Source organism: Musa acuminata, chromosome BXJ1-6 (genome assembly GCF_036884655.1).
Source record: "Musa acuminata AAA Group cultivar baxijiao chromosome BXJ1-6, Cavendish_Baxijiao_AAA, whole genome shotgun sequence".
Classification (NCBI taxonomy): Eukaryota; Viridiplantae; Streptophyta; class Magnoliopsida; order Zingiberales; family Musaceae; genus Musa; species Musa acuminata.
Genome location: NC_088332.1, coordinates 2,166,396 through 2,722,516, shown reverse-complemented (window position 1 = coordinate 2,722,516; position 556,121 = coordinate 2,166,396). Strand labels below are relative to the sequence as shown.

Here is a 556,121-nt window from a genome sequence, read left to right as displayed (position 1 = left end):
CAGGGGGGGTATGTGAATTTGGATATCATAAGTTTCTAATCGTATCGTATTTGTGATTTCATAGTTTCCACTTGTTACTTAAGCGTTGCGAGTTCCTTTTTGATTCTTAGTTTATGATCATTGAGAGTTAAGGAGCAGAACATTATTTCTTGCTCCGGCCTAGACTTTTAATGTTTTTATAGGAACGGATGATCTTTAGGAACCCATTTGCTTTTGGGTGCCTCATAAACAGATCTATATTTTCTATCATGTTGCATAGAGTTTATCATGGTTCCTTTAGGAACCCAAACTAATTTGTCTGGACTTGTTTTCTTGAATGGACAACAATGTGTCTTGTGTCCAGATTTGCAACAAAAGTTGCACTTGGTTTGGTGTTGAACGTGTAAGATGGGGCCTCTTACAAAGGTAGTTGGATTTCGGTGAGGACTCCTCACAAATCCAATCCCACTTCTTTTGGGAGCATGACCCTTGTTTGTAAGGATCATGTTTAATGACTTGCTACCAACCTCGAATTTCTTCAAGGTGTCCTTAAGTAGCAAGTTTTCTTTTTGCAAAGTTACTAAATCATGACATTTGATACATGAATTTAAATTATCATGATGTTCGATTTTTAACTTATCAAACTCACAAGTAAGATTATCATGTACCTTTTTTAGCAACTTGTATTTTCTATTTATAACTTTGCATTCATCAAATAAATCATGGAAGGCATTTAATAATTCATCGAAAGATAAATCAGCATCTAATAAATCCGTTACCTCCTCTTCGATGGCCATAAATGCGTAATGAGCAACTTGCTCGGTGTTGGATTCTTCTTCCTCAGATGCGCTCGAATCATCCCATGTTGCTTGGAGCGCCTTCTTCTTTGTTGTTCTTTTCTTGACTTGGGGACAATCACTTTTGTAATGTCCCGGCTTCTTACATTCATAGCAGATTACTTGGTCCTTCTTAGGTTCAAGTTTATTTTTCACATCGTTTTTAAACTTGTTTTTTCTGAAGAATTTTTTAAACTTTCTTGTCAAAAGTGCCAGGTCATCATCACAGTCCTCATCACTTGAGTTTTCTCTCAAGTGGCATTCAGCAGTTTTAAGTGCCATATCCTTCCTGTTCTTTGGAAGGATGTCTTCTTGCTCATCATGAGCTTTGCATGTCATTTCGTAGGTCATTAATGACCCGATTAGTTCTTCAAGAGGGAAATTTCGCAGATCTTTTGCCTCTTGAATGGCGGTGACTTTAGGATCCCAACTCTTAGGAAGGGATCTTAGTATCTTATTAACAAGCTCAAAATCCGAAAAGCTCTTTCCGAGACCTTTTAAACCGTTGACGACATCCGTGAAACGGGTAAACATGTCGCCAATGGTTTCACTCGGTTTCATTCGAAAAAGTTCAAAAGAATGTAGCAACAAATTGATTTTTGACTCTTTCACTCTACTTGTGCCCTCGTGGGTCACTTCAAGTGTGTGCCAAATATCAAAAGCAGTTTCGCAAGTTGAAACACGATTAAATTCGTTTTTATCTAGTGCGCAAAATAAGGCATTCATAGCCTTTGCATTAAGAGCGAAAGCCTTCTTCTCCAAATCGTTCCAATCGATCATTGGAAGAGAAGATTTTGAAAATCCATTTTCAACAAGGTTCCATAGTTCAAAATCCATAGAAATAAGGAAGATCCTCATTCGGGTCTTCCAGTAAGTGTAGTCCGTTCCACTGAACATGGGTGGACGTGTAATCGAATGCCCCTCTTGGTTTCCGGCGTATGCCATCTCTCTTGGGTTTTAATCCTTTAGAGAGTTAACCTTGCTCTGATACCAATTGTTAGGATCGAGAGCACTAAGAGGGGGGGGGGGTGAATTAGTGCAGCGGAAATCTTATAATAATTTAAAAACCAAACACTGCTTTCATTCAAAAACTATTGTGATGCAAAAGCAAATTCTCAGTTTGTATCTAAGTGCAGTTTACGTCTAAGTGCAGATTGCGTTTAAGCGCAGTTTTGCGTCTAAGCGCAGTTTTGCGTTTAAACTCAGATTTACGTCTAAATGCAGATTTACGTCTAAACGCAGATTTACGTCTAAACGCAGTTTTACGTCTAAACGCAGTTTTACGTCTAAACGTAGATTTACGTCCAAACGCAGTTTTACGTCTAAACGCAGATTTACGTCTAAACGCAGTTTTACGTCTAGACGCAGATTTACGTCTAAACTTTGAAACTCGTTTGTATACTCACAGAAGGCAGTATGCAGTTGAAATCAAGACGTAAACGTGAACAGAAATCTGATGATTGAGCGAGGAAAGCCGATTTACGTCTGAATGCAGTTTTACGTCTAAATGTTTGAAACTCGTTCTTAAAATCGTAGAGGACAGATTGCAGTTATTAATAGAATTAAAATGTAAGCGTAAACTGCAAGGAAGCTCGTTCGTAAAAGTGCGGAAAACAGTTCTGCAGAATCAAACGTAAACGTAAGCTGTAATGTATGAAGATATGAAGTTACGTCTGAATGCAGATTTGGAAGAACAGCTCTTAGAACTTGTTCGTGAAAGCGCAGAGAGCAGTAGTGATGAGGGAGGTTTGCAGTAATGATAAAGTACTCGAAATTAAACGCAAACCAGAGATTTAGAGTGGTTCGGTCAGCCTTGACCTACTCCACTTTTGGCTTCCTCCACCGATGAGGTTGCCGACGTCAACTAGGAGCCTTCCTTCAATGGGCGAAGGCCAAACTTCCCTCTTACAATTTCTCTCCTTTTGATAGGCTTAGGAGACAACCTTTACAGACCTTTCTCTCCTCACTTTACAATTGGAAACTTGAAGAACAGAAGGAGGAGACTTAAGGCTTTACAACACTTTTGAGCTCTTTAGAATCACAGAAAAGATCACAATTTCGGTATGGGTCTGTTATCTTTTCAGTGCTGAATGGGTGGGGTATTTATAGGCCCCAACCCAATTCAAAATTCGAGCTCAAAACGATCAAATCGATCAAATCCCAGAATTCTGGGATCAGGCGGTTGCACCTCTCGACTGGAGAGGTGGCACCGCCTGGCAGAGCTCGAAGACTGAGCTCTGCCGATTGCTTCTCTCTGCCAGAGCTCGAAGACTGAGCTCGATGGTTGCATCACCTGGCAGAGCTCGAAGACTGAGCTTGGTGGTTGCATCACCTGGCAGAGCTCGAAATCTGAGCTTGGTGGTTGCATCACTTGGCAGAGCTCCAAACTGAGCTCAAGCTGATGCACCATTCTGCCAGAGCTCGAAGACTGAGCTTGGTGAATGCTTCACCTGGCAAAGCTCGAGACTGAGCTCAGGCTGATGCACCACTCTGCCAGAGCTCGAAGACTGAGCTCGGTGGTTGCATCGCCTGGCAGAGCTCGGAACTTGAGCTCTGGCGGTGCAACCTCTTGGCTGGAGCGGTTGCACCTCCCAGCCTTGCAACCCTGGCGGTTGCACCTCCTGGCTGGGGCGGTTGCACCTCCCAGCCTTGCAACCCTGGCGGTTGCACCTCCTGGCTGGGGCGGTTGCACCTCTCAACCCCACAGCCCAGGCGGTTGCACCTCCTGGCTGGGGCGGTTGCACCTCCTGGTGCAATCAGGGTCCGAATGGTTCACTCCATTCGTCCCAATTTGAATCTTTTCAGGGGCCCAATTGCCCCAAGATTAAGCTAATGAGATCACCTCCCATTTTCATGCTTAATCATCGTGCTAACTACGAATATCTCTAAGACAACTTCTGCAGCTTTGCTCCGATGCGTCAATCGCTTCTTCCGGCGAGTTTCCGGCCAACTTCCGTCGATCAACCGATAACCTTCGGTGATCCTTCTGCGGATATCCGGCATACTCCTGGACTTTGCGACGATCCACTTGGCGAGTTCCGACGAGCTTCGCTTGGCAAGCTTCAGGACTTCTCGGATCTGTTCTCTCTGAACCTCCGACGACCGTCCGAACTTCCGTCGAACTCTCGAACTCCCAACGTGATCATGATCTTGACTCCGGCGCAACTCCTGCTGCTTGTCTTATTCTCATCGTAGTTAATCATGCACACTTATCTCAACACATAGATTAGATAACAAATGACAATTGACTTCATCATCAAAATCCGAGATTCAACACCAGCAACAACAGCCCGCTACCTCCCGGCGTAGGGCCGACGGCCTCAACGAGGCGGTGCCTAGGTCCCCTCCCCCGGGCCTGAACTCCTCTCGGACCGAAATATTTCTCCACATTAAGGAGAAAGGCCTTCTCAAAGACCCCCACCCGATGAGGAGCCCGCGCGAACTCGCGGACCGCTCTAAATACTGTCGTTTCCACCGACAGCCCGGTCACGACACCGAGGAGTGTCGAGAATTAAAAAGGCAAATTGAGGAGCTCATCCGCCGAGGGCACCTCGGCTCATACCTCCGGCCAGATAAGGAGCTCTCGCCATGCCCGGAGGGGCTCATCGAGCGGCACATAGATGTCATAACCGGCGGGCCAGCGTCCGGAGGGAACTCCATGGCGGGCGGAAAGGCATACGCCAGGGCCTCCCGAGCCGAAGCTTCCAAACATGAGAAAGGCCCCGAAGTCACCTTCCCGACCGGGGGACCCGAGCCAGCCGAACATGATGACGCGTTGGTGATATCAGCCAGAATCGCCAACGCGCGAGTAAGAAGGATCATGGTCGACACTGGAAGCTCGGCCGATATACTTTATTGGGACGCCTTCCAAAAGCTCGGCCTAGTAAAGGAGAACATGAAGCCGGTATGCTCAACGCTCACGGGGTTCACCGGCGCCTCAATCTCGTCACTAGGGGTTATCACCCTGCCCCTAACTTTGGGAGTTTTCCCGAGGGCAAAAACAGTGATGACCCCCTTTCTAGTGGTCGACCTCCCCACAGCATACAACGCCATCCTCGGACGGCCAACCCTCAACAAGATCCGAGCCGTCATCTCCACTTACTACCAAACCATCAAGTTCCCGACCCACGATGGGGTCGGAGAAGTAGCGGGGAACTCCTGGGAGTCCAGGCGTTGCTACTTAACCGCCGTGTCGCTAAACAAGAGAGCGAGGGTCCAATCCTCGCTGGAGGACCCCCGGGAGGGAAAAAAATCAACCCCCCGCCCCGAGCCAAAGGAATCCACCATCGACTTGTCGCTGATCAAAGGTAGGCCCGACCAAACAGTCAAAATCGGGTCAGGACTGCCCGACCAGGAGCAACAGCAGGCCTTCTGCAAGCCAACGCCGACATCTTCGCTTGGACGCCATCGGACCTGGTGGGAGTCCACCCGGAAGTCGCACAACACCACCTAAACATCTCGTCTGATGCCCGTCCGGTGAAGCAAAGACCTAGGCGGCAGGCCCCGGATCGACAATTTACCATCCGAGAAGAGGTAAGCCGACTTCTGGCGGCCGGTTTCATAGAAGAGGCCAGGTACCCGCAATGGCTCTCCAATCTAGTCCTTGTCAAAAAGCCTAATGGAAGCTGGCGGATGTGCATTGACTACACCAGTCTCAACAATGCTTGCCCAAAAGATTGCTACCCCCTACCGAAGATCGACCAGCTAGTCGACGCCACAGTCGGCCACGCCCGTCTCTCGTTTATGGATGCCTTCTCCGGGTACAACCAAATCAGGATGGCACCCGAAGACCAAGAACACACAGCTTTCCTCACCGAGCAGGGGATATATTTTTACAAAGTCATGCCGTTCGGGTTGAAAAATGCCGGGGCCACCTACCAGAGGACGGTGAACAGGATGTTCGCCCACCAGATTGGACGAAACATGGAGATATACGTCGACGACATGATCGTGAAGAGCAGAACAGCCGAAGCTCATTCTTCCGACCTGGCTGAAACATTCGACACCCTGCGAAGGTTCGGCCTGCGCCTCAACCCTGCCAAGTGCGCCTTTGGCGTAACCTCTGGAAAATTCCTCGGATTCATCATACACGAGAGAGGGATTGACGCCAACCCGGAAAAGGTCCAGGCTATCATAGACATGCAGCCCCCTCGGACGATCAGAGACCTGCAGTGCCTTAACGGGAGGCTGGTCGCCCTATCACGTTTCCTTTCCCGATCGAGAGATCGCTGCCTCCCCTTCTTCAAGGCCCTGAAGGATCCGAAGAACTTCCGATGGACGACGGAATGTGAGAGGGCCTTCGAGCAGATGAAGCAACACTTGGCCAACCTCCCCCGACTCGCCTCAGTCTCCCCAGAGGAGAAACTGAGTCTCTACCTCGCCGCCTCCCAGCACGCGGTCAGTTCGGTTCTAGTCAAAGAAAACTCCGGCGACCAACTGCCGGTCTACTATGTCAGCCACATGCTGAGCGGGCCAGAAGGAGGCTACCCGCCAATCGAAAAGCTGGCGCTGGCGCTCGTCCTGTCGGCACGAAAGCTCCGCCCTTACTTCCAGACCCACCCGATAGAGGTAATAACTGACCGGTCGCTTCGGCTCGTTCTGTCTAAATTCGACGTTGTAGGGCGCCTCCTCAAATGGGCAGTGGAGCTCGGCGAGCACGACATACAGTACACGCCTCGGACCGCCATTAAAGCCCAGTCCGTGGCAGACTTTATCGCGGAGCTGACCCCGAGTACAGGCGAAAAACTCGAGCCACCGCGTGACACGTGGACTCTCCACGTAGACGGGTCGGCCAACGCAAAGGGCGCTGGCGCAGGGCTGGTGCTGGTGACACCCGACGGCCGCTCGATTGAGCGCTCCTTCCGCTTCGGGTTCAGGGCCACCAACAACGAAGCAGAATACGAGGCTCTCCTGGCGGGGCTCCGATTGGCACTGGAGATGCGGGTGACCGACATACGCGTAACCACCGACTCACAGCTGGTGGCTAGGCAGCTCGACGGCGAATACGAAGCACGGGACCCGACCATGGCGAAATACTTGGCACAGGTAAAAAACCTTGCCACCAAGTTCGTCCATTTTGAATTGTCGAATGTTCCCAGGAGCGAGAACCAGCGAGCCGACACCCTGGCCAAACTGGCGTCCGACCCGGCCCCCAGGGCTCGACCCGAGACCGAAGAGCTCCCCCACCGAGCCATAGAGGTCGTCACCACGGTCACGGACGGCGCGCCGGCCACTTGGGTACAGGAGATGCTACCCTTCAAGCGGGACGGAACCCTACCCGACAACGAAACCGCGGCTCGACGCTTGCGTCGGACGCAGGCATGGTACTCTGAAGAAGGAGGACGGCTGTACTAGCGGTCTTTCTCGCGCCCCTTGTTACGCTGCCTAGAGCTGAACGAAGCTCGGACAGTTCTGTCCGACATGCATGAAGGGGCCTGCGGGGAACACATAGGCGAACGCGCCCTGGCGCACAAGATGCTCCGACAGGGATACTACTGGCCGACCATGCGGCAGGACGCGAAAGCTTTCGTTCGGCGATGCCGCTCATGTCAGGAGCACGCCCGCACCGCCCAACGGCCGGCGGTCCTGTTCACCCCCGTCGACTGTGCTTGGCCATTTGCGCAGTGGGGGCTGGACATACTCGGGCCTCTCCCACCCGCCTCCGGCCAGCGGAAGTACATCATCGTAGGAGTGGACTACTTTACCCGGTGGGTCGAAGCCGAGCCCCTAGCCACCATTACGGAGTCACAAGTGGAAAGGTTCGTGTGGAGAAACCTCATAACTCGGTTTGGCCTGCCCCAGTCCATCGTCACCGACAATGGACCTCAATTCGCCGGCAGGAGGTTCCGAGAGTTTTGCGCCGAGCACAAAATTCAGCTGAGATTCAGCTCGGTGGCTTACCCCCAAGCGAACGGGCTAGCAGAAGTAACCAACCGGTCTATCGTCGACGGCCTCAAGAGGAGGGTGTCCGCTGCCCGATCGGCTTGGATCGACGAGCTCCCGAGCGTTCTGTGGGTGTTGCGCACTACCCCCAAGACCCCGACCGGGGAGTCTCCCTACAGCCTCACGTTCGGGACCGAGGTCGTATTACCATCCGAAGTAGCCGTCCCAACTCCGTAGACAGTAGGCTACAGCGAAGAGGCCTCGGGTGAAGGACTCCGATCCAACCTGGATCTGCTCGAGGAAAGACGGGCCAGCGCACACCAGAAAGCTCTTTCTTACAAAAGAGCCGTAGCAAGGGTCTACAACCAAAGGGTGCGACCTCGGTCGATAAAGATTGAGGATCTGGTCCTGCGCAAAATCGAGGTCAGCCACCCAACCCAAGTAAGGGGGAAACTGGCCCCGAAGTGGGAAGGACCCTGTCGGGTCATCGGAGTATCCCGACCGGGGACGTTCCGACTCGCAACAATGGACGACGACCCCGTGCCCCGGACCTGGAACATACAGAACCTTAGAAAATACTTCATCTGAAGACTTAGGCACTACGCAAAAATCAGAAAAAAAGATCATCTTATTAAAAAGGAGGAGATACAGAACCATAACTAATATAGGAAACCCCTCACACCCTCGACCTCGACTCCGACATACAAAAAAACACTCATCACTCTCCTGGAGTCTTCGGGCGGTCGTCGAATGGCACGTCCTCCGGCATGTCCACCTCCAGATCCACGGGATGGGAGGCGAAGGGGTCCCTTTCCACCTCGGAGCTAGGGGGGCATGAGTCGAAGCGACCTAGGGCGATTCTGTACCCGTACTCGTAGGATACTCGCCCCATTCGGGTCAATCCGAGCTCGAAGTTCTCGGACTTCTTGTAAGCCTCGATCGCCTCTTTATCCTTTGACGGCCGAAGGCGAACCTCCTCGGCTAGCGCGTCCGAGGCTGCGCGGGCTTCAGCCTCGGCCTTTTCCGCCCTTTTGGCAAGGCCAAGCGCCTCCGACCTCAGTAGGCGCAGCTCCGCCCGATCCAAGCGGAGAAACTCTTCGAGTTCCTTGACCAAACTGCCCGATTGCTCGAGCTCCGCCTTCAAGCGCGCCACCTCCTCCTCGGAGTCAGTCGCGCGCTTCTCCGCGGCCGCCACCGCCTCTGGCCCCGACCCAGCCCGAACTTCCTCTAGCTGACGGCACAGCTCGAAGTTGCGTTCGCTGAGGTTCCAGATTACCTGGCCAGCGTCACGCACTCGGTCCATCGGCGCCGTCGAGTAATGGAGGCCCTGCCGCAGAAGAAAGAGGGTCAGCACACGGTCACAAAGACACTCGGAGTTAACAAAACACTTACCAGTGTCAGAAACCTCCCCGCCTTGTTAAGCATGGCCTCCGAGGGCAGGGTGTATAGGTCCCGAGCCAAGTCGGGGTGGAGCATGCCTCGAAGAAAAGCAACCGAGGGATCTCCCCCGGCCCATACCTTGTCCCCCCGGGATAGACCTTTCCAGCGGGCGACTAGCGGGTCGGAAGCCTCCCCCGGTGGAAGCTCGCCCATGACCAACGACCATAGAGGCTCGTCGGCCCCTGTGCGTAATCCGCACAGGTCGTCCACCGTAGGCAGGCTCGACCTCTTCCCGGCAACCCCTCGGCTAGACCCGTCCACTCGGGAAGGCCCTTCATCCCGAACGGCCCGCTTTGCGCCAATAGTTGTCAAAGGGGTGGCCCCCGCCTTGGCTTTCCTGGGACCGGCAGTTTTCGCCTTCTTTGACGGGCGCCCCTCCAGGATCTCTAACGGAGCGTCCGCCGAGCCGGGCCACGGGTCGGCTGAGGGACGCGGAGAGAGAGCAACGAACGGGCGTGGGGAAGAAGCCGACGACGAGCGCCCACCACGGAGTGACAGAAGCTTCATTCCTACAAAGGAAACAAGCAAACTATCACAAACTGTGAGAACAGGAAAGACACGAAAATCACCCGCTATAAACCTACCCCCGAAAGCCGGGCTAAGACCCGCCTCGGCCAGCCACTCCTCGATCATAGCTCGGATGGCTTGAGAACCGGGAAGGATTGCCCGAAGCCTCATCAAGTCCCGACGCTCCTCGTCGTTTAAGTCCGGGACTGTGTTATCTATTACCCTCACTGCCCACCGAACTCCGAAGCCCCAATCCTTCGACCAGCTAACGTAAAAAAACCGCCCCTTCCACCCTTTGTTATTCGAAGGGCCCCCCCCGACGCGAAAGCCGACCCGGGCTGACACTTAATAGCCCCCCGGCCCCTTGAGAAGGCGGAAACAAGAGAGAAAGAGGTTTCGGGTGGGGGTGATGTTAGCATAAGAACATTCCCCTAAGAACGCTACTAGGTAACGCCATGAGTTCGGCGCCACATGGGAAGGCGAAATCCGCCACAGAGAAAGACAGGAGACAATGATAGGGTGAAGGGGAAGGCGCAACCCAGCCTCTAGGGCATCTTGAGTCAGCGCGAAACCTCGAGGAACCGGGTCGTACGATCACTGCCCCGGATCAGGCGCAACCAGGACAAACTCCTCCGGGATGTGATAACGCTCCCGGAGCTTCTCCAGCGACGACCCGCTCACCACCGAGTCAAGGTCGTGCGGCCACATTAGAGCCTCAAGGGCTCGCGCCGCCTCCTCGTCTGGGGAGGGAGGAGGCGTGCTCTCCCGGACTCCATCGAGGAACAAAGGTGGAGAGACAGGCGAGAGGGGCATCCTTACCGGCTTTGGAACGAACAAAAGGGACGACGAGGGAGCGACTGGGGAATGACGACCTAGGAGAGGAGAAGGTGCGATGACAGAAAGGACGACGAAGTCCAAGGCTCAGCAGCAACATTCATAAAACGGGCCGAGTGCGCCATTTATACAGGAAAAATCCCGCCAAGAGAGACGTCCCTTCGTCTCCCCATAGCGGCCGACAGCTCATCCGCACCCTCACTCGTCGCACCAGGGAAGGCCAACAAACACCCTATCATAAATGCGGACCGGAGGTCACTGCAGGGGAAGGCCAACGGACTCCTCGGCCGCATGTTCCCGAGACCACCTCCTCGGCGCGGCCAGCCCGCCCGAGACGTGCTCCTCGGCCGCATGCTCCCGAGACCACCTCCTCGGCGCGGCCAGCCCGCCCGAGACGTGCTCCTCGGCCGCATGCTCCCGAGACCACCTCCTCGGCGCTGCCAGCCCGCCCGAGACGTGCTCCTCGGCCGCATGCTCCCGAGACCACCTCCTCGGCGCGGCCAGCCCGCCCGAGATGTGCTCCTCGGCCGCATGCTCCCGAGACCACCTCCTCGGCGCGGCCAGCCCGCCCGAGACGTGCTCCTCGGCCGCATGTTCCCGAGACCACCTCCTCGGCGCGGCCAGCCCGCCCGAGACGTGCTCCTCAGCCGCATGTCCCCGAGACCACCTCCTCCGTGCGGCCAGCCCGCCCGAGATGTGCTCCTCGGCCGCATGTCCCCGAGACCACCTCCTCGGCCGCATGTTCCCGAGACGTGCTCCTCGGCCGCATGTTCCCGAGACCACCTCCTCGGCGCGACCAGCCCGCCCGAGACGTGCTCCTCGGCCGCATGTCCCCGAGACCACCTCCTCGGCACGGCCAACCCGCCCGAGACGTGCTCCTCGGCCACATGCTCCCGAGACCACCTCCTCGGCGCGGCCAGCCCGCCCGAGACATGCTCCTCGGCCGCATGCTCCCGAGACCACCTCCTCGGCGCGGCCAGCCTGCCCGAGACGTGCTCCTCGGCCGCATGTCCCCGAGACCACCTCCTCGGCGCGGCCAGCCCGCCCGAGATGTGCTCCTCGGCCGCATTTTCCCGAGACGTGCTCCTCGACTGCATGCTCCCGAGACCACCTCCTCGGCGCGGCCAGCCCGCCCGAGACGTGCTCCTCGGCCGCATGTCGCCAAAAGCACCTACACAGCGCGGCCTATTTGCCCCGGACATGTGCCTCAATCGTGAACCGCGAAGAGAACCATCGCTTACCGATCAAAGCCATGCCTCGAATCCCCGCCGTCCGATGCCGAGCCATGGCTTCCTTTGGGGGGGGGGGGGGGGGGATATGATATGGCAAAAAATGGCAGACCCCACTCCTGGCAACGTCCCCCGCACGTGGACAGGCGCAGCGCCCCAGGAAGAGCAACGAGGGTGACGGTCTGCGTCCGGACGTCAGCTTCGCTGAGCCCACAGCCCCCTCAGTTGACCCAACACAGTAGGCCAAGACCGAAGTAGGTAGCGGTTGAAGCTCTCCCATACCCTGCGATTCCCCGGTCCCCTACGCAACGTCCTCGGCGATGTCGGACGCTATCAGAGGTACGGCCCCGACTGACGGGATGGCGCGCCCGGTAATGCCGAGTACCCCTATAAACACCCCCGAGCCAGAAGGAGAAAGGGGGGCTACCTCCTGGAAGAAAAACGACCTCCACGTCACTCTCTAACTTGATCGTCGGAGGGGTCGGGTGGAACATCCCGACCCGACCTTTGTGCAGGTACCGAGCCGAGGCCCCCGTCCGGACACGCAGAATCCCCGCCCGGAGGAAGTCGCAGCGTCGCCCCGGGTCCGAAGCCGCACCCGACCGCCTTGGCAGAAACGAGCAACGCCCCCAGGGAGATCCCCGCCATTCGGACCCCCGAACGAGCCGAGACGACCCCCCGGGTCACGGCTAAGAAAAAGGTGTTTACCCTAACAAGATGTCTACTGCATTGCAAATTCTACAGTTGATTGCTTTGGCAAAGGCATAAGGTCAAAATGAAGCAATTAACTCACTGTTGAGGCCATTCTCCTCGAACACAATCCGATACATGTTCCAGAATATGTAAATTAGTTGGATGACAATAATTCTGCATTACAAATATGAATTCAATACCTGCCCCCATCAACTTGTTCTATCATTATCAATTAAGTGGATCCTGTGTGGCATAGATGATGACCTAATAATTGTTTTGCAGGCAGACAAGGGGGCCATGATCTCCTTCCATCTGTTTTCAGGATTTATCCATGGAGAGCAGAATCCGGTATCTTTTCAAGTGGCCATGGGGAAGAATTTATGAGCTGTGGAGCGATCTGCTGCGTTCTGATATGTATCCTCTGTAAGTTCATCAACGATCAAATCAAGGCTTCATAAGAAACAACTTTGTTGATTTGAGTCCATGAACATCTAATCCAGTGTCAACTTTATATTCTAATGGCAGGATGTTGTTCAGACTTGAGCTAATCAATTCCTTCTGCTGACATGCCTGAAAGTATAAAATCAGAAAGTAGAACAGTCATTACTGTTTACACTCGAAATCTGCTGAGTCTGATAAGAGTTCCCATGAATCAGTAAGCAAATTCCAATCATCTGAGGTTCAAGATGGCGGCATTGGTTTAATCAATTCCTTCTGCTGACATGCCTGAAGGCTGAAAGTATAAAATCAAAAAGTATAAGACAGCCATTACTGTTTGATGTTAAGGTCAATAAGTCAAATATATGATGAACTGACATGAAAAAGTTGATGCCTTTTACCTCTAAACGATCTTCGTTAAACCAGTGTCGCCGTCTCGAACCTCAGATGATTTGGAATTTGCTTACTGATTCATGGGAACTCTTATCAGACTCAGCAGATTTAGAGTGGTGGGATACTGGTCACAGAAGACCAACATGACTATGAAAGAACATTTTCTACTTAACTTTCCATGATTTATTTTGCATAATATAATTCCAATGAATACTCTTAACTAGCCATAATTTATTATGATGTGATTAAGGTCAAGCTATATATCATATTTAATTTGATTTTTACAGGAAAAACTTGATTATTGAATCTGTAAAAAGGTATAAAGGTGTTGAGTCCTGCAACTTATGTAAAGGTAATTACTTGTGCAAATATATCTGCATTTAACACTAACTATAAATATCACCAAGCAAATCTCAATGTGAAATATTAGGTAGCAGCATATGGCAGCTACCTAATTTACAAGTGCCTCTAATGTCATAAAATCAAATAAATCAAAATAAAAAACTTGCTAACAACCAAAAAATACTGATGTTTCCGAAAGAAAAGGTGACATTACAGTGACCTAATATCACAATTGTTTCTAACTTTAAGACGGTAAATGAATGAGCCTTCTTGAAAGTTTGAAGCATTATCTTTAATGTGAGAATCTTGAAGTCCACAAGCAAGGTCCACATATATAAGTGTCTTTACAGTAAATTGAAAGGACACTTAGGGAACCCTAAATTACTTGGGACTTGGCAAAAGTATCATTCCAGAAATGAAGCAAGCACAGATTCTGGTATGTTTCTAGATCACAACATGTTGTTATAGAATATAGATCAAGTATGTGAAGGAAAGCACCTGAATAACTGTGCAAGGAAGGATATCACCTCCGTTGATTGTATTCTCTGTACAACTTCTTGGGGCAATCTGTGTGAAATCAGAACTGCTTTTTGTGTGCTACAGAAAAAGATCATAAGTTTCTTATATGAAGGCAGTAGCATCCCGACAGATCTCTAGCACAAGAAACAATCAAAATGCATCAACAGTTATTGGTCGCATGTTCAGGGATCAACTCAAAGCATGAAGAAATCCACATAATATACAAAGAGAAAAAAGTTTCTTCTGCTGGAACTGATAGATACAGGATAACTTTTGAAGCAGTTTATCAGTATAATACTAAAACTAGGGAAGGAATCATGTCTTAGTTATTAACTCTCTTAGTTTGGCATCAATCTACAGGAACACGAGTGAAATAACTGTCTTAGCAATCAGAGTAAGTCAGGTTGCACAAACAATTCTCAAAACCAGAACATTTCTGCTGCTTCTGAATGACATCTTATGCATCTAAATTATATGTATGATATACCGATTGAGAAACTGAAAAAAATGAATTCAAGATTTTTACAAACAAATGATATCTAAGTACCCTTAGCATTCATCTAACTGATATCAAGACCATATATAAACTTTCAAAGGTCGGTGTGGATGAAAAAGACTGAAGCATGGAATTGCATCCCTTAGTGCCACAAATTATAAAGCAGAAAGCCCAATTAAGGATCAACATATTGACAATAAAAACACAAAATGCAGAAAACTTGTAAACATATATCAAAGATAGGATGCAAGAATTTAGAAACCTCAGCTTTCATATTCAAATGAGCTGTACAAATTTTACCACATTTGTATTCAGTGTTTGGATATTTTTTGGGCAAGAAACAAGCATCTAAACTGCTAGTAACCTTCTAGTTTTGACAGAAAATTTACATCTACAAATTTGGGTTGCGTATGGCGAAACTAATATTGCTTCATGCAATATATAGGCATCAATATCTAGAAGATGCTGATCTCCCATCTAATTTGGATATCCCTCTTGAACTTCTCAAAGCATCTGCAAACTTTTTCAAGTCAGCTTTCTCAGGAATATAAGTACCTTCTTTGCCAATCATATTATTCTGGCTGCAATTGCTCAATGTATCCTTTAAAAGTGATATTTTCTTATACCTACAACATGTTCCAGAATTTCTCCTATGAAGTATACCTTCTTCCTCTCTTGCTTCTTCCAGATCAAGCCTCTGCAACCTCTGGATGTCCAAAGAGTGCCTGGAAATGATTTGAGAGAAAACATTTTTATTACGTTGCCCTTCGACTGCTTGTGCTTCCGTTCCTGCCAACAGATTTGCTGCAGCAACATCCTCTATCATGCGTGATGGTGAGCTATCATATGAATCTCTAGCAATTGCATCATCAATAGAACAGATAGAGGCAGATGCTCTTGTATCAGAATTTACAGAACTTGGAGTTCTATCTGCTGCTGAAGCTCTCTTTCCCCGGTTTCCGCTTCCTAACACTAGCTTCTTAAGCTTGCTTAGCAACTTTAGTTTATTTGAACTACTATGTGTTATTGCTGATGAGGCATCGGTTGGTGTATCTTCAGGTTCTCCGGTAGAAGCTTGTGAGGAAGAAGAACACTCTGAATCAACTTCAAAAAGATTTAAACTTTTCTCATCAGCACCCAAATTGGCATACTCCAGTATGAGTTGTTTGGCCTTTTCTTCAGATTTGGGACTCAAGCATTTGCTAAGATCTCTTGCGACTGTTTTTCCCAGAGGTGGCTGGTAGTTCCTCAGCTCGTATCTCAAGCAAGCATTTACCCATCTAAGATACACCAGCTCCTCAACATCAGTACACCTATCAGTTTGAAGTTGTTCGATGTCCTCCATCAATTTGTCATTCACCTTCCTCAAGTGGTTGGCTTCCTCTAACCCTTCCATCTGCAGGCATGTTGCAAATGATTTAAGCTATCGACACAAACTTCAACCAAATAACAGGGAGCAAAACTATCATAGCACACATCAACATGGTGATATTTGGAGATGCTCAAACAGTAGCAACATATGAAAGATTTGGACAGGTCAATAGGAGAAGGAAGACAGGACAAATTGAGAGCACACACAAATGATATGAACAATTAGTAAATATGAACAATCAAGCTACATAAAAATATACAACCATTTAGCCATAGAAGAAGAAAAGAAATATGTAAATATGTTCCTTTTGTATATCAAGAAGCTATCATCACAAATGATATGAACAATTAGTGGGTTTGACAAAGCAAAATAAGCAACTATTTTCCAGCAGCCTAATCCAACAGAAAAAGAACCACTACGAACCTTTGCATCCTCATGAACTGAAGACGCAATCATTTTTGCAGTTTCCAACTCCCTTGACAAACATGAATTCTCATTTACCAACATTGAATTGATCGTTCTGAGCTCTATGCACTCATCTTCCAACTCCTCCAACCTCTTCAACTTCCTTTTAATCTCTGCATCAGTTTTCACATCCTTTTGCTCCCTATGCTGCAATGAATTGATCCTCTGGTGAAGAGAGGCTATTATGTCTTTTGCCTCATCCCTATCCGATTCCATCTTCTTCTTCAAATGTTTAATCTTCTCTCTTGAACAATCAAGTTCACTAATTACTCTTGAATAATCTGACAGCTGAGATTTTAGCCTCTGATTGTCAGCCTGCAGAGAGTCTATCTTTAAAATGTACAACTTAGCCTCCATTGCACTAATCTTCAATCTATTCTCAAGCTCTCCCACAGCAGCTTCTTGCTCTTTCACACCTTGATAATCCAGCAACCGAAGCTCAAGACTCCTTTCCTTCTCCCTTAGGGACAAAACCAACTCCCTGAGACTTGCGATCTCTTGCTCCATCATGATCTCTTCCGTGGTATCAGGCTTCTCGGGCACCGTGATATTTCGGGCGGTTTCCAGTTCTTTACTTTTCACCTCAAATTCTTGCATTACAAAATCGTTGAATTCATGCAAGAGGAAGCCCTCATCATCAACCGAGTTATAACTGGTAGGAGACAGCCCAATCATGGAGATGCCATCGATTATCTCCCCCAAATCCTCTTCCTTTAAATACAAAGTCTAAATTAGCACAAATCAAACCAGGAAAGACGGTAATTAATTATAAGATTTCCAAAGCTTACACTCTTCAGGATGCGGAGTTCCTCTTGGAGGCAACCGCCACTGTTTTTCCCACTACTTTCCGGCTCTGCACCACCTGTTTAAGAAAGGGGGGAAATCTTGATGCAGTCAAAGTCGAGTTTTGATCATTGGTTTTGTATAGCTCTCCAATTTCTCGCATCAGACAGCCAAAAAGATCAAATCTTGACGAAAACGCAGACGAACGCAAAGAACCTGGGGACGAGGATTGAGGGCATCGCGGACGAATGGGAAGCCGGGGGCGGCGCCAGAGCTGGGACGCGATGAAGCCGGCGAAGGAGAGAGCAAAGGCGATGGCGATCTCGACGAGCACAGGCTTCACGTCCCTCTTCCCTCTCACCACCAACGCCATCCTCCGACTACTCCTCCGATCGCCATCCGCCGTCGCCTTATCCGTCTCCACATCCATCTCCGCGCTCCAAGACGGCATTTCCGCAGAGACACCTGCTTCCGCTCCCCTCAAAACGAGAGGGAAAGAAGGCAAGGCGACTCTTTTTGCATCATGTCCTCCGTTTTGAGCTCACTAGCCTCCGAAGCAGAAGTCTGCGTTGCTTTGGCTTCCGTCAATGGCGAGAAGGCGTCGCCCAAGAAAGAAGAGCCGAAGTCGCACGACATTAGAAGTAGCGATCGCCGCTGGGTCATCTCTCTTAGTTCTCATCCATCTTCAAAGAAACATTGAGACTCGAGTGGTACTCATTTCCGACGCGCACCTGTCTAGTTCTCGGTGGAGCCCAGCTACAGGAAAACGGCTCTCTCCAATCACATGAGAGGTAGAACAGAGAGGGAAAACAAAACGAGATAATGAATGTCTACTTGTGATGTCGATGGTATCAATTTTGTCCTCAGTGAGACAAAATGGGGGCTGGCTTTAGGAGCTGCTTCTTTAATGCCTTGCTTTGTCTTTTGGCAAGCTTTGGGTGTGTTCTTGTTTTGTTTTGGTTGCCAAACTTTTTTGTTCCATGCCACATCATCTTCTTGCTCTTGGATTGGGTTATATAGATAAGGGACATGCTTTATTATGTTAAATAAAATAGTGTTTTTGTATCCTATTCAATTTAGGTTTTGCATATATATATTTTTACAAAACTTAAAAATCTAAATATACATCATTGTGATTAATGTATTAGTTGATTGTTGGCATAGTGATACTGAAAACTCTTAGCAACATTAATACAAGTGCAGGTTTTCATGAGATATTTAATTGGTTACCGTAAATCAATCTAAAATTCTAGAGTTAAAAGATCTATTTTAACTAGTATGATTTTGATCATGGACTTATTAAACATTTATGATTTACTCGTATCTAAAATAATCTTTATATTTTTAAAAATATAACATACAATATCCTTCTATCAAATTTGAGTTAACAGACGTTAGAGTTTACTTACGTAGAATATCAACTCACAATAAATTATCAATATAATAACATAAGTAATTTAGGATTAAGATCCATTTTAATCATGTGATTTTGGCCATTGATATTTTAAACCATTATGATTTTCTCATATTTAAAATAACCCCTATATTTTTAAAAACGTAATATATAAGTTTCTCTCATTAAATCTGAGTTAACAGATGTTAGAATCATCTTACGTGACATGTTGACTCATAATAAATTATTAATATAATGATACATATAATTTAAATTAAAAAAACTGAGACCTCCATTGATGACGTTAAGAGATGTCGTTATGGAAGTGACCATCAATAGTCGCACCAAATTGCTATTACCTAACAAGGCATAGGAAACTCTTGAACTCATCGTCAACATGGAAGACGCTACGTGCATACGATGATATGCTAGGCAATAGCAACTTGGTGCTGCTACTGGTGATTGCTTCCACGATGATGTTTCCTCCCGCAATTGATAAATGTCTCAATTTTTTTTAACTTAAATTACACGTGTCACTATATTAACGATTTATTATAAGTTAGTATGTCACGTAAGAGAAGTCTAATGTTTGTTAACTTAAATTTAACGGAAGAAACTTATATGCTTCGTTTTTTAAAATATAAATGTTATTTTAGATACGAGTAAATCATAAAGACTTAAAATGTCCAAGGCCAAAATCATAAGAACTATATGTTATGTTTTTGAAAATATAAAAATTATTTTAAACATGAGTAAACTATAAAAACTTAAAAGTTTTATGATCAAAATTAAAAGAACTAAAATTGATCTTAACCCTAAATTCTATTATCCTTTTTTATGTATAACTTGTATTGAATTAAGTGAGACAACGTAAATCCAAAAATGTAAATATTGCACATATAAGAATCAAATATGGAGTGAGATAATCTGTTCTAATTTCGTTTTTGAATTAGATTACTATAATATTTAAAATTTAAGTTGTTAAGAAACGTTTGAACATATATTAAACTCTAACCATTATTTAGAGAATTGTTATATATATATGTTATATAAATTATTTCCAAACTTTGAGAGGATATATTGCCACCCACCTACCATTAGTGACCCATCATTATTTTATTGAAGTCATGTTCTACATGAGCTAAGTTACTTGTTCAATTGTGAAGCCAAGTTGGATCTGTCTTACGCTTCAATATCTAAACAGGAAGAGGAATCAAAACTATAAGACAAGCTGGAATAAATAATGTTAGGTACATGAATCCGCATCATATGTTATTTTCTTAAAAATATTCATATTTTAGGTATTTTTCAAAAGATATCAATCTTCAAATATTTTATCTAAATGTATTATTGAGGTACTAAGAATACTATTAATGTTATTTAAAAATATTATAAATAATATAACATTATATCTCTTTAATTATAATATCATATTTTTTATGTTTATAATTAGTTTGGTTAAGGTTAGGAATTCCTTTTAATCATTATAATGTTTTCGATTAGGTCTCACAATATTTTTATTGTGATAACTAAAACACTATAACATGCCAAATCACTCTACAAGTTGAAATATTTTTTTAGAGTAATTTAATTTTTTTAATTAAGAATTCAGTTTGAGAAAAAAAATACAATAGAAAGTAGTAATTGAAAAATACCTAAAATGTGAGCATTTTGTAAAGAAATCACCAAATAAACATCTAGTTTATGGACATTTATAAGTCTATGCATAAGCACATCAAGCATATCTTACACTTCATTTGATCATTATAATGGTTAAGGTATATACAACTGTTTCAAAAAAAATTCTCTTTTTTAGAAATAAAAAATATAAACCATAAAATAAACATAGTAAATGGATGAGTAACTATACATAATCTTTGAGAAGATAGCATTTGGTAGAAAGTGACAATGGTTAGAATATTTTATGCAGTTCACACACCATCAGGTTATTGAGACAACTGCAGTTCTCAAATCTACATCACATATCTGAGAAGAGGTTAATGAGAAGCATGCAGCTCATTATTATAGTCTTTTGGTAGTCACATCTGTCTACCTCCACTGTCCAAATCCAAGTGGATCATTTTCTCATTATAGGAAAATCATAGAACAAAACTAAATATTGTATATAATCTTGACAAAATGTTAGAATTTAATATGTATCATTCAAAATATGCACCAATGAGGACTGGCATAGTCTCAGACTCAGCAAAAGAAGTTTCATCAGGACCTCCAAAACTTAGGGCAAGTAAAAGACTAATGCATCTTTGCTACCCAAGCTTTGATCTATGTCATGATCAGTAAATTTTGAAAATTTAAACAAAAAACAATACCTGGAATTTAAGAATTAGGAAAAAAAATCTACTAGTACATATTCCTCTACCATAGCTGTTCTCTTTCGAAAAGATGCAGTGCATTGGAGAAGCAAAATTAAAACTACAAGTATCATGCAACTTGATTAGAATGTACAATACCAACTTGATTGCATCCTTAAAACTATAGGAATCATGCAACTTGATTAGAATGTACAATACCAACTGAGAAGTGATGCTGGCATGTGTCCAGCCACATATGACAGAGCAGGTGAACTCAACAATTGCAGAAAACAATATGAACCAAAATGATGAAATGTGAAGTCTTATGACACACCCCTCTAAGATGGATACTCTGATGACATATGAAGCATTAGTAGAAAACAAAGTCAACAGACCTAATCAAAGTGCACATTCAAGTAGCCTTGATTACTGCCTTCGAGTAGTAAAGCAGCTTTACCAGCAGAAAATATCCTTTAAGTTGAGCACCTGCAATCTCAAATAACGTTATCGTGTTACATGTATTCAGCAAAGAAAACATGCTAATTAGCTACTCAATTGTTTCGAGTCATAAAAGTCCTTCCAGATAACTATCATCGTCAAGAGATCCAAATAAAAAGTCCTCATTTATGAACTGGCAAACATCGAATAAGTACATATAAAGATACGATGAAACATTCTATCAGTTCCACATGATTTAACAAAATCACATCCTAGGAATGAGACAGCTACTTTAACATTTTTGAATTTGAATTTTTGGAAACATAACCATATCTAGCAAGCATTTCTGCACTTTTTCAAGTAATGTCATTGTACATTGTAAAACATAATTTCTCAAACCTCATATACGCAGCAACTGTACTGAACAAAATGTTCATGAAGTAGTTGATCTCATCACGTTTACGCAATATTCTGATGACAAGAAATGTTGAAACGATAAGAAAAATGACAAACATAAAACACTTTAACCATACTATAATTCAAGTTTCAAAGCTTGAAAACATGGTGGAGCAAAGAAAATCTAATTAACTGAAAAACAATCACTTTTACTAAAAAATAATAGTCTTTAAATGGCACGACCGGATGACAGCAATTATGGTCGATATAATTGTAATGCAATTGATTGGTAAAGTCAGTAAAAAAACCAAAGAAGATATGGCTAGATCACAAGCATCTAAATCAGTGACAACAATATAATGAATTATGCTAGGCTAAGGGCATCTTCCAACAAAAATATATTCATTTTAATATCCAAAAAGAAAAAAAATGAAACAATCACCCCCAAGTTGTTCTGGTTAGTCATTTGGGAAAAAGGACAGAACATGAGATTGGATGCCATCGATATATAAAGTTTAGACATCATGAATAGACAGAGGCAGGAAAAATAGTCCAGCACCACATACAAACACCTTGTCATGTAAGTGAAACCGTAGCTGATAGTCTATAAAAGAGATGCTCAGCATGATCCAAGGAAGCTAAGAACATGGAACAGGAATTCTTAACAAAAAGAGGCAAGACTACACCAAAAACAACTATCAAGCTTACAACGGAAAGGCAATCATGCAATTACATTGAACATCATAACAAGACAAATCAAAACATTTCAACTCAACCACGTATGCTCTTCAACCTAATACAAAACCGATGCAAAAGCTTCAGTTACCCATTCAATGGCTTCCCTTCCCAACTTAGCTTTGGTTCACGGCACGAATTAGGGCTTGCTAATGCGAGCCTTTCTTCCGTTTCTCCATGGGCAGTTCGGAGCAGCCATGAGACCTAAAATAATCACCATCTTGCCAGGAGCTTGGGACGAGCCATCGCCATGGTTTTGTTTCTTGATGTTGAAAGCATCTTGGTCTCGATCCTCAGAAAGCTCTCTCTTTTGGTTATCACCGGCCTTCTTCCCGGATCGCGACTGCTGTTCCAACAAAGATCGCTTCTTTCTCTCCGCATCCGCTGTCTCGCCCGACACCGACCCGGATGTAACATTCCTCTCTCCAGTCTCACCTATAATGGCGGCAGGTTTAACTGTAGCTTCATGAGTGTTGAGGTTACGCGATTTCGACTCGCTTTCGGCCTCCGTAGTTGATTCGCCATCCAAATTCTTGACCTTCGAAACAGCCGCGCTTTCCAAATGCCCATCTTTGCAAAGTACAGCTGGGTCGTCCGCCGCTTTCGGAATGGGTCGCTCAACCTCACCACATGCATCCACCCCATCCGATCCCTCCGTCGGGGACTCCGACGAGCCCGCCCCGTTCGAGACCGGCGGAATCTCCGGACAGACGAGTGCCTCCGGCGTCGCCTCGTCAAGGCAGGAGCCGGAGTCTGACGGGCCAGAGGCGTCTCGAAAGATTGGGCTGCTTCCCTGCGGGAAGGCTCGGCTGGCGAAGACGCTCCGCCGCCTCGCGTTGGGGCCCCGGGTCGTGTGCTTGGTTCCCATGCGGAAGGGGGCCAATAGAACCCTAAGGTTTTCGGGAAGTCAACGAACGGTAGGCAGAGAAGAAGGTAGCGGAAGAGGCGTCGTGGATAATGACTCTTTAATGGGCCGGTCCGGGCCGGGCCGGGATGTGAATCTAATGTCGCATGGCAGGTCGGTTTTCTCGTGCAACGTTTTGGTAGGCTATATTGATCGTGCAACCCGAATAATGAAGCACGAGGTTTCGAAGGGATAATTTATATTGGATCAGAATGCTTGCACCAAATAAATGATGGATCTTATCAGTGTTTAACGTGAGAAAACACTTGGATCCACCTCCACTATATATATATATATATATATATATATATATATATATATATATATATATATATATATATTGCCCTTACGGTCCTTGGAAGCCTATAAGAAGGACGTTCCTGAGAGCCCATGGTGGAAAAGGTTGTGGGCGATGCTATCCCTGAAGTGAATGGCGCTGAAGGAGCGGAGGCCGTTGTCGGCTACCATCTCGTCGTCCAGCAGCTCGAACCGTAGCTCCGGCTCCATCTCCTCCTTCCTCATCTCGCATAGGTTGTGGAGGACGCAGCAGGCCCCCAGCACCACCGGGAGATCCTTCAGCTTCACCTCAGTCCTCTTCTGCAGGCATCCCCACCTCCCCTTCAGCCTGGCGAAGGCATCCTTCGCCACCCGCTGCACCGCCCCGACCTTCTCGTTGAAGGCGTGCTGCGCCCAAGTCAGGTTGGCCTGGGCGTAGGGGACGAGCACCCAGTCCAGCAGAGCGTGGCCGGTCCCGCCGACGATCCATTGGTTGTTCAGGAGGCCGCTGTTGGCGCGCTGGTAGAGTGCTGACTTCTCGAGGACCTGGTCGTCGGGCATCGACCCGGGCCAACCGATGCAGACGTCGGTGAAGACGCCGTCGGGGTCGACGACGCCTTGGAGGGTGACGGTGTAGGAGCTCTTCTGGTTGCGCTCGGTGTGGCGGCGGTTGAAGTAGGCGGCGACGCTAACTCTGGGGGCAATGACGGGGATATGGGTGGTGTACATGGCGCCGACCACGTTGGGGATTCCGGAGAGGGCCTCGAAGCGGGCAGCGGCGGCGGCTGCTCCGGCCGAGTCGGGCCAGGCGAGCGACCGCAGCATCAGCACGTTCCGGATGGCGGCGCATACCTCGAGCACGAGCTTGTGGCAGGTGGAGATTCCGAGGCCGAAGCGCCGGGAGACGAGCCGGAGGGGCTCGCCGGTGGCGAGGCGCCACACGCATACAGCCACGCGCTGCCGCACGGGGATAGCGGCGCGGAGCGCGGTGTCCTCCTTGGCCACGGCGGAGCCGAGCTCGTCACAGAGGAAGTCAAAGGTGGCGCGAGACATCCGGAAGGCGCGCCGGAACTCAATATCCGGGAGCTCCGGGTCGATGTACCGGTCCCACCAGTCGCTGGACCGGTCCCTGACCCATACCCGGCGCTGCTGCTGCTGGGGCTGCGGCGGCAGCAGCTCCGGCCTCTGTAGCGCCTCGTCCTCCTCGTCAGCGGACGACAGCGAGGGAGAGGAGGACTCGGAGGGCTTCGAAAAGACGTGCCGCCGGCTCGACGAGGGGTCATCCACCCGAGGGCGCTTCCCGGGGTTGGGGTCCATGGCCGAGGGGGCGGCACCGTCGTTGAAGAAGGAGAAGTAATAGGAGAAGAGGTCGTCGTCTAACGGGGGGGCGGCAGCGGCGGAGGGCTTTCGATGAGCGGTCATGAATGAGTCTTCCAGCGCCGGTAAGCTGGTGATGAGCCTCGGGAATGAGAGGCTTCGACAGCGAGGAAGCATTCAGTATATAGTTGCGGCGAGCGAGAGCGAGACAGTGAGAGAGAGGCCGCTCGGGCGTGGCGCGTGCACGCGGTTGGGTCGTCCCGTTCACCTGGTTCGGGGAAGGAGAAGGGGAGTCCCCGCGGTTCGCTCACGCGGGTACGTGGACTGGTCCAGTTTCCCTCCGCCTTCAGATCCCCACGTGGCCAAAAATCCGGCCGTCCGTTGGCGGCGAGGCCCCCGCGTGGACGGCTGCACACGAGGATGAGAGTTCGTTGACAGGGACCGGCGCAGCGTTTGGTCGTGGTTTCAACGGCGAGTTCTTAGACCGAAAGGCCGCCGAGGACAGAGAAAGCCGGACGCTGTGGAGACGTAGCAAAATTCTAACCGTTCCCGCTGTGTACCCGCGTCATGATTCCATGGAAATATAGATCCACGTATGGGTCCCGCATCTGGTTCGCTCCCTGCAGCCGTCGTAGGATGAATGGGTGCGAAGTACAGGTGAACACGCTTCTCTCTTCGTGAAACTCGTGTGGCGCGAGAGAGTGCTACCTTGTCATTGGAGGATCGACCGCGTCGATGCGGGCCGCAATATGAGAGAGGCAGTCACACGTCAGGCAAACAATAAATTCTTCCGTACAAAACCGTACGCTCCTTGCGGAGCGGTGATGACGTGGCACACCGGTGATCCAAATCACAAAGGATCGGTCTCTGTGGACTTCATTTACAAATAATGACATCATAATTAACAATATCACTAAACTAAATCCCAAAAAACGACTTGCTCGATGGCTCTTTCTGTCGCTTCTCCTCCCTCCCCCTGTTTCCCACGTGTTTGGCTGCTGTCGGCAACACGTTGCTCACGTGATCGGCGTTGGTCTCGGTCCTATGTCTCCACATGGCAAGCATCAGCCGCCGAATAAGTGATTCTTGCTCCCAAGTCTGTCCATTTAAAGCATGATCGAAAGTCAAAAGGCAAAATTAATTGATACTATGAAAAAAGATAACGGACGAAAAGATTTTGTTCCCATTTCAACCTGATTGCAATGGTGAGAAGAAAAGCTATCGATTGATGTTACAGCCACAGGCATTCTTCTGATGGAGCAAATAAACCAATGCATTTGGATGCGGAGTGTCAATCTAACCTATCTGCACAAGATATCTTTTCATATTCTGGTAATGTAATTTCAGTACCATTTGATAATTTTGTTACAAAAATGTTCCGGACCACTGAACAAACAGCTCTTCTGCAACCTATCTGTACATCTTTTGTGAAAATTTCTTTAACCCGAAAGATACACAATTTTAAGGTACATATATGTTAAGGTAGTGTAAATCATTGTACAGGGTAGTAGCTTGCAAACATCGATGGAACAACCATGAGCAATTGTCGCAGGCAGTCGTTGGCCAGAGGACAATGATTGCAGAAACAAAACTTCATCCAGCAACCACTAACGGTGGCACAATGGTACTCGAAATGAGTCAGGACTTTGATCTTTATAATCTAACCCAAGGACTCCAGCTTCTCCACCATCACCAAGAGAGAAGAGTTTCCGTCGCAAGCTTCCTTCAGCACTACCAATCTCCTGGCAACTTCAGTTTTGTAAGTTGGCTCTTGCGAAAACATTAATCCATATCGAAGGAGAGTCAACAGCATGGTCTGTAAAGATGAAAATTAGATCAGTTATAGAGACCCAGACCCAGCATTGATATGGTATGTCTCAGGATACCCGATACACAACGTTTACTTACCTCCTGATGTGGCTTTTGTGAATAGCTTCTTAAAAGAGATTTTGCTAACTTATTTCGCATAGCTAGCTTCTCAGATGCACTCGTGTTGAAAATGAAACAAGAGAGGTGATGCACTGCCAGCGTGAAGCTAACAGATTCTCTAGAGGAAGCTTTTTCCAGGCATCCGGAGGTCCATGACTTTGCATATGCCTCCAAAATCTCTTCTTTGTCCTGTAAATTGTATTTGGATGTCAGTTACATGTTAGAAAAGGCAAAAAGAGATGGCATGTTAGCCTGCATCGATCCAGCACAAGAATATGTAGGAAATATCTTCAGATGGCTGAGGCCCAGTTGCAAATGGTTCAGAATGTCAAATTTTCAGCGAACGCGTTGGCCACAAAATGGACAGACAAATCGATTAGTTCAGGACAAGAAGCCCCTCAGCAATGATGATTTATACACAGGAACTTACAGATCCAATTAGTCAGATCACAATACAGGAGAAATTAATCAACCATGTAGTTCGAGAGAGTACCTCAACAGGTTCCAGGTAACCTTCGGCACCAGCTATGCATTTTCCTATTGGTGGTAAGAGTTCAAGTGCATGGATATTAGATAGTGCATTCCACATGGCAAGCCTGACACTGGCTTCAACAGTTCGATGTAGATAAACTGCTACTTGCCGACCATAGATTATGTCACCATATGACATTGCACAAAACTGCTCAACGATATCCTCAACAAATGTATTGTAGCTTTCATGAATTGTTGTCTTGAAATTAAGAACTTCCTGGCTGCCACTCACTTGAGCTTCAGATGAGGAAGCTACAAAGTCTCTATATTCTTCATCTTTGCTTGTCATATTTCCACATTTTAGTTGATCAATGTGCTGACCATACATATCTTGCAAAGTTTTAAAAACATTCCCACTTCTCTCTTCCCCAAGCACATCCATATTTACATGCAAAGCCATAGATAAAGCATGTAATTTCCAGACCAAGGGAATGCCAGATATCAGAGAATCTCTGGATGTAGAGCACAGAAAAGAGGACATGACTTCCAGACCTAGAAGAAAAAACAATCCACTTTTTGCAACATCAGCAGGTGAGCATGTGGCCATTTTCTTTAAATCACCCATGATACACACAGCACTGAGAAACCAATGCATAGGTAATGGCAATCTCTGGTATGCCCACTCTACCAACAAACCATTGCTAGAATGATCTCTGGAAACTGCAGCATGTGGTTCTATTTCCTCATGAATTGTTTCCAAAGCATGACTCCTCTTATGTATGTCATCATTATGCACTTGAGTGGCAGTCTTCCTCTTGGCAGTTAACCACCTTTCTCTATAATAGAGTTTCAAAATCTCACTGAAAAAAATATAATCCTCTTCACCATACTGCCAGTCAGATGCATTGGAAAACTTCATATGATGAAGGAAATGATTCACACAAAAACCAAGATACCTCAGCACGGGAAGATGGAACAAATAATCCAATGCCTTATCTAAGGTGGCTTCATCCCCAGGTCCTGCAAGCAAACATATCTCAAGCATGGAATTTATTCTCTGCAGAGTAATGGCATTATCAGGTCTAATAGATTCGACTTGAATTGGATCATTCTCAGACACAACAGGGATGATATTATACAAACTCAAAATCAGTTGTGAATCTATTTGTGCCAGCAGCACATTCAAGGACCAAAATCCTCCACCACAAGAACCCCAGCCAAATCCAATTCCAGGTGCAGGTCCACCCCTACCAAACATCTCAACAGACTGCAGAACTTGCTTTTCTGAGGACAGAACATCTATAAACAGAGTGAGAACTTGCAAAAGATCATTTTGAGCAGACCTAATGATACCTTCTTCTAGTGTCTTTTCAGGTAATCCCAACATACCCTCTGTGAATGACTGACCATTGTTTATAGTTTTGGCTCTCCGAACATGCTCATCAACTAGTTGAGAAATCTGGACTAATCCTCGAAGACAACTTACTGAAGATAATGATACATCAACATTCTTCTGTTGCCTCAATAAGCAAAGGACTCTTGCAAGAGATCCATTTTCAGTATAAAAATCTTCAAACTCATATTTGCTTGAACACAAGATATCCAGAAATCCATTCTTTATAATTTGAAGGCCTATCTTGAGAACAAAATGGCGCAACCATGGCAGAGAAGAATTTTGTTTATCCATCTTTTTATGGGTGCATGGGAAGGCAAATGCCCTATCAAGTATACTACAAAGCATATGAAGAACTGCTGAAATAACCCATAACAAAGAAGCCATAGGTGCAACTTCAACATGGCTCATGCTCTTCTTCGGGTCAGCAATAAGTGAAGATATATAAGGTATATCTCTTAATGATAACCAACTTACAGCCAGGTCAATCATTGGAGAAACATGGTTCCAAGACCAAAATTCTGCCGCATAGATAGAAAAATCAATAGTTTGTTTATTTACCTGATCCATAGAATGAAGATTAGGTAGCCTTTGAGCTAAGGCCTCCAGAACTAGGTATGCTTCCCTTGTAATGGAAGTGAATTCACCCAAAATGTCATTTCCAATTATCTTGGTAAATGTAGGAGGGTTAAGCCATAAACACATAGCAGGGAAAAAATCTACAAAGTATGTAATGCAGAATCCATATTGGATAAAGACCCTCCACAAGCGTAACTGTTCGACCATCAAGGCTGAAGTGAGTTTACAGTACTCCCTTCCAGATTTTACCCAACTCTCAAGGGTAAACACATTTTTGTACCAGTGCCACATTGCCTGTTGAAACACTCCATGTTTCACAAAATCTAAGCATACTCGTTTGTTCGCTTGAGATAAAACCTACATACAGAAGAAAGTTGCTTAATAACAATATCATCGTGTCTGAAGCAGCAACCTGTCTGATAAAAGATCAGAAAAACAGTATGAAATCATCATTTTCCAAAAAGAATCCTCAATCGGAGAAATGTAAGAATGAGATTTCAAAATTAATGAAATAAGGTCAAAAGAATGCTTATATTCAATAGCACTAGCATAAGACTGAAACTTAGATAGGGCAGACAACACGTTACAGAATTTTATTATACAAGTTACAGATTATGCAATAGAGGGATCAGACATCTCAATACTCAATTGACTAGGGTAACAAAGGCAGTTACAAGGCTGACTTGAACATTAATATGCAAATCTGAATATTATGAACTTAAACAACTTTTTCTAGTGAACTGACAACTTTTATAGAACTAGCTTCCTCTGAACAAGAATAAATTCCTAAAAGACTACAAACTAACAAGGGCAAATAAACATCATAGCAGAGTCAGATAACCAGCTTCAATGAAATAACATTGATTTTCAGCTGTGGTTGGAGAGTTTGCATATGAAGACAACATGTACACTGTCAGTTGTGATGCCCATACAAGTTAACGCGAGTGTTTAATCTTGTGCTTAGCTCACGCTTCAACCAAAAAGATGTGTAGAGTGTTTGCATATGAAGACAATATGTACACCGTCAGTTGTAATACCCAAACAAGTTAAACACAAGACCCTTCTGTCTGTACTCCTAATAATAGGTTCCGAATTCTCTGTGAATGAGTATATTTGCTTAATGATCTAATAGTTTTTAATCCCCATCATTAGCTCCCAGAATAGAGGTAGTGATATACAGAAACCAAGCAAGTTAGTTCACTGTACTACAATATACAAGAAAGTTGCATCACAGAAGAATTTCAAAGCAAATGACCCTAAATGTAATCATTCTGGATTAACAAAAGACATCATGAACACTTCAATTCGCTCTTCTGTATACCAATAAATGTAAAATAAGCATCATTACAGTCCATGTTTGCTTTACATCCATAAGCATGATAACCACACTGTGCAAACTGTTTGTCATTCCAGCATTCATTGTTTATGGCATCATGAATCAGAAAGAATATCACATAAATTAACTTGGACCATATGACTAACCAAAAATACCAGTTTGCCAAACAAAGTTTGTGTAGCAATAGTACCCCACATTTCATGCATATGCCTATGCTTAAATTGGTGGCTGTATAAAAATATAGATATACAAATCTCTTTTAATGAGAAGAAACAGAAAATGAAGAATTATGTGGTGATAAAAAAAATTTCACAGCATACTACTATAACAGTATTACACGACTACATCATACAGTCTGAAAACATCTTATTAAACAGAAATACAGAAGCGGATACAATCTATTTTACTGTAACATAAAGTAGATAGAAAAACATAATCAACAAAAACTGACTTAGATCTAAAAATAGCAAGTGCAATCAAAGAATGACTAAGATTTATTGCCAAAACTAATAATAAACATGAAGTGTTTTATAGTTTACATACTGCTCATAAGATCATGCAGAATTTGAGATTCAAAAGAATATATCATCCAAAGGAAACATATCATTTCAGTCGAGCCAGGATCTAACCTTCAAAAGAAGAACAGCTTTTATCTGGGATGGATATCGTTCCACATCTTGCTTGGTGAATATCTTAACAACCGTTTGGATAAGGTTTGGGCACTTCATAACTGCATCAGCACAAGTTGGGGAGTGTCTGGCTACAGCAACAACTATAGAAACAAGGGACTCTTCTAAAGCTGGAAGAGGGTCCATCTGAATCAACAGAAAAATATTTAAAAGACACAAACCATTGGGAATTTTAAAATTTTCAAGAAGGAAAAAATTGATGATGGGAAAAGAACAATGAGCCAAAATTCACCTCCGCTTAATATGGACTATCGATATAGAATTTTTGCTTCAGAAAATAAAACAGAAATAAACAAGAAAAAAAAAACCATATCTAGCATATACACATTCTATAGGCACCATCAAATCACGAGATCTTAATCACAAACACTGATGAATTGTTGTAGTCAGGGCTGATCTCTAATTGTCTCATGTAAATTTTATGCATTTATTTAAATTACTTTGCTTATTTGGCAGCAACAAAGTTAACAATAAAACTAATGCTGGTTACAACATGAAACCATGATGTTGTGGTATAGCTGCCTACTTAGGCTACTAAATTAGTTTTAGTTCACCAAAATATTTGAAGTACTACCAAAAAAACTCAAGGTCCTATTTTAATCCCCAACATCCTAGAAAAAAAACAAACTGCAGCAAGTCATCTAGATCAAATTACAAAGAAAAGGGGCACAAACCTACATGAACTGTCTGATGTCATGATATAACAATATGCAATCTGTAATGTAGAAAGCAGACATTCATAATATGCTAACCTCCAAAAGATAGCAAATTCTGGGGAGTACCCCCATCCTAACAAGGCCAGAAGCAACATCTTGACCTGCCACAACAACATCATCTTGAATTGTATGTTGCTCTTCATTTTCATCATCTTCACTATTCTGTTCATTAGTAAGGAGAATGTTTGAAGGTTTTGTGTTGTACTTCCAGTATCCACCGTGAAGAAAACCACCATCAGCATCAGGTCTACTCCGAAATACAGGAGCCATAAAAGTATTCTTCTTACTAGTGGTTACTTTCTGCATTTTAACAGAAGAATGGGTAATATAGAAAACAACAGATAAATTAAAAAACAACTCCTAGAGTAATGTAAGTTCTACCTCTGCAGTATCAAAGAAGATCTCATTTATGTCAAAGCTCAATATGGACTGAATTGTCTTGCAACAAGCCATTACCACAGAATCATGGTTATCATCCAAAGCAATCCTGTAGATGAGCTCAAAGGATTAGAAACTGAGACAAGTATTCATGTACATGACACATTGAAATTTGTCAAACTCAGATATTATCAAATATCAATAAACAGCAACTAACTCATACATGTTTAGGAAAAAAATAGAATACTAAGTAATAACAAGGTTCCAGCTACTGCATCACAATAATATTAAAATCAATGCAGTCAGAAAAAATATTATTAATACAGAACCAATGTATCCACTAAAACAGAAAGTTCTCTACCAATATTAATCACCATGTGGTTTAGCATGTCAATCAACATATTCTTACAATTATTCGTTTTATACATTATCTCATACTGTATGAAAATTCTCTGCTGGAGTTTTACTGCAATCAGCAGGAGCCAATAAGCTATAGCCTACATGAAATATAAATCCAACAAACTCAAATGTCATTGTCTGATCCCATTACGCAGCCTTTCCCATTAGAGAGGAACTAGGCTGAGAGGAATCTTTCAAGCATGAAGAAGCTTATTAAATGCATTAAACATATTTACTTGAGCGACTCTCAACTTAGTCTTGAATTATAATTCACCATGAAGAAACATCATAGCAACCACAAAAAAATCCTTCATCCTTACTAGGAATCTAGACCAGGGAGGAATATAGATATTCAAACTATGTTCATATCTAAGAAAATGTGTCAAAAGAGAAAGCTGGAAAAACCTATGTCTGTGTATAAAGCAAGAATATCAGAAATTCCATATAAAACAACATAAAAATACTTTAAAACACAAATCTTGAAACTACGAATTTTTTTCCCTAAATCTCAGTTCTGTAATTGCTAAATTTTTACCTTAATGAAAGAGCCATCTGAGGTTCTGGACCAAGGACAAAAGCCCAAACAGCTTGCCAATCAACAAAATAGTCGACAGGGTTTGTTTTTCTGACATGAGAACAGTTATCCATATGTTGTAAGTTGTGTAAAGCCTTGCTGAGTACAGATGCTAGCAGCTTCAAGGCAATAGCCCGCTGTCCAGGAATCTGGAGTTGAAACATGTAAAATGATTGAGATATTATTTGAGAAGAATATCACCATTTGAAAGGTATGGTAAGAATACAAGCATAATAATCCTGATACTTGAATTAAAATATCGGTGTATAAGAGGTATGCACCATGCGATGGTAGTGGTAATCCAACAAAAAAGTCTTTTATGCAGAAAACAAATAATAGAAACAAATTGTGTAATAGAGATCCAGTCCATGAAAATGAAAAATAGACTAAATGTGGCATGATTCAAGAAATAGTAGTAGTTCTTTCCAAGAAGTTGCATTTTACAACATTATTAATAGTACTAATAATCTTTATCTAAATATGGAAATGTCTTTTCCATATTTGAAGAGTTTGTGATAATAAACACATTCATTAATAATGTTAACTTAAAAGGATGACCTCTAAAGCTGTGGTGTCTCCCTTGACACGCAAAATAAGCATATGTTGAATGGACGTCCACCTTGGCAGAGAAGGCTTTCTGTCGATTAAATATTTTGGGGCTTCATGTCATTGTAATTTATAGCATTAAAACAATAATAAAAGTCCTTAGATGGAAGTCTAGAAGATAATCCAAAAGTATCTCCCATGCATCTTTACAAAGCAATAAAGAACATCATTCCTCCTTAAATCAATATCTTCCCAAAGTAAGCAATATTTTGAACATGGCCAACCAGTCAACAGCTAGTTTTTTACTTGTATAGATGGAAAAAACGAACTGAAATTAGATGACTGCATTTCTGGATCAATTTCTTCATTAGTAGTCTGAGAAAAAAACTCAAACTCTGCATGAGAAGAGTTTACTTGGCTCTACTTGTCAATGTTAACAACCTTATCCCTACAAGTAGAAAAAATTGTTTACTTGACTCAAACCCTAGTCACAAGGGTTGCAAATAAGCACTTTACTGTAGTTCTATGACACCCCAAAAGAATCTGGGAGGGAATAAACACTTCTCCTACCTTGAGTTTGATGAGTTGAACTAGTTTCCATTAACAAAAAAAAAAAGACAGAAAAGGATGAGTTCAGCAACACTGATCCTGTCATGATATGGAGCAACCACTCTCACTGAGCCTCAATAGGTTATAAAGCAACTCAAAGTTAGAAAATGAATCACAATGACTACCCTTCATATCTATCTACACAATCAATCCATCATGATTCTTCCTTGATCAAGCATCTTTGTTTTCTTCATGGATGAATAGCAGATTAGTCCTATACTTAACAAGAAAACAAAATGGAGCTGTCATTCTGGCTTTACCCACAGAGCAGAAGAATCTGTAAAACAAGATGCTAAAAGAATCACTTTTTCTTAAGCTCAGGAAAGTGGCTGCAAACTGACCATACTCCTAGTGAGTGCTACTGCCTCATGGATTGTGTACCCAAGAGCAGCAGGATCTCCCTCAGTTCGAAGCAAGTCACGCTCAGCTACGTTCTCAACACTACAAGGACCCACGTCAGGCTTGTCACCTAATAAAAGGAAAGATAGCCACAAAACAACATCACCACATGGTTTAAAAAGCAAAGGAAAACTACCAAGCCAATGAAGGAGTAAATAGAGAGATAAGTAAATGTACACTCACAATTAGAGTGGATAGATTTTCTAGAACTCATTCTCGAAAAGAAATACAACAAAAACAACAACGATAATGACAAGGACACATCAGATGAGCATAAGTGCATGCTCACAATTCAAGCGGGTAGGTTTTCTAGATTCGTTCATAGAAAAGAAATAGAACCAAAAATAACAATGAAAATGGGAAAGACAAACCATAAATGATAAACCCCATCTATCAATTGATGTGTCCTTACCCTAGTGTACTAAATAAATGATAATTTGATTTACAAAAAAAATTAATAATGTGTCCTTGACATCTAAGAAATTGAGTACCACCTTTCTTATCCCTGCCATGTGTACTAGTTAAATAAATGGTTTGTTGCTATTCACTGACAATGGCAACCATAAATGGCAGTTATTTATTGAGAATATATATTCAAATCCCAACTACTTTTGGCATAGGCATTCCTTTCTTTCCATTTGAAGACCAAACAGTGTCAAGCTTGCTTCAGTTATGCTACTGCATCAACTGGTAATGGAGTCAGGACGAATTGATATAAAAAGAAGGGCTTATGGATGACATATTTAACCCAAGTGGAGCAAATGTGGGAGAAGAAATTAGACAAATGTACAAGATGGAGAAAGATAAGAGGAAGAAGAGAAAAGTAGATGTAGAAGCAAGAGGGAAACAGAAAAGGGTAAGAAAATATTAGGCCAAAAAAATGAACTTCATAGGTGCATGTGGTTTAATAATGATATTTCTTATTTATGAAAATTTAGTTGGTTCTAATTCTATCTTAGAAAAAACAAGTTCCAGACTACGTAAAACTAAAACTAAATATATGATGTGCAAATTTAGAAAAATCAAGAAAAATTTAAGGAAATTTTTAAGATAAAAAAAGAGGAAGTTCTTGGAAGCAAATGGTTGAGACATTTTTCATATGTCATCCAGCATGAATGGAAGATTGCTAAAAAAATATTGCTCATAAAATTAAAGTAGGATGGTTTAATTGAACAGGAGCATCAAAAGGTGTCACTTAGCTTAAAAGAAAATTTTAATAGACAGTTGAATGACCATGGATCAACAGGACAGATCAATACTTACTGCATGATACATATACTGCACCATCCATGGACTGGAACATGGAGTGCCCGATTTCACTTGCAGAGCGAGCCACACTGCCAAACAAGCTAAAAAAATCAAGCTTACCACATGGTCCAAGCCCATTAGGCAGTAAGCCCGATTCCTTTTTTAGTTTTTCCCTGATTGAAATCTAAAAATAACATCCCTGGCATGCCATTGCCACCCACCACCCTTGATCCTACCAAATTGGTACTCCTCAATCATCGCCTTCTCTCCTCTGCTGCCTCCTCTCCGCTTCTACTTCTTTGCCACCCCCCATCCTCTACTTCTCTGCCGCCGCCTCCCTTACTCTTCTTCTCCCCTCACTCCACCCCCCCAAAATAAACCCAACCCCTCCTTTTCTCCCCTCTGTCTCTTTCCCTCCTTATTTGTACTGTGATACGTTAGACGTACCATGTGTAGGACATTGGAACTAACTGCGTCCTGTGCCCAAAACTGAAAACCATGTTATGGGCAGCTCTATATTATACGATACTTTACACTTAGGAACAAACATACAAAAGTTCAGTTACTGAGACATAGATGTTGAGATGAATATGTAATGTCCTTGGAAAAGAAAAAAACAAATTCAGATACATGCATTTGAAAGCAATTAAGAGTAGTTCCAACTGAGTATAAGATGAAGACAAAAAAATCTACAGTTGCATAAAGATATTTAAAAGATTATGCACCAGCGAGAAAAAGTGAACAATTTAAGATCAATGGTACAAGAGGAGGACAAAGGAAAAATTTATAAGAAATGATAAAAACAAATATGATGACTTGGTTTGACCGATGATATAAGCCTCCATAGAGCTCAATGGTGTGACAAGATCCATAGAGCTGACCACATATAATTGGGACCTTACAGGATGTCTAAGGATATGACGTGATTTCATTCTCACATCTCATTGCACTAAGAAATAGGTGCTTTCTTATAAAATCCAACTAGACTTTTACTTTCCTAGGTGCTTGTTCACTTCAAATAAGACTATAAACATTTTCAAAAAAAATGGAAAAAAAATTAACAGTTTAAACCTATTCCATCTCAAACTCTGTTTAGGACAACTAGGCAACCAAATTTGGATTGACGAAGGCTCATTCACAACCCAAAAGCTGAGTAAGTTGCCCTAAATAAGTTTGAACTATTTCCTGATCGATGAGACTCATAGATCAAATGCATCCCAAATGCAGTTTATCTTGATGTTTTTATTACAATAAAGAAAATTTTTTTGACAAGAATTACAGTAGCCAAGAAGTTACAAACTAAGGCCAAGAATTAGTCTCAACATGAACTACAGAAGACTTAAAAAAACCCCAAACCCTACAATATATCAATCTTTCACATTACCAACTACTTTCTTCATAGATCATCTTATTTATTGATTAAAAACAAAAGTTGGGCATACTAGTATTTTTTCTGTTAGATCCTCTATGGGACATTCCAGAGAAAAAAAAATTGAAGGGTACAAATTAAAATTAATAACTAAGTACATCCTTTCAAGAGTGGAATGCCACAGGAGAAGCAGAACAGCTGTCCAAAATAAAATTGTATCATGTTTCTTCACAGCAGTCAATCAAAGAATAGCTTGTGTCTTACCTTGCAACTCAAAGATTAAAAGGTTTGGTAGCATGCAATTAATTCAGTTTAACACACAAGTAAAGATATTTGTTTCTTATTATGCAATCTCCCTAGATAAACTGTTCAAAGACATATTGTTATCATTCGCCGGATAACCAAAAAAACCATGACTTTGCACACTGGAAGACAAAATCGTTGATACCAAGTCAGGTCATTTGGCAATAATTTATGCTACAAAGGGAAGAGAAAATACCACTAAGAATGTGCTGAGCAGAATCAATTTCCAAAACATTGCCATCCAGTGAAAACCTTAACGACCTAACCTTCTCAACTCTCTCACTCCAAGCCTTCCATGAGCTATTATTTGATATAGGCTTTGTACTCTTTCCACTTTCAGCCAGCTTGGTACTCACCAGCACCTGTTGTCCCTTATTCTGTTCATGCTCAATATCATTCCTGCTCCTTAACTTTTTCTGTCCATGCTTCCTCAGCATCTCTACTAAAGCAGGATCCATCTTCTCCATTATCTCAGCTCGTGCCTCTGCTATATCTTCCTCTGACATCTGCTTTAGCCGGGACAGATTCTCAGCGTCTATGTCATCCATGAGAGAGGAAGACCCTTGATTGTTGGCCTCGGTCATCTCTACATTGTTAATAACATGATTTTGCCCAGGCCTTGCAGGGACGTCATTTACAGCACAGGAGGAATCCAAATCACTGTCTCTTGGTGCATCAGACTGTAACTTCCCCATGATAGACTTTGGTTCAATCGTTGTGGTGATCGCTGCTGAAAAGTTTCTGTTCATCAAATCCCTCAGTGTCATCTCCTCACTGTCCTGCATATCAACATTTGGTGAAGAAGTCCTAGGGATAGCTTCCTTCTTTCCTTCACTTATAGCAGCACTGCTCTTCTTTACCTGAATTACTTTTCCAGCGTCAGCTTTTGCTTCCTTCTTGGATTGTGGTACAGAAGCATCATCCTGCGGAACAAATTCCTTCCACCTGCTAAAGTCGAGGGATTCCTTCTTCTTCCTCTCGATAGGGTCTGCAAATGACGCGATGGGGTCGTAATCGGTCTCATCCTTGTCTTCCTCCATGTCATCCTCCTCAGCGTCAACACTCGCAGAGCCGACTGGCGCCCAGTGCTGCAAGATTCCGGAAAAAGAACAGTGAGCGACATCGATGACGATGTCGACGAAAGTGGTAAGAAGGGTTTGCTTTTCCCCATTCCTACCGGACCATGGGATCGTTGGCGAGCGACGGGAAAGGGGAGGACGGTGGGACGGGGAAGGGGAACAGCGTAGGGCTTGCTGCTGCCCTCGCCGGTGGGGGGGAAGCCCTTCTCGACGATACCACCGACGAGGCCAGGCGCGTGCTGTAGGTCATGCACTATCTTCTTAAGGGCGAAGGCGGGGCCTCTGGGCTTGTTCGAGGTGCGGGACTTCTTGGCGGATTTCTCCGCTTCCATGGCGACGCTCTTCGTCTTCCGAGAGGTACCCAATTAGGGTTTATGACGTGCACCAGTACTAGCGAGTCCGAGGGCTAGCCATGACGGTGCTTAAGAACGAAGGGATCTTATCGGATCGGATCCAAATCAGATGCCCCAACATCCGATCCAATGCAATAAATCCATAGGTCACAATTATACTATGGATTAGAAAGAAATGTGTGTACTGTGAAGTCACACATACAAAACATGTTTATAACCATTAAGTAATCATCAAGAAGTCAAGTAAAATAGTTTGTTGAGATTATAATCAAGTAAACAATAAAGAAAAGCTAGTTATGTTCATTATTCATGTTAACGTTTTTTTTCTAAAATTTAATGGAAAGGATAAACCTCTAAGAAGTTTCTTAAATATTTTTTCTGCAGAATGAAAATTATTTTGTAGTTATTTTTCTTAATTTTCTTTAGTTTTTCTTTCCAGTATATGACGATTAGATTTCTTTTTTTGTAATATAAATAATTTTTTAAAAATAAAAAATAATCAAACAAAGAATAAAACTCTAATTAATACGTTGACTCCTTCCATGCAAGATGACCAATCTTCAATAAAAACACCTTCTCTTCTTATTTCCTTCCTCGAATCCGCATCTTGTTACTGACAAGATCATGAAATATATATTAATGCTACATTGTTGATTGTTTGGTAAAATCATATGGATTCGTTGTCGTTCATACATTCTTCACCTAAATCTATCAGGTAAAATCCACTCTGCTAAACTTATTTTGCTTAAAATTTTACTAAATAATCCTTATCAGAATTTTATTTACTTGAAACTTACAGAATGCACATTACTCGAACAAGAAAATTCAGTCTTCGAATAAAGAAAAAATCCTACTTGCATAACACAACTTTTGCATTTGATCTTTTTTTCCTTCCATTAATACATGGCCCAGTGACTAGAGACGCATTGCACACTTTGGAGAGGTGCTATGATTCAACATTAACAGAATGTGCAGCTAACACTTCTGGAAGATACACACGGATAACACATTTTTACCTGGCCTCAGGAACTCATCTAGGAGAGGCTGTGATGTCTCAACATATGAAGTCCAAAGCCATATCAACATTTTTCTATCATTGATCTCTGTACAAGACAATATCACTACTTAAACTAAAGATCTTCCTATCACTTCTTACTGTTTCTAATAAAAATATTCTCAAGTCTGTTGTTTCTTTCCTGGGACCACTAATACTAATTAACTTATCTAAGCACAGCATCTATATGTCCACTTTAAGCATAACATGCTTCTGAAAAAAGAAATGAATGTGTTGTTATGAGTGTAAGAAGCAATGATGTCTCAATTATTTGGGTTGGGTTTGATTACATGGATCTTCTCCATCATTAACTATATACAAGACAATCTCTCTATTAAATCAAAGATCATTTAAATTCCTTCTTATTGTTTCTAGTATAAGTCTTTCACTCCAGACGATCCCTCTTCTCACTCCATTAACACTAATCAACTCACTTCATGTAACTATAACATCTATAAATCTTTAGGAAACATGCCTAATAAGATATTGTTGTGTCATGGAGCCTTCCAGTGGAATCTACACTTCAAAAATCTTATTTCTTCTCATGGCCAGAACTAACATCCCAAGGTTCACAAAATGTAGGCAGTAACTCCATTCCAAAATCCCAAACCAATTTTTTTTCCTTAATCTATTGTTTTAGAACTCTACCAAGCCTATCTGTTGCAAAGATTGGACTATATATCACCAAAACTAGACCAAAACTACAAATTGCATCATGTGGGAGTCAAAAAATAAACAATTAGCATTTGAAAGATTGAACTCCAGACCAAACAACAGATTATGTCAGGTGGCAAACCATAGACAATGGTAGCATGTGTCGGTGCATCCATCTTGTAAGTCAAAATCATTGTGCACAGAGGAAGATAGTAGTAATCAGCAAGGTACCTATCTTCACAAAGATAGATATGAAATGAACATATAGTTAGTACAGGTCGAAACATAATCCAAAAAACATAGTTGTCCAAGAGACATTGTCAATCACCCATTCGACAAATGATGATTGCAGTATTCAAACCATATATGCAATAAGGTTACATGGGGTGGAATAGGAAATATAATCTGACATATCAATCATTATGCTCCCCCTCACAGAGCTTACCATGAGGCTTCATGTTCTTCTTCACTTCACTGTGCAGAAAGGACAGTACTTGACAGTGTGACAAACAAATGGTTGATCTAGAGAAAAATGACGGCGAGTGTGATCAGGATTATAATTGTACACACTAATGCCTGCAGAATATAAGGCGAGAATTAGATCAGTTCTAACTTACCTACATAAGAGATGCAAACACCTCATCGATACTTAGATCCCACAAATACGAAGGAATATTACGATGGTTACCTTTATTCCTATGACAGAAAGCAAGCTCTTGAATGTTCACTGAACAAGGACCAGATGCAGAAGAGTCACAAAGTAACTCCTATTGTAGTCTAAACCAAACTACATAATCTGGATGCAAGATTGGAGTAATGCATGATTAACTATTTACTGTAGTTCCCTTTGCCTCTCTCATATCTTCCGCAAAAATCCTCAAGCTTTACTGCTTTCATCATGAAACCACTCAAGGTTAACAGCCTAAAGTTAATTCTTCCAAGGCTGCCATATCTAATTTCTCGCAAGAACTAGTGTGTGTTTATGCTCGGTCACCATGTTGGTGACTGTGAGTAGAAGTTCAAACCAGGTGTGCCACAATCTGTGCCCCAAACCAGGTGAAGAAACCCAAACTAGGGATGTCACAATCCGAGCCCAAAACCATGTGAACCTTACTGCCAAAAAGGTCTAAATGCAAAAGTGGTAGCCAATCCTTCCAGTTCCTGATGTTAGACAACTAGATTGTTCCTAATCTACTTTAGGTAAGGGCTAACCACACCCAATGGTGCTTGGGGTAAGTGTCTCTCCAAATATAACAGAGTCAATGCTAGTATATTTAAATTAAGCTCACTAGAATTGTCCATGCATGAATTGTTGTTTATTGGTAACTTCATCTAGTTTCTGGTAGTAACAGCTAGCAAAACCATTAACGGCTTATAGAAGATAGCTTGCAGCAATTGCCTGATGGACCCATAAATTTAAAGAACAGTCAAAGAAAGGATTTTTATATCATGTAATAGTAGATATATAGATAGATAGATAGATAATAGAAAGAGAGAGAGAGAGAGAGAGAGAGAGAGAGACCGCTATTGCTGAAGCAGCAAGGCCAATTCGTTCTCGTGGATCCTTGTTATAATATCTGCATAAGTAGAGAGTTGCAGCACAGTACCATATCAATGGGCACAAAAATCCTAAAAGCAAACTGCAAGAGAGATTGACATATGCATGTCAACAAAAGGATGTACAGGAGGAAAATCCATATTAGGAAGAGTCCATACTCACGATGACCATCCAATGCCACAACCATAGCATGGAAGTGGTTTTTCAAACAACGCCAATCTTGGGTCTTCTTCATCTCTTATCAGAACATATTTTCCACCACAGTCCTCACAGTCAGAAGATTTCCCTGTATTCATCATAAGATCTCAGTAAGAATTACACTTTGATATGGTACTCGAAAGAAAACTCATTGAGTTAAAAGCTTAAATATTTCAAGTTTTACAACGAATACTATTTCCCCAATGGTTGAATTATTTAGTCACAGAACCATTGGATATCTTTAATTTTGATGAGCCTGATGAGGTTTCAAATGCACAATAATCACAAAGGCTTCAGGAAATCTATCATTAAAAAGTACTGAATATACTTCAGGTTTATGGCTACTCTGCAATAAATTAAGCCTTCATGGCCTTTGGTCTCAAATCACGTCAAACAGAAATTCACTCAACGCCTTAAAGAATAGTTAAAATTAAATGAATCAACTTCCATACCGATGGTGTTTATCGTGGGACATTGTTTCTGTACAGGCAGAATTTGGCCTGGTACATCCAAATCCCTGATAACTAGTGTGTTGGTGTCAATGTTCAGTATATAGTACAACAACCCCAGATTTCTTCATTCTGGAATCAAGAAACAGAACTCTTCTACAACCAAGGGAGCTCAATTCCTTCCAGTTGTTGGGAAAATATATATGAAACAACTATTTTGCATTATGCATTGATATTTACCAACAAAAGTAGACCCAGGGACCTGTATTGGAAAGTTCATCAATGTTCATATATCTGTAGTTCCATTTTATAAGAAGGAAATACCATTCAGTGTGCAATTGAAAGAGATGAAAATTTGCAAGTGCACATTTTACTCACTGTGTGGTGTGTGTTTTGGCCTACACTAACATCTGAGAAATCATAAAACAAACTCATATCCGATACCAAAAGCTATCATTCAGATCGCACAAGAATGAGAAGAAAAGGCTTACTAGAGAAATATCAAGCACTAGGACACAATTACCTTTCTCCATGTATGCATGAACTGCAGGATCAAATAAACAGTCAGTTCGTATGCGTGGATTGCTTTATTGGAGAAATAAGCAGTTCTTGACCTTTGTAAATCTTAGTACACCTGGTTATAGTGTGATGGAATTGTTGTAAGTTTTCATCAAAAGTTGAGCTTATCTTTAACCACCAAATGATACAAAAGTAAGCATATGAGAAAAGAAAATCATGAACAGATGAAAAAAAAAGAAAGCTTGCACAAATATCCCCAGTACAGAATCCGTTCACAGAAAAGGGCATAACATTCTTAGGGCACCATGATATAGCCTACAAACTGGAGGATTAAATTTACTATATTTCAGTTTATGAAGCCATAAAAAGCACCAAATGGTCTAATAATAAGCACTCTGCCTATATCTACGAAAGAGGCATCTTGGAACAGACAATCGTAATTCAATAATCAGACAATCAAGATAAAAATCTGCAGAAGGATATGTTCACTAATGTGGATGAAATGCCAAAGTTTTGCTACACACTTCATTTTTATTCCAGAGTTCAAAGTTATTTAAGCCAGCCAGCCTATATTACACAGATAACCTATTTTTGTAATCATAATCAATCTTGATACTTACACCAAAGTCTAAAAGAAAAAACTTCATCCTTACTTTTTAGAAAAAGAACAAATAGACGCATAATATATTTGCGTCTTAACAGCCTTAGCCATATCAACAGGTCAAATTTTCACATGTTCAACCCATGAAAAGGGGTTGTGCGACCTTCTTAGATCTCTGGAACATGAAACTCTGATGGTAAAATTGACATGCCTGACGCTAACGTGCTACGTGTTACGTATTATTGTCAAAAACAAAAATTTTATCCCTAATCTCAACTTCCCTAGCATACAATTTTTCTCTCTTCCCGAAACCCCTACATGAATCTGAGACTCCCTTCCTACAGCAGACAGTTTTGCAGAAAGCAGATGAACCCGCCAATTCGTCTACTCCTAACGCCACCTCAAGGGCAACCAGATTAGAGACGAAGTGCCATCTCATATCTACCCGCAAGATTCCGAACGACAATGGACTCTATTCATTTAAAATCGAGTATATCCGAAACTACAAGATCGAGAAGAACGAGATTCGCTCTTCTCGATTCGCAGAACGAAGAACAGGAAATGAACTAAAAGAAGAAGAACAACTAGAGATTTGAGATGATTAACTCAACCGCGAAATAGATGGTGTGAGATCAAAGCAAAGCTCACAACCAACAGCGGCAAGAAGAAGAGACTAGACGGAGGTCGATCGAGCCGTGCGCATCCTCTTTTGTGGGTTAAGGTTTTAATATTGTGCTAATCCGACACCGCGGTGAAGGTACCGCCCAAGATATCCATCGGATGCATGCATCTTTTAACGGGTCGGATTTCTTGCCTTCGTGATATCCAACTTGAGGTAAAGATATGTTCACAGGATTGCATGTATCTTGTAGCGGGTCGGATTTTTTGTCTAAGTTATACCAATTCTGAGGTGAAGACACCATCCGGTACATCCATAGGATGGCATCTATATTGTTGCGGGTCGAACTTTAAGACATCCGTAGTACGACATGTATATTATAGCGGGTCGGGTTTTTTTTTGGTATTTGCGATATCCAATTCGCTTAAGTCGGAAATAATTACGTCCTTTCCTTTATTCCCAAAAAGTACTCTTTGACCATTTGGTCTAAAAGTGGGCCCCAAAAAGTATCTGAGAAGCGTATTCGGTCAATGAGTCATAAAATCTTTTGCCCTTTGTTCCATATGACTCGCGTTCGACGCCAATCTTACCTTAGCGTCCACTTCAGAAAGCTTGTGTTCATCGTTTCGTCTCTCCAAGAATTCCTTAGGCAGAGTAACCTTCTTCCTCTCCTCGAGAAACCCTTTTGTTCTTTTCTTATAATCGAATCCTTTATGTAACTTTGATTCGAGATCAGGCCGCATCTCTGATGCTTCACTCATCTTGCATGCTTTCAGCCGGAGGACGAGAGAAAGACGGTCTTCTTCTCCTACCTCTTGTCATCGAGATGAGACAGTGGACCAAAAGGCGGCCATGGCACGCCATCGCCGCCATCTCTGCCGTCTTCGGGGTGAGCGTCTTTAGCTCCAAAGTCCAACAGGAAAGAAGGAGAGAAGCGTGCGATGCAGAAGAGTCCCAGGTCATCTTGAAAGCAGGCAAGCACAGCGACGCAGAACGCGGAGTTGTGTTCCACAGCATCGGCTCTATGATCTGGTCAGCCAAGGTTGGTCGCAAAGATGGTGAGGCACGCCATGGCGGAGAAGATGGCCACCAGGCGCAAGAATCGGCATCCTCGTCAAGTGCAAGCAGCATGGGTTCCAAGAACTCGCCTAATCAAAGAACAGGACGTTAGGAGATGACGCGTGCATGGAGGTTCTTGTTCTCTCTTTCTTTCCCTTGACTGTTGCTATTGCATCCATGCTTGGAGTGAGATTTGATTCCTTGAGAGTTGTGAACTCATTGTAAAATCACATCTAGGCCAACGTTTTCTCCAATCGATCCTTCCAATCGTTGTTGATGGCGTGATGTAATGATCCTAATCTTCCTCGGTTAGGATGAACAGTTTATAGTTCTTTGATTGTGGCACAATAGCAAACTTTCCTACATATTTGTCCCCTATTCTTCAATTTATTTTTTAGTAATTTAATTTTTTAATATAAATAAAAATATTAATTAGTTTAGTCAGTAAAAATTTTGACAGTATGTGGTAAGGACTTGGACTCAAATCTCACGTTCATCACTTTATATATATATATATATATATATATATATATATATACACACACATATATATATATAAGCCTAAATGCAAGTCAAATAAAGAACGAACTGAGTGACACTTCGAAATTAGCAAATATAAGCCTTTTGATCTAAAGATAGAATGAACTGAGAGAACGAGATTGAGTCGGTACGAGTAAAAGATGGATCGACGCCGGTGGTGGTGTTTTCCCCTCTCCTTCAAACTATATATAGATTGCCAGGCTGTGGCTCCCCTCCCTTCTCGCCACCCTCCTTCTCCTTATATAATAGTGCCATCGAACTCTTCCAACCCTCATCAAACCCACCACCAGTTCGGTCGACTGTTCTGGTCCGGTCTGGTGCTCCACCAGAGAGAAGAGGGAATCGTATAGAGTTTTTGGAAGGAGAAATCGTACACCAAGGAGGGAAGGAGGAGAAGGTTTGTGTGATGGAGTCGAGGCCGAGGTTTTTCCTCTTCTACCTCCTCTTCCTGGCCTCCGCTGCCTTCTCTAATGCCCACATCGGGGACTTCGACGAGTACTGGCAGAAGAAGGCCGACGCGGCACGCGACAGAGCTCAAGGATCCTACAACCCCGACCCTGAGTCAGTCACCCAAAGCTTCAACGAGGCAGTGAGCAAGTAGGTCCACTTATTCTCCGCTCGTGTTATTCTCCCCCTTCAAGAAGAACAACAGCAGAACCATTACGGTATTAGCTTTGGAGTAATGATGATGCTGCATGCAGGGATCTGGAAAGGAACGTCACAAGGAGGAGCCTTCGCGGCAAGCACAAGTTCAACGGCCCATGCGTAGCGACGAATCCGATCGACAGGTGCTGGAGGTGCAAGAAGGACTGGATGCAAAACCGCAAGCGCCTGGCCAAGTGCGCCAAGGGCTTCGGCCGGCACACAATCGGCGGGAAGAACGGGGACTTGTACGTCGTCACGGACGCCTCCGACAACGATCTCATCAGCCCGAAGAAGGGCACGCTCCGGTACGGCGTGATCCAGGACCGGCCGCTGTGGATCGTCTTCGCCAGCGACATGATCATCCGCCTCAACGAGGAGCTCCTTGTCACCAGCGACAAGACCATCGACGCCCGGGGGAGTAACGTCCACATCATGGGCGGCGCCGGCATCATGCTCCAGTTCGTGCACAACGTCATCATCCACGGTCTCCACATCCACGACATCAAGGCCGGCAACGGCGGCATGATCAGGGACTCCGAGCACCACTTCGGCCTACGCACCAGGAGCGACGGTGACGGCATATCCATCTACGGTTCCAGCAACATCTGGATAGATCACGTCTCCATGTCCAACTGCATGGATGGGCTGATCGACGTGATCCAAGGCTCCACAGCCATCACCATCTCCAACTCCCACTTCACAAAACACAACGACGTAAGTCACGACCCCGTCAATTACCAGTACCTACGCGCCCGTGCATTTGAATTCTCATCTTATGCGCTATCGATTCAGGTGATGCTGTTTGGTGCCAGCGATTCCTATCAGGGAGATGCCATGATGCAAATCACAGTTGCCTTCAACCACTTCGGGAAAGGCCTCGTCCAGAGAATGCCGAGGTCAGAGATCAGACACATCCACCCTGCATTTGTAGTCCTCCTTCACCCTTCACGCTAACTTCTCTTCACAGGTGCCGATGGGGCTTTGTCCATGTCGTGAACAACGACTACACGCACTGGTTGATGTATGCCGTCGGCGGCAGCCAACACCCGACCATCATCAGCCAAGGCAACCGATACATTGCTCCCCATTCTCTCGCTGCCAAGGAGGTAGGCCAGGCCTTCATCTTCCACCCTCTGCATGCACCGCCATCGCGTCCTCTGAACTCCTAGCGGAATGTCTCGTCTTGTCTCGTAGGTGACCAAGAGGGACTACGCGCCGCAGGCGGTATGGAAGGATTGGACATGGAGATCGGAGGGCGACCTGATGCAGAACGGAGCGTTCTTCGTGGAGTCCGGACCTCCGAACAGGATGAAGTTCAACACGAAGGATCTCATCAAGGCCAAACCGGGGTCCTTCGTCACTAGACTTACGCGCTTCTCGGGTGCTCTCAACTGCTTTCCCGGCCGCCCATGCTGAAGATTCTTCAGAGATCGCGTGGAGGCAGAGAGGAAGGGAAAGATATCCCGGAATAGCTTGAACAAGTGAAAGAGAGCACGTACGTGCTCCTTCTCAGAGAAGAGAGCCATATGTAGGAAGTGAAGGTTGAGAAGAGATTTAAGTATTATATATTTCAATTGTTTGAGACGGTAGAGGCCTTGTTTTGGCTCATGTCTCATATATATTTCTATGTTGTCTTCTTTAAATTTCTATCTGTATTAAACAAAAAATAAATTATATTCTTTGTAATTTTACAATAGTCAAGTATATATATATATATATATCACTGTTTAACATCCATTTGAAAAAGTTAACCACTACAAATCAGAGTCAATATTGATTCATTGAAAATAAAATGTAGAAAATTTATGATATTTTATTATACTGATATTTAAAATAACCAATAAAAATTAAGAGTTAACTAACAAATATTAACTATAATAATACATATACAATAAATTTATGTTTAGATGTATAAATAAAAAAAGAAAAAAAAATACTGAGTCACCAAGTATTTAAGGTGTCCAATCTAGGAAGGTCCTCACCACATCATTCCTTAAGGTTGAAGGGGAAGCAATCAAGAAGATACAAAGATGGCTATGATGTTAGACTTTCCACACAATCCCAAGACAATTCATTTCTAAGCAACATCAATTTATGATTTCTTCACATGGGATGATGTGCATATCATACATGAAGGTCATGTTTTAGCAAAAGAAAGAGATGCAATATTTTTGAACTGTTAATTTATTCTTTCTTGTATGAAATTATGAACCAACTCATGGGCCTATTTGGGCATTGATTTAGGTAAACAAGCATAAAATTAGTCTTAACATTAACATGCATTACTCCACTTAATCATCATTCTTCTTTTCCCAAGCTTGAGATTATGTTTCACAAGCCTTTTTGACATAGAATTTTGCATAACTTTTTTTAAAATTTATTTAATAATTTGAATATTTCCAATTAAAACTATCCTTTCTTTTGAAGGATAAAATATGATCCAAACAACTGTTCAATTATTAATCTGACATGAGTTTCTTCTTTTCAGGCCCTCTTGACATAAAAGTATTGTTTTGGCACCAAAAATGGCCCCTATTATTTCCACTTCTCTTCTTGCTTAGCTTGATGTGTCAAAGCCATGCAAGAGTGAGATTGTTGTTTCACCATTCCATCAAATGCATTAATATGTCAAGTGGCAACCAGCACAAATGAAATCATAGTTTCTTGAGGGAAAGGAGGCACCAAAAAGGTTCTTTCTAATCACAACCTGAAGCACTTAGGTCACTGTTGTGGTGCATCAGATGGTTTGTCCTTTACCGAGATTATGGAGTGCTTTAAGATCTAAAGCAGCCGGCGCAGTGCCACTAGTGAGTGACCTTCTTTGTCGAGCTCTTTACAGCTTGGAAGATACTATACAGAATTGGAACTGTCAATCAGGAGCATTCAATATCTGAGAGTAAGCGAACCCAAAGCTCTGCATGCGTTTTGGGCTCGAATTACTTGTACGGAAGCCGCGTTCTTGCGACCGACAGATTAAAAGCTTAAAGTGCGAGAAGACAACTGAAATTTTTGACCAGATCTACGTCGACATTGCTTTTCCTCTTTACTCCGGTTGTGCAACGTGTATCATTTTCTTGAGGATCATATCATATCATCGACAATATCTAAACTGAGGTCGGGAATTCTCTTGGGATTTTACGTTGATTGTTACTCAGCATATATCACTTGATTTTACTAGTATTTTTCTATTTTTATTGATTATGAGTCAAATTAGTAATGTTTAACACATGGTATGTAATTTCGAATGGTACCATTCAGTACGGACGATACGTACTGGTCTGATAGTATACCGGTACGTGGACCGTTCGTTACTGAACGAACCGTGCTACAGTATACACTAAGAGGAAAAATATTTAAAATCGCTCGGTAAATCTTGATGTACCGCTCGATACGCCCTAATGTATCGCTCGTAACGTCAGTACTGTACCGTATCGAACCAACCTCGAAACATCGGTACGGTACGATATTACATACCTTGATTTAACATATTATATCAAATTTACAATACATCATCTAACTTTTTAAATACCAACAATATGTTTATTGTTTGGTTTTTTGGATCTTAGCTTTGATACCATGTTACCATTTTAAGATCAATCATGAGTCTAACTCAATCCGAATATATTATTTAGAGATTTTTCAATGTACATTCATCTCATTATGTATTATGCATCCATCAGTAACAAAATTGGCAGCTCACTTATGTTTATGAAAAAAACTCAAACTCTTCAGTTGTGTTCTGAGTTCTGACTATGCTTTAGAACTTTTGAAGTGATCAGTATGAAACTGATTAAATGTCTTTTGTTGGCTACAGCATGGTAGCAGATAATAAAGAATGCATTAGAATGATAATGATCATAAAAGTGATATCTTTTGCAAAAGGTGCATAGGACAGAGGATGTAACAAAACCATGAAGCCAAACAACACCATGAGAAGAAAAGGAATATGAAGAAACAAGATGGGGATGCAACTTCAATGCAATGAATCCCAAAAAGATTCAGAAGACGGAGAAGACAATTTAAGCTGACAATTTCTTGCTTGCTGAAGCTATTAGAAATTCTTGTGTTGCTTAAAATAAAACTCAGAAACCTGACTGACAACTATTTGTCCAACAAATAATGGATCCAAATGATAGTTGGGACAAACCATACATCAATCCTGCATTACTTTGCTGTCAAATGCATCTGACTTTAGGCTTTGGAATTTGGCAAAGTTATAAAGCATTGTTGCTGCAAAAGATTCAATGAGACAACAATGGATGGTTCATCATTGCCACTAGGTTGGAACTTTAATTCTGATTGATGGGGTGGTCCTAATCTTGATGGTGGACCTGATCAAAGCAAATCACACTACAGTCCAAATAGAACACTGTGCAGCAGCAAGGTACATCTGCAGAATAATGCATGCATGAGAATACTATGACAAGGCAGATGGCCTGATGCTAAATTTGCATTGGATGGAACACTTGAACTTGACCTTGGTTTGTTTCTGAGGGAAACTTCACCTTGATTTTGTGCAGACCAGAGATTGATTCTAGATTCTTATATTCATATGCATCAGTGCTCTTTGTTCAAAGTGCAAAACTGACAGGACCTAAAGGAAACCAACATATGTCTCTCTCTTGGCCAAATGAATTTTTCTTTGCTCCAACACAAATTGGAGTTTTTCCATGTCCTGTTCCATCATATGCATGCCATCCCTACCAATACACACCAAGAAGGTAAAAGGTTGATGACATAATTAACTTCCTACCTTGACTGAAATTATTTTGGTGATGGTCTGACCAAGCATATCAGTTTCAATCCCTTGTATTTTAGTTGACTTTCTACTGTCTTGGTGCAGAAGCAGTCAAGAAGACACATTCCTGTTCCCTATACCAGTGAAATGGGAACAATCACACCAAGCTACTGATAGGATGGTCATGACAATAAGGTTTTGTATTAGATGTGTATAGATATTCAAACAAGAGAATAGGATGTGATTCCCTAACCCTTTTTGTAGTATATATTTCTGTGGCCAAGCAACGGAAGACAAGAAGAACCTGTCATCCATATCAGCCTTTTCCTAATTCTAGGTGAAATTTTGAGTATCAAAATGAAAGAAATAGGAACAGGAGGAACAAGACACTAACCTGCATCTTACGGAGATGATGATCAAAGGATAGGAAGGAAGCAGAACCGGTAGGTACACTGTTGACATGGACTCATTCTTTGATGACCAGTCACTTTCACTGGTAAGGTTGGGAACTCAAGACATTTGTCTTATGTAGGGCCTCTCTGCCTTTAAATAAGGATCCATCCTAACTCTCTCCTTAGTCACTTGCATTGTTTCATCTTCTTCTTCCAGTCAGAGGTCCAACCAAGTTGCTGATAGAGACCAGAAACCAAAATGGTTGGTCACCTTTCTCTCTGCTCTAACTATCTCTCTTTATTCTCAGGATCCTTTTGTTCCAGTGAGTCGATTCCTGGCTTTCTTCTTTCTTCACAGCAGGAAGAAGGGCATGAATCTGAAAGATGGGTTGGTTACGTGGATTGGAGGAACAGACCTGCCTTGAGAAGCAAGCATGGAGGAATGGTTGCAGCCTCTTTTGTGCTGGGTAACCTTGCCACATAGTAAAAAGTCCTTTTTTCTAAGTCTTCAGTTGTTCTTGCTAAGTGTAGAGTCAACTCACTCCTAAGAATTTCTTCTTTCTTCTTCTTCTTCTTCTTCTTCTTCTTCTTCTCCTCCTTGTTATAGGAAAAAGTTCATTTTTCTTATTCTTCAGGTTTTGTTGCTAGTGTACTTTCAGTACAGAGTCAACTCATAGGAACAAGTCACTCCTAGGAACAACTTCTTGTTTGAGTTGCCAAAGGTCTTAGCTTCCTTTGTTCCTGTATAGGTAGCTCCACAACAAAAGCCTCCCAAATCATCATTCACTTTGTTACTTGAGTTCCACATGCATCTCAAGCTTGACACTCTGATCCTAAATCAGTATCTGAGATGTCCTGCATAACTTTTTAAGAGCCAGAGGTAAGGCAACTTTTGCCCATAATTGATTCAGATGTAGCTCTTCTATGACAAGCATCATAGAAATCCAATCCATAATGACTGACCAATTACTCCATAATCTACCCTCAGGTTCTGTAAGACTAGAAACTACAAGTCCACTTCCTTCTCCTCAGTTTCTGTGACACAAAACTGCAAGATACAACTCTCCTCTGTCTTCCTTTGCTTTGTTTCCTGTTTTGATGGAACACAACATGACAAATGAGCATTTGCATATTTGTATTTGTGCATGAACAAGCTTGATATTGAGAGGTGCAACTTGGTGCAGTGGTGGAGATAATGGAGAATATGGCATTTCTAGCTAATGCAAGCAACTTGGTCACCTATTTGGCAGAGTTCATGCACCTCTCCCCATCTGTCTCAGCCACCACTGTCACCAACTTCATGGGGACAGCCTTCCTCCTGGCCCTACTGGGGGGCTTCCTATCTGATGCTGTCTTCACCACATATCACATCTACCTGCTAAGTGCTCTTCTGGAGTTCCTGGTGAGCTCATGTTACATTCATCTTCCTCGAATAATATTTCTCTCAGAGAAACATATATCATTATTTCATTTGCTCTCACCAGTCTTACATTGTTCAGACATGAATCATTGGAATATCTTAACAGCTTAATCCTTTGAATCCTTTCTCGCACAGCAGATTGAGTCCCCTCTTTGACTGTCATGAGTTCATTGTAGCAGCAACTTTCCTCAAGAACATATTTATAATGTCAGAATGCATCTTCAACTATTTGATCTGAGATCAAATCCAGCTCCTCCATCTTTGCTAATCCATGCTCTGGTTTCTTCTATCTAATTAGAATATGACACCCTGTAAATCTTAGTTTCTGGCCTACCACAAGCCTTTGAGTGCACGCATCCTGCATCCAAGAATATTTGCTCAAGTGTGACCGATAATTCAAGCTCGTAGTCACAGAGATGATGTTTTTATCGATCATGGCAATTGCTTCCTCGATCTTGCTTTTGAGGGGAGGAAGGACAAGTGGCAAAGGAAGAAAGCTCAGGTTCTCCACTGATCCCATTGTTCCTTGCTTCAACGTAACAGGGACTCGTCATCCTCACTGTGCAAGCCAAGTCTCCGACGCTCAAGCCGCCTGCATGCAGAATCCCGGCCGCTTCCCACGCTCCATGCCAAGAGGTCTCCGGCGGCAAGGCGGCGATCCTCTTCGCCGGCCTCTATCTCACCGCCTTGGGCGTGGGCGGGGTCAAGGGATCACTTCCCGCCCATGGCGCGGAGCAGTTCGACGAGAACACCGCCCGCGGCCGCAAGGCCCGCTCCACCTTCTTCAACTACTTCGTCTTCTGCCTCTCCTGCGGTGGCCTCGTCGCGGTGACGCTCGTCGTCTGGGTGGAGGACAACAAAGGATGGCAGTGGGGCTTCGGCATCTCCACCTTAACCATACTCCTCTCCGTCCCCGTCTTCCTCGCCGGCTCCGCCACGTACAGAAACAAGATACCGACTCGAAGTCCTGTCACAACCATAGGCAAGGTGGTGTCACTCAAACTTGCACAAGCTGCAACGAGTTGGGATTTTACTGACACGTCTCTGTTCTACCAGGTCCTGGTCGCTGCGATCTTGAACCGTAGATGTCGTCATAATCCGATAAATGCCGTCATCGACATGGCGCCGAGCCCTGTGAAGACTGTCGAGGTGGACGCTAAGGAAGAAGTGAGGGATGATGAAGGCCCAAATGCAGAGCTGAAGTGCCTCAATAGAGCCGTGGAAGGAAAGCCCATGCACGGAGCGCTTCTGTGCACCGCGAAAGAGGTGGAGGATGTCAAGGTCGTCGTCAAAGTCCTGCCCATCTTCCTCTCTACCGTAATGCTAAGCTGCTGTTTGGCCCAACTCTCGACCTTCTCGATCCAGCAAGCAGCAACGATGGACACCCGAGTCGGCGGGCTCACCGTCCCGCCGGCGTCGCTCCCCGTCTTCCCCGTCGTTTTCATCATGCTCCTCGCGCCGCTCTACGACCACGCCATCGTCCCCTTCGCACGCAGGGTGACCGGGAGCGAGACGGGCATCAGTCACCTGCAAAGAATAGGCTTCGGGCTAGCGCTCTCGATCGTGGCAATGGCGGTGGCGGCGTCGGTGGAAGCGAAGCGGAAGCGGGTGGCGAGGGCCGCCAGCCTGCTCGACTCCGCCGAACCACTTCCGATCTCGTTCTTCTGGCTGGCGCTTCAGTACCTGTTCTTGGGCTCCGCGGACCTGTTCACGCTGGCCGGAACCCTCGAGTTCTTCTTCAGCGAGGCGCCGGCGGGGATGCGTTCGCTGGCGACGTCGCTGTCCTGGGCATCGTTGGCCATGGGGTACTACCTCAGCTCGCTGCTTGTGGCCGTCGTGAACGACGTGACGGGCCGCGGAAACCGCCAGGCGTGGATGGCCGGACGCAGCTTGAATCATTACCACCTCGAGCGGTTCTACTGGCTCATGTCTGCTCTCAGCTCCTTCAACTTCCTTCACTTCTTGTTTTGGGCTAACAGGTACAGGTACCGATCAACTGGGAGCAAGCTTTAATGGTATCAACGGAGGAGGAGGAGGCGATGGTAGTGATGAGCTCAGTGTCGAAGTGATCTAATAAAGACTTCATGGCAAGATCGCGGCTGAGTTGGGCATTTCATTAAATTAAAGTCATTCATAAGATGTTTTGTCCCATATATACATGTATATATATATATATATATATATATATATATATATATGGCAAAGTGCTGAAACAATTACTATTTATAAAGTATTAATACTTCATAGATATATATATATATATATATATATATATATATATATATGATAAAATTAAGTCATAATATCGGACTATAAAAATATCTCTATGTGTTTTTATAATGACAAAGAACTATATCAAACTCATAATAATACATTATTACATATACTAATAAATAAAATAATTATAAATTCAAATTAAATTATATTAAACTAATACAAAATTGTTTGTTTTGGTTAAGGTTCATTTTAACCCCTATGGTTTTATTCATGGACCTTTTAAGCTCTTATGATTTACTTGTATTTAAAATAACCCTTATGATTTTAAAAACATATCATATAATCCCCTCTCGTTTGGTCTGAATTAACAAACGTTAGAATCTATTTACATGCTATGCTGAGTCACAATATTGTGAGTCACTTGCCAACTTCAAAGCGCACACCATCACATCGCCCACCATGATATTACATGCCACTGTGAACGACATTCGCTCTGATCCAAACGAGTATCATCGTACCTTGTAAGCCACCTCCCTTGTGAAGCATGATATCACAAAGATAAAGAGTATGTAAAAAATGAGCAGTTGAGTTGGTCTATGTAAGCCTCCTACACCCGCTCGCTCTCCTCGACCAGCTTGTCGAGGAAAAAGAAGCAACGAAGATTGTAGCGATAAACAAAGGCAGAGAGGCAGAAGTAGGAGAGGTTGGAGGTAGAGGCAAGGGAGAGCTAGACTACCGTATCATAGGCACGATGGGCGGGGGAGCAAGAGAGGGCAAAGTGGGAGATGGTGAGGACGAAGACGCCCAGGATGAAATAGAGGAACTAAGAAACCATTACGTGCTTAGCTTCGAATTGGTCAACGCATATACATCTGAGGTAAGATCAAAAGTTCCTAAGCTCGCCATTAGTGTCGAAGAGACTGCATGCGTACGACGTGCTGCTGGTGGTCACTTCCACGATAACACTTCCTCCTACCATTGATGAAGGTCCCAGTTTTTTTTTTTAACTTAAATTATACATGTCATTATATTAATGATTTATTGTGAGTCAGTATATCGTGTAAGCACATTGTAATGTTTATTAACTCGGACTTAACGGGAGGACTTATATATTATATTTTTAAAAATATATGAGTTATTTTAGATACGAGTAAATTATAAGAGATTAAGAGGCCCATGACCAAAACCACATAGGCTAAAATGAATATTAACCTTAAATTATACATGTCATTGTATTAATAATTTATTATGAATCAACATAGACTCTAACATTTGTTAACTCATATTTCACGGAATGAACTTATATATTACATTTTTAAAAAATATAAAAATTATTTTAGATACCAATAGACCATAAGAGCTTAAGGTAAATGATCAAAATTATAGGAGCTAAAATGGATCTTAATCTTATTTATTTTAATATCGATATTTGATCGAGTATGTGAATCCCAATCTATACTGATATAAATAAATAATATATATATATATATATATATATATATATATATATATATATATATTGTCGGTGGAAGTGCTTTCAATTCCTTCTCTCTGAGGCTTTTGGACGCACTTCTCGCCTACGCCTTTTGGATCTCAGGTTGCAATCTGCTCCGAATCATTTGGGGCTCTCCGTTTCTGTTTAATCGCAATCAGGAGGGTTTGTCTATCGAGATTTAGGTTTCCTGTCAGTTTTATCGGTGGATACTGGCGTGATGCTCGATTTGGTTGGCGGCTACGTCTCGGATCTGAGAGCGCTCGGTCTCGATTCTGGGTTTCTTGGGCCGAGGAGGCGTTTATTCTGATCGCAGAATTTTGGGGGAAACCGTCATGTTTTGGAGAGAAAGAGAGAGGGACACGAGTGATGGGGAGCAGAACGGCGGTCCACCTTGTGGCCAGGTCCGTGTTCTCGTCGTCGGCGATGCAGGTATCTGATTGATGTAAAAAAAGCGCTGATCTTTGGATGGTTAGTCAGTTTCCTCGTTGATTTTTGTATATGTTTTCCGGCATGATTATTAAGTGGAACTCTGCGGTTCTTTCATATTGCACTCTGGCAACGACAAGTGTAGGAAACTGCAAATATGCACGATTACAGACGCCTGATTAGCCATCCATTACTTGTGGAACTGATAGTTAAAATTCGAAGGACTCCTCATGCCCTGATCCGGTTTAATGAGATAACTGACACATTTATTATTTCTACATAGCTCAATTGCGGAAAATTATCCATGTAGTGGACCCCAGAAATTCAAGATCTTAAGGCTTGTTGTTGTTGTCGAAGAATTTTGGAAATCTCATAGTTCATATATTCTAAGTCTAGTTATTTGCTTTATCTTTCTAACCCAAGATGCCTTATTTTTTAATGATCAAGCTGCTATCTAATACTCTAATTGATATTTTGTGCACCTTCCTTGACCTTGACATATTTTTCATAAAGATTGGTACTTCCAAGTTCCAAACATACCGACAGTAAAATGATGATAAGTGTATATATTCATGAACATCCATGCACTATGTACGCATGAAGATAGTTCAGGAGTCATGTGGTGTGTGCTTCTGTGTGGATAATGTTGTTGTAGTGTAACCATTTCAATATTTGATCTTGTATTAGGTGTTGGAAAGACATCTTTAGTGCACCTAATATTGAAAGGCACTTCTATTGCTCGACCTTCTCAAACAGTGGGCTGTTCAGTGGGTGTGAAGGTAAAAATTATTTCTCTCTTTTTCTCCAAGCATAGGTATGTTTACTGTGTCAATTTTCTGACAAATCTCATAATTTATCTTACCCAGCATATTTCTTATGGAAGTGCTAGCAGCTCTTCTAATAGCATAAAGGGCGATGCACAAAGTGACTTCTTTGTCGAGCTTTGGGATGTCTCAGGGCATGAACGTTATAAAGATTGTCGATTTCTTTTCTATACACAAATTGATGGTAAGTCTTTTCTTTCACATTGTGACAGTTGTCCATCTGAACTAGTTACCCAGTGCTGGATTCGTCTTAGTTGCTCAGGAAAATCTGTCTTAGATATTGTTTCTGGTATGTTATTATTACCATCGTATTCTCATCATTATTTGCATCGTCAAAAGCAACAAGGGTGAAAATTGTACTACCAAGTTATTACTTTTGGGTGCTATTACTGATTTTCTTGAGTCTAAATTTTATCGAGTTGATTCTGCTTATTATATCCTTAATTGCTTTCTTTGTGATAATATAAATATTTTAAGAATTTGAATAGTTTTTCATTTATCCTTAAACACAAGAACAAGAATGACGGTTATCTTAGTTACAATAAGCCTAGTGTTCAAATAACAAATTAAAATTGGTATTGAACATAGTTGAGCCTTGCTAAACTGTCTTATATTGTGTGAGTTTCTTGGCCACAATTTAGTGGGACTATAAAATAATGAAATGTCCCTTTGGCATCTTCGAGTTTTTGGGCACAATTTAGTTCCTAGAGTGACGGAACAATCTTCTTTGAATATATGGAGGTTTTTTGCTGTATCTCCTATATATTTGACCCTAAAGTCATGCATGAAAAGAATAGGAATACTCTGCATGCTGTTGTTTTAGTAAGTTCATAACTGAATGTTGAATTGTCATATATAAATTCCAAAGTTTCTATTCGCATAATTTAAGTAGGAAAGCACCAGCAACTGTTAGTTCAAGAATAAGAAATTTGTTCAATTAAATAAAATTTGTTTAATTAACAACATTGCTGGAAGTGTTTCCCATGGGGGTAGGCTAAGTAGGAGTTGAATGAAATTAAGTCACTTTCAGGAACCAATCAGTTGAATGACATTAAATCAGGTTTTAGGCACCAAAGTGCACAATCTTCTGTTGTTAACACAAGTTAAAATTTATAAGTTGAAGAGTTGGAACATTGACCAAGGCACTTAATCTAATTGCGAGTAGGCATATATGGTCAACAAGCTTGATACTATTCTATTTTTGGGACCTTAATTTGATTGATGGGTTTCTTCATTAGTCAGCCAGCTTCTTCAAATTTTCTCATTGTAAATATAGAGGATATGACGGTCAAAACTTTCTTTTTGTCTATATTATGTTGAACTATATAAGCTGTGCAGCTGGCAGTTTCATCTCCTGAAAGACAGCTTTTTCATGGGCCCTTGAACTTGTTAAGATCCCTGCAGAAAAGCTATCACCCTACTTGGTGCTATAAAATTTGAAAATTATGGCTTACTGCAGCTTGTTTAATTTTAATGACAAATTTCTGTTTAGAAATTATTTCCTGGAGTTAAAAGGGATCTTAAACGAATCACTAGCATACGGACTACCCTTTTTTGTTCAGGTGAACTTTTTTCCTGGAGTTGAAAGGGCTTTTCAGTGAATCACAACCATACAAACTAAATTAAGACTACTACCCTACAAACTAGAATTTGTCATTAGTCTTCCATATGTAATATACACTAGTGATAAGGGAAACCGGTTGGTTCATAGAATATACTTCTTCTTTTTATTGTTTGAATTAATTTGATGTACAACTGTATCTGCATTAAATCGTAGTCACTTTTTCACTTGAAATTCCTTCATAGGTGTTATATTTGTTCATGATCTCTCCCAGAGGAGAACCAAAACAAACTTGCACAAGTGGGCTTCTGAGATCACAGCAAATGGTACATTTTCAACTCGTCTGGGTTCTGGTGGTCCTGGAGGCCTTCCTGTTCCTTATTTAGTTATTGGTAACAAAACTGATATTGTTGCCAAAGTGGGTACAAGGGTAATGAGCAGTGGCAATCTCGTCGATGTTGCTCGCCAGTGGGTTGAGAAACAAGGCCTCCTCCCCTCGAGTGAACAACTTCCATTGACAGATAGCTTTCCGGGCAATTCAGACCTATTGGCAGTAAGAAGTGCATTTTCAAATTTTGAGTTACTTTAGTACTCATGAGCAATTTAGGCTTTTGCTGCATCGATATTTAATTTTTCTCCTTAGTTTCAACTACTGTTCCTCTATGGACATAGACATGGAACTTTTTGATGGAACTGTTTGCTTTTGATTTCAAAGAAAAATTTGAATATTATATCGGAATATTCCACCTAGAATAGTTTATTGTTATTTCTCAAAGCCTTATGAAATGTTTCATGTGTTTCTATGTATAATAGGTACCATCTAGAGCTTCAATAAAAATTACAAGCACAACACACTATTTCTTTTGGCTATTTCTGTTAATTCATATCTGATTTCAGATTGGATATAATATTATTATCATAAAACAATATGATACACATATTTAGAGATGGTGTTGGGTTTAATTGGCATGGTAAACTTAATTCTTTTGCTGTTAATTCATATCTGATTTATATCAGTTTGGATAATTTATTATTATTGTGGCACAAGAGACTGATAATAAATTAGATACTGGCAGGTCCAATATTGCTCCTTGGTCAGACCAGTGAGTAATTGACAATTAGAAGTGAAATCAGTATTCAAATCCTTGATTATGACTGTATGGCAGGTGCATAATGGTGAAGCGACATGGAACTAAGAGGAGCAATTCCTTTCCTAATATTTTAAGAGATTCCTCTTTACAGATTGCAATTTAATTGTTTAGTCTTCTCTTTTGATATTTGTGCCTGTTTAGTTATATATTAATCTCTTAGTGGTCCGCATTTGCTAGTTTATTATAACAAATTAAGGTTCTTCTGGAAAATTTGTTTGAATTTTCATAATTTTTCAAGAGAAACCTCTCCTCTGACAAACATATTGATCACAATCCTGTACATGCAGCCGCATAGACTATAATTTGGAACCTTGTGTTGATGCTGTTTTGAGGATTCAGATTATTAGATGTGATGATTTCCGATCAGGTGGTGGCTTTCAGTATAGTTTCAAAAACCAGCAAGTTATTATGAGAATTGATTGTCGTAAAGGCAAGATTTTTACTAGCTTAGAGGACTGAAAGAGAGAGAAAGAGTGAGCTGAGATAAGAGTCCAACTGACTAATATCTGTTTTCATTGAATTGCACAAGGTAGAAGTTGCAAGATCAATTAATCTCTCAAACTTGGTCATAGAAGAGGCTGGCCACTATTCATAGATATTATTGAATTCCGTATCAATTTCCATTGTTATCATATAATAATACAACCAGCTTTAAACTGACCTAAATAGACACTAAATAAACCAAAAGTGAACATAAATTATGGAACACCACAAATATTAATGGAATAATCAAATTAAATCATAAGCCAGCACATGTTACATGAACTCTGAGTCACCATATGAAAGCTTTAGGTATGTCAAATTTCTACATCTAAGCACAACATACTTGGTATGCTATCTAAGCCATGACAGTAATTGTAAAACCATGTCAATCACAATCATTGTGAAACAAAAACGATCATACGAGATACATATACAAGAAAGACATGAGATTATCATTGGCAATACAAGTTGCTTATGCACATGGAAATCCAAATCAAAGCCATTCTTTTTGTGGTTTATGTCAATGAAAATGAAAGTGAATGATATGATTAAGGACCTTCAAGCAAAACAAAGTTCATTTTGCTGTTATTATCCATTTTCAAATTCATTGTGGAATTTGTCACTAACTGCTGTCTTTTATTGCTTAGTTTTTCTTATTGTTTTTCAACACTGGATTAGCACATTAAGCATCTGGTTGAAATTTTTCAGCATTTTGATGTATGCTTCTAACTTGACTAATCATCTCCAGGCTGCCAAAGAAGCCAGATATGATAAGGAAGCTGTGATAAAGTTTTTTCGTTTGGTCTGTAATCTGTATCACTCTATTAATTTTGTTCTTTATATTATACTGTGATACTTTTATTGATAAAGTGTCATTATTTGTCTTTTTAGTTGATCAGGAGAATATATATTTCTGATGAACTACCAGATCCTAGTCCATGGTCCATAAGCCCATTGCAAAACCCCATTTATTATACAGGAGAAAATTTAAGTGATGATGATCATTATCACAGAAGATTGAGGTATATTCTCCCTGAATATTAAATTGTTGTAAGACCATCCACATTCCTCATCTCTATTGCATCTTTTGTATGCAAAAGCAAAAGTCTTTGTGTCCATGCCTTTGTTTCAACTGTCTCTCGGTTAATTTGGAAATTTTATCTTTCTGCATCTCCCTATGTTTTAGCCTCAAGGCCTTTAAATTCTGTTCTGTACTACTCCTTAAATGTTAAAATAATGGTATTAGCTACTGCAATATGCTTTGAGATATAATTACCTGTTCTTTTTCTGTAAAACTAATTATGTGGTCTGATTTCTTCACTTCTGCAACTTGTATGTTGGCTGTACATTAATTAAATTCTTATGGACATGAAGGCTGCTCACTGGAAGAAGGATCAGGTCCTGATGCAGGAATGCATTGTAAGCGAGGGACTGCCAAAAGCCCTATTCCTACATTTTACAACAATGAACAATAAGATCAATAAATTATGTGCTTGCTGGTTAGGAAGTATTAGATCTTTGATTAATGGAAGTGGAAAGTATGGGTGGTACTACTGTATTTCCAGATTAGAGAGGATGGATGGAAAAAGCTGATGGAGGCTGGTCTGAATTTGAAGAATCCTGATTATAGGTGTGCCAACAGCCTCTTATCTGAATATTAGCATCTGCAAATTTCTGAGAACTCACAATTAAATCATGTCAATTTCAAGAAACACAATTTAAAGCTGACGGAGGCAGGTCTGAATTTTAAGAATCCTGATTATAGGTGTGCCAACAGCCTCTTATATGAAATATTAGCATCTGCAAATTTCTGAGAACTCACATTTAAATCATAAGTCAATGTCAAGAAACACAATTTAAAATAAAAAATGATGCATCAGATCCCGAAGAACTTGTTATCTACGAGGCTGCATATGAAAAATTACTTGGTAATTCTCAATCATAATCTGAATCATACTAATTACTTAGCATTTCTCCATCATAATGTGAATCATATTGAAAGATTCTTGCCCATCAAGTACTTCATGATATAGATTCTTGACATGGTGTCCTCAATCAGACACCATTTGATTCTCATTTGTGAGATTTTTAGTTGCCTTTGTCCATGTTAAATATTCTAGCCTCAAACGGGAAAAAAAACCAAACAACTGTCCATTTTTATGACCTTATCCTCTTAGTCACTCATGATTGGACCATTGGAAGCTGATTGAATTTGCAAGAACTGCTCGCTAATATCTAAAGAGAAAACCAAAATGGCAAAGCAAACCACATGGCAATAAAGTCAAACTAGATCTATACATTGTCACATCATAAATCCACAAGTACTGGAACTTAACTTTCATTTTCCACTTGTCTAATATATGCAGATAGATGATTGGATCTCCCCCATTATGCTGTAATAGCAGACATCTATTGACTATGTCTACGGTTATCATTTATGTTCTCCAATTATCATGGCCTTAGCAGATTCTGGATCCATCTCAAACATTTGATTTTTTTTTTATTCAGTGGATTTAGTTACATAATTAATTACAATTGTATGTATCATGATTGTTTGATCTAGATTTGCTTTACCAGATGCAGCTCTGTTTATTCATATCTATTGAACACATTAAACCTCATTCAACTCATTTGAATTGTCCTTTTTATCACTATGAATTTGTGTTGTCAGATCAGATCTGTAAGTAGTCACCAACTCTTGCTTTGTCAGCCTGTGGAACAGCAGTAAATATGTTCCTTTTTCTAATGATGCAATGAAATTTGGAATATCATGCTGCAAAAGCATTAGTTAAAACTGACTTAGCTGACTTGTGTATTTATCAATGAGAATTTTGTTTCTATTTTTAGAGGAATTGCAGTTGTTCTATCTGAAATTCATGCTGAAACTTCCTATAAGTCTGAGCTTGTCGATTTCCTGAATCTGGGCATGAGAAGAAACTAAAGAATAAATCTATTTATGTTCTAAGTACAACTGCAAGTGTTGAAGTGCCGTCATATGAAATGAATATTTCTGAACATGCACATTCAACATTCTGAGGATGGCTAATGTTCTACAAAGCCATGCAGCCTAGTTCCCATCAGGGAAAAAACTAGTTTGGTCTTTACCAAGTTGTTCCTGATAGAACAGCCAAGTGCTTCTTTATAGAATTTTAAGAGATCTACTTTCTCTTCATGGTACAATCTATATCTTGGTCATTCTGAAGAACTCATACAATTACATGATCTAGTTGATCAATGACTTGTTAGCTGGTACTCTAAAATGTTTTACTGTGACTATTATGTTATGGTATGTGACACACTTCCTGCTTCTGAGACAGCTTGATCTCTTGAGGGGCCAGCTGACACCTGGATTACTTAAAATATTCATAGCTGTTTTTTTTTGCTTTGGCATTTAATTTCTTTTATTATTGTACTAATGTAAACTCTTTCTAGCAGTTCAAGTAGTGAAGGTTACAAGTACGATGTGCTTCCGCTGCTGCCTGCTCACCGAAGCCTTGCACCAGCTCCTACACTCTATCCTCAGCAGCCTATGTCGATGCCGGAGAACTACAGTTTCCACAGACTCTCAGCCACTGGGTTACCCAGAATTAGTAGCACAAAATTGAACAAAGCTGATACCAACATTTGATTTCTACTTGGATTGACAATAATCCTCTACAAGGAATAAAAACAAAAAATTGCTTCTGAGATTGTAATTGTATGTGAGATTAGTTCTGCTTGTAAAGTTGTCTCTTTGGTGCCTGCCCATTTGGTCCTACTAGCAAGTGTTGCATTACTTATCATGACGGTATAGTCCATCATTCTTGTAGAGGATATGAATCATTTGTTTCTTCATAAGAAAATAATAAATATATCCTTTTTTGACTAGTATTGAAGAACCATGTGTTAGGCGAATGGTGGTTGCTGTTTTTGCTTGGATGACCATGTAACAGTCAACATTTTGTGATTTCCTCACCATATCATATTGTCACGGATTTAATATGTTTTGTTAAATTGTATAATACTTTTGTTAAATTGGTTAGTCTCCTCAAAATTTTGTACCGTTCCTCAACAACAACCCTATAAAAAGAAAACGAGTCATTTAAGTAAGTGCTTATAGGTAATGTAAATTATAAATATATATCTCATAAACTTTGAATGATCGTGAAAGAAAGGGTTTAAGGTGATTTATCACGATCAAAAGTTTTAATACAACAAACCAGCACTAGACACTACCTGAAAGGTTCATCCATCCATATGCCGCCACTCGTGTAGTTCTTGGGTGAAGAATTGACTGATACATTATGATATAACAAGGTCTTGTTAATAATATTGGTGGATAAAAGATTAATCTCGTTCATAAAAGGCTAGCCACCTCAAAATCTCGTGTATTGACAAGTTACTGAACAAGTAAACGCACGAGCAAACTGCCATCGTGCCTTGGTGGAAAAAATATCGACTCCAGATCTACCTTTACAAGATATAAGTCGAAACGATGGTGCAAGGGCAACCAATAGGGACGACAGTGGATTGGCTTTTTTTGGGTACCGAAGCCTCCCACACCAGAAACAGTTAGTCGGATTCAAAAGCTGGACACCAGAAAATCGATAAATACTTTTATCTGCTGATTGATCATAACATCAAACCTAGCCTAATGAGGCATTTATATACATGCACACAATAGGCATCTGCTCACGTAATGACCGAAATAGAACAGATAATGAAAGAAGAGAAACATCTACGATCATCACCCACTGAATAGTAGTCTGCCAATCCAATCATCAACTGACACCAAGGTTTCATTATTCGTAGAGGTAAATTAGAATACGTGCATCAGCCAGTAGAATTAGCATGGTTTGAGATATCATTCAAACTGTACCCGATAACCAACCATGATGTAAGCAAGGATTATTTCCTCGGTTTGGATTGGATCCAGGATCGGCTAATTGTTTTAGACTTTGCAGACGGTAACTGATACGATTCGATACCAGGTAGTAGCAAACACTTAATACCGGACAATAACTTTGCTCTGTTCAAATAGAGAAAAAAGAACAAACAAACTAACAAAGACGATATGTCTATTATAGCAAACAAGCAAGCTAGATAGGCGTAGTTCACGACAGCAAGCAAGGAAATTGGATTACAGAGCTTATGTTGGATTGCAGTTTTTACAGCAAATAGGCAATCATTTCACTAGCAACAGTAACAAACAGCTTCAGGATAAAGCGAGCGCGATGTTCCATCTGGTCATCAATCCGCAGTCCAGCTTTGTTCGACAATCTCACGCACTTTTCTGTTGTATTCACGCTTGTTCTCACTGAACATGCGTGCAGCCTCCGAGTTTGCAGGCGAGTTGGGATTTGGATCACAGAGCAAAGACTGCAACAAAAGACCGAAAATTGGTTACACCACCAAAAGATGATAATCCTGATGTATGCCTCGGACAATACTGAGTGATGAAGATTCGACTCATAGAGTGTTGACCCATATATACCTAAGTACAATGTTTGTCCTTAAGTAACCACCAACATAAATGTGAAGACCTACAAAGTTTACTGCCTCTCCCCATATGTATCTCAAAATAATAAAAATTGTTATTGTTGTCCACAAAGCTAGACAATTTAATGTAAACATTAGCTTTCTAGAGAAATCTACAAGTACAACGAATGCTACCACCGTGCCCATAACATAGGGAAAAAGATCATTGTGCATTGCAAATAAACTCAAGGTTGTTCTAGTAAGGAAATAGAAAAGCAAGGATGTAAAACAAAACTATGCACTGATATTCATATGGTAGCTAATCATATATTGGTAAAAACTTCCAAATAATTAATCCCAGTCGAAATTGAGTATTCATGAACTTCAATGCTCAGAATCCTCATGAAAAATGCTAACTAATGACTCAACAAGAATTCATTTCCTTAGATTTTGGTGGCCTTTGGATAACGAAAGTTTATTAGCTTAAATAATTCAACTTGTGTTGGAGAAAAAGCACCGTTGCAGCATTAGAGATCAAAGTTATCAAGCACTTCGGTAATCATAGACAGATAAATTCCTATATTCACTGTTTTATGTAAGACCTCTAATTATAAGACTCTAACTTCAATTTTCAAATGTGCCCTATATATGAATTTGATGGAAGACACTACTCAGATTACAAATATAAATAAAATTAAAATATCAAAATACATAAAAAAAAGTTGAAGATACAATGGCATGCATCATGCCCGAAAAAATAAATATAACAAAAAGGATTTAACAAACTAATGGATTCATGTTGCTATCATTTGCTGCAAATAATACATAAGGAAAAGATCAGTAACTTGTTAAAGAAACTACTTGCTCTTGTTGCATTACTTGAAAATGATAAATTTACTTGGATTTTGTTTTTTCCAACTCCATCATATTACTCTAACAACAATTATCTGCAAGAAAGAACCATTTAAGAGAAAAGGCAAGCTGTAGGTGCTTAAGTAGCTACGTATGCCATATCTATGCATTATGTTGTTTAACCTGACGCTTGAAACGTTAGGTGCCTAAACAGACTATCCCGTTGGCCTAGACGGCATCCGATGACAACATTTAGAAGATAGGATTTAAAACACATGAGCACATAATTATGAAATAAAAACAGCAATACAGATAAGATTTGAAAACATCAGCTTGTTTTTATCATTCCACATAAGGAAGCACCAAAAACCAGCTCAACCTGACTTCTTCTGTTCAATAAGTAGACCAAAGGTCACTATCATGCTCGTGCCTAAGATAGGTACCAACAGCACCTCTTTATATTTTGTAAATAAGGTTCAACAAAGGAGTAATATAAACCACAAGGCCTAAACCATGAAACACATCTCTTTTTCTTGCTTTTTCTCTTTTTTCTTCTCTAATTCTGTTTTCACTTTCTCATCACCTCTGATATTTTCATACTCTATGCCTGAAACCACCACCTAACGACCTTTCCCATACATGACTAATCTTAGCCCATCACCATCACTCCTCCCATCAAGCCATTAAACACTAATATATATTGCACTTCAAGGAGCAAAAACAAAAAAAGAAGATGAATGTAAACCAAAGTAAAAAACTTTAAATAAAACTCGAAGGAGAACAAAGGAGAAATTTTAGCATCAATTAAAAAGTGGAAGATCTACTACCTGGATGGAAGTAAGAACAGCAGCTACATCATATATTGGGCTCCATTGGTTCTGCAAAATATCCAAGCATATGCTTCCATCCGCATAAACTGAACATTTTGTTCAAAAAGCATTACAACGGACCCAAAGAATGAGAAACACCAATATTAAGCAATGATTCTAACAATCATGACCAGTAAACTTTTGTGGCATAAGATGACATAAGAAAGGACAACTTCAGTGACACGATGATAACATCAAATTAAAGCAACTCTCATGCATACAGAAGGGATGACAAAGAGGCACTGACATAACATTGCTACTCTAGAGGATATAGGTTACCATGAAAACTTATCACTTTATTCAGTTCAACCACTGCATATATTGAATCTCCCTAGATCCTGCAATGGCAAGAGCCTCATGCACTAGGTTGTCTTACTGGTTCAATAGCTGACTTGATAAGAATTGAAACATTGAGACCAAGAAAAATAGGCATCTCTTATTAAGATCCTAATAAAGTACCAATCAAGAAGGCATATAAAATTAAATTTGGATGAACTTCCCCTTTGTTCAAACATGCATCCATTTCTTCAAGAATTTGTTCAGCTACAACTATAACAACATGTCATAATGTCCAAACTACTGGAATTCAACTACATGAATCTTTTTGCACCATTAAAATCTATAGTCAGACTAAGAGTAATCAAATCTTTTTTTAATTACTCACACCATTAATCATAATCAACTTAGTCCATCTAAACAAGACATCAACAAGTCTTCTGTTTATGTGTTTATATGATCGTAAAACATTTTCCCATATTTAACCCTCTATCAGGGTATACTAATTCTTAAAAATTAAAATATTATCTATTCTATTTGTCTGATAACCCTGCATATCCACCTCAACATCCTCCTCTCAACTATCTTGGCTTTTTATATGGTTAAGCATGGTTGGCCTTGTCTCAAAATTTTCTTTTAATATGAAGGGCACACAACAATCACATAAAACTCTTACCTGCCCTGTCTACATTTAACAATCTCATTTTTACTCCATAAACAATATTTTCATTGATCACTCATTTCTGTTGAATAGATACAAGATATACTGTCTTTTATCCACAAGAACTTGTCCAACATATCTTAAGTTTTCTCTTAGCATTGATAAAATTGTATTTCACATGATCAGTCCACGTTAGTCCAAAACCCTTAGTTTCTAACAAGTATCTCCATAACTCAAATTTAGAATTAATCCCATCTGATGGTTCATCAATCAAAATAGTATCATAACAACATATACCATGGAAGTTTATCCTACATATGTCCGCTAGATTCATCCATTATCAATGTAAAAAGATAATAGATTACGGTTTGATCCTTAGTACAACCATATCGTATAAGAATCATCTAGACACACATCTTGCCATCCTTACACTAGCGACTACTCCAAATTATGATTCCACTTTGTTCTTTTCTCTTTAAGCCTAGACTGTGCACTTTAAATTCTTCACATTATTTCCTTATGCTACCACTCATACACCCTCTACGAATATATATTTCACTTACCAGTATTCTTTATATAATAGCATTTGCATCTAAATTTTTCAACAGAACTGTTTTGATCAAATCATACTATTTGTTGGGCACAAGCACTTAGAGCATTCTATAACTCTGCTACTGAGACAAACTTAAATAATAAATTTTATAACCAACTCTTTTTAGCTTAGCAATATACTTCATAAAATCTCCTACAGCAATGACAATCTCTTCCTACGCTTTATTTCCATGTATACCAAAGCTTATATCCAATGTTATCAATTTCCATACATTTTTCACACTCTTACATAGTCTATTATAAACAAACTAAATTAGATCTCCTCCTAACCATCAGAACCACCAATTCAAATCCTTTTCTTGCAAGGGTTCTATACTCCACATATCTAGTTTAATCCCATAATCACGGAATAATTTGTTCATGTGTATTTATTGATGAACTAGTCTTACAGTCAATCTCAAGACTGGAAAAAGGAGGGTTGCATTAACTGATAACTTGTGCAAAACTTTATCATATCATGGATCTAGAGCAGCATACAATATAAATACAAAATGTTCAACACATTTTTGAGAGCAATAACATCTGTCTTGGAGTTCAACAATAGATCCCATCATTTAATAAGCGAGGCAGCAGAAGGTTAACCACTCCTATAACTAACTCCTGTATCTAGTGATAATATCATGGTGCATTTTGTCTTGGCATTCAGCTTATTCCGCCATAAGACCAAAATAGAAGCATGCATCTAGACGTTCCTGGAAAATGAAAACAGAATCAGCAATTCCACTTACTATTAGGATGAAACATTCGAGAAACAAAGCGTACAGTTGGTGGCTTATTTGGATAGTCCTCTGTAAATTGAAGTGTCAGCTTAAACGTCCCTGGTTAGATCAAATATTTCAAGATCAGACAATACAGAAACAATATCAAGTTATTGATCACTGATGAATTTATGGAAGCAGGTATATGGTATAAAGCCACCAAATAAAGAAAATAATATGAGTTGAAGCAGGATATGCCAACATAGATTAGCACATAAGTACGACTTGACCAATGGAGGATCTAAACCCCTCCTGAAACTCATACATCAAGCTGATTATTAAAGTAGAAACAATCAAATGTCAACGTGAAAATATAGTTCAATTTAGATTATATAAAATTTGAGTCATCTATGAGGATGTCGTACGCCTTCCGAGTTCCACTGATTTCTTAATTAATATTCAAATTTCTTCTGTAAAAGAAGATAAGATTGTAGTGATTGTCCATGATGGAAGGGCTGATGAAAATTGAGCTACAACAGATTCTGTAACACCTTATCTTGGAATAAAAGGATATCACCCCGATAGTAGATTTAGTTATTTGGAATATCAGAAGAATATGAATAAATGTTGCATAGAATTCCAGAATTAAATATAAAAAAAATCATATTTTGGCTATTTCTTCATCTAGATCAGTCTAAATGCCCAGATATCTAGATGCATTGTAGTCACCAAGATTTCAGACAATGTCCCTTCAATTTCAGTTAAGAACCATAGCCTAGGCATCAAGGCCAATCCCAAGATATGGTTTGGATTTCACAATACAATCTCCATAGGCCTATTATATATGCATACATAATTACATACTATAGGAATAATAAAGACCAGAATCCATTATACAAGCTGAAAATGAGCATCCCAGGAAAATGGAACAATTTCATTACTGAACTTACTCAATTTAGTAGATATTATCACACATGCTTAACTCAAATTACTGGAATGGTTTCATCTCAAAGGACACCTTTATAACTTTTATCTACAAGGGTTATCTATTGGTTTTCCTATTGTGTTATAGTATAGAATCAGCATGGATACAATTAAACATGCTTGAAGACTTCTGAACATAAATGAACAATAAATATATTGATAACAATTTTATCTATCCCATGATATGCAACAAAATGTATCAGCTAGGCATCAAACTTAAAGACTGATAGAAAAGATGTGATCAGGAACAAGTGACATTTTCTAGAACAATAGAAACTCAGTGTGATGTTCCAACTCTTTAAGCAAATACTGTGGCATTATACCTACCTCCGTCCCAAGGTGTGTCATCTGGGCTGCAGTTCAAAACAAAAAGGTATCAGTAAAATCACCCATAACGTTAACCAAGAAACCATGACAAAAGATTCTCCAAACATACCCAAATATTACAGCATTCCAAAGCATGATGTTGTTGTCATGGGGAGCACCACTGATACCTGCAGGAGGGTCCTGCTGCAGACGCTTAAAGTCCCTCATCAGCCTCTTCCTTGCCGGAGTGGACATCCTTGTTGCCTAGATAAAAGATATTGTCATGCTCCACACAAAGTTAGTATAAGAAACACGAAGTTCACATAACTCTCTCTCTTCGATCCACGTCTTTTAGAAACAAAAGGTCACCATTCTTATTTTGGATGGTAGAGCAACTCTCTCCCCTAACTGGAAGTATGGAGAGCAATCATTTATCTCACGCAAGCTGCACTTTTCCTCATTGATATGGTAGACAACCCCTGTAATGGCTGCAGATCTGATATAGACTCAAGATGTCTTGTAACCCACTCATAATCTAGAATGATCATTTGATCATATTGGGGGGCATGGTGCCCCATCTCAAGAAAAAGGTTTTGAAAGATATCATGGTTCTTGTTACTGACAAACAAAATTCAGGTAAGCTACGGATACACAAATTTGTTTTTGTGACAACTTGGAATGAGAACTGCATCTTATTTCATATAAAAAAAACCACAATGGTAGGAATTGATTTGATTCAATTCAGTTTTTCGTAATATCTTTATGAAACCCCAACACACAATCACAATCAGCACGACGGCCCTCTTTGTGGTTAATACATCAACCTAAATTAAATAGCACATGCAATATCCAAAAAGTAAGAATATTCTAACGGCCATAAGATCATCCAACGCCTACCCAGTTACCAGTTTCGGGAATCATAAAAAATTTCCCGCAATAATAGCAAAAAAGGAACAGCCTAACCAGAGATTTCCACAACAAAAGATGTCAATCGGTGCCCTCCGAACAAACAATCACGATTGGCACAAAAGCCCTCTTTGCAGTTAATGCATCGACATAAATCAAAGAACATATACAAGATCCGAAAATTAACAGAGCAACTCGGCCATAAGATCAGCCAAAACTTATCCATATACAAGTATCCCGAATCATCTTCCTACATAATAGCCAAAAAAACATGGCCTAACTAGGGTTTTCCACCAACAAAAGACACGAACTAATGTGCTCCGCACAATATCAATCTCACCACCAAATCGCGCGGGTAAAGGGGGCAGTACCAAGCGAAACGATCAGGAAATCAACATAATACACGAATCAGAAATGTTTGCTCTACCTGTAACCCAGCCGCGACGGTAGATTCTACCAGGGACGCAGGCGCACGAACAGTAGCTAATTCAGCGTCGCCCTGCCGCCGAATCGAACCCCTCTTCGCCCTCGATTTCAGCAAGAAGGCAACAAAGGAAGAATCCTTTCGATTACCCGTAAAAGGGCGAAGAGGGAAGGTAAGAGAGGAGAACGGGCGAATAGCTATCGCGCATCAGGAGCGAAGAATTTATAGCTTGGAGATTGGGGATTTATTTTGACCGTAATTTCCGTAACACCACTTTGCGAACGACTGGAGACACGATTCCAGGGGGTTCCCCATTTCGATGTGGTGCGTCCCACTTCATATATATATATATATATACACACACAAACAATGCCCATCAGTTCCTCTGTAGATTCGTAGCATGACATAAATATTTACATTAATAATGATTGAGTGACATTTATTAGATAGATGCTAATTTAGTGACACATACAATGGATCCAAAATAGGTGAGAGAAATATATGTGCCTATATAAAAATCTATGAGCAAATTGCCTACAAAGTTCTTGGCTTGTACAATTGTTTTTCCATTGAGAATCACCGATTTTGGTTATTTACATGTACTTTTCAATATAACAAAAATGTCATCAAATCATTTTATTATTATTTTACTCCGTTCATTTTCTTTCTTTTTCGAGCTCATTCAATCAACTGATTTAATCCAATCCAACACTTACATCGGTCCAAGATAAATAATAGTAAAAAAGATTAAATAATAATAATATGTCCAATAAATGTTTGATGTTAATTAGACCCACTATCATTATAGTGACACATCAAATAATGAAACATTTTTAACTAATTTATCAAAATAACAAAAAAAATCTGCTAAATTTGATAGTTTTGTGATTTTTTGAAGCTCGATATGATTTTTTTCACAAATTTCAACATGATAAAAGTTCAAATTGTGCTAAATTTGATTTGATTTTTTTTTTTTTTGCAACTAATGCCATATTTCATGGATTTTAAGCACAATAAATCATTATATATTCTTGTCTGAAATTTTGGAATAAAATTTGATGAAAAATAAGTTAATTTATATTGATTTGGATTAGTTTGTGCTGGTTTTTAATGGGAGTCCAGAAGTGCAACTCTAGCTTGATTCAATGATGTTTCGTCCTTGGTGCTAATGTCTTCCCTTAAATCATAATTACGTACGAGTCAATTTTTCGAACAAATATTTATCTTCTTGATGTCTCTCCGAGTAACTTCGAAAGTAGAACTTTGTAAACCTTTCTTAGCCTTTAATAGAATATATATATATTTTGATTCTTTGATGTAGCTTCGATCTTTTAGATAGATTTTATGATCAACCATAATTTAGTTTAATTTCAAGTATAATTGATCAACTTCGACTAAATTAAATTAAACTTTCACAAAACTATCTAGTCATTTTGCTAACATGATTAATACTATGTTTTATATTTTTGGAGGATTTTATGAAATTTAATTATGATCGAATATAACCTAGTTTAATTACGAGTGTTACTAGATCAACTTCAACCAAATAAATTAAAACTTTGACAAAACTATCTAACATTGATGCTAATACGATTAACACTATTTTTTATTTTAAAAGATTTTATAAAATTTAGAGTTTTTTGTTTATACTATATGATTGAGTATAGTTGGATTTAGTTTTGATTTTAAGTTGATTAGTATCAATTTTATTTACTTTTTAAAGATATATAATAATTAATTATTAAAATTTAAAGTTTTCTGAACTAATAGAAGTATAACTTAGTTCAATTTTGAGTGTGATTTAGTTAACTTTCACTAAATTAACCTAAAATTTAATAAATATATTAGGACATGGTTCATTGACATAATATTTTTTTTCTATTTTTTTTTATATTTTATGATAATTTATTATTAAAATGAGAGATTTTTAAAGAATTTTTTTATCAAATATAACTTAGTTCAATTATGAGTGTAAATTGATAATTTATATTAAATCAATCCAAAATTTCCTGAGATAATTAGGATATGATTGTAAGATAATCAGTGTTTTTTGTTCTTTTTAAATAACATTTTATGATAATTAATTATTAAAATTAAGATTTTTTGAATCGATACTGTAATAAAATGTAGCTTTTTTTAGTCCAATCAAATTCTATTAAACTAATTTAAACTTTTATAGAATCATTAATATCGTATATTCTATTTTATGATAATTAATTATCAACATTAAGGATTTTTTTAAATATATTATATGATCAAAAGTAACTAAGTTTAATTTCCCATTAAATCCCCCTATATAAATGCACATATGACCGTGACACGCATAAATACTCCTGCGACGTCTCGTTCGGCGTTAGGGGTTTGTGGATTCGAGCTCGAGGATTAACCCTAGAAGTCTTGCGGCCTCCGATGGGTTCGGAGTTCGACATCGAGCGCATCCTTTGGACGGAGCAGGAGATCGCGGGCCGCGTCGCCGAGCTAGCCGCCGAGATCTCCGGCGACCTCATCGGGGCGGCGGGGCCGCCCGTTGTCTTCGTCGGCGTTGCCACCGGTGCGTTCCTCTTTCTTGCGGACCTCGTCAGGCGGATCACCCTGCCGTTGGCCGTCGATTTTGTCCGGGTGGAGTCGTACGGGTCGGGTACGGAGTCCAACGGCGCCCCGAAGATCTCCAGCGACCTCAAGATCGATATTAGAGGAAAGCATGTCGTGTTGGTACCGATCGGTTTCATTCTTAATTTCGTTGCATGGTTGAGGATTTTATTCTTGTTTTTATGGTCCTTTTGTGGGTGTTTGTTCACTGAACTGAGTCTGGACGCAGATGTGCTACATTTAAGGTTCATGCTTCGTTTTGGTTGCAAACAAATATTCCTTTCGAGTTTAGTTCGTTAACTGGAATAGTTGAAATGGCTTCCTTTGGTTATTGAATTTTATCTTTGCTCCCTTTTCCAGATAATTTAACTGCTATCCGAATTCAGTCCTTTTGGTTTATTATACTGTGATATCGAAGGCCGAGCAAACTTTTATACTGATATACCGATCGATGAGTGAAGCCTGAACTCAGAAGTCAGAAGATGCGGCTGGGCTGTGTTTCCATTTAGTTGATGGTAGAAAGGGCATAAGCTGGAGAAACATGTTGAAACTTTATATAACTCATATTAGACATTTAAATTAAAGCCTGACCTTTTTTTTTTCCTTTTTATGATTTAAATACAGCCTTATGTTGCAGGAGCATGTTTACTTGGTTTTCATGAATAGTATGTGATAGGTTGTGATGCAAGGACATAAAACTTGTGCTATACCCACATAATCCTGTTTTGAGGAAGCTATTATAAATGGGACTATTGGAGCTTTGTTTCCTTATGTAAAGAAATTCAAGAGCCAAAATAATATACTTATTGACATACATAACATGTTTTTCGCAGGAATTTATGAAGCTTCTCCTCAATTTCGAGACTAGATTTTGGCTGATGTTGGCCTTTCAAGAGTTGTTCTAAATGCAAAGCTACTTTATTTTAATATTGTTTGCACCACTGCCCAGTTGAAATGAAAAGGTGAAGGCTTCTCGCACACTATCGCTTCATCCTAGGTTACTTACAAACTCCATTGTGAAATAGGAGGCCTTAGAATAGGTCATATTGGAATTCATTATTGGGATGAGATTGGTTTAAAAAGTTCACTTCTTTGTATTTCAGTACCCTAGTGCAGTCGTAGTAACAATCAAGGATCGAGATTTCTCCCGGACAAGGACATTGTGACTTCTAAAATTCTCATGACATAAGCTAGACACTTTGTTTAATTTGCACAGTAAGGAGCTTTTGTTTCTTCCTAACAAAACCCAGCTTTTAGTGCAATATTTTTTTAGGTTTGAATTTGACCCACAACAGATTCTACAACTTTTTGCTATGGGCACGAATGCAACACGCAAGGTGTTATACTTGGCATGTAGCGCATACTGCTGCGAGTTTGTTAGCTTATCTTGTTCCCTGTCTACTTAATGAGCTCTTTTCTTACTGAGCTATCCTACATCTCATATAAGAAATATTAGGTGGTCTGCTCATCCATATACTTAGCCATGAGAGGTATTGAATGTTTTTGTTCCTAAAATGTTCCAGTAGAGTTTCTTTCCAAAATTATGTGGTTGTACTCTTAAAATGTTCTTTTTGTTTTTTTTTTATCAGGAAAAACCTTGCATGTTCTTTGGTGGTTTCCTTATCAGATGTAATATTTTGTAGGTTGAGGATATTGTAGACACAGGAAATACTGTTTCCTGTCTCATTCCACATTTGAGAACCAAAGGTGCTATCTCTGTGTCGGTTTGTACTTTTCTTGATAAACCTGCAAGAAGGAAAGTTCATTTCGAGCTTGTTGGAGGGGGAAAATTCTATAGGGGGTTTGAGGTGAGTGGCTTGCTTTATATAATATCAGTAATAAAATTTTGTTCATAAATATTTTTGTTGTACGACGACTTCTGTCTATGTATATAGGTAACATGTGATCATGCAGTCATGTCACAGCATTAGCATTTACTAGTTTACTTTGTAATGATCAGATGGCTATTGAGTTTGTTATCATGATTCATCTTTTAGCACTATATTTTTTTTTATAAGTGCTGTCTTTCGTTGAACTTTGATGCTACTAACATGCATATAGTTTAGTGCTATTTCGTTAGATAATTGCTTCCTGCAAATTGTATCACTTCAAAGATTCAAGCTTCTTTGGAAGCATTCATGATGTCATCACACGAACTGTGACATTACTTTTCAATTTCCTTGTTGCAGTGCCCAGATAGCTTTGTTGTGGGTTATGGCATGGATTATGATGAGCTTTACAGGAACTTGCCTTATGTTGGTGTGCTCAAGCCTGAAATGTACAACAAATAAAGCAGCTTGACCACATCCCTAACTTTTATGCTAATACCAGCACAGCTGAAAATTTAAAGATTGCAGAGATATATCTGGAAAAATTGTCTTTTCTTCAACGCTAGTACAATTTTGTGTTAAAATGTATTTCCTTACTGGTAATTTCATTCAATTAGCAAATTTTATAAACATTTCTTTGAAGCATTTCGTCATCGCTAACTGCATGTGGCATGAGCTTCGGTGTAGGCTTAATAACTCACTGTATGGACCAGTTGCAGTTGGAAGTTTTATCAAGAATGGAGTATCAATCAAAAGGTCTGCTCTATGTTGAAATTCATCTGAAGATTTTCAGGAAGATTGGTTTAGATGGCTGTCTTATCGAACACAATATTTTGGTGTCTGGGTTGATTAGGGCTCCTCACACTTGGTCTATTTAGCTCGAATGCTTTACTCTTGTGCTTGCCTCAGTTATGCTTCTTATTTTACCCTTGAGTATGGTTGTGTTGTTATCTGATCAAATTCTAGATGGTTTTTACAGACCTCTTAGTCAGTTCTAACATAATAAGTCATAAATGATGCATCTTTTTGTCCTATTGGTTGGTTTATTTGATTCAAGAGCATTCATAACCTTTGTGGGAATACACATTACCTATATGGTCTGACTCTCTACTTGCCATTGATTTTGGATGCTAAACGTCTCTTCTGACTGAAACCTAATGTTTTCTTTCTTTTGGCAAACTGATGCCTGTCCGCTAATGAGCAATATGAGAAAAATTTCTTCCTAACTTTAACTGAAAGTTATTGTCTTAACTGAATTGGAGTTTTAAGGCTTAATACCATGTGGTTGTGGTATCGATTTGATTAAGCAATCACTCTCTAAAATGTTTGGAATTGTCAGATTCAATATGTTTTGAATTATTCGATCAATTTTCTTTACATGATGTGCGGACTCGAATTTAAGATAATAATTATATCGGTCTCTCAATTTAAAATTTAGTGTACAAATTTTCATATACACGGTATCAAACTCGGATCGGTCATAGATTTCCTCAAACTTCGATTGGTGAAACCATATGTTTAATTAAAAATATTTTAAAACATAATTATATAATATAATAATGGAAAATTTAGGCAACCTTAATCACGATATAAAAGGGCTTGGTAGATAGGAGAAGTAAAAATAAAAATAAAAATTATTATGGTTCACAATATAATAATCACGATATTGTGGACGGGCGCTTTTCGTTCTCGCCGGATGCCAAAGAGGGTTTAAGCCGCGGTTTTTGAGCAGGAACTCTTCCATGGCGAGCTTCCATTCCGCCATACTCTCCGCCCCTCAATTCCACCAAAGACCCTCCAATTTAGGACTTCGGATCGACTCGACAAGAACCCTAACCTCCACCTTAGCTCCTCCTCGCCTCCTTCAGCCCTTCCCTCTCTCCACCAAAACCCTAGCCTCAGATCGGCTCGTCCCATATCTCCCCAAGATTTCGTGCTCCCGGACACCCCAAATCCCCCCACTCAGCCGTCAAAATGCGAACTTCTTGAGAAGGATCGCCGGCGGAGCCGCCGTCTTGCTTATCGGCTCGCTTGTCTTCTTCGGGAGACTGGGTACGCGGTCTGCTTTGGCGCTGGATGGTGCCCAAAGGAGCAATTTTTCGGCGCCGTTGGAGGAGAAGATCGATGCGTCGGGAGAGGATGAGGTAGAGATGTACGCCAGGGTGTTGCAGAAGAACCCAAAGGACGTGGAAGCGCTGAAGGTGGTTTTGTATGGTAAGTTGAAGAAGGGGAAGAGAGAGGAGGCGGTGAGACTCGTGGAGCGGCTGATCGAGTTGGAGCCGGATGACGTGGAATGGAGGCTGTTGCAGGGTCTGTGCTATGAGTTGATGGGAAAGCTGGACAAGGCTAAGAGACTTTTCAAGGATATATTGAAGGAGAGGCCTCTCTTGATTAGAGCTTTGCATGTAAGCTAGTTTTTTGAACTCATTAAGTATCATGAATAGCCCGATCAACTTTTTCACTTCTTAGAGGTTGCCAATGCTATGAATAGGATGGAAACTCATACTAAGTTGTGGCGGGGTTCAAATTAGGTTGGTTGAATTCAGGTTCATTTAGAAGTATCCTATGGCTAAGGTATTAATGGTTAATAACATTAAATTTCATTTCTCAGAGGCTGCCAATGCTATGAATACAATGACAATTCAGGAAGTTTGTGTTGAATTTGAAGTAGGTTGATTTTTGGTTGATCTAGTTGTTATCCAAACCTGACCCTTCGATAGTAGGTTTGAGTTTGTTATTCTATATCCGAATTGTTCAATTCGGTGTATGGTTCAGGTTGTAAGCTTTTGAGGACATGTACAAGGCAATAAAATTTTCATCCATCTGTTTCATTCAAACGATTTTTGTATTTGGTTATTGCATTTCCAAAGGGTGATGCTCCGTAAGTTCCCTTCTTTTCTTCATAAAAGTAATACTTTGTGATTCTGTGTACTAGCAACCATCAACAGATTATAAGAGACCCCTCGGTGATATATTAGGTTTAAGAGATCAAAGACATGCAATAATTTTATTTGTAATTTGCTTGCTGAGTATTAGTATTTGTATGCAGGTTACAGATACTCGTGTAAGATTCATGATGTAGGATAAGATGCTTTTTCATAGAGTGATTCTGAAACCACCCAACAGGCTTTTGTTCCATTTGGTAATCTGGCAGAAGGTGTTTTTTTTAAGAACTCCTCGTATCCAAACTCATGAGATGTTGGATACATATTTGCTAATTTGCAAATCGGGCATTTGTCCAACTATTGATTATACTATGCCAAACAACAATAGAAATTCATAGAGTAGATCTTTTTATGATTTTAAAGTTTTATGAATTTAAATTTCCATATTTGAGTTCTTGTAAGGCTGCAACATACGTATCATGTTGCTTTGTAATATTTGTTTGCCCAAATCCCCATTTTTTGTCTTATCAAATTGGACAACTGGATGCACATCTATATCACGTTCGCATGCCCCTTCCTTGTGGACCTGGTTTCAGTTTAAAATTTTTTGTTCTTTTATGTGTTACTTAAATAAATACTTGCTTCCTCCTTGAATAAGAAATTTTGGTTGTTTGACCTGCAAGAATCAGCTATCAAATGCAAAGAGATTGGCAAATCGGGTCCAAATAGGAGTTCATGAATATCTTGTGCATTGAAATATAAAATTGTCTTTGTTTGAAATTCAATCTGATTGTAGATTGTGATTCTTTGTGGGGGTTCTACATGTAGACTTAGTTATATGACTGCCAGCAGCTTTCCAGGGATGGACACTAGTTCCTGAAGTGGGGATCTGGATCAACAGGATCAGCCAAGGTTGGGGTATGGTTCAACATCTAATCCATGAATCATATCGAGAAACCACAGTGAAACAGCAAATTAGATTGAAGATAAAGATACAAGGTAAAGAGAAAATAAAACCTAAGCCTGCATGCACTGCATGGTCAACGTAACCAGTAAAAAAATTGACATATGTACTGAACTTAGGGTGTAAAAATTGTTTTGTTTTTCTTCATTGTATGTGTTTGAACATTTAATCAATCAGCAAATTTAGCTTTTTCCTCAGCTTTCTTCTTTTTTTTTCTTTGTTCATCTTCTTTCATCTCCTGATTCTTAGATGTCATAGATTGGTCTGTCTGGGTTGATTCACTTGAGATAGGCTTATTGCACCAGACTCTTACTGATCTCATGAACCGTACACTGGAAGATCTAGAAAAGATGAGGGTTCCAACAGTGGGTTCAATTGATCTTTGTCCACAATATGTATTCGATCAATCTAATTTGGATCAAGTTATTTTTAGAACCTTCGATATAGATATCTTTGAGTGCATAGATTGTTGTCATGTTTGTTTCCAGTTGCCTAGGAGATCACAGTGTCCTTATGTTTTCTTATAGAGTTGCAACCTATATAGCTCTATGGTTCATGAGACTTAATGATTTAACATATTAGATCCCGTCTGTTTTCTTGAGCTTTCATGAAAATACATTGCTGAGATGTACCTTCAACTGGGAGGTAACCAACTTTTTAGTAGTTTTGACTTTTGAATTCATATAAAATTATGAAATTTACTGATTATACTCTGTGTGCTAAAAGCCCTCTTTATACTAGTTTTGTGTTGTATTAAATTGCTTTGTCCTTCTAATAAAGTGCCGCAAAGAAAAGTCAACAGAAATATCACATTTAATCTTTTCTTGTTTCTTAAAGAAATGCTTCAGGATCTAAAATGTGCAGCTCTTCCATGTTAGGGTCTTGCCTTAGCCATGCACAAGAGTCGTGAAAGTGCAGCTGCTTTTGAGATGCTGCATAAAGCTTTAGATCTTGCACGTCGTGAGAACAGAGTCACTGACGAGCGGAATATAAAGATCCTGATCGCACAAATGCATGCCATAGTGGTACTAACTTTTACCAATTCCCCCTGAAATTTATTTTGTGGTCGTCATCTTGCAAATATATATATGTGTCAGCGACCAGTAGCTTATCCTTAGTGTCAAGGCTTATATTTTGTCATTCAGGGTGACCTAGAAGGTGCTTCTCAGCATTTTCAAGATCTTGTCAATGAGGATCCTCGTGACTTTCGACCGTACCTCTGCCAGGTATAGTTTCTCATTGGATATCTTTCTGTTGTAGTCTGTAACTATTAGTTGCATCCAATTGTGGCGACCGTATCCGGAAGACTAATGTTTGATATTCTTGCTCAAATTTATGTGCATGTTTCATGGTTACTGGTTTTGACTTTTCCATGAAATCTACATCTTTGTGGCCACAAGTGGCATCTTCAAGTTCTTCATGTCATGTGGTTGTGTAACTTACAGCCTTTCTGCATCTCACCATGGTGTGCTTTAGGTTTATCAATGTGCTAGCATCACATATCCAAAACTTGTTGTTTGGTTTTGCTCTTTTTATGATTTTTCTCTTTAAGTTTTGCAGCTTGGGAGATCCGGGCCCTAGCTCCATTTAACTTTTGCCATCATAAATAATGACTGTTTTACTTCTTAACCTCATTGCAAGAAACTGGCTTACCATCATCGTGGCTGCAATGTCTCATGCTGACGTATATTTGCATTATGCGTGCAGGGTGTCATCTACAGTTTATTAGACAAAACGAAGGAAGCCGACGAACAGTTTGAAATATATCGAAGCCTTCTGCCTGATGAATTTCCTCAGAGAAGCTTCATTGATGATGTTATACTGACAGCAAAAACAGAAGCCAAGCAGCTTGGGAAAGAACTCGAATCTGAATATTCACCCCGAAAATAACAAATATAAAGAAGATATATTATCTCACATATTGTTGGTAACATCTAGATTCATTGCTTTCTTCTGGAAAATGAAAGGAGAAAAGGAAAAAGAGCAGAGAAAGACTCGTGTAATTGTGTTTTTGGACATTGTAGTTGATTATATTTACTGTTTAAGATTGTGTTGCATGACACTTGAAGGATCAAGTTTGTCAACAACAGATTTATCCACTAAGAACTCCCAATGACATGCTGAATCTTCTGAGCTTCAACTTCCAGTGCTGTTGTGGATTTGATCAGCTTTCACATGAGACAGATAAAATCATGTTACAATATTTTTTGAGAACTTAGATCATGAAAATTATGGTTCCATTCATTCTTGCCCATGTAAATAATTGTCTAATCTAGCAAATTATAATTAGTATGTCATAAATATTATGTCTTTTCAAAAGCTAGTCATTGATTTTTGTGCCAATAGATCGCGAGTGAAATAATTACCATTGATTTTTATCTAGTGTTGGATGATTTTTGAGTCAATGTGTTTTTTTTTTTTTGGAGTGCCCCTTTTTGCTTTCTTTTGCTTTCGCTCTGCCATCCTTATCGACCTTATAACAGTCACGATCGGCTTCCCCTCTCTCCTTCCTTTCAATACCCTTTCTCTTTTAGCTATATTGCTCTCTTGAAGGAACGGTAGTGAGGGATAGAAGTGAATGGGAACGTGCTCCTTTAATGTGATGAGATTGAGGGTGCCCTCCTTAAAGATGGCGAGGGTTCAATCAGCGTGATTGATGGGACAAAATAAAAACATAATTTTTTATTTTATTTTTTAAAATAAGGGCGCTCTCACAAAAATAAATAAAAAAAGGATATTATGCACAAGAAAAATATAAAGTTAGTTTTGTTTTTTTTTGTTTGGTTGGAACTCGAGTTAAGTGCTTGATTAGACATTGTTAGTATTTCGATCTTTACACCTTAAAAATTTATATTAAAATATCTATAATTATAAAAATAAAAATATCTAAATCGATTTATCTTGACGTCATTGATTTTACCGACGGAATCACGAAAACAAAAGATAAAAAGGATAGTTCTAATATTTCAATTGGTGGTAGCGGGTGACGTTAGTGATGATGGATAACGACGTCATTAGGGGTCATGAGTAGTTATCGTGGATGAGGAGAACGACGACAAGAGATGAGGACTGTTCTGTATGTGTATCGACGTCGACGTAAATACAGAGCTACCCTCACATCTCATTGTTGTTCTTCTCATCCACAATAATCACTTGTAGCCTCCAGTAGTATCGTCGTCCGTCACCATTAACACTGTTTGTTACCATCAACTATGATGTTAAAATTATCTTTTTATTTTTTATTTTTTTATTTTTATTGATAAAATCGATGATATTATCAAAAATAAATTTACATGTTTTATTTTTATAATTATAAAAATTTTATATATAATTTTTTTTAAATAGATAGATTAACTATGAATAATATGTAATTAGTCACTTTTCGTCGCACAGTCTTTTAGTAATACGACTCACGTGGAAGTCGCTATGCCGAACACCGCAGCATTTGGGAGGGAACGGAAAGGCGGAAATCTCAAATCTCTCGCTCTCTCTCTCTCTCTCTTTCTGTCACGCGCACACACACACACGACTCAATCTATCGTTTCGGAAGGAGTTCGAGGTTCCGCCCCTCTTTTAGAGATTAGGGTTCTTCGTCGGCGAATAATTTACCACGCAGAGGATTGTGTACAGGTACGGATCGGGTGCCCTTTCCCGCGGATTATAAATTTGTATTTAGGTTGCTGTTTTTATCTTTTTCTTTTGATCTCCACTGTTTGATGCAACGCCTAACTCTTGTGTTTTTGTGGTTTTCTCTTTGTTGTTTCCCGTTCGTGATTCGTGTTGTTCGGTTTCCTTTTTCTCGTTCCAGTTCTTTTCTTGTAAATTGAAATTAATTTTTTGTAATCTTTTCTGGCAGTTGTTCTTCTTTTACGGAGTACACGATACTTTTAAGTACATCGTGATCATTCGAGCCAAAAGGTGATGATTTTGGGTACTGAGCCTTTGTTCCCGTTCAATGCAGTTTAAGAAACCATTCGTTCACGCCCCAATTTGGTAGACTATGAAACAAAAAGCTTTCTTTTTTTTACTTCAGTTTTAGCACCAACCAATTTCCATCCTTTTTTCCTCCATTTCTTACCTTGATATTGGAGTAATTGATTCATCGTGAAACCTAACCGTGTTTTACTATTACGTTTACGGTTATACTTGTGAATCCTAACTAAGACGAGTCTTAAGGATTACGCCTATGGTTGAGTGACTATAGCCCGTTTTCACTTTTCGCCAAAATTCCATTATCCCTTGTTCATGAGTGAGATTCACTGAATTAGCTTAGCACCAATGTTATCACCATACCAGAAAATTTCCATGTTTCTTTCTCTTTTTCGTGCTTGACACTTGTATTTGATTCAGCCTAAAACTAGCTTTCATCATCTTTTTCCTGTATTTTGTGCTGCCTATTATAGCATAAAATATGCTTAAATATAGGGTTATACTTGTTAAGCTTAACAAAATGTCTTGGTTCAATGATCCTCCTTAAGTTGGCAATTATTGATCTTTGAAGAAGTGTGCTACAGTCAAAAACAAAATGGTTTTAGTGGAGTGGAGGCATCTAGTTTACGCCTTTTTAACTTTCTGGCTCTATAAATTGTACACCCCTTAAATTGGCAACGAGATCTAGAGTTCAATTGTTATTAGTAGGCAGTTGAAATATATGTTGTCGGGTTGCTTGGATCCCAACAAGCGGAGGAATGGTCCCTGTTCTTTTTGTGCATTAAACACACTTGTTGCATGCAGATATATTGGTCTTCAATTCCAGAATTGCCAGGTCCTATAGAGGATGAGCATCCTAGTTTGCTAGAGCGCAACTGGTATTCATTGGCGTACCATGTCCATTGCTAAGTTGGAGATTTATAGTATGGGGTTTTTCATCATCCATATTGCCATCAAGAAGGTTCATTGATTCACATGTCTGTCAACTATAACAGTCCATCTAGCTAAGCTTACATTTCGGTGTAATCATTAGAAAATGATTCTGAGATCTGTTTGACTTGTATCTGACTTTGTGGCTAGTTAGACTTGTCAATTCATCAGTACAATAAGCACAGTCTCAGTCTCTTGGTTCATGAACCAGATGATGTATTCTTCGATATTAAGAATGCAAAAGCAAGATGTTGATAGAAGCTAGCGACCTAAACGTTTGGTAGCTTTTGATGGTTCGGTGTCGTATGATCATTCAAGCAGGATGTTGTTGGATGCTGGGTCAGTTAAAACACATGTACCTGATTCCTACCTATTTCATTCTTCACGCTTATGTTCCTCCTAACAAAATTTTACTGGACATTGATTCAGATGAGGTGGAGGCCAATGTCAAACAGCGAGGATCTGTTTGGTTTTTTCGTTTCCTTCACTTCTTGCAACTACAAAAAATTACCTGCTGGTGGAGAAACAAGTTTGCATAAAGGTGTTGGGGACATCAGGAATTCTTTGAAAGAAGTCTGCGGTTGATGCGGTCCATGGAGTTGGTTCACCAGCCTATTTTATCGCCACAAGTTTGAGGTAAGAAATTGTGTTTGTTGTGATTGTAGGTAGCAGGCATTAAGCTTGGCTCATCATTGCCATGATCTTTGAGAAGTAATATGGAGGAGAAATGGTTGTTGCTTGCTCCCGTTGATCAAGTTCTACAGAAATCGTCTTCTAAATCAAATCATACAAGAAGAGAAAGAGTGAGTATTTTCTATAGGAGGCTATCGACCGGTTCATGCGTATTTGGGGTTGATGTAGCAGCTGGTGTTTGCTGTCGAGGCGAAAATGTTGATCAGGTGAGCTCTCTCCTATTGAATTTTGCTGCCTTTTTTTTTGTCAAAATTTGGAACAAGTTGAAGTGACAATTATTCCATTCAAAATCTTTATCATCGTATCAGATTATATATTTGAATTCTATATTTATCTTCATTTTGTGCAATTCTCTATTTTCTTGGCTTGCACCATCTACGATTCGGTTTCATATGAAACCTAAGTCAACCCACACATGATAAAAATATTAGAATTCATAAATATATTGAGTCTTTTCATAAGCTTAGGCTTTTGTAGTCACTGGTCATCCAGTTCAAAATTTCTATCATGGAGATGCAAAATCTTAATTGGTGCAATAACCTAATCATATGTGGACAAATAACTACGTTATAACTAAGTTTGTAGAATTATGAGGAGACCCAATATATATAATCCGACTTTGATTTCAAACCATCTTTATCACCAGTATACACTAAAAAGATTAAGATATATATATTTCATATTTGAACTATTTCTTTTTCTAGTAATCACATTGCAAAACTTAAGCTGTAAACAAAGGTTAGCATCATGGAGATCTGGATATTGTGCAACCCAAGAATTAAAATTTTGATCCAACTAGCCTGGATGAGCAGCTCATATCAGTATCATAAAATTCTGTGGGTTGGTAGAACAAACATTACGGATGATTTCAAAGTGAAACTTGAACTGATGTATTGCTCAAGAAGAAAATACTTCCGCCATGTAAACACTGATCACTTTCCTTGTTCCATTTAACTAATTCCATCAAGAAGAAAAGGGGAAAAGGAAAATATGGAAGATTATGCATTTGTTGACTTGGATAAATCGAGCAAAACCATGATTACTCTTAAAACAAAATGGTAATAGCTTTTAGCCTTGTTGACATTTCCCAAATAATATAGAAAAAAGAAAATGAAAGTATAAATTCCGCAGAAAGCTAGAAAACAAGGAAACTTACAGTGGTAGTGGTCAAACGATAGACGAGGCAAGAACATCATGAACCCAACAGTCAAGAAAACTAGCCAACAACTGGTAAACATGTATTAACCATCTTGCAGCAATAAACCATAATTAGACGTATCAGAATGCTTGGATTCATTTTCTTGATGCACCTTCCCCAAAATCAGAAACCAATCACACTTTCCCCCTTTATTCTAGTTTTGCAGAAAACAAATATATGCATGTATGTATTTATGTTTGTATTTGGGGTCTTACCATGGAAGCCACAGACTGCAAACTTCTTCACATGGTTGCTAGTTTCATAACAAAGCTGGAGCTAGATTTCTGTAATGTTTTAGTTTTAGTAGCAAACAAAGGGCATGATTTTGTCAACGGACCATATCTACCGTTATCATGTTCATCCAAATGGATTGCCCCCAACAGGATTGATAGAATTCGGAGTACTTGCTTGGGCGTAGCTGATAGCTGGCTGTTGATGGATACCTGAAGTACCACAATCAGTTCCTCTGTTGTCAGGACCTAATCCGCCTTGATTACTGCAATGATATGCATAAAGCGTCCATTAATGTCTGTAAAAGTCGGTCCTTTTCTGTAAATAATAGCATATGCAATATTACACAGAAACACAACTTAATTGAGTAGCAGGTGACAAAAGCTCTTTTGTTTCCGATGGTATTTCACCTAAGGGAACTTGATTAAGCTTTCAAACATGATAACTAGTTTTAATATGTACGGTCTTATTGGCTTAAGAATATTAAATTTTGATGATGATAATAAGTTCCTTTCTTAGAAAAAAATTTTGCAGCTCATTAAGTATGAACCATGTATCTGAGATCACTATCAGATATTACTTTTAATCAAAACCATTGTTTCTAGTGGAAAAAGCAATTGGAGCAGGGAAATGAGATTCATCCAACAGAAGATTTCTTTCTCTTGCTCTTTTCTCATCATCAAAGAAAAATGGGAAGATCTGATGACACGAGCAGCTTCTTACTAAATACTATATATAGTTTTTATTTTAGTCCAGTGGCAGCAAGCAATAATGGGAGAAAAAGTGTAAAAGTTATATTAAGAACTATATTAACCCACTCAGAGGGCAAATACCTGAGTTTTTGTATAATTATCAGGGAAACAAAGCAATTGATTTCCATCAAAGGCTCCTATATATTGCTTCCAAAAAATAAAAAATCGGCAAAGTAGCCATTATATCTCATTAGAAGACTTACCCCACTGACATCATGGCTAGTTCACGAGGCATGTTGTTTGGAACCTGATGCATCATGAAGGTACCTGAAGTTTGAATTTTTAATTAGTGACGCCAGAACATAACTGTTTGCAAGTTTTTCAATGGATATAAAACCTAAGGGGCATCACATATTTTTACCTGGAGAGACACTTGTTGCATAGGGCAAGTGTTCTGAGGGATTCCATCGTGGGGAAGGGGTTCCAAAACTGGAAGTTCGAATGAAAGCGAGTGGGGAAGTCATGTTTGGTAATGGCACTTGCTGAGGTGTCACTGATGGGAACTGTCTCATGCAAGAAGAAAACCACTGAAAAGTCGTAATCATATGACAGCTACTGTATAGGAAGCATTTAAAATAAATGCAACATAACTAAGATAATCAACATCATATTGTCCGATCTATGTAGCAAAATATGCAACCATCTACGTCAATATTCAAATATGGATCCAACAAGCAAATGGATACCAAATTTTGTTGATAATTTAAGATTCTTCTAGCTCAGTTCTGAATATCTTATAATTGATGTGCTTAAACTACTAAATGTTGTAATCTATCAAATAAAAAAGTACTAATAAAGAGAGTAAAAGAGAAAAAAAATCTGTGAAAATCTGCTTCTGTTGGGTTGCCAAATCTATCAAAATTATCTTAGGACTATTTACATCATAAGATCATGAAGGCATAATTAGAGAAGGATCCAGAAAGCCCCAAGAAATCTGTCCAACAACACTTATAAGTTATATAGATATTCTACAACATCCAAAAAAGAAAAATTCCTAAAAAAAAAGGATGCACAGAGAAGAGACAATCTTCATCACAACTGATTTGCCCAATATATCAGCCACTAAAAATTTCTTATGAAATAGTTCTTTTAAGAGAGACTGATATTAAACAGACATCACATTTACTTGAGCAAACTTTCTGCTTCTATTAGTAACACAACGAACTAGTGTTTTTCAACTGCAGGTTTTGGATGCTCAATCATTACAAATGACTGCTGAAATATGATCTTCCAAAAAATAGATCTTCTAGAATTTTTTACACTAACATCACTGTATAAATATTTTCCTTAACGAGAAAAAAAATGTACAACTAGTTCTTATGAACTCTATAGGGTATATCTATAAAGGGAAAAACCTGATATGAAACAAAAAGTGAGAAGTGTTCATGTTCCAAGAAAACAAATGTAAGGGAACTTCAAAATTCAAATGATTCCACTTATAGACAAACATCAAGCTAGTGAGGTATTGCTTCTCATGCCAGATAAAAATTAATTTTTTTAACTAGATACTGAATATGTAGGTCACATATAATTGTTCAACAGCAAGAGAGAACTATCATACCGTTGGAGCTGGATCACTAGTAAGATCAAATGGGTTCACAGACTTTGAAGTCTGTGTGTATGTAGCCGCAGTCTAAAGGAAAAAAATATTTCAAAGTTAGCCTCAAAAGATTGAAAAATATGAATCAGATGAATATGATAATATGTGAGTTAAAGTAAAAGTATATACCACTCTAGTAGGAAATTGCATGTTATACCCTATGCCAGGATATGACCCTCTTTGCCAACCTGGAGCTGATAGAGGTGTAGTTGGATAAAGAGAAGTGAAAAGATCCTGCAGACATTAATATTCACGAGGAAATATGGCAACACTGAAAAAAAATCAGCAATAAAATATATTAATAAGATACCGCTGGTAGTTCTTTCCTTCCACCATGTGTACTCCCTGCAGAAGTTGGTTGTGAAGAAATTCCAGCATTTGTTTCTTGAGATGACTTAGTGGTTATCTGAGGTAGATGGCCAGATGGGTTGATAGATGCGGCAGTGAAAGATCCTTGCTCGTGTGGTGCCACTGATGACATCGAAGTCTGAAAAGAAGTATGCACAAGATGAAACATCATAAAAACCTATGAGATGAACATGAAAATCAAAGTCCTTTACCTGGTCATTTGAAGTTCCAACAGCAGGTACATTGGATGGCTGATTACTGGGACTACCAGTGGATTTAAGTAATGACAGTTGTTCCTGCTGAATTGTGGGCAGGTTTTCTCCACCACTGGCTTTGGGAGAGGAATCAATACCAGAAACAGATACAGTTGATACATTTTCTTTAGCTGCAGGTTCTGAAACTGATAACTGACCAAGAACAGATACTAATGGGTTTGCATCTGGAGCTACTTGACTTACTTTTTGCTGACCTGAAATATCAGAAGCTGATGAATTTCCACCATCATCAGTATCAGAGGTAGTTTGTTGAGGAACTGCTTGTTCTTCTGTTGTAGCAACAGGAAGATTCGGATCCACAATTAAATCCATCAGACTTTCAAAGTACGATCCTTTCAACTGTACTGAATTTGCATCAGCGGAGCATATGCTGCTTGAAGATAAATTACTCTGCAAACAATGACGATGAATGACTCACATATAGGTTTCCAGATAAAACAAACTCATAATCTATTTATGGCTATAATAAATAAACAAATAGATTTCTTAATTCTTAATGATTAGCATCTTAAGATAAATATATATAGTTGATATATACCAAACGAGATTTTACACGTGGCAACACACCCTCATTTTAAGGCTCTTAGGAGCTCATTTATGTATGTGCTTAGATGAAAAATTAGCAATTAAATAGCCATAGAGTTTAGTGATGTTCCCTAGGCCTTATTTGAGGCAACAAAGAAAAAGCTATACATAATTGGCCTTCACATGAACTACATTTCATAACATGTACCAAAAGAAGTCCATCAGCCTACCTTTGGATTTGTAGTACTTTTCCATATATGTGTAGCTGCATGAACTGCACAGGAGTATCATCAATTCGACACAGCTCTATGAACCTATCTATGCAATTTTTGGTATTTTCCCTTAATTACATCATATAATTAACTTATGACTTATTGCTTAATTTGTATGGTATATGTATATCAAGTTATGGTGCTTTTTTTTTAGAATATTGTTAAGATTGAATTCCAACAATGTCCATATAACAACCTCAATCATCAACACAAGGAGTACTTTCTCTAAATTAAAAATCCAAAAAATGGTCATGTTCCTTTTCGACAGTTCAGAGGGTGAGGCTTGATGTTATGTTTTGGTTGCTCCTTTATACTGATTCACCAGGGTTTAAGACACCACAATAACCTCTCTATTAGACCAACATGTACTAATCAATATTTACTTTTCTGAATATGTATCAGCATCAAAACATATAGCTCAATACCATTCAATTAATTTTTATTTTTGTAATGTTTTACAATGACACCAATAGGTACAGGTCAGTATACCACTGGTTTGATATATTACTAAAACCAGTATTTTACTGGTATTTAAAATCTTACATTTATCCTTGCAGACCCAGCACCGGTAGAGGCCCTGTTGGGCTGCCCTGCCAACAAATGTTGTCTGCTTTGACAGACAAATTGGAACTATTCAGCATCAGAATGACAGTTTTGCAAGTTCAAAGAAAAAAGGATAACCTCTGGTATTTTGTTTCTTATCAAATAGAAAAGGTCCTGCAACACGTATATCATAGGTACTAAGCATGAATTGCATGAAACAAAATCCATTTGGCAGTAACCATAGACACAAGTAGCAATCAACAAAAGAAAACAGTATAAAAACCCACCTCCATTTGTGTAGAATCATCAGGGACCATTTGTGTAGAATCATCAGTAACCATAGATATAGCTGTTTCACCAATCTTAAGTGGTGGTATATCATCAACCGAGGTATCCTTCGCTTGGTTCACCACTGGGTCACTCGACTTATTAACATTTTTCTGATGATCTGGTGATTTCTCCTCTGGTGATTTCCCCTCTGGATTTGGTGCATCCAGAAACCTAGGGGCTTCAAGTCTTCTGTTTTGTCTTACATTTCCAACTTTATTATCTCTACGCCTGTCATCTACCACCTCAAAATAAGCTGGACTTCTCTTGTATTTACCTTGATCATATCCAGGACTTCTTTCTCCATAGTTATATCTGAAAATACGATCACTATTTCTACCACTAGGACAATATCGATCTTCATATGGTGGGCTTCTCAATCCACTTTTATATGATTCTGCTTTCTGGTTTTCATTATAGTTATCCCTTTTATCCTGCAAGAGAACAAACACAAAACAATTATACTAAACAGAGAACTGAGAAAGGACTTCCAGCAAATTTCATATAATCCAAATCAACAATTCCTTGGTTACCACACCTTCATTTTCTGAGGCCTGTCTCCAACACTTTCCCTAGTATACCTCCGATACACGTAAACATTCTTAATGAAATCCCTGAGTCTATCGATATTACTGGAACTCAAAATAACAGCAAGGGAATCAACTTTACCTTCTGATAAAATACTAAAGAACCAAAACACAGAACCAGCAGTAACCTGCTATGAGGAAATGAATGATGTTGTGGGTCCCAGTCCTTCAAGTAAAGTTCTCTGGCACGCTGTTCAGAAATCACACACAAGTAGCCTTGAAAATAGTAGCCCTAAATTAATACATATTCCAAAAGTGAAACAGACGTAGATGGTAGTACCTCGTTTCCCCCTTCTTGAAGGGCTGCCACTTCTTGAGAAGAAAATTTAGCCATAGATATGGACTTAATTCGGTGGGTAAATTCCCGACTGATAAACAAAAAACATTCATGATAAAGCTAATATTAGGAACAGCTAACATGCAGATGAAGGAACAACACCATGATGACGTAGCATAATACTTACTGTATTCCGCTACAGTTTGTACAGACAAAGGTCCAGAAATTTGTGCACACGTATTGTGGCCCCTGTCAAGGTTTCTATGTTAGCTTCACAAATGTTAATAACAAGCAACTTAACAAGAACAGTATCAAGAAACCAATTTCTAGAACACCTTAAGTTCAAACTAAGTTGCAGCATGTCCTTTGATATACACTGATGCTCTCTGCATATATAGCAAACTCAAGGGCGCGCTGTAGTAAAATAGTGAAAGATACAGTGCACACATGTTTCAGTCCACCCTTGCTCAATTTAAAAGAAGGTTTGCAACAAAAATGTGGCAGCAAATTCTGGGTAATAAGATCCAAGGAATGATTGCCTGACCGCTCGAAGATAATTAGATCCATGAGTTTTCCGTGTATACCAGACTGCAGTAGCTGCCTGATATATAGCATTCTAGATGAATAATAGAGCAGTATGAGTGTAACAGCTAATGTTTACTCATCTTGGGTATACTGGTCGCACTAATTATGATGTGAGCACATACAAAATGTAGAATGGTCACACTAAAAGCTAAGGTTTCATAAGATCTATCAACAACATTTCTCTGCATATGACATCAACACGAAAAATCAAATCTGTGTTGTCCAATATCTTGAATGACATAGTCTGTAGAAATATTTTTACGTTTTCACATTTTAGTATCTTACCCATCCAAACTGCCTGCAGTTACAGTCAGGTTTTTATTTTTTCACATAGTCCATAAAAATAGTTTTATCTGTCTATCTGAATATCTCCTATTTGAGTATAGGACATATTGCAGACAACCAGGCATCACCTTATGAAACAATTATTGGGAAACGATAGTAACAGTGATCGCAACATGATGATGACAACTAGAAGAAGAGACATTGCACCTGCCTAACTATTTAGGTTCAGCTGAATGGACCATTTCATGCTATTATTAATTGATATAAAACCAGATAATCGAAGTGTTACCTTTTGTTGTTGCTATGCATCTTCGGTCTTCCTACTTCTGTTCAACCTCAAATTTGGATTTACTTGCCTCATCTTGTTGATGCATTTGCAGATTTTCTTTGATCATTTCCAGACATCATAGGCAATTTTTCTTCAATTTATTCTCAATATATTTGCTATAATCATCATCTATTCTATCTTTCATGGTACAATCAGATATCTAAATAGATATCATTACCTTTCCTACACTAAATTATAGAGTATGTCTGAATCAGCACCCATGTTATTTCGGAAAATGTTTCTTTTAATTGAAAAATAGCCAATGTCCACCCAATTTTCCACATGTTCTGTTTTAGTTCAACATCTCACACTGTCTCCTTAAATCTCCTTCCTTGATCATTATGCAAACTTCTGAATTGTGTTTTACTTCTTCTATTTCTTGAAATTTCTTGATCATCAATTTCAGGTACACATTCATTTCATGTATAATCTCCTGATCATATTCTTCTTTTATCAATCTAGATCCTACATAAAATACAATTCTTGAATTAAGAAAAAAGAAGAAATGGTAGTTTTTTTTAATGATTGTCTGTCCAACCTCATAATGGTAAGGAACATCGATGTGGTGATTTAGATCAATTTTTTTGAATGCATCTATTCTACATCTTAATCTATATTTACATGATATTATTATAATTTTCTTCCAAGTCTTGGACACCTTTGATTTACTTTCATCTCGAGAAACAATTGTTTCACATATTACATTTTATCGACTAGTTATATTTTGAGTCTATGCTTTATACTTTGCATTTCCTTATGCATAAATCCAGCACTAATATTCTAAGGTATGAATTCAAATTATATGCAGGTATAACTTGTAATCTTTTCTTGACTTTTCATTTATTCTCCTAGAAGTAAGATAAGAAGTCAATTGACTATGATTCATCCAGTCTAAAGAAAAGTAGAGTTTGTAGAAACTAATGGGAATATGGATTGCGGGAAACTCTTTTCAAAAAAGAACTTCCAATAAGACGTACAATAGCAGATAAATAATTAACAACAGCTACACCCATTGTCATTTAGAACTGAACAATTTCATCTGGCTCAGAAAAATATGCCAACAAATGTAGCCAATTCATCCCATCGGGCTCATACCATATCACATTTGACAAATCACTCTAAATTGGCAAACCATATTGTAGATCTAGGTCAGCGTCAAATTATTTCGATCCTGAAATCCAAGAATTGACTACACGACATGTTTTATGTGTGTCCAGATCAGGAAAAGTAAACAACCTTACCAGACTATTGCAATTGATACACCTCCGGTTGGCAGGAAGCTTCAGAAGCCCTCGAATTATCTTCTCATTCTTCTTCTCCTCTTTCACTAGATTCGCCATCCCGGAATTCCCCTCTACCGTCTCCTACCGTCAGCAATTCCGCTCAAGGTTCACGTCTAGAATAAAAGGAGAAACCAAAAGACATGCTTAAATTTGCAGGCCATAACCGAGCACGCTTGCATCAAGAAGAAGAAAAAGGATTAACCCACTAAGAAACGAGGCGAACAACCCAATGTGACAGCCACAGCCATATAAGAATCTGAGCAACGACGATAACGGGTAAAGGTCGTCGCGGATTAGGCTTCCTATTGGGAAAACGAGCCAACAATGAAGAAGCTCGGATACGGCGATCGGCCAAAAAACAAATGGAATAACTCAAAAACCTGGGATTTGCCTGCTCTGGAGAGAGAGAGAGAGAGAGATTGCTGTTGTGCTTCTTCTCCAGGCAGAGTCAATTTATATTGACAGGAAACATTCGCCGGCTTCTCCGGTGGACGACGAGTCGCGGCCGGTAGGCTCCGCTGTCGCATTGCGAGCGGGGGGCCCATCATCGCCCGAAGAAGCGGGAGAGTTCAGTCACGGAAAAACGACCCCGAATAAATCCGAAGCAATATTACGATAATATTATTGAGGGCGAATTCCTGGCTAATTAAAAAAAAAAATCTAGAACGCCCAACTTTAAAAAATTGTCACACAATGTTTTTTTATAAATAATCATTTTACCTCTAGCCTTGTTGGATCTCACTGACCTCCGTTGAAATCATCGTCGCCTTCGCTCTTGCGTCACTCTCGTCGTGCTCACCTGTGAGCCTCGTGCGAGGAAAGAAGGGGTACGAGGGTCACCTCTACGGACCCTATTGATACTCGTTGGACCCTCCCCTGTATGCGTAGAGGCGACAATAGGTTCAATAGGCATCAGCAAGGTCAGCAAATGTGACTCTCATGCCCCTTCCTTTGTCGCTTGAGGGCTACGGAGGAGCACGATGAAAGTCAACAGGTGGGGTGGTGGGGGACGACTCTCCACACAATAGCAGTATCAAAAGGAGATTAGTACACTTAAAGGATATTTAGTGATTCCTCCCCAATTTTTCAACCCTAGTTCAAAAGAGGATTTATACTTATATCTATCCATAACCTAGTAGCCATAACCTTGATTCTAACTCAAGAAGAGCAACGAATCTAAAGGCTTATGTATTATACTAATCACATATTCAAAAGACGTGAAATCCCAATATCCTAATTTTGAAAATCTAATATACGGGTTGAACCTAATAACTAAAAAACTTTGATCTTACTTTTAGGCTCATCATATCATTGTCATAACAAATAAGCTAATGCATTAGATCCTTTGTAAGCCCAACATCATAGGAAGGCTCATTAAATGATAATTGAACTTAGTGAATTCAACATCTCTTATATAGTAAGGACCACCATTAAGGTGCAGGGGAGGGGTGGGTCTTGTCTTAAAAAGCTCAGAAGGGGAAGTATATGAGCATGCGCTCTATTTGAACTTTTAGGTTACCAAAAATCAGACAGAAAATATAACCCTTGTGTTAGGACTAATGCTCACTAAAGGCATGGGAATACCGACTTTAAAGGTATACAATGACTTCAGCTATTTATTATCCAAATCAATGATACATATGAGGCTCGTGATTCCACTATGATATTATACATTGTAGAGGCAAAACTAATAACGATCGATATCTTAATGTTCAACATTGAGTAAATTTAAAAAAAAGATAACATGACAACAAATACTCTTTCCTAATCACACCTCGCAAAACATCCTCCATCATCTAAAGGAATCACCATGAAGGTCTTGTATCAAAGAAGCAAACATAAGAATCAGATGCCAATACTGACTTGGAGGCTACTTAGATGGGGAATCCTATGAGATATCTAAAAATTAGAGTCCTTCCCGATGAGCCAACTAAGACAAGAAAAATACATAGGCAACAGGCATGGCATTGCATACTAAATGGGGTGTTTTATAAATTATTGTTATCACATCCCTTGTAGTATTGTCTCTACCCCAATGAAGTTGCTCACGTATTGTCCAAAATCTATAATAGGGCCTCTGGGGAGCATATTGGTGCCTGAACTTTGGCGTTCAAGATCCTATTATAATGTTATTATTAGTCGACCCTCAAGCATAATGCCAAAGAGTATATCCAAAGCTGCAAAAGATATTAATGTAATGCCAGAGTCCAGAGACTACTTGTAGTAGAGTCAACCCCTATTGATATGGCCTAGCCTTTTACATAAAGGGGATTAGATATTCTCGGGCTTTTCCCATCGGCCATAGGATAAAGAAAATATCGGATGGTCAGGGTGGATTACTTCACTATATGGGTCGAGATCGAGATGTTAGCATCAATCACATAAAAGCAAGTTGAAGGGTTAAAAGAACATCATCTCATAGCTTAGAGTGTCATGAGTACTAATCATAGATAATAGAATGCAATTCAACAATGCTAAGTTCAAAGAATTATATGATTACTTTAAAATTCGCCTAAGTTCATCTTAGTAGACCATCCACAAGCTAATGATCAGATCAATATAACTAATCGAGCTACATTAGACGGCCTTAAAAGGAGAATTTCAAGAGCTAAGGAAGCATAGGTGGATAAACTCTCAAGCATATTATGAGGGTTTGAGCTATGCCGAAGGTTTCCACTGAGCCAAGGAAGCTAGGATGTCGTAAGAGTTCATTTGCAAGGTCTTTAACTGCAAGTGCAAGTGAGAAATCCTTGAAGCAACTGATAGGTATTTATAGGAGGTCAAGATGATGTTTCACTCGCCCGATTGTCCCTTTGACTCTTGAATGCTTTGAGTAAAGTGGGACATATGGCACCATCAGCGTGGCCTAGGATATGTGATACCATTGTAGGGCTCTAATGGTCAAACAAATCATCATTTTGATCATGACCAAATCTATCATGATTTACATAAGGTGGCACATCAATAGGTTATTTCACCATGGCCCCTCTTTGTTGTAGGTAGGTACGATGCTACAGTTATATCTAGATCTACTCATATTTTCTTACTCATCGATAGAGAAGTGTGCCCCATATATGCATTAGCTGGACCCTCGTGCTATCATATAACAATGACACTAGTAACACGCCGTTACACTTGGCCTTGTGGCTACTTTGTGTTCCCCTGCGCCTATTCGCTTGACCCTATCATACCATTGTTGGGAAATCATGGGGGGCGACATCATATGCGCAGCGGAAGAACAAGAAAACAAAAATCCCCGATTCCCAAAAAGATGTTCGTCGTCGTGCGAAGATTGGTGCGCAAAAAATCCGCAAAACACAAAACTGCGTATAGAGATTGTGTTACTTAGGGAGATCGTATATCCTTGTTTCCTTGCAGATCTTTAGGAGAGGGTGAAGGAGGTCAAGCGTCCTCCTCTCTAGCGGTGATCCACACAGCAGGGTTGCGACGACGCTCCTCAAAACTCCAGGCCTACTATGAGGTGGAGAGGGAGAGGAGAATAGGAAGGGCAAGCAAAGACTCTAGCCTATGAGGCTATGAATCCCTCCTATTTATAGAGATCCCGTGTCAAACCCTAATGGGTCCTTCCATAGTGGGTATTGGATCTGCATCCAATAAGACAAGGGCTCCGTCGGATATCTCATATCCGAACCTCTACTCATCGCAATGCCTACCATATGTGTGTGACCCTCTAGGCCCAATATCGAGCTGGCCGTGAGTCATACTTGTCAGAACTCCTTATAACTCAGTGAATTATTATCTCTGTAATAATTCACTCGACTCATCGACTACGGACGTACTAGGCCACTACGCCGTAGTCCCTAGACGATATAGGGGAATCCAATCCATTGGACCTATCTGTCCTTAGTTACCATGTACCTATAGTCCCTCATCCATCTAATATCCCAGAGACCGTATATCGAGCATGGTGCTGTCAGACCCATACGGTTTCTACTCAAGTCTCGCTTTAATCGGATTCTCCCGGAGAACTCTTTCTCTCTCAACCCGAATGACCCTGGCCAGGGATTTGTCTGAGCAAGAACACATGAGATATTCCTCTCATGACGCCGAGAGTGGATGATCCTCTGTCGGCACTCAATAGCCCTTGTAAGGTCGACTACCACTCCCAATGACCAGCTGTACTAAATCTGGGACAGCCAAACCTATAAGTCTGATATCAAAGAGTGGAGCACTCATACAGGACATCCTTGGTGTCTCAAGTCTAAGGACCAGATACACCACTAGGACTACGGAATCGCTGTCTGACAATAAGGCATCATCAACCATCCAGTATTCCGTAAGCGGATCAATCAGTGAACTCATTCTCCAATGAGCACCTGTACTGTATCTCTAGTGTCCCTACACGAGCAGCTATGAGACTAGCTGCATCCATCATATGGACGGGTATACAGCACACCAGTCTATCCGGTTATCACGATGTCCCTCTCGAGTAACCTATGACCGGGATTATTTAGGATATGTGTTTAAAGGTGAATCGATCTCATTATCGTGATCTCATCATGATCCGATTCCCATTGCACAAATCCAAAGACATCACAATATATATATGCATTTATGCAATAGTTATAAAGTGATATACGCCAAAATATAATAAGCAAAAAGATTCTGTATCAAGTCACACGTGCCATCACTCACGTGATTAGCTTGCTGGGCACCTATGACTAGCAACCATAGCTCTCAACCTTTTGGCCTTTATATGCCACTACGCTTGGTTATTTGACCATATCATGCCACTACACGTAGCCTTGTGGCCCTTTGTGTGCCATCGCACATGTTCCCTTGACCCTATCATACCATCACACCTAGCCTTCTGGCTCTCTGTATGTCACTGTGCTCAGTCACCTGGCCCTAACATGCCATTGCACTCAGCCCTATAACCTTTCATGCACCCTCATGCTTGTTCACATAACCTTATCGTACCATCACACTTAACCTTTTGGCTTTTTATGTGCTATCGTGCTTAGTTATATGACTCTATCATGCCATTGCACTTAGCCTCATGGGCCTTCGTATGCCCTTATGCCTGCTCTTTTGACCCTATCACTCCATGACATTAAGACTTCCATCTCTTTATGTATCACAGTGCTTGGTCACCTGACCTTATCGCGCTACTGTACTCAGCCCTATGGCCTTTTATGCACTCCCATACTTATTTGCCTAACTCTATCGCACCATTGCACCCAACCTTTTGGCTCTCTGTGCACCACCACACTTGACCCTATGGCCCTTCAAATGCTTCCATGCCCGATCATTCAACCCATAATATGTTATTTAACGTAGCTTCTCAATTCTTTGCACATTGTCACCTTTGGTTTTCTTGAACTAGTACACCATCATTCATTGAAGCTTTGGATCTTTAACCCTCACATAAGATTCCAGTAATCATCAGAACTATGCCATTGCCACTTGCTTAATGCACTTCACGATGTCACAACAGATCATGCTCATCCACTTCGTTGCTATCACTAGCAAACTAGATCGATAAAGAGCCCGATGAAAGAAAGGATTGAGTCGAAAGCCTTGAATCTTTGACCTGCATGTTGGACTCCATTAATTATTGAAACTATTCCATTATCGGTTGCCTAATGCACCTCATCGTGCTGTCACAACTGGTTGTGCTCTTTCACTTCAACCACTATCACTAATATACTAGATTGGTAGAAAACTCACCGGAAGGACCAAGTCGAGCAAATTGACTAATGCCAACTTCATGGTAAATTCGGAGTCACATCCCCTATTCTCTTATACCATCAAACCTTAAGTGAACAATAATTCTTGACCCAAATTCACGATACTCCCTAGCCCAGGAAGTGGGGGGCTTATGTTATAGTGGATATGATATGGCTGACACGCTAGCATCACATATAGTTGATATGTTACCATTTGTGTCATATCACAAACACATCATCACTAACATTATACGCTATCCAACAATAATCTTAGCTCCATACGAATACATCATCGATTGACATGTGCCAAGTTCATATTTATATAAACATTATGACTAATCAACAAACGATATAATGTCTATTATGAATAATTATAATCAACTAGTGCAACTACCTTGAGCATATGGTATAATAGCCCCTAAGCTCCTCTATAAAAAGGGTCACCCAGGTACACTCAGATACACCGGAAAAAAAAAAAAGGCCCGTTAGACTAATTTGACTTATCCAACTAGTTTAGTTTACCCAAAACTAATATCAACTTAAGCACCGAAAGGATGTTGTCGAGATCGCCCTTCGACTTAGTTTTATAGGATCAAGAGTTCTGTTTGACAAGTTCTCCTAAAGACTAGCTCAAAAGGAAATTAGGCTGGATTCGAGTTGGCTTTTATCTCGATCAATCCAAAATTAACTCTAATAGTTTTTTTAACTTAATTTATGCAATGAATTATATTTATTAGAAAACTAGGTTTATAAGCACATTGACAAAGCTTTTAAAATGAAAGAAATTTCTCCGGGAGTGACTAATGTGAATATCTACTTATATTGTAAGCCTTATGTTGTCTAAAACTAGATTTCATAATGAGTGTGAGTCTAACCTCAATCTAATTAACAAAATCGTATATTGCATTAAAGAGAAAATTTCCTCAAATAAAGATCTACATATAGACCATTATACCAAGACATATTCTTACCTTCGTTCATGCATGATTGCATAGGATGAAGATGATATTTGCAACATTAACAACCAAAAAAAAAATGTAAAGAAAACAAAAATAATTTTAAAATTATTATCCTTCGTAAGAAAAAGGAAAAAATAAATTAAAAATAATTGAGACATCAAACACTACATGAAGCCAGAAAAAAAAAAAAAAAAAACAAGAAGTTTCAAACCCTTTACTTTTGATAAGATCAACTGTGGTATTCATTATGTCTAAGCGAAGTTAAGTCGACACTCTGTTTTTCGAGTGTTATTACATTCGGAAGAAAAAAATATATTTGATGATTCGAAACTTGATCAAACGATAAATTTTTTTTAAGGTAGAGAACAGTTGTTTCTTGTATCTCTCGTCCAATGATCATATCGGTGTATAAGCAAAAAAATATTCAAAAACAACTTAAGAACTTCAGACTAATTATGTGAATTCAATATGCTCATAATAAGAAAAATATTTCCTTTAGGTAACATATGTTTAATTGACACAACATCATTGTGGGAGTTGAGTTAACTCCACATATTTAGTTTTGATTAACAAAACATAATGATCACATCAACTTTCATTCAATAATCAATAAAAGGATACCATTTATATTATTTTTACTTTGTTAAAGTATGTGGTGTCTCATTAAACCCAAACCCTGTTTTGAATAAAAAAATAATTATAATCCTTTTTTTAGTATTTGTAATTTTATTTTAAAATTTTTAATATTTTCTTAAATAAAAACATTATTTTAAATTATTAATAGTAAAAAAATTATGAATAGTAAATAAGGGCCGTAAGCTTCATCCAAATCTTAATATACCAAAATGATCCCAAATAGAATGATAGAGTTATACCTGATTGATAAGATATTGGACTAATTATATATTATCCCTTACACTTAGATTCTATTAATATCGTGGTCCCTATATTTAAAAAATTAATATCGAGCTCTCTAAATTTTTAAAAGTAAAATAAATAATCTTATTTATCATAACATTGTCAACTACATTAACAAAAAAACAGAACATGAAACCCGAGAGTGATTGGTAAAAATATAATCTTAATATTTTTTTTTATTTCGTGGGATGTTAAAATTATCTTTTTATAGATAAAATAATTAGAAACAGAAGATCATCAGTGTCAATCCAAATCATGATATTGTGTATTATATCTTTCGTCGATATAAATAAGTATAAATAGAATTATTTATTTTATTTTTAAAATTATAAAAAATTAATATAATTTTTTTAAATAAAAGAATCGTGATATTAACCTAATATGGTTAAGTATGAGGGATTACGTGTAATTTCCCCCGTCGGCCGCTTTCCAAGTGGGAGCAAGTGCGAGCCACTCGCTTCCACTTCCGTCCGCAGGACTCCATCTCTCCCCGTTACCTGCTCCGTCCTCAAGTCCCTTGCCCCAAGCCCTGATCCCTTCCTCTCCGATCGCTTCAATCGTTCGGTTTCTCGCTGCCATGGCCGGCACCGCGGAGGATTTCGTGAAGGGCCGGGTCTTCCCTAACGGTGTCGCCGTCATCACCCTCGACCGCCCCAAAGCCCTCAACGCCATGAATCTAGGTTCGTACACCCTTCTTTTTCTTCTGGGCTCAGCACTCCAGTTGATGACGATCGCAGTTTTATTGCATGTCGAATTTCCTTGAAACAAAAAAAGAACTATTAGATCGATTAGTTGGTAACACCATCTACTTTAATTTCAGAAGAAAAGTCAACAGTTGGATGCTTGCTAGATAGGGTAATTTTTGCAAGCCGTTGCGGATTATAGCTGCTGAAAATTTATCGATGGTAATAAAAAACCACCACGTTTTCCGATGAGCGTATGCATCATTGTATTGATTCTATGTACATAAATTCTTGAGTTGATAAGGAGGAAAATTTCACTAACCAATGGAACTTCCTAAACATTATTTACATGATTCAAAAATGGGCAATGATCTTTTTCGTAGCTGGTGGAGCTGTTAAACAAGTGAGCTCACAGCTGGATTGCTGCAAGATATCTGTGTTGTGGTTGCTAGCGCTCTTTGTAAGAGGACATGTCATAGGACAGTGATTGCTATGATCTGAATCTTAGCTCCTTATTGCTTATGATGGGTGTATGGAATATTCCAGCAGACAATTGTATGAGTTAGGTTATTCCACTTGCTGATCTTTACGTTTTGCATGGTTTTGGTGATTGACTAATATAAAATGATGCAGAGATGGACTTGAGATTTAAGGGTTTTCTAGATGAGTGGGAATCAGATCCCAGTGTAAAATGCATCTTAGTAGAAAGCAGCTCACCTCGTGCCTTTTCAGCAGGTAATTTATCTGTACCAGCTTATTTTTAAATGTAAATTATGAACCTCAACTTCTCCAAACCGTCATTATTCACTCCCTCATTTTTTTATTTTTACACTCGAGAGAATTGGATTTGACATAGACATTGACTTCGTGACCACCGCAGGAATGGATATCAAGGGTCTTGTAGCAGAAATTCAGAAGGACAAAACTACATCACTTGTAACAAAGGTCTCTCAAAGAGAAATAGATTGCATGTTTTGCATTTGTTTTTGGTGCATGATGTTTTGTTGTTTATCACTGCTTTTGTTTGCAATTATCATTTGCATCAGGAAAGTAGACTTAAATGCATCTTCCAGATTGTTAAGCAAATTTATCTCATTTGAAGGAGATGGCAAATTTGTGTAGATGTCTCAAGACTTTTGGTTAATATAACAACAGATTGAGCACTTGGGAGCACAAGGCATGCTATTCTACTGGTGTTCTGGTGCTACAAAGTTGCATTTTGAAAATTAAATTACATTACATTTTGAAATTACAGATACATGGATCTTTCTTCATAGTGACGTTATTTGTACAAGTTAACTTCTACGCAATTATTCTTTTACCAGAGTAAATGGTGACATGGCCAAAATATGTTAATTTCCACCAAGGTATAGAATTTTGTATTAGTGGTAGCAAGAAGCATAAGGTTTATTACTTCAACAAATAGTTAAGATCCTCTGCTTGTCCAAACTTTCTTTGTGTTTCCTATTTTAGCAGAAATACATCACTTGATCTAAAAGTCTCTCAGATAGACGGATTGCATATTTTTCATGGTTTTTGGTGCATGATATTGTGAATTGTTTTTCATTTCTTTTGTTTGCATTTATAAGTGGCAGAAGGAAGGTAGTTATAAATGCATCTTCTAGGTTGAAAAAGGAACCTTTTTCATGTACTGCAGCAAGTGTAAAGCTGGAGAGAGGATACCTATATTAGGCAGCTGAAAGCTAGTGTAAATATTACAACCTGATATTTCCACATCAGCATATAGGGAAATGGAAAATTTATGATTGATAGCTTCAATATAAGCATTTTGGGCCTGGGGGGTATGCCACTCTATTTGTGTTGTTCAGCAAGTATAGTTGAATTGGGGTACTTCACAACTACATTATGTAACAGTACATTTTTGGAATGACATACATGAATATCTCCTTTTGTTACAGTATAATTTTGTAGAAGAATCCATGCTGACATGGCAAAAATTATGTCCTGTCTATTTTTAGGTGTATGAGAATTGTTTACTAGTGGTAGCAAGAAGCAGAATAACTCTATCACTTTAACGAATACTGACAAAATTTCTAAATGCTTCTTTTTTACTTATGAGTTAATTCTTTGATCTTAATATTCTAACATATTTGAAGTTCTTTCTCTTGCACTCTCCTTTTTCTTATTCAGTCAAATAGGTTGCTTCTTTGAGGTCATAGGTCCTATTTATTGTACATCCTGTTTTCTACTGGATAATCTTCATGTGTTATAGTATCTTCATGATCTTTTAAAGGCTGTTGTTTTACTTACATTTCATTATTCGTTATAATTCATATACTCGACAATCTTATCGGAGACACTTTTTGTCATGTAGAGTCTGAAATTTGATTTCGTTTGACTTGATCGGTCAAAAGATTTATTTGCCTTGCAGGTCTTTGCTGCAGAATATTCTCTTATATGTAAAATTTCTGACTATAGAAAGCCTTATATATCCTTAATGGATGGTGTGACTATGGGGTTTGGTATTGGGTTATCTGGCCACGGTAGATATCGCATAATCACTGAGGTACTAAAATTTTCCAATGCTAAATTTTATCACACTATGATAGTGCTTTCTGGCATTGTCTATGGCAAGTTATTTATTATTTTTTCTGTCTCTTGATTTGTGAGCATGCCAGAAAACTCTCCTTGCCATGCCAGAAAATGGAATTGGTTTGTTTCCAGATGTTGGATTTGCTTATATCGCTGCTAGAACCCCAGGAGGAGGTGCAATTGGTACGTAGTTTATATTAACATTTGCAATTAACTTCTAATTTTTTGCTTTAATATGGCAGCTTTCCAAGAGGTTCAGGCCCCTATATATATAACTGAACTTCCAAAGGCATCATTTTTTCTTTGTGCTTAAATCAAGATTTGAATATTTCCATGTTGTTAATTTGTTTCCAGTGCATGCAAGATTTCTCAAATTTGGACTTTATTTTGTTTTAAAATCTTGTGATAGTTTACATTTACACTAACCCAGACCATTAGTCCATCAATTTTAGATTGGGTGGAAGCACTAGCAAGGGTGGATTTGTTGGTGGCATACGTGTCGAGAGAGCCTGTCTTAAACTCTGAGTATAGTGGTGGTTGTCACCATTAATCTAGAAGTGGAAGACACAATAGAAGTTGAAGGGGCCAGTGTTTCAAAAAGGCACCCGAGTGCTCTCCTAGGCACTCAGGCGTGGCGAGCCCCGAGCGCCTCACAGAGTTGTTGGGCGACACGCTTTAGTGAAGTATCACTTGGGTGCTCGCTTGAGCCTAAGCACCGGGCGCCTTGGGTGAGCGCCCGATTGAAGCCGAGCAATCGAACCAGATGGTCAACTTTGGTTCAATTGAATACTAAATAATAATAGTAAACACCCCACCCCCACGTGCGACCCTCGACCCATAAACACTAGGTAGTTCGTCGCCCTAGTCCTGCTGTTGTCTTCGTCATTGTTGCTTCTGTGTGCAGCTCCTACCGCCAAGGGACAGGACTACAACTTCCTCCCATTGACAGACACATAGGAAGCTTCCTCCATCCCTAAAATTGCCATCCGCAGCTTCTCCGTCACCACTACCATCGTCCATAGCTTTCTCCGTCACTGTTGTTGTCGTCCATAGCTTCCTTCGCCGCTGCTGTCACCATCCAAAGGTTCTTTCATTACTGCAGCCCTCTCCTTCCAAATGTTCAACTGCAAGTGACTCATTTTTCCCCCTCTATTGTTATAACTACTATTAACAGTGGATTAAATACTATTAATAATGGATTGTTAATCCTTTAAGATATTAAAACTACTGTTATCATATAGTAAACTAAAACTGATATTAATCCTTAGAATCGTTGACCTATTTAGAACTAAATCCTATTTAGAATTAATAATAATTATTTAGCACTGTTAATCGCTATTTAGAAATATTATTAGTCTCTATTTATCTAGAACTGTTATTATGGTTTTAGGATTAATGGACAAGTGTATAAAGCAATGTAGAAGATTCGTCAAAAAATTTAATTTAATATCGTATTTTTATTTATATAATCATATTTATCAATTGTATTATATATTTTTATTTTTTAATATTCTAGAGCTCCTCACTTCGATCAGACGGGCGTATTGGCGAGTGCCTAGTGCCTCAGGCATTATGAGACCTTGACGAAGGATCCTTAGAAGCAATTGTTCCATGTGTTCTTCTATTCTTGGGATGTTTCTGGTGTGGATTTCTTTTGCTAAATTAGATGCATTACCTTGGTTACAGGTGCTTATCTTGGACTGACTGGGAAAAGAATATCGTCTCCTGCTGATGCGCTGTATATCGGTCTTGGAACACATCATGTCCCATCTGGAAGCTTGGCTGCACTCAAGGAAGCTCTGCTAAATGCCAACTTGTATGTGATGATTGTTCAAATCGATCATATTCATTTTATTTTATTGATTTTTTGCTTTTTGGGTGTGGACCAATGGCACACTGCCAAAACAACCATTGAATAACTTGAATGAGTTTAGGCCCTTTGTTTAATTTGTTAATCATTTCATGGAAGTTGCAGAAACTAAGAATGTAGAGAATTAACTTAATTGCTTGATATTTTCAATTTTTCTTTTACTTGATCAGGGATTTTTTCACTATGAACTAGCGCAGAAAATAGTGTTAGATTAGCTCAAACACCTATTTGTAGATTATTTTTGGTCTAAAGCAAATATTTGTTGGCTGCTTGGCTCTTGTTATCTGTTATAAGCATGAGTCATGCTTCACTGAAATTGTTTTTTGGAGCAAAAGAAATCTAGAGAGCTGTTTCTTTTATTTAGTCCAAACAGTTAGAAATCATTGTGATTGGAATTATTTGGATATACTCTCTTCATAGGACGTTTCTTTAAAATTCTTCAACCTGAGTCTCTGTGTTTCTAATCCAGTTCCATTAGACTAAAACTTTTTAAAAAGGCCATTTTGTTTCTTAACATCATATTTTATGCCTTCTCCATAGAAACAACTAAGAATTTTGTTTCTAGTCACTAGGCCCTCTGCTTGAGAATTTTGACCATCTGGTCTGTTAGTTCTATGATTTTAGTAAAAAATGTGAACTCACATTTATTCACATGCTAAGATGGGATAAAAATAGTAGTGTGCCAATGAATTTATGGGTTGTTTGAATTGGGAAATTTGAACTCATTAGACCTAATCTTTATGCATCTTTTAACTAGAAGAGAGGAATGCAGTACACTATCTACATGGGAGAAATACTTAAAATTGAACAACTGTGGAGTTCCTTGAATTCTCAAGAATGAAACATGAGACTACAATAACATGATTCTTGCATATTCCCAACCTTCTAACATGTAAACAATAGTGATTTAAAAAGGCGCTCGGGCGCTTGCCTAGGCGCCACCTGGGCGCTCTCCCGAGCGCAAGCGCCCGAGTGCCTCGCTTCATTTCCAAGCGACGCGCTTCTAAGAGGCACCACCTGGGCGCTCGCTTGAGCCTAGGCGTCGGGCACTTCGGGCGAGCGCCTAGGTTAAACTAGGAGATAGAACCAGCGTTTGAGGTCTGGTTCGGTCTTCGGTGCTTTAGTTGGTTCAATCGAACCAACTAAAGCACCGATATCAGCGTGACTTCCCCAACCCTAACCCTGCTCGCCGTTCACGCTACTGCCGCTACTGTTGTCACCGCTCTCGCTGCTACCGCTGCCGCTCCCACTGTCGTCGCTCCCGCTCCCGCTGCTACCGTTGCCACTATCTTCGCTCGTCGCTTCCTCTCCCACTCCCGTTGCTCGTTGCTACCGTTGCCACTGTCTCCGCTCGTCGTTTCCGCTCCCGCTCCCGTTGCTCGCTGCTGTCGGTGCCACTGTCGTCGCTTGCTGCTCCCGCTGTCGCTGTTGCTGCCACTGTCATCGCTTACAGCTGCTGCTCCTGCTCTTCTCAGTCAACACCCTCGGTCTTCCGACTCTGCCCTTATACTCTTCTCCTCTTTCGATAATATACTGTTAACAGTATACAGTATACAATTAACAGTATACAGTATACTGTTAACTGTATACTAGTAATAGTATTTGTATTTATTAGATTAATTTAATAACATATTTTTATTTAAAATTTTAAATAATTATATTTATTAATTATATTATATATTTTTATATTTTAGCGTCTCACTTCGCTCCGGCGAGCGCCTCGGGTGTTTTTGGACCTTGGCGCCTAGCGCTTTTTAAATCACTGTTTAACAGTGTGTCCATTAAGTTTATAATTTCTGGACTTGGCTTGTTATAGAAGTATCTTGTGGATTCTGAGAACGTTATCCATTTAAACAAAACTGTGTGTAACGACAGCACTTCATTGTTTCTTTATGATTGCTTTTTTATTTTTCTAATTATGGTGTTTTATCTAGGAGTAAGAATAGGTAGGATATATGGAAATTTCACCATATCTGAACCTGGACCCTACTAATTAGGTACCAAACCCAACTCAGATGCCTACTTTGCTACGATTAAAGGGTACTTGGATCCAGTTTAAGCAATTTGGATTGACAAAGGTATCCAGGAAAACCCAATCCTCTGCCATTGTCATGAAACAATGAGTAAGCTACCAGTGAATTTCATCCTACCTGAACCCTTCTGGTACCTAGTAACTAAATATGGCCAAGGAACCAACTCAGGTATCTATTTTTCTACTCAAACCCATCATGTACCTGATTATGAATATCCAAGCTTGGTTTAAACGGGTTGAATAAACCCAAATTTCCAAAAAAAATCCAATTTGCTGCCTTCCTAGTTCTACATGCATCTCCTTATGTCAATATTTTAACTGGGGATGCATTTCATTTTGTCCATCCTAGAAAATTGTGCTTGCAGCCGTTGGTTTGCTATTGTGTTTTCTAAAATTGGTGTTCTACCTGTATTCTCTTTCATCAATAAATCGGTTATGCATTATGTTCTCTGTGCTGTAAAGCTATCCTCACAGACATCATGTTGCTCTTGCATTTTCTGATATTGTGTATTATCTGCATGTTCTGTTGTCAATATTTTTTATTGGGGATCCATTTTATAGGTTCCTTCCTGTAAAACTATGGACATGTCAAATTTTGGTGTTACATGTTCTCAGTAAAAACAATGGACTCTTTTGACCTGCAATATTTTCTATTCACAGCTCCAGTGAGCCTGACAAAGACATCCAGGCACTGTTAGCTGAATACGAGAAACCTGTTTTAGAGGCTCAAATGAAAACATTCTTGTCTCAGATTGTTTCATCTTTTGGAGCACATAGATCAGTCGCTGAGACAATAGAAGAGCTGAAAAGGCATCAAATGAGTACTGACTCTACAGGTATGTTCTCATTGTACGAGGATGAAGATAATAATTAAAGCTGGTGTTAACTCGATTTCCATGAATCTTGGGTCAAATGTCATTTTTTGGATTTCTTTTTTCTCCATTCTAATTTGTCCCTTTGTCTATTACCATGACAGAATGTTGTGCAAGGTCAAATTTATCTGCCAGATTTGCTTTCATTACCTAGTTTCATGTTCAAGTTTTTCTGACTGTTTGAGCATGGTAGATTGCATTTAGGGGGTCACTGATGCTTTTAAGTGAATCATAAAATTTTATATAATGCATAAAAATAGACTGCCTCTTAAAGGAGATATCAAGTTCTAAATGTCTGGTGAGATGAAGATTTGTGTCATTGCAACCCATGCTGACTTGCCTCATATATCAAGCTCACTGGTTACTGACGTTTTGAGCATCATTGAAACCATTTGTCTTATGCTTTCTATGAATTTTTTGAAAATAGGTACATCCTATTTGCTGTTAGGTTTTTGTTCTGAGTATACAGACCGTTAGATTATCATGTAACTGGAATGAACTTTAACTACTTTGTTGATGAACTCATCTAAATGATCAATTTGGCTGCAGTGGCAGAATGGGCTAGTGATGCTCTTTCCGGACTTGGTAAAGGTGCTCCTTTTTCTCTTTGCATTACCCAGAAGCATTTCTCCAAAGTTGCATTGGCACATGAAAACAATGAACATCATTTATCAAAAGTAAGTCCTTCAAGCATGCTCTATTAGATGGTTTATCAACGTATGATTAAGTCGTCTAGTCATTACTGATATTGCAACTTCAGCTAAGTGGAGTTATGAAGGCTGAATTTCGGATCGCCTTGAGATCCTCAGTTCGAGATGATTTTGCTGAAGGTGTCCGAGCAGTGTTAGTGGACAAGGACCAGGTACTTTAGATATCTGAGAAATATTTTTCCGCTTGTTTAAGAGAATACTAGGAGCATGATTCTGTGACTAGGAAAGTGATTTTGGCATTTATGAAGTGGTAAGCTCTTTCTGGCTGAAAAATCTGGATTTTGTAACCTAATAGTTCTAAGCTTGATTTCTTAGGAAAAACTTGTCTAGTCTGAATCATGCTTCCATAACAAAATTGTTTCCAGAACTAGTGCAAACTTTCAAGATATATTGACGGCTCAGCAATCTAAAATATAACAACACATTGAAGGAACTAGGTTGCTGTAATCAATCTATGAAAACTAGAAAAATAATGATCTCTCATAGTGGGTTTCTAAAAGTTGAATGAGTATTATGAGACTATATTGCTGAGATGGTTTTCTATATCATATATAAGCTTTGCATCTCTTCAGAAATAGGATTTATTGACTTAAATAAATTATCATAGAGATGGAGAAATATACTGATATGTAGACGCTAAGATGATATACATGTAAAATCCTTCTTTCCTATGTCTCATGCATGCGTTTCTTTGCAGAATCCAAAGTGGAACCCATCGAGATTGGAGGATGTCGACATGGCTGAAGTGGAGTCAGTTTTCGATCCTTTACCTGCTGAAAATGAATTAGATGTATAGTGACCTACAAGATATGAAGTCATCATAAGGCAATCATCCAACAAAACATCATTAATAAAGAACACATGAACTGAATACTGCCTAGGTATATGCCTCTTTTGTCATCTTATTCATCGCTATGATTGCGGCAGGCTACTAAGGACTGTATTGCAGGCATTTATGGTGGTCTGTTATCGTTTACAAATGTTGAATTTGGAAGCTTTTGCCTATGAGAAAGATGGCCGACCATAAACCAACTATCATGCCCTCCCATTGTCTACTGTTCATTATTCAAGCAACTTCTAAATATTTCTTGACTCTTTACCTTACTGTAGAATCTAAATGATGATGTAGGTTGTCCAAAGCTCTTCTAATTATAAAAGAACTAAGGTGATGAATCAAGTTAGAATAAAAACATAAATTGAGTCTCTTCAAAAATTATTATTTTTATTTCAGATATTTGGAACATCAGCACTATTTTTTTTCTTAGTTGTACTATTAAAAGATACCAACTTCCTCGGTCTCATGAATTGAGCGGTTGATCGATGCGTCTTGTGGTTTTACTTATAGCAAACGATAGCTATTTCATGTTGCAAATAGATTTGCGATTTGAGATATGACATGTCACACTTGCCGCTAGCTTGCAAGTCAAAATAGGATTTGCCTTTTGACTCTTTTTGTCCTATTCAAACACCTGTTGTCACGTCTTCTACCTGCAGAGCGTACTTGCAATGTTCTTTTGTATCACAATATACCGTTTGATATAGGTGATATCTATTGATCAGATCGATACAAACAGTATATCCATATATCCTTTTTTATATATCATGTGTTAGTATGTTTTGTATAATTCGGTAATAAGAACCATGCTTGCAACCCATGTACAACTCCAACATGCTCAATTGACATGTCACACTTGCATGGGTTAATTACATATTACCCGCTTAGTTAGACCTCTTTAGTTATGAAAGTAAAATATCTAATTTCATTTATCCTAACTCTGTTAGTTTTACTGGCGGAAGCATGAAAACGATAGACAAAATGATAATGTCAACATTCCAATTATGTTTTTTATTGTGACGAATGATGACACTACCAGGGGCTATGGGTGGCTGTTGTGGATGAGGGAGAGCGACGATGAGAATTGAGGCGAAGTGAGAAGACAAAGAGGGCGACTCAAATGCTGATGCTCTACATCTACGTCGGCATTGCTCAATAACTATGTTGGCGACTTAGGCTTCGCACTTGGTGACTCGAGCGATCCGCGACATGTCGATGGTGATTATCTTTGCAAGCACTCCGGAGCACACCTCTAATCGTCAAAGCACTACCCAAATGCCCCTTTCCACTGCCACATCTTGCTCCTAGAGCTTGATGATGAACCACAACACGATTGCGAGGGCCACACATAATGGTAGGACCGCTTTGCGTCTACTCCACAACCTTATCCTTTGGCTCTAGCCTAGTAGGATAGTCTCCACCCTCTCCTCAAACACCCCACGTAGTCACTTCATGGTCGTCCGTTGAGGATTTGCAGGCTTCTACACCCGAGGTGTCATCGTGGACTCAGAGATGGAGAGGCAAGAGCTAGAGGTCGAGGAGGCCACGAAGTACGAAGGGGAGGCAACAAGATCAGGATCGCAGAAAGCGTAGAGGGGGCAAACCCATCGTGGACCTACACCGGAGACGCAACAACTAACGTCGAGAGAGTAGCAAGTGGCATAAGTGACCTAACAGACGTGATAAACCACAAGGAAGTTGGCGTTGTGGATGGACACGTTGTAGGCCCAACAAAGGAAGGTCATGTTTGACTCGACAATTATGTCGGCACCGACACAAATGTAAAGCAACAAAATGGCCACTCAACATCTGCATCGATGCCAACGCAGATGCAGAGCAACGCCGCTCTATGTCATCATCTTCTTCTTCTCCCTTTGTCTCATCTCTCGCTATCGTCCTCCCTCCTCATCCACAATAACTACTTGTAGCCCATAGTGGTGCCACCATCTGTCATCATCGAAAACATAATTAAAATATTAAAATTATCTTTTTGCCTATCATTTTTGTACTTCTATCAATAAAACCAATGACTTTAGGATAAATCGAACTAGATGTTTTACTTTCATAATCATAAGGACTTCAATGTAAATTTTTAAAGTATAAAGATCGCGATACTAAAAATTAAAATGTCTAATTACGAGAGAAAATAGATAATATATAATTAATCTACTTATACGTTAGGTTAATAGATAATACGTAATTAACGCACTTGTATGTTAGGTTGCAAGTGAATTGGATTTGACGTTTCCAATTGAATACAACCAAATACTCCCAACGTATAAATTGCTTATAAAGTATTATGCAACAGATTGGCATCAAAAAGTTGAAGACTGGCTTAACAATTATTCTCCACAATTCAAACATATAGCATCTACACTACCATACTACACAATCGTGCTTGATAATTATAACTCTTCCAATTTGTCCAAGAAGGAATATATTTATTGTCAGGTACACTAGAATTGTCCTCAACATTCATATACATTTAGACCAACTGAATAGAGAATGTCAATGAATAAAAGCTTAGATACGCCAAACACAAGAATTCATTGTCAAAATAGAATGCTTATGATCAAACATGTTTGTCCACGGTGGATACATCCATCAACAGGTGGAACAGCACATTCCTCCTACACTTAGCTGATAATAAAATTGCAGTGCTCTTTAACCTATCCATACATGACATAGTGAACAATATATCTCTGAGATCTTCCGGTTCTCCATCTTGGTGATGCATAGCTTTATATCAATAGAACATGGTTTCATCCACAATTAATCCAGCATTGAGAATATTCAACTATAATTTTGCCGGATGTGATGTTGAAGCATAATTTATCTGGTAGTATAGGCAAACAGAATATAGACATTTATCTGGAAGCTGCGAGAACCGCCCAAAGCACCCAATAAAAAACAACTCTAGTGTAATCAGGATCGATCAGCTACAGGCTACAGACTCTTCAATATGTACATTTACAAATGCAGGCTTTCTCAGGAGAGTTTCCAGGTCTAGATTGTCGATCCAGATTGTCGATGGGTAATCTCTGCCAATAAGTATGGCATTACTGCATTTTTTACCATGTTTCTATACCACTTCTCACCTTTATTGTCCTCCAACATGATGTTCACTCTTTGACCCTCAAGATGTGGTGGTGCTCCCAGCCTCAGATTTGCAGAGAGGGCAGAGAGCGTTTATCTTCAGCCATTTATCCACACAATCCTTGTGGAAGAAGTGGGTGCATGGAAGTTCACGAAGTTCATCATTGTCAACATATTTAGCCAGGCATATGCAGCAAACCTACAAAAAAGGCAGAGCAGACTGAATAAACCAGACAATTAACATTGATGCTAAATTATTTTGGCAACAATATGGGCATCTATGATCATCATCATTGCTACCACAAATTTAGGCGAATGATCATGCTCACAGCAGATCCATAATTTTTTGCAGATACAACTGAATGATGAATATGGACACATGTCAAGAAACACTTACAGCATCTTCGTTAGAAACAAATCGCTCTCTGTCAGTGCCAGGAGCCAATATCCCACCATCACCCTGACCTTCTGAGTTACTTCCGGACTCATCCCTAGCCCGCCGCCGCTTAGATTTGAACTTGTACGTTGGCAATGCATTTATTGACTCAGATGTAGCACCTCTGTCATGGCCCATATCCTCTCTAAAGCCCATGACAGAAATTATGCATGGCAAGCAGCAGCAGATAATTGCACACAGAATGAAAGGCATGGCATATCCAATACAGCTGAAAGTAAGGAACACTATGCATAACCTGTAATTGAGAAAATATACATAATCAAATATTGATAACTGTATATGATTGAGATGTGAGTATTAACATATTCAAACCTGTACATATTAGGTGCATCCTCGGAAGAGGCATGCCCACCAAACATCCACACATTTCCAACAACAAACCAGACAGCAAAGAAGCAATCCAAAGCCATCTTGAAATGATCCACAAGTGCATTAATCCTGCAAAAACAGCAAATGAAATACCAGAATTAAAAAGAGTAAATTTTGAAGAGTAACTCAACAAAATGAAAAAAGAAATGAAGCTGCAGTTGATTACAATATAGAAAGTAAGCCCACAATATATACTCACAAAACATGACATCACTAATAGCTTGAATATGCATCGGTCTCGATTAATTAGGTCACCATGGAATCAGTACTTAATACAAGTGAAACTGCATAATAGTACGGACAGTTCATGTGCTTTAAGGATCTCATTTTGCAATTGGTTATTTCAATGTCTGTAGCCCAAAAAACAGTTACTAAACTGATTCACTGCTTCCATCTAAGTTTGTTGATCTCCCTCCCAAGTTCCTTCTGCCTGTTTCTTCACCTGAATCTTCCAGTTCGAAATTTCTTATTATATGTTTCTCGGTAAGGTTTTAAACCTACAAAGATCATATCTTATAAGCATAACAGATGATATACTTTTACACACTTCATGTAATGCCCAAGTCTCACACACATTGAATTCCAACTAGCATGTCAATAGAAGTACAAATAATATATATATGTTACCCTTACTAAGTGATATAATTTGTGATGTCTATGCTTCATAAATATGATAAAAGATATGCTCATGTTTTCGACCTTTAAAGTTGAAATACATGCTTTACAAAAATGTTATTTATAATGTTCTACGAAATATTAGTTGAGCATGCATAAGCATCAATGTCTATCTTATGCATATTTTGTCGGCAAAAGACATGATCCTTCAGGGCAACAAGCTAAAGTGTGCTAGCAAACTTAAGTATAAGGTTAAATTATGATAATAAGCATGCATATAGCGACTAAAAATGATAGTTTAATTTTAATTGACCTTAAGTGAATCTCAAAGCTTAAATGAGTCTGACCATGATTAAAGTAAAAAAGTTTGAGTTTCAAACATCATGTATATGTAGGATAATATGCTACCTAGGCATGGATGGAGTAATGAAAAATTAAATGGAGATATAAATAAAAAAGGAGTGTTATACTAAAAATTTTGAGATATATAAGTGAGATTGAAAGATGAGTTTAGACCAAAAATGTCATCTTTATCAAACCAAATTAGACTTTGTTAAAACATTAAAATTATATTAGTAAAAAAAAAACTTGAAATAAGGTCTAAGAGTATTGAACCCTAGACCTCAAGGTAACCTCTTAAGCACCTCTACCATATCTTGGCCTTATCTTCCTTACCCACCTGATAACCCGTGATCCTCTCTCATTCTTCAGTCATTCTCTCAACTTTTCATTATCTTCATGGAGACCAAGAAACCCAAGCTCTAAGGAAGATTGAGGTAAGAAAAACTCAACATAAGATTCAAATTAATCTTTAATTTTTTGATATATTTTGTATGAATCTCTTATGTTTCTAAGGCATCAAGTATGACTTTAATCTGAGATTGATGCATGGCATTATGAGTGTCCTAATATGAAGTACTCAAAATCCTTTGTTTTCTAAGAAACGATTCTATTCGAGTTGAATTAACCCCCTTAGGAATATAATTAGGCTCTATTCTTTTGATATGTTTTAAAAAGTTCCCCTAAGGTTATGTGAGATTTGAAATTGAGTGAATACCACCTCTGTGCACCAAGATATAAGATTTATAAGTTCGGATAGCCCCAACCCACTTTCAATATAACAGAATAGTTGTTGACAGTTGATTTGGAAGAATAGTTTAACCACTAAATGATTTTGTTCCAAGCTAAAATTTGGTATGTATTTAGTTTTATATATCTTCTAGTTATCTATAAAATTTCATGATAATTCAAGATCGTTTGATCAGCTAGAATAATGAAGTAAAATTTCTTCGCAGAATTACACGATGGTTTGATTGATACTAACTAGTTATTTGATTATAGAGTGAATTGTTGAAAAATTGATAATAGAATTTAAATGAATTTTTTGGTTGAGTATAGTTTATTTAATAAGGGATTTTATCAAAATTTTCTATGAATAATTATTATTAATTATTATAAATTAATAATTCAAAAGATAAGGTTCTTAATCAAGACATCTCATGACCCTATGCTTCCAATTTGATAAGTGAACTACTACCTAACACACTTAATTATTAAGGAACGTGATCTTTCACTGGCATCTTTATTTTTAAGTTAAATCAGATAAGTATAAGTTTAATTCACTGCAAAATACTAGTCATATAAATTATTGTATTTATAATATATTTTGAAAAATATATCTTGAATGATATAATTATCGTAAGTTAGAGATGAGCTCAATATTAATGTACATATTACATAAGCATAAAAATATAAGAATTGCGATGAAAATGTATTGTGTGATACATACATAATGACGTACAGTACGAGGGGGTGCACGTGTTTTTTATGACACGTGCGAACCCATGCCAGTGCAAATATGGACGATGATTTGTGGGCATTTTTATGTGTATAAATTTTGGACATGTTATGTGTGTGTTTTTCATTTAGTTAGAGATTATAATTATGTACATGTGTCAAAATCATTGTATATAAGGGAAATCGTGTCACTTGATTTAGTAAACTAGTATGTTTTACTTTTAAGATTACCTACTTTTCCACTACCTTCCTATTAATAGCAATAAAAGATCAGAAAAATAACTTCCTATTTTAATCATGCATGTAGGGGTGAGACTAAGAGTAGGGTGTTACACTTAGCAACTTAATTTCTTATCAATGTTCTTGATTTAACTAGAGATATTACCTTGTATGAGCTTAATAGTAGGAAAAGCTCCATGTAGCCAACCCCTAATAACTCGGACATTACGGCTTATTGTTGTTGCTGCTGCAGTAGATATAGCCACTTAATTTCTTATAGAAGCTTGTTCATTTCATTTACTTCAATAATGTTGACTTTTGTAGATGAAAAAACAAAGAAGAACACAAATTATACTATCTTGTCTTTAGACTACCTAGGGAATCTGCGTTGGCATTCTTGGCACTTTTGTGTTGCTAGTTACTGCAAATGCTCCTGTTTGCACTCTAATTTAGGAGGTTGAGAATAATATTAAACTACAACTGTCCATACCATCATCAGCACCATAAAAACTGAACAGGTCTAAGTGAACATGCACGAGAACTTGAACATTGAACCTATATCCATTCGATACAATCTGCACCACTACCATGCTTATAACACATTGCTATCTCTAAAATTTCTGGTTTGATCATAATCATACACATTCATCATCATCTACAGTCTAGGTTGGCGATTGGCAAGATAACTAAATCCAGCTAATGTAAGTCCAAACAATTATTCAATAAGCCAGACCTGTGTCGAGCAACCTGCTGATGAATGAGGCCTAAACCCTTCTTATCTCACTATTGCTAAAAGTGCAGTTCAGTTTGTAAACTAGTGACTCAGGGAAGATTCAAATGGAGGAGTCCTAAATGCTAATGCAGAAGTCCACTTTAACCTCGAAATTAGAAAAGTGAGTTGGAAAAGGAATGAATGATAGATACACCTACTAAATCCTACTAAAGACTAATTTCCTGGTAAAGATCTTCGAAAATCATTATAGGGTACCACAAAATTAAAGAAAGCATATATCTAAGAATTTCCTCCATCTTTACAACATAAGATTATTTCTCAATGCTTCCCACTCCCCAACCACCCTCCCCCCTCCCCTATTTTTTCGTTTGTATCCCATCCATCATCATAAAGATAAAACCAGCAAAGCATAGATACAAATCAATAAAAAGAGGTGGAACTGTGAGAAGACAAATAAAGTGGTCTGCAAGGCTTGGATAATAAGATATGTAACATGGAGTTCACATGAATTAATTTATGAACCTTTTTTTCTGGGAAATCACGTTCAACAATTCTCAATTTTTTTCTGGAGAAACAAATGATCTTCAATGTATTCTATTCCCATTTCTGGTCAATGTCTTTTGCAAAGCATGATAACTTTGACTTGCATATAACTCTTTTTTTATTATAGCTTCTACCTTATAAGTTTTAGCTGATAATTATGAAGTTTGTAAAAACTTCACTTTCTTTAAGCTAAATATATGTCACCATTCCATTTGGACTTTCCATGAACTAAATATATGTCAACCTCCCTCACTAATCAATTCCATCTAAAAAGAAATCATCCAGGAAAGAAATCACTAACAATGGTACACACAGATTAGTTCAATCTTCTATCAAGTGACAATCTGTGGTACAAACAATGAGCAAACCCAACAATTATCTTTTGTGAAAATTCTGATGCACATATCCAATACAAAGAGAAGCAATCAAATTTCCAGGCATTGAGATCTAAACAATAGCAGCAAAACTTGAAAAAAGAAAGATCTCAAGAGCTAATATTAAATTTCACCAAAATTTTAACACCACATAATACAAATTGAGGCAGCAATATGCATGTATGACAATACTCAAACTTATCTTTGATATGAAGCAACTATAGCACATTATTTTGTCAAACAAGTAAGCTCAGAGCACAAAAAACAAAGAATTTGAAAGAAGTAAACAAGCATTTACAATGCCCATATAGGTATTTCATGCAACAGTACCTTGTATTAGCAATTACCATGTCTTGTCCGACTTGTGCTATGGGAGCAACGGCATTGTCACTTTCTCGCCCTGAGGCTTGAGTAACAAAACTAGTTGTATAAGCATTGGATTCAGGAGGATTGTTGTGAGTGGTTCTCTGATTTGAGCGATCGGACTCTTGCGCAGATCCCTGGCCATTGCGATGAGTGTAGCGCCAATATAGATGGGGAAGATTAGCAAAACAGCCTATTGTATAACCTATGATCCATTCAAATAATGGAGCTTGTGGATGTTCATATCTCGACAAGGAGAGCACGATGATAGCGGCTATAATTTGGCTCACATTAACAACAAGTTCAACTGAGATCCACAAACCAGAATTTAATGGGCTTCTACCACGTCGACCATAATTATCACCTCTCCTAATTAGGGAAGCATTTCTGGAATTAGCAGCATCTGGTGATACTGGAGATGCTTGCAAGACATGAGTTGTGTTGGTTGAATTTCCATCCAGATTATGTGATTCAGAAAACAAATTATCCACATCTCCATTAATGCCTCGTGGTACATCAATTATGTGTTCATGTCCATTAGAAGTAGTTGCCCGATCCATCAGCAAAGGATGCCTGTCAGTCTCACCCTCACTATGTAGTTCCAGAGAGGGAACAGCCATCAACATTCACCGCAGCGAGTGAAAAAGAAACTAGCATAGGAAAGTAGCAATAAAAAACATTTAGCCACTTTCCTATGCGTCTTCTTGAAAGACAGGTGGAGTATATTTCACAGAGTCCTAGGCACAGATCTGTGGCAGCAACAGATAATTCCCAGCTTTGACTTCAGATCAGTGAGAATCTGATACTTTGATGAATTATATTTCTTTATCTTGGAACTATTTTCTTTTCAACAATCGTAAATAGCCTTTGAAGTTTGAAATGAGAACTGCAAAATGGGACACATGTTGTTCATACAAATAAAGTAGTTCATAGATCATGGAAATGTAGCTGAATCAACCTCAAAAGACAGTGAAATCTAAGGCTTAAAATAATTAATTCCTATGCATGGAGAAAATATTTTTTTTTAAACTCTGAAATTTGGGATCATAAGAGCAAGGCCAATATATAATACAGTCAGATAATATACATCACGTCCTTCTTCTGGGATACAGGTAACCCAATCGTAATCCACGAATGCTCATCAATCTTTTAAATACCTAATACTGGAAACTATGGCATGCACTTCGAGGATTAATACCAACTTGATCATACTAAGGTAGGCGGATCGGGCCTTCCTCAATATCATTCCCTTTATGTCATTTCCAACCAAAATATCTCGATTGAACCGTTTCATTGTGCTATATGACACCAAAATCCGTAGTCTTTCCCACAATTTTAAGAACATCAACTCCATCAAGGCACCAAAATGACACGATAAAAAGATAAAACAAAGGAAAATTAAGAAGAAGAACAAGAAATAACCTGCAGCTACAGTGCATCGTCAGAAACACAGGTCTAATCAACGGGAAATTTCCAGGTCATCGACTTTTTCCAACAACCACACAAAAACCCTAACCGAAGCATCCAACGGCAACAAGGAAGGAATCATCAACAAAACCATGAGGAAGCGAGCTCAACAACAATCCACCAAGATTCGACCACACACCTCGAAATCAAGGGGTGCCTCTACAATTAAAGACAACAGAACCAGAGAGAGGGAGGGAGGGAGGGATCGGAGACCGAACTCACCCGGAAAATCGCTATTCCTTCGCCATCAATTGACTGCGGCCCGTAACTCGATCACGGCCTAAAGCTGCCGGCCCTTTTTAATATATTTTCGATCGAATAATGGTAAATATCAAAGACGGTGCCTTTGAGGTCGGAACTCAGAAGCCGTTCCGTTCTCACCCGTCGAAGCTCATCCTCCGTCGGCAGCTAAGGAGGAACAGAGGGAGGTCGACGTGAGGAGGAGGAGGAGGAGGAGAAGGGAGAGGAGCGGATCGGAGGAAGGGCAATGGGGGCGTCAGCGACCGCCCACACGCGGGTGGGTCCACCGGACGATGGAAGGGGCTAAAGGACACGAAGGCGCGCCCCGCGCCGGCCCGTGCTGAGCTTGGCCAACGCACGTGACTACCCAAACTGGGCCGCGAAACTTCGGCCTGTAATGGGCCGGTGTACCGACACTTCCTAAACCGAACCGCCCCACTTAAACCGGTTGGGGATCAACCCGGGTAGCAAGGTAGGCACCGGAGTCGGTTCAGTATCATATAAGATCATGTTATTATTCTATTATTAAAAGGTAATGACTAGGAAATAATTTATTTTCGAGTTATCGTGTCTATTCGATCGATTTAAATTGCTTTATAGTACCCTTTTGATTGGATTTAGGACGGACGATTTGAAGTGGACTATCTGAGCCCTCTAATTTTTATTATTTTTCTATGATAATTAAGAAAGGTTTAGCTTCCAAGTTTGGTTTAATCCATGTTGGTTGTATGTCTTGAATTTGTGTGTATCGGATACATGTCCACTCGTATCACAATATCTTTTGAAGTGTTCTTGTCGTTGTAGGTCAACAACTCTCTCCTAACTCGACTGGTCATTATTGATATGATACGAGGAGCTCAATTAGTCTTGTTCAATGATTAAAACGACAGAAAAGGGCAAGTAAAGAACAGTCTCTTTGAGTAGAAGCCAACGAAACTGACATGATTTGTATCTTATGAATTAAATGGCATGTGGTGTTCTTATGTTGCTGTTGCCCACAAGTTTTCCATAAGTTTTCATTAATGGTTGCAAACTACATGTCATTTAATTAATAAGGTATGACATAATCCTTTGTTACGCCTCTCTCTCTCTCTCTCTCTCTCTCTCTCTCTCTCTCTCTCTCTCTCTGCATGCTGTAGATCATCTTCCTTATGTAATTAGTGAGACTAATCTCAGTTCAAGTCAGAAAAAATGCCATTTCTTTACATTAATGCTACCAGGCTTTACATTTTATAGCTTGGTTTTGGTTTCATCAGATAAAATTTGAATTGCAGATACTGTTTTTCATGTTCAAGTGATGGAATAGTCAAATATCATTTGGGGAGAATTCAGAAGGTACTTTCATTTACTATTGCTTGATGGATGAATTATATATATATTTTTTGTTTAAAAATCCTTTTTTTAATCTTCATATAGCACTTTTTACAGCTTGATCTTTTAATTTTTATTAGATCCAAGAAAACATTTTATCATAGCTTTATACATCCAATTTTCATAATAGAGTATTTTAGAAATAAAATATATAACTCATATGCTTAATCTATTATTCTGAAAGAAAACTAAAAGAAATGCTGCTATTGTTATGATGTTGTTGTTGATTTCATTTAAACTCAAACACTAGAAGGAGTCATCACAATCCGAAACAAAGTCAAATTCAAACCTATTGTCAGTCTGAGAATGCAGCAAACTTCGTCCTCATTCAACACTCACAACATCCAGCGAAGCTTCTCCCTTTTCCACAGACATCATGATGTAGTTATATGTCAATCTCTTAGCCTCTGGAAGAGGAGAGGGAGACATTATGGGGTAGATAGATCTCGCTTTTAGCTTACGGAGGACATGATTTGCATCGATTGAGGTTTCGTATGAAGTGAAGATTATGGTTGGCAGTTCAGAATGCCTTCAATTCAATCACGAGGAGAAAAATGGTCATACAAGTTATATATGTCATTATAAGAATATTTCTTAACCTTATATGTCATTATATATATATATATATATATATATATATATATATGGAAGGTTTATCTAAATTTTCATAAATAAAAGTACATTATTTCTAAGATCAAATTTATTAAACATTTAATGAAATGATCTTATTACTTTTTATCCAATAGCTGATGGAATGGTGTTGAGGAGATAATTCATATTCTTAATAAACTATGAATTATATGAGAGAATCTTTGATAAATCATGAGCTGGATTCTCACCGAATCTTTCAAGGATCTAGAAGACCACTGTATACTTCATTACCTTGTAAAGTATAGAGACAGAAAACCTGCCCCAAATCTTCTTTGAGACAGTCATCCCCCAGCTGAAGTTTGTGTCCCTGCAAGTTCATGAAACAGCAAAACTATCTTGAGGATTGAATGCTCTCGTTAGGCTTCATCAGTATCCTAAAGAACAAACACAGAATACTCAGGAGGATAATTCACACCTTGTCCGATTGCTAGTGTCTTCGATCTCAACTATGTCTTGTGAGAGATCTGTGTCGGTTTGATAGATTTCTACTGTTGGCTAAAAGCAGTGAAGATGGCTGGCGACGGCGCAAATGAGGGGCGTGGATCGTTTGAAGGATAACATCGACGGCAGACATGAAGTCGCATAGAAGAATTTAGTGTCGCGAAAACTCTGTACACGTAATTATGCGGGTGGGTATGGCCGCGTACGTGTATAAATAAGGTGGTGGGTTTGGCTCCCTCCACAGAACCTCTGGCTTTGGAATTTGGGAGGACGACAAGAAAGGAAAGGCTTGTCCTTTCTGTTTCCGTCCATCTCGATTCTTCTGTCACGGAAGGTGGAGGCAGTTCAGACTGTGGAGGAGGAGGAGGAGGAGAAGGGAATCTCGGAGAATCTTGCGTGCTGATTCGTTGCCGGGTGCAGGAACCTGGTGGAGTCTCTTTGCCGCTTGCGTCCTCTGCCTCGCGAACATTTGAGGTCATCGATACCGGATCTGTCTTTCCAATTCTGTTGCTTTCTTCCTGCATATGTGCTTTCTTGAGGAATGGTTCTGCAGTATGTTCGATTGTAGTCGGATTTTGCAGCGGTGTCTTGGGGTTTTTGGCTTCGACTTCATCATTACTTTATGAAGTTTCTTTTCTTTTTTGTTGATTTGTAGGGGGATTTCGCGAACTACGATTTAGGTATGATGCGATGTGAGCTAATGTTCTTGCTGAGTGAGTGACAGATGGATTTTTGACAGCCGGATTGCGTTTGGTTTTTTTTTTTTTGTATTGAAATGTTTGGGTCGATTAGTGGAAATATTTAGTCTTTTCTGAATTCCTTTCGGTAAAAATTGTCGGAATTATTCAGTTCGTCCGTGGTTTGATTTTTCTGGACATTAATGGTTTAGTTTGGAAGCTGGTCAAATGTTTTTGACACTCGGTACTGTTAGATTGTCCAGTTTCCTCTTTTTTTTTCTCTTGATTTCTACGGGAACATTTGTCGCCTTTGGTGAAGTGGTGGTAAGATGTTGTTCATGAGTTGATGCATGAGATCTGTAAACTTTGTTGGGTGGTCTCCCGCCCATGACTTTGGTGGGACACATGAGAGTTAATTAAAAACTCTAAACCTAATCAGTTAGATGAGAAAAATCTAAAAGGTAGCCGTAGCAGGAAGAAAAGAGGCTTTCATCTGGGAAGAAGAAAGATTCAATGATTGGTGAGTGAAATTGATTTTGATTGGTATGATTTTTGGTATATTGATCAAGACATCATGCTTTCTGAATTGATCGATGTAGATCTTAAAGATTTCTTCTGCTATTCAGTTTTTCTCTCTAATTTTTTGAAATTCATATGAGTGCCTGGATTTCATATAATATTTGATATTCTCTAATTAGTCCAGGGAGCGTGAACTTTATAATCCCATTATTTTATAGTGAAAGTTTTATCTGGTTTGTTGGTGGTTTTTCCCCTTCATATTGAAGGATTTTTTCACATAAATCTTGTCTCGTGATTTGCTTAGTATTTTATCATTAATCTGATTAGCTTGCACTGTTGGATTATTTATAATATATTTGGTGTTAAATTATATCTTGTTTGATTCACATAAAGAGAAAAAAAAGGAGATCTTGGTGTTTATCACTTCTGCAGATTCAGTACTTCATATCTAATCTTTTACCAACAAACTTTGATCTTCCTGTGCTCACAAAATTGTCTTTTTTGACTTCTTGTGATCCTTAATTCAGACAAAAGTATCGGAATCTTTTGTTCTCCGTCATGCTTGCTTCCACGACAGTTTCGGCCTTCTTCCCTGTCCCATCTTCCTCCTCTGTGGTCTCAGCAAAAGCATCATTGAAGGCCGTCACCGACAGCCCTGAAAACTTGGACGTCCGTGGCATTGTAGCCAAGCCTATTTCGTCATCAGGCACCATGGAGGTCAAGACACAGGCCCAAGCTCTTCCAAAGGTTAACGGGACTAAGATCGGCCTGAAAATCGATACCCAAAAGATTGAGGAAGATGCTCCCTCAGCATCGAGGACATTCTACAATCAATTGCCGGACTGGAGCTTTCTTTTTGCTGCCATAACAACCATTTTCTTGGCCGCAGAGAAGCAGTTTACCCTTATTGACTGGAAGCCCAGGAGGCCTGACATGCTTGGTGACGCATTCGACCTTGGGAAAATAATGCAGGATGGATTAGTTTTCAGGCAGAACTTCTCCGTCAGATCATATGAGATAGGGGCTGATGGAACAGCTTCTATAGAGACTTTGATGAACCATCTACAGGTTTGGTGGTAGATTACTGCTTGGTTTCACATATATTAACGCTTGCTCTTATTATATATAAAAATATGTTATGCAGGAAACAGCCCTTAACCATGTAAGAAGTGCTGGGCTCCTGGGTGATGGCTTTGGTTCGACACCTCAAATGAGTAAGAGAAATTTGATTTGGGTTGTGACCAAGATGCAGGTCCTTGTAGAACAATATCCTTCCTGGTATGTTCTTTGTCTAAGCCAGTACGTTTGCTTTTCTCCTTGATTTATGACAAAAATAATTGGTCTTGAGTGCCTTTTTTGCCTTTAGCTTGAACTATAAGCAGGATCATGAATGCAAGAAATTTTCTTTAGATCTGAACATGTATGCTTGCTGCTTGTCTGATTCTGGCTACTGTAGATTTTCTTCACTAAACCATAAGCAGAATTTGGTCTGAATGATCTTTTCAGTTTTCAAACTCTAGTTTGTTCTGGTATATGCTGTCATCATTCTTCTTGGATCACTTATTCATAGTGTGAAAGCAGTTGCAGTAGCAAACTAGAAAATTATTATTGTGTTAAAAGCTATAAATTGATTGAGTTATTGGACCAGTTAAGGTCTTGATAATGAGTCATTTATAACCTTATACGTGCTATGTGCCAACCTTTCCTTCCCTACCCTTCGAATCCTGCACTATGTTGTTGGTCATCACTGCTCTGGATTTTCAGCATCAGCTGCTAGATTAGCTCACTCATTTTTCTTTTCATGTTTATAATTTATAAATGAGGAAAAATATATGTTAACTTCTTATTAGAAAAACCTTCTATCTTTGAACTCCTCTGTTGAGGTTTTGTTATGTTGTTCAAACTCTGGTGTCATTGGTTGATTATATGATGTGCCTGTAACAGATTTTCCTTCAAGGAACAACTCTACAGAAGTTTGACTTGATCAGGTCAAGTGGACAACCTTGATCATTTGCCATATATGTTGGACTTATAGCTTCTTAATATTTCTGACCAAGATGATTGAGTTGAACTTTTAGTACCATATTTTATTGCTTTCTTTAAACATATTGTTTCTGTTGTTTAGGTTTTGATTCTCATTTTTTGTTCCTTCCAGGGTGGATCACCATTGCTTGATTGAGCAAATTGAATTATTTTTATTTCTTCTACAGAAACTATATAGTATGAGAACTGTAGTTGTGCATTGTTTTTAACTTTTTGTATTTCAGGGAGGATGTCGTTGAAGTAGATACATGGGTGGCTCCATCTGGGAAACATGGGATGCGCCGTGATTGGCATGTTCATGACTATCAAACAGGTCAAACTGTTCTCAGAGCAACCAGGTGTATATATATGTATTTAACGTTCATTGAATTTGTTTTGAAGATGTTGTTCGGTGGTTCAAAAGTTCACAAGTATGCATCTCGTAGTGTCTGTATGCAAATATTGTTCAGCTTATTTGACGTTTCCTGGTTTTGGTCTTCGCCTGCAGTGTGTGGGTAATGATGAACAAACAGACTGGGAGATTGTCTAAACTTCCAGAGGAAGTTAGGGAAGAGATAGGATCCTATTTTGTGGACCGTGATCCTGTTATAAATGAGGATAGCAGAAAGCTTCCGAAGCTTGAAGATAATACTGCAGATTATGTTCGCAGGGGGCTGACTGTAAGTCTGCATTCTGTATCTTTGGTTCTTATTTTCTTTATCAGCTTGTTTCTGTTTGTGCCGTACGAGTAGTTTCCAAGTATCTTGCTTTGCTACTAATTGCAGCCTCGATGGGGTGATTTGGATATCAATCAACATGTGAACAATGTCAAGTATATTGGCTGGATCCTTGAGGTAATTTAGTTGACTTATGAGCATATATAGTGGGCACTTTTGGGTGAGTGTTGTATCTGACTCATGTAAGAAATAGCTCATTGCTATGGCGAACTAGGTTGATTCTTAGTTGAGAAACTAAGAAGAACTTGGTTGATTCTTTGAAGGGATTCTCTTAAAAATGTTTAATTATGTTGAAAAATTCCTGACCAGCATTGCTATGGCTTTTAAAATTGAAACAGTTGAATATGTTGGATCATGTTGAATATTATCCATTTGCACCTAACAGTATTAGATCGGTGGACCTGCTACAAATACATTGGAAGCATGATCAAGTATTTGTGTAGTTCTAAATGATAACCCATCTTTTCTCTTTATTATGCAGAGTGTACCAACCTCAATCCTAGAGAGCCATGAACTTGCAGGCATGACTTTGGAATACAGGCGGGAATGTGGGAGAGACAGCATGCTGCAATCACTCAGTGCTGTCTCAGACAAGAGTCCCGATGGTTCACCGGATGCCAGCATCGAGTGCCAGCATCTTCTGCGTATGGAATGCGGGGCCGAGATCGTGAGGTGTCGAACAGATTGGCAGCCCAAGCATGCGCAGGGGCTTTAAAAAATGAAGCCACTTGGAGCTGGGAGTGCATGATGGATCAATCAATGGATGGGTTAACTACTGATTTCCATCATCCACTGGGGCAGGATGGAGTCAGCTAATTGAAGCCCTCTTTCTATATCTCTTGCCCTACTGCCAAATACCAATCTCTGTAGAAAAGAGATGGAGATCGTATAGAATTGCTCGTGTTATTTGTTTGTTCCATTTTATTCACCCTCATATTTGTCCCTTGCCAATAAGATTTTCACTTTGGAGTCATGTCGGTGTCTGCTGTGTAATTAATTGTCATTGTTCATAATTTGTTTCTTCTGAAATCTGGACAAAAGACATATACTATTCAAGTGGTCTGGTGGCTTTCTGCAGTTCGAGCTCCTCATTCTGGCATGTGGGTCTAACATAAAGGTTAGAAGCCTGTCACTGTGAAAAAACCTACGATTTGAATTTGAGAATCGTTCTGCATTTACATCGTTGTCGATATAATTATCAAGCAACCCTTTTGTTACATTACATCTGCGTCAACGCTAATGTAGATGTCGAATAATCCTTTCGTCGCTCGTTATATTTGCATATTAAGAGTTACACGTGATCTTATGAAAACCCAACGATGTTAAGAATCATCTCATTCATCCATTTTTCACTCGTTTGGCGCATAAACATTCCCAAACCTAACCATGTTTTATCCCAGTCAATCTCATGAAGTAATCGAGTTAAAAGGGAAGCATAACCAAGATTTTTGTGTACATAAAAGGAGAAAAAAATATGGATGAGGAACAATATACTTTTCGAGATTGTTTGTATGTGTTTCAGGTTTCATACAAGAAGCTCTCACAGATTACAATTGTATAATAATTCAGCTGAATTATTTTTTTCCAAAAAGAAGAATAGATTACTGCAAAGATCTAATACAGGCTGATCCATGCTCTCCTCAGAGAACAAAAAGGATGCCAGCACAGAAGAACAGCCAATCCTCCATAAACAGGTGGATTTAGTAGACACAGCAAAAGGTGCTAAGTTAGCACGTTACGTTCTCTGAAAATATGATAAAATTTATAACCCACAAAACATAAAGAAAGTTACAAAATACTCCTGAAGTAGTTGAGTAGGCTCCATGGTGGTTCCTCCTCTTTCACAAAAGATAATTCAGCTGAACTTAATACAGCACTACCAACAAGCTGTGTTGGGAATTACATTATCTTTCACTATGGAAAATCCAGACTGAGTACAAGAGCTAGGGCAAAAAAAACATACAGAACTAGCTAATTCAGTTTGCTTCTGGATAAGGATACAAGTTTCTATCATGGAAGATGGACCGGACTGCAAAATACATATAATAGTGAAGGAAAGAATTATTGAACATATGGTTAGAAGATATACATGCATGTAACAGAGGTAATTAGTGTTGTTAACAGTATTGACACTGCATTCACAGCATTGTTGTCTAGTATACTTGCTCCAGAGATCTTAACAACAGTCGGACCTTCATTTCCCACCACCTTCAAAAGGAAACCAGAGTTCACAGTGAATATAGATTTTGACACATTATTTCCAAGAGCTTCGATACAAACAAAAATTGAGAGAGAGTTTTTGACATAGAATCTGAGTGAGACGAGGAATCCAGATTAAAAAAACATTCATGTTACCTTCTTGCGGACTGTGCAATACCCACTGAATTGAAGTGTGGCACCCAAAAATGAATCAATCAGGCTTCCGAACAGCCCAGCAGCTGTAGCAATGGGAACAACAAACAGCTGCCTCTTGGCTATATCTGCAGAACATTCAGTTGTAACCAATCCAACTAGGGCAAAAGCCACCCCGATAACAAAGCCAGCTGCCACAGCTGCTAGAAGTCCATGTACAGTGACACCACCATTCGTACCTTTTCGGACTTTCTAACAAGAGAAAGATGTGATAAATAATGACTATCAACCATCAGACACTAAAAATTAGACGAGAGCATCAGCTTTTATAAGGTGCACAAATGTAAACATCAGATGGCCAGTGGAACAAATAATCTTTAGCTGGAAAGAGAAGAACTTCATATTGTTCTATTGTGAAAAATAGTGGCTTATACCATAAAAATTTTCACAATTATGTCATAAACATCCCAAGATCATCTCTTCTAGGTGCATATAATTTTGTAGCACAAAGAAAAATCCCCATAAGTCATGCTCCAAGTTTTAATTGTAAGACAAATAACATCAAATTGGATTCAAGGATAACCGTGAATAGTTTAACTTGGTTATAAACCATAACTAATTTGATGGTTCCAAACATAGGTGACATGGATGCATAGTGCATTAGGAGATATTTTAGGTCTCAAGAACTGTTTCAAAAGTCCCAGAAAGATATCCACATGCCTGACATGAAGATTAAAAGTCATCAGATATCAAGATTAGCTCAGGAAAATTTAAAAGACGATCAAAACATTTCAAGTCTGATCAATAGGCACTCACAAACCTTCAATCATTTACACGAAACAAGCATGACATGACCAGTCATACATCTTACGATGAAAAGCAACATATTAACCATGCCATAGTAGAAGCTGAATTAAGGTGAAAACCGCAAAAGCTAGAAAAATCTCTTCTTTATTTCAGTCAGTCATTCATATTTATTATAAAATAAATTTTAGGAAATAACTGCATAAGATGTGGTGATTAAAATATGATAAAAATATATATATTGATACCTTGAAGGTTGTGATTAGTCGAGGTTGTGCACTGCTAAGCATTCCAAGTTCAGAAGACCAAGTATCCCCATTACAACAGGCATAATGCCCAACAATACCTCCCAAAAGTGCAGTTATTACAGTTGAATCTTTAGAATCCAAGCACCTATCATGGCCTTGAGTTATTCTAGCAAATATCACCACCAAAATAGTTGCTATTATACTATTTGACAGAACTTGTATCCTGTAAAGTAGAGTTAGCCAAACCTGCATTAAAAAGCATGGCGAGAAATTTGCTGAATGGATCATTGATGCAAATATCACACAATTGCAGTATGGTGCCATAATTCAAGATATGCCCAACAGTGATATCGAAATAGAAATTGCTGACTTCTGTAGACTTAATATTACTTAATTAACTAAAATCGTAAGTGCAAGAGTCAGTTCAAATTTGAATTCTAAAGTTTTACAAGAGAAAAAAAATCTAGTTTATCCACTTCTTGAGGTCAGTAAACTTGAAAAACAAAGGGTACATAGACGATTATCATGCAGAATAAGTATGTGCATTATGGTCTCTCATGAAAAGCTACTAAATGATTAAGGTATCTAAGTGTGTCATGTTTTTCAAACTAGTGCTGGAATTTGGGGATTGGTGACAATTATTCTGTTCTTAATATACTTTGTTAAAGGGAAATCTCATTAGAGCATCATGGCTTTCGTATTGATTCTGACTAAGTCTTCCTGTCCCTTAATTCACCATCGATCTAATGCACTAAAGGACCTTTTTTTAGGATGTCCAAAGCACCTTACTTGAGCTTCCCTTATTTTACGATGATCGATACGACCTGAAACTTTCTATTAATTAGTCATTCCATTTTTATTAACCACCCAACTTCATTCAGAGATGAAACAGATAACAACTCAAATAGCATATGAAATAGTTGGTGAATTTGATGAAATTCACAAGACAAAATTTATTCAATCAATTACAGCATAATGTTCTCATATAGCCACTACCTGAAATAAAATACGGAAATACAAATTTCGGATAGCTAGCACCAAGCTAGAGGTCATTGTGCTAAGTTTCTAGTGTAGGACATGTGGCGAATGTTAAATGTAGGAAAAAAAGGACATCAGGAATAAGTCCATGATTCCAATGACGAGATTTCCTAGGTAGATTTGTGCTTGTGATTATCTAATAGATCATTAGCTTATACTGGAATTCTTCTCCTCATATCAGCCAGCGAATATAGATCAGATGGTTTCCGTGTTAACTGATAAGAGATGTCAGGATCTCGTTAAATCATTGTAAAACGGATCCAGCTAGATTTTTAACTCACATTATATATGCTTCACAAATATAACAATCGATGATACCCGAAAGTTGAAATTACCCTGATTTCCATAATCATCTACTAATAATACTTGTATCTTGAGATACCTTAAGAAAAGATTCAAAGATTTCCGAAGATGAAGATGTAATCTTTGGAACGAAGGTCCATAGATGTAATCCTCAATAATCACTTTTTTTCCGTCATAACGATAAAAGAAAAGGAAATTATCTGGGCTTAGCGTAGCTTCCGGAGATTCTTTCTCGCATCACCGGCTTAAGAGCTCAGAAAACTCACCAGTTTCGCTGCCCTCCCTCTTTGAATTCCGCATCGGTTGCCCTCTTCTTCGCCTCTCCAAGCCTCGTGACCTTCGAGGACGTCGAGAAGAACACCAGAAGCAGAGCCGCGAACCTTCGAAGATCCCAAAAAAGACGATGAAGTAAACGGCGGATCACCAGAGTTCCACATACAAAAAACCGAACGAGGATCCACACCTATAGCCGGCCAGCATGTGGATCACCATGATAGGGATCCCGACGAGGACAGCAGAGGAGTCGACGGACTTGCGTTTCAGCGCTCTGGCGGCGACCGAGAACGAGAGCAACAACGAGAACCCAAGGCGGATCAGGAAGCCGTCCATCGTCCTCTTCGTTGCCTCTCCGTAGGATTCGAGATCGACAATTAGGTTTTCGTGGGGGAGGAAATTAGGGTTTGGACCAAAGAGGGGAATCCGCAGGCCGTAGTGTTAGTACGCGTCGGGAGATCGGCTAAGCAGATTCCCTGGCGCGGGCGACGACGTAAACGGCATGGGACTTTTTTTATTATTTATAGTTATGTTCTTGCCAATTATTTTATTTGTATATACATTTTAAATTGATTATTTTCTTTCCATTCCTATTGTTAAAATGAAATTTAATCACAATTAAATTTAAGCTCGGGATAGATTCGTGTAAGAAAATAAATACCTAAACTACATTCAAATTTGGGTATCTACATAATTGGATTTTGATTCAAATATGAAATTCATATTGCATTTCAATACTTATATAAAAAATATAAGTAGATCATTTTTTTTTTGTCAATCCAACCATTAAAAAATTAAATTTTGATACATTTTAATTGAGTTTCAAAAGGTATGGTTTATTTACAATTTAATAATTGATAGTTGATTTGTTAAGGAAAATGATATATGAAAGATTAAAATAAGTGAAGAGAAACATGTGTAAGAAAATTTGTAGAGATACAGCTGTCGAGGTCCAGATCATCGACTGGAGCAGCAGCAAATGCCCAATCCACATTACCTTAACTCAATTTACATAATTAAGAAGGATGTCGATAACAAATCAACATAGCGAATGGGCAATAGCCATTCCACAAGTATACCAATTACTAGGAAATTTGCCCCTATACCCCCTATACAATGAAGGAAAAAAATGAAATCAAGTGAATTTGGATTGAGAAGTCTGTCTAATGCAATACAACTGGTTTCAAGAAGAGCAGCAACTAAATGTACTGGCTCCATCATTTGTATCCCCCTGTAAGACCACAGGGTTCCCACTACCTAGCGATGACAGCTCTTTTTTCTGTTCTTGAGATTGGAATACTTTCCGGCTTAGGATGTGGTAGATCTCTTTCACTAGGGTCTGAAATGCTGCTGCAACATTGGAGTCATCCAGTGCAGATGTTTCGATGAAGAAGAGACCTTGAGATTCAGCCAGAGCCTTGCCCTCCGCGGTACCAACTTCCCTTGCATCCTTGAGATCCGTCTTGTTGCCGACCAAAATGATCACGACATTCATATCAGAGTGTGCTGTTTCAGCGATCAAATACATCAAACGAAGCATCCGTTAGCTCAGAGTCTTTCAATAGATAACATATAGATCAAGATGTTGGTTCTAGGATAATTGCAACTATATCTAATCAACAGCATACCAAGTAGTTATGGACCCATGATTGACATGATTTCTGGCAATTCCAACAATTAGACTAAAATAATCGAATGCCAACACTGTTACCATTCAACAATTTTTTGGTGCTTACTATGTAGCTCATTCAGCCAACGACCGATGCTGTCAAAAGTCTGACGTCTGCAGATATCATACACCACAAGAGCTCCTACGGCGCCACGGTAATATGCAGATGTCACGGCCCTGAAACGTTCCTGACCAGCAGTATCCCAAATCTGAGCTTTAATTTCCTTCCCATCAATTTGCATCTTCTGTGTTTGGAATTCAACCCCTATAGTTGACTTGGAATTTGGATAAAATTCATTCCGCGCAAACCTCGCAAGCAAATTTGATTTTCCAACTGCAGAGTCACCAATCATAACAATTTTAAAAAGATAGTCCTGGTTCTGCTGTTCATCCCCGTTGTTGTCCATCTTTAAACTCTCCTAAATTGCTACTCCCAGTGCAGTGCTCATGGAAGAACCATAGCTAACACAGCAGTTGAAAACATGCAGGGTGAGCCATCTTAATATAGGAGAAAGAAAAAATGAAAATATAATCCTCATCAAGTAAGCCATCACAAGTCTCTAATTTTAGCAGTTTAATACAACAAACAAAGAGCTAATCAAAATTACCTCATGAACTCCAGCATGATTTTCATAATTCAAATAATACCATTCAAATAATGCCATATAAAGGCAACCTGCAGTGCACATGTCCATTTGAGGCATGTGAGGTGTCACTTTTAAGCTCATTGCCAGACCTACAGACTTTGAGATTTAAATCTTGACTTTCTTCCTCTCCCTCCTTTTTCTTCTATTCCTATTCTTTTTCTTATTTCAACTAGAAAATCAGCTGTGAAGGGTGGAAACCTATTTTGCAACTAATTCAACTCGGAATGAAGGTTAATGCTTGGATCATCACTTAAGAACAATTGTAGTCAGGAAAACAGGGATGACAACAATCTGCTTTATATGGATTTCTCTCAAGGGTGGAAACCTATTTTGCAACTAATTCAACCTTTTCTCTTTGCAACATTATGGTAAGGCATAAAGTGGTAAAGGGTTATCATGGTGAAAAAGGCACCATAAGTACAAAGTGGATCGCTAATATAAACCACAATTTTATACTGTTAAGAATTCAAGTAATTTCATGTAGCAAGGATCAAAACCAATACATCAACAATACAATTTATGACACAATTTAATCTAAAATACATATACCATCCAACATCAATATATCAAAATGTTGCATGATCATCAACAACACAAATATTATCAAATAGCAAAATCTCAAAATCATCCACAACATATCATAGTACCATCTACAGAAGGGCCAATTCAGTGTACAAGGCTCCCGCTGACACAGGACTACGCAATCCAACGTCTAATATTTAAAGAGACAATTTATGACTCAACCCAAATCTCCTAGGTCATAAAGGAGCAATTGTATCAAGACTCACTTTCATTATAGTCCTATTTATAATCAACAAATATGATGGCAAGTGTATCCATGACACAAACATAAAAGAAACAAAATATGTCAAATAAAAATGCTCTTATTCATCATATTCACTAGTTAGAAGATTTTCCTCCCCATTGAGCATAAGAGCACGATGTATGGAACATAAACCTCCAATTTATGCCATCATCCTGATTATCAATTTATATGAACCTCCCCATCTATCACAAGGGTTGGGGCTTAAAGCGTCGCTAAGGCTAAAAGCATAGCGGCCACTGCAATGGCTGATGGCCTGGTATAACGACCACAACAAATTCAAACGGCAATAGCATCTAAGAATCTAATTACAGCAAAATCCATTATAATGGATAAACACAACTCTTGATGTAAATATCCTGAATCAATGTAAAAAGGAAAGACAGAATTAATGTACTTAATCTAGATTAGCATTAAGCTAAGCACTCACACCATCTTAAAGATGTTCCAGGAGAAGTTTCGTTCCAGTCTTGTGTCAGTTATTTTTTTATCTATAGTTGCATGCCTAGCTGAAATCCAAAAACATTAAACAAAATAAGAAGAAATGACAAAAGAAAGTGTAACTTGGTCTGTCAAACTGAAGGTAGTTGAGAAACTAGATCTTGGATTGCCTTTGCAGTCAACCTAGCTTTCATCGATTCAAAAAAAATCTACTGCAAAATATGTCTGACGAGATGAGAAGATTTCTGGAATTTCAAGGAGGAAGGCGGATTCTTAAAGAGCTCAAACTTGCAACTACTTATTATTTAAGTAGCCTCGAGGCGAACAATCTTCATTACATACAATGAGTTCAGGCCAAAAATTGTTTGCACAGTAGACACTAATCAGAATTGGTAAAGTTATCAAAAAAGTCGTTTGACTTATTCTAATCCACAGGAAAAAGTAGACACCGACGAAAATAAATTGAGGGAAGTAATGATACCAATCATCACAAAAAGGCACGACTTTGCATTACAGAACAGCGAAAAAGTACAAGAGAAGCAAGAAAAAGTCAAAAGGGCACCGCACTGATCTAATCTGGTAGAGAATCTACAGCGAAAAATCGAATTTCCAAGAAGGAACTAACTAAAAGACCTAACGCTTTTGACGAAATTCGTCAAAACAAATCGCTTTTCAGATAATTAAGAAAAACCCTAAAACATACAGAACTTCTACTCTTAAGTTAAAAGTGCGATCCGTCAATCTGTAACAGATACAACCCTAAGAACTGAAATCGATTTTACCAAGTCCGGATAGCGAGAAATGGCGGCGTATTGGGTCCAAGGTCCGTCGTCTATTCTTTCCCCTTTTCGAAGCCCTCGGTTCGCTCGACGAAGAAATCTCCAGGAAGAGGAGGAAATGGAGAGGGATCGAAGAGGAGCTCTTTCTTGAGAAGTCGAAGGGGGTTGCATCTTTTTAGTCGAGGGCGGTAACGAAACCGAACACAGACGGCAGTGAGGGGAACCATACCAGTGGCTGTTCAAAGCGGGGAAGGTGGAGTCTGCATCTCCTCTACCCCTCGTTTCACCTTCTTCTCTCCTCTGTACCTGTTGTATGTATAACAATGGCGGTTTCACGATTCACCTTCTCTCCTCTATACACTTTAGTAATAGACCCCTTTAGTTTTTATTATGAGGCATTCTTTTTATTTAAAATTTTGATAATGAATCGAATTATTTCAAATCCAATTAATCCACTAGTCGTTTCAATCCATTCAAATTGCCTTGACTTGGGTCAAATCGACTCAAGTCAATTCCTTTCCACCAACACATGAATCATCTCTCTCCCCCTTCTCTCGCTCCATCTCCACTAGCTCCTTCTCCTCTCACTCTCCCGCCTCCTTTCCCTCCCTATCAACTTCCTCCTCCTCTCTCTTCCCCTTAGCTTCCTCCTCCGACTTCACCTCTATTACGACCACCTCCTCCTCCTCCTCCTCTCCCTCTTGGCTTCCTCTTTCCCTTTTTTCTCCCACTTTACCTCCACCACCTCCTCCTCTTTCCACATTTTTGCCTACTCCCCCTCTTCAAAGACTTCCTCCTCTTCACCCTCTTACCCTTCTCATTAACTTCATTTTCCTTCTCCCACTCAAACTCCATTGACTTTTTTCCCCTCTCTCTTGGCCTTTTCCTCCTCTACCTTTGCCTCCTCGTCTCCCTACCCCTCTATCACCTCTGCCTCCTCCCACTCCTCCTCCTCATCATAGTTTAACCTAGAAAAATCTTATTATATTTATGTTGCACTTGGATTACAATTGAGTTAGACTCATTTACAAAACTTATTAAAAATTTATTAATTTTATCTAAATTTATTTTAATTTTATGATAAAATAAAAACTTTGTATAATTTTTGTTTAAATCGTATTTCTAATAAAATTTTCTCAAAGTTTTAATAATTAATTATCCTAAACTTATTTTTAAAAAATTAAAATAGGTTAGGCGATCAAGTTTAACATAGTCAATATAAAAAAAATAAAATATAAAATTTTATAATTAGTTTATGAAGAATTTAAAATGATTTTATATAAAAACTAATATATTTCTTAATATGTTAGTATAACTCAAATGTAGCCCTAGTGTAATGATTTTTTAGATAATTTAGGATAATTTTTATATAAAAATAATATTTTTTTTAGGATAATTAGAGTTTTTTAGTTTTATGACGAATCTAAAATAATTTTATAAAAAAGCAAATATATTTTTTAATACATTAAGTAAATAAGTATAACTTCAGTATAATCTGAACATAATTTGAGTGTAACTCAAGAGTAACAATTTGAGATATAGTTATTAAATCTTAAATTTTGATAATGATATTAACTGATGAATTAATAATCTAATTCATATGTTGAGATAAGTAATGCAGTATTAACTATGATTATGAGAAATACAAAACGATTAAAAAAGAATCAAAGTTGGGTTGGAGTCAATGATCGAGCATCGAGCCGGATGAATCAAGTGATACACCAAAGGATCGAACGATACAGTAAAAATTTATCGGGAGTTCCGTCGAAAGTTCGTTGAAAGCTTATTGAAAAATTATCGAGAGTTCATCGGAAATTCGTCAATGGTTCAATTGAATAATTGACGTGTCAAATAACTTAGATGACTTGTAGTTAGAACTTTAATTTGAGTCCGTTTTTTAAAAAATTATACTAACTTAATTAAAACTCAACTGAGCTCAAAACAGCACTCAATTGGATCGATTGAATGACTCGTTGAGCCACTTGGAGCACATCAATATCAATTGTGCTTTACTAGTTACATCCACTCCTTCTCAAGCTACATCTCCTCATTCTATCAACCCTTAAAATAATAAATTTGGGCTAAAACAGGACTCAGTCAGGATTGTAACCAGAAAAGCTAGATGATTTGTAGGATGGATTTCATTACTGGTTTTATGTTGAAGTCCTGACAAGATGGAACACATTCTAGAAGTGTATCACAATGACGTAAGATAAATTCTTGGAAGCCATGTCTTAAGTCTCGGTCTACTTGTACCACCCATAATAATCTCAGAGAAAATAAAATAAAATAATAGTACCGGAAGATATGTAATTGTTTCTTTTTTCTTAAATGCACTGCCCTTATCTTACATATGCAATTTGTGTTTTCTTTAGATTTTTTTGCTGCATGAAATTAAGATAATTCTATATGAGTGTATTACTATAACTTAATTTACTCACAAATACTACTTTACATCATAATTTTTTATCATATCATATTCTTTTACTATTGTTAAAAATTATTCTTTCTCGTAGTCCTAATATTACACCAGCTTGGCATTTACAACATTATATCATGATGAGAATTCTAACCTATCTCGTGAAATTGCAAGGAAAAAATCTAAGTATAGATTTGATGGGGAGTTTAGGCAACATCATAAATCCTAATGATCTGGTAAAATTTGGGCATTGGTCTGTGGAGAAGACTTGTACGCTGGATGATAGTGAAGCATATAAATTTGCTGGAAAGCTGCAGCTTCATTTGTTGCAACAAAAGCTAGTGCAGGCAGGAATTAGCTTGATCAAACATTTACTGCATAAACTTTTCTTGACAGATCATTTTGACATCGTCATGTATGACCTTACTCTCTGACTATCAATAAATATACCTCCTTTTGCTGGATGACCTGACATAGTTGAAATAGAACATATGAAATCCAAGGAACAAAAGTTAGTGAGAGATCAATATGCTGGGAACTCGATGGAAAAATTGATCACAATGGAAGTGAACTCACACCTATCCCTGTCAAAAGTATTATTTCATCATGCTTTCTTCATGATTGGTGAATAATATATTTCATCACCATTCTTTGCACTATACTATCATCATTATAATCGCTAGGTTGATGTTTTGTTACCCTTTTTCTTGATCACAAGTGGTAAAGAATTTACTAATATTTATGCTGAGTTTTTCTATCAAAATGACAATTTTTCGCCGCATTGGCAAGATATCAATACAATCTCAAAGAAAATGTTTCTAGCTATCTGATCCGATTGATCGGAGTATTATATAGATTTGAGAATAATTTTGTATGAGTTTCTTAAGTATTATATAGATTGAAGGATCACCAAACCTTGTGTTACTCGAGCATTTGATTTCCTGCTAGTTTATCGTCAAATAAGTGCAGATCAGCTGATCTTTTAAAGAAAATTTTGCTATTTGATTAATGTAAGAAATTGCAAATGCTTTAGGTATCTAATGGATGCATGCCACAACCATATTTTGGAACTCCAATGTACAAAGGTAATCTGAAGTTTGTTTGTATTGTATTGTATCTCAAATGTGGGGTTCCTAAACAAGCTGGTTAAGTTAATCCTAACTCAAAATTGATGTAGATATCCTTTAAAGTAAATAATATGAAACATTTAATTAAAGATGTTTAGATAATCTTAGCTATAGTATAAACTTAGATAAACGGGTCATGTGAAATTAGTCAGGCTAATTAGTTCATTCCAGGTTTTTGGTACAACTTGTATGAAGTGAATTGGGTCAGTCAAGCTACCGGTTCCCGGAGGCAAAGGGTGAACAAACACGAGGTGCCATTTCAGGCTCTCTAAAAGTCACATAAACTCGCCGGAGTTGTCTCCCACTCCTGTTGACATTTCCAAGTTGACATACTGGACTCTGAATGTAGCTTCCAACTGATGGTATGCCACCTCAATATTTGTAGTATCTGATGCTGCAAGGCTTGTTTAATATTGTATGTCTCGGTATCAAGTGACAATAGATGCTTAATTTAGTTGATAGAAAAAGAAAAATGAAGTCATCTCGGTCTTCGCATGAAAGATTAGGTGGCGTTTTGTGACAAGACAAGAAAGAGGGGAAATGATGTATATGCTTCGACTTGTATAATATGTTTCACATGCACAGGAATGATGAGACAGTGCTATGAATTCTTTTTGTTCTTTGAATATTATTCTTGCACAAGGAATTTAGTTAAATCATTCAGTATAATTTATGTCACATGCACAGGGATGATGAGAGAGTAGTATGAATTCTTTTTGTTCTTTGTTTGAAGTAGGAGAGTGAGGTGAGATCTAGTCCAGGCAGGAAAATAAGTCTTCCATGGTCACAAGGTTACTTTGAATTCTGAGTACCCCGAAAGGTTTAGGTTTTTTCTCATCGATTGGAGTTGCTGCCTTCATACATGCTGGTGGGGAACTAGTTTTGTCATCATCCCTGTGCAAGAATATTGAGTTTCCCTTGTTCACAATTCCAACACAGCATCCACAAGATTAAGAGAGAGAGAGAGAGAGAGAGAGAGTGGTGTGTAAAAACAACACATGCAGCAGTATGTTAAGCAGAGAGGTGTGTAAAAACAACCCATGCAGCAGTATGCTAAGCTGCAGAGTAGCAGCTCTGCTATGAGAGTGAAGTGCCATGCTGTTGAAGGTGTCGGTGGTATCTGATACTGAATGTTCATGGATGTTCCATCTGCCCATAGATCATCGACAGACAGAGTATAAGGGAAACTGACCGAATGCAACCTCAAGAAAATAGATACTTGCATTTCGATGATCGTCGAGTCAAATGCACGATTTGATATGAGGGCATCCTGTTCTATTCTATCCGGACCATAGCTATAAGGCTGAAAGAGAAATGTTGGCTGCGGAGAGCAGAGAGATGAAGAAGCTGATGACAGGGATATAACACGATAGCAGTGCATACGCCAATGCCAGAGGAGGGCCACGATGAGTGTTTGGTGGACACATACGAGGGACAAGGAAGGAGGAGGAGAGATTTGTGTCAGGAGAAGGTTAGGAGGGATGGGATGGCCGAGGAAGCGATCGGAAGAGGATGGGGGCACCGTATTGGGGGTGGAGGAGCATGAGGACGGTGGGGGCGTGGACGTAGGAAGGGGAGAGGCGGAAGGCGAGGCGCTGGAGGAGGATGGCGACGGTAAGCTTGGCCTCGAGGACGGCCAGGTTCTGGCCGATGCACATCCGGGCGCCGAGGCCGAAGGGGATGAAGGCGGTGGGGTGGCGCGCGGCGCGGCTGGCGCCGTCCGCGAACCGGGTCGGGTTGAACTCGGCCACGTCCATGCCCCACAGCCCCGCGTCGTGGTGGACGCCCATGATGGGGATCAGCAGCTCCGTCCCCTGCGGGATGTGGTACCCACCCAGTTCCACATCAGCCTCCGCCCGCCGGATCGTAGCCACCGCCGGGGGGTACAACCGCAGCGTCTCGTTCAGTATCATCCCCAACTGCCCAAAGTTTACATAGAACGCGTAACTATATGGATCGACGAAGAGAGAGAGAGAGAGAGAGAGGAGTACCGTCTTGAGCTTGGCGAGGTGGTGACGAGAGGGGAGGTCGATTGGGCCGCACACGCGGAGGACCTCCGCCCGAGCGCGCTCCTGCCACTCCGGGTGCATGGCCAGGAGCACCGTCGTCCACGTCAACAGGTTGGTGGTCGTCTGCTTCCCTGCGAAGAAGAAGGTCTTGCACTCCTCTACGATGTCCCGCACGGCGAACATCGATGACGGAGGAGGCCGCTCCGGCGCCGGGACCGTGCCCTGCTTCGAGCCGCTCGCCTCGATCATCAGGCCCAGCAGGTCCTTCACGTCGCCATCGGGCTTCCCCTTCTCCTCCTGCTCGAGTCGCTCCTTCCGCCGGCCTATTAGCCTGATCAGACTCCTCTTGATCTCCTTCTCCAATTTCCACGAGTTGCTATTCTTCTTCGTTGGTATGAACCTGCCGCAAGTGTAATGGTAGTGATAGGAATCAGACCTCCATGGGCGACGGGGTGACAAACGAGCGGTGACCGATACCTGTAGCCGGGGATGAAGACCTTGCTGAAGGCCTCGGCCGCGAAGGCCATCTGTTGCGTCTGCAACTGGAAGACGGCCATGCCGTCGTCGTAGCTCCTGCCGAATGTGGTCCGCGTGATGGCGTCCTCGGTCACCGTCTGAAACCACTCCGACACATCGATCTCCACCTCCTCGCCGGAGGACGGCAGCTTCTCCACCATGCCCAGCACCGTCTTCCCGACAAACGGTATCAGAAGCTGATCCAGCCCATGAAAACACCATCAATGCATGTGGACAGGAAAGGGTGGCACCTGCAGTCGAACACGAAAGAGACGATATGCTGACCTTTAGATTCTCCATGTGGAAGGTTGGGGTGAGGACCTTCCTGTGACGAGCCCACTTCTCCCCTCGGAGACTCACCAGCCCCTCGCCCTCAAGCCGCCGGACCAGCGGGTGGGCCTCATACCGCTCGAAGGCGTCCGATCGCGACAAGAAGACATCCCTGATGAGGTCGGGATCGGCCACGGTGAGGCGTGGCGTCGGCCCGAACCATAGCAGGAATGTGGAGCCTGCAAAAACGAGTCCGATTCAGCCAGTGCTCTGTCGCATGAAGAAAAGGATCAAATCAAGAAGAACAGTCATTGAGGTTAACGCTTGCTGGGGAAACAGATAAGAACGAAGGCAACAGTAGTGGGACAGAGAGGACGACCACAATAACTACTATGCATTTCCTGTGCAATAGCTGAAAGGGTCTCCCACAGCAAATAGCTCCAAAAACCATGACAGAGTATCGGATATAACAAAAGACATTGAAGTCGTAATCCATGAAACAATCAAACCATAAAGCAACCCCGAGAAGAAGACCAACGAGGAGGAGAAGTGCAAGAATTCAAATCAGAGTTCCTAACCACAACTAACCCCGAGAAACCAAAGCAAAAGGAATAGAGGAGGGAGGAGGAGGAGGATGAAGCGAGCACCATAGATCTTCTTCCAATGGTGGTAGAAGGGGAGGACTCTTGGGAGGATGTTATGGGAGTTCTGCGGCATCATCGGCTTGGAGGAGGCCTCCAGCATCAGGCCGACCATCTCCTTGACGCAGCCGGTGAAGAAGCGGTACCGGGGTCCTCGTATCCCTTGTCTTGCGAAGTGCTCCTCCAGCTTCCTCGGCCGCCACCACAGCAAGTGCAACACCTTCAGCGCCGCGAGCATGCATGCCCCTGTGACGCCCAGGGACAAACACCACTTCCATGACCACCACTCCATGCCCTCTTGTCCTCCTCCTCCTCCTCTTCCCCAGACACCACCAACCACCACAACAACAACAACAACAACAACAACAGAGACAAAGCTGCGTTTATATACACACACGTAGAGAAAGAGAGAGAGGGGGTACCGGCGGCGTTGGGTACGCCGTCAAGTTAGAATGTCAACGCCGTTGGGTTCTAAAGGTCAACGAGGGGAATCATTGGTGTAATGACGAAAATGTCCACAGAGCTGTGCTGTCTCGGCTTGCCCACCTTATTGTTCTTCGTATAAATGTGGAGGAGACGGAGAAGAGGAGACAAGGCATTTATGCTGCAACAGCAGCAGCAGCAGCAGAAGACCACAGAGCTTATTATGATTGCCTGCAGTGAGTCCCAGAAAGGTGGCGTTAGAAATTGGAGTTCGGCACGAAGTCCACATGCATTAGCTGCCACTTCCTCAGCATCAGTGGTTCTCGGGGAGCAGCCAGAGGTGAGTGAGAGAGAATGCACTTGTTTTGTCCATGTTAAGAAATTGGTGCCCACAGGAGGGTTTGACAGATTAAAAGATTAAAAGGAAATCATAGGCAAACAGTAAATCAGATAATGTTATTTTGAAAAAGAATAGAGATAATATAGAAAATTAATGGTAAATAAGGCAGTTAGTGAGAATAAATAAGCTAGCAAATGATGGAGAATTTACACATTTGATACGTAATAATCACCGCATGTGATCTAAATCAGTCAAATATAAGTTTTGTTATACGTGATAAGAAAGACAATCCTAAGCTCCGTTCTTTTAAAGACAATCAAGGTGTTAAAACATATCAAAAATAGGAAAAATTGAAAAGACTCTCTTTTCTCTAGCTACTTGAGTTTACATTTCGGTATTTCATATTGTTAACTTAGCGTCAAAGGGATCAGATCGAGAAATATCCATCAACCTTAGTCTTTGTATAGATGGGACCTTGAGAGCATAATACTTCCACCTCAAAGCCATCTCGAAGCCACCCTGGAGCAACCTCGGATCCACCCCGAAGCCACCTCAAAATTGCCTCAAATTCACCTTGGAGCTATTTCGGAGACACTTTAGACAATCCTATGCATATAGGTTCAGACCACATTGGGGTCACCAAGACATCAATAACATTTTTCTTTAATAGTTTGGTACTAGAAGGAGGGCATGATATTACAGAAATACTCACATACCAACTCTCTCAACAAACATTCTAATGAAAAGACCCACCTCCAACCCATAATACTTTTACTCATGGAGACAATTGTCATCCTTCCCACATGTGGATACGTCCACCTTGGCACAAACGCCGATGAGACACTAGCGTTTGTTCAACAACTCAAGCCCCTCACCCCTAGGGATGAACTTGATTCACTCGCTCGTTCTTGTCGATGTGTTTTTGAACCTTGCCCAACAGACGGTGCCACTATCTCAATCATGGACAATGCCTCAATCGTCATTGACACCGTCACTGGTCGAAAAACTCCTAAGAGACATGATGCTAATATTTCAGAATCACTCGAGATTCATTATGATAGAGAAGGGACATGAAATCTATCATGGTGGAAAGAAGCTTTGAAGCCCACCATGGTGGGAAGACTCGAGATCCACTAAGACGGATAAAGAATATGAAATTCACCATGGAAGAAAGAAGATTTGATGCACGCCATAACAAGAAGACCCAAGATTCGTTATGACGGAGAAGAGATATGAAATCCACCATGGTAGAAAGAAGATTTGAAGTCTGTCATAGTGGGAACACCTAAAATTTGCTATAGTGAAGAAGAGACATGAAATCTACCATAACGAAAGAAGTTTTGAAGCTCTCTATGGCGGGAAGACCCGAGATCTGCTACAATGGAGAAGGGACATAAAATCTACCATGGTGGAAAAAAGATTTGAAACTCATCACAACGAAATAACCTGAGATCTGCTATGATATATGCGTGAAGCCAAATGTGCCTAAGATGCATAAGTTAAGAGACCCAACCCATGTTAAAATAAATCTGTTATGATGGATACACAAGGCCAAATATGTTTGAGACGCATAAATCGAAAAAAATCCAATCAACACTGAAATAAATCTGTTACGATAGAGGTGGAAAGTCAAATGCTCCCAAGATGTGTGAACCAAAAAACCCAATCGATCTACCACGATAGAGGTACAAGTCAAATGTATCCGAGGTGTGTAAGTCAAGAAACCCAATTGTCACTAAGGAAAAACTATCATAACAGAAGCATGAGCCCAATGACCCTGAGACACATGAATCGAAAAAACTAACTCGTAAAACGAGATCCTCGAACATTCACATGATAGAAAAAATCAAACGACGTGCTTCAAATCCCTCTTGTAAGAGTCCCGAAGTACGCTTTCAAGGGAGATAAATGATAAAGAATTTATTAATAATTAACACGTAGTTATCATATGTCATCCTCAGTTATACAAAGATTCAAAGTAGAGAAACATAAATTTTCTTCTCATTCATTATGGCAAGGAAGATAATCACAAACTTTCTTCTCTCTCTATATATAATAAGAAAGACAATCCTAAATTTCTTTCTCGGATAAGGCAATCATAAACTCTCTTCTTTTCTTTTATAATATGGAAGGACATCACAAACTTTTTTTTCATTAAGGTACAAAAACATATACTAAGTGGAAGGTCTCTCCTTTCTCGATCTCAGCCGGAGACTTCAAATTACTAATTTAAACGTCAAAGAGATCAAATTGGGAAACCTCAGTCGACTTGGTCTTCGTGCATGTGGCTCTTGGGAGTATAATACTATCACCTTAGAGCCATCTCGAAGTCACATCAGAAATATTTCAAACAATCCTACACATTCGGGTTTGAATTCCATTGATTAAGATGTCAATAATTTTTTCTAACAATTAATATAGGAGTATATGGTTTGTGTTTGATAGCTACCGTATAAATAAAATAGAGATAAAGGACAATTTAGGTAACGTTGCAATAAACTTATCTGATTTAGGATGTATCTTTAATTATATATATGTCTTTGGAAATAAATTTTAATATATATCCTTCTTAACATTAATCATTTTTTATCAAATGCATGGCATTATCATTAATTTCCATCCAATAAACCTACTTTAACAACACCATGATTAACAGTAATTTTATTTGAATAAAATAAATCATATAAAAATAAAAAAAATCTAATATTTTTACCACTATGATGAGCTTTATATATATATATATATATATATATATATATATATATATATATATATATATATATATGGTTTTATTAGCCGGGAATTTTAGGTACGGATCAACAAGCTTGTTAGATTCGGATGCGCAGAGTAGATGGATCCGACCCGATAACACCCTCCAAAAGTACCGGCAAATGTGTGGAGGGGAAACAAGAGGTTGATGATGGAAGGCACCACTTAAACTGGGGCATTTCAACAAACAGCTGATGTCCGTCTCCGGTATGTCGCTCCTTCCCATCGCTTTGCGTGACCCACCATGGGGAGATGGGAGATGGTCACACTGCGCACTCCTGATCTTCTTCCTTCAACCTGGTGTCCTAATGAAACCAGGAGAGGGGATGGGGCCTTGTCCTCCTGCTGTGTCGGATCGGGCACAACCACAGTGATCGGGTTCGGTGTCGGGAGCCATCCAACCCCACCTTGAGCTCAGCAGATGATCAAGACAAAGCAAATCTCCATCCGAGGAACCTTGCTCTTTCTGGGTAGTAGATTTAACGTAAGTTACTGATTCCTGTCTTGCTAGCTACGGGTTGTGTTTGCTTGTTTGCGGTGGTAATGCTTTGGATGCATCGTGACTACGTAAAATAGCTTTGTTGGTCTGTCAGAAGGCAAACCATTCAAATCGGTGGTTTTTCTCATACTCCTGCTGTATCGGGTCTTAGGTCTTGACCTCTTTCATCCTTCCCTCGTCCCGAAAGTTTCGCGGGGACCTTTACTACTTTAAGACGACGCAGGACCGCCCGTAGGCGGTTTGCAGAGGGTTGATATCACTTGTTAATTGGCTTACATCACTGCTTGTTGTTGATTTCGTGAGAAGTAATCATTCTTCAAGGTTGTTGATTGACAATAGTATAGTTTGGGGACTTCGCTGGCAATGACTTCCCTCGTCAAATAGTAGTATCATTTCGTACCAGGTTGTTCAAACGCATGAAAATGTCTTGTAATATCATTTGACAGTTCGATCTTTGAAGTTTCTGAGAGTGCAAAGCTTGTCACACAAGATGACAAGAAAACCATGGACTAAAATAAGTAGGCCACTTTGTGACCGTCTTTAAAGAGGTCATGAATTATGCTTCACTCTACATATTTTTATTGGTTTCATGTCCTTAATCAGATTGTAAATTATGCTTCTTTCATCATATTTTTCTTCTCCCTGTCTTTTTTAGGTCCAAACTTCTCCCATGTCCCAATCTAGGTCCTACTGCCACAAATGAGATTGATTCTTTTTCATTTCAGGCTACAGTAGGCGCCATCTATACGTTTCTCAAGCAAGAAAGCTTGTTCAAGTAAAAGAAGCTGAGAATATAATAACATATCCTTAAACAGAAGCATGGTGTGGACTTTAAACAGGGTTGGCATTATTATTTGTATTCTACTCCAACTAGTTAACGCAACCAACTCATAGATATAGCCATCCAGTTCACTCCTGTACCAGTTTCGGGACCCCCTGATAAGGAGAAGAATTCTGCCTTATATGTGTTTTCAGATTAAAACAGATTGTTTGCGCTGGAGAGGTCATAAGATTAGAAGAGACACTTCCAGAGTAGGTATTATCTGTAGATCAACACTTTTAAACATCCAGCAAGCCTGTGATGCCAAATTATTAATGATTAGGTCTCTATCCTTCACCACAGTTCTTTTAGGCTTTGGGTTTCATATTCATCAATGTACAAACTGTGTTATCATTAAATAATGCAGGCAAAAAAAATGTTTGGCACACCTACCTACTACCAGGTGGTACATGAATATTTTGGTCAATATGCATCCAAAAAGGGTTGGCAGTCTCATCTAATATTTCTTCAACTTAAGCTAGATGAATTGCCCAACTGTCTTATGTAATATTGGCTGTTTCATTTGTCCACGTTGAGATTCTTGGGGACAAACCCGTCCAATATAAAAAAGAAATCATCACCTCGGGAACCCTCAGATGTTGACTTATTTTCATGTAAAGGCTTGTGCATCTCTTTGAAGCTTTTCTTTTGTGATCTATTAAATGCAGGACACATCCTCTAGTATCAGTCCTAGATATATTACTAAAATCTAAAGCATTTACAATTGTCTATGAACAGTAGAGTCCATCCTGAACCAAACCAATGTAATGGTTAGTACTTAATAACTGTTATCTTTATTTAAGGGAATTATAAATTATAGTGCATTTTATAATGGTATCATGGCTTACATCACAACAATAACACAAAATAAGAGACATGCTTACACTTATCTTCGATTTTATTTCAACTAGGGCTTGACTTTGTGTTTAAGTACCATCATCTCCTGGATCATATTAAATTTGTGGATATGTAGCCTGAGAAAACTGAAAGGGATGTTTTTGATACTCACAGTTTCTGCTAGAAGATGCATAATTTCCAACTTTTTTCTGCATGATATGAGAGTGGGAAGGTCTTAATCAGAATCATCTATAGACCATGCGATAATAACATATTGATTCTGATTTTTTATTTGTGTGATTTAGTCGATCATAATACTCAATATGTCATGACCCAATTTGATAGAATAATTGACCCATTAACTTAGGAGGTCTGAATCACTGACACAAGTTAATTATAACAGACACTTTGATCCCATAAACCAACTTAAATATCCTTTTATGTTGATGTGGGTCTAAACCAAAGTAATATGAAGCCTAAAATGTCTACCGGTTGCTCCATGCTGTCGAACCAATAGGCTTAAGTTCAAGTCAATACTTGTTTAGATCCACTGTATCCTATAAATCAACTGAGACCTCCATTCACATTCATTATGAGATAAATCGGGGAATAACATAACAAATACCCTATCTATGTCTAAAGAATTCTTGATGCAACTGATGAAAGCGAAGTATTCTTGCTCTACAGATGCAATTTTATTGCCTTCACGAACTATAGATATCAAGAGCCATGTTATATCAAGTGTTCCACCCATTCTTCGAATGTGAGAATCATTTACTTATGGCCTTTGAATTTTCTTGTTATCTGTTATATTGATTGCTATTGAATTTGTTTATATTGGCCAATACCTAAAAATAAAATGTTATTATTTGATTTATTTATTGTTTATAGTAAAATTTTATTATGTTATTACGAACCAGAAAGTCCGACTTGATCTCTCGTTAACAAGGAATTTTTCTGGTAGCTGGTGGTTAAGCTGGTGATGACATGAAGCTCTCCAGGAATTGAATTGATTCCTTCATGCTTTCTTTAGCCCTCAAAGCTCTCTCCAAGCTGCATCCTCTTCTTATCCTTCTTCCTCGTCTTTGCTTGTCTCGTATGGGCCACCTTACATTCATGAGTCTGCTCATTAATTATAATCTCTGTTACAACAATTTGCCAATTTTCTTCTGTCATTCGTTCATCCCAGCCACTTGCTACGGCGGAGGCACAAGCTCGATTCCTGCAAACAACTCATTTGTGATTATTTGTGATGACAGGCGAAGCAACATGGATAGTGGCTCAACTGGCAAAGAGATTACTATGGAATGATGGAGAAAGAGGATAATAGTCTTAAATCTTTCAATAGGACTATTCATCTTTACCAAAATATACATAGATTTTCTGAAATGACAAAATCTTATTTTCGTTCTAAAATGGTTGCATCACCATCTATGCATACTGGTCAAAAGACTCGATTCATTCAGCCAAATCAAGGGCATGTGTTGCACTCCAAGTCAAAGTCGATGAGCCTGCTAAACTCAGTGCTCTCCACGGACGACATGACAATGACCCCATCAAATGCTGAAATCCAATGAGTTCAAGTCCACCATCCATGTCAAATTCATATGGTATGTGTTTTCTTGCTTCTACTCATGTTCTTCGTCGCAATTCATGGATATGAAGGGTAGTCGATTATTTTCTGTTTGCTTTGATAACGTCAGCTATTGCATATTCCTTGTTTGGTTCCTAACTTGGTCAGCTTCTATTCATTATTTGTCAGGATTGACAATTTTTTTCTGGAAATTATTAATTAAATATATGTATACTTGTATAAAGATTTGAAAGACAAGTTTGCTTGTATGATTAGAAATTCAAATTTGTAGAGGTTGCTACTGGAAAAAGAAATAAGGATTGGTTATTCTATAAATACATTATATTAACATAACATCAAATAACATTTTGATGGTAGTATGATAGATCTAGACTTTTCTTTAGTAGATATAGAGAGGTGAAAGAGATTTTTTCCTTCTTTGAGGATTATGTGAGAGTGCACATGAGTTTTTGGACTTGAGTTGGAAACAGGGTATGTATGGTCATCAAGTGTACAATACAATGCAAGAAAGTTTACTCTCACTCATGCCAAGGAAACTCTTGAAGGGCAAGGCCTTCGATTGTTGGTACAAGAAGGAAATTGCCAAATTGACTGCCAAATATTTGACATTACAAACTGCATCTTCCAGCAAGCAAAGTTCATAGTATTGCTATCAGAGATTCCAGTAGCCTTGGGGGTGTCAACAAGCCATCTCAAGATTTGTGATGTCAAGGCCTTTTGCATGGCATTGTTAAGAGCGTCTTATGTGTAGTTTAGCATATAAATTGGTTGCATACATGCTGTTTTGGTGGGAGATGATAGATAGACTTCTTTGCATATGAATAGGTTGCATACACTCTGTTACGGTGGAAGATAATATACTTCTTTAATATAATAGAATTCTTTGCATATGAATATGCATACATTCTGTTTTGGTGGGTTTATTTTATTTTGAATTGTTAGCTCACAATTCTTCTAAAAAGGACTCTTTAAATTCTTATTTTACAAAAAGAGCCCCTTATTCTTCTTTTAAGTTTTGTCCTTTGACATTAGTGTAACCAAACCACTCGGTCCAATAAAGTCATTAAGCTTAATTTTGTAAATAATAGTTTCTTTACGATCCATATTTTCTCAAAACCCATGTCGTTTTCCATATCTCCTCATGTGCTAGTATTACATTTGCTCCGATGCTAATTGTATCCAATAGATTCATTTATCCAGTAATTTATATATAATGTTCAAGGTATTAAGGATAAGTTTGTCTGTTTCATTACACCATTATAACCTTTCCCTTTGAATCTGAGACTAATCGAGATAGGTATTGGGTGTATAGTACGAAGTCAGTGACCACTCTCTCTCATTTGCAAATGAAATATCCAAAATGTCCAATAAAGTAAAATTACGAAAATGCAGTCAAATAATCGATATAAGCATGATTAAATGTATTGCGTTTAATTTCTTTATCCATTTCAAACCCGTTTAATGAATATAAATGTATTATATTTAGTTTTTGCAAGGTTATTATAGTGATTAACGTACTCGATAGATTGCACGTTCGAAGCATGCAAGTGTGTCTTATAAGTAACTTAATATGATGAATGAAAATTGATTTAAATATTATATGTAGGTATAATTCTATAGAAGACTTCTTTGTGTTCTGGTGGAACCAGCCTTGAAAATTTTCCGAGTGGTGTGTCTCTCGGGCCCCAGCCCTCCGCATCAATTATCAGAGAGACCATGTCACCCCGGAAATTTATCTCGGTGATTCGATCGATCTCAAGTAGCATTTTCCCGTTTCATATGTGGCAATGATAGCAGGTAAAGTTATAATTATTGCGATCATGGTGCGATCGGTGGGTCGTTTAATGTAATCAAAGCCGTTAACATCCATCGGACGGCTGGTGTTTCATTCTGTTCTTTCTCTCGTCCCTCATAAATAAGAACACCCCATTCGCCGTCGCTCCTCCTCTCTTCTCTCACTCCGTTTAAGATTGGCGATGATGATGTAGATAAATACTGTTCTCGGTGGTCTTTATAGAGAGCATTGTTGTTGATTTCGATCTTCGTTTCTTTTTTCCATTTTTTGTGTCGGATTTCCGATTAGGGTTTGTTGGGATAGGATTAGGGTTTAGTGGTTGGTTGTGATTCTTGAGCGTGGACTCTCCTTGAGTTGTTGAATCGATGGACAAGAAGAAGGTGGCCGTTCCTCTTGTGTGCCACGGCCACTCCCGGCCGGTTGTCGATTTGTTCTACAGCCCCGTTACGCCGGACGGGTTTTTCCTCATCAGCGCGAGCAAGGGTGAGTGATTCTTCTTCTCTAATCTGATCTTATTCTTCTTCTATTTTTTTGTGTTACCCGATCTGTTGGTGTGCACTCAACTGCTATTTTGCTTTTATAACGAGAAGAGAAAAACTTAATTGTGAGAAAAGACTGTAAACTGTAAATTGATGTTGGTCATATGTTGTTTCGGAGATCCTGCCTAGCGGTGATTGGTGGAGAATTTCTCACTGAGACAAATCATCGTACAACAGAAAAATGCTCTACTATTTCTCCATCTTTGCTTGGGATCTAAATCTACCGTTATAAATTTATTAACTGATAGGAGAAATCATAGTTGCCTTGAAGCAGAAATATGGAATTTCATGTCTATGACGATGGAGATGGTGCTGCCATTTCTGAAGAAAGCATTGAAAAAAGAACATACTCCTTACAGTTGACATGTTTGCATAAACTGTTGCTCAGCTTCTTATTTTTGGTGATATTATCCTTCTTTGCACCCATTTGAGCATGGCCTCAAGTGAATGTAGCAGAAGTTTGTTTCACTGATTGGATTTTTCTAATATCCTCTGAAGAGAAAGGATGCCATAACGAGATTGTTGAATACTTGTATGTTCATTGTTTCATGTGAGTGGCCCGTTTTGATGTAATCTTTGTTTTCAGAAGCCCCAATAAGGCTTTGAGATCCTGTATTAAATGGGTTAGATGATTGTTCGGATTGGATTATACAATTAATGATATAAGTATGATCTAAAGGTTTAACCTTGCTGTTAAGAATAAGACAGTAAGATCAAGAAGTATATGGGGAAGATGGCAGAGTGGGAGTAGGGTTTAGTTCTGAATTATACCAGCAAATAGCATAAAATCAATCTTATTCTGCCTCACCCAATTATTTTAAATAATGAAAAGAATAATTTGATTATTTTACTGCATTAACATTTTTCATGCCAGATTGACTATCACTTTTCATGCTAAATTGACAAAGATAATAGTTGGCTTCTTTTATAACTTATAACATCATTGCTAAATCTGAGTTAAAAGCAATGGGCTATTGAATGATTCAAGATTGATCCATAACAAGATTGAAGGGTCTCTAATAGTACAAATAAGCCTAATTTTACGTGTGGCACAAATTAGAATGGTCTCGAGAACATGATAATTTCAAGGTTGATTGTCACATTTGTTTTCAAAACATTGATTCTCTTTCAACAAAAAAAAGAGAATAATTGATTCTCTTTAATTATATTCACTTCTTGCTTTTGAGTACAAGAGTTCTTACAATGCACAATGTCTCTTGGAACAAATAATTTTAATGTGCTTTGATTTTGTGCTATTAAAGTATTTAAGATAATGGTCCATCTTTTGTTGGTTCTAGTAAAGACTTTATATGGAACTGCTTCAAGTTATATTTCCATCTTCTAACATTTAATAATTGGAGTCTCGTTGTCCTTCCTTTTATTCTCCTTTTGTTTTTAATATTTCTGCAATCTGCAACGAATCTTATTAATTTTCTTCTGTGGAACAAATCTTCTTTCCTACCATTTGATCCCAAATTTCAATCCAAAATTTTGTTTTGTACCTTGATGTTATTATGTCTTTGGATTCATAACCACTCTAGTTCTTGAAGAGAATTCATAAAGCTCGTAAATATATTCATTCACATTTGAAATTAAACTCTCACTACATATGAGCCTCTAAATTAGGTCTATTTACAATTTAACTCATGTCTTATTGCTCTTTACACAATGGCAGGTTATAATTTTCTTTTCCCTGGATAGGTTTGATTAGAAATGCATTTGTCATGTGTTGATCCTATTAAAGAGGAGTTATTGAATAAAGTCTTTGTCCCTCTGCGGTTAAACAACTTATAAAGTTTGGAGGAAACTATATATTAATCTCTTTTTCTTTGAATTTTCTAAAACTTTTAGCAAGATATTTTAGATTGTTAATTAACTTTTAAATATGTAGATGCAAGTCCAATGCTGAGAAATGGTGAGACTGGAGATTGGATTGGAACTTTTGAAGGGCACAAAGGCGCAGTCTGGAGCTGTTGCCTCGATACCAATGCTTTACGTGCTGCTAGTGGATCAGCTGATTTTTCAGCGTATGCCATCTTCTTATTCTAGAATCTGTCCGTTTATCATAGTTTATTTTTCAAAATGTATGAAAGTTGTAACAATTTAGGCTGGCCTTTTTTACGTTGTGCACAATGAAGCTACTGTGTCCTATAATATTTTGTTCTTGTATATTTGCATGGTAGTTTGGTCCTCTAGTTAATAGCTTGGGAGGCTGTTCAAAAGAAGTATCCCAATTTTTTCCCTTGTCATTACAGTTTCATGACCGAATATTTCCATGACTTTTAAACCTATGATATTAATTGTACAGCCATTTTCCAGGTCAAACTACAGGATGCTTTTTTAATGGGTTGCTACATCAGATTCTCCATGCAATACTTATATGAACATAGGCATTGAGATTTAAGAATATGTCTTTGGTCTAGTGTTTAGCAGCTTTCCTTGCTCTTATAATCTTCTTTTGTACTTAGTAGATTGTCATGATATGTGATTATATTTCACGTTTTGCAGAAAAATATGGGATGCCATAATTGGGACTGAATTGCACTCCTTTGAGCATAAGCACATAGTCCGAGCATGTGCTTTCTCTGAGGTAATTGAGTATCTTGCTTCTTGTCCTTAAGTAATTTTTTAATCTACTTTGCACATATGGCTTGATTTATCATTAATTATGCATTGTTTTACTTTACCTAATCTGCCAAGTGTCTTGTGGTGATTTCTTGACTGTCTGTAGCATTCGAGTAACAAAGCCTCTCTTTCTATGTGCTAGGTGTAAAAGTATGTCTTGCAAGTATGAATTTATGTTGTAAGATGCAGCAAATTTGTAACTGTTATAACTGTTAATGTGGTTCAGTATCATGTTAAACAAGAAGACATTTGTTTGCCATATGACACAATTACAGCTAATATTACACAAATCTGATAATAATGAGTGCTACAGATGGGTCAAATTTACATAGTTTTGGCCCTTTTTAGCTTCCACATACAACAACATTCATGTATAAACTTTGCATGCTTGAATCCTTAAAACAGGAAAAGAACTGAATTAAGTAGTTCTACACACACACACACACACTTTTGGGTGGTTGTCGGTCTATGTTCTTGGTATGTATATAGTGCTTTGTTTTGTCAGGTTTTGCTAGTGGTTTCTTTAGTAGACTATGCACGTGATTCTGTATCTTAGTCTTCTGGCATAGTCTAAGACAGGCAACAATGTTTTTTCCAGGATACACACCTGTTGCTGACAGGTGGGATTGAGAAAATTTTACGAACATTTGATTTGAACCGTCCAGATGCACCTGCACGAGAAATTGATAAGTCACCTGGTTCGATTAGAACTGTCGCTTGGCTTCATAGCGACCAGACAATTTTAAGTTCCTGCACTGATATCGGAGGTGTGAGGTTTGTTTCTGTTTATTCCTTGTACTTTTTTATTTGACTACCGTATCCTTCATTTAAGGCATGACACTGCAACATAAAGTGGTAGACCGATTATTCCTTGCGTCCTTTTTGCTTGTAGCTTGTGCTTAGGTGTGCTTCTGGATGCATGTTGTTCTAAAAAAATGACAACTTTATTATATTAATGAAATAAAAGCATACTGTTAGGATTTAGAAGACTGTGTAAAAGATATTATTTTTTATTTTAGTATAAGATGGACCCTCGAGTGTAATACATATAAGTTTCCATGTTCTAATTCGCTTGTTTCATGAAGATCTTCTACACTATTATTTGACATTTTTGCATCTATGAAGATTAATTAAGTTTCTTTTTAAGTTTTTTTTTTCTTCATTTTTCTGCCAAAAATTATCACACAGGTTGTGGGATGTAAGAAGTGGAAAAATTGTGCAAACACTTGAAACCAAGTCACCTGTTACCAGTGCTGAAGTTAGTCAAGATGGTCGTTACATTACTACTGCTGATGGCTCTAGTGTCAAATTCTGGGATGCAAATCAGTAAGCTAGTCTGCAATGCATTTGGAATTATCTTAGCTCATCCATTCAAATATCCTGCAATGCTTGAGAAATCATTTTATAATGGAAGCCATATCTTGATACTTGTTCTCCAGTTTTGGACTTGTAAAGAGCTACAACATGCCATGCACTGTGGAATCAGCATCCCTGGAACCCAAGGATGGGAACAAATTCGTTGCTGGAGGAGAGGACATGTGGGTTCACGTCTTTGATTTCCACACTGGCATAGAAATCGGTGAGGCTTTGGGTCTTAATTTAATCGGCATCAATTGAATGCACTTTGTTTGAATATTTATCTCTTGCATTAATGGTTTTGATCACATATATATATGTTATCATGGGGATTATTTTTTCCATATGCAGCTTGTAACAAAGGTCACCATGGACCGGTTCACTGTGTGCGCTTCTCCCCGGGTGGTGAGTCATATGCCTCTGGATCCGAGGATGGGACCATCAGAATTTGGCAGATGGGTCCAACCGCAACAGATGATAATTATGGCACAAATGGGCCAACCGGGAAAGCAAAAGTTGGGGTCAACGAGGTTTCTCACAAGATTGAGGGCTTCCACATCACCAAGGATGGTCCCAGCGAGAAATCAACAGTTACCTGAAGTGCCTTATTCCACTGGGTACGTTTACATGCTATGGTTTATCCACTGGTTTGCATTATCTAAGTGCCTTATTCCACTGGCTCTGATGCGTCAAGCATGTTGGGATTTTTAGGTTAAGCAGCCCCTACGAGATAACTGATATCTTTCGCTTTTGATATAAATTTGTTGATTTATGTGGTGATGTTCTGTCTGGATAACTCTGTACCTCCTCTTTTACGTTGTCAAGAAGCTTACTTTGTTAGCGTCGTCTGTGCCCAGTGTTTTAACCTGATAGTTAATTCGAGAGCAAACAGTAAAGTGTTCCTGATTTAACGAGAGATATCATGGATATTGTTGACCGTTATTATCTATCAATTTGTATGATAAACCATAGTACTTATAAGAATTGAATAATTATGGATTAGTTTCTGAGGCATAATCGTTGCAGAATATTACGATTTATTATTGTCGTTATAGAAAATCGCCACATTGGGGTTTCTCGTCTCTCCCATCCACAAGTGGTAAATATATTTGACGTATAGATGTTTCTCGATTTCAATCGTTCTTCTCATATGCGATTTTTTGTGTTTGGGAAAGTGAAAACTAGGCGTTCCAAGTGGAAATTTTTTTGAATAATGTTTCATGAAATTTTAGCGATCCAAAAAATAAATCACCTAAGTTGATTTTTTTTAAATCAAATCGAACCAATTAATTTGTTAAGATTATATATATATATATATATATATATATATATATATATATATATATATAATAGAAGAAAAATATGACTATGCATTTCTATGTATTTCCCTTCTGAGTGACTTGATAAATACAAACACATGATAAAAGAGATTTATTGTGTTTGAAGAAATGCATGCGAAAAAAGTTGAAATAATTTTAATTTTTAACAGAAAATGATTCGATCATAATTTATTATAACCCCACATACCTTACGAGCATTTTCTACCTTGTCCTTTATTAGACAGAAGGATTCAACTTACAACGGGCCCCAAGGAAACTCCGTGGTTTTGCCAATCACAGAGCAGGTATGTGATTTGAGTTTTTATTATTTTTTCGTGGCCCATGTCGAGTTCTTTGGTGCAACCCGCTTCTTATAAATGCTTCGGAACACCCCCCCGCCCGCCCGTGTCTTCTTGTCTTTGGTTCGGCGCCGCGAAGGTAGAGGGTCTTTCGAGGACTAGGGTTAGGGTTTCGGCTGCTCTTTTTCTCTTGCGATGGAGGAGATCGCGGAGGGTGTGAACAACCTCCACATCGCTGCCCCCGATTCCTACAAGAACAACAGGATACAGGTGTCGAACACCAAGAAGCCCCTCTTCTTCTACGTCAACCTCGCCAAGGTACGGAACCCTCTTGAACTGTAGCCCTTTGGTATCCGGTGGAACAGCCACGATTTGCTTCTTGTATTTGAATCGGAAGCTCGTTTTTCTGTTTTCCTTCTCCCTTTTTGGTTTTCATTTTGGTTTCCTTTACCTTGCGTTTGTTAGTATATAGGCTTTCTGGCGGAGACAGAATAAATTTTTTTAATGCGACTTTCATCTTTCAGTTGATTCCTTTCGGCTTCAAGTCCGAGTTCTAGGCGTCCTTTCTTTTTTACCTGTAATTTTATTCATATATCTTTGTTATTTAATTTTGAATTTATTGACGATGCTGCTATATTAAAACTTTGGAATGCAGAGGTATATGCAGCAACACAATGAAGTTGAACTGTCAGCTCTTGGAATGGGTACTGTTTCTCCTTTGCTTTGTGTACTTGACTTCTTTTATCATGTGAACGTATTCTCCTTTACGCTTGATCATCACTTATGCTTGTTGTTTATGGCTGTCTCAATCAATCCTCTCTGAGAGCTAACATTGACAAACGTTCGTTAACATTAATTACACAGTTGTGCATATATCTGAATAGTGAAATCCTTCAGAATTCACATTGTTGTTTGCAAGCAACCAATCATACTGTTAAACCGAGTCATCGTGACTTTGATTTTCTTCAATACCAACTTTACCAAAAATGGGTGTGGAATATGTTTCATTACTCTTGACCTTTCTCTTCAGCATGTACTCCTCCCCTAAAAATTTGCACTCTTAAAGGAGGAGGTTGCTTAGGTCAATAAATTCCACATTTTGGGATTTTTTTTTCCTGTAGATCATGAGTCCAAAATGTATGAATTATTTAGAAACTTCCTCTTATAACTTCTTTATTGCATCATTGTGTTATCAACACTTTTGTTTACTTTCTAAATTCTCATAACTAATCAGTTGTTGACTAATCGAATTTGCAATAACAAAGATGAAGGTGAACAAAAAGGAAACATGGATGAGACGGAAAAAGATAGAAGAGAAAGTAGTTGAATGGCTATTTTTTGTGTCTTTATTGTATTTAATCCTGGCATTTGTAAACTTTATAGATTAAAACTTTTGAGGTTGTGTGTACTACTATTTTTTTAAATTATTTACGTTATAAAATGCCCATAGACAAAACAAATTTATGTTGTTGCAAGCTGTTATATTTTTGTAACTCATGCTCTTGCATATAAGGATACTGTGAACACTTCAACGAAAAGGGCTAGAGTTAGTTGTTATGATGATCAGTTGGTAGGTTTTAGTATATTGGATTTACTCTTCAAAATGAAGGGAGACTGGTGAAGATGTTATCCATAAAATCAAAATATGTTGTCTTAGTAGAGAGGAGAAAGTGTCATGTGATTGTTATGTGCCTTTTGGAGTAAAAGAAGATATCTGCAAGGTAAATCTATGATAAGCTATGCTTTATGGATTAAAATGTTGAACAGTTGGCAAATAACTTGTATAACACTGAGTAGATGAAGTGATGATGTTGAGATGAATATGAGTTTACTAGATAAGGATAGGGTAGATAATATCTGCATTCATGAACAATTACGATACAAAAGGCATATGCTAGTTAAATGAGGTGAATGATTTAGGATTAATTGCAGAGGGAGTTGTAGATGAAACCTAGAAAAACTTTGTTAGAAACAATGTAAAGGGTTCTGTTGGTTCTTAATTTGACTAGTGAGAATGTCCTCGGTTGAGCTCATTGGCGAGAAGAGATCCATGTAGCTCATCCTAAATTGTTGGGACCTTACAGCATTCTCCAGATGGCTTTCCAGGTTATGCCTATGTGAAGCTTGGAGAGGGCATAACCTAAACGGGAACCCAGTGCAAGTCACTGGGGGAGTTTCAGTTATGTTATAGACTTCATTACTTTTTGGAGTAAATTATTTGCTTGAACATTCTAGAGCTAGCAAGTAGGAGATTGTAGATGGCAGACATAATAATTTTGGGCTGCCTTTCATTTTTCCTTTTCATTCTCCTTAATGGTGAATTGCATAAATGTTGAATTCTTGATGTGGTGATGCCAAAGGAATTTGATAAGCAGTTAAGGCTGTGTTTGGTTTGGGATTACTATCCTGTTAAAATTTCCGAACCCATAACTTCACCTTTTCCGTTTTAGATCTTTGGGATGAGTTATCTGGATTAGTATAGAAAATGAGAGGGGGGTTATTTTAACCATTTAGATGGAGTTGTTTCATCCCATGTTTTCCAAATTAAAATACTTTTTGATGGGTTATTTTAACTTAACTCTATAGTGTTTGATAGGTTAAGTTAATGACTACCACCTGAATCCTCCTTAACCCAAAGAAAATGCAGCCTGAAGGTTCCTTTTTGACATAAGAATCATAAGCAGTGGAATTTGAGAAACTCAAACAAAGTTTACCCCTTTTTTTGCTTTTCAATATCCAACAAAGTGCCACCATAGTGTACCCAGAAAGACTGATTCCTTTACTTGGAAATGATGAACTTGAACGAAGTGCAGCCTTAAGGATTCTTTCTTGCATGAGAATTGGAAGCAATGGAATTAGATGATCAACAACATCTACCCTATTTTGCCACCATAAATACCTAGAAAGAAGGCTCTGAATCATCTACTGATTGATAATGATTAGGGAAGCATACAAATTTTTTGAACTTATGGAACCATACAACGAATCTGCACAGGTTGTCAACTTGTCATCGTTATGGTTAGGTCAAATACCAGCATGAGAAGTAAAAAAATGAAACATTGCAACAATTGACAATTCTATATGCTTTGACATTGAACACTCAGCTTGCCTTTAATCTGGTTCCTTTGGTGGCTGTAGGTGCGTCTATACTCTCTGCTGCTTTCAAATTGTATATCATGTTATAAATAATTGCTCGAGCACGTTTTCCCATCTTTTTAAAAGCTTTGTTTACATGTTCCTGAAGACTTGCTGTTCCGAGTTAACATTTAAAACTCATAGTAGTTTAAGCATATTCACAATCATTTGTTCTAATATGTTGAACTTTTCAGCAATTGCAACTGTTGTCACCATTGCGGAAATTCTGAAAAACAATGGTCTTGCTGTTGAGAAGAGTAAGATTCTAGGATCTTCTATGCTTTGCCCTTTTTAGATGAGACAATGTTTGTTTTCTTTTCCCTTCTCAAGTTAAAAATTGGGCCTTAATTTATTTGATGAACAATTTTGTGCAGAGATTACAACGTCCACAGTTGATGTGAAAGATGAATCCAGGGGCTGGCCCATCCAAAAAGCAAAGGTAACAGTTAAGTGGTTATCTATTCATTGATTTGAGCCTTGTTTATGTGGTTATCTATTCATTGATTTGAGCCTTGTATTCAGATCGAGATATTGCTGGGAAAGACTGAAAACTTCGATGAATTAATGGCTGCAGCAGCTGAGGGGGATAATAAGGAACAAAGCTGAGAAAACGTCAGTTTTTGATTACATATCATTTCATCATGTCCCTGCTAAGTATACAGTAGTTCGCTGTGGAGTCGAAACATTGCTTGCATGCTTTCTCCTAGTTTGCGGATTTGGTGAGTGGTAGATTGCATTGTAGTGCTTACCAATAATGTTTTAGAATTTAAGCTAACCTCCTTTTATTCGGCCGAGGTGGCATATTGGTGTGACATGATTAATCGTTTGAGGTGTCATGTTGGATCCTCTATTAGGAAGCTTCACTGTAGAAATTGAGTTACATGTGGGTGCTGCATCTTTGATCCAGTATGATTGCGTTGTGCTTTCTTTCATCCCTTCATCCCCATGGATTTTGGATGTGCTTAGATTATTTTTGCCCAGAATCCTGTGGGTTATAAAGCAGCTTGTTAACCACAGTCCATTTGTGTTGCAACAGGGATTGTGTTCTCTCAATTTGGTACTTGGAAGGTTTGACAAAAACACTAGCCATGTGGAATCATTATTCTCTCAATCCAATTGAGAATATTCTTAATTAGACCATTATAACGATGCAAAATGTCTGTCATATGTTTTATATAACTGTATTTAAAAGGTTATCAACTTTAACTTGGATTAATTTTATCCTTTGATCTTTTAAGTATTTTGGTTTTTAAATTTAAAAGATATATATTAAAATTAAAATATTTAATTTTATTTATTCTAATATTGTTGGTTTTATATACGAAAATGATAGATAAAAAGATAATTTTAATGTTGTAATCATGATTTTTTATTATGTCTTAATTAAAATGTTTTAGCCGATTGTTGTGGTAGTAATGTGGAATCATTATGCTCTGCTTTATATTTGTGGCTTTGGCTTTTGCTTTGTATTGTCCTGCTCAAATATCATAAATGATATTTGATTTTTGCATGCATAAACAGGTAAGGACAAATAAATTGCATACAAATAAATAGTATAAATGGTATTTGCTTTGCATTGTCTCTTGGTATTGCACGTGCTTTTCTTAAAGTCAGGGAGAACCACAGGGCTTCTTAGAGGAAAGAAGGTCTTTTGACAAGAGACTCTCGAGTCGTTGAAAGGAAGAAAGTTTGTCTTAAAATGGCTCGAAAAGCTCCTCAATATTCGAAGCATTGAAGCTCTAAAATTTGGCCAACTTTTGGTAACTGAACTTTGTTTCTTGTAAATATTCTTGCTTACTACTTAATGTAACCTACCTACCTAGTCGAGACAAGCTTCCATGTCGCATTATTTAAATTTTGGTTTGAAATCTAATTCTTTATAAGAAACTGATTTCTTCTTGATAAAGCAAGTAAGTAATCTTGGTTAAAATAAAATTATGCATTTTAACTTTATTCTGCTCTAAGAGTAGACACCATCCAGCAAATCAATTGGTGACATCCGGCTTCGCTCTGGTCCGACTCTGATAACTATACTGCCATGTCATGCATGTTTCCTTGTACTCTTAACTTGATGCCTCTATATGTACTCCCCAAAGGAAAGCACTCCCGGCGGCGAAGGATCGGGCGGTGCATGGCGGAGGCCGAGGAACGACAGACTCCCTGTTGCTGCCTTTTAGCCCTTTAAAGGAGCTCAGGCCGTGAATGTGGGTCACACTGGGCGTGGAGGAGTTCAGGCTGGAACATGACACTGCAGCCGCCGCTGAGATTCCTGTTGCCATTGGGATATATGAGACCCCACAATTCACATTTCCATCGTCTTCCCGATCCGAGCAAGATGACGAATGGAACTTGACAAGAGTTGCAAACTTGGCACAAGTATACTTACTCTCTCGTTGTCGTTTACTCCATATACCATTTGATTACGAAATCGACGACGAACTCAGCCGGGTTTTGGTCGAAAGTGGTCCGGTTCACGAGGAAGGTGACTCCGTCTCGCTTCGGTTCGGATGTGAGCTACACTTTAATAACCCAACCCGGAGTTCGGCTTTGTCTCGATCTCATACCGTGTCGACTCCCCGTCTCCGCTTCGCCCAAACGCCGTTGAGGCGTCGACAGGTTTCCGTCTCTTCCGCGAACGAAGCAAGCGACCGCCAAGAGAGGGTAATTGTTCGTCCTCCTCCTCTTCCATCTTCTTCCGCTCCTTTTGCTTCGCGTCCCGTTTGGGTTGCTGCCGAAAGAGGGAGGATGTAGTTGATGCCTACTATGTGTTCGACTTCTGTTCTGTTTGGAAGTACCGTGAGCAAAAGGAGAAACGTTTTGCTGATCCACGTTTCATTTTGAGAATCTTAATGATGGTCCGTTTTCTTTTTATTATATTACGGGGCCGTACTTTGGGCCAGTCTCTAATTCTTGCGATGAAATATATGAATGGATCAACTCAGTAGCTATCCTTTGAAGATAGGCATTATTTGAAGTATGTATAATATCCTTCTGTTCTCATCTTAGTGGTTTGGTTTGATGAGCATTGTCCATCTTCTAGAGTTTATAAAGTACCAGATGTTAACAAAAGATCTGGAAGCATCGTAAAAATAGCTACTCATCCTTTTGAATAACTTCATCTTTTCAATTTCCACATCGCTTTAATCTTGGTGTTTGAAGGATTTGAACGTGATCCTAATACTGCAATTTGACATGCATAAGATGTGTCAATGTATTGTTGCTTTGGGCTTTAACTAACACATTATTTAAAGCGAACCATCCAACATGCATTCAACCTGTTTTATCTGTGACAGAATGCATGGAAGTATGTTGTTTGGAACATGACAAATGGTTTTTCTTTCGCTGTTTCAGAATTGTTGCTTATCATTTTGTGGTCGGACTAATTGACCATGTTAATTGGACTAATAGCCCATAAAACTAACCCTTGGTAGGGTCATAACTTAGATTTAGTCCTCGTAGCTTTGCTTTTTTGCTGTTCAGATAAGGTGAAGGCTCACTGAAGGGAAACAGAGATGAGAAACTTGGGTTTCCAATGGGGAAGGAACCTTGTTCGAAGGTACTACCAGAGATATGATTTTCTCATCTCCTCTTCTTCAATCCCGGTTTGCCACTTGCATCCTTTGCAACCTTCTATAGTCAGAGGGTTATTTCTATCAGCCCAACAAGCATACTCCACTGGTACAGTCTGCTTTCGTCCTCTTTTTATCGTTTTCGTGTTATTTTTTCACTGCTTCTGGTCTTGTATATCTTCATCTAGAGAAAATCTTTTAATACAGAAACTAGTTGAGTAAACTACCTGTCTAGTTGTTTCTCGGTAAATGGTAATAAAAACTTTACTACTAAGCTGTACACCTCAATGCCTCTTTTACCGAAGTTGTTGACAAGTGTAGTGATAACTAGTAATCTAAAGCTATGGTATTTTCACAAAAAATAACGGGAAAGCAGGATTACTCTGAAATAAGCAGGACTCTTTCTTGTTTATACTGGTTATTCAGATGGTCCTGTCCATCACACATAAATTGTTTAAAAAGATTAGATAGTTATATTCTCTAATGCTGCTGATTGTGGCTTTATTTAATCATTTATTGGTATTTCTTATTGTTATATAGGTTTGATATTTCAAATACTCTGAACATGACAGAACATGTTATTGAGGCCTACTTAATTTAATGTCCAAGTTAATCATGTATATTCATGTTTAGTTCTAATTGTTGTGGATATTCATGGCAGAAAGATAGTTTTGTTGATTATGCTTAACCTATTATGGCAGAAAGATAGGTTAATTTATGCTTAACCTATTATATAGTCTACTTTATTTAATGTCCAAGTTAATCATGTATATTCATGTTTAGTTCTAATTGTCGTGGATATTCATGGCAGAAAGACAGTTTTGTTGATTAATGTATGCTTAACCTATTATATAAAGATGTACCATAATGTGATTCATTCATTGGATCCCACTCCAATCTTAGGCCTATGATATGAAATTATCTGGAAAACACTCAAAACCATTGCTATAATTTATGATATGCCCAGATAAGTTCACCTTTTTTTGTGTAATCCATCTAGATGAATCTTATGATGATGCTCCTTTCAATTGATAGAATCACATTCTGAGCTTCCAGTTGACCTCCTGAGGATTATGGAACAGAGAATGATAGCAATTGAACAGAGAAGTTGCTACCTTCAAGAGCAAATTAACCAGGTAAAGAAATAAGTTCTCACATTATCATCATTATGGAAAGGCGTTCCTGGCTGCAGATGAGTCACGTGGTTTCAATCTAATTAACATTACATGTTCCTGAATTGTCAAGTTCAATATTCCTACTTCAATGATTCTTTTTCCATGGAGTTTCCACCTTATGTAATTGTTATACTGATGTTAAGGAGTGTATTATTCTTACTATTGTTTCTTTCCAAGTTTTTAACAGTCTCATGGGCTTTTCTTCAGTTCTGAGTATTCAGTAATCCCTGAGTTTTTAAAAATGCATAAACGAACACTTACTATTGCTGTTCCATTTTGGAAGTTCCAGGTTATCTTTTTGAAAATGATCCTTAACAAGCTGTTTGCACATTTCCAGTGCTCCCATGGTTCACATGATGCTTTAATTCTTATGATGATGATACTATCTGGACATCCAGAAACTTAGCTAATTGCTGTTTGTGTTGTTTTTCATGTGTGAAGACAGGCAACGGTCTCTGCAGTTGATTATTCAAGAGCTAATAAAGAGCTTCGAAAACTTGGAAGCTCGATGGAATTAATAAAGGAGCTAAGAACCAAAGAGAAGGTTTTAATAAAACTATGTCCTTTTGTGATAAACGTTTTTGTTATTAAAATTCATAACCTGAATCTGAACATGCATGAGTTTGTTTCATGCTTGATTTTCCCCAGTTTGCTTCATTTCCGAGACAGCAATCTGATTGTTTATGATATACACGGAGGTATTGCATGACAGTAGTGCACAAGTGGCAAACAGCTACGTAAAAAGAAATGTATATGTACCATGACCATCTCTACATTAGTCAGCTTCATGTTGCCTTATCATTGCACCTTTAACAAACTACCTAAGGTTGCAGCAGTTTATGGCTAACATTTTTGGAGGTCTGTTGGTTGTCCTTTCCGGCTAATTTGTAGTTACCCTGCCTTCTTTCCATTTGCATGCCTATTGTTTTAGTTAGTATGTCTTTCTCTCTTTCACCCTTAAATGAAGTAGCGGTAGGCCACTTGTTAGTCCTACAACATTATATCTCTAAAATTTTTCCATCTACCATCGATATGAGAAACAATCTCTGAGAAGTTATTTTCATACCTCTATTATGACCATGTAACCTTATTTTGTCTGCTTCATTTTGTACTTATGGATCTTACTGACAAATAAAACAAATTTAATGTCCCAATGATGTCTGTAGAAGCTCTTTTGGATCCTTTGTTGCCCCCGTCTATTGATTTTAAATGTGGTCTCCACTTTTGCCCATTCTCAAGTACCTGCAATTCTCAAGTCAAGCATTTCCATTGTCTCTTAGTATTAAATTTCAACTAGCATCTTGTTTTAAACAATTTATGTTCCTAGTATGGTCCTTAAGTTTCCTTTATAGTTTAAATCTCTTCATTTCAGTCAGCAATATACCAATGCTTAACACTGATAAGAGAATATGACATATGCTCCTCCTTTAATCACTAGATATTAGCAACGAAGGCCTTTAGTAGTTTTGTGCTGTAACTTATATATTTGATTCCCCATATATTTGTGGTCTTGCTTTAGTAGTTTTGTGCTGTAACTTATATATTCTTACAACATGTATAAATTCAAGACTTGTAGGATTCTTGCTTGTTTATCTGACATTCTGAATATCTGTCATTTTGATGCTAACAGGAGATTTATTTTATTTTATAAATTGTAGCTTCTGATTTGTAGCTTCTGATGCGATTATTTATTTTATAAATTGTAGCTTCTGATTTGTAGATTTAGTTGGGGGAATAATGATTTTGTTAACAGGAGATTGATGGTCTTAAATCAGTGATGTCTGACTGTGTTGAAGACAAAGACATGTGGAACATGGCTGATGAGGAATTAGTTCAAGCTTTAGTGGAGGAGAGAAGATTGCAACATTTACTTCTTAAATCATTGCTTCCAAAGGATGATGCTGATGAGAGAGATTGCATATTGGAGGTGAGAGCAGGTAACATGGCTTTAATATTGTTTTGGTAGAACTTGTTTGTGCACCTTGGGGTTCCCTCGTTCCCAAGTTCATTTATGCCTTTCCGCTTGGTTAATTTGTTTCATAGTTATGATGTTATGTGGCAGGGACTGGTGGTGAAGAAGCCTCATTGTTTGCAATGGACATATTCAAAATGTGTGTTCTTTCCCTAATTGTTCAGACTCTTAAATTGTGATCGGTTCATTAGTGAAAAAAGGGGTCTGTGTGACAGGTATGAAAAATACTCGCAAAAGAGGGGCTGGAAATTTGATGTTATAGACATTATGGAGTCTGATTTAAAAGGATATAAGGTAATTCTTCTTTGCTCTATAACTAGTAAAAGATTATGGTTGGATCTTCAATAACTGAGAAAGGGAAATAAGATTCCTTTCACTAATGCTTTTAATCTGTCATATAGGAAGCTAGTGGAACAATATCTGGACCTGGTGCATATGGTAGACTGAAATTTGAGAGTGGGGTTCACAGAGTTCAGGTTTAAGGAAGATTGTTGTTGCCTCTATTATATTTTGTTGGCAAAGATTTTAAAGTAATTTATTTGAGTGCTTCCAAAAGTCATATTTTGCTGATGTTTTAACAGAGAGTTCCAGTGACAGAGAAATCTGGTCGTGTGCATACGAGTGCAGTATCCATTGCTATACTTCCTCAGGCTGATGAGGTGGCTATCATTTCATGCAATCCTGCTGAGATTTTCCTAAGGAAGTTGTAGATTAGTTGGATCTGAACTACCTTAATTTTAGCATATCTGTAGTTGAGGGCACTACTTTCTTTTCAAAGAAAAATATGATCTATATCGCTTACCCGTTGGTGGTAGAAGATGAAGTTCCAGATACCAAAAAATGAGCTGTCATCAGCTCCCCGAGAGTGGGAACATTCTGTACTCTCCCAAAATTACCAAAAAGATGTGCCAAAATAGTTGCATTCTGGTTAGTACAAGAAAATTTAATAAAGTTGAGCTGTCATGCCTTAAATTCAATGGTTTCCACATGTCTTTCCGGCTCCAAGGAATGCCACTTGTTCCATTTAGCCCATTTACCACTTCTTGAGCATCCGAATGAACCCACAGCTTCTTTGGTCCATCCTTCGCAGCTCTTTTAGGTCCTTCAAGGCTTTCGGCAACCTTGACGCTAGTCACCTGTGCAAGAGCAGCCAGCAGCAACCACCCTCCGATGTCTCTCTGATGACAGACCCTGTTCCTGCACAAACATAATTGTTCTGTGAGGAGCCATCACACTCTATATAATAGGCATGATCTACACTGGTATCTGCTGGAATATCTGCTCCTCAAAGATAAGCCCTCAATTTGAAGAGTTTTGGCACAGTAATCTGTGCCAGCAGCACACCATCAGGAGTACAATTTGATGGCTTTGCTTCTTTGATCAAGTTTGTTGATAATTCTTGTTGAGTGCAGCTTCTTATAGTTGTACTGCCAATATCATGATGGAACAGTGTTGTTATGTTACAACCACATCAGTTAGCTACAAATTCAACAAAGTGGTGGCTCTATCTGGCTTCAATTTTTGAAGCATTCATAAACTCTGGTAACTTAGGCAGGCTGTTAACTGCTCCTAAGTTCTAATAATTGGTGATAAGGCTTTGTTTTCTTATAATTTTTTATTTAATTTCAACAGGAAGTTTTATTCATATGATCTGTTTCTTTGGTTTGTCTGCAGGTCGATGTCCAGCTTCGAAATGAAGACTTGAAGATTGATACTTATAGATCTGGTGGTTCTGGAGGTCAATCTGTAAACACCACAAACAGTGCCGTCAGGATTATGCATATTCCAACGGGAATTACTGTTGCAATACAAGATGAAAGATCACAACACATGGTATGGTTGCACATGTCATGTTATTTCCTCATCAACTTGAGAAAAGAAAGTTTTCAATATGACTCTATATAAGTAATCAACCAGGGATTTCATATATATGTACTTATGTTTTTGGATCTGAGACTGTCCATGTGAAAACAACTCCCAAATAGAAAATCAGTTTTTTCAGCAATTTAAATTTCTTGCAAAACAATTCTTAAGTTGCAAGAAATTTGTATACATCAAAATCGGTGTCACAGGGATAACCCATGTGCCAACAGGAATGACGGTTCTGGTAGAAGATAAAACATTGCATCAGATGGTATGGATTCGTCTCTTACAATAATCACCTTATGATAAAACATAAAAGATTGCATCAGGTGGTATTGAAGCAGATGTTGCGGATCTCATCTTGAAAGTTATTGTTTGTGCACACTATGCTTGATCATGTGAAATGGTCTTGAATTATTTAATCAATATTATCTTCTGTCTCATGGAATTCTTATTGCTGTTATCATGTGACACATCTGAGTTGTAAATGAGTTCATAGTATTCGCTGCTCAGCTCTTAAATTTTTTTGTTTTTTATCTTTCTTTTACAGAACAAAGCTAAAGCGCTCAAAGTATTGCGCGCAAGGCTGTATGAAATGGAGAGGTCTAGACTTCAAAGGAGCAGATCAAAACTTCGGGCAGAGCAGGTGGCCGGTCATATTTGCACTTTCAGTATCTTTTAACCCCTAACAAGTATTCTAACACCTCTCAACAGATTGGAAGTGGTGACAGGTCTGAGCGGATCCGGACATACAATTTTCCTCAGGGTCGAGTCACCGATCACCGTGTTGGGATCACCCATCACTCGATAGAGGATGTCATGGGGGGAGAGAGCCTAGACATGTTCGTCGATGCTCTTCTTTTGCAAGAGGAGATGGATGCCATTGCCTCGTTTGGCACTCAGTGATTCAGATATGGTTTTTTTAGCTGCTTCCAGAAATCCAAAGAATGCTTGTAGGTTTTGGCTGCAGTCGATTCTGTAAATTTAGGTGGCTGAAGTAAGAAAAAGTATTGTGTTGCAATCAACATTAGACCTTATCTTTTATTTGTGAATCTACAAGCAAACTTTTATATTTATTTATGAATTTTAATTTCTTGATATCCTCCTCCTCCTCCTATTCCGGAAGTTTATGATCACCATCCGTTTCTCACTGTTAGTGAGAACGGAGCAGCCCATACGCACTACAGCATCCAACCCACCAAGAAAATGATCGATACATACATATTCCATGTTGTCGTAGGATTATTCCCTATGTCGAAGGGCACCCAATTAATGTTCGTCCAGGGAGGACGCCCAATGGATAGGCAGCTTTTTGCGTACGCTTTGCCGTCTTCCAACCTAAGGATGTTAGTCTATTCAGACATTTCAGAAAAATACATAATCAAATTGGATTGGAGTGGAGTTCTGAGAGTCATTATTAGGATTTTGGGTGTCCTATGCACCCGAATCGAATCATATTAAGTAATTCATATTTCACAATTTCTCTTCTTACTTTGAATTATGAATGGACGGACTGTCATGAGTGACAGCGTAGCGAATTATGAGTCGGTACAAAGTTCATAAAGACAGCAGAGGAGGCAAGGAAGGAGACCTTTCAGACCATCTCGTTGCCAAAGGAATCCTATATGACCATAAGGAAGGAGACCTTTCAGAACAAAAGCTATGTTGTCTTCTTCCATCCTTTCAACAAAATCCTGCAAGCATATTACCACCTTTTGGCCCCCACCTCCACCTGGAATTCTTATCTCCATTATCCCAAATTCTTTACGTTTGTGTAGAACACCAAATGATTAGATACTTGATGGTGATAGTAAACGTTCATTAAATAAATGCTTTACATGTGGCTTTTCCAAGAGCTGGCGGCAATGGCGGACAGTAACTTGCAAGAACGAAAGAGAATCCATCCAAGCTTGCGAAGTCATGCACAGTCATCATCCTAGAATGCCATCGAGAAGGTCCACCACAGACATCAAACCAGTATGTTGCTCCGTCTCTTCGAATCCTTGTCTCGTTACAGTGACCTGATCCCTGATCATGCTGGAATTCTGGTGTGGACATCGTAGTAGCCTAAAAATTCTTATTTAGATTAAGAATCAAACCATATATGATTCTTTACACAATAATGTGGGGGCAATCAGTAACCCAAATTTATCTCTCTCTCGCACATGAACTTTTTCCTCACCAAAAATTTCCAAGAAGATATGCATGGAATTGTATTTCTTCTTCTGTATAAACATTCTGGACAACCTTGCAATAGTGATCTGGTACTTGTACCGACTGCCACAATCTCAGATCTCAACGTAGTAGGGTGTTCTCTCTCTCTCTCTCTGATTAGCCAACCTTACAAAGGTCGGTGATGAGGGATGATTGGATGTGCATAGTTATTGTGATTAAGTTATTTAATTAGATAAAATATATTATATATATGATTGAATTTTGATTATGATTATTGATAAAAAAAAATTAATTAATTATTATAAACCCTTATCGATTACTTAGAAGATTATCTTGGAGGTATTATGTTACTTATAAACCCTTTACTCATCACTTATATAAATATTATTAATAATATTTAGACTTCGTTACTGTATATAATTGACATACCAAAATATTTAAAGATCAATTTATCGGGAAAGGTATAAGTGTATATTTCCAATCTAACATTATAAATATATTTTTTTAATACTTGGAGAATTAATTATGATACTTCAACGTTACCAATAATAAAGACTTAACTTATCATGGAAACTAAAAGAGAATGAAATGTTCATTATTATAAGGAATAATCTTAATGTGATAGTAGTTGCTACTTGTAGTGTATGCTTACAAATAATTCATTTGATGGATCTTAAGAATATATGTTATGTTGTTATAATTCTATAAATTTAAGATAATTAGCTGAAATTATTAAGATATTATTTTTCTTTTAGTGGTTGTAAACTCAATAAATTTATAAATTAATAAAGTTAACTTTTAAATTCTGTATAATGGTTTATACAAAATTAATATGAGTATTGAGTTTACAATAACGTTATAATCAAACATTAAAATGAAACATAATTTTATGAACTTCTTAAGATTATATACATGCTTACATTTGTGGGCCACTTCATGTTTTTATTTTAGTGAAGAAAGATATTTTATCACCTTTATATATAATTTATTGAGATATGATTTTATATATATATCTAAATCGTATGGTCTCGTACTATCAACACCTTTAGGTATATATAAATAAAATCAAAAGATAATTATATAGAAAAGTCAAAATTATCAAATATGAAAGAAATGATAAATTTTATACTAGTTAATGAATCCGATTATAATTTTAGTTCTTTTTGTTATATTTCTAGAAAAATAATGTATTTGTGCTTAGTATATTATACTAAATATGTCATAGTAGAATAAAATTATTAAAAGATAAAATTGTACTATTATAAAAGCTTGATAAGTTATTCTTCTGTATTCGAATCAATATGAGGAGAAGCTTTAAGAACAGTTATATATATTTTAAATAATGTTCTAATAAGTCAATTATATCAATTTTTTTCCTTATGGATTGATGAAAACCTCATAGACATTTAGATATTTAGGATCACCTTACAGAGAGATAAAGATCCTCAAATCACATAAAAATAAATTAGATTTAAGAACTATTTTAGATATTTTATTAGTTTTCTAAAAAAATTCAAAGATGTATAGATTTTATTGCTCTAATCATAATATAAAAATAGTTAGATCTTGTAATACAAGATTCATAGATAATAGTGAATCAGTAGGAGTAAAAATTCTTAAAATTTAATTTTAATATTAATCAAATATAAGTTGATATTATTTTATTATTTTATATTCAAGAAATTATTATTTCTCAACTCATTAAATGATTTGATAAAGGTGACAACAAAACAATATTAATAAACTCTCATATAAAATTGATATCATTACTGATGAACTTGTAAAATAATCACAATCGACAGTTTCGAGAATATTTCAAATAAAAATAAGATATTTTATTTTTTATTATTATGTAGTATATCTACAAGAATCAAATTAGGATATAGGAATTAAAAAGATCTCTCATTGTTTATACATGTTACTGAAAATAACGATTTTAAAAAGTAATATGATATAATAAAAGAAGAGTTAAATTCAATGAACGAGAATGGTATTTACGAACTCGTCGAATTACCCAATAATTATAAAAGATTCTATTATATAAACAGAAATCAAATGACAATAACGAATGATATAAAAGTTAGACTTATAATCAAAGATTTTACTCATAAATAATACATTAACCATAATGAGATATTTTAAAAAAATTTAAATAAACTTATTAATAATCATTATGATATTAGTGCTCATTATAATCTTGAGTTACAATGTAAAAATAAGTTTTATTAATGAGAATTTAGATTTATATAGGTTAACCTAATGAAAATAAAATATATATATAATTTAGTATAAAAATTTAGGAAATTCATTCATGACACTAAATAAGATTGATATGCATAGTTTCTTTATATCAATACTTTCTACAAATTTAAGAAAAATACTATTAATCAATATCTATATATGAAGATCAGTAGGAGCAAGTTTATTATATTGGTCTTATATATGAATAATATTTTGTTTGCCAGTAGTAATCTTAGTTGATTATATTAAACCAAAAAATTCTCACTGAGAATTTTAAAATGGTTGATGTGAATGATTCATGTTATTAATATTGAAATATTTAAGGATAGATCTTAAGGATTATTAGGACTATCTCAAAGAGTATATATTGACCGAGTTTTGGAGAGATTTAGTATAAAATTTTGTTTAACAAATGATAAAAGTAAAAAATCTTAATTAAAATAATTATTTTTAAAATAATTAAAAAAAATTAGATAAATAAAAATATTCTTTATGTATGTGTAGATAGAAATCTAGTATACACTTATGCCTATACCAAATTAGATATCAATTTTATAGTTAAAATACCGGATAGATATTAAAGTTACATAGGAATAAAAATACTAAATGACTAAAAAAAAATTTAGAAGGGACAAAAAATTATATGCTTTTATATATATATATATATATATATATATATATATATATATATATATATATATATGAAATTAGATAAATTTGAAATGAAGGTACTTTTGATTCTATAAATTATCTCGATAATAGAAAATTCATTTTATGATTTATATCCGTATCAGTTGGAGTGACAATTTATAGGAAAAACAATAAAAAAAATATATATAATATTATATTATTAACAATATAAGCTGGTGACATGTTTTGAGGCCATTAATCAAGCTTTATGCTTATAAAATTTTATCATAGTATAATCAAATTCAATTGCAATGTTGATGAAGATACTTTATGATATATCATATTAGATTTCTTCTCTAAGAATAACAAATACTATTATAGCACTATGTATTATAATATAAAATACTTAATAGTTAGAGAAAATAATTAATATTAATTAAGAACTTAAGTTTTACTATATTTATTACTAATCTATTTACTTGAGATTTATAGCTTATAGTGTTTGAAATAATGATTATTGGATTTCTGAGTAATCTATCAAATATATAGTTATATATGCTTCTGTGGATATTATAATTGATATTCTTATTTACGAACTTAAAGTTATTTATTTTTGTTATCCTATTTATATTTATGTATATATATATATATATATATATATTATAATTAAAAATAATGACAGGATCTTATAGGATAGATTTGCCCTGATAGAAAAAAGGATTTAATCATCCTATCAAACTTGCTGAACAAAATTAATCCTTAAAGCATTATTATAGGTCGTTTTGTTTTTGTAAATTAAGTAAACTGTTTCAAAACTCCAACTTCAATTATTCATATTGTAAAAGAACAACTCGTCCCTTATTATTTTGTACATAGTTTTTGCACACTCTAAAAGTTGGAGAGGGGATTTGAGCTAAGCATATCTTTGTAGAAATCCAATTGACAACATTTCTCAAGAAATGTTTCAAATTATATTTATGAAATCAACAACATTATTATTATTATTATTATTATTATTATTATTATTATTATTATTATTATTATTATTATTATTATTGACAAATAATAAGTGATGTAAACGAAATTTAACCTCAAGATTTTAAGATATATGATATGATAAAACTGAGATAAGCTAACTAACAATATTAATATTTTATCATAATTAATGCGACTCTATGTATTATGTTTATGGCATACTAGTATATTTATAAGAGTTGTGTGAATTGATCCTCGCTCATGCATCGATGGCAACCTCGTATGCAAATTATTTAACCTTCTTCCAAAAATACTGGCGTGCAATTTGGTGATGTGATAGACTACCTCTATTTAACCATGCATCTAGTTACTCATAGTATCTCACATTTGAGAAAAGTCGCATGACAAGAAATCTAGCATATCTACACTGTCAAATAGACGACAAGGAATCCATAAAGGCATTCGCGTTAACTAGAAAGTTGGTTCTTGTCCATCACCACTATAGATAGCACCATGATCTTTAGAGATACGCTTGTCTCATCAATGGTCAATGCATTGTATCGAGAAGAATCAATTCCATCATCACCCATCAACAAGAAACAATAATGTTTTTGAATCAAAATTCTATTTATAGTTGCTAATTGAATCACCCATCATTCACAGTAGCTCGAATTTGACTTGGCTTCCTGCTCAAGGTTGACTCTTCCTGATCTCATTTTACAGGTGTTGATTGAGACAACAAAATTGATGAATGTGTTTTTAAAAGCAGGAAAATAAAAAAACAGAAAACATGAAGCAAAACATAGAATGGGAGAATATTTTATGCACTTAGGAACGATACCACTGTCTTACCCATCCCAGGTGGCTTTCCTACGATCGAGATTCCTGTCCCCACCTTCAGGCTTAGTGGAGGATCAGACGTCGTTGGGGAGGAACCCTACGTAACGTTTTGGGGCCTAACCTTTTCCGCGATGCGTTACGCGACGGCTCGTCCTCGCGAGTTCCCGGTCCATTTTGCGCCTGCCCGGTTCACTCCAACCGGACCGCTCCACCGTGCTTCCACTATATAATGGACAGCCCACTCTGCTGTATTTGCTTCTGGTTGTTGTCCTCGCAAGGAGGGCGAGAGATCTGAGCCAGAGGAAGGCGGAGAGAAGATGGGCTCGGCGGCGGCAGATGCCAGTTTGGAATTGAGGCTGTTCGCCGCAAGAAGCGTCACCCGTTCACTGAAGGAGGCGCCGGCGATGGAGAAGGGGGATGGGAGGAAGGCGAAGCTGGAGGAGTATGTAACGAGGTTGGAGGAAGAGAAGAAGAAGATCGAAGCTTTCCAACGGGAGCTTCCTCACTCCATGCATCTGCTCACCGATGGTCGGTCGGTTTCCCGTTTCTTGAGATGCTTTTCACGGAAAAGTTGGATTTTTGACTGGTTTATTGCTGGTTGCAGTGATCGATGGGTTGAAGAAGGAGCTCGGGGAATGCAAGATGGGCGAGAGTTGTGCGCGTGTCTTAGGAGAATTCATGCCCAAAAAGAGCAAATTCGAAGAGAAGGGAGGGGTAAATCCGGAAGCAGACTGCAAGGAGAAGAGGAATTGGATGAGTTCCGCCCAGCTCTGGAGCGATAACTCCAACAGAAGCAATTACGAGGAGAATGAAAATGAGAAGGAAGTCCTGGGAGAGGTATAAAGGAGAGATTTTTCAGATAGTTCCTGTGAAAAGAGATATCTTTTCTCTGAAATGGATTATCACCATTCCGATCGCAGAGAGGCGAGGAGCTCAGTCGCCCAAGGAAGAAGGAGAGCTTGCACTTGGAGTCCAAGAGTCTGAGTGGTGGCAGCGCATTTGTGCCGTTCAAAGCCCCGCCGGCCCTGTCAGCCAGCACAAAGAAGCAGGAGAAGCCTTCCATCACTCTGCCAGACCTGCTGCTTCAGGCGTCTGCCATGGACAACGGAAATCTCACTCCTGCTGCCGTCGCTGAGGGCCGCCTCGTCGGTGACCCAGTCTCAGAGGGCATCGGTAGAGCCCCAGCTCTGGCGACGGCCAACGACCGCATAAGCTCGCAGACCCAGCAGCAGCAGCCGAGAAAAGTGAGGCGGTGCTGGTCACCGGATCTGCATCGCCGATTCCTCGTCGCTCTTCGGCTGCTGGGCGGTGCTCATGGTCAGATCAAAATCCTACCTTTACTCTCAAACATTACAGTCCAACTAGATAGCTTTAGCAGAAAAGCATTTGTAGCTTTTGGGCAGTGAACAGTCTTGACATGTCGCTATAGATTGATGTGGCCTTCGTTCCGCTTTCTTCGTGCTGCAGTGGCTACTCCCAGGCAGATCAGAGGACTGATGGAGGAGGATGGCCTCACCAATGATGAAGTGAAAAGCCATCTCCAGGTGGGTACTGAGTTCGACGGCAAGCATTTCCTTCCTTGCTCTCCTATTTCTCATCTTCTCACTCGAAACCCCAATTTTCTGTTTCAGAAATATCGACTGCGGATGACTAGTTCTTCGAATGCTAAGAATCGACCCGCTGCAATAGGAGGAGGTGGATGGGTTCACGAAGAGCAGCATAGTGCTTCCTTGCAGCAGAGCGTTCCTCAGTCTGGTTCTCCAGAGAGTCCTCTTCGGCTACCTGTGGCTTCGACTACTGGAGATAGCTGCGAGGAAGAAGATAGGAAATCGGAGAGCCATAATTGCGTCTGAGAAAACATGACAGGAGAGGTGAAACCGGGAAATAATGTACAGAAAGTTCTCGAGAGTTTTGTTGATAGAATAGCCGAAAGGACTAATGTGTTTGAAGCAGGATGACATGATGTTACATAGTAAAAGCGGGGCATAGCTCATGCTGGGCACGGAAATGATTGAGCTCCAGAAGACATACTTCGAGCAGGATTCTGAACTTATCCTTCGCTCTTCCATTCCTCAATCGGAAACTATAGTTTCAGTGTGAGCGAAACCGTGCTAAGGTCAGCGACTGCTGGTGAGTTCAAGAGTATTGTTCTTCGGTGCTATCTGCTAACCGTTGCATGCATGAACTGCAAACGACTATGGACTCCACCGGCGGCGCCCCCCGAGTGAGATTTCGTTTCCAACTTCATGCTTGTGTGATTCATAGATCTCTTCTTTCCTATTTTTCCCTCATAATTTCTTGCTCATCGTCCATGATTCGGATCCCATCGCCATAGCTTGGTGGAACAGTATCATCTTCGTAGCCGCATCTCTTTCTTGGTCATCAAGAAATGATGAGGTTTATTTTCAGAAAAAAAAAACGATTACCGGAAAAGAGCACAAAATACTGGAGATCTCAACCTGCCAATGCCCCAACACAGTAACCTTAAATTCATCAAAATGTGTTTACAATCAACTCCATCGAATCCCTCCCTATCACAGCCTAAAGTGGAGGTTCATGGAAGAAACCTGTATCCAGAAAAACCGCAAATACCATCAGAATGATGTGTCAAAAACCTGGTCCGATCCTGCTCAGGTGTTTTCCATCTGACATGTATGACTGAGCCCGTAAGCTAAAAGGCCTCAATTTGTATGATCGTAGAAGGTTTTATTATGAGTCGGGAACAAAAATTCCTGAGGATTATTAACCCAAGCAATAAATGAAGGCTGCAGCAACACATGCCGCACTGACTCGTCCGTATGGAACAACTGAAATCAAAACTCTTCTTTTACTATTTTCCTTTTCGCAAAACGATGGCTTAAAATCATAATAAATAAAAGGGATTTTTTTAGCTTCCAAGAAAATAGTGGTAAGATGCTAAGATTGTGTTTCCGATATCAACGAATTCCTATGCTCCATTCACCCACCAGCCCACTGAATCAGACGCGAAAGCTTCCCCATCAAGTATGTGTATGTACTACGGAGGTTTCGCACCACTCGAAATGGGGGAAATGGAAACAAGACCACATCAATTCACAGCATGGGCGCCATATCAAGGTTGAAAGCAACCATATCGATGCCTTGGTTTCCTTGAACTCTGCAGAAGACACCGAGTGCACTTATCATCCATCAAACAGAAAGAGGAACAACAAAGCCTGATATGGACACACAAAGATCATGTCTCTCGAACTAGATATACTTTTGGCCTACAAGAACAAAATCTAGTATATGGGTAAGTTGAAATGTACGATGTATCTATCAATAAGGGGAAGTGAAACATCATTTAAGAACTCTGATTAATGGGAATAATAGTATGTATTATATTTCGCTTGAGCAGCAACGACCTTGGAACGAATATGCAGAGCATAATTATCGAAGCTAAATTGGATGGATGGATCGAACCATTTAAGGTCCATTTTTGTATGTGATCTATGAGTGTAATCTTTGGAAAGATATGATGACATGGAACCTGCAGTGTGAGGACTTGTTGACCCATTGATTGGATGCAGGTGGGATGAGTCTGATATGGAGCCCCATTCTCACTAATTATTACTATCGTTTCTTCTTTTATTTTAAAGCTCATCTTGTTGTAGGCTTCTGTTGGGATCTGAAACCTCCTCTCCTCTCGAGAAGGCGCAAATCCATCCTACTAAAGCGGGCATCACACCTTGCTTCCATTTCTCTTTTTCTTGCCTTCAACTCGCAGTCTTTCTTCTTTTTGGTCTTTTCTTCTTCTTCTTCTTCTTCTTCTTCTTCTTCTTCTTCTTCTTCTTCTTCTTCAGAAGAGCATAATATGGGCATGTCAGATCTACTGATATCTCCTCCGACGGCCATCTTCCTTCCTACTTCGTAGAACGAAGGAAGGGTGAGAGGGGAGATAGAGGACTGTGAGATCTCGAAGCCTTGTACGGGAATATCTCGTCTTGGTTCTCGTTCTATTTATCTTCCTTGTCGGCTTGATCTGATCGAGAAGAACAGGAGATGAACCTTTAGGCTCGCGACGCGCTTCCACTCTCAAAGCCCTGAAGAGGAGACGACGAATTGAATGGGTGCTTCCTTTGCTGGAAGTCCGATGGGTATTCTATCGGATCTTTCTCAAGTTCTTTGCCGTAACCCTAATTCCGGTTGTTAGGCTTCGAGATTTGTGAATCGGTTGTTGTCTTGGTGCTCTCCGGTGACCGGCAGATTGAGGAGAGGAGAAGTGGATGTCATCGAACTCGCCGTGCGCCGCGTGCAAGTTCTTGCGGCGGAAGTGCACGCCGGGATGCGTGTTTGCACCGTACTTTCCGCCGGACCAGCCGACGAAGTTCGTGTACGTGCACCGGGTGTTTGGGGCGAGCAACGTCGCAAAGCTTCTCAGTGAGCTGACGCCCGCGCAGCGGGAGGACGCGGCCAATTCGCTGGCCTATGAGGCGGAGGCGCGGCTGCGTGACCCGGTCTATGGCTGTGTAGGCTACATCTCTCTTCTGCAGCACAAGCTCAAGCAGGTCCAACATGATCTTTACAACGCCAAGAAAGATCTCGCCGCCTACATCGGCCCCGCTGCATTCGGCCCCTTCCTGCTCCCTCCCCACCACCCGCACCAGTACCAGCAGCAGCAGCACCTCCAAGGCCCCTCTCCCTCCTCCACGGCGACCTACGGCGCGCCGGGAATGGGGATGGGAATGGGGCTCGGCCTCGCTCCAACACAACCGAGCACGTCGCACCACCCGCAGATCTTGATGCGTGAACCGCAGCAGCAGTCGCCGCAGCAGATAGCGGAGGCGCAACAAATGGCCATGGCTGTGGCTGCAGCCAGGGAGCAGGAGATGATGAGGAACTACGACCAACAGCAGGAACTGGCGAGATTCAACGCCGGGTTTCCCGATGGTGGCAGAGATTACAACCAGATCGGTGATGGCACCATGGCCGCCATGCCGGTAGCTCCCTCTTCCGGGCTGGGCTTGGTTCCGGCACAGCCCTTCGATGGGTCATTCGCGGTCAACCAGATGCAGCCGCCGCCGCCGCCGCAGCAGCAGCACCAGAGAGCCAGGAGCGACGACGGGAGGAGTGGAATCGGTCCCTCGACTTGAAACAAAATCAAACAAAACAAGAAGAAACGGACGAACGTTGGCATATTTCCATTTTCCCTCCTCCTCGGAGGTACACGACTCGATTTCCTCATCCATAGACGGAGCTGCAGAAGGCTAGGGATGTACCCTAATCAACACCTAGCTAGCCTCCCTTTATAAACATGATTGCTTGGGTTGGCTAGACCTGAGATGGCACTCGAATCCTGTCACAGGCTGATCTGCTTTGCTCAGCATTTTGGAGAACACAAGGAATACGATAGATGCAAGGCTCATGGCTACTAGTAGTGGTGCAAACAAAGCATATCAGCAAAAGGAATGACGCAGGATTGCGGTGCAGAAGTGGCAGTCATAAGGAGTAGCTGAAATAAATTCGAAACCACCCCCCCTATTTTGTTGACCATAAGGGGGTACACTACATTTACTTTGGGATCTCTCTCTCTTTGGTTTTCTTCTCCATCACTTTGGTTTTGTTGTTTCTTGGTTTGTTTGTTCCTTCCGCGTGACTGCGGGAGTAAGCAGCAGCATTTGTGTACAGGAGAAGGTCAATAAGTTACTGCTGCTATCTTTGATTTGCATTCTAAGTATCTGCAGTCGATGCAGTAAGTTTAATGTATCGCCCAGATTTCTTGAAGGAAGAAAGATAAGGGTGACTGAGAAGAGCTAAAGCTGGAGGGAGGGAGAGGAAAGGCGTCGGAAGTCGAAATCAGGTCATGTCTGCCTTTTGGAGTTCACTGAAAGCAAGAAACAATCAATCCATCCTTTCTTTTCCTGCGCATAGATTTTCGCACCAGATAGGTAGGTCAAATCTGCAACCGTCCTCTCCCTTCTCCTCTTTATCATATTGACTTTTCTTCTGAGTTCATGGAAATCTGTGCTTTGGATGTGAACTGATATTAAGTGATTCCATGGCTCCCTTCCGTACCAGTTGGAAGGATGGTGGGCAAGAAGGTGCGTTGAGAATATTAATTAAAATCATTTTTTTTATTTAATAGTTTAAAATTTAAATTATAATGATATTATAAAAATTAAGATTTTTAGAGGGATATATATATATATATATATATTTTTTTTTAAATAGATATTATTAGGTTGAGTCATCCGTCACTTACATGTCAAAAAAAGAACGATCATACATATATATATATATATATATATAAAAGATTAACATATAATCGTCATGACTCATGAGAAAGTTAACTAAATTATTATTCTATAATTATAGTTCAAATGGCTCGATGCATAATCCAATAATTACATATTACACTATAAATTCGAGGGATTTTCTTCTTTCATATCTTAGCACTTAATCAAATTATCTGAATTTTTTTATTAAATTAAGCATCGAAGAGATCTTGTCGACGACTCCAACATCGTTTTGTAATTTTTTAGTCAAAATCTCTTAAATTCAAAAGTGAACCATAGTTAGTTTCGAACTCAATTCATTAGTTGGACAACTACAATATGACTTAATAAGATATAATGACATCGATAAAAAAAAAACAAGTGGAAGGATTATTGCTTAACACAGTTTATTCTAGGATAATAATTTTATTTTCTCTGAAAGTTTATATCATCGATGTCTTCTCGTCACAAGTTCATCAGTTAGAGTCCAAGGTATCATTATTATTGTCAAATCACTTGGACGGTCTAATTCTCCCATGAATCACCGTAGAAGAAACAATGCATGATCGCAAGAGTTGGTATAAAAAAATTAAGTAAGGCTTATGGATTGGGAACTTAGATTTGATGAGAGCTTTCGGCTCATGTGAACTGCCCAATTTTTAATCCATGCATGCAAACCGAGGCAAGAAAAGAAATGCTTAGGAAGGTTGGAAGGAGTGGTAAAGTAATAAACTATGCCATCTAAGTTTCAATAGTTCCGTATTTCGATGTAGAAGTAGCTCCCAATTTCAAGAATGAGGGGGCATAGTGGCTGATATTTTATTCATTTGACCTACTAGTCTCAAGTTTGTATTCCTAGCATCATTCATACTAAATCTCCAATTATTACCAGAGGATCGTATACTATCATATGTCTATATATATATATATATACTCGGGATTGTATAAATAAATATTTCAATAAATACTTAATAAATAATAATAATAAAATAGACTTTACGAGTTTGATTATGCAACAAAGGATCCAATGTGTTCTGTCGTGATCAAAAGTCTCTACAAGTGTTCATATGACATTCCTAAATAATTAGATAGAGGAATCAACCCTAAACACTATCCCAAATGTCTATTCTACCATGAATAACTCTAGGATTCTGATATAACTGACATTTTACACTACTCTACATACCCAGAATACACCCAAAATGACTATCTAGATGATCTATTTTTTAGTAGCTTCAACTTTGTACCATAATTACATACATTATATATACAAGTTTGAAATGATCACAAAAGATGACTAAATTGAGGTTCCAATATTACTGTAAGTCTCTTATATGTTGTTTAAAGCATAAACAAAATCAAAAGATCCATCCAAAAACACAGGTCTCTGCAAAATCGTAAGTCGAAAGGTCAAGGAAGTTGGTGACATGATGATAGGGGAGCTAACGACCGAAGCCTGGGTGAATGGTGACTGTAACTATAATGGTTCTAAGGTAGTGAAATTCTTTGTCGGGTAAATTCCGACCCACACAAAAGGCATAACAATTTGGGCACTTTCTTAGAGCGAGGTTTGGTGAAATAGACACGTTTGTGAATATGTATATGACTCGTACCTGAATAGAAAAGCCTTATGAAATTTTATTATTTCCTGAGATTAGCTTTGGACCTTTCCTAGGTAACTTAGGTGGAAGGCAAAGAATGCCTCCTTCGGGGGGGCCTGAGCCATTAGTAAGACACTACTCTAGAAAAACTAGAATTCTAACCTTGTGTTAGGATTTATGGGCCAAGGGATAATCAGTCTCAAGTAGATAGTTTCTACATGGCATAGGCCTCCCAAATGGTAACGAAGGTATGCAAAAGTTTCCTTGAACCGAATGGTGATTGGCTCTTGAGTGCAAAGGTAAAATAGAGCTTGACTGCAAGACCCACTAGTTGAGCAGAAACTAAAGTCAGTCTTAGTGATTTGACGGTGCCGAGTGGAAGGGCATATAGAGTTACAAATAACAAAAGTCAATCAAAATGAGGTTGCAAGCATCTTGTAAGCCCCTTACATATTGTTTAAATCGTGAACAAATTTAAAAAAGTCTATATGTCGAACACCTTACCTACAAGATTCTCCTTAACAACCCATTGCCTCCGCCTCATCACCACCACAATGCCTCATTGCAATGAATATCTTTCACCTCTACCCTGTCATAAGGCGACTAGCCTAGTCAACTACAACCTTAAGAACTAAGTTGTGCTAATAAGCTTCTCCCAAGGTGTTAGAGATATCATGGAGGAGGTCCGATCATTCTCGTTAGAGGTTGGATTACTTGTCCTTTAATGCTTGAATCTTATAGGGAGCTCGATCACCACATCTTTGTCCTCGTTAGCTATCTCATCATTGTCATTAGCAACAACCTCTTTACCAAAGTAGTCAATGCTTCACAATGGTATCATAACGATAGAGATGGCAACAAGGATGGTGACGAGGGGCCTCTCCCAACGATAACAAATGATTGTGAAAAATATTTACAAGATTAAAAAATCGAACCATCATTTGAAAAAAAAAAAAACGTATAAACATGAAGACTTTTCAAGAAAAATATAAAAAGGATGAACATTTTCATGAAAATCACTCAAATATATAACTATGCAAAATAATATGAAATATTTTTAAATTATATAATTATTTGAAGAGTAATATCGATTAATAGTGAAGTGTGAGTCAAATTTTGATTTGGAAAGTATGCGTATGTTAAAATTTAAAGTATTAATAGAAGATCACTAATCTTGAAGGCGCACACACACACACAAATATATATATATATATATATATATATATATATATATATATATATATATATATATATATATATATATATATATATATATATATATATGCGCGATGACGCCATGGTTGAAATGCCTTAACAAAAATAAAAATCGACCGTTCGATGGAACGGAGACTGTCCTGATTGGACTCGATAAACGGCAGATCTAATCCCGCATACAATAACTTCTATGCTAGCCAGTAGCAGCTATTGCCTTTCTCCATGGCAAAACCCCATCTGCTTCGCCCACCCAATAATTAAGCGCGGAGTTGCGAGACCGGAACGGAGAAAAAGGATGTCATGGTGGGCTCGGTCGCTGGTGAACTCCCTGAGGGGCGACGACGAAGAGGACGAAGAATCGGCGGATGAAGAAACGAGTAATGAGAAATCGCACATCGGATCCCGGTCAAGATCGCAAGAAGGTGAAATAGACGAGATAGAGGAGGTGGGGATTACGCCGACGCGGGGCGTTAAAGATGACCTCTCCGACCTCACCCAGACCCTCACCCGCCAGCTCTGGGGCGTCGCCTCCTTCCTTGCCCCCGCCCCTGTCGGGCCCGACGGCAGCGATCGGTCGGTTTCCGCAATGTCCGACGAGGCCGCCGTCCCTGCGGTGACGGCGGCGGAGTCGCCGAGGATCGCCGGAATTCGCAGCGATTTTGCGGAGATCGGTGGGACGTTCAAGAATGGGATATCGTCCGTGCTATCGCACACTAAGGCGGTGGCGGAGATTTCTAAGATCGCGTCTTCGCTTTTGCCGTTTGGATCGGACGAGGAGGACGGGGAAGTTGATGGGGTTGGAATCGATGCGGTTGGTGTTAATGAGGAGGTTTTGGCTTTTGCGAGGAACATCACGATGCATCCGGAGACTTGGTTGGATTTCCCTTTGCCCCTTGGTGACGAAGACTCTGATGGTATGCTTTTGCCTGCCCTTATTTCGTTGTAATTCAGGGCATCGGATTTGGATAATTTATTGCTTAACTGATGATTTGGCATTCGTGTGTATCATTACGGATTCTTATTACATTATTCAACAGTTTGATCCAAATTATACAGTGCTGCCTAACAAATTTATTGCATTTTCCTATTTCCAGATATTTAGTTAAGTTAATGAGAACTTCACAGGTTTGATCTTAATAGTGTATTGGTGTCCTAGAAACCTATATCAGGATTTAATTTTTCTCATTCTTCTTAGAAATTTTCTTTATCTGATTTATTTAGGAATTCTGGCTAAAATTAATGATAATTTTGTAGATAGCCTACATTGATTTGTCCATTAGGTATTATTCTATATGAACTAAGTTTTTCACTCAGGTGCCCAATCTTGATCATAAGGTAGCCTCAGAGAACTGCCAAGACTTTTTTAAATCTCTCTTCATTTTGTGTAACTGTCATTAAAGGTCAAAATTGTCATCCTCCTAGTTCCAATTTCTTCATTCTACTATTGGGTCTAGTGAAGTTGTGTTTCGATGGTAATTTGGTACAATAATTTTTCTGCAAGTCTTAAAGTTATGATGACTCTGCATAAGTGGTTGGCAAAAGAATTTGAATTTTGGGACTAATACATTTTGCTGGAAGAGGTACAAATAGAAGCCATCATAAAAAATGTGTCATTTACAATAAGTCTTGATGAATATATCCAACTCTTCTAGAAATTGAGGTGCTAGTAGAGTGCAATTCATCAGGAATTTCTGTATATTTTTTTGCCTTAGGTATGTTTTCTTAGATCCATGAGAAGATTAGGATGGTGGAACCCTTGCATATAAAAGAAAAGAGATAGGCAAAGAGATTGCATTGATTGCCTCTAGATGTGGTGCTGTGATGTTAATTACTCACATTTCGTGTAGAATAATTTTTCATTGCTGACTTAGCCTGGTTGGATGATTAAAGTTTAGTCATGTTGACTTTCAGCCATTCTCAGTTGAGAACCCAGCTTCACTTAGGTCGTCTTGTTAATTATAACCATGAACTTATTAGATAAGACATAGTTTGCTAAGAATATTCATGATGAATTGCCACAGGAATTTAGCTTTTTTTGGCATAACAATGAAAGTTAGGCAGTGTCATGCACAATCTGTCACATCAAGCTCTTGAAGACTGTCAGCACTTTATCATTTATTGTTAGTAATTTAATAATGGTCTTATTGGTTCATTGATGTAACTTTGGGGTTCATATTCTAATATCAAGCATGTTTGATTTGGTTTAGTTCTGTAACTTTGCCAGTGCAGGAGGTAATATTAGGTATGCTTTCTAAGTTTCTCTGTTGTCTGTCCATATGTTCAAATGATGACTATGTTTGCTTTTTTATTCAGACATTGTAAGGAAGGAGTTGACAGAAGACTTTGATCCCACACCTAATGTGTTTAGCTTTTTATGTGAAATGATAAATAAGCTTGCATCATTGATCATTAAGAACTGTTCCTGTTCTGTCTTTTGAGTACTTATCCTCAAATACACTGTATGTGTTAACATAATACCAGCATCATTTGCTTGCTTACATATGGATTACTACTAGTGTAGTCACTTTCAGACATTGTTCTATTACAGGGATTTACATATGTTCCTAAGCATGCATATATATTTATTTTTAAAGAAAAAACCCTTCGATTACTCAACCAGTTTGCAGACAAAATGATACAAAAATTGGAGGACTGTTGCTGGCAGAAACATCCCACAAAACAGCCTCCTCCCTATTGCGGCCAAGGTTTGCCGGCTTATGTACAATGATAAGGTGCTATCTAGATCATAGGTAAATTCAACTGAGTTGAAACTAGCAGCTAGCAGCTTTATATCATCAATTATAGTTTGCATGGGCCATGTTACTTGGTAGCATGCCTGCTTCTCCTTCGGTCCCCTCCGTTGTGCTTCCTGCAATTTAGATCAAATTTTTAGTTGAGTTGGTTCCCTCCGTTGCGCTTCCTGCAGAGCTGCAATCACGGCTTCCCCCTTGGTCTAAATTGGTGAAGTTGTGTTGCTAGTAGCGCATCCGGCTGCCACCAACCGCTGCTGTCCATCCCTCAAGGAATATCCAATACCTAACCATGCATATTGCTCATGTGATTAACGTTGGCAATTTTTTCTTTTTTTTGTGGTCAAGTTGTGGGTTGGATCCATTCATCTTTGCTTTCTAATAGTCATTGAATTTTTTATTTGCTAGATTTTGAAATGTCAGATGCCCAGCTAGAACATGCATTGGCTATTGAACGTCTTGCACCCGAATTTGCAGCTATGAAAGCTGAGCTTTGCCCTAGTCAAATGACTGAAGGGTGTTTCTGGAAGATCTATTTTGTGCTTTTGCATTCTAGACTCAATGTTCATGACGCCGAATTCCTGTCTACATCTCAGGTAAATCTAGTCTACACTCATTCTTTTTGTTTGTTCTGTTTTCCTTTTGGCTTTAGATCTCACTTTATGGATGAGAGTAGAATACCCAAATGACGTAAGGATACATCAAATTTATAATCTTTTGCTATTACAATCTTATGCTGTAGAGTTTTGTTATTCAAAAATATTGTGTTGCATGATATTAAGAATGGTACATAACATGACATTTTCCTGTATATTCTGACATGGCTATGTGAATGTAGTTAACTATGTCAGTGCTGTGATATTCTTATGACAAATATACAGTTGTTCGTTCAATGTTCTTTTGTATAAGAAATGTCACATGCGCATATTTTGTATAAGAATCTTCACATGTGCATATTTGGCTATTATTTGTCGTTTATAATATGGCAATAATGGCTTGTATGACACCAGTCTCTTGTAAAATTTGACCTACTTATTTAAGTCTTTCCTCAGAAATTTGCAAAGTGTGTTTGACTTGATTTTAGATGTCATTTTATCCAATTTATATGGACCTGCTAATTAGCACCTACCATGGACCCAGTATCTAGCTCACTCTAGTAGCTGGTAAGAATCCAAACTGCAATATAACACCGCTACACATATTGTGTAATGCCTAACATTACAAAGTACAATGATTGAACATCATGCCTATAGTGATTTGTTCTCATTTCATCATTGTTTTCCCCATATCTCTATGACCTCACCTTCATCACTTCGGTTGGAATGCTCTAATTAGGTTTTTCGTTTTGTTAAACCCCTGACAAGATCTGTCAGCACAAGTTTTGGCTTGATAACAATGGCCACCTTAATTGCAAACATAGATAAAGTAATCTACACTGGCTTATACTTTTGATTAACAAAATATGAAGGACTTGAATGATTGTATGATGACAATAACATTTACGTCACAAAAGTGAATAAATCTTTACGGATAGCATACAAGATTTTGCAATTAGTCAACTTTTCACCATTATCTCAGTAGATGATCCCCAAAACATAATTGACAACAACTACAATTTGAAAGAACACTGTTATTACATAATCCAAATGGAGAAACCAAATTAGATTATCTTAGTAAATAATAACTACAGTATCAAAGAAAATAAAAATCAAAAGAAGCCTATTTGATAAAAGATGAGAGGTAAAAATGAAATCCTAAATTATGGAAGAACTCAATTATGGAAGGTGAAACATTAAAACCAGTGTAGAATAGTTGAAGTTGTCACAACTGGAAGTAAACTTACTATAATCACTTCTCAGGATTCTTAAAAAAAATTTAAAACATTGTTGATCTTCTCATGTTTGTTATTTACCTCAAATAAAAAAACTTTTAAGAAGAAAATAATAAATCAACAGTCAACAATAGTACATAAATAATGAAGAGTAAGAAAAATTACTATAATCACTTTCCTTTCTTTTCTTTTCCTTTTTGTCATCTATTAATGGAAAAGGCCAGTTCCCACCAAAACACCCCCATGCATCTTTCAAATGGCATCTAAGGACACTAAATTTGCAGGTTCTAGCTGAGCAATGGGATATTGCTCTCATCATGGTCTCTGATTTTGTCAGAATCATTATGCACTGGATGGTATTTACCAGTTTTAAGTGTGAACTGGGATGTGCAGTTCAGATTTGGTATGGGGGTTATCATCCAATAATGCTTTAAATCAAATAGTAAACCCACCCAGTTGTTTGTTTTCCCCTTTAACAGAGACTCTCATCTTCTCCCACTCGCTTGCACTGTATGGTTTGGGGGAACAGGGTCGCCCATTGCTCACCGTGTGATACTCCTCCCCTCCTCCTGCTCCTCTTCTCCTTCTCCTCCTCTGTTGCTCCTCACACCTTGTTGGTACTATGACACATGTTCAGATGAATTGTGACATACTAAGTCAAGACAAGGTTTAGTTAAGTAGGTCAAGTTTAGAAAAGTAGTGTTAAGTTGGGTGTTCGTCACATGAGCTCATGCTTGGGTTTTTGGGGTGTTAAATCTCAGTCTTGATCCAGCTTGAGGTTCACTTGAGTTTTATTTCTTTATGAACTTGCAATACTCTAGCCTAGGCTAAGTATTTCATGAGTTGGTCACTGGTGGGTTTGGGTCAACCTAACTTAATTGTTGTTTAGCAACATATTTGTCTTATTTAGACAATCTAAGAAATAATATTTCTCTTGCTTGCTAAATGAAGTTAATTTCTGTTAGGGTCAACCTCCTAATTTGCTGCCCTAGCCAAATTTTTGTATTTTCTAGCCATTTTTAGAAATGGTCTTTTCTGTTGCTTGCAAAATGAACTTAATTTTGTGTTGTACTGCAAAATCTGTTGGTAATAATTTTTTATTCCTCATGTAATGAAGTTATATAACTATAACATTACAATCAAGTCTTGCATTAACTTGGTTGTAGATTTGTTTTATTCTAGATTTTAATATTTGACATCAGGAACATGATCAATCATTTAAGTGAAAAATGGGATTGGATTGATTAGATCAGACTCCATGGATCAGAGTATCTTCGGCAATTTTTTTTAATTGTTTAGTTCAAGTTTTATAATTATTGATTACTTATATAAAATTTCAAGTTTGAAGTTAAATATTCAATTTCTGGTTAGAGAATTTTGGATTTATGATAATGTGATTACTATGTAAAATGTCGTTTTCATGCATGCTATATTTCATGTTCTCATCAGAAGGTAAGATATAATATATATATATATATATATATATATATATATGGCTATTAGCTGTTACATATAGCTTAACAGACACTTGTTGCATTTTGTTTGTATTATGTGATTGTATATGTTATTATGTAATATGTGGATAGTCTTGCATAATATTACATATTATGGTAGCTGATCAAAGTTGGGACTTCGGAAATTCTGATTTTATCTTGGATCATTTTGTTTTGGCTATTGTTGATCCCTTATTGGCATCAACCAATTTTTATAGCTATGTTTTGAATGCTACCTTCAATCTGCATCTATTAAGGGCTATCTTTTTCCATACCAATTCATGAAAGATTTTCAGCTTGCTGGTCTTTTTATATCTTGTGTTGTTCTGAATCTCCTTCGTTGTAGATGCATATAAACCATCTAAATTAATTCCAATCACTGTCTTCAGTTGATGGTGTTTCTGCAGTTTAATTCATGTATATAATTTTCCTAATGTGCTCTGGATGTTTTCCTTTGTGTTGCACTGCACTTGTTATCCTTGGCTTGTTTATTATCACATTTGTGTGAATTGGCTTCTCAGAGGGATGATTATTTCTAGTTTTGATTTCCTTAAATCTATATGTGTTTCTTCATGTTGACATATCCTTTTTATTTTGCAGATTGTGGAAGCTAGATCCATTCTTTTGCAGGATTTGCACGCATGGACAAAACCAGAATCTGAGAGGTTAGAAACAGAAGCATCCTATGGTAAATATGATTTTGCAACAGTTCCTGTTGAAGAGAATGTCATGGGATCATCAAGCGCTGTTAATGCTGTATCACCCGCAGCACTCTCATTTGGAGAACCAGCTTCTGATTTCATGAGAGACACTGAGACTGGAAAGCATCCAGTCCAAACTATAGCATCTGATTCCATGGAAGATGTCGCGACTGAAAAGCATCCCGTACAAATTATAGCTTCAGGTCTTGTGGTGGATTTTGAGACTGAAAAGCATCCAGTCCAAACAGATGAGGTGAAAATTGTTGACAAATCTGTCATTGAAGAAGAGTTGGCAAATCAAAGTAAGAGTAAGGAGATATCTAGCCAAACTTCTAGAGACCCGGTGGAGAGGTATGAAGAAGACGGTGATGAATGGTTGGAGGATGACACTGGTGAAACAAGCAAAGGAGGGGGTCTAACTATTCCATTAGGGCAGGAAGACGATGTATCCTTCAGTGATCTGGAGGATGATGACGATGGTGGTGATGAAGCCCCAACGAACAGCTTGAAAACTGTGTCAGTTGATTCTCAAACAAAAGATACTGCAAGCTGGGTTCAGCTGAACAAAGGTTCTGGGGGTTCAATGGAAGGTGACAACTCCATCGGTCCAAAGACTAAGTTATCTAATGATTGGCTGGACGTTGAAGATTTTGATGTGGAATGACAAAAAGAATTGTTTCCTTGTAAAATTTTCACGGTGAAGAATCAATATGCCTTCGTATGCCAAAGATCTCACTCTCTCCAATGGCAGGTAGTATATGATTTGCTTGTGGTCTGTACATAAAAGTCAAGTCGCGTGCAGTATCTCTGAAATTTCAAAAATCTTGCAGATGCTTTCTGAATGGTTTGTTCATTGAAACATCCTCTCCGTTGTTCCGTTTTAGGGATAACATTGAGTACTTTTCTTGATACTATTCAGATGGTAGTCGAAAGAATTTGTGAAACATGTGAAATCGTGGTTAAAATGGGAATTCACTTGGTGCCTAGAGTTGCACGAGAAAGCATTTTTGTTGCCCAAGATCGTGTATAGGTGATGCTATCGAGAAAGCGTATGAGTGGCACACGGATGGCTGTGCAACCAAAGTGGTAGCTTTTTTTTTTTTCACACTTATTACGATTACCATTTAGACAAACGTCTTCTCCCTTCGGGAGACGACGATGATCTTTATATGATGCTACTATTGACACGCGACCCTCATGCTAGATTCATGTTTCCTTTTTTATTCTTTTGGTCTCAGTCTTTATATAGATAATATCTCGAGAAGCATTATATTTTCACCTTGGATCTATCTTGGATTCATTTCAGAGTCATCTCGATGTTACTTCAAAGTCATCTCAAAAGCATGATATTTTTACGTCATAGATATGTCAGATTTTTATGCACATGGGTTTGGATTAAGTTGGGCTAAACAAGACATCAACGACATTTTTATTTAACAATTTGATGTTAGAAAGAGGGCTAACCATTTCATCATAGTTGATGCGATGGTCTCCAGTAAGCACGAGGCACGAGGAGACGCGTAAAAGCTACGACTTAAGTGACCACTATTGGTCTTTACCCCAAAGTCATTAAAACAGAGAAGACTTCGTCGACTTAAGCTGCCCCATATGAGACCTGAGTTGACCCACCTTAACATGTCGAGAATTACGACTATAGACATAATATAGAGGACTATCCAGATATGAAAGAGCAAATCGAAAAGCTTATTCGTCGATGGCACATTGGGAAATTTATTCGAAGACCTTGATAATCTTCACCTCGACCTCGGAGGAGATAGCACCTCGATGTCATCATCGAAGGACTCGCTTAGGGAGGAGATAGTATCTTGGGCCGGAAAGCTTTTACTTGAGCCACCATCGAGAAGTGCCCAAAATCAAAAGATGACGCGGAGATAACTTTCTAAAATGAGGAGACAAAGTACTTTGATATGAACTATGATGACACCCTGGTGGTCTCTGTAAAAATGATCAATGCTTGAGTAAAAAAGGTCATAATCGACACAAGAAACTCAGTTAGCAATCTCTACTTTGACGCATTTCAAAAGCTCGGACTCTCAGCTAAGGATCTTACTCCAATAGCTTCTTTGTTGATAGGGTTTACGGGTGACTTAATCTCCCCTCTTCGGACCATGAACTTGCTTATCACATTCGGTGATACAATCATAGGCTAACCCACACTCAACATATTAGGAGTTATCTCTTCTGTATCTAGAGCCAATGGAGCCATTGGTTAAGGAATCTCTTAACAAAGCTTGCCCTGACTAGGTTATCAAAGTTAGGGCGACATTACCTAAAGAGAAGTGGGTATAGCTTGTCAACTTTCTCCGAGAAAATATCGAGGTGTTCGCATGGACATCAAGAGATATATCAGGAATAGATCCCGACATTGCTTAACACCATCGGAATATTTTCCTGAAGCTCAGTCTATAAAGTAAAAGCATCTCAAGTTCACCCTCGAATGCTAGCAAGAAATTAGTGATAAAGTAGATAAACAATTGCCGGCAAGGTTCATCACCAAAGTACAATACTCTCAATAGCTTACTAACATTGTATTGGTTAAAAAGCCTAATGAAAATTAGAAAATATGTATTAATTACATTGATCTTAACAAAATATGTCCGAAAGAAAGTTACCATCTTCCTCGAATCAATTAATTAGTCAATATCATCTCAGGACATGAACTCCTCACCTTCATGAATGTCTTTTTAGGATACAACCAAATAAGTAAGTATGGCACATTGGGATTAGGAACACACTTTTATCATAGACTGAGGTATATATCACTATATAAATATATCGTTCAAATTAAAAAATTATAAAAATAAGATAATAAATAAGATGTTCAAGCATTAAATTGGAAGGAATCTCGAAGTTTATGTGAATGACATTATAGTTAAAAGTAAAATAGCTGACTCACTCTTGTTAGACTTGGCTGAGACATATTAAGTTTTAAAGAAATATAACGTATGCCTTAATCTAGCCAAATGTGCCTTTAGAGTCAACTTGGGAAAATTTCTGTAGTTCATTGTTCATTAAAGAGGAATATATACAAATCTAGAAAAGATTCATGTCAAATTCAAGATGCATCCATCTCGGTTGATGAAAGAAATCCAACAACTGATAAGACGAATAATGAAACTTAGCTAGTTTCTATCCTAGTCGACGACAAGTGCCTATCCTTTTTTTGGGCACTGGAAAAACGAAAAAAAAAAAAAAATTGGACTGAGAAGTGCTCGAAGGCATTTGAAAAACTGAAGCACCACCTCGCCTAGTTGTCTCGGCTCTCTTCCTCTGTCCCAAGTGAGCTAATATTGTCAACTCAGCTATGGTACAAAATGATTTGGGAGTTCAGAAACCTATCTACTCCATTAGTCATATATTAGGCGGAGTCGAGGAGCAATACCTCCCTCGTTGAAAGACTAGCATTTGCGCTAATATTGGCAACCAGAAAGCTTTGTCTATATTTTCAAGTGCACCCTATACAAGTAATCATCGATCAGCCACTTAGATTCTTTCAATATTTGATGTCTCGAGACGAATGTTGAAGTAGTCAGTAGAATTAGGTGAGTTTTCCATCTAGTATATACCTAAGGTTGCCATCAAAGCTCAAGCGTTGGTAGATTTTATATCACAATGTAAGTTTAAAATGACAAGCACACCCCTTCAACATAGACCTTGTTCATAGATAGATTTGTCACTTTAGGAAGGGGCAGCATATAACTCATTCTAAAAGGTCCGAACAAGTAGATATATGAGCAAGCCTTACGGTTTGAATTCAAAATCTCTAATAACAAAGCCGAATACAAAACTCATCTCTCGAGGCTTCAACTTGCCCGAGAGCTTCAAATATAAAATTTGATAATATTCAATGACTCCCAACTCATCGTAAGCCAGGTCAATAGAAGCTATGAATCCTAAGACAAAATTATAATGAAACACCTTGCCAAGGTACAACTGTTAGCTTCAAGCTTCACCCAACTCAATGTGTTACAGGTACCTCGCATAGAGAATACTTAGGCCGATGCATTAGTCAAGTTAGCCTCCACTCAAGATCAATAGAAATGTTGGTCGTTAGTCAAGATGTTATTGACCCAAACCATCGAGGGGCATAACATAGCTATGATCGAGAGGAAGAAAGTTGGATCGATGAGAGCTTATGTTATAAGAGATATGAGACACTCCCAATTAACCCTACAATAGCTTGGAGAGTCAAGAACTATCAAACATTGTATTGCATAATAAATAATCACTTGTACCGTAGGTCTTTTAGCTAACCCCTCCTTAGATGCCTCACACTATTAGAAGTTCAAAGGGCACTCGTCGAGATACATGAAGATATTTATGGAGAACACATAGGTGGATGAACCCTCACATTCAAGGTACTTCGATTGGGATTCTATTGGTCGACGATGCACAAGGACGCAATTGCCTTGGTTCGGAGATACCACTAGTGCCAAAGTTGTGCTTGGATAAGAACGATCCTTTTAAGCCCAATAGATTATGCTTGGCCCTTTGCCCAATAAGGCATAAACCTCTTAGGCCCTTCCCCACTTACCTCCGACTAAAGAAGATTCCTCGTAATGGGAGTAGAGTACTTCACAAAGTGAGTAAAAATCAAGTTGCTAGTATTAATCACCGAGAAGCATGTCAAAAGATTTGTATGAAAAAAATCATTACTCGTTTCAGAATCTCAAATGCCCACATCACTAACAATGGGACTCTAATTTAATAATGCAAGATTTAAAAAGTTTTGTCAATCCTATGGGATCTTGTTAATGTTCATCCTCAAACTAATGATCTAAGTTATCAACCAAACCATTTTTAAAGGACTAAAAAAAAGGATCATGAGGGCAAAAGGCACATGGGTGGATAAACTATCAATAATTCTATGGGCCTCCCAGACAACACTAAAAATTGATTCTAATTGTCGTTCAAAATATGCTTCCTAATATCTTAGATTGAATACTACAATGAAGAAGCATTTGAAGAGGGACTTTGAGTTAGAACTCGACCTAATCAACAAACTTAAAATCGAAGCATATCTATGAACACTAAAATATAAAAAAGTAATGGCCAAACTCTACACCAAACTCTGCACATAGGTTGTAATGATATTTTCTACAAACAAAGTTTCAAACGCTAGTGTTTCTTCTAATGTAGAGACATCTAAAACTAATCCACATTCAAATAAATGATATAATGAAAAGATCACAAATACTGATACCAACAAAAGATCGACATATATTCCAAATGAAACATATCAACCAATGTATTTAACAATAGCATCGATTTGAAGTGCGGTGCTTACTGATTGCAACATCACAATGGCAAAAGAGCCTTGGGAACACCTAACAAGGAGGATCCTAAGGCCAAAAGCAAACACATTCACTTAATATTCGTCCCCCTCATCACCATCCTCGCCCTCGGCAGACTCTGCGCCAACCTCCTCATAGTCCTTTTCGAGTGCAGCAAGATCCTCACGGGCCTCGGAGAACTCTCCTTCCTCCATGCCCTCGCCAACGTACCAGTGCACAAAGGCCCTCTTGGCGTACATGAGGTCGAACTTGTGGTCGATTCGTGAGAATACTTCGGCAACGCTGGTGGAGTTGGATATCATGCACACCGCCCGCTGCACCTTGGCCAGATCGCCGCCGGGCACGACGCTGGGCGGCTGGTAGTTGATGCCGCATTTGAAGCCAGTCGGACACCAGTCGACGAACTGGATGGTCCGCTTGGTCTTGATGGTCGCAACGGCAGCGTTGACGTCCTTGGGCACCACATCTCCACGGTACATGAGGCAGCAGGCCATGTATTTTCCATGGCGCGGGTCGCACTTTGCCATCATGGATGAAGGTTCAAAGGCGCTGTTAGTGATCTCAGCAACGGAGAGTTGCTCGTGGTAGGCCTTCTCCGCAGAGATGACAGGAGCATAGGATGAAAGCATGAAATGAATCCTCGGGTAAGGGACCAGGTTGGTCTGGAACTCGGTGACATCGACGTTCAGCGCACCATCAAACCTCAGCGATGCGGTCAACGAAGAAATCACCTGCACACGAACAACGCACGTCAAACTTTTAAGCCTTGGCTGGAAACATAGGAAGTGGGGTGATGATGGAAGATACCTGAGAAACCAGGCGGTTGAGATTGGTGTAGGTGGGGCGCTCGATGTCGAGAGATCTCCGGCAGATGTCATAGATCGCCTCGTTGTCAAGAAGAACAGCCACATCAGTGTGCTCCAGAAGAGAGTGGGTGGAGAGGACACTATTGTAGGGCTCGACCACGGAGGTAGAGACCTGAGGCGACGGGTACACGGTGAACCCCAGCTTCGACTTCTTGCCGTAGTCCACGGAGAGACGCTCGAGGAGAAGGGAGCCAAGGCCAGAGCCTGTGCCTCCACCAACAGCATTGAAAACGAGGAATCCTTGAAGGCCAGTGCAGTTGTCCGCGAGCTTCCTGATACGATCAAGGCAGAGGTCGACAATTTCCTTGCCAACTGCAGGAACATCGATGTCATCATCATGCTTTGCACAAAGACATATATATATAACAGAGGAGACGGAGGACAAGGATGAGGTGACTACTGGTGTAGTGGCCTCGGGCGAAGTTGTTAGCAGCATCTTCCTTGCCACTGATGAGCTGCTCCGGGTGGAAGAGCTGGCGGTAGGTTCCAGTTCTTACTTCATCGATGACGGTGGGTTCCAGATCGACGAAGACGGCACGAGGGACATGCTTCCCAGCGCCGGTCTGGCTGAAAAAGGTGTTGAATGCATCATCACCGCCTCCCACGGTTTTGTCGCCGGGCATTTGGCCATCAGGCTGCACGAGAGAGCAGTGTCAATACTAGTAGGCAACACCGGGCCGTTTCCCCCTTGGGAACTGCTTGGACTAAGCGATCAGGTTTCTCTTGTTCGTGTTGTTTGATTTCCATTTCCCTACAGAGGTGTTTTGGTATATCTACGAAGTTCCGCACCCTCCACCACTTTTTCCGTTCCTATTTCCAGTTACGTTCTATACGATCCCCGTTGCCCCAGCCGATGGTGACAACCCGCTCGCTGCCTCCTCGTGCTCCCGTCTCGTCGCCGACTCGCCCTCGTCTACGCCCCTCCGCAGAAGCCAACGTTACACGTAGATCTACACCCACTGGATAGCCTAAACCAGAGCTCTGATTCTGAATGCTTAGAGAACCAAATGACTTGTACGAGATAGGAAAATGAAGGGAATTAAAGGTGAAAAATGAAACGAATCATTGGCGCTTATTGATTGAAACTTGAACCCGTCAACTATAAGAACAGATCGAATGATAAACTATGACTAAAATAACAAAAATATCAAGAAAGGCATAACGATCAGATCAATCGAGAAAAAAAAGCCAAAATCGAACCATAAAACTCGACTAGAAAACATAGATATACTGCTCGATAGACAAGATCAAGCGAATCAAAGCCAAATCGGCTGAAGCGAAGTTCGACTGCTTGATCCTGAGAGGAGTTCCAAATTTCTTCACCAGATTCACACATTAACAGAATAGGCTACAGATACGACCAGAAACCGCCTGAAATCCACAAATCTATGCGCTCAACGACATATCTAAACATCTGGCATCGATTATACCCAGAAAGAAAGTGACAAAAGAGAGATCGGACGAGGAAATCGTACCTGGATGCCATGCTCGAGGCAGTACAGCTCCCAACAGGCGTTCCCCACCTGAATCCCGGCCTGCCCGATGTGGATCGAGATGCACTCTCTCATCTTCGACGATCGAAACACACTATAGAAGGCGGGCAGAGATCAGACTAGGGAGACAGAGATGGGCACAAGAAGAACGGGGAAAGCAGGCGTGTGCTAAGACGCCTTCGGATGCCTCGAAGACCTCGCTCCCCTGGTGTACCCTTTTTATGGGAAGGAGGACGAGGCAGGGTGGTTGTCGGAGCGCGATCGTCGGGCTTGGCGTTCTAAAAGAAACCAAACTAACCCGCGGTAAGCTTACCAACGTGATATTACCTCTGTTTTTGCCGCCAGTTTTCTATTTCGAATTCGAAATGGTGTCGCCGTGTAAGGACGCGAGGGAGTGCCATCTTGATGGAGTAATATCACTTCTTGTTCTACTCACTTTAACTTACCTAAACTTCTACCTGTCTCGTTATTGTTGGGTATAACGCAGTTGAGACGTCCGAATTTTGTAGATTCGACGAATGATGCGTCGACAAGTGCTCTGTCTGAACGAGGCAGTGAACCCAATTCCATACCCATGTGGGACCTACAAGCGACCAATTAAAATGCCCAAGTAATAGTTTAGAAGAGAAAATTTGAATTCGCGTCACTTAAAATTTCGCTGATTATTATGAAATAATTTTACATATTTATCCCTTTCACATGTTTGAAATGACACACTTACTTCTCCAAATTTAAATCCAACATATATTTATCCAAATAATTAAAACCTTACATCTATACCTTCGACTGTTTAAAGCTTTTATATATGCTAGTCTTGTTATCAACGTTTTTGACTCCATATTTTTTAGACTTAAATTTAGAGGAACCTTTACTTGAAAAGGTGTCCATGGATCATTCTTAGTCTTCACATTTCACATCCATTCGGTATAATATTCATTTCTATATGTTTTCAAATTATTTTTCAAGATAAAGAATTTTAATTTAAAATTAAACCCACTCGAAGAGAAATAAATAATAAAATAATCCTAAACTCTAAATCTTAAATCCTCAAAAAATCTAAGTTTTGAAACCTGAAACCTTAAATCCTAAATTCAATTTAAATTATTTTTAACAATATCTAATTTCATAGAATCAGTCCTAATAACAATGAGAATTTATGATGGCGCTGCACAAACTCAAATTAAACCCGAATTATTGATCGAGCTGCAATGACAGAAGATCTCGGATATAAATACCATAAGACAAGTAGCACAATCGTTGTACCAATAAATACACCAAAGTCCATCAGCTGTGTCTTTATTTGCACAAGTGCATCGGACATTGCCTGGTAGCCCACTGCAGGATCACCAGCCTTTACCGATCAGCCATAGCCAATCAAGCGCAACACCCGAGAATAGACCTGCTATGAGAAATGCTACCAGCAAATTCCCCAAGGCATTCTGCTCAGGTCCCTGCATCACAGAGAGAGGCCACAGAAGTTAGACTCGATGTAGAGATGTGTTGCTAAGACGATGCCCTACTTACCTTGTATCCGTTCGGTGCGTCCGTAAGAACACAAACAGTGAGATAGCCATTGGTGAGTCCTAAGACGGAGGTCAACATGATCATCCAACCTTCCGCTCCATACTTGGATGTGAAGTAAAATGCCGGAATAAATAGGAAGCGCGCCAGCGTTGCGGCCATGAGGCCTTTCCTCGATGTCAGCTTGAGGCACTTTATGAGAGGTACGTATCTACCGATGAGGTCCCATACGTTGTACATGGCGATCAGAACGAGTGCGTACCTGAAAGGAATGGAGGACGAAGTTAATGGATCGCACCAGCCAAGACTTGTTTCTATTTCATGTGGTTCATGTCGAGAACAATTACCATGATCCCAGGTTGTGGGAGCCCGTGTCCTCGGATAAGAATCCAGGGAAGATTGACAGTGTCAAGACATAGATCAAGTAGATGTCAATTGCGTAATCTATGTTTTGTGCCAACAGCTGTTTGTTGCTTAGACGCTCCAGACGTTTGGGATCCTCCTCTGTCTGCAACAAATTCAACGATTGACATCAAATGATGCTTTTTTCTTGTCTTCTTCTTCTTCTTCTTACAGAAGTAGATGATGATGATGATGATAGCATAGATGTGAGCTGCAGAGGAGAATCTTACGCCGGTGCCGGGGAGTGCTTCGATGCCAGCAGCAGCAAGGTCGGCAGCAACAGTCCGTGATCCTTCAGAAGCTGCTTTCGCTCGATAGTACTTAACGATTGGTAGTTTAGGGAAGACGAAAGCATAAAGGAAGACGCAAAGCAGCTCGAAGAACGCGGAAACTGCAAAGAACAATGCTGCAGGGAGAAGAAATAGCTTGAATTTAGATTAAATCCTTCATAAAATGGTTTGATATCACGTCACGTAATTTTACTTACTGGCTCCCTTGCGAAGACCATCTCGGGAGCCATCGAATGCTGCTTTGGTAATTAGTCTCAGTGCAGAGGTCAGGGTCCCGGATGCTGCAAGCCCAGCCATGAAAGACTTCGATGCAGCAAGAAAAGAACCTCTCATGAGTGTCGCCAATACTGTTTACATGCCTATGACGAAAGGGGAAGTCGAAAATAGCACAACCATAAGATCGGCAGCTTACTTGAATGAATTCTGGGCACATCAAAGACAAATCACCAACCATCCCTCCTTGAACATGGCCATCGGCGGTACCAAACGCTGCACTCACAATACACACACCGATAAAGGCGCCGATCCCACCTTTGCCAGACGTTGCCACATCAAGCTGTATCGTAACATGCAGAACTTTATGCGCTTGGAATATGATGTCAAAACAACAAAACGATGATGCTGATACGTACCACAACCAGCGCCAGCGAGCTTACGAAGAACAGTATATATCCAGCCAAGTTGCGGAGCCTGGTGTTGGTTTTCGCTTCATGATATGCTAGTACGGCAGTGGTTACGAGGGCAAAAGGTTGGTAGACGAGAGTGAGTACTCTCGTCGGGTGGTATTTCTGAAACATTAGAAACACTTGAGATGATCACGAGAACTAAAATATAAACTAGTATTCGAAAAATCATGTTTCTAGAGTTCATAATAAAAAGGCATAATGTTTGAATCAAAATGATTGATTTGTTCTGGTAAGGATTTTCTTCAGTGTCTTCCTACTAATTTGTGTATGAATGTTGCAGAAGAAAATGCCCAAAAAAGATGCTAAATCAAGGCAAAGAACACATACCGGAAAGAGATTGGAATAGTAATCCTCAATCGTCAGCATGCTGTTCCATGAGAACAGGGATCCATTTCCTAGAAGCCAGCTTATAAACAACGCAGTAAATTTCCCCTGTTGATGATTTCAAGAAGGTTTAGCTATTTCTTAAACGAAATGATCAACTCATAAAACGAAGGACCTGCTTTTCCATGGCTTGCCAGTTTGCGGTTCGAAAACTCATGACTGCTTCCCTCGAATGACTCCTGCCAGTGAAAAAATTGCATAGGAACACTTGAAGGAAATCTCCAAAGACACATATCGATTAAGCTACGGAAGTACAGGGAAAAACACATATATGTGATTTTAATTGCTATTGCTCCAACAGGCACAGGAAGATGATCATCGACCGAAGTGAGAAGATCCGAAAACAAACATTGCGGCGACAAAAGAATTCAAAGGATGGACCGCTCACCAAGCTCGGGAGGAAGAGAGGGAGGTGCTTGCTCACAGAAGAAACAGAGGAGCCACAAGTAGTGCAGTGGAAAGAAAAAGCGATCGGGACCTTATGAGCGAGCATGTGGTGGGAGGAAGATTCTGCAAGCAAGGATTCCAAACTGATGTGAGATTCAGAGGTAGCTTCAACGGAGGCTCGAGTGGCTTCGAAGGATTCCGGATCCAAACGGGATCAAGAAAAAGTCAAAGATGCTGCGAGAGTCATTAATACTACTGATGCGGCCGATACTAAAGTTTCGGCGTCCTTTAATGATTGATGAGAAGTCCAACAAGCTTCAGATACGGTGTCCCGCCGATAGGGGCGGCTTTGACTCGATGTGTTCCCACGGCTCGCCGGTGCGTTCCCATTGGTTAGTCGACGTTAGCTTTTGCAACAGAGTCAATGGATCAAAAACAAAGAACTCGCATTGATAATTAGATTTCCAGAGGTATGGAGGAGTGGAAAGTCATGTTTGGCATTGGATTCGAGGAGACTAAACCACATTCTGCGTCCATTTTAGTCCATTTCTTTGTGCGTTAATCCGCCGCATGCTATGATTGTTTATTCTTTCGGAGTCCACCGAACGGTTGGTGGAGAATAAAGATAGAAAAAAGAGAAAGACAGAGATGACCAAAAAAAACAAATTTGTTCTTTGGACCAAATTATTTCTTCGTACATGAATGAATATAATCTCCCTATATGTGGAAACTAACAATCAACGCAAATAATTCGAAATGGTGAATGCGATTAGCATATTTGTTGGATCATGACATTAAAAGCAGCAAATCTCGAACCGAAACACAGTAGCACGGTCTGATGCAAAACCCAGAAAGAGGAAGAAGATGGGAGTTGAAGGAGTCGGAGGAGGAGAAAGGGGCTGGAAAGAGGGGTGTGGTCGTAACAGGTGTCGAGCGCTGATGTCGCCTCTTGGGAAATTGGGTCCTCGAAAGAAGGGGAACCCTGAATTCGGAGACCCATCCCCGACGACGGGGGAAGGAACGAAACAGGTGATATTGATCTGGAAATCGTCATCGGGGAAAGGGTCTTGACGCGGTTTGCAAGCATTACTCTTCCACGACGGAGAAGACGAAGGAGAAGAAGACTATGATTAACGACGAAATAAGCATAAGATAAAAGAGATAAGAGAGGGAAGGAAATGCAAACCCGAAAGCGAGTGCGTGCGTCGGATGTTCTACTATGCGGAGATCAACGGTCACGGGGCATTCTGCTACTGCCGCTGCCGCCGCTGCTGCTGCTGCTGCTGCTGCAGGAGGGCCGATGGCGGAGGCGTAGCGTGGCACGAGTGAGACGACGCCTAATACTTAATGACGACGGCCTCTCTTCGGAGAAAGGGAGGAGTTTGGGAAAGGCTGCCTATTTTCTAAAAATGTGATGAAAAGCAAAGCAAAGATGGAAAAATACTTTTCCAAATCAAGTAGGCATAAAAAATAGTGCTGTGAACTGATTGGGATTAAATTGATTTACTTTGTTTTTTTTATCTTTTGGAATCCGAGAAACAAATAAAATGACAGAAACGAGTGGATGGCACAGCTTTAATTGCACCACTTATACCCTTCCCGTATATGGGTATTCGATTTAAGACTTGCCATTTGTAATTTGTGATTCGTGCATAGGTCCTAAGAGTATGTTTCGGAGGTAAGACAAACTAGTGTTTAAACTATCCTAAAGTGTGAAGGACACACATTCTTCCGACACGTTTTGGGATATATTTCTTTAATAAATTTTTTTATTTAAATAATTTATGGGTCTCTTTTTTCTCTTCCATCTTTGTTACTCCTACTTTCTCTTCTTCTTTAAAAGATATCGAGTGATAATACAGAAAATATTATCCTTTGGGGGTAAGTTCTCAATAATTTACTATTATCTCGGTATGTCGAATAATTATTTGCACACATACTAACTCATAACTTTGATTCTTCTCTTTCTTTCTTTCTTTGTTAAGGTCTTACAAGCACCAGAGATCTCATCCACTTAAATTAGATCAAATTTATGATATTATCTTATACCATTTGTCGGAGAGTGTTATGGTTTCAAAATTATTCTCTGAACAACTTTCTTGTATGTCTATTTAAATATATGATTTAATGATCAGATATATATTTTTTTAGTCTAAAAATAGATACAAGGTCTAATAAGAATTAAATAAAATTAATTTTTCAAGCTCTTTTTAAGAAAGGGATGACCTCTCGATCTTGCTTGGGTTGCTTAATATGAAAAAAAAGAGAAAAACCATATGCAAGTGTGTTTTTTTTTATTAATAGAAGTAATAAGATACTATTAACCCAAGATCAAACAAAATAAAAGATGAAAAAATTGAAGATGGAAGTAAAAATAAAAAATTATATTGAACTTCTCAAAGGAAAAAATATATATTTATAGGATCTTGAATCCAATGTCACCATCAAGATAAGCAAGCAATACCTCGTAGAAGCTAAACTCAATTTTGTACCTTGGAGGTTAATTATTAGGGCTCTTTTATTTTTTTATTTTATTTTTTTCTTCAATATCTAACTTTGTCCATTACAAGTTGCAAACATAAATCTCGTAGGAAGACTCTATAGTATTCTTGATAAGAAGAAAGTCGACGTATCGGTCACCCCTCCATAACTTAGGAGGAAAAGGAGGCCTAATTTTGGACTAATCGAGAGAATTAATTTAACCATTCATATATAAATTTTGTCCTTTGAGCAAGATAAAATCATATGTGAAGTTTGGCTTCGCTAAACCAAGCTCACAAAATGGCCTCTTGAACTGAAGGGGAGCTCCTAGCCAACAATCTTTTATGTAAGGTTTTATTATAAGTAATATAGTGAAGCAAGCGATTATGAACTCCAGCCAATTATATGTGGGACACCAAGTCCCTTCTCAATAAAGCCTATAAGAAAATAATATTTATTTATTATCTTTGACATAAATAAACTTTTATAGTCGGCATGGGTAATAACTCAAATAAAACGAGGAGTTAATCTATAAGATAATTATATAAAATCAATAATAATTATTCAATCATAAATACATATCTCAAACTATCGAATGTAAGTATAATCACAGCACAATGACTCGTGTTTGGTATTACCATTTGATGTCCAACCATAAGCATACCCGCTATGCTATCCTGTATTTTCCTCAAATAGTTGTCTTCACTCCCGCGTTGGCATTGATGATTAAAGGAGTCACCGGTTATCGGCGATTGGACCTTCTGGCAACACCTATTGCTCGCCCTCACTCCTCCTCCTCGCTGAAATGTCATTAATTCTAGCTATTGTTGGCGCTCTAATAACTCTGAAACTTACATAGATAGACACAGAGGCACTGCTGGGTTGGCATCCACTGTGCACGCAAGGACACGTTCGAACCCCTTATATTTGGTACGTACGAACGTACATGATGATGCTATGAGCTGCTTCTTTCAGATGCTATTTGTAAATACGGCAAAAAGACAAACTCTTGTTTTTTAAAACATAAGCCAATCTGGAAACACACAGCCTGTCTTTACCAAATTCGCTTCTCAGTTTGGCTGTACTAACATTCAGTAATCACACACAGCTGTCTATCTATGATCATACCCAATGTGTTTGTTCCCCGCTCCGCCTCTGCTCTCTGCTCTCCGCTCCCGTATTTCCGAGCTTCATCCCGCTGTCGCTGGCGGCTAGCCATTGATAAGGGTAATAATAACGATAAGACTCGGGTGACGTCAGCTGTCCCGGATGACGTCTCGTGCCTTTATTGACATTACAGTACCTGGTCAACACGGACCGGAACGCCGATCGAGGCACATTAACATTCTGCCCAGGCTCGATCCCTCACGTCATGCCAACGACGATGTCAGACGCTACCATAAGTACGATCCTACTCCCTGCGAGCAGCACATCAAACAACGGTAACCCTCACTATAAAAACCCTCGCGCTCCGGGAGGAATGGAGGGAGAGGAAGAAGGGAGACAACAGAAAGAAAGAAAAAAGAAAACCCTGCGACTATTCGCTAACTTGATCGTCGGAGGGATCGGGTCGAGCTCTCTTAACCCGACCTGTGTGCAGGTGCGAAGACGGAGGCCTCCCACAAAACGCCCAGGCGAGGAGTTCCCACCCGGAGGAAACAACGACCTCGTCCTGATCGGACCTGTCGTGGGAAACAACTTTTTTAGCCGTGGTCTCGGGGCCGACGCGGCTCGGTTCGGGGGTCCGAATGTCGGGGATCTCGCGCGGCGTCCCTCGAGGTCTCCCGACGGTCGATCACGGTGGTCCGGTCGGGACGTCACGTCAGGGGGGGGGGGGAGCTTCGCTGCAGCGCCGGGAAGAGGCGACCCCGTTCTCGCACCTGCACACAGGTCGGGCCGGGAGCTCGGCCCGACCCCTCCGACGATCAAGTCAGTGATGTAGAGGGGGTTTTGGATGAGGAAGTGCCTCTGTGTGTGTTGTGTCTGTCTCCTTTTTTCTCCCTCTTCCCTTCGTTTAGAACTCTGGGGTATTTATAGGTAAGTTTAGTGTTACCTTATGTGCTTGCCTGTAGGAGCAGGACCGTACCTCTGATGGCGATATTGCCATTGGGGTTGCATGGAGAATCGAACTGCCGCAGGGTATGGGCGAGCCTTGATCGTCGTCCTCCTCTGCCTCGACCGAGCGCACGGGGTCAGACGATGAAGTCGTTGTCTTGGAGCGGGTGACGTTGGCGCACATTGAGTCGGCGTTAATGCCCTCTTCCCCAGGCAGAGTGTCGTCCAGGCGTGGCTGACGTCGTGGCGCGTCATATCGTCATTTTTACCCTTATCAGGACCATCACAGTCGGCCATCTTAGCGATCTCAAGGGTTGTCCCGGAAGTATCCCCCACCATCCGGACCCAAACCAAATCACGTCGGCCCCGAGGCAACAGCTTAAAGTTGTTTACACCAACAGCCACCCTGCCTCAAGTACCAGCTCCCTCACGAGGACCTCGACGCACTCGTCTCCGTCACCTCCGACGAGGACATCGAGAACATGTTCGACGAGTACGATCGCCTCGCTCTCGCCGGCGTACAGGCCCCCCGCCTCCGCCTCTTCCATTTTCCCCCTCCCACCGCCGCCTTCGACTCCGTTGTCGACGTCCCGGGCTTCATTCATGACCATTGGTTCGTTGATGCCCTGAAATGCCGAGGAGACGGCGCGGCCTCCGGCTCGCCGTCCCTCGAGCGCGACCGTTCCGAGGCATCCTCCACTGTCTCCGAGGTTCCCGATAACCTCTTCGGCGTCGACGCCAACTCGGGCGACACCCCGCCCATTGAACCTAAGGTCGAACCGGTCTCTCAGCCATCGGTTCCCCCCGTCCTCGATCTCCCACCGGTCAAAACCAAGATGGACGTGGAGCAAGCCCAGAGCATCACGATCGAACCGATCGCGCAACACAAGGCAGAACTGGTGCCTCACCTGATGTTGTCCCGATGTGGTCTTATACTCCCGAGCCGGTCCCGGTCTTCTTCGTGCCGGCTTCGTTCCACGGCAGGGGCATAACGACGCAGCCGGTCCCGGTCCTGATGCCGGTCCAGTACATGCATCCGCTCGGTCCCATGCTGGCAGACAGGTGCCGATGTGGTTTCGACAGCCGTCCCCGGTCCAAGGCGCTCCGGTTTACATGGGTGGCCCTCCAATGTTACCAGGGGCCAGCGTGGGTGGTGGATACGAGCATCCGGCGGGGGTGGGGGCGGAGCCGTACGAGGCACCGGCGCGCAGCGTGCTGATTCCGGTAAATCAAGCCATTGGGGTACCTCTCGCCGGAGGAGCGGAACCGGCGGCGGAGAATCCAGAGAGGTGGTCTGGAAGAGCGCCACAGTGAACCTCGTTCAAGAAAGGTGAGTACGGTTAGTTAGGTTGTTAGAGGCATTCGGTTACTCGGTGTCTACATCGTCTTGTTGATCCGTTTTGATTGGATGTTTGTAAGTTGCCACATGATGATTAATGGTGTACAGATGTATATATATATATATATATATATACATAACAAATATGAGGAATGAAATAAGATAAATCTTTATATTTTTTTTCTTGTTTTTGTTTTCATGATAAAACTCATCTATTTATAGGGTTATAGGTGAGTTACAAAACTCAATGATTAAGGCTATATTTATATATATTTTTTTTTCTATGTAATATATCTAATTTACTAGCAATTTATTATTTTCATAACCAGATAATTTTTATCATGATGTAATCTCTTCGTTCTCACTAAATTGTAGAAATTATAATTGTTTTTACACATATGATTATGAGAAATATTTTAATCTTCTTTTTAAATTTAATTTAATTCTCTTAATACTCCTGAAACTTAATTCATTTTTATCACACATTACAATTGATGTGTTTGGAGAATATCTTTGAAGCAAATAAATCTCTGAGACTTATTTTACATAATTCATATGTTATTTTATATAAATCTCTTAAACTTGAGCTATCTTCTGTAAATGATTATTATGTAGAATAAAAAGATATTAGTAATGATGGTGGTTGATAAGGGTAAAAATGGCGATGTAACACGCCATGACGTCAGCCATGCCTAGACAACACACTGTCCGAGGAAGTCGGCATTAACACCTAACTCAGGCTTAGTTCTTCACGCCACACCAACCCCAGGTCAGACGCTATCAGCCTGCCTCCTGCAAGCAGCCACATTATGTAACATCAAAACTCATATATAAATACCCCAGAGTTCTAAACGAACAAAGGGAGAACACAAGCACAACGCACTGGGAGGCATCTCTTCCTCCAAAACCCTCTCCACATCGCTAATTTGATCGTCGGAGGGGTCGGGCCGAGCTCCCAGCCTGACCTGTGTGCAGGTCCGAGACGGTGTCGCCTCTTCCCGACGCTGCGGCGGAGCTTTCTCCCGACCCAACCCGCCGACCCGACCTCCCGACCCGAACCACTCTTCCCGACGCTGCGGAGCCTTCTGCCGACCCGACCTGCCGACCCAAACCACCATGCTCGGCCTTCGGGAGACCCCGAGGGACGGAGCCCGAGATCCCCGACATCCGGACACCTGAACCGAGTCGCGACAGCCCCGAGGCCACGGAACTCAGTTTATTTTATTCTAATTTCATTTTTTTATTAAACTTCACATCCCTATTTATAACAATCTTTGAATTATTATGATTAAATAATTTATAGATCTTCAATTTAGCATCATAAAAATGAAAATGAGTTTGGAGCTCATCCTCCAACTAGATTCTTAATTGATTAGTTACATGTGCATAATTCATGCACACAAATACCTTGAAATGTGAGATGCTTGATTTTTTTTCGATCGATACCTCTTGTGAAATCTTATTCTTCAAGCTTAAAATAGGGCGTCGATTTTATCTATTATATGTACTATAGATTTCTATTCAAGTTCACATGTAAACCATTATTCGGCTTGCATCTGAGGTGAGATTATCTATTATAAGCAACTTAGATAGTGATGTAATGAGATGTTGATGGTTAACTTACTACTTAATAATTCAACTCGATTTATGTAAAGTGTTTGGTCTCACCCAATATCCTAATCTCTCGAGATGGTGCTCGTCCCGAGGTGTTCCTTTTATACGTAGATCGATGTTACGAGTGGACTCCTAAATTTGACTCCCGATGTAAGATTAGAGAATAAAAAAATAAAAATAAAATAGTCTAACTTAGTGACCCATACTTACTCTCATCTTTTATAGTCAGTCTCGTCGAGCTGCTTCTTATTAGAAAAAGTAAATTATGTAGCAAAAACAATTTTTTATTTGAATGCCGTTGATATTTTTATTTTATTTTTCTGACATGATTATCACGTGTCGAGGATGAATTTTCCCTGTATTAGGCAGCACGCAACATGGACCGGTGATCAGAGGATGAGGAAGGTGAGTGTTGACCTTTGTGGCCTATTCTGATCTCTGCAACGCCAATAATTCACGGAACCCACCGAGGCTGCGGTCACTCTCTGGCTGGCGCTCGGAGCAGCTCCGGCAATGAGTAACATGCAGACGATTCCACATAAAGCAAGCATTCACAACCAATTATGTAGTACGAGAACAAACAAACTGATGCTTCCAACTCACCGAATTCTCCTTTCTAAAATTTACAGCCATTTTTATCCATTGCGATTCCCAATCGAAAGAGTCCAAAGAAAGCTTCCTTCTTTCCCTTTCCCCTGTGGGCCAACGGAACACGAAATGTATCCACGTGGCTTGCACTTGTGGAATTTCCACGAGATGACGACCTCCATCGGTTCGCTTTGATACATTACATACACGTTACCATATCGGTGGGTGCGCTGTGTCATCAGCGGTCCACCGGCCACGAGTTTCCTATCCGCTTCGACCAATGCGAACGAGCCGTCCGATAGCAGCCTTCCATGTAGATTCTGATGACTGCTGCGGACGACACAAACACAAACACCAAGCGGCTACAAAAAGGTTAACAGACAGATTCCAAATAAGTGAGCTTGTGGCAGCATAGAATGCATGTGACCTGTTGGCAGCTCCCAACTTTGGTTGCCAGAAACTTTTCCTTGGGCACTTGCACGGACGTGACGAAGCTTTGTTCTTTCGAGTGTCTGTGCCATCGACTCCGACAATGGCTTTCGGTCGTCACGACATTATCAATTTCCACAAGTACAGCACAGCACAGCGCAGCACAACACATTTATGCTCTGTTCATCTTAATCAAACACGATAACTATGTGTCGGTTCCAGATAAATCTTACAAACGAAGACATGTCAACTACGTACACGTCGTATCTATCTCGCTTCAGCTCCGGCTGAATCGATCGATGTTGGTGGCTCCTCCTCTCACGTTCGTGTGTCCGATACATGTTTATACGTACCGACCTTCACTCTACAACACCTTACGATTAAAAACCAACCTCCATATAATCTTAACACTATAGGTACGTTTTAGTTGATCTACCGACCTTCGAACATTGTGACCGATACGTTGTTTATGGACATCGACTCCTGCTTACTTATCGATGAATCCATTTCGATCGGGCACCTGGCGGACACAAAACCTGGGTGAGCAGGTTGCGGTAGGAGAGCACTGTCGCTCCCCAACATCAACGCCACCGAAGACATCGTCGGTCTGTCTTCTGGCATCTCTTGAACACATAAAAGCCCGATCTTTATGCACCTCAAGACTTCATCCGTGGGGAAGGACTCCCCGATCGACTCGTCCACCATTTCCAGCACTCTGTCTTCTTTCCAGAGACTCCACGTCTAAGATCAATCGCAAGTATCGATGGCATCATACCATAAAGGGAATCAATCGTATGTAAAGATTATAATTTCTTCTACTTACGTATGCCAGAAGATTTAGGTGGCGACCGGAGTAATAAACGCCGCGGTTCTTTTTGCCGCTTACGATCTCAAGCACCAGCACGCCGAAGCTGAACACGTCAGATTTCACCGAGAAGATTCCGTCCATGGCGTATTCAGGCGACATGTAACCACTGCATTCGAAGGAAGAGACTCTCAATCGATGGATATCATGCGCGCGAAACAAACGACGGAGGATGAAAGCCGATGCTTACTATGTTCCCACCACTCTCATGGTATTTACTTCCGTCTCATCCCCTCCAAATATTCTGGCCATGCCGAAGTCCGAAATCTTAGGGTTCATGTCCTTGTCGAGAAGAATGTTGCTGGCCTTGAGATCCCTGTGGATGATCCTTAGTCTGGAATCTTCATGGAGGTAGAGGAGGCCTCGGGCGATCCCCACGATGATGGTGTACCGGCTTCGCCAGTTCAATAATTCACCTTTAACTTTATCTGAGCACGAGATCAGATAGCGGTGTCACAACATCCGAATCCAAAGTCTGATCGATTGGAATGGAAAAGATGTCGAAACCCACCGAATAGGAAGGCGTCCAAGCTTCCATTGGGCATGTACTCGTAGATCAACACCCTTTCCCCTGCTTGAATGCAGCAGCCAAGAAGCCGAACGAGGTTTCGGTGTTGCAACTTAGCGATCACAGTCACCTCGTTCTTGAACTCGTCCAGGCCTTGCATCGACGTCTTGGATAGCCTCTTTATGGCCACTTCTTGTTCCTCCTCCAGTTTGCCCTGCATGCCATCACCCACATCCGGTGTTAGGACCAACCGGGTGGCGGGTTGACGGTGAAACCAAAGGTCATACATACCTTGTACACCGGACCATATCCACCCTCGCCGAGCTTGTTATGAATGGAGAAGTTGTCGGTCGCATCCGCGATCGTGCCCAAATCAAACAGTGGTAGGTCCAAGTCCTTGCCTTCTGCTCCGTCGTCGATATGGTGCCCCGACAGTGATTTGGTACCGGACGTAGCTGTTTGCGAGATACGTCACGTAAAAGATCGGTTCCCGATCAGTAGTAACACGACAAACGAAGAAGCAAATACTGTACCTCCCCTCATCATTATCATCTTCTTCCTCCCAACGCAGCAAGCCACACAAGCTGCGAGTAGAAACGCCGGAGCAAGGACGGCGACGACGATCACGAACACGCGAGTCCGGTGAGAATGTTTTGTTTCCGAGTCCGATTGATCTGTGGGAAGACGGACAAAAATAAGATTTCCTTTTGGACCAGAATGACAGATCTTGCGAGACCCATCACGACTCTCAAGCATGTAGCTCGGAAGGGGACGTACCTAAATCGGCGGCTGCTACCCTGACATAGAGATCCTGTCCGCCACTGACATACACCCTGAGATCGGTGAGATGGGTCGTCCACATGATGCAGCCATTCCAAATCCCGCTGGAGTTGAAGCTGGCAGAGGCATAGCCTGTGCACGAGCAATTCCTCGAACACGCATCCCTGCACTGTTGCAGGTTCAGGCTCCTGTTGACCACTGCTCTCGACGTGTCCGGGAGCTTGGCGTTGCTCAGCTGGTTGAACCCATCGGTCCCGTTCCGGCAGTCCAATGCTGTCTCCCTCACGCAGCCGTCCGATCCGTCCCTGAGATCCCAGTTGGTGGGGTTCTTGGGTCGGAAACCATGGAGGCACTCGCATATGGGCGAGTTATTGGAATCGCAGACGCCGTTGGGACCACACGGCGAAACATAGTCGCATTGGTCCCTGGGCGCGAACCAGAACACGCTCCATAGCTTGCTGTGTTCGATCCAAACCAGCCGCTGCAGGATTCCCGACGGCAACACCGTCAACCTTGAGATGATGGAGTCGTCGTGCACGAAGAAGGAGTAGAAGACCTCGTCGGGTCTGATGATGAACTCGAAGGAGAACTGGCTGTAGGTCTTCATATCCGGGATGCCGCTGAACTGGATCCCGTTCCACGACCCCGCCCGCCACTGCTTGCTATCTCTGGACCATAGGAATCCTTGCGGATCGCCGTCCACGTCCACGCCCATGGTGTAGTTGCCGATTGCAGGATCGCTGAGGCTCGCCCAGGAGGTGAGGTTGCGGTTGAGCCCGCTGGTGAGATTCCAACCCAGTTTCATGATCGGGAGGAGCGTGTCGGTGGGGAAGTCGAAGCCCTGCCATGCAAAGCTGTTGGGGTCTTTGCTGCTGCTGCCGGACTCCATAACGACGAGGTTACCGTCGTCGAGGAGCTGCGCCACGGGGTTGGCGAGGGCGGGCGAGCCGGAGGACCAGACGACGGTGGAGTTGTCGGTAACGAAGAGTGTTCCGTTGGCGGCCAAGGAAAGGCTCCCGGTTCGACCGGCCACCGGGCGCTGGCGGTTGGCGACCCATATGACGGTTTGCAGTGAGACCTTGTGGAACCATATGCCGACGTAGCGGTTGTCGGAGCCGACGGGGCTGAAGAAGCCCAGCTCGAAGGCACCGCCGGCCGAGATCAGGGTCGTGCCGTCGTCGAGGATGGGTCTGTGGGGAGTCAAGACGTCACCACCGGTGGCAATGGAAGAAGAGAAGAGAGTGACCGCGAGGAGGCAGAGAAGGATGGAAGCTCTCATGATTCGGTGGCCTCAGAAACCCAAGTGTGGGATGGGATGAGATGGGCTTCACGGGGAAGATGTGCTCTACCCTTTTCTCTACCCCTCAAACCGTAGTAACAAAACCTCAATCATTGATACCTGATGCTGCACGTGCCGCTCATCCGCTGCGGGGGCCACCGCCACATGTCCTCGAGTACCCTATCGCTCCACCGTCAACATCGTGGGCGAAGGAGACGGACGGGCCAAAAAAAACAATTCGAAGCAGACATAGTTTGGGGGGTCGGCGGTGGCTTTAACGGTAGGATGGGTTTGGGCAGGTAGAAAAGAAGGGAATAGATGCAGCCCACGTGGAATGTTCTTGGAATCAAACACTCGATTAACTGATGGGAGGGGGGGAATAATTCTTGCTTTGGAGCTAAGCACCGTCATTAGCGGTAGCTTTAAGACTGGCAGGCAACAAAAATGGCACCTTCTCGCTGCTGCTGTTGCTGCTGCTGCTGCTGCTGCTGCTGCGTACACACACCAACCGCAACAGAAACGGAAGGAATGAATTCGACGGGCACTAATTTGATCCACGTGATATCGGAGTGCAATATCATTACTTGCTCCCTCTGGACGCATCTGAATGTGGCCTCTAACCATCAACTCACCCGCCAATAAAGTCTCACTCGTCCCTTCGGCGCATCAATCGACGTTCAATGTTTCATTCAAACCAATTTAAACTCGTAATATAGTATAATGAAAGTTTAACCTTACACATTAATTAATACTCATAAATATGATATATTTTTTTATTAAAAAATAAAAAAAATAATAAAGATGAGATTCCAACCTATAACCTTAGATTATACTATCAATATTTTTATCGATCAAATTGATTGATGCCTTCTAGATTGTTTATTCTTTTTTTTATATAAATAATTATTTCGACTGGCTTAAGTTAGATTAAGATAGTTGTTTAATTAGGTGGTGAACTGTATGAACATTAAAAAAAATTCCATGTACGATTAGGTACAAGAATACTTGGGTCATTGGTTGGTCTGGTAGACGAATATAATGAAAATTAGATTATATTGTTGTCATTCTTTAATTAAAAAAATATTCATTATTTAAGTCAAAGCCCTTAATAATCAATGTTTGAGGTTAGAGTTATATATATATATATATATATATATATTTATATTTAAGGAGTACATTGTGATTAAGTGGTTCAAAATAATATCTCTATCAGCACGTTTTAATTCGATACCACACAGAAGAACTTGATAAAATGATTTACACGTCTATTAAAAAGTTTAATTATAAAAAGATCAAAATTAATGAGATACTCGATTTGATTTCTTAAGTTAGAATTAATATGAAAAGTGAAGCCATAATAACAAACAGTACCAAAATTTTATATTAATAAATTTTAAATAATTTATGCTAAAAAATATTTCATAATATAGATAGAATATTTCCTTTCCCTAAAATTAATATAAATATGCATTAATTTTATAATTTTTTTACAGAAAAAAAAAAAATATATATATATATAGGAAGAAACCTTGAAAAAATTATAAATACGACCTAAAATTGATTCAGAGTCAGATGTTGACATGTAATACTATGTTTGAATATCCACGTAATTGATTAACTATTTGATGTTTGCATTTGTTTTTTATAAGAAATATATTTCCAACATGCAAATGTCACCTCATCACCACTTGCATTTCCAATCGAAAGATAGATACATCCAACAACTAAAGAATATGATGGTACATGTAACTTAGCTTCGGAATACGATTCCTTATCTCACCGTAAAAAACATAAAAGAAAGAAGAAAATAGCAATCGAAGAGGTGGCGTTGTGATATCGCTCTCCGCCATAAGCATAACGTGCGATACGATGACGGGTCCAAGTCAAATTTACATGTGAGAGGTGATCGTTGGCGCAGGCGACCGGAAATCGAAGGCGGCATTACTGGTGCAGGAGGACAACGTGCGAGAAGACAGTGGCATTGCTTTGACTCCCAAGAAGAGACTCTTCGCCCGATTCACCACACGAACATGCTTCGGTTTGTTGGATTGTCACGAGAAGCTCATCGGTCTATTGTTTCTTATGTCTTTCTTTGAGTTGCGTGGTCAAACTAGAGAGAGAGAGAGAGAGAGAGAGAGAGAGAAGACGTTGGATTATCGCCACAAATGATCCGAAATGTGACCATAGTTCAAGATAAGTTCGAAATAATTCTTTTAATCTGATTTTATTGCATACACATTAATGTTTGGTTTGCTTTCCATTCCATTCATTGTTGGAAATATTTGTTTGTGGAAAATGAAAAGAGATAGATTGTGAGTATTTAATGATTGAAAGAATCGAATTATAGATACTATATTTTGATCTAAATGTTTTAGTTTTTTAGATGGTATGAAAGCAAGACTGTCAAAATTTGATCTTAAAAAAAAAAGAGAGCAAATCAAAATACCATTTGATTGAATGAACGATAGAACGACCCATAACGGAAAAAAAAAAAAAAAAAAAACTGAGTAAGGCAACCAATATGTCAAAAATATTTATCTGTACAAGATGAAAATAGATAGATTAATAGAATAATCTAATATTTCCGAGGGCCGAAAAAAAGTTCAGATTAAACCCATAACTTAAATATTTTGGTTGAATTAGTGTGTGACTCCAAATATGTTAACATAGATCGATTTGATTTAAAATCATCAATACGTGATTTGTGATACCCTTGCTCGACACGATAATGTGGAGCTTCAAAATCGATGTGACTGACCACATCAGTGCGATGCCTCAGATTCAGACAACATGACCATCCTCTTGAGCTATACAAGGTCGTGCAAGCGGTACGAAACTATCCCGGAAAGTTTGAAACGGTACCATCGGGTATGAAGCCGCCCCGGAAAGCTTAGGACGACACCATCAGCATCGATCCGTATAGATTGACTAACGTCCGCATGAAGGATATGGGCTGACTGCTTAAAGGGTCGACGTTTATTAATAAGCTAGGTACGATCGACTCCCGTGTGCATATATAAAAACTCGTCACCTGGCCAGCACCAAGGGGTAACTTTCAAACACTCAACTCTTTATTATTCTACTCGATTCTAACTTAAATTTCGAAAGAGTCGAGTCAGGAAATTCTCTTCTTGACCTCGACCTGTGCATAGTCATTAGCCATGAAGAAGCGAGCAATAAGACTCATAACTCAACCCGACCCGACATGCACTTTCGTTTCCCAAGTCTCCACACCTTACACATTCGGGATCAGACCGAGCCATTTTAACCCATGAGTCACGACGTAAAGGTTCACCAATACTTTTATTTTGAATATTTTGACTTAAAATTTTATTCATTTTTAAATTCAAAAGATTAAGCGTCTCGATTATGAGCCAAATTATACATATAATGTGACTCATCGTATGTAATGTTTCACAAGGTAAAACTTTTTATTCCTCTTTTAAGATTAATTTATCATATATGAATATTCTCTTAACCACTAGTGAGTGGCCTCCATGACTCTCTCTCTCTCTAGGACAAATTCTAGCGCTGTCACCTCCTGTTCATTCAACTGCTTCTTCTTCGTCCTCCTCACAATAAAGATGCATATATTAGTCACATCACCAACAAGTTTACTGTCCCAACATATTTCCTCCATCGCTCTCCACGACAGTGATACACTTATTTGAGATCTATGTTTAGAGATTCCTTTGGACAAATGAATGACATTCGAATACGCCGTGGGTCTACCATTGCTTTGCTATTCGATTGAAAAAGTTCCGAAAGATTACAATACCTTTGTGTATTTTTGAAGGGTACCCCACCATTGCATTGTTTGCATAGAATTAAATCAAATAAAACAACCTCCTTTACAACTCATGCCGCGACGAACTGTACGAGAATAGGACGAGGTTCCACCCTAAATGACATATTTTTTTTTTTAGGTTGAATTTTATACCTTTACCATCGATGCATGATAGAAATGTTGTTTTTGAATTAGGCTCAATAATAATAATAATAATAATTATTATTATTATTAATCCACCTTTGATCTCGATAATTATTATCATCGATGCATGATAGAAATTTTGTCCGATAAAAAAGAGATAAAATGTTTGATCTCGATAACTACGTCCATTTTTATTTTTTATAATCAACCCACCTTTGATCCTTATGATTAAGAAAATATTTCGAATGACTATTAGATAGTCAAATAATAATTTTTTATGTACGAATTTTGCTAGTATATTTGTTAATGACATGACTATCAAATGTTGAGCTTCTACAAATCAGGACAAATATTCACTATATCAATGATTATGTCATTCCAAATAATATTATCGTTAGCATTTTAAAGATCAAAGTAAGTCAGAAACTAATCATTTTTCATAAGCAATAGGATAAATATTCTCTATATCAGTGATTGTCCTATTCCAAATAACATTATCGTTACCATTTTAAAAATCAAAGTAAGTCATAAATTAATCATTTTTCATGAGCAATAGAGACGAATATTCTCTATATCAATGATTGTGCCATTCCAAATAACATTATCGTTAGCATTTTAAAGATCAAAGTAATTTCGCTGTCCACTTAAAAAGCTGAATTCATCTTTTTTTTTTTTTTAAGGCGAGTCAGAAATTAATCATTTTTCATGAGCAATAGAAAAAATATAAAGATTTTAGGACTGCACCAACTAAAATATTTCACATATATATATATATATATTCAAATAGGGTCTTCTCTTGTGTTGGATGCCAAAGGATGAGTGACAACATTTGAACTCATGATTACAATATTATCTGTTTTTTTTTTGAGAAAAAATTAGGATAACACAATATTGCATTCCTCAGAAAAGAAAAGGTAAAGGATTGCATTTGCAACATCTTTGGCATAATATTAAACAATTGAATGCAGAGATTTGGCTTGCTTTACAAATCAATCATCTAAAAAAATTACTGGCAGCTGATGCGGATGGCATTCGTGTCCGGAGTTACTTCGACATAAGCTTTCCTCGTTGGACTGTTGCGTGTGTAAATGGATCACCCCATTGTCAAAAAAGCAGTATTATCTCTTCTTCGACTTGTCGTCTCTTATTTTGCTCTCCTTTTCGTTATTCTTTCTTTCGTTTTCGTCTCTTGATTCGACTCTTTCAATCTTCTCCTCTATTTATTTCATTTTAGTGTCTCTTTTTAACTTCCCTAAAGATTCTCCTCTTTCTAATTCTTTATTTCATTTTAATTGTCTCTTTTGGAACTTTAGATAAAGAAAGGTTGGATCTTTCTGAGCTTTTCTACCGGCATCCATGATGACTTCCATCAATATTTTTTGGGTGAGCTTATCGAACAGTTTCAGAAATGACTTTCTTTCTATTTAAATCATTGTTTAGCCTCGGTGAAGGTTGTCGTTTTTGTTGGCTGATCGCTTTGACCGAAGATTCTTTCTTTTTCTGAATTGCAATTGGTATTACAGATTTGATGATTTCAAGTTCGATTAGTAAATGATACGATAGCCGTCGGTGCTTTCTAATGTTATTAGTTAATGCCACCGAATGAATAGTTTATCTATCCACTCTCGGAACGAAGAGAGAGCTCTCTCCTCTCTTATAATATTTCGGATATTATTGTTGGAGATAGAAGAGCAAAGAAACGATAAAAACTGAAAGCTATGATGCAATTAAAAAGAATCATTTTCATCAAGAAAATCGATGTAGTATTTAAACAAAAGAAAAAAATAAGTTATACTTGCTTCATGAACTATGGTACTATTTATAAAACCTAACGGTAATTATCTCACTTTATCGTATCACATATGATTGAGTTAGATATAGGAACTATCCTGTAACTTCTAGATCACGAGTCACTTCTTAAAACATGTCTATAACTATCTATAACATTATAACTACATAGATAATTACTATGAATCAATTCTCACTAATTATATCATTCGTAATTTCTCCTATATTACTCAGAATCTATAAAATCCACCCCTTACTTATGGCTACAAAAGTAATGTTCGACCTACGAACATGAAATATCAAAACTGTGTTGACCTCCGAAGCCATCCTTTATCCTTTGGATTTCAAGTACCGAAGAAGAGGCCACGAAATAACAAGGAATCCATTGACCATTTTCACTCGATCTTTGGAGTTGGAGTGCATGCACAAGTTGGTAGAATTCCTGCCTTTGCCATGGTCGAGAGCCGTTAATCACATAGCACACCTTGCAGATCCCAAGGCCAACGATCCTTGCTGCCCATTCTTCAGCGCAAGAAACCGGAAACCTCATCATAAGATCTATCACATTCAAGTACGAAGCATCCCCGGCATTCCAAGTTGCCAACTGTTTGATCATTAGCAGCAGCCATCTTGCAGATCCATTAACTATGCTATGGAGTGCGTTGAAAAGGCATTACAACACATGCACGAAGAGGCCCGGGCCCAATTGATGCATGTCCAAGTACCTTAATTTTGATCTCTTTCTTTCCTGTGATAATATAATATAGCCTAATTACTGTCAACAGTAGAGCATTTCGCTTCAAAGATTGTTAACCTATGTATTAGCATCCCACAAAAACTATCTTGTAGAACTAATAGGTAGGTTGCGGCTAGCGTAAACGTCGATTCTCTCATCATCTTGTGATCCATCTGATGAAAGAGATGAAACTATGGCCGTAAACAGTGCAATTGCTTGTGCGCGTGAGTGCGGTTGAGTTCCAGACGACAGTTCTCCGTTGACTTCCTTGTGAGGGTCAGAGATGCCACTATTGATCTCTCTCGAATGACGAGTCATGGGGGGGTCGTCGAAGACAGTCCTCTCCTCAAAAAGAGGGTCGGCTCAAGTCGTGGACAAAAGAGAACGAAGCCAAAGTGCAAAGATGACACACAGCTCAGCGAATGAGATCTTGTTGCATGAGCAGAACGATCTCATCTCCTTTCTCCACTCACCCCCAAGTCAAAATTGATCCAAAAGCACAATCTACGGCGCCAGCCCGTTTGGTCCACTCCTTTTCCTCCTCCTCCTCCTACCTCTGTCGATCTTAAAGCAAGCTCACACCACTGTCGATCTATGTACACAACTCTGCTGCGCCAAGTCTTGCATGCATGTGCTGTGCTGGTCACATTAATGTCTTTTGTCGGATGTGCTCCCGCCCGCAAAACCCGAAGAGGAGCTCTGCTTGGGGACAGCCAAACCCACCTTTGGATTGACTTGGTAACTCTTCCTTCGGTCTCTCCTCCTGTACTGCTTTGACTACGGCATACCACGTATTAGCCATGGGATTGGGGTATAGGGTTGAAGAGAGGGGGAGGGGAGGGATGGATTCCGTGTAGCTCGTTGACATCGCCTTCGAGTCTTGTCATCACTACTACTCCTACAGTCAATTGCGGATCAACCTTATCCGACTCCTTCACCCTGCACAATCGATGCTCCCGGTGTGGTGCAACTGGTAACTCCCCATGCGTTGAAGACGCCAAGATGGCTTCCAATGCCCACCTCGCCAAGTGTGGCGATTGATTCCTCGTGGGTACCAGCGTTTGAATTTTGTGGTGATGCTAATCTGACGATTGATGTGGACGGCTACAGAGTCAAAACATCTGCTTTTTCAACGGCGGAGGGGAAGACATGTTTTCATCTCTTCTGCTACTGCAGAAGAAACTATGCAACCTGATCGTACCATGAATTGTCCGGCCACATGTTTGAATGGACGGGCAAGAATCAAAAGGTAATAGATAACTGGGTATCATTGGATGGCAACAGTGAGTGGATTGGATGTGATATCATGATCACGATAATGCTCCTCGAGTCTCCGAGGGCCGAGTTTAAGTGACTCCTTGGGAAGATTTAGGTGTGTATCGTGATGATGGCAAGAGCTAGAAGCCATCGCAACTGTCACGTCTACCTACTATGAGCATTTTGCTTGCTCATCGAGCAAAACGAAGTGACAAACAAAAGAACAAACATGGAGTACGAAAGAAAAACACAGGTCAACGATATAACTAAGAGGCTGGGTGGGGGGGGCGGCACTCGTGCTTCCAGTTCTCCGTGGCAAGCGTCGTCTCATGTCTCACACGCCATGTGTTTCCATATATCCAAGCCTCGAGCGAACGGTGGTTTGGATGTCAACCGCAGTTGAAAGGATTCTGCTCTGTGCCACACCATTAGGACATTAATTGTGGGCTTTTCGATGCCAAAAGGCTCATCCATTAAATCGTGTCATGTACGGCGCCCATCAGCACAGGTTCGTCCCTCTTGAGGATCCCGCGTTGCGTTGAGGACCCACTGTGCTCTGTTTCTATCTACTCTTGCGAATTACCGCAACTCAATGTTGTTTATGACTTTGCTCCTCTGCAATACCCACCCTTGTCGGAAGACGAAACAAGAAAGCTCGATACGTGAAAACAGTGCCAGGTTCTACACAGTGAGGAGACGACCGAGAGGTGCTAATTAGTAGTGGTGCTTATGTCAAACAATTTGCCCGACAGTAGTGTCGAAACAGTGAGTAGATAAAAGACACCACCACCGCACCTTGGATCGCAATCGAGAGGAAAAGAAAAGAGAGAGGTGATGAAACCCTTTATGGAGCATTGGGATCAAATCGCTGGCCGACGGAAGAATAAGAATTAACAGAAGAAGGTGGAGAAGATCACAAAGGGCACGTTCAGAGGCCGTGATCGCAGATGCCTGCCTTTATGAAAGAAAGCTACGGAAAGGGACCTCCAGAACACTACAACAAATTGGCGTCGATCGAGTTACAACCATCACATCCATGTACATGCTGATGAGGAGGGAGGTGCTGCAGCCCTGACACACTTCGGAAAGATCGGATCTGTGTCTCAACTTTTAGGCCTGCCAAGTGAATGCCTGGGACGACAGAGACCGTCGAAGTGAGTGTGGAGCCTGCGATGGCTACGCTCGAGAAGCATGCAGAGTCATGCTGAAAGGAGCAAGACGAGTACAATCCCGACATGTCGTTACACGTACGCGTTTGCAGATTTTGAGTCCACACGTTGCTCCTTGATACCCGAGTGCCCGGCCAAACTTACAACTGTTTTCGTGCGGATAGATGCCTGTGTGTTGCTGGAGAGGAATAGAACCGATCGTTTGGTCAACACCATATCCCACAGCTTGTTTCTTGGGGGAAATCGTGCACATTGCGAAGCCAGAGTTCATGGAATCTGCTGGCTAACAATAAAAGAAAGAGATGCCTTGGCCGAATCAGTATGCTGAGCTTTGACCGGTGTTGGATCTCCGGTGACGAACTCACCACGAATTCCGCGAGGAAATGGAGGGTGATATGAGGAATTAGACGGCAGGAACAGCACACACTAGACAGCAACATATGGATCGTTCTTTATGCATCGCGAGGTCACCTCCACGAGTAGTACTCCCACATCGACAGGACGTACTTCCTATTGGAAGAATAGGGGACAGGATATTTCCCGAGTAATCAGTGCCAGCTGTGAGATCCCTGCTCCAAGGAACTCAATCAATGATCTCCACTCGACCGGACCTGTAAGCTTTCTTTCTTATACACGACGAAGAACAACATAGCAATGAAGATCTGGAGTCTCGTTCGCTGGTATTGAAGCTTCCAATCAAAACCCTAATCGTGTTATCTTAAGATTTCCGGCTTGCGTCTTCGAATAATAATAGATCAAATTAGTAATTTTATATTGGCTCCTTCCGATCCTAAGAGTTAAGATCCCATGCACAGGACTGCAGGAATAATGAGAGCTGCGTCTTCGTCGAGATGTGTGCAAACCCACATGAAAGGTGGAAAACGGCAGTCGGTAGTGGTCAAGGCTAAAGGGGAGGCGGTGTGGGGCTGACCGCCTAATGCTTCGTGTACAGCTACGAGAGATGGGATATGATGGGAGACAAGGGACAGGACCAGGGTTTTGAGGAGGCCTCCTCCTGGCGCACGGTTCCTCTTTCACCTCTCCTCCCCGGATCCAGTTGATAAAGCGAGTTCAACTCTCCACGCTCCACCTGATCAACGGTCAACCCCTTCTTGTCTGTGTGACTTGTTCTCCCATCATTCGCCCGCCGCACACTCTCCTACGCATTCCACGAAGGAGAGGGGGAGAGCCAGCGGCAAGCACTAAACCTACTTTTCCCTGCTTTAAAGCTAAGAACCGCAGTTAATTACATCCTAAATCTAGATCCGTGTGACCCTTGGATCGGTGTATGCATTATTCTGCTGGGATAAGGAGGACAGGAACGAGGGCGAGCTAATCTTTCTTGTACGAACTCTACTCATTTACTTGCTAGATAATTGGCTGACGGTGGCCGCAATCAATGAGCGCTTAGCTTAGCACTCACACGAGCATCGGCCAAGGTGGAGCAGCGTGAGGAAAGCCATCACGTACGAGCAGAGGACAACCAAGCTGCTGCATTATCCAGCTGCGACTTTTGACATCACCAGCGATCGTGCATGCATGGCTTGCCCAACCACGAGAAAGACGAAGGAAGGTCATCGTAGGAAAGACGCATAGAGCAACCAGGAAGGAAATCTAGCTCAGGAATCATATCAACTGGGAGATGCTGACTCATGAGTGGGCTGATCCATATCAATCCTGCTTTCTTTTCGGATGCGTTTTTTTGCCGTGCATGGTGGTGTGGGCACTGGCACTGGCGAGCTTCGTCGTCACGTTGCTGCTACGTACATGTCCTATATCCGATTCCATTCATTGTTGGCAGTGGGCAAGCAGCTTTTGATTGATAGCTCCGTAGATCGACAACTCTAGCCAGTCGTCTCCTTTCCAAGCTCGGTGTGCATCAAAAGCTTCCACTTTCTCGGTCTGGGACATCACACGGAAAGCTTTCTTGGATGAGGATCATGTCTCCAGCAGAAACTTGGTGCTATTTTGTCTTTACAAGAGGGGAGGGAGGGGGGGGGGGGGAGGGAGAAAAAGTTTCTGCTACCGCATCGAGTGGTGGATGACATGCCCGTCATGTTGCCTACTCAAAAGTCCAAATGTGAAATGATCGGGTCCGACATCAACTTTTCCTCGGCATCCATCCATGCTCGGAGTTGCAGTCGATCGATCATGAATTCATCACGCACCACACCATCAGCACCGAAAGCTCACATCGGAAGCTCACCAAATAGGATTTAGTCTCGTAGTTGACGGGGACAAATTAAATCAGATGAGCATGAAGCGATCGATGGAAAGGGCAAAAGAGGGAATGGGTGGAGAGTGGACCGCTCGGCCACATCCATCATAAGGTACACAAAAGGGGCAGACACCCATTCCTATCAACCTTTTTGCCACGCTAGTGGTAACAAATGAGGACTCCAATTGTTGTGAGCTCCAAAGACTGACTGACTCCCCTCGGATCCCATCGGCTTTAACCCCTTGTGCATGTAATAGTCTCGGTCAGGACTCAGGACCACCGTGTTAATTTGGCCCCCTCCCCTCCCCTCCCCTCGTTAACTTGCTCCCGATTTCACACTCCAATCATTCACTACTCCTACCATCTCATCCCCATTGGCCACATATAATTGAAGCCACTGTGGATTTATTTTTGTTGCGATCAACGAACGAATCAATTCTTCTGTTAATATTATTTCGTTTCTAGTTTTGGTTCCTACAAGGAGATATAAAAAGACGCATCGATATCGACCTCACACACCCCCAACGAAATGCAAATGGGCAACCACACTGCTCTCCTCGTGGGTCAGCGGCACATGAAGTGCCTACACTAATATGGGTGCACACCGCTGCGTTGCTTTGACGGAACTGCTGTTGCTTTATGTCGCCATGAAAAGCTTTGCTTTCTCGCGGAAGCTACAGACGCAATGAATTATTTCCTGCTTCTTTTGGTTTCTTCTTTACGATCACTGATCTAAGCTTTACCCCTCTTATAATCATCATGATTAATTTCAACGAGAGAGAGAGAGAGGGCATGTGAAGGGTTGCTTGTTGTGTAGAAGAAACGAATCTCGTATTTTGATGTTCAATACGCTGCCTAATTTGCATGGATCTGCGTGCACACAAAGTGCAGCTATGGCACGTCGTTGATGTTCTACCAAAACGAGTCAAGTAAAACGTGCATGCGCTTCCTGCCATGCTTGCGGCTGGCCATCCACGTCCATTCTCACCGAGTTGCCATCCTCTACCCATAATTCACCGGAGACATGCCATTCAACCATCGCGCCCGATTTCATCTGTTTTAACACCAAACGGACGGTTCTACCGAAAAGGTGAAGCGAATCGAAAGTAATCGACGTTCCATCTCTTGCACTGTTCGACGTTGACGAGCCTGTGGGTGTGGGTGTGTGTCATGCCCGAAGCTCCGAGTGTTTGCGTACTCGGGAACAGCACCACGAAACCCGTCACGGAGCCGTAGGCGGGTGGTATTCGTTGCGGGATTATTTATTTTTACCGGGACTTGCCACAGTTGCCGGTTCTTTTTGCAGCACCTCCGCGCTACAAGCACGCATGTAACCGGCGTACCTCCCGCCTGGTTTACCGGTCGAAATATCGTGATTAATAGTATTAATACCAGTGGTTATCGAAGCAATCGTCTTATATCGATGTCTTAAGTGGAGACGAAATTTGTGGGAGGCGGAAAATAATCGATCATTAAAGCAAAGCAAGTCCTGTAGCGAATGATAATTGTGGGTCACTCCGAACGTATGACGTGTGGCACAGACGTTGAGGATACATGAAGCTCACACACACACAGCACATACATGTCGATGACTGTGTGTGCGAGACGCACAGGGAGACCTCGGTATCGGTAATTTACGGCGACCAAGGATGAAAGACCACCACCTCATCTGATCACGCCAAGAAAAAGGCGTTCGTTCCCACTTTCAACTGTTTGGGTTTGAAACATGAGTGAGATGGATGCAACTATCCCCACTCCTTCCACCCCTCCCCATCATCTTCTCTCTATAAATACTTCTCACCCTCTCCCCATTCTTCACGCACACATCAAAACCCAATCCTTTTTCTCTCCCCCTCCACCCAAGCTTTCTTCTACTGTTTTCTCCTAAATACCGCCACCGCTGCCCTCCACCTTTCGACGGCCTAAAACGAAGCTCTTGCTTCAGCCCTGCCGCCACCATGCCAGAGGCACCAAAGCCCATACTCTCGCCGGCTTCCGTTCCAGATGAGCACCGCAAGGCCCTCGAATTCATCGAAGATGTGACCGCCAACGCGGACAAAGTACAGCGCCGCGTGCTTGCCGAGATCCTGGCGCAGAACGCCCCTGCCGAGTACTTGCACCGGCACGGCCTGCCCAGCCGCACCGCTCCAGATCCCGACGCCTTTAAGCGCCTCATCCCGGTCGTCACCTACGAAGACATCCGGCCCGATATCCTCAGCATCGCCCATGGAGACACCTCTCCCATCCTCTCCGGCCGCCCCATCTCCGAATTCCTCACGAGGTTCGCTGCTCGTTCTCATATGTATCCCTCGACAAATGATGCACGACTAAGTTTGCTACATGCCCTCTGCGTCTTTCCATCAGCTCGGGGACATCGGGTGGCGAGCGAAAACTCATGCCGATGATCGAGGACGAGCTGGACCGCCGCTCGGTGCTGTATAGCCTGCTAATGCCGGTGATGAGCCAATTCGTGCCGGGCCTCGACGAGGGCAAGGGAATGTACCTCCTGTTCGTGAAGTCCGAGGCGCGCACTCCTGGTGGCCTAATAGCCCGTCCTGTTCTCACCAGCTACTACAAGAGTCGCCACTTCCTCAGCCAGCCTTTTGACCTCTACAACGTTCTTACCAGCCCCAACGAAGCCATCCTCTGCCTGGACTCCTATCAAAGCATGTACGCTCAGCTACTCTGCGGCCTAATTCATCGGGCCGAGGTGGTCCGCGTCGGTGCCGTCTTCGCCTCGGGCTTTATCCGCGCCATCCGCTTCCTGGAGAAGTACTGGCCGCGACTGTGCCGCGACATCCGGTCCGGCGAGCTCGATGCCGAGATCACCGACCGGGCGGTAAGGGAGGCGGTGGTGCGCGTTCTGCGCCCGGATCCGGAACTCGCTCGCCTAATCGAGGCGGAATTCGGCAGGGGTTCATTGCAGGGCATCATACCCCGCCTGTGGCCCAACACAAAGTACGTCGACGTGATTGTCACCGGCGCCATGGCCCAGTACATCCCTACGCTTGACTTCTATAGCGGTGGCCTGCCATTGACCTGCACGATGTACGGGTCGTCGGAGTGCTACTTTGGCCTCAACCTCAATCCCATGTGCAAGCCAAGCGAAGTCTCCTACACATTTATCCCTACCTTTGCCTACTTCGAGTTCCTGCCCATTCACTGCAGCGGCAATGGCCGCACGGAGTTCGATCACCGGGAATTGGTGGACCTCGTGGACGTGAAGCTCGGCCAGGAGTACGAGCTCGTGGTCACAACCTACGCTGGCAAGTGATATGCACGCACATAAACATACATTCATATATCTTTATACTGTACACACAGCAGAAGTGGAGGTAATCAAAACGGGAGCTTCGTGTATGGCAGGGTTGTATCGATATAGAGTCGGTGACGTGTTGAGGGTGGCGGGATTCAAAAACAAGACACCGCAGTTCAACTTTATCCGGCGGAAAAGTGTGGTGTTGAGCATCGATTCTGACAAGACCGACGAGGTCGAGCTCCAAGCAGCGGTGAGCAACTCAGTCAACCATCTCAAGCCGTTCGGTGCGTCGCTGGTGGAGTACACGAGCTGCGCAGACACCGTCAGCATCCCAGGCCACTACGTGCTCTACTGGGAGTTGCGAGCTGGAGATACGACGGTGCCGGCGTCGGTGTTCGAGGACTGCTGCTTAGCAGTGGAGGAGTCACTGAACAGCGTGTACCGACAAGGACGGGTGTGCGACAAGTCGATCGGGCCGCTGGAGATCAGGGTGGTGGAGGAAGGGACGTTCGATAAGATGATGGACTACGCACTCAGCCAGGGGGCCTCCATCAACCAGTACAAGGCGCCACGGTGCGTGCGGCATGGGCCCGTCGTCGAGCTGCTCGACGGCCGGGTGCAGTCCACGTTCTTCAGCCCCAAGTGCCCCAAATGGGCGCCGGGCAACAAGCAATGGGACAAGGACGCCGGTGGCATCTGATGCGTCGTCATCTCGCTTTTATCGGAGAGCAAAAGTCGGACACATGCATGTTAGCCTTTGATGAGAATGACCACCGCTTAATTTAGAGATCTATGCGTTCTACTTCTTCCCTTTTGATTCCTCCGCCATCTTTTCCCATGCTGTTTCTTCTTCTGTGTTCGATGTCATGGATCAAGCTATCTCTGTGTTCATCCCAACTCTGTACAAACATCGCCTGTTAAGGAACGTCTTTTCTGTGGTTCGGTTCTGGTGCTATGATGTTCTCATCAGGTCTCAAACTTCCATTTCACGCCAGGAAAGCCGGCCATCAGGCTCTCATGGGATGTCATCGGAACAACGTTGTCAGTGGAGTTCCTGCTCCAAGCCTACTAATTTCTCGGCCGGCAAGAGAAAAAGTGAGGTTGCTCATGGCCTAAAATTATGCGTCAGACAAGAAAATGCACACATGGTTTTCGTGATCTCTAGTTGGTGGATGGATCACTTTCTTCACTTGTTTCATGTCCGCACTCTTCTTCCAGCTTGACATGAGTTCCGTGGTGGAACCGACGATGTGCCGGACTATGTCGAGTAGGAAATTAATTCTGGGCAGACGCATCTCATCCGGCGATAGCTTCCACCCAACTTTCTAACTCTTTGTCTTTGCCTGTCAAATGTTTCCAGACCTCACACATGCGCTACCGCTCTACTGCATCATCCGCTTCCCTGATGAATGCAGCAGCTCATTCAAGCGAATGCAACATAACCTGGAAAACAAGTCTCCTATAAATTCAACGAAGGAAGGCGCGATCTGTGAACGTCTTAGGCGTACCTAATCCGAATCCAACTTTATGAATGGACGGAAACAGATTCCTGACAGGAACTGCCCCAACTGGAGAGATGTCTGCAGTGAACGACATAGATGACAAAGCTGTGGGGGAGCATCAATTCCTCACATTCTCCTGCCAAGACGGTGGGTTTCAACCGAGTCCTGACACCCACCACCGGAAAGCTTATCCAGACCAACAAAACTAAAGATCATGTATGTACGTACGTATGTATGTAGTATAGTGGCGTTGGCATTGGAAATATAACAACAGTGAACCCAAAACAAGCCCCTTGCATGTTCTTTGGGCCTCGCTCTCTCTTCCGCACAGGTATGCCCCCAGAAAGCAACCCACGGATCCTAAATGCCGATCGTCCATCTTTCGTTATTACGCCGATCTTCTTTGGATATTTTTCTTTGGGAAGTAATTAAAAAAGCAAAGAATAATAAAGTAAACTATTGAGAAAGCAACCACGTCTTGTTTCTGCCAGTGACAAACATAAAGCAAAAGGAATAATATCCTTTGGAATAGCGACGGATAGCAGTGAGCCGATCGAGTCGAACCCACTTGTTTAAAGTCTTTTAGATGTCTTATAGATAGATAGGGGTTGCCTACTGCTGCTGCTGCTGCTACTGCTACTGCTTTCTTTATTACTCCGACCGGATCTACGCTCGAAGACAAGGCTGGACCGTGCAGGAAGAGGAGATGGTAAAAGCTAGCGACACGGCGGGGACCCTCCATCCACACCCGAGGACTAGAGAAATGATAACAAGCTTCCGGCTTCTGTGGTGGCTTCGCCACCGGCGGGCCGGCCGACTTCCAACCGTTCACGTGGCGGCCAGCGCGGCGTTGTCGTGTTGACCGGCGCCACCTGCTGTGCTTTCTATGATCCACACGTGCGTCCCTGTGCTCATCCGGATGGCGGCCCCCAAGCGTGTGCGGCGGGGAAGGGATGCATGTCCGTTGCCGTGGGCCGAGGCTGTTGTTTAAACTCATGGCAGGCTGCCGTGTCGTGTTCGTACGATTACTGTGCTGCTGTGTGCAGGATCCATGATGACGACGGACTTCGATGTGGCGCTGTAGCGGCATTATGGGCTTTGAATGAAAGACGTTGACACGAACGGGTTCACGGGATTGGGTAGGACCCGTGCTGTCTTAGCCCAGGCCCCGCCGGACCCGTTTAAGGAATGAGGCGGCTCGAATCGGCCCAGGGCTTTCCCTCACGTGACGTCACCTATCGAACACGATGGCGTCAGCATATTGGCTGTGGGGCCCACCGGCCCCGTGAGAGGCGGAGGAAGCGTTCCCTGTTTCGGTCCCGTGAGCGGTGACTATGGGCCCACCAACACGACCAAAGCGGGGGAGGGAAGCGGTGCCGTCCCGTCGTCCATTCACATGGTGGGTCCCGCACCGGCAATACGAGTGGGAAATTCTGGAGCCTGTCTCCGTGTCAGACAGGAAATCTGTCCCCCCCATCCGCAGAGACGAGCTCGCTCCCCGCCCTCCGCACCCCCTCGCTCGGCCTCCGCCGATCCCCCACCGCCGCCTCCCCCTCCCCCTCCCCCTCCCCCTCCGGGGGGTCGATCCAAGGTGCACCTCTCCACACCCTTCCATCTCAAAATCCCCATGAGTACCTCGGTTTCTTTCTTTCTTTCTTTCTCCCCTTTCTCCTGTTTCTTGCTGCTATGGTTCTTTTTCTCGTTGGAAATCCATTCGAAATTTTGGGTTATCTTGGAGAAACCGAATCTTTTGGTCGTTCTTGCTGTTGTCGATGCGAGTATATGTCCGAATACGTCTCAGTGCTCAGATCTGAGAATTTTCTCCTTGGGGTTTTGAGGGTTTTGTTCCCGAACGGTATGCTAGGGCTTGAGGAATCCGGAGATAAGCTTGTGGATACATGAAGATGAAGCTTGAGGTTTTTGATTCATCGACTGGGAAGGGGAATATAGAAGGAATTAAGTCAAAAAGAACAAAAAGAACTATTAATGTTGCAGCGGATCAACTAAATTACGCAGCAAACTTGGGTAGCTAAGCTTGTTCGCATGTGGTGTCTATCCTAATAGAAGTCAATTGGCCATTCACTGTTTGAAGTATGTCCTCCAAGGTACTGGTCAAGTTTGATTGATGCGTTTTCATACGGCATAACTAATATCGCAAAAGGACATGTACTTTTTTTCATCTAGTATCCAAAAATAATTGCTTGATGTAGCTTAGTTCTCGTTGTGAACATTAGAAAATTAATATATCACATCACATCAATTTATCAGAAGAGAACATTAATAATCTTTTGTCACTCCTTTTATTTTTTGTTGGGCTATGTGGTACATGTATGGAGGTAATATTCCATCAAGAACAAGTTTAAAGAGTAAAGGATTGCTTCACTATGGTCTTTTTATGGTCACTACAACTATATTAGTTTATTGTTTAAACATGTTAGTTTTTTCTTTGTATTCTTTCTTCTTCTTACGCTTTGTTGTTGTTGTTGTTGTTGTTGATTCTTTCTTCTTCTTACGCTTTCTTCTTCTTCTTCTTCTTCTTCTTCTTTTCCATAATATAGCACAAGTTACCTTTGAGTGTAGGGTCATGTCATCTTGGGTCTGGGTTGTTTTTATTATTCTTCTTTAATTTAATGCTATATGTAGTCAAATTATTATATGATGTTCTGGAATCCTAGTTTAATTAGGATCGATGTCTTTCACTAAAGGTTGCTTGTAATAGGGCTTGTAGTTGAAGATTGTTGAATGATGAATTTATCTATTGGCCAACAACAAGGTCCCTCTCTTTCTCTCTCTTGTTCCCCTTGTCTAATGTAATCTTCTTTTTCTTTTTGCTATTTATTCTTCAGTGATCCAACTAGATTTAGTTTGCCTTTTTATCTGTTGCTCTTTTAATATTTTGCAGTATAGGGACATCTTCTTGCTATCTTGTCCTATAATGACTCAAGTTATCTTCAGGCTGTCATTTCTCAAATGAAATTGGTAAATTAGTAGTTTCTATTAACCAGCCATCAAATTTCTCCGCCTTTGATCTGATTGGATCTAAAACCTTGATTCTTTTCTTGGATTTCCATCTACCCTTACTGAATCATTCCACCTATGAAATATTTGATGTCCTGTAACATTCTGGATTTGTTGAAACAGACAATTCAGATCATTCTTGGTCAGGATTGGCTGATCCAACAAACATCATCTCAAACTGGGATCAGTTGGATTTTTTGTATATGATGAGTTGATAGAGGCTTCACGTCCAACTATATGAAGGCACGAGAGCCATTTTGAAGAGTAAATTCATCTTTTTTGACTCCGATAATTCTTGTTAATAAATTCCATTGTTTGATGGCTGAAGAATAGATTAATACACAGGGGTATTTTAACTAAGGGCTACACCAATCAGACAAGGAGAGAAAAATGAAACAGAAAATATGAAAAGAGCAAAGAGATTAATTAAAACATGATATTACCCATCTTTTTCCATATTTAGCTCTTTGCAGCTGCAAGTAACGGCACACTTGATTCTTGACCATGTTAGGTTCAAGGGAAACATTTCCTGATCTTTCTTCATAATGTACCCAAGAGATAAATAATCTGTGCATCATGTTATTCTTTAGCACCATAATATAAAAAGAGCCTTAAAGTAATGAGTAGATGCAAGTTACGATTGACAAGCTGAACTCCCTTTGAGGGTTGGATTTAGTTGGTTTTTCGTAGCACTATGAAAATGTCAATCTCTTTGAAGGATGCGTAATACCTTCGGTATGTTGTTAGAGAAAAGTAACCATAGTCATTTCAAATGTGGTCTAGATGGCTCAGGTTACTAAAATATTGTCTTTTGACATCTGTAGCTTGTTCGACTTCACATTATCATACATAAATTATTCTTCAAAATTCTTGATGATATTTACTGTGTAGTCAATAATGAGTGAGAACAAATGTGTGCAGAACTATTGGTCCGGTTGGAAGGATTCCTTGCAACAAAGTAAGACAGAGAAGATGTATGCATTTGGTGGTTGCAGTAGGAAGAGGAATAAGAAAACTTCTGTTGCCCCTGCTGTAGTTTTTACTCCTGTGCAACCTGTCACACATGTACCTGTACATGTTGGTGGCCATCCACCTACACTACAATCATTAGTTCAGATGTGGCCAAGCCCTCTTGTCATATTGTCTCCAACAGTACCATGGGCTGCACAACCATCTATTCCATCAACATCGGAACATTCATCTGTGCAAAATGATCCTGACAAGGTACTTGTTCTTCCTTTTTTTTTTTCTTATTTGACTATTTATGTTTCCCTACAGGACCATGGAAAGATGGTTTCACATATGCCAAATGATTCAGGTGCTTCTCTAAGTAAAATTTGAAATATATAAGGACAGTTGAGTGCACATCTGGTAACATGTTTGGGCAAATTCCTACCAATTTTGCAAGTCAAGGAGTTAAGGTACTGATGTTTGATCAGACTTGGGCATGGATTAGTGGATGAAGTCTTGACAATGACAGAAAAAGGAAGAAAAGCTGCTTAGATCAAGAGCTACCTCAGGATTCAAGGTTTTGGATAGTATTCTATTTGACAATTAAATCGAAGCTTATTTAAATATGTCTTATTGAAAATCCAGAACTTCAAAATCATGAAGCCATTTATCTTTGAACCTATAATAAGAGGAGGCAATTGGTACCTCTCATCAAATTGTTTTTTATTTGCATTTGTGTTGATTTTGAATTAAATAGACATAATCTCTAGTATGTTGGTGACCTTTAATATAAAGGAGGTACCAGACAAAAATGCAACCCAATACATAAGGCTTCTAGTGGTGCAGGTACCGAGCGGCATCAATGTATGTGATCTTACCCCCCACGAGCAGAGATGTTTGCATGATTTAAGGTCACCTAAGTAGCAAAGGAGCATCCCTACTGTGACTTTTTGCTCAACATTCTTAGATGGGTTCTATAATCTTGTGAGAGAATTTTTTAACTGTGCATGGCTATTTGTTGCAAGTAAAACGTAAATATTCCTGGCAATGCATCTTATGTCTGTTTAGTCAGAACATTTCTGTTACTGTACTTTTTGTTGTTACATCCAAATATTTCAGCTTGAATTTATGTGGATGGATAGGAAAGGATGGCGGACATGGCAAGTGCTGGCGTTACTACTATACTGGGGGATGCTAGTAATGCAAAATGGCTACCAAGGGTTGATATGTTGTTTGACAGTGAAACTGATGCATACGACTTCTATAATACATATGCTGAGAATGAAGGTTTCATTGTGCGAAGATCAAAGTCAACAGTATCAACAAAGAATATCATCACTAAGAGGACATTTGTGTGCTCGAGAGAAGGCTTTCGAGAGAAGAAAAAAGGAGAGAAAGAGGCCAAGTGTCCACGACCTGTAACAAGAATTGGTTGCCCAGCATGCATGACCATTAGGCTTACACCTAATGGCAAATATCGCGTGACAGAATTTGTACCAAACCACAACCATCAACTTGCAATGGTAGCTACCTATGATAAATTGAGGGCGAAGAAGCTGAGGCGCAATGCTCGAGTTGCAAGAGCGGATTTGGTGGATGATACAGTGAGGCTACCGGAGTTTGAAAGTGAAGATGAGGCCTATGAATTCTACAGTGCATATGCTGGAAGGATGGGATTCCGTGTTCGAAAAACAAGTGCAACAATTAGTGCCGAAAATGTAGTCACTAGAAGGATGTTTGTTTGCTCAAGAGAAGGATTCCGTGAGCAGAAAAAAGGAGAAAAGAGAGTAAAGAAACCACGAAAAGAATTTAGAACTGGTTGTCCTGCCTGTATGGTCATTAGAATATCATCAACTGGCAAATATCGCGTAACTGAATTTGTTACTTTTCATAACCATCAGCTAGAAGCTCCATCATCCGCTGAGATCTTGACGTCTGAGACTGCAGAAAATGGTGCAGATCATGTTTTGAACACAGTCAATGAATCTGCAGATGATGATGCCCAGAAGCACATCAATAGTCCACAATGTAGTACCTTGGTTCCTCCAGGTTATAAAAACTATCTAAGATCTAAGCGAATGAAGGCTATTCAAATGGGTGATGCTGGTGCTACATTGGAGTATCTGCAAAGGATGCAAGAAGATAGCTCATCATTCTACTATGCAATACAAGTTGATAAGGATGACAATTTAACCAATGTCTTTTGGGCAGATGCAAAGTCTGTAATGGACTTCTGTTACTTTGGTGATGTTGTATGCTTTGACACGACCTACAAGGTGCTTGATTATGATCGGCCGTTTGCATTATTTACCGGTACTAATCATCATAAACAGACCGTTATTTTTGGTGCTGCTTTGCTTTATGATGAAAGCGTGGAATCTTTGAAGTGGTTGTTGGAGAGTTTCAAGACAGCAATGAGTGGAAAACAGCCTAAGACAATCTTAACGGACCGTTGTGCTGTGTTAAGTGAGGCGATAGCTGCAGTTTTGCCAGCTACAAACCATCGCTACTGTGTTTGGCATATTTACCAAAATGCTATTGTACAACTAAGTCAAGTATTTCATGGATCGAGAACTTTAGGATATGACTTCAGGAGATGCCTCTTTGATTGTGAAGATGAGGAGGAGTTTTTGAAAGAATGGGAAGCAATGTGTGGTAAGTATGATCTTATAGACAATAAATGGATGGCTACTCTGTTTGAGGAAAGAGAGAAATGGGCGTTGGTATATGGACGAGAAACATTTTATGCGGATATGAAGAGTGCTCAACAGAAGGAGAGCATGAATACTGAGCTAAAGAAATATTTATGCAACAAAACTGAACTACTGGGCTTTTTTGAGCATTATGAAAGAATACTATCCGAGAAACGATGTGCTGAACTACAAGCTGATATTAATGCTAACCAGAGTAACCAAAAGCCACCACCTATGCGCATGCTGAGGCAAGCTGCAAATGTTTACACTCCAGCTGCATATAAAATGTTTGAAAGGGAATTTGAACTGTACATGGATTGTATTTTGTATGGTTGCAATGAAGTAGGGACAATATCTGAATACAAGGTTATGATCGAGGAGAAAGCTATGGATCATTTGGTGAAATCTGATTCTTTTGATGGTTCTGTGACTTGCAGTTGCAAGAAATTTGAGTTTCTTGGGATTCAATGCTGTCATGTATTAAAAGTGCTAGATACTCAAAATATCAAAGAACTTCCGCCGCAGTACATATTGAAGCGGTGGAGGAAGGATGCAAAGACCAGAGGTTTAAGTGAAGACTCTATATTCTCATTTGATTGCTTTCCTCAATCATCACTGGCAAAACGTTATAGCTCTCTATGCCGCATTTTCAGTATTGCAGCAGCACTTGCAGCTAAAACTATAGATTCATATGCATTCCTTGAAAGCCACTCAGAGGTGCTTAGCAATCAGTTAAACCAAGTTTTACAATCAAGATCCCTCGAGATGCCTGCTATGATTCCCGCCCCATGCGATCAACTACAAAATCCAGTTGAGAGCATGGTTGCTGAAAGTCTTCGGTAGGATAAAACCAATCAGGCAAATTTTGCGGATGGTGCATTTCATGGTATGGATAAGCAAGCACATTTTTTTTATCAGTATTTGGTTTCCTGCTTTTTGAGTTATCTAAACATTTAACTGCAATGCCAGCCCTTTGTTTAACTGTTTTGAATAGTTAGACAATAAATTAAAAATTAAGCAGGAACTTGAATCTATTCCATGTTATGGTCTTTACTGTTTGTATCAGCACCAAGGTGACTTCTTTTATTGTATAAATCATCTTGAGCTGCTGTTTATCGTAATAACTTTATCCACGTCTTGTGATTAGAAGAATATTTGTTTTCATTGAAATATATATATTTTTTTTAAATGCAGATTGCTCGAATTGGTGGATTTACATTAACCATGTGTCAATGTCATTTCGGATACGGGTCACCAGAAGGATGGTGACCATGCAGTTGGATCTCAGAAAGTTCATTGGAGCTCTGTGTAGTGTTTTTTTTTTTTTTTTCACCAATGCAATTATGTTGAGTTATGTAGTACAGGATATTGATTTAATTTGTCGTTTTATGGTCACTCTGTGTGTGGTCTTCTACTGAGACGTCATTCGGTGCAATTTTCATAAAGAAGGTAAATCTGGTTAACATAAGATTAGCATAATCATGAGAAGGCTAATTAGTGATATGGAGGTTTTCGTACTCGATCAATTCTCTGTCAGAGCAGTAAGATTTAGGGTTCATGGGGTATCACAGTTTTCCGTTGCCTTCATTAAACGTGGTTTTAAATGCTTCTTGTTATTCAGTCTATGCAGTTTCATTTCTTTTCCTCGTTGCACTCAGTGCTGCTTATTATTGTTGATCGCAGTAACCTTGAGATTAACCGATTAGGGAACTCCGTGATATGTATGGCTTTTCCTTAACAATTGACTTACACCCTGTCTTTTAACATGATATTTACGTGCAGCTGAGGTGGCTGATGCGAAGCAAATGTAATCTGTGAATGGGTTGGTTTCCATGATGGCTCGAGATGGCAATGCATTTATTTAGTCCCAGGAAATGCTGTGATGTATGTGTTTGTCATCTTTTGATTTTGATGCCTTCTCTCTTTATGAAACAAGCATGAGTTGCTGCAAACCTTTGACCTATGGCCTGCATATATTCTACTGGGATGGCTTTTGCTGTAGCTATCAGAATTGATGTTTTTTGGATTTCTATTGTTCTGCAGTTAAGCAGTTTAAAGATTAGGGCAGAGAGTGCAGATGTTCTTTCAAGTGTAATTATTTTTAATTCTCTTTCTTATTAATATGGTTCATTTAAAATTTACTATAACATTGACGTCGGGAAATTTATTAAATTACCTAATAATTATAAAAAATATGTAATGTATGAGTTATTAAGATTAAACATGACTTAAATGACGAATGATATAAAATCAGATTTATGATTAAGAGTTTTACTCATAAATAAAATATTAATCATAATGAGATATTTTATTTATTTTTTTGATAGATTTGTTAAGAATCTTTTACGATATTAGTGACTCATTATAATTTTGGATTATATCAAATAGATATAAAAATACTTTTTTAAATAAAAATTTAGATAGAAACAAATTTATATTGATTAATCTAAATGATTTATAGAGAAAAAAATTTTGACATACAAATTTAAGATATCATTGATGATCGTAGACAAGCTTCTATATAATGATATATAAAATTTTATAATATCATTAATTGTTTATATTTTAAAAAAAAATTATACAGTAACGTTGTAGAGCTTTCTCTCGTTTATAAGATATTTTATTGATTATCGTATTCAAAAAGTATATACTTTCTATTTTTACATATATGATATTTACTTGAAGTCGAAGTTATTTTCCTTGAATGCAAGAACAATGACATCTCCGAACTACTCTACCGTCAAAGAATTCAACGATGTCCGACACACATCGGAACAGTTTCGGTCGCATCGGAAACGCAAAAGAAAGAACACGTCGTCACAGAACGACAGTCATCAGCATTCCCATGGTGAGTCCAATCGCAAGCTTTGGATGGCCAACTCCGTCGGCTGCAGATTGCGATGGAGGTGGCGAAACTGGAGCGAGAACCAGGTCTACAGCAGGTGGCTCCGACGATGATGAACCCGTGCTCGTGGCGCTGCCGAGCGGCGAACTCCCCGGTGAACGAGGTCCATGAGAAGCAGCAGGAGCTTCAGGGTTCGTTGGTGTCGGGACGGGCGGTGGCGTCGCCGCCGCCGCCGCCGCTGCGGAGACAACGTCGACTTCGAGCTTCATCCCTGCGGTGCAGTGCCCTGCGATCCCACAGATGAAGTGTCGCTTCCCGGGTGCCGATAACTTGATGACGGTGCTCCCGCCTGTGTAAGATTGGATCGGCCTGCTTGCGGTGCATGCATCGTATTCTGCTTTTGTTACCTCCACCACATCATGGGATGGAGCGTATGCGAAGCCTGCAAACAACATTTAACCGGAATGAGCGCTGCTACAGAGCTCCATGAGGTACCAACAAGGATAAACATTATATAGAAGAGATTCCTACGGCCAAACAGAAACTGAGTTGCGCTGATAACATCGCAAACTTACTCAGGCTGTCACCAAGCACAAACGTCTGAGCCGACGCCCACGTCTGCAGATCTGTGCTTAGATCCCACCCTCCCTCCGAGCCTCCAACAGTGTAAGTTGCAGCGGCCGCAACTTGAACCAGCACCGCCAAGGCCACGACGTTGATGAATCCTCCCCAAGTCGCCGCCATCTTTCAAGAGATGGTTTCTTTCCTTCGAAGTAGTCTTGCAGGCGGTGGGGTATAAGTAGGGAGGCGATGGGCTGCTAAGATAAATGCCGGATGACAGATACTTGGAAGTTGGTAGAAGGCACGCAGCCATGGGAGTAGCTATGTATCAATCACTAGAAAGTCTTTGCATAGCTACTACGATCATGGGATTCTTCTTCTTGGAGTCGAGTTCATGTGGCATAAACTTGCAGAATTGTTTGGGTAGGCTGAAACAAGATCGAATCGTTGGATGCCATGTGAAGTAGATAAGAACGATTCTCCAACAGCTAGACCTGCATTAAACCCAAGTGGGTGCCTCATGTGATATAGTTCTGTGTTGCTGCTCTTTTGTACCAACCCAGCTTCTTAAATGGTATTAGCTGTTGGCGTGGAAGAACTGTAAGGCTTGGAAGGGGATTGGGTACGCAGCAATCGAGTACTGTTCTTCATCACAGTCTCTTCCTCGATCACGAGTACTCTTCTTCTTTTTCTTGATCACCTAATCCCATTCACCGACAGCTAGCAGCACTAAACACAAAAAAGTTCTTCGGACAGTCAATCACGAGTCAGCGTAAAAAATAATCACATAAAATAATTGGGATGGTAGGAACAGATCAATATGAACATTAGGTGTTAAAAAACAATATTTCTCCTGTCATTGCCAGCAAGATGTGTTAGACTTTATGGTCTTAATTCATTGATTAAGATATATCGAGATTTGAATTGAACTCTGATTAATATTATCGATCAATAACTATACTTGATCTCAATCCTAACATTAAATTTTATTTCTCACAAGATGATTTGAAGCCCATATACTTTCCACCTGTGCACTCTCTCCAAACATCAATCGCACCATAGCAAATTATGGTGGTCGTGCTTACGGCCATCACTGCGGTGACTGTGAACACAATAGGAGAAACTCTGCCCGACTTCAGTACGATTCCTTTCATGGCCATCGATCCAATAGCCGAGGCTGCAAAGCACAGCACTGCATAGACCGAAGCTCGATCGACTTGTATCATTCCCAGGATTATGTACTTGACCGTGGTCATGGAAGCTGAGAACATCACCATGAAACTGCTTGTTGCTGCTGCAGTCTACAAATCAGGGGCAAGCAGAAGAGTTATCAGCGGACAAAGTCTACATAGCTGATGAACATAAATCCATGTGTGTCCTCAAAATTCACCTGGGGAGGTATCCCGATCTGCAGAAGCACAGGGTTTAGGAGGAGTCCTCCACCAATCCCAAATAGGCCACTCAGAACCCCTGTCGAGAGTGCCGCCAGTGGAAATGCAAACGCCGGCAACCCCTGGATCCTTATTTGCGCTTTGTCCTGTGCGAGTTTGCTGTGATCTCCTGATGTGATCGATGGCTATCGAAGCAAAAGAATAAGAAAGCACGTTGACTGACCTGGGTGTCTACTTGCCGATGATGAGAATCCTTCTTCTCGTACAGCACGTATGCCGTGAAAGCAATGGCCAAAGGGACCTGAGAAAATGTGATGAACCAATATGCAACTCCGCATGGTTTCAAGTTGATTGCACCCTGAAGAGCACTTGCAGTTCAGAAAAGCAGCAATCAAACACCATTTCGGAGCTTATTTTCTCTATCAATGAAATGCCGATATTGAGTTAAACAGCAGAACGATTAGCCAACAAAACAGAGCAGACCGCGCTTCATGCTGTCGATGTTCGACTGACTACGCCCCGTCGACGTGAGATTAGCTTTTACTTGTCGTGAAAGAGAGGGAAGAACTCACTCGGACCACAGGAGAGTGATCCAACTAGTGGACGGTTCAGACAAAATGTTGCGAGTGTCAAGCAAGACATACGACATGCAAGATGGAATACAGCCGGAGAATCTCACCTTCCCATGTTTGTCTCCTGCGAGGACATGCAGAAGGAAGAAACAGACCCATATCATCACCAAGACCACCACGTCCTTCCAAGGGAACCTTATCCTCCTGCCACTCTGTGCACCACCGAGAAGAGCCTCTTCCGCGCCATTCACACTCCTCTCCCGTCCGTGTCCATCGGTCGTTTCCGTCTCCTCGGTCTCAGCGTGCCAGCATCGAACCCCAGCCTTGCATGTCCTGAAAGTAGAGCACGCAAGGAAGACGGCAAACAGGACGGTGATGAGCCACTCCGGGAACATGATGTTACAGATGACCCCCAGGCTGACCCCTAGCAGCATGCTTGGCTGCGAGAGCAGAGCGATCTCATAATTGATCGGTGGGTCGGTTGCTTCAGTGCCGACGCTGGTGAAGAAGAGGTTGCACAGAACGTTGGCTATCGAACCCCCCGTGACCATGAAGGCTGAGTACGTGGTGGCTGCCTTCAGGTCTAATCCAGCCACCAGGTTGAGGATGGGGAGGAACAAGGAGCCACCGCCGACCCCTCCTGCGCTTGAAACCGAGGCGGCAATGAAGCAGAGAAGACATGACACGAGAGTCCGGTAGCCCGGGGTTGTTGCCTCCCCTTGCATGGATTCCTTTTGGTGCTGCCTCCAGCTAGCTAATTGCTTCAGGAGGAGCTCTACGCCGTGATGCTGCGACGTGGAATTGGTGCCTCCTGCAAATGTCACGAGGATGATGGCCATTGGAAGAGGCAGCACCGACCGGAGAAGAAACATGGAGCACCACGTCTTCATGGCCTCAGAAGATTTTTATCGTCATCCTGCCGTTGGCTCTGACTCGGGACTGAGGTGTGGCCTTTCTTTTCAGACATGCATCATCTCGTGAACTGTTTAGCTCCTCTTATCCGGCATTTAAGTCGTTCGTCAAAATGTCAGAACTAATAAATAATAGACCTCTCTCTTTACAGGAGCTTTCGGGCCCACCGTCCTGGAGGCTTCCGTTAACGGGTGGGAATCACATGTCACCACGAGACGGCGTCGACCTTCGTCATAAGAGAAAGCCAACACATAAAGTGGAAATTTAGGGATGAGTCGCATCCGAGTGGACCCACCCGACCTTTTACCTGTTTCTGGTGAAGTAATCATATCCAAGTTGACGCAGATCGTGTGGCTCGGCGTAGCCACTTGATGCGGGTGGAATGCCTTCTTATTGGTGGTCGGATGCCACTGCTGACTCTTTTCCGAACACGAGAGATGATTAGTGGTAAGAGATGATGAGCTACGAGGGCGGATAAGGTCATCCTTTCGTGCTGTGTTACGCCGCGCCAAGAAGACAAAAGTGCTTTGGCTCTCTCTCTCACTCTCTATTTCCGCTGATCCAAACATGATTTTATTATAATATTCCGTTTCCATTAATCGATGGGTTATATATTATATCAAATAATTTTGATTGTTTAGTACATCTAAGTCTCATGTCACGGGAAACGAGCGGATTCACTTGATGACCATATTAATTTAATCAAATGATGTTTTATGATTGAATTCGACTATATTGCTATCGAAAATATTTTATGCATAAATTTCATTATGTATCCTTCGTTATTAGATTCAACGAGGTACTTGATGATCAAATTCAATGATGTTTCATAGCTATATTTATGACTTCTATATGTTAACATAAATTATAATTATAGTGTTATAACTATAATATTTATAAATTTGACACACATTTTCACCAAAGATTTCATATAAATGTCTCATAAATTAACTTGACACTTTAATTTTGACTATTAACTAAGTCCATTGTAAAATAAACCTAAGTTCAACCTCCGAAGATATATATATATATATATATATATATATATATATATATATATATATATATATATATATATATATATATATATATATATATATATATATTATTGAGTTCTTTGAATTCTTATTAATTTAAATATAAGACAAGTTTTATCAGATATGCCCCCAACATAGTTTTTCTATGATTACTAGTCGAATCTCCTATTTTCCTAACATGGAACTCAGGATAAATTTGAAATAAATAAATTCTTAAAAAATCATTTTTACATCTTTTCGAGTATTATTTAATTTTTAAAAGATGATATTACTTCTAGTTTCTACCTTGTTTGTCTATGTCTTTACCCCATCAACCCTCGCCATCGTTAGTTATCTCCGTACCAATCAACATTGCCCTTGCACTCATTTGTTGGTTACATCCTTATCCTTACCTTCATCAATTATTATTAAAATATTATTAAAGCCTCGTCTTCGTCCCGTCATCCCTAACATCAACCTTTTTAGAGGGGAAAGAGATGGTCCGATCGCATTAGGTATTATTTTGTACCTCCTTCTCAAACTATTATTGATTCATTGAGTGTTTTTTTTAGACGAGGGGTGAGGGCTTTGAAATTCAGAATGTTGAAAATGTCTGTCTCGAAATTGGCATAGTGGGAGATGCTCAAGATAGAGGTGAGGATTAAAACGATAGTAACAATACAAATTATGATAAAAATAAAAAGTGAGGATCTCACGATGAGATTTTAACCTGTCTTAATAGACGAAAGTATAATAATAAACAATGGACGAGATAAGAGTACGATGATACAAATTGGTAGGTGATGGATGGAGATGACAGGAGAAAGATTAAAGATAATTTTATTTATTTTTTAAATAATTTTTTTATAAGGAAAAAAAATAAATAGTAGTGTTTTTTTTTAAAAGGAATTTGCCGTCGAGTCTTTATTATCCACTCCAGTGAAATGTCAACGTATTAATTCACATGATGCTGACCACGGGCATTGCCTTTTTGGTCGTGGAGCCTAACCTACAGGCTTATCCGTTTCAGGCTCCAAGGAGCGGTGTATGGCGATTGCTTCTCTGCTACCGTAATTAATGGCCTCCAATCTCCTCAAGCTTCTTCCTTCCCAGACCTGCCTCGGAGCCTCACCTCCGCTCCATCATCATCCTAATGTCCACCTCCAACACGCGTCCCCCCCCTTCCCCAAAAGACTGCACCTTTCTGCCTCACTCGTCAGCTCTTCACTAGGACGCATCACCGCTTCCTCCACTCGGGACCTCTCCTCCCCCACTCCCTACAAACCGCCCTCCTCTAGAGAAGAAGCCATCTCCCAGGCCAAGCTCTGCCTCTCCACCACCCTGCAGAAACCCCTCAACAACTCGCCTCCCCTCCCCACCAGGAAGCTCAAGAAGCTGAGACATCCCCGGTACCGCGTCGAGATACCGGTCGTCGACGACTCACCGGGCTCCCTCACCCAGCTCGCCCTCGACGTCTTCTCTGACCTGTCCATCCGGAAAAAGGGCGGGAAACCGAGGCTGTTGATCTTGTGGCCTTCTCCCGCGGTGGCAGATTCGGCGCGGCAGGCGTTCGACTCGGTCGACTCGATCGTCAACTCGGACTGTGCCTCGGTGACGTCCGAGTCGCTGAGTTCCACGGACTTGGCGGTCTTTTTGGCGCCCGAGGTGTCCCAGTTGGAGGAAATGAAAGCGGTCACCGACTGCCTTTACCCCAAGCCGGTGGTCCTCTTCAACCCCCAGTGGGGGTTCGAGGAGGAGAAGGACTTGGGCAGGGCCGCCGAGAGCTTTGTGAGCTCCTTCGAGGTGGTCTACTCCTTCATGGGGTTGGAGGTCCGAGGCGTCCTCAGCAAGAGGAGCGGTGTGGTGTTGAAATGCGTGAGGGATGGAGTGGTGAGTGGGGAAGGGTGGGTGGTCATGGTGGAGGAAGAAGGTAACAAGGAGGAGCTGAAGATGGTCACCACGTTCAAGAGGAGGCCGTCCATCGCGGAGGTCGAGAACGTCTTGTACAATCTGATGGCCGCGAATTCGCCGGTCACCAAGTCCGTGAAGTTTATCAGTGATCTGGTCTCCAATGTGACTGGAAGGAAGGCGAACAAGTAAGTGTTGCTTCGTCTCAAGTCCGTGAAAGTTGAGTGTACTCCTCCTGCAATATTTGGCCCGTAAGTTGTTTGATTATTTGCCTCAACAACAGGGACATCTGCATATTTTTGAGTTTCTATAAGTTTACCGCTCTCATTCAGCACTCCTATAAAACTTGTGTCCGATTTGAGATTCTTGTTCATGAAAATTCTGATGTATTACATAATTATTTCTAGAAAAATGAATGTTATGAATGTACTACGAAATACTTGAATATGGTGTTACATTAGTTCTTAGATGTTCTTCCTCTGTATAGATGGATGTCCTTTTCCGTAGGCTTTTAGCCTTTGTATCAATTGAATTCATAATACTTGTGCGACTGGTTTGGACAGTGAGATACGATTGGATAATATTCGGATAGTTTTCCTTTTTTTTTATCTCTCCTAAGAAAATGAGAATAATTTGGGGAAATTTCTTGTATCGGAATGTCACAGACTTAGTTGATTTTGCTTAAGTCGTACGACACCTTTACATGTTCGTCCGCAAAGATCAACCTCCCCGAAACCTCGTATGGTCTCTTAGGATCCATAAAAGAGAAAATGGGTTAGACAAAACGCTCCACTCGAGATACACATGTAATTATTTCAGGAAACACTTCATAACAAAGGATCCAAAATGATTTACTACATATCAAAATCTTTCACAAGTGTTCATACGAAATCTTTGAAACCCAACTAAATTAGGGTTGTTAAGTCTTCGACCGTCCTTCTACATGTCGTGTAAAGTATTAACAAACCAAAAAACACTAACATACATGAGCATTATATTAAATATCATATTTATAATTTTATCCGAGATAATATTTATTTCTGATACGTATAATTATAATTGGTATCGTAAGAACGTGGCATTTCATTCCATTTGGTAAATTGTTGTTGTACACGAACTCATAAGAATTGCATCATTTATTTATGATCCAAAATGCAACAACAAATCAACAAAATCTTTCCTAGACAAAGGTAAAAAGGAAGACTATTATAGGTCTTTAGCTTCTGACATCAGATCAACCCATGAAAGCATAAGAGCACAGCAACCATCACGGTCGATTCTTTGGAGTGATCATTTCCCCATGTCCATCCTGTTAAGCTCTTATGTTACAAGCTCTGATGAACTTGTCTGAGAAATCCAGGTACTTGGTCCATAGAGGCCTTATCTCCGGAAACGCTATGTCCAACCATGGCTTAGCCCTGCCATTGAAATGGATCACCGCTGCTTTCTCTGCATCTGCTACGGTAGTGTTTTCTTGGTAGCCAAGACCCAGCATGTGCCAGTATGGATCAATGACGTGAACGTGACCATGGAAGGCTATTAATCCTGGAGGCAGTGTGCCCAGTTGCCATAGACTCAAGTCTGATTCTAAGTTCTAAGAACAGTGAATGGCAAAGAAAAAAGGACAATCAAAGCTGTGAGCAGGACAGAAGTTGAAGGAGTAACATTTATAAAAGCTTCAGATGTACCTTTTGTAGCCAGTGATAGTAAGTAACACTGATGTTGGTCTTCCTCCACGCATCGAGATCAAAAACATTCATGCCATACGCCCAAGCACACTCACGAGGGTCGAAGTTCTCAGATATAAATGGGTGGGAGAAGTTCAAATAGTTCTTGAGTCTCTTTGACATCACAAACTTATCCGCGCCTCTGCATGTCTCGACTGCACCATTTACGTTGCCTTGCAGATCGATGTCCCACAGAGGTGAAAGATCAGCTTGGACGACGACGTCGTCGTCGAGAAATACAATCTTGTTAAGGCTAGGAAACAACTGCAGCGCAAGGAACTAAAGACCTCTTAGATATGTATGTCAAAGAGTTCTGACGTGATGAATCGGATAGATAAGCTGACCTCGGGCAAATGGATCCTGATATGGTTCATGACAGAGTGATACTTGGGGCTCAAAGCCTGCAGCTTGGCCGCCACGACGATTGGTTTCTCACTAACATTTGCGACGATCGCCGACGACCCTCCCCGGAACTGCGACCGCGCAGCCCGGTCCCTCTCCATGGCCTCCATCACCGGGACCCTGCCCCTGGTGAACCAGTCGAAGTGGTGGAGCGCCTTAACCTCGACGACCGCCGGGGCCAGCGGGTGCAGCGAGAACCAGGCCTGCATGGGCGCGTACGTCTTGCGGTCCGTGATCACGTGCAGCACCACCGCGGCCGGCCGGAAGGCGTTGGCCACGAGGGAGGCGGCCACCACCGCGGCGGCTAGCACGTTGTCCGAGGCGAGCACGAAGTGGTACAGCCCGGGGTCCACCAGGGCCGGGACCCGCTCCGGAGCCGGCAGCTGGAGGCGGGCCCCTGCGTTGGTGGAGTGCTCCTGCGCCAGCCGCAGCGCCAGGCAGTGCAGCGGCTTGGGGATGCTGCTGGACGCCACGTGGCGGTACAGGTACTCTTGTATCTTCGCCACCCTCGTCTTCTGCTCCATCAGCGAGACCTGAAAGTCAACAGTCAACGCTCCCAGTTTCCCGTCCTCAACAACCAGTGCTTTGCTCGTACTCACCATCGCCTTGAGCCGCAGGGCAAATGTTTTGGCATCCGATCTGTTACTCTTCATTTCTGCGACGAACGCCTCTAGTGTCTGAGGGACATCCGCCCGAGGCATCGCCTCCTGGATCTCGGCTTCTTCTAACACTTGATATATCTCCTCCGGAACCCTCTGCAAGAGAACATAGTTGGAATCATCTTATTCTACTATTATGATTATGATTATGAGTATGAGTATGATTTTTCCCCTCCGCTTCAGATGCTTGAAGATGAGACCAAGTGCAGAGCGATTGAAACGTACCACCGAGTCCAGCCTCCTCCACATCCTTGGATCTAATCTCTTACCTATGCACCCTGAGATATGGCCAACAAGCAGAGTACATTGAGAAGGTATTCTAATTCGGATATCATGACCGAAGTAAAAGGTAAAACATGTCGTATCAACAGATAGAATTGGGCAAGTAATCAAGCAAACTCATCCATTTTAGGACATCTACCACTGCAGATTGCAATAGCTTCCGAGGAGAGTGAAGTGGAATTTTCAGCTGTCACAATCTCCTCACCCCACCATGCCCAACAAGAGAAATGATGGTAGACACATCTTTTTCTTCGAGCGTCACCTTTTAAGAATTAGAACTTTTTCTTTTTCTTTGTTTTTGGTTGAAGGTCTTTTAGATTGGATGTCACCAGATTCAGCTTGTGACAGGCCAGCAACCTGCTACAGTAAATCATGTTCTTCGATCAGTCGGTGGTGTGTATCACCAGTCCCTATCTGCAGCCTGCCAACTATTCTGAGAGTTGCTTTTGCTTAGGAGTTGGACATGAAGATGTTATATCTTTTGCTGCCTGAACTTAGCATACCCTTCTATCTCTTCGGAAATATATGTTGAATATTATAACTTCAAACATACTCATCGTGTTCTTAGTAACAACTTGTTAGTGTATCCAAGCCTCTTTCTTCATTCAACTAAATCTAACTTGATTAATGTGTAGCCGGTGCATGCCCAATGCCATGGGTTCAGCTATGATATGCTTGATCGATCAAATCGAAGTACTTTGGATTTTTGGTTTTGTATCGAGTCTGATGAACTAAAAGTCAGAGAGAATGCATAAACGGTCGCTCGTATAGCATGATAATGGCAGGATCGGAAAGAGAAGTTCGATCCTCTCGATCTCATTCTGAAACTTGATGATATATGCAAGGCGAAGAAGAAAAGGAAAAAGGGTGGAGGGGTAAGAATGGCGATACCTAAAGAAGAGCATCGCGTCTCTCCCTCGATCGTATCCATTGCCGTCAACACAAATATGAATCTGAGCAAGAATGTCAGGAAGAGAAGGGAGTAGATGACCATCTTACAAGAAAGCCTTCTCGACGTAACCTTCACTTTGATGAATTCCCTCACCCCCTTCCCCGGGAACACCGTGACCTGCCTCATGCTCGGCGATATGTAGAGTTGCATGGTGACTTCAAAGACCTCACGACAAAACGAAATCAATTAGCGATAGCCAAATAATGCTCCGTTTGTTCCTTTCGGGAGAACCAGGAGTTGTATCGACACGGGAAGGCCACGAGGTGGAAGAGAGAGGAGAGGTTCTTGGTGACTAATAGGCGACCAGTTCTGGTTGTCGAGGTTGCTATCCACCACCAACCATTGCTTAGCATTTGGACTAATGTTTCCTCCTTTGAAGGGTGCAAACGAAGAACGGGCGGAGAGAAGTCGTTCGAGAAAGGGACGGTGGCTCAGTAGCCTAAAAGACCAGTTTGGTGGGGGGCAATTTCATATTTGAAACTGGGTATTTTTCTGATGAACCAAACACTCATTTGTTCTCACTCCTTTCCCTCGGATCTCATGTCTTGGTTTTGAAGCATGCAAGTGTATATATGATGATATATTAAGAATAGATGAGAAGCTGCTGTCTGTGTATTGATAATGTGTCATTCTTGGGTTCCTTTGCCTTCAAATGAAGAAGGAGGGAAGTCAAGGAACCTTGGATAAGATCCTTTAGAGAAGACAGCGACTGCCCAACGAGGAGGCTGCAGTGTTTTGATTTTTGATCTTCGACTACTGCATTCAGGTTGAATGAAGATGAACGATGAACTGAAGGTGTAAAGGCATAAGATCCTGCAGCTTCACCTTGTCAGCATTTATATCAAAGAGTCCTTTGGATGCCTCCTTTTTCCTGGTCGGCGCAATCAGACCATTACTGATAGATAGATAGTTCACATGATTGAGGCATGATCGTGTTTATTTGCAGAGACACTTCTCGTGTGATTCATAATCCATAGTTTGTGTCTTACGATAGAAATGGGAGATACTCCTCAGTAGTATTATTATTCTCTATTAATCAAGTAGGATTCTCCTCCTCCAAATTCATATTCTTTTTTCTTCCCTTTAGCATGTTTAAATTTCTGTTGTTGCTTTGAAACACAAAAGACATATGTGCTTAGGATTCTCTTTCCATATTATTGTTGTGTAATCTAATAGAAATTTATGCAATACATTCGATAGCTTAGGATGTCTTTGCTTTTATTTTATCATCCAAGAAATATTTATCTAAAATTATTTTTGTTATTATTCAAGAAATACACTTATCCTTCAAAATTAATTTTTTTTTATTTTAAGTTATATATATATATATATATATATCTATTTTTAATATTAAAATAGGTAGATTTCTATTCACAACTCTTTTTTGTTATTTACAACCCATTTTTATAAATTTTAATACTTCTAAAATATCCTATTTGTACATAAATACTCGATCATCTTTTCAATTTTTGCTTGTTTTTATATTTTACATCTTTTGGATCTCGATTATGAGAGAAATAGCAGAGACATTTTTTCTTCGGCTTATAATTGAGTCGGGAGTAGATGAGGACAATAATAAAAGGAAAGGAATGGATCGGGAAGATAAAGACGATGATAGAATATTGTCTTTACCTTAAATCGAGACTATGACATCGAGAGAGTATCGAAATGTTAAATAATTTTAGAAAATAATAAAGTAAAAATTATAATCTAGAAATTATAATTAATAAAGTAAAAATTATTATTTTTAAAAAAATTTACTAATAGTAAGGGGTTACCAATAACATAAAAGGGTTTTTGACAAGAGAGTGCACCTTATACTTTTACTAAAATAGATGCTCCAACCAAATGGAAACTGAATAGAGGTGGCCACTTGTGGTGAGGTTGACCATCAACATCCTATTTTGATTTGGGAAACCAATCAAAATTAAAATGATTTGAATGGTTCAGACGACATACTAAGACGAGGAGGAATCGCACCACTACATGAAGGGGCTGATTAATTAAGGAGATATCTTTTGTATACTTAATATCTTAATATTTTTTGGATCATTAATGAAGATATGAATCACCATTTATTGTATTTAAAATTAGTAAAACCTTGGTAGGTGATTAGGTAGATCAACCGAGACACAGTACATGGACCCCTCACTCCTATTGCCTGTCGAGCTTCGATTCGTCTTCGCCGCGTGGAGGGGAAAACCGGCGAAACAAAGACGTGTCTCTCATGGAAACTCCGTTGCTTTAATTCATCGAATTTAGATATATTTGTTTTCCTATATTAAATTAAACCTGTCGAAAGGTTAATATTTATAGTAGTATATAATAATTAATAATTCCTCGAAATAGATAATAATAATAATAATAATAAAAGAAGGAGAGAGAGAAAGAGAGAGAGGAGACGAGATAGACGTAAACGGGACTCTTTATCTGATCACCCGCATTTCTTCTCCGTGTCATCGTTCCCCCGAAAAGGGGATAAATAGATAAGCTCGCGGAAAAGCTCCAAATTGATCCCGAAAGCCCTAATTTCTCCGAGCAGTTGAATTAGATTTCCATCAAGAAGGCGTAGAATCGAGCAGGTACGAGGTTTTCTTCATCGAAGGATCGGTTTTGGGAAGAAAGATTGGATCTTGCGTTGAGCTCTCTCTAGTTTATTGTTTTTCCCTCTGGGGGAGATGGAGAGGCTACGCAGCTAGAAGAAGGGTTTGGGCTGTTTCTTGTTGCCCAAGAAAAGTCCAAAGAAACAGCCCTCGGGTCATGATACGCAAGATATAACTTTTCTTTGACGAGCCCGAGTCGTGATTCCGTTTCTTTGTTGTTTCGCTCCGTCGGGGTTCGTTTCCGGTGGAATTTGGGGGTTGGGGGATGAAGAACGATGCGCAGAAGCATCAGGACGACGGTGCGCCGAGGAACGGCCGGAGCGGCGGCAACGGCTTCTTCTCGGTCCGGTCGCTGTCGAATTACATGAGGATCGTGTCGTCGGGTGCGTCCAACGTCGCATCTAACGTGCGTTCCGCGGGGGCGTCCATAGTGTCTTCGATCTCCAATCGCCATGATGATGCAGGCCGCGATCAGGTACCGCTTGCAGCCTTCTGGTCCGGTCCTACTTTGGGATTTTATATGAACTTCTATTTTGCTTTAGTTCAGCTCAAAAATTAGTTGATCCTTGGATTTTACTTTATGCCAGGAAAAAGGAGTAATTTGATCGCACAATTACCTTTCTATGTTTCTTTTCAGAAGGAATTAATATGGCATTATTGAAAGAGAAGTTCATGCTTGTTTTACTTGAGTGGTATAAAAGGTTTCTTCTTTTGTAATCAAATACCCTTTTTCATTTACTGGTATTTTAGCTGGATTTTGCCAGAAGTTAGGTTTTCTCTTGTCACCGTCTCTATGCGCCCTTTATATTGAAGCATAGAGAGAATTTTCTTGGTTGATGTCATGAATTTCTGGTTTCTTTTAGAGATTGCTTTATTAATCAACCCAAAAAGAGATGATGACATGCGGAACCAAGTCGTGTAGTATTTTTATTATCTGGGTTGTCAAGCTTGCAGATACTGAATGAATAGTTGTTGACGTGTTACTTCGTGAGTAGTGATTAGCTTTTGACCAACGACAGTATCTATTTAGAATCACACAACATAAATTCCACATAGCACATACTATCCATTTTTACCTTTCTGATTTGGATTCTTGTAGTACTTGAATTGATTCGTGCTGTGTGGTTGCCATTATGTATAATCATGGTGATGCTAATTGGCTTTAGTTTTATGGAAAAGTATATCTTCATGCAGAATGGGTATACAGTGTAAAAGTCCATCTGAATGCAATAGCTATTAATAGATTATGCATGCAACATGATCTGAGAAATTTTTTTCAAATCTAAAAATACAAATTTGTTTTAACTAAGAAAAACTTTACTTGCTATTGGAGATAGCCAGTAATATGTTAAGAACAATATATTCCTTGATTGCTTTGGCAGGATTTAAATCAATCATGCGCACTTGGTAATGCCAGTCGACCTAGTTAATGCAACCATATATATCTCAAATTGAAGTATATTACTTGTGTTTTTTAGTCTTTATAAAGGTGGTAACAACTTATTAATGCTATTTGGCACTAGATGAGTTATTCTGATTTTTCTTGGTGTTCCTCTATATTGAAAAACCTGGATGTAGGATGAATTTGGCTCATGCAGAAGTATACTTTTTTCTTTTCGAAACTTAATTTCTTTTTTGAAACTTAATTTCTTTTGAAGTAGATGGAACTGATAACTACTGTTTTGTGATCCACAATTAGTACTAAAGGATATCATTTATTTACATACTTCCCGACCATAAACCCACACAAGAACTAGAAGAAACAATCTGTTGATTGTAAATCAAGAAAATATTGAGTTAATAAAGATATGATCTACTAATAGTACTAAAAATAACTATTTTGTAGTTTAAGGTAAATTTTACTTTGAATCGTCTGCTATGGCCTTCTCCTTTTCTTTAGTTTTATGAAATATTAAAATTCACAAGTATTGTGAAGACCGACATAGTTGTCCCTCAGTTATGGAAAACTTGACGTTACTTTTTAAGTATTATGCTCTACGTTGCATGACCAAAGCACCAGTAATTAGTTGGCGATGCAACTGTTGACAATGCTAGCACAGATGATTCATAACACATTTAAACATGTTCATGAAACCAAAGTTTGCAGTCTTGTGCTGACTGGTGGTGCTGGTCTAGGCTCAGATTGGTACATACCGGTTCGTACCAACATACCGTATGTTGATATGCCGGTACGTACCAATAGAACCAAAAAATGGTCGAAAATTCTCAGAAAATATCTGAAAAATAAAAAACTAAATTATAGCATTTTAATTATAACTTAAATGCAAATTTAGTTCAATTTCAATAAGAAAATGTTCAAATAAGGAAGGGATAGCAGATTTCTCTTTTTTTGGACTTTGAAGAGTAGCTTTATGACATGTTTCGAATGGTTCTTCCATTGATATTGAATCATCTACAAAGATACGAGTTGAAATGTTAGATTATGTGTTAAAAAGATTTGAATAGACCAAGTAGATAGCTACAACAAATTGAATATACCTGCTTTTACCATCGAAATGAACGGTGGGCCTCTACAGCCAATGGATTGAGGTCCTCGATCCAATGAATTTATATATCGATATGGTATATATGTCGGATTCAATCTTGAAATTGCTCCAATGACATAGTGTGCTGATAAACTATATGTCATTGGTGCATCAACGTGGTGACGGTTATCTCTTGATTATCCTAAAAAATACTTATCCGAGGAGCCTCCTGAGGTAAGTATGGTTGTGACATGTATGTGTGGGGAGGTTGGAGAATACCAAAACTTATGTTATCGCCACTGACCTGCTGCTCCATATCATAAGAACGTTCAACCTTGAAAAAGAATGATCAACGATCAACCTCAGAGAGTGAGAATGCGTGAGAAGGAGAGTTTAGAAGTTGTGAGAGTGAAAGAGGGGAGGGAGAGGGTTTAAATTAGGTTTCAAAGTGGTCTAAGAGTCAAATTGATCATTGGATCAAGATGAATCATAGCCATTGATCAATATTGATTGAAATTCAATCATTGCTGATCGGTATAACTTGGTAACAGTTAAATTTCAATCGTTTCGCCCAGTACAAAGCTTGTATTGCCCAATACAAACCTCCCTTTTGAATACCGCCCGATACGGGGCGGCGGTCCGTGTCTCGGCAGTTTGTTGGATTAGTATGTACCGTCCGTATCGTACTATATTAGGCGGTACAACAGCCCTTGCATGAAACTACCATGGACATCTAATACATTGAGACATTAATGTGCTACCATAAGACTATATCATCTAATTCATCGATTTATCAGAAGTCTTGCTTAGTTCCATTTAACAAAAAAAGGTGAACAGATACTTGATGCTCTTTTAAGGCTTTCTTAGTTAGGACTGGCATTGCTTCCTATTGAATTTGAGCAATTTGAGAATTAGGAAGTGGTAAGAGTGACGTACATTCTACTAATTTTCATATTGTAAAAACTGATATCTAAAAAGAAAGGTTGCATCCAATGTATGTTTATTTTCAGAAGTTGACGTTATCATCCCCTTTTCTGGGTAATATGTGGTGACATTGCCTAACATCAATATGGAGTTAAAATGTGCATACACTTAAGCACTAATTATTCATGTTTGTGCTCCTTTCCTTTGTTTGTGTAACATGTTAAATGCATATTCGGTACTGGTTAATAATTGATGTTGGTGAAAAGGTGTACTGGGCTGGATTTGATAAATTGGAATGTGAAGGTGGTCATCTTCGGCAAGTTCTTTTGTTGGGTTACAGATCTGGCTTCCAGGTTTGGGATGTTGAGCTGGCAGATGATGTTAGACAGCTGGTATCAAGACATGATGGACCTGTTTCCTTTCTTCAAATGCAAAAGAAATTAATTCCATCAAAATACCGTGAAGATAAGTTTGCAGATGTTCGCCCATTGTTGATTGTTGTTGAAGATAGTTCAGTTACTTTGGATGGCAATGACCCTGATGGGTGTGGTTCTCCTTGTAATAAGTCCAATGGTCATCATGATCTGGGTAGTGATAATCTATTATCTACTTATCTTCGGTTTTATTCTCTAAGGACCCATGATTATGTACATGTCTTGAAGTTCAGGGCAGCTGTTTTCTCTGTCAGATGCAGTTCTCGAGTTATTGTGGTTTGTCAAGCTACCCAGGTAGGTATTACTTTTTTTTTAATGCTCAACAAGTTTTAGCTGCACAGATATAGCCTTAATACGACTCATGATGCAGATACATTGTTTAGATGCTGCAACTTTGGAGAGAGAATATACGGTTCTTACTTACCCCATACTTCCGGCTTGCCCTGGTTCTGGTGGCATAGGTTATGGACCACTGGCAATTGGTACAAGGTGGCTGGCATATAGTGGTAACCCAGTAGCATTTTCAAGCACTGGCCGTGTGAGCCCCCAACACATGTATCCTGCTACAGGTGTGTCCGTGCCACATTCGAATGGTAGTTTGGTAGCAAACTTTGCAAAGGAATCAAGTAAGCAGCTTGCCGCTGGCCTAGTGACACTTGGAGACATGGGATATAAGAAGCTCTCCAAGTATTACTCAGATTTTCTTGTGGACAATAATGGTTCTGGAAAGCAAGGGAATTCCAGCTTGAAACTCAATGGTACTATGAATGGACAACAATCTGATACAGAAAATGCTGGCATGGTATGATGCTGTACTCTGGGTTCAGAATTATGTACTTTTGCAAATATTATAATTCGTCTTTGCTCTATGGTCTACCTTTTTAAGCTTGGTAAAAGATTAATATGGGATATGTTTTCCTCTTAATAGGTAGCTATTAGTTTAAAAATTATCTATCCAAAAGTTGAATTGTTTCTCTTTGAATTGATAGGTCATAATTCGAGACATTATTTCTAAATCAGTCATAGCCCAGTTCAGGGCACATTCAAGTCCTATTTCTGCATTGTGCTTCGACCCTAGTGGAATGTTATTAGTGACAGCTTCTATTCATGGTCACAACATCAACATTTTTGGTATTGTACCCTCTCCGCGTGGAGGCTCCACAGAGTCTGATATAAAAGGAACATGCATTCATCTTTACAGGTTGCAGCGTGGCATAACGAATGCGGTAATCATTCTTGCAAATTCTTATGTTTCTCTTAATCTTGATCTGTTGACATATAATTTGATAATTTCCTTTGTGCCCTCGATCAGATTATACAGGACATCAGTTTTAGTGATGACAGCAAACGGATAATGATCAGCTCTTCAAGAGGAACCAGTCATTTATTTGCACTCCCTGCATTTGGAGCAACTATGAAACCTCATTTAAATGAGGGTAAATTTGCAAACAGTTGCTATGAATCAGGACATCTACCTTATAGTTCATCATCTTCGAAGCATAGCCACCAGAGCCTTTTTGCATCTGGTACTCCACTCACGTTATCAGCCGTAAGCAGAATATGGAATGGGAGTAATGGTTTAAAAGGTGCCGTCAGTGGTGCTGCAGCAGCTGCGACAGGCAAGGTCAGTCCTCTTTATGGTGCTATTGCTTCGGCATTCCATAACTGCAAGGGTTCTGGTCTTCAGATTGATATCAGCTCAGTCAGGACACAATATTATTTGCTTGTATTTGCACCTTCTGGCTGTATTATACAATATGTGTTGCGGCAATGGATAGGTGAAAATTATGGCATCAGTGTATCTGGCTCAAGTAATTCTTCTTATCAGTCAATACAAGAAGCTGATGGAAGGTTAGATGTTGAGGCGCTTCAGAAATGGGATGTCTGTCATAAGAGAAATAGAAGAGACAGGAGTGACAATGTGGACATATACGGTGATCATGGAAATGACCAGAGTGCTAAAATTTTCCAGAAAGGGCTTAGAAAGGGGACTAGCATCTATCCTGCTGGTAGTGTTGTGGACATGAAAGGGAAGCTTAGTGGTGAAGAAACTCATCATGCATACTTATCGGAGGTAGAGTTGCATGTTCATGAAGCTTGTACCCCACTATGGGCAAAGTCTGAGGTATTTCATGTCTTATGTTGGAGTTTGATTGTTTGCCTGATGGGTTATTTTTCTTCTATTTGATCATGCGTTTTTGTGCCTGCATGAATTTTAACTTGCAGGTTTGCTTTCAAGTGATGATTGATGAGAATATTAAAGAACATAACAGTAGTAATATCCATGGGGAAATTGAGATAGAAAAGATCACAAGCTGTACAATCGAGACTAGATCGAAAGATCTGATTCCAGTTTTTGACTATCTCCAAACTCCCATGTTCCAGCAACCAAGGTCTGGTCTGATTCTGATAACTTTGCCAAAATCATCCATGTTGCAGTTTGAAATGCTCGAGTATTTTTGCTTTGCCCTTATAAGTAACCAGTCCTAATTAAATTTTCTTCTATATATATATATATTCTCTTTCTTGTTTCAGGACAACCGCAACTGTTGTCAACAAATTGGGGTCAATACCGTGCCAGAAATCAGGACTGCTAGAAAGTGGAAGGCTTTCACATAGAAGCAGCAGCAGCTCTCTGGACTGCATATCTGATAATGCCACAATGGCTGAGCTTCCAAATGACATCAGTGGTAATGATTGGAGCCGATCCTTTGCAAATGCCAACAAGGGCTTTGTACATAACACTACAAATAGCCAAAATATAAGAGGTCAGCTCAAGTTTGTAAATGGTAGCGATGACTTGAAGTTGGAAGGCCAACTTGAGCCGGTAGATAATATGAAGAACCTGAAGATCCAGGACCCACTCTCTGGATATGACAATGGGATCTGTTGAGGTGAATCTTAGCTATCATTTTTGCATGATTTGAGCCGAATGATGCCCACATGAAGTCTGGCTTAGCTATATTTGTCAATTTATCATCTCTTATTTGAGTGTTGTAGTATTTTCTTTCAATGTCCGACATTTTTTACCCTTCATGTAAAACAAAAGAGTGGGTGTCAAGATATTAGGTGTCTATCTGATACTGATTTCGGTAATCTAACGGACTGGTACAATGTGTGCCTGCCAGGCAGTATAACTCATGCAGTCCAGTTTCAAATACTGACCGGTATGGTGTGATACTATTCCGTTGTTGGACTGGTATATACCAGTTGGTATGCTCTGTACTGACTAGTATTTGAAACCTTGGTCAGTGGCATATCATTGTACGGTCCTGCATAAATTGAAACATCATTTATTTTCAGTTTGTCTATTTAGTATTTTAACATGTTGTGTCTTAGAATTGCTGTCAGTATGGTAATCGTCTTACTATTCATTCGTGAACTGTATTACATACCTTGTTCTGATAATGGCTAATCATTATCCTCTTTACTGTTTGATATTACTAGAGTCCATAGTGAATGAGCTTTCATTATCTGGTTGGCTTTAGGAACTATATGTGAACCACTAATAGTCTAAAAGTAGAGTTAGTTCCTTTCACTTATATGTTTTCATTTTTAAATTCTAGCATTGGGAGATAATTATTCACATTTTCTTTGTTGCATTATGGTTAGGACTCTACGAATTTCCTTGCCACCAAGCTGTTGATTTGTAAACCTTTCACGCCTTATTATTTTGGTTATTGTAGTGTGCTTTTTATATATATATTTTTCATGTATGTTGCCCTTTGGATGTTTCATTTTCTTCCATGATATATCATGGTGCTAATTGTAAGATTATACTCTCTCAAGGAGCCATTTGTTTGCTTGCGATTTGGACACTGTCTCTAACTCCCGGTTTTGACATGTCTTTTACAGTTGAGTTGGGGAAACTTTTAAGAACCGGTGCGATCTCAGGTGTGTAGCAACTATTTTTTAATTGTCGGTGGAGATATAATCTTGTGTTTGTAGACATGTATACGTCTTGTGGAAATGCAAAGCAGAAAGGAATTCAACTCTGAAATGAAAGGTTATGATGTAAGGAAGTTGGGAATTTCATTCTTGGGAATATTTGTACATAACGAATCTTCACATTATATTGCCAATAAGCATCACTAACTTGTAAATATGTCTATCTATCGTTTAGTGTCGGGTATATAAGAATGCAGATATTGATGTGCGTGTTATGTTGGATTGATCGTGTGATGCTTTCCTTGCCTTTTGTTTTGATTTGAAGATGATTGTTTCGCTATGATCTCGATTGGATGTCTGAGTGAATTGCATGGATACAATCCTTGTTTCATGTGTGCTGTGTTGTGTTGGATTGGCCAATCCGAGCAGGTAATAAGGGATAGATAGATACGATAGATTTCGTAAACAGGTTCATGCATGGAGGAGCCACCACCGCTTCAAGATTCGAGTCTGGATTCAGTTGTGTGAGACACGGCATTCGGACGAAGCTCTATGGGCTTTCATTGGCTTTTCCCATTTCTCGGAAGCTGCGGAGTCGAGTCTCCGAAAGCTAAACGAGTTCAGAAAGGTCAAACTCAAAGCGTCTCTTATTACGGAGCTTAAGAGCCGTGTCGACAATAAATCTATCCACGGTTGCTTACGATCTATTCCACGCGACTTTGACCTTCTCGGAAACCCAAGCGAAGAGAAGTAGTGAGATCTAATAAACTGGAGATGAGAGGTTAAAGTATTTACATCTACAGCTATTTTTAACCAAACAGGACATAATTTGATCTGGAAACGAGGAATCAGTCGATTAAAATTTGGTGCTGCATTGATTAATTAATTAGATGTTGACTTCATGTGACATCCCAAGATCTCGTTGAACACACAAACAAGAATCGCACGGCTCTCGTAAATTTGTAGCGTTGGTGGTGATGGCACGCAGCTCCCATAAGTTGCCCTCATCTGCTACGACGCTGCTGTGAGAGCACAGGCTCTTCTCTGCGATGGCAGCACTCTCTTCGTCCCTCCTCCTCTTGTTCGCAGCTCATTTTCTCACCACATCCTTCTCTCTAGAACTGAACTTCTACAGGGACTCATGCCCCAGGGCGGAGCTCATCGTGAAAGAGGTGGTGCAAAAGCATTGCCAGAAGGACCCATCAGTCCCTGCCGGCCTTATCCGCCTGCATTTCCATGATTGTTTCATCAAAGTATGTTCTACATTTCTTACCCATCCAGTAGTTTATTCTCTTCGAGGAGTTGTGAGATCTGCTTCGCTACAGGGATGTGATGCTTCGGTGCTCGTCGACAGCACCGATTACAATATAGCGGAGAAGGAGGCTCCTCCCAACCTGACACTGAGGGCGTTCGACGTGATCGACGACATCAAGGCTGAAGTGGAGAAGGAATGCAGCGGGGTCGTGTCCTGTGCTGATATATTAGCGCTGGCCGCAAGAGATGGGGTCGCACTGTCAGGGGGAGAGGCGTACCCTCTTCCGACCGGGCGAAGAGATGGGACTGTTTCTTTGATGGAAGATGCTCATTTTCCTGGCCCGTCCTTCTCCGTCCAGGCTGCCCTATCTGCCTTCCAAACGATCAACCTTGATTTGGTAGATCTCACAACACTACTAGGTAAGTTTTACCCTCATTTCGTGCGACACTTTTTAGCTCACCTGAGAGAGATTTGTTTTCATGGCTATCTTACTTCGACTGTCTAAGCTGTTCCACTAAGATTTAGAGTAGAAGTCCAACAAAGAATATAGTACGTCTAGATACTCTCGGTAGGCGCTTGAGTGCATCATCACATGTCATGTGCATGGCATTAATGGCGTACGAGTCTGCGCCCTCATCGGAGAACGGAAACAATGCACCGTCGAAGTCTCCCATGGAACGACAAGTTGACCTTGGAAGGATGAAAGAAGGGTGCTCATGTTCGGATTAACCCGAGTCGATTTAGGAAGTCCCCAGTAGCTAAGCTAAACGAGGGCTCGGCCATCAGGCTAGACTGAGATTGGGTGAGTTCTAATCAATTATTATGACCTGGTAGATGTTATCCATTTATCTGTTGACCTTTGAAGAGTTCGTGGACGATGGAAAAGTCATGTTAGAACAAATCATTTGATCAGAAGATCTCAAGTCAAAAGTAGATGAGATGTTAATTTTGAGATGATACATGGAATGCATCACAACGTCGAAATATTTGGAGTCTCTCACGGTAAGGTTGCTCGATCGTTGTAGGGGCTCATAGCATTGGATTGTGCCACTGTGGATTCTTCATCGACAGGCTTTACAACTTCCGTGGTAGCGGTTTAGCTGACCCGCACATAGATCCTGGCCTGCTCGATACGCTCCGACACAAATGCCCCTTTGAGGTGGTGGAGATCAAGAACGTGAGCAAAGATCCCAAAGTCTTCATGAACCAAGCAGCAGCTGCCTCGTCCTCGCCTTTCACTTTGAACACCTCTTTCTACCGAGGCTTGCTCGATTACCGGGCGGTGCTGCGCCTCGACCAGAACTTGGCTTTCACCGACTTCACTAGTAGATTGGCTGCATCCTATGTTGATGATCCAAAGCTCTTTCTCGCTCAGTTCTCCAAGTCGATGATCAAACTGGGAAGCGTTGGCGTTTTAACAGGACGAGACGGGGAGATCAGATCAAATTGTCGAAGCATAAACGATGGAACATGAGACGAGTCCAAGTTTTCTGTATCGATGCCATATGTAACAACAAGCCTTATTGATTCTCGAGTCACTTGGGCTGATGCTGTACCTCCTTGGATCATATGGGTGCTAAAAGCTCTTTGCTACTTGGTCGCTTTAGATCCTAAATTCCATCAAATGCCCGTTCATTTTTTGTTTTTATCGTCTATTATTATGATTGTTCGTTACGTAAGGGATTTGGACGCAATCGGAGTCCGTCGTAAGCTATGGATGATGCTGAAATGACTCAACGAAGTCTTTGTTGGGGGCATGTGTTGGACGCAATCCAGAATGCACGCATGCTGGTCTTCTTACCAGATAGATAGAACATGGAGGAGATACCAGCGGTGGGTGGTGGCAGCTGCGTAGTCTCAACACACACTCGTTGCCGTGACCCTGTGGCGCCACGTGAAGACGCGCGCTGACGTGACCCGTGTTTGTTTTATAACGACAATAATCCAAACTTGGATACTATATACAGAGGCTTTTGCAGTTGCCAATAAAGGAAATTTTCACCCGTGAATGCAATTTGGAACTATTTCAAAAATGTTCTATACCATTAGCATCACTTATATTGTATTTATACCTATAAATATATAATATATAATATATTATTATTATTATTATTATTATTATTATTTTGCTGTGATGATCAACTTAAGAATACTAATTACTCTTATTCACGGAAGATAAGAAAGATCCAACCTACTAACTGTCTTAATGATCTAAGATCTCTGAAACTGTCACTACTTTAGTAGTGTTATTCGAATAACACTACTCACGCAGTAGTGCTATTCGTGAGCGCCTCCAATCCATCGTTAAATAAAGAAAGATAAAGAGCCCTCCCGTTCTTTGGACCCCGATCTGTCTGCAGCAAGGAAGTCTTAGTGTCTCCTCCTCCCTTCCCCCTCCCCTCTCTCGTTTCTGTTTCCTTGTCGAATATTTCTGGTAAATCTCCCTCCCTATTCCTTGATGCGATGCAGTTTTTTTCTTCTTTGATGCGGCATTGTTGTATCACCTTGTTTTAATTCTTGAACGGAACCAAAAAGCTTCGATCTTTCAGTCTTTTGCGGACTTCCGGAACTCGTAAACTTGCGAAAGTTTAGATCTTGATGTGTTTGGTTTTCCTGTGGTCTTTTACGGTGGGTTTACTGAGGATTCTGTGGACTTTTGGAGCAAAATCGAACACTATATCCTAATCTGTGGCTTTTGCGGTGGGTTTAGCTCGCATCAAAACAATATCTTCTTCCAACCCAATCCTAATCCCTTCCTTCCCACATCTCGTTTCTTTCCACTATATATCTGCTCAATATACTGATTATTCTCTTACAGGACGCATAACCAAATGGCGGAGGAAGAAGGTGATGTGCCGTGACATTTTTCGTTTTAGCTACCGCCCGATGCACCATGTAATTTTTTTCTTCTTCCTCCCTCCCTCTCGTCTTTCAGGTTCGATTCGGGATGATTCTCCGATCGAGTAAGTTCGGTTGACGGTGCCTTATGGTGTGTAGTTTCTCGGATATAGGTTTGCTGGCATATTCATGAAGTTGCTAGTGGACTCGCCCTATATGTGGTGGCCTTCGACTCCAGTAGTCGTCTCCTTCTACAGGCTGCGTGCCCCTTTTTCTTTTGGTCGTCTCTTCTAAACAATGCAAAGAAGGAAAGAGTTCACTTTTGTTTGTTTAACGTGTGTCTTTGTTGTTTCGCGCTTGCAGAGTATTACATGAGCCGGAGGAAAGAGCTAAGGGAAAATTGTTACGATATCAGTTCATCATCATAGTCTTCGTTGTAAGTTTTACCTACAGTATCATTCCTGGTTACTTTTTTCCTTCAATCACTGCTCTTTCTTTCGTTTGTTGGATATGGAAAGACTCGATAACTGCGCAGCAAATTGGTTCTGGATTCTATAGATTAGGCATCGGCTCTTTAGCATTGGATTGGATGACCATATCAGGCTACCTAGGCAATCCTCTGGCAACTCCTACATTTGTGATGGTCAACACGATGGCTCGACTCATTTTTATTCTTGATGTTCTCGTACCATTGACTTATTGGAACAATGGCTACGATGCCAAACGCTTTCCTATTTTTTCATCGGATATTTTTTATGTCGGAGGGAGAAATTTTAGGTCCTAGAAGTCCTGTTCTGTTTATTTATAAACGAGAGTTGAGAGTCTATGATAAATTATTAAGAGAGTTACTCCCATCAAGAATATCCCTAAAAGAATCCTAGAATTTCTTTTTTATTAACCAATAACCATATTCAGAATTTAATCATATTCATAATATATCTTACCTAATTATAACAATTATATGTTATAATCTTTTTGAATCAAAATTTCCCATTTACATGTTAAAAGTGATTTCTCACTCTTTCAGCATAAGCAGATCAATATGGCAATCAGTTTGCCAAGTCACATCAGAGTCAAAGGCAAGATATCCACACGAGATTGATGAAGCAAAATTATGAGTCTATTCCCTGGTGGTTCTACTCTACACTATTCTCGATGATGGGTTTTGTGATCCTCGTATGTGAAATATTTAGTGAGCAACTTCAACTTCGTTACTGGGGAGTTCTATTGGCTTGTGCCTTGGTGTTTATATTTTTGTTTCCAGACGGTGTACTTGCAGCCACTGCTAATTCGGTAAGATGAAAGATATGAATATTGAGTCATCAATGCTAATATCCTAAACATTTTCCCTTTTAACTCAGCTTTTTAATATACTAATTATTGTGTTGCAGGGGTTTTCAGTAAAGCTTTTCTTGGAGATCATAATTGGATACTTGTATCCCGGTAGACCTATTGCAAATATAGCATTCACAACATATGGTTTTTTGCACTTTACTAGTATGCTGAAGACATCGCATTATATGAAGATTCCTCCAAAAATAATTTTCTTGGTGCAGGTATTTATGGAACATTATGCTATATTCTCATCTAGTGTTAGAATAGATTTGAGAATTGCAATATATACTTACATGCATATCTCAAAATTTGAATTTAATTATATTACTAAATTACCTTCACCATGTTTCTTTGCATGTAGATTTTAGGTACCCTATTGTCATTAGTGATTGGCTTTACTGTTGCATGGTGGTTCTTTATATTCAGTAAAAAATATATATCATCCGGAATTATTGTCAAAAGGAAGTCCTTGGACATGCCCCACCGAAAGAATTTTTTTTCCTTGTAGAAGTCATGTTATAGGTCCAGATAAAATGTTTTATCCTCGTGGAACATATTCTATTATTTTTATATTTTTTATTATTGGACTCTCGGTGCCGGTGTGATATTATCACATATATATATCCTGAGAAAAAATGGATATGATTAATTAACTGACCAGTTATCTTCAACGTTGTTCACACCAAGGTCTGTCGTATCGAGCCGTATCGTTCGTACCGGGCGGTACATTTATTTCACGATACATTTAGTCTCAATGTTGAGCCAAGCATGACAGGCCTAGGCTTCAAGCTGAAAATTGTATATGAAGCATGATACACTTTAACACCATGTTATAGTTGCATGCCAATTTTATATCTTTATGGATTGCTTTTTCTCCCCAAGAAATATAAATGTCAGAATGAAACTTGTTGGAATCAAATTGAAACTTGGGTGAACACCTTACGTAAAAGAAGTTTTGTAGTGCCTAAATACTGATTTTAGTTGCAGTGTAGCAAGATTTAAAAATAGGTAAATTCCTGAAAAATATTTATAATAAAAAAAATATTATAAAGCACTTATATATTTATCGGCTCTTTAGCACGGGATTTGATTATACACACCTGACGACAAGAATAATAATTATGTGAAGATGCGAGAAAGCTAATGTGACTCGAACAATAATTTAACCTTGGGTGCAAATTAGAAAAGGCAATAATAATTCACCCAGGAATGTTTTAGAATCATTCCCAAAACATTCCATGCCATTAATTATTATTTTATATTTTATTATATAATATAAATATTTTTTAAATATTATTTATTATATAATATTAATCTTAATTAATTTAAATAAATAATTTTTGACTCTATAAATACATCATACTGTTGGTTTGAAATATTAATACGTTTGAGTTAGAGCTGGAGCTAGAGTCATGGATCTTCTCTTCTTCCTATTGCTTACGATCGTGATTATTATAGAAATATTATTCATATTCGTTGAAAGTGTAAAAAATTCAATATACTATCAAAGGGATCCAACCTGTTATCATCTTTTTTTAATGACACTACTTTGTGAGTAGTGTTATTAGTTTATCGTACTAGTTTATCATTGTCTCTATTCGTGTTTTAAGCTATGTGCCTGTATTTTTGTTTGTAATTTGTACTATAGTTATATTGTATTTTATTTTATCTTGTATTTAGTTTTTTTTTTAACTTTTTTTATCTTATATATTGTGTTTTATTTTGTTTAGTCTGTGTGTTTGTATTTAAGTTTAAATGAATAGAAGTACGAGACTTTTTATAGTTTTAATTTTTATTTTAAAATAAAAAACTATTTTAACTGAAAATAGAAAAAAAAAAAGGTGCTTCCCATAAAACTATTCGCAAACGGGCCCTCGTCCTGGTACTAGCCGCAGGAAACAATGCCCTCTCTCTCTCTCTCTCGCTCTCTCTCTGGCTCTATGGAAACCCTAGCGACTCTACTCCCATCAAATCGACAATGCGCAGCCCCAGGGTGAAGAGCTCCGGCACACGCAAGCAGCGGCGGCTCTCGTAGGCGCAGGAGATCGAGCTCCTGGACTCGTGGATCGAGGCGGGGACATTCAACCCCGGAACCAACCCACTCGTCGTCCCCCGTCGCCGCTCGACGCCCCCGACGGCCGCACCAAGGATGATGGCGGCTTCTCTCCCTATGCCGGAGTCCGGTTCTTCCGGCAGCTCTCCATCTCATAGAGAACCAAGGACGGCCTTGCGCCCAAGTATGTCGATATAAGCGACATCCAGTGCGCCTCCCCTGCACACACTCTCTGTGGCCGTGACATCCTCGGCGTCGCCAAGACCGGCTTTGGAAAAATAATTAGTAAGCTTTTTCTTATTAATTTTTTTAGATAAATATTATATTAATATATTATTTAAATTATGTTCTTGTCACATTTTATGATGATGATGACGATGATTTTTTTTTTCTATTAGAACAGTTTTCATTTTAGAATAAAAACTAAATTTATAAAAAATCTCATACTTGCATTCATTTAAACTTAAATACAAACATACAGACTAGACAAAATAAAACACAATACATAAGATAAAAAAAGATCAGACGAAAAAAAAAAAAAAAAAACTAAACACAAAGACGAGACAAAATAAAGTACAACAAAACTATGGTACAAATTACAAACAGGAATACAGACACATAACTTAAAACACGAATACAAACAAGGATAAACTAGTACGATAAACTAATAACACTACTCACGGAGTAGTGTCATTAAAAAAAGATGGATAGCGGGTTGGATCCCTTGACAACGTATTAGATTTTTTACACCTTCGACGAATAGGAATAATATTCCTATAATAATCATGGTCGTAAGCAACGGGAAGAAGAGAAGTTCCATGACTATAGCTTTAGCTCTAGCTCAAATTTGTTAATATTTCAAACCAATTGTCTGATATATTTATAGAGTCGAAAATTATTTATTTAAATTAATTAAGATTAATAATATATAATAAATAATATTTAATAATAATTTATATTATATAATAGGTATAAAATATAATATAAATAATAATTAATAGTATGGAACGTTTTGAGAATGATTCCAAAACATTCACGGGTGAATTATTATTGCCTTTTCTAACTTGCACCCAAGGTTGAATTATTGTCGTTATCACGGGTCACGTTAGCTTTTGTCCGCATCTTCACATAGTTATTATTCTCGTCGTTTTCGCGGGTCACGTCAGCTTCGCTAGCGTCTTCACATGTCACGGGTCCCCCCCCCCCCCGCGGTTGCTTATAATTAAAAAAAAAAATAGAGCACTTATAACCTTTAAAAGTTCTCGTGAAATTTATAGAGCACTTATGATGTTTCTTCTTATGTGAAAAAAATATTTTACCTCTATCTTTATTGGATTTGTCGCATATGTACTGCATCGCATTACCTCCCTTCGTCACTCCTATATCCGAACCTTGTTAGCTCTTATCGGACATATCCTTGTCTTCATGGACCCCATTGCCCAAGATTTGTCTCTGCATGTCTTGCTCTCGTCGTTCTCGCTCGTCTCTGTATGTCTTGCTCTCGTCATTCTTGCGACGATTGCTAGCCGCATTGCCCTAACTTCTCCTCCCCTTTACTTGTTGTGCTCGCCCTTGTTTCCACAGGCTGTGCTAGCCCTCATCGGATCCCCACTATGTGCCATTCTCGTGCAAAGTGTGGACAGAGTGATAAAAGATAATTACATACCTAAAACAGGCGAATCACCAAATGAGTCCAGTGACAAATGACGCCGATGTAGAACAGAAGGGTGCAGTGACACTCCTTGTAATAAGTCCAATGGTCATCATGATCTGGGTAGTGATAATCTGTTATCTACTTAACAGCGGGTTTTATTCTCACGCCGATGTAGAACAGAAGGGTGCAGTGACACTCCTTGTAATAAGTCCAATGGTCATCATGATCTGGGTAATGATAATCTGTTATCTACTTATCTTCGGGTTTTATTCTCTAAGGACCCATGATTATGTACATGTCTTGAAGTTCAGGACAGCTGTTTTCTCTGTCAGATGCAGTTCTCGAGTTATTGTGGTTTGTCAAGCTACCCAGGTAGGTATTACTTTTTTTTTTTTAATCCTCAACAAGTTTTAGCTGCACAGATATAGCATTAATATGACTCATGATGCAGATACATTGTTTAGATGCTGCAACTTTGGAGAGAGAATATACGGTTCTTACTTACCCCGTAGTTCCAGCTTGCCCTGGTTCTGGTGGCATAGGTTATGGACCACTGGCAATTGGTACAAGGTGGCTGGCATACAGTGGTAACCCAGTAGCATTTTCAAGCACCGGCCGTGTGATCCCCCAACAATTGGTACAAGGTGTGTCCGTGCCACATTCAAATGGTAGTTTGGTAGCAAACTTTGCAAAGGAATCAATCAAGTAAGCAGCTTGCCGCTGGCCTAGTGACACTTGGAGACATGGGATATAAGAAGCTCTCCAAGTATTACTCAGATTTTCTTGTGGACAATAATGGTTCTGGAAAGCAAGGGAATTCCAGTTTGAAACTCAATGGTACTATGAATGGACAACAATCTGATACAGAAAATGCTGGCATGGTATGATGCTGTACTCTGGGTTTGGAATTCTGTACTTTTGCGAATATTATAATTCGGCTTTGTTCTATGGTCTACCTTCTTAAGCTTGGTAAAAGATTAATAGAATTCTGTACTTTTGCGAATATTATAATTCGTCTTTGTTCTATGGTCTACCTTCTTAAGCGTGGTAAAAGATTAATAGAATTCTGTACTTTTGTGAATGTTATAATTCGTATTTGTTCTATGGTCTACCTTCTTAAGCTTGGTAAAAGATTAATATGGGATATGTTTTCCTCTTAATAGGTAGCTATTAGTTTAAAAATTATCTATCCAAAAGTTGAATTGTTTCTCTTTGAATTGATAGGTCATAATTCGAGACATTTATTTCTAAATCAGTCATATCTGCAATGTACTTCGACCCTAGTGGAATGTTATTAGTGACAGCTTCTATTCATGGTCACAACATCATCATTTTTGGTATTGCACCCTCTCCGCATGGAGGCTCCAGAGTCTGATATAAAAGGAACTTGCATTCTTCTTTACAGGTTGCAGCATGGCATAATGAATGCGGTAATCATTCTTGCAAATTCTTATGTTTCTCTTAATTTTGACCTGTTGACATATAATTTGATAATTTCCTTTGTGCCCTCCTATCAGATTATACAGGACATCAGTTTTAGTGATGACAGCAAATGGATAATGATAAGCTCTTCAAGAGGAACCAGTCATTTATTTGCACTCCCGGCATTTGGAGCAACTATGAAACCTCATTTAAGTGAGGGTATATTTGCAAACAGTTGCTGTGAATCAGGACATCTACCTTATAGTTCATCATCTTCGAAGCATAGCCACCAGATGCTTTTTGTGTCTGGTACTCCACTCACGTTATCAGCCGTAAGCAGAATAAGGAATGGGAGTAATGGTTTAAAAGGTGCCGTCAGAGGTGCTGCAGCGGCTGCGACGGGCAAGGTCAGTCCTCTTTATGGTGCTATTGCTTCGTCATTCCATAACTGCAAGGGTTCTGGTCTTCAGATTGATATCAGCTCAGTCAGGACAAAATATTATTTGCTTGTATTTGCGCCTTCTGGCTGTATTATACAATATGTGTTGCTGCAATGGATAGGTGAAAATTATGGCATCAGTGGTGTATCTGGCTCAAGTAATGCTTCTCATCAGTCAATACAAGAAGCTGATGCAAGGTTAGATGTTGAGGCGCTTCAGAAATGGGATGTCTGTCATAAGAGAAACAGAAGAGACAGGAGTGACAATGTGGACATATACGGTGATCATGGAAATGACCAGAGTGCTAAAATTTTGCAGAAAGGGCTTAGAAAGGGGACTAGCATCTATCCTGCTGGTAGTGTTGTGGACATGAAAGGGAAGCTTAGTGGTGAAGAAACTCATCACGCATACTTATCGGAGGTAGAGTTGCATGTTCATGAAGCTTGTACCCCACTATGGGCAAAGTCTGAGGTATTTTCATGTCTTTTGTTGGAGTTTGATTGTTTGCCTGATGGGTTCTTTTTCTTCTGTTTGATCATTGCGTTTTTATGCTTGCATGAATTTGAACTTGCAGGTTTGCTTTCAAGTGATGATTGCTGAGAATATTAAAGAACATAACAGTAATAATATCCATGGGGAAATTGAGATAGAAAAGATCACAAGCTGTACAATTGAGACTAGATCGAAAGATCTGATTCCAGTTTTTGACTATCTCCAAACATCCATGTTCCAGCAACCAAGGTCTGGTCTGATTCTGATAACTTTGCCAAAATCATCCATGTTGCAGTTTGAAATGCTCGAGTATCTTTTGCTTTGCCCTTATAAGTAATCACTCCTAATTATATTTTCTTCTATATATATATATATATATATATATATATATTCTCTTTCTTGTTTCAGGACAACCGCACCTGTTGTCACTCCTAATTATAGCGCCAGAAATCAGGACTGTTAGAAAGTGGAAGGCTTTCACATAGAAGCAGCAGCAGCTCTCTGGACTGCATATCTGATAATGCCACAATAGCTGAGCTTCCAAATGACATCAGTGGTAATGATTGGAGTCGATCCTTTGCTAATGCCAACAAGGGCTTTGTACATAACACTACAAACAGCCAAAATCTAAGAGGTCAGCTCAAGTTTGTAAATGGTAGCGATGACTTCAAGTTGGAAGGCCAACTTGAGCCGGTAGATAATATGAAGAACCTGAAGATCCCGGACTCACTCTCAGTACATGACAATGGGATCTGTTGAAGTGAATCTTAGCTTTCGTTTTTTGCATGATTTGAGCCGAATGATGCCCACATGAAGCCTGGCTTAGCTATACTTGTCAATTTATCATCTATTATTTGAGTGTTGTAGTATTTCCCAAAGTCTTCAAGAAACAAGCAGCAGCTGCCTCCTCCTCGCCTTTCACTTTGAACACCTCTTTCTACCGAGGCTTTCTCGATTACAGGGCGGTGCTATGCCTAGACCAGAACTTGGCTTTCACCGACTTCACTAGTCGATTGGCTGCATCCTATGTTGATGATCCAAAGCTCTTTCTTGCTCAGTTCTCCAAGTCGATGATCAAACTGGGAAGCGTCGGCGTTTTAACAGGCCGAGACTCCAAGTTTTCTGTATCGATGCCATATGTAACTTATTGATTCTTGGTCGCTTTAGATCCTAAATTCCATCAAATGCCCGTTCCATTTTTTTTGTGTTTATTGTCTATTATTATGATTATTCGTTACGTAATGGATTTGGACCCAATCGGAGTCGGTGGTAAGCTATGTATGGATCAGAGCTGAAATGGTCGGTGGGTACAGGCCAAAATGGCCCTTTGCTCTCAAGGAAGATAGATAGACATCAGCTAAATTGCAGATCCATTCAGTCATAGGGACATCTTTCAAGCTTTTTTGCTTTAGATCCGTGCAGCTTTGCTTGGGATTAAGTTTTGGAGTAATCTATTCTATGGTCTGTAGTAGTTTCTCAGTAGTGATGGCCTATCAACCTTTCAACTTATAATTGTGTGTTATCAATCTTTCCTTGTAATTAGTAAATCATCTGTGGCACTCAGGAAAATTAACCATCAACTTCGCTCACGTACAAGCCTGCCTGTAGAAATACTGATCATAGTGGTGCAATTATCAGGTAGGAGAAGCGGAAGAAGCTCACGTACGGTTTGCGCTTGGTTGAAGGGAAGCAAGGCCGAGCTCAAGCAGGTGAATGCCAATGAGATTGGGTTGTTCGCCATATTTGACTGTCGTTCCGGTGGCGAAGTAGCGAGCTACCTTCGCAATAAATCACTTGTTCGGCAACATCATCAACCAAGTATAGGATCAATCACGTCCTGATTGCTCTTTGATCTTTTGTTCCCATGCAAAATGAAAATAAATAAATATGGATGTCTTCTGTGAAGCTTTCATTTGGTGGTGTGGAATGGAATGGAGTTTGCGAGCACGATTGCTTGCTCGGCCATGAGCCCAATGCTGCATGCATGCAAACATTATCTTCTTTGTGAAAACAAGAATTCGATTTTTTTAAAAAAAAATTAAGTGATTAATAATTTTAAAAAATCAGATAGTCAAAGTGAACTAACAATGAATTAAAGGAGTAAAGAGTCTCTTTTGCTTGCTTACCCTGACTTAGTTTGGGGCATGACTTTTATACCGAGGCGTTGGGTAGAACGGACAAACCTCTTTCAAGACTTCCCTTACTCATGGCGAAAACATTTTATGTAGGTAGCTTGACGGCATGTGTTCTCAGGGGCAACGTCCAAGGACTATCAGAATAACGCCTCCGGTCAGACTTCCTTGCTTCTTCAGGTCAAGGCATGGTCCCTCTATCGTTTGTCGAGAAGGGAAGGCGGGTGAAGACAGACCATGCTGTCTATTATTAGTGCAAAGATATGACTTCTATTGATGTATAAGTCGGGGTTGGTTACGTGGGCCATTTTCAAAACCTAGAGCAGGCAGTGTGACTCTTGGTTCTCGTGCCTTTGGATTTAGATGTTGTCTTTTAACCTACACGGCGGAGGGAGATAATAGTGCTTGGTATTATCCCTATCAACCAGAATGTTGGGAGTATAAAATTATATTTTCTTTCAGAAGATTAGATAATAAATCTTTGGCTACTATGAGAACTTGCAAATTTGCTTCCACTAGTTGGATACTCAGTCACCACACAAACAGTTCTGAAGACCGATTCTTAGTTTAGATTTGATTCACAGAGTAGTTAGAAAAAAAAAAATCTATAAGCTGTGACCACTTGATAGATCTATGACTTCTGCTCAGTTGCTTGATTTTGATGTGGAACTGGATGCAGTTGTCGACTCAAAAGAATAATGGATCCATCTACGTTACTTCCAATCTTGATTGATACCTCTCATCTCGGTGGATACAGATGAAACAATTGTTCATCCAGGTTAATCAACTGTTTTGAGTTTGAATATAATGAATGTCTCAAGAATGAAATCTCGCATGGAGATCTACAATTGCATAAATCTAAAGAGATGTATTTGACCACTTGATTGCTCCTCAAGCCAGGAGTTGACCTTCTTAATGCTTTGATGGCCATTCCTCAAGTTATATACTCGGATCTCCACTCAATACAATATCCTTTGGGGATTTTTTTTGCCTTTTCCGCGAAACAATTGATCGGAGAGAGATCGAAGTCATTGATGGAAGAGGATTCCACACTAGCAATTAGTATGGGCCGATCGATGGATTAAATCCCTTCGCTATGAATGAGGAGTCGGAATCGACTTAATGGGGCGAGGATTCCGATCGAGACGGACGAAAAGAATGAGTTGGTCAACCAAAAGAAGCTACGCATCGATCGACGGGGGATATCAAAGTTGACTTCCATTGATCTTCCACATGGCCGGCTAGTTTAAGAATAGTCTACCACTCTCTAATCTAATCACCTCTCGAGAAATCTACCAGTCAAGATGAACCTCGTCAAAGGCCGCGTTAATGCCCGAAAAATGATCGCACATATATAATTTATCCGCTCGAAAAGTGTTTTCTAGGCTGAGATCGGACGTCATGATCTGCGCCGTTCTTGTTTCCCCTCTCGCATGGATCCGTCGTCCTCCTCTACACCTTCAACCCGCTTGGTTTGGCTTTGACTTTTTCTTCTTTTCCTTCTGCTGTTCACAAAGCAACAAACGAAAGAAAAAGAAATCATACGGATGGGAATACATCACATGTTCTACGGACCGCCGATTGCCTTTCTCATTATCCACTTACAACCCATCGAGGAGAATCTTCTGCCACAGGTTGTCATCCAGCAAGTCAACGCACGTAGGCTTCACTGTACAACTGGTAAACCCCATTGATTAAGAGAAGAACATTGTGTTGTAGTCTCACTTTATTAATAGCCATGCGAAAAATGCACTTGGGATTAATTCCACTCCATAATAAATTTAGTGAAGCAAAGTCATCGGTAGAGTCGCTCGATTAAGAATCTCACCGTCATGTTGAGTCGACCATTGTGGATAAGAGCGTGTTAGGATCAACGATGAACAGAGCTCAAGCTGCAAGAAAGAGCGTGAAGAAACGGTCAGTCTCGCTCTCTCCAACTCATCATCATCACCTTCCCGTTTTGCCCTCCTTCCCTACCTCTATATTTTGATGCTTGATGCAGGCCCCGTTTCTTTTACGGTCTTAGGATTCTCCTCCTCCTCCTCTTTCTTCTTCTTCTTCTTCTTCTTCTTCTTCTTCTTCTTCTTCTTCTTCTTCTTCTTCTCAGACAAGGCAAAAGGGTTCCTCGTTCTTTTCTGTCTTGTCCTCTTCTCAAAATTCTGTGCTGCCAAAGAAGCCTTAATTCCATTCCTTCCATTAAAATACGAGTTCATGGAGAGCGCAAGCACGCAGCAACCGGTGAGTGAGTCCTCTGATTAACAATCGATTAGTTTCATCCGGATCTGCTACCAATTATTTTACATGTTCCTTCTTCGTGCGGTTTCAGGATTTTGATCCATCACGAGCAGTTCCTAGAGATTCCCCATCGAAAGAGGAGCAGAAGGTGCAAGTTCCGGCGATGGCCGATGACGATGATGACAACAAGAGGAAGATCGTAGTGAAGTCCGATGACAGCTTCGTGGCTCTCGACATCGCAGAACTCGTCGCTGCAACCGATCAGTGGGATCCTACTGCGAGCCCACGAGTCCCGGTAACCCTCTTTCCTCGTTCTCGATCTTTCACGGTGCTGATTCAAACTATCGAAAGTTGGCTTCCTATGATAAACCAGAAGCTTGTGATGAAGAGCCTCTCAAGAAACGGATCGCAGCGAAGCGGTGGCGGCGGCGGAGGTGGAGCCGTCTCCGCCATAGGTGAGTCGCCATACTCCTTCTCATCGACCCTAAACTTGCCACTAAACAATAATAACGATACGCGCACGCAGGTGGGCCCAGCGGAAGGGATAAGCCGCCTGCGTCAGCACACGTGGCCGTCGAAGGGGAAGCCGCCAGAGGCAGGTGCAGGCGAGCGGCCGGCTGCCGGCGTTCGTCGCTCTGGCGCGACCCCAGAAGAGTCCTATTCGTCTTCGCCTCCTTGTAAGCGTCTTTTAATTTTCTTTTTCTATTAATTTATTTACTCGTGTTATTTTGGGATATCGTTATTACGGTTACGGGATGGCCAACGATGTTTTGTTTTGTGTGCCGTTATAATTCATTTTATCGGGAAACGTTATATACGTATATTTAAATTAACTATGATTAGTGGTAGCCCTGAAATAGTGGGACGGGCGGTCCCACGGGACCATCAGGTGGGGTCCACCCCGATCACGCGATGGCGGACGGTGACACTAGGGTGCGCCAGGCACATGGGCGATCGATCGAAGCCGTTCGATTCGCTCAACACGCAACGGCGTCTTTTGAATGAAACGCCGCCACGTCTTTTCATGTTCGTCTTTTTGACTTGGACCGATTTGATATCTTTCAGCATGTGTTATAGTATGCGACAAGATTACCTCCTCCTGTGGTAATTGTTGTTGTTGTTGGTGGTGATGTTGATAGCATGGAGAATTCTCTCGTGTTCTTCGTGTTTCCGGTCCTGCTTGTGGAAGAATCGGATATCTGGAAGAAACGAGAGGGGAGGGGGTTTTATTTGATTTCGGATCGAGTGTTACACCTCAATGATGGTTTCTTTTTTCTTTCCCTGATTTTATTTGATGATTGGTAGTGTAGAAACAGGGAGATGAAATTGATGACTCAGAAGCTGGTCTTAAACGTGCAGGTCGTGCATGGGAACACTGATACTGCTCTATTTCACGCTCTCCATGGGCAGCATGACGACCACCGGCGATGCCGATTCCAGATGATGCATCATTTTGGCGCACGCTTCAAACCCCACTGACTGTTAGAAGAGAGACAAATGTTTGATTCCAGTCATGATCGAATCCTTTTGTATTCCAATATGTTGAATGATGGAACGAATAAGAAAAAGAGCACACAAAGAGAATACTTGGATGGTAAGACAATGATGCACCGAGACAGCTATATACTAATCTTAGCCTGTAGTAGTGCACAGAAACGAACTTTTATCTCTGTCGATGGGTTTGATGCATATATAATAACTTGATGCTTCCCTTCCACTAAATCAATTTCCAAGCTTTGCCTTTAGATCACAAGGCACAGTGTCAAAACTTCACATTAGTTTAACATACACACACACAAACTATAACATTGTATACAATTGCCAATCACAAACAGTAGACTACAAAGATGAATTCTCTTGTAAATTTCCTATATACTTTAGAATGCTTGCAAAGCTTCAAGCAAATTTGTTACCAGACCAGAATATAAATTTGTTCCCTAAGGTTAGCATCCTCACAGTGGAGGTGCATTGGGAAGAAGAAAACAGACTCGAGCAAAAGAAGCAAAATGTCCTCAGACAGACTAACAGATGGATGGAAGATTCCTGTCCTCTATAATTTCTGCTGGTACAAAACATACAAACTGGTACAAGAATGGCAAAATAAAATAAAAAAAAGTACCAAGATGGAGAACAAGGGATGAATTAATCAAAGACTTTCCGTCTGAATGCGATGGAAAAAAAAAAGAGGACAATAAACAAAGAAAAAAATTCCTAGAAAAATCGGTGTTACAATCACCGATTCAACCTCGTCATATGAATTATCTATTCATGTCCAAATTCGAATGGTCCACTTCATCTCATGTTTCCCGAGAACACAACAAACCTGCATATTGACTAGTTATCAATACAAAAATGTTATAATTACTCCCATTGCCTATATGTAATCCGATCATTATAAAACCATCAAAAGGAAAATGTAGTAACTCAAGTAATGGTGGCAAGTAACAGATCTCCATTTCAGCACTAGAATCAACGGAGATCAACAAAGCATAAATGATTTTCAAGTATAGTATAGTATAGTGTGTGTGTATATATATATATACAAAAACCCTGGATTACTTTTTGCTATTTGTCAGAATATATACAGATAATTACAAACTCATTCTAGTACCGTTTGGAAATGCGCGGCATCAAACATTTTTGTCTTCTGTCATGGTACATTCTGACTACAACAGCTGCAGTTTCTTCGATTGCTTTCCCAGTGACCTCTGTAATTAAAAGGCAAAGCAATGTAATCATCAAGATCAACAATGTGACCTAGTCAGTGACGGTGAATAATAAGCGCTTACCGATCACCGGCCAAGTCGGGTTCTGTGTGAAGATTTTATTGGCATACTCCAACTCCGCCCTCACATGGTCCATCTCCGAATAATTGCTTCTCGTTTCACTGCCAAAACCAAGACTTTTGGCCCTTGCCTTTCTAATGGTCTGCAGAATAACTGGATTGATTGTTAATCCAAAGATCTTCTCTTGATTTATTTCAAAGAGGGTCTTCGGCAAGTCCACACCCATAACTATCGGCACATTTGCCACCTTATATCCCTTTTGAGCTAGATATATGGACAAGGGTGTCTTCCCAGTGCGCGAAACACCGACAAGGACAATATGGGCACGATCAAGGTTTTGCGGCTTAGCTCCATCATCTTGTTTGATAGTGAAATCTATAGCCTCAATACGTTTGAAGTATTCTGCACTAAGTGGAGCACTTCTGCCTGCAGCACCTCGAGGTAACCCAGAAGGAGCAACATCAAGATGGGTAGCAATGGCCTCAGTAATGGGTCGAAGTATATCGGCCGATGGGACACCCCAGACTTTGCAGGCATCCTTTGCACATTCTGCCATGTCAGGATCAGCAAGGGTATAAAGGAGCAAAGCACCTTCTTTGGCAGCTTGCTTTATAATCTCCATCAGTCTATCCATATCTTCAACCTGAAGAAGATTAGTGGCAATGAGGACATTTAGCAAACTGTCTATGATCAAGCATACATATCAAATGGGTAATAATTCGTTATGCTAAGAAAGAAGCTCAGACTTATATCTAGGATACTAGCTCCTGCTGATGCTTGGTTTTTTAAAGCTTCATTTTAGGTTAAAAACCAGTCAAACTTATGGTGCAAACCATTATTTCCTTGTCCCAATGGACATGAAAAAATACCTAGAAAGATCTGTAGTAGGTTGCAAATCCATCATTAAAACTAGTACCGCACCATCTGCATCATATCTACTATGAAGTCTCCAAATTCTTCATATGATTCAACTTTCCATCAAATCTGATATACAATCAGTAAAAACTGGAACATTCAAATAGTGAAATCGAATGTATACGTCACCGTTCCAAGTTCATTATTATCCTTTTGTACTCTAAATGTAAATAATTAAAGCTGGTAAATTAACCTCTAAGCAATTTTACATGTCAGGCAGCCTACACCATGTTTCTGTTGACTTCAAACTTCTCTCTACCAAATGCAGATGGAAACATACTGTCAACATATTCTACGGAAACTCAAAAATATAGGACAACAAAAGAATACAGCATAAACACTAAAGAAACTGCCTTAACCAAACTACATGAACAACATGATTAAAATGAAGCGGACTCATAACGATGCAGAACTTTCACAGTCTCGAGATGCTGAAGGCATATCACAACTTTAACAATACAGAAACTAATCTACAAAAGCATGTTGCTTCCTGCAGCTACAATCAAGTGTATGTGCTGCTGCCTTACACCGAAATCGGCGACGGAAGAACATCGATGTTGCTGACCCCAAATAGTTGGGATGACATGTTGTTGTGTAACAAAAAATATGGGGTCTTGATAGTGAGAATTCTCGGACATGAATTATTCATTTAATTTTCTGATTAGAGAATCTAGATTATAAAGGAGTAAGATTCTCAAGAAGAGAGGATCCATGGTGGACCCCAGACCACCTTGACACCATAAGGGAATAGGAAGATAGATCCACATTGAAACTCACCTGAATCATCCCATCTATCCTCCTAAGAAGTTTGGTTCCAAATGGAAATTTGAGTAAGAGCAAGTAAAAGAAGGTATCCAGCAATAACTGAACACAGTTATCCTTCGTACATGTAGTAACCCCACGTAGGATAAGGCATGGGTTCCAAATACGCCATGTTCCAATACCACATACCAGCCCAGCCAATAAAGCCACAGGGCTGTAGATGAAGTCTGTACTCCATGACATTTGAAGCAGGTAACATTGTTAAGTCCAAGTTCACAAATCTCCCCAACCAGTCACTGATTTCTACATTGTGATAAACTCAATTTAGCTTCAGAGCATCATATAATCTTTTTAACCCCTCTCCAACATTTGTAAAAGAACAAACATAATTATAGACCTAAACTCGACACTAACAAGGTTTTAAACTCTAGCTCATACAGCATCCAATCATCCTCCCTAACCGAAAGTCTAGGCCATCTATGGTTCTCAATGACCAGGCAAGACAACATCTCAAACATCCATTCCAAATATTCCAGTGAATTCCCAACGAGCTTCTCTCAGGAAATTGTAAGCATGAATCCAACCAGTCCACATGCCAATTGTCTATACAAGGAAAACCAATTGAGCAAACACCATCAATAACAAATGACTCATGCCTTGTGGAAAGTTTGAAATGTCCATCACAAAGATCAAAACTTGCGCTCAGTCTTCCATTGTTAGCACCGCCATCTCATGAAAACTCCTCCTCGCCATACTAAGAGACCATCTTATCACAAAGAGAACAGTCAGCCCGATAAACTTACACCAACACATCCTGGCCTCTCAAACTCAGGTCTCAGCTTTGCAAATTTCAGAAAGCAGCCTCTTTCAAATCAATGCAATGCAACATCGAAGGGTAAAATTCTCGTTGCCCTAAAGAATTCATACTATAATATATGAAACTCGAATAACATATCCTCTCGTCTAAGTTAATATGAATGCATAGGGAGGACGAAAAGACGAGCATACCCCAGAAAAGAGGTGCGTATTGACGGGGCAGACGCGGTCGACCAGGCAGTGCTCGAATTGGCCCAGGGCCGCGTTGACGGAATGCTCCGCCGTCCACCCCGTGCCATCCGACACCATGTAGATAGCCTTCCCCTCCATCAGTTCGCTCTCGTCGTCCTCGCCATCGCCCTCTGTTCCCTCCCCCGCCACGGCTGGCCGGACGCCCGCCTCGGAGGGAGGAGACGAGGGCGGCGGCGCCGGCGAGGGTGGGGGCGCGGTCTTCTTCCGCAAGGCCGGCCAGTCGATCCGCCGGCCCGAGCGGATGGACCGGGCCCGCGACCACCGATTTAGCTGGGTGCTCACTCGCCGAGGCGGTGGCTCCCTCTCTGGTTCAACTGCCCGGTCCGGCTCCTCTTGAACGAGGCAGGAACGGGGGGATCTCCTCTTGGAGTTATGCCGGGGACTCCATGTGGCGGGGGAGGAGGAGGAGGAGGAGGAGTGACGCGGCAGGAACAAGGGAACGGGAGGAAGACTCGATTGCAACATATTTCGCCGTGGGTTTTCCTCTTCTCGGTGACGACGATGGCGCTCTTTTGAAGGCTCCGGGCCTCGGTCGGTAGGGGATGATCGGTGGGCCCCGCAAGGGTTGATTTGAATGGACGTGGATTAAGTGCGCCTGAGATGATTCGCCTCACAAGGCGACACGTGCACCCTGTCGCATGCCGGTGGCAGTCCGCTGTTGAGCGGTGGATCGAGGTCGGTGCGGCCGTTTGTTGACGGCCGCACAAATTACACGCTCTTAGAGCGAGTCCAAGTGTGGAGAACAGCTGTCTAAAGTCCAATACTAAGTGTGCTGATTCAGCGGCTGAGGCGGCGGAAATCGGAATCAATGGGTTCGTTGGCGCCTGTTTTCGTCACGGGATTCCAACTTCATCGACTGCCGACGAGGTTTCGAGTCTCACATTATGGGGTGGGTTGTCGCGTCTCTTCGGTCATGCCTCACCCCTATGGATCATCCGTAGTTGTCCCATTTACTTCTATCGTGACTCGCGCTAGTTTCATGCACGATATAAAATTAAGCAACCAGAGAATAATTCGATGGTACTAAGGATTTGATTGCTCAATACTGTTTCAAACTTTGATGGGTCCATGGGCCGGTCTTGGCCCGTGAATGTCCACGTTCGGCCTCAACCGGCCCACTTATGGGTCTACCAATTGACCACGGCGGGCGCCACCCGAACCAAGCCGGATCGACCGTTCCCGCGATAAAGCGAACCGAACCGGCATAAGCTCGATTGGTTCGATTGAGGAAACCGTGGATGGGTTCAAAGTAAAGGTCGGGAGAAGGAAGACCTGCGATTCCGTCGACGCGGAGCCCTAAGTCAGACGGAATGGCGGCTTCCCAGATGCCGATGGCCACCTCCCTCCTCATCCTCCTGCTGGTGATGCTGGGCGGCGCCGCCTCTTCCCCGTCGGGCGAGGATCTGGTTGCGGAGTTGGAGACCCTCCGATCGCAATCGCCCTCCGGCGTGATCCACCTCGACGACCGCTTGGTTTCGCGCTTCCTAACCTCCGCCGCCGCCCCCCGCCCTTACTCCCTTCTCATCTTCTTCGATGCCGCCCAGCTCCGCTCTAAGCCCGAACTCCACCTCCCCCACCTCCACTCCGAGTTCGCCCTCCTCTCCACCTCCTTCGCCGCCCATCACCGCAAAGACGACGCCTCTTCCTCCTCCTCCAGTACCCACCGCCTCTTCTTCTGCGACGTCGAGTTTGGGGAGTCGCAGCACTCCTTCGCCCTCTTCGGAGTCTCCAGCCTCCCCCACGCCCGCCTCGTCCCCGCCTCTGCCCGCTCCCTCCGCGATGATTCCATCCCCATGGACCAGTCCGACTTCTCCCGCGGCGCAGAGTCCATGGCCGACTTCGTCGAGGCGAAAGCCAAGATCCCCCTCGGCGGACCCATCCTCCGCCCGCCCCCCATCTCCCCCCGCCAGGCTCTCTTCCTCCTCGCCGCCCTCCTCATATCTGCTCCCTTCCTTATCCGCCGCGTCCTCGCTGGCGACACCCTCATCCACGACCGCCGCCTGTGGATGGCCCTTGCCCTCTTCGTCTACTTCTTCGGCGTCTCCGGCACGATGCACAACATCATTCGCAACATGCCCATGTTCTTGCCGGACCGCAGCAACCCCGACCGGCTTATCTTCTTCTTCCAGGGATCTGGGATGCAGCTTGGCGCCGAAGGCTTTGCGGTCGGGTTCTTATACATGGTTGTAGGGCTGGTGCTAGCTTTTGCAACACACGCGCTGGCCGGATGGAAGAGCGTATCCGCACAGAGGGGGTTCATGCTCGTTGGCATGCTGGTGGCGTACTGGGCTGTGAGCAAGGTGATCTATTTGGATAACTGGAAGACTGGCTACAGCATCCACGCCTTTTGGCCAAATAGTTGGAGATGATCGGAGATCAAGTGAGTGGTCCACTTTCATCTTTCTTGAGACAATTTACTCTGTTTTGTCCTGTGAGGTATCTTATTTTCGTTCTAATTGTTGTTATTTACGTCTCTGTTTCTGTTTCTCTGCTGGATTTTTGAATCTTGAATATGGTTCTTATGTTATTCTGCAAAATTATTTCTCATGCCTTCTACTCTTCATATAATATTTATGGTTTAATCTTTTTGTTCCATCTTTGGCTGATTGATCAGCTCAAAGCAACTCGAAGATCAGTTTGTGCCTGGAAGTATTTGGCTACTGTTTCATGACTTTTATGTTAGGCAAATGTAGTACAACTGAAGGAACTTTAAGTTGAGGCAAATGCAATACAATTGAAGAAAATTCCCTAGCATTGTCTGCCTTTTAAGGTTTAAACAGCTGTCACAAGAAAGGTTAGAAAGAGTTGATATAGTTGGGCACATAAATAAGGTGGCTGCAAGCTCTCATTGGTGCTACAGTTAGGGAGCATGCTTGGTAAGATAAGGTTGTTAATGTTGAGTTTTTACGTAAGATCTAAGGATTTTTTGCTTCAACAAATGGTATCTTTCATCTCATGATGCCTTGAAGCATATTTGTTCTTCTGGCTGCAGGTCATCTCAACTTTTGAATTCTGAATGTTCAGAAGTCGCATTGAAATATTTGCTTGTCCCCAAGTTTTGGATCAAGCAATTGGTTAGAGGAAGAGTAAGAATAATAAGAAATTGTCATTCATTACTGCTATGTTGTAAAGGGAGTGTCTTGTCAAATTGGTTAACATAACAGTTAATGTTCGATGATTAGAAACATAAATTATTTTGGTATCTTGACTTATTAGTTTGCTTCATGATTTTTAGTAAATCTTTACACCCTTTCTATGAGGGTGAGCCTTGTTTTCGTGGTTATATGCTCTACTGTAACCAGGTGCCAAGGTTCAAGTCATCTAAAAATCTTACCATCTGACCCTCCTATACCTTGCATTTGACAGAACATTGCGCTTTTTTTTGTATGATTCTTATCGCATCAACTTTATCCAGAAATGTTAGAGTGCGCCAGATGGATATATTCTGGTAAATAAGGAAAAAGAAGCTTGATCTTGATAAAATTGTTTTTGAGTTATTATTGTTTATGGGTAACATATATGATCTGATGTTGTACCTAACAAAGAAAAAGTTACATTTAGGAAAATAAGGAAAAAGAAGCTTGATCTTGATAAAAGTGCATTCGAGTTATTATTGTTTATGTGTGACTTATATGATCTGATGTTGTACCTAATGAAGAAAAAGTTACCATACTAGGGATCTCAACCATCACAACATCATTACATTAAGAATGCTAAGCAGTATTTTGACAGCCTAGATTCTGAAAGAAAGATTTAATTATCAAAATATGGTACATATAACTCGTGCTGTAGTAGGTTAGGATATGAAGGGAAGTCATAAATAAGTTATTTGAATTGTGGACCAAAAATATTAAAGAATGCATAGAATGTAAACATTTAAGAACCAAATGGTTTCAGGGTGCATGTAATAGTTATTTTCACAATGACATATTTGTCATCATATACACTAGAAACATTTAGAATTAAGGAAGTGTTATCCAGAGGTTTGTGAGGGTTGACAAAACTTTAACATACAGAAACACACGTGAGAGATGTGATGCTTGGATCTAATAAGATAATTGGTAGCATCTTTTTTTTTTTTTCTTTTGTTAATTGCATATGGTCGATACACTAAACTGAACTGACAGGATTGGGATCTTGAGCCTATATGATCTGGTTCCAATACAAATCTGGTGTGGACAAGATATTTTATTTAAGAATTTTATGTCTCCATATGTATATATGTATGTATGTATATATGTATATATGTACATGAACTAACCCAGTAACTTGATTGATAATATTGTTTGATATTGAACATTGATTTAGTCCATTGCAAACTAATATATCTGCATAATCGTGTCATACAGAAAAGTATGTGAGTATAATATCCAATTTTTCTAATCTGATAACATGAATTATAAACTAGAAAATAGAACCTAAGTCAAACCCCTAAAGTCTCCAGTCACGTTCAACAGTTTTGTCTTCTTCCTTCTCTTCTTTTTAGCATTCACCATTTCTACTTATCAATCCTCCAACTCCTCCCTCTAGTCTAGTCATTTCATCTTTATCAATTCTAAGATGACTGGATTCATTTGATTGTGATGCAGTATTGCAGTGATAAACGGGCACCAATTTACTAACAAATGATGCTTGGTCATGTTTGTGGTGTTGCTTGCATATCCAGTCAGTAGGCCTTATTGCGTAGGCAATATGTAGTCTAAATTTGGTTTACCACATTCAGATTGAGAGCCATTCATGCAGTTATATAGATTGGGTGTTCTAGGTTATTTTAAGAGGTGGACCATTTAGTTTGAGATTGTATTAGATTTCTGTATTGATGATAGTTTAGAATTCCGCATATCACCTCTTTTTCTCCAGTCCACTTATTGTTCTGTAGTATCTAATCCACCTTGTCCATCTTTTCTCCTCACTCCTTTGCCAACATTCCCTTTTCCCCACCCCCACCCCCCACCTCTTTCATTTATCCTCTTTTACTTATCATACGGTGACCATAACATGAGATGTCTTTCATTGGGTTATCTATATTTGTGATGGCCCAAGAAACCAATCTAAAAGTCTTCCCTCAAGTTTTCTTTTTAGATTTTATTCAAACCTTTCCTGATTTAATTCATTTCCAATTCAATAGAGTTTCCATATCTTGAAAAATCTGGATTTTTTTTTTAGGGTTCAGCGCAAGGACTGTATATGCACACACATCATGCACTATACGGAACCTTGATCTTGCACATACTACTTCCAACCGCTATGGTGTATTAAATTACCATCTGTCTGCCATATTTAAGGTCAAAGACCATCATCTATTATATTGACCACATCACAAGGCATCCCATTCCTTTTTTTTTTTAATGCCTTTTATCATTGCACTCTTCCTCATTTTTATCAACTTTCTCTTGCTTTAACTGGAAGCTGATTTTTTGGCAGCCTCTCTTGTTATACATCTAGGTGATGGTGATAATTGCTGGCATGATTTCTGTATCAGTTGATACCTATGTATATACTATATCTGATGTTAAGTTCACATGGCATGATGTCATAATGGAATTGCTTCCTCCTACGTCAGGGCTCGATTGTTTTTCCCATTCTTTCTTCCAGAACTTAAATATAGTAAAAGATATATCTGATGTCGCTACATAAAGCAAAGATAACACGTTAACAAGACCCTGGCCTTCAAAAATTACTTCAGTTGTCTGAACCATACACCAGTTTTGACCACTCTTTTAACTCTAGCTTGATTGCATCAACTTTGTTCTTTCACAATCATACTTTGTTTCTGTTAAACACATATAAGCCTCTGACATTTGTTTCTGATGTTTTGCAGAAAATTAGTCGACAGAAATATGGCGCCTCACAATCCGACAGTTCCTACATTGTAATAAGAGGAACTTGATCGCCTATTGTTGGGGTCATTATCATAGAATTAGTGTTGAAATGTGACAGAGTACGTTATTTGTGCAAGCATACAGCATCGAACTTGTTTTGACTGTCATCATATTTTTGCTGACGAACCGAACAAATGTTGGATTTAAGATTTATAATATTTTCATTCAATCCATGGCAGGTAATCGTCACTCGTCAGTTTATATTAAATAGTTTTTAGCTAAAATGTCAGTTGAAATTGCCCTTCGTTCTTGTATCATATGTCTGGTGCATTACATTAAATATCACGGACTTGCACCCTCCGTGAATGAAATCACAGGAGAAGGTTTCTCAGCTCAAACTTGAAGACGCTACTGCAACTTGAGACCGGCCACGGCATGGACTCTGAAGCCCATACCGAACAAATGAATTCATCTTCCCCGCAGCTCATGCCTCGGAATCCACTGTCCCCGAGAAACAACCCCCTCCCCCCCGGATCTCCAGGCCTGGAAGATGTTCATCGGGTTTCAGCACAACGAGATATTGGTGTCCACGTCCGGGGCGGTGATCACCGACGGCACCGATTTCCCGGCCCACGTCGGCAACGGCACCACCCTGGCCGGATTCCCCCAGACCGACCTCATGAACGCCATCGACACCGCGGGGGGCTTGTCGCAGATCCGCATGGAGATCAAGATGACGGGCACACAGTTTGGCGTGAAGCCACCGGGGACCCCCATGCCCAGGACGATAAAGCCGCAGAATGATGGGTTCAAATGCCCTGCACCCACTCGAAAAGGTAAGAATACTACGTCGATCTGCGATGAACAACGTCGAAATCTGTCGTAGCTTCTCGTGCTGTCCATCCATAACTCTCTTTGTTCAGGGAGTCAAATGTACGTCTGCTGCGTAAAGAACCCCAAGTTCAAGGCCAAAAAGACGGCCAAGAACCTATTCCTACAGCTGCAGGAACGGCACCCTTCTCCCCTCCACCATGAACTCCAGCCAATCCAAGGCCATCTTCCAGCTCCAAGTGTACAAGCTCCCGCCGGACCTCAGCCGCACCGTCTTCTACCCTCCCCAGAGTTGGAAGATCAATGGCATGCTCAACCCGCATTACATCTGCGGCCCTCCCATCAGAGTCAGCCCCATGGAGTTCCCAGATTCCAGCGATCTCATGTCGGAGACGGAAGCGGTCGCTAGTTGGCAAGCGGCCCGAGAGCAAGGCTACCCGATGCTGCGTCACCTACTCCTTCTACAACGCCTCCGTCGTCCCCTGCAACACCTGCGCGTGCGGCTGCGACGACGGCGTCGCATGCGATCCCGACGCGCTCGCGCTGCTTCTCCTCCCGGAGGCGCTTCGCATCCCCTTCGACAACCGAACGGCGAAGGCCAAAGCTTGGGCCAAGCTGAAGCACCACCACGTCCCGAACCCACTGCCTTGCGGCGACAACTGCGGCGTCAGCATCAACGGGCACATCGTCTCCAACTACAGGAAAGGATGGACGGCGAGGATCACCCTGTTCAACCGGAAGGGCTACACCTTCAAGGATTGGTTCGTGACGGTGGAAATGGACAAAGCTTATCTCGGCTTCCAGAAGGCGTACTCCTTCAACGGCACAAAGCTGGAAGGTCCTGGGAGGCTCAACAAGACGGTCTTCCTTCGGGGACCGGAGGGTCTGAATTATCTGACAGCAGGGACGGACGGCAAGAACCCCACCGTGGATCCAAGAGTGCCGGGCAAGCAGCAGTCGGTGATCTCCTTCACGAAGAAGGGAACGCCAGGGATCAACATCGTGACGGGGGAGGGTTTCCCCACGAGGCTATACTTCGACGTAGAAGAATGCGCGCTCCCCGACGAGATCCCGTAGCGTTAGCCATGTAGCGGTTGCTTTCCTAGTGCTCGTGGCGATTCTGTCAACAGTGTGATGGATTGATTGCCTTCGAAGGGGCGCAATTAGTTGACGAATGAAAGCTTTCAGTTTTCTGTAAACTAATGCTATATTTGATTCAGTCGGAGGATGGCCAGCCTCCTGACAAAAACGTAGTTACACAAAGATACTGCAACATCTTAAGGAGAGAAGTCAAAGAAATAAATGGATCGTGCAAATGTTAAACAGCAGCATCCATCCTTCCTCGGATGACAGAAATCCAACAGCATTCAGAGCTACTCTGGCTGCTCGTTTCTAGAACATTACAAGTTTCTAAGGTGAAATGCAGCAGATCAGAAGAGGGACGTACCCTTGCCCTTTTTGTCTCCACCAATCTCAAAATGTTTGCATCTCTGAAAAGAAAACATTCAAATGGTTTCTTCAGAAATCAGATGCAGACCTTGAAACTGATGAAACTTGGAACATCAAAACAAACCTTTATGGGGTGCTGTGAGTAATGCTTGCAACTCTGGCATTGCAGCTTCAACACAATTTTCTTTGTCGTTTTTGCCTGCAATTCAAAGATTAACATTAGTCACGTACATCTAATACAGAAATACAGGACATTTACATGACCGACAAATTATTATCTTACAAGTGAATGACAACTTAAAGTTCACAACACAACCAATCCATCAAGAATGTTTCATTTGTGCCTGCTAAACCATGTATCCCAAATGCAAGAACCATCAATTAGAAAAGAAAGCCTTGGCAACAAGAGCCGCTACACAATGCCCAGAAGTTTCGAGCAATCATATGGGGATACCAAATGCAAGAACCAGCACACAACAACATATGGGGATACCTTCTTGTGGAAAACAGGTTTCGTCTGTCCACCATAACCTGACTGTTTCCTGTCGTAACGACGCTTCCCTTGAACGGAAAGACTATCTTTCCCCTTCTTGTATTGTGTAACCTTATGCAGAGTATGCTTCCTGCATGCCTTGTTCTTACAATAGGTCTTCTTTGTCTTTGGAACATTCACCTGAATTAAACATAAACAAACAACAGCGAAAACTAATAATTAACATACCAAAGAAAATTTAGGAGAAAAAATAAATGCTAGGCAGTGATTTAAAAAACGCTAGGCGCCAAAAGGTGCCAAGGTCCAAAAACACCCGAGGCGCTAGGCGCTTGCCTGAGCGAAACGAGACGCTAAAATATAAAAATATATAATATAATTAATAAATATAATTATTTAAAATTTTAAATAAAAATATGCTATTAAATTAAAAAAATCTATTAACAGTATTGAAAATTAATCATTTCAAATAAACTTAATATTAACAGTATACTGTATACTGAGCCTGCTAACTGAGAAACGAGGAAGCAACGACAGCAACGAGTAATGGTAGTGGCAACGGGAAAGGGAGCGGGAGCGACGAGCGGCGACAGCGACAACGGCAGTGGGAGCAGGAGCGATGAGCAGCGGGAGGCACGAGTGACGACAAAGGCAACGTTTGCGAGCAACAATAGCGGCGGCGACAGGAGCGACGAGCAGCGGGAGGTGCGAGCGGCGACAAAGGCAACGTTTGCGAGACAGCGACGACAACGGCAGCATTTGCGAGCAGCGACAGCGGCGAGTAGCGAGATCGGGATCGGGAGTGGCAGCGACAGCGGGTTAGGGTTGGGTAAGGGTTATATCGGTTTAGTTGGTTCAATTGAACCAACTAACCAACCGAACCAGACCTAAAATCCTGGTTCGGTCGCCTTGGTTTACCCAGGCGCTCGCCCGAAGCGCCCAGCGCCTATTTGAAGCGTGCCGCCTGGGAGATTAGCGAGGCGCTCGGACCTCGCCTCGCCCGAGCGCCTGAGCACCTTTTGCAATCACTGATGCTAGGAACAAAATATTTTCCTGTCAATATCTTTTTTTCTAATCCATGATAATAATATGCAGCTCAATTTTTTTACAATGTTAAATGGGGTTAAGAAGAGTGGCTAATATGTATTGATCCAAAAGATGTTTAAACACTTACAACTATTGATGTCAACACAAATCTCAAATTACTATGCCTACACAGAGTGTCACCCTCTACAGGTATTTAAAGCTTAAGCAATAGTCACTATACAACAAACTTATCAATATGACATACGTAATATTTTGGTCTCATGATATGATATGCAAGATCAGAAAAGCCTAACTGAAAAAACACTTGTGTTCAGGATCACATTCCTAATGATCTAGTGACACTTTCAACCCAATTTTTATGTAAAGCAGGACTCTAATTAGTCATACAAGCGAGAGTTAGACCATCCAAGAAAATAATCCAAGATCGCTTGAAAAAAGAAATAGTTCCTAATATGGCTCATTTTGAGCCAAATCCTTGAATAAAATTCTTAAATATACAGAAAACAAATATTGGAAGCATCAACCTTTTCCTATAATCAAAGTAAAAACTAATCAATCTTTTAGAATACTTTTTGTTAATTTTTTATATCTAAGGACATATAAAGAGATAAACATACTGAATGCTACATTTATGAATATAGTTATGAACACCACATATATATGAATGTATACAAGCATGACAAAATTTTAGGCTAGGGGCATGAATCAATGCAATATTACCCATCAGAACCTCAGGAGGCCCAAAGGGCATCCATGGACAGAGACCGTCAAATAGGTCCCCTATTACTCAATACTTAGATCAACCATGCTCAAAACATGATAAGCTTCAGTCAAATTTTTACTTGCTGTAAATAAATAAATTTGACATCTCAGCTGAACCATGACATCGTCATTCATTTATGCCTTTCAAAATTTTAAAATCATAAACAACAACATTCATTTATGCCTTTCTTCCACTAATTCGATCCAACTAGGGATCTTAAAGTAGGAAACATTTACAGAAGACATCACTTGACAAATTCCCTAAACAGCAATAAACATATCAATATTCTGCGTACATCTACCATTGCAAATCACTTTAAACAGTTTGGCCATTCAAAAAAAATATCATACAAAACCTAAAGAACAAGTGCAAAATCATTCAAAGTTTAAACCAAAATGCATAGTTCGCCATTTAACTTCATTTCAGTTAAATTGCTCCCAATTCACGAACTTTCCACGAATTCTTGACAGCAGATAAAAATCTTCCTAAATCCAAAAAGGAATTACAAGGAACCCTACAAATATTAATACAATTATCACTGACCTTAAGTAAGAAAAATATAGAAATCGCTAAAATTTAAAACTAAAATTGTCCACCAACGATTCAAAAGAATTGCTCAGACACACTTCCTTTTTCTCCCACATAATCCAAACCCTAAGAAAGACAAACAATCACAAGTACCATATCATTACTCCCAGCAGCAAAGTGCGACTTTCGATCCAACAAAAAACCAGAAAAGATCGATCTTCTTTTTTTTTTTTTTTCAATTGGTGCAGGATAACAAAAACATCAGCAGGACAGAAAAAATGGATCTAAAAAGTTTCTTGCATGCGGTAGAAACTAGCCTAGGTTATAGATCGAGAGGGCATACTACCATGGTTGTAGTTTAGGGCTAGGGTTTCCGCTCCTCCGCCGGCCGATAGCGATGCGCCCAGCGGCCGATGGGGAGGTGCCGCTTTATATACGACGACAGGAAGTTTTGGAATTAGGGTTTCTTGAAATATAATATTCCGGTAATGCCCTCAAGAATTGTCGTTCTCTTAAAACAAATTAAAGGGCTAATTAAAGATTATCTCATGTATTTAATTATTTTTAGTATTTCGATTTTTATACTTTTAAAAATTATATTACGATACCTCTTTTTTCTCATATCATCAATTTTATTGATCGAAATACCATACGTGCTATTACGTAAGAAAAATAGTATTAAAATAGGATTAAAAAGATAATTTCATAGTGCTATTCTCACCGATATTACTCTCTTTTTATAATTTCTTGAAAGCGCTTTCCTTCTCTGACTTTGTCCCTTCCTCTAACTTCAATAGATAAAAGAGATCCATTTTATCAAAATTTTCATTTCATTTTCCAATAAAATTTTTGAAGACAAAGAGTAAAATAATTAAATAACACTATCTCACTTTGTTTCCCAACAAAACCCCTTTCTCTTTCTTGACTTTTAATATTTTACTTTCGTAATATAAGAATTTCAATATAATTTTTTAAAATATTAAAATCGAAACATTAAAAGTAACTAATTATAAGAGATAATATGTAATTAATCCCCAGTTAAAGTGAGTTTAGTTTTATAAATTTAATTTAGTCCTCGCATGTCATGCACTTCTTCTATTCAATCTTTTTTTAAGGCTAATATAGTTTATAGATTACTTATTTATATTAGCCCCAAAGAGTCTCAAGTGAGGGAGCAAGATCTTTCTATTTCATACAAATAGATTGCTTTATTTTACAAAAGTCCTAGTTTTCTGAGATCAAAATGAGACATGTAAATCCTCGATTTTATAATTTCTATAAATCATAATTAAAGTTTGTCAACTTCTAGATGTCTGTAAATGTATACATACATAGCAGTCCTTTCACTTGTAGCATAATTTACCTTGACTGCTCATGAAGAAAAAAGAGGTCCAAGTGTTGATCTAAAAATGTTCAGCAGTTCTTATATACAATCTGGCACTTGCAATACAAAAAAGTCAAAACAAAATGAGAAGGCTAAAAGTCAATAATAGGCTCTCCAATAGTCAGATTTCTTTCCAGCGACCATGGCAAATTGAAGAGCTTGGCTGCCACAAACTTGAAAATCTTGTTCACATTTATGTTGTGAGTAGCACTCGAAAAAAATAGCGTTGCTTTCATCGCTCTTGCATATGCTCTCGCCTGCATAATTAACAAGACAAAACAGGTTTACTCCATCCATTTCAACACCAAATAATACAAAATGAGCATCTCATGGAGAAATAGTTAATGCTTAAGTCCCTGTTTCTGGTTATGCCATCAGCTAACCACAAGGGTCAGATTTTAAATTGAAATGAATTATAAATTTATTGCCCGTTTTCTAAGTCTTCCTTTGTGTTTTGTCCATGCCATCTGGAAATGGATGCCATTTAGGACATGATCATCATCTGCTATTTCAAGGTTATATTCGATCATGTCATCAATCAAAAGCAGCTATCACCTCAGAATTCAGGGCAAGCATAATGGAAATGGTGCTCTATGAATCAAAAGTTGATTCATGTGAACCCGACGCAAAGGAGTATCACAATTATCCCCATGGATGGATGACCCAATATAAAGAATATCGTTACAGCTCTATTTTACTGCTTTAGAAGCCTCAAAATGCCAGAGATAAATAATTGAACAGGGTTTGAGATCGCTTTAGACAAGTGCTGGTTCTTATGGTTCATGTTCTGACTCTAGTAATGATCTCCAATCTAGGTTCCAAGACAACCAAACGAGGGCATTGTCCCCGATCTCTTTAATTTTGAATCGAGTATTCTGCGTGAAAAAGGTACCACCCACCTTAAAAACACCCTTAGAATGACAATTGCACACACTAAATCTTGAAACTCACTGAGACCCTACTTTAGTGTTTGGATCAGCTGATAGTACATAATGAAAGCGGACACATGAAAGAAAGGTGTCACATGGACTCCACAAAAAGCTATCCCACTCCTTTATCTCATGACAAGTTTGAAAGACAGCTGGTCTAAGTTGGCCATCTTTAGATCTAGGAGTGTAAAGAACTAAATGATCTACAGATTACAGATCACACATGCAAGGCGCTCGATCCAGGGCAAGCTTTTGCTCGGGTATACATGGTCTCTAAGTTTCAGTTACACTCGGTTGCATCATAAAATCTATCTTTGGAGCATTATTTGGTTGTGGTTTTAGGTGATCCACCAAAACCTCTCTGAAGTAACATGTCTATATGCTTGCAAACTATAAAACCAAATCAGCTTCATCTTTCCTAGTGTTCTATTTCATGCCTCATCCCTTCAAACTACATAAGGATCAATTATTATTCCATGTTGAATGAGCAACCTATACCATAATGGGTGGATGAAGTGAGACAAGTCTAAATCCTAAAGTTGTTAAACAGCAAGACACATGGACACATCAGAAGTACCAGTGTGTAGAGATTGAATGTATCGAGTTATAATGCATATAAGAAGCTAGCTAAACCTAAATGACTCAGCTAGGCAATTCCTTTTAGAAAACTTTATATAAACAGCTTCATCTTTCCTAGTGTTCTATTTCATGCCTCATCCCTTCAAAGAACATATGGATCAATTATTATTCCATGTTGAATGAGCAACCTATAACATAATGGGTGGATGAAGTGAGACAAGTCTAAATCCTAAAGTTGTTAAACAGCAAGACACATGGACACATCAGAAGCACCAGTGTGTAGAGATTCAATGTATCGAGTTATAATGCATATAAGAAGCTAGCTAAACCTAAATGACTCAGCTAGGCAATTCCTTTTAGAAAACTTTATATAAACAGCTTCATCTTTCCTAGTGTTCTATTTCATGCCTCATCCCTTCAAAGAACACAAGGATCAATTATTATTCCATGTTGAATGAGCAACCTATACCATAATGGGTGGATGAAGTGAGACAAGTCTAAATCCTAAAGTTGTTAAACAGCAAGACACATGGACACATCAGAAGTACCAGTGTGTAGAGATTCAATGTATCGAGTTATAATGCATATAAGAAGCTAGCTAAACCTAAATGACTCAGCTAGGCAATTCCTTTTAGAAAACTTTATATAAACAGCAATACAATGAAAAAACATAAAGGTCGATTACCTGATTCACGATCGTCCATTGCATTTCAACAGGAAGCTGGGCAAAGTCATCAAATTTGGTACCTATTAAGATAGGAATTGCCGTCTGAATGAAGCAGAAGCACACAATAAATTTAATATGGTCAGATTAAAAAGACAATGAAAGTTCACCAAAAATCAATAATTGCATTATCATGCTTAGTGAGAAACAAGAACAGGAAACAGATCTGCACCTTATTCCATTTTCTTGCCCTTTGGTACCAGCCAATGGCACTGCAAAAGAGGGCACAGAGAAATAGAGCCATCAGTTGGAGCTCAAAAGCTTAAGAGTCAGTATTCATTAATATTCTTCTTATGAGTTCATGTGACAATTCACAAAGTTTTGACCTTTGAAGCAGTTCATCGCATGGTGTTTCACCCACAAATAAAACAATTAAAGGGAAATCGAAGACCCCAAAATAAGAGAGATGGAAAAATGTTGCAGTAATAGAAAAGAAAATTACTGACTTGTTTAGGGTAGAACGATTGGTGAGATCAAACAATACAAGAATTGCCACAGCATCTTGACAAGCTGCAGGAACGCGGTCGAGAAATTGGTCATCACCTGCAATTATCCAGATGGAGAAATCTCTCAAGACACGGAACATGGGCTGGAATCCCAATCTAACAAAGGCTGTAAGAGCGCGGAGAACAAAGCTCGAATTTAGGTCTCGGTTACCTCCAACATCCCAAATGCTGAACGCAATCCTCGCTCCCCGAACAAATAGAACCTTGTCCATCGTATTCAATCCTGCCGTGTGCAGCTCCCTCTGTTCCTCCAGATCCCCCACATACTTGATCTGCCACCACCGAACGCAACGAGATCTCATCAATAGGAAGCACACGATTCAATTGGATGCACCTATCGTACCAGGAAGCTAGTTTTCCCCGTGTGGCGGTCACCAAGGAGGCCGATCTTCAAGGTCACCAGGTCAGAATCCCCCTCATCGTCCGCGCACAGCGCCGCACGCCCCACGGCGGCGGTCGGCTTCCCGTCCTTCTCCGCCACGAGATGAGATGGCGGGACGCACGCCTTGAGCCGGCGGTACCGGCCGCGGCCGCCGAGCGAGGAGCAGTACAGAAGGTGGTCCCAGACGGCGCGGAGGAAGCGGCGGAGGAAGGCGATCCCGAGGAAGCGAGCCCAGCCGAGGCGGGTCATGGTTCGGCGACTACGGACGGCTGGAGGCCTCGTTCGGCCATCAACAGAGGCGAGGAGCCAAAGACGCGTGGGGTGGTGTTATTTCTAGCGATGCTAATTATCTTCATTATAAACCCATGCAACGATAATATATCTCTATTCGTCGCTCGCGCGTCCAATTCGGCCGTCGCCTCACAATAATGACGCGCGGGTACCTTCCCGACGGTAAGAACAACGGTCGGAAGTAACGCTGCACCGTTGTGTTATGCTGTCGTTATGGTGGGAGAGAGTTGACTCCTCCGCGGTCTTCATCCTTGTTTGTGACGATGAGATGGACGAGATGTGCATTCATCGACCAATAAATAATCATTCTGAGGTCTTCTTGTAGTTAAGAAGTCCCTTTTTCTTTCCTCAACATGCTTTTCTTTATCCATAGCATCTTTCAGAATGCATCAATTTATGAGTGGATAATAATGAAGAAACAAAAAATTCAAAGGATGCCTACAAATATAGGTTAAGTCAACAGCATTTTTCAAGTAATATAGTGAAATTGAATAGAAAATAGTGAGAAAATTATGTTATACATGCAGATATATTCCCGACAACCAGTAATTATTTCACTTATATCTCGAATTTGTTTGACATGGATTGTCCATCAGAATCTTGCTGATTTTGTTGTTGTTTCTCACTCGATTTACTCTTCATAATTTTCTTGACGTCTTCTTCCTTTGTATCGACAAAAGAAAGCAACTCCTTAATGTAACTTGTACATTCGACGCTCGTCTCGGATTCAGAACACCCAACTTTAGCTTGAGTACTAAATTTGCGATACTGACAGAGTGTCTTCAGGAAGAAGATCATGAGAGCCATCAAACAAGCAAGACCGCAGATGAGAAAAAGGCCCCAGAAGCTGGCAAAGCTTAGCTGGTTTGAATCAGTGTCACTGTCCTGAGAAGTGCATCCGCTCTGTGTCAACCATTTGTCGTGGATCCTTTGCAGATCACCATTCTCTGACAGCGTTAGAATGGCGGTCGACAAGTCCAGCGCAAGAGGAGAGTCTCTTGGGAATGCCTGAAAGAGAAAAGCAATCACTTTCAATACCGCAATAGTCTTTAAGATTTGAAGCAGAGAGTAATGCAGCATTGCTGAACATCGACACATACAAATCCCCATCCACTTTTAGTGAACTCCTGACCAACCGTGATGTATTTGCAATTATCAGACAAGAAAACTTCAATGTACGGAAGCTCGTCGACGATTGCTGCTACGCCCCCACCTCGTGGCCCAAGGTCAAGTGCCCTTGCATATTCGTCAGGATCATTAAGTGGCACCAATCTGGACTCATCTATGTTGAGCTCTTCGATCATATAGTTTTTTGAAAACGAACCAACTTGGTATCCAATTGGGTCGGAACCTGACATTAAAGTATCAATGCCTGCAATCCTCGACGAGAGCTGCTGAACAGTAAGAATTGATGTCAGGTTTGCGGTGTAGCTCGAATTGATAATCAAGACCACGAACATCCATACAATCAGCACGAACCGTCCAAGGGTGCTCACAGTGGTTTCTCCTGAAACAACCATAGCTTTAGAACAGAACTTTCAGATTCCTATATTTTACTGATACTGTTGTGTGAATGAGGTTTACTTACTGTGAGCAAAGAACATCGTCGATAAACTAAACCTGCAAAAGTATGGAACTTTAAAAAGTCTTGGAGTATCCGGGAAAGAAAAGTACAAAAAGCCTAACAAAAAATTAACGAAAACAGGATTCACAGCGTATGATTATAACATGGCTCATCTGCTAAGACACTCCATTGAAGATGAGGTATATCTATTTACATTAATCGTTACATGGAAAATGATTAAAAAAATCAAAACTTAACCCAACTAGCATCATATCCATCTTGAATATAATGAGACTTTGATGATAAAGTTTACATTAAAACCAGGAACTTAAAAGAGGATCCTTGGAATAGTCATCAAACTTTAGATTCACCCAATGGGTTAGAGTTTTTTTGTCGGGCTAATTGATACCCCTGTTGCTGAATCAAAATTATCTCCAGCATATCTAAATCATGAAAACCAAACACCTGTGAGCCCAATATAACCCAAAAATTACTTCCTAAAACGATTGGGACGACATTATGTTGTCCATTCTTACAGGACTTGATATAGTGAAGTGAAAATTATGTGAAATACATACGCTAAAAGTGCTGAAGAAGACATACCCGGCCAAAAGTTTATTCTATATGTTGAATTTCAGATGCAGAAAATATAAATGAGAGTTGCTTCACTGTTGCGTTAAATATTAAGCCAGGAGATGGTGATGTGACAGTACTATAACTGAGATACATGGCGATGCCCATATACACATAGAATCAACCCTGTCCCCATCTATGCAGAGATAAAACCTCATGCATCAAGATGCTGATAACAAAATGGATGCTGGATGCACAGGAAATAACCATTAATGCAACAATGTTAATTGCAAGAACAATTAATCGAATGTTCTGAGAACATATCAGTACAAGCACATGCGTTGTTTATCCTTTGTTTTCACATTGGTCTGCATGTAGACATTTGGATTTTAAAGGAAACATGCCTCTTATCCATCTGAAAAGCATGAGAACCACACTGCCAAGGGACAAATGGAATGATTTATTTTGCCAAAAGCAATAAGACCCAAGCATATAACCAGTGAACAATTCATGGAGTCCAAGAAGTGTCTGATGAGAGTGTCAGGCCCTCTATTCCTATAGAACAACTACGATCGTCAATCACCATGCAAGAAGGTCCCTGTTACAGAAAAAAGCCCACACTTCCAAGGCTACCTGCTATGGTATTAAATATCATAATAATAAGATAGAAAATATTACATGTGTTCACGAGAATGTCAGGCAACAAATGAATGAACATAGTTCAGATGAAAAAATAGAGAAAAGGATTTATGCCTTCAATATTTGACTTGTTGCCAGTAATATGACCTGTCACGTAATATCCACATTTTAACAGGTACTGGAAACTTCTCTAGTGTATCAGTCTATTACATCAGTTAAAATAACTCTCAGCAGTAGGGGATACTGACCAAAAAATTGTTGCAATTTGTTGCTTTGGAGACCCACGAAAATCTTGATTCAGACGATGCTCAAGAATCCAAACAACTAAACCCACAAAAAGGAAGAAAGCTCCTGTGGCGCACCACATTGTAGTGTCGAAAGGTTTTAGGAAAGCCCAAGCATTTGAGTGTTGCTCTTTGGCAGGTGCAACAATGACAAGCCCTGACTGTGTGTATGGCTGCGTAAAATCAACGATCCTCGTTCGATTTGTCACGATAGATATGTCCCCCACAGCTGCATCAAAGTACTAAACATGCAAGTAAATAAGTTAAGATTTTTTCTGAGAATCATTATAAGAACGGCGATTTATCAAATATGCAAATGACAACAGATGAAGGCATTTTCTAATTTACAAAGCAGTAAAGGAGTTTGAATAGAATACTAAAGCACAATTTCGATACAAGGGCAATACACACATTTTCATGAACTTTCTCCACCAATTCATCATAGCTTGGATTCTTAGAACCATTTCCAAACAGAATGAATGACAATGGAACTGGATAAGGCAACAAGTTGACTGCAGCTTTAAACACATCAATACAGTATCCCTTCACATTGTCAGGGCCGTTATCTTTAGATACAAATTCTGTAAAGCTTGTTCTGTAAGGAACTCCAATTCTTAGAGACTTTCCACTGTTGGGAAACACCCAACCACGAGGCGTTGTCATAGTTTCTCCAGGCCAAATGACACTATAAAGCTGCTGACTACCGTCAGAAGTGTTTGGTCGTTTACTGTACAAACTTTCTGGAGCAATAACTGAAAGACCCGAATAATTGGACCAAAATCCTATTCTCCTGAAACCTGTCCCTCCAATATTAAGGATATCATAGGCTGGATGGATTAAGTTGCCATCTGAATCAAACTGAACTTGACCAGTCAGGCCTGTAAACTTTGTCAGCAGCAGCTCATGAAGCAAATTGTCCCCGGTGTTGAAGTACTTAATTGCAGTCAAATGCAGTGAACTTCCATTTGCATCTTGCAACTTAGGATCATCAGAGAAATTAAATGTCTGTCCTCTTTTGAGGAGCTGGTCGATAGCATGGGCAACTAACCAAACTGAATCATAAGCATACAATGCATATGTGTTCAAGCTTGAAGTGGTATTACCTCTCCGACGCATATCACTCCATCTTGATATAAATGATTGCTTGACATCAGAATCTGGGACATGCTGACGAAGAGCAATGACCCCTTGGATAAGGTCCATGGTATCAGGTTTGGGGGAACCAAATGAATCTAAAACAGAAGTAAGCCAATCTGATGTGATCCATACGTAACCAGTAGCCATCATACCACGATATTTTGCAATGGAGAAAACTTTAAGACCAGAATCAGGGTTCACATGAACGACATAAATTCGAGACTCCATGAAGTTTACTCTCACCAACAAATCATCAATAGCACTTTCGTCGGCATTAGGAGGGATGGCAGCTTTGTAGGAGATCTTAGTGTGTCTCTTCGCAAGTGCGTCACCCAAAGCATCTATTCCACCTCTCCCGAAGTCATCATCTGTGAAGATCGCAGTGACCTCTCTCCAACCATAGTTTCCAACCAAATCAGCTATGGCATTCATCTGGAAATAGTCACTTTGAGTCATGCGTATAAAATAAGAATGCTCGAGAGAAGAAAGGGCTGGGTCCGTAGCTGCAAATGAGAGAAGTGGCACATGGAGTTCGTTTGCAACATGAGAGACGACATGGGCAATCCCAGAGGACTGTGGACCAATGATGGCCACCACATTTTTCTCTATCAGCTGCAAGCCTGCAAAAACCAAGATTTTTCCTCATCAGACTCTTGCAATGTTCCAATCACCAAAAGACAACAAATTTCTTAGGAACTTTAATGGTACCGAACCAGATTTCCTTATCTGAATGGTGGAACAAGGACATGATTCCCTTGATATTGTAACAGCGCATTACATGTTCTACAATGAATCTAAACAAATTCCATCTCAAACTAAATCCTGTCAAAGTATTTCTTGTCAAAAGTCACCAGGACTATCTAAAAATTTCTAGAATAAACGCCGAGACTGAAGATATTAGTGACAAACAGCAACAAAACAGAAAGAAAAGGAAGAAAGTTTCAATCAGAAGACACAAGAACAACTCAACACGAAAAAATTATGTCAGCGAGAATATATGGATTGTCAAAAACTTCGCTGGAAACACATGAGCTAAAGGCTTCCAATAACAAGAGGCACAATCAATCTATAACATAGGGAAATGATTCTGCTTGTAAGTTATATGTCACTTCACATACTTTCTATAATCCCAAAAAACCCACTGCAGTAGGTGTCCTGCGCATACAAGTTGAACCTCGTCCCAGCGAGAACGCTCGGGCTGCTGTTGACATCCTCGACGGCCAGCTCGATGGCCAGCTTCGCCGCCCTCCCTATCGTCGAATCGAAGGTGAAAAGAGCCCCTACGTTGACAGCACTCGGCCAAGAGGCGATGTTGCGGCTGCCAGCCACGGTCCCAACCAGGCTAACGGAGAAACACAGAGCCAACAGAGGAACCGAGACCATCTTCCACAGGTTGGTTTGCTTGCGGCTTGTGGTCAGAATGACATTGCCGCCGATGCTGAGGGTCCGCACGTCAACCTACCTGTGAGAAAAATCCAAGGTCATGGAGAGAGGGAGAGAGAGACACAGAGCTAAAGAACCAACTCACCAAGACTCCCCAAGTATTCAAATCCCATCAATGAGTATCTCATGAGAAGAGGTTTTGAGCCCCTTTTGAGGTCCAAAAGATTGACATTGATGTGCACGGAGAATGAGCAACACACCATGGAGATGTGTTTATAGACGTTGTGGTGGTGTAAAGGAATCACTTGCCTTGCCACCTAATATTCCTAGGGTCTACTTGGGTCAAGGAAAAGGAATCCAGACTCTCTTTGCTACAGTGGAGAGATTTAAGCAAAGAACTATTCCTAATGCTCATCAAGAGGAGAAGAAATATGCCAATCAGCCACGGTTTAGCTTCTTTCTCCCGACTGCTCTACCTTTTAGCCCGAGAAATGAACACCGCAGTAACTCCTCCTCGGTGCCTGCTGCTTTATGTAACCAAAACAAATTACTTCTTTAAGAAACTTGCGTGAATGCTGCCCTCTCTCTCTATCTGTGGTAGATCACGATAATAACGTGAAGACAAAATGTGCAAGTAAGATTCGCGTGACGCAGAGAAAAAGCTCATCTACGTCAGCAGATTCTGACGTAGATCTGATTCGGTCCCTGTCCTTGAAAGACATGGGTGGTGGGTACGTAGCCGCCATTCGAGTCTTTGGTGGAGCGTGATTCCGACGCTCATTCTTCATGCCAAAAGGATCAGAGCATTTCCTCTATAAAGAAAAATTATTTATTAGATTTCACACGCCTCTGTCGGGCCATTTGGTTGGCCCAGCGATATGAACCTTGCTCTGGGTTAAACGACGAAAATTGCTGAGTTGACTTGAGTTCTTTCTCTTGCACTAGTTTACAACCCAGTAGCTCATGTACTAATTGAGGCTCATCTGTTAAGAAGTCAAGACCTCATGACATGATGGCAATTATGTTACAACAAGAGAAAAGAAAGAATGCAGCAAAATGATCAAACGAGTAATCGATTGATAAGTGCACAAGTAGCTCAAGTTGATTCACATTGTTCATAGCAGACTGCTAGACAAGCTCAAACGTTTCAGCAACCTCATCTGTATGTACAGTTTCTATCACTCCAACAGGCAAAATGATCGGACGCTCTTGTCCGTGGTGTATGGGTTAACCAATCTTGCTATCTGATAAACAAAACAGGAATCGAGTAACAGATTCCCGGTGCAGGTCATCTGGGTCCTGAGAGCTCTATCGCCTCGATGATGAAAGAAGATGCTTCATTAGCACCATCAAAACTTCTTGAGAAACTGCAAGACCTCCCGTAAATTATTTCGCCGTTCGATTCTTCAGTTTGTTCAGCTGGCCTGGCAATGGATTCAAGTGCCTTAACAACTTCAGACATCTTCGGCCGGAGGCTGGGATTAGACTGAGTGCAGAGAAGAACAACATCAACAGCATTTTCGAGTTGAGCTGCACTAAAGGAACCATTAAGATCCCTATCAACCATTTCATGGACTCTCTCCTCCTCATGTAAGGTCTTGACCTGCACAGCCATTAGTTCACCAATCAATAGCCAGTAATAAGGCAGCTCTTTAACTCCATACCAAGTTCCGTTATGATTGAAAGGGAATACAACACAAACTACCAAATCATTGGATCAAAGGAATTCAGCCTGTGCTGGTTATGTACACGTTAGGAGTGCCTTATAATTTGGTCTGCAGCATACATCACCTAACTAAGAAATCTTAGAGTCGTGGAGTTTGCAGAATGTCCAATTTTGTAATATTTTTTTCTCATTTTTTCTGAAAGCTCATCTTCAGCTTTGCCTGTGGATATAGGTTTAAATGACCAACCACATAATCTTCATGTCTTTATTTTCTTCTCTGATCACACACCGTATGTTATAGCAAACCATTGTTCATTATCTAATTTGAGTGCTTCAGGTGCCAGAAAGTCACTTATTATTGGCTCCTAACCATGCTTCCTTAAAAGTCAGCTTCATTGTTGCGGACCTACTTACTAACATCGTAGCAGTTCAATATCAGTTAGAAATTATAGCAGGCTAAAACCTAATTTAACTTGATAATCCAAGCTGATGCCATGTCCGACAGTCCATATGCACATATGGGATTGGTTCATCATGCCTTTTTTCAGCCATGGCAAGATTTATAATGACACTCGAACATCAAATCTAGGAGATCGAATTATGCAGTTCCAACAAAAGCCTTGTCTTAATGTAGTTTCTTCTTTACTTGGCTAATCCTTTGATGATTATAATTAACTTTTGATGGTCAGTAAAAAATCACTGTAGCATCACATGACAGAGAAGTTCAAATGCAGTAGTGTGCTGCATAGGAGTTCAAAATCAAAAGAAACGTGTCACTACATACATGATGTATGCTTGATAGTTGAAATAGCAAATCAGAACATAACAAACAAGATTAATCCAAATAGCTCATGTCAAATTTGACTTCCGATAGGCAATGGACCTGACTTTGATCTGTTATGTAGGTGATTGAGATGTAAGTTTAATTAAACAGCCAACTAGGAATGTATGAGATACACCAACATGCTGCAACTAAGCCTGATATCTAATCTAAATAGCAACCTAACTCAATGAATGTTGAAAATAACTATTCAACTTATCAGCTATATCACCAGTTATAGCAGATTCCTTCCCTAGTAAACAGAGAAGTATAAAATTATGTGTACCTGTATGATATATGCTCAAAAAGGAAATAAATAAATAATGCAGCAGCAATTATACAAGTATTAGTTATATATTGTAAATGAATGGAACAATGACATAAGAATTATTATAGAAAAGACATTTTCTCATTTTGTCAAGTACTTGTTAAACTCCATGTGGTTAAGCAAAAGGATAAAGGCAAACATACAAGGAAAAATTGCAGATATTCCTTCAACAAAAATCTTACCCAGTCGAGGATCATTCCTTTCTGGACATTACCATTTCCAGAGCTCATGGTCTTTTGTCCTGTTATCAACTCCAATAACAAGATGCCAAATCCATACACATCAGTCTTCTCTGAGGACTGTCCAGTAGAAAGATACTCTGGAGCAATGTGTCCTACGGTGCCACGGACAGCAGTTGTGACATGAGATTCCCTTCTATCAAGCAGTTTTGCCAATCCAAAGTCCCCAACAACTGCTTCAAAGCTTTCATCAAGTAAAATATTTGCAGCTTTAACATCCCTGTGAATGATTTTTGGATTGCACTGTTCGTGCAAATATAAAAGACCCCTAGCAGCTCCAATTGCAATTCGCATGCGCTTGTTCCAGTCCAAGGATGGTTTACTTTGACAACGATCTGCAAATAATAACTATACCTACTTAAAGAAGGAACTCAAGGAAAGTAAACGAAAGCCAATTATCTTTGACCACACCAATTTTGGAAGGCAAATGAGTGCAAATTTCAACTCAAGCCACAATAAATTGCATTTCGGCTTATCTGAGCAATGCTCAATTGTAAAATTCACCAAGAGAAACAAATTTGAACTGGAAAACAAATCATAAAAATCTTCAAGAATAATCCTTTAACAGCTTCATGTCAAACCTGTTCCTCATCATGTACAAGGTGATGAAGTTCCAAAGGCTGTGTTTTCATAAAAAAGAAAGGGTTTCTTACATCAGATTTTTAAAAAAATTATGCAACCAAAAACCAAAACATAAGTAGATTTAGCCATGATGAGTTAGTTCCAGAGCTTGAACATAATAAGAATCGCCAAGTTAATGAGATTCATCAAGTTATATAGTTACTAAGTTCATGTATCCATATCATGTTGCTAGAGAACCAAATAGATGCAACTACCTCTTAAACGATCAGCGACACTCCCATTTGGCATAAAAGGATAAACAAGCAGTCTCTCATTTGAGGTCATGCAAAAACCATATAGACGTAGTAAGTTCCTGTGCAAAGCTAGGCCAATCATCTCAACTTCTGTTTGGAACTGGACTTCTCCAGTAAAGTTGGGATCTTTCAATCTTTTCACTGCCACCATGGTTCCATTTCTAAGATGGCCTTTATAAACAACTCCAAATCCACCCTGTCCTAATATATTTTTAGCATTAAAATTTTCTGTTGCAGCTTGAAGTTCACGATATGAAAATCTCCTCAAGTGGCCCATTTCAAACTCATAGTCCAGATCTGCAGAGAAATCAGTAATTGGTGAGCATGCATTATGTTCTTCATGATTATCAAATAGGGTGCTTGAAGGATACCGTCAGCTGCAAAGTGCATACTCCATTTGCAGCAACATAACCAGAAAACAAGTAGCAGCAAAGACAGTACTAAGGTACAACCAACACTTAGAGGAATCGCAACTGCTAACTGATGGTTGTTTGTTTGTCCTGAAGTTTTAGTTTCTGCAAGTCAAACAAACACAGATCAGTGCCTCTGATGATATGCTATGGTAAGTAACAACATCCTATTTAGCAAGTGAAATACCATTGAATTGTATGGGTACATCTGCACAACCATGTAAGAGAGATGTGTTGCAAAGAAAAATATTACCTGCAACACTATACGTACAAAGTTACAGTTACTAAAGTTTCAATAGAAGAATGTCATAGAATGTTAATCAGAGAAATCAGAGAAACACAATAAGAAAAAGAATTCCAAAACTGAAGTGATTCGATGAAAAATGATCACTCAGAACCAAAAACCTAAAAAGGTTGGCTAGTCCAAAAGGTCTCTGCTCCATACCAGGTTAATTATGTTGATTTCCAGTAATGTTTACCTCGGATTCCTTCACGAGTTTGACCATATGAATTTTTGATTTGACATAATTGCAGATGGTAATTTGCCATCTCAATAGAATATTTATATAGAAAACATAAATTGCATCATAAAGGTTGTGTTACTATAAGCCAGCATGTCTGCTGAAAGTTGACAACCGAAGGTTGGAACTCAAAATTCCTTAGGTAATTATAAGAGTGATATATCATGTCTAATTGCATGAACCGATATCAAGATAAAGACATGATATGGCAAGCCATCTTTTTTTAAAATTTGATATGAACCATATTTAAACAAGAGAAGACAAAATAATGAAAAAAACAAATAATCAAGATTATACTAAATCAAGATAGTTAATCTTAATTCAAGCCATCATAATGTCAATCAGTTTCAAAAGCCAGTGAAAAACAAAAACATAAACCAGAAGAAAAAAAAAGAATTATATCTCATCTGGGTCATCCTTCTCACCTGTAATCTTTTGCATGGATCTTTGGAGTTGGTCCAGTGAGATTATTATATGAGACATCTCTGAAATAGTTTACAATTATAAGTTTTACTTAGCAAATAAAAGGAGAAATGTAAAATAGTTCGACAGGGTACATACAAGAACAAAAGACCTGAAAGATTAGCAACAGCCTCAGGAATCTGACCAGACAAATTGTTCCTGTTGAGACGCCTAAAGCAGGACAGAGTAGCATAACAACATCAAAAACATCAATTTCTCTAAACAAAGCCCTACTGAGTTCAAAATTTTCACTTACAAGTAAACTAATTGAGTCAGAAGCCCAAGCGACTTTGGAATTTCCCCAGTAAACTGGTTACTGGAAATATCAAGAGTCTTCAGCTGTGACAACTTCCCTATTTCTGGAGGAACAGTACCTAAAATTTTGTTATTTTGCAATAGCCTGAAATCAAAGATATCTTCAGTACTCGAGTTACATATTTGTAAATGCTATGCAAATAATGGGAACACTAGATACTCATGTCTTGACCAACAGATCTCTTACAATCTTTTGTCTACTTTCTTTTTTTAGGTACCTGTTCAATCACATTCGATTCAGCCATGGACATTGATGACTTAGGTTGTATCCTTGACCTCTCGAGACTTTTAACAAAGAATCTAACCAAAGATTTACACTTGCTACTCATCTGTCAAGTGGCTTAAGGCAATACCCAGACCTTCGGACAAAACATTAATTTACTAGTAGCCCAAACTTGTACACCACTTTGAACTCATCTAAAAATGCGATGGAGATTGGCAGGAGACCGAAAAGTAAGGCAGAAATCTTTGGACTACTCACAGGGTTTGCAAGTGACTTAGGTTGCCAATGCTTGGAGACAGAGTCCCAGACAAACTATTGCTCGCCATTTCCCTGTTCACCCAACGCCAGTAAATAAAGAACCCCAAGTTAAGGGGAAAAAGAAAGAGGCAGCAGCAGCGGGAGAGTAATGCGCACAGGGAGATGACGAATCCGTCGGAGGAGCAGCCGACCATGAACCATGTGCAAGGGTCCACCGAATTGATATCCCACCCGTCCATCACCCCGGCCTCATCCCTCATCCGACTCTTCACGGACATCAGAGCCGCCACTGCTTCCGTAGTTACATTCCCACAAGTCATTTTGTTGCATAAATCCAAAGAAAAAGACAAAAGGAAAAGAACCCGTCTGCCATTCCATGGAGAGAGTAAAGCAATGAGAGTGTGCGGCCATGTACCTTCGTAGTTGACGCCTTTGGGAGAAAGAAGAGGGTCCGAGGAACGCACCATTTGGACCCAAAACAAGAAGGAGAAGAAAAGCAGCAGTAGCAGAGAATAGTGCTCCATTAATCGCTGCAACAAAGCTGATCAACACAAGTAGAAGGAAAGAGGAAGCTCCGGAAGTAGCTGATGACCATGGTTCGAAGCGATGCTCTCCCTACCTCCCGAGGCAAGGTCTCCGTTCCTGGACTCGCACCCGTTTCGAGGTCTCGTTCTCCGCGCGCACCGAGAGAGGAAGAATTAAAAACGAGGCAACAAAGGAGCCGTTCATTAACAACAATAGTATTAAACACAAGCGTCCTCGTTGAACGGAACCAAGGCCGCGAACAGCTGGATTCACGGACGGCAGCTGTAGGAAGACGGTGATATGGCCTCGAGATGGGAGCACCAAGTCGACGGTACCACCAACTGATGCGTTGCCCTCCTCAGCGCCCGCTGCACCGCACGCACACTACCACCAGCGGAGATTTGACTTCGTTGTCGAAAGCTGATGATTCGGTCTGGCCATAGCTGAAAGACATGGACAGCGCCGGGTGCAGAGTCGCGCCTCAGGCTGTTTCACGTACTTGTGTCGCGACAAATCTGTTCACATAAACCGAGAGAGCGTCGCAGATTTGTTCTTCTTCTCGCTTCTTCGTGTTCTGAGATCGTGCAAGAAGTGCGTCTTCCGTCGCTACTTACGTCACGATCGAGGGACGTGGCGCGCATCCACGAGATTATCGAGTCGGGACATGAGTCGTTGCGTAATGCGAAACATTTTGTGTTGGGCTTTCTGTTTAAGCCCAGGAGCAATACAGGGCCCAGTTTTAGGGCATTCTTTGGATCTTGAGCGACAGAGATCGGGCCGTCGTCTTCGTTCGGCTCCTCTTCCACATTTCCGCCGCTGCTACGACGCAGATTAGTGAGTCTCCCTCTTCTCCTCTCCTTCTGCTGCCGCTTTACTATTTTTCTCTCACTTTTATCTCTTAAGGGGTCATAATAAGCCCTGGATCTCGTCATCGTATACATGGATCTGGAGGAATATTTCGCACCTTTGGTCCGCCTACACGGAGCCCAGTCATAGGTGTTCCAAGGTTCGCGTCATAAATGAAAACAATGTCCCGATCAATCTTGCCTCTCTTTACAAGATTTGCACTTTCTGCCTTCCTATTAGAATTAGTCCCAAACAGATTAGGAAACATTAGCTTAAGAGGTGAGGACTAATCCATCAATCACACAGAAAGGTGAATCCTGGAGCTACTTCCAAGCTTGTACATAATGGGATAGGAAGAGATACCTTGTCTTATAAATTCATGAAATCTGAAAGTTTCATTGCAGTTGGTTCCTCTAACATGAAGTCTGGAAGCTATAATAAAAGATGTCATAGTGCTTTAGAGTTTTGTCATGCTTCAAAATTTATGGTAGAATAGAGTAGCCCTTGAAATGATACGAGAAAATTTATATTTCATTAACATTGGACTGGTGACGGGCTATGTTTCTACTCGTTCTGTCGCTTTCCGTTGAGATTCTCAGGATGGAGAGAGGTTAAAGGCAAGCGGATCCTTGTCCCCTCACCTGTTTATAGTTTTTGTTCAAGCACTATCTGCATCATGTCTTAGGCAAAATCCACAAAGTGCAGATTGCAAGATGTGCCGTGGCACAGAACGGAAGCAATAAAACATGGCTGCTCTGGCAAGCCTTCAAAGGTAGAACTAAGATTCATTAGAGGAAGAAGGAAGAAAATGAAGATCTTGGAATACTAAAGTCTTGTTCAAATAAGATCACAAAGAAAATAAATAGATATGATATAGGCAATACTTGTACGTTAGTTTTTAGTGTATCGGCGAAGTTCTACTGTAAGTCCTTATCTACCATCAGGAGTAGACCAACTTGCAACGATTAGGAGTAGCATTAGATTTAATGAAAGGAGTCCTATTACTCTCTGACCCACTTCATCACACCCTTTCCATTCTTCTATCTCTTTTATATCCGTCTAAAGATCTTTAGGTTGTTCAACTTTTAAACCATAATTAGTCATATCTGTACTAACATCAATTTAATGCTTTTCTTTACAGAGATGTTATCATTCATTAGGGACATCCTATGGCATCTTAGAGACCAGAAACTTATGGTATTTGGTCTTATCTTCATCGTTTCATCACTTATCAAGGTCAGGATTACAGAAGATTTCTTTGTTTAGTTCTATTGTTATGTCTCATGGTTGTTTTGCAGATGGTTATTGCTATCATTCAGTATTTTATTAGCATTTGCTTTCCTAAGTGATTAGGGCAGTGATCTATCAAAAATTGAGAAGTTTGCATCTTTGATTCTGATAAAATTATTATTCTATTCACAAGATTGAACACTTCATATTATGAAGAGAACTAAAGAATCTCAATATGATGGATAATATAGCAATGCCAAAAAAATGGTCCTTGCTCAAGGCAAGCTAGCAAATCTCCTTATGATACAGAATATTAACAATACAAAACGAATTGCCTCCTATTGCTTTTCTAAAGTTAAACACACATGATATCCAGTAGGGTTATGATATCTAGTAGGATTTTGTCAAGTTAATTGCAGAGTTAAGGGGCAAAAGATGTCTAATACTTAACTGCCACTGAGTGTGCTCAAAACTATAAGAACTTAAGTACATACCTTAATTGAATGCAAAATATCCCCAGTGCACAATAAAAGTGAGTCTGTAACTGTTAGTATCGACAACTATACTACAGAAACCATGATGCTACCTGTGTTTCCAAAATCTTTGTTCTGGTATGTTATATTACTGTAGCATTAGCACAGATCATTCACAAAAGCTCACATGTGAAGGTTAGCTTGTTTACAATTTTGTGCTGAAGTATCTGGCATTGACTGCAGGAAGTCTTATCCAGCTTCACTTGCTTTTTCACATAATTTGGAGTTTTAAGTTTTTTGTTTACATTTTATTTAGAAAGATCATTTTTGTTATTTTTTTAATTTGGTCACATAATATTTGTGTCTATCATTATTTTGGCAGTTACTTTCATCCACAGACTATCTTGAGCTCTGTATTGTCGTATTTGTGCCAGGTGGACAGTTATAATAAGATTTCTGACCATGTTGGAAAAAGCAGTCAGAGACTTGTTGGCTGTTGGCCAGTCTCTGAAGCATATCTTACTAGTTCATACTTTGCACAACAGAAAATCCTGTTTGATTCAGATTGTCATGATTATCTAGCTGGAGAGTTTAGTTCTGGTGACTTCTGTAAAGGGATGGCTAGTGAAATTAGCTTGCTTCAACTTTCAGATCTCCAGCGACGACTTCATGGTGAAGGATCTCATCGTCACTTAATATCCACCTTGAAATTCATGAACAGATCATACATTAGGTCTTTGCTTGACTCTCACGACTGCAAAGCAGTAATAATCGAGAGACTTCCAATCGGTGTTTTTGCTGATTTATTTGAGCTACAGCATCTTGTCCACCGCAAAGGTCAACAACAAAAAGTGCACTACAAACCATTTCCAATTATTTTATTCTTTGTCTAACCTTTACATCCTCATCAATTCTTGCAGTTTTTCTGGACGCTGCTGTTTTCGGAGACACAAATTTGGAATTGCCCTCTGCACTCTCCAACAGATCAATTGTTGAGGTTCACATGAATATTGGCCATGAGAATCCTTTGAGGGGCTATGAAACTGTACTGGAACTTCCTCTGCATGCTAGATACCCGGTGAGCTCAAAACAGAAGCACTTCTGAGAAGTAACAGATATTTTAGTTTGATTAATTTCTACACTAACTGAAGACAAACAAAAATTTTGCAGAAAAAGGTCCTGCAAATATGGCATTTATAAAAATTAAACTGAAAGACACTAAGCAACCTGATTATGTATCTTAGTTCACCAAGTTTTTTCAATTCAAACTAAATGCTCCACGGACTCCTGACTTACTAAGAGAATCATATTTTAGGTTGGCTATTTCTATGGCAGACTTTAGTGATGATTCTGAGAATAATCTGAGATGACTTAACTGTTATTGGATTCCTTGACCTTCCTTTGCAAGTTTGTATTTTGCTTCATTATTGTGCAGTTTGCAAGTTGCAACCCAGTGCTATAATTTTATAGTAATGAAGGAAAATAGATGCACAAGAAACCAGTTGCTTCTGATAACAAGTTCCCTGTGTTTTACTTCTGTCACTGATCGCTAAATTTAGTTCAATAATTATGTAGTGAATGAATGGATGACTTTAGATCCAACATTTTTTGAGTTTAATCATATTATTCCATAGGCATCAATTTGGACATTGCTGGTATTGGCAACTATCTCAGTTTTCTCTAATTGTATCTACATTATTATGGGCATTATCATCTTGTGATCCCATAAAATTAGTTATCTACTAGGATAGAAAATTCTTTCTGTATATTTAATGCATGCAACTGGAAGATTTTTCACATTTCTATCTCATATTCTCATTCACCTATTCTTTTAAACTGTAAATTTGGAAACCATGTTCCTAGGACATGGGAGTTTACAATCATCAGTCAACAAGCTAAAATTTACATTATAAATATTTAAGCTATGCCAACTATTTTCCAGATTTACACAAATCGTGTGCCCCCTAAAATGCCTTTGGAGCTTTAAACAGAAATTAGGAATTTTAGAGTAAAATATCAGCATTTGTACCTTGTGCTAAGGCATCTTGAGTCAGTCTTTAACTAAAATGAACCTTTGGGAAAAGCTTAGTTGATTTTTGTTCTTAGACACCTTTTGCACTCCATTGTCTTGTTGTTAGAGGCATTCTGCATCTTCACATGTTTGTGATCTCATGTGCTTGTGCGTAGGAGAGGAGTCTTGTTAAATAAGATGACTATAGCAACCTTGAGTTTCATTTCTATGTGAACTCTCCTCCATCACGCAGAGGATGATCATCAAGCTGGAAGGAGTGTCATCAGAAGCTGCTATTGTTTCAACAGTCTATGAGATTGTTGATTATTGTGCCAGCTAAATTATCATTTCATTTTTCTTTTCAGATGAGGTAGTTCCAGTATATGTCTCCTGTATCTGCTTTAAGCATCTCGGCAGCTGTAGATTTGAATGCCTGACTACTAATGAAATGGTTGCAATAGATTACTAGCAAACACCAGGAAAATTAGGAGCTGACTAAGCAAGCTTTTTACTTTCTCTGGACTGGCTGAAAAAAGCTACCTTAGCAGAAACTTAGATGTAAATTTTGACATGTCAAGCATGTATGCCATTTAAGGTACCTCTTCCATATTCTACTTCCACAGCTTTCATTGAAGACTTATATTAACTCTTGAACTTCCGCCAGCTTCCCAGTATCATGTTCTCATGCTTCCTGAATACTTTTGGATGATCTGTTACAATGTTTCTCCTTTCCGTGAAGTCAGGTCTATCAGCATTCTACAATAACACAATACCTAAAAGGTGATAAACATCCTAAAAGAAGCATGAACTTACTGTAATCTGGGCTTGGAATCAAGCTTATTTCCTTATGTAAATGTCTTTTATGTTGCATTTGTTTGCTTTTCAAACTCTTCCAATTACCAAACTCAATTAGGATTCCTGAAACATGTCATTTCTCTTGCAGCCCCTTGATGATAGTGGCTATGCAGAAGTCCAATTGGGACATCCGGATTTGTTTCTGCATTGCAGATCAAAGGAAGCTCAGTCAGAACCGTGTTTGTGGAGACTCACTGAAGTGAATGCTGGGCCTGCAAACGCAGTCATGTGGCGTGTTCCTTCTGGTAATGATGCACACAGAGGCATTGTATCCAGTGTTACTTTTGTTTCGGCATTGGTTTGTGCTCTATCTATTGTTGTTTCTGCTATTACTTCTAGAAACAAAGATGTCAGACGGTCAAGATGACCATCTAAGAATGATTCTGCTTGCATTTCATGTCAGCGGCTCTCGTATTCTAATTCTCATAAATTCTTTGCAGAGGTTTTCTCAAAATCATTGCCATGAAAAATAGCTTGTTTAGCATTTATTATCACGAAAGCTAAATCCCTCTTGTTGCTTTAACATTTATACTTGTACAGAGGTCTTTTCTCTTGAAACTTTTTGTTAGATGGCTCGTTTCAGCCCGGTTAGTGCCAATAGATCTAATGATCCTGAGTTCTCAAGCTCGGTAAAGGCTGAGACTGAAGCTCTTAGATGAATTCAAGCTATAGGGATTGATGTTGGTTTTTGCTGAAGTTTAATAGATCTTGGTTATGATCCTCGGTGTTCACTGTACAGAAACACAAACAGAGTATGCAACATTGCAAACACCAAATCAAGCAACGAACGCTAAGAATCATCCCAAAGAGAGGATGGGAGAGTGAGATAAAACTACCAGCCAAGTAATCAACCCAACACAGAGCACAAATTGTTTGCTAGCAGAAGAAATTAAGACACCTCATAGATCTGATGGAGAATCCCACTCTTCACAAGTTTAATCGGATAGATACCAACATGACCAAAGATTCATGATAAACACCCTTTAGTGTACATACAAAGCAACAGGTGCAAAATTTTCTATCAATCATCATCCACATGCAACCAACATCTAACAAGAACCAAAAGGTTAGCGACGATGAAAAACACTGTCAAATGTCATAAGGAAACTCAGAAACAATAATGTTACAATAACGATAATGGATTCTAACAGTATATCTGAGACTATTGCACGGACCATGGTCAGCTCAGAGTTTCTTTGACAATATGCATCAGGATGGATTCTAACAGTACACCTGAGACTATTGCACGGAACATGGTGAGCTCAGTTTCTTTGACAATATGCATCAGGATGCTGAAAGTGGGATAGGCCTCACACTATCCGCCGAAATGCTGTTTTCACCCTCTCCTTTGAACCGTCGTTCCTTAACAAGATGAATCAGGATGCTGAAAGTGGGATAGGCCTCACAGCACTCTGGATCCGCCGGAATGCTGTTTTCACCCTCTCCTTTAAACCCTCGTTATCACACTCTACTTCACCATTCTTTCCATCCAGCCGTGCGACATCCCCATCAACAGTGACAATCAACTTTCCTTCCTCTCCAACCTTGACGTCCCCAAAAAGGGAAACCAGTAAACTGTAGATGACTTTATGGGCCATTTTCTCCATCTCTTCTTGTGTCTTCTCAGCTTCTGCAACAGCTGTTACCTTTGGACCTTCTCGGCTGATGTTCAAGATCATAGCAACCACAGAGTCAGATACCATATCGCTAATTGGGTCAGATGGCCACTGCATTGTCACGTATTTCTCCGTTTCCTGCCGTATTGTCACTCTGTCATGCACAATCAATGTAGGCACATCAGGCTCTTCTGTAGGAGCCTCAACGCTTTCATATATTTGCTTCAGCCTGTGCTTTATAACTGAAAAAGCACCAGAATAAGGGATGGAGATCCTCTGGGTAATGTTTGCAGTAGAAAGCTGAGAGAAGACATGAAGATCATCCGGTGCCATTATCTGATATGTAAAACCCTTCTTGACAAGTAAGCCACTAACTGTTTCTCCTACTTCTGGTGTCTTCTCAGCTAGCCTTCCAATAGTTTTAGCCATTTTCTCAGAAGTGAAGTACAACTCTACTGATTGGCAATTCTTAGGTGTCATGATTTTTGTATTTTTATCCGCAAATTGGCTTATAAGCTTCTGCTTAAGCCTTCCCATCTCATTGGCTTCTCCATGTACAAGAATTATGTTTGGTGGCATAAGCTCATTTAAAAAAGCACTTGTCTGTGCAAAGTCTGCATGAGCTGAAAAAGAGTTGTAGTATACTTGCATGTTAAGAGGAGCAGTGAGACCATTCATGAGGGTGACTTCTTTGGGCTCATTGAGGATAGTTTTGGCGAGAGTACCCTCCACTACATACCCAGGAAGCACACAAGCATTTTTCTTATCTGAGCACCATTTATCAAATAGTTGCCTCGAGAGACCACTTTGTAAGCTACCTGGACTTGCCATCACAACTGAGGGACCAACATCATCAAAATTCTCTATGCTCTTCAATGGAGAAATGTGCTTGAAGTCAAAGGGGTTCGAATTTGCAAATTGGTTCCTGATCCTCTCATTCATTGCATTTATGTAGGTCTGATAGACAGCCATGCACCTTTTGGCAAGGGGAGAGGCATAATATATCGGAATGTTATGGAACTCAGGGTGGTTCGACCAATACTCATCAAGGATAAGGAGCAACTCTTGGGCTCTGCCAAGAGCAAAAGCAGGGATAAGCACACGACCGCCTTGAGAGATTGTCGAGTGGATGACATCCGTAAATCGTTTCTCCCGTATAAGGCGGGGCTGGTGGAGCTGCACGCCATATGTGGACTCAATGATACAGATGTCCGGTGAGAACTGGGGGATTTCAGCAGCACGGAGATGGCGATCTTCCTCACGGGAGTAGTCTCCAGTGTAGAGCACCCGGACACCAGCAATGTCAACCATGAACATGGCAGCGCCAAGGACATGACCAGCAGTGTAGCACCAAAAGCGAATCCCATTTACTTCCACAGTCTGATGAAAATCAATAACCTGAAATGGAAATAGTGGTTTAAGTTGCCCAACGTGTTTACTGTAATCATCCAAATGAGACAAAAGACAAACAGATGCTTCTGGAGAAATCATCCAATCAATTTCAAGCAAAAATTAACTAATGAAAAAGACAGTGAAAAGACAACATTAGTAGTGTTAAACAATATTCTAAAGATGTAATACCTCAATTTTATCCATCGTGCGAAGTATGTCTTGCTCATCATAGAGCATATCCTCAACTGAAACTTTGCTCACTTTGACATAGTCCGACAAAAGAAGCTTGTAAATAGCCTTTGTAGCATGAGTCATGAAAACCCGACCTTTAAACGTAGTCTGGAATACATTTTAAACATGTGAGCATGAAAAAGTATGGTTATGAAATCTCTCAAGAAAAAAAATGGTGCACACCTTTTCCAAGAAGTATGGAAGCGATGCAGCATGATCAAGATGAAAACTGAAAATTAAGCCAACATTCGACCAAGTTAGATCATTTCGCTCAAAAGGTTAAATGTGACATCCATAAGTGGTGAATGCAATGAACGGAATTAACAAGAAAAATAATTGGTGAATGCAATGACCTAAAGTGGACTAACAAACACTAGGTTTCCTAGATCCAGCATGTTATATGATCATAACAAACACTAGGTTTCTTAGATCCAGCACGTTATATGATCAATCAACCACAATCTAACTAGGGCCTGATGAATAGCACTTGGAACCATAATTCACTGCCAAGACTAAATTGGATTGCGAGTTAGAAATGCTTGATTCAAGCAGCATCATCTGACAAAATGCAAAGTCTTCCTGGGATTCTTAATTCCAAGCGACAACTTCCAATGAGAAGCAAAGTCTTCTTTTTGAAAATTTTATCATGTGCATATCATATGTCCTGAGGGATCAACTTGTACTGCTGATCCCCTTTGTGGTTACAATATGATGAGAAGAGGTAGCAAGAAGTGCAACCTGACAGGTTATTGCAAGGGAGACAATCAACATGTGACAAAAAAGAATTAACCGAGAAGAGGTTGTGCTCTGTCCTGCAACAAGCAAAATACAAAATTCTAGCTTCCCGTGTCTCAGTTAGAAAGATTCATCCGGAATAGGATAACAACAGTCCACTCTTTGCGCTTGCTTATTCGGTTCACTTTCCACTGACATCTATTACTATTTGTTTGAGCAATAGGTCAAGAAGCTAACAAGTTAAGAGTTGCAATATACCCAATATACAATAGAAAAAAAGGAAGGAAAAGGAAAATGGAATGACCACATACTGTGTGACGAGAAGCACATCAATAGTCGAGGGATCAATCTCGTCGAAATAAGGCAGTGCAGCCATCCCAGAGTAGGCCGGATGAATCCCACAATCAAACTGCCATCCGAAACCAAGCGAGAAGCTTAATGCAGCATCTATACAATCTCATACATGGCAAACTCATCCCTCACCGAGTATCTAAGCAATAGAAGATAAAAGATATAGAACGAACGCAGAATAGGTGACGGCTTTTTACCAAGACGATCTTTCCTCTGTAGGACATGTAGACGCAGGACCTGCCCACCTCACTGCCCGCCCCCAACGGGGTGACGATAAGCTGATCCCCCTCCCTCGGCCCCGCCGTGGCGGCCGTTGTATCCCGCCGCTTGAGAGACGAAGTCTGGCCGGTCATGGCGGATGCCATCCCTCCTGGCCGCTCGATCACAGCGAGAACGACGCAAGAACACCAACTCTTCCTGTTGCTAGGGTTTGATGAAGAAAGATTTGTCCGACTCCATGTGGATTCTTAAACTTAGACCTGATTAAGTTATCGGATCGGATGCCCGATGATCTATAGGGATCCGATTGCCGAGGACGATATCGGATTGTTCTGGGTAGGATCCATATGTGGATACGGGTATTTGGATTCAGATCAACTCGGCCGAATTGTACCACTCTGACGAATGGTTCCATTTTTTGGATTCGGATCCATTTTATTAACCTGTTCGGACCCGACCTGGTAACATACTGTGCGACGGCGTCTACCGGGTTTGAAGTGGGAAGATAAACACCACAAGCGGAAGCCGCCCGAAACCTAAACCTCCCAAGATTCACTCGCCATGGCCGCCGTCGCCGCTGCTCGCAATCATCTCCTTAACCACCTGCGATACCGCTCCTTCTCCTCCGCGTCGGCCATCCTCAACCCGTCCGATCCTTCTGCCGTGCTTACCAGCAAGCAGAAGTCCCGCGCCGCCCTCGCCCTGCTCAAGTCCGAGACCGACCCCTCACGCATCATCGATATCTGCCGCGCCGCCGCTCTTTCCCCCTCCTCATCCCACCTCGATCGTGTCGCTCTCTCCAACGCCGTCTCCGCCCTTGCCGACTCCCGTTCCTTCTCCCATGTCCGTTCCCTCCTCGACTCCCTTCCGCGCTCCGACCTCCCCCACTCCATTGTCCTCTTTGGCCAGGCTGGCATGCTCGAGGACGCCATCCGCACCTTCCGCGGATCGAACTCCTCTTCCGTCCGCACCCTCAACGCCCTTCTCTTCGCATGCATCCTCGCCGGCCGCCACGACGAGGTGGGCCGGATCTTCCGTGAGTTCCCCGGAACCCACTGTATTGCCTCCAATGTAGAGACCTACAATACCGTCGTCAAGGCCTTTTGCGAGTCTGGCACCTCCCGATCCTTCTATTCCGTCCTCGATGAGATGTGCCGCGCCGGGATCAAGCCTAACATGACCACCTTCTGCACCGCCCTCGCTGGGTTCTACAAGGAGGAGCGGTTCGACGACGTTGACAAGGTCTTGGAGCTTATGAAAAAACACGACTGCCACCCCGGGCTCAGCGCCTACAACGTGAGGATCCAAAGCCTCTGCAAGCTCAAGCGCCCGGGAGATGCGAAGGCACTTTTCAAGGAGATGATGACCAAGGGAATGAAGCCAAATTGGGTCACGTTTAACCACTTGATATTTGGGTTCTGCAAACAAGGCGACTTGGAGGAGGCCAAGAAGTTCTACAGGCAGATGAGGGGTCGAGGGTGCGTTCCAGATAGCAGCTGTTACTTCACTTTTATATACTACCTCTGCGAATGCGGGGACTTTGAGGCGGCGCTGTCGGTGTGCAAGGAGACCATGGCGAAGAACTGGGTCCCTTGCTTCTCAACTATGAAGATGCTTGTGAAAGGGCTTCTGAGTAATTCAAAGGTCGAGGAGGCACGGGAGCTCATGGAGAGGCTGAAGGAGAAGTTCTCGGGCAACTCAGATATGTGGAAGGAAGTGGAAGAAGCATTGCCTCAGTAGTCTCAAGGAAGAAATGTTAAGTGGTATTTCTTCTTGGCTTTTGTTTTATATGTTGTATGATAGGTGATAGTGGTTTGAGTTTTGCTTAATAAAGGTGTGGTTAACTATATATGAGTAACCTTAATGTTTAAGTTCTTTATCAAACTTATGTAGCCATGCTTTTGTGAAATGCTAGTTTCTGAATTGTGGAACTCACAATTATCTGCAATAGGGGAAAGAAAAATAGAGGTATCATCAGTGGCTGACTTGTTGTGCTGTTCCAAGTCTTTGACCTAGTTCCTATCTTACTTAGAAACCAAGACCTGTAGCTTATGACATCCGCTTTTTAGGCTTAGTTTCATGTAATGGATATTGGTCACGTTTTTTGGTTTCTTACTTTTTGGCAGCCCATGGATTTCTCCATGTTTGAAAATCTTTTTTTATCCATTCTTGTGATTTTCTCTCTTTTTCTCTTACCTTGTCCAAAATTTTGTCATTTACTGCTTCATCCAATAGTATTCACTCTGAACAATAGTATTCATACTATGCTTTGTTTATGATTGTGTTTTATTAGTTGCCTTATCGTGATTGTTGGAAGACTTAATTCCATCTAATGTTACCTAGAGTCTTGATGCTGCTATCCTATTTGCCAAGATGACTTTCCAGCACATTGTTGTCAAAGTCTAACTCGAAATTTCACTGTTGCTTCTCTCAATTGTAACAGTGAAAGTCTATGATACTCTAATGATCATAATCAACTGTGATCACACAAAACATTGCGATCAAATGGGACATTAATCTATGGTTTTTATAAATCTGTTTCTCACCCTGTAGTTAGTATTGTTCCACTAGGCCTAAGACTAGCCTACCTTTGGATTCAACAATTCATCACTTTGTCTCCCTTTAGAATTACTTAGTTTTCATAAATTTCTTTGTTTCCTTGTTCATATATTCATACTTGAATCTTAATAAAAATGATGTAATGTGTTATTGAGGAATGTATTTTTTATGCTCGCTTACTAAAAAGGGATGAAATGTTTTTCCTTGTTCTTCAAAATGATGCCATGTGAACATGTAATAGAGCTCAAGCGCTAGAAGGTATAGAAAAGAAGTATCTTGTATTATGACTAGCATAGATTGATATTTGTATAAATGTTAACTATGCCTATCACACTAAGTAATCTTGACTATGGCAGGCTTCAATGGATTCTTTATAAATTTTCATAGTGATAACAAATAGTTTGAAATTGGATGGAGAAACATTTACGATCTGTATTGTTAGCTAGTAATTCAAGGTTTTCTATCCTGTGTTCCCACTGGTCTACTTTTATTTGAGAGTTTTGTTCTGCTTGACCTTTATACATTAAAAATACTTAATTACTATCTATGGTTCAAGTCAGAGGCATTACCTAATTAAAGTTGATTATACTATTTGAGTTCTCCTGGTTCTGGCCTTGTCGATTGAGAATCTCTTTACCTTGTCAGAATTCCCTCTCAAAGAGATCTCACACAGCCATGGAAGTTCTCATTTATCTCTATTTTCTTCAATGTGCAACTCAACTACTGGAGCCTTTGCTTCTATCACTTTTTCAGTTCACAAAGTATCTTCAATGTGCACCAAAAATGTATATGACTTGTTCAGCAGCCAACCGTTGGCATAAGTTTGAAGTCCTTTCAACTATACTTCTGTTTTTCATCTTTTTGTAGTCCTGTTACATGTAGATTCAAGTGAAAATGATAACGTAAGGATATTCATCAGGGAAGAATCCCGCCATACCCAGCCCGGTGTACAATCATCACAATGTGGCATTTCACAGCCTTCAATTATAAATACATGGATTTGTAGGAAGCATCATTTATCCGAATTATCAATTTCCTTCTTCATACAATTGCAGATCAGCACTTTCTGAGGCATGCTAGTGGCATTGAGCTTGCAACATCTCTTTGCCTTAATGGTGTAAAATGCTTGATTTAGCTCCCTGCAGTAGCCATAAAGTTATATCATGTTATAGCAGAACCTCTCACTCTAGGGCTCGGGGTAAGACTTCTAGAGTGTTCAAAGATGAAGAGGATGGTGCTTATTGATGTTGACTTTCACTCCTAGAGTGTGATTACAATACAAAGGACACAAACTTGGTCATTAGAAGATGAGACCATGATCTCTTTAGCTGAACACGCATGTAGTAATCTGACTTCTTAAGGAGCTGCCTGCTTCAGAAGATATAGCATCGTTAAGCGGAAAGAACCATTGGCATTTGGAGGTTTGGCACTCACGACATATGATCTGGAATAGATGAATATTGTGGCTGGTCAGACAAGTGTTAAGTGTCACCATTATGATATCTAGGTTTATTTTGACTTTTTCTCTTGTAAAATCAAGGCATGCCTAACTGAATTCTTTTGAAGCAACATGCTTTACCTATTAAGTTTATTTGTGTTATCTGCTTAGTTAGTCTCTTTTTGGTCTTGCATGTGTCACTATCTGCATGAACAACTTGGATGAGCTATTAAGCATGATGCTTAGTAAGTCCCTTTCAGCATGTACAAGGGCAGCTAACTTCCACAAGAAGGTGATAGGTTCCTTTTTGAGATAACTTGTGCTATACGAACTTTAGCAATGGTAAGGTTACTCCTTTGTGACTTGAGAGACCAAGATTCGAGTCATGATAATACTCTTAAATATTTAAAGGTAAGACTATGTATATCGATACTCCCTATACTCCGCACTGGCGAGAGCCTCGTGCACTGGGTATGCCCTATGCTATGTGAACCTTACCAACAATTGCACTTTCTTTTTGGTCAGGTGCTTTATTCGGAATTTGTTGAACAAAGACTAACCAATTGCCTTCTGTAAATAAAGTGGTCCACGAGAGTGATTCACTTTTAAGTTGGCTTAGTAACTGGCTGACTGGATTAGCTGCTTCCTATCTTACATATTTGAGAGCACTCTATGGCCTGAAATGTGTCAAATTTAAATGGGAGACCCTGCAAGAAATGCGTCGAGGCTACAATTTTTGGATTAATATGCACAATTTTGTGGTCAGAATTGCTGGCACTACTTTTATAGGAAAAGGGGATCAAGATATGTGCTATCAGGCCTCAGTTCCTATTGCCAGATAAGCTATGAAGTTAGGTTACAAATGATTCCTTGCTCTCAGCAGGAGTACCCCTCATTTATACTCTTCAATTTGTTTAGGATCACAGTCAAAATGACCTCTTTACTTTTGTGATTATGCTTTTTTTTATCTAGCTTTTATCTATATCTACTAAGTGTTCTAACATGAGGGATTTGTGGTTGCAGGAGTTCCCATGGGTTGCACAAGTCAAGCTTCTTTCAATAATTTGACAGTATTCATTTCCAAGTATTTACTTGTCAGCAGATAAGCTCTACGGGTTCATAAGGTTTTCAGTTGCATCTACTTTGTATGTTTTGTTCCTAGATCTGTCTTCAGGACCAAGTCCAGTGATTGAGATGTTTTGTTTTTTTATCGAAATTTTAGGCTGTCACTGGGACCTATGACGCATGGCTAGGTTGTATCACTGGAATGTTGGACTAGACAAAATATATATATATATATATATATATATGTTTGTTTTTACAGTAATTTTAGACAAAGTTTACTTTTCTGTTTATAAACTTTTCTTCTCTTTCTTAGTAAGAGAGCTGTAGATTGAACTTAGCAAGTGTTTGCCTATTCATTCTTTTGTGTTTTGTTTCCCCCACAATGGACACTAATGGACCTATTACAAATGGTAGTATATATTGTGTTGGACCTATTACAAATGGTACTATATATTGTGTTTGCTTATGTGATATTTCCAAGTTCCTTGAGGATAAGATTCAGTTATGTATACACAGATCTAGAGAGAAAAAAATCTGTCAAGCCTGGATTAAATGGAATGTGGAATACTGTCCGTCGATGAAGAATGGGTTCACCCTAAGAAACAAAAAAAAACTTAATGGGGGTAAGACGGAGTTGTAAAAGCGGTGGTGACCTTTCCATATTGTAATTACAATGTCGTCTTAAAGATGAAGCTAATCCCTGTTATTGTAAAGCTTAGTTTTGTAGGGTATGCTTCAAGAACCTGCTCACAGGATTGAGGGTGTGTATGTTGCAGCTTCAAGAATGGGTTCACCCTAAGTAGTTCTTTTTGACATTCTTGAATGCATTTTGTTCGCATTCAAGTCTTCTCTTGCTACTCGCCTCACAGGAAATGGAAAATGGAATTGCTTTCCGGCTCTTATCTACGCCAATCACTGGACTTAATTCCCCAGACGCATTGCAGCCTCCCTCTCCATCAACGCCACTGCTGCTGTGGCTATCGCCTACTTCATTCAACAAAGATCGTTCACAGGGATCTAAAAGCCATTAACATCTTGCTAGATGAGAAAGAACATGAACCCTAAGATAGCAGATTGTGGCAACGATCAGACCCATCAACACACTACTAAGGTTGCTGAGACATTGTAAGCTCGACATGCTCCGTTCCTGCCGCTATTAATCTACAATTCAATTAGCATCTTCTCAGCTTCCTTTGTGGCATGCAGTGGTTACATGGCACCGGAGTATGTTCTGCATCGAACCTTCTCAACTAAGTCGATGGTTTTAGCTTCGGTGTCCTGCTTCTGGAGATAGTTACCGGCGGAAATAATGGTTCGGGGCGATTCTGGGAACCTTGTTGTTACCTATGAAAGTGCTTCACTTAGACAAGCATTACACTTGATCTATTCACTATAATGTCACACTTGATCTATTCACTATAATGTCAGAGACACTATAATGTTTGTCTAGTGGCCTGTCTTGCCCATGTGTATCCTATTAACAAACGTAAGGAGGAAAAACAAAAAAGACACCAAATTGTCAAACTGTAACTTGGTTTCACAAACATATACAGTTCAACAACCAAACCAATTCAAGCTTGTAAATAGATTGAACACAGTTTACATGAAACTTCCATATTTAATCACACAATCAAGATCCTCATACTAAACTTCCTACTCTATGGCTTATAACAAGATGCACTAATCCAACAAGAAAACGGAAACAAATGACATGCTATCAAGTAATTAGGAGTAGTGACAGAAATAATGATTAAGTATCGAGTAATCAGAGTGCAATCTTCATCAACCAAAGGGGTGCCTAACCCATTAAGTTTCTTAACGCTTGTTAAGAAATGTCTGTGATTCATGTATTCACACCAAAGACAAAACCATTGCTGAATGAAGGTAAATTACTTGAAGGTGCCTGATTCCGCAGTGGTGAACGAAAGGGGTTTGGTGTCACCGGATGGCTGATGTGCAGGCCAGCTCCACGTAGCACCTGCTTAGCATTTGCACATGATATTTCAGACGTTTCGGTGAAGAAAGTCGGGACATTCATCGACTTAATTAGGTCGATGGCACTTTCCCAGCTCCCATAGTTCTCCAGTCCACAGTTCAGAGCAACCACAACATGTGGAGAGGATAGGTAAGGGGCTTGTTCCTGATACATTCCTCTCACCATGTTGACTCTCAGCCTACCACTAATTCCTGAGAAAGTCCCTGATAGGTTACTTGGAACTTCAGGACCAATCATAACCATCTGTATGTTACCCAACCCATTCAGCAAATGCCCAATCTCAGCAAATGCAGGCATCCAATCTAGCTCTCCTGCAGGGCCAAGGTAATGCACAGTCACCTCTTTCCCTTTAATTAATCGATTCTTAGAACTTATAGCTAGGGCAGTCACTATATGGTGAACTGTCAAAGGGTGTGAGAGTATTGCAGAAACAGGGCTTGACAATGGGAGAGATCGGAGATTATAGTACTCAGACCAACCAGAGAGAAGAGTGGGATTCGAACTTCCATTCAAATAACCCGCTAATGCTGAATCTGGTGGATACTCCCCATCGCCTAGACCTCCCCATGCCTCTGAGTTTCCACTTGTCTTTACAGGGAGGAGGCCGTATGGACAATGAGAATAGCAATTGCATTTCCTTCTCCACATTCCTTTCTGATGGACACCCTTTGTTTCAAGCCATTTGCATGGGTTTTCAACAAAGCAAGGAAAGATAAATATCTTGATAGACAACTCTTCCTCTCTCTCCATCATTGCTCTGTAGAGACCGCATACACCCTTGTGCGCATCCTTCCAGTGCTGCTTCTGGCACACAGGGCCACAATAAACCACTGCACGACATCGTCCACAACACAAAGACTGATCCCCATAAATCTCTTTGTCACACATCGCGCACTGCCTCAAAGTAGTCCAATTGGTCATCACTTCAGCAGGAGGAAGCTCTTCCTTGGGTGGTTCCAGACACTTTGTTGAGGCCGAAACAAGCTTCTTCTCCTCGTATACCTGACTCATTGGATGTGAAATGGTGACAGCAACAAGGTCCCCTCCCTTGATGACTTCAGGAGGCCACTGCACATCGACTGTCTCAATAAACAGTTCAAAATTCATAAACCTTCCTCTTCTGGGAATGCTATCATCAGCCCATTGAAGCAACGGGTGCACAAGAGCTATAGCTTTCATGAAAGCATAGACATATCGGAGCTCCTCAAGCGTAGGATTTCTAAACCGCAGCCCACCTGTTGAAGTGCATCGAGCGACATCAATGGCTGGAAACCTATCAGGGCCAGAGGATTCCAAAGCCAGTGACCTTATCATTCTCTTATTGGAAGGGGACAACAGTGGTTCTTGATCAAATAGGACTCTCAGCACTTCCACATTTGGAACTCGATTCGTCTCCCTAACTCCAGTCATTCTCATGGCATCCTGCTCAGATTTGAACAAGTGGAAGCCAAGGTCCCCTCCATCTCCACCAATGAACTGAGCACAAGGAAACAATTGCTTCTTGTTGGACCAGTCTGTGTCCTTCCCAATTCGGATGCCGAACAGATGCCGTGGCCTCAGCCTTTTCCACGGTTCAGTACGGAAGAGGGCGGCTGCAGCCCGGAAGAGGGATTTGATGAATGCCGGAGGAGCTCCTTCAACTTTCAGAAGGCAAGTTCCACAGCTAGGTCCAAGGCCCGGCCCAGAGCCAAATTGCTCTTGGAATCTGGCAAACAGGTCCTTGAGATGCACCTCCATGGTGTAAATGCTTCTGTTGAAGAAGGAAAACTACAGATCGCCTTTCCACAAGAGATCCCTCGGTCCAAAAGAGTTGTCAATTAGCGACCTCTAATTTCTTGCACCAGCACTGCAGAATCGGCACATATATCTCAATAAAAGATCAAAAACTAAAGATCTGAACTGACTCGGATAAACCCAAAACCAAGAACAAGGAAAACAATGCTCGATTTTGCTTCAAAATTCCACAGAAGCCGCAGTAAACCCACCGCAGAAGCCCACAAGAAAACCAAACACATCGAGATATAAACTTTCACAAGTTTATGAGTTCCGGATGCCCACAAAAGACTGAAAGATTAAAGCTTTTTAATTATGTTCAAGAATCAACAAGCTCGTACAATAATGCCGCATCAACAAAAACAAAGAAAATCGCATTGCATCAAGGAATAGGGAGGCAGATTTGCCAGAAATATTCAAGAAGGAAACCTAACCGAGAGAGCGGAGAGAGAGAGAGAGGGGAGAAGGGACTCACTAATCGATAGCCTCAATATGCAATCCTCTACCCTCTGAAGAGGGCATCCAGAGAGGCAGTGCATGCGAACGCATGCTCGAACGACGTTGTGATCCGACGGTTCCCGTGGATAGCATCGGACGAGACGATTCGAGAGATTGGAGGTGCTCGCATTTGTCGCCGACCTAAATTTGCTTTTCTGACCGCCCAAGAATAAAAGACGGACCAAAGTTACCGACCCACACCATCACCCGCCTTAAGCTATAGTGGGTCCCACTGTGGTAACCTCAATCCCCACGGCGAGTAGCTAAACTTCGGGTAGGAACCAATGCGTAGAAAAGGTGGCTTCTCATAAAACTGTTTGCAAACGAATCCCCTCGCCCAGGAGTTGCCCGCAAGTAACAAAACCCTCCTCTCTGTTGAAACCCTAGCGAGTGTACTCCCGTCAACTCGACAATGCGCCGCCCCAAGCCCAAGTTCTCCGGCGCCCGCAAGCAGCGCCGGCTCTCGGAGGCGCAGGAGATCCAGCTCCTCGACTCATGGATCGAGGCCGGGATCCCTGACCCGGGAACTAACCCCGTCGCCATCTCCCCGCCGCCGCCCGACGCCCCCATCGGCCGCACCAAGGACGGCAGTTTTTCTCCTTATGCCGGAGTCCGGTTCTTCCGGCAACTTCCTATCTCACAGAGAACCAAGGACGGCATTGCGCCCAAGTACGTCGAGATGAGCGACATCCAGCGCGCCTCCCTGCCCCACTCTCTCTGCGGCCGTGACATCCTTGGCGCTGCCAAGACCGGCTCCGGAAAAACCCTTGCTTTCGTCATCCCCGTGCGTAAGCTTGATCTTGTTAAATTCCTTTTTGTAGATGAATATTATATTGATATGATGCTAAAATTCTGCCTTGTCACGGTGTTCTGGTATGCTAACATGTTAAAATCAAATGCAGAATTTTATAGTACCGTGACTGGAATTCATATATTCTGGGTTTTTTTTCTTCTGCTGAATGCCATCATTGTTAGGTTTCTTCGCCTTTTCTAAGATGAGCATTATATTGAGACTAAAACGGGCTGTCATTAGAATTCAAATAAATATCCTGTGGTGGCTCTTAATTTTGATTTACGTGATTTTATTGGGAATATCCAAATATTTTGACAGAGATTTGGTTTTCTATTTTACTGTATGTATCATTAGTTATACTATGATATGTATGAAGATAGCAACAGACGATTTTCGACATCCTCTCTCGATCAGTTAAGGTGATTTTTTTTTCAAGTACTGACTTGAGCAGTTTTTATTTTCTAGGTCATAGAAAAGTTGTACAGAGCAAGATGGGGTCCTGAAGATGGTGTTGGTAGCATTATAATCTCCCCTACGAAGGAATTGGCAGGACAACTTTTTGAGGAATTGAAAAGAGTAGGTAAACACCACAGTCTGAGTGCAGGCCTTCTGATTGGAGGACGTAAAGATGTTGACGCAGAGAAGGAACGTGTCAGTAGTCTGAACATTTTGGTGTGCACACCAGGTCGACTCCTCCAGCACATGGATGAGACCGCAAACTTTGAATGTTCACAGCTCCAGGTGTGTAATAAATTAGCTTTTTAATTGTTATAAGGTTTTGAATGTAATGGTTGAAGGTAATGTCATATTTTCCTCGTGGATACAGATTCTGGTGCTTGATGAAGCTGATCGGATTCTTGATGCTGGTTTTAAGACGGAATTGGATGCAATTATATCTCAGCTTCCCAAGCGAAGACAAACCTTGCTTTTCTCTGCAACCCAAACAAAGTCAGTTAAAGACCTGGCTAGGCTCAGCTTGAAGGACCCAGAGTATATAAGTGTGCATGCTGAATCAGTAACAGCCACTCCTGAGCAACTGACACAACTTGCCATCATTGTTCCCCTTGACCAGAAGTTGAATTTGTTATGGAGCTTCATCAAAGCAAATCTTAAGTCAAAAATTCTTGTCTTTCTTTCTAGTTGCAAGCAGGTATTTTTCCGACGTTCACCACTTTCTGGTATTCGTCCATCCATGATTATTGTTATGATAATTATTCTTCGGAGCAAAGGTTAACTTGTTATTTAAATGAAATAAATGTGTGCATGCAGTGTATTAACCTATTAATTATACTGATAAAAATTTCTGTATGCAGTGTTTTCTGTAATTACTATCACATTCATGTCTTAGAGATATCAGCATGTTGGATCATTGATCTAAATCAAGTTTAATATTAACATGGTTAACTATATTATTAATTTGGTTGAGTAAATCATTTGAGTCAATTTTGTAAATTCAGACATGAGCACTGGTTGATCAATGATCATCTTGTAAGTTTGTTTTGACTCATAACCATCTGGGCACAGATCAAATTGCAAATTTCATACCAGATTCTTTTATATGTAAGTGGCCATTAGAAACTAGAGTTCCTGAAATTAAACGTTGACCTGATATGTAGCATTGAGAAATGATACGTGGATGGATCCTTCCTAGGAATGGTTCAATATCATTTACATCTGTTGTCATATGTAAGATATTACTACATTATTGATATGTAGTGGTATCTGCGAGCTATGTGAATGAGTTTGTGTTAAAGAGAAGGCTAGAAGCCTAGATGGTTATTGCATGCAGACTCTTTAAAGATGATGTGTACTAGAGTGTTCTTTTGGTTGTGTTGACTGTGATGATGCACAAACAGCAATTTAAGCATGCCTCCTATAAACATCAGCCTTGCATTTAGGGTTCTGATTTCATCTGTGCACTACTGAATGGAGATGTGCTGTCAATGGACTACCTAATTTTGTGACTTTCTAGTTTTTCTTGAAGATGCATGTTTTTATATTATTTGTTTCCTGACACTGCACCTGATCCGAGCAGGTTAAATATGTATATGAGGTATTCAAGAAGCTTAGACCAGGAATTCCTTTGAAATGTTTGCATGGTCGCATGAAGCAAAATGTAAGAATGGCTACATACCTTCAATTCTGTGAGGAAACTTCAGTTCTCTTTTCCACAGATGTGGCATCTCGGGGTCTTGATTTTTCAGCAGTGGATTGGGTGGTCCAGGTGAATAGCAGTCTGGGTGACTAATTTTGCTGCAAAGGATCTTGTGCTAATTGGTTTTTCTATTCAGGTTGATTGCCCAGAAGATATTCCAGCTTACATTCATCGAGTTGGCCGCACTGCCCGTTTCAGAAATGCAGGGAAGTCATTACTGTTTCTTATGCCTTCTGAGAAAGAGATGTTCACAAAATTACGAGCTGTTGAACCAAAAATTCCAATCAAGTTGAAGAAGGTGAATGACTAACCATTATTCATCTACTGGTTGATTATCTTGGGGCATTTATAACATTGGATGATTGACTAAAATAACTGTTCAAGATCCTAATTGGCACCTTTTATATTCATGTAATCTTGCTGTACCTATTGTTAACTTTCAAGAATTTGTATCTTTTATCATATTATCTAGAGTCCTAGAGTTGGGGTTGATAAGAACAATGTTCATATTCTCAACAAGCACTTTCTATGTGACAATTTGCTGTCTCAACAAGCTAATAACATCTGGTTGACTATCCACATTCAGTATACCTGCAATCTTATTTGAACCATTAACATGTTCATTTTTAGTTTCCAATTTTTTTTTATGTTAATTTGAATGTAGTTTATCCTCTGCCACTAACTTCCGTTTTGGTGAATGCTTTGTCAGGCAAAAGAACCAGTATCAGTTTCTGCGTTGTTGTCGTCTCTGCTGGTTAAATTTCCTTCTATGCAACAGTTAGCGCAAAGGGCATTTGTCACATATCTGAAGTCCATATTTCTGCAGAAAGACAAAGATGTATTTGATGTATCTAAGCTTCCCATAGAAGATTTTGCAGTATCTTTGGGTCTCTCAGTGACCCCGAAGTTGCGATTCTTAAAGCGAAAATCGAATGTGCACATGTCATCTACCGAAACTACTGAGGAAGTTGAAGCATCTGATGACAAATCTAAAGTTCATAATATTAATTCACAAGCAACTGTTAGGTCAGATGATGTAGAAGATGATGTTCTTTTACCCAAGGAATCGCCCTCTTTTGAACCCGAAGGCGATAAAGCAGAGTATGTCATGATATTTATTTGCGTACGCTGTCGGTTTTTAGTTCCTCAAAACCTGTTTTGATTTAACTAGTTGGCTTATTCAGATTATCTACCAGGATTTTGAAGAAGAAGAAGCTGAAGATCAATATGCATAGGCCTCTTGGAACAAGGGTAAAATATGATGATGATGGGAATGTAATCCCTCCACTAGCTGCCTTGGCTGATAAAGAGACTGGTGATGGTTCTATTCACCTTGGTACAGGTTTGTGCCTTTCAAATACTGTATTCAATTTTGTCGAACAAGTAATTTTTTATTTTCTAATAGCAACTGGGACTTTTTTCTTCCAATTTACCTGCATCTATTAAAACTGCTTTTATATCTTGTTCATCACTTTAGCTATATTGAAAATGTATTTGCAGTTAAAGAACGATATGAGAAACTAAGGGAAGCGATGAAGGTGCGGGACAAAGAGGACAAGCTTCTGCACCGTCAGCGCTTGCGTGACAAACGAACAAAGGAGAAACTAAAGTTGAAGAAGTGGAAGGAAGAAGCGGAAGAGGGGAACACGGGGGATGACCATTCAGACTCAGATGAAAATGAACAGAGAAACCCCAAAAGAACGAAGATATATTTTGATGACGATGACAATGATGAAGTTGATGATGCTAAGGCAGCTAAAAAGAGTGACTCAGTCACTTTGGCCGAGCAAGAAGCCCTGGCCCTTGAGCTATTGAGTTCTATGCATTCGTGACCGAGTCAATTTGTGATTTTTTGCTGTCCTATAAACATATATCTTTATATGTTTCAAACACAGTCCAACATGCATCAATTTTGATCCGAAAACATTGCTCCGGAATGATCTACCAGCAGCGTTGAAAGCGACATCATATATGTAACAGAAACACAAAATTACTCTGAATACAGTATCTTGTATGTTTATATTCACTTCATAGTAGCCTTCTGTATTGGATGAGTAATTTCTAAGCGTCCGGATGATATGCTAATCCTTTACCTGGGCAGTGACACACTAACCAGTTTTAAATTATGTTTGTAAGAGAATTCCTGGTGAACAAAATATTACTCGATGAATCACGATATCATCTGTTAGGATGCTTGTGCTTGACAAAGTCGCAGGGTTTATTTAGCACACACCATTCCAACAATGGCGTGGTAGAACAAGTATGAAAGGCCAATATAGAACAGAAGGAAACAAAAGTGAAGGAACTACAGATCCGAGGACATCAAAAAAGGTCTACCAAATGTAACACTGTTGCTTGCTTCAAGAATACACGTCTCTCAGATTGGGCAACTGCAGATGACAAAATATCTACAATGTTTCGAAAACATGCTTTATTATCTTTAGATTCTTAAGATTCCCAATCTCAACAGCAGAATGTAAAACAGAGCGACCCAAATTCTCGATCAGCCGCAAATAGTGACTTTCCATGGAATATTTATACATCATGTTTTAGATATGAATTCTCATTCAACTGCAATCTAAGTTGTGGTAGTGACTTTCCATGGAATACGTACACACACTCTGGTACTCGTGTTTTAGATATGATACAAGTACTACTATAAAGACAAAATTCAACCAGCTTGATTGAGAGTACAATCTCCATTGGGAGATCAATGTTCATCCTAAGAATTATGTTTCATAACGTCGCACAACTGAATCTTCCGGTTCTCCATTCTTGCCTCGAGAAGCTTAGCCTTCAAACTGTGATTCTTTGCCTCCCTTGCTCATTCGATGCAACCTTCTGTTCCTCTGCTGATATGAGAGTTTATCGAATTAGAGGAACACTCTTGCCCCACACTCGGTGAGCTTGGGCAAACTTCACCTGAATTCATGTTAGGAGATAGAGTGGCGTTCAACATCCGACCTCTCAATAGGTTCTCATTTGATAAACCTACTGAAAATTTCTTCTTGTTGCCATTGCTTGTACAAGTTGACCTCCAAAATCTACCTATAGAAGACACCTTCCTGGATTGCCTGGTGGTTCTTGAACAAACTTCACTAATTTCACTGTTTAAGCTGTCATTATCTCTTTTCATATCACAATCAGTTCCACTAACTGATGCAACGCTTTCTTCATGGGCCTCTGGAGAATTACAAGAACCCTGCCCCTCAGCATAGCTCATGGACTCCAAGTCGCTGTGATCCTCATCTCTCATCTTCATTGGATTTTCCAGAAAGATATCAGTTTCAGGGCTCACCGTGTGGATTTTGGAGGCATGACTTGCAGGGCTGTAACCACAGCATGGGTCAATCTCTCTTTCAATAGTTTCTTCTCTTGGCTGGAATTCTTCAAAAACAGAGAAGATATCCCCTGAAGATGGAGGAGGCTGGTAATGGAACTTAATGTCCTGGAACTTCAGTAAGCTGGCCGCCTCTCTAAACGCCTCAGCTTCTTTCAGCAATGACATATTTCCATTAGAATCAGAATGTGCTCTGAGAAATGCATCTAGATCTGCTTGAAGCTCGCTCAACTCTGCATACTTTTCCTCGAGCATGAGTTTTGCATCTACCAGTTTCATCTGTACCCTTTCTTCACGCCAAACCTCTGCCATCTGCAGCATCCTTCTCTCTTCATCCAATTCTTCCTGGATTTTTGTAGATTCTCTCTTCAAAGATTCTGCTTCAGCTTTGTCATGCCCGATCTCCTTTGCAAACTGATTGCATACCTCCTCAATGAGCTCACGTTCCTTCTTCTCCCTCTCATAGTCTTGCAAGTACTGCTTTGCTAATAACTTGGCCTCAGCAAGCTCATGTAGAAGCTTGGAATTCATGATCTCCACTCTCTTCCGACCTTTCCTCTCTCTACTGAGGTCATCCTTGATGACTTCAATAATGTTCAGAACTTTCTCATGCTCTCTACTCTCTCTATTCTGCCATGAAGCCTTCTCAACCGCAAGCTTCCTCGAGAAGTGATTAAGCTTTTCCTTGGCAGATCGTCTCTCATTTTCAAGCTCATTAATGCGGTGACGAGCCTGCTTGAGCTCTGCCTGAAGAATAGAAATGATGGAAGTAGTCGTCAGCCAATCCTTGGGAAGCTTTAGGTGACCATCATTGTGATAAACCTTATCCGAAGACCTTAAGCACCCAGCCTCCCATTTTGTTGCTTTCTCCATTGCCAAATCGAGATATGAAGCAGATGCTTCGAGCTGCTTTCGGACAAAACAAATGAAGATGATGCCATATCAAATCAAACTGAATGGCCAATGCTCCTTTAGCCTATCAACCACAAAGACAAGGTTACCTTCCGTGAAGTAGCTTTCGGGTCGGATGAGATAGAACTAACAAGCTCATTACTGATGCTACTGAGGAGGCCTGTTCTATCATGATGACAGACATTTGGAAGGCGAAGAATCCTTGGATCAGGCTACAAAGTTGAACAAGTACGGTAAGATAATTAGTATACAATCAGCATAAACACAGAAACCACCTAAGAGCTACTGGTAGGAGCACAAAAGAAGGCTGACAACAACTATAATAGGCATGAAATTTAGATGAGAAATGTTTTCATTACCAAAATTAGGAAGTGATCAAAGCAAGTGAACCAAAATCATTCCTTACTCCATTTGATTCATTATAAGATTAATATCACAAGATTGAAGCTTCAAGGGATCTCCCATGAAGGCAAAAGATCCCACTTACTAATAATTTTGGGAAATTATTCTTCATTGGTTATTGGAGAACCAACAACATTGCCATTTCTCCACATGGAAACTGTAGGTATAAAACAATTTTAGGATGAAAATGCAAGCAAAATCCTAACTTTCCAACAGATTTGACCGAAACTCCCCCACAAAACATAGAAGGAAGAACCGCGAAGAAAGCTAAGATCCTCAGAAACAAATTCCAATATCCAATGACAAATTTAAGGTATTCTTCTTCCCAGGCTAGAAGGTTGTGCAGGTGAAAACCCTACCCACTTTCAGATTCCACCACACGAGAATCACGGTGAAGGGTGAGGATTGTAGGTCAGAGAGATCAATCAAAACTCAAACTTTACCGGCATACATTCGACCAGAAAGCATATAATGCGGTCATACCTCCAACCCTAGCCGAGCTCTCCGGCGTTCCCGCCCGCCACCACTAACCTCTGCCGCCTGAAAATGCCACAACGCCGCCGCGAGCTTCCTCGCCGATAATCCAGTCAACAGCCTTCCTGCGGCACTCTTGTCATCCCGTCGACCTTCTCCGCTCGGACCGACCCGCTCAGGCTTCCGCACCAACCGTTCCGCATCGTCCAGCTTCCAACTCAAGTGGGGAGTGACGGGGAAGCTCCGCCTCCCACCTGAGAAAGGAGGTTTCTTGATTTGACGGCGGAGGTAGCGAGCTCGTCCGGGCAGGGAATCGTCGGAGGGACGCAGCGTTATGGTCTTGGGAGAGCGGCTCGCCGGAGCGGCAACTTCCGGGAATTGTGCCTGCGCGGTGGATCGTCCCATCAGGCATAGCTTATTTGGCGCCATCGCACTGCCATCGTGGGGAATATGTAATGGCTTCAGAGGTCGGATAATAGATATTAAAGGGGGGAAAAGAACAAACACATTTGCTTCCAAACGAAAAAGATGGCATTTTGCCCCATTGTGTTCATCCTAAATATAATTGCTTCTGTTCCTGTACTTAAATAGAGATATCATGTGAATAAAGCACATTCATCCACTGTATGCATTCACCAACAAGGTGGATTAAAAATGCAACAGCTCGATCACAAGCTCGATGCACAACCATTTGTTGCATGTGAGCATCATCTTGGCTTTTATGCTTTTGATGGTCCTTGTTGCTCGTAAACAACACTTTGGTGCTGCAATCTCAAAATAAAAGAGATACATACACACACACACACCTCAAAATCATGAACCGGAGGAGCAGCTACATTATGGTCTTTGTAAGACTACCTTCAGTGTCGATGACTCCATCATTTCCTCTGTGGCACTGGCAAAAGGAGAAAAAGTTTGACATGCATGCATGAAACAGTCTTGTTCATCAAGGAATCGAACAATTGGCATCTTTTTCTTGAGATGAAAACAATGAGTCTCTGATCTCTTCCCCACGAGACAAAGCTATCCAATAATAATGATTGCTGGTGAAGGTCAATTAAGAAGCTCGTCGTGGGGATGGCCCGCCCATGTTCTGAAAAAGCTAGCAGAACAGGAGCTGTCATACTGACAAGACAAGCTGAGGACGGTCACAACAGACGAAGAGCCCATGGGACTCACAGCATCATCCAATTATCTGCCTGCAAGAGAACAAAATGTCTATGATGAGCGCCGCATGTTGTGACTTTTGTTGAGGACGATCACATACCTTGCAATACGTAGCTTCTAGTTTTTCAGCTTCAGATTACTCCGTGAATGAATTGAGAATGTAACTTTGAGTCCGTGATCAGTGCACTACGACTCAAATCCCTCATGTCTCATCTGAAGAAAACTTGTTAATATCCAGAAGAATAAAGAGAACTTTTGAAGCAGATGCCCAATCCACAAGGAAACTTAGCTAATGCATTTGGGCCTATTCAAGCAAAAAGATAACTAGCTGATTTTTTTTATCTGGAGCATAATCTTGCAATATGCTTCTTTATCTTTCTCTCTCTCTCTCTTTTGGATCAGAAAGGTCATCTTACCCGGTACTGAGCTCAAGAAGAAAAAGGAAACCGGAGTGACAGATTGGATAACATTGCCATTCATACATGGACCAGTCCGGGTCAGCATGTGAATGACGGTAAATGGGAAGATCATAAGAAAACCTAATGAGATTCTTGTGCGAGTATTAGGTTTGTTTTTAATGTCTGGATGTTTACATGAAACTGGCCATGTTGAGTGTTGAATGAAGGGACGTTGTCCACATCCAATGTATGAGTACATTTGGCATGGTGCTTTGTCTAAGAACAGGGACCATGAACCTGAAACAGACGGCAGTGTGGGTTACATGTTAGTGACAGATTGAATTATGAACTACTCTTTGGAGTGACATCTCAGGTGAATTTGAGGCTGTGAACTAACAGGGTTTCCTTCTGAAGAACTCTATGGATCGTGTGATTTATGGAGGCCTTTAAAACTCGATAAATGTTGGTGACAGACTGACTTGTGAACTACATTTTGAGGCTGTGAACAGCTTTCCTTGTGCACAACTCAATAGATTGTGTGATATATGGAGGCTTTAAAACTTGTAGTATATGGAGCATGAGTTTGTCACCCACATGCAACTCCGGAATACCGAAATGGAAACCATGTGCCATGGGAGACGGAAGGGTGCATGAACTCAAATTCAAACTCCTATAGAAAATTGGAGATACTTTGCACTAAGAACGATAAAAAAAAATGAAGAGGCAAGAAGAGAAAAAAAGAGCATGTTTGAATCTTTAAATCTAGCTATACTGCAGCTAAAATCAGTATTTACACACTGCAAAACCTTTTAAAGAAGGTGTTGACTCAGATTTCAATTTGAATCCATATGAACCAAGTTAAGGTTCATATGGAATCAAATTTTGTTAAGGTAAAACCTATGGTAATTCATAAAGATATAAAATTACAAAAAAAGCGCATGCAAGTATAATCTCATCTTGAATTGAGGTTCGTCGAGCTTCATATATAATTTTCAGCTTGAATCATAGGCTTGTGTAAGGCTTGGTTCAAGATTAAAACAGATTCTTTCTTGAAATAATTGTAAACTAGCCAAATCTCCCATAAGAGAGAAGCAATAGTACCATAACAAATGCTGTTATGATGATAGCACAGTAAGTTAGCCTCTACATTGGAAGCTTTAGGGACGGTATTTTGTCATAGCATAGTTCTTTAAACAATATGCCATTTTCTTTTATCAATATTTTATAACTTGAAGAATGCTTATTTTTTGTTGATTGCTAATGTTATAAATCATATCATGATTTATCACTAATATGTATCTCCATATGGAACCTTAGTGACCTCAAAACTTGGAATTCAGATGGAGAAGGGCATGTACAGAAACAGAGGCTTAAAATGACTCTTTACAAGTTCAGGTAGATAGTAGTACCTTACTTGCTACTGTAAGCCAATTATGTTGACTAAAGGATTCTTATCTAAATTATTTGTGGTCAATGTGTTTGAGGCCAAGCATTTTCCCCCTAACCCTAATCAAGTGCTGCACAACTTGCTCTGGAAAAGGCTCTTTGGAAGATGGCAGTTCTAATGTAAAGATAGGAGAATGACATTGAATTTAGGACAAGACTTTTGTTCTTGTGTCGAAAATCCAAGCCAAATAAATGTCAGCCTCAACTATTTTGTTTGATAAAAATCACTCAGTACAAGTTGGCTAATCAATCAAGAAGTAGTATCCTTTCACTTTCAATAGGAAGACCTACTTCTGCTGACGAAAATGGTACAAGAGGAAATCATCACTTGCAGTTTAAGAGTATAGAAAAACCAATTTGTATATTCAGGGTCAACTACTAGACTAAGATCTACTTGGAATTTTGGATCATAGAATCATCTCATCTCCAACATTCTTATGTGAGTTTTTAGCTGTAAGTTATATGCTAGATCTATTTGGCTCGTTTCTTTTGTTAGAAAAGCTGTACAAAGCACAAAGCAATTGCTGCATAGATCATTGTTATCAGTCTAAAGATCATAATAGGTGCAGAAATTTTATTATAGTTTCTCGAAGATCTGACAGAAAAATTTTAGCAGCCACTGTTTTTGAGTTGCTTTACAACCAGTAAAGCCTTTGAACAATATCGGAAGCCCTATTGACTAGCAGTTGATATGGTTCAATGAATGGTTCATACCGCCCACAGTTTGGAATCTCTCTACTGATAGCTATATTTTATAAGTATCAATGATTGTTTATCCTTCTTCACTTTGGCAAACAACAATGCAACTCAAATAATGACACAGAAGCAGACAGAATGGTTGACAAGCAATGCCAAATAAGAATGAAACTCCCAATTTCAAACGTGGAGTTGGAAAGTAACTAAAGACTGGGACAGCACCCAACTTACCGAGATAAAATTTCAACAAGTCTTGCACATAGTTATAAGTTTTAATATTAGGAAAACTGTGCTACATAGCTGTGACATTAACATCTACGTAAAACTAGAGAAAATTATATTATATTAAATAACTTACTGTGTTCTTGTTGGTCATGCCGAGATTCCCTCAGATGCCCTTTTCACACTTCTTTTTGCCCTCTCTTTTTAGTCTGCCTTATGATTTTATCCTATCCTGACTTCAATGAAGTCTTCAAGGACAAGACTGATTTTTCTTAGACCTAAACTTTTAAGTTTAATACCAATATTGAAAGATTTATCACTTATTTTCTTGTAGAGAATTGTACAACCTACTTGTTTCATTATTTGATTCATCAATTACTTAAGAAATCAGATTTGCATTTTTGTCCTCGATGATAAAACAACGAACAAGTTACTATCATTTCCCTTTCCTGTCATAATTCTTTTCTCTGTTAAGTCATGCACAACACCTATTTCCGAAGATGATAAACTTTTTTTTCTCTTTTTGAGGACACAACATGATGACCTTGCTGTCTCACACTTAGTTAGATCATTAAAAGAGTCATGTTTTGCTCCCTTAACTTACGTTACTGCTACTTCAGGAGCAGGAATAGTTTCTGTCAAATTGAATCTCTCATGTGATCATACATCTCATCTAGTAACCTAAATACTGCCAACCACCTGTATAATAACTTTTGGTTAAGAACAAAACAAGTACACTAATTCTTGGCTTAGACTTCTCTGACCTCTACATGATGGTTGCTGTGATCTACCATAATATGCTAATGATAACCATCTTTAAGGTAGAAAAAAAACCATTCTTAATTATCTTCAACCTTACTGATAAATGGACTGATGTAATCTGATAGTTTTTTAAAAAATTAGCTATAGGAACTCATCAAGAATTTATAGTTTACATTCTAAAATATCCATCCTAAACTATGGGCAGACTAGATACAGAGGTTGACACCTCACCTAATATCTTTTCTTCAGAAAAAGAAATAAAGAATTAAAGAAATACAGAATGGCTTGAGATTGTCCAGTCAGCAGTACCCATAGATAAATTTTTTGCACTCAATGTGCAGCCTTGTAATTGACACATGAGTTAGGAATAGCAGTCAATTGAAGGTGGGGCATGAATATTATAAGTCCAATCCATGTCTAGCATTGACCTAACTTCTATAATCCTGGAAGTTGGATATGATCCTAGAATTAGCAAGCCACAATATATCCAATCCAGTGGGCAGCAAAAGAAAGCTGGAAAGGATCAAACACTTAAAAGTGAAAGAATCATGCCATAAGGACACCTTTCCAAACTGAACTCAGTGAAAGATACCCTAGAGAGAGAGAGAGAGGGAATTTAATGGAAGATACCATAGGAATGGTGTGTTCACACTTCCAGGTAAGAGGATAGAATCACTTCTGCAAAGAATTTAGTGGAAGATATCATAGGAATGGTGCGTTCACACCTTCTTGGTGAGAGATTCCCTTATGCTGGACCTTTCACACTCACCTAACCAGTTCCATGGCTCCTTTTCAACACTCTTCCTCAACCACTAACATCAAACAGTTTGGTTACCCACAACACATCATACAATGATCTTAATTCAAGAAAGCAAGTAAAATTCTTCGCCTGCCCTGCCGGAATCTTGTTGTTTTCCAACATTCTCGTACTTCAAATGCCAAATCATGATATGTGGAGTCTGTGCATTTTGATGAAGATTCAGATTAATAGGTGTAAAAAATAGCAAACTACATCTGTCAATCTATTGCTGAAAAATCTTCATTTTGGTGAAGATTCAGATTCTATGTGCTGAAACTACATCTTCAGCACTTCTGGATATCAAGCAATCTTTTAGTCTAGGATATATTACTTAACCTATTACCTATTAGACCGTCCAAATTCCTGTGTTGACCACCGTAGGAGGTCAACCAGTTTTGCTTCCCTTAATTCCAACTGCAAAATATATATAAGATTGTGCCCCAACAAATGCATCAATGCCTTCTAATATTTTCTACATCAACAAAAATTCAGCTTCCATTATTATATGCTCAAGCATTAAACTCTAATGCCCAAAAGCAACCCTACCTTTTGAATTTGAATCCTTCTCTATTGCGGTTGATTACCCATTTATTTGCCCTATTAAGTGAAGAGGTTCCTATTACAAATAAATGCAGTAATATTTCACAATCCATACGAGTGTTCTACGATAAGTAGGTTGACTTCGAGGTAACATCAGATCTTCTTACCTGCGTTGGGATGCAACAGACAAAAACCCTCTTCCGCCGAAGAGGTGCATTACAGTGCAGAATCCTCGTCCCCCGGGATTACAATCCCCTTGAGATGCGCACATGATCTTCAGGTACGCTTTTGAGATTGGCGCACCTGCCGGCAGGAAGGGTGGCTCGTTGACCACGGAGAGCGTTAATTCCCGCGTGTGGTGGCACTCGACTTGCGGTCGAAGACATAAGACTCTTGACGCCAACACAAAGCAAACCGACTCCCCCGAGGAACCGCGTAAGCAACCTAGGGCGGCGGTGAAGCAACGTGCAGGGCACGTGATGAGCAGTGATGCCCACGCCTCCCGTGTTCACACCTTTGGGTAGGCGTGGGTCCCGCCGATGTTGGGGTCACAAGATGCGAATTCCCTGGATTGTGACCCACTACCTGACCCTGACGGGAACTCTCTTGCGGTTGGGTTTCGCCGCGTGGGTCCCATCGGGGCGACGGGTGTAGCTCAGCGGTGGAGAGCGGGACAGATTATGATGACATGGAATCCGACGGTGGATCATCGCTTCTTTTGAATCCGGAGTTGCTTCAACTGCAGTACCAAATGAATAGCTTTAGCTGCGCTGACCATCCAACATGGCAATTCCGTGGGTTGTGTTACATATTTGTCGCTATCTGGTCTTCCCCACCTCCTTTTGTTGTCCAACAGAATGCATACGGTAAGAAGACATCTCCCTGCCTCTGCCCCCCTCTCCATCTATAAATATGGAACTCATCTCCTCTTCCTACCTCTCCGCATCTTATGCTCTTTCTCCATTCAGCATTTGAGAAGCTTTGACACCACAGAGAGAGAGAAGAGGAGGCAGGAAGACCCAGCTTCTCCATCTCCTCGGGAAAGAAGAAAGAGAGATCGAGATGGGAAATTGCATCGATGTACAGAAGCCGATCTTGTGGGTGGACGACGACGACTGGGAGACGCCGGAGCCGGAGAGTCCTGTACATTGTCGAGAACAGGAGAAGGCTGAGAGAGCAGCTACCGGCCGATCCGCAGAACCACCACCGGCGAAGGAGAAACAAGCGGTGGTGGGGTCGTCCGAGATCAAGATCAAGATCAGCAAGAAGCAGATGGAAGAGCTGCTACGTCAAGTGGACGAGAAAGGATTGTCGATCGAGAAGGTTCTTGCGGACCTCGTGGTGATAGGTGAGGTTTGTCTTGAGAGCAGGGATGGCCATTGGAGACCCAACCTGCAAAGCATACCCGAGGTGTCGGAATAACCACAACCTTAGCGCCAGGCACAACAACAATGATGATGATGATGGTGAAGACTTTGTTTGCATGTGTTACTCTTACATGTAGATGTAATCCTTTTATTCCCATTCCTCCCTCAAAGACCTTATACTGTAGAGAAGTTGATGGCAAGCCAGGAGAAATGGGCCTACAAGGATTTTTTTCCGCTTTTAATTCTTTTTTCCCCATATACTTGATTATTCCTTTTTTATGTATACATATGTATACATGTATATGTATATATATGTATATATATATATGTATGTATATATATATATATGTATGTATATATATATATGTGTATATATATATATATATGTATGTATATAGATGAGCTGTGATGTGTGTTCTATCTCTGATCTGCCCAAGAGAAGCAGTATGAGGTGGAAGAAGAGATGGCTGTGCCGTAAGTATGCAATGAAGGAGAAAAGAAACTAGATTCAGACAGCCATGAGCATCGATAAGGGTGGGCAGTAGCTCAGACAACAAGGTTCAGAATCACTGATCACATCTGCCAACAAGATAGAGTGGATGACAACCACCAGACTGTTGGAAGAGAGAAATTATATTTTCTTTCTGAAGATTAGATGATAAATCTTTGGCTGCTGGTGAGAACCAAACGACAAATTTGCTTCCAGCCGTTGGATCTGTTTGGTGCCCGTCTTAGTTTAGATTTGTGTCACTGAGTAGTACAAACAAAAAAGGAAAATAATTCTATCAGATTTGACCATTTGTATATCTGTGACTTTTGCACAGTTGCATGATGTTGATGCTGTTTGATTTTGACATGGAACAGGATGCAGTGGTTGACCCATCTTCCTTAAAAGATAATAATGGATCCATCTACAATAATTTTTTCTAATAATAATAATAATAATAGAATGATTGATAAGCTCACCTCATAGGAAATAATACAAATAACAGTAATAATAAAATCAAAATTTTAAATTATTTCAGATATATTAGATGAAATAATTTTCTAGTGAATTTGAAATCAATGAATTGCTGGAGAGTAAAAGCTTTCATGGAGATCTACAATTTCATTAATCTCAAGTAACGTGTTTGACCATTTGGCTGCTCCCCAGGTGATGAGTTGATCATCTTAGTGCCTTTGATGGTCATATTTCTAAAGTTTTCTACTTAAATCTCCATGCAATACAATATCCTTGTTCTTCAAGGGAAGCCTACATAATTTATCCTATAAAGGGCACATGACACCTCGATTTGTTGTTGGTTGGAAATCGGCAAGAAGTTTCCTAATCTATATTTCTTATTGGATGAGGTAGTCTCCCTTTCGTTTCATCAGCAATGACATCCAAGAACACAAGGGAATGAGGAGACTAGAAGAGAGGTGAAAGTAGGTTATAATTCATTTATGTAACAGCCGCAAACATGGGAGATCATAATTAAGTATATTTCTGGTGTGGTGTTGAGTATTTATATGCCATGAAGATAGAAGGGGAAGAAAATAAAATTTGCCCAAAATCAAAATTTCACATCTCAGGAAATGTTTTATGTTGTAAGATCGAAAGGTCATCAGGTTTAGTGTGATAAGGCACTCTCTCCTCTTCATGTCAACCACCCTTGAGAGCAGCAAAAAACATAAACAAGTTGCTCTAACTTGGCACCCTTTCTTTTTCTCTTTCTGTCATGATTTAGTACACCAACAATGTATAAAGGTTTACAAGCTTTCCACCCATCACGTACTTAAGTAAAGAGAGGCAATGTAGATGAAATGTCACTTATTTTCTATTAGACATAAAATATTATATAGAAAGAACAGTTGGGATTGGAGAAAGGCTCCAATAGACGCCGCCAATGAGGATGATGATGATGGAACAACAACAACGAAGCTGACATACACGACTTTTGGTGTTCAGATGGGGCCAAAACTAGCACACCAACATGGAAGGACACATAACTAAAGCCTGTAAAATGATATGATATAAATTTGGCACCACTGCAATAAATAGGAGACCGATTAATTTTGTTTGCTACGCAAGTCTTTAATTAACATATGCAAATGACTCAACAACAAGAACAGAAGCTGATTGCTATTGAGAGACCACTTACATGAACGGGTAAGCTGAGCTTGGTGATTAGCACAAGATATGTCTAAAACCTGGAAATTTATGTATACACATGCATAAACTCTTTTTAGGTCATTTATTGACAGGTTCTTTGCATGTTGCTTTCCTCAAAGTTCAAGTATAAAGTTCATGATGTGTGCTTAATAGGATCTACTAGCATCTGTATCCACTGAGGTGACCAGGGAAGGAAAAAACTTGCATGATTCATGGTTGGGCTTCATGAGTTGTTGCCACGGCATCCAAGGAGAAGAAAACCTTTCAAGTCCAGCACTCTAAAAATTCCTTTTGCTGCAAGAGAGCGAGGATCCACAAACAAATCATTGTCTTGTTGTTGTTCTATGTACCTACGGAAGAATGCAAAAGATGCTACTATGCATACCATTCAGAAAAGTTCTGTGCTCCCAGACAAACATATGTGTAGCACGGTCAGCAAGAGTACATCGCTGCATGATCTGCAAATCATATGTGATTGTAATAGCCCCACTCAACACCTTCCCCGGAGATGACTTGCCTTCAGCTCTGACAGTTCATTTAGAAGATCAATGAAGGCGTCTAACTTTGAGGTTATGATTTCTGAATCTTTGACAATTCACATTATATGATCCAACAAGACAATGAGCTCATGTCATGTCGGCAGAAGACAAGAAGGCCCATAAAAAATACATCACTGTTGAGGAAGAAAGGATGAAAGATTCATCTAAAATTGGGCATACAAGACGGGCTCGAACCGAGACAATCTACTCAGACAGTGAGGCTTGTTTGAACTCGACTCAACCCACATATATATAGAGCTCGAGAAAAATTGAACTCTAATTTGACTTGTTGATTGAGAAGTAAAAACATCAAGGAAACATAAGCTTTTGCGCCTTCCTAATCTAAATCATCCATCTCCTAAGACTTATGACTGAGATTTGATCATAAATATAATAATTCCTTATTCACTATTCTTATCTTTAGAGTCGTGTATACAGTAATTAGTGTCAATATCCTAGGGTTTCTCACATCTATATGTCTAAGGTAAGGAGAACTTGAGATTCATTCTGCTAAGATAGATTCTGATCGTATGATATGTTAGAGATTCGAAGTCAGTTTAGAACCAACATTAGAGACATGTAATGCTCTAAACGAGTAAGCGGCTTTGAAGGGTTCGAAAGATCGAACAGAATATTAGCTAAAGAGGCATCTTAATTAGTTTCTCAGCATGGTGAGGAGAAAGTGAATTCACGTTTAATTTGTACGACAGTGATACAGGAGATGTCATTTGAATAATGAAAAGCAATCAAAATGTTATAATTGGCACAGTCATACATCGTATCAACTTAGTGAATAGTTTTAGTCGACTCAAAGTGATACTGACAATGATGTGATATCTGATCATCCACATGTTAGATCCGTTCTCGAAGTTTTTGTATGCCCATTGAGAAATTCGACCTCGTAAATTGTCTCATTCCATCGAACAGTGTAGGCCAACCCACAGTAATGGATGTCACCATCTTGCGCCAGACGAAAGGAAAATAGCAGATGCCCCGAGCCCTTCTTGATGTACTACTCAGACCTTCGATCACTCCATGATTGATCACTTTCCTTCACGTATGCATTGAATGACCTCCATGATTGATCACTTTCCTTCACGTATGCATCCAATGACCTCCATGATTGATCACGTTTTCTTGTGACGGAAAGATGGCAGATGGCAGGCTCCTGTCCGATCGTAGATGATCATGAATTGTTTCGAGGTCGAGGATGGGATAATGGATCCGATCAATCCTGAATGCATTATCCTTGTCCTGTTGAGAGAGGATGAGGTTTATCCGCACTTAAATCAACCTCCATCTCACTGTGTTAGCTTCGTTAACACATGGCCATGCAAGGTAGGGGTTTGATTTAGCTCTTTCTCATTGATCTTGACGTGTAGTCATTTAAGACATTACCAAGAGGGCAGAAGAAGTAATCCACCTGTGGTTTAAGTCACTACGAGCTCGAGGGTTTCACCGATGGCAGTCAAATCTTGTACTGCAAAATCGAACTCGAGCAACCCTTAATCTGAATATTCAATGTCTCAAACACAGCCATAAATTATATATATATATATATATATATATATATATATATAACCTGAAATTTCGAATGGTATATGTAGAAACGTGCAAGTGTTATTGGCCACAAACTTGGCCAAAGGACACCTCTCAACTATTTTTCTGTAGCCCTGCAAACGTAGGCAGTGACTTCAATCACAACAAAACATGGAACGCCGCTGACAGTGAAAGAGAAACAATAAAGAAGGCCTGGTCTTATTCGAGGATTCCACCATTAATCTTGGTGGACAGGCAGAGGAAGACCACATCCTCATCGGATGATGAATATGTAGCTTGGGCGGCTCTGCTGCTTCCCTGGAAAAGCTCTCCTCCATTCTCTACGGACTTCCATGGCTGCCGAAAGCGGGGCCAGCCAGAAGTTGGAGAGCATCCTGAGCGATAACTCCATCCCCTGGGCTCGCCGCATATGGATGGCCTCCCTGGTCGAGATGAAGCTGCTCGTCTACCTTGCCGCCCCCGCCGTGATGGTTTACATGCTCAACTACGTCATGTCCATGTCCACCCAGATCTTCTCCGGCCATCTCGGCAACCTCGAGCTCGCCGCCGCCTCCCTCGGCAACACCGGCATCCAAATCTTCGCCTATGGCCTGATGGTAATTCATTGACCTCTCCCTCCTTGATCTAAATAGTTCGACCATCCTCCTACTATTTCTTCTGTCTCTTCTGCAAGTATTTGCCGTGATATTTATGATCATCGTCGTGGACTGACTGGAACATGTGCGACTTGCTTGGACTGGGGTGCAGCTAGGGATGGGGAGTGCTGTGGAGACACTATGCGGACAGGCGTACGGCGCCCACAAGTACGAGATGCTCGGGGTATACCTGCAGCGGTCGACGGTGCTCCTCATGGCCACCGGCGTGCCGCTGGCCGCGATCTACGCCCTATCGAGGCCGATCCTGGTGCTGCTGGGTGAGTCGCCAGAGATCGCCAAGGCGGCGTCCATCTTCGTCTACGGGCTGATCCCGCAGATCTTCGCGTACGCCGCCAACTTCCCCATCCAGAAGTTCCTGCAGGCGCAGAGCATCGTGGCGCCGAGCGCCTACATCTCGGCGGCGACGCTGGTGGTGCACCTGCTCCTCAGCTGGGTGGTGGTGTACAAGATCGGCCTAGGACTGTTGGGGGCCTCGCTGGCCCTAAGCCTGTCGTGGTGGATCATCGTGGGTGCTCAGTTCGTGTACATCTCCTCCAGCAGCCGATGCCACTTTACGTGGACCGGGTTCACCTGGCAAGCCTTCTCCGGCCTTCCGGAGTTCTTCCGGCTGTCCATAGCCTCCGCGGTGATGCTGTGTTTGGAGGCCTGGTACTTCCAGATCCTGGTTCTCATCGCTGGACTTTTGGATAACCCTGAACTCGCCCTTGATTCCCTATCCGTGTGGTAAGCACTTGACCCTTCTTCTTTCCCTTTCACTGATGCAATATACCATCTGCTTAATTAATCCCTGATATATTAATTAATTTACATGCATATAACCTATATATATATATATATATATAGGAACTATTCCCAAAGGTTGGTTCCTTTAATGTATATATAAACTACTGTCTTATGAAATATGTTTCTGAACCCAACACGAGATCATCTTTAGTTTAAATGACACGAGTGAAGTGCTGCTTTCATATTTTTCACCAGCTTAAATTAAAATAGTCCAATCAACTTGGATCAGCTCCTCATGCTTTCAAAAAATATTTCAAGATTAGATCCAGTCAAACTTGAAACTTGCAGTGGACTGCCAGAGGTCCAAGGACATGGAAGTTGCTCTGCGCATAGAACAACCTCACCATAGCCAAACCTTCTCTAGTCCATCACTCGTTCATACAGTACCTCATAGTGGAACGACTTGTCAAGGTCAGTACCTTGCGAGTCTTCACCGTCCAGTGATATGAAGGATGACACTATTCTTCGGACAAGGCATCATATAATGAATGAGCGCTAGATTATATTGGCGACCGGATGGCAATATATGGGGTCGTCAATGTCGGATTATGATGACCAGAATAAAGCTATCTCGGAAGCACACTTCTATAGTTTTTGGTCCCACAGTCTGTGTCGGTTCCATGAGAAATTTACGCCTGAAGCCAATCATGCGCGCTGTTGAGCAGTGTAATCTGTAACCAAGATTTGCAGAGTAGATGCCTCGTGCTAGCATACTTTAAGATTTCGTTTTACGATCTTGTCGTAAAGATTGTCTTACTTGTTATCTCGTTGTTGGTGCAGTATGACGCTTTCTGGTTGGATTTTTATGATATCTGTTGGATTCAATGCCGCCGCGAGGTCAGTCGTCGCTTTCTCTCTTTCCCTCTGCACCAAAACTTACAATCTCTTTGTCTCCATTGGATTCGTAGCTCAGATACAACAGTTCTGTTGATTCTTGAAATCAATAATGTGTTCAAAATGATGAATGGTTAGGTTCCAATATGTTTATTTCTTGTAATTAGACATTAGTTTAGCACGTAAACCGGCTTTTGCTTTAGGGTTAGGAATAAATATGCAGGTGGTGGGAAAGAAGCAGATTTCACTTCCTCGAATGATTTACTTATTTCTAATCCATACAGTGTGCGTGTAAGCAATGAGCTCGGTGCTGGTAATCCGAAGTCGGCGGCATTCTCGGTGGTCGTTGTGACGGTGATGTCCTTCATAGTATCTGTTATCGCCGCCATCATCATCCTTTGCCTTCGAGACTACATCAGCTATGCCTTCACCGAGGGCGAGGTCGTCGCCCGCGCCGTCTCCGATCTCTGTCCCTTGCTCGCCACCACCCTCATTCTCAATGGCATCCAACCTGTTCTATCCGGTAAAGAACTTGCTCCTGCAACAAGAGTCTCGACGTATCAAATACAGAGACATGGAAGCTTCCACTTATTTCTGCTGCTAGAGAAAGTCTAATCGGTGTGATCATCTGCGCATAATTGAAGGTGTGGCTGTCGGCTGCGGATGGCAAGCTTTTGTGGCATACGTCAACGTCGGCTGCTATTATATAATTGGCGTGCCGTTTGGGTCTCTTCTCGGCTTCAAGTTTGGGTTGGGGGCGAAGGTAAAAGCTTGCGTAGATTAAAGATACAGCTCCTTCAAGTAAAATATCATGGATAATGGCTCCGATGCAGGGAATTTGGGGAGGAATGATTGGAGGGACCTTCATGCAGACTCTCATTCTTCTGTGGGTCACTTTCCGAACTGATTGGAACAAAGAGGTAATCTCAAAGGTCACTGCAACCAAATCAAGAATCGAGATAACCTCGAATTCATGCATGTTATTTACGCTGGAATTGAGAGGCAGTTTTGTGTTGCATGCAGGTGGAAGAGGCCAAGAAGAGATTGAACAAGTGGGAGGACAAGAAGGAACCCCTTCTCTCCTAAAGGTGAAAGCAATGCTTGGACACCTGCTGATCTCTGCTGATTCGGTTCGCAGTCTTGCATTGGATAGAAATGGAAGAGGTTTGCATAAGAGATGAAAAGGTCCTTGAAATCTACCCATAAAGAGGGAGAGAGAGAGAGAGAGAGAGAGAGAGAGAGAGAGATGCAAGATTAATTTGTAGTCATTATTATATATTTTTTGTCTCTCAAGTCTTATTGCAAGCAAGGATATCCGGCTATCATGGCCTGTCATTTGTTCTTTCTATAAAATTGAGGTGTTTAACGTATTCATCTTTCTGAGTGTGGAAATAGTATATCGTCCCCTCCTAAACCCGAAACCCTTTATGGATGGACGTAACAGTACTCCTATCTTTTCTTCTAATGCTGCATTATTCTGTTTCCAAGCTTACCTTTTATTTTCCTTTTGATTAATTGCTCGTTGCACCAACTCATATGTGATCCCTGCAATACTTCAATCCCACCTCAAACTTGTACCTCCTCCTCCCCATTCATGGCAAAAGAATACAAACAAAAATGAAAAAGAACCCGATGAGAGATCCCAAAATACGATTAAAAGGCCTCAGTCCGAGTGATCTTCCGAGGAGTTGAGTTTTGAGCAGCTATAAATTTATTCTAGAATAGCCAAAAGTAGGACTTTGCATGAGCGCAAAAAAGGCAGACACCTCTCTTCTTCCCCCTGCAGCTTCATGCTGCTCCCCACCATGATGTGCCTCGGTGGGGCTTCCGGTGGTACCGTAGACAACGTGACCCATATAAGTTAGCCTCAATTTATGTCAACAAGACGCACTCTAGGGGACCAGCTGCTACTAACTAAGAGTTCGCTGGCGGAGGCCTGCCATCTTCGAGTCATCATCATCGATCACGTTCCCTTCGTTCTGCTCCCCCCTCCGTCCACCAATCACCGTTGGCCTCTCCGAGCTCTCCAACCGTCGACCTTCGGCGAGATCGCCCATCGCGAGCGGTGGCGAGCGGGGGATGTGGAGAGGGCGATACCGAGGCCAGAGAGCTGGTGGCGTAATCTCCGCCGCCAGCGAGAAGGGGCGGGGCGGCGGTGACACCGGAAGGCAAAGGGTGGGGCCGGAGGTCGCGGAGGAGGCAGCGACGGTGACGAGGAGGGGCGGGGCGGAAGCCGTGGTGAAGGCGGATGGAGCAACGCCGCTCGTGGTGACGGGGTGTCACCACCACTCGCGATGGGTGGCTGACGGAGGATATTTTCGTCAAACTACACCCTACGTAAAAACCGGTGCGCCATTGGATATCTGCTTTTTTAGGTATAATTTTCTTAACCACCACTTAGAAATACTGATCATAAATGAGTTCAGATTAGAGCAATTTCTCATAAATTCATTCGTTTCCAAAGTTAGCTTTGATTACACATATAGATAGCGTCATATCTAAATTGTATCTCTAAAAATTTAGTCAGCATAGCTCGAAAAGGAATCTGCTATCTGAACTTAAAAGAGTGACCGAACATAACTTATCGACAAAGGGGAATGTGACGGCGATATGCATATCAAACTAGAGAGTGAATATAGCTACATCACAAATGAGCAAACCAAACGACACGGCATGCGTCACACTTCATAATGGTGACCGCATATCTACGACTCCGATTCTTCCCTCTGTTGTCGTACGGAATCGACGTGCCCTCCAAAAATTGGTCATAACATATGGTGATTCGGTTTACGGCTTCGCCGGTGACGTGGTGGTGGACGTCGTGAAACCTCAATAGCATGCAGGCGGATGATGAAACGGATCCGGCACGGGCAAACGCAGGCGTGGGCCACCACTTTGGGGGATGAACGCGACGGGAGACTTCAGTGGGAGGGCCCGCTTTGGGGAGATGAATGGGGCGGGGCCCTCGAGCTCGTTCACAGTGAATCCCGCCCCGAATGAGGCGAAAGGGTTGGCCTACAAATAGCGGAGCACCTTCTCCTGCCACCGTGTGATTCTCCGCTACGATTTTTTGACGTGTGTTGTCGGCCCAGAAAGGAGTACACGACTGGCGAGACGTTCATGAGCAAGGGCTTTGTCCCGGAGACCTCCCACTCCGGCAGCGGAAGCGGCGGCGCGGACCTCGATGATCTCTCGGAGGCCGACGTCTGGTCCGCTTGCCACGGTGACAACGGTGAAGGCCGCAACCAGGACCGGCGGACGAGCGGCGATAGCTCCAGCCGATCGGTCGACCTGGACGCCGGCGGGCTCTCCCTGGTCCTCAGGGATACGCACGTAGTCACGGCGACAGCCCAGACGTTGCCGAGCGAGCCGGAACGGGAACGGGTGGCGACGTCGGCGCCAGTGGCCGTGCCGGCTTCGAGCCTGTCATCGTCGAAGCGGGAGGAGGATGAGCCGGCCGGGGAGTGGTTGCCGCCGCATGTGTACCTGGAGCGCCTGCATGCGAATGCTGCGTCGCCTTCGGTGTTGGAGGGGCGGGGAAGGACGCTCAAGGGGCGAGACCTGACTATGCTCCGTGACTCCGTCTGGAAACGGACCGGCTTCTTAGATTACATTGACGCGGATGAAAATAAATAAATATTTTTTTTTTTTTTTTTGTGAAGCTTTCATTTGATGGTGTGGAATGAAACTTAGGAGGCACTGCTCCTCGCTAATGAGACCACTCGCACCGCATAGTATAGTACCGATGCCCTCGATCCGATATATTTGAAAATTATAGTTCTACTGTCTTACATAATGACTATCGATAACTCAATAAAAAATTAATAAAAAATTTTAAAAATTAAAATTGAGAATCGATCGTAAAAAAAACCCTCTCAGACTATTACTAAGGAAGATTTATTGGGAAGATAGAAAGGCCATACAGCAAATGGACGCATGAGAATGGATACAAAGCATTTAAGATGTAATAGAACCAACCACAAGCCATGCTTGCTTCACAGCTTAAAGCTATCACATCTTAAATGCTTTGTCCTTCCTTCCCAAGAGTTCATTTTGATCCTCCCTAGCGATTATTTCATTTTCTAGTGTTGAAATATTAACTTAAATTTTATGATTAGAGAGAGATAGAAGATTAGCTTAAGAGGTATTGACGACGAATTTTATGAGTTACTTTTGATCTAGTTATTAACTAAATTTGATATAATAGATTCTTGGGGATAAAAGAATTATGATGAAACCTTTGCTAGATCACAATATGCTTTTAAAGATGTGATTGGTGATGATAAAAATTTTGATTTACTCTTCGAAGAAAAAAAAAACAGAAGAGTTGGTTTTAATAGTGAGTAAAATAAAATAACATTAAAGTTAATCTCTCGAACAATAACAAATGAATTTCGAGTAAATACTACAAGAGGAAATTGGATGATTTTAGAAGATATTAAAGAAAGAGAGGTATATTTCCTCCAATAAATTAGGAGGAGTTTGTGTTTCACATGAACAAGAAAAACCAAGATTTTCTTTCAGATGAATTCCCTCGATAATAAAGACAATATTCAGATTGTATCGTAGACAATATGAATTTTATTAGAGTACATTATTTTAAATAAATAAATTTATTTTATCTTTATTATAACCATAAGAGGGCTTTTATCACCTTTCTAAAGAAAGGATGAACTTGCAAAGACAAACAAGCTAGTAATTGAGGGTCCAAAAGAAGATACTGTTGATGCCAACGTGAAGAATATCATTGTTCAAAATATAGAAGCTATAAAACATGATGAGTTCACATATCACTGTATTAATAAGATTGATTTTATATTTAGAAATTTCATTTAAGAATCTTGATAAAACTAGTTCAAGGTAGATTAGGGTTTTATAATTAAACAATAATTATTGTGGATTCGTGACTTAGGATTCAAAGATTTCATAAAGTTTTTTATTTTATTTTTTTTATAAATTTTATTTTTATATAATAATATTAGAATGTTAATTTAAAACTTTGTGATTAGGTAATAGATTAGTTTAATAGCCTTGATCAAGATAGAAGTCCTTGTTAATATTATATTATTTTTATTAGAATCCATAAATATTATTTAAAAATTTTGAAGTCAAATATCTTAAAAAATAAAAGAATTTTAATATGAAATTTTGAAGGAATTCTTATTAAAAAAATCAAAAAATTAAGATTAAATTATTTTATAAATAAATCTTGTATCTCTAGATTTTAGCCTATGTTAATTTACCAAATGAAATCTTCACATAAAGACATCAATATTTATTTATTTATCAAATATTTTATTTTCATTTTGTTGAGATGGTCCGGTTCAACCTAAAAAGCCGGTCTCTTGCCAGACCGAGTCCTGAACCCGGGTCATGTCCCGCCCTTGAGCGTCGTCTTGGCCCACTCCAACACGAAGATGACACGGCATCCGCGCCACGTATTCATGCGTCGGCAATCACGGCTCGTCCACCTCCCTCTCCTCCTGCTCCGCCAATGGCCACTGGTGCGATGCCGTCACCCGATGTCGATCGCTGGCTACGTTGCCGTCGTTTGTACGTGCAGATCCTCGGAGGCTAGGGTGAGTTTGCCGACATGCTAAGCGGTCGGAGCCGTCGTAGCTCGTTCATCGAAAAGCGGACCAGACATCACCCTTCGAGAGATCAACGAGTTCGGCGGCGCCACTTCTGCTGCCCGAATGGGCGGTTAACTAACTTGAGTTAGAAGAGGAAACATTATAAGACGTAACACTACACTAGCATGTGTCACTCACCCATCGCATCTTACCAGAGTAGAAGTGGCTGTAATCATACGTTTCCGAAAGCAAGAACATAGAAACCAAAGCAACCGGTAGTAGAACTCCCCAATAGCAAAGTTGAAGTGCCAAGATATAATTTATAGTTCATCAGTTATATGTTGACACGATCCCATTAATTCTATGCTTCATCACCATATGTTTTTTCTTTCTTTCTTCCTTTTAAGTTTTGATTCTTGATGATTCCCCGATCGAGAGAGTGCCTGCCATTAACGGTTTCTGTGCTCGATCCCTCCTTCACCTTCTTCAAGCCCGACGAAGCCACAGCCTTCGTCTTCTCCAGTCCTTTCTTCAACCCTCCACCGCTCTTCTTGTTCTTCTTCTCGCTCTCCTCCTTCCCCTTGGCAAGGTCGGCGTGATCGCTGGTGTCCCACTGGTCCGCCCATGACGGCCCCCCCGAAGCGACGTTTTCCTCCATGTCTTGCCTTGTCGGATGAAGATGATGGGGACGTCGAGATGGCGCGAGTTTATGTAGGGGCCGCAGAAGGTGAGGTGAGATGAGAAGAACGTTGAGGTTCATGTACGTGGTGAAGGAATATTACATGACTGCTGGTGCAGTACTTCGTCCATCACCTTGTGATGTGTGTCTCACGGCATATCTTTGTTTCACCGGCAAATATTGCTTGCTTTTCTTGTGCGTAGAAGAGGGAATGGATTAGCACGGAATGTGATCTTTAGGAATTCTACTTGAGAGAGTTTTTTATATTTATATAAGAGGTGAACAAAGAAAGTCATTCTTAGAATTGATACATAGAATAACTTTTTATCTGATTGATAATTAGATGAAGCAGAAGATATTTTAGCCATTTGCATCAAGCTCAAACTTCCTTCTTGCATGCGTGCTACTCCAGAAGCACACACAATAATGACAGGTAGAGATCGATTAGTAGCATACTCGATCAAACGAGTAATTTTCTCGCCTACTACGGATCCCATACTACCTCCCATAAACTGAAAATCCATAACGCCAATTGCTACGGGAATACCATTTATTTGACTTATGCCTGTTTGAATAGCATCAGCTAAATGAACGAGGTGCGAGTCAAAGCTTCGACCATTGTGATCCACGTGGCCATCATATGCATCGAATGCTTATGATACAAATGTGTCGATTATGTGCAGTCCACTTTGGCTTAGGTTAATCGATGCGTCAGAGACGTATCATCTACCTGCTCATCGCCCGTGCGACACTTTCACCATCCCTACCCATTCTCTTGACACGTCAACCTTTCTTTCTGAAAGGAAATCCTTTCATCCTACTACTTTTAGGAGTTGATTAAGTGTCACCCCCAAATTCGACCTTAGTTAAGATTTTACATCCATGACTGTCCTAATTAACCAAAAAAAGTCAATTCTATTCTAATGGTAAATGTCAGATAACTCTCGATTGAAATCAAAATGCTCAATACCCAAAACATAAACATTGCTCAATACCCCCGACAGAGAGAATATACCTCAAATATCATATTTTACGATTAAATCAACATAAACATCATGTTCGGAGCTGATTGGGATGATTTGACTTTCCAAAATCTTATCGAGTCTGCCATCTCCCGAGCGGCTCGCGCTGCGCTCTCTGCGACAAGCTGCGAAACCCCCCTGCCCCTTTCGCTTCGCCTTCCTGCATCGTTCGGATACTTCCTCGCCTCGATCTCTCCGTCCCCCTCTCCCTTGTTTCTAGCTCTCATCCTCTGCTAAGAGATTTTAGGGTCAGGGCCCCTTGATCGCGCCTTCGGCTCACCCGATAAGCTGGCGCACTTCTCGCTCATCGATTCGTCGCCGATGGAGCCCCGCCTTAACGAGTGGGACTTTGTGATCAAGGTCCGTATTTCTTTTCTTGTCGATCTCTTTTTCGTCTATGGATTAGGTATGTGGCTCGTCGATTGTAGATGAACTCGATGTGTCTTACTTTGTTCTGCATGATCGGCGATCATCGTTATGGTTTCTTTGCTCAAATTTAGGCTGTTTGCGCTGTTAGATATGTCGTTAAAGGTCGCTTTCTCTCTACCCCTTCTTGTAAAGGTTGTGTCTGGTCGATTACCGGTGATCTTTACGTTCCCTTTCTGTTCTGCTTAATCGTCGATCATCGTTAACATTTTTTGTTTAATTCTGGGATTTTGTGCTGTTTGATTTGTTGTAAAGATCGTTTCTTCAGTGGAATCGAGTGATGATCGTGTGGATGCGTAGCTATATTTCTGTAAAGTTTGGTCGGCCCTGTTGCAACTGTTTTTGATTGAACAATCAACACGAAATTGATAGGTTGATTACACTAGTTGAACATCTTCGGTCACTCCTAGCAGTGTTTCATGCGGTTGGTTGCTTGTTACTTTTATTCTAGGGAATATGCCTTTTCCCGTAGGATGGTAGCGTCTTTTAGTTCTCTAATTCTTTTGGGTGGTACCTTTAGTCCGATGCTGGAAGTGTCAAGTGAGACTGTTTATATGGTTTCTATGTCATCCGACAGGAAGATTAAGAGATGTGGTTCCGTTAAAAACTTTAGATCTTGGATAAATGCGATGGTTTCTTTATTTACTGCAATCTGTTGATTGTTTATGAGTTCTAATTGTTTTAAAGCTGTAGCATTTTCTTCTGCAACCATATGCATGCCAATTACTTCAGGAAGAAGTTTCTTTTGTTCCTTGTGTCGCTGGAACTATATCCATGTTAATTACTCAAGGACAAAAGATCTTTGTATCATTTGTCTCCTGAACCATATGCATGTCGGTTTCTTACAGAAAACAAATTATTTCTAGTAAGCTACCTAATTTGGTACACCCACTGTTGTCATGAATCCTTGTCATGTGATCTTAGGGTACCTGAAGTTGATGTTTCCATTGTTAGTATTTCTTGTGCAACTAGTTTATTTTTCAGTAGTACTTGAAACTGTTGATTTTTTTCCGTAAATGTGTCATCTTGGCCATCCTTTTGCTTAAGGGCATGTTTGGTTCTATAGTAGGAGTGATAAGGGTCTCTTTATATCATATATCCGTATGGACTGTTTGTATGGTGCCCGAATTATAGACCATTTGAATGGCAAAATTTTGTTCCCTAACAGCAGTTGCCGCCATTCTGGCCATTCGAAGATGGGATCACTGATCTTCCTTTACTAGTATGCGTCGAACTTCTTATTCAAGCTGGTTTCCTTCATCACTTTGCCAAATAAAGCCAGTTGCTATCCTTCTCCATCGGAAGTTTGTTATGTTCGTCTTGAGGCACAAAAGCACTACCTGATCCCATGTTTTGTTGCACAATCCACTGTTTTCGTAGTGTGATGGTAGAGTGTTCAGGACTTAGTTGTCTCTCTTGCTATGTCTTTACAAACTATGTCTAAACCCAGGGAATGAGGTTCATCAATGTGGGGTGTGGTCAGAATTAATGCATACAATATTACCTCTAAGTCCCATGATCACATCTAGATATTTATTGAACATCTTTTACTAAAGTCTATCTGAATATTCTTCCGAAATTAAATGCATCCTTTTCCCGATCAAAATAAACCATTTTAGAGCATTTCTTCATTTTTTGCTAAATTTTGATGATTGCTTAAAAAATATAAGAAGATTGATTCTTTCAAATTTGAGTGCAAGGTTCAAGTCATGCATTGACCACTGCAAAATTTATCTTTGCAACTTGGATGCCAGCGTTCAATTCACATTTTGATCCATGTGAACCTCAGATTGGCATGAGTCACATGCACTCGATCTTTCTTTTCCAGTGTAAAACTAAAGTAGCTAATGGAATATTATGTTATATTATATCCGTGGAGTAATGATTCCATCAAGTAGTATTGAGAGTTAGATAAAGGCCCTAACTCCCCAACTAAGAGCTCTGATGAGGCCACATTTAGTTCCATATTAGTTCCACATTTAGTGCCTAGGACAAAGCTGAAGGCTACTCCTCTCTCAAAGGTGCCTTTTGGGATCTACACCATTCGAGGCCCACCGTAAGCAAGTAATTCCTCGTGGGCTAGTAAGTCTGCAATGACGATGGGTGGTCTATGATAGACCTTATTAACAAGATGCTGGTTGGGTTGAGTTTCTTTAAGTGCTTTTGTAGTGAAGATCAGTGATTGGGAGCATCATTTGTACCACTTTACTGTTCTTTTTCATTTTTCTGCACATATTTTATATCTCGTTATATTAGAAAAGCAGAAGAGAATGAGATGATTAGATATTACAAATTACTAAGTCTCTAGGACCAAAATTCCAAAGGTAACTCAGATAAATATCATCTTTATCGTCATCACCATGTAACTAACATTTTCTAATCAAATTGTTGATTAATGATTATTTGATGTTAAAAATGAAATAAGCTTTGGTATATTGTGATGATCTGTTCTATTTTTAGTATATATTAACATGCACTATCTTAATATGTTCGAAAGGTATCTTCGTCTAGAAGCTCTAGGAGCATTCACTCTCACAGTTCAGATAATTACGAGAGGAGTGAGAAACAAAGGTATCGCAGTGTTGAATATGGCAGAAGAGATGAACACGGGAGATCCAGATATATTACGGATTATAGCAGGAAGAGGAGTCGGCATGAACAGACTTCAAACACTCCTTGTAAGTTTGATCTTTTGATTGAATGTGGTTTATTCAGTTGTCTAAATGGTTTTTTTATTTGAGCTAATGAGACCTATAATTCCCAGCTAGGTCAGGCTGGGATGACGGGAGGTGGGAATGGGAAGATACTCGACGTCGAGGTTCTAGGGACAACTATTCTGTGTCTCACAGATATCGACCTTCACCCTCTCCAATGTTGGCAGGTGCCTCACCTGATGCACGGCTTGTGTCCCCGTGGCTGGGCGGTAATTCACCTCGTTCTGCAGGCAAGTATGACAAAATAAGTCAGATTTTAGTTATTATATCATTTACTTGAAAATCTCTTTCTTTTACCTTTATTTGTACTATCACTAGAAGCTTTGATGATAAAAATGACCATTGGGACTACAGGTTCTCCGTGGGATAGTGTAGCTCCCTCTCCAACACCAATACGTGCCACAGGCTCCTCAAAAAGATCTGATTCGTCTCAGAGTGGAAAACATCGGCTACATTTTACTGTTCCAGCTGATTCAGAGGTACCTGTCTAGGGTTTCTATTTTCTATTTAATTCTAATAAGTACAGTGCTATATGGTTCCTGGCATTGTGTTCTCAGTTTTGCATGTGCCTATATGATGGGATTTTTTTCCTAGAATATATTAGCATCAAAAACAGAACTTTGGGAAATTAAGGTAGAGTTGCACATATTGATAAATGCCCAAAACATTTAAAGCTAGAAGTACCACCTCAATCAAGCTTTTAATATTAATCCGGCCAATCATGATAAATGCTTCTTGTCTCTAGTTGCTTGTTTAACCATGGCCATTAAGCTCTAGACTATGATTAATATAAATGGAAGAGACTAACTTGAATTTTGACGCATGAGATGCCAGCTATTTCCTTGCATTAGTTTGCTCTGTATGCATATTTATCTCTGAATTCCAATTTGTATGTGGTTAGTTTTGTTATTTGATGATTGTATGACCTTATAGACCTGAGGGCAGTCTTATATTGACTGTGATGTCCAGATGAATGTCTTTTGTTCTTGTAGCTTGGTTCATGCACTATAAACAGTGGAGACTCTTATTCATGATGCAACTAACTAGGTTTTGTGTCAATCTTTATTGTATGTAATTGTGCAGATTACATAATGTCTTACAAATTAGGAGCAGGACTAGCTTTTGTGTTGTAGGATAGTTGGATAATTGGATCAATATTGGCTGAGGGTGATCTGATTTATTCTGAGAAATTGGGTATTTAGATAAATTGACTGGGATCAGACATTTCCATTATTGGTTTATCCTAGCACATCCCAACCCATTAAGTCTTGGAATCTTGCCATTTGAATGAGAGAATGAGAGAATATAACTGAGACGAGGAAGAAGAGAGGGAAAAGGGAGGGGAGATTGTGAGGGAAGAAAGGGCACCTAGAAGAAGAAAATTTGCAGAGGAATACAAGACAAGAAAGAGGGAGGCAGACTTAGCGCAATAGAGGGAGGAGAAAGAGTGCCCCTCCCTTTTGGGCCCCAAAACTGGAAAGACTGACAGATTTAGGAATCTCACTTAAATTTTTGTATCTTGGATTATTGATTGGATTTTTGGATTTAGACCAGATTCAACATGCTGTTTACATTCCACAGAGAATGGATTAGACTCCAGTGTCTACATGGTACCTACTACTATCGTTATGATGATGACATAATTTAACTGGACCTGTTAACAACAGTGAGTATAATAGTAATTGTTGTATGTTATATTGCATTTTCTGAAGTCAAGCGTTACAAAGTGCCAATTCACATTTAAAGAATTTAGTAGTAATTAATTGCTACAAAGATTTCAATCTTATTTTGATTTTAATTTTTTTTTACATAGTATTGCTGGAATAATTTTTAACATATCTTTTACATATTTTAAAATGATATACTACTTTTAAATATTAATTTTTTATTTTTAGTTTTTGCAATATTGTTTCAACATTTTCATAATTTTCTATTTATATTATTTTCTTTATTAACTTGTTTAATAAAATTTATATTTGCAAAACATTTTCAGTTTTTAGGAAAACAAAACCCCTTCAGGATTTATCAGTAATTTAAAGGTAATGAATAATATAACACACGGCACTTTGTGTTTCATTGGATATTATATTCATATATTAACTATAAATAAGATGCATCACCTAATTTGTTATTTGTCATGCTGTATTTTCATATGAAATATAGTAATTTAGAGTAACTTCATTACAAATTAATATATGATATGCAACATTATTTTTATGATGTCTTTGGTCTATTTTTTCTAATTCCTCTCATTTTCCTTATTTTATAAAATTTGAAATTTAGAGATTTTTTTGTTTCTCAATTCTGATCTCTTATATGACTGGTCCAACCAATGCTATGTTTTTGCAATTGACTGATCCTTATACTGATTCTGATTTATGACCTATGTTTTGATATAAAGCTTCAGAATTATCTGGTAGAAAGAGTGGCATGCATTAGAAGAGCACATGCAATTTAGAGGAATGAATATGATTATTGCAAATGAGTAGCGCAAATACGTTATGAGGACTTTCTTCTGAAATAGGTCTTTAATATATAGGAATCTGTTATAGGTCTTTAGTTTTCTTAAAATCATCCAGTGGGTTCTCTTGCATCATTTTCTAGCTGTTTGCCAAATTGTCAATTTGGAAAGAACAGAATGGTGGTGTTATGCAACAAAAAGAACCATCTAAAGTAGATATCAGAAACTAAAAGGGGCATCATGACTACTCCGTTGGAACATTGCGACTCCCTCTCTGCTGGAACAAATGGTTGGTTCTTGATTGAGTTCCAATTTATTTGTGTTGCAGATCTCCACTTCGCCTGTTCTAGTATAAGCAAATGCCATGCATCATAGTTTCACCAGGTGGGTTTCACCAGGCTGTTAATTTCATGAAAAGCAATTGAGAATTGAGATCGTGTATCAGATTTATTTCATCAAGGAACATTGTTGTAATTAATACAAAACACCTTTGAGCCACCTGAAGAAAAAGAGCACTGACCAACCATGCGGTTTTAAGATATGCTAGATCTATTGCTGCATGCTTTATTGGTCAGTAATTACAACTAGGATAATCCAGTGAGATATAAGTTTCCCTTTCAAAAGTTTTTCTTATTCAGTGGCTAGTTATGGCATGACTTGAATGGTTTTTATGCAACGATGATACCTTGGAGATGAATCTGTACTATGAGGTTGGTGGAATAGATTCTTCGTATCCTGGTTAGGTGTTCGGATAAATATAGCTTGTGGGTGGATATATATTATGGATTTTGTGGTTTTATTAGTTGCAGACTGTCAACTTGTTGGCATGATGTTTTAACTTGCATTGTGCTGTTGCCATCCTGAAAACATGCTGTTACAAGTCACATCCTTCGGTTCCGTTTAGGCACAAGAAAGGTTTTCAAATAAAAAAAATGGCTTACCATAAAAAACCTTTCGAGAAAAGAATTTTGAACAAATAACACCCCCATGGTTATTTTTCTTTTCATGACTCCTGTACAAGGCAACAAGCTTCAGACGATTAGCAACTAAAGCTGTGCCTTGAAACGAATATTGTTACCATATTTTTATATAATTCTTTGTGAAAGTGACATGTCGACCAGCTTGGCATTGCAGATTTTAGCGTTAAATACTTGATTGTTGCATCGTCTAATAGGTTCAGCGATACCATGTTGAAATCTGGTAATGTTGTTTGCTATGCATTTCACTGGCTCTGTTACTAATTCATGCCTAATTACTCCCAACTGAATATTGTCCATTTTTGGTTGCCATATCATTATTTATTAAGTTAATGTAGCCTCATTTATACATGGTGAGAAAACCATACCATTTGTCTTCATTATTATGACCTTCTAGCTTCTGCTTCATTCTCCTATGTGCTTTGTTTTTAGTATTCTTTGATTCTTAGTTATTTTTTAATGAATTCAAAGGCTTATCTGCGCTTGTTTGTTCATTGGTTTATCTGCCATACCAGGAAAATGAAGCGGCTGAAAGCACCTTAACCACATTTAAGCCTTATGAGATCACAGAGGAAATGCGCCAAGAGATGGATTACAATGCTGACCGAGCATGGTAGCTGCTTGTTTATGAACCTTTCTTTTGACTGAAATCAAAGTGTTATAAACTTGTCTTGAAAATGTTACTCTGACATTCAATTTAATCAACTTATCTTTTCTAAGATTTTTTACTAAAAACAAGGATTGAGCACCTTTTATTTTCTATAAATTTGACGTATTGCTTCTTGTACATAATCCTTTGGGGCTTAATGAATGGTATGTCATGAAAGTATCAATTGCGCTCTAAGTCCCTTGATGTTTTTTTGTAGGTATGACAGAGATGAGCATAACACAATGTTTGATGGTGATAGCTCGTCATTGTTTGGTGGGGATGATGCTTCTTATAAAAAGAAAGAAGCATCACTGGAAAAGAAACTGGTATAATATATCATTGCCTCTTCCTTTCCTGATACCGAAATAATGTAGTTTTAGCAATATAAGCTTCCATATTATTTTTTTCTATATAAATTTATATCTCTTCATGTTAGCTTGCATTTAGAAGCACAAATGATTTTTGTTTGAAGTACTTCAATGTGAGTTCAGCCAATTAGTTTTGGTAAAAGTGAGGCTAGTAGCACATACTCCTGGGTAGCATGGTGGTACTTGCATTTTGGATCTTCAGTTAATACCACTAATGCAATTATAAACTTCACAAAATGAAGCCAGGTTTTTCTTTTATTTTTGCTTGGATGGTTTAAATGGTTTTTTTTCTGAGAAAGATTACCTTTTGCATTTTCTCTATGGAGTTTGTTGGTCACATTGGATTTGCAATTTGTCATGAGTTTAACAAGAAAATATTTTTTACTTGGCTCTCCTTTGGGACCTGGTTTAGTTGTCTTTTGATCTGTTTTTTGTCGAAAGGTTCAATGGGTTTACTTTTTTTTCTTTTTGCTTGGGTGGTTAAATGATTTTTATTTTCCTTGATGAAGGTCATTACCTGTTGTATTTTCATGATGAAGTTTGTTGGTCACAATGGAGTTGCATTTGTTACAAGTTCAAAAGCAAGTTGTTTTACTTGGCTCTCCTTCATGACCTGGTATAGTAGCCTTTTGGTTGGCTTTTTCGTTGAAAGTGCCTTTGAGTTCAAGTCTATCTCAAGTCCAGGTAAATTTAGATTTAGTCTATGGATGAGGTTGGGTCGTAATTAATTGTGTCAAGTTTTTTTTTTTTTTTCTTTCTGTTTTTCATAATTTTCATTTTTAATTTATTAGTATTTGTTGTGAAAGTCGATTGAGACTATTTTAGTTATTTTAGGATTCTAACCTTGGTTTCTGGTGAAATATTTGAAGTGCAGCTTTTGGTATGTGTAACTAATTAATTGTCATCCAAAATAAGCATCAAACTTATACTTGATGGATGTAGCAATAATACATCATATCAGCCTTTGATTTGACAGTATTAAAGATTATGGCTTGGGAGAAAGAAGAAAATAAGAAATACAACCAGTCAATTGTAATCTTTATTGTCTTTCTGATCTATATTGAGATTTAATTTTTATTATACTACTTAGGAGAAATGTATGTTGTATCGCGTTATGAAATTAATATATAAGTTTTCCCTAGAGTATGACATGGTCATCCTTTTTCCCTGCTTATAAGATTCATCTTGTTTCTGATCTGGCCTTTTACCTTGTTCACATTCGCTCTGTTTTATACACCTATTACATCTGTGCTTGCTTCACTCATAATAATTTGACTGAAGCTTTTTTGGATTTTGATATTATTGATATGAAGTGGAAGGTTTTAGAATGCTCTCCATGCAGTTTCATGTTTCTGATTTTGATATTGCGGTGGTCATATGACTCATCTTGTACAAGACATGTACTCTCTCATGATGCAGGACATTAGTATTAGGCTTGATATGAACATGTTTTTGTGAACCAGCAATCACCCTTCAGATTCAAAGAAAATTTTTGATAAGAGCAGCTATGTTTTGTCTGCCACAATGTTGAGTAGCTGGGAAGAATATTTGAAACGGTAGGAGCAGCTTAAGGCTTTCGAAATGAATGTCTAGACAGAATAAATAAAATAATGAATGGCACCTCTGGAAAGTTTGATATGTAGCCTGTTAAGTTATCATGTGATGGAACATCATCTGAAATATATTTGATGTATTCAAGAGGTAAGGCGAGTTAATTAAATTTGTCTTTAGCGGTTGGAAAGCTTGGCTTATTAGATTCCTGACTTATCTAGACTTTGTTAACCCAAAGTCATTATCACCTGCTGGTTCTTTATCCTTGGTACAACTTGTAGATTGTACTAATATTATTGCAAGTCATAGTAGAAAAATTAAATTCATTTACATATACCACTTTTTTTCTTATATATGTGTAATGCTGCAGACTCGTAAGGATGGAACATTGATGACCCTTGCCCAAAGTAAGAAGTTATCACAATTGACTGCTGATAATGCTCAGTGGGAAGACCGACAGCTATTGAGATCGGGGGCTGTTAGAGGAACAGAGGTGCAGATTGACTTTGAGGATGAGGATGAGCGCAAAGTCATCCTTTTAGTTCATGGTATGCTGAAGTTAGATCTAATTGTTCTACAGTATTACTCTGTAATGTCTTTATCATTACCATTGATGCTATGTTCCAGTGAGTACCTCGGTGTCCTATTCTGTCATGAAGGAGGAATATGAAGTTGATAATGAACTCTTAGGATGATGTTTGTTGTTCATGCTATAGATTTTGGGCCACAAGTTCTAGTGAGGTGTCTACGGTAATCACATTATAATCAGATTCATATTAGTGCTTACAAAAGGATTTTGCATAAATTAAAGAAAAAATTCTTATATATCAAGTCCGATATTTTTCTATTATTGCACATTTTTCCTGTTCAACTTTGGTGATTATTTTGGCATAACAAACCTGAGGATTATGTACCAAGATTTGTTATCACATATCTTACCAAAAATTAAGATAATATTAGAATCCTAATCTAATTTAAAGATACCCAAATCTATAAAAAATGGAGGATTATTAAGATTTGGTATTGCATATCATATAAAAAGTAAGGATAACATTAGAATCATAATATAACCTAAATATATCCAAATATGGTAAAAAATCATTTCTATACATTTTAATGAAAATAATTTTGTAATACCTAGAAAATAGAAAAAAATCATTTCTCAAATTTGACCAGAAAATATCTGTAAGATAAATAAATTTACAAAAAATAGAAAGATTAACCCTGACATATCTAGACTCAATGGAGACCTAACTAAGTGCAATTTGGCTTTGGGCTCAAATTGTTCTTCCTCATTTTTTATTACAATTTCACATTTTGTTAACATCTTCAGTTCTATTGTAAATTATGCGGATGTGCAATGCACTATACATTTTGTTACAGAAACCTAAGGTTGATGCTTCTTGTGCTAATTAATACTCGGAAAGAGTTGGGTTACAATTGTGAGAATTAACGTGCTAATGATTAACATTCACTATTTGTGTTTTAAGAATTTCAATTCCTTACTATGTTTCCAAAAGGATTTATGTTGTGAAATGTGCAATTTGTTTCTGTAATAAACGTAACTAGCTGTTTGAGAGCTTATGGAAGAGAAATGTCACTTGTTTCTAAGATATTTTGAATGTCATTTGCATTCTTTATAGTATACAATACCTATGCCAGAAGCAAGCTACCCTTTTGTTTAAGAAGTCTACTGGGAAGTCTTGTAAATATAAGCAGTTTCTTGAGAGATCCTGAAGGGCCATCATTGATAAAAAAGATAAAAGACTTGAATAATAGAAATTGTCCTGCGTTAGACTTATCTGATATTCCATCATCTATGATAAATATCCATGCGTCATGAAAAAATGCTGGTCTTTCAGAGAGATGTTGTTTGTTTCCACTGTTTTGAGTGAGTCAAATTTTATTTAAATACCATGTTTGTTTGGAGGAATCCTAACTTATCTTTGATGAAGTAAAAAAAAAAAAGAAAAAAAAACTCTTAGTGATGAATCCTCTAGACTGAAGTTCTATTTTTGCAAAAGGCTGCTTGTGCTTTTTGCTCACAACTTCCTCCGTGCACATACTGATATGTGTGTTAATTGACATGTTCTGGCAAAACATGGTTATACTGATATGTGTGTTGTTTGGTCCTAATGAATTGTATTACCAAGTGGCTGAAGTTACTGAGCACCTGTTCCAACTTTTTGCAGATACAAAGCCCCCTTTCCTGGATGGTAGGGTGGTATTCACAAAACAGGCTGAACCTGTAATGCCTATTAAAGATCCCACATCAGATATGGCCATAATTGCTCGTAAAGGTTCTGCTCTGGTTAGGGAAATTCATGAAAAGCAGAGTATGAATAAGTCACGCCAACGGTTTTGGGAGCTGGCAGGATCAAAACTTGGTGACATTCTAGGGGTCCAGAAGACAGCTGAGCAGGTTAGTATTTGTGATCTTAGCTGATTAATTTTCTTGTCCATCTCCTTTGAATAACTCAACTTTCTCTGCCTCAAATATCAGATTGATGCAGATACTGCAGTGGTAGGAGAAGAAGGCGAAGTGGATTTTAAAGAGGAAGCCAAGTTTGCAAGGCATATGAAAGAGAAAGGTGAAGCAGTAAGTGAGTTCGCCAAGTCGAAGTCCATTTCACAACAAAGGCAGTATCTTCCAATATATTCTGTTCGTGAGGAACTGTTGAAGGTCAATATCTATAAACGTATTGGTCAACATATTCACTTTGCACTCTGTAATGCATGCTTTGTTTGGTTCTCTTTAAACGTCATATCTTATTTTGTGTTTTCTGTTATATGTTGAATGAAATTAATGATTAAGGCTTTCCTAGGAAAACAAGCTAACACCAAAAGTTAACAACTCTCATCCCCCTCGCCACCTCTCACAACCATAGTCATCCATCCGAACCTAGATTGCTGCTCTTTGCTATCAGTATTCAAAGCAGCCATGCAAATGCTTTTCCCTCTCCTTACACTCTATTTGTCTTTTCTCATTCTGTTCCTGCGATAAACACGGACGGAGTGTGACCTACTAACTCAACACATGCTATCTCTATGATTCCTAACACACTTCTCATTTAATCTCTCTCTCTCTCTCTCCCCTCTGTTTTTTCTCCCTCTTCACTCAAACTACTACTCACCATTGCGTTGCACCGCTGAAGTTGAATACCGATTTCACATTCTTGCCCTTTCCCTGCCTCTTTTGTTATCCTTTCTCTGTCAGCTACTGACAACATTCGACTGCAATGGTGCTCAACAACCTTTTGTTTCTGTCACAAATTGTCTTTCCCTTCTCTGTTCTAGCTTTTCTCCCTTTTCTCTCACTTTCTTATTTTCCCTAACACCTTTCTATCAGTTTCTCTCCCATTCGTCCTCTCGTTCTTTGTTTCTCATTAAAATGTTTAGCTTTATAATGTTACACATGAAATTAATTTTTTATTTTATACAAGGATACCAAAGGTATAAGTCCATTGACAAAATGGTACTGTTCCGGTCCCGTAGATTACCAAAATCAATATCAGACCAGTTTTTAAAATATTTTCTAGCATTGTTGTTAGATGCATAGTTGATTTCTAGGACCACCAGTTATTTAAATGAGTGATTCCCAAATAACAATTCAACTAATCCCATATTACACATATCATGAATGAGGCTAAGATACCCTGCACTTGTAGCATGTCCCAGTACATTTGATATCCTTAGTAACTGTGCTACGTATTATTAAATTTGAGACATTACATGTTAGTTGTAACACCATTAAAAATTTTCCTCGTGTTGGTGATATCATTGTTGTTTTTGATATGTTCATGATTTCCTATGCAATTGCTTATCACTGTGCTTAATTCTTCTGCTTGCTCTACATTAGGTTGTTCGTGAAAATCAGGTAATAGTTGTAGTTGGAGAGACTGGTTCTGGGAAGACAACTCAATTGACACAGGTAACACCCACTTCCAATACTCTCTTTGATTTTATTCAACATATAAGCCGTTTATTGTTATGCTGATGATAAAGCTACCTGACAGTATCTTCATGAAGATGGATATACAAATAGTAGTATTATTGGTTGTACACAACCAAGACGTGTGGCAGCCATGAGTGTTGCAAAACGAGTCAGCGAGGAGATGGAAACAGAGTTGGGTGATAAAGTTGGTTATGCCATAAGATTTGAAGATGTCACCAGTCCAAATACTATAATAAAGGTTTTTTACCTTATTTGGAATTTCTTTACTTCATGTTCTTACTATTTTTTTTTATGCTTTCAAAGTCTAGAACTTCCGATGTTAATTTTTGTTCCATGGGCATCTTTAGTTCACTTTATTACAGTATTTGACATATTTAGTTCATTTTTTTACAGTATTTGAAGTATTTAGTTCATTTTATTATTGTCTTTGATATCTTTAGTTCCATGACAAAATTTACTCCTTGATTGCATTCCACTGTATATACAGTAGGTTTTTTTCAAAATGTTAACTATTATGAATTGGTTTAGCAACTGCTATGGAATCTTATTAGGATTTCTCCTACTTAAGTTCTAGCTATATTCTTCTCTTGATTAATTCACTTATGCATTGGACTAATTGGCCTACTATTTAGGATCTTCTAGTTATTTCTGGTGATAAACTTAATTGTATCATTTATCTTAGATTGAAGTATACTCACCAGAATGTTATATTTTATTTGTGTAGTACATGACGGATGGGGTACTTCTGCGTGAAACATTGAAGGACTCTGATCTTGACAAATACCGGTATGCTTATTGTCCTTTTTTTTGTTTCTATTTTTGTTTTAAGAAGACTTATTTTCCACACTTTTTAGAATCGGTTGTTCTTATTCTATGATATGAAATTCCATAGAAAATTATCTTTAGCTTGCAGGATTATTTGTTTCTGCCATGATGTTTGGATATTCTTAAAATTTACTTCCTTTGTTCATGTCCATCAGATCAATAAGTAAATTGTCAAGTGCACTGGTAGAAGATGAAAAGAGGTTGTCTATATGTGACAGTATTAAAATGTCAAGGAGAACTTAAAACTAACCTATTACCTGGTAAACTAAGACTCATTGCTGAGAATTATCTTTCACAACACTCTTCCATCACTGTTTAGTAAAGGACTTTTTCTTGTTATTTACTTTTAGGAGAAGTTGGAAATAGAACTATGCTTTTCCAAAGCATATTGGAGGAACATTTTAGAGTTTCTTACTGCTTTTTTATATGATCTTTCCTAATATTTAGCTTGAGGGGTAAAAGGATATTAGAACTATGCTTTCTGACAGAAGATGTAGAGATGGGCGGGGTTTTGGAAGATGAGGTGCCATTCTTTTTCATATAATATCTTTCCTAATATTTAGCTTGAGGGGATTAAAGATCTTAGATTTATGCTTTCTCGCAGCAGATGTAGAGATGGGTTTTTGATTAAATGTTGACTATTAAATTAGATCATTGGGTATCTACTTTTGGAAGATACGCAAATAACCTGTCGGAACATACAATCAACAAATGATAATTGTAGTTATAAATTCTTGCTGTTGCATCCTTCACCATGTCACTCCCCTTTATATGCTGTACCGCTGTAATCTTATGCTCACAGTTGTTCCAAAAATTCATTCTTTCTAACCGTGGAAATTCAAGTCATTTGATCTCTTGTTCAGCTACCTTCGTCAAACAGATATCATCGAGGTTTCTTGTTCAGCTACCTTTTTTGTTTTTGCGGTGGTCACCTACTGGTCATCCAGGACTGCTTGTCCTTGTTCTCCATTGGATCATCCAGAGATTTACTTCGTGGTGGATTTTTTCTTTTTCCTGGACATACTAACTGCAAGCTTGGATGGATGAGTTCTTGGTGTTCTTTTCTATGTCTAAATCTTATGCTATCAGATAGTTTTGTTTTCTCCTTTGCTGCATGGTAGATAGTGTAAATTGACCCATAAAGCAATTTCTATTCATGATCTCATTGTTTTTCTGCTTTTCCTGTCTGACGAATTGAAGAGGATAGAGTCTCGTTATGTACAAGGGCTTTGAGTTATGCATTGATTTAAACTAAGTGATGTTATGTTGTCTTAACTTGAAAAACTTCACTGTTTGCTAATGTTGATATTGGCAATAAAACAAATATTGCTTCTAGTTACTATATACATAACAGACTTTAGGTAGTTATGATCTTCGAAGTCTTAAGAGGGAAAGATTCTTTGAATGTCTTTTGCTTGTTTTCTCAAACTTAATTTTTATGCTTTGTTTTTTTAGGCACAAAATTGTTAGGAAATCACATAGAACTTTGCTTTCATAACATGAACTGTTTTTGAACTTTGGGTATCCTGAGAAATACTTCTTTTTCCCAGAGTAATTATCATGGATGAAGCACACGAGAGATCACTGAGTACCGATGTTTTATTTGGTATACTGAAGAAGGTAGTTGCTAGGCGACGCGACTTCAAGCTTATTGTAACGTCTGCGACGCTGAATGCTAAAAAATTTTCCGACTTCTTTGGAGGGTAAGATGAGTCAACTTTGTAAGCTAATACCTTTACTGATGACCCATTTATTTACTCTCTGCACTCCCGGCCAACCTAACCTTTTTCTCTCTATGTTCCAGTGTTCCGACTTTTCATATCCCTGGAAGGACATTCCATGTAAATATCCTGTACAGCAAAACACCGTGTGAAGACTATGTTGAAGCTGCTGTTAAGCAGGCGATGACTATTCACATTACAAGCGCTCCTGGTGACATTCTCATCTTTATGACAGGGCAGGATGAGATTGAAGCTGCCTGCTATGCTCTTGCTGAGCGCATGGAACAGCTCATCGCATCCACAAGCAAAGCAGTCCCAAAGCTCTTGATATTGCCTATCTATTCTCAGTTGCCAGCTGATCTGCAAGCAAAGATCTTCCAGAAAGCTGAAGATGGTGCTCGGAAATGCATTGTTGCAACCAACATTGCAGAGACATCCCTTACAGTAGATGGTATCTATTATGTCATAGACACAGGATATGGTAAAATGAAGGTTTACAATCCTAGAATGGGCATGGATGCTCTACAAATGTTTCCAGTTAGCCGAGCAGCAGCTGACCAACGGGCTGGGCGTGCTGGCAGAACTGGTCCTGGCACTTGCTATCGGTTATTTACAGAGTCTGCATATCAAAATGAGCTGCTTCCTAACCCTGTTCCAGAGATCCAGAGAACAAATCTGGGCAATGTGGTTTTGCTGCTTAAATCCTTAAAGATTGAAAATCTTTTGGATTTTGACTTCATGGATCCACCCCCGCAGGAAAATATTCTCAATTCAATGTACCAGCTGTGGGTGTTGGGCGCCTTGAACAATGTTGGTAGCCTCACTGAGATTGGCTGGAAGATGGTGGAATTTCCTTTGGATCCACCGCTTGCGAAAATGTTGTTGATGGGGGAGCAGCTAGAGTGCATAAATGAGGTTTTAACAATCGTGTCTATGCTTTCAGTGCCTTCAGTTTTCTTCCGACCAAAGGATCGGGCAGAGGAGAGCGATGCGGCAAGGGAAAAATTCTTTGTTCCAGAATCTGATCACTTGACACTTCTCAATGTATACCAACAATGGAAAGCAAACCAATACCGTGGGGACTGGTGCAATGACCACTTCTTGCATTTGAAGGGCCTTAGGAAAGCAAGGGAAGTCAGATCCCAGCTGTTAGACATACTCAAGTCCTTGAAGATTCCCCTGACTTCATGTGGGATGGAGTGGGATGTGGTCAGGAAAGCAATCTGTTCTGCTTATTTCCACAATGCTGCCAGATTGAAAGGTGTGGGTGAATATGTGAATTGCCGGAATGGAATGCCCTGCCACCTGCATCCCAGCAGTGCACTGTATGGGCTTGGATACACTCCAGATTACGTGGTTTACCATGAACTTGTACTGACCACAAAGGAGTATATGCAATGTGTGACTGCAGTCGAGCCACATTGGCTGGCTGAGCTGGGACCAATGTTTTTCTCTGTTAAAGAGTCCGATACATCTATGCTTGAACACAAGAAGAAGCAGAAGGAAGAGAAGACTGCAATGGAGGAGGAGATGGAGAATCTGAGAAAAGAGCAAGCGGAAGCAGATAAGTTGAACGAGGAGAGGGAACGGGAGAAAAAGGCAAAACAGCAACAGCAAGTCATCATGGTAGGTGTGCGGAAGGGCCCAAGGAAGTATCTCAGACCCAATAAATAAGGTTTGTGAATCGAGCTAAAATTTCCAGAGCTAACGACTTGTGTTTTCTTTGAAACGTATCTATTGTACCATAAGAATTACTAATCAGAATGAATATCCACAATCAGAGAGCCATATTTTTTATGAAGTTACCCCATATTACTTAAGCTTTGTTATATCACTGGCCATTACTATCCAAAGATTAAAGAGCATGTGTACATAAACTTGGTGAAAGAATGTCTGCTGTATTCTTTATATTCTTTGATTCAAGAGGTTTTCATGTGCCATGAAATCTTTTTAGCTTATCAGCTGACATAGCACGTTCTTGTTGGGCGGAAGATGCTCACATTTTGAAGGGGACAAGATACCGTAAAATAGCATTATTATGTCAGTTAATATTAAGTTTCAGATTTATTATGTCTTGATTTATCTGCTTGTTTCATATATTTTGCTCGTATCTTCGACCTGGACATTTTAACAAGGCATGCTATATTAACATTCTTGACCGATGAAACAATGTGCCTTCGGTTTGCTAAGCGGAAGATATAATGCACAAGTTATATGCGATCAATTATACATAATATGTTTTAAAATAAATATTACAAAAGAACCGATGACTAACGATATTACTTATATAGCCTTGCTCGTTAATGTGCGGTAATTATGGGTCAACGAGCACAAAAGGGGGTGTCTTTTCTTCGAACGACGTAACTTTCCCATTCCAAGTTCTTTTCTTCGACCGATTTGTTTCACCTTCCAAGTACCTCCCAATCTTTTCCTTATAGAGATCCTTTTCGAGACTCTCATCCCACCCTTCGCTTTGAATCGAAGCGAGGAGTAGTGCCTGGGTTAGGGCTGCCCCAAAGATCAGGCTTGCAGCACAAGAAGCAAGGTTTATTTGTGGGAGTCGTTCGGCCCTCTATATGTCGGATTCTGTAGCTATGGCTGCGACCGTCGAAGCCCGATTCAATTGTCTAGAGCTCATAAACAGGGGATCCTTGGCCGATGTGTTTCAAGGGTAAATGCTGGATCCAATTTTCGTATTTCATGTTTGTTTTTTTATTTAATATTTTTTTTATATCGGAATTCTTGTAATTGTTGGTATTTTGGTTTCTTGATGTTGATTATTGCGCTGGTTCTGTTCATTTAGAAATGGTATTTTTCTTTACTCTTTATTCGTTGCTCTTTTAAGTCCTTTTTTGGCGGTAGTCAGCAGGCGATGTTTTATGAGCGAAAGATACATTGCATTGAGCTTGTAGAAATGGTTTCAGTTTGCAACCTTCAAGATCGATTTTATTTGATGGATTAAGACCTAAATCTTCGCTTTAATAGAGAGTCGCTTCAACATAAATGCATTGTTTAACTAGGATGGATGCTAATTTTTCAGTGTTAAAATTACATGCATAACACAACCGATCAAATCTTCGTTGGGCACTAACAAACTTTGCACACGAAGCAGTATTTGTTATGCAATCAAAATTCAAAGCGAGAAAATTGAATAACACGCATAACACAAGCAATAAAGAGCCACGCCAAAACCATATAAAGAGGCAATCCCTGTATCAACATGATCGAAATATCGAAAGATGTATCTTCTGACAATAATACGATTGAATCGACCATGAAGCATTCTACAATGATAATTGATGCATCATACATTAATGATGCAATCAAATCAGCCATGAACTAACATGTGATGATAACAATCAACCATCAAGCATCCTACGATACAATAATGAGATCGAATTGACCATGAAACGTGTTGCATTAACAAAATGATCAAATCGGCCATGAAACTTCTTATGACAATGATATAATCGAATCGATCATAATAAAACATCTTATGATGATGAAAGTCTAATAAGAAAATAACTCTAAGTGGTGTAGCCAGCTTAGACATGAAGCATCATCTAATAAGCATTCAATGTAATTGGCTGACATCATCTATGACCTACGAGCGAGTGGTTGAAAATGAATACCAATGGATAGGCTAAAGAGTTTTTCGACGAGTCGGAGAGAGTAAGCTTACGACAATGAGTCTGCTGGCAGTTGGTATCTATTAACAGAATATGATAGTAAGATAAATGGGGATCGGACCACTTTTCACGGTTTTAGTATATTAAATTAAATTAAATTTGGATTTCTATCTAAGATTATATGTATAATTTAGATTTAATATTATAATTTAGATAAATTAAACTAAAAATTTTTAAACCAAAAACTTCATAATGTCTAAATTTCTGTTTTAAATAAATTTCTGTTTAAAAAGTAACATTAAAATTCAGTTATGTGGTAAAACATTTTATAGAATAAATCCGTCGATTGTTATGGTCACGTGAGTTTGGCACGTGGCAGACTCCCCATGCTGTTGGTTTCCTTCTCCTTCTCGGCAAAGGAAACCAACTCGTTCCCATAAAGCGAGTATGGTAAACCCAAGGCATAAAGCTAAGATCCTTTCTTTTTAACTAGGATAAATTTATATTTTAAAATATTGTTATTGATGTAGGATCATTTCTTTTTTTGATTAGCTTTGATTTACATTTTGAAACTTGATATTTAGATAGGATTATTTCTTTTTAATTAGTTTTGATTTATATTTTGAAATCTTGATCATATGGTATGATCCTATCTTTTTAACTAGCTTTGATTTATATTTTAAAATTTTATTGTTAATGTAGGATACTTTCTTTTTAACTAGTTTTGATTTATATTTTGAAATCTTAATATTGAGGTAGAATTCTTTCTTTTTTTAATTAGTTTTGATTTATATTTTGAAACCTGAAACAAGCATTAGGGGCGATTTATACATATAGACCCCTAGAGAGAAAATAAATATTGGGTATGCATGTCTATCTATTTTAATGTTATCATCGCCTTTATGCTCGAAAGTGACAAACTAAGAATCATGCATGTCCTGCACAGTAATGTTGATTAATAATTTGGAGCTATTGATAATGCTGTCAACAGGTTTGGGTGTTCTTGTTAGTACGAAAGAGAGAATGGGGATCTGAGATTTAAGGCACCTACTCCAAGAAAAGTTATGACATTTGACTCTTTTGACGAAGATGAGTTAAACGACCCTTCTGGGAATGAAGAATCAAGAGACGATTCATCCCATAATCTTCGGGGACACACATCTAAGCAGTATCGTGCATCTTTTCTAAAAGAAAATTCACTTCAAATTCAAGTGCCACTTATTTGCGAAATCTTAAAATTTTGAAATCTTAAAATTGAGGTAAGATCAATTTTTTTTAATTAGCTTTTATTTATATTTTAAAATCTTGTTATTGAGGTAGGATCATTTATTTTTTAATTTGGTTTGATTTATGTTTTGAAATCTTGATGTTGATGTTGATGTTGAATCCTTTCTTTTTAATTAGATTTGATTTATATTTTGAAAATATTGATATTTAGGTAGGATACTTTCTTTTTAATTAGCTTTAATTTATATTTTAAAAATCTTGATATTGAGGTAAGATCTTTCGTTTTTAACTAACTTTGATTTATATTTTGAAATCTTAATGTTGAGGTAAGATAATTTCTTTTTAATTAACTTTGATTTATATTTTGAAATCTTAATTTTAAGGAAGGATCATTTTTTTAAATTAGCTTTGATTTATATTTTTAAAATTTTGATATTGAGTTAAAATTCTTTCTTTTTTAATTAGCTTCAATTTATATTTGGAAATCTTGATTTTCAGATATAATCCTTTCTTTTTTCAGATTTTTTTATTAGCTTTAAGTTATATTTTGAAATCTTGATTTGAAGGTATAATCCTTTCTTTTTAATTAGTTTTGATTTATATTTCAAAATCATTAATGTTTAGGTAAGATTCTTTCTTTTTAACTAGGATTAATTTATGTTTTAAAATCTTGTTATTGATGTAGGATTTTTTCTTTTTTTCGTTAGCTTTGATTTACATTTTGAAACTTGATATTTAGGTAGCATTATTTCTTTTTAACTAGCTTTGATTTATATTTTAAAATCTTGATTTTGAGGTAAAAGTTTTTATTTAGTTTTGATTTATATTTTAAAATTTGATATTGAGGTAGGATCATTTCTTTTTTAATTAGTTTTGATTTATATTTTGAAATCTTGATCATATGGTATGATCCTTTATTTTTAACTAGCTTGAATTTATATTTTAAAATTTTATTTTTAAGTTATTATCCTTTCTTTTTAACTAGTTTTGATTTATATTTTGAAATCTTGATATTGAGGTAGAATCATTTATTTTTTTAATTAGTTTTGATTTATATTTTGAAACCTGAAATGAGCATCAGGGGAGGTTTGTACATATAGACCCCTAGAGAGAAAATCAATGTTGAGTATGCATGTCTATCTATTAATTTTATCATCACCTTCATGCTGGAAGGTGACAAACTAATAATCATGCATGTCCTGCATGGTAATGTTCATTAATACTTTATATCTATTGATTATACTGTTAACATGTTTGGGTATTCTTGCTAGTGCAAAAGAGAGAAGGGAGATATGGGATTTAAAAATTAAGGTAAGATCATTTTTTTTAATTAACTTTTATTTATATTTTAAAATCTTGATATTGAGGTAGGATCATTTCTTTTTTAATTAGATTCGATTTATGTTTTGAAATCTTTATGTTGATGTTGAATCCTTTCTTTTTAATTTGATTTGCTTTATATTTTGAAAATCTTGATATTGAGGTTGGATACTTTCTTTTTCTAATTAGCTTTGATTTATATTTTGAAAATCTTGATATTGAGGTAAGATCTTTCGTTTTTAACTAACTTTGATTTATATTTTGAAATCTTAATGTTGAGGTAAGATAATTTCTTTTTAACTAATTTTGATTTATATTTTGAAATCTTAATTTTAAGGTAGGATCTTTTTTTTTAATTAGCTTTGATTTATATTTTGAAATCTTGATTTTCAGATATAATCCTATCTTTTTTAATTGGCTTTGATTTTTATTTTGAAATCTTGATTTTGAGGTAGGATCTTTTCTTTTTTTAATTAGCTATTATTTATATATTTGAAATCTTGATATTGAGTTAAAATTCTTTCTTTTTTAATTAGTTTTGATTTATATTTTGAAACCTGAAACAAGCATTAGGGAAGGTTTGTACATATAGACACCCAGAGAGAAAATCAATTAAGGGTTTACATGTCTATCTATTTTAATGTTATCATCGACTTAATGTTGGAAGGTGACAAACTAAGAATCAAGCATGTCCTGCATAGTAATTTTCATTAATACTTTAGAGCTATTGATAATGCTGTCAACGAGTGTTCTTGCTAGTACAAAAGAGAAAAGGGGGATATGGGATTTAAGGCACCTGCTCTAAGAAAAGTAATAACCTTTGACTCTTTTAACGAAGATGAGTTAAACGACCCTTCTGGGATTGAAGAATCAAGAGACGATTCACCCCGTGATCTTCGGGGATACACATCTAGGCAGTACCGTGCATCTTTTATGAAAGAAAATTTACTTCAAGTTCAAATGCCACTTATATGTGAAATCTTAAAATTTTGAAATCTTAAAATTGAGGTAAAATCATTTCTTTTATTAATTAGTTTTTATTTATATTTTAAAATCTTAATATTGAGGTAGGATAATTTTTTTTTAATTAGGTTCGATTTATATTTTGAAATATTGATATTGATGTTGAATCCTTTCTTTTTAATTAGATTTGATTTATATTTTGAAAATCTTGATATTGATGTAGGATACCTTCTTTTTTTAATTAGCTTTGATTTATATTTTAAAAATATTGATATTGAGGTAAGATCTTTCGTTTTTAATTAAGTTTGATTTATATTTTGAAATCTTAATGTTGAGGTAAGATAATTTCTTTTTAATTAACTTTGATTTATATTTTGAAATCTTAATTTTAAGGTAAGATCTTTTCTTTTTAATTAGCTTTGATTTATATTTTTGAAATCTTGATATTAAGTTAAAATTATTATTTTTTAATTAGCTTTGATATATATTTTAAAATCTTGGTTTTTAGATATAATATTTTCTTTTTTAATTCGCTTTGATTTTTATTTTGAAATCTTGATTTTGAGGTAGGATCCTTTCTTTTTTTAATTAGCTATTATTTATATTTTTGAAATCTCGATATTGAGTTAAAATTCTTTCTTTTTTTAATTAGCTTTGATTTATATTTTGAGGTAAAATCCTTAATTTTTTATTTAGTTTTGATTTATACTTTGAAATTTGATATTGAGTTAGGATCTATTCTTTTTTAATTAGTTTTGATTTATATTTTAAAATCTTGATCTTATGGGATTATCCTTTCTTTTTAACTAGCTTTGATTTATATTTTAAAATTTTATTGTTAAGGTAGGATACTTTCTTTTTAACTAGTTTTGATTTATATTTTAAAATCTTGATATTAAGGTAGAATCATTTCTTATTTTTAATTAGTTTTGATTTATATTTTGAAACCTGAAACGAGTATCAGGGGAGGTTTGTACATATAGACCATAGAGAGAAAATCAATGTTTGGTATGCATGTCTATCTATTTTAATGTTATCATCGCTATCATGCTGGAAGGTGATAAACTAAGAATCATGTATGTCCTGCACAGTAATGTTCATTAATACTTTAGAGCTATTGATAATGCTGTTAACAGGTTTGAGTGTTCTTGCTAGTACGAAAGAGAGAAGGGGGATATGGGACTTAAGGCACCTGCTCCAAGAAAAATTATGACTTTTGACTCTTTTAACGAAGATGAGTTAAACGACCCTTATAGGATTGAAGAATCAAGAGACGATTCATCCCGTGATCTTCGGGGATACACATCTAGGCAGTACCGTGCATCTTTTGTGAAAAAAAAATTTACTTTAAGTTCATTTGCCACTTATAAGTGAAATCTTAAAATTGAGGTAAGATTCATCCCCATTCTCTCTGTTTTACCATAAGAATTACTAATCAAAATGAATATCCACACTCAGAGCTGCATGAGCCATATTTTTTATGAAGTTACCTCATATTATTTAAGCTTTGGGTATACATGTCTATAGACCCCTAGAGAGAAAATAAATGTTGGGTATACATGTCTATCTATTTTAATATTATCATCGCCTTCATGCTCGAAAGTGACAAACTAAGAATCACGCATGTCCTGCACAGCAATGTTGATTAATACTTTGGAGCTATTAATAATGTTGTCAACAGGTTTGGGTGTTCTTGTTAGTACGAAAGAGAGAATGGGGATCTGAGATTTAAGGCACCTACTCCAAGAAAAGTTATGACATTTGGATCTTTTGACGAAGATTAGTTAAACGATGATTCATCCCGTAATCTTCGGGGACACATTTAAGCAGTATCGTGCATCTTTTCTAAAAGAAAATTCACTTCAAATTCAAGTGCCACTTATTTGTGAAATCTTAAAATTTTGAAATCTTAAAATTGAGGTAAGATCAATTTTTTTTAATTAGCTTTTATTTATATTTTAAAATCTTGTTATTGAGGTAGGATCATTTATTTTTTAATTTGGTTTGATTTATGTTTTGAAATCTTGATGTTGATGTTGATGTTGAATCCTTTCTTTTTAATTAGATTTGATTTATATTTTAAAAATCTTGATATTTAGGTAGGATACTTTCTTTTTTTAATTAGCTTTAATTTATATTTTAAAAATCTTGATATTGAGGTAAAATCTTTCGTTTTTAACTAACTTTGATTTATATTTTGAAATCTTAATGTTGAAGTAAGATAATTTCTTTTTAATTAACTTTGATTTATATTTTGAAATCTTAATTTTAAGGAAGGATCTTTTTTTTTAATTAGTTTTGATTTATATTTTTAAAATTTTGATATTGAGTTAAAATTCTTTCTTTTTTAATTAGCTTCAATTTATATTTGGAAATCTTGATTTTCAGATATAATCCTTTCTTTTTTCAGATTTTTTATTAGCTTTAAGTTGTATTTTGATATCTTGATTTGAAGGTATAATCCTTTCTTTTTAATTAGTTTTGATTTATATTTCAAAATCATTAATGTTTCGGTAAAATTCTTTCTTTTTAATTAGGATTAATTTATGTTTTAAAATCTTGTTATTGATGTAGGATTTTTTCTTTTTTTCATTAGCTTTGATTTACATTTTGAAACTTGATATTTAGGTAGCATTATTTCTTTTTAATTAGCTTTGATTTATATTTTGAAATCTTGATTTTGAAGTAAATTTTTTTATTTAGTTTTGATTTATATTTTAAAATTTGATATTGAGGTAGGATCCTTTCTTGTTTAATTAGTTTTGATTTAAATTTTGAAATCTTGATCATATGGTATCATCCTTTCTTTTTAACTAGCTTTAATTTATATTTTAAAATTTTATTTTTAAGTTATTATACTTTCTTTTTAACTAGTTTTGATTTATATTTTGAAATCTTGATATTGAGGTAGAATCATTTCTTTTTATAATTAGTTTTGATTTATATTTTGAAACCTGAAATGAGCATCATGGGAGGTTTGTATATATAGGCTCCTAGAGAAAAAATCAATGTTGGGTATGCATGTCTATCTATTTTGAAAATCTTGATATTGATGTAGGATACCTTCTTTTTTTAATTAGTTTTGATTTATATTTTGAAAATATTGATATTGAGGTAAGATCTTTCGTTTTTAATTAAGTTTGATTTATATTTTGAAATCTTAATGTTGAGGTAAGATAATTTCTTTTTAATTAACTTTGATTTATATTTTGAAATCTTAATTTTAAGGTAGGATCTTTTCTTTTTAATTAGCTTTGATTTATATTTTTGAAATCTTGATATTAAGTTAAAATTATTACTTTTTAATTAGCTTTGATATATATTTTAAAATCTTGGTTTTTAGATATAATATTTTCTTTTTTAATTCACTTTGATTTTTATTTTGAAATCTTGATTTTGAGGTAGGATCCTTTCTTTATTTAATTAGCTATTATTTATATTTTTGAAATCTTGATATTGAGTTAAATTTTTTTCTTTTTTTAATTAGCTTTGATTTATATTTTGAGGTAAAATCGTTAATTTTTTATTTAGTTTTGATTTATATTTAGTTTTTATTGAGTTAGGATCTGTTCTTTTTTAATTAGTTTTGATTTATATTTTGAAATTTTGATCTTATGGTATGATCATTTCTTTTTAACTAGCTTTGATTTATATTTTGAAATTTTATTGTTAAGGTAGGATACTTTCTTTTTAACTAGTTTTGATTTATATTTTGAAATCTTAATATTAAAGTAGAATCCTTTCTTATTTTTAATTAGTTTTGATTTATATTTTGAAACTTGAAACGAGTATCAGGGGAGGTTTGTACATATAGATCACAAAGAGAAAATCAATGTTGGGTATGCATGTCTATCTATTTTAATGTTATCATCGCCTTCATGCTGGAAGGTGACAAACTAAGAATCATGTATATCCTGCACAGTAATATTCATTAATACTTTAGAGCTATTGATAATGTTGTCAATAGGTTTGAGTGTTCTTGCTAGTACGAAATAGAAAAGAGGGATATGGGACTTAAGGCACGTGCTCCAAGAAAAGTTATAACCTTTGACTCTTTTAACGAAGATGAGTTAAACGACCATTATGGGATTTAAGAATCAAGATACGATTCACCTCGTGATCTTCGGGTATACACATCTAGGCAGTACCGTGCTTCATTTGTGAAAGAAAATTTACTTAAAGTTCAAATGCCACTTATATGTGAAATTTTAAAATTTTGAAATCTTAAAATTGGGGTAAGATCATTTCTTTTTTGAATTAGCTTTTATTTGTATTTTAAAATCTTGATATTGAGGTTAGATAATTTTTTTTTAATTAGGTTCGATTAATATTTTGAAATCTTGATGTTGACGTTGAATCATTTCTTTTTAATTAGATTTGATTTATATTTTGAAAATCTTGACATTGAGGTAGGATACTTTCTTTTTTTAATTATCTTTGATTTATATTTTGAAAATATTGATATTGAGGTAAGATCTTTCGTTTTTAACTAACTTTGATTTATATTTTGAAATCTTAATGTTGAGGTAAGATAATTTCTTTTTAATTAACTTTGATTTATATTTTGAAATCTTAATTTTAAGGTAGGATCATTTTTTTTTTAATTAGCTTTGATTTATATTTTTGAAATCTTGATATTAAGTTAAAATTATTATTATTTAATTAGCTTTGATTTATATTTTAAAATCTTGGTTTTCATATATAATTCTATCTTTTTCAATTCGCTTTGATTTTTATTTTGAAATCTTGATTTTGAGGTAGGATCCTTTGTTTTTTGAATTAGCTATTATTTATATTTTTGAAATCTCGATATTGAGTTAAAATTCTTTTTTTTTTAGTTAGCTTTGATTTATATTTTGAAGTTAAATCGTTAATTTTTTATTTAGTTTTGATTTATATACTTTGAAATTTGATATTGAGTTAGGATCCATTCTTTTTTAATTAGTTTTGATTTATATTTTGAAATATTGATCTTATGGTATGATCCTTCTTTTTTAACTAGCTTTGATTTATATTTTGAAATTTTATTGTTAAGGTAGGATACTTTCTTTTTAACTAGTTTTGATTTATATTTTGAAATCTTGATATTAAGGTAGAATCTTTTCTTATTTTTAATTAGTTTTGATTTATATTTTGAAACCTGAAACGAGTATCAGGGGAGGTTTGTACATATAGACCATAGAGAGAAAATTAATGTTTGGTATGCATGTCTATCTATTTTAATGTTATCATCGCTATCATGCTGGAAGGTGATAAACTAAAAATCATGTATGTCCTGCACAGTAATGTTCATTAATACTTTAGAGCTATTGATAATGCTGTTAACAGGTTTGAGTGTTCTTGCTAGTACGAAAGAGAGAAGGGGGATATGGGACTTAAGGCACCTGCTCCAAGAAAAATTATGACTTTTGACTCTTTTAACGAAGATGAGTTAAACGACCCTTCTAGGATTGAAGAATTAAAAAAACGATTCATCCCGAAATCTTCGGGGATACACATCTAGACAGTACCGTGCATCTTTTGTGAAAAAAAAAATTTACTTTAAGTTCATTTGCCACTTATAAGTGAAATCTTAAAATTGAGGTAAGATCATTTCTTTTTTTAATTAACTTTTATTTATATTTTAAAATCTTGATATTGAGGTAGGATAATTTCTTTTTTAATTAGGTTCGATTTATATTTTGAAATCTTGATGTTGATGTTGAATCCTTTCTTTTTAATTAGATTTAATAAATATTTCGAAAATCTTGATATTAAGGTAGGATACTTTCTTTTTTTTAATTAGCTTTGATTTATATTTTGAAAATATTGATATTGAGGTAAGATTTTTCATTTTTATCTAATTTTGATTTATATTTTGAAATCTTAATTTTGAGGTAATATAATTTATTTTTAATTAAATTTGATTTATATTTTGAAATCTTAATTTTAAGGTAGGAACTTTTTTTAATATTAGCTTTGATTTATATTTTTGAAATCTTGATATTAAGTTAAAATTATTATTATTTAATTATCTTTGATTTATATTTTAAAATCTTGGTTTTCATATATAATTCTATCTTTTTCAATTCGCTTTGATTTTTATTTTGAAATCTTGATTTTGAGGTAGGATCCTTTGATTTTTGAATTAGCTATTATTTATATTTTGGAAATCTCGATATTGAGTTAAAATTCTTTCTTTTTTGAATTAGCAAGCCGAAGCAGATAAGTTGAACAAGGAGAGGGAACGGGAGAAAAAGGCAAAACAACAACAGCAAGTCTTCATGGTAGGTGTGCGGAAGGGCCCAAGGACGTATCTCAGACCCAATAAATAAGGTTTGTGAATCAAGCTAAAATTTCCAGAGCTAGCGACTTGTGTTTTCTTTGAAACGTATCTGTTATACCATAAGAATTACTGATCAAAATGAATATCCACACTCAGAGCTGCATGAGCCATATTTTTTTATGAAGTTACCTCATATTATTTAAGCTTTGTTATATCACTGGCCATTACTATCCAAAGATTAAAGAGCATGTGTACATAAACTTGGTGAAAGAATGTCTGTTGTATTCTTTATATTCTTTGATTCAAGAGGTTTTCATGTGAAATGAAATCTTTTTAGCTTATCAGCTGACATAGCACGTTCTTGTTGGGCAGAAGATGCTCACATTTTGAAGGGGACAAGATACCGTAAAATAGCATTATTATGTCAGTCAATATTAAGTTTCAGAATTATTATGTCTTGATTTATCTGCTTGCTTCATATATTTTGCTCGTATCTTTGACCTGGACATTTTAACAAGGCATGCTATATTAACATTCTTGACCGATGAAACAATGTGCCTTCGGTTTGCTAAGCAGAAGATATAATGCACGAGTTATATGCGATCAATTATACGTAATATGTCTTAAAATAGATATTACAAAAGAACCGATGACTAACGATATTACTTATATAGCCTTGCTCGTTAATGTGCGGTAATTATGGGTCAACGAGCACAAAAGAGGGTGTCTTTTTTCGAACGACGTCTTTTTCCCATTCCAAGTTCTTTTCTTCGACCGATTTGCTTCACCTTCCAAGTACCTCCCAATCTTTTCCTTATAGAGATCCTTTCCGAGACTCTCTTCCCACCCTTCGCTTTGAATCGAAGCGAGGAGCAGTGCCTGGGTTAGGGCTACCCCAAAGATCGGGCTTGCAGCACGAGAAGCAAGGTTTATTTGTGGGAGTCGTTCGGCCCTCTATATGTTGGATTACGTAGCTATGGTCGCGACCGTCGAAGCCCGATTCATAAACAGGGGATCCTTGGCCGATGTGTTTCAAGGGTAAATGCTGGATCTAATTTTCGTATTTCATGTTTGTTTTTTTATTTAATATTTTTTTTATATCGGAATTCTTGTAATTGTTGGTATTTTGGTTTCTTGATGTTGATTATTGCGCTGGTTCTGTTCATTTGGAAACGGTATTTTTCTTTACTCTTTATTCGTTGCTCTTTTAAGTCCTTTTTTGGCGGTAGTCAGTAGTCGATGTTTTATGAGCGAAAGATACATTGCATTGAGCTTGTAGAAATGGTTTCAGTTTACAACCTTCAAGATCGATTTTATTTGATGGATTAAGACCTAAATCTTCGCTTTAATAGAGAGTCGCTTCAACATAAATGCATTGTTTAACTAGGATGGATGCTAATTTTTCAGTGTTAAAATTACATGCATAACACAACCGATCAAATCTTCGTTGGGCACTAACAAACTTTGCACACGAAGCAGTATTTGTTATGCAATCAAAATTCAAAGCGAGAAAATTGAATAACACGCATAACACAAGCAATAAAGAGCCACGCCAAAACCATATGAAGAGGCAATCCCTGTATCAACATTATCGAAATATTCAAAGATGTATCTTCTGACAATAATACGTTTGAATCGACCATGAAGAATTCTACAATGATAATTGATGCATCATACATTAATGATGCAATCAAATCAGCCATGAACTAACATGTGATGATAACAATCAACCATCAAGCATCCTACGATACAATAATGAGATCGAATTGACCATGAAACGTGTTGCATTAACAAAATGATCAAATCGGCCATGAAACTTCTTATGACAATGATATAATCGAATCGATCATAATAAAATATCTTATGATTATGAAAGTCTAATAAGAAAATAACTCTAAGTGGTGTAGCCAGCTTAGACATGAAGCATCATCTAATAAGCATTCAATGTAATTGGCTGACATCATCTATGACCTACGAGCGAGTGGTTGAAAATGAATACCAATGGATAGGCTAAAGAGTTTTTCGACGAGTCGGAGAGAGTAAGCTTACGACAATGAGTCTGTTGGCAGTTGGTATCTGTTAACAGAATATGATAGTAAGATAAATGGGGATCGGACCACTTTTCACGGTTTTAGTATATTAAATTAAATTAAATTTGGATTTCTATCTAAGATTATATGTATAATTTAGATTTAATATTATAATTTAGATAAATTAAACTAAAAATTTTTAAACCAAAAACTTCATAATGTCTAAATTTCTGTTTTAAATAAATTTCTGTTTAAAAAGTTACATTAAAATTCAGTTATGTGGTAAAACATTTTATAGCATAAATCCGTCGATTGTTATGGTCACGTGTGTTTGGCACGTGGCAGACTCCCCATGCTGTTGGTTTCCTTCTCCTTCTCGGCCAAGGAAACCAACTCGTTCCCATAAAGCGAGTCTGGTAATCCCAAAGCATAAAGTTAAGATCCTTTCTTTTTAACTAGGTTAAATTTATATTTTAAAATCTTGTTTTTGATGTATGAGCCTTTCTTTTTTTGATTAGCTTTGATTTACATTTTGAAACTTGATATTTAGGTAGGATTATTATTTTTTAATTAGTTTTGATTTATATTTTGAAATCTTGATTTTAAGGTAAAATCTTTATTTTTATTTAGTTTTGATTTGTATTTTGAAATTTGATATTCAGGTAGTATCCATTCTTTTTAAATTAGTTTTGATTTATATTTTGAAATCTTGATCATACGGTATGATTCTATCTTTTTAACTAGCTTTGATTTATATTTTAAAATTTTATTGTTAAGGTAGGATACTTTCTTTTTAACATATTTTGATTTATATTTTGAAATCTTGATATTGAGGTAGAATTCTTTTTTTTTTAATTAGTTTTGATTTATATTTTGAATCCTGAAACAAGCATCAGAGGCGATTTGTACATATAGACCCCTAGAGAGAAAATCAATGTTGGGTATGCAGGTCTATCTATTTTAATGTTATCATCGCCTTAATGCTGGAAGGTGACAAACTAAGAATCATGTATATCCTGCATAGTAATGTTCATTAATACTTTAGAGCTATTGATAATATTGTCAATAGGTTTGAGTGTTCTTTCTATTACGAAAGAGAAAAGAGGGATATGGGACTTAAGGCACCTGCTCCAAGAAAAGTTATTACATTTGACTCTTTTAACGAAGATGAGTTAAACGACCATTCTGGGATTTAAGAATCAAAAGACGATTCACTTCGTGATCTTCGGGGATACACATCTAGGCAGTACCGTGCTTCATTTGTGAAAGAAAATTTACTTAAAGTTCAGATGCCACTTATATGTGAAATTTTTAAATTTTGAAATCTTAAAATTGGGGTAAGATCATTTCTTTTTTGAATTAGCTTTTATTTGCATTTTAAAATCTTGATATTGAGGTTGGATAATTTCTTTTTTAATTAGGTTCGATTTATATTTTGAAATCTTGATGTTGACGTTGAATCCTTTCTTTTTAATTAGATTTGATTTATATTTTGAAAATCTTGATATTGAGGTAGGATACTTTTTTTTTTAATTAGCTTTGATTTATATTTTGAAAATATTGATATTGAGGTAAGATCTTTCGTTTTTAACTAACTTTGATTTATATTTTGAAATCTTAATATTGAGGTACGATAATTTCTTTTTCATTAACTTTGATTTATATTTTGAAATCTTAATTTTAAGGTAGGATATTTTTTTTAATTAGCTTTGATTTATATTTTTGAAATCTTGATATTAAGTTAAAATTATTATTATTTAATTAGCTTTGATTTATATTTTAAAATCTTGGTTTTCAGATATAATTCTATCTTTTTCAATTCGCTTTGATTTTTATTTTGAAATCTTGATTTTGAGGTAGGATCCTTTGTTTTTTGAATTAGCTATTATTTATATTTTTGAAATCTCGATATTGAGTTAAAATTCTTTCTTTTTTTAGTTCGCTTTGATTTATATTTTGAAGTTAAATCCTTAATTTTTTATTTAGTTTTGATTTATATACTTTGAAATTTGATATTGAGTTAGGATCCGTTCTTTTTTAATTAGTTTTGATTTATATTTTGAAATATTGATCTTATGGTATGATCCTTCTTTTTTAACTAGATTTGATTTATATTTTGAAATTTTATTGTTAAGGTAGGATACTTTCTTTTTAACTAGTTTTGATTTATATTTTGAAATCTTGATATTAAGGTAGAATCCTTTCTTTTTTTTAATTAGTTTTGATTTATATTTTGAAACCTAAAAACGAGTATCAGGAGAGGTTTGTACATATAGACCACAGAGAGAAAATCAATATTAGGTATACATGTCTATCTATTTTAATGTTATCATCGCTATCATGCTGGAAGGTGACAAACTAAGAATCATATATGTCCTGCACAGTAATGTTCATTAATACTTTAGAGCTATTGATAATGCTGTCAACTGGTTTGAGTGTTCTTGCTAATACGAAAGAGAGAAGGGGGATATGGGACTTAGCACCTGCTCCAAGAAAAGTTATGACTTTTGACTCTTTTAACGAAAATGAGTTAAACGACCCTTCTAGGATTGAAGAATCAAAAGACGATTCATCCCGTGATCTTCGGGGATACACATCTAGGCAGTACCGTGCATCTTTTGTGAAAAAAAAATTTACTTCAAGTTCATTTGCCACTTATAAGTGAAATCTTAAAATTGAGGTAAGATCATTTCTTTTTTTAATTAGCTTTTATTTATATTTTAAAATCTTGATATTGAGGTAGGATAATTTCTTTTTTAATTAGGTTCGATTTATATTTTGAAATCTTGATGTTGAATCCTTTCTTTTTAATTAGATTTAATAAATATTTCGAAAATCTTGATATTAAGGTAGGATACTTTCTTTTTTTAATTAGTTTTGATTTATATTTTGAAAATATTGATATTGAGGTAAGATTTTTCATTTTTAACTAATTTTGATTTATATTTTGAAATCTTAATGTTGAGGTAAGATAATTTATTTTTAATTAACTTTGATTTATATTTTGAAATCTTAATTTTAAGGTAGGATCTTTTTTTTTAATTAGCTTTGATTTATATTTTTGAAATCTTGATATTAAGCTAAAATTATTATTATTTAATTAGCTTTGATTTATATTTTAAAATCTTGGTTTTCATATATAATTCTATCTTTTTCAATTCGCTTTGATTTTTATTTTGAAATCTTGATTTTGAGGTAAGATCTTTTGTTTTTTGAATTAGCTATTATTTATATTTTTGAAATCTCGATATTGAGTTAAAATTCTTTCTTTTTTGAATTAGCAAGCCGAAGCAGATAAGTTGAACAAGGAGAGGGAACGGGAGAAAAAGGCAAAATAGTAACAGCAAGTCATCATGGTAGGTGTGCGGAAGGGCCCAAGGACGTATCTCAGACCCAATAAATAAGGTTTGTGAATCAAGCTAAAATTTCCAGAGCTAGCGACTTGTATTTTCTTTGAAACGTATCTGTTGTACCATTAGAATTACTAATCAGAATGAATATCCACACTCAGAGCTGCATTAGCCATATTTTTTATGAAGTTACCCCATATTACTTAAGCTTTGTTATATCGCTGGCCATTACTATCCAAAGATTAAAGAGCATGTGTACATAAACTTGGTGAAAGAATGTCTGTTGTATTCTTTATATTTTTTGATTCAAGAGGTTTTCATGTGCCATGAAATCTTTTTAGCTTATCAACTGACATAGCACGTTCTTGTTGGGCGGAAGAGACTCACATTTTGAAGGGGACAAGATACCGTAAAATAGCATTATTATGTCAGTCAATATTAAGTTTCAGATTTATTATGTCTTGATTTATCTGCTTGCTTCATATATTTTGCTCGTATCTTCGACCTGGACATTTTAACAAGGCATGCTATATTAACATTCTTGACCGAAGAAACAATGTGCCTGCTATATAAAGAGATGATTCATCCCGTAATCTTCGGGGACATACATTTAAGCAGTATCGTGCATCTTTTCTAAAAGAAAATTCACTTCAAATTCAAGTGCCACTTATTTGTGAAATCTTAAAATTTTGAAATCTTAAAATTGAGGTAAGATCAAATTTTTTTAATTAGCTTTTATTTATATTTTAAAATCTTGTTATTAAGGTAGGATCATTTAGTTTTTAATTTGGTTTGATTTATGTTTTGAAATCTTGATGTTGATGTTGATGTTGAATCATTTCTTTTTAATTAGATTTGATTTATATTTTGAAAATCTTGATATTTAGATAGGATACTTTCTTTTTTTAATTAGCTTTAGTTTATATTTTAAAAATCTTGATATTGAGGTAAGATCTTTCGTTTTTAACTAACTTTGATTTATATTTTGAAATCTTAATTTTAAGGAAGGATCTTTTTTTTTAATTAGTTTTGATTTATATTTTTAAAATTTTGATATTGAGTTAAAATTCTTTCTTTTTTAATTAGCTTCAATTTATATTTGGAAATCTTGATTTTCAGATATAATCTTTTCTTTTTTCAGATTTTTTTATTAGCTTTAAGTTGTATTTTGAGATCTTGATTTGAAGGTATAATCCTTTCTTTTTAATTAGTTTTGATTTATATTTCAAAATCATTAATGTTTAGGTAAGATCCTTTCTTTTTAACTAGAATTAATTTATGTTTTAAAATCTTGTTATTGATGTAGGATTTTTTCTTTTTTTCGTTAGCTTTGATTTACATTTTGAAACTTAATATTTAGGTAGCATTATTTTTTTTTAATTAGCTTTGATTTATATTTTGAAATCTTGATTTTGAGGTAAAATTTTTTATTTAGTTTTGATTTATATTTTAAAATTTGATATTTAGGTAGGATTCTTTCTTTTTTAATTAGTTTTGATTTATATTTTGAAATCTTGATCATATGGTATCATCCTTTCTTTTTAACTAGCTTTAATTTATATTTTAAAATTTTATTTTTAAGTTATTATACTTTCTTTTTAAATAGTTTTGATTTATATTTTGAAATCTTGATATTGAGGTAGAATCATTTCTTTTTATAATTAGTTTTGATTTATATTTTGAAAACCTGAAATGAGCATCAGGGAAGGTTTGTACATATAGACTCTTAGAGAAAAAATCAATGTTGGGTATGCATATCTATCTATTTTGAAAATCTTGATATTGATGTAGGATACCTTCTTTTTTTAATTAGCTTTAATTTATATTTTGAAAATATGGATATTGAGGTAAAATCTTTCGTTTTTAATTAAGTTTGATTTATATTTTGAAATCTTAATGTTGAGGTAAGATAATTTCTTTTTAATTAACTTTGATTTATATTTTGAAATCTTAATTTTAAGGTAGGATCTTTTCTTTTTAATTAGTTTTGATTTATATTTTTGAAATCTTGATATTAAGTTAAAATTATTATTTTTTAATTAGCTTTGATATATATTTTAAAATCTTGGTTTTTAGATATAATTTTTTTTTTCATTCGCTTTGATTTTTATTTTGAAATCTTGATTTTGAGGTAGGATCCTTTCTTTTTTTAATTAGCTATTATTTATATTTTTGAAATCTTGATATTGAGTTAAAATTCTTTCTTTTTTTAATTAGCTTTGATTTATATTTTGAGGTAAAATCCTTAATTTTTTATTTAGTTTTGATTTATACTTTGAAATTTGATATTGAGTTAGGATCTGTTCTTTTTTTAATTAGTTTTGATTTATATTTTGAAATCTTGATCTTATGGTATGATCCTTTCTTTTTAACTAGCTTTGATTTATATTTTGAAATTTTATTTTTAAGGTAGGATACTTTCTTTTTAACTAGTTTTGATTTATATTTTGACTTAAATCTTAATATTAAAGTAGAATCGTTTCTTATTTTTAATTAGTTTTGATTTATATTTTTAAACTTGAAACGAGTATCAGGGGAGGTTTGTACATATAGATCACAGAGAGAAAATCAATCTTGGGTATGCATGTCTATCTATTTTAATGTTATCATCGCCTTCATGCTGAAAGGTGACAAACTAAGAATCATGTATATCCAGCACAGTAATGTTCATTAATACTTTAGAGCTATTGATAATGTTGGTTTTAAATTAGGTTCGATTTATATTTTGAAATCTTGATGTTGACGTTGAATCCTTTCTTTTTAATTAAATTTGATTTATATTTTGAAAATCTTGATATTGAGGTAGGATACTTTCTTTTTTTAATTAGCTTTGATTTATATTTTGAAAATATTGATATTGAGGTAAGATTTTTCATTTTTAACTAATTTTGATTTATATTTTGAAATCTTAATGTTGAGGTAAGATAATTTATTTTTAATTAACTTTGATTTATATTTTGAAATCTTAATTTTAAGGTAGGATCTTTTTTTTTAATTAGCTTTGATTTATATTTTTGAAATCTTGATATTAAGCTAAAATTATTATTATTTAATTAGCTTTGATTTATATTTTAAAATCTTGGTTTTCATATATAATTCTATCTTTTTCAATTCGCTTTGATTTTTATTTTGAAATCTTGATTTTGAGGTAGGATCTTTTGTTTTTTGAATTAGCTATTATTTATATTTTTGAAATCTCGATATTGAGTTAAAATTCTTTCTTTTTTGAATTAGCAAGCCGAAGCAGATAAGTTGAACAAGGAGAGGGAACGGGAGAAAAAGGCAAAACAGTAACAGCAAGTCATCATGGTAAGTGTGCGGAAGGGCCCAAGGACGTATCTCAGACTCAATAAATAAGGTTTGTGAATCAAGCTAAAATTTCCAGAGCTAGCGACTTGTGTTTTCTTTGAAACGTATCTGTTGTACCATTAGAATTACTAATCAGAATGAATATCCACACTCAGAGGTGCATGAGCCATATTTTTTATGAAGTTACCCCATATTATTTAAGCTTTGCTATATCACTGGCCATTACTATCCAAATATTAAAGAGCATGTGTACATAAACTTGGTGAAAGAATGTCTATTGTATTCTTTATATTCTTTGATTCAAGAGGTTTTCATGTGCCATGAAATCTTTTTAGCTTATCAGCTGACATAGCACGTTCTTGTTGGGCAGAAGAGGCTCACATTTTGAAGGGGACAAGATACCGTAAAATAGCATTATTATGTCAGTCAATATTAAGTTTCAGATTTATTATGTCTTGATTTATCTGCTTGCTTCATATATTTTGCTCGTATCTTCGACCTGGATATTTTAACAAGGCATGCTATATTAATATTATAATTTAGATAAATTAAACTAAAAAATTTTAAACCAAAAACTTCATAATGTCTAAATTTCTATTTTAAATAAATTTCTGTTTAAAAAGTAACATTAAAATTCAGTTATGTGGTAAAACATTTTATAGCATAAATCCGTCGATTGTTATGGTCACATGAGTTTGGCACGTGGCATACTCCCCATGCTGTTTAAAGCACCTACTCAAAGAAAAGTTATGACATTTGACTCTTTTAACGAAGATGAGTTAAACGACCTTTCTGGGAATGAAGAATCAAGAGATGATTCATCCCGTAATCTTCGGGGACACACATTTAAGCAGTATCGTGCATCTTTTCTAAAAGAAAATTCACTTCAAATTCAAGTGCCACTTATTTGTGAAATCTTAAAATTTTGAAATCTTAAAATTGAGGTAAGATCAATTTTTTTTAATTAGCTTTTATTTATATTTTAAAATCTTGTTATTGAGGTAGGATCATTTAGTTTTTAATTTGGTTTGATTTATGTTTTGAAATCTTGATGTTGATGTTGATGTTGAATCATTTCTTTTTAATTAGATTTGATTTATATTTTGAAAATCTTGATATTTAGATAGGATACTTTCTTTTTTTAATTAGCTTTAGTTTATATTTTAAAAATCTTGATATTGAGGTAAGATCTTTCGTTTTTAACTAACTTTGATTTATATTTTGAAATCTTAATGTTGAAGTAAGATAATTTCTTTTTAATTAACTTTGATTTATATTTTGAAATCTTAATTTTAAGGAAGGATCTTTTTTTTTAATTAGTTTTGATTTATATTTTTAAAATTTTGATATTGAGTTAAAATTCTTTCTTTTTTAATTAGCTTCAATTTATATTTGGAAATCTTGATTTTCAGATATAATCTTTTCTTTTTTCAGATTTTTTTATTAGCTTTAAGTTGTATTTTGAGATCTTGATTTGAAGGTATAATCCTTTCTTTTTAATTAGTTTTGATTTATATTTCAAAATCATTAATGTTTAGGTAAGATCCTTTCTTTTTAACTAGAATTAATTTATGTTTTAAAATCTTGTTATTGATGTAGGATTTTTTTCTTTTTTTCGTTAGCTTTGATTTACATTTTGAAACTTGATATTTAGGTAGCATTATTTTTTTTTAATTAGCTTTGATTTATATTTTGAAATCTTGATTTTGAGGTAAAATTTTTTATTTAGTTTTGATTTATATTTTAAAATTTGATATTTAGGTAGGATTCTTTCTTTTTTAATTAGTTTTGATTTATATTTTGAAATCTTGATCATATGGTATCATCCTTTCTTTTTAACTAGCTTTAATTTATATTTTAAAATTTTATTTTTAAGTTATTATACTTTCTTTTTAACTAGTTTTGATTTATATTTTGAAATCTTGATATTGAGGTAGAATCATTTCTTTTTATAATTAGTTTTGATTTATATTTTAAAAACCTGAAATGAGCATCAGGGAAGGTTTGTACATATAGACTCTTAGAGAAAAAATCAATGTTGGGTATGCATATCTATCTATTTTGAAAATCTTGATATTGATGTAGGATACCTTCTTTTTTTAATTAGCTTTGATTTATATTTTGAAAATATGGATATTGAGGTAAAATCTTTCGTTTTTAATTAAGTTTGATTTATATTTTGAAATCTTAATGTTGAGGTAAGATAATTTCTTTTTAATTAACTTTGATTTATATTTTGAAATCTTAATTTTAAGGTAGGATATTTTCTTTTTAATTAGTTTTGATTTATATTTTTGAAATCTTGATATTAAGTTAAAATTATTATTATTTAATTAGCTTTGATATATATTTTAAAATCTTGGTTTTTAGATATAATTTTTTTTTTTAATTCGCTTGGATTTTTATTTTGAAATCTTGATTTTGAGGTAGGATCCTTTCTTTTTTTAATTAGCTATTATTTATATTTTTGAAATCTTGATATTGAGTTAAAATTCTTTCTTTTTTTAATTAGCTTTGATTTATATTTTGAGGTAAAATCCTTAATTTTTTATTTAGTTTTGATATATACTTTGAAATTTGATATTGAGTTAGGATCTGTTCTTTTTTTAATTAGTTTTGATTTATATTTTGAAATCTTGATCTTATGGTATGATCCTTTCTTTTTAACTAGCTTTGATTTATATTTTGAAATTTTATTTTTAAGGTAGGATACTTTCTTTTTAACTAGTTTTGATTTATATTTTGACTTAAATCTTAATATTAAAGTAGAATTGTTTCTTATTTTTAATTAGTTTTGATTTATATTTTGAAACTTGAAACGAGTATCAGGGGAGGTTTGTACATATAGATCACAGAGAGAAAATCAATCTTGGGTATGCATGTCTATCTATTTTAATGTTATCATCGCCTTCATGCTGAAAGGTGACAAACTAAGAATCATGTATATCCTGCACAGTAATGTTCATTAATACTTTAGAGCTATTGATAATGTTGGTTTTAAATTAGGTTCGATTTATATTTTGAAATCTTGATGTTGACGTTGAATCCTTTCTTTTTAATTAAATTTGATTTATATTTTGAAAATCTTGATATTGAGGTAGGATACTTTCTTTTTTTAATTAGCTTTGATTTATATTTTGAAAATATTGATATTGAGGTAAGATTTTTCATTTTTAACTAATTTTGATTTATATTTTGAAATCTTAATGTTGAGGTAAGATAATTTATTTTTAATTAACTTTGATTTATATTTTGAAATCTTAATTTTAAGGTAGGATCTTTTTTTTTAATTAGCTTTGATTTATATTTTTGAAATCTTGATATTAAGCTAAAATTATTATTATTTAATTAGCTTTGATTTATATTTTAAAATCTTGGTTTTCATATATAATTCTATCTTTTTCAATTCGCTTTGATTTTTATTTTGAAATCTTGATTTTGAGGTAGGATCTTTTGTTTTTTGAATTAGCTATTATTTATATTTTTGAAATCTCGATATTGAGTTAAAATTCTTTCTTTTTTGAATTAGCTAGCCGAAGCAGATAAGTTGAACAAGGAGAGGGAACGGGAGAAAAAGGCAAAACAGTAACAGCAAGTCATCATGGTAGGTGTGCGGAAGGGCCCAAGGACGTATCTCAGACTCAATAAATAAGGTTTGTGAATCAAGCTAAAATTTCCAGAGCTAGCGACTTGTGTTTTCTTTGAAACGTATCTGTTGTACCATTAGAATTACTAATCAGAATGAATATCTACACTCAGAGGTGCATGAGCCATATTTTTTATGAAGTTATCCCATATTACTTAAGCTTTGTTATATCACTGGCCATTACTATCCAAAGATTAAAGAGCATGTGTACATAAACTTGGTGAAAGAATGTCTATTGTATTCTTTATATTCTTTGATTCAAGAGGTTTTCATGTGCTATGAAATCTTTTTAGCTTATCAGCTGACATAGCACGTTCTTGTTGGGCAGAAGAGGCTCACATTTTGAAGGGGACAAGATACCGTAAAATAGCATTATTATGTCAGTCAATATTAAGTTTCAGATTTATTATGTCTTGATTTATCTGCTTGCTTCATATATTTTGCTCGTATCTTCGACCTGGACATTTTAACAAGGCATGCTATATTAATATTATAATTTAGATAAATTAAACTAAAAAATTTTAAACCAAAAACTTCATAATGTCTAAATTTCTATTTTAAATAAATTTCTGTTTAAAAAGTAACATTAAAATTCAGTTATGTGGTAAAACATTTTATAGCATAAATCCGTCGATTGTTATGGTCACATGAGTTTGGCACGTGGCATACTCCCCATGCTGTTTAAAGCACCTACTCAAAGAAAAGTTATGACATTTGACTCTTTTAACGAAGATGAGTTAAACGACCTTTCTGGGAATGAAGAATCAAGAGATGATTCATCCCGTAATCTTCGGGGACACACATTTAAGCAGTATCGTGCATCTTTTCTAAAAGAAAATTCACTTCAAATTCAAGTGCCACTTATTTGTGAAATCTTAAAATTTTGAAATCTTAAAATTGAGGTAAGATCAATTTTTTTTAATTAGCTTTTATTTATATTTTAAAATCTTGTTATTGAGGTAGGATCATTTAGTTTTTAATTTGGTTTGATTTATGTTTTGAAATCTTGATGTTGATGTTGATGTTGAATCATTTCTTTTTAATTAGATTTGATTTATATTTTGAAAATCTTGATATTTAGATAGGATACTTTCTTTTTTTAATTAGCTTTAGTTTATATTTTAAAAATCTTGATATTGAGGTAAGATCTTTCGTTTTTAACTAACTTTGATTTATATTTTGAAATCTTAATGTTGAAGTAAGATAATTTCTTTTTAATTAACTTTGATTTATATTTTGAAATCTTAATTTTAAGGAAGGATCTTTTTTTTTAATTAGTTTTGATTTATATTTTTAAAATTTTGATATTGAGTTAAAATTATTTCTTTTTTAATTAGCTTCAATTTATATTTGGAAATCTTGATTTTCAGATATAATCTTTTCTTTTTTCAGATTTTTTTATTAGCTTTAAGTTGTATTTTGAGATCTTGATTTGAAGGTATAATCCTTTCTTTTTAATTAGTTTTGATTTATATTTCAAAATCATTAATGTTTAGGTAAGATCCTTTCTTTTTAACTAGAATTAATTTATGTTTTAAAATCTTGTTATTGATGTAGGATTTTTTCTTTTTTTCGTTAGCTTTGATTTACATTTTGAAACTTGATATTTAGGTAGCATTATTTTTTTTTAATTAGCTTTGATTTATATTTTGAAATCTTGATTTTGAGGTAAAATTTTTTATTTAGTTTTGATTTATATTTTAAAATTTGATATTTAGGTAGGATTCTTTCTTTTTTAATTAGTTTTGATTTATATTTTGAAATCTTGATCATATTGTATCATCCTTTCTTTTTAACTAGCTTTAATTTATATTTTAAAATTTTATTTTTAAGTTATTATACTTTCTTTTTAACTAGTTTTGATTTATATTTTGAAATCTTGATATTGAGGTAGAATCATTTTTTTTTATAATTAGTTTTGATTTATATTTTGAAAACCTGAAATGAGCATCAGGGAAGGTTTGTACATATAGACTCTTAGAGAAAAAATCAATGTTGGGTATGCATATCTATCTATTTTGAAAATCTTGATATTGATGTAGGATACCTTCTTTTTTTAATTAGCTTTAATTTATATTTTGAAAATATGGATATTGAGGTAAAATCTTTCGTTTTTAATTAAGTTTGATTTATATTTTGAAATCTTAATGTTGAGGTAAGATAATTTCTTTTTAATTAACTTTGATTTATATTTTGAAATCTTAATTTTAAGGTAGGATCTTTTCTTTTTAATTAGTTTTGATTTATATTTTTGAAATCTTGATATTAAGTTAAAATTATTATTTTTTTAATTAGCTTTGATATATATTTTAAAATCTTGGTTTTTAGATATAATTTTTTTTTTAATTCGCTTTGATTTTTATTTTGAAATCTTGATTTTAAGGTAGGATCCTTGCTTTTTTTAATTAGCTATTATTTATATTTTTGAAATCTTGATATTGAGTTAAAATTCTTTCTTTTTTTAATTAGCTTTGATTTATATTTTGAGGGAAAATCCTTAATTTTTTATTTAGTTATGACCTTTGACTCTGTTAACAAAGATGAGTTAAACGACCCTTCTAGGATTGAAGAATCAAGAGACGATTCACCCGGTGATCTTCGGGATGCACATCTAGGCAGAACCGTGCTTCATTTGTGAAAGAAAATTTACTTAAAGTTCAGATGCCTGAAATTTTAAAATTTTGAAATCTTAAAATTGGGGTAAGATCATTTCTTTTTTTAATTAGCTTTTATTTATATTTTAAAATCTTGATATTGAGGTTGGATAATTTTTTTTTTAATTAGGTTCGATTTATATTTTGAAATCTTGATGTTAACGTTGAAACCTTTCTTTTTAATTAGATTTGATTTATATTTTGAAAATCTTGATATTGAGGTAGGATACTTTCTTTTTTTAATTAGCTTTGATTTATATTTTGAAAATATTGATATTGAGGTAAGATCTTTCGTTTTTAACTAACTTTGATTTATATTTTGAAATCTTAATGTTGAGGTAAGATAATTTCTTTTTAATTAACTTTGAATTATATTTTGAAATCTTAATTTTAAGGTAGGATCTTTTTTTTTAATTAGCTTTGATTTATATTTCTGAAATCTTGATATTAAGTTAAAATTATTATTATTTAATTAGCTTTGATTTATATTTTAAAATCTTGGTTTTCAGATATAATTCTATCTTTTTCAATTCGCTTTGATTTTTATTTTGAAATCTTGATTTTGAGGTAGGATCCTTTGTTTTTTGAATTAGCTATTATTTATATTTTTGAAATCTCGATATTGAGTTAAAATTCTTTCTTTTTTTAGTTAGCTTTGATTTATATTTTGAAGTTAAATCCTTAATTTTTTATTTAGTTTTGATTTATATACTTTTAAATTTGATATTGAGTTAGGATCCGTTCTTTTTTAATTAGTTTTGTTTTATATTTTCAAATATTGAACTTATGGTATGATCCTTCTTTTTTAACTAGCTTTGATTTATATTTTGAAATTTTATTTTTAAGGTAGGATACTTTCTTTTTAACTAGTTTTGATTTATATTTTGAAATCTTAATATTAAAGTAGAATCCTTTCTTATTTTTAATTAGTTTTGATTTATATTTTGAAACTTGAAACGAGTATCAGGGGAGATTTGTACATATAGATCACAGAGAGAAAATCAATGTTGGGTATGCATGTCTATCTATTTTAATGTTATCATCGCCTTCATGCTAGAAGGTGACAAACTAAGAATCATGTATATCCTGCACAGTAATGTTCATTAATACTTTAGGGCTATTGATAATGTTGGTTTTAAATTAGGTTCGATTTATATTTTGAAATCTTGATGTTGACGTTGAAACCTTTCTTTTTAATTAAATTTGATTTATATTTTGAAAATCTTGATATTGAGGTAGGATACTTTCTTTTTTTAATTTGCTTTAATTTATATTTTGAAAATATTGATATTGAGGTAAGATTTTTCATTTTTAACTAATTTTGATTTATATTTTGAAATCTTAATGTTGAGGTAAGATAATTTATTTTTAATTAACTTTGATTTATATTTTGAAATCTTAATTTTAAGGTGGGATATTTTGAAACCTGAAACGAGTATCAGGGACGCTTTGTACATATAGACAACAGAGAGAAAATCAATGTTGGGTATGCATGTCTATTTATTTTAATGTTATCATCGCCATCATGTTGGAATTGGGCAAACTAAGAATCATGTATGTCCTGCACAGTAATGTTCATTAATACTTTAGAGCTATTGATAATGTTGTCAACAGGTTTGAGTGTTCTTGATAGTACGAAAGATAGAAGGGGATATGAGACTTAAGGCACTTGCTCCAAGAAAAGTTATGACCTTTGACTCTGTTAACAAAGATGAGTTAAACGACCCTTCTAGGATTGAAGAATCAAGAGACGATTCATCCCGTAATCTTCGGGGACACACATAGTCTTTATACTTTGAAATTTGATATTGAGTTAGGATCTGTTCTTTTTTTAATTAGTTTTGATTTATATTTTGAAATCTTGATCTTATGGTATGATCCTTTCTTTTTAACTAGCTTTGATTTATATTTTGAAATTTTATTTTTAAGGTAGGATACTTTCTTTTTAACTAGTTTTGATTTATATTTTGACTTAAATCTTAATATTAAAGTAGAATCCTTTCTTATTTTTAATTAGTTTTGATTTATATTTTGAAACTTGAAACGAGTATCATGGGAGGTTTGTACATATAGATCACAGAGAGAAAATCAATCTTGGGTATGCATGTCTATCTATTTTAATGTTATCATCGCCTTCATGCTGGAAGGTGACAAACTAAGAATCATGTATATCCTGCACAATAATGTTCATTAATACTTTAGAGCTATTGATAATGCTGTCAACAGGTTTGAGTGTTCTTGCTAGTGCGAAAGAGAAAAAGGGGATTTGGGACTTAAGTCACCTGCTCCAAGAAAAGTTATGACCTTTGACTCTTTTAAAGAAGATGAGTTAAACGACCATTCTGGGATTAAAGAATCAAGAGACGATTCACCTCGTGATATTCGGGGATACACATCTAGGCAGTACCGTGCATCTTTTGTGAAAGAAAATTTACTTAAAGTTCAGATGCCACTTATATGTGAAATTTTAAAATTTTGAAATCTTAAAATTGGGTTAAGATCATTTCTTTTTTTAAGTAGCTTTTATTTACATTTTAAAATCTTAATATTGAGGTTGGATAATTTCTTTTTTAATTAGGTTCGATTTATATTTTGAAATCTTGATGTTGACGTTGAATCCTTTCTTTTTAATTAGATTTGATTTATATTTTGAAAATCTTGATATTGAGGTACGATATTTTCTTTATTTAATTAGTTTTGATTTATATTTTGAAAATATTGATATTGAGGTAAGATCTTTCGTTTTTAACTAACTTTGATTTATATTTTGAAATCTTAATGTTGAGGTAAGATAATTTCTTTTTAATTAACTTTGATTTATATTTTGAAATCTTGATGTTGACGTTGAGTCCTTTCTTTTTAATTAGATTTGATTTATATTTTGAAAATCTTGATATTGAGGTAGGATACTTTCTTTTTTTAATTAACTTTGATTTATATTTTGAAAATATTGATATTGAGGTAAGATCTTTCGTTTTTAACTAACTTTGATTTATATTTTGAAATCTTAATGTTGAGGTAAGATAATTTCTTTTTAATTAACTTTGATTTATATTTTGAAATCTTAATTTTAAGGTAGGATCTTTTTTTTATAATTAGCTTTGATTTATATTTTTGAAATCTTGATATTAAGTTAAAATTATTATTATTTAATTAGCTTTGATTTATATTTTAAAATCTTGGTTTTCAGATATAATTCTATCTTTTTTAATTCGCTTTGATTTTTATTTTAAAATCTTGATTTTGAGGTAGGATCCTTTGTTTTTTGAATTAGCTATTATTTATATTTTTGAAATATCGATATTGAGTTAAAATTCTTTCTATTTTTAGTTAGCTTTGATTTATATTTTGAAGTTAAATTCTTAATTTTTTATTTAGTTTTGATTTATACTTTGAAATTTGATATTGATTTAGGATCCGTTCTTTTTTAATTAGTTTTGATTTATATTTTGAAATATTGATCTTATGGTATGATCCTTCTTTTTTAACTAGCTTTGATTTATATTTTGAAATTTTATTGTTAAGGTACGAAACTTTCTTTTTAACTAGTTTTGATTTATATTTTGAAATCTTGATATTAAGGTAGAATCATTTCTTATTTTTAATTAGTTTTGATTTATTTTTTGAAACCTGAAACAAGTATCAAGGGAGGTTTGTACATATAGACTATAGAGAGAAAATCAATGTTGTGTATGCATGTCTATTTATTTTAATGTTATCATCGCCATCATTTTGGAAGGTGACAAACTAAGAATCATGTATGTCCTGCACAGTAATGTTCATTAATACTTTAGAGCTATTGATAATGCTGTCAACAGGTTTGAGTGTTCTTGCTAGTACGAAAGAGAGAAGGGGGATATGAGACTTAAGGCACCTGCTCCAAGAAAAGTTATGACCTTTAACTTTTTTAACGAAGATGAGTTAAACGACCCTTCTAGGATTGAAGAATCAAGAGACGATTCACCCCGTGATCTTCGGGGATACACATTTAGGCAGTACCGTGCATCTTTTGTGAAAAAAAAATTACTTCAAGTTCATTTGCCACTTATAAGTGAAATCTTATAATTGAGGTAAGATCATTTCTTTTTTTAATTAGCTTTTATTTAAATTTTAAAATCTTGATATTGAGGTAGGATAATTTCTTTTTTAATTAGGTTCGATTTATATTTTGAAATCTTGATGTTGATGTTGAATCTTTTCTTTTTAATTAGATTTGATAAATATTTTGAAAATCTTGATATTGAGGTAGGATACTTTCTTTTTTTAATTAGCTTTGATTTATATTTTGAAAATATTGATATTGAGGTAAGATTTTTCATTTTTAACTAATTTTGATTTATATTTTGAAATCTTAATGTTGAGGTAAGATAATTTATTTTTAATTAAATTTGATTTATATTTTGAAATCTTAATTTTAAGGTAGGATCTTTTTTTTAATTAGCTTTGATTTATATTTTTGAAATCTTGATATTAAGTTAAAATTATTATTTTTTAATTAGCTTTGATTTATATTTTAAAATATTGGTTTTCATATATAATCCTATCTTTTTTAATTTACTTTGATTTTTATTTTGAAATCTTGATTTTGAAGTAGGATCGTTTCTTTTCTTAATTAGCTATTATTTATATTTTTGAAATCTTGATATTGAGTTAAAATTCTTTCTTTTTTAATTAGCTTTAATTTATATTTTAAAATCTTGGTTTTCAGATATAATCCTATCTTTTTTAATTTTCTTTGATTTTTATTTTGAAATCTTGATTTTGAGGTAGGATCCTTTCTTTTCTTAATTAGCTATTATTTATATTTTTGAAATCTTGATATTGAGTTAATTTTTTTTTAATTAGCTTTGATTTATATTTTGAGGTAATATCTATTATTTTTTATTTAGTTTTGATTTATATTTTGAAATTTGATATTGAGGTAGGATCCGTTCTTTTTTAATTAGTTTTGATTTATATTTTGAAATCTTGATCTTATGATATGATCCTTTTTTTCTAACTAGTTTTGATTTATATTTTGAAATTTTATTGTTAAGGTAGGATACTTTCTTTTTAACTAGTTTTGATTTATATTTTGAAATCTTGATATTAAGGTATAATCCTTTCTTATTTTTAATTAGTTTTGATTTATATTTCGAAACCTGAAACAAGTATCAAGGGAGGTTTGTACATATAGACCCCTTAGAGAGAAAATCAATGTTGGGTATGCATGTATATCTATTTTAATGTTATCATCGCCTTCATACTGGAAGGTGACAAACTAAGAATCATGTATGTCCTACACAGTAATGTTCATTAATACTTTAGAGCTATTGATAATGCTGTCAACAGGTTTGAGTGTTCTTGCTAGTACGAAAGAGAGAAGGGGGATATGAGACTTAAGACACCTGCTACAAGAAAAGTTATGACCTTTGACTCTTTTAACGAAGTTGAGTTAAATGACCCTTCTGGGATTGAAGAATCAAGAGACGATTCACCCCGTGATCTTCGGGGATACACATCTAGGCAGTACCGTGCATCTTTTGTGAAAGAAAATTATTTCAAGTTCAGGTGTCATTTATATGTGAAATATTAAAATTGAGGTAAGATCATTTCTTTTTTTAATTAGCTTTTATTTATATTTTAAAATCTTGATATTGAGGTAGTATAATTTTTTTTAATTAAGTTCGATTTATATTTTGAAATCTTGATGTTGATGTTGAATCCTTTCTTTTTAATTAGATTTAATTTATATTTTGAAAATCTTGATATTGAGGTAGGATATATATTTTTTTAATTAGCTTTGATTTATATTTTAAAAATCTTGATATTGAGGTAAGATCTTTCGTTTTTAACTAATCTTCTGAAAGAAAATATAATTTTATACTCCCAACATTCTCGTTGATAGGGATAATACCAAGCACTATTATCTCCCTCCGCCACGTAGGCTAAAAGAAAATATCTAAAAACAAAAGGCCTAATAAGGGGAGTCTTGACAGAGGCTTATCCGCTCTACCCAACGGCTCGGTATAAAAGCCATGCCCCAGGCTAAACCAGGGTAAGCAGGAAAAAGAGACTCTTTACTTCTTTAATTCATTATTGGTACAATCATATTCTTCCTCCTTTATTTTTCTAACTTAAGTATCAGAGAGGTCGAGCCGGGACACCCCCGGTACAGATAGCATGATTGTAGATTTTATGCTAACAATTGATATTAGAGCCAGGTTCTTGAGATCAAATATATTAGATCTATTATTTTTGTTTAGATGCCTAATTCGTCGGATATTATTGATATGTTTTTTTTCTATATGATTTTGTCCAATAACTGATTATGAGCAATGTATAATTTTATGTTTGATCGATGAATTTACTATTTACTATCATCGATGTTATTGAGACGATCTGATCGTTGTCGACGAAGGGCTGTGTACCACCCCGCAACCGCGCATCACAGTCGTGCGCGGGCATCAGTCAGTGGTGCCGGCACCATGGGCATCCCGCACCGCCTATGAACACGGTGCATGCGGAAGGCGACGGTTGCCCCCCGTGGTTAGGCGGTGGCCGCGTATTGGCAGGAACCGCCGCAGCGACCGCGGCCAGCCATGCATGCCATGCGCAAGCAGGAAAGGCCACAGCGGTCGTACGCAAGCAGCGACAACGCCACAGCGGCCGCGCGCAAGCACCTTACCTCATTCTGATGGAGCAGACTCATCTTGCATGGTGCCAAAGACGAAGGGAGCTTCGAGGCACATGCACCTTACATCATAGAAGCATTTGATAGAGGAACTGAAGTGACTTAACTTGCGGAGGCGAAGTTGGGTTCAGAAGGCCTTCACACGGGCCAAGAGGACACGGAGGCGAGTACTCTTGAAGAATATACCACAATGTTGTCATTCAAGTTGTTATGAAGGGAACGATGCAGAGCGGAGATTGTACTGGTAGGGGTAGAGGCCCAAGATCCAGACAATGGTGCACCAATTTCAACAAAGTCAGTGGACTTCGAGAGCTACCAGGCGACATACTATCCTAAAGCGGTGCTTCATCTAGATGTGACCCGAGAGCAGATGGACGAATGTCGATTGTCAAAGGAGCAAACATAATCGAAAGTGGAAGAGGTCTTATGATGTATTAGCAGAGGCCACACATAGAGGGATCACAATCTGAGTGCATCCCATAAGGATCAAAATGCAATGGAGATGTCACCAGGAGGCGACATGGTGCAGCGGATCGTGGTGGAATAGTTCGTGGCAATGCGATATATACGAATCTAGTCCTATGAGGGACTATATCATACAGAGGTATGAACGGGAGCTACTGGAGTTCCACTTCGGTGAACAACACGACGACAAGAAGGGCTATGGATTCAATGAGTGAAAGTCATGGTACCGTAGAGGTGGGTCTTCCGTGCATGCATTGAATTTTGTATCGGATGAAAGCCTTGGTCATCAGCATATGGGGGCTGTGTAACACTGAGGGAAAAGTTCGAATACAAGTACCAGTGAGTCCTATGGGAGGGGCTTGATCATTCAGAGGTATTATCTGAATAGTTAGAGAGTTGGACTGCTCCAAAACTTATATTTGCTTAAGTGATCCCGACAAGTCAGAGGGCAAGGTTGAGTAAGCTAACGTTGCTATCAAGGAGGCTAAGGAGAACATAATCGATGCAAACCCTGCAACTTGATAGTAGAAGCCATATATGAGAGTTACAGTCTATCTTTTCATTGACCAAGGGGAACTGCTTGGAGAACATAGAGGTGTTGAAAGGGGCGAAAAAGCGACGACGAGTCAAGAGGGACTTAGCTACCTAAAACCAAGCATCGATTAGAAAGGAGGTGGACTCGGAGGAGTGCCACATAAACATCTACCGATCATGAAGAAAGGGATGTAAATGTGAAGCGACAAATAGTAGGGCCATGTGCATGACAACACCATGGTACCATAGAGGCGGGACTTTCGTGAAGTCATCGATTCCTTGCTCTCATGGAGGGAGAGCGCTTGGTCATGAAAGGGGCCGAGGATGTGGAGCATGCGGAGGTAAACTATAAGTACCAAGACAAGGCTAAAGGGCAAAGGCTACGGAACTTCGTAAAACCAAGGTCAACGAGCTTCTCATTAAGATAGTTGAAAGTGAAGGACTTTGGGTCATGCAAGAATGCATAACCAAGGAACGAAGTAGGCAGTATGCGGTGTTGTACCTTTGCTACTTAGTGGAGTCGACGACAAGGTTGATAGAGAAGACGGTACAATCCTATAGACGACCAAAATTATTAGAGACTTGCTCCAAGTTGTGGTGAAACTTTTTGAATTCCAAAAGTTCGATGACATTGAGAAGGTGAATCACAGTAGCTAATTTAACGTAAGGAGTGTAAACACTTCGAGTGCTTCAGAAGTGTGAGTAAAGAGTGGGCGAAGGCTAATAACTAGCTCAATGTATGGAGTACAATCCTTGAGGAGGTAAACAAAGTCAAGTAATATTTGTCTTCTCAACTCTTAAGAGAATGGGCGAAACCGAGTATCCAAATTCTCTTATCTATCCAAGAGTTCTGCAAATGTTTAAAGACCTTTCGAAGAAACCAAATGAAAGACAATAGTTGTTAAATCATCACTAATAGTTGTCAAATCATCATCAATAACTCAACAGTATTTTCAAAATTTACGTGAGGATAATTAAATTAAATTAAATTTGGATTTCTATCTAAGATTATATGTATAATTTAGATTTAATATTATAATTTAGATAAATTAAACTAAAATTTTTTAAACCAAAAATTTTATAATGTCTAAATTTCTGTTTTAAATAAATTTCTGTTTAAAAAGTAACATTAAAATTCAGTTATATGATAAAATATTTTATAGCATAAATTCGTCGATTATTATGATTCCATGAGTTTGTCAGGTGGCAGACTCCCTTCTCGGCAAGGAAACCAACTCGTTCCATAAAGCGAGTCTGGTAAACAAAGGCATACTTGCCATCTCCCGAGCGGCTCGCGCTGCGCTCTCTGCGACAAGCTGCGAAACCCCACCTGCCCCTTTCCCTTCGCCTTCCTGCATCGTTCGGATACTTCCTCGCCTCGATCTCTCCGTCCCCCTCTCCCTTGTTTCTAGCTCTCATCCTCTGCGAAGAGATTTTAGGGTCAGGGCCCCTTGATCGCGCCTTCGGCTCACTCGATAAGCCACTTCTCGCTCATCGATTCGTCGCCGATGGAGCCCCGCCTTAACGAGTGGGACTTTGTGATCAAGGTCCGTATTTCTCTAATTCTTTTGGGTGGTACCTTTAGTCCGATGCTGGAAGTGTCAAGTGAGACTGTTTATATGGTTTCTATGTCATCCGACAGGAAGATTAAGAGACGTGGTTCCGTTAAAAACTTTAGATCTTGGATAAATGCGATGGTTTCTTTATTTACTGCAATTGGTTGATTGTTTATGAGTTCTAAATGTTTTAAAGCTGTAGCATTTTCTTCTGCAACCATATGCCTGCCAATTACTTCAGGAAGAAGTTTCTTTTGGTCCTTGTGTTGCTGGAACTATATCCATGTTAATTACTCAAGGACAAAAGATATTTGTATCATTTGTCTCCTGAACCATATGCATGTCGGTTTCTTACAGAAAACAAATTATTTCTAGTAAGCTACCTAATTTGGTACGCCCACTGTTGTCATGAATCCTTGTCATGTGATCTTAGGGTACCTGAAGTTGATGTTTCCATTGTTAGTATTTCTTGTGCAACTAGTTTATTTTTTAGTAGTATTTGAAACTGTTGATTTTTTTCCGTAAATGTGTCATCTTGGCCATCCTTTTGCTTAAGGGCATGTTTGGTTCTATAGTAGGAGTGATAAGGGTCTCTTTATAGTTTATATCATATATCCGTATGGACTGTTTGTATGGTGCCCGAATTATAGACCATTTGAATGGCAAAATTTTGTTCCCTAACAGCAGTTGCCGCCTCTATTTTAAAAGGCCAAGTTCTTATCCATACTGGCCATTCGAAGATGGGATCACTGATCTTCCTTTACTAGTATGCGTTGAACTTCTTATTCAAGCTGGTTTCCTTCATCACTTTGCCAAATCAAGCCAGTTGCTATCCTTCTCCATTGGAAGTTTGTTATGTTCGTCTTGAGGCACAAAAGCACTACCTGATCCCATGTTTTGTTGCACAATCCACTGTTTTCGTAGTGTGATGGTAGAGTGTTCAGGACTTAGTTGTCTCTCTTGCTATGTCTTTACAAACTATGCCTAAACCCAGGGAATGAGGTTCATCAATGTGGGGTGTGGTCATAATTAATGCATACAATATTACCTCTAAGTCCCATAATCACATCTAGATATTTATTGAACATCTTTTACTAAAGTCTATCTGAATATTCTTCTGAAATTAAATGCATCCTTTTCCCGATCAAAATAAACCATTTTAGAGCATTTCTTCATTTTTGCTAAATTTTGATGATTGCTTAAAAAATATAAGAAGATTGATTCTTTCAAATTTGAGTGCAAGGTTCAAGTCATGCATTGACCACTGCAAAATTTATCTTTGCAACTTGGATGCCAGCGTTCAATTCACATTTTGATCCATGTGAACCTTAGATTGGCATGAGTCACATGCACTCGATCTTTCTTTTCCAGTGTAAAACTACAGTAGCTCATGGAATATTATGTTATATTATATCTGTAGAATAATGATTCCATCAAGTAGTACTGAGAGTTAGATAAAGGCCCTAACTCCCCAACTAAGAGCTCTGATGAGGCCACATTTAGTTCCATATTAGTTGAAGAGTTGGAGAGCCAATGCCTAGGACAAAGCTGAAGGCTACTCCTCTCTCAAATGTGCCTTTTGGGATCTACACCATTCGAGGCCCACCGTAAGCAAGTAATTCCTCGTGGGCTAGCAAGTCTGCAATGATGATGGGTGGTCTATGATAGACCTTATTAACAAGATGCTGGTTGGGTTGAGTTTCTTCAAGTGCTTTTGTAGTGAAGATCAGTGATTGGGAGCATCATTTGTACCACTTTACTGTTTTTTTTTTTTTTTTTCTACACATATTTTATATCTCGTTATATTAGAAAAGCAGAAGAGAATGAGATGATTAGATATTACAAATTACTAAGTCTCTAGGACCAAAATTCCAAAGGTAACTCAGATAAATATCATCTTTATCGTCATCACCATGTAACTAACATTTTCTAATCAAATTGTTGATTAATGATTATTTGATGTTAAAAATGAAATAAGCTTTGGTATATTGTGATGATCTGTTCTATTTTTAGTATATATTAACATGCACAATCTTAATATGTTCGAAAGGTCTCTTCGTCTAGAAGCTCTAGGAGCATTCATTCTCGCAGTTCAGATAATTACGAGAGGAGTGAGAAACAAAGGTATCGCAGTGTTGAATATGGCAGAAGAGATGAACACGGGATATCCAGATATACTACGGATTATAGCAGGAAGAGGAGTCGGCACGAACAGACTTCAAACACTCCTTGTAAGTTTGATGTTTTGATTGAATGTGGTTTATTCAGTTGTCTACATGGTTTTTTTATTTGAGCTAATGAGACCTATAATTCCCAGCGAGGTCAGGCTGGGATGACGGGAGGTGGGAATGGGAAGATACTCGACGTCGAGGTTCTAGGGACAACTATTCTGTGCCTCACAGATATCGACCTTCACCCTCTCCAATGTTGGCAGGTGCCTCACCTGATGCACGGCTTGTGTCCCCGTGGCTGGGTGGTAATACACCTCGTTCTGCAGGCAAGTATGACAAATAAGTCAGTTTTTAGTTATTATATCATTTACTTGAAAATATTTTTCTTTTACCTTTATTTGTACTATCACTAGAAGCTTTGATGATAAAAATGACCATTGGGACTACAGTTTCTCCATGGGATAGTGTAGCTCCCTCTCCAACACCAATACGTGCCACAGGCTCCTCAAAAAGATCTGATTCGTCTCAGAGTGGAAAACATCGGCTACGTTTTACTGTTGCAGCTAATTCAGAGGTACCTGTCTAGGTTTTCTATTTTCTATTTAATTCTAATAAGTACCGTGCTATATGGTTCCTGACATTGTGTTCTCAGTTTTGCATGTGCCTATATGATGGGTTTTTTTTCCTAGAATATATTAGCATCAAAAACAGAACTTTGGGAAATTAAGGTAGAGGTGCACATATTGCATTTGAATTCTGTCAATGGAAGATAACGCTTGTATGATGCAATACAGCACAAAGAAACAGATGGTTAGCTGCCTTGAGTTTCATGATAAATGCCCAAAACATTTAAAGCTAGAAGTAGCGCCTCAATCAAGTTTTTAATATTAATCCGGCCAATCATGATAAATGCTTCTTGTTTCTAGTTGCGTGTTTAACCATAGCCATTAAGCTCTAGACTATGATTAATATAAATGGAAGAGACTAACTGAATTTTGATGCATGAGATGCCAGCTATTTCTTCCTTGCATTAGTTTGCTCTGTATGCATATTTTTCTCTGAATTCCAATTTGTATGTGGTAAGTTTTGTTATTTGATGATCGAATGACCTTGTAAACCTGAGGGCAGTCTTATATTGACTGTGATGTCCAGATGAATGTCTTTTGTTCTTGTAACTTGGTTCATGCACTATAAACAATGGAGACTCTTATTCATGATGCAATTAACTAGGTTTTGTGTCAAATCTTTATTGTATGTAATTGTGCAGATTACTTAATGTCTTACAAATTAGGAGCAGGACTAGGTTTTGTGTTGTAGGATAGTTGGATAATTGGATCAATATTGGCTGAGGGCGATCTGATTTATTCCGAGAAATTGGGTATTTAGATAAATTGATTGGGATCAGACAAATTTCCATTATTGGTTAATCCTAGCACATCCCAACCCATTAAGTCTTGGAATCTTGCCATCTGAATGAGAGAATGAGAGAATATAACTGAGACGAGGAAGAAGAGAGGGAAAAGGGAGGGGAGATTGTGAGGGAAGAGAGGGCACCTAGAAGAAGAAATTTTGTAGAGGAATAGAAGACAAGAAAGAGGGAGGCAGACTTAGCGGAATAGAGGGAGGAGAAAGAGTGCCCCTCCCTTTTGGGCCCCAAAACTGGAAAGACTGACAGATTTAGGAATCTCACTTAAATTTTTGTATCTTGGATTATTGATTGGATTTTTGGATTTAGACCAGATTCAACATGCTGTTTACATTCCACAGAGAATGGATTAGACTCCAGTGTCTACATGGTACCTACTACTATCGTTATGATGATGACATAATTTAACTGGACCTGTTAACAACAGTGAGTATAATAGTAATTGTTGTATGTTATATTGCATTTTCTGAAGTCAAGGGTTACAAAGTGCCAATTCACATTTAAAGAATTTAGTAATTAATTGCTACAAAGATTTCAATCTTATTTTGATTTTAATTTTTTTTATTTTTACATAGTATTGCTGGAATAATTTTTAACATATCTTTTAAATATTTTAAAATGATATAATACTTTTAAATATTAATTTTTTTTTTTAGTTTTTGCAATATTGTTTCAACATTTTCATATTTTTCTATTTATATTATTTTCTTTATTAACTTGTTTAATAAAATTTATATTTGCAAAACATTTTCAGTTTTTAGGAAAACAAAACCCGTTCAGGATTTATCAGTAATTTAAAGGTAATGAATAATATATCACACGGCACATTGTGTTTCATGGGATATTATATTCATATATTAACTATAAATAAGATGCATCAGCTAATTTGTTATTTTTTATGCTGTATTTTCATATGAAATATAGTAATTTAGAGTAACTTCATTACAAATTAATATATGATATGCAACATTATTTTTATGATGTCTTTGGTCTATTTTTTCTAATTCCTCTCATTTTCCTTATTTTATAAAATTTGAAATTTAGAGATTTTTTTGTTTCTCAATTCTGATTTCTCTTATATGACTGGTCCAACCAATGCTATGTTTTTGCAATTGACTGATCCATATACTGATTCTGATTTATGACCTATGTTTTGACATAAAGCTTCAGAATTATCTGGTAGAAAGAGTGGCATGCATTAGACGAGCACATGCAATTTAGGGGAATGAATATGATTATTGCAACATCAAAACCTTCATGCAAATGAGTAGCGCAAATACGTTATGAGGACTTTCTTCTGAAATAGGTCTTTAATATATAGGAATCTGTTATAGGTCTTTAGTTTTCTTAAAATCATCCAGTAGGATCTCTTGCATCATTTTCTAGCTGTTTGCCAAATTGTCAATTTGGAATGAACAGAATGGTGGTGTTATGCAACAAAAAGAACCATCTAAAGTAGATATCAGAAACTAAAAGGGGCATCATGACTACTCCGTTGGAACATTGCGACTCCCTCTCTGCTGGAACAAATGGTTGGTTCTTGATTGAGTTCCAATTTATTTGTGTTGCAGATCTCCACTTCGCCTGTTCTAGTATAAGCAAATGCCATGCGTCATAGTTTCACCAGGTGGGTTTCACCAGGCTGCTAATTTCATGAAAAGAAATTGAGAATTGAGATCGTGTATCAGATTTATTTCATCAAGGAACATTGTTGTAATTAATACAAAACACCTTTGAGCCACCTGAAGAAAAACACTATAGAACACTGACCAACCATGCGGTTTTAAGATATGCTAGATCTACTGCTGCATGCTTTATTGGTCAGTAATTACAACTAGGATAATCCAGTGAGATATAAGTTTCCCTTTCAAACGTTTTTCTTATTCAGTGGCTAGTTATGGCATGACTTGAATGGTTTTTATGCAACAATGATACCTTGGAGATGAATCTGTACTATGAGGTTGGTGGAATAGATTCTTCGTATCCTGGTTAGGTGTTCGGATAAATATTGCTTGTGGGTGGATATGTTGTGGATATGTATAATGGATTTTGTGGTTCTATTAGTTGCATACTGTCAACTTGTTGGCATGATGTTTTAACTTGCATTGTGCTGTTGCCATCCTGACAACATGCTGTTACAAGTCACATCCTTTGGTTCCGTTTAGGCACAAGAAAGGTTTTCCAATAAAAAGAAAATGGCTTACCATAAAAAACCTTTCGAGAAAAGAATTTTGAACAAATAACACCCCCATGGTTATTTTTCTTTTCATGACTCCTGTACAAGGCAACAAGCTTCAGACGATTAGCAACTAAGTTAAAGCTGTGCCTTGAAACGAACATTGTTACCATATTTTTATATAATTCTTTGTGAAAGGGACATGTCAACCAGCTTGGCATCGCAGATTTTAGCGTTAAATACTTGATTGTTGCATCGTCTAATAGGTTCAGCGATACCATGTTGAAATCTGGTAATGTTGTTTGCTATGCATTTCACTGGCTCTGTTACTAATTCATGCCTAATTACTCCCAAGGGAATATTGTCCATTTTTGGTTGCCATATCATTATTTATTAAGTTAATGTAGCCTCATTTATACATGGTGAGAAAACCATACCATTTGTCTTCATTATTATGACCTTCTAGCTTCTGCTTCATTCTCCTATGTGCTTTGTTTTTAGTATTCTTTGATTTAGTTATTTTTTAATGAATTCAAAGGCTTATCTGCGCTTGTTTGTTCATTGGTTTATCTGCCATACCAGGAAATTGAAGCAGCTGAAAGCACCTTAACCACATTTAAGCCTTATGAGATCACAGAGGAAATGCGCCAAGAGATGGATTACAATGCTGACCGAGCATGGTAGGTGCTTGTTTATGAACCTTTCTTTTGACTGAAATCAAAGTGTTATAAACTTGTCTTGAAAATGTTACTCTGACATTCAATTTAACCAACTTATCTTTTCTAAGATTTTTACTGAAAACAAGGATTGATCACCTTTTATTTTCTATAAATTTGACGTATTGCTTCTTGTACATAATCCTTTGGGGCTTAATGAATGGTATGTCATGAAAGTATCAATTGCGCTCTAAGTCCCTTGATGTTTTTTTTGTAGGTACGACAGAGATGAACATAACACAATGTTTGATGGTGATAGCTCGTCATCGTTTGGTGGGGATGATGCTTCATATAAAAAGAAAGAAGCATCACTGGCAAAGAAACTGGTATAATATATCATTGCCTCTTCCTTTCCTGATACCGAAATAATGTAGTTTTAACAATATAAGCTTCCATTATTATGACCTTCTAGCTTCTGCTTCATTCTCCTATGTGCTTTGTTTTTAGTATTCTTTGATTTAGTTACTTTTTAATGAATTCAAAGGCTTATCTGCGCTTGTTTGTTCATTGGTTTATCTGCCATACCAGGAAATTGAAGCAGCTGAAAGCACCTTAACCACATTTAAGCCTTATGAGATCACAGAGGAAATGCGCCAAGAGATGGATTACAATGCTGACCGAGCATGGTAGCTGCTTGTTTATGAACCTTTCTTTTGACTGAAATCAAAGTGTTATAAACTTGTCTTGAAAATGTTACTCTGACATTCAATTTAACCAACTTATCTTTTCTAAGATTTTTACTGAAAACAAGGATTGAGCACCTTTTATTTTCTATAAATTTGACGTATTGCTTCTTGTACATAATCCTTTGGGGCTTAATGAATGGTATGTCATGAAAGTATCAATTGTGCTCTAAGTCCCTTGATGTTTTTTTTGTAGGTACGACAGAGATGAACATAACACAATGTTTGATGGTGATAGCTCGTCATCGTTTGGTGGGGATGATGCTTCATATAAAAAGAAAGAAGCATCACTGGCAAAGAAACTGGTATAATATATCATTGCCTCTTCCTTTCCTAATACCGAAATAATGTAGTTTTAACAATATAAGCTTCCATTATTATGACCTTCTAGCTTCTTCTTCATTCTCCTATGTGCTTTGTTTTTAGTATTCTTTGATTTAGTTATTTTTTAATGAATTCAAAGGCTTATCTGCGCTTGTTTGTTCATTGGTTTATCTGCCATACCAGGAAATTGAAGCAGCTGAAAGCACCTTAACCACATTTAAGCCTTATGAGATCACAGAGGAAATGCGCCAAGAGATGGATTACAATGCTGACCGAGCATGGTAGCTGCTTGTTTATGAACCTTTCTTTTGACTGAAATCAAAGTGTTATAAACTTGTCTTGAAAATGTTACTCTGACATTCAATTTAACCAACTTATCTTTTCTAAGATTTTTACTGAAAACAAGGATTGAGCACCTTTTATTTTCTATAAATTTGACGTATTGCTTCTTGTACATAATCCTTTGGGGCTTAATGAATGGTATGTCATGAAAGTATCAATTGCGCTCTAAGTCCCTTGATGTTTTTTTTGTAGGTACGACAGAGATGAACATAACACAATGTTTGATGGTGATAGCTCGTCATCGTTTGGTGGGGATGATGCTTCATATAAAAAGAAAGAAGCATCACTGGCAAAGAAACTGGTATAATATATCATTGCCTCTTCCTTTCCTGATACCGAAATAATGTAGTTTTAACAATATAAGCTTCCATATTATTTTTGCTCTATATATTTATATCTCTTTATGTTAGCTTGCAATTAGAAGCACAAATGATTTTTGTTGGAAGTACTTCAATGTGAGTTCAGCCAATTAGTTTTGGTAAAAGTGAGGCTAGTAGCACATACTCCTGGGTAGCATGGTGATACTTGCATTTTGGATCTTCAGTTAATACCACTAATGCAATTATAAACTTCACAAAATGAAGCCAGGTTTTTCTTTTATTTTTGCTTGGATGGTTTAAATGGTTTTTTTTTTTCTGAGAAAGATTACCTTTTACATTTTCACTATGGAGTTTGTTGGTCACATTGGATTTGCAATTTGTCATGAGTTTAAATGGTTTTTTTTTTTCTGAGAAAGATTACCTTTTACATTTTTACTTGGCTCTCCTTTGGGACCTGGTTTAGTTGTCTTTTGATCTGTTTTTTGTCGAAAGGTTCAATGGGTTTACATTTTTTCTTTTTGCTTGGGAGGTTAAATGATTTTTATTTTCCTTGATGAAGGTCATTACCTGTTGTATTTTCATGATGAAGTTTGTTGGTCCCATTGGAGTTGCATTTGTTACAATTTAAAAGCAAATGTTTTACTTGGCTCTCCTTCATGGCCTGGTATAGTAGCCTTTTGTTTGGCTTTTTTTTTGAAAGTGCCTTTGAGTTCAAGTCTATCTCAAGTCCAGGTAAATTTAGATTTAGTCTATCGACGATGTTGGGTCCTAATTAATTGTGTCAAGTTATTTTTTTTTTCTGTTTTTCAGAATTTTCATTTTTAATTTATTAGTATTTGTTGTGAAAGGGTATTGAGACTATTTTAGTTATTTTAGGATTCTAACCTTGGTTTCTGGTGAAATATTTGAAGTGCAGCTTTTGGTATGTGTAACTAATTAATTGATATCCAAAATAAGCATCAAACTTATACTTGATGGATGTAGCAATAATACATCATATCAGCCTTTGATATGACAGTATTAAAGATTCTGGCTTGGGAGAAAGTAGAAAATAAGAAATACAAGCAGTCAATTGTAATCTTTATTGTCTTTCTGATCTATATCGAGATTTAATTTTTATTATACTACTTATGAGAAAGGTATGTTGTATCGAGTTATGAAATTAATATATAAGTTTTCCCTAGAGTATGACATGATCATCCTATTTCCCTGCTTATAAGATTCATCTTGTTTCTGATCTGGCCTTTTACCTTGTTCACATTCGCTCTGTTTTATACACCTATTACATCTGTGCTTGCTTCACTCATAATAATTTGACTGAAGCTTTTTTGGATTTTGATATTACTGATATGAAGTGGAAGGTTCTAAAATGCTCTCCATGCAGTTTCATGTTTCTGATTTTGATGTTGCGGTGGTCATATGACCCATCTTGTACAAGACATGTACTCTCTCATGATGCAGGACATTAGTATTAGGCTTGATATGAACATGTTTTTGTGAACCAGCAATTACCCTTCAGATTAAAAGAAAATTTTTGATAAGCGCAGCTATGTTTTGTCTGCCACAATGTTGAGTAGCCGAGAAGAATATTTGAACTGGTCGGAGCAGCTTAAGGCTTTTGAAATGAATGTCTAGACAGAATAAATAAAATAGTGAATGGCACCTCTGGAAAGTTTGATATGTAGCCTGTTAAGTTATCATGTATGGAACATCATCTGAAATATATTGGATGTATTCAAGAGGTAAGGCTAGTTAATTAAATTTGTCTTTAGCGGTTGGAAAGCTTGGCTTATTAGATTCCTGACTTATCTAGACTTTGTTAACCCAAAGTCATTATCACCTGCTGGATCTTTATCCTTGGTACAACTTGGAGATTGTACTAATATTATTGCAAGTCATAGTAGAAAAAATAAATTCATTTACATATACCACTTTTTTTCTTATATATGTGTAATGCTGCAGACTCGTAAGGATGGAACATTGATGACCCTTGCCGAAAGTAAGAAGTTATCACAATTGACTGCTGATAATGCTCAGTGGGAAGACCGACAGCTATTGAGATCGGGGGCTGTTAGAGGAACAGAGGTGCAGATTGACTTTGAGGATGAGGATGAGCGCAAAGTCATCCTTTTAGTTCATGGTATGCTGAAGTTAGATCTAATTGTTCTACAGTATTACTCTGTAATGTCTTTATCATTACCATTGATGCTATGTTCCAGTGAGTACCTCGGTGTCCTATTCTGTCATGAAGGAGGAATATGAAGTTGATAATGAACTCTTAGGATGATGTTTGTTGTTCATGCTATAGATTTTGGGCCACAAGTTCTAGTGCGGTGTCTACGGTAATCACATTATAATCAGACTCATATTTGTGCTTACAAAAGGATTTTGCATAAATTAAAGAAAAATTTCTTATATATCAAGTCCGATAATTTTCTATTATTGCACATTTTTCCTGTTCAACTGTGGTGATTATTTTGGCATAACAAACCTGTGGATTATGTACCATGATTTGTTATCACATATCTTACCAAAAATTAAGATAATATTAGAATCCTAATCTAATTTAAAGATACCCAAATCTATTAAAAAAAGAGGATTATTTACCAAGATTTGGTATCGCATATCTTATAAAAAGTAAGGATAACATTATAATCATAATATAACCTAAATATATCGAAATATGGTAAAAAAATCATTTCTATACATTTTAATGAAAATAATTTTGTAATACCTAGAAAATAGAAAAAAATCATTTCTCAAATTTGACCAGCAAATATCTGTAAGATAAATAAATTTCCAAAAGGATTTATGTGGTGAAATGTGCAATTTGTTTCTGTGATAAACGTAACTAGCTGTTTGAGAGCTTATATAAGAGAAGTCTCACTTGTTTCTAAGATATTTTGAATGTCATTTGCATTCTTTAAAGTATACAATACCTATGCCAGAAGCAAGCTACCCTTTTGTTTAAGAAGTCTACTGGGAAGTGTTGTAAATACAAGCAGTTTCTTGAGAGATCCTGAAGGGCCATCATTGATAGACAAGATAAAAGACTTGAATAATAGAAATTGTCCTGCGTTAGACTTATCTGATATTCCATCATCTATGATAAATATCCATGCGTCATGAAAAAATGCTGGTCTTTCAGAGAGATGTTTTTTGTTTCCACTGTTTTGAGTGAGTCAAATTTTATATAAATACCAAGTTTGTTTGGAGGAATCCTAACTTATCTTTGATGAAGTAAAAAAAAAAACTCTTAGTGATGAATCCTCTAGACTGAAGTTCTATTTTTGCAAAAGGTTGCTTGTGCTTTTTGCTCAAAACTTCCTCTGTGCACATACTGATATGTGTGTTAATTGACATGTTCTGGCAAAACATGGTTAGACAGTTTGCCATTTTCACCCATTTTATGTTACCCTTATCTTACTGTTCTAGTTGATAGGCATGACAATATGAAGTTGCAACAAAGATGGTGCTTGTTTGGTCCTTATGAATTGTATTACCAAGTGGCTGAAGTTACTGAGCACCTGTTCCAACTTTTTGCAGATACAAAGCCCCCTTTCCTGGATGGTAGGGTGGTATTCACAAAACAGGCTGAACCTGTAATGCCTATTAAAGATCCCACATCAGATATGGCCATAATTGCTCGTAAAGGTTCTGCTCTGGTTAGGGAAATTCATGAAAAGCAGAGTATGAATAAGTCACGCCAACGGTTTTGGGAGCTGGCAGGATCAAAACTTGGTGACATTCTAGGGGTCCAGAAGACAACTGAGCAGGTTAGTATTTGTGATATAATCGAATCGATCGTAATAAAACATCTTATGATGATGATAGTCTAATAAGAAAATAACTCTAAGTGGTGTAGCCAGCTTAGACATGAAGAATCATCTAACAAGCATTCAATGTAATTGGCTGACATCATCTATGACCTACGAGCGAGTGGTTGAAAATGAATACCAATGGATAGGCTAAAGAGTTTTTGGACGAGTCGGAGAGAGTAAGCTTACGACAAGGAGTCTACTGGCAGTTGGTATCTGTTAACAGAATATGATAGTTAGATAAATGGGTATTGAACCACTTTTCACGGTTTTAGTATATTTTTCGTCCTCTTAATCTGCAATTGGAGGAGGGTAACCGTACCATCAGGTCTTCGGACCTTCTGCACCAGCCACCGTGGAATTAATAAGACGTCACCAGCCACCGTGGAATTAATAAGACGTCACCAGCCATCGTGGAATTAATAAGATGTCGAGTGAGGATCATTTTCCAATGCTCCATGTGAATCGGAAGCGTCGATTCAGAGTTTGGTGACCGTCGGTGTCAATAAGATGATGGATGTTTGATCATTTTTACACACATCTAGTTAGTTGACTGTACTCAAAATTGCATTATTTATACGTGTAGATCACGTGATCAGGTCCAATGAATTGGATTCTTCTGTATTGTCTGGGGACTGCGGCATAGTGGTCTAGTATATCCATAGTCGATGAGTCGAATGAATTATTATGGAAATAATAATTCATTAAGCTAGAAGGAGTTCTGATAGGTATGACTCACGACCAGCTCGATATTGGACCTAGAGGGAGCATCTATCTTATTGGATATCCAATAAGCCCATGAATTATTGGATCCTATGGATGAGATCTAATAAAAGCCTATGATAGATTATTAAATATATAGATATACTAATCTAAAAAGGTTTGGGTAATTGGATGCAGATCCAATACTCAATAGGGGAGGATTCATTAGGGTTTGATAGGGACTTCTATTTAGTTTTGAGTTTTGAGGAGTGTCGCAATTTTGCTGTGTGAATCACTCCTAGAGAGGAGGGCGCTTGACCCTCCTTCACCCTCTCCTAAAGATCTATCTATTATATATTAATTTTAAATTTTACGAATTTTTACGCATCAATCGCACGATAACGAAAAAACATATGAGGAATTAATGATTTTATTTTTTATTCTTTCGTTACACATGTGATTTCGCCTTAAAGATTTTTCAAGACTATTCGTACGAGTCAGATTATTCGTACGATAGATTTATTTTAAAATATTTATTTTATGTTTCGGCGAACCTTCCGCCACAATCGACACAGAACCGACAAGACTCAAAAGAGATGAGTAAACTGCTGCCCTTATTTATAGGCTTAAAGGAAGGCCGGAAGCTACGCTCCGCGGTGTAGGCTTCATTACTGTTGCAGCGGCTTATGATTGGAATAGGATCTTTGAGCGAGCAACGTCCGATTCTCAAGAAACGACGGACTGCTGCGAAAGGCACCTACAAGAAGAAAGAGGCCTTAGATCGCCCCTGCAGAACCGCGCTCAATCAAAGAAGAAATCAAGAAAGAAGTAAGCATACGGGGCTAGTACTTTTTCTAAGCTTACGGGGCAGCGCTGCCATCTGCGTGCAGGCAGGCACGGCGGCCACCTGCGCGCGGGCGCAGCCCTAGCGGGCGGCGCTGGCCAGCTGGTGCGGCGCCGCCCGTGGGCAGAGGCGCCGCGAGGCAGCGGCTCCTGCGGGTGCCGCGCCCGCGGTGGCGCCCACCTGCAGGGGCGGCGCCGCCCCCGCCCCCCGCCCCCCGGCCCCTGCAGTGGCCGCCGCCGGCAACACAGAAGGGGAGAGGGTTAGGGTTTTCTGGGCAAAAGACAGTTTTACCCTTCGAAATTTGAGAAATTTCGGTTCTATCCTTTGTCCAAATTACGAAAATACCCCTCAGACGAACTATCGTGATGCATGGAGATTTTGAGAGGGTTAAGTTTTTATGATATCATCTTTTGTTCTTGAGTGATTTTGAGGAAAAAAAACACTTGGTTGGATTTGTTTGAAGGGGTCATTCATAAGAATATAGAATATTTCTCTTTACTCGTTTGAAAATTTATTTATTTTTTGATAATTTGTTGTTACTTAACATTTATGGTTCTTTCTGCTTTCTAATTGAATGCTATTGTATCATAATTATATGCAGATAGTATCCGTTTCACATCACAAGTAGCGTGTGGAAGAACTATTATGGAGGTGAGCTTTAAATTAATATTCAGCTTTTATTAAACTGTTATTAATTATCCAGTCCATTTCTTTTCATGGTTTAACATACATTCTCCTATGATCTTGTGTTTTTTATCGGTATACTTCTGACTAGACAACTTCATTTGCATTTGCATGTGCACCATTTGATCAATGTAGGAAGTGAAAAAGGTTATCGATATAAACTCAACAACCACTATCTTGGAAAAATAGAGTTTGTTATCCTGCTAGACCGTGGATGTGGTCAGGAAGTGTGGAGGCTCTTGGGGCTGAATAAAGTAGAACAACATGATAATGTTGGTTTAAATGATACTATGTAAGATCAAAATTGTATGCAGCTTTTTCGAGAATATTCTTTTGGGGATCATGTGCATGTAGTTCTTTACTTGTATTGGTTTGCTTCTATAGAGTTTGTTTCAGTTGGTTTTTGTTTAGGAATAATGCATTTTTACTAAAACCAAAGCCGAGATTAGCGACATGTATGTGGTGGCTGGAAAGTGAGAACAGTATGTATGCTAAGATTGGGACTCGATGACGGAAGAAAGTATGAAGGAATTGCTTGTTGTCTGGTTGGTATGGTACAATGTCTTGCCATGCATTTCCTTTGCTGGTTCAGGCATATATCATGTCATACTAGAAATAAGTAGCAGGCCTAATCTATCTTCGTAGAAAAAAGTTGTTACCGTGCTCGCTGTTAAAACTAGGTATTTTTTTGGGTTTAGGGTGTGCATGTTAGCACCAAAATCTTATCATGCCGGCTTATATGAATTCTGTGCATATCAAAATGGGTAAATGCAAATTGTTAGTTTTTTATGTTCTTTTTGATGTGCGCTTAAGTAAGCATGGATGGCCATCCTAAATATTATACTTGCATAGTTCTGTTTAACCATGTTATATCAACTATATCTCTTGTGTAGAAATATAGCCTCAAGCCTTCAACCTTCTTAAGAATTATATAATGTTCTATTTTGCAAGTGATGAGCCACATCTAGTCGAGTTGGCAAGAATGCCTAATAAAGAGAGCCAAAAGCCACCTGCTCTCGGAGATCTCCTTTGGGGTCCACCTTAAAAGGTCAAAATTGTGCAAGGTTTACCGTAGAGCCGACATATCTTTGCGGGCCACAGTATCTGTAGCTGTGATGAGGCCACATTTAGTTCCATATTAGTTGAAGAGTTGGAGAGCCAATGCCTAGGACAAAGCTGAAGGCTGCTCCTCTCTCAAAGGTGCCTTTTGGGATCTACACCATTCGAGGCCCACCGTAAGCAAGTAATTCCTCGTGGGCTAGTAAGTCTGCAAAGACGATGGGTGGTCTATGATAGACCTTATTAACAAGATGCTGGTTGGGTTGAGTTTCTTTAAGTGCTTTTGTAGTGAAGATCAGTGATTGGGAGCATCATTTGTACCACTTTACTGTTCTTTTTTCATTTTTCTGCACATATTTTATATCTCGTTATATTAGAAAAGCAGAAGAGAATGAGATGATTAGATATTACAAATTACTAAGTCTCTAGGACCAAAATTCCAAAGGTAACTCAGATAAATATCGTCTTTATCGTCATCACCATGTAACTAACATTTTCTAATCAAATTGTTGATTAATGATTATTTGATGTTAAAAATGAAATAAGCTTTGGTATATTGTGATGATCTGTTCTATTTTTAGTATATATTAACATGCACTATCTTAATATGTTCGAAAGGTCTCTTCGTCTAGAAGCTCTAGGAGCATTCATTCTCGCAGTTCAGATAATTACGAGAGGAGTGAGAAACAAAGGTATCGCAGTGTTGAATATGGCAGAAGAGATGAACACGGGAGATCCAGATATACTACGGATTATAGCAGGAAGAGGAGTCGGCACGAACAGACTTCAAACACTCCTTGTAAGTTTGATCTTTTGATTGAATGTGGTTTATTCAGTTGTCTACATGGTTTTTTTATTTGAGCTAATGAGACCTATAATTCCCAGCTAGGTCAGGCTGGGATGACGGGAGGTGGGAATGGGAAGATACTCCACGTCGAGGTTCTAGGGACAACTATTCTGTGTCTCACAGATATCGACCTTCACCCTCTCCAATGTTGGCAGGTGCCTCACCTGATGCATGGCTTGTGTCCCCGTGGCTGGGCGGTAATACACCTCGTCCTGCAGGCAAGTATGACAAAATAAGTCAGATTTTAGTTATTATATCATTTACTTGAAAATCTCTTTCTTTTACCTTTATTTGTACTATCACTAGAAGCTTTGATGATAAAAATGACCATTGGGACTACAGGTTCTCCATGGGATAGTGTAGCTCCCTCTCCAACACCAATACGTGCCACAGGCTCCTCAAAAAGATCTGATTCGTCTCAGAGTGGAAAACATCGGCTACATTTTACTGTTGCAGCTGATTCAGAGGTACCTGTATAGGGTTTCTATTTTCTATTTAATTCTAATAAGTACAGTGCTATATGGTTCCTGGCATTGTGTTCTCAGTTTTGCATGTGCCTGTATGATGGGTTTTTTTTCCTAGAATATATTAGCATCAAAAACAGAACTTTGGGAAATTAAGGTAGAGTTGCACATATTGATAAATGCCCAAAACATTTAAAGCTAGAAGTAGCACCTCAATCAAGCTTTTAATATTAATCCGGCCAATCATGATAAATGCTTCTTGTCTCTAGTTGCTTGTTTAACCATGGCCATTAAGCTCTAGACTATGATTAATATAAATGGAAGAGACTAACTTGAATTTTGACGAATGAGATGCCAGCTATTTCCTTGCATTAGTTTGCTCTGTATGCATATTTATCTCTGAATTCCAATTTGTATGTGGTTAGTTTTGTTATTTGATGATTGTATAACCTTATAGACCTGAGGGCAGTCTTATATTGACTGTGATGTCCAGATGAATGTCTTTTGTTCTTGTAGCTTGGTTCATGCACTATAAACAGTAGAGACTCTTATTCATGATGCAATTAACTACGTTTTGTGTCAATCTTTATTGTATGTAATTGTGCAGATTACATAATGTCTTACAAATTAGGAGCAGGACTAGGTTTTGTGTTGTAGGATAGTTGGATAATTGGATCAATATTGGCTGAGGGTGATCTGATTTATTCCGAGAAATTGGGTATTTAGATAAATTGACTGGGATCAGACATTTCCATTATTGGTTTATCCTAGCACATCCCAACCCATTAAGTCTTGGAATCTTGCCATTTGACCGAGAGAATGAGAGAATATAACTGAGACGAGGAAGAAGAGAGGGAAAAGGGAGGGGAGATTGTGAGGGAAGAGAGGGCACCTAGAAGAAGAAATTTTGCAGAGGAATACAAGACAAGAAAGAGGGAGGCAGACTTAGCGCAATAGAGGGAGGAGAAAGAGTGCCCCTCCCTTTTGGGCCCCAAAACTGGAAAGACTGACAGATTTAGGAATCTCACTTAAATTTTTGTATCTTGGATTATTGATTGGATTTTTGGATTTAGACCAGATTCAACATGCTGTTTATATTCCACAGAGAATGGATTAGACTCCAGTGTCTACATGTTACCTACTACTATCGTTATGATGATGACATAATTTAACTGGACCTGTTAACAACAGTGAGTATAATAGTAATTGTTGTATGTTATATTGCATTTTCTGAAGTTAAGCGTTACAAAGTGCCAATTCACATTTAAAGAATTTAGTAGTAATTAATTGCTACAAAGATTTCAATCTTATTTTGATTTTAATTTATTTTTTATTTTTACATAGTATTGCTGGAATAATTTTTAACATATCTTTTAAATATTTTAAAATGATATAAAACTTTTAAATATTAATTTTTTATTTTTAGTTTTTGCAATATTGTTTCAACATTTTCAACATTTTCTATTTATATTATTTTCTTTATTAACTTGTTTAATAAAATTTATATTTGCAAAACATTTTCAGTTTTTAGGAAAACAAAACCCCTTCAGGATTTATCAGTAATTTAAAGGTAATGAATAATATAACACACGGCACTTTGTGTTTCTTTGGATATTATATTCATATATTAACTATAAATAAGATGCATCAGCTAATTTGTTATTTGTCATGCTGTATTTTCTTATGAAATATAGTAATTTAGAGTAACTTCATTACAAATTAATATATGATATGCAACATTATTTTTATGATGTCTTTGGTCTATTTTTTCTAATTCCTCTCATTTTCCTTATTTTATAAAATTTGAAATTTAGAGATTTTTTTGTTTCTCGATTCTGATTTCTCTTATATGACTGGTCCAACCAATGCTATGTTTTTGCAATTGACTGATCCACATACTGATTCTGATTTATGACCTATGTTTTGATATAAAGCTTCAGAATTATCTGGTAGAAAGAGTTGCATGCATTAGAAGAGCACATGCGATTTAGAGGAATGAATATGATTATTGCAAATGAGTAGCGCAAATACGTTATGAGGACTTTCTTCTGAAATAGGTCTTTAATATATAGGAATCTGTTATAAGTCTTTAGTTTTCTTAAAATCATCCAGTGGGTTCTCTTGCATCATTTTCTAGCTGTTTGCCAAATTGTCAATTTGGAAAGAACAGAATGGTGGTGTTATGCAACAAAAAGAACCATCTAAAGTAGATATCAGAAACTAAAAGGGGCATCATGACTACTCCGTTGGAACATTGCGACTCCCTCTCTGCTGGAACAAATGGTTGGTTCTTGATTGAGTTCCAATTTATTTGTGTTGCAGATCTCCACTTCGCCTGTTCTAGTATAAGCAAATGCCACGCATCATAGTTTCACCAGGTGGGTCTCACCAGGCTGTTAATTTCATGAAAAGCAATTGAGAATTGAGATCGTGTGTCAGATTTATTTCATCAAGGAACATTGTTGTAATTAATACAAAACACCTTTGAGCCACCTGAAGAAAAACACTATAGAGCACTGACCAACCATGCGGTTTTAAGATATGCTAGATCTATTGCTGCATGCTTTATTGGTCAGTAATTACAACTAGGATAATCCAGTGAGATATACATTTCCCTTTCAAAATTTTTCTTATTCGGTGGCTAGTTATGGCATGACATGAATGGTTTTTATGCAACAATGATACCTTGGAGATGAATCTGTACTATGAGGTTGGTGGAATAGATTCTTCGTATCCTGGTTAGGTGTTCGGATAAATATAGCTTGTGGGTGGATATGTATAATGGATTTTGTGGTTCTATTAGTTGCATACTGTCAACTTGTTGGCATGATGTTTTAACTTGCATTGTGCTGTTGCCATCCTGACAACATGCTGTTACAAGTCACATCCTTTGGTTCCGTTTAGGCACAAGAAAGGTTTTCCAATAAAAAGAAAATGGCTTACCATAAAAAACCTTTCGAGAAAAGAATTTTGAACAAATAACACCCCCATGGTTATTTTTCTTTTCATGACTCCTGTACAAGGCAACAAGCTTCAGACGATTAGCAACTAAGTTAAAGCTGTGCCTTGAGACGAACATTGTTACCATATTTTTATATAATTCTTTGTGAAAGGGACATGTCAACCAGCTTGGCATCGCAGATTTTAGCGTTAAATACTTGATTGTTGCATCGTCTAATAGGTTCAGCGATACCAAGTTGAAATCTGGTAATGTTGTTTGCTATGCATTTCACTGGCTCTGTTACTAATTCATGCCTAATTACTCCCAAGGGAATATTGTCCATTTTTGGTTGCCATATCATTATTTATTAAGTTAATGTAGCCTCATTTATACATGGTGAGAAAACCATACCATTTGTCTTCATTATTATGACCTTCTAGCTTCTGCTTCATTCTCCTATGTGCTTTGTTTTTAGTATTCTTTGATTCTTAGTTATTTTTTAATGAATTCAAAGGCTTATCTGCGCTTGTTTGTTCATTGGTTTATCTGCCATACCAGGAAAATGAAGCAGCTGAAAGCACCTTAACCACATTTAAGCCTTATGAGATCACAGAGGAAATGCGCCAAGAGATGGATTACAATGCTGACCGAGCATGGTAGGTGCTTGTTTATGAACCTTTCTTTTGACTGAAATCAAAGTGTTATAAACTTGTCTTGAAAATGTTACTCCGACATTCAATTTAATCAACTTATCTTTTCTAAGATTTTTACTGAAAACAAGGATTGAGCACCTTTTATTTTCTATAATTTTGACGTATTGCTTCTTGTACATAATCCTTTGGGGCTTAATGAATGGTATGTCATGAAAGTATCAATTGCGCTCTAAGTCCCTTGATGTTTTTTTTGTAGGTACGACAGAGATGAACATAACACAATGTTTGATGGTGATAGCTCGTCATTGTTTGGTGGGGATGATGCTTCTTATAAAAAGAAAGAAGCATCACTGGCAAAGAAACTGGTATAATATATCATTGCCTCTTCCATTCCTGATACCGAAATAATGTAGTTTTAGCAATATAAGCTTCCATATTATTTTTGCTCTATAAATTTATATCTCTTCATGTTAGCTTGCAATTAGAAGCACAAATGATTTTTGTTGGAAGTACTTCAATGTGAGTTCAGCCAATTAGTTTTGGTAAAAGTGAGGCTAGTAGCACATACTCCTGGGTAGCATGGTGATACTTGCATTTTGGATCTTCAGTTAATACCACTAATGCAATTATAAACTTCACAAAATGAAGCCAGGTTTTTCTTTTATTTTTGCTTGGATGGTTTAAATGGTTTTTTTCTGAGAAAGATTACCTTTTGCATTTTCACTGTGGAGTTTGTTGGTCACATTGGATTTGCAATTTGTCATGAGTTTAACAAGCAAATTTTTTTTACTTGGCTCTCCTCTGGGACCTGGTTTAGTCGTCTATTGATCTGCTTTTTGTCGAAAGGTTCAATGGGTTTACTTTTCTTTTTGCTTGGGAGGTTAAATGATTTTTATTTTCCTTGATGAAGGTCATTACCTGTTGTATTTTCATGATGAAGTTTGTTGGTCACATTGGAGTTGCATTTGTTACAAGTTAAAAAGCAATTGTTTTACTTGGCTCTCCTTCACGACCTGGTATAGTAGCCTTATGGTTGGCTTTTTTGTTGAAAGTGCATTTGAGTTCAAGTCTATCTCAAGTCCAGGTAAATTTAGATTTAGTCTATGGATGAGGTTGGGTCCTAATTAATTGTATCAAGTTATTTTTTTTCTGTCTTTCAGAATTTTCATTTTTAATTTATTAGTATTTGTTGTGAAAAGGGATTGAGACTATTTTAGTTATTTTAGGATTCTAACCTTGGTTTCTGGTGAAATATTTGAAGTGCAGCTTTTGGTATGTGTAACTAATTAATTGTTATCCAAAATAAGCATCAAACTTATACTTGATGGATGTAGCAATAATACATCATATCAGCCTTTGATATGACAGTATTAAAGATTATGGCTTGGGAGAAAGAAGAAAATAAGAAATACAAGCAGTCAATTGTAATCTTTATTGTCTTTCTGATCTATATCGAGATTTAATTTTTATTATACTACTTAGGAGAAATGTATGTTGTATCGAGTTATGAAATTAATATATAAGTTTTCCCTAAAGTATGACATGGTCATCCTTTTTCCCTGCTTATAAGATTCATCTTGTTTCTGATCTGGCCTTTTACCTTGTTCACATTCGCTCTGTTTTATACACCTCTTACATCTGTGCTTGCTTCACTCATAATAATTTGACTGAAGCTTTTTTGGATTTTGATATTACTGATATGAAGTGGAAGGTTCTAGAATGCTCCCCATGCAGTTTCATGTTTCTGATTTTGATATTGCGGTGGTCGTATGACCCATCTTGTACAAGACATGTACTCTCTCATGATGCAGGACATTAGTATTAGGCTTGATATGAACATGTTTTTGTGAACCAGCAGTTACCCTTCAGATTAAAAGAAAATTATTTATAAGAGCAGCATGTTTTGTCTGCCACGATGTTGAGTAGCCGAGAAGAATATTTGAAATGGTAGGAGCAGCTTAAGGCTTTTGAAATGAATGTCTAGACAGAATAAATAAAATAGTGAATGGCACCTCTGGAAAGTTTGATATGTAGCCTGTTAAGTTATCATGTATGGAACATCATCTGAAATATATTGGATGTATTCAAGAGGTAAGGCTAGTTAATTAAATTTGTCTTTAGCGGTTGGAAAGCTTGGCTTATTAGATTCCTGACTTATCTAGACTTTGTTAACCCAAAGTCATTATCACCTGCTGGATCTTTATCCTTGGTACAACTTGGAGATTGTACTAATATTATTGCAAGTCATAGTAGAAAAAATAAATTCATTTACATATACCACTTTTTTTCTTATATATGTGTAATGCTGCAGACTCGTAAGGATGGAACATTGATGACCCTTGCCGAAAGTAAGAAGTTATCACAATTGACTGCTGATAATGCTCAGTGGGAAGACCGACAGCTATTGAGATCGGGGGCTGTTAGAGGAACAGAGGTGCAGATTGACTTTGAGGATGAGGATGAGCGCAAAGTCATCCTTTTAGTTCATGGTATGCTGAAGTTAGATCTAATTGTTCTACAGTATTACTCTGTAATGTCTTTATCATTACCATTGATGCTATGTTCCTGTGAGTACCTCGGTGTCCTATTCTGTCATGAAGGAGGAATATGAAGTTGATAATGAACTCTTAGGATGATGTTTGTTGTTCATGCTATAGATTTTGGTTCACAAGTTCTAGTGAGGTGTCTACGGTAATCACATTATAATCAGATTCATATTAGTGCTTACAAAAGGATTTTGCATAAATTAAAGAAAAAATTCTTATATATCAAGTCCGATATTTTTCTATTATTGCACATTTTTCCTGTTCAACTTTGGTGATTATTTTGGCATAACAAACCTGAGGATTATGTACCAAGATTTGTTATCACATATCTTACCAAAAATTAAGATAATATTAGAATCCTAATCTAATTTAAAGATACCCAAATCTATAAAAAATGGAGGATTATTTACCAAGATTTGGTATTGCATATCATATAAAAAGTAAGGATAACATTAGAATCATAATATAACCTAAATATATCCAAATATGGTAAAAAATCATTTCTATACATTTTAATGAAAATAATTTTGTAATACCTAGAAAATAGAAAAAAATCATTTCTCAAATTTGACCAGAAAATATCTGTAAGACTCAATGGAGACCTGACTAAGTGCAATTTGGCTTTGGGCTCAAATTGTTCTTCCTCATTTTTTATTACAATTTCACATTTTGTTAACATCTTCAGTTCTATTGTAAATTATGCGGATGTGCAATGCACTATACATTTTGTTACAGAAACCTAAGGTTGATGCTTCTTGTGCTAATTAATACTCGGAAAGAGTTGGGTTACAATTGTGAGAATTAACGTGCTAATGATTAACATTCACTATTTGTGTTTTAAGAATTTCAATTCCTTACTATGTTTCCAAAAGGATTTATGTTGTGAAATGTGCAATTTGTTTCTGTAATAAACGTAACTAGCTGTTTGAGAGCTTATGGAAGAGAAATGTCACTTGTTTCTAAGATATTTTGAATGTCATTTGCATTCTTTATAGTATACAATACCTATGCCAGAAGCAAGCTACCCTTTTGTTTAAGAAGTCTACTGGGAAGTCTTGTAAATATAAGCAGTTTCTTGAGAGATCCTGAAGGGCCATCATTGATAAAAAAGATAAAAGACTTGAATAATAGAAATTGTCCTGCGTTAGACTTATCTGATATTCCATCATCTATGATAAATATCCATGCGTCATGAAAAAATGCTGGTCTTTCAGAGAGATGTTGTTTGTTTCCACTGTTTTGAGTGAGTCAAATTTTATTTAAATACCATGTTTGTTTGGAGGAATCCTAACTTATCTTTGATGAAGTAAAAAAAAAAAAGAAAAAAAAACTCTTAGTGATGAATCCTCTAGACTGAAGTTCTATTTTTGCAAAAGGCTGCTTGTGCTTTTTGCTCACAACTTCCACCGTGCACATACTGATATGTGTGTTAATTGACATGTTCTGGCAAAACATGGTTATACTGATATGTGTGTTGTTTGGTCCTAATGAATTGTATTACCAAGTGGCTGAAGTTACTGAGCACCTGTTCCAACTTTTTGCAGATACAAAGCCCCCTTTCCTGGATGGTAGGGTGGTATTCACAAAACAGGCTGAACCTGTAATGCCTATTAAAGATCCCACATCAGATATGGCCATAATTGCTCGTAAAGGTTCTGCTCTGGTTAGGGAAATTCATGAAAAGCAGAGTATGAATAAGTCACGCCAACGGTTTTGGGAGCTGGCAGGATCAAAACTTGGTGACATTCTAGGGGTCCAGAAGACAGCTGAGCAGGTTAGTATTTGTGATCTTAGCTGATTAATTTTCTTGTCCATCTCCTTTGAATAACTCAACTTTCTCTGCCTCAAATATCAGATTGATGCAGATACTGCAGTGGTAGGAGAAGAAGGCGAAGTGGATTTTAAAGAGGAAGCCAAGTTTGCAAGGCATATGAAAGAGAAAGGTGAAGCAGTAAGTGAATTCGCCAAGTCGAAGTCCATTTCACAACAAAGGCAGTATCTTCCAATATATTCTGTTCGTGAGGAACTGTTGAAGGTCAATATCTATAAACGTATTGGTCAACATATTCACTTTGCACTCTGTAATGCATGCTTTGTTTGGTTCTCTTTAAACGTCATATCTTATTTTGTGTTTTCTGTTATATGTTGAATGAAATTAATGATTAAGGCTTTCCTAGGAAAACAAGTTAACACCAAAAGTTAACAACTCTCATCCCCCTCGCCACCTCTCACAACCATAGTCATCCATCCGAACCTAGATTGCTGCTCTTTGCTATCAGTATTCAAAGCAGCCATGCAAATGCTTTTCCCTCTCCTTACACTCTATTTGTCTTTTCTCATTCTGTTCCTGCGATAAACACGGACGGAGTGTGACCTACTAACTCAACACATGCTATCTCTATGATTCCTAACACACTTCTCATTTGATCTCTCTCTCTCTCTCTCTCTCTCTCTCTCTCCCCTCTGTCTTTTCTCCCTCTTCACTCAAACTACTACTCACCATTGCGTTGCACCGCTGAAGTTGAATACCGATTTCACATTCTTGCCCTTTCCCTGCCTCTTTTGTAATCCTTTCTCTGTCAGCTACTGACAACATTCGACTGCAATGGTGCTCAACAACCCTTTGTTTCTGTCACAAATTGTCTTTCCCTTCTCTGTTCTAGCTTCTCTCCCTTTTCTCTCACTTTCTTATTTTCCCTCACACCTTTCTCTCAGTTTCTCTCCCATTCTTCCTCTCGTTCTTTGTTTCTCATTAAAATGTTTAGCTTTATAATGGTACACATGAAATTAATTTTTTATTTTATACAAGGATACCAAAGGTATAAGTCCATTGACAAAATGGTACTGTACCGGTCCCGTAGATTACCAAAATCAATATCAGACCAGTTTTTAAAATATTTTCTAGCATTGTTGTTAGATGCATAGTTGATTTCTAGGACCACCAGTTATTTAAATGAGTGATTCCCAAATAACAATTCAACTACTCCCATATTACACATATCATGAATGAGGCTAAGATACCCTGCACTTGTAGCATGGCCCAGTACATTTGATATCCTTAGTAACTGTGCTATGTATTATTAAATTTGAGACATTACATGTTAGTTGTAACACCATTAAAAATTTTCCTCGTGTTGGCGATATCATTGTTGTTTTTGATATGTTCATGATTTCCTATGCAATTTTTTATCACTGTGCTTAATTCTTCTGCTTGCTCTACATTAGGTTGTTCGTGAAAATCAGGTAATAGTTGTAGTTGGAGAGACTGGTTCTGGGAAGACAACTCAATTGACACAGGTAACACCCACTTCCAATACTCTCTTTGATTTTATTCAACATATAAGCCGTTTATTGTTATGCTGATGATAAAGCTACCTGACAGTATCTTCATGAAGATGGATATACAAATGGTAGTATTATTGGTTGTACACAACCAAGACGTGTGGCTGCCATGAGTGTTGCTAAACGAGTCAGCGAGGAGATGGAAACAGAGTTGGGTGATAAAGTTGGTTATGCCATAAGATTTGAAGATGTCACTGGTCCAAATACTATAATAAAGGTTTTTTTTTTACCTTATTTGGAATTTCTTTACTTCATGTTCTTACTATTATTTTTATGCTTACTTCAAAGTCTAGAACTTCCGATGTTAATTTTTGTTCCATGGGCATCTTTAGTCCATTTTATTATGGTATTTGACATATTTAGTTCATTTTATTACAGTATTTGAAGTATTTAGATCATTTTATTATTGTCTTTGATATCTTTAGTTCCATGACAAAATTCACTCCTTGATTGCATTCCACTGTATATACAGTAGGTTTATTTCAAAATGTTAACTATTATGAATTGGTTTAGCAACTGCTATGGAATCTTATTAGGATTTCTCCTACTTAAGTTCTAGCTATATTCTTCTCTTGATTAATTCACTTATGCATTGGACTAATTGGCCTACTATTTAGGATCTTCTAGTAATTTCTGGTGATAAACTTAATTGTATCATTTATCTTAGATTGAAGTATACTCACCAGAATGTTATATTTTATTTGTGTAGTACATGACGGATGGGGTACTTCTGCGTGAAACATTGAAGGACTCTGATCTTGACAAATACCGGTATGCTTATTGTCCTTTTTTTTGTTTCTATTTTTGTTTTAAGAAGACTTATTTTCCACACTTTTTAGAATCGGTTGTTCTTATTCTATGATATGAAATTCCATAGAAAATTATCTTTAGCTTGCAGGATTATTTGTTTCTGCCATGATGTTTGGATATTCTTAAAATTTACTTCCTTTGTTCACGTCCATCAGATCAATAAGTAAATTGTCAAGTGCACTGGTAGAAGATGAAAAGAGGTTATGTCTATATGTGACAGTATTAAAAAGTCAAGGAGAACATAAAACTAACCTATTACCTGGTAAACTAAGACTCATTGCTGAGAATTATCTTTCACAACACTCTTCCATCACTGTTTAGTAAAGGACTTTTTCTTGTTATTTACTTTTAGGAGAAGTTGGAAATAGAACTATGCTTTTCCAAAGCATATTGGAGGAACATTTTAGAGTTTCTTACTTCTTTTTTATATGATCTTTCCTAATATTTAGCTTGAGGGGAAAAAGGATATTAGAACTATGCTTTCTGACAGAAGATGTAGAGATGGGCGGGGTTTTGGAAGATGAGGTGCCATTCTTTTTCATAGAATATCTTTCCTAATATTTAGCTTGAGGGGATTAAAGATCTTAGATTTATGCTTTCTCGCAGCAGATTTAGAGATGGGTTTTTGATTAAATGTTGACTATTAAATTAGATCATTGGGTATCTACTTTTGGAAGATACGCAAATAACCTGTCGGAACATACAATCAACAAATGATAATTGTAGTTATAAATTCTTACTGTTGCATCCTTCACCATGTCACTCCCCTTTATATGCTGTACCGCTGTAATCTTATGCTCACAGTTGTTCCAGAAAGTCATTCTTTCTAACTGTGGAAATTCAAGTCATTTGATCTCTTGTTCAGCTACCTTCATCAAACAGATATCATCGAGGTTTCTTGTTCAGCTACCTTTTTTGTTTTTGCGGTGGTCACCTACTGGTCAACCAGGATTGCTTGTCCTTGTTCTCCATTGGATCATCCAGAGATTTACTTCGTGGTGGATTTTTTCTTTTTCCTGGACATACTAACTGCAAGCTTGGATGGATTAGTTCTTGGTGTTCTTTTCTATGTCTAAAGCTTATGCTATCAGATAGTTTTGTTTTCTCCTTTGCTGCATGGTAGATAGTGTAAATTGACCCATAAAGCTATTTCTATTCATGATCTCATTGTTTTTCTGCTCTTCCTGTCCGACGAATCGAAGAGGATAGAGTCTCGTTATGTACAAGGGCTTTGAGTTATGCATTGATTTAAACTAAGTGATGTTATGTTGTCTTAGCTTGAAAAACTTCACTGTTTGCTAATGTTGATATTGGCAATAAAACAAATATTGTTTCTAGTTACTATATACATAACAGACTTTAGGTAGTTATGATCTTCGAATTGTTAAGAGGGAAAGATTCTTTGAATGTCTTTTGCTTGTTTTCTCAAACTTAATTTTTATGCTTTGTTTTTTGAGGCACAAAATTGTTAGGAAATCACATAGAACTTTGCTTTCATAACATGAACTGTTTTTGAACTTTGTGTATCCTGAGAAATACTTCTTTTTCCCAGAGTAATTATCATGGATGAAGCACACGAGAGATCACTGAGTACCGATGTTTTATTTGGTATACTGAAGAAGGTAGTTGCTAGGCGACGCGACTTCAAGCTTATTGTAACGTCTGCGACGCTGAATGCTAAAAAATTTTCCGACTTCTTTGGAGGGTAAGATGAGTCAGCTTTGTAAGCTAATACCTTTACTGATGACCCATTTATTTACTCTCTGCACTCCTGGCCAACCTAACCTTTTTCTCTCTATGTTCCAGTGTTCCGACTTTTCAAATCCCTGGAAGGACATTCCATGTAAATATCCTGTACAGCAAAACACCGTGTGAAGACTATGTTGAAGCTGCTGTTAAGCAGGCGATGACTATTCACATTACAAGCGCTCCTGGTGACATTCTCATCTTTATGACAGGGCAGGATGAGATTGAAGCTGCCTGCTATGCTCTTGCTGAGCGTATGGAACAGCTCATCGCATCCACAAGCAAAGCAGTCCCAAAGCTCTTGATATTGCCTATCTATTCTCAGTTGCCAGCTGATCTGCAAGCAAAGATCTTCCAGAAAGCTGAAGATGGTGCTCGGAAATGCATTGTTGCAACCAACATTGCAGAGACATCCCTTACAGTAGATGGTATCTTTTATGTCATAGACACAGGATATGGTAAAATGAAGGTTTACAATCCTAGAATGGGCATGGATGCTCTACAAGTGTTTCCAGTTAGCCGAGCAGCAGCTGACCAACGGGCTGGGCGTGCTGGCAGAACTGGTCCTGGCACTTGCTATCGGTTATTTACAGAGTCTGCGTATCAAAATGAGCTGCTTCCTAACCCTGTTCCAGAGATCCAGAGAACAAATCTGGGCAATGTGGTTTTGCTGCTTAAATCCTTAAAGATTGAAAATCTTTTGGATTTTGACTTCATGGATCCGCCCCCGCAGGAAAATATTCTCAATTCAATGTACCAGCTGTGGGTGTTGGGCGCCTTGAACAATGTTGGAAGCCTCACTGAGATTGGGTGGAAGATGGTGGAATTTCCCTTGGATCCACCGCTTGCGAAAATGTTGTTGATGGGGGAGCAGCTAGAGTGCATAAATGAGGTTTTAACAATCGTGTCTATGCTTTCAGTGCCTTCAGTTTTCTTCCGACCAAAGGATCGGGCAGAGGAGAGCGATGCGGCAAGGGAAAAATTCTTTGTTCCAGAATCTGATCACTTGACACTTCTCAATGTATACCAACAATGGAAAGCAAACCAATACCGTGGGGACTGGTGCAATGACCACTTCTTGCATGTGAAGGGCCTTAGGAAGGCAAGGGAAGTCAGATCCCAGCTGTTAGACATACTCAAGTCCTTGAAGATTCCCCTGACTTCATGTGGGATGGAGTGGGATGTGGTCAGGAAAGCAATCTGTTCTGCTTATTTCCACAATGCTGCCAGATTGAAAGGTGTGGGTGAATATGTGAATTGCCGGAATGGAATGCCCTGCCACCTGCATCCCAGCAGTGCACTGTATGGGCTTGGATACACTCCAGATTACGTGGTTTACCATGAACTTGTACTGACCACAAAGGAGTATATGCAATGTGTGACTGCAGTCGAGCCACATTGGCTGGCTGAGCTGGGACCAATGTTTTTCTCTGTTAAAGAGTCGGATACATCTATGCTTGAACACAAGAAGAAGCAGAAGGAAGAGAAGACTGCAATGGAGGAGGAGATAGAGAATCTGAGAAAAGAGCAAGCGGAAGCAGATAAGTTGAACGAGGCGAGGGAACGGGAGAAAAAGGCAAAACAGCAGCAGCAAGTCATCATGGTAGGTGTGCGGAAGGGCCCAAGGACGTATCTCAGACCGAATAAATAAGAGGCCTGAGAATTACTCTCATTGCTGGTCTCTTGTTTTTGTCAGGCCCGCAACAGATTTCTCTTTGAGAGCAAGGTGCTGAAAGCCTCTGCTTTACCTCATCAGTCGAACCGGACTAGTTGTTGCCCCTCGCCTCTAGCAATAATGGAAAGCGGGGGTCATCTCATTTACAGCTTTTCTTTTTCATTATCCTTATTTTATAAAATTTGAAATTTAGTGATTTTTTTGTTTCTCGATTCTGATTTCTCTTATGACTGGTCCAACCAATGCTATGTTTTTGCAATTGACTGATCCACATACTGATTCTGATTTATGACCTATGTTTTGATATAAAGCTTCAGAATTATCTGGTAGAAAGAGTTGCATGCATTAGAAGAGCACATGCGATTTAGAGGAATGAATATGATTATTGCAAATGAGTAGCGCAAATACGTTATGAGGACTTTCTTCTGAAATAGGTCTTTAATATATAGGAATCTGTTATAAGTCTTTAGTTTTCTTAAAATCATCCAGTGGGTTCTCTTGCATCATTTTCTAGCTGTTTGCCAAATTGTCAATTTGGAAAGAACAGAATGGTGGTGTTATGCAACAAAAAGAACCATCTAAAGTAGATATCAGAAACTAAAAGGGGCATCATGACTACTCCGTTGGAACATTGCGACTCCCTCTCTGCTGGAACAAATGGTTGGTTCTTGATTGAGTTCCAATTTATTTGTGTTGCAGATCTCCACTTCGCCTGTTCTAGTATAAGCAAATGCCACGCATCATAGTTTCACCAGGCTGTTAATTTCATGAAAAGCAATTGAGAATTGAGATCGTGTATCAGATTTATTTCATCAAGGAACATTGTTGTAATTAATACAAAACACCTTTGAGCCACCTGAAGAAAAACACTATAGAGCACTGACCAACCATGCGGTTTTAAGATATGCTAGATCTATTGCTGCATGCTTTATTGGTCAGTAATTACAACTAGGATAATCGAGCCACATTGGCTGGCTGAGCTGGGACCAATGTTTTTCTCTGTTAAAGAGTCGGATACATCTATGCTTGAACACAAGAAGAAGCAGAAGGAAGAGAAGACTGCAATGGAGGAGGAGATGGAGAATCTCAGAAAAGAGCAAGCGGAAGCAGATAAGTTGAACGAGGAGAGGGAACGGGAGAAAAAGGCAAAACAACAGCAGCAAGTCATCATGGTAGGTGTGCGGAAGGGCCCAAGGACGTATCTCAGACCCAATAAATAAGGTTTGTGAATCGAGCTAAAATTTCTAGAGCTAGCGACTTGTGTTTTCTTTGAAACGTATCTGTTGTACCATAAGAATTACTAATCAGAATGAATATCAACACTCAGAGAGCCATATTTTTTATGAAGTTACCCCATATTACTTAAGCTTTGTTATATCACTGGCCATTACTATCCAAAGATTAAAGAGCATGTGTACATAAACTTGGTGAAAGAATGTATGCTGTATCCTTTATATTCTTTGATTCAAGAGGTTTTCATGTGCCATGAAATCTTTTTAGCTTATCAGCTGACATAGCACGTTCTTGTTGGGCGGAAGATGCTCACATTTTGAAGGGGACAAGATACCGTAAAATAGCATTATTATGTCAGTCAAAATTACGTTTCAGATTTATTATGTCTTGATTTATCTGCTTGCTTCATATATTTTGCTCGTATCTTCGACCTGGACATTTTAACAAGGCATGCTATATTAACATTCTTGACCGATGAAACAATGTGCCTTCGGTTTGCTAAGTAGAAGATATAATGCACGAGTTATATGCGATCAATTATACATAATATGTCTTAAATTAAATATTACAAAAGAACCGATGACTAACGATATTACTTATATAGCCTTGCTCGTTAATGAGCGGTAATTATGGGTCAACGAGCACAAAAGGGGGTGTCTTTTCTTCGAACGACGTCTCTTTCCCATTCCAAGTTCTTTTCTTCGACCGATTTGTTTCACCTTCCAAGTACCTCCCAATCTTTTCCTTATAGAGATCCTTTCTGAGACTCTCATCCCACCCTTCGCTTTGAATCGAAGCGAGGAGCAATGCCTGGGTTAGGGCTGCCCCAAAGATCAGGCTTGCAGCACGAGAAGCAAGGTTTATTTGTGGGAATCGTTCGGCCCTCTGTATGTCGGATTCCGTAGCTATGGTTGCGACCGTCGAAGCCCGATTCAATTGTCTAGAGCTCATAATCAGGTGATCCTTGGCCGATGTGTTTCAAGGGTAAATGCTGGATCCAATTTTCGTATTTCATGTTTGTTTTTTTATTTAATATTTTTTTATATCGAAACTCTTGTAATTGTTGGTATTTTGGTTTCTTGATGTTGATTATTGCGCTGGTTCTGTTCATTTGGAAACGGTATTTTTCTTTATTCTTTATTCATTGCTCTTTTAAGTCTTTTTTTTGCGATAGTCAGCAGTCGATGTTTTATGAGGGAAAGATACATTGCATTGAGCTTGTAGAAATGGTTTCAGTTTGCAACCTTCAAGATCGATTTTATTTGATGGATTAAGACCCAAATCTTTGCTTTAATAGAGAGTCGCTTCAACATAAATGCATTGTTTAACTAGGATGGATGCTAATTTTTCAGTGTTAAAATTACATGCATAACACAACCGATCAAATCTTGGCTAGGCACTAACAAACTTTGCACACGAAACAGTATTCGTTATGCAATCGAAATTCAAAGCGAGAAAATTGAATAACACGCATAACACAAGCAATGAAGAGTCACGCCAAAACCACATGAAGAGGCGATCCCTGTATCAACACGATCGAAATATCCAAAGATGTATCTTCTAACAATAATGTGATTGAATCGTCCATGAAGCATTCTACCATGATAGCACAATTGATGCATCATACATTAATGATGCAATCAATCAGTCATGAACTAACATGTGATGACAACAATCAACCATCAAGCATCCTACGACACAATAATGAGATCGAATTGACAAAATGATCAAATCGGCCATGAAACTTCTTATGACAATGATATAATCGAATCGATCATAATAAAACATCTTATGATTATGAAAGTCTAATAAGAAAATAACTCTAAGTGGTGTAGCCAGCTTAGACATGAAGCATCATCTAATAAGCATTCAATGTAATTGGCTGACATCATCTATGACCTACGAGCGAGTGGTTGAAAATGAATATCAATGGATAGGCTAAAGAGTTTTTGGACGAGTCGGAGAGAGTAAGGTTATGACAAGGAGTCTGCTGGCAGTTGGCATCTGTTAACAGAATATGATAGTAAGATAAATGGGGATCGAACCACTTTTCACGGTTTTAGTATATTTTTCGTCCTCTTAATCTGCAATTGGAGGAGGGTAACCGTACCACCAGGTCTTCGGACCTTCTGCACCAGCCACCGTGGAATTAATAAGACGTCCCCAGCCACCGTAGAATTAATAAGACGTCACCAGCCATCGTGGAATTAATAAGACGTCGAGTGGGGATCATTTTCCAATGCTCCATGTGAATCGAAAGCGTCGATTCAGAGTCTGGTGACCGTCGGTGTCAATAAGATGATGGATGTTTGATCATTTTTACACACATCTAGTTAGTTGACTGTACTCAAAATTGCATTATTTATACGTGTAGATCACGTGATCAGGTCCAATTAATTGGATTCTTCTGTATTATCTGGGGACTGCGGCATAGTGGTCTAGTATATCCATAGTCGATGAGTCGAATGAATTATTATGGAGATAATAATACACTAAGCTAGAAGGAGTTCTGACAGGTATGACTCACGACCAGCTCGATATTGGACCTAGAGGGAGCATATATCTTATTAGATATCCAATAAGCCCATGAATTATTGGATCCTATGGATGAGATCTAATAAAAGCCAATTATAGATTATTAAATATATAGATCTACGAATCTAAAAAGGTTTGGGTAATTGGATGCAGATCCAATACTCAATAGGGGAGGATTCATTAGGGTTTGATAGGGACTTCTATTTAGTTTGGAGTTTTGAGGAGCGTCGCAATTTTGCCGTGTGAATCACTGCTGGAGAGGAGGGCGCTTGACCCTTTTCACCCTCTCGTAAAAATTTACAGAGGCATCGGGATATACAATCTATCTATTATATATGTAATTTTAAGTTTTACGAATTTTTGCGTATCAATCTTCGCACGACAACGAACAAACATACGGGGAATTAACGATTTTATTTTTTATTCTTTCGTTACGTATGTAATTTCACCCTAAAGATTTTTCAACAATGATATATTATTCGTACGATAGATTGATTTTAAAATATTTATTTTATGTTTCGGCGAACCTTCTGCCACAATCGATACAGAACCGACAAGACTCAAAAGAGATGAGTAAACTGCTGCCCTTATTTATAGGCTTAAAGGAAGGCCGGAAGCTACGCTCCGCGGTGTAGGCTACATTACTGTTGCAGCGGCTTATGATTGGAATAGGATCTTTGAGCGAGCAACGTCCGATTCTCAAGAAACGACGGACTGCTGCGAAGGCACCTACAAGAAGAAAGAGGCCTTAGATCGCCCCTGCAGAACCGCGCTCAATCAAAGAAGAAATCAAGAAAGAAGTAAGCATACGGGGCTAGTACTTTTTCTAAGCTTACGGGGCAGCGCTGCCATCTGCGTGCAGGCAGGTCGCCTGCAGCGGCGCCCGCAGGCACGGCGGCCACCTGCGCGCGGGCACTGCGCCCGCGCGCAAGGGCGTCGCCTGCCGGCGCTGGGCCTGCACGCGAGCCGCTAGCAGCGGCGCAGCGAGCCCTAGCGGGCGGCGCTGGCCAGCTGGTGCGGCGCCGCCCGTGGGCAGAGGCGCCGCGAGGCAGCGGCTCCTGCGGGTGCCGCGCCCGCGGTGGCGCCCACCTGCAGGGGCGGCGCCGCCCCCGCCCCCCGCCCCCCGGCCCCTGCAGTGGCCGCCGCCGGCAACACAGAAGGGGAGAGGGTTAGGGTTTTCTGGGCAAAAGACAGTTTTACCCTTCGAAATTTGAGAAATTTCGGTTCTATCCTTTGTCCAAATTACGAAAATACCCCTCAGACGAACTATCGTGATGCATGTAGATTTTGAGAGGGTTAAGTTTTTATGATATCATCTTTTGTTCTTGAGTGATTTTGAGGAAAAAAAAAACTTGGTTGGATTTGTTTGAAGGGGTCATTCATAAGAATATAGAATATTTCTCTTTACTCGTTTGAAAATTTATTTATTTTTTGATAATTTGTTGTTACATAACATTTATGGTTCTTTCTGCTTTCTAATTGAATGCTATTGTATCATAATTATATGCAGATAGTATCCGTTTCACATCACAAGTAGCGTGTGGAAGAACTATTATGGAGGTGAGCTTTAAATTAATATTCAGCTTTTATTAAACTGTTATTAATTATCCAGTCCATTTCTTTTCATGGTTTAACATACATTCTCCTATGATCTTGTGTTTTTTATCGGTATACTTCTGACTAGACAACTTCATTTGCATTTGCATGTGCACCATTTGATCAATGTAGGAAGTGAAAAAGGTTATCGATATAAACTCAACAACCACTATCTTGGAAAAATAGAGTTTGTTATCCTGCTAGACCGTGGATGTGGTCAGGAAGTGTGGAGGCTCTTGGGGCTGAATAAAGTAGAACAACATGATAATGTTGGTTTAAATGATACTATGTAAGATCAAAATTGTATGCAGCTTTTTCGAGAATATTCTTTTGGGGATCATGTGCATGTAGTTCTTTACTTGTATTGGGTTGCTTCTATAGAGTTTGTTTCAGTTGGTTTTTGTTTAGGAATAATGCATTTTTACTAAAACCAAAGCCGAGATTAGCGACATGTATGTGGTGGCTGGAAAGTGAGAACAGTATGTATGCTAAGATTGGGACTCGATGACGGAAGAAAGTATGAAGGAATTGCTTGTTGTCTGGTTGGTATGGTACAATGTCTTGCCATGCATTTCCTTTGCTGGTTCAGGCATATATCATGTCATACTAGAAATAAGTAGCAGGCCTAATCTATCTTCGTAGAAAAAAGTTGTTACCGTGCTCGCTGTTAAAACTAGGTATTTTTTTGGGTTTAGGGTGTGCATGTTAGCACCAAAATCTTATCATGCCGGCTTATATGAATTCTGTGCATATCAAAATGGGTAAATGCAAATTGTTAGTTTTTTATGTTCTTTTTGATGTGCGCTTAAGTAAGCATGGATGGCCATCCTAAATATTATACTTGCATAGTTCTGTTTAACCATGTTATATCAACTATATCTCTTGTGTAGAAATATAGCCTCAAGCCTTCAACCTTCTTAAGAATTATATAATGTTCTATTTTGCAAGTGATGAGCCACATCTAGTCGAGTTGGCAAGAATGCCTAATAAAGAGAGCCAAAAGCCACCTGCTCTCGGAGATCTCCTTTGGGGTCCACCTTAAAAGGTCAAAATTGTGCAAGGTTTACCGTAGAGCCGACATATCTTTGCGGGCCACAGTATCTGTAGCTGTGATGAGGCCACATTTAGTTCCATATTAGTTGAAGAGTTGGAGAGCCAATGCCTAGGACAAAGCTGAAGGCTGCTCCTCTCTCAAAGGTGCCTTTTGGGATCTACACCATTCGAGGCCCACCGTAAGCAAGTAATTCCTCGTGGGCTAGTAAGTCTGCAAAGACGATGGGTGGTCTATGATAGACCTTATTAACAAGATGCTGGTTGGGTTGAGTTTCTTTAAGTGCTTTTGTAGTGAAGATCAGTGATTGGGAGCATCATTTGTACCACTTTACTGTTCTTTTTCATTTTTCTGCACATATTTTATATCTCGTTATATTAGAAAAGCAGAAGAGAATGAGATGATTAGATATTACAAATTACTAAGTCTCTAGGACCAAAATTCCAAAGGTAACTCAGATAAATATCGTCTTTATCGTCATCACCATGTAACTAACATTTTCTAATCAAATTGTTGATTAATGATTATTTGATGTTAAAAATGAAATAAGCTTTGGTATATTGTGATGATCTGTTCTATTTTTAGTATATATTAACATGCACTATCTTAATATGTTCGAAAGGTCTCTTCGTCTAGAAGCTCTAGGAGCATTCATTCTCGCAGTTCAGATAATTACGAGAGGAGTGAGAAACAAAGGTATCGCAGTGTTGAATATGGCAGAAGAGATGAACACGGGAGATCCAGATATACTACGGATTATAGCAGGAAGAGGAGTCGGCACGAACAGACTTCAAACACTCCTTGTAAGTTTGATCTTTTGATTGAATGTGGTTTATTCAGTTGTCTACATGGTTTTTTTATTTGAGCTAATGAGACCTATAATTCCCAGCTAGGTCAGGCTGGGATGACGGGAGGTGGGAATGGGAAGATACTCCACGTCGAGGTTCTAGGGACAACTATTCTGTGTCTCACAGATATCGACCTTCACCCTCTCCAATGTTGGCAGGTGCCTCACCTGATGCATGGCTTGTGTCCCCGTGGCTGGGCGGTAATACACCTCGTCCTGCAGGCAAGTATGACAAAATAAGTCAGATTTTAGTTATTATATCATTTACTTGAAAATCTCTTTCTTTTACCTTTATTTGTACTATCACTAGAAGCTTTGATGATAAAAATGACCATTGGGACTACAGGTTCTCCATGGGATAGTGTAGCTCCCTCTCCAACACCAATACGTGCCACAGGCTCCTCAAAAAGATCTGATTCGTCTCAGAGTGGAAAACATCGGCTACATTTTACTGTTGCAGCTGATTCAGAGGTACCTGTATAGGGTTTCTATTTTCTATTTAATTCTAATAAGTACAGTGCTATATGGTTCCTGGCATTGTGTTCTCAGTTTTGCATGTGCCTGTATGATGGGTTTTTTTTCCTAGAATATATTAGCATCAAAAACAGAACTTTGGGAAATTAAGGTAGAGTTGCACATATTGATAAATGCCCAAAACATTTAAAGCTAGAAGTAGCACCTCAATCAAGCTTTTAATATTAATCCGGCCAATCATGATAAATGCTTCTTGTCTCTAGTTGCTTGTTTAACCATGGCCATTAAGCTCTAGACTATGATTAATATAAATGGAAGAGACTAACTTGAATTTTGACGAATGAGATGCCAGCTATTTCCTTGCATTAGTTTGCTCTGTATGCATATTTATCTCTGAATTCCAATTTGTATGTGGTTAGTTTTGTTATTTGATGATTGTATAACCTTATAGACCTGAGGGCAGTCTTATATTGACTGTGATGTCCAGATGAATGTCTTTTGTTCTTGTAGCTTGGTTCATGCACTATAAACAGTAGAGACTCTTATTCATGATGCAATTAACTACGTTTTGTGTCAATCTTTATTGTATGTAATTGTGCAGATTACATAATGTCTTACAAATTAGGAGCAGGACTAGGTTTTGTGTTGTAGGATAGTTGGATAATTGGATCAATATTGGCTGAGGGTGATCTGATTTATTCCGAGAAATTGGGTATTTAGATAAATTGACTGGGATCAGACATTTCCATTATTGGTTTATCCTAGCACATCCCAACCCATTAAGTCTTGGAATCTTGCCATTTGACCGAGAGAATGAGAGAATATAACTGAGACGAGGAAGAAGAGAGGGAAAAGGGAGGGGAGATTGTGAGGGAAGAGAGGGCACCTAGAAGAAGAAATTTTGCAGAGGAATACAAGACAAGAAAGAGGGAGGCAGACTTAGCGCAATAGAGGGAGGAGAAAGAGTGCCCCTCCCTTTTGGGCCCCAAAACTGGAAAGACTGACAGATTTAGGAATCTCACTTAAATTTTTGTATCTTGGATTATTGATTGGATTTTTGGATTTAGACCAGATTCAACATGCTGTTTATATTCCACAGAGAATGGATTAGACTCCAGTGTCTACATGTTACCTACTACTATCGTTATGATGATGACATAATTTAACTGGACCTGTTAACAACAGTGAGTATAATAGTAATTGTTGTATGTTATATTGCATTTTCTGAAGTTAAGCGTTACAAAGTGCCAATTCACATTTAAAGAATTTAGTAGTAATTAATTGCTACAAAGATTTCAATCTTATTTTGATTTTAATTTATTTTTTATTTTTACATAGTATTGCTGGAATAATTTTTAACATATCTTTTAAATATTTTAAAATGATATAAAACTTTTAAATATTAATTTTTTATTTTTAGTTTTTGCAATATTGTTTCAACATTTTCAACATTTTCTATTTATATTATTTTCTTTATTAACTTGTTTAATAAAATTTATATTTGCAAAACATTTTCAGTTTTTAGGAAAACAAAACCCCTTCAGGATTTATCAGTAATTTAAAGGTAATGAATAATATAACACACGGCACTTTGTGTTTCTTTGGATATTATATTCATATATTAACTATAAATAAGATGCATCAGCTAATTTGTTATTTGTCATGCTGTATTTTCTTATGAAATATAGTAATTTAGAGTAACTTCATTACAAATTAATATATGATATGCAACATTATTTTTATGATGTCTTTGGTCTATTTTTTCTAATTCCTCTCATTTTCCTTATTTTATAAAATTTGAAATTTAGAGATTTTTTTGTTTCTCGATTCTGATTTCTCTTATATGACTGGTCCAACCAATGCTATGTTTTTGCAATTGACTGATCCACATACTGATTCTGATTTATGACCTATGTTTTGATATAAAGCTTCAGAATTATCTGGTAGAAAGAGTTGCATGCACTAGAAGAGCACATGCGATTTAGAGGAATGAATATGATTATTGCAAATGAGTAGCGCAAATACGTTATGAGGACTTTCTTCTGAAATAGGTCTTTAATATATAGGAATCTGTTATAAGTCTTTAGTTTTCTTAAAATCATCCAGTGGGTTCTCTTGCATCATTTTCTAGCTGTTTGCCAAATTGTCAATTTGGAAAGAACAGAATGGTGGTGTTATGCAACAAAAAGAACCATCTAAAGTAGATATCAGAAACTAAAAGGGGCATCATGACTACTCCGTTGGAACATTGCGACTCCCTCTCTGCTGGAACAAATGGTTGGTTCTTGATTGAGTTCCAATTTATTTGTGTTGCAGATCTCCACTTCGCCTGTTCTAGTATAAGCAAATGCCACGCATCATAGTTTCACCAGGTGGGTCTCACCAGGCTGTTAATTTCATGAAAAGCAATTGAGAATTGAGATCGTGTGTCAGATTTATTTCATCAAGGAACATTGTTGTAATTAATACAAAACACCTTTGAGCCACCTGAAGAAAAACACTATAGAGCACTGACCAACCATGCGGTTTTAAGATATGCTAGATCTATTGCTGCATGCTTTATTGGTCAGTAATTACAACTAGGATAATCCAGTGAGATATACATTTCCCTTTCAAAATTTTTCTTATTCGGTGGCTAGTTATGGCATGACATGAATGGTTTTTATGCAACAATGATACCTTGGAGATGAATCTGTACTATGAGGTTGGTGGAATAGATTCTTCGTATCCTGGTTAGGTGTTCGGATAAATATAGCTTGTGGGTGGATATGTATAATGGATTTTGTGGTTCTATTAGTTGCATACTGTCAACTTGTTGGCATGATGTTTTAACTTGCATTGTGCTGTTGCCATCCTGACAACATGCTGTTACAAGTCACATCCTTTGGTTCCGTTTAGGCACAAGAAAGGTTTTCCAATAAAAAGAAAATGGCTTACCATAAAAAACCTTTCGAGAAAAGAATTTTGAACAAATAACACCCCCATGGTTATTTTTCTTTTCATGACTCCTGTACAAGGCAACAAGCTTCAGACGATTAGCAACTAAGTTAAAGCTGTGCCTTGAGACGAACATTGTTACCATATTTTTATATAATTCTTTGTGAAAGGGACATGTCAACCAGCTTGGCATCGCAGATTTTAGCGTTAAATACTTGATTGTTGCATCGTCTAATAGGTTCAGCGATACCAAGTTGAAATCTGGTAATGTTGTTTGCTATGCATTTCACTGGCTCTGTTACTAATTCATGCCTAATTACTCCCAAGGGAATATTGTCCATTTTTGGTTGCCATATCATTATTTATTAAGTTAATGTAGCCTCATTTATACATGGTGAGAAAACCATACCATTTGTCTTCATTATTATGACCTTCTAGCTTCTGCTTCATTCTCCTATGTGCTTTGTTTTTAGTATTCTTTGATTCTTAGTTATTTTTTAATGAATTCAAAGGCTTATCTGCGCTTGTTTGTTCATTGGTTTATCTGCCATACCAGGAAAATGAAGCAGCTGAAAGCACCTTAACCACATTTAAGCCTTATGAGATCACAGAGGAAATGCGCCAAGAGATGGATTACAATGCTGACCGAGCATGGTAGGTGCTTGTTTATGAACCTTTCTTTTGACTGAAATCAAAGTGTTATAAACTTGTCTTGAAAATGTTACTCCGACATTCAATTTAATCAACTTGTCTTTTCTAAGATTTTTACTGAAAACAAGGATTGAGCACCTTTTATTTTCTATAATTTTGACGTATTGCTTCTTGTACATAATCCTTTGGGGCTTAATGAATGGTATGTCATGAAAGTATCAATTGCGCTCTAAGTCCCTTGATGTTTTTTTTGTAGGTACGACAGAGATGAACATAACACAATGTTTGATGGTGATAGCTCGTCATTGTTTGGTGGGGATGATGCTTCTTATAAAAAGAAAGAAGCATCACTGGCAAAGAAACTGGTATAATATATCATTGCCTCTTCCATTCCTGATACCGAAATAATGTAGTTTTAGCAATATAAGCTTCCATATTATTTTTGCTCTATAAATTTATATCTCTTCATGTTAGCTTGCAATTAGAAGCACAAATGATTTTTGTTGGAAGTACTTCAATGTGAGTTCAGCCAATTAGTTTTGGTAAAAGTGAGGCTAGTAGCACATACTCCTGGGTAGCATGGTGATACTTGCATTTTGGATCTTCAGTTAATACCACTAATGCAATTATAAATTTAGATTTAGTCTATGGATGAGGTTGGGTCCTAATTAATTGTGTCAAGTTATTTTTTTTCTGTCTTTCAGAATTTTCATTTTTAATTTATTAGTATTTGTTGTGAAAAGGGATTGAGACTATTTTAGTTATTTTAGGATTCTAACCTTGGTTTCTGGTGAAATATTTGAAGTGCAGCTTTTGGTATGTGTAACTAATTAATTGTTATCCAAAATAAGCATCAAACTTATACTTGATGGATGTAGCAATAATACATCATATCAGCCTTTGATATGACAGTATTAAAGATTATGGCTTGGGAGAAAGAAGAAAATAAGAAATACAAGCAGTCAATTGTAATCTTTATTGTCTTTCTGATCTATATCGAGATTTAATTTTTATTATACTACTTAGGAGAAATGTATGTTGTATCGAGTTATGAAATTAATATATAAGTTTTCCCTAAAGTATGACATGGTCATCCTTTTTCCCTGCTTATAAGATTCATCTTGTTTCTGATCTGGCCTTTTACCTTGTTCACATTCGCTCTGTTTTATACACCTCTTACATCTGTGCTTGCTTCACTCATAATAATTTGACTGAAGCTTTTTTGGATTTTGATATTACTGATATGAAGTGGAAGGTTCTAGAATGCTCCCCATGCAGTTTCATGTTTCTGATTTTGATATTGCGGTGGTCGTATGACCCATCTTGTACAAGACATGTACTCTCTCATGATGCAGGACATTAGTATTAGGCTTGATATGAACATGTTTTTTTGAACCAGCAGTAACCCTTCAGATTAAAAGAAAATTATTTATAAGAGCAGCTATGTTTTGTCTGCCACTATGTTGAGTAGCCGAGAAGAATATTTGAAATGGTAGGAGCAGCTTAAGGCTTTTGAAATGAATGTCTAGACAGAATAAATAAAATAGTGAATGGCACCTCTGGAAAGTTTGATATGTAGCCTGTTAAGTTATCATGTATGGAACATCATCTGAAATATATTGGATGTATTCAAGAGGTAAGGCTAGTTAATTAAATTTGTCTTTAGCGGTTGAAAAGCTTGGCTTATTAGATTCCTGACTTATCTAGACTTTGTTAACCCAAAGTCATTATCACCTGCTGGATCTTTATCCTTGATACAACTTGGAGATTGTACTAATATTATTGCAAGTCATAGTAGAAAAAATAAATTCATTTACATATACCACTTTTTTTCTTATATATGTGTAATGCTGCAGACTCGTAAGGATGGAACATTGATGACCCTTGCCCAAAGTAAGAAGTTATCACAATTGACTGCTGATAATGCTCAGTGGGAAGACCGACAGCTATTGAGATCGGGGGCTGTTAGAGGAACAGAGGTGCAGATTAACTTTGAGGATGAGGATGAGCGCAAAGTCATCCTTTTAGTTCATGGTATGGTGAAGTTAGATCTAATTGTTCTACAGTATTACTCTGTAATGTCTTTATCATTACCATTGATGCTATGTTCCTGTGAGTACCTCGGTGTCCTATTCTGTCATGAAGGAGGAATATGAAGTTGATAATGAACTCTTAGGATGATGTTTGTTGTTCATGCTATAGATTTTGGTTCACAAGTTCTAGTGAGGTGTCTACGGTAATCACATTATAATCAGATTCATATTAGTGCTTACAAAAGGATTTTGCATAAATTAAAGAAAAAATTCTTATATATCAAGTCCGATATTTTTCTATTATTGCACATTTTTCCTGTTCAACTTTGGTGATTATTTTGGCATAACAAACCTGAGGATTATGTACCAAGATTTGTTATCACATATCTTACCAAAAATTAAGATAATATTAGAATCCTAATCTAATTTAAAGATACCCAAATCTATAAAAAATGGAGGATTATTTACCAAGATTTGGTATTGCATATCATATAAAAAGTAAGGATAACATTAGAATCATAATATAACCTAAATATATCCAAATATGGTAAAAAATCATTTCTATACATTTTAATGAAAATAATTTTGTAATACCTAGAAAATAGAAAAAAATCATTTCTCAAATTTGACCAGAAAATATCTGTAAGATAAATAAATTTACAAAAAATAGGAAGATTAACCCTGACATATCTAGACTCAATGGAGACCTGACTAAGTGCAATTTGGCTTTGGGCTCAAATTGTTCTTCCTCATTTTTTATTACAATTTCACATTTTGTTAACATCTTCAGTTCTATTGTAAATTATGCGGATGTGCAATGCACTATACATTTTGTTACAGAAACCTAAGGTTGATGCTTCTTGTGCTAATTAATACTCGGAAAGAGTTGGGTTACAATTGTGAGAATTAACGTGCTAATGATTAACATTCACTATTTGTGTTTTAAGAATTTCAATTCCTTACTATGTTTCCAAAAGGATTTATGTTGTGAAATGTGCAATTTGTTTCTGTAATAAACGTAACTAGCTGTTTGAGAGCTTATGGAAGAGAAATGTCACTTGTTTCTAAGATATTTTGAATGTCATTTGCATTCTTTATAGTATACAATACCTATGCCAGAAGCAAGCTACCCTTTTGTTTAAGAAGTCTACTGGGAAGTCTTGTAAATATAAGCAGTTTCTTGAGAGATCCTGAAGGGCCATCATTGATAAAAAAGATAAAAGACTTGAATAATAGAAATTGTCCTGCGTTAGACTTATCTGATATTCCATCATCTATGATAAATATCCATGCGTCATGAAAAAATGCTGGTCTTTCAGAGAGATGTTGTTTGTTTCCACTGTTTTGAGTGAGTCAAATTTTATTTAAATACCATGTTTGTTTGGAGGAATCCTAACTTATCTTTGATGAAGTAAAAAAAAAAAAGAAAAAAAAACTCTTAGTGATGAATCCTCTAGACTGAAGTTCTATTTTTGCAAAAGGCTGCTTGTGCTTTTTGCTCACAACTTCCTCCGTGCACATACTGATATGTGTGTTAATTGACATGTTCTGGCAAAACATGGTTATACTGATATGTGTGTTGTTTGGTCCTAATGAATTGTATTACCAAGTGGCTGAAGTTACTGAGCACCTGTTCCAACTTTTTGCAGATACAAAGCCCCCTTTCCTGGATGGTAGGGTGGTATTCACAAAACAGGCTGAACCTGTAATGCCTATTAAAGATCCCACATCAGATATGGCCATAATTGCTCGTAAAGGTTCTGCTCTGGTTAGGGAAATTCATGAAAAGCAGAGTATGAATAAGTCACGCCAACGGTTTTGGGAGCTGGCAGGATCAAAACTTGGTGACATTCTAGGGGTCCAGAAGACAGCTGAGCAGGTTAGTATTTGTGATCTTAGCTGATTAATTTTCTTGTCCATCTCCTTTGAATAACTCAACTTTCTCTGCCTCAAATATCAGATTGATGCAGATACTGCAGTGGTAGGAGAAGAAGGCGAAGTGGATTTTAAAGAGGAAGCCAAGTTTGCAAGGCATATGAAAGAGAAAGGTGAAGCAGTAAGTGAGTTCGCCAAGTCGAAGTCCATTTCACAACAAAGGCAGTATCTTCCAATATATTCTGTTCGTGAGGAACTGTTGAAGGTCAATATCTATAAACGTATTGGTCAACATATTCACTTTGCACTCTGTAATGCATGCTTTGTTTGGTTCTCTTTAAACGTCATATCTTATTTTGTGTTTTCTGTTATATGTTGAATGAAATTAATGATTAAGGCTTTCCTAGGAAAACAAGTTAACACCAAAAGTTAACAACTCTCATCCCCCTCGCCACCTCTCACAACCATAGTCATCCATCCGAACCTAGATTGCTGCTCTTTGCTATCAGTATTCAAAGCAGCCATGCAAATGCTTTTCCCTCTCCTTACACTCTATTTGTCTTTTCTCATTCTGTTCCTGCGATAAACACGGACGGAGTGTGACCTACTAACTCAACACATGCTATCTCTATGATTCCTAACACACTTCTCATTTGATCTCTCTCTCTCTCTCTCTCTCTCTCTCTCCCCTCTGTCTTTTCTCCCTCTTCACTCAAACTACTACTCACCATTGCGTTGCACCGCTGAAGTTGAATACCGATTTCACATTCTTGCCCTTTCCCTGCCTCTTTTGTAATCCTTTCTCTGTCAGCTACTGACAACATTCGACTGCAATGGTGCTCAACAACCCTTTGTTTCTGTCACAAATTGTCTTTCCCTTCTCTGTTCTAGCTTCTCTCCCTTTTCTCTCACTTTCTTATTTTCCCTCACACCTTTCTCTCAGTTTCTCTCCCATTCTTCCTCTCGTTCTTTGTTTCTCATTAAAATGCTTAGCTTTATAATGGTACACATGAAATTAATTTTTTATTTTATACAAGGATACCAAAGGTATAAGTCCATTGACAAAATGGTACTGTACCGGTCCCGTAGATTACCAAAATCAATATCAGACCAGTTTTTAAAATATTTTCTAGCATTGTTGTTAGATGCATAGTTGATTTCTAGGACCACCAGTTATTTAAATGAGTGATTCCCAAATAACAATTCAACTACTCCCATATTACACATATCATGAATGAGGCTAAGATACCCTGCACTTGTAGCATGGCCCAGTATATTTGATATCCTTAGTAACTGTGCTATGTATTATTAAATTTGAGACATTACATGTTAGTTGTAACACCATTAAAAATTTTCCTCGTGTTGGCGATATCATTGTTGTTTTTGATATGTTCATGATTTCCTATGCAATTTTTTATCACTGTGCTTAATTCTTCTGCTTGCTCTACATTAGGTTGTTCGTGAAAATCAGGTAATAGTTGTAGTTGGAGAGACTGGTTCTGGGAAGACAACTCAATTGACACAGGTAACACCCACTTCCAATACTCTCTTTGATTTTATTCAACATATAAGCCGTTTATTGTTATGCTGATGATAAAGCTACCTGACAGTATCTTCATGAAGATGGATATACAAATGGTAGTATTATTGGTTGTACACAACCAAGACGTGTGGCTGCCATGAGTGTTGCTAAACGAGTCAGCGAGGAGATGGAAACAGAGTTGGGTGATAAAGTTGGTTATGCCATAAGATTTGAAGATGTCACTGGTCCAAATACTATAATAAAGGTTTTTTTTTTACCTTATTTGGAATTTCTTTACTTCATGTTCTTACTATTATTTTTATGCTTACTTCAAAGTCTAGAACTTCCGATGTTAATTTTTGTTCCATGGGCATCTTTAGTCCATTTTATTATGGTATTTGACATATTTAGTTCATTTTATTACAGTATTTGAAGTATTTAGATCATTTTATTATTGTCTTTGATATCTTTAGTTCCATGACAAAATTCACTCCTTGATTGCATTCCACTGTATATACAGTAGGTTTATTTCAAAATGTTAACTATTATGAATTGGTTTAGCAACTGCTATGGAATCTTATTAGGATTTCTCCTACTTAAGTTCTAGCTATATTCTTCTCTTGATTAATTCACTTATGCATTGGACTAATTGGCCTACTATTTAGGATCTTCTAGTAATTTCTGGTGATAAACTTAATTGTATCATTTATCTTAGATTGAAGTATACTCACCAGAATGTTATATTTTATTTGTGTAGTACATGACGGATGGGGTACTTCTGCGTGAAACATTGAAGGACTCTGATCTTGACAAATACCGGTATGCTTATTGTCCTTTTTTTTGTTTCTATTTTTGTTTTAAGAAGACTTATTTTCCACACTTTTTAGAATCGGTTGTTCTTATTCTATGATATGAAATTCCATAGAAAATTATCTTTAGCTTGCAGGATTATTTGTTTCTGCCATGATGTTTGGATATTCTTAAAATTTACTTCCTTTGTTCACGTCCATCAGATCAATAAGTAAATTGTCAAGTGCACTGGTAGAAGATGAAAAGAGGTTATGTCTATATGTGACAGTATTAAAAAGTCAAGGAGAACATAAAACTAACCTATTACCTGGTAAACTAAGACTCATTGCTGAGAATTATCTTTCACAACACTCTTCCATCACTGTTTAGTAAAGGACTTTTTCTTGTTATTTACTTTTAGGAGAAGTTGGAAATAGAACTATGCTTTTCCAAAGCATATTGGAGGAACATTTTAGAGTTTCTTACTTCTTTTTTATATGATCTTTCCTAATATTTAGCTTGAGGGGAAAAAGGATATTAGAAGTTAGAACTATGCTTTCTGACAGAAGATGTAGAGATGGGCGGGGTTTTGGAAGATGAGGTGCCATTCTTTTTCATAGAATATCTTTCCTAATATTTAGCTTGAGGGGATTAAAGATCTTAGATTTATGCTTTCTCGCAGCAGATTTAGAGATGGGTTTTTGATTAAATGTTGACTATTAAATTAGATCATTGGGTATCTACTTTTGGAAGATACGCAAATAACCTGTCGGAACATACAATCAACAAATGATAATTGTAGTTATAAATTCTTACTGTTGCATCCTTCACCATGTCACTCCCCTTTATATGCTGTACCGCTGTAATCTTATGCTCACAGTTGTTCCAGAAAGTCATTCTTTCTAACTGTGGAAATTCAAGTCATTTGATCTCTTGTTCAGCTACCTTCATCAAACAGATATCATCGAGGTTTCTTGTTCAGCTACCTTTTTTGTTTTTGCGGTGGTCACCTACTGGTCAACCAGGATTGCTTGTCCTTGTTCTCCATTGGATCATCCAGAGATTTACTTCGTGGTGGATTTTTTCTTTTTCCTGGACATACTAACTGCAAGCTTGGATGGATTAGTTCTTGGTGTTCTTTTCTATGTCTAAAGCTTATGCTATCAGATAGTTTTGTTTTCTCCTTTGCTGCATGGTAGATAGTGTAAATTGACCCATAAAGCTATTTCTATTCATGATCTCATTGTTTTTCTGCTCTTCCTGTCCGACGAATCGAAGAGGATAGAGTCTCGTTATGTACAAGGGCTTTGAGTTATGCATTGATTTAAACTAAGTGATGTTATGTTGTCTTAGCTTGAAAAACTTCACTGTTTGCTAATGTTGATATTGGCAATAAAACAAATATTGTTTCTAGTTACTATATACATAACAGACTTTAGGTAGTTATGATCTTCGAATTGTTAAGAGGGAAAGATTCTTTGAATGTCTTTTGCTTGTTTTCTCAAACTTAATTTTTATGCTTTGTTTTTTGAGGCACAAAATTGTTAGGAAATCACATAGAACTTTGCTTTCATAACATGAACTGTTTTTGAACTTTGTGTATCCTGAGAAATACTTCTTTTTCCCAGAGTAATTATCATGGATGAAGCACACGAGAGATCACTGAGTACCGATGTTTTATTTGGTATACTGAAGAAGGTAGTTGCTAGGCGACGCGACTTCAAGCTTATTGTAACGTCTGCGACGCTGAATGCTAAAAAATTTTCCGACTTCTTTGGAGGGTAAGATGAGTCAGCTTTGTAAGCTAATACCTTTACTGATGACCCATTTATTTACTCTCTGCACTCCTGGCCAACCTAACCTTTTTCTCTCTATGTTCCAGTGTTCCGACTTTTCAAATCCCTGGAAGGACATTCCATGTAAATATCCTGTACAGCAAAACACCGTGTGAAGACTATGTTGAAGCTGCTGTTAAGCAGGCGATGACTATTCACATTACAAGCGCTCCTGGTGACATTCTCATCTTTATGACAGGGCAGGATGAGATTGAAGCTGCCTGCTATGCTCTTGCTGAGCGTATGGAACAGCTCATCGCATCCACAAGCAAAGCAGTCCCAAAGCTCTTGATATTGCCTATCTATTCTCAGTTGCCAGCTGATCTGCAAGCAAAGATCTTCCAGAAAGCTGAAGATGGTGCTCGGAAATGCATTGTTGCAACCAACATTGCAGAGACATCCCTTACAGTAGATGGTATCTTTTATGTCATAGACACAGGATATGGTAAAATGAAGGTTTACAATCCTAGAATGGGCATGGATGCTCTACAAGTGTTTCCAGTTAGCCGAGCAGCAGCTGACCAACGGGCTGGGCGTGCTGGCAGAACTGGTCCTGGCACTTGCTATCGGTTATTTACAGAGTCTGCGTATCAAAATGAGCTGCTTCCTAACCCTGTTCCAGAGATCCAGAGAACAAATCTGGGCAATGTGGTTTTGCTGCTTAAATCCTTAAAGATTGAAAATCTTTTGGATTTTGACTTCATGGATCCGCCCCCGCAGGAAAATATTCTCAATTCAATGTACCAGCTGTGGGTGTTGGGCGCCTTGAACAATGTTGGAAGCCTCACTGAGATTGGGTGGAAGATGGTGGAATTTCCCTTGGATCCACCGCTTGCGAAAATGTTGTTGATGGGGGAGCAGCTAGAGTGCATAAATGAGGTTTTAACAATCGTGTCTATGCTTTCAGTGCCTTCAGTTTTCTTCCGACCAAAGGATCGGGCAGAGGAGAGCGATGCGGCAAGGGAAAAATTCTTTGTTCCAGAATCTGATCACTTGACACTTCTCAATGTATACCAACAATGGAAAGCAAACCAATACCGTGGGGACTGGTGCAATGACCACTTCTTGCATGTGAAGGGCCTTAGGAAGGCAAGGGAAGTCAGATCCCAGCTGTTAGACATACTCAAGTCCTTGAAGATTCCCCTGACTTCATGTGGGATGGAGTGGGATGTGGTCAGGAAAGCAATCTGTTCTGCTTATTTCCACAATGCTGCCAGATTGAAAGGTGTGGGTGAATATGTGAATTGCCGGAATGGAATGCCCTGCCACCTGCATCCCAGCAGTGCACTGTATGGGCTTGGATACACTCCAGATTACGTGGTTTACCATGAACTTGTACTGACCACAAAGGAGTATATGCAATGTGTGACTGCAGTCGAGCCACATTGGCTGGCTGAGCTGGGACCAATGTTTTTCTCTGTTAAAGAGTCGGATACATCTATGCTTGAACACAAGAAGAAGCAGAAGGAAGAGAAGACTGCAATGGAGGAGGAGATAGAGAATCTGAGAAAAGAGCAAGCGGAAGCAGATAAGTTGAACGAGGCGAGGGAACGGGAGAAAAAGGCAAAACAGCAGCAGCAAGTCATCATGGTAGGTGTGCGGAAGGGCCCAAGGACGTATCTCAGACCGAATAAATAAGAGGCCTGAGAATTACTCTCATTGCTGGTCTCTTGTTTTTGTCAGGCCCGCAACAGATTTCTCTTTGAGAGCAAGGTGCTGAAAGCCTCTGCTTTACCTCATCAGTCGAACCGGACTAGTTGTTGCCCCTCGCCTCTAGCAATAATGGAAAGCGGGGGTCATCTCATTTACAGCTTTTCTTTTTCATTATCCTTATTTTATAAAATTTGAAATTTAGTGATTTTTTTGTTTCTCGATTCTGATTTCTCTTATGACTGGTCCAACCAATGCTATGTTTTTGCAATTGACTGATCCACATACTGATTCTGATTTATGACCTATGTTTTGATATAAAGCTTCAGAATTATCTGGTAGAAAGAGTTGCATGCATTAGAAGAGCACATGCGATTTAGAGGAATGAATATGATTATTGCAAATGAGTAGCGCAAATACGTTATGAGGACTTTCTTCTGAAATAGGTCTTTAATATATAGGAATCTGTTATAAGTCTTTAGTTTTCTTAAAATCATCCAGTGGGTTCTCTTGCATCATTTTCTAGCTGTTTGCCAAATTGTCAATTTGGAAAGAACAGAATGGTGGTGTTATGCAACAAAAAGAACCATCTAAAGTAGATATCAGAAACTAAAAGGGGCATCATGACTACTCCGTTGGAACATTGCGACTCCCTCTCTGCTGGAACAAATGGTTGGTTCTTGATTGAGTTCCAATTTATTTGTGTTGCAGATCTCCACTTCGCCTGTTCTAGTATAAGCAAATGCCACGCATCATAGTTTCACCAGGCTGTTAATTTCATGAAAAGCAATTGAGAATTGAGATCGTGTATCAGATTTATTTCATCAAGGAACATTGTTGTAATTAATACAAAACACCTTTGAGCCACCTGAAGAAAAACACTATAGAGCACTGACCAACCATGCGGTTTTAAGATATGCTAGATCTATTGCTGCATGCTTTATTGGTCAGTAATTACAACTAGGATAATCGAGCCACATTGGCTGGCTGAGCTGGGACCAATGTTTTTCTCTGTTAAAGAGTCGGATACATCTATGCTTGAACACAAGAAGAAGCAGAAGGAAGAGAAGACTGCAATGGAGGAGGAGATGGAGAATCTCAGAAAAGAGCAAGCGGAAGCAGATAAGTTGAACGAGGAGAGGGAACGGGAGAAAAAGGCAAAACAACAGCAGCAAGTCATCATGGTAGGTGTGCGGAAGGGCCCAAGGACGTATCTCAGACCCAATAAATAAGGTTTGTGAATCGAGCTAAAATTTCTAGAGCTAGCGACTTGTGTTTTCTTTGAAACGTATCTGTTGTACCATAAGAATTACTAATCAGAATGAATATCAACACTCAGAGAGCCATATTTTTTATGAAGTTACCCCATATTACTTAAGCTTTGTTATATCACTGGCCATTACTATCCAAAGATTAAAGAGCATGTGTACATAAACTTGGTGAAAGAATGTATGCTGTATCCTTTATATTCTTTGATTCAAGAGGTTTTCATGTGCCATGAAATCTTTTTAGCTTATCAGCTGACATAGCAAGTTCTTGTTGGGCGGAAGATGCTCACATTTTGAAGGGGACAAGATACCGTAAAATAGCATTATTATGTCAGTCAAAATTACGTTTCAGATTTATTATGTCTTGATTTATCTGCTTGCTTCATATATTTTGCTCGTATCTTCGACCTGGACATTTTAACAAGGCATGCTATATTAACATTCTTGACCGATGAAACAATGTGCCTTCGGTTTGCTAAGTAGAAGATATAATGCATGAGTTATATGCGATCAATTATACATAATATGTCTTAAATTAAATATTACAAAAGAACCGATGACTAACGATATTACTTATATAGCCTTGCTCGTTAATGAGCGGTAATTATGGGTCAACGAGCACAAAAGGGGGTGTCTTTTCTTCGAACGACGTCTCTTTCCCATTCCAAGTTCTTTTCTTCGACCGATTTGTTTCACCTTCCAAGTACCTCCCAATCTTTTCCTTATAGAGATCCTTTCTGAGACTCTCATCCCACCCTTCGCTTTGAATCGAAGCGAGGAGCAATGCCTGGGTTAGGGCTGCCCCAAAGATCAGGCTTGCAGCACGAGAAGCAAGGTTTATTTGTGGGAATCGTTCGGCCCTCTGTATGTCGGATTCCGTAGCTATGGTTGCGACCGTCGAAGCCCGATTCAATTGTCTAGAGCTCATAATCAGGTGATCCTTGGCCGATGTGTTTCAAGGGTAAATGCTGGATCCAATTTTCGTATTTCATGTTTGTTTTTTTATTTAATATTTTTTTATATCGAAACTCTTGTAATTGTTGGTATTTTGGTTTCTTGATGTTGATTATTGCGCTGGTTCTGTTCATTTGGAAACGGTATTTTTCTTTATTCTTTATTCATTGCTCTTTTAAGTCTTTTTTTTGCGATAGTCAGCAGTCGATGTTTTATGAGGGAAAGATACATTGCATTGAGCTTGTAGAAATGGTTTCAGTTTGCAACCTTCAAGATCGATTTTATTTGATGGATTAAGACCCAAATCTTTGCTTTAATAGAGAGTCGCTTCAACATAAATGCATTGTTTAACTAGGATGGATGCTAATTTTTCAGTGTTAAAATTACATGCATAACACAACCGATCAAATCTTGGCTAGGCACTAACAAACTTTGCACACGAAACAGTATTCGTTATGCAATCGAAATTCAAAGCGAGAAAATTGAATAACACGCATAACACAAGCAATGAAGAGTCACGCCAAAACCACATGAAGAGGCGATCCCTGTATCAACACGATCGAAATATCCAAAGATGTATCTTCTAACAATAATGTGATTGAATCGTCCATGAAGCATTCTACCATGATAGCACAATTGATGCATCATACATTAATGATGCAATCAATCAGTCATGAACTAACATGTGATGACAACAATCAACCATCAAGCATCCTACGACACAATAATGAGATCGAATTGACAAAATGATCAAATCGGCCATGAAACTTCTTATGACAATGATATAATCGAATCGATCATAATAAAACATCTTATGATTATGAAAGTCTAATAAGAAAATAACTCTAAGTGGTGTAGCCAGCTTAGACATGAAGCATCATCTAATAAGCATTCAATGTAATTGGCTGACATCATCTATGACCTACGAGCGAGTGGTTGAAAATGAATATCAATGGATAGGCTAAAGAGTTTTTGGACGAGTCGGAGAGAGTAAGGTTATGACAAGGAGTCTGCTGGCAGTTGGCATCTGTTAACAGAATATGATAGTAAGATAAATGGGGATCGAACCACTTTTCACGGTTTTAGTATATTTTTCGTCCTCTTAATCTGCAATTGGAGGAGGGTAACCGTACCACCAGGTCTTCGGACCTTCTGCACCAGCCACCGTGGAATTAATAAGACGTCCCCAGCCACCGTAGAATTAATAAGACGTCACCAGCCATCGTGGAATTAATAAGACGTCGAGTGGGGATCATTTTCCAATGCTCCATGTGAATCGAAAGCGTCGATTCAGAGTCTGGTGACCGTCGGTGTCAATAAGATGATGGATGTTTGATCATTTTTACACACATCTAGTTAGTTGACTGTACTCAAAATTGCATTATTTATACGTGTAGATCACGTGATCAGGTCCAATTAATTGGATTCTTCTGTATTATCTGGGGACTGCGGCATAGTGGTCTAGTATATCCATAGTCGATGAGTCGAATGAATTATTATGGAGATAATAATACACTAAGCTAGAAGGAGTTCTGACAGGTATGACTCACGACCAGCTCGATATTGGACCTAGAGGGAGCATATATCTTATTAGATATCCAATAAGCCCATGAATTATTGGATCCTATGGATGAGATCTAATAAAAGCCAATTATAGATTATTAAATATATAGATCTACGAATTTAAAAAGGTTTGGGTAATTGGATGCAGATCCAATACTCAATAGGGGAGGATTCATTAGGGTTTGATAGGGACTTCTATTTAGTTTGGAGTTTTGAGGAGCGTCGCAATTTTGCCGTGTGAATCACTGCTGGAGAGGAGGGCGCTTGACCCTTTTCACCCTCTCGTAAAAATTTACAGAGGCATCGGGATATACAATCTATCTATTATATATGTAATTTTAAGTTTTACGAATTTTTGCGTATCAATCTTCGCACGACAACGAACAAACATACGGGGAATTAACGATTTTATTTTTTATTCTTTCGTTACGTATGTAATTTCACCCTAAAGATTTTTCAACAATGATATATTATTCGTACGATAGATTGATTTTAAAATATTTATTTTATGTTTCGGCGAACCTTCTGCCACAATCGATACAGAACCGACAAGACTCAAAAGAGATGAGTAAACTGCTGCCCTTATTTATAGGCTTAAAGGAAGGCCGGAAGCTACGCTCCGCGGTGTAGGCTACATTACTGTTGCAGCGGCTTATGATTGGAATAGGATCTTTGAGCGAGCAACGTCCGATTCTCAAGAAACGACGGACTGCTGCGAAGGCACCTACAAGAAGAAAGAGGCCTTAGATCGCCCCTGCAGAACCGCGCTCAATCAAAGAAGAAATCAAGAAAGAAGTAAGCATACGGGGCTAGTACTTTTTCTAAGCTTACGGGGCAGCGCTGCCATCTGCGTGCAGGCAGGTCGCCTGCAGCGGCGCCCGCAGGCACGGCGGCCACCTGCGCGCGGGCACTGCGCCCGCGCGCAAGGGCGTCGCCTGCCGGCGCTGGGCCTGCACGCGAGCCGCTAGCAGCGGCGCAGCGAGCCCTAGCGGGCGGCGCTGGCCAGCTGGTGCGGCGCCGCCCGTGGGCAGAGGCGCCGCGAGGCAGCGGCTCCTGCGGGTGCCGCGCCCGCGGTGGCGCCCACCTGCAGGGGCGGCGCCGCCCCCGCCCCCCGCCCCCCGGCCCCTGCAGTGGCCGCCGCCGGCAACACAGAAGGGGAGAGGGTTAGGGTTTTCTGGGCAAAAGACAGTTTTACCCTTCGAAATTTGAGAAATTTCGGTTCTATCCTTTGTCCAAATTACGAAAATACCCCTCAGACGAACTATCGTGATGCATGTAGATTTTGAGAGGGTTAAGTTTTTATGATATCATCTTTTGTTCTTGAGTGATTTTGAGGAAAAAAAAAACTTGGTTGGATTTGTTTGAAGGGGTCATTCATAAGAATATAGAATATTTCTCTTTACTCGTTTGAAAATTTATTTATTTTTTGATAATTTGTTGTTACATAACATTTATGGTTCTTTCTGCTTTCTAATTGAATGCTATTGTATCATAATTATATGCAGATAGTATCCGTTTCACATCACAAGTAGCGTGTGGAAGAACTATTATGGAGGTGAGCTTTAAATTAATATTCAGCTTTTATTAAACTGTTATTAATTATCCAGTCCATTTCTTTTCATGGTTTAACATACATTCTCCTATGATCTTGTGTTTTTTATCGGTATACTTCTGACTAGACAACTTCATTTGCATTTGCATGTGCACCATTTGATCAATGTAGGAAGTGAAAAAGGTTATCGATATAAACTCAACAACCACTATCTTGGAAAAATAGAGTTTGTTATCCTGCTAGACCGTGGATGTGGTCAGGAAGTGTGGAGGCTCTTGGGGCTGAATAAAGTAGAACAACATGATAATGTTGGTTTAAATGATACTATGTAAGATCAAAATTGTATGCAGCTTTTTCGAGAATATTCTTTTGGGGATCATGTGCATGTAGTTCTTTACTTGTATTGGGTTGCTTCTATAGAGTTTGTTTCAGTTGGTTTTTGTTTAGGAATAATGCATTTTTACTAAAACCAAAGCCGAGATTAGCGACATGTATGTGGTGGCTGGAAAGTGAGAACAGTATGTATGCTAAGATTGGGACTCGATGACGGAAGAAAGTATGAAGGAATTGCTTGTTGTCTGGTTGGTATGGTACAATGTCTTGCCATGCATTTCCTTTGCTGGTTCAGGCATATATCATGTCATACTAGAAATAAGTAGCAGGCCTAATCTATCTTCGTAGAAAAAAGTTGTTACCGTGCTCGCTGTTAAAACTAGGTATTTTTTTGGGTTTAGGGTGTGCATGTTAGCACCAAAATCTTATCATGCCGGCTTATATGAATTCTGTGCATATCAAAATGGGTAAATGCAAATTGTTAGTTTTTTATGTTCTTTTTGATGTGCGCTTAAGTAAGCATGGATGGCCATCCTAAATATTATACTTGCATAGTTCTGTTTAACCATGTTATATCAACTATATCTCTTGTGTAGAAATATAGCCTCAAGCCTTCAACCTTCTTAAGAATTATATAATGTTCTATTTTGCAAGTGATGAGCCACATCTAGTCGAGTTGGCAAGAATGCCTAATAAAGAGAGCCAAAAGCCACCTGCTCTCGGAGATCTCCTTTGGGGTCCACCTTAAAAGGTCAAAATTGTGCAAGGTTTACCGTAGAGCCGACATATCTTTGCGGGCCACAGTATCTGTAGCTGTGATGAGGCCACATTTAGTTCCATATTAGTTGAAGAGTTGGAGAGCCAATGCCTAGGACAAAGCTGAAGGCTGCTCCTCTCTCAAAGGTGCCTTTTGGGATCTACACCATTCGAGGCCCACCGTAAGCAAGTAATTCCTCGTGGGCTAGTAAGTCTGCAAAGACGATGGGTGGTCTATGATAGACCTTATTAACAAGATGCTGGTTGGGTTGAGTTTCTTTAAGTGCTTTTGTAGTGAAGATCAGTGATTGGGAGCATCATTTGTACCACTTTACTGTTCTTTTTCATTTTTCTGCACATATTTTATATCTCGTTATATTAGAAAAGCAGAAGAGAATGAGATGATTAGATATTACAAATTACTAAGTCTCTAGGACCAAAATTCCAAAGGTAACTCAGATAAATATCGTCTTTATCGTCATCACCATGTAACTAACATTTTCTAATCAAATTGTTGATTAATGATTATTTGATGTTAAAAATGAAATAAGCTTTGGTATATTGTGATGATCTGTTCTATTTTTAGTATATATTAACATGCACTATCTTAATATGTTCGAAAGGTCTCTTCGTCTAGAAGCTCTAGGAGCATTCATTCTCGCAGTTCAGATAATTACGAGAGGAGTGAGAAACAAAGGTATCGCAGTGTTGAATATGGCAGAAGAGATGAACACGGGAGATCCAGATATACTACGGATTATAGCAGGAAGAGGAGTCGGCACGAACAGACTTCAAACACTCCTTGTAAGTTTGATCTTTTGATTGAATGTGGTTTATTCAGTTGTCTACATGGTTTTTTTATTTGAGCTAATGAGACCTATAATTCCCAGCTAGGTCAGGCTGGGATGACGGGAGGTGGGAATGGGAAGATACTCCACGTCGAGGTTCTAGGGACAACTATTCTGTGTCTCACAGATATCGACCTTCACCCTCTCCAATGTTGGCAGGTGCCTCACCTGATGCATGGCTTGTGTCCCCGTGGCTGGGCGGTAATACACCTCGTCCTGCAGGCAAGTATGACAAAATAAGTCAGATTTTAGTTATTATATCATTTACTTGAAAATCTCTTTCTTTTACCTTTATTTGTACTATCACTAGAAGCTTTGATGATAAAAATGACCATTGGGACTACAGGTTCTCCATGGGATAGTGTAGCTCCCTCTCCAACACCAATACGTGCCACAGGCTCCTCAAAAAGATCTGATTCGCCTCAGAGTGGAAAACATCGGCTACATTTTACTGTTGCAGCTGATTCAGAGGTACCTGTATAGGGTTTCTATTTTCTATTTAATTCTAATAAGTACAGTGCTATATGGTTCCTGGCATTGTGTTCTCAGTTTTGCATGTGCCTGTATGATGGGTTTTTTTTCCTAGAATATATTAGCATCAAAAACAGAACTTTGGGAAATTAAGGTAGAGTTGCACATATTGATAAATGCCCAAAACATTTAAAGCTAGAAGTAGCACCTCAATCAAGCTTTTAATATTAATCCGGCCAATCATGATAAATGCTTCTTGTCTCTAGTTGCTTGTTTAACCATGGCCATTAAGCTCTAGACTATGATTAATATAAATGGAAGAGACTAACTTGAATTTTGACGAATGAGATGCCAGCTATTTCCTTGCATTAGTTTGCTCTGTATGCATATTTATCTCTGAATTCCAATTTGTATGTGGTTAGTTTTGTTATTTGATGATTGTATAACCTTATAGACCTGAGGGCAGTCTTATATTGACTGTGATGTCCAGATGAATGTCTTTTGTTCTTGTAGCTTGGTTCATGCACTATAAACAGTAGAGACTCTTATTCATGATGCAATTAACTACGTTTTGTGTCAATCTTTATTGTATGTAATTGTGCAGATTACATAATGTCTTACAAATTAGGAGCAGGACTAGGTTTTGTGTTGTAGGATAGTTGGATAATTGGATCAATATTGGCTGAGGGTGATCTGATTTATTCCGAGAAATTGGGTATTTAGATAAATTGACTGGGATCAGACATTTCCATTATTGGTTTATCCTAGCACATCCCAACCCATTAAGTCTTGGAATCTTGCCATTTGACCGAGAGAATGAGAGAATATAACTGAGACGAGGAAGAAGAGAGGGAAAAGGGAGGGGAGATTGTGAGGGAAGAGAGGGCACCTAGAAGAAGAAATTTTGCAGAGGAATACAAGACAAGAAAGAGGGAGGCAGACTTAGCGCAATAGAGGGAGGAGAAAGAGTGCCCCTCCCTTTTGGGCCCCAAAACTGGAAAGACTGACAGATTTAGGAATCTCACTTAAATTTTTGTATCTTGGATTATTGATTGGATTTTTGGATTTAGACCAGATTCAACATGCTGTTTATATTCCACAGAGAATGGATTAGACTCCAGTGTCTACATGTTACCTACTACTATCGTTATGATGATGACATAATTTAACTGGACCTGTTAACAACAGTGAGTATAATAGTAATTGTTGTATGTTATATTGCATTTTCTGAAGTTAAGCATTACAAAGTGCCAATTCACATTTAAAGAATTTAGTAGTAATTAATTGCTACAAAGATTTCAATCTTATTTTGATTTTAATTTATTTTTTATTTTTACATAGTATTGCTGGAATAATTTTTAACATATCTTTTAAATATTTTAAAATGATATAAAACTTTTAAATATTAATTTTTTATTTTTAGTTTTTGCAATATTGTTTCAACATTTTCAACATTTTCTATTTATATTATTTTCTTTATTAACTTGTTTAATAAAATTTATATTTGCAAAACATTTTCAGTTTTTAGGAAAACAAAACCCCTTCAGGATTTATCAGTAATTTAAAGGTAATGAATAATATAACACACGGCACTTTGTGTTTCTTTGGATATTATATTCATATATTAACTATAAATAAGATGCATCAGCTAATTTGTTATTTGTCATGCTGTATTTTCTTATGAAATATAGTAATTTAGAGTAACTTCATTACAAATTAATATATGATATGCAACATTATTTTTATGATGTCTTTGGTCTATTTTTTCTAATTCCTCTCATTTTCCTTATTTTATAAAATTTGAAATTTAGAGATTTTTTTGTTTCTCGATTCTGATTTCTCTTATATGACTGGTCCAACCAATGCTATGTTTTTGCAATTGACTGATCCACATACTGATTCTGATTTATGACCTATGTTTTGATATAAAGCTTCAGAATTATCTGGTAGAAAGAGTTGCATGCACTAGAAGAGCACATGCGATTTAGAGGAATGAATATGATTATTGCAAATGAGTAGCGCAAATACGTTATGAGGACTTTCTTCTGAAATAGGTCTTTAATATATAGGAATCTGTTATAAGTCTTTAGTTTTCTTAAAATCATCCAGTGGGTTCTCTTGCATCATTTTCTAGCTGTTTGCCAAATTGTCAATTTGGAAAGAACAGAATGGTGGTGTTATGCAACAAAAAGAACCATCTAAAGTAGATATCAGAAACTAAAAGGGGCATCATGACTACTCCGTTGGAACATTGCGACTCCCTCTCTGCTGGAACAAATGGTTGGTTCTTGATTGAGTTCCAATTTATTTGTGTTGCAGATCTCCACTTCGCCTGTTCTAGTATAAGCAAATGCCACGCATCATAGTTTCACCAGGTGGGTCTCACCAGGCTGTTAATTTCATGAAAAGCAATTGAGAATTGAGATCGTGTGTCAGATTTATTTCATCAAGGAACATTGTTGTAATTAATACAAAACACCTTTGAGCCACCTGAAGAAAAACACTATAGAGCACTGACCAACCATGCGGTTTTAAGATATGCTAGATCTATTGCTGCATGCTTTATTGGTCAGTAATTACAACTAGGATAATCCAGTGAGATATACATTTCCCTTTCAAAATTTTTCTTATTCGGTGGCTAGTTATGGCATGACATGAATGGTTTTTATGCAACAATGATACCTTGGAGATGAATCTGTACTATGAGGTTGGTGGAATAGATTCTTCGTATCCTGGTTAGGTGTTCGGATAAATATAGCTTGTGGGTGGATATGTATAATGGATTTTGTGGTTCTATTAGTTGCATACTGTCAACTTGTTGGCATGATGTTTTAACTTGCATTGTGCTGTTGCCATCCTGACAACATGCTGTTACAAGTCACATCCTTTGGTTCCGTTTAGGCACAAGAAAGGTTTTCCAATAAAAAGAAAATGGCTTACCATAAAAAACCTTTCGAGAAAAGAATTTTGAACAAATAACACCCCCATGGTTATTTTTCTTTTCATGACTCCTGTACAAGGCAACAAGCTTCAGACGATTAGCAACTAAGTTAAAGCTGTGCCTTGAGACGAACATTGTTACCATATTTTTATATAATTCTTTGTGAAAGGGACATGTCAACCAGCTTGGCATCGCAGATTTTAGCGTTAAATACTTGATTGTTGCATCGTCTAATAGGTTCAGCGATACCAAGTTGAAATCTGGTAATGTTGTTTGCTATGCATTTCACTGGCTCTGTTACTAATTCATGCCTAATTACTCCCAAGGGAATATTGTCCATTTTTGGTTGCCATATCATTATTTATTAAGTTAATGTAGCCTCATTTATACATGGTGAGAAAACCATACCATTTGTCTTCATTATTATGACCTTCTAGCTTCTGCTTCATTCTCCTATGTGCTTTGTTTTTAGTATTCTTTGATTCTTAGTTATTTTTTAATGAATTCAAAGGCTTATCTGCGCTTGTTTGTTCATTGGTTTATCTGCCATACCAGGAAAATGAAGCAGCTGAAAGCACCTTAACCACATTTAAGCCTTATGAGATCACAGAGGAAATGCGCCAAGAGATGGATTACAATGCTGACCGAGCATGGTAGGTGCTTGTTTATGAACCTTTCTTTTGACTGAAATCAAAGTGTTATAAACTTGTCTTGAAAATGTTACTCCGACATTCAATTTAATCAACTTGTCTTTTCTAAGATTTTTACTGAAAACAAGGATTGAGCACCTTTTATTTTCTATAATTTTGACGTATTGCTTCTTGTACATAATCCTTTGGGGCTTAATGAATGGTATGTCATGAAAGTATCAATTGCGCTCTAAGTCCCTTGATGTTTTTTTTGTAGGTACGACAGAGATGAACATAACACAATGTTTGATGGTGATAGCTCGTCATTGTTTGGTGGGGATGATGCTTCTTATAAAAAGAAAGAAGCATCACTGGCAAAGAAACTGGTATAATATATCATTGCCTCTTCCATTCCTGATACCGAAATAATGTAGTTTTAGCAATATAAGCTTCCATATTATTTTTGCTCTATAAATTTATATCTCTTCATGTTAGCTTGCAATTAGAAGCACAAATGATTTTTGTTGGAAGTACTTCAATGTGAGTTCAGCCAATTAGTTTTGGTAAAAGTGAGGCTAGTAGCACATACTCCTGGGTAGCATGGTGATACTTGCATTTTGGATCTTCAGTTAATACCACTAATGCAATTATAAATTTAGATTTAGTCTATGGATGAGGTTGGGTCCTAATTAATTGTGTCAAGTTATTTTTTTTCTGTCTTTCAGAATTTTCATTTTTAATTTATTAGTATTTGTTGTGAAAAGGGATTGAGACTATTTTAGTTATTTTAGGATTCTAACCTTGGTTTCTGGTGAAATATTTGAAGTGCAGCTTTTGGTATGTGTAACTAATTAATTGTTATCCAAAATAAGCATCAAACTTATACTTGATGGATGTAGCAATAATACATCATATCAGCCTTTGATATGACAGTATTAAAGATTATGGCTTGGGAGAAAGAAGAAAATAAGAAATACAAGCAGTCAATTGTAATCTTTATTGTCTTTCTGATCTATATCGAGATTTAATTTTTATTATACTACTTAGGAGAAATGTATGTTGTATCGAGTTATGAAATTAATATATAAGTTTTCCCTAAAGTATGACATGGTCATCCTTTTTCCCTGCTTATAAGATTCATCTTGTTTCTGATCTGGCCTTTTACCTTGTTCACATTCGCTCTGTTTTATACACCTCTTACATCTGTGCTTGCTTCACTCATAATAATTTGACTGAAGCTTTTTTGGATTTTGATATTACTGATATGAAGTGGAAGGTTCTAGAATGCTCCCCATGCAGTTTCATGTTTCTGATTTTGATATTGCGGTGGTCGTATGACCCATCTTGTACAAGACATGTACTCTCTCATGATGCAGGACATTAGTATTAGGCTTGATATGAACATGTTTTTTTGAACCAGCAGTAACCCTTCAGATTAAAAGAAAATTATTTATAAGAGCAGCTATGTTTTGTCTGCCACTATGTTGAGTAGCCGAGAAGAATATTTGAAATGGTAGGAGCAGCTTAAGGCTTTTGAAATGAATGTCTAGACAGAATAAATAAAATAGTGAATGGCACCTCTGGAAAGTTTGATATGTAGCCTGTTAAGTTATCATGTATGGAACATCATCTGAAATATATTGGATGTATTCAAGAGGTAAGGCTAGTTAATTAAATTTGTCTTTAGCGGTTGAAAAGCTTGGCTTATTAGATTCCTGACTTATCTAGACTTTGTTAACCCAAAGTCATTATCACCTGCTGGATCTTTATCCTTGATACAACTTGGAGATTGTACTAATATTATTGCAAGTCATAGTAGAAAAAATAAATTCATTTACATATACCACTTTTTTTCTTATATATGTGTAATGCTGCAGACTCGTAAGGATGGAACATTGATGACCCTTGCCCAAAGTAAGAAGTTATCACAATTGACTGCTGATAATGCTCAGTGGGAAGACCGACAGCTATTGAGATCGGGGGCTGTTAGAGGAACAGAGGTGCAGATTAACTTTGAGGATGAGGATGAGCGCAAAGTCATCCTTTTAGTTCATGGTATGGTGAAGTTAGATCTAATTGTTCTACAGTATTACTCTGTAATGTCTTTATCATTACCATTGATGCTATGTTCCTGTGAGTACCTCGGTGTCCTATTCTGTCATGAAGGAGGAATATGAAGTTGATAATGAACTCTTAGGATGATGTTTGTTGTTCATGCTATAGATTTTGGTTCACAAGTTCTAGTGAGGTGTCTACGGTAATCACATTATAATCAGATTCATATTAGTGCTTACAAAAGGATTTTGCATAAATTAAAGAAAAAATTCTTATATATCAAGTCCGATATTTTTCTATTATTGCACATTTTTCCTGTTCAACTTTGGTGATTATTTTGGCATAACAAACCTGAGGATTATGTACCAAGATTTGTTATCACATATCTTACCAAAAATTAAGATAATATTAGAATCCTAATCTAATTTAAAGATACCCAAATCTATAAAAAATGGAGGATTATTTACCAAGATTTGGTATTGCATATCATATAAAAAGTAAGGATAACATTAGAATCATAATATAACCTAAATATATCCAAATATGGTAAAAAATCATTTCTATACATTTTAATGAAAATAATTTTGTAATACCTAGAAAATAGAAAAAAATCATTTCTCAAATTTGACCAGAAAATATCTGTAAGATAAATAAATTTACAAAAAATAGGAAGATTAACCCTGACATATCTAGACTCAATGGAGACCTGACTAAGTGCAATTTGGCTTTGGGCTCAAATTGTTCTTCCTCATTTTTTATTACAATTTCACATTTTGTTAACATCTTCAGTTCTATTGTAAATTATGCGGATGTGCAATGCACTATACATTTTGTTACAGAAACCTAAGGTTGATGCTTCTTGTGCTAATTAATACTCGGAAAGAGTTGGGTTACAATTGTGAGAATTAACGTGCTAATGATTAACATTCACTATTTGTGTTTTAAGAATTTCAATTCCTTACTATGTTTCCAAAAGGATTTATGTTGTGAAATGTGCAATTTGTTTCTGTAATAAACGTAACTAGCTGTTTGAGAGCTTATGGAAGAGAAATGTCACTTGTTTCTAAGATATTTTGAATGTCATTTGCATTCTTTATAGTATACAATACCTATGCCAGAAGCAAGCTACCCTTTTGTTTAAGAAGTCTACTGGGAAGTCTTGTAAATATAAGCAGTTTCTTGAGAGATCCTGAAGGGCCATCATTGATAAAAAAGATAAAAGACTTGAATAATAGAAATTGTCCTGCGTTAGACTTATCTGATATTCCATCATCTATGATAAATATCCATGCGTCATGAAAAAATGCTGGTCTTTCAGAGAGATGTTGTTTGTTTCCACTGTTTTGAGTGAGTCAAATTTTATTTAAATACCATGTTTGTTTGGAGGAATCCTAACTTATCTTTGATGAAGTAAAAAAAAAAAAGAAAAAAAAACTCTTAGTGATGAATCCTCTAGACTGAAGTTCTATTTTTGCAAAAGGCTGCTTGTGCTTTTTGCTCACAACTTCCTCCGTGCACATACTGATATGTGTGTTAATTGACATGTTCTGGCAAAACATGGTTATACTGATATGTGTGTTGTTTGGTCCTAATGAATTGTATTACCAAGTGGCTGAAGTTACTGAGCACCTGTTCCAACTTTTTGCAGATACAAAGCCCCCTTTCCTGGATGGTAGGGTGGTATTCACAAAACAGGCTGAACCTGTAATGCCTATTAAAGATCCCACATCAGATATGGCCATAATTGCTCGTAAAGGTTCTGCTCTGGTTAGGGAAATTCATGAAAAGCAGAGTATGAATAAGTCACGCCAACGGTTTTGGGAGCTGGCAGGATCAAAACTTGGTGACATTCTAGGGGTCCAGAAGACAGCTGAGCAGGTTAGTATTTGTGATCTTAGCTGATTAATTTTCTTGTCCATCTCCTTTGAATAACTCAACTTTCTCTGCCTCAAATATCAGATTGATGCAGATACTGCAGTGGTAGGAGAAGAAGGCGAAGTGGATTTTAAAGAGGAAGCCAAGTTTGCAAGGCATATGAAAGAGAAAGGTGAAGCAGTAAGTGAGTTCGCCAAGTCGAAGTCCATTTCACAACAAAGGCAGTATCTTCCAATATATTCTGTTCGTGAGGAACTGTTGAAGGTCAATATCTATAAACGTATTGGTCAACATATTCACTTTGCACTCTGTAATGCATGCTTTGTTTGGTTCTCTTTAAACGTCATATCTTATTTTGTGTTTTCTGTTATATGTTGAATGAAATTAATGATTAAGGCTTTCCTAGGAAAACAAGTTAACACCAAAAGTTAACAACTCTCATCCCCCTCGCCACCTCTCACAACCATAGTCATCCATCCGAACCTAGATTGCTGCTCTTTGCTATCAGTATTCAAAGCAGCCATGCAAATGCTTTTCCCTCTCCTTACACTCTATTTGTCTTTTCTCATTCTGTTCCTGCGATAAACACGGACGGAGTGTGACCTACTAACTCAACACATGCTATCTCTATGATTCCTAACACACTTCTCATTTGATCTCTCTCTCTCTCTCTCTCTCTCTCTCTCCCCTCTGTCTTTTCTCCCTCTTCACTCAAACTACTACTCACCATTGCGTTGCACCGCTGAAGTTGAATACCGATTTCACATTCTTGCCCTTTCCCTGCCTCTTTTGTAATCCTTTCTCTGTCAGCTACTGACAACATTCGACTGCAATGGTGCTCAACAACCCTTTGTTTCTGTCACAAATTGTCTTTCCCTTCTCTGTTCTAGCTTCTCTCCCTTTTCTCTCACTTTCTTATTTTCCCTCACACCTTTCTCTCAGTTTCTCTCCCATTCTTCCTCTCGTTCTTTGTTTCTCATTAAAATGCTTAGCTTTATAATGGTACACATGAAATTAATTTTTTATTTTATACAAGGATACCAAAGGTATAAGTCCATTGACAAAATGGTACTGTACCGGTCCCGTAGATTACCAAAATCAATATCAGACCAGTTTTTAAAATATTTTCTAGCATTGTTGTTAGATGCATAGTTGATTTCTAGGACCACCAGTTATTTAAATGAGTGATTCCCAAATAACAATTCAACTACTCCCATATTACACATATCATGAATGAGGCTAAGATACCCTGCACTTGTAGCATGGCCCAGTATATTTGATATCCTTAGTAACTGTGCTATGTATTATTAAATTTGAGACATTACATGTTAGTTGTAACACCATTAAAAATTTTCCTCGTGTTGGCGATATCATTGTTGTTTTTGATATGTTCATGATTTCCTATGCAATTTTTTATCACTGTGCTTAATTCTTCTGCTTGCTCTACATTAGGTTGTTCGTGAAAATCAGGTAATAGTTGTAGTTGGAGAGACTGGTTCTGGGAAGACAACTCAATTGACACAGGTAACACCCACTTCCAATACTCTCTTTGATTTTATTCAACATATAAGCCGTTTATTGTTATGCTGATGATAAAGCTACCTGACAGTATCTTCATGAAGATGGATATACAAATGGTAGTATTATTGGTTGTACACAACCAAGACGTGTGGCTGCCATGAGTGTTGCTAAACGAGTCAGCGAGGAGATGGAAACAGAGTTGGGTGATAAAGTTGGTTATGCCATAAGATTTGAAGATGTCACTGGTCCAAATACTATAATAAAGGTTTTTTTTTTACCTTATTTGGAATTTCTTTACTTCATGTTCTTACTATTATTTTTATGCTTACTTCAAAGTCTAGAACTTCCGATGTTAATTTTTGTTCCATGGGCATCTTTAGTCCATTTTATTATGGTATTTGACATATTTAGTTCATTTTATTACAGTATTTGAAGTATTTAGATCATTTTATTATTGTCTTTGATATCTTTAGTTCCATGACAAAATTCACTCCTTGATTGCATTCCACTGTATATACAGTAGGTTTATTTCAAAATGTTAACTATTATGAATTGGTTTAGCAACTGCTATGGAATCTTATTAGGATTTCTCCTACTTAAGTTCTAGCTATATTCTTCTCTTGATTAATTCACTTATGCATTGGACTAATTGGCCTACTATTTAGGATCTTCTAGTAATTTCTGGTGATAAACTTAATTGTATCATTTATCTTAGATTGAAGTATACTCACCAGAATGTTATATTTTATTTGTGTAGTACATGACGGATGGGGTACTTCTGCGTGAAACATTGAAGGACTCTGATCTTGACAAATACCGGTATGCTTATTGTCCTTTTTTTTGTTTCTATTTTTGTTTTAAGAAGACTTATTTTCCACACTTTTTAGAATCGGTTGTTCTTATTCTATGATATGAAATTCCATAGAAAATTATCTTTAGCTTGCAGGATTATTTGTTTCTGCCATGATGTTTGGATATTCTTAAAATTTACTTCCTTTGTTCACGTCCATCAGATCAATAAGTAAATTGTCAAGTGCACTGGTAGAAGATGAAAAGAGGTTATGTCTATATGTGACAGTATTAAAAAGTCAAGGAGAACATAAAACTAACCTATTACCTGGTAAACTAAGACTCATTGCTGAGAATTATCTTTCACAACACTCTTCCATCACTGTTTAGTAAAGGACTTTTTCTTGTTATTTACTTTTAGGAGAAGTTGGAAATAGAACTATGCTTTTCCAAAGCATATTGGAGGAACATTTTAGAGTTTCTTACTTCTTTTTTATATGATCTTTCCTAATATTTAGCTTGAGGGGAAAAAGGATATTAGAAGTTAGAACTATGCTTTCTGACAGAAGATGTAGAGATGGGCGGGGTTTTGGAAGATGAGGTGCCATTCTTTTTCATAGAATATCTTTCCTAATATTTAGCTTGAGGGGATTAAAGATCTTAGATTTATGCTTTCTCGCAGCAGATTTAGAGATGGGTTTTTGATTAAATGTTGACTATTAAATTAGATCATTGGGTATCTACTTTTGGAAGATACGCAAATAACCTGTCGGAACATACAATCAACAAATGATAATTGTAGTTATAAATTCTTACTGTTGCATCCTTCACCATGTCACTCCCCTTTATATGCTGTACCGCTGTAATCTTATGCTCACAGTTGTTCCAGAAAGTCATTCTTTCTAACTGTGGAAATTCAAGTCATTTGATCTCTTGTTCAGCTACCTTCATCAAACAGATATCATCGAGGTTTCTTGTTCAGCTACCTTTTTTGTTTTTGCGGTGGTCACCTACTGGTCAACCAGGATTGCTTGTCCTTGTTCTCCATTGGATCATCCAGAGATTTACTTCGTGGTGGATTTTTTCTTTTTCCTGGACATACTAACTGCAAGCTTGGATGGATTAGTTCTTGGTGTTCTTTTCTATGTCTAAAGCTTATGCTATCAGATAGTTTTGTTTTCTCCTTTGCTGCATGGTAGATAGTGTAAATTGACCCATAAAGCTATTTCTATTCATGATCTCATTGTTTTTCTGCTCTTCCTGTCCGACGAATCGAAGAGGATAGAGTCTCGTTATGTACAAGGGCTTTGAGTTATGCATTGATTTAAACTAAGTGATGTTATGTTGTCTTAGCTTGAAAAACTTCACTGTTTGCTAATGTTGATATTGGCAATAAAACAAATATTGTTTCTAGTTACTATATACATAACAGACTTTAGGTAGTTATGATCTTCGAATTGTTAAGAGGGAAAGATTCTTTGAATGTCTTTTGCTTGTTTTCTCAAACTTAATTTTTATGCTTTGTTTTTTGAGGCACAAAATTGTTAGGAAATCACATAGAACTTTGCTTTCATAACATGAACTGTTTTTGAACTTTGTGTATCCTGAGAAATACTTCTTTTTCCCAGAGTAATTATCATGGATGAAGCACACGAGAGATCACTGAGTACCGATGTTTTATTTGGTATACTGAAGAAGGTAGTTGCTAGGCGACGCGACTTCAAGCTTATTGTAACGTCTGCGACGCTGAATGCTAAAAAATTTTCCGACTTCTTTGGAGGGTAAGATGAGTCAGCTTTGTAAGCTAATACCTTTACTGATGACCCATTTATTTACTCTCTGCACTCCTGGCCAACCTAACCTTTTTCTCTCTATGTTCCAGTGTTCCGACTTTTCAAATCCCTGGAAGGACATTCCATGTAAATATCCTGTACAGCAAAACACCGTGTGAAGACTATGTTGAAGCTGCTGTTAAGCAGGCGATGACTATTCACATTACAAGCGCTCCTGGTGACATTCTCATCTTTATGACAGGGCAGGATGAGATTGAAGCTGCCTGCTATGCTCTTGCTGAGCGTATGGAACAGCTCATCGCATCCACAAGCAAAGCAGTCCCAAAGCTCTTGATATTGCCTATCTATTCTCAGTTGCCAGCTGATCTGCAAGCAAAGATCTTCCAGAAAGCTGAAGATGGTGCTCGGAAATGCATTGTTGCAACCAACATTGCAGAGACATCCCTTACAGTAGATGGTATCTTTTATGTCATAGACACAGGATATGGTAAAATGAAGGTTTACAATCCTAGAATGGGCATGGATGCTCTACAAGTGTTTCCAGTTAGCCGAGCAGCAGCTGACCAACGGGCTGGGCGTGCTGGCAGAACTGGTCCTGGCACTTGCTATCGGTTATTTACAGAGTCTGCGTATCAAAATGAGCTGCTTCCTAACCCTGTTCCAGAGATCCAGAGAACAAATCTGGGCAATGTGGTTTTGCTGCTTAAATCCTTAAAGATTGAAAATCTTTTGGATTTTGACTTCATGGATCCGCCCCCGCAGGAAAATATTCTCAATTCAATGTACCAGCTGTGGGTGTTGGGCGCCTTGAACAATGTTGGAAGCCTCACTGAGATTGGGTGGAAGATGGTGGAATTTCCCTTGGATCCACCGCTTGCGAAAATGTTGTTGATGGGGGAGCAGCTAGAGTGCATAAATGAGGTTTTAACAATCGTGTCTATGCTTTCAGTGCCTTCAGTTTTCTTCCGACCAAAGGATCGGGCAGAGGAGAGCGATGCGGCAAGGGAAAAATTCTTTGTTCCAGAATCTGATCACTTGACACTTCTCAATGTATACCAACAATGGAAAGCAAACCAATACCGTGGGGACTGGTGCAATGACCACTTCTTGCATGTGAAGGGCCTTAGGAAGGCAAGGGAAGTCAGATCCCAGCTGTTAGACATACTCAAGTCCTTGAAGATTCCCCTGACTTCATGTGGGATGGAGTGGGATGTGGTCAGGAAAGCAATCTGTTCTGCTTATTTCCACAATGCTGCCAGATTGAAAGGTGTGGGTGAATATGTGAATTGCCGGAATGGAATGCCCTGCCACCTGCATCCCAGCAGTGCACTGTATGGGCTTGGATACACTCCAGATTACGTGGTTTACCATGAACTTGTACTGACCACAAAGGAGTATATGCAATGTGTGACTGCAGTCGAGCCACATTGGCTGGCTGAGCTGGGACCAATGTTTTTCTCTGTTAAAGAGTCGGATACATCTATGCTTGAACACAAGAAGAAGCAGAAGGAAGAGAAGACTGCAATGGAGGAGGAGATAGAGAATCTGAGAAAAGAGCAAGCGGAAGCAGATAAGTTGAACGAGGCGAGGGAACGGGAGAAAAAGGCAAAACAGCAGCAGCAAGTCATCATGGTAGGTGTGCGGAAGGGCCCAAGGACGTATCTCAGACCGAATAAATAAGAGGCCTGAGAATTACTCTCATTGCTGGTCTCTTGTTTTTGTCAGGCCCGCAACAGATTTCTCTTTGAGAGCAAGGTGCTGAAAGCCTCTGCTTTACCTCATCAGTCGAACCGGACTAGTTGTTGACCCTCGCCTCTAGCAATAATGGAAAGCGGGGGTCATCTCATTTACAGCTTTTCTTTTTCATTATCCTTATTTTATAAAATTTGAAATTTAGTGATTTTTTTGTTTCTCGATTCTGATTTCTCTTATATGACTGGTCCAACCAATGCTATGTTTTTGCAATTGACTGATCCACATACTGATTCTGATTTATGACCTATGTTTTGATATAAAGCTTCAGAATTATCTGGTAGAAAGAGTTGCATGCATTAGAAGAGCACATGCGATTTAGAGGAATGAATATGATTATTGCAAATGAGTAGCGCAAATACGTTATGAGGACTTTCTTCTGAAATAGGTCTTTAATATATAGGAATCTGTTATAAGTCTTTAGTTTTCTTAAAATCATCCAGTGGGTTCTCTTGCATCATTTTCTAGCTGTTTGCCAAATTGTCAATTTGGAAAGAACAGAATGGTGGTGTTATGCAACAAAAAGAACCATCTAAAGTAGATATCAGAAACTAAAAGGGGCATCATGACTACTCCGTTGGAACATTGCGACTCCCTCTCTGCTGGAACAAATGGTTGGTTCTTGATTGAGTTCCAATTTATTTGTGTTGCAGATCTCCACTTCGCCTGTTCTAGTATAAGCAAATGCCACGCATCATAGTTTCACCAGGCTGTTAATTTCATGAAAAGCAATTGAGAATTGAGATCGTGTATCAGATTTATTTCATCAAGGAACATTGTTGTAATTAATACAAAACACCTTTGAGCCACCTGAAGAAAAACACTATAGAGCACTGACCAACCATGCGGTTTTAAGATATGCTAGATCTATTGCTGCATGCTTTATTGGTCAGTAATTACAACTAGGATAATCGAGCCACATTGGCTGGCTGAGCTGGGACCAATGTTTTTCTCTGTTAAAGAGTCGGATACATCTATGCTTGAACACAAGAAGAAGCAGAAGGAAGAGAAGACTGCAATGGAGGAGGAGATGGAGAATCTGAGAAAAGAGCAAGCGGAAGCAGATAAGTTGAACGAGGAGAGGGAACGGGAGAAAAAGGCAAAACAGCAACAGCAAGTCATCATGGTAGGTGTGCGGAAGGGCCCAAGGACGTATCTCAGACCCAATAAATAAGGTTTGTGAATCGAGCTAAAATTTCTAGAGCTAGCGACTTGTGTTTTCTTTGAAACGTATCTGTTGTACCATAAGAATTACTAATCAGAATGAATATCAACACTCAGAGAGCCATATTTTTTATGAAGTTATCCCATATTACTTAAGCTTTGTTATATCACTGGCCATTACTATCCAAAGATTAAAGAGCATGTGTACATAAACTTAGTGAAAGAATGTATGCTGTATTCTTTATATTCTTTGATTCAAGAGGTTTTCATGTGCAATGAAATCTTTTTAGCTTATCAGCTGACATAGCACGTTCTTGTTGGGCGGAAGATGCTCACATTTTGAAGGGGACAAGATACCGTAAAATAGCATTATTATGTCAGTCAAAATTACGTTTCAGATTTATTATGTCTTGATTTATCTGCTTGCTTCATATATTTTGCTCGTATCTTCGACCTGGACATTTTAACAAGGCATGCTATATTAACATTCTTGACCGATGAAACAATGTGCCTTCGGTTTGCTAAGTAGAAGATATAATGCACGAGTTATATGCGATCAATTATACATAATATGTCTTAAATTAAATATTACAAAAGAACCGATGACTAACGATATTACTTATATAGCCTTGCTCGTTAATGAGCGGTAATTATGGGTCAACGAGCACAAAAGGGGGTGTCTTTTCTTCGAACGACGTCTCTTTCCCATTCCAAGTTCTTTTCTTCGACCGATTTGTTTCACCTTCCAAGTACCTCCCAATCTTTTCCTTATAGAGATCCTTTCTGAGACTCTCATCCCACCCTTCGCTTTGAATCGAAGCGAGGAGCAATGCCTGGGTTAGGGCTGCCCCAAAGATCAGGCTTGCAGCACGAGAAGCAAGGTTTATTTGTGGGAATCGTTCGGCCCTCTGTATGTCGGATTCCGTAGCTATGGTTGCGACCGTCGAAGCCCGATTCAATTGTCTAGAGCTCATAATCAGGTGATCCTTGGCCGATGTGTTTCAAGGGTAAATGCTGGATCCAATTTTCGTATTTCATGTTTGTTTTTTTATTTAATATTTTTTTATATCGAAACTCTTGTAATTGTTGGTATTTTGGTTTCTTGATGTTGATTATTGCGCTGGTTCTGTTCATTTGGAAACGGTATTTTTCTTTATTCTTTATTCATTGCTCTTTTAAGTCTTTTTTTTGCGATAGTCAGCAGTCGATGTTTTATGAGGGAAAGATACATTGCATTGAGCTTGTAGAAATGGTTTCAGTTTGCAACCTTCAAGATCGATTTTATTTGATGGATTAAGACCCAAATCTTTGCTTTAATAGAGAGTCGCTTCAACATAAATGCATTGTTTAACTAGGATGGATGCTAATTTTTCAGTGTTAAAATTACATGCATAACACAACCGATCAAATCTTGGCTAGGCACTAACAAACTTTGCACACGAAATAGTATTCGTTATGCAATCGAAATTCAAAGCGAGAAAATTGAATAACACGCATAACACAAGCAATAAAGAGTCACGCCAAAACCACATGAAGAGGCGATCCCTGTATCAACACGATCGAAATATCCAAAGATGTATCTTCTAACAATAATGTGATTGAATCGTCCATGAAGCATTCTACCATGATAGCACAATTGATGCATCATACATTAATGATGCAATCAATCAGTCATGAACTAACATGTGATGACAACAATCAACCATCAAGCATCCTACGACACAATAATGAGATCGAATTGACAAAATGATCAAATCGGCCATGAAACTTCTTATGACAATGATATAATCGAATCGATCATAATAAAACATCTTATGATTATGAAAGTCTAATAAGAAAATAACTCTAAGTGGTGTAGCCAGCTTAGACATGAAGCATCATCTAATAAGCATTCAATGTAATTGACTGACATCATCTATGACCTACGAGCGAGTGGTTGAAAATGAATATCAATGGATAGGCTAAAGAGTTTTTGGACGAGTCGGAGAGAGTAAGGTTATGACAAGGAGTCTGCTGGCAGTTGGCATCTGTTAACAGAATATGATAGTAAGATAAATGGGGATCGATCCACTTTTCACGGTTTTAGTATATTTTTCGTCCTCTTAATCTGCAATTGGAGGAGGGTAACCGTACCACCAGGTCTTCGGACCTTCTGCACCAGCCACCGTGGAATTAATAAGACGTCCCCAGCCACCGTAGAATTAATAAGACGTCACCAGCCATCGTGGAATTAATAAGACGTCGAGTGGGGATCATTTTCCAATGCTCCATGTGAATCGAAAGCGTCGATTCAGAGTCTGGTGACCGTCGGTGTCAATAAGATGATGGATGTTTGATCATTTTTACACACATCTAGTTAGTTGACTGTACTCAAAATTGCATTATTTATACGTGTAGATCACGTGATCAGGTCCAATTAATTGGATTCTTCTGTATTATCTGGGGACTGCGGCATAGTGGTCTAGTATATCCATAGTCGATGAGTCGAATGAATTATTATGGAGATAATAATACACTAAGCTAGAAGGAGTTCTGACAGGTATGACTCACGACCAGCTCGATATTGGACCTAGAGGGAGCATATATCTTATTGGATATCCAATAAGCCCATGAATTATTAGATCCTATGGATGAGATCTAATAAAAGCCAATTATAGATTATTAAATATATAGATCTACTAATCTAAAAAGGTTTGGGTAATTGGATACAGATCCAATACTCAATAGGGGAGGATTCATTAGGGTTTGATAGGGACTTCTATTTAGTTTGGAGTTTTGAGGAGCGTCGCAATTTTGCCGTGTGAATCACTGCTGGAGAGGAGGGCGCTTGACCCTTTTCACCCTCTCGTAAAAATTTACAGAGGCATCGGGATATACAATCTATCTATTATATATGTAATTTTAAGTTTTACGATTTTTTGCGTATCAATCTTCGCACGACAACGAACAAACATACGGGGAATTAACGATTTTATTTTTTATTCTTTCGTTACGTATGTAATTTCACCTTAAAGATTTTTCAACAATGATATATTATTCGTACGATAGATTGATTTTAAAATATTTATTTTATGTTTCGGCGAACCTTCTGCCACAATCGATACAGAACCGACAAGACTCAAAAGAGATGAGTAAACTGCTGCCCTTATTTATAGGCTTAAAGGAAGGCCGGAAGCTACGCTCCGCGGTGTAGGCTACATTACTGTTGCAGCGGCTTATGATTGGAATAGGATCTTTGAGCGAGCAACGTCCGATTCTCAAGAAACGACGGACTGCTGCGAAGGCACCTACAAGAAGAAAGAGGCCTTAGATCGCCCCTGCAGAACCGCGCTCAATCAAAGAAGAAATCAAGAAAGAAGTAAGCATACGGGGCTAGTACTTTTTCTAAGCTTACGGGGCAGCGCTGCCATCTGCGTGCAGGCAGGTCGCCTGCAGCGGCGCCCGCAGGCACGGCGGCCACCTGCGCGCGGGCACTGCGCCCGCGCGCAAGGGCGTCGCCTGCCGGCGCTGGGCCTGCACGCGAGCCGCTAGCAGCGGCGGCAGCGAGCCCTAGCGGGCGGCGCTGGCCAGCTGGTGCGGCGCCGCCCGTGGGCAGAGGCGCCGCGAGGCAGCGGCTCCTGCGGGTGCCGCGCCCGCGGTGGCGCCCACCTGCAGGGGCGGCGCCGCCCCCGCCCCCCGCCCCCCGGCCCCTGCAGTGGCCGCCGCCGGCAACACAGAAGGGGAGAGGGTTAAGGTTTTCTGGGCAAAAGACAGTTTTACCCTTCGAAATTTGAGAAATTTCGGTTCTATCCTTTGTCCAAATTACGAAAATACCCCTCAGACGAACTATCGTGATGCATGTAGATTTTGAGAGGGTTAAGTTTTTATGATATCATCTTTTGTTCTTGAGTGATTTTGAGGAAAAAAAAAACTTGGTTGGATTTGTTTGAAGGGGTCATTCATAAGAATATAGAATATTTCTCTTTACTCGTTTGAAAATTTATTTATTTTTTGATAATTTGTTGTTACATAACATTTATGGTTCTTTCTGCTTTCTAATTGAATGCTATTGTATCATAATTATATGCAGATAGTATCCGTTTCACATCACAAGTAGCGTGTGGAAGAACTATTATGGAGGTGAGCTTTAAATTAATATTCAGCTTTTATTAAACTGTTATTAATTATCCAGTCCATTTCTTTTCATGGTTTAACATACATTCTCCTATGATCTTGTGTTTTTTATCGGTATACTTCTGACTAGACAACTTCATTTGCATTTGCATGTGCACCATTTGATCAATGTAGGAAGTGAAAAAGGTTATCGATATAAACTCAACAACCACTATCTTGGAAAAATAGAGTTTGTTATCCTGCTAGACCGTGGATGTGGTCAGGAAGTGTGGAGGCTCTTGGGGCTGAATAAAGTAGAACAACATGATAATGTTGGTTTAAATGATACTATGTAAGATCAAAATTGTATGCAGCTTTTTCGAGAATATTCTTTTGGGGATCATGTGCATGTAGTTCTTTACTTGTATTGGGTTGCTTCTATAGAGTTTGTTTCAGTTGGTTTTTGTTTAGGAATAATGCATTTTTACTAAAACCAAAGCCGAGATTAGCGACATGTATGTGGTGGCTGGAAAGTGAGAACAGTATGTATGCTAAGATTGGGACTCGATGACGGAAGAAAGTATGAAGGAATTGCTTGTTGTCTGGTTGGTATGGTACAATGTCTTGCCATGCATTTCCTTTGCTGGTTCAGGCATATATCATGTCATACTAGAAATAAGTAGCAGGCCTAATCTATCTTCGTAGAAAAAAGTTGTTACCGTGCTCGCTGTTAAAACTAGGTATTTTTTTGGGTTTAGGGTGTGCATGTTAGCACCAAAATCTTATCATGCCGGCTTATATGAATTCTGTGCATATCAAAATGGGTAAATGCAAATTGTTAGTTTTTTATGTTCTTTTTGATGTGCGCTTAAGTAAGCATGGATGGCCATCCTAAATATTATACTTGCATAGTTCTGTTTAACCATGTTATATCAACTATATCTCTTGTGTAGAAATATAGCCTCAAGCCTTCAACCTTCTTAAGAATTATATAATGTTCTATTTTGCAAGTGATGAGCCACATCTAGTCGAGTTGGCAAGAATGCCTAATAAAGAGAGCCAAAAGCCACCTGCTCTCGGAGATCTCCTTTGGGGTCCACCTTAAAAGGTCAAAATTGTGCAAGGTTTACCGTAGAGCCGACATATCTTTGCGGGCCACAGTATCTGTAGCTGTGATGAGGCCACATTTAGTTCCATATTAGTTGAAGAGTTGGAGAGCCAATGCCTAGGACAAAGCTGAAGGCTGCTCCTCTCTCAAAGGTGCCTTTTGGGATCTACACCATTCGAGGCCCACCGTAAGCAAGTAATTCCTCGTGGGCTAGTAAGTCTGCAAAGACGATGGGTGGTCTATGATAGACCTTATTAACAAGATGCTGGTTGGGTTGAGTTTCTTTAAGTGCTTTTGTAGTGAAGATCAGTGATTGGGAGCATCATTTGTACCACTTTACTGTTCTTTTTCATTTTTCTGCACATATTTTATATCTCGTTATATTAGAAAAGCAGAAGAGAATGAGATGATTAGATATTACAAATTACTAAGTCTCTAGGACCAAAATTCCAAAGGTAACTCAGATAAATATCGTCTTTATCGTCATCACCATGTAACTAACATTTTCTAATCAAATTGTTGATTAATGATTATTTGATGTTAAAAATGAAATAAGCTTTGGTATATTGTGATGATCTGTTCTATTTTTAGTATATATTAACATGCACTATCTTAATATGTTCGAAAGGTCTCTTCGTCTAGAAGCTCTAGGAGCATTCATTCTCGCAGTTCAGATAATTACGAGAGGAGTGAGAAACAAAGGTATCGCAGTGTTGAATATGGCAGAAGAGATGAACACGGGAGATCCAGATATACTACGGATTATAGCAGGAAGAGGAGTCGGCACGAACAGACTTCAAACACTCCTTGTAAGTTTGATCTTTTGATTGAATGTGGTTTATTCAGTTGTCTACATGGTTTTTTTATTTGAGCTAATGAGACCTATAATTCCCAGCTAGGTCAGGCTGGGATGACGGGAGGTGGGAATGGGAAGATACTCCACGTCGAGGTTCTAGGGACAACTATTCTGTGTCTCACAGATATCGACCTTCACCCTCTCCAATGTTGGCAGGTGCCTCACCTGATGCATGGCTTGTGTCCCCGTGGCTGGGCGGTAATACACCTCGTCCTGCAGGCAAGTATGACAAAATAAGTCAGATTTTAGTTATTATATCATTTACTTGAAAATCTCTTTCTTTTACCTTTATTTGTACTATCACTAGAAGCTTTGATGATAAAAATGACCATTGGGACTACAGGTTCTCCATGGGATAGTGTAGCTCCCTCTCCAACACCAATACGTGCCACAGGCTCCTCAAAAAGATCTGATTCGTCTCAGAGTGGAAAACATCGGCTACATTTTACTGTTGCAGCTGATTCAGAGGTACCTGTATAGGGTTTCTATTTTCTATTTAATTCTAATAAGTACAGTGCTATATGGTTCCTGGCATTGTGTTCTCAGTTTTGCATGTGCCTGTATGATGGGTTTTTTTTCCTAGAATATATTAGCATCAAAAACAGAACTTTGGGAAATTAAGGTAGAGTTGCACATATTGATAAATGCCCAAAACATTTAAAGCTAGAAGTAGCACCTCAATCAAGCTTTTAATATTAATCCGGCCAATCATGATAAATGCTTCTTGTCTCTAGTTGCTTGTTTAACCATGGCCATTAAGCTCTAGACTATGATTAATATAAATGGAAGAGACTAACTTGAATTTTGACGAATGAGATGCCAGCTATTTCCTTGCATTAGTTTGCTCTGTATGCATATTTATCTCTGAATTCCAATTTGTATGTGGTTAGTTTTGTTATTTGATGATTGTATAACCTTATAGACCTGAGGGCAGTCTTATATTGACTGTGATGTCCAGATGAATGTCTTTTGTTCTTGTAGCTTGGTTCATGCACTATAAACAGTAGAGACTCTTATTCATGATGCAATTAACTACGTTTTGTGTCAATCTTTATTGTATGTAATTGTGCAGATTACATAATGTCTTACAAATTAGGAGCAGGACTAGGTTTTGTGTTGTAGGATAGTTGGATAATTGGATCAATATTGGCTGAGGGTGATCTGATTTATTCCGAGAAATTGGGTATTTAGATAAATTGACTGGGATCAGACATTTCCATTATTGGTTTATCCTAGCACATCCCAACCCATTAAGTCTTGGAATCTTGCCATTTGACCGAGAGAATGAGAGAATATAACTGAGACGAGGAAGAAGAGAGGGAAAAGGGAGGGGAGATTGTGAGGGAAGAGAGGGCACCTAGAAGAAGAAATTTTGCAGAGGAATACAAGACAAGAAAGAGGGAGGCAGACTTAGCGCAATAGAGGGAGGAGAAAGAGTGCCCCTCCCTTTTGGGCCCCAAAACTGGAAAGACTGACAGATTTAGGAATCTCACTTAAATTTTTGTATCTTGGATTATTGATTGGATTTTTGGATTTAGACCAGATTCAACATGCTGTTTATATTCCACAGAGAATGGATTAGACTCCAGTGTCTACATGTTACCTACTACTATCGTTATGATGATGACATAATTTAACTGGACCTGTTAACAACAGTGAGTATAATAGTAATTGTTGTATGTTATATTGCATTTTCTGAAGTTAAGCGTTACAAAGTGCCAATTCACATTTAAAGAATTTAGTAGTAATTAATTGCTACAAAGATTTCAATCTTATTTTGATTTTAATTTATTTTTTATTTTTACATAGTATTGCTGGAATAATTTTTAACATATCTTTTAAATATTTTAAAATGATATAAAACTTTTAAATATTAATTTTTTATTTTTAGTTTTTGCAATATTGTTTCAACATTTTCAACATTTTCTATTTATATTATTTTCTTTATTAACTTGTTTAATAAAATTTATATTTGCAAAACATTTTCAGTTTTTAGGAAAACAAAACCCCTTCAGGATTTATCAGTAATTTAAAGGTAATGAATAATATAACACACGGCACTTTGTGTTTCTTTGGATATTATATTCATATATTAACTATAAATAAGATGCATCAGCTAATTTGTTATTTGTCATGCTGTATTTTCTTATGAAATATAGTAATTTAGAGTAACTTCATTACAAATTAATATATGATATGCAACATTATTTTTATGATGTCTTTGGTCTATTTTTTCTAATTCCTCTCATTTTCCTTATTTTATAAAATTTGAAATTTAGAGATTTTTTTGTTTCTCGATTCTGATTTCTCTTATATGACTGGTCCAACCAATGCTATGTTTTTGCAATTGACTGATCCACATACTGATTCTGATTTATGACCTATGTTTTGATATAAAGCTTCAGAATTATCTGGTAGAAAGAGTTGCATGCATTAGAAGAGCACATGCGATTTAGAGGAATGAATATGATTATTGCAAATGAGTAGCGCAAATACGTTATGAGGACTTTCTTCTGAAATAGGTCTTTAATATATAGGAATCTGTTATAAGTCTTTAGTTTTCTTAAAATCATCCAGTGGGTTCTCTTGCATCATTTTCTAGCTGTTTGCCAAATTGTCAATTTGGAAAGAACAGAATGGTGGTGTTATGCAACAAAAAGAACCATCTAAAGTAGATATCAGAAACTAAAAGGGGCATCATGACTACTCCGTTGGAACATTGCGACTCCCTCTCTGCTGGAACAAATGGTTGGTTCTTGATTGAGTTCCAATTTATTTGTGTTGCAGATCTCCACTTCGCCTGTTCTAGTATAAGCAAATGCCACGCATCATAGTTTCACCAGGTGGGTCTCACCAGGCTGTTAATTTCATGAAAAGCAATTGAGAATTGAGATCGTGTGTCAGATTTATTTCATCAAGGAACATTGTTGTAATTAATACAAAACACCTTTGAGCCACCTGAAGAAAAACACTATAGAGCACTGACCAACCATGCGGTTTTAAGATATGCTAGATCTATTGCTGCATGCTTTATTGGTCAGTAATTACAACTAGGATAATCCAGTGAGATATACATTTCCCTTTCAAAATTTTTCTTATTCGGTGGCTAGTTATGGCATGACATGAATGGTTTTTATGCAACAATGATACCTTGGAGATGAATCTGTACTATGAGGTTGGTGGAATAGATTCTTCGTATCCTGGTTAGGTGTTCGGATAAATATAGCTTGTGGGTGGATATGTATAATGGATTTTGTGGTTCTATTAGTTGCATACTGTCAACTTGTTGGCATGATGTTTTAACTTGCATTGTGCTGTTGCCATCCTGACAACATGCTGTTACAAGTCACATCCTTTGGTTCCGTTTAGGCACAAGAAAGGTTTTCCAATAAAAAGAAAATGGCTTACCATAAAAAACCTTTCGAGAAAAGAATTTTGAACAAATAACACCCCCATGGTTATTTTTCTTTTCATGACTCCTGTACAAGGCAACAAGCTTCAGACGATTAGCAACTAAGTTAAAGCTGTGCCTTGAGACGAACATTGTTACCATATTTTTATATAATTCTTTGTGAAAGGGACATGTCAACCAGCTTGGCATCGCAGATTTTAGCGTTAAATACTTGATTGTTGCATCGTCTAATAGGTTCAGCGATACCAAGTTGAAATCTGGTAATGTTGTTTGCTATGCATTTCACTGGCTCTGTTACTAATTCATGCCTAATTACTCCCAAGGGAATATTGTCCATTTTTGGTTGCCATATCATTATTTATTAAGTTAATGTAGCCTCATTTATACATGGTGAGAAAACCATACCATTTGTCTTCATTATTATGACCTTCTAGCTTCTGCTTCATTCTCCTATGTGCTTTGTTTTTAGTATTCTTTGATTCTTAGTTATTTTTTAATGAATTCAAAGGCTTATCTGCGCTTGTTTGTTCATTGGTTTATCTGCCATACCAGGAAAATGAAGCAGCTGAAAGCACCTTAACCACATTTAAGCCTTATGAGATCACAGAGGAAATGCGCCAAGAGATGGATTACAATGCTGACCGAGCATGGTAGGTGCTTGTTTATGAACCTTTCTTTTGACTGAAATCAAAGTGTTATAAACTTGTCTTGAAAATGTTACTCCGACATTCAATTTAATCAACTTATCTTTTCTAAGATTTTTACTGAAAACAAGGATTGAGCACCTTTTATTTTCTATAATTTTGACGTATTGCTTCTTGTACATAATCCTTTGGGGCTTAATGAATGGTATGTCATGAAAGTATCAATTGCGCTCTAAGTCCCTTGATGTTTTTTTTGTAGGTACGACAGAGATGAACATAACACAATGTTTGATGGTGATAGCTCGTCATTGTTTGGTGGGGATGATGCTTCTTATAAAAAGAAAGAAGCATCACTGGCAAAGAAACTGGTATAATATATCATTGCCTCTTCCATTCCTGATACCGAAATAATGTAGTTTTAGCAATATAAGCTTCCATATTATTTTTGCTCTATAAATTTATATCTCTTCATGTTAGCTTGCAATTAGAAGCACAAATGATTTTTGTTGGAAGTACTTCAATGTGAGTTCAGCCAATTAGTTTTGGTAAAAGTGAGGCTAGTAGCACATACTCCTGGGTAGCATGGTGATACTTGCATTTTGGATCTTCAGTTAATACCACTAATGCAATTATAAATTTAGATTTAGTCTATGGATGAGGTTGGGTCCTAATTAATTGTGTCAAGTTATTTTTTTTCTGTCTTTCAGAATTTTCATTTTTAATTTATTAGTATTTGTTGTGAAAAGGGATTGAGACTATTTTAGTTATTTTAGGATTCTAACCTTGGTTTCTGGTGAAATATTTGAAGTGCAGCTTTTGGTATGTGTAACTAATTAATTGTTATCCAAAATAAGCATCAAACTTATACTTGATGGATGTAGCAATAATACATCATATCAGCCTTTGATATGACAGTATTAAAGATTATGGCTTGGGAGAAAGAAGAAAATAAGAAATACAAGCAGTCAATTGTAATCTTTATTGTCTTTCTGATCTATATCGAGATTTAATTTTTATTATACTACTTAGGAGAAATGTATGTTGTATCGAGTTATGAAATTAATATATAAGTTTTCCCTAAAGTATGACATGGTCATCCTTTTTCCCTGCTTATAAGATTCATCTTGTTTCTGATCTGGCCTTTTACCTTGTTCACATTCGCTCTGTTTTATACACCTCTTACATCTGTGCTTGCTTCACTCATAATAATTTGACTGAAGCTTTTTTGGATTTTGATATTACTGATATGAAGTGGAAGGTTCTAGAATGCTCCCCATGCAGTTTCATGTTTCTGATTTTGATATTGCGGTGGTCGTATGACCCATCTTGTACAAGACATGTACTCTCTCATGATGCAGGACATTAGTATTAGGCTTGATATGAACATGTTTTTTTGAACCAGCAGTAACCCTTCAGATTAAAAGAAAATTATTTATAAGAGCAGCTATGTTTTGTCTGCCACTATGTTGAGTAGCCGAGAAGAATATTTGAAATGGTAGGAGCAGCTTAAGGCTTTTGAAATGAATGTCTAGACAGAATAAATAAAATAGTGAATGGCACCTCTGGAAAGTTTGATATGTAGCCTGTTAAGTTATCATGTATGGAACATCATCTGAAATATATTGGATGTATTCAAGAGGTAAGGCTAGTTAATTAAATTTGTCTTTAGCGGTTGAAAAGCTTGGCTTATTAGATTCCTGACTTATCTAGACTTTGTTAACCCAAAGTCATTATCACCTGCTGGATCTTTATCCTTGATACAACTTGGAGATTGTACTAATATTATTGCAAGTCATAGTAGAAAAAATAAATTCATTTACATATACCACTTTTTTTCTTATATATGTGTAATGCTGCAGACTCGTAAGGATGGAACATTGATGACCCTTGCCCAAAGTAAGAAGTTATCACAATTGACTGCTGATAATGCTCAGTGGGAAGACCGACAGCTATTGAGATCGGGGGCTGTTAGAGGAACAGAGGTGCAGATTAACTTTGAGGATGAGGATGAGCGCAAAGTCATCCTTTTAGTTCATGGTATGGTGAAGTTAGATCTAATTGTTCTACAGTATTACTCTGTAATGTCTTTATCATTACCATTGTTGCTATGTTCCAGTGAGTACCTCGGTGTCCTATTCTGTCATGAAGGAGGAATATGAAGTTGATAATGAACTCTTAGGATGATGTTTGTTGTTCATGCTATAGATTTTGGGCCACAAGTTCTAGTGAGGTGTCTACGGTAATCACATTATAATCAGATTCATATTAGTGCTTACAAAAGGATTTTGCATAAATTAAAGAAAAAATTCTTATATATCAAGTCCGATATTTTTCTATTATTGCACATTTTTCCTGTTCAACTTTGGTGATTATTTTGGCATAACAAACCTGAGGATTATGTACCAAGATTTGTTATCACATATCTTACCAAAAATTAAGATAATATTAGAATCCTAATCTAATTTAAAGATACCCAAATCTATAAAAAATGGAGGATTATTTACCAAGATTTGGTATTGCATATCATATAAAAAGTAAGGATAACATTAGAATCATAATATAACCTAAATATATCCAAATATGGTAAAAAATCATTTCTATACATTTTAATGAAAATAATTTTGTAATACCTAGAAAATAGAAAAAAATCATTTCTCAAATTTGACCAGAAAATATCTGTAAGATAAATAAATTTACAAAAAATAGGAAGATTAACCCTGACATATCTAGACTCAATGGAGACCTGACTAAGTGCAATTTGGCTTTGGGCTCAAATTGTTCTTCCTCATTTTTTATTACAATTTCACATTTTGTTAACATCTTCAGTTCTATTGTAAATTATGCGGATGTGCAATGCACTATACATTTTGTTACAGAAACCTAAGGTTGATGCTTCTTGTGCTAATTAATACTCGGAAAGAGTTGGGTTACAATTGTGAGAATTAACGTGCTAATGATTAACATTCACTATTTGTGTTTTAAGAATTTCAATTCCTTACTATGTTTCCAAAAGGATTTATGTTGTGAAATGTGCAATTTGTTTCTGTAATAAACGTAACTAGCTGTTTGAGAGCTTATGGAAGAGAAATGTCACTTGTTTCTAAGATATTTTGAATGTCATTTGCATTCTTTATAGTATACAATACCTATGCCAGAAGCAAGCTACCCTTTTGTTTAAGAAGTCTACTGGGAAGTCTTGTAAATATAAGCAGTTTCTTGAGAGATCCTGAAGGGCCATCATTGATAAAAAAGATAAAAGACTTGAATAATAGAAATTGTCCTGCGTTAGACTTATCTGATATTCCATCATCTATGATAAATATCCATGCGTCATGAAAAAATGCTGGTCTTTCAGAGAGATGTTGTTTGTTTCCACTGTTTTGAGTGAGTCAAATTTTATTTAAATACCATGTTTGTTTGGAGGAATCCTAACTTATCTTTGATGAAGTAAAAAAAAAAAAGAAAAAAAAACTCTTAGTGATGAATCCTCTAGACTGAAGTTCTATTTTTGCAAAAGGCTGCTTGTGCTTTTTGCTCACAACTTCCTCCGTGCACATACTGATATGTGTGTTAATTGACATGTTCTGGCAAAACATGGTTATACTGATATGTGTGTTGTTTGGTCCTAATGAATTGTATTACCAAGTGGCTGAAGTTACTGAGCACCTGTTCCAACTTTTTGCAGATACAAAGCCCCCTTTCCTGGATGGTAGGGTGGTATTCACAAAACAGGCTGAACCTGTAATGCCTATTAAAGATCCCACATCAGATATGGCCATAATTGCTCGTAAAGGTTCTGCTCTGGTTAGGGAAATTCATGAAAAGCAGAGTATGAATAAGTCACGCCAACGGTTTTGGGAGCTGGCAGGATCAAAACTTGGTGACATTCTAGGGGTCCAGAAGACAGCTGAGCAGGTTAGTATTTGTGATCTTAGCTGATTAATTTTCTTGTCCATCTCCTTTGAATAACTCAACTTTCTCTGCCTCAAATATCAGATTGATGCAGATACTGCAGTGGTAGGAGAAGAAGGCGAAGTGGATTTTAAAGAGGAAGCCAAGTTTGCAAGGCATATGAAAGAGAAAGGTGAAGCAGTAAGTGAGTTCGCCAAGTCGAAGTCCATTTCACAACAAAGGCAGTATCTTCCAATATATTCTGTTCGTGAGGAACTGTTGAAGGTCAATATCTATAAACGTATTGGTCAACATATTCACTTTGCACTCTGTAATGCATGCTTTGTTTGGTTCTCTTTAAACGTCATATCTTATTTTGTGTTTTCTGTTATATGTTGAATGAAATTAATGATTAAGGCTTTCCTAGGAAAACAAGTTAACACCAAAAGTTAACAACTCTCATCCCCCTCGCCACCTCTCACAACCATAGTCATCCATCCGAACCTAGATTGCTGCTCTTTGCTATCAGTATTCAAAGCAGCCATGCAAATGCTTTTCCCTCTCCTTACACTCTATTTGTCTTTTCTCATTCTGTTCCTGCGATAAACACGGACGGAGTGTGACCTACTAACTCAACACATGCTATCTCTATGATTCCTAACACACTTCTCATTTGATCTCTCTCTCTCTCTCTCTCTCTCTCTCTCTCTCTCTCTCTCCCCTCTGTCTTTTCTCCCTCTTCACTCAAACTACTACTCACCATTGCGTTGCACCGCTGAAGTTGAATACCGATTTCACATTCTTGCCCTTTCCCTGCCTCTTTTGTAATCCTTTCTCTGTCAGCTACTGACAACATTCGACTGCAATGGTGCTCAACAACCCTTTGTTTCTGTCACAAATTGTCTTTCCCTTCTCTGTTCTAGCTTCTCTCCCTTTTCTCTCACTTTCTTATTTTCCCTCACACCTTTCTCTCAGTTTCTCTCCCATTCTTCCTCTCGTTCTTTGTTTCTCATTAAAATGCTTAGCTTTATAATGGTACACATGAAATTAATTTTTTATTTTATACAAGGATACCAAAGGTATAAGTCCATTGACAAAATGGTACTGTACCGGTCCCGTAGATTACCAAAATCAATATCAGACCAGTTTTTAAAATATTTTCTAGCATTGTTGTTAGATGCATAGTTGATTTCTAGGACCACCAGTTATTTAAATGAGTGATTCCCAAATAACAATTCAACTACTCCCATATTACACATATCATGAATGAGGCTAAGATACCCTGCACTTGTAGCATGGCCCAGTATATTTGATATCCTTAGTAACTGTGCTATGTATTATTAAATTTGAGACATTACATGTTAGTTGTAACACCATTAAAAATTTTCCTCGTGTTGGCGATATCATTGTTGTTTTTGATATGTTCATGATTTCCTATGCAATTTTTTATCACTGTGCTTAATTCTTCTGCTTGCTCTACATTAGGTTGTTCGTGAAAATCAGGTAATAGTTGTAGTTGGAGAGACTGGTTCTGGGAAGACAACTCAATTGACACAGGTAACACCCACTTCCAATACTCTCTTTGATTTTATTCAACATATAAGCCGTTTATTGTTATGCTGATGATAAAGCTACCTGACAGTATCTTCATGAAGATGGATATACAAATGGTAGTATTATTGGTTGTACACAACCAAGACGTGTGGCTGCCATGAGTGTTGCTAAACGAGTCAGCGAGGAGATGGAAACAGAGTTGGGTGATAAAGTTGGTTATGCCATAAGATTTGAAGATGTCACTGGTCCAAATACTATAATAAAGGTTTTTTTTTTACCTTATTTGGAATTTCTTTACTTCATGTTCTTACTATTATTTTTATGCTTACTTCAAAGTCTAGAACTTCCGATGTTAATTTTTGTTCCATGGGCATCTTTAGTCCATTTTATTATGGTATTTGACATATTTAGTTCATTTTATTACAGTATTTGAAGTATTTAGATCATTTTATTATTGTCTTTGATATCTTTAGTTCCATGACAAAATTCACTCCTTGATTGCATTCCACTGTATATACAGTAGGTTTATTTCAAAATGTTAACTATTATGAATTGGTTTAGCAACTGCTATGGAATCTTATTAGGATTTCTCCTACTTAAGTTCTAGCTATATTCTTCTCTTGATTAATTCACTTATGCATTGGACTAATTGGCCTACTATTTAGGATCTTCTAGTAATTTCTGGTGATAAACTTAATTGTATCATTTATCTTAGATTGAAGTATACTCACCAGAATGTTATATTTTATTTGTGTAGTACATGACGGATGGGGTACTTCTGCGTGAAACATTGAAGGACTCTGATCTTGACAAATACCGGTATGCTTATTGTCCTTTTTTTTGTTTCTATTTTTGTTTTAAGAAGACTTATTTTCCACACTTTTTAGAATCGGTTGTTCTTATTCTATGATATGAAATTCCATAGAAAATTATCTTTAGCTTGCAGGATTATTTGTTTCTGCCATGATGTTTGGATATTCTTAAAATTTACTTCCTTTGTTCACGTCCATCAGATCAATAAGTAAATTGTCAAGTGCACTGGTAGAAGATGAAAAGAGGTTATGTCTATATGTGACAGTATTAAAAAGTCAAGGAGAACATAAAACTAACCTATTACCTGGTAAACTAAGACTCATTGCTGAGAATTATCTTTCACAACACTCTTCCATCACTGTTTAGTAAAGGACTTTTTCTTGTTATTTACTTTTAGGAGAAGTTGGAAATAGAACTATGCTTTTCCAAAGCATATTGGAGGAACATTTTAGAGTTTCTTACTTCTTTTTTATATGATCTTTCCTAATATTTAGCTTGAGGGGAAAAAGGATATTAGAAGTTAGAACTATGCTTTCTGACAGAAGATGTAGAGATGGGCGGGGTTTTGGAAGATGAGGTGCCATTCTTTTTCATAGAATATCTTTCCTAATATTTAGCTTGAGGGGATTAAAGATCTTAGATTTATGCTTTCTCGCAGCAGATTTAGAGATGGGTTTTTGATTAAATGTTGACTATTAAATTAGATCATTGGGTATCTACTTTTGGAAGATACGCAAATAACCTGTCGGAACATACAATCAACAAATGATAATTGTAGTTATAAATTCTTACTGTTGCATCCTTCACCATGTCACTCCCCTTTATATGCTGTACCGCTGTAATCTTATGCTCACAGTTGTTCCAGAAAGTCATTCTTTCTAACTGTGGAAATTCAAGTCATTTGATCTCTTGTTCAGCTACCTTCATCAAACAGATATCATCGAGGTTTCTTGTTCAGCTACCTTTTTTGTTTTTGCGGTGGTCACCTACTGGTCAACCAGGATTGCTTGTCCTTGTTCTCCATTGGATCATCCAGAGATTTACTTCGTGGTGGATTTTTTCTTTTTCCTGGACATACTAACTGCAAGCTTGGATGGATTAGTTCTTGGTGTTCTTTTCTATGTCTAAAGCTTATGCTATCAGATAGTTTTGTTTTCTCCTTTGCTGCATGGTAGATAGTGTAAATTGACCCATAAAGCTATTTCTATTCATGATCTCATTGTTTTTCTGCTCTTCCTGTCCGACGAATCGAAGAGGATAGAGTCTCGTTATGTACAAGGGCTTTGAGTTATGCATTGATTTAAACTAAGTGATGTTATGTTGTCTTAGCTTGAAAAACTTCACTGTTTGCTAATGTTGATATTGGCAATAAAACAAATATTGTTTCTAGTTACTATATACATAACAGACTTTAGGTAGTTATGATCTTCGAATTGTTAAGAGGGAAAGATTCTTTGAATGTCTTTTGCTTGTTTTCTCAAACTTAATTTTTATGCTTTGTTTTTTGAGGCACAAAATTGTTAGGAAATCACATAGAACTTTGCTTTCATAACATGAACTGTTTTTGAACTTTGTGTATCCTGAGAAATACTTCTTTTTCCCAGAGTAATTATCATGGATGAAGCACACGAGAGATCACTGAGTACCGATGTTTTATTTGGTATACTGAAGAAGGTAGTTGCTAGGCGACGCGACTTCAAGCTTATTGTAACGTCTGCGACGCTGAATGCTAAAAAATTTTCCGACTTCTTTGGAGGGTAAGATGAGTCAGCTTTGTAAGCTAATACCTTTACTGATGACCCATTTATTTACTCTCTGCACTCCTGGCCAACCTAACCTTTTTCTCTCTATGTTCCAGTGTTCCGACTTTTCAAATCCCTGGAAGGACATTCCATGTAAATATCCTGTACAGCAAAACACCGTGTGAAGACTATGTTGAAGCTGCTGTTAAGCAGGCGATGACTATTCACATTACAAGCGCTCCTGGTGACATTCTCATCTTTATGACAGGGCAGGATGAGATTGAAGCTGCCTGCTATGCTCTTGCTGAGCGTATGGAACAGCTCATCGCATCCACAAGCAAAGCAGTCCCAAAGCTCTTGATATTGCCTATCTATTCTCAGTTGCCAGCTGATCTGCAAGCAAAGATCTTCCAGAAAGCTGAAGATGGTGCTCGGAAATGCATTGTTGCAACCAACATTGCAGAGACATCCCTTACAGTAGATGGTATCTTTTATGTCATAGACACAGGATATGGTAAAATGAAGGTTTACAATCCTAGAATGGGCATGGATGCTCTACAAGTGTTTCCAGTTAGCCGAGCAGCAGCTGACCAACGGGCTGGGCGTGCTGGCAGAACTGGTCCTGGCACTTGCTATCGGTTATTTACAGAGTCTGCGTATCAAAATGAGCTGCTTCCTAACCCTGTTCCAGAGATCCAGAGAACAAATCTGGGCAATGTGGTTTTGCTGCTTAAATCCTTAAAGATTGAAAATCTTTTGGATTTTGACTTCATGGATCCGCCCCCGCAGGAAAATATTCTCAATTCAATGTACCAGCTGTGGGTGTTGGGCGCCTTGAACAATGTTGGAAGCCTCACTGAGATTGGGTGGAAGATGGTGGAATTTCCCTTGGATCCACCGCTTGCGAAAATGTTGTTGATGGGGGAGCAGCTAGAGTGCATAAATGAGGTTTTAACAATCGTGTCTATGCTTTCAGTGCCTTCAGTTTTCTTCCGACCAAAGGATCGGGCAGAGGAGAGCGATGCGGCAAGGGAAAAATTCTTTGTTCCAGAATCTGATCACTTGACACTTCTCAATGTATACCAACAATGGAAAGCAAACCAATACCGTGGGGACTGGTGCAATGACCACTTCTTGCATGTGAAGGGCCTTAGGAAGGCAAGGGAAGTCAGATCCCAGCTGTTAGACATACTCAAGTCCTTGAAGATTCCCCTGACTTCATGTGGGATGGAGTGGGATGTGGTCAGGAAAGCAATCTGTTCTGCTTATTTCCACAATGCTGCCAGATTGAAAGGTGTGGGTGAATATGTGAATTGCCGGAATGGAATGCCCTGCCACCTGCATCCCAGCAGTGCACTGTATGGGCTTGGATACACTCCAGATTACGTGGTTTACCATGAACTTGTACTGACCACAAAGGAGTATATGCAATGTGTGACTGCAGTCGAGCCACATTGGCTGGCTGAGCTGGGACCAATGTTTTTCTCTGTTAAAGAGTCGGATACATCTATGCTTGAACACAAGAAGAAGCAGAAGGAAGAGAAGACTGCAATGGAGGAGGAGATAGAGAATCTGAGAAAAGAGCAAGCGGAAGCAGATAAGTTGAACGAGGCGAGGGAACGGGAGAAAAAGGCAAAACAGCAGCAGCAAGTCATCATGGTAGGTGTGCGGAAGGGCCCAAGGACGTATCTCAGACCGAATAAATAAGAGGCCTGAGAATTACTCTCATTGCTGGTCTCTTGTTTTTGTCAGGCCCGCAACAGATTTCTCTTTGAGAGCAAGGTGCTGAAAGCCTCTGCTTTACCTCATCAGTCGAACCGGACTAGTTGTTGCCCCTCGCCTCTAGCAATAATGGAAAGCGGGGGTCATCTCATTTACAGCTTTTCTTTTTCATTATCCTTATTTTATAAAATTTGAAATTTAGTGATTTTTTTGTTTCTCGATTCTGATTTCTCTTATATGACTGGTCCAACCAATGCTATGTTTTTGCAATTGACTGATCCACATACTGATTCTGATTTATGACCTATGTTTTGATATAAAGCTTCAGAATTATCTGGTAGAAAGAGTTGCATGCATTAGAAGAGCACATGCGATTTAGAGGAATGAATATGATTATTGCAAATGAGTAGCGCAAATACGTTATGAGGACTTTCTTCTGAAATAGGTCTTTAATATATAGGAATCTGTTATAAGTCTTTAGTTTTCTTAAAATCATCCAGTGGGTTCTCTTGCATCATTTTCTAGCTGTTTGCCAAATTGTCAATTTGGAAAGAACAGAATGGTGGTGTTATGCAACAAAAAGAACCATCTAAAGTAGATATCAGAAACTAAAAGGGGCATCATGACTACTCCGTTGGAACATTGCGACTCCCTCTCTGCTGGAACAAATGGTTGGTTCTTGATTGAGTTCCAATTTATTTGTGTTGCAGATCTCCACTTCGCCTGTTCTAGTATAAGCAAATGCCACGCATCATAGTTTCACCAGGCTGTTAATTTCATGAAAAGCAATTGAGAATTGAGATCGTGTATCAGATTTATTTCATCAAGGAACATTGTTGTAATTAATACAAAACACCTTTGAGCCACCTGAAGAAAAACACTATAGAGCACTGACCAACCATGCGGTTTTAAGATATGCTAGATCTATTGCTGCATGCTTTATTGGTCAGTAATTACAACTAGGATAATCGAGCCACATTGGCTGGCTGAGCTGGGACCAATGTTTTTCTCTGTTAAAGAGTCGGATACATCTATGCTTGAACACAAGAAGAAGCAGAAGGAAGAGAAGACTGCAATGGAGGAGGAGATGGAGAATCTGAGAAAAGAGCAAGCGGAAGCAGATAAGTTGAACGAGGAGAGGGAACGGGAGAAAAAGGCAAAACAGCAACAGCAAGTCATCATGGTAGGTGTGCGGAAGGGCCCAAGGACGTATCTCAGACCCAATAAATAAGGTTTGTGAATCGAGCTAAAATTTCTAGAGCTAGCGACTTGTGTTTTCTTTGAAACGTATCTGTTGTACCATAAGAATTACTAATCAGAATGAATATCAACACTCAGAGAGCCATATTTTTTATGAAGTTATCCCATATTACTTAAGCTTTGTTATATCACTGGCCATTACTATCCAAAGATTAAAGAGCATGTGTACATAAACTTGGTGAAAGAATGTATGCTGTATTCTTTATATTCTTTGATTCAAGAGGTTTTCATGTGCAATGAAATCTTTTTAGCTTATCAGCTGACATAGCACGTTCTTGTTGGGCGGAAGATGCTCACATTTTGAAGGGGACAAGATACCGTAAAATAGCATTATTATGTCAGTCAAAATTACGTTTCAGATTTATTATGTCTTGATTTATCTGCTTGCTTCATATATTTTGCTCGTATCTTCGACCTGGACATTTTAACAAGGCATGCTATATTAACATTCTTGACCGATGAAACAATGTGCCTTCGGTTTGCTAAGTAGAAGATATAATGCACGAGTTATATGCGATCAATTATACATAATATGTCTTAAATTAAATATTACAAAAGAACCGATGACTAACGATATTACTTATATAGCCTTGCTCGTTAATGAGCGGTAATTATGGGTCAACGAGCACAAAAGGGGGTGTCTTTTCTTCGAACGACGTCTCTTTCCCATTCCAAGTTCTTTTCTTCGACCGATTTGTTTCACCTTCCAAGTACCTCCCAATCTTTTCCTTATAGAGATCCTTTCTGAGACTCTCATCCCACCCTTCGCTTTGAATCGAAGCGAGGAGCAATGCCTGGGTTAGGGCTGCCCCAAAGATCAGGCTTGCAGCACGAGAAGCAAGGTTTATTTGTGGGAATCGTTCGGCCCTCTGTATGTCGGATTCCGTAGCTATGGTTGCGACCGTCGAAGCCCGATTCAATTGTCTAGAGCTCATAATCAGGTGATCCTTGGCCGATGTGTTTCAAGGGTAAATGCTGGATCCAATTTTCGTATTTCATGTTTGTTTTTTTATTTAATATTTTTTTATATCGAAACTCTTGTAATTGTTGGTATTTTGGTTTCTTGATGTTGATTATTGCGCTGGTTCTGTTCATTTGGAAACGGTATTTTTCTTTATTCTTTATTCATTGCTCTTTTAAGTCTTTTTTTTGCGATAGTCAGCAGTCGATGTTTTATGAGGGAAAGATACATTGCATTGAGCTTGTAGAAATGGTTTCAGTTTGCAACCTTCAAGATCGATTTTATTTGATGGATTAAGACCCAAATCTTTGCTTTAATAGAGAGTCGCTTCAACATAAATGCATTGTTTAACTAGGATGGATGCTAATTTTTCAGTGTTAAAATTACATGCATAACACAACCGATCAAATCTTGGCTAGGCACTAACAAACTTTGCACACGAAACAGTATTCGTTATGCAATCGAAATTCAAAGCGAGAAAATTGAATAACACGCATAACACAAGCAATGAAGAGTCACGCCAAAACCACATGAAGAGGCGATCCCTGTATCAACACGATCGAAATATCCAAAGATGTATCTTCTAACAATAATGTGATTGAATCGTCCATGAAGCATTCTACCATGATAGCACAATTGATGCATCATACATTAATGATGCAATCAATCAGTCATGAACTAACATGTGATGACAACAATCAACCATCAAGCATCCTACGACACAATAATGAGATCGAATTGACAAAATGATCAAATCGGCCATGAAACTTCTTATGACAATGATATAATCGAATCGATCATAATAAAACATCTTATGATTATGAAAGTCTAATAAGAAAATAACTCTAAGTGGTGTAGCCAGCTTAGACATGAAGCATCATCTAATAAGCATTCAATGTAATTGGCTGACATCATCTATGACCTACGAGCGAGTGGTTGAAAATGAATATCAATGGATAGGCTAAAGAGTTTTTGGACGAGTCGGAGAGAGTAAGGTTATGACAAGGAGTCTGCTGGCAGTTGGCATCTGTTAACAGAATATGATAGTAAGATAAATGGGGATCGAACCACTTTTCACGGTTTTAGTATATTTTTCGTCCTCTTAATCTGCAATTGGAGGAGGGTAACCGTACCACCAGGTCTTCGGACCTTCTGCACCAGCCACCGTGGAATTAATAAGACGTCCCCAGCCACCGTAGAATTAATAAGACGTCACCAGCCATCGTGGAATTAATAAGACGTCGAGTGGGGATCATTTTCCAATGCTCCATGTGAATCGAAAGCGTCGATTCAGAGTCTGGTGACCGTCGGTGTCAATAAGATGATGGATGTTTGATCATTTTTACACACATCTAGTTAGTTGACTGTACTCAAAATTGCATTATTTATACGTGTAGATCACGTGATCAGGTCCAATTAATTGGATTCTTCTGTATTATCTGGGGACTGCGGCATAGTGGTCTAGTATATCCATAGTCGATGAGTCGAATGAATTATTATGGAGATAATAATACACTAAGCTAGAAGGAGTTCTGACAGGTATGACTCACGACCAGCTCGATATTGGACCTAGAGGGAGCATATATCTTATTGGATATCCAATAAGCCCATGAATTATTAGATCCTATGGATGAGATGTAATAAAAGCCAATTATAGATTATTAAATATATAGATCTACTAATCTAAAAAGGTTTGGGTAATTGGATACAGATCCAATACTCAATAGGGGAGGATTCATTAGGGTTTGATAGGGACTTCTATTTAGTTTGGAGTTTTGAGGAGCGTCGCAATTTTGCCGTGTGAATCACTGCTGGAGAGGAGGGCGCTTGACCCTTTTCACCCTCTCGTAAAAATTTACAGAGGCATCGGGATATACAATCTATCTATTATATATGTAATTTTAAGTTTTACGATTTTTTGCGTATCAATCTTCGCACGACAACGAACAAACATACGGGGAATTAACGATTTTATTTTTTATTCTTTCGTTACGTATGTAATTTCACCTTAAAGATTTTTCAACAATGATATATTATTCGTACGATAGATTGATTTTAAAATATTTATTTTATGTTTCGGCGAACCTTCTGCCACAATCGATACAGAACCGACAAGACTCAAAAGAGATGAGTAAACTGCTGCCCTTATTTATAGGCTTAAAGGAAGGCCGGAAGCTACGCTCCGCGGTGTAGGCTACATTACTGTTGCAGCGGCTTATGATTGGAATAGGATCTTTGAGCGAGCAACGTCCGATTCTCAAGAAACGACGGACTGCTGCGAAGGCACCTACAAGAAGAAAGAGGCCTTAGATCGCCCCTGCAGAACCGCGCTCAATCAAAGAAGAAATCAAGAAAGAAGTAAGCATACGGGGCTAGTACTTTTTCTAAGCTTACGGGGCAGCGCTGCCATCTGCGTGCAGGCAGGTCGCCTGCAGCGGCGCCCGCAGGCACGGCGGCCACCTGCGCGCGGGCACTGCGCCCGCGCGCAAGGGCGTCGCCTGCCGGCGCTGGGCCTGCACGCGAGCCGCTAGCAGCGGCGGCAGCGAGCCCTAGCGGGCGGCGCTGGCCAGCTGGTGCGGCGCCGCCCGTGGGCAGAGGCGCCGCGAGGCAGCGGCTCCTGCGGGTGCCGCGCCCGCGGTGGCGCCCACCTGCAGGGGCGGCGCCGCCCCCGCCCCCCGCCCCCCGGCCCCTGCAGTGGCCGCCGCCGGCAACACAGAAGGGGAGAGGGTTAGGGTTTTCTGGGCAAAAGACAGTTTTACCCTTCGAAATTTGAGAAATTTCGGTTCTATCCTTTGTCCAAATTACGAAAATACCCCTCAGACGAACTATCGTGATGCATGTAGATTTTGAGAGGGTTAAGTTTTTATGATATCATCTTTTGTTCTTGAGTGATTTTGAGGAAAAAAAAAACTTGGTTGGATTTGTTTGAAGGGGTCATTCATAAGAATATAGAATATTTCTCTTTACTCGTTTGAAAATTTATTTATTTTTTGATAATTTGTTGTTACATAACATTTATGGTTCTTTCTGCTTTCTAATTGAATGCTATTGTATCATAATTATATGCAGATAGTATCCGTTTCACATCACAAGTAGCGTGTGGAAGAACTATTATGGAGGTGAGCTTTAAATTAATATTCAGCTTTTATTAAACTGTTATTAATTATCCAGTCCATTTCTTTTCATGGTTTAACATACATTCTCCTATGATCTTGTGTTTTTTATCGGTATACTTCTGACTAGACAACTTCATTTGCATTTGCATGTGCACCATTTGATCAATGTAGGAAGTGAAAAAGGTTATCGATATAAACTCAACAACCACTATCTTGGAAAAATAGAGTTTGTTATCCTGCTAGACCGTGGATGTGGTCAGGAAGTGTGGAGGCTCTTGGGGCTGAATAAAGTAGAACAACATGATAATGTTGGTTTAAATGATACTATGTAAGATCAAAATTGTATGCAGCTTTTTCGAGAATATTCTTTTGGGGATCATGTGCATGTAGTTCTTTACTTGTATTGGGTTGCTTCTATAGAGTTTGTTTCAGTTGGTTTTTGTTTAGGAATAATGCATTTTTACTAAAACCAAAGCCGAGATTAGCGACATGTATGTGGTGGCTGGAAAGTGAGAACAGTATGTATGCTAAGATTGGGACTCGATGACGGAAGAAAGTATGAAGGAATTGCTTGTTGTCTGGTTGGTATGGTACAATGTCTTGCCATGCATTTCCTTTGCTGGTTCAGGCATATATCATGTCATACTAGAAATAAGTAGCAGGCCTAATCTATCTTCGTAGAAAAAAGTTGTTACCGTGCTCGCTGTTAAAACTAGGTATTTTTTTGGGTTTAGGGTGTGCATGTTAGCACCAAAATCTTATCATGCCGGCTTATATGAATTCTGTGCATATCAAAATGGGTAAATGCAAATTGTTAGTTTTTTATGTTCTTTTTGATGTGCGCTTAAGTAAGCATGGATGGCCATCCTAAATATTATACTTGCATAGTTCTGTTTAACCATGTTATATCAACTATATCTCTTGTGTAGAAATATAGCCTCAAGCCTTCAACCTTCTTAAGAATTATATAATGTTCTATTTTGCAAGTGATGAGCCACATCTAGTCGAGTTGGCAAGAATGCCTAATAAAGAGAGCCAAAAGCCACCTGCTCTCGGAGATCTCCTTTGGGGTCCACCTTAAAAGGTCAAAATTGTGCAAGGTTTACCGTAGAGCCGACATATCTTTGCGGGCCACAGTATCTGTAGCTGTGATGAGGCCACATTTAGTTCCATATTAGTTGAAGAGTTGGAGAGCCAATGCCTAGGACAAAGCTGAAGGCTGCTCCTCTCTCAAAGGTGCCTTTTGGGATCTACACCATTCGAGGCCCACCGTAAGCAAGTAATTCCTCGTGGGCTAGTAAGTCTGCAAAGACGATGGGTGGTCTATGATAGACCTTATTAACAAGATGCTGGTTGGGTTGAGTTTCTTTAAGTGCTTTTGTAGTGAAGATCAGTGATTGGGAGCATCATTTGTACCACTTTACTGTTCTTTTTCATTTTTCTGCACATATTTTATATCTCGTTATATTAGAAAAGCAGAAGAGAATGAGATGATTAGATATTACAAATTACTAAGTCTCTAGGACCAAAATTCCAAAGGTAACTCAGATAAATATCGTCTTTATCGTCATCACCATGTAACTAACATTTTCTAATCAAATTGTTGATTAATGATTATTTGATGTTAAAAATGAAATAAGCTTTGGTATATTGTGATGATCTGTTCTATTTTTAGTATATATTAACATGCACTATCTTAATATGTTCGAAAGGTCTCTTCGTCTAGAAGCTCTAGGAGCATTCATTCTCGCAGTTCAGATAATTACGAGAGGAGTGAGAAACAAAGGTATCGCAGTGTTGAATATGGCAGAAGAGATGAACACGGGAGATCCAGATATACTACGGATTATAGCAGGAAGAGGAGTCGGCACGAACAGACTTCAAACACTCCTTGTAAGTTTGATCTTTTGATTGAATGTGGTTTATTCAGTTGTCTACATGGTTTTTTTATTTGAGCTAATGAGACCTATAATTCCCAGCTAGGTCAGGCTGGGATGACGGGAGGTGGGAATGGGAAGATACTCCACGTCGAGGTTCTAGGGACAACTATTCTGTGTCTCACAGATATCGACCTTCACCCTCTCCAATGTTGGCAGGTGCCTCACCTGATGCATGGCTTGTGTCCCCGTGGCTGGGCGGTAATACACCTCGTCCTGCAGGCAAGTATGACAAAATAAGTCAGATTTTAGTTATTATATCATTTACTTGAAAATCTCTTTCTTTTACCTTTATTTGTACTATCACTAGAAGCTTTGATGATAAAAATGACCATTGGGACTACAGGTTCTCCATGGGATAGTGTAGCTCCCTCTCCAACACCAATACGTGCCACAGGCTCCTCAAAAAGATCTGATTCGTCTCAGAGTGGAAAACATCGGCTACATTTTACTGTTGCAGCTGATTCAGAGGTACCTGTATAGGGTTTCTATTTTCTATTTAATTCTAATAAGTACAGTGCTATATGGTTCCTGGCATTGTGTTCTCAGTTTTGCATGTGCCTGTATGATGGGTTTTTTTTCCTAGAATATATTAGCATCAAAAACAGAACTTTGGGAAATTAAGGTAGAGTTGCACATATTGATAAATGCCCAAAACATTTAAAGCTAGAAGTAGCACCTCAATCAAGCTTTTAATATTAATCCGGCCAATCATGATAAATGCTTCTTGTCTCTAGTTGCTTGTTTAACCATGGCCATTAAGCTCTAGACTATGATTAATATAAATGGAAGAGACTAACTTGAATTTTGACGAATGAGATGCCAGCTATTTCCTTGCATTAGTTTGCTCTGTATGCATATTTATCTCTGAATTCCAATTTGTATGTGGTTAGTTTTGTTATTTGATGATTGTATAACCTTATAGACCTGAGGGCAGTCTTATATTGACTGTGATGTCCAGATGAATGTCTTTTGTTCTTGTAGCTTGGTTCATGCACTATAAACAGTAGAGACTCTTATTCATGATGCAATTAACTACGTTTTGTGTCAATCTTTATTGTATGTAATTGTGCAGATTACATAATGTCTTACAAATTAGGAGCAGGACTAGGTTTTGTGTTGTAGGATAGTTGGATAATTGGATCAATATTGGCTGAGGGTGATCTGATTTATTCCGAGAAATTGGGTATTTAGATAAATTGACTGGGATCAGACATTTCCATTATTGGTTTATCCTAGCACATCCCAACCCATTAAGTCTTGGAATCTTGCCATTTGACCGAGAGAATGAGAGAATATAACTGAGACGAGGAAGAAGAGAGGGAAAAGGGAGGGGAGATTGTGAGGGAAGAGAGGGCACCTAGAAGAAGAAATTTTGCAGAGGAATACAAGACAAGAAAGAGGGAGGCAGACTTAGCGCAATAGAGGGAGGAGAAAGAGTGCCCCTCCCTTTTGGGCCCCAAAACTGGAAAGACTGACAGATTTAGGAATCTCACTTAAATTTTTGTATCTTGGATTATTGATTGGATTTTTGGATTTAGACCAGATTCAACATGCTGTTTATATTCCACAGAGAATGGATTAGACTCCAGTGTCTACATGTTACCTACTACTATCGTTATGATGATGACATAATTTAACTGGACCTGTTAACAACAGTGAGTATAATAGTAATTGTTGTATGTTATATTGCATTTTCTGAAGTTAAGCGTTACAAAGTGCCAATTCACATTTAAAGAATTTAGTAGTAATTAATTGCTACAAAGATTTCAATCTTATTTTGATTTTAATTTATTTTTTATTTTTACATAGTATTGCTGGAATAATTTTTAACATATCTTTTAAATATTTTAAAATGATATAAAACTTTTAAATATTAATTTTTTATTTTTAGTTTTTGCAATATTGTTTCAACATTTTCAACATTTTCTATTTATATTATTTTCTTTATTAACTTGTTTAATAAAATTTATATTTGCAAAACATTTTCAGTTTTTAGGAAAACAAAACCCCTTCAGGATTTATCAGTAATTTAAAGGTAATGAATAATATAACACACGGCACTTTGTGTTTCTTTGGATATTATATTCATATATTAACTATAAATAAGATGCATCAGCTAATTTGTTATTTGTCATGCTGTATTTTCTTATGAAATATAGTAATTTAGAGTAACTTCATTACAAATTAATATATGATATGCAACATTATTTTTATGATGTCTTTGGTCTATTTTTTCTAATTCCTCTCATTTTCCTTATTTTATAAAATTTGAAATTTAGAGATTTTTTTGTTTCTCGATTCTGATTTCTCTTATATGACTGGTCCAACCAATGCTATGTTTTTGCAATTGACTGATCCACATACTGATTCTGATTTATGACCTATGTTTTGATATAAAGCTTCAGAATTATCTGGTAGAAAGAGTTGCATGCATTAGAAGAGCACATGCGATTTAGAGGAATGAATATGATTATTGCAAATGAGTAGCGCAAATACGTTATGAGGACTTTCTTCTGAAATAGGTCTTTAATATATAGGAATCTGTTATAAGTCTTTAGTTTTCTTAAAATCATCCAGTGGGTTCTCTTGCATCATTTTCTAGCTGTTTGCCAAATTGTCAATTTGGAAAGAACAGAATGGTGGTGTTATGCAACAAAAAGAACCATCTAAAGTAGATATCAGAAACTAAAAGGGGCATCATGACTACTCCGTTGGAACATTGCGACTCCCTCTCTGCTGGAACAAATGGTTGGTTCTTGATTGAGTTCCAATTTATTTGTGTTGCAGATCTCCACTTCGCCTGTTCTAGTATAAGCAAATGCCACGCATCATAGTTTCACCAGGTGGGTCTCACCAGGCTGTTAATTTCATGAAAAGCAATTGAGAATTGAGATCGTGTGTCAGATTTATTTCATCAAGGAACATTGTTGTAATTAATACAAAACACCTTTGAGCCACCTGAAGAAAAACACTATAGAGCACTGACCAACCATGCGGTTTTAAGATATGCTAGATCTATTGCTGCATGCTTTATTGGTCAGTAATTACAACTAGGATAATCCAGTGAGATATACATTTCCCTTTCAAAATTTTTCTTATTCGGTGGCTAGTTATGGCATGACATGAATGGTTTTTATGCAACAATGATACCTTGGAGATGAATCTGTACTATGAGGTTGGTGGAATAGATTCTTCGTATCCTGGTTAGGTGTTCGGATAAATATAGCTTGTGGGTGGATATGTATAATGGATTTTGTGGTTCTATTAGTTGCATACTGTCAACTTGTTGGCATGATGTTTTAACTTGCATTGTGCTGTTGCCATCCTGACAACATGCTGTTACAAGTCACATCCTTTGGTTCCGTTTAGGCACAAGAAAGGTTTTCCAATAAAAAGAAAATGGCTTACCATAAAAAACCTTTCGAGAAAAGAATTTTGAACAAATAACACCCCCATGGTTATTTTTCTTTTCATGACTCCTGTACAAGGCAACAAGCTTCAGACGATTAGCAACTAAGTTAAAGCTGTGCCTTGAGACGAACATTGTTACCATATTTTTATATAATTCTTTGTGAAAGGGACATGTCAACCAGCTTGGCATCGCAGATTTTAGCGTTAAATACTTGATTGTTGCATCGTCTAATAGGTTCAGCGATACCAAGTTGAAATCTGGTAATGTTGTTTGCTATGCATTTCACTGGCTCTGTTACTAATTCATGCCTAATTACTCCCAAGGGAATATTGTCCATTTTTGGTTGCCATATCATTATTTATTAAGTTAATGTAGCCTCATTTATACATGGTGAGAAAACCATACCATTTGTCTTCATTATTATGACCTTCTAGCTTCTGCTTCATTCTCCTATGTGCTTTGTTTTTAGTATTCTTTGATTCTTAGTTATTTTTTAATGAATTCAAAGGCTTATCTGCGCTTGTTTGTTCATTGGTTTATCTGCCATACCAGGAAAATGAAGCAGCTGAAAGCACCTTAACCACATTTAAGCCTTATGAGATCACAGAGGAAATGCGCCAAGAGATGGATTACAATGCTGACCGAGCATGGTAGGTGCTTGTTTATGAACCTTTCTTTTGACTGAAATCAAAGTGTTATAAACTTGTCTTGAAAATGTTACTCCGACATTCAATTTAATCAACTTATCTTTTCTAAGATTTTTACTGAAAACAAGGATTGAGCACCTTTTATTTTCTATAATTTTGACGTATTGCTTCTTGTACATAATCCTTTGGGGCTTAATGAATGGTATGTCATGAAAGTATCAATTGCGCTCTAAGTCCCTTGATGTTTTTTTTGTAGGTACGACAGAGATGAACATAACACAATGTTTGATGGTGATAGCTCGTCATTGTTTGGTGGGGATGATGCTTCTTATAAAAAGAAAGAAGCATCACTGGCAAAGAAACTGGTATAATATATCATTGCCTCTTCCATTCCTGATACCGAAATAATGTAGTTTTAGCAATATAAGCTTCCATATTATTTTTGCTCTATAAATTTATATCTCTTCATGTTAGCTTGCAATTAGAAGCACAAATGATTTTTGTTGGAAGTACTTCAATGTGAGTTCAGCCAATTAGTTTTGGTAAAAGTGAGGCTAGTAGCACATACTCCTGGGTAGCATGGTGATACTTGCATTTTGGATCTTCAGTTAATACCACTAATGCAATTATAAATTTAGATTTAGTCTATGGATGAGGTTGGGTCCTAATTAATTGTGTCAAGTTATTTTTTTTCTGTCTTTCAGAATTTTCATTTTTAATTTATTAGTATTTGTTGTGAAAAGGGATTGAGACTATTTTAGTTATTTTAGGATTCTAACCTTGGTTTCTGGTGAAATATTTGAAGTGCAGCTTTTGGTATGTGTAACTAATTAATTGTTATCCAAAATAAGCATCAAACTTATACTTGATGGATGTAGCAATAATACATCATATCAGCCTTTGATATGACAGTATTAAAGATTATGGCTTGGGAGAAAGAAGAAAATAAGAAATACAAGCAGTCAATTGTAATCTTTATTGTCTTTCTGATCTATATCGAGATTTAATTTTTATTATACTACTTAGGAGAAATGTATGTTGTATCGAGTTATGAAATTAATATATAAGTTTTCCCTAAAGTATGACATGGTCATCCTTTTTCCCTGCTTATAAGATTCATCTTGTTTCTGATCTGGCCTTTTACCTTGTTCACATTCGCTCTGTTTTATACACCTCTTACATCTGTGCTTGCTTCACTCATAATAATTTGACTGAAGCTTTTTTGGATTTTGATATTACTGATATGAAGTGGAAGGTTCTAGAATGCTCCCCATGCAGTTTCATGTTTCTGATTTTGATATTGCGGTGGTCGTATGACCCATCTTGTACAAGACATGTACTCTCTCATGATGCAGGACATTAGTATTAGGCTTGATATGAACATGTTTTTTTGAACCAGCAGTAACCCTTCAGATTAAAAGAAAATTATTTATAAGAGCAGCTATGTTTTGTCTGCCACTATGTTGAGTAGCCGAGAAGAATATTTGAAATGGTAGGAGCAGCTTAAGGCTTTTGAAATGAATGTCTAGACAGAATAAATAAAATAGTGAATGGCACCTCTGGAAAGTTTGATATGTAGCCTGTTAAGTTATCATGTATGGAACATCATCTGAAATATATTGGATGTATTCAAGAGGTAAGGCTAGTTAATTAAATTTGTCTTTAGCGGTTGAAAAGCTTGGCTTATTAGATTCCTGACTTATCTAGACTTTGTTAACCCAAAGTCATTATCACCTGCTGGATCTTTATCCTTGATACAACTTGGAGATTGTACTAATATTATTGCAAGTCATAGTAGAAAAAATAAATTCATTTACATATACCACTTTTTTTCTTATATATGTGTAATGCTGCAGACTCGTAAGGATGGAACATTGATGACCCTTGCCCAAAGTAAGAAGTTATCACAATTGACTGCTGATAATGCTCAGTGGGAAGACCGACAGCTATTGAGATCGGGGGCTGTTAGAGGAACAGAGGTGCAGATTAACTTTGAGGATGAGGATGAGCGCAAAGTCATCCTTTTAGTTCATGGTATGGTGAAGTTAGATCTAATTGTTCTACAGTATTACTCTGTAATGTCTTTATCATTACCATTGATGCTATGTTCCTGTGAGTACCTCGGTGTCCTATTCTGTCATGAAGGAGGAATATGAAGTTGATAATGAACTCTTAGGATGATGTTTGTTGTTCATGCTATAGATTTTGGTTCACAAGTTCTAGTGTGGTGTCTACGGTAATCACATTATAATCAGATTCATATTAGTGCTTACAAAAGGATTTTGCATAAATTAAAGAAAAAATTCTTATATATCAAGTCCGATATTTTTCTATTATTGCACATTTTTCCTGTTCAACTTTGGTGATTATTTTGGCATAACAAACCTGAGGATTATGTACCAAGATTTGTTATCACATATCTTACCAAAAATTAAGATAATATTAGAATCCTAATCTAATTTAAAGATACCCAAATCTATAAAAAATGGAGGATTATTTACCAAGATTTGGTATTGCATATCATATAAAAAGTAAGGATAACATTAGAATCATAATATAACCTAAATATATCCAAATATGGTAAAAAATCATTTCTATACATTTTAATGAAAATAATTTTGTAATACCTAGAAAATAGAAAAAAATCATTTCTCAAATTTGACCAGAAAATATCTGTAAGATAAATAAATTTACAAAAAATAGGAAGATTAACCCTGACATATCTAGACTCAATGGAGACCTGACTAAGTGCAATTTGGCTTTGGGCTCAAATTGTTCTTCCTCATTTTTTATTACAATTTCACATTTTGTTAACATCTTCAGTTCTATTGTAAATTATGCGGATGTGCAATGCACTATACATTTTGTTACAGAAACCTAAGGTTGATGCTTCTTGTGCTAATTAATACTCGGAAAGAGTTGGGTTACAATTGTGAGAATTAACGTGCTAATGATTAACATTCACTATTTGTGTTTTAAGAATTTCAATTCCTTACTATGTTTCCAAAAGGATTTATGTTGTGAAATGTGCAATTTGTTTCTGTAATAAACGTAACTAGCTGTTTGAGAGCTTATGGAAGAGAAATGTCACTTGTTTCTAAGATATTTTGAATGTCATTTGCATTCTATAAAATATAGTATACAATACCTATGCCAGAAGCAAGCTACCCTTTTGTTTAAGAAGTCTACTGGGAAGTCTTGTAAATATAAGCAGTTTCTTGAGAGATCCTGAAGGGCCATCATTGATAAAAAAGATAAAAGACTTGAATAATAGAAATTGTCCTGCGTTAGACTTATCTGATATTCCATCATCTATGATAAATATCCATGCGTCATGAAAAAATGCTGGTCTTTCAGAGAGATGTTGTTTGTTTCCACTGTTTTGAGTGAGTCAAATTTTATTTAAATACCATGTTTGTTTGGAGGAATCCTAACTTATCTTTGATGAAGTAAAAAAAAAAAAGAAAAAAAAACTCTTAGTGATGAATCCTCTAGACTGAAGTTCTATTTTTGCAAAAGGCTGCTTGTGCTTTTTGCTCACAACTTCCTCCGTGCACATACTGATATGTGTGTTAATTGACATGTTCTGGCAAAACATGGTTATACTGATATGTGTGTTGTTTGGTCCTAATGAATTGTATTACCAAGTGGCTGAAGTTACTGAGCACCTGTTCCAACTTTTTGCAGATACAAAGCCCCCTTTCCTGGATGGTAGGGTGGTATTCACAAAACAGGCTGAACCTGTAATGCCTATTAAAGATCCCACATCAGATATGGCCATAATTGCTCGTAAAGGTTCTGCTCTGGTTAGGGAAATTCATGAAAAGCAGAGTATGAATAAGTCACGCCAACGGTTTTGGGAGCTGGCAGGATCAAAACTTGGTGACATTCTAGGGGTCCAGAAGACAGCTGAGCAGGTTAGTATTTGTGATCTTAGCTGATTAATTTTCTTGTCCATCTCCTTTGAATAACTCAACTTTCTCTGCCTCAAATATCAGATTGATGCAGATACTGCAGTGGTAGGAGAAGAAGGCGAAGTGGATTTTAAAGAGGAAGCCAAGTTTGCAAGGCATATGAAAGAGAAAGGTGAAGCAGTAAGTGAGTTCGCCAAGTCGAAGTCCATTTCACAACAAAGGCAGTATCTTCCAATATATTCTGTTCGTGAGGAACTGTTGAAGGTCAATATCTATAAACGTATTGGTCAACATATTCACTTTGCACTCTGTAATGCATGCTTTGTTTGGTTCTCTTTAAACGTCATATCTTATTTTGTGTTTTCTGTTATATGTTGAATGAAATTAATGATTAAGGCTTTCCTAGGAAAACAAGTTAACACCAAAAGTTAACAACTCTCATCCCCCTCGCCACCTCTCACAACCATAGTCATCCATCCGAACCTAGATTGCTGCTCTTTGCTATCAGTATTCAAAGCAGCCATGCAAATGCTTTTCCCTCTCCTTACACTCTATTTGTCTTTTCTCATTCTGTTCCTGCGATAAACACGGACGGAGTGTGACCTACTAACTCAACACATGCTATCTCTATGATTCCTAACACACTTCTCATTTGATCTCTCTCTCTCTCTCTCTCTCTCTCTCTCTCTCTCTCTCTCCCCTCTGTCTTTTCTCCCTCTTCACTCAAACTACTACTCACCATTGCGTTGCACCGCTGAAGTTGAATACCGATTTCACATTCTTGCCCTTTCCCTGCCTCTTTTGTAATCCTTTCTCTGTCAGCTACTGACAACATTCGACTGCAATGGTGCTCAACAACCCTTTGTTTCTGTCACAAATTGTCTTTCCCTTCTCTGTTCTAGCTTCTCTCCCTTTTCTCTCACTTTCTTATTTTCCCTCACACCTTTCTCTCAGTTTCTCTCCCATTCTTCCTCTCGTTCTTTGTTTCTCATTAAAATGCTTAGCTTTATAATGGTACACATGAAATTAATTTTTTATTTTATACAAGGATACCAAAGGTATAAGTCCATTGACAAAATGGTACTGTACCGGTCCCGTAGATTACCAAAATCAATATCAGACCAGTTTTTAAAATATTTTCTAGCATTGTTGTTAGATGCATAGTTGATTTCTAGGACCACCAGTTATTTAAATGAGTGATTCCCAAATAACAATTCAACTACTCCCATATTACACATATCATGAATGAGGCTAAGATACCCTGCACTTGTAGCATGGCCCAGTATATTTGATATCCTTAGTAACTGTGCTATGTATTATTAAATTTGAGACATTACATGTTAGTTGTAACACCATTAAAAATTTTCCTCGTGTTGGCGATATCATTGTTGTTTTTGATATGTTCATGATTTCCTATGCAATTTTTTATCACTGTGCTTAATTCTTCTGCTTGCTCTACATTAGGTTGTTCGTGAAAATCAGGTAATAGTTGTAGTTGGAGAGACTGGTTCTGGGAAGACAACTCAATTGACACAGGTAACACCCACTTCCAATACTCTCTTTGATTTTATTCAACATATAAGCCGTTTATTGTTATGCTGATGATAAAGCTACCTGACAGTATCTTCATGAAGATGGATATACAAATGGTAGTATTATTGGTTGTACACAACCAAGACGTGTGGCTGCCATGAGTGTTGCTAAACGAGTCAGCGAGGAGATGGAAACAGAGTTGGGTGATAAAGTTGGTTATGCCATAAGATTTGAAGATGTCACTGGTCCAAATACTATAATAAAGGTTTTTTTTTTACCTTATTTGGAATTTCTTTACTTCATGTTCTTACTATTATTTTTATGCTTACTTCAAAGTCTAGAACTTCCGATGTTAATTTTTGTTCCATGGGCATCTTTAGTCCATTTTATTATGGTATTTGACATATTTAGTTCATTTTATTACAGTATTTGAAGTATTTAGATCATTTTATTATTGTCTTTGATATCTTTAGTTCCATGACAAAATTCACTCCTTGATTGCATTCCACTGTATATACAGTAGGTTTATTTCAAAATGTTAACTATTATGAATTGGTTTAGCAACTGCTATGGAATCTTATTAGGATTTCTCCTACTTAAGTTCTAGCTATATTCTTCTCTTGATTAATTCACTTATGCATTGGACTAATTGGCCTACTATTTAGGATCTTCTAGTAATTTCTGGTGATAAACTTAATTGTATCATTTATCTTAGATTGAAGTATACTCACCAGAATGTTATATTTTATTTGTGTAGTACATGACGGATGGGGTACTTCTGCGTGAAACATTGAAGGACTCTGATCTTGACAAATACCGGTATGCTTATTGTCCTTTTTTTTGTTTCTATTTTTGTTTTAAGAAGACTTATTTTCCACACTTTTTAGAATCGGTTGTTCTTATTCTATGATATGAAATTCCATAGAAAATTATCTTTAGCTTGCAGGATTATTTGTTTCTGCCATGATGTTTGGATATTCTTAAAATTTACTTCCTTTGTTCACGTCCATCAGATCAATAAGTAAATTGTCAAGTGCACTGGTAGAAGATGAAAAGAGGTTATGTCTATATGTGACAGTATTAAAAAGTCAAGGAGAACATAAAACTAACCTATTACCTGGTAAACTAAGACTCATTGCTGAGAATTATCTTTCACAACACTCTTCCATCACTGTTTAGTAAAGGACTTTTTCTTGTTATTTACTTTTAGGAGAAGTTGGAAATAGAACTATGCTTTTCCAAAGCATATTGGAGGAACATTTTAGAGTTTCTTACTTCTTTTTTATATGATCTTTCCTAATATTTAGCTTGAGGGGAAAAAGGATATTAGAAGTTAGAACTATGCTTTCTGACAGAAGATGTAGAGATGGGCGGGGTTTTGGAAGATGAGGTGCCATTCTTTTTCATAGAATATCTTTCCTAATATTTAGCTTGAGGGGATTAAAGATCTTAGATTTATGCTTTCTCGCAGCAGATTTAGAGATGGGTTTTTGATTAAATGTTGACTATTAAATTAGATCATTGGGTATCTACTTTTGGAAGATACGCAAATAACCTGTCGGAACATACAATCAACAAATGATAATTGTAGTTATAAATTCTTACTGTTGCATCCTTCACCATGTCACTCCCCTTTATATGCTGTACCGCTGTAATCTTATGCTCACAGTTGTTCCAGAAAGTCATTCTTTCTAACTGTGGAAATTCAAGTCATTTGATCTCTTGTTCAGCTACCTTCATCAAACAGATATCATCGAGGTTTCTTGTTCAGCTACCTTTTTTGTTTTTGCGGTGGTCACCTACTGGTCAACCAGGATTGCTTGTCCTTGTTCTCCATTGGATCATCCAGAGATTTACTTCGTGGTGGATTTTTTCTTTTTCCTGGACATACTAACTGCAAGCTTGGATGGATTAGTTCTTGGTGTTCTTTTCTATGTCTAAAGCTTATGCTATCAGATAGTTTTGTTTTCTCCTTTGCTGCATGGTAGATAGTGTAAATTGACCCATAAAGCTATTTCTATTCATGATCTCATTGTTTTTCTGCTCTTCCTGTCCGACGAATCGAAGAGGATAGAGTCTCGTTATGTACAAGGGCTTTGAGTTATGCATTGATTTAAACTAAGTGATGTTATGTTGTCTTAGCTTGAAAAACTTCACTGTTTGCTAATGTTGATATTGGCAATAAAACAAATATTGTTTCTAGTTACTATATACATAACAGACTTTAGGTAGTTATGATCTTCGAATTGTTAAGAGGGAAAGATTCTTTGAATGTCTTTTGCTTGTTTTCTCAAACTTAATTTTTATGCTTTGTTTTTTGAGGCACAAAATTGTTAGGAAATCACATAGAACTTTGCTTTCATAACATGAACTGTTTTTGAACTTTGTGTATCCTGAGAAATACTTCTTTTTCCCAGAGTAATTATCATGGATGAAGCACACGAGAGATCACTGAGTACCGATGTTTTATTTGGTATACTGAAGAAGGTAGTTGCTAGGCGACGCGACTTCAAGCTTATTGTAACGTCTGCGACGCTGAATGCTAAAAAATTTTCCGACTTCTTTGGAGGGTAAGATGAGTCAGCTTTGTAAGCTAATACCTTTACTGATGACCCATTTATTTACTCTCTGCACTCCTGGCCAACCTAACCTTTTTCTCTCTATGTTCCAGTGTTCCGACTTTTCAAATCCCTGGAAGGACATTCCATGTAAATATCCTGTACAGCAAAACACCGTGTGAAGACTATGTTGAAGCTGCTGTTAAGCAGGCGATGACTATTCACATTACAAGCGCTCCTGGTGACATTCTCATCTTTATGACAGGGCAGGATGAGATTGAAGCTGCCTGCTATGCTCTTGCTGAGCGTATGGAACAGCTCATCGCATCCACAAGCAAAGCAGTCCCAAAGCTCTTGATATTGCCTATCTATTCTCAGTTGCCAGCTGATCTGCAAGCAAAGATCTTCCAGAAAGCTGAAGATGGTGCTCGGAAATGCATTGTTGCAACCAACATTGCAGAGACATCCCTTACAGTAGATGGTATCTTTTATGTCATAGACACAGGATATGGTAAAATGAAGGTTTACAATCCTAGAATGGGCATGGATGCTCTACAAGTGTTTCCAGTTAGCCGAGCAGCAGCTGACCAACGGGCTGGGCGTGCTGGCAGAACTGGTCCTGGCACTTGCTATCGGTTATTTACAGAGTCTGCGTATCAAAATGAGCTGCTTCCTAACCCTGTTCCAGAGATCCAGAGAACAAATCTGGGCAATGTGGTTTTGCTGCTTAAATCCTTAAAGATTGAAAATCTTTTGGATTTTGACTTCATGGATCCGCCCCCGCAGGAAAATATTCTCAATTCAATGTACCAGCTGTGGGTGTTGGGCGCCTTGAACAATGTTGGAAGCCTCACTGAGATTGGGTGGAAGATGGTGGAATTTCCCTTGGATCCACCGCTTGCGAAAATGTTGTTGATGGGGGAGCAGCTAGAGTGCATAAATGAGGTTTTAACAATCGTGTCTATGCTTTCAGTGCCTTCAGTTTTCTTCCGACCAAAGGATCGGGCAGAGGAGAGCGATGCGGCAAGGGAAAAATTCTTTGTTCCAGAATCTGATCACTTGACACTTCTCAATGTATACCAACAATGGAAAGCAAACCAATACCGTGGGGACTGGTGCAATGACCACTTCTTGCATGTGAAGGGCCTTAGGAAGGCAAGGGAAGTCAGATCCCAGCTGTTAGACATACTCAAGTCCTTGAAGATTCCCCTGACTTCATGTGGGATGGAGTGGGATGTGGTCAGGAAAGCAATCTGTTCTGCTTATTTCCACAATGCTGCCAGATTGAAAGGTGTGGGTGAATATGTGAATTGCCGGAATGGAATGCCCTGCCACCTGCATCCCAGCAGTGCACTGTATGGGCTTGGATACACTCCAGATTACGTGGTTTACCATGAACTTGTACTGACCACAAAGGAGTATATGCAATGTGTGACTGCAGTCGAGCCACATTGGCTGGCTGAGCTGGGACCAATGTTTTTCTCTGTTAAAGAGTCGGATACATCTATGCTTGAACACAAGAAGAAGCAGAAGGAAGAGAAGACTGCAATGGAGGAGGAGATAGAGAATCTGAGAAAAGAGCAAGCGGAAGCAGATAAGTTGAACGAGGCGAGGGAACGGGAGAAAAAGGCAAAACAGCAGCAGCAAGTCATCATGGTAGGTGTGCGGAAGGGCCCAAGGACGTATCTCAGACCGAATAAATAAGAGGCCTGAGAATTACTCTCATTGCTGGTCTCTTGTTTTTGTCAGGCCCGCAACAGATTTCTCTTTGAGAGCAAGGTGCTGAAAGCCTCTGCTTTACCTCATCAGTCGAACCGGACTAGTTGTTGCCCCTCGCCTCTAGCAATAATGGAAAGCGGGGGTCATCTCATTTACAGCTTTTCTTTTTCATTATCCTTATTTTATAAAATTTGAAATTTAGTGATTTTTTTGTTTCTCGATTCTGATTTCTCTTATATGACTGGTCCAACCAATGCTATGTTTTTGCAATTGACTGATCCACATACTGATTCTGATTTATGACCTATGTTTTGATATAAAGCTTCAGAATTATCTGGTAGAAAGAGTTGCATGCATTAGAAGAGCACATGCGATTTAGAGGAATGAATATGATTATTGCAAATGAGTAGCGCAAATACGTTATGAGGACTTTCTTCTGAAATAGGTCTTTAATATATAGGAATCTGTTATAAGTCTTTAGTTTTCTTAAAATCATCCAGTGGGTTCTCTTGCATCATTTTCTAGCTGTTTGCCAAATTGTCAATTTGGAAAGAACAGAATGGTGGTGTTATGCAACAAAAAGAACCATCTAAAGTAGATATCAGAAACTAAAAGGGGCATCATGACTACTCCGTTGGAACATTGCGACTCCCTCTCTGCTGGAACAAATGGTTGGTTCTTGATTGAGTTCCAATTTATTTGTGTTGCAGATCTCCACTTCGCCTGTTCTAGTATAAGCAAATGCCACGCATCATAGTTTCACCAGGCTGTTAATTTCATGAAAAGCAATTGAGAATTGAGATCGTGTATCAGATTTATTTCATCAAGGAACATTGTTGTAATTAATACAAAACACCTTTGAGCCACCTGAAGAAAAACACTATAGAGCACTGACCAACCATGCGGTTTTAAGATATGCTAGATCTATTGCTGCATGCTTTATTGGTCAGTAATTACAACTAGGATAATCGAGCCACATTGGCTGGCTGAGCTGGGACCAATGTTTTTCTCTGTTAAAGAGTCGGATACATCTATGCTTGAACACAAGAAGAAGCAGAAGGAAGAGAAGACTGCAATGGAGGAGGAGATGGAGAATCTGAGAAAAGAGCAAGCGGAAGCAGATAAGTTGAACGAGGAGAGGGAACGGGAGAAAAAGGCAAAACAGCAACAGCAAGTCATCATGGTAGGTGTGCGGAAGGGCCCAAGGACGTATCTCAGACCCAATAAATAAGGTTTGTGAATCGAGCTAAAATTTCTAGAGCTAGCGACTTGTGTTTTCTTTGAAACGTATCTGTTGTACCATAAGAATTACTAATCAGAATGAATATCAACACTCAGAGAGCCATATTTTTTATGAAGTTATCCCATATTACTTAAGCTTTGTTATATCACTGGCCATTACTATCCAAAGATTAAAGAGCATGTGTACATAAACTTGGTGAAAGAATGTATGCTGTATTCTTTATATTCTTTGATTCAAGAGGTTTTCATGTGCAATGAAATCTTTTTAGCTTATCAGCTGACATAGCACGTTCTTGTTGGGCGGAAGATGCTCACATTTTGAAGGGGACAAGATACCGTAAAATAGCATTATTATGTCAGTCAAAATTACGTTTCAGATTTATTATGTCTTGATTTATCTGCTTGCTTCATATATTTTGCTCGTATCTTCGACCTGGACATTTTAACAAGGCATGCTATATTAACATTCTTGACCGATGAAACAATGTGCCTTCGGTTTGCTAAGTAGAAGATATAATGCACGAGTTATATGCGATCAATTATACATAATATGTCTTAAATTAAATATTACAAAAGAACCGATGACTAACGATATTACTTATATAGCCTTGCTCGTTAATGAGCGGTAATTATGGGTCAACGAGCACAAAAGGGGGTGTCTTTTCTTCGAACGACGTCTCTTTCCCATTCCAAGTTCTTTTCTTCGACCGATTTGTTTCACCTTCCAAGTACCTCCCAATCTTTTCCTTATAGAGATCCTTTCTGAGACTCTCATCCCACCCTTCGCTTTGAATCGAAGCGAGGAGCAATGCCTGGGTTAGGGCTGCCCCAAAGATCAGGCTTGCAGCACGAGAAGCAAGGTTTATTTGTGGGAATCGTTCGGCCCTCTGTATGTCGGATTCCGTAGCTATGGTTGCGACCGTCGAAGCCCGATTCAATTGTCTAGAGCTCATAATCAGGTGATCCTTGGCCGATGTGTTTCAAGGGTAAATGCTGGATCCAATTTTCGTATTTCATGTTTGTTTTTTTATTTAATATTTTTTTATATCGAAACTCTTGTAATTGTTGGTATTTTGGTTTCTTGATGTTGATTATTGCGCTGGTTCTGTTCATTTGGAAACGGTATTTTTCTTTATTCTTTATTCATTGCTCTTTTAAGTCTTTTTTTTGCGATAGTCAGCAGTCGATGTTTTATGAGGGAAAGATACATTGCATTGAGCTTGTAGAAATGGTTTCAGTTTGCAACCTTCAAGATCGATTTTATTTGATGGATTAAGACCCAAATCTTTGCTTTAATAGAGAGTCGCTTCAACATAAATGCATTGTTTAACTAGGATGGATGCTAATTTTTCAGTGTTAAAATTACATGCATAACACAACCGATCAAATCTTGGCTAGGCACTAACAAACTTTGCACACGAAACAGTATTCGTTATGCAATCGAAATTCAAAGCGAGAAAATTGAATAACACGCATAACACAAGCAATGAAGAGTCACGCCAAAACCACATGAAGAGGCGATCCCTGTATCAACACGATCGAAATATCCAAAGATGTATCTTCTAACAATAATGTGATTGAATCGTCCATGAAGCATTCTACCATGATAGCACAATTGATGCATCATACATTAATGATGCAATCAATCAGTCATGAACTAACATGTGATGACAACAATCAACCATCAAGCATCCTACGACACAATAATGAGATCGAATTGACAAAATGATCAAATCGGCCATGAAACTTCTTATGACAATGATATAATCGAATCGATCATAATAAAACATCTTATGATTATGAAAGTCTAATAAGAAAATAACTCTAAGTGGTGTAGCCAGCTTAGACATGAAGCATCATCTAATAAGCATTCAATGTAATTGGCTGACATCATCTATGACCTACGAGCGAGTGGTTGAAAATGAATATCAATGGATAGGCTAAAGAGTTTTTGGACGAGTCGGAGAGAGTAAGGTTATGACAAGGAGTCTGCTGGCAGTTGGCATCTGTTAACAGAATATGATAGTAAGATAAATGGGGATCGAACCACTTTTCACGGTTTTAGTATATTTTTCGTCCTCTTAATCTGCAATTGGAGGAGGGTAACCGTACCACCAGGTCTTCGGACCTTCTGCACCAGCCACCGTGGAATTAATAAGACGTCCCCAGCCACCGTAGAATTAATAAGACGTCACCAGCCATCGTGGAATTAATAAGACGTCGAGTGGGGATCATTTTCCAATGCTCCATGTGAATCGAAAGCGTCGATTCAGAGTCTGGTGACCGTCGGTGTCAATAAGATGATGGATGTTTGATCATTTTTACACACATCTAGTTAGTTGACTGTACTCAAAATTGCATTATTTATACGTGTAGATCACGTGATCAGGTCCAATTAATTGGATTCTTCTGTATTATCTGGGGACTGCGGCATAGTGGTCTAGTATATCCATAGTCGATGAGTCGAATGAATTATTATGGAGATAATAATACACTAAGCTAGAAGGAGTTCTGACAGGTATGACTCACGACCAGCTCGATATTGGACCTAGAGGGAGCATATATCTTATTGGATATCCAATAAGCCCATGAATTATTAGATCCTATGGATGAGATCTAATAAAAGCCAATTATAGATTATTAAATATATAGATCTACTAATCTAAAAAGGTTTGGGTAATTGGATACAGATCCAATACTCAATAGGGGAGGATTCATTAGGGTTTGATAGGGACTTCTATTTAGTTTGGAGTTTTGAGGAGCGTCGCAATTTTGCCGTGTGAATCACTGCTGGAGAGGAGGGCGCTTGACCCTTTTCACCCTCTCGTAAAAATTTACAGAGGCATCGGGATATACAATCTATCTATTATATATGTAATTTTAAGTTTTACGATTTTTTGCGTATCAATCTTCGCACGACAACGAACAAACATACGGGGAATTAACGATTTTATTTTTTATTCTTTCGTTACGTATGTAATTTCACCTTAAAGATTTTTCAACAATGATATATTATTCGTACGATAGATTGATTTTAAAATATTTATTTTATGTTTCGGCGAACCTTCTGCCACAATCGATACAGAACCGACAAGACTCAAAAGAGATGAGTAAACTGCTGCCCTTATTTATAGGCTTAAAGGAAGGCCGGAAGCTACGCTCCGCGGTGTAGGCTACATTACTGTTGCAGCGGCTTATGATTGGAATAGGATCTTTGAGCGAGCAACGTCCGATTCTCAAGAAACGACGGACTGCTGCGAAGGCACCTACAAGAAGAAAGAGGCCTTAGATCGCCCCTGCAGAACCGCGCTCAATCAAAGAAGAAATCAAGAAAGAAGTAAGCATACGGGGCTAGTACTTTTTCTAAGCTTACGGGGCAGCGCTGCCATCTGCGTGCAGGCAGGTCGCCTGCAGCGGCGCCCGCAGGCACGGCGGCCACCTGCGCGCGGGCACTGCGCCCGCGCGCAAGGGCGTCGCCTGCCGGCGCTGGGCCTGCACGCGAGCCGCTAGCAGCGGCGGCAGCGAGCCCTAGCGGGCGGCGCTGGCCAGCTGGTGCGGCGCCGCCCGTGGGCAGAGGCGCCGCGAGGCAGCGGCTCCTGCGGGTGCCGCGCCCGCGGTGGCGCCCACCTGCAGGGGCGGCGCCGCCCCCGCCCCCCGCCCCCCGGCCCCTGCAGTGGCCGCCGCCGGCAACACAGAAGGGGAGAGGGTTAAGGTTTTCTGGGCAAAAGACAGTTTTACCCTTCGAAATTTGAGAAATTTCGGTTCTATCCTTTGTCCAAATTACGAAAATACCCCTCAGACGAACTATCGTGATGCATGTAGATTTTGAGAGGGTTAAGTTTTTATGATATCATCTTTTGTTCTTGAGTGATTTTGAGGAAAAAAAAAACTTGGTTGGATTTGTTTGAAGGGGTCATTCATAAGAATATAGAATATTTCTCTTTACTCGTTTGAAAATTTATTTATTTTTTGATAATTTGTTGTTACATAACATTTATGGTTCTTTCTGCTTTCTAATTGAATGCTATTGTATCATAATTATATGCAGATAGTATCCGTTTCACATCACAAGTAGCGTGTGGAAGAACTATTATGGAGGTGAGCTTTAAATTAATATTCAGCTTTTATTAAACTGTTATTAATTATCCAGTCCATTTCTTTTCATGGTTTAACATACATTCTCCTATGATCTTGTGTTTTTTATCGGTATACTTCTGACTAGACAACTTCATTTGCATTTGCATGTGCACCATTTGATCAATGTAGGAAGTGAAAAAGGTTATCGATATAAACTCAACAACCACTATCTTGGAAAAATAGAGTTTGTTATCCTGCTAGACCGTGGATGTGGTCAGGAAGTGTGGAGGCTCTTGGGGCTGAATAAAGTAGAACAACATGATAATGTTGGTTTAAATGATACTATGTAAGATCAAAATTGTATGCAGCTTTTTCGAGAATATTCTTTTGGGGATCATGTGCATGTAGTTCTTTACTTGTATTGGGTTGCTTCTATAGAGTTTGTTTCAGTTGGTTTTTGTTTAGGAATAATGCATTTTTACTAAAACCAAAGCCGAGATTAGCGACATGTATGTGGTGGCTGGAAAGTGAGAACAGTATGTATGCTAAGATTGGGACTCGATGACGGAAGAAAGTATGAAGGAATTGCTTGTTGTCTGGTTGGTATGGTACAATGTCTTGCCATGCATTTCCTTTGCTGGTTCAGGCATATATCATGTCATACTAGAAATAAGTAGCAGGCCTAATCTATCTTCGTAGAAAAAAGTTGTTACCGTGCTCGCTGTTAAAACTAGGTATTTTTTTGGGTTTAGGGTGTGCATGTTAGCACCAAAATCTTATCATGCCGGCTTATATGAATTCTGTGCATATCAAAATGGGTAAATGCAAATTGTTAGTTTTTTATGTTCTTTTTGATGTGCGCTTAAGTAAGCATGGATGGCCATCCTAAATATTATACTTGCATAGTTCTGTTTAACCATGTTATATCAACTATATCTCTTGTGTAGAAATATAGCCTCAAGCCTTCAACCTTCTTAAGAATTATATAATGTTCTATTTTGCAAGTGATGAGCCACATCTAGTCGAGTTGGCAAGAATGCCTAATAAAGAGAGCCAAAAGCCACCTGCTCTCGGAGATCTCCTTTGGGGTCCACCTTAAAAGGTCAAAATTGTGCAAGGTTTACCGTAGAGCCGACATATCTTTGCGGGCCACAGTATCTGTAGCTGTGATGAGGCCACATTTAGTTCCATATTAGTTGAAGAGTTGGAGAGCCAATGCCTAGGACAAAGCTGAAGGCTGCTCCTCTCTCAAAGGTGCCTTTTGGGATCTACACCATTCGAGGCCCACCGTAAGCAAGTAATTCCTCGTGGGCTAGTAAGTCTGCAAAGACGATGGGTGGTCTATGATAGACCTTATTAACAAGATGCTGGTTGGGTTGAGTTTCTTTAAGTGCTTTTGTAGTGAAGATCAGTGATTGGGAGCATCATTTGTACCACTTTACTGTTCTTTTTCATTTTTCTGCACATATTTTATATCTCGTTATATTAGAAAAGCAGAAGAGAATGAGATGATTAGATATTACAAATTACTAAGTCTCTAGGACCAAAATTCCAAAGGTAACTCAGATAAATATCGTCTTTATCGTCATCACCATGTAACTAACATTTTCTAATCAAATTGTTGATTAATGATTATTTGATGTTAAAAATGAAATAAGCTTTGGTATATTGTGATGATCTGTTCTATTTTTAGTATATATTAACATGCACTATCTTAATATGTTCGAAAGGTCTCTTCGTCTAGAAGCTCTAGGAGCATTCATTCTCGCAGTTCAGATAATTACGAGAGGAGTGAGAAACAAAGGTATCGCAGTGTTGAATATGGCAGAAGAGATGAACACGGGAGATCCAGATATACTACGGATTATAGCAGGAAGAGGAGTCGGCACGAACAGACTTCAAACACTCCTTGTAAGTTTGATCTTTTGATTGAATGTGGTTTATTCAGTTGTCTACATGGTTTTTTTATTTGAGCTAATGAGACCTATAATTCCCAGCTAGGTCAGGCTGGGATGACGGGAGGTGGGAATGGGAAGATACTCCACGTCGAGGTTCTAGGGACAACTATTCTGTGTCTCACAGATATCGACCTTCACCCTCTCCAATGTTGGCAGGTGCCTCACCTGATGCATGGCTTGTGTCCCCGTGGCTGGGCGGTAATACACCTCGTCCTGCAGGCAAGTATGACAAAATAAGTCAGATTTTAGTTATTATATCATTTACTTGAAAATCTCTTTCTTTTACCTTTATTTGTACTATCACTAGAAGCTTTGATGATAAAAATGACCATTGGGACTACAGGTTCTCCATGGGATAGTGTAGCTCCCTCTCCAACACCAATACGTGCCACAGGCTCCTCAAAAAGATCTGATTCGTCTCAGAGTGGAAAACATCGGCTACATTTTACTGTTGCAGCTGATTCAGAGGTACCTGTATAGGGTTTCTATTTTCTATTTAATTCTAATAAGTACAGTGCTATATGGTTCCTGGCATTGTGTTCTCAGTTTTGCATGTGCCTGTATGATGGGTTTTTTTTCCTAGAATATATTAGCATCAAAAACAGAACTTTGGGAAATTAAGGTAGAGTTGCACATATTGATAAATGCCCAAAACATTTAAAGCTAGAAGTAGCACCTCAATCAAGCTTTTAATATTAATCCGGCCAATCATGATAAATGCTTCTTGTCTCTAGTTGCTTGTTTAACCATGGCCATTAAGCTCTAGACTATGATTAATATAAATGGAAGAGACTAACTTGAATTTTGACGAATGAGATGCCAGCTATTTCCTTGCATTAGTTTGCTCTGTATGCATATTTATCTCTGAATTCCAATTTGTATGTGGTTAGTTTTGTTATTTGATGATTGTATAACCTTATAGACCTGAGGGCAGTCTTATATTGACTGTGATGTCCAGATGAATGTCTTTTGTTCTTGTAGCTTGGTTCATGCACTATAAACAGTAGAGACTCTTATTCATGATGCAATTAACTACGTTTTGTGTCAATCTTTATTGTATGTAATTGTGCAGATTACATAATGTCTTACAAATTAGGAGCAGGACTAGGTTTTGTGTTGTAGGATAGTTGGATAATTGGATCAATATTGGCTGAGGGTGATCTGATTTATTCCGAGAAATTGGGTATTTAGATAAATTGACTGGGATCAGACATTTCCATTATTGGTTTATCCTAGCACATCCCAACCCATTAAGTCTTGGAATCTTGCCATTTGACCGAGAGAATGAGAGAATATAACTGAGACGAGGAAGAAGAGAGGGAAAAGGGAGGGGAGATTGTGAGGGAAGAGAGGGCACCTAGAAGAAGAAATTTTGCAGAGGAATACAAGACAAGAAAGAGGGAGGCAGACTTAGCGCAATAGAGGGAGGAGAAAGAGTGCCCCTCCCTTTTGGGCCCCAAAACTGGAAAGACTGACAGATTTAGGAATCTCACTTAAATTTTTGTATCTTGGATTATTGATTGGATTTTTGGATTTAGACCAGATTCAACATGCTGTTTATATTCCACAGAGAATGGATTAGACTCCAGTGTCTACATGTTACCTACTACTATCGTTATGATGATGACATAATTTAACTGGACCTGTTAACAACAGTGAGTATAATAGTAATTGTTGTATGTTATATTGCATTTTCTGAAGTTAAGCGTTACAAAGTGCCAATTCACATTTAAAGAATTTAGTAGTAATTAATTGCTACAAAGATTTCAATCTTATTTTGATTTTAATTTATTTTTTATTTTTACATAGTATTGCTGGAATAATTTTTAACATATCTTTTAAATATTTTAAAATGATATAAAACTTTTAAATATTAATTTTTTATTTTTAGTTTTTGCAATATTGTTTCAACATTTTCAACATTTTCTATTTATATTATTTTCTTTATTAACTTGTTTAATAAAATTTATATTTGCAAAACATTTTCAGTTTTTAGGAAAACAAAACCCCTTCAGGATTTATCAGTAATTTAAAGGTAATGAATAATATAACACACGGCACTTTGTGTTTCTTTGGATATTATATTCATATATTAACTATAAATAAGATGCATCAGCTAATTTGTTATTTGTCATGCTGTATTTTCTTATGAAATATAGTAATTTAGAGTAACTTCATTACAAATTAATATATGATATGCAACATTATTTTTATGATGTCTTTGGTCTATTTTTTCTAATTCCTCTCATTTTCCTTATTTTATAAAATTTGAAATTTAGAGATTTTTTTGTTTCTCGATTCTGATTTCTCTTATATGACTGGTCCAACCAATGCTATGTTTTTGCAATTGACTGATCCACATACTGATTCTGATTTATGACCTATGTTTTGATATAAAGCTTCAGAATTATCTGGTAGAAAGAGTTGCATGCATTAGAAGAGCACATGCGATTTAGAGGAATGAATATGATTATTGCAAATGAGTAGCGCAAATACGTTATGAGGACTTTCTTCTGAAATAGGTCTTTAATATATAGGAATCTGTTATAAGTCTTTAGTTTTCTTAAAATCATCCAGTGGGTTCTCTTGCATCATTTTCTAGCTGTTTGCCAAATTGTCAATTTGGAAAGAACAGAATGGTGGTGTTATGCAACAAAAAGAACCATCTAAAGTAGATATCAGAAACTAAAAGGGGCATCATGACTACTCCGTTGGAACATTGCGACTCCCTCTCTGCTGGAACAAATGGTTGGTTCTTGATTGAGTTCCAATTTATTTGTGTTGCAGATCTCCACTTCGCCTGTTCTAGTATAAGCAAATGCCACGCATCATAGTTTCACCAGGTGGGTCTCACCAGGCTGTTAATTTCATGAAAAGCAATTGAGAATTGAGATCGTGTGTCAGATTTATTTCATCAAGGAACATTGTTGTAATTAATACAAAACACCTTTGAGCCACCTGAAGAAAAACACTATAGAGCACTGACCAACCATGCGGTTTTAAGATATGCTAGATCTATTGCTGCATGCTTTATTGGTCAGTAATTACAACTAGGATAATCCAGTGAGATATACATTTCCCTTTCAAAATTTTTCTTATTCGGTGGCTAGTTATGGCATGACATGAATGGTTTTTATGCAACAATGATACCTTGGAGATGAATCTGTACTATGAGGTTGGTGGAATAGATTCTTCGTATCCTGGTTAGGTGTTCGGATAAATATAGCTTGTGGGTGGATATGTATAATGGATTTTGTGGTTCTATTAGTTGCATACTGTCAACTTGTTGGCATGATGTTTTAACTTGCATTGTGCTGTTGCCATCCTGACAACATGCTGTTACAAGTCACATCCTTTGGTTCCGTTTAGGCACAAGAAAGGTTTTCCAATAAAAAGAAAATGGCTTACCATAAAAAACCTTTCGAGAAAAGAATTTTGAACAAATAACACCCCCATGGTTATTTTTCTTTTCATGACTCCTGTACAAGGCAACAAGCTTCAGACGATTAGCAACTAAGTTAAAGCTGTGCCTTGAGACGAACATTGTTACCATATTTTTATATAATTCTTTGTGAAAGGGACATGTCAACCAGCTTGGCATCGCAGATTTTAGCGTTAAATACTTGATTGTTGCATCGTCTAATAGGTTCAGCGATACCAAGTTGAAATCTGGTAATGTTGTTTGCTATGCATTTCACTGGCTCTGTTACTAATTCATGCCTAATTACTCCCAAGGGAATATTGTCCATTTTTGGTTGCCATATCATTATTTATTAAGTTAATGTAGCCTCATTTATACATGGTGAGAAAACCATACCATTTGTCTTCATTATTATGACCTTCTAGCTTCTGCTTCATTCTCCTATGTGCTTTGTTTTTAGTATTCTTTGATTCTTAGTTATTTTTTAATGAATTCAAAGGCTTATCTGCGCTTGTTTGTTCATTGGTTTATCTGCCATACCAGGAAAATGAAGCAGCTGAAAGCACCTTAACCACATTTAAGCCTTATGAGATCACAGAGGAAATGCGCCAAGAGATGGATTACAATGCTGACCGAGCATGGTAGGTGCTTGTTTATGAACCTTTCTTTTGACTGAAATCAAAGTGTTATAAACTTGTCTTGAAAATGTTACTCCGACATTCAATTTAATCAACTTATCTTTTCTAAGATTTTTACTGAAAACAAGGATTGAGCACCTTTTATTTTCTATAATTTTGACGTATTGCTTCTTGTACATAATCCTTTGGGGCTTAATGAATGGTATGTCATGAAAGTATCAATTGCGCTCTAAGTCCCTTGATGTTTTTTTTGTAGGTACGACAGAGATGAACATAACACAATGTTTGATGGTGATAGCTCGTCATTGTTTGGTGGGGATGATGCTTCTTATAAAAAGAAAGAAGCATCACTGGCAAAGAAACTGGTATAATATATCATTGCCTCTTCCATTCCTGATACCGAAATAATGTAGTTTTAGCAATATAAGCTTCCATATTATTTTTGCTCTATAAATTTATATCTCTTCATGTTAGCTTGCAATTAGAAGCACAAATGATTTTTGTTGGAAGTACTTCAATGTGAGTTCAGCCAATTAGTTTTGGTAAAAGTGAGGCTAGTAGCACATACTCCTGGGTAGCATGGTGATACTTGCATTTTGGATCTTCAGTTAATACCACTAATGCAATTATAAATTTAGATTTAGTCTATGGATGAGGTTGGGTCCTAATTAATTGTGTCAAGTTATTTTTTTTCTGTCTTTCAGAATTTTCATTTTTAATTTATTAGTATTTGTTGTGAAAAGGGATTGAGACTATTTTAGTTATTTTAGGATTCTAACCTTGGTTTCTGGTGAAATATTTGAAGTGCAGCTTTTGGTATGTGTAACTAATTAATTGTTATCCAAAATAAGCATCAAACTTATACTTGATGGATGTAGCAATAATACATCATATCAGCCTTTGATATGACAGTATTAAAGATTATGGCTTGGGAGAAAGAAGAAAATAAGAAATACAAGCAGTCAATTGTAATCTTTATTGTCTTTCTGATCTATATCGAGATTTAATTTTTATTATACTACTTAGGAGAAATGTATGTTGTATCGAGTTATGAAATTAATATATAAGTTTTCCCTAAAGTATGACATGGTCATCCTTTTTCCCTGCTTATAAGATTCATCTTGTTTCTGATCTGGCCTTTTACCTTGTTCACATTCGCTCTGTTTTATACACCTCTTACATCTGTGCTTGCTTCACTCATAATAATTTGACTGAAGCTTTTTTGGATTTTGATATTACTGATATGAAGTGGAAGGTTCTAGAATGCTCCCCATGCAGTTTCATGTTTCTGATTTTGATATTGCGGTGGTCGTATGACCCATCTTGTACAAGACATGTACTCTCTCATGATGCAGGACATTAGTATTAGGCTTGATATGAACATGTTTTTTTGAACCAGCAGTAACCCTTCAGATTAAAAGAAAATTATTTATAAGAGCAGCTATGTTTTGTCTGCCACTATGTTGAGTAGCCGAGAAGAATATTTGAAATGGTAGGAGCAGCTTAAGGCTTTTGAAATGAATGTCTAGACAGAATAAATAAAATAGTGAATGGCACCTCTGGAAAGTTTGATATGTAGCCTGTTAAGTTATCATGTATGGAACATCATCTGAAATATATTGGATGTATTCAAGAGGTAAGGCTAGTTAATTAAATTTGTCTTTAGCGGTTGAAAAGCTTGGCTTATTAGATTCCTGACTTATCTAGACTTTGTTAACCCAAAGTCATTATCACCTGCTGGATCTTTATCCTTGATACAACTTGGAGATTGTACTAATATTATTGCAAGTCATAGTAGAAAAAATAAATTCATTTACATATACCACTTTTTTTCTTATATATGTGTAATGCTGCAGACTCGTAAGGATGGAACATTGATGACCCTTGCCCAAAGTAAGAAGTTATCACAATTGACTGCTGATAATGCTCAGTGGGAAGACCGACAGCTATTGAGATCGGGGGCTGTTAGAGGAACAGAGGTGCAGATTAACTTTGAGGATGAGGATGAGCGCAAAGTCATCCTTTTAGTTCATGGTATGGTGAAGTTAGATCTAATTGTTCTACAGTATTACTCTGTAATGTCTTTATCATTACCATTGATGCTATGTTCCTGTGAGTACCTCGGTGTCCTATTCTGTCATGAAGGAGGAATATGAAGTTGATAATGAACTCTTAGGATGATGTTTGTTGTTCATGCTATAGATTTTGGTTCACAAGTTCTAGTGAGGTGTCTACGGTAATCACATTATAATCAGATTCATATTAGTGCTTACAAAAGGATTTTGCATAAATTAAAGAAAAAATTCTTATATATCAAGTCCGATATTTTTCTATTATTGCACATTTTTCCTGTTCAACTTTGGTGATTATTTTGGCATAACAAACCTGAGGATTATGTACCAAGATTTGTTATCACATATCTTACCAAAAATTAAGATAATATTAGAATCCTAATCTAATTTAAAGATACCCAAATCTATAAAAAATGGAGGATTATTTACCAAGATTTGGTATTGCATATCATATAAAAAGTAAGGATAACATTAGAATCATAATATAACCTAAATATATCCAAATATGGTAAAAAATCATTTCTATACATTTTAATGAAAATAATTTTGTAATACCTAGAAAATAGAAAAAAATCATTTCTCAAATTTGACCAGAAAATATCTGTAAGATAAATAAATTTACAAAAAATAGGAAGATTAACCCTGACATATCTAGACTCAATGGAGACCTGACTAAGTGCAATTTGGCTTTGGGCTCAAATTGTTCTTCCTCATTTTTTATTACAATTTCACATTTTGTTAACATCTTCAGTTCTATTGTAAATTATGCGGATGTGCAATGCACTATACATTTTGTTACAGAAACCTAAGGTTGATGCTTCTTGTGCTAATTAATACTCGGAAAGAGTTGGGTTACAATTGTGAGAATTAACGTGCTAATGATTAACATTCACTATTTGTGTTTTAAGAATTTCAATTCCTTACTATGTTTCCAAAAGGATTTATGTTGTGAAATGTGCAATTTGTTTCTGTAATAAACGTAACTAGCTGTTTGAGAGCTTATGGAAGAGAAATGTCACTTGTTTCTAAGATATTTTGAATGTCATTTGCATTCTATAAAATATAGTATACAATACCTATGCCAGAAGCAAGCTACCCTTTTGTTTAAGAAGTCTACTGGGAAGTCTTGTAAATATAAGCAGTTTCTTGAGAGATCCTGAAGGGCCATCATTGATAAAAAAGATAAAAGACTTGAATAATAGAAATTGTCCTGCGTTAGACTTATCTGATATTCCATCATCTATGATAAATATCCATGCGTCATGAAAAAATGCTGGTCTTTCAGAGAGATGTTGTTTGTTTCCACTGTTTTGAGTGAGTCAAATTTTATTTAAATACCATGTTTGTTTGGAGGAATCCTAACTTATCTTTGATGAAGTAAAAAAAAAAAAGAAAAAAAAACTCTTAGTGATGAATCCTCTAGACTGAAGTTCTATTTTTGCAAAAGGCTGCTTGTGCTTTTTGCTCACAACTTCCTCCGTGCACATACTGATATGTGTGTTAATTGACATGTTCTGGCAAAACATGGTTATACTGATATGTGTGTTGTTTGGTCCTAATGAATTGTATTACCAAGTGGCTGAAGTTACTGAGCACCTGTTCCAACTTTTTGCAGATACAAAGCCCCCTTTCCTGGATGGTAGGGTGGTATTCACAAAACAGGCTGAACCTGTAATGCCTATTAAAGATCCCACATCAGATATGGCCATAATTGCTCGTAAAGGTTCTGCTCTGGTTAGGGAAATTCATGAAAAGCAGAGTATGAATAAGTCACGCCAACGGTTTTGGGAGCTGGCAGGATCAAAACTTGGTGACATTCTAGGGGTCCAGAAGACAGCTGAGCAGGTTAGTATTTGTGATCTTAGCTGATTAATTTTCTTGTCCATCTCCTTTGAATAACTCAACTTTCTCTGCCTCAAATATCAGATTGATGCAGATACTGCAGTGGTAGGAGAAGAAGGCGAAGTGGATTTTAAAGAGGAAGCCAAGTTTGCAAGGCATATGAAAGAGAAAGGTGAAGCAGTAAGTGAGTTCGCCAAGTCGAAGTCCATTTCACAACAAAGGCAGTATCTTCCAATATATTCTGTTCGTGAGGAACTGTTGAAGGTCAATATCTATAAACGTATTGGTCAACATATTCACTTTGCACTCTGTAATGCATGCTTTGTTTGGTTCTCTTTAAACGTCATATCTTATTTTGTGTTTTCTGTTATATGTTGAATGAAATTAATGATTAAGGCTTTCCTAGGAAAACAAGTTAACACCAAAAGTTAACAACTCTCATCCCCCTCGCCACCTCTCACAACCATAGTCATCCATCCGAACCTAGATTGCTGCTCTTTGCTATCAGTATTCAAAGCAGCCATGCAAATGCTTTTCCCTCTCCTTACACTCTATTTGTCTTTTCTCATTCTGTTCCTGCGATAAACACGGACGGAGTGTGACCTACTAACTCAACACATGCTATCTCTATGATTCCTAACACACTTCTCATTTGATCTCTCTCTCTCTCTCTCTCTCTCTCTCTCTCTCTCTCTCCCCTCTGTCTTTTCTCCCTCTTCACTCAAACTACTACTCACCATTGCGTTGCACCGCTGAAGTTGAATACCGATTTCACATTCTTGCCCTTTCCCTGCCTCTTTTGTAATCCTTTCTCTGTCAGCTACTGACAACATTCGACTGCAATGGTGCTCAACAACCCTTTGTTTCTGTCACAAATTGTCTTTCCCTTCTCTGTTCTAGCTTCTCTCCCTTTTCTCTCACTTTCTTATTTTCCCTCACACCTTTCTCTCAGTTTCTCTCCCATTCTTCCTCTCGTTCTTTGTTTCTCATTAAAATGCTTAGCTTTATAATGGTACACATGAAATTAATTTTTTATTTTATACAAGGATACCAAAGGTATAAGTCCATTGACAAAATGGTACTGTACCGGTCCCGTAGATTACCAAAATCAATATCAGACCAGTTTTTAAAATATTTTCTAGCATTGTTGTTAGATGCATAGTTGATTTCTAGGACCACCAGTTATTTAAATGAGTGATTCCCAAATAACAATTCAACTACTCCCATATTACACATATCATGAATGAGGCTAAGATACCCTGCACTTGTAGCATGGCCCAGTATATTTGATATCCTTAGTAACTGTGCTATGTATTATTAAATTTGAGACATTACATGTTAGTTGTAACACCATTAAAAATTTTCCTCGTGTTGGCGATATCATTGTTGTTTTTGATATGTTCATGATTTCCTATGCAATTTTTTATCACTGTGCTTAATTCTTCTGCTTGCTCTACATTAGGTTGTTCGTGAAAATCAGGTAATAGTTGTAGTTGGAGAGACTGGTTCTGGGAAGACAACTCAATTGACACAGGTAACACCCACTTCCAATACTCTCTTTGATTTTATTCAACATATAAGCCGTTTATTGTTATGCTGATGATAAAGCTACCTGACAGTATCTTCATGAAGATGGATATACAAATGGTAGTATTATTGGTTGTACACAACCAAGACGTGTGGCTGCCATGAGTGTTGCTAAACGAGTCAGCGAGGAGATGGAAACAGAGTTGGGTGATAAAGTTGGTTATGCCATAAGATTTGAAGATGTCACTGGTCCAAATACTATAATAAAGGTTTTTTTTTTACCTTATTTGGAATTTCTTTACTTCATGTTCTTACTATTATTTTTATGCTTACTTCAAAGTCTAGAACTTCCGATGTTAATTTTTGTTCCATGGGCATCTTTAGTCCATTTTATTATGGTATTTGACATATTTAGTTCATTTTATTACAGTATTTGAAGTATTTAGATCATTTTATTATTGTCTTTGATATCTTTAGTTCCATGACAAAATTCACTCCTTGATTGCATTCCACTGTATATACAGTAGGTTTATTTCAAAATGTTAACTATTATGAATTGGTTTAGCAACTGCTATGGAATCTTATTAGGATTTCTCCTACTTAAGTTCTAGCTATATTCTTCTCTTGATTAATTCACTTATGCATTGGACTAATTGGCCTACTATTTAGGATCTTCTAGTAATTTCTGGTGATAAACTTAATTGTATCATTTATCTTAGATTGAAGTATACTCACCAGAATGTTATATTTTATTTGTGTAGTACATGACGGATGGGGTACTTCTGCGTGAAACATTGAAGGACTCTGATCTTGACAAATACCGGTATGCTTATTGTCCTTTTTTTTGTTTCTATTTTTGTTTTAAGAAGACTTATTTTCCACACTTTTTAGAATCGGTTGTTCTTATTCTATGATATGAAATTCCATAGAAAATTATCTTTAGCTTGCAGGATTATTTGTTTCTGCCATGATGTTTGGATATTCTTAAAATTTACTTCCTTTGTTCACGTCCATCAGATCAATAAGTAAATTGTCAAGTGCACTGGTAGAAGATGAAAAGAGGTTATGTCTATATGTGACAGTATTAAAAAGTCAAGGAGAACATAAAACTAACCTATTACCTGGTAAACTAAGACTCATTGCTGAGAATTATCTTTCACAACACTCTTCCATCACTGTTTAGTAAAGGACTTTTTCTTGTTATTTACTTTTAGGAGAAGTTGGAAATAGAACTATGCTTTTCCAAAGCATATTGGAGGAACATTTTAGAGTTTCTTACTTCTTTTTTATATGATCTTTCCTAATATTTAGCTTGAGGGGAAAAAGGATATTAGAAGTTAGAACTATGCTTTCTGACAGAAGATGTAGAGATGGGCGGGGTTTTGGAAGATGAGGTGCCATTCTTTTTCATAGAATATCTTTCCTAATATTTAGCTTGAGGGGATTAAAGATCTTAGATTTATGCTTTCTCGCAGCAGATTTAGAGATGGGTTTTTGATTAAATGTTGACTATTAAATTAGATCATTGGGTATCTACTTTTGGAAGATACGCAAATAACCTGTCGGAACATACAATCAACAAATGATAATTGTAGTTATAAATTCTTACTGTTGCATCCTTCACCATGTCACTCCCCTTTATATGCTGTACCGCTGTAATCTTATGCTCACAGTTGTTCCAGAAAGTCATTCTTTCTAACTGTGGAAATTCAAGTCATTTGATCTCTTGTTCAGCTACCTTCATCAAACAGATATCATCGAGGTTTCTTGTTCAGCTACCTTTTTTGTTTTTGCGGTGGTCACCTACTGGTCAACCAGGATTGCTTGTCCTTGTTCTCCATTGGATCATCCAGAGATTTACTTCGTGGTGGATTTTTTCTTTTTCCTGGACATACTAACTGCAAGCTTGGATGGATTAGTTCTTGGTGTTCTTTTCTATGTCTAAAGCTTATGCTATCAGATAGTTTTGTTTTCTCCTTTGCTGCATGGTAGATAGTGTAAATTGACCCATAAAGCTATTTCTATTCATGATCTCATTGTTTTTCTGCTCTTCCTGTCCGACGAATCGAAGAGGATAGAGTCTCGTTATGTACAAGGGCTTTGAGTTATGCATTGATTTAAACTAAGTGATGTTATGTTGTCTTAGCTTGAAAAACTTCACTGTTTGCTAATGTTGATATTGGCAATAAAACAAATATTGTTTCTAGTTACTATATACATAACAGACTTTAGGTAGTTATGATCTTCGAATTGTTAAGAGGGAAAGATTCTTTGAATGTCTTTTGCTTGTTTTCTCAAACTTAATTTTTATGCTTTGTTTTTTGAGGCACAAAATTGTTAGGAAATCACATAGAACTTTGCTTTCATAACATGAACTGTTTTTGAACTTTGTGTATCCTGAGAAATACTTCTTTTTCCCAGAGTAATTATCATGGATGAAGCACACGAGAGATCACTGAGTACCGATGTTTTATTTGGTATACTGAAGAAGGTAGTTGCTAGGCGACGCGACTTCAAGCTTATTGTAACGTCTGCGACGCTGAATGCTAAAAAATTTTCCGACTTCTTTGGAGGGTAAGATGAGTCAGCTTTGTAAGCTAATACCTTTACTGATGACCCATTTATTTACTCTCTGCACTCCTGGCCAACCTAACCTTTTTCTCTCTATGTTCCAGTGTTCCGACTTTTCAAATCCCTGGAAGGACATTCCATGTAAATATCCTGTACAGCAAAACACCGTGTGAAGACTATGTTGAAGCTGCTGTTAAGCAGGCGATGACTATTCACATTACAAGCGCTCCTGGTGACATTCTCATCTTTATGACAGGGCAGGATGAGATTGAAGCTGCCTGCTATGCTCTTGCTGAGCGTATGGAACAGCTCATCGCATCCACAAGCAAAGCAGTCCCAAAGCTCTTGATATTGCCTATCTATTCTCAGTTGCCAGCTGATCTGCAAGCAAAGATCTTCCAGAAAGCTGAAGATGGTGCTCGGAAATGCATTGTTGCAACCAACATTGCAGAGACATCCCTTACAGTAGATGGTATCTTTTATGTCATAGACACAGGATATGGTAAAATGAAGGTTTACAATCCTAGAATGGGCATGGATGCTCTACAAGTGTTTCCAGTTAGCCGAGCAGCAGCTGACCAACGGGCTGGGCGTGCTGGCAGAACTGGTCCTGGCACTTGCTATCGGTTATTTACAGAGTCTGCGTATCAAAATGAGCTGCTTCCTAACCCTGTTCCAGAGATCCAGAGAACAAATCTGGGCAATGTGGTTTTGCTGCTTAAATCCTTAAAGATTGAAAATCTTTTGGATTTTGACTTCATGGATCCGCCCCCGCAGGAAAATATTCTCAATTCAATGTACCAGCTGTGGGTGTTGGGCGCCTTGAACAATGTTGGAAGCCTCACTGAGATTGGGTGGAAGATGGTGGAATTTCCCTTGGATCCACCGCTTGCGAAAATGTTGTTGATGGGGGAGCAGCTAGAGTGCATAAATGAGGTTTTAACAATCGTGTCTATGCTTTCAGTGCCTTCAGTTTTCTTCCGACCAAAGGATCGGGCAGAGGAGAGCGATGCGGCAAGGGAAAAATTCTTTGTTCCAGAATCTGATCACTTGACACTTCTCAATGTATACCAACAATGGAAAGCAAACCAATACCGTGGGGACTGGTGCAATGACCACTTCTTGCATGTGAAGGGCCTTAGGAAGGCAAGGGAAGTCAGATCCCAGCTGTTAGACATACTCAAGTCCTTGAAGATTCCCCTGACTTCATGTGGGATGGAGTGGGATGTGGTCAGGAAAGCAATCTGTTCTGCTTATTTCCACAATGCTGCCAGATTGAAAGGTGTGGGTGAATATGTGAATTGCCGGAATGGAATGCCCTGCCACCTGCATCCCAGCAGTGCACTGTATGGGCTTGGATACACTCCAGATTACGTGGTTTACCATGAACTTGTACTGACCACAAAGGAGTATATGCAATGTGTGACTGCAGTCGAGCCACATTGGCTGGCTGAGCTGGGACCAATGTTTTTCTCTGTTAAAGAGTCGGATACATCTATGCTTGAACACAAGAAGAAGCAGAAGGAAGAGAAGACTGCAATGGAGGAGGAGATAGAGAATCTGAGAAAAGAGCAAGCGGAAGCAGATAAGTTGAACGAGGCGAGGGAACGGGAGAAAAAGGCAAAACAGCAGCAGCAAGTCATCATGGTAGGTGTGCGGAAGGGCCCAAGGACGTATCTCAGACCGAATAAATAAGAGGCCTGAGAATTACTCTCATTGCTGGTCTCTTGTTTTTGTCAGGCCCGCAACAGATTTCTCTTTGAGAGCAAGGTGCTGAAAGCCTCTGCTTTACCTCATCAGTCGAACCGGACTAGTTGTTGCCCCTCGCCTCTAGCAATAATGGAAAGCGGGGGTCATCTCATTTACAGCTTTTCTTTTTCATTATCCTTATTTTATAAAATTTGAAATTTAGTGATTTTTTTGTTTCTCGATTCTGATTTCTCTTATATGACTGGTCCAACCAATGCTATGTTTTTGCAATTGACTGATCCACATACTGATTCTGATTTATGACCTATGTTTTGATATAAAGCTTCAGAATTATCTGGTAGAAAGAGTTGCATGCATTAGAAGAGCACATGCGATTTAGAGGAATGAATATGATTATTGCAAATGAGTAGCGCAAATACGTTATGAGGACTTTCTTCTGAAATAGGTCTTTAATATATAGGAATCTGTTATAAGTCTTTAGTTTTCTTAAAATCATCCAGTGGGTTCTCTTGCATCATTTTCTAGCTGTTTGCCAAATTGTCAATTTGGAAAGAACAGAATGGTGGTGTTATGCAACAAAAAGAACCATCTAAAGTAGATATCAGAAACTAAAAGGGGCATCATGACTACTCCGTTGGAACATTGCGACTCCCTCTCTGCTGGAACAAATGGTTGGTTCTTGATTGAGTTCCAATTTATTTGTGTTGCAGATCTCCACTTCGCCTGTTCTAGTATAAGCAAATGCCACGCATCATAGTTTCACCAGGCTGTTAATTTCATGAAAAGCAATTGAGAATTGAGATCGTGTATCAGATTTATTTCATCAAGGAACATTGTTGTAATTAATACAAAACACCTTTGAGCCACCTGAAGAAAAACACTATAGAGCACTGACCAACCATGCGGTTTTAAGATATGCTAGATCTATTGCTGCATGCTTTATTGGTCAGTAATTACAACTAGGATAATCGAGCCACATTGGCTGGCTGAGCTGGGACCAATGTTTTTCTCTGTTAAAGAGTCGGATACATCTATGCTTGAACACAAGAAGAAGCAGAAGGAAGAGAAGACTGCAATGGAGGAGGAGATGGAGAATCTGAGAAAAGAGCAAGCGGAAGCAGATAAGTTGAACGAGGAGAGGGAACGGGAGAAAAAGGCAAAACAGCAACAGCAAGTCATCATGGTAGGTGTGCGGAAGGGCCCAAGGACGTATCTCAGACCCAATAAATAAGGTTTGTGAATCGAGCTAAAATTTCTAGAGCTAGCGACTTGTGTTTTCTTTGAAACGTATCTGTTGTACCATAAGAATTACTAATCAGAATGAATATCAACACTCAGAGAGCCATATTTTTTATGAAGTTATCCCATATTACTTAAGCTTTGTTATATCACTGGCCATTACTATCCAAAGATTAAAGAGCATGTGTACATAAACTTGGTGAAAGAATGTATGCTGTATTCTTTATATTCTTTGATTCAAGAGGTTTTCATGTGCAATGAAATCTTTTTAGCTTATCAGCTGACATAGCACGTTCTTGTTGGGCGGAAGATGCTCACATTTTGAAGGGGACAAGATACCGTAAAATAGCATTATTATGTCAGTCAAAATTACGTTTCAGATTTATTATGTCTTGATTTATCTGCTTGCTTCATATATTTTGCTCGTATCTTCGACCTGGACATTTTAACAAGGCATGCTATATTAACATTCTTGACCGATGAAACAATGTGCCTTCGGTTTGCTAAGTAGAAGATATAATGCACGAGTTATATGCGATCAATTATACATAATATGTCTTAAATTAAATATTACAAAAGAACCGATGACTAACGATATTACTTATATAGCCTTGCTCGTTAATGAGCGGTAATTATGGGTCAACGAGCACAAAAGGGGGTGTCTTTTCTTCGAACGACGTCTCTTTCCCATTCCAAGTTCTTTTCTTCGACCGATTTGTTTCACCTTCCAAGTACCTCCCAATCTTTTCCTTATAGAGATCCTTTCTGAGACTCTCATCCCACCCTTCGCTTTGAATCGAAGCGAGGAGCAATGCCTGGGTTAGGGCTGCCCCAAAGATCAGGCTTGCAGCACGAGAAGCAAGGTTTATTTGTGGGAATCGTTCGGCCCTCTGTATGTCGGATTCCGTAGCTATGGTTGCGACCGTCGAAGCCCGATTCAATTGTCTAGAGCTCATAATCAGGTGATCCTTGGCCGATGTGTTTCAAGGGTAAATGCTGGATCCAATTTTCGTATTTCATGTTTGTTTTTTTATTTAATATTTTTTTATATCGAAACTCTTGTAATTGTTGGTATTTTGGTTTCTTGATGTTGATTATTGCGCTGGTTCTGTTCATTTGGAAACGGTATTTTTCTTTATTCTTTATTCATTGCTCTTTTAAGTCTTTTTTTTGCGATAGTCAGCAGTCGATGTTTTATGAGGGAAAGATACATTGCATTGAGCTTGTAGAAATGGTTTCAGTTTGCAACCTTCAAGATCGATTTTATTTGATGGATTAAGACCCAAATCTTTGCTTTAATAGAGAGTCGCTTCAACATAAATGCATTGTTTAACTAGGATGGATGCTAATTTTTCAGTGTTAAAATTACATGCATAACACAACCGATCAAATCTTGGCTAGGCACTAACAAACTTTGCACACGAAATAGTATTCGTTATGCAATCGAAATTCAAAGCGAGAAAATTGAATAACACGCATAACACAAGCAATAAAGAGTCACGCCAAAACCACATGAAGAGGCGATCCCTGTATCAACACGATCGAAATATCCAAAGATGTATCTTCTAACAATAATGTGATTGAATCGTCCATGAAGCATTCTACCATGATAGCACAATTGATGCATCATACATTAATGATGCAATCAATCAGTCATGAACTAACATGTGATGACAACAATCAACCATCAAGCATCCTACGACACAATAATGAGATCGAATTGACAAAATGATCAAATCGGCCATGAAACTTCTTATGACAATGATATAATCGAATCGATCATAATAAAACATCTTATGATTA

At 38.5% G+C, this 556,121-nt stretch overlaps 60 protein-coding genes, 3 long non-coding RNA genes and 1 pseudogene across 105 annotated transcripts; 40 read left to right on the top strand and 24 right to left on the bottom strand.

The window, feature by feature from the left end:
• Window positions 1-12,474: 12,474 nt before the first annotated feature.
• Window positions 12,475-17,857, bottom strand: LOC103986609 (protein CHUP1, chloroplastic). Of its 4 annotated transcripts, none has more exons than XR_010513938.1 (6): window positions 17,425-17,857; window positions 17,214-17,287; window positions 16,384-17,136; window positions 15,252-15,984; window positions 13,240-14,226; window positions 12,475-13,133 (listed from the first exon to the last, which is right to left on the bottom strand). XR_010513938.1 is itself a non-coding variant. In XM_065185925.1 (5 exons), the coding sequence occupies exons 1-5, from the start codon at window positions 17,657-17,659 to the stop codon at window positions 14,195-14,197; spliced, it is 1,827 nt and encodes a 608-aa protein (XP_065041997.1). In that variant the 5' UTR covers window positions 17,660-17,857; the 3' UTR covers window positions 12,475-14,194. The 4 variants fall into 4 exon arrangements, 2 of the variants coding, with proteins under 2 accessions (XP_065041997.1, XP_009402919.2); XR_010513939.1 differs by having other exon boundaries at window positions 12,475-12,970; window positions 14,072-14,226; XM_065185925.1 differs by having other exon boundaries at window positions 12,475-14,226.
• A 3,199-nt stretch (window positions 17,858-21,056) lies between these two features.
• LOC103986608 (protein ALP1-like) lies at window positions 21,057-25,148 on the bottom strand. Of its 2 annotated transcripts, XM_065185923.1 has the most exons (3): window positions 22,574-25,148; window positions 21,751-21,822; window positions 21,057-21,399 (listed from the first exon to the last, which is right to left on the bottom strand). In XM_065185923.1, exon 1 carries the CDS (start codon window positions 25,082-25,084, stop codon window positions 23,750-23,752), a length of 1,335 nt encoding a protein of 444 aa, XP_065041995.1. In that variant the 5' UTR covers window positions 25,085-25,148; the 3' UTR covers window positions 21,057-21,399; window positions 21,751-21,822; window positions 22,574-23,749. The 2 variants fall into 2 exon arrangements, with proteins under 2 accessions (XP_065041995.1, XP_065041994.1); XM_065185922.1 differs by lacking the exon at window positions 21,751-21,822.
• Window positions 25,149-26,270: 1,122 nt separating this feature from the next.
• LOC135675605 (transcriptional elongation regulator MINIYO-like) lies at window positions 26,271-39,404 on the bottom strand. 2 transcript variants are annotated; one of them, XM_065185921.1, is made up of 11 exons: window positions 39,095-39,404; window positions 38,114-39,005; window positions 34,940-35,067; window positions 33,405-33,592; window positions 32,474-32,579; window positions 32,129-32,392; window positions 31,317-31,502; window positions 28,336-29,708; window positions 27,402-28,239; window positions 26,888-27,097; window positions 26,271-26,795 (listed from the first exon to the last, which is right to left on the bottom strand). In XM_065185921.1, the coding sequence occupies exons 1-11, from the start codon at window positions 39,326-39,328 to the stop codon at window positions 26,640-26,642; spliced, it is 4,575 nt and encodes a 1,524-aa protein (XP_065041993.1). In that variant the 5' UTR covers window positions 39,329-39,404; the 3' UTR covers window positions 26,271-26,639. The 2 variants fall into 2 exon arrangements, with proteins under 2 accessions (XP_065041993.1, XP_065041992.1); XM_065185920.1 differs by having other exon boundaries at window positions 27,402-29,708.
• Window positions 39,405-41,273: 1,869 nt separating this feature from the next.
• Window positions 41,274-45,096, bottom strand: LOC103972702 (large ribosomal subunit protein eL20z). 4 transcript variants are annotated; one of them, XM_065185917.1, is made up of 5 exons: window positions 44,994-45,096; window positions 43,786-43,896; window positions 42,778-42,901; window positions 42,580-42,697; window positions 41,274-41,633 (listed from the first exon to the last, which is right to left on the bottom strand). In XM_065185917.1, exons 2-5 carry the CDS (start codon window positions 43,793-43,795, stop codon window positions 41,580-41,582), a joined length of 306 nt encoding a protein of 101 aa, XP_065041989.1. In that variant the 5' UTR covers window positions 43,796-43,896; window positions 44,994-45,096; the 3' UTR covers window positions 41,274-41,579. The 4 variants fall into 4 exon arrangements, with proteins under 4 accessions (XP_065041989.1, XP_065041991.1, XP_065041990.1 ...); XM_065185919.1 differs by having other exon boundaries at window positions 42,580-42,634; XM_065185918.1 differs by having other exon boundaries at window positions 44,989-45,069.
• Window positions 45,097-46,879: 1,783 nt separating this feature from the next.
• On the top strand, window positions 46,880-48,691 carry LOC135677619 (pectate lyase-like). The gene is made up of 5 exons (XM_065189982.1): window positions 46,880-47,197; window positions 47,302-47,959; window positions 48,038-48,141; window positions 48,213-48,351; window positions 48,440-48,691. The coding sequence occupies exons 1-5, from the start codon at window positions 47,007-47,009 to the stop codon at window positions 48,659-48,661; spliced, it is 1,314 nt and encodes a 437-aa protein (XP_065046054.1). The 5' UTR covers window positions 46,880-47,006; the 3' UTR covers window positions 48,662-48,691.
• Window positions 48,692-52,568: 3,877 nt separating this feature from the next.
• Window positions 52,569-55,934, top strand: LOC103986605 (protein NRT1/ PTR FAMILY 4.6-like). Of its 4 annotated transcripts, none has more exons than XM_009404638.3 (5): window positions 52,569-52,637; window positions 52,734-52,842; window positions 53,560-53,777; window positions 54,339-54,782; window positions 54,852-55,934. In XM_009404638.3, exons 1-5 carry the CDS (start codon window positions 52,635-52,637, stop codon window positions 55,806-55,808), a joined length of 1,731 nt encoding a protein of 576 aa, XP_009402913.2. In that variant the 5' UTR covers window positions 52,569-52,634; the 3' UTR covers window positions 55,809-55,934. The 4 variants fall into 4 exon arrangements, with proteins under 4 accessions (XP_009402913.2, XP_018682533.2, XP_065041987.1 ...); XM_018826988.2 differs by having other exon boundaries at window positions 52,573-52,637; window positions 52,737-52,842; XM_065185915.1 differs by lacking the exon at window positions 52,734-52,842 and having other exon boundaries at window positions 52,582-52,637.
• Window positions 55,935-57,547: 1,613 nt separating this feature from the next.
• On the top strand, window positions 57,548-65,819 carry LOC135675604 (small GTPase LIP1-like). Its single transcript, XM_065185913.1, has 7 exons — window positions 57,548-57,936; window positions 58,621-58,712; window positions 58,800-58,941; window positions 60,564-60,871; window positions 62,701-62,754; window positions 62,844-62,974; window positions 65,388-65,819. Exons 1-7 carry the CDS (start codon window positions 57,840-57,842, stop codon window positions 65,578-65,580), a joined length of 1,017 nt encoding a protein of 338 aa, XP_065041985.1. The 5' UTR covers window positions 57,548-57,839; the 3' UTR covers window positions 65,581-65,819.
• A 1,173-nt stretch (window positions 65,820-66,992) lies between these two features.
• On the bottom strand, window positions 66,993-74,300 carry LOC135675603 (ubiquitin-conjugating enzyme E2 2). Its single transcript, XM_065185912.1, has 6 exons — window positions 74,001-74,300; window positions 72,798-72,931; window positions 72,689-72,714; window positions 71,408-71,497; window positions 69,089-69,177; window positions 66,993-67,310 (listed from the first exon to the last, which is right to left on the bottom strand). Exons 2-6 carry the CDS (start codon window positions 72,920-72,922, stop codon window positions 67,182-67,184), a joined length of 459 nt encoding a protein of 152 aa, XP_065041984.1. The 5' UTR covers window positions 72,923-72,931; window positions 74,001-74,300; the 3' UTR covers window positions 66,993-67,181.
• Window positions 74,301-76,336: 2,036 nt separating this feature from the next.
• Window positions 76,337-79,393, top strand: LOC135675602 (uncharacterized). Its single transcript, XM_065185911.1, has 3 exons — window positions 76,337-76,709; window positions 78,230-78,394; window positions 78,776-79,393. The coding sequence occupies exons 1-3, from the start codon at window positions 76,407-76,409 to the stop codon at window positions 78,875-78,877; spliced, it is 570 nt and encodes a 189-aa protein (XP_065041983.1). The 5' UTR covers window positions 76,337-76,406; the 3' UTR covers window positions 78,878-79,393.
• A 694-nt stretch (window positions 79,394-80,087) lies between these two features.
• Window positions 80,088-84,404, top strand: LOC135675601 (protein SLOW GREEN 1, chloroplastic-like). Its single transcript, XM_065185910.1, has 4 exons — window positions 80,088-80,820; window positions 83,143-83,289; window positions 83,410-83,490; window positions 83,972-84,404. The coding sequence occupies exons 1-4, from the start codon at window positions 80,158-80,160 to the stop codon at window positions 84,152-84,154; spliced, it is 1,074 nt and encodes a 357-aa protein (XP_065041982.1). The 5' UTR covers window positions 80,088-80,157; the 3' UTR covers window positions 84,155-84,404.
• A 1,308-nt stretch (window positions 84,405-85,712) lies between these two features.
• On the top strand, window positions 85,713-89,532 carry LOC135675600 (uncharacterized). 4 transcript variants are annotated; one of them, XR_010513934.1, is made up of 5 exons: window positions 85,713-85,894; window positions 86,121-86,182; window positions 87,336-87,463; window positions 87,554-88,023; window positions 89,399-89,532. It is a non-coding gene; the product is annotated as an uncharacterized LOC135675600 (long non-coding RNA). The 4 variants fall into 4 exon arrangements; XR_010513936.1 differs by lacking the exon at window positions 86,121-86,182; XR_010513937.1 differs by lacking the exon at window positions 87,336-87,463.
• LOC103986600 (probable ADP-ribosylation factor GTPase-activating protein AGD14) lies at window positions 89,035-97,800 on the bottom strand. Of its 4 annotated transcripts, none has more exons than XM_065185907.1 (15): window positions 97,614-97,800; window positions 97,440-97,535; window positions 97,192-97,346; window positions 94,940-95,001; window positions 94,756-94,843; window positions 94,604-94,665; window positions 94,427-94,520; window positions 93,849-94,322; window positions 92,159-92,611; window positions 91,909-92,085; window positions 91,728-91,832; window positions 91,560-91,631; window positions 90,360-90,501; window positions 90,202-90,265; window positions 89,035-89,511 (listed from the first exon to the last, which is right to left on the bottom strand). In XM_065185907.1, the coding sequence occupies exons 3-15, from the start codon at window positions 97,288-97,290 to the stop codon at window positions 89,373-89,375; spliced, it is 2,031 nt and encodes a 676-aa protein (XP_065041979.1). In that variant the 5' UTR covers window positions 97,291-97,346; window positions 97,440-97,535; window positions 97,614-97,800; the 3' UTR covers window positions 89,035-89,372. The 4 variants fall into 4 exon arrangements, with proteins under 4 accessions (XP_065041979.1, XP_065041980.1, XP_065041981.1 ...); XM_065185908.1 differs by having other exon boundaries at window positions 97,460-97,535; XM_065185909.1 differs by lacking the exon at window positions 97,614-97,800 and having other exon boundaries at window positions 92,159-92,331; window positions 92,416-92,611; window positions 97,440-97,607.
• A 7,414-nt stretch (window positions 97,801-105,214) lies between these two features.
• Window positions 105,215-114,552, top strand: LOC103986597 (3-hydroxyisobutyryl-CoA hydrolase-like protein 3, mitochondrial). Its single transcript, XM_009404629.3, has 10 exons — window positions 105,215-105,480; window positions 106,117-106,218; window positions 106,364-106,428; window positions 107,876-108,010; window positions 108,123-108,219; window positions 109,723-109,852; window positions 112,599-112,774; window positions 113,360-113,487; window positions 113,571-113,672; window positions 114,218-114,552. The coding sequence occupies exons 1-10, from the start codon at window positions 105,378-105,380 to the stop codon at window positions 114,314-114,316; spliced, it is 1,137 nt and encodes a 378-aa protein (XP_009402904.2). The 5' UTR covers window positions 105,215-105,377; the 3' UTR covers window positions 114,317-114,552.
• Window positions 114,553-116,775: 2,223 nt separating this feature from the next.
• LOC103986596 (E3 ubiquitin-protein ligase At1g63170) lies at window positions 116,776-124,913 on the bottom strand. Its single transcript, XM_009404628.3, has 5 exons — window positions 124,611-124,913; window positions 122,889-123,807; window positions 118,221-118,346; window positions 117,849-118,143; window positions 116,776-117,650 (listed from the first exon to the last, which is right to left on the bottom strand). Exons 2-5 carry the CDS (start codon window positions 123,545-123,547, stop codon window positions 117,492-117,494), a joined length of 1,239 nt encoding a protein of 412 aa, XP_009402903.2. The 5' UTR covers window positions 123,548-123,807; window positions 124,611-124,913; the 3' UTR covers window positions 116,776-117,491.
• Window positions 124,914-127,338: 2,425 nt separating this feature from the next.
• LOC103986595 (palmitoyl-acyl carrier protein thioesterase, chloroplastic) lies at window positions 127,339-132,123 on the top strand. 3 transcript variants are annotated; one of them, XM_009404626.3, is made up of 7 exons: window positions 127,339-127,565; window positions 128,815-129,355; window positions 129,432-129,565; window positions 130,555-130,668; window positions 130,818-130,989; window positions 131,095-131,163; window positions 131,528-132,123. In XM_009404626.3, the coding sequence occupies exons 2-7, from the start codon at window positions 128,846-128,848 to the stop codon at window positions 131,759-131,761; spliced, it is 1,233 nt and encodes a 410-aa protein (XP_009402901.2). In that variant the 5' UTR covers window positions 127,339-127,565; window positions 128,815-128,845; the 3' UTR covers window positions 131,762-132,123. The 3 variants fall into 3 exon arrangements, with proteins under 3 accessions (XP_009402901.2, XP_065041978.1, XP_009402902.2); XM_009404627.3 differs by lacking the exon at window positions 127,339-127,565 and adding an exon at window positions 127,582-128,288; XM_065185906.1 differs by lacking the exon at window positions 131,095-131,163.
• A 777-nt stretch (window positions 132,124-132,900) lies between these two features.
• On the bottom strand, window positions 132,901-136,558 carry LOC135675599 (protein PGR-like). The gene is made up of 5 exons (XM_065185905.1): window positions 136,255-136,558; window positions 136,058-136,171; window positions 134,451-134,673; window positions 133,402-133,650; window positions 132,901-133,254 (listed from the first exon to the last, which is right to left on the bottom strand). Exons 1-5 carry the CDS (start codon window positions 136,398-136,400, stop codon window positions 133,123-133,125), a joined length of 864 nt encoding a protein of 287 aa, XP_065041977.1. The 5' UTR covers window positions 136,401-136,558; the 3' UTR covers window positions 132,901-133,122.
• Window positions 136,559-136,981: 423 nt separating this feature from the next.
• Window positions 136,982-141,016, bottom strand: LOC103986593 (ras-related protein RABA5a). 4 transcript variants are annotated; one of them, XM_065185904.1, is made up of 4 exons: window positions 140,427-141,016; window positions 139,634-139,712; window positions 137,801-138,195; window positions 136,982-137,570 (listed from the first exon to the last, which is right to left on the bottom strand). In XM_065185904.1, the coding sequence occupies exons 3-4, from the start codon at window positions 138,138-138,140 to the stop codon at window positions 137,248-137,250; spliced, it is 663 nt and encodes a 220-aa protein (XP_065041976.1). In that variant the 5' UTR covers window positions 138,141-138,195; window positions 139,634-139,712; window positions 140,427-141,016; the 3' UTR covers window positions 136,982-137,247. The 4 variants fall into 4 exon arrangements, with proteins under 4 accessions (XP_065041976.1, XP_009402897.2, XP_018682565.2 ...); XM_009404622.3 differs by having other exon boundaries at window positions 139,634-141,016; XM_018827020.2 differs by having other exon boundaries at window positions 137,801-140,569; window positions 140,653-141,016.
• Window positions 141,017-144,857: 3,841 nt separating this feature from the next.
• LOC135675598 (cytochrome P450 734A6-like) lies at window positions 144,858-147,754 on the bottom strand. The gene is made up of 5 exons (XM_065185903.1): window positions 147,412-147,754; window positions 146,780-147,003; window positions 146,456-146,691; window positions 145,961-146,378; window positions 144,858-145,888 (listed from the first exon to the last, which is right to left on the bottom strand). Exons 1-5 carry the CDS (start codon window positions 147,695-147,697, stop codon window positions 145,442-145,444), a joined length of 1,611 nt encoding a protein of 536 aa, XP_065041975.1. The 5' UTR covers window positions 147,698-147,754; the 3' UTR covers window positions 144,858-145,441.
• A 3,332-nt stretch (window positions 147,755-151,086) lies between these two features.
• On the top strand, window positions 151,087-155,594 carry LOC108953170 (uncharacterized). The gene is made up of 2 exons (XR_001978655.2): window positions 151,087-151,421; window positions 154,353-155,594. It is a non-coding gene; the product is annotated as an uncharacterized LOC108953170 (long non-coding RNA).
• A 1,018-nt stretch (window positions 155,595-156,612) lies between these two features.
• On the top strand, window positions 156,613-161,843 carry LOC135675597 (uncharacterized). The gene is made up of 7 exons (XM_065185902.1): window positions 156,613-156,965; window positions 158,913-159,048; window positions 159,530-159,611; window positions 160,245-160,420; window positions 160,835-160,972; window positions 161,086-161,225; window positions 161,354-161,843. Exons 1-7 carry the CDS (start codon window positions 156,848-156,850, stop codon window positions 161,599-161,601), a joined length of 1,038 nt encoding a protein of 345 aa, XP_065041974.1. The 5' UTR covers window positions 156,613-156,847; the 3' UTR covers window positions 161,602-161,843.
• Window positions 161,844-162,725: 882 nt separating this feature from the next.
• Window positions 162,726-166,687, top strand: LOC135675596 (uncharacterized protein At2g34160-like). The gene is made up of 5 exons (XM_065185901.1): window positions 162,726-162,938; window positions 163,276-163,324; window positions 165,950-166,012; window positions 166,130-166,194; window positions 166,278-166,687. Exons 1-5 carry the CDS (start codon window positions 162,816-162,818, stop codon window positions 166,359-166,361), a joined length of 384 nt encoding a protein of 127 aa, XP_065041973.1. The 5' UTR covers window positions 162,726-162,815; the 3' UTR covers window positions 166,362-166,687.
• A 1,233-nt stretch (window positions 166,688-167,920) lies between these two features.
• LOC135675595 (peptide chain release factor 1, mitochondrial-like) lies at window positions 167,921-175,432 on the top strand. Of its 4 annotated transcripts, none has more exons than XM_065185899.1 (12): window positions 167,921-168,416; window positions 169,215-169,433; window positions 170,360-170,460; window positions 170,945-171,043; window positions 172,253-172,436; window positions 172,562-172,610; window positions 172,687-172,765; window positions 172,873-172,947; window positions 173,053-173,130; window positions 174,146-174,304; window positions 174,885-174,980; window positions 175,049-175,432. In XM_065185899.1, the coding sequence occupies exons 2-12, from the start codon at window positions 169,268-169,270 to the stop codon at window positions 175,238-175,240; spliced, it is 1,278 nt and encodes a 425-aa protein (XP_065041971.1). In that variant the 5' UTR covers window positions 167,921-168,416; window positions 169,215-169,267; the 3' UTR covers window positions 175,241-175,432. The 4 variants fall into 4 exon arrangements, with proteins under 4 accessions (XP_065041971.1, XP_065041970.1, XP_065041969.1 ...); XM_065185897.1 differs by having other exon boundaries at window positions 167,923-168,416; window positions 169,236-169,433; XM_065185898.1 differs by having other exon boundaries at window positions 167,921-169,433.
• Window positions 175,433-181,238: 5,806 nt separating this feature from the next.
• LOC135677618 (myb family transcription factor EFM-like) lies at window positions 181,239-183,244 on the top strand. The gene is made up of 5 exons (XM_065189981.1): window positions 181,239-181,723; window positions 181,800-182,032; window positions 182,116-182,512; window positions 182,663-182,739; window positions 182,827-183,244. The coding sequence occupies exons 1-5, from the start codon at window positions 181,513-181,515 to the stop codon at window positions 183,046-183,048; spliced, it is 1,140 nt and encodes a 379-aa protein (XP_065046053.1). The 5' UTR covers window positions 181,239-181,512; the 3' UTR covers window positions 183,049-183,244.
• Window positions 183,245-184,775: 1,531 nt separating this feature from the next.
• LOC135677616 (LOB domain-containing protein 36-like) lies at window positions 184,776-186,990 on the top strand. The gene is made up of 2 exons (XM_065189980.1): window positions 184,776-185,310; window positions 185,420-186,990. Exon 2 carries the CDS (start codon window positions 185,440-185,442, stop codon window positions 186,304-186,306), a length of 867 nt encoding a protein of 288 aa, XP_065046052.1. The 5' UTR covers window positions 184,776-185,310; window positions 185,420-185,439; the 3' UTR covers window positions 186,307-186,990.
• A 3,493-nt stretch (window positions 186,991-190,483) lies between these two features.
• LOC103986586 (uncharacterized) lies at window positions 190,484-197,902 on the top strand. Its single transcript, XM_065185893.1, has 3 exons — window positions 190,484-191,158; window positions 193,403-193,590; window positions 196,919-197,902. Exons 1-3 carry the CDS (start codon window positions 190,540-190,542, stop codon window positions 197,681-197,683), a joined length of 1,572 nt encoding a protein of 523 aa, XP_065041965.1. The 5' UTR covers window positions 190,484-190,539; the 3' UTR covers window positions 197,684-197,902.
• Window positions 197,903-202,237: 4,335 nt separating this feature from the next.
• LOC135581921 (tubulin alpha chain-like) lies at window positions 202,238-204,973 on the bottom strand. 2 transcript variants are annotated; one of them, XM_065185895.1, is made up of 5 exons: window positions 204,676-204,973; window positions 203,601-203,835; window positions 203,142-203,512; window positions 202,607-203,065; window positions 202,238-202,518 (listed from the first exon to the last, which is right to left on the bottom strand). In XM_065185895.1, exons 1-5 carry the CDS (start codon window positions 204,766-204,768, stop codon window positions 202,405-202,407), a joined length of 1,272 nt encoding a protein of 423 aa, XP_065041967.1. In that variant the 5' UTR covers window positions 204,769-204,973; the 3' UTR covers window positions 202,238-202,404. The 2 variants fall into 2 exon arrangements, with proteins under 2 accessions (XP_065041967.1, XP_065041966.1); XM_065185894.1 differs by having other exon boundaries at window positions 202,238-203,065; window positions 204,676-204,970.
• Window positions 204,974-205,868: 895 nt separating this feature from the next.
• LOC103986584 (equilibrative nucleotide transporter 3) lies at window positions 205,869-209,733 on the bottom strand. The gene is made up of 10 exons (XM_009404611.3): window positions 209,550-209,733; window positions 208,092-208,155; window positions 207,920-208,024; window positions 207,539-207,694; window positions 207,319-207,462; window positions 207,104-207,209; window positions 206,847-207,022; window positions 206,562-206,722; window positions 206,218-206,476; window positions 205,869-206,144 (listed from the first exon to the last, which is right to left on the bottom strand). The coding sequence occupies exons 2-10, from the start codon at window positions 208,131-208,133 to the stop codon at window positions 206,037-206,039; spliced, it is 1,257 nt and encodes a 418-aa protein (XP_009402886.2). The 5' UTR covers window positions 208,134-208,155; window positions 209,550-209,733; the 3' UTR covers window positions 205,869-206,036.
• A 3,202-nt stretch (window positions 209,734-212,935) lies between these two features.
• On the top strand, window positions 212,936-214,213 carry LOC135677934 (uncharacterized). Its single transcript, XM_065190340.1, has 3 exons — window positions 212,936-212,983; window positions 213,301-213,798; window positions 213,983-214,213. The coding sequence occupies exons 1-3, from the start codon at window positions 212,936-212,938 to the stop codon at window positions 214,211-214,213; spliced, it is 777 nt and encodes a 258-aa protein (XP_065046412.1).
• A 2,844-nt stretch (window positions 214,214-217,057) lies between these two features.
• On the bottom strand, window positions 217,058-220,374 carry LOC135675593 (receptor-like serine/threonine-protein kinase SD1-8). 2 transcript variants are annotated; one of them, XM_065185892.1, is made up of 8 exons: window positions 219,020-220,374; window positions 218,776-218,916; window positions 218,534-218,697; window positions 218,246-218,456; window positions 217,925-218,162; window positions 217,693-217,843; window positions 217,310-217,610; window positions 217,058-217,233 (listed from the first exon to the last, which is right to left on the bottom strand). In XM_065185892.1, exons 1-8 carry the CDS (start codon window positions 220,299-220,301, stop codon window positions 217,229-217,231), a joined length of 2,493 nt encoding a protein of 830 aa, XP_065041964.1. In that variant the 5' UTR covers window positions 220,302-220,374; the 3' UTR covers window positions 217,058-217,228. The 2 variants fall into 2 exon arrangements, with proteins under 2 accessions (XP_065041964.1, XP_065041963.1); XM_065185891.1 differs by having other exon boundaries at window positions 217,058-217,610.
• A 12,849-nt stretch (window positions 220,375-233,223) lies between these two features.
• LOC103986582 (probable indole-3-acetic acid-amido synthetase GH3.1) lies at window positions 233,224-235,612 on the top strand. Its single transcript, XM_009404605.3, has 3 exons — window positions 233,224-233,681; window positions 233,765-234,666; window positions 234,767-235,612. The coding sequence occupies exons 1-3, from the start codon at window positions 233,359-233,361 to the stop codon at window positions 235,357-235,359; spliced, it is 1,818 nt and encodes a 605-aa protein (XP_009402880.2). The 5' UTR covers window positions 233,224-233,358; the 3' UTR covers window positions 235,360-235,612.
• A 2,275-nt stretch (window positions 235,613-237,887) lies between these two features.
• On the top strand, window positions 237,888-244,855 carry LOC103986581 (protein FAR1-RELATED SEQUENCE 5). Of its 3 annotated transcripts, none has more exons than XM_009404602.3 (4): window positions 237,888-238,266; window positions 240,101-240,403; window positions 241,273-243,709; window positions 244,606-244,855. In XM_009404602.3, exons 1-3 carry the CDS (start codon window positions 238,255-238,257, stop codon window positions 243,664-243,666), a joined length of 2,709 nt encoding a protein of 902 aa, XP_009402877.2. In that variant the 5' UTR covers window positions 237,888-238,254; the 3' UTR covers window positions 243,667-243,709; window positions 244,606-244,855. The 3 variants fall into 3 exon arrangements, with proteins under 3 accessions (XP_009402877.2, XP_009402876.2, XP_065041962.1); XM_009404601.3 differs by lacking the exon at window positions 244,606-244,855 and adding an exon at window positions 244,018-244,218; XM_065185890.1 differs by lacking the exons at window positions 237,888-238,266; window positions 244,606-244,855 and adding exons at window positions 240,498-240,707; window positions 244,018-244,218 and having other exon boundaries at window positions 240,266-240,403.
• A 642-nt stretch (window positions 244,856-245,497) lies between these two features.
• On the bottom strand, window positions 245,498-246,414 carry LOC135675592 (mavicyanin-like). The gene is made up of 2 exons (XM_065185889.1): window positions 246,244-246,414; window positions 245,498-246,110 (listed from the first exon to the last, which is right to left on the bottom strand). The coding sequence occupies exons 1-2, from the start codon at window positions 246,410-246,412 to the stop codon at window positions 245,641-245,643; spliced, it is 639 nt and encodes a 212-aa protein (XP_065041961.1). The 5' UTR covers window positions 246,413-246,414; the 3' UTR covers window positions 245,498-245,640.
• Window positions 246,415-246,819: 405 nt separating this feature from the next.
• Window positions 246,820-249,189, bottom strand: LOC103986741 (sulfite exporter TauE/SafE family protein 5-like). 4 transcript variants are annotated; one of them, XM_065185886.1, is made up of 5 exons: window positions 248,300-249,189; window positions 247,844-247,978; window positions 247,620-247,779; window positions 247,315-247,530; window positions 246,820-246,958 (listed from the first exon to the last, which is right to left on the bottom strand). In XM_065185886.1, exons 1-5 carry the CDS (start codon window positions 249,080-249,082, stop codon window positions 246,930-246,932), a joined length of 1,323 nt encoding a protein of 440 aa, XP_065041958.1. In that variant the 5' UTR covers window positions 249,083-249,189; the 3' UTR covers window positions 246,820-246,929. The 4 variants fall into 4 exon arrangements, with proteins under 4 accessions (XP_065041958.1, XP_065041959.1, XP_018683018.2 ...); XM_065185887.1 differs by having other exon boundaries at window positions 247,620-247,766; XM_018827473.2 differs by lacking the exon at window positions 246,820-246,958 and having other exon boundaries at window positions 247,069-247,530; window positions 247,620-247,766.
• Window positions 249,190-251,110: 1,921 nt separating this feature from the next.
• LOC135675590 (uncharacterized) lies at window positions 251,111-252,594 on the top strand. The gene has a single exon (XM_065185884.1). The coding sequence runs from the start codon at window positions 251,198-251,200 to the stop codon at window positions 252,218-252,220; it is 1,023 nt and encodes a 340-aa protein (XP_065041956.1). The 5' UTR covers window positions 251,111-251,197; the 3' UTR covers window positions 252,221-252,594.
• A 531-nt stretch (window positions 252,595-253,125) lies between these two features.
• On the bottom strand, window positions 253,126-256,329 carry LOC135675589 (probable galacturonosyltransferase 12). The gene is made up of 6 exons (XM_065185883.1): window positions 255,990-256,329; window positions 255,042-255,094; window positions 254,757-254,912; window positions 254,100-254,690; window positions 253,717-254,019; window positions 253,126-253,622 (listed from the first exon to the last, which is right to left on the bottom strand). The coding sequence occupies exons 1-6, from the start codon at window positions 256,198-256,200 to the stop codon at window positions 253,341-253,343; spliced, it is 1,596 nt and encodes a 531-aa protein (XP_065041955.1). The 5' UTR covers window positions 256,201-256,329; the 3' UTR covers window positions 253,126-253,340.
• Window positions 256,330-258,468: 2,139 nt separating this feature from the next.
• Window positions 258,469-266,660, top strand: LOC135675588 (autophagy-related protein 18f-like). The gene is made up of 8 exons (XM_065185882.1): window positions 258,469-259,128; window positions 262,330-262,791; window positions 262,868-263,299; window positions 263,487-263,723; window positions 263,810-264,622; window positions 264,724-264,890; window positions 265,033-265,391; window positions 266,353-266,660. Exons 1-7 carry the CDS (start codon window positions 258,919-258,921, stop codon window positions 265,388-265,390), a joined length of 2,679 nt encoding a protein of 892 aa, XP_065041954.1. The 5' UTR covers window positions 258,469-258,918; the 3' UTR covers window position 265,391; window positions 266,353-266,660.
• Window positions 266,661-267,371: 711 nt separating this feature from the next.
• LOC103986575 (peroxidase 57) lies at window positions 267,372-269,337 on the top strand. Its single transcript, XM_009404594.3, has 3 exons — window positions 267,372-267,638; window positions 267,711-268,059; window positions 268,666-269,337. Exons 1-3 carry the CDS (start codon window positions 267,435-267,437, stop codon window positions 269,112-269,114), a joined length of 1,002 nt encoding a protein of 333 aa, XP_009402869.2. The 5' UTR covers window positions 267,372-267,434; the 3' UTR covers window positions 269,115-269,337.
• Window positions 269,338-269,922: 585 nt separating this feature from the next.
• On the top strand, window positions 269,923-272,315 carry LOC135677615 (uncharacterized). The gene is made up of 5 exons (XR_010514718.1): window positions 269,923-270,074; window positions 270,459-270,487; window positions 270,576-270,914; window positions 271,506-271,771; window positions 271,870-272,315. It is a non-coding gene; the product is annotated as an uncharacterized LOC135677615 (long non-coding RNA).
• A 1,245-nt stretch (window positions 272,316-273,560) lies between these two features.
• On the top strand, window positions 273,561-279,070 carry LOC135675587 (autophagy-related protein 18g-like; annotated as a pseudogene).
• Window positions 279,071-281,807: 2,737 nt separating this feature from the next.
• On the top strand, window positions 281,808-283,917 carry LOC103986574 (uncharacterized). 2 transcript variants are annotated; one of them, XM_018827712.2, is made up of 6 exons: window positions 281,808-281,923; window positions 282,009-282,244; window positions 282,333-282,536; window positions 282,615-282,696; window positions 282,768-282,918; window positions 283,601-283,917. In XM_018827712.2, exons 2-6 carry the CDS (start codon window positions 282,218-282,220, stop codon window positions 283,683-283,685), a joined length of 549 nt encoding a protein of 182 aa, XP_018683257.2. In that variant the 5' UTR covers window positions 281,808-281,923; window positions 282,009-282,217; the 3' UTR covers window positions 283,686-283,917. The 2 variants fall into 2 exon arrangements, with proteins under 2 accessions (XP_018683257.2, XP_065041952.1); XM_065185880.1 differs by having other exon boundaries at window positions 281,835-282,244.
• Window positions 283,918-284,263: 346 nt separating this feature from the next.
• On the bottom strand, window positions 284,264-288,342 carry LOC135675584 (probable pyruvate, phosphate dikinase regulatory protein, chloroplastic). Of its 2 annotated transcripts, XM_065185876.1 has the most exons (4): window positions 287,713-288,342; window positions 285,031-285,670; window positions 284,853-284,949; window positions 284,264-284,564 (listed from the first exon to the last, which is right to left on the bottom strand). In XM_065185876.1, the coding sequence occupies exons 1-4, from the start codon at window positions 288,235-288,237 to the stop codon at window positions 284,534-284,536; spliced, it is 1,293 nt and encodes a 430-aa protein (XP_065041948.1). In that variant the 5' UTR covers window positions 288,238-288,342; the 3' UTR covers window positions 284,264-284,533. The 2 variants fall into 2 exon arrangements, with proteins under 2 accessions (XP_065041948.1, XP_065041949.1); XM_065185877.1 differs by lacking the exon at window positions 284,264-284,564 and having other exon boundaries at window positions 284,717-284,949; window positions 287,713-288,341.
• A 645-nt stretch (window positions 288,343-288,987) lies between these two features.
• LOC135675585 (probable dolichyl-diphosphooligosaccharide--protein glycosyltransferase subunit 3) lies at window positions 288,988-293,827 on the top strand. The gene is made up of 2 exons (XM_065185878.1): window positions 288,988-290,152; window positions 293,594-293,827. Exon 1 carries the CDS (start codon window positions 289,083-289,085, stop codon window positions 290,139-290,141), a length of 1,059 nt encoding a protein of 352 aa, XP_065041950.1. The 5' UTR covers window positions 288,988-289,082; the 3' UTR covers window positions 290,142-290,152; window positions 293,594-293,827.
• Window positions 293,828-294,144: 317 nt separating this feature from the next.
• LOC103986740 (COBRA-like protein 10) lies at window positions 294,145-295,707 on the top strand. The gene is given in 3 exon segments (XM_065190339.1): window positions 294,145-294,430; window positions 294,543-294,840; window positions 294,842-295,707. Coding segments are annotated over 3 exon segments (1,245 nt in total). The 3' UTR covers window positions 295,503-295,707.
• LOC135675586 (large ribosomal subunit protein eL42) lies at window positions 295,703-299,187 on the bottom strand. The gene is made up of 4 exons (XM_065185881.1): window positions 299,049-299,187; window positions 296,368-296,547; window positions 295,999-296,073; window positions 295,703-295,915 (listed from the first exon to the last, which is right to left on the bottom strand). The coding sequence occupies exons 1-4, from the start codon at window positions 299,049-299,051 to the stop codon at window positions 295,856-295,858; spliced, it is 318 nt and encodes a 105-aa protein (XP_065041953.1). The 5' UTR covers window positions 299,052-299,187; the 3' UTR covers window positions 295,703-295,855.
• An 890-nt stretch (window positions 299,188-300,077) lies between these two features.
• Window positions 300,078-303,744, bottom strand: LOC103986570 (septum-promoting GTP-binding protein 1). The gene is made up of 6 exons (XM_009404587.3): window positions 303,168-303,744; window positions 302,976-303,096; window positions 302,765-302,861; window positions 302,491-302,530; window positions 302,280-302,363; window positions 300,078-300,343 (listed from the first exon to the last, which is right to left on the bottom strand). The coding sequence occupies exons 1-6, from the start codon at window positions 303,453-303,455 to the stop codon at window positions 300,179-300,181; spliced, it is 795 nt and encodes a 264-aa protein (XP_009402862.1). The 5' UTR covers window positions 303,456-303,744; the 3' UTR covers window positions 300,078-300,178.
• Window positions 303,745-303,966: 222 nt separating this feature from the next.
• On the bottom strand, window positions 303,967-309,501 carry LOC135675582 (glutamate receptor 3.5-like). The gene is made up of 7 exons (XM_065185875.1): window positions 309,223-309,501; window positions 308,813-309,156; window positions 306,969-308,314; window positions 306,522-306,799; window positions 305,086-305,117; window positions 304,598-305,004; window positions 303,967-304,505 (listed from the first exon to the last, which is right to left on the bottom strand). The coding sequence occupies exons 2-7, from the start codon at window positions 309,075-309,077 to the stop codon at window positions 304,056-304,058; spliced, it is 2,778 nt and encodes a 925-aa protein (XP_065041947.1). The 5' UTR covers window positions 309,078-309,156; window positions 309,223-309,501; the 3' UTR covers window positions 303,967-304,055.
• A 657-nt stretch (window positions 309,502-310,158) lies between these two features.
• Window positions 310,159-316,023, bottom strand: LOC135675581 (probable LRR receptor-like serine/threonine-protein kinase At5g45780). Of its 2 annotated transcripts, XM_065185874.1 has the most exons (11): window positions 315,610-316,021; window positions 315,351-315,483; window positions 315,195-315,266; window positions 314,655-314,798; window positions 314,498-314,569; window positions 314,362-314,421; window positions 313,603-313,676; window positions 313,377-313,520; window positions 312,967-313,302; window positions 312,074-312,465; window positions 310,159-310,680 (listed from the first exon to the last, which is right to left on the bottom strand). In XM_065185874.1, the coding sequence occupies exons 1-11, from the start codon at window positions 315,716-315,718 to the stop codon at window positions 310,366-310,368; spliced, it is 1,851 nt and encodes a 616-aa protein (XP_065041946.1). In that variant the 5' UTR covers window positions 315,719-316,021; the 3' UTR covers window positions 310,159-310,365. The 2 variants fall into 2 exon arrangements, with proteins under 2 accessions (XP_065041946.1, XP_065041945.1); XM_065185873.1 differs by having other exon boundaries at window positions 315,195-315,483; window positions 315,610-316,023.
• Window positions 316,024-316,470: 447 nt separating this feature from the next.
• Window positions 316,471-321,536, top strand: LOC103986567 (uncharacterized). Its single transcript, XM_009404584.3, has 5 exons — window positions 316,471-316,553; window positions 317,707-317,801; window positions 318,703-319,105; window positions 319,189-319,346; window positions 321,223-321,536. Exons 2-5 carry the CDS (start codon window positions 317,709-317,711, stop codon window positions 321,499-321,501), a joined length of 933 nt encoding a protein of 310 aa, XP_009402859.2. The 5' UTR covers window positions 316,471-316,553; window positions 317,707-317,708; the 3' UTR covers window positions 321,502-321,536.
• A 648-nt stretch (window positions 321,537-322,184) lies between these two features.
• On the bottom strand, window positions 322,185-325,892 carry LOC103986566 (cleavage and polyadenylation specificity factor subunit 3-I). The gene is made up of 5 exons (XM_009404583.3): window positions 325,657-325,892; window positions 325,420-325,517; window positions 324,557-324,602; window positions 324,332-324,481; window positions 322,185-324,148 (listed from the first exon to the last, which is right to left on the bottom strand). The coding sequence occupies exons 1-5, from the start codon at window positions 325,822-325,824 to the stop codon at window positions 322,511-322,513; spliced, it is 2,100 nt and encodes a 699-aa protein (XP_009402858.2). The 5' UTR covers window positions 325,825-325,892; the 3' UTR covers window positions 322,185-322,510.
• A 293-nt stretch (window positions 325,893-326,185) lies between these two features.
• Window positions 326,186-331,002, top strand: LOC135675580 (small ribosomal subunit protein mS86 (rPPR1)-like). 2 transcript variants are annotated; one of them, XM_065185872.1, is made up of 2 exons: window positions 326,186-327,433; window positions 330,699-331,002. In XM_065185872.1, exon 1 carries the CDS (start codon window positions 326,240-326,242, stop codon window positions 327,416-327,418), a length of 1,179 nt encoding a protein of 392 aa, XP_065041944.1. In that variant the 5' UTR covers window positions 326,186-326,239; the 3' UTR covers window positions 327,419-327,433; window positions 330,699-331,002. The 2 variants fall into 2 exon arrangements, with proteins under 2 accessions (XP_065041944.1, XP_065041943.1); XM_065185871.1 differs by having other exon boundaries at window positions 326,186-327,441.
• A 1,286-nt stretch (window positions 331,003-332,288) lies between these two features.
• On the bottom strand, window positions 332,289-335,137 carry LOC135581350 (uncharacterized). Of its 2 annotated transcripts, none has more exons than XM_065185870.1 (2): window positions 334,985-335,137; window positions 332,289-334,582 (listed from the first exon to the last, which is right to left on the bottom strand). In XM_065185870.1, exon 2 carries the CDS (start codon window positions 334,471-334,473, stop codon window positions 332,584-332,586), a length of 1,890 nt encoding a protein of 629 aa, XP_065041942.1. In that variant the 5' UTR covers window positions 334,474-334,582; window positions 334,985-335,137; the 3' UTR covers window positions 332,289-332,583. The 2 variants fall into 2 exon arrangements, with proteins under 2 accessions (XP_065041942.1, XP_065041941.1); XM_065185869.1 differs by having other exon boundaries at window positions 334,944-334,990.
• A 202-nt stretch (window positions 335,138-335,339) lies between these two features.
• Window positions 335,340-339,981, top strand: LOC135581255 (DEAD-box ATP-dependent RNA helicase 32-like). 2 transcript variants are annotated; one of them, XM_065185868.1, is made up of 8 exons: window positions 335,340-335,791; window positions 336,266-336,541; window positions 336,627-336,950; window positions 337,836-338,024; window positions 338,092-338,253; window positions 338,665-339,056; window positions 339,140-339,297; window positions 339,456-339,981. In XM_065185868.1, exons 1-8 carry the CDS (start codon window positions 335,420-335,422, stop codon window positions 339,785-339,787), a joined length of 2,205 nt encoding a protein of 734 aa, XP_065041940.1. In that variant the 5' UTR covers window positions 335,340-335,419; the 3' UTR covers window positions 339,788-339,981. The 2 variants fall into 2 exon arrangements, with proteins under 2 accessions (XP_065041940.1, XP_009402855.2); XM_009404580.3 differs by having other exon boundaries at window positions 335,346-335,791; window positions 339,152-339,297.
• Window positions 339,982-340,527: 546 nt separating this feature from the next.
• On the bottom strand, window positions 340,528-349,518 carry LOC135675579 (uncharacterized). 2 transcript variants are annotated; one of them, XM_065185867.1, is made up of 5 exons: window positions 343,942-349,518; window positions 343,093-343,467; window positions 342,297-342,419; window positions 342,118-342,201; window positions 340,528-342,042 (listed from the first exon to the last, which is right to left on the bottom strand). In XM_065185867.1, exons 1-5 carry the CDS (start codon window positions 344,050-344,052, stop codon window positions 340,780-340,782), a joined length of 1,956 nt encoding a protein of 651 aa, XP_065041939.1. In that variant the 5' UTR covers window positions 344,053-349,518; the 3' UTR covers window positions 340,528-340,779. The 2 variants fall into 2 exon arrangements, with proteins under 2 accessions (XP_065041939.1, XP_065041938.1); XM_065185866.1 differs by having other exon boundaries at window positions 340,528-342,201.
• Window positions 349,519-350,175: 657 nt separating this feature from the next.
• On the top strand, window positions 350,176-350,535 carry LOC103986561 (uncharacterized). The gene has a single exon (XM_009404578.3). It carries the CDS (start codon window positions 350,176-350,178, stop codon window positions 350,533-350,535), a length of 360 nt encoding a protein of 119 aa, XP_009402853.1.
• A 4,358-nt stretch (window positions 350,536-354,893) lies between these two features.
• Window positions 354,894-358,378, top strand: LOC103986560 (protein DETOXIFICATION 40). The gene is made up of 7 exons (XM_009404576.3): window positions 354,894-355,327; window positions 355,479-356,110; window positions 356,951-357,007; window positions 357,289-357,527; window positions 357,649-357,767; window positions 357,838-357,924; window positions 358,028-358,378. Exons 1-7 carry the CDS (start codon window positions 355,064-355,066, stop codon window positions 358,088-358,090), a joined length of 1,461 nt encoding a protein of 486 aa, XP_009402851.2. The 5' UTR covers window positions 354,894-355,063; the 3' UTR covers window positions 358,091-358,378.
• A 5,957-nt stretch (window positions 358,379-364,335) lies between these two features.
• LOC135675578 (pre-mRNA-splicing factor ATP-dependent RNA helicase DEAH7-like) lies at window positions 364,336-381,833 on the top strand. The gene is made up of 14 exons (XM_065185865.1): window positions 364,336-364,638; window positions 367,202-367,382; window positions 367,469-367,648; window positions 367,773-367,897; window positions 371,372-371,469; window positions 371,723-371,831; window positions 373,795-373,972; window positions 375,617-375,846; window positions 375,928-376,107; window positions 377,284-377,355; window positions 377,441-377,617; window positions 378,104-378,165; window positions 379,755-379,907; window positions 380,009-381,833. The coding sequence occupies exons 1-14, from the start codon at window positions 364,600-364,602 to the stop codon at window positions 381,597-381,599; spliced, it is 3,375 nt and encodes a 1,124-aa protein (XP_065041937.1). The 5' UTR covers window positions 364,336-364,599; the 3' UTR covers window positions 381,600-381,833.
• Window positions 381,834-417,265: 35,432 nt separating this feature from the next.
• LOC103986559 (pre-mRNA-splicing factor ATP-dependent RNA helicase DEAH7) lies at window positions 417,266-448,062 on the top strand. 4 transcript variants are annotated; one of them, XM_065185862.1, is made up of 25 exons: window positions 417,266-417,537; window positions 419,597-419,777; window positions 419,873-420,043; window positions 420,131-420,291; window positions 423,902-423,999; window positions 424,253-424,361; window positions 424,564-424,661; window positions 424,915-425,023; window positions 425,226-425,323; window positions 425,577-425,685; window positions 427,667-427,844; window positions 431,670-431,719; window positions 433,430-433,610; window positions 433,697-433,876; window positions 434,001-434,125; window positions 437,622-437,719; window positions 437,973-438,081; window positions 440,028-440,205; window positions 441,807-442,036; window positions 442,118-442,297; window positions 443,488-443,559; window positions 443,645-443,821; window positions 444,314-444,375; window positions 445,967-446,119; window positions 446,221-448,062. In XM_065185862.1, the coding sequence occupies exons 1-25, from the start codon at window positions 417,499-417,501 to the stop codon at window positions 447,809-447,811; spliced, it is 4,737 nt and encodes a 1,578-aa protein (XP_065041934.1). In that variant the 5' UTR covers window positions 417,266-417,498; the 3' UTR covers window positions 447,812-448,062. The 4 variants fall into 4 exon arrangements, with proteins under 4 accessions (XP_065041934.1, XP_065041935.1, XP_065041936.1 ...); XM_065185863.1 differs by having other exon boundaries at window positions 419,864-420,043; window positions 420,167-420,291; XM_065185864.1 differs by having other exon boundaries at window positions 419,864-420,043; window positions 442,118-442,213.
• Window positions 448,063-448,824: 762 nt separating this feature from the next.
• LOC135677932 (eukaryotic translation initiation factor 3 subunit A-like) lies at window positions 448,825-452,817 on the top strand. Its single transcript, XM_065190338.1, has 2 exons — window positions 448,825-449,033; window positions 452,466-452,817. The coding sequence occupies exons 1-2, from the start codon at window positions 448,825-448,827 to the stop codon at window positions 452,815-452,817; spliced, it is 561 nt and encodes a 186-aa protein (XP_065046410.1).
• Window positions 452,204-469,102, top strand: LOC135675577 (pre-mRNA-splicing factor ATP-dependent RNA helicase DEAH7-like). Its single transcript, XM_065185859.1, has 15 exons — window positions 452,204-452,403; window positions 453,114-453,163; window positions 454,873-455,053; window positions 455,140-455,319; window positions 455,444-455,568; window positions 459,065-459,162; window positions 459,416-459,524; window positions 461,016-461,193; window positions 462,842-463,071; window positions 463,153-463,332; window positions 464,521-464,592; window positions 464,678-464,854; window positions 465,347-465,408; window positions 467,007-467,159; window positions 467,261-469,102. Exons 2-15 carry the CDS (start codon window positions 453,158-453,160, stop codon window positions 468,849-468,851), a joined length of 3,342 nt encoding a protein of 1,113 aa, XP_065041931.1. The 5' UTR covers window positions 452,204-452,403; window positions 453,114-453,157; the 3' UTR covers window positions 468,852-469,102.
• A 762-nt stretch (window positions 469,103-469,864) lies between these two features.
• On the top strand, window positions 469,865-473,857 carry LOC135677931 (eukaryotic translation initiation factor 3 subunit A-like). Its single transcript, XM_065190337.1, has 2 exons — window positions 469,865-470,073; window positions 473,506-473,857. The coding sequence occupies exons 1-2, from the start codon at window positions 469,865-469,867 to the stop codon at window positions 473,855-473,857; spliced, it is 561 nt and encodes a 186-aa protein (XP_065046409.1).
• On the top strand, window positions 473,240-490,188 carry LOC135675576 (pre-mRNA-splicing factor ATP-dependent RNA helicase DEAH7-like). The gene is made up of 15 exons (XM_065185858.1): window positions 473,240-473,443; window positions 474,154-474,203; window positions 475,913-476,093; window positions 476,180-476,359; window positions 476,484-476,608; window positions 480,105-480,202; window positions 480,456-480,564; window positions 482,056-482,233; window positions 483,882-484,111; window positions 484,193-484,372; window positions 485,561-485,632; window positions 485,718-485,894; window positions 486,387-486,448; window positions 488,047-488,199; window positions 488,301-490,188. The coding sequence occupies exons 2-15, from the start codon at window positions 474,198-474,200 to the stop codon at window positions 489,889-489,891; spliced, it is 3,342 nt and encodes a 1,113-aa protein (XP_065041930.1). The 5' UTR covers window positions 473,240-473,443; window positions 474,154-474,197; the 3' UTR covers window positions 489,892-490,188.
• Window positions 490,189-494,277: 4,089 nt separating this feature from the next.
• Window positions 494,278-511,243, top strand: LOC135675575 (pre-mRNA-splicing factor ATP-dependent RNA helicase DEAH7-like). Its single transcript, XM_065185857.1, has 15 exons — window positions 494,278-494,485; window positions 495,197-495,246; window positions 496,956-497,136; window positions 497,223-497,402; window positions 497,527-497,651; window positions 501,148-501,245; window positions 501,499-501,607; window positions 503,099-503,276; window positions 504,925-505,154; window positions 505,236-505,415; window positions 506,616-506,687; window positions 506,773-506,949; window positions 507,442-507,503; window positions 509,102-509,254; window positions 509,356-511,243. Exons 2-15 carry the CDS (start codon window positions 495,241-495,243, stop codon window positions 510,944-510,946), a joined length of 3,342 nt encoding a protein of 1,113 aa, XP_065041929.1. The 5' UTR covers window positions 494,278-494,485; window positions 495,197-495,240; the 3' UTR covers window positions 510,947-511,243.
• Window positions 511,244-515,332: 4,089 nt separating this feature from the next.
• Window positions 515,333-532,303, top strand: LOC135675574 (pre-mRNA-splicing factor ATP-dependent RNA helicase DEAH7-like). The gene is made up of 15 exons (XM_065185856.1): window positions 515,333-515,540; window positions 516,252-516,301; window positions 518,011-518,191; window positions 518,278-518,457; window positions 518,582-518,706; window positions 522,203-522,300; window positions 522,554-522,662; window positions 524,154-524,331; window positions 525,985-526,214; window positions 526,296-526,475; window positions 527,676-527,747; window positions 527,833-528,009; window positions 528,502-528,563; window positions 530,162-530,314; window positions 530,416-532,303. Exons 2-15 carry the CDS (start codon window positions 516,296-516,298, stop codon window positions 532,004-532,006), a joined length of 3,342 nt encoding a protein of 1,113 aa, XP_065041928.1. The 5' UTR covers window positions 515,333-515,540; window positions 516,252-516,295; the 3' UTR covers window positions 532,007-532,303.
• Window positions 532,304-536,392: 4,089 nt separating this feature from the next.
• LOC135675573 (pre-mRNA-splicing factor ATP-dependent RNA helicase DEAH7-like) lies at window positions 536,393-553,361 on the top strand. Its single transcript, XM_065185855.1, has 15 exons — window positions 536,393-536,600; window positions 537,312-537,361; window positions 539,071-539,251; window positions 539,338-539,517; window positions 539,642-539,766; window positions 543,263-543,360; window positions 543,614-543,722; window positions 545,214-545,391; window positions 547,045-547,274; window positions 547,356-547,535; window positions 548,734-548,805; window positions 548,891-549,067; window positions 549,560-549,621; window positions 551,220-551,372; window positions 551,474-553,361. Exons 2-15 carry the CDS (start codon window positions 537,356-537,358, stop codon window positions 553,062-553,064), a joined length of 3,342 nt encoding a protein of 1,113 aa, XP_065041927.1. The 5' UTR covers window positions 536,393-536,600; window positions 537,312-537,355; the 3' UTR covers window positions 553,065-553,361.
• The last annotated feature ends 2,760 nt before the right edge of the window (window positions 553,362-556,121 follow it).

What these genes read in the sequence shown, in the direction of transcription:
- LOC103986566 (XM_009404583.3), bottom strand. Translation starts at nt 325,824, where the DNA reads ATGGCATCCGCCATGACCGGCCAGACTTCGTCTCTCAAGCGGCGGGAT. An exon ending in GATGTGCTTCTCGTCACACA is followed by an intron (nt 324,603 to 325,419) that starts GTATGTGGTCAT and finishes CTTAATTTTCAG; the next exon opens with TTTTCATCTTGATCATGCTG. An exon ending in TTCCATACTTCTTGGAAAAG is followed by an intron (nt 324,482 to 324,556) that starts GTGTGCACCATT and finishes AATGTATTCCAG; the next exon opens with ACTACGTTTAAAGGTCGGGT.
- LOC135675597 (XM_065185902.1), top strand. Translation starts at nt 156,848, where the DNA reads ATGGACAAGAAGAAGGTGGCCGTTCCTCTTGTGTGCCACGGCCACTCC. An exon ending in GGATCAGCTGATTTTTCAGC is followed by an intron (nt 159,049 to 159,529) that starts GTATGCCATCTT and finishes CACGTTTTGCAG; the next exon opens with AAAAATATGGGATGCCATAA. An exon ending in ACTGATATCGGAGGTGTGAG is followed by an intron (nt 160,421 to 160,834) that starts GTTTGTTTCTGT and finishes ATTATCACACAG; the next exon opens with GTTGTGGGATGTAAGAAGTG.
- LOC135677931 (XM_065190337.1), top strand. Translation starts at nt 469,865, where the DNA reads ATGTTTTTCTCTGTTAAAGAGTCGGATACATCTATGCTTGAACACAAG. An exon ending in GTGCGGAAGGGCCCAAGGAC is followed by an intron (nt 470,074 to 473,505) that starts GTATCTCAGACC and finishes ATCTGCGTGCAG; the next exon opens with GCAGGTCGCCTGCAGCGGCG.
- LOC135675598 (XM_065185903.1), bottom strand. Translation starts at nt 147,697, where the DNA reads ATGGAGTGGTGGTCATGGAAGTGGTGTTTGTCCCTGGGCGTCACAGGG. An exon ending in TCCACATGGAGAATCTAAAG is followed by an intron (nt 146,692 to 146,779) that starts GTCAGCATATCG and finishes GGGCTGGATCAG; the next exon opens with CTTCTGATACCGTTTGTCGG. An exon ending in GTCTTCATCCCCGGCTACAG is followed by an intron (nt 146,379 to 146,455) that starts GTATCGGTCACC and finishes CACTTGCGGCAG; the next exon opens with GTTCATACCAACGAAGAAGA.
- LOC135677934 (XM_065190340.1), top strand. Translation starts at nt 212,936, where the DNA reads ATGGCGATATTGCCATTGGGGTTGCATGGAGAATCGAACTGCCGCAGG. An exon ending in GAGAATCGAACTGCCGCAGG is followed by an intron (nt 212,984 to 213,300) that starts GTATGGGCGAGC and finishes TTACACCAACAG; the next exon opens with CCACCCTGCCTCAAGTACCA. An exon ending in CGCAACACAAGGCAGAACTG is followed by an intron (nt 213,799 to 213,982) that starts GTGCCTCACCTG and finishes TGGTTTCGACAG; the next exon opens with CCGTCCCCGGTCCAAGGCGC.
- LOC103986575 (XM_009404594.3), top strand. Translation starts at nt 267,435, where the DNA reads ATGGCAGCACTCTCTTCGTCCCTCCTCCTCTTGTTCGCAGCTCATTTT. An exon ending in TCCATGATTGTTTCATCAAA is followed by an intron (nt 267,639 to 267,710) that starts GTATGTTCTACA and finishes GCTTCGCTACAG; the next exon opens with GGATGTGATGCTTCGGTGCT. An exon ending in AGATCTCACAACACTACTAG is followed by an intron (nt 268,060 to 268,665) that starts GTAAGTTTTACC and finishes CGATCGTTGTAG; the next exon opens with GGGCTCATAGCATTGGATTG.
- LOC135677932 (XM_065190338.1), top strand. Translation starts at nt 448,825, where the DNA reads ATGTTTTTCTCTGTTAAAGAGTCGGATACATCTATGCTTGAACACAAG. An exon ending in GTGCGGAAGGGCCCAAGGAC is followed by an intron (nt 449,034 to 452,465) that starts GTATCTCAGACC and finishes ATCTGCGTGCAG; the next exon opens with GCAGGTCGCCTGCAGCGGCG.
- LOC135675603 (XM_065185912.1), bottom strand. Translation starts at nt 72,922, where the DNA reads ATGTCCACTCCGGCAAGGAAGAGGCTGATGAGGGACTTTAAGCGTCTG. An exon ending in TGGAATGCTGTAATATTTGG is followed by an intron (nt 72,715 to 72,797) that starts GTATGTTTGGAG and finishes TTTGAACTGCAG; the next exon opens with CCCAGATGACACACCTTGGG. An exon ending in CTGTTCTTACTTCCATCCAG is followed by an intron (nt 67,311 to 69,088) that starts GTAGTAGATCTT and finishes CTTTTGTTGCAG; the next exon opens with TCTTTGCTCTGTGATCCAAA.
- LOC135675596 (XM_065185901.1), top strand. Translation starts at nt 162,816, where the DNA reads ATGGAGGAGATCGCGGAGGGTGTGAACAACCTCCACATCGCTGCCCCC. An exon ending in TCTACGTCAACCTCGCCAAG is followed by an intron (nt 162,939 to 163,275) that starts GTACGGAACCCT and finishes TTTGGAATGCAG; the next exon opens with AGGTATATGCAGCAACACAA. An exon ending in ACTGTCAGCTCTTGGAATGG is followed by an intron (nt 163,325 to 165,949) that starts GTACTGTTTCTC and finishes TGAACTTTTCAG; the next exon opens with CAATTGCAACTGTTGTCACC.
- LOC135675595 (XM_065185899.1), top strand. Translation starts at nt 169,268, where the DNA reads ATGAGAAACTTGGGTTTCCAATGGGGAAGGAACCTTGTTCGAAGGTAC. An exon ending in TACTTCCTCAGGCTGATGAG is followed by an intron (nt 173,131 to 174,145) that starts GTGGCTATCATT and finishes GTTTGTCTGCAG; the next exon opens with GTCGATGTCCAGCTTCGAAA. An exon ending in CAAAACTTCGGGCAGAGCAG is followed by an intron (nt 174,981 to 175,048) that starts GTGGCCGGTCAT and finishes ACCTCTCAACAG; the next exon opens with ATTGGAAGTGGTGACAGGTC.
- LOC135675582 (XM_065185875.1), bottom strand. Translation starts at nt 309,077, where the DNA reads ATGGTCTCGGTTCCTCTGTTGGCTCTGTGTTTCTCCGTTAGCCTGGTT. An exon ending in TGGAGAAAGTTCATGAAAAT is followed by an intron (nt 306,800 to 306,968) that starts GTGTGTATTGCC and finishes TTGCATGTTTAG; the next exon opens with TACTTTGATGCAGCTGTGGG. An exon ending in GACGATGTTCTTTGCTCACA is followed by an intron (nt 305,005 to 305,085) that starts GTAAGTAAACCT and finishes TGGTTGTTTCAG; the next exon opens with GAGAAACCACTGTGAGCACC.
- LOC135675599 (XM_065185905.1), bottom strand. Translation starts at nt 136,400, where the DNA reads ATGGACGGCTTCCTGATCCGCCTTGGGTTCTCGTTGTTGCTCTCGTTC. An exon ending in CACATGCTGGCCGGCTATAG is followed by an intron (nt 136,172 to 136,254) that starts GTGTGGATCCTC and finishes GGATCTTCGAAG; the next exon opens with GTTCGCGGCTCTGCTTCTGG. An exon ending in GACTAATCACAACCTTCAAG is followed by an intron (nt 133,651 to 134,450) that starts GTATCAATATAT and finishes TTCTCTTGTTAG; the next exon opens with AAAGTCCGAAAAGGTACGAA.
- LOC135677616 (XM_065189980.1), top strand. Translation starts at nt 185,440, where the DNA reads ATGTCATCGAACTCGCCGTGCGCCGCGTGCAAGTTCTTGCGGCGGAAG.
- LOC135675573 (XM_065185855.1), top strand. An exon ending in ACAGACTTCAAACACTCCTT is followed by an intron (nt 539,252 to 539,337) that starts GTAAGTTTGATC and finishes TATAATTCCCAG; the next exon opens with CTAGGTCAGGCTGGGATGAC. An exon ending in TAATACACCTCGTCCTGCAG is followed by an intron (nt 539,518 to 539,641) that starts GCAAGTATGACA and finishes TTGGGACTACAG; the next exon opens with GTTCTCCATGGGATAGTGTA.
- LOC135675601 (XM_065185910.1), top strand. Translation starts at nt 80,158, where the DNA reads ATGGCGAGCTTCCATTCCGCCATACTCTCCGCCCCTCAATTCCACCAA. An exon ending in TCTTGATTAGAGCTTTGCAT is followed by an intron (nt 80,821 to 83,142) that starts GTAAGCTAGTTT and finishes CTTCCATGTTAG; the next exon opens with GGTCTTGCCTTAGCCATGCA. An exon ending in TTCGACCGTACCTCTGCCAG is followed by an intron (nt 83,491 to 83,971) that starts GTATAGTTTCTC and finishes TTATGCGTGCAG; the next exon opens with GGTGTCATCTACAGTTTATT.
- LOC103986582 (XM_009404605.3), top strand. Translation starts at nt 233,359, where the DNA reads ATGCCAGAGGCACCAAAGCCCATACTCTCGCCGGCTTCCGTTCCAGAT. An exon ending in ATCTCCGAATTCCTCACGAG is followed by an intron (nt 233,682 to 233,764) that starts GTTCGCTGCTCG and finishes TCTTTCCATCAG; the next exon opens with CTCGGGGACATCGGGTGGCG. An exon ending in CGTGGTCACAACCTACGCTG is followed by an intron (nt 234,667 to 234,766) that starts GCAAGTGATATG and finishes CGTGTATGGCAG; the next exon opens with GGTTGTATCGATATAGAGTC.
- LOC135675586 (XM_065185881.1), bottom strand. An exon ending in AACCTGTTTTCCACAAGAAG is followed by an intron (nt 296,074 to 296,367) that starts GTATCCCCATAT and finishes TTTGAATTGCAG; the next exon opens with GCAAAAACGACAAAGAAAAT. An exon ending in ACTCACAGCACCCCATAAAG is followed by an intron (nt 295,916 to 295,998) that starts GTTTGTTTTGAT and finishes TTTTCTTTTCAG; the next exon opens with AGATGCAAACATTTTGAGAT.
- LOC135675585 (XM_065185878.1), top strand. Translation starts at nt 289,083, where the DNA reads ATGGCGGCTTCCCAGATGCCGATGGCCACCTCCCTCCTCATCCTCCTG.
- LOC135675578 (XM_065185865.1), top strand. Translation starts at nt 364,600, where the DNA reads ATGGAGCCCCGCCTTAACGAGTGGGACTTTGTGATCAAG. An exon ending in CTGTTCCAGCTGATTCAGAG is followed by an intron (nt 367,898 to 371,371) that starts GTACCTGTCTAG and finishes CTGCCATACCAG; the next exon opens with GAAAATGAAGCGGCTGAAAG. An exon ending in TCTGATCTTGACAAATACCG is followed by an intron (nt 378,166 to 379,754) that starts GTATGCTTATTG and finishes TCTTTTTCCCAG; the next exon opens with AGTAATTATCATGGATGAAG.
- LOC103986608 (XM_065185923.1), bottom strand. Translation starts at nt 25,084, where the DNA reads ATGACCGCTCATCGAAAGCCCTCCGCCGCTGCCGCCCCCCCGTTAGAC.
- LOC103986560 (XM_009404576.3), top strand. Translation starts at nt 355,064, where the DNA reads ATGGCTGCCGAAAGCGGGGCCAGCCAGAAGTTGGAGAGCATCCTGAGC. An exon ending in TCTTCGCCTATGGCCTGATG is followed by an intron (nt 355,328 to 355,478) that starts GTAATTCATTGA and finishes ACTGGGGTGCAG; the next exon opens with CTAGGGATGGGGAGTGCTGT. An exon ending in CTTGATTCCCTATCCGTGTG is followed by an intron (nt 356,111 to 356,950) that starts GTAAGCACTTGA and finishes TTGTTGGTGCAG; the next exon opens with TATGACGCTTTCTGGTTGGA.
- LOC135581350 (XM_065185870.1), bottom strand. Translation starts at nt 334,473, where the DNA reads ATGGAGGTGCATCTCAAGGACCTGTTTGCCAGATTCCAAGAGCAATTT.
- LOC135675604 (XM_065185913.1), top strand. Translation starts at nt 57,840, where the DNA reads ATGTTTTGGAGAGAAAGAGAGAGGGACACGAGTGATGGGGAGCAGAAC. An exon ending in TGATAAAGTTTTTTCGTTTG is followed by an intron (nt 62,755 to 62,843) that starts GTCTGTAATCTG and finishes TTGTCTTTTTAG; the next exon opens with TTGATCAGGAGAATATATAT. An exon ending in CATTATCACAGAAGATTGAG is followed by an intron (nt 62,975 to 65,387) that starts GTATATTCTCCC and finishes TCTTTCTAGCAG; the next exon opens with TTCAAGTAGTGAAGGTTACA.
- LOC135675602 (XM_065185911.1), top strand. Translation starts at nt 76,407, where the DNA reads ATGGGTTCGGAGTTCGACATCGAGCGCATCCTTTGGACGGAGCAGGAG. An exon ending in GAGGAAAGCATGTCGTGTTG is followed by an intron (nt 76,710 to 78,229) that starts GTACCGATCGGT and finishes AATATTTTGTAG; the next exon opens with GTTGAGGATATTGTAGACAC. An exon ending in AATTCTATAGGGGGTTTGAG is followed by an intron (nt 78,395 to 78,775) that starts GTGAGTGGCTTG and finishes TCCTTGTTGCAG; the next exon opens with TGCCCAGATAGCTTTGTTGT.
- LOC135675605 (XM_065185920.1), bottom strand. Translation starts at nt 39,328, where the DNA reads ATGGAAGCGGAGAAATCCGCCAAGAAGTCCCGCACCTCGAACAAGCCC. An exon ending in GAATTTGCTATCTTTTGGAG is followed by an intron (nt 31,503 to 32,128) that starts GTTAGCATATTA and finishes CTGTTGATTCAG; the next exon opens with ATGGACCCTCTTCCAGCTTT. An exon ending in GTTACCTGGAACCTGTTGAG is followed by an intron (nt 27,098 to 27,401) that starts GTACTCTCTCGA and finishes TACAATTTACAG; the next exon opens with GACAAAGAAGAGATTTTGGA.
- LOC103986581 (XM_009404602.3), top strand. An exon ending in TGCAAAATGATCCTGACAAG is followed by an intron (nt 240,404 to 241,272) that starts GTACTTGTTCTT and finishes GTGGATGGATAG; the next exon opens with GAAAGGATGGCGGACATGGC.
- LOC103986595 (XM_009404626.3), top strand. Translation starts at nt 128,846, where the DNA reads ATGCTTGCTTCCACGACAGTTTCGGCCTTCTTCCCTGTCCCATCTTCC. An exon ending in CTTTGATGAACCATCTACAG is followed by an intron (nt 129,356 to 129,431) that starts GTTTGGTGGTAG and finishes TATGTTATGCAG; the next exon opens with GAAACAGCCCTTAACCATGT. An exon ending in ACTGTTCTCAGAGCAACCAG is followed by an intron (nt 130,669 to 130,817) that starts GTGTATATATAT and finishes CTTCGCCTGCAG; the next exon opens with TGTGTGGGTAATGATGAACA.
- LOC135675593 (XM_065185891.1), bottom strand. Translation starts at nt 220,301, where the DNA reads ATGAGAGCTTCCATCCTTCTCTGCCTCCTCGCGGTCACTCTCTTCTCT. An exon ending in GGTAGCAGCCGCCGATTTAG is followed by an intron (nt 218,917 to 219,019) that starts GTACGTCCCCTT and finishes GTCTTCCCACAG; the next exon opens with ATCAATCGGACTCGGAAACA. An exon ending in GATATGGTCCGGTGTACAAG is followed by an intron (nt 218,457 to 218,533) that starts GTATGTATGACC and finishes GATGGCATGCAG; the next exon opens with GGCAAACTGGAGGAGGAACA.
- LOC103986596 (XM_009404628.3), bottom strand. Translation starts at nt 123,547, where the DNA reads ATGTTGATGGCTGTTCCCTCTCTGGAACTACATAGTGAGGGTGAGACT. An exon ending in ATGGTAATTGCTAATACAAG is followed by an intron (nt 118,347 to 122,888) that starts GTACTGTTGCAT and finishes CTGTTTTTGCAG; the next exon opens with GATTAATGCACTTGTGGATC. An exon ending in TTGTTTCTAACGAAGATGCT is followed by an intron (nt 117,651 to 117,848) that starts GTAAGTGTTTCT and finishes CCTTTTTTGTAG; the next exon opens with GTTTGCTGCATATGCCTGGC.
- LOC135675592 (XM_065185889.1), bottom strand. Translation starts at nt 246,412, where the DNA reads ATGGCGGCGACTTGGGGAGGATTCATCAACGTCGTGGCCTTGGCGGTG. An exon ending in TGTGCTTGGTGACAGCCTGA is followed by an intron (nt 246,111 to 246,243) that starts GTAAGTTTGCGA and finishes TGTTGTTTGCAG; the next exon opens with GCTTCGCATACGCTCCATCC.
- LOC103986559 (XM_065185861.1), top strand. Translation starts at nt 417,499, where the DNA reads ATGGAGCCCCGCCTTAACGAGTGGGACTTTGTGATCAAG. An exon ending in CATCACTGGCAAAGAAACTG is followed by an intron (nt 425,686 to 427,666) that starts GTATAATATATC and finishes GTAATGCTGCAG; the next exon opens with ACTCGTAAGGATGGAACATT. An exon ending in AGTCATCCTTTTAGTTCATG is followed by an intron (nt 440,206 to 441,806) that starts GTATGCTGAAGT and finishes AACTTTTTGCAG; the next exon opens with ATACAAAGCCCCCTTTCCTG.
- LOC135581921 (XM_065185894.1), bottom strand. Translation starts at nt 204,768, where the DNA reads ATGAGAGAGTGCATCTCGATCCACATCGGGCAGGCCGGGATTCAGGTG. An exon ending in GCCTCGAGCATGGCATCCAG is followed by an intron (nt 203,836 to 204,675) that starts GTACGATTTCCT and finishes TCTCTCGTGCAG; the next exon opens with CCTGATGGCCAAATGCCCGG. An exon ending in TCAACCGCCTGGTTTCTCAG is followed by an intron (nt 203,066 to 203,141) that starts GTATCTTCCATC and finishes GTTCGTGTGCAG; the next exon opens with GTGATTTCTTCGTTGACCGC.
- LOC103986741 (XM_018827473.2), bottom strand. Translation starts at nt 249,082, where the DNA reads ATGAAGACGTGGTGCTCCATGTTTCTTCTCCGGTCGGTGCTGCCTCTT. An exon ending in ATCGGCAAGTAGACACCCAG is followed by an intron (nt 247,767 to 247,843) that starts GTCAGTCAACGT and finishes AAACTCGCACAG; the next exon opens with GACAAAGCGCAAATAAGGAT. An exon ending in AGATCGGGATACCTCCCCAG is followed by an intron (nt 247,531 to 247,619) that starts GTGAATTTTGAG and finishes CCTGATTTGTAG; the next exon opens with ACTGCAGCAGCAACAAGCAG.
- LOC103986574 (XM_065185880.1), top strand. Translation starts at nt 281,996, where the DNA reads ATGCTTGATGCAGGCCCCGTTTCTTTTACGGTCTTAGGATTCTCCTCC. An exon ending in CTGCGAGCCCACGAGTCCCG is followed by an intron (nt 282,537 to 282,614) that starts GTAACCCTCTTT and finishes ATGATAAACCAG; the next exon opens with AAGCTTGTGATGAAGAGCCT. An exon ending in CTATTCGTCTTCGCCTCCTT is followed by an intron (nt 282,919 to 283,600) that starts GTAAGCGTCTTT and finishes TTAAACGTGCAG; the next exon opens with GTCGTGCATGGGAACACTGA.
- LOC135677619 (XM_065189982.1), top strand. Translation starts at nt 47,007, where the DNA reads ATGGAGTCGAGGCCGAGGTTTTTCCTCTTCTACCTCCTCTTCCTGGCC. An exon ending in ACTTCACAAAACACAACGAC is followed by an intron (nt 47,960 to 48,037) that starts GTAAGTCACGAC and finishes CTATCGATTCAG; the next exon opens with GTGATGCTGTTTGGTGCCAG. An exon ending in ATTCTCTCGCTGCCAAGGAG is followed by an intron (nt 48,352 to 48,439) that starts GTAGGCCAGGCC and finishes CTTGTCTCGTAG; the next exon opens with GTGACCAAGAGGGACTACGC.
- LOC135675581 (XM_065185873.1), bottom strand. Translation starts at nt 315,718, where the DNA reads ATGGAGCACTATTCTCTGCTACTGCTGCTTTTCTTCTCCTTCTTGTTT. An exon ending in TATGCACTTTGCAGCTGACG is followed by an intron (nt 313,303 to 313,376) that starts GTATCCTTCAAG and finishes ATTTCTCTGCAG; the next exon opens with ATCTGGACTATGAGTTTGAA. An exon ending in AAGGAATGATCCTCGACTGG is followed by an intron (nt 310,681 to 312,073) that starts GTAAGATTTTTG and finishes ATGGCTGTGCAG; the next exon opens with GTCAAGACCTTACATGAGGA.
- LOC103986570 (XM_009404587.3), bottom strand. Translation starts at nt 303,455, where the DNA reads ATGACCCGCCTCGGCTGGGCTCGCTTCCTCGGGATCGCCTTCCTCCGC. An exon ending in GGGCAAGAAAATGGAATAAG is followed by an intron (nt 302,364 to 302,490) that starts GTGCAGATCTGT and finishes TGCTTCATTCAG; the next exon opens with ACGGCAATTCCTATCTTAAT. An exon ending in AATGGACGATCGTGAATCAG is followed by an intron (nt 300,344 to 302,279) that starts GTAATCGACCTT and finishes TTAATTATGCAG; the next exon opens with GCGAGAGCATATGCAAGAGC.
- LOC135675580 (XM_065185872.1), top strand. Translation starts at nt 326,240, where the DNA reads ATGGCCGCCGTCGCCGCTGCTCGCAATCATCTCCTTAACCACCTGCGA.
- LOC135675588 (XM_065185882.1), top strand. Translation starts at nt 258,919, where the DNA reads ATGAAGAACGATGCGCAGAAGCATCAGGACGACGGTGCGCCGAGGAAC. An exon ending in CACTATGGGCAAAGTCTGAG is followed by an intron (nt 264,623 to 264,723) that starts GTATTTCATGTC and finishes TTTAACTTGCAG; the next exon opens with GTTTGCTTTCAAGTGATGAT. An exon ending in CCCATGTTCCAGCAACCAAG is followed by an intron (nt 264,891 to 265,032) that starts GTCTGGTCTGAT and finishes TTCTTGTTTCAG; the next exon opens with GACAACCGCAACTGTTGTCA.
- LOC103986567 (XM_009404584.3), top strand. Translation starts at nt 317,709, where the DNA reads ATGTTATCATTCATTAGGGACATCCTATGGCATCTTAGAGACCAGAAA. An exon ending in GCATCTTGTCCACCGCAAAG is followed by an intron (nt 319,106 to 319,188) that starts GTCAACAACAAA and finishes CAATTCTTGCAG; the next exon opens with TTTTTCTGGACGCTGCTGTT. An exon ending in CTCTGCATGCTAGATACCCG is followed by an intron (nt 319,347 to 321,222) that starts GTGAGCTCAAAA and finishes TTTCTCTTGCAG; the next exon opens with CCCCTTGATGATAGTGGCTA.
- LOC103986561 (XM_009404578.3), top strand. Translation starts at nt 350,176, where the DNA reads ATGGGAAATTGCATCGATGTACAGAAGCCGATCTTGTGGGTGGACGAC.
- LOC103986609 (XM_009404644.3), bottom strand. Translation starts at nt 17,659, where the DNA reads ATGCCGTCTTGGAGCGCGGAGATGGATGTGGAGACGGATAAGGCGACG. An exon ending in CCCTCAATCCTCGTCCCCAG is followed by an intron (nt 17,288 to 17,424) that starts GTTCTTTGCGTT and finishes TTTCTTAAACAG; the next exon opens with GTGGTGCAGAGCCGGAAAGT. An exon ending in CAGTTCATGAGGATGCAAAG is followed by an intron (nt 15,985 to 16,383) that starts GTTCGTAGTGGT and finishes ACATGCCTGCAG; the next exon opens with ATGGAAGGGTTAGAGGAAGC.
- LOC103986593 (XM_009404622.3), bottom strand. Translation starts at nt 138,140, where the DNA reads ATGGACAACAACGGGGATGAACAGCAGAACCAGGACTATCTTTTTAAA. An exon ending in TTGGCTGAATGAGCTACATA is followed by an intron (nt 137,571 to 137,800) that starts GTAAGCACCAAA and finishes TCGCTGAAACAG; the next exon opens with CACACTCTGATATGAATGTC.
- LOC103986600 (XM_065185907.1), bottom strand. Translation starts at nt 97,290, where the DNA reads ATGGCGAATCTAGTGAAAGAGGAGAAGAAGAATGAGAAGATAATTCGA. An exon ending in ACAAACTGTAGCGGAATACA is followed by an intron (nt 94,844 to 94,939) that starts GTAAGTATTATG and finishes TTTGTTTATCAG; the next exon opens with TCGGGAATTTACCCACCGAA. An exon ending in CTAGCCATGATGTCAGTGGG is followed by an intron (nt 89,512 to 90,201) that starts GTAAGTCTTCTA and finishes ATATCATTGCAG; the next exon opens with TAATCAAGGCGGATTAGGTC.
- LOC135675577 (XM_065185859.1), top strand. An exon ending in TAATACACCTCGTCCTGCAG is followed by an intron (nt 455,320 to 455,443) that starts GCAAGTATGACA and finishes TTGGGACTACAG; the next exon opens with GTTCTCCATGGGATAGTGTA. An exon ending in TTTTCCGACTTCTTTGGAGG is followed by an intron (nt 467,160 to 467,260) that starts GTAAGATGAGTC and finishes TCTATGTTCCAG; the next exon opens with TGTTCCGACTTTTCAAATCC.
- LOC103986586 (XM_065185893.1), top strand. Translation starts at nt 190,540, where the DNA reads ATGTCATGGTGGGCTCGGTCGCTGGTGAACTCCCTGAGGGGCGACGAC. An exon ending in TGGTGACGAAGACTCTGATG is followed by an intron (nt 191,159 to 193,402) that starts GTATGCTTTTGC and finishes TTTATTTGCTAG; the next exon opens with ATTTTGAAATGTCAGATGCC. An exon ending in AATTCCTGTCTACATCTCAG is followed by an intron (nt 193,591 to 196,918) that starts GTAAATCTAGTC and finishes TTTATTTTGCAG; the next exon opens with ATTGTGGAAGCTAGATCCAT.
- LOC135677618 (XM_065189981.1), top strand. Translation starts at nt 181,513, where the DNA reads ATGGGCTCGGCGGCGGCAGATGCCAGTTTGGAATTGAGGCTGTTCGCC. An exon ending in GCTGCTGGGCGGTGCTCATG is followed by an intron (nt 182,513 to 182,662) that starts GTCAGATCAAAA and finishes TTCGTGCTGCAG; the next exon opens with TGGCTACTCCCAGGCAGATC. An exon ending in AAGTGAAAAGCCATCTCCAG is followed by an intron (nt 182,740 to 182,826) that starts GTGGGTACTGAG and finishes TTTCTGTTTCAG; the next exon opens with AAATATCGACTGCGGATGAC.
- LOC135675584 (XM_065185876.1), bottom strand. Translation starts at nt 288,237, where the DNA reads ATGTTGCAATCGAGTCTTCCTCCCGTTCCCTTGTTCCTGCCGCGTCAC. An exon ending in ATACGCACCTCTTTTCTGGG is followed by an intron (nt 285,671 to 287,712) that starts GTATGCTCGTCT and finishes AATCTTCTTCAG; the next exon opens with GTTGAAGATATGGATAGACT. An exon ending in ATGCCGCGCATTTCCAAACG is followed by an intron (nt 284,565 to 284,852) that starts GTACTAGAATGA and finishes GTCAATATGCAG; the next exon opens with GTTTGTTGTGTTCTCGGGAA.
- LOC135675576 (XM_065185858.1), top strand. An exon ending in CTGTTGCAGCTGATTCAGAG is followed by an intron (nt 476,609 to 480,104) that starts GTACCTGTATAG and finishes CTGCCATACCAG; the next exon opens with GAAAATGAAGCAGCTGAAAG. An exon ending in AGACAACTCAATTGACACAG is followed by an intron (nt 485,633 to 485,717) that starts GTAACACCCACT and finishes GCTACCTGACAG; the next exon opens with TATCTTCATGAAGATGGATA.
- LOC135675575 (XM_065185857.1), top strand. An exon ending in TACAATGCTGACCGAGCATG is followed by an intron (nt 501,246 to 501,498) that starts GTAGGTGCTTGT and finishes TTTTTTTTGTAG; the next exon opens with GTACGACAGAGATGAACATA. An exon ending in AGACAACTCAATTGACACAG is followed by an intron (nt 506,688 to 506,772) that starts GTAACACCCACT and finishes GCTACCTGACAG; the next exon opens with TATCTTCATGAAGATGGATA.
- LOC103986597 (XM_009404629.3), top strand. Translation starts at nt 105,378, where the DNA reads ATGGCCGGCACCGCGGAGGATTTCGTGAAGGGCCGGGTCTTCCCTAAC. An exon ending in CTACATCACTTGTAACAAAG is followed by an intron (nt 106,429 to 107,875) that starts GTCTCTCAAAGA and finishes TTTGCCTTGCAG; the next exon opens with GTCTTTGCTGCAGAATATTC. An exon ending in ATGAACATCATTTATCAAAA is followed by an intron (nt 113,488 to 113,570) that starts GTAAGTCCTTCA and finishes TTGCAACTTCAG; the next exon opens with CTAAGTGGAGTTATGAAGGC.
- LOC135675579 (XM_065185866.1), bottom strand. Translation starts at nt 344,052, where the DNA reads ATGCCAATTGTTCGATTCCTTGATGAACAAGACTGTTTCATGCATGCA. An exon ending in TGGAGTCATCGACACTGAAG is followed by an intron (nt 343,468 to 343,941) that starts GTAGTCTTACAA and finishes TCCACCGCGCAG; the next exon opens with GCACAATTCCCGGAAGTTGC. An exon ending in CGAAAGCTACTTCACGGAAG is followed by an intron (nt 342,202 to 342,296) that starts GTAACCTTGTCT and finishes GTCCGAAAGCAG; the next exon opens with CTCGAAGCATCTGCTTCATA.
- LOC103972702 (XM_065185916.1), bottom strand. Translation starts at nt 42,914, where the DNA reads ATGATGAATACAGGGAAATCTTCTGACTGTGAGGACTGTGGTGGAAAA. An exon ending in TGTGGCATTGGATGGTCATC is followed by an intron (nt 42,698 to 42,777) that starts GTGAGTATGGAC and finishes TCTCTCTTGCAG; the next exon opens with TTTGCTTTTAGGATTTTTGT. An exon ending in TTGCTGCTTCAGCAATAGCG is followed by an intron (nt 41,634 to 42,579) that starts GTCTCTCTCTCT and finishes TATATTCTGCAG; the next exon opens with GCATTAGTGTGTACAATTAT.
- LOC135675590 (XM_065185884.1), top strand. Translation starts at nt 251,198, where the DNA reads ATGGCCTCCAATCTCCTCAAGCTTCTTCCTTCCCAGACCTGCCTCGGA.
- LOC135675589 (XM_065185883.1), bottom strand. Translation starts at nt 256,200, where the DNA reads ATGCAACTCTACATATCGCCGAGCATGAGGCAGGTCACGGTGTTCCCG. An exon ending in GACGCGATGCTCTTCTTTAG is followed by an intron (nt 255,095 to 255,989) that starts GTATCGCCATTC and finishes GCCATATCTCAG; the next exon opens with GGTGCATAGGTAAGAGATTA. An exon ending in CCCTGCGGCTCAAGGCGATG is followed by an intron (nt 254,691 to 254,756) that starts GTGAGTACGAGC and finishes GTTGACTTTCAG; the next exon opens with GTCTCGCTGATGGAGCAGAA.
- LOC135581255 (XM_065185868.1), top strand. Translation starts at nt 335,420, where the DNA reads ATGCGCCGCCCCAAGCCCAAGTTCTCCGGCGCCCGCAAGCAGCGCCGG. An exon ending in CCCTTGCTTTCGTCATCCCC is followed by an intron (nt 335,792 to 336,265) that starts GTGCGTAAGCTT and finishes TTTATTTTCTAG; the next exon opens with GTCATAGAAAAGTTGTACAG. An exon ending in TTGAATGTTCACAGCTCCAG is followed by an intron (nt 336,542 to 336,626) that starts GTGTGTAATAAA and finishes TCGTGGATACAG; the next exon opens with ATTCTGGTGCTTGATGAAGC.
- LOC103986584 (XM_009404611.3), bottom strand. Translation starts at nt 208,133, where the DNA reads ATGAGTTTTCGAACCGCAAACTGGCAAGCCATGGAAAAGCAG. An exon ending in GCTCGCTGGCGCTGGTTGTG is followed by an intron (nt 207,463 to 207,538) that starts GTACGTATCAGC and finishes GTTACGATACAG; the next exon opens with CTTGATGTGGCAACGTCTGG. An exon ending in AAGCACTCCCCGGCACCGGC is followed by an intron (nt 206,723 to 206,846) that starts GTAAGATTCTCC and finishes AATTTGTTGCAG; the next exon opens with ACAGAGGAGGATCCCAAACG.
- LOC103986605 (XM_009404638.3), top strand. An exon ending in GTGCTCTTCTGGAGTTCCTG is followed by an intron (nt 53,778 to 54,338) that starts GTGAGCTCATGT and finishes TCAACGTAACAG; the next exon opens with GGACTCGTCATCCTCACTGT. An exon ending in CTGTCACAACCATAGGCAAG is followed by an intron (nt 54,783 to 54,851) that starts GTGGTGTCACTC and finishes CTGTTCTACCAG; the next exon opens with GTCCTGGTCGCTGCGATCTT.
- LOC135675574 (XM_065185856.1), top strand. An exon ending in TACAATGCTGACCGAGCATG is followed by an intron (nt 522,301 to 522,553) that starts GTAGGTGCTTGT and finishes TTTTTTTTGTAG; the next exon opens with GTACGACAGAGATGAACATA. An exon ending in GTCCAAATACTATAATAAAG is followed by an intron (nt 528,010 to 528,501) that starts GTTTTTTTTTTA and finishes TTATTTGTGTAG; the next exon opens with TACATGACGGATGGGGTACT.